The sequence below is a fragment of the Pleurodeles waltl genome, chromosome 2_1 (assembly GCF_031143425.1).
Source record: "Pleurodeles waltl isolate 20211129_DDA chromosome 2_1, aPleWal1.hap1.20221129, whole genome shotgun sequence".
Classification (NCBI taxonomy): domain Eukaryota; kingdom Metazoa; phylum Chordata; class Amphibia; order Caudata; family Salamandridae; genus Pleurodeles; species Pleurodeles waltl.
Genome location: NC_090438.1, coordinates 832,885,624 through 833,462,339, shown reverse-complemented (window position 1 = coordinate 833,462,339; position 576,716 = coordinate 832,885,624). Strand labels below are relative to the sequence as shown.

Here is a 576,716-nt window from a genome sequence, read left to right as displayed (position 1 = left end):
GTGCTGGCACACTGGACTGCTCTGAGTGGCCAGGGCCAGCAGGTGACATCAGAGACTCCTTCTGATAGGCTCTTACCTGTGTTACTAGCCTATCCTCCTTCCTAGGTAGCCACACCTCCTTTTCTGGCTATTTATGGTCTCTGCTTTGAGGAATTCTTCAGATACCGAATGCATGAGCTCACCAGAGTTCCTCTGCACTTCTCTCTTCACCTTCTGCCAAAGGATCGACCGCTGACTGCTCAGGACGCCTGCAAAACCGCAACAAAGTAGCAAAGACGACTACTGCAACCTTGTAACGCTTATCCTGCCGTCTTCTCGACTGTTTCCTGGTGGTGCATGCTCTGGGGGTAGCCTGCCTCCTTTCTGCACCAGGAGCTCTGAAGAAATCTCCCGTGGGTTGACGGAATCTTCCCCCTGAAACCGCAGGCAACAAAAGACTGCATCACCGGTCCTCTGGGTCCCCTCTCAGCACGGCGAGCGTGGTCCCTGGAACTCAGCAACTCTGTCCAAGTGACTCCCACAGTCCAGTGACTCTTCAGTCCAAGTTTGGTGGAGGTAAGTCCTTGCCTCCCCACGCTAGACTGCATTGCTGGGTACCGCGTGATTTGCAGCTGCACCGGCTCCTGTGCGCTCTTCCAGGATTTCCTTTGTGCACAGCCAAGCCTGGGTCCCGACACTCTAACCTGCAGTGCACAACCTTCTGAGTTGTCCTCCGGCGCCGTGGGACTCCCTTTTCTGACTTCGGGTGGACTCCGGTTCACTCCTCTTCCAAGTGCCTGTACCGGTACTTCTGCGGGTGCTGCCTGCTTCTGTGAGGACTCCCTGACTTGCTGGGCGCCCCCTCTGTCTCCTCGTCCAAGTGGTGACATCCTGGTCCCCCCTGGGCCACAGCAGCATCCAAAAACCCTAACCATGTCCCTTGCAGCTAGCAAGGCTTGTTTGCGGTCTTTCTGCGTGGGAACACCTCTGCAAGCTTCTTCACGACGTGGGACATCCATCCTCCAAAGGGGAAGTTTCTAGCCCTCTTCGTTCTTGCAGAATCCACAGCTTCTACCATCCGGTGGCAGCTTCTTTGCACCCTCAGCTGGCATTTCCTGGGCATCTGCCCACTCTCGACACTGTCGCGACTCTTGGACTTGGTCCCCTTGTCTTACAGGTACTCAGGTCCGGAAATCCACTGTTGTTGCATTACTGGTGTTGGTCTTCCTTGCAGAATTCCCCTATCACGACTTCTGTGCTCTCTGGGGAATATAGGTGCACTTTACACCTACTTTTCAGGGTCTTGGGGTGGGCTATTTTTCTAACCCTCACTGTTTTCTTACAGTCCCAGTGACCCTCTACAAGCTCACATAGGTTTGGGGTCCATTCGTGGTTCGCATTCCACTTTTGGAGTATATGGTTTGTGTTGCCCCTATACCTATGTGCTCCTATTGCAATCTATTGTAACTTTACACTGCTTGCATTACTTCCTTTTGCTATTACTGCATATTTTTGGTATTGTGTACATATATCTTGTGTATATTTGGCATCCTCACACTGAGGGTACTCACTGAGATACTTTTGGCATATTGCCATAAAAGTAAAGTACCTTTATTTTTAGTATATCTGTGTATTGTGTTTTCTTATGATATTGTGCATATGACGCCAGTGGGATAGTAGGAGCTTTGCATGTCTCCTAGTTCAGCCTAAGCTGCTCTGCTATAGCTACCTTCTATCAGCCTAAGCTGCTAGAAACACCTCTTCTACACTAATAAGGGATAACTGGACCTGGTACAGAGTGTAAGTACCCCTTGGTACCCACTACAAGCCAGGCCAGCCTCCTACAGGGCCTCGGTGGAGAAATGAATCTTTCACTTGTACAGGCCACAGACAAATGCAATATCTTTTTGGTTTGTGTCATCAAGTGCTCTATTAGCATGTATGAGAGGTTTATAAAACAATACGTACCTGGCTGGTCCCAGCACCCAGTATTCACCCACACAGGAACTCATCAACCAGTGATGGGCTGCGAGGTCAGAGGTAAGCCATCCAACAGCATTCAAATTATCTCTGAATGGAATCTCATCCTTTCTACCAAATATAGCCCTAATGTTCAGCAATTGTCTACAGTTGTTCTTCACCATCCCTTTTGGACATCACCAACAAAAAGGCATCCCTTAACAAAGCCAGATTCTTTCTCCCTCTGTATATTCCCTGTGCACTTCAATGGTGAGCACTAGACCTCAGCACATTTAAGTACATAATTCACACAGGTGGAGGCACTGAGGCCTTCCATTCACGTAGGGTGCATGGCTACCTTGTGCTTTGTCAGTCTGAAAGTGAGATAATTGAGTTTACAAGCATATTGTGCTTTTTTTCTTTTTCAGTATGAGAGTCAGGAAGCAGTTCTCACATCTGTTCTTATTCTTTCTACCAGTAAACGAAGTTGCAACACCCACCACCAGTCCCTAAGCAGCCCATGGACCGATTACATATGATAACATAAAACTTCGATTTGTTTGAAAATCACTTTTGGCAAGGATCTTGAACTCAAGTGTGAATCCTGTTCAAGTTCCTTGGGTTCAGGTATATTTCATGGTAATACATATGTTTTAGTTACTTAAAGCTGTCATTTCTTGAAACTTATATCATTAGCTTCAAAGGTCCGGTCCAGTATATGTCAGTAAAGTCTTTACAAATGTCTGCTTTCTATTTGGTATGGACCTCATCTAGATTATTACTCCCGGTTACCAGCTTAGTCCGACAGAACCACATTACAGCTTTAGTACCATTCACAGATTGAGGACACTTTGCATCTTTTAGTTCCATTGTTTCACATATCCATGTGAGTCAAGATGCCCACATAAGAAGACCTGGCGTGAATGAAGAACTGGTCAGGTGACTACTATACACCTTTCTAAAATTATCAGATGTTAATAGGATTTACATCCAAATGCATTCACATCAGCCGTCATTGTGGTGATTGCGGGGCAAAATCATAAGCTTGTCACAGAAACATCAGAACCCACGCTTGATTTAGTTGAAGCTGCTTCAGAGTCACTTTTAAGATCCAGTCTTGTATTCAGGCACAGCACATTCATTAATTTAAAATCCTCATCTCAGTCACCACTTGGTTCCCTAATGGTGTCTTAACTTTTCATAGGCGCTTACTACTGAGTACTCTTTGCTGGTCCTTTGTGGGAGCACATCGACCTAGCCCTGTCTGTTTTCAAATAAGTGAAGAAATGCTGCCATCTGTAACTTTCTTCAATTTGGGGAAATTAACTGTGTTGGTGATACCATGACAGAGGGTTAACAGGTCAGATGTGTACTCTGGTATTTCCAAACTTCCGGGGGTAGATCCCTATCCCTGTAAATAAGTAATCTGGCATCACACACTTAGGCTTTCTTCAAGAAAATCCATTCTGTTTTCTGCGGTGGACCCTTTATGTAAATCTTGTTCTGCTCTGAATGGCCTCCAAAGCTTCAGTGTGGAATTTCAGGAATTTTACTTTTAAGGTCCTCAACTTGTTGGTACAGGCTAGATGTGTTGGACTTTAAAGTACTGATGGATGTCTCAACCTCAGCAGATTTATCCATCAGCTTATGATGTTCTGCCTTGAGAAGTTCCACATCCAGAGCCATCCTGTCAGTCTTGCCCACCAGAGATACAAGTGTGTCTTGTGTATCTATAGAAAGCAGTCAAACTTGACCTGGTCCCGAGACTGAGCATTTCTTGAAACTTATATCATTAGCTTCAAAGGTCCGGTCCAGTATATGTCAGTAAAGTCTTTACAAATGTCTGCTTTCTATTTGGTATGGACCTCATCTAGATTATTACTCCCGGTTACCAGCTTAGTCCGACAGAACCACATTACAGCTTTAGTACCATTCACAGATTGAGGACACTTTGCATCTTTTAGTTTACAAGCATATTGTGCTTTTTTTCTTTTTCAGTATGAGAGTCAGGAAGCAGTTCTCACATCTGTTCTTATTCTTTCTACCAGTAAACGAAGTTGCAACACCCACCACCAGTCCCTAAGCAGCCCATGGACCGATTACATATGATAACATAAAACTTCGATTTGTTTGAAAATCACTTTTGGCAAGGATCTTGAACTCAAGTGTGAATCCTGTTCAAGTTCCTTGGGTTCAGGTATATTTCATGGTAATACATATGTTTTAGTTACTTAAAGCTGTCATTTCTTGAAACTTATATCATTAGCTTCAAAGGTCCGGTCCAGTATATGTCAGTAAAGTCTTTACAAATGTCTGCTTTCTATTTGGTATGGACCTCATCTAGATTATTACTCCCGGTTACCAGCTTAGTCCGACAGAACCACATTACAGCTTTAGTACCATTCACAGATTGAGGACACTTTGCATCTTTTAGTTCCATTGTTTCACATATCCATGTGAGTCAAGATGCCCACATAAGAAGACCTGGCGTGAATGAAGAACTGGTCAGGTGACTACTATACACCTTTCTAAAATTATCAGATGTTAATAGGATTTACATCCAAATGCATTCACATCAGCCGTCATTGTGGTGATTGCGGGGCAAAATCATAAGCTTGTCACAGAAACATCAGAACCCACGCTTGATTTAGTCGAAGCTGCTTCAGAGTCACTTTTAAGATCCAGTCTTGTATTCAGGCACAGCACATTCATTAATTTAAAATCCTCATCTCAGTCACCACTTGGTTCCCTAATGGTGTCTTAACTTTTCATAGGCGCTTACTACTGAGTACTCTTTGCTGGTCCTTTGTGGGAGCACATCGACCTAGCCCTGTCTGTTTTCAAATAAGTGAAGAAATGCTGCCATCTGTAACTTTCTTCAATTTGGGGAAATTAACTGTGTTGGTGATACCATGACAGAGGGTTAACAGGTCAGATGTGTACTCTGGTATTTCCAAACTTCCGGGGGTAGATCCCTATCCCTGTAAATAAGTAATCTGGCATCACACACTTAGGCTTTCTTCAAGAAAATCCATTCTGTTTTCTGCGGTGGACCCTTTATGTAAATCTTGTTCTGCTCTGAATGGCCTCCAAAGCTTCAGTGTGGAATTTCAGGAATTTTACTTTTAAGGTCCTCAACTTGTTGGTACAGGCTAGATGTGTTGGACTTTAAAGTACTGATGGATGTCTCAACCTCAGCAGATTTATCCATCAGCTTATGATGTTCTGCCTTGAGAAGTTCCACATCCAGAGCCATCCTGTCAGTCTTGCCCACCAGAGATACAAGTGTGTCTTGTGTATCTATAGAAAGGAGTCAAACTTGACCTGGTCCCGAGACTGAGCATTTCTTGAAACTTATATCATTAGCTTCAAAGGTCCGGTCCAGTATATGTCAGTAAAGTCTTTACAAATGTCTGCTTTCTATTTGGTATGGACCTCATCTAGATTATTACTCCCGGTTACCAGCTTAGTCCGACAGAACCACATTACAGCTTTAGTACCATTCACAGATTGAGGACACTTTGCATCTTTTAGTTTACAAGCATATTGTGCTTTTTTTCTTTTTCAGTATGAGAGTCAGGAAGCAGTTCTCACATCTGTTCTTATTCTTTCTACCAGTAAACGAAGTTGCAACACCCACCACCAGTCCCTAAGCAGCCCATGGACCGATTACATATGATAACATAAAACTTCGATTTGTTTGAAAATCACTTTTGGCAAGGATCTTGAACTCAAGTGTGAATCCTGTTCAAGTTCCTTGGGTTCAGGTATATTTCATGGTAATACATATGTTTTAGTTACTTAAAGCTGTCATTTCTTGAAACTTATATCATTAGCTTCAAAGGTCCGGTCCAGTATATGTCAGTAAAGTCTTTACAAATGTCTGCTTTCTATTTGGTATGGACCTCATCTAGATTATTACTCCCGGTTACCAGCTTAGTCCGACAGAACCACATTACAGCTTTAGTACCATTCACAGATTGAGGACACTTTGCATCTTTTAGTTCCATTGTTTCACATATCCATGTGAGTCAAGATGCCCACATAAGAAGACCTGGCGTGAATGAAGAACTGGTCAGGTGACTACTATACACCTTTCTAAAATTATCAGATGTTAATAGGATTTACATCCAAATGCATTCACATCAGCCGTCATTGTGGTGATTGCGGGGCAAAATCATAAGCTTGTCACAGAAACATCAGAACCCACGCTTGATTTAGTCGAAGCTGCTTCAGAGTCACTTTTAAGATCCAGTCTTGTATTCAGGCACAGCACATTCATTAATTTAAAATCCTCATCTCAGTCACCACTTGGTTCCCTAATGGTGTCTTAACTTTTCATAGGCGCTTACTACTGAGTACTCTTTGCTGGTCCTTTGTGGGAGCACATCGACCTAGCCCTGTCTGTTTTCAAATAAGTGAAGAAATGCTGCCATCTGTAACTTTCTTCAATTTGGGGAAATTAACTGTGTTGGTGATACCATGACAGAGGGTTAACAGGTCAGATGTGTACTCTGGTATTTCCAAACTTCCGGGGGTAGATCCCTATCCCTGTAAATAAGTAATCTGGCATCACACACTTAGGCTTTCTTCAAGAAAATCCATTCTGTTTTCTGCGGTGGACCCTTTATGTAAATCTTGTTCTGCTCTGAATGGCCTCCAAAGCTTCAGTGTGGAATTTCAGGAATTTTACTTTTAAGGTCCTCAACTTGTTGGTACAGGCTAGATGTGTTGGACTTTAAAGTACTGATGGATGTCTCAACCTCAGCAGATTTTCCATCAGCTTATGATGTTCTGCCTTGAGAAGTTCCACATCCAGAGCCATCCTGTCAGTCTTGCCCACCAGAGATACAAGTGTGTCTTGTGTATCTATAGAAAGCAGTCAAACTTGACCTGGTCCCGAGACTGAGCATTTCATCACCCAGTCCTCCACATTCATCAGAGGTGCCCCTTACCACAGAACAGGCACTGAAGTCAGGTCTGTTACATTGCGTTTCTCAATATTGGAGTGAATTATATTGTAATAATAAAGCAGTTTATGGGTGCCACTTCGATCACACTGCTCAGAGGGGGCATCCACAAAACCTACCGACTCAGCTGTTTCCCCTATGCTAAGCCCCCTTTCAAATCATCAACTAGTTGGGACTGTTTACGGAACCCAGCACCTCACATCTGCAGACAATGGTGAACAACGTCCAAGGTTAACCAAACACTGCCTTGCACTGTTCAAGATGCTTTACTGGGTGTCAGTTCACCAATCTGCAAGAAATTAAGAGTTTACCATGCAGCTCCCATTAAGTAGGGTGTGGTAACGTGAATCAGGGAGAGAATAAACCACTGCAGTCCATTCAAACAGCGGCAGAAGAAATCTCTGTGCACTACAGCATTCATTTGCAAATTCAAGGGCCATTATCAGGCACTTTGATCAATACCACATTCACTGCAGTCATTCTAATGAGAACGAGCCAGAACCTGCACAAGAGTACATTCGGGGACACCTTCCAGCATCATCTCCTGGATCAGCGAGCCCTCCACTTTGACACCTTCACTGCAGCCAGTGACCAAGTAGGATGCCAACATTAACCTGTCCTGAATCCTGTGTGAAGGACACCGGTTTATCATCACTAAAGGGGTGGCAGAACCCGGCCAACACCTTCTCTACACCATCCACTCCACTAACCCCATAGAAGCAGAGAAAGCCTGCGACATACCCACAGGGCCTTGTCGTCTCCACATTGCAGGGTACCATTAACACACTACAATAACAAGAAGCCTCTGATTAGCCTCTTATGTACCCATGGAAAAGCAGCTTCACTTAGTATGTTTCAACTCAGAACACTTCCTCCTCCTGCACTCCCGTGAGCATACTCCGAGTGAAGTGCACGGGTTATGTTTCTGCCAGTTATGCACAGGATAAGTCACCTCTGTCTAGAGACCATAAGATGGGGCCTCTGTACTCGGGTGTTGGTTGCCATCCGGGAAACCAGGAGAAGCATGTCACAGGAAGTTGTAGACCACAGAACAGGGGATCAGTGCTCCATTACAGCAGTCCTTTACTCCCATCAACGTTCTGCACCAACTCCACCACCAGGCAACAGTTCATAATTTGTGGTGAGACAATGGACAACAGTGCAGCTAAGAGAGCACACATCTCATTCCATCAATTGATCCATGTGCCCCGTTTTCTTTTTTCAGTTTTCTGTCTCTCTTTTCTGTCCTTAGCTTGTGCTTTCATTTAATTTTACTTCCTGTTTTATTTCTCTTTCTTTATGTTCTTTTTCTCCTATGTGCATATTCCAAGGGGTATATTTATACTCTGTTTGCACCGAATTAGCATCATTTTTTTTACTCTAATTTGGTGCAAAACTAACTCCATATTTATATTTTGGCGCTAGACCCGTCTAGCGCCAAATTTATGGAGTTAAAGTCATTTTTGGGAAGTGGAAGCGTACCTTGCCTTAATGAGATGCATGGTAGGCGTTCCCGTGCGCAAAAATGACTCTATGGCCTTAACGCCATATTTATACTCCAATGCAAAAATGGTGCACGGGTGGGAGGAGGGGTCAAAAAATGGTGCAAAGCTTGCTTTGCCCCATTTTTTAACTCCTGGGTCAGGGCACCTGTGGGCCTATTTCCATGGTAGGACACCATGGAAAAAGCCCACAGGTGCCTTCCCCAGGCCCCAGTGACACCCCCCACACCAGAGGGACTGCGGAGGATGGGGTACCCCATTCCAGGTAAGTAAAGGTAAGTACAGGGAGGTATTGCATTTTATTTTTTAAAGTGCCATAGGGGGCCCTGAAATGGGCCTGCTACGTGGCACTGGGTGCAATGGCCATGCCCAGGGCACCCTGGTCCCCTGTGCTGGCCATTGGGGTGGTGGGCATGACTCCTTTCTTTTCTAAGACAGGAGTCATGTGGTATGGATGGTTTTGTGTCAGAAAATGACTCTAGGCAGGTTGTAGTCTTTTTTTTTTTTAACTCTAACCTGCCTAACGTCATTATTTGGTGCAAAACCCCCTTCTTCCATAGCGCCAGCCCTACCCGACTAATGTCATTTTTTTTAAACGCTAGCCCACCCTTTGCACCGGCTTGCATCATTCCATAAATATGGTGCCTGGCTGGTGCCCAGAAATGGTGCAAGCCAGTGCTAAACATTTTGGTGCAAAACTGCGTTGTGCACCAAAAAGTATAAATCAGGGCCCAAGTGTTTCAGTACCTGTCTCTCATATCTCTTTTCTGGTCTCTTCATGTTTGCTCATTTTTTGTGTTTCTCTTCTTTGAGGTATCTCGACTATCGTTCAGTCTATGCCTCTTGTTTGTTACATTTCCAGAGCTCCTTGTACTTAACCCGCCTTGTTCAGTCTCTGGCTTTATCCTGCTACCTTACTCTCTTTTGCTATACCGTTCCTTAGCTCATTGTAATTGTCCTAGTCTGTTCAATGTCCAGCTTTCCCCTTCTTCCTTACTTTTGTATATATATTTGTGATTTAGTGTTTTAGTGGTTACGTTCAAGGCATGTTTTCCTCTTTTTGGTTTCTGTTTATGTCCTGCTGTAGCTCTAGACACATGCTTGTCTTACTAGTTAATTTGGCTTTCTTGGGTTATCTGTGGTACATCACTTAGATTAGTGATTTCTAACAGTGACTATCAGTAAGTATGCTCTGCAGAGAGACATTATGTATTGTGGTTTGGTATTTCATCGTTAGTTATTTGCACCACTTAGTGGCCACCCAGCGTGCTATCTGACTGTTTGTTCATATCCATTTTTAGAAAGGGGTCAGTGTTTGGCAGTCAGTTTGCACTCTGTCCAGGCAGGGACCCTCACTCTAGTCAGGGTAATAGAGATACACACTTGGATAACCCCTGCTCACCCCCTTGGTAGCTTGGCAAAAGCAGTCAGGTTTAACCCAAAGGCAATGTGTAAAGTATTTGTACCGACACACACAGTAATACAGTGAAAACACTACAAAAGGGACACCACACCAGTTTAGAAAAATAGCCAATGTTTATCTAAATCAAACAAGACCAAAACTAAAAAAATCAAACATACACAAGTAAAGTTATGAATTTTCAAAATAATAGTCTTGCTCCATAGAAAACAATGGAAAAGTTGTTGTTACACAAGTACCTAGTTTGCGTCAGAAATAAAGCCCCACGGGTGAGCGCGCGTCGGAAAAGTCAGCGCTGCGTCAATTCCTTACTCGCAAGTGAGGGCGTGCGTTGTTTTTTTTCAGATCGGCGATGCTTTGCTTTTCTCTCCTGCAAGAGAGTGAGGTGTTGATTTCCAGATGGAGCACCTCGGATCCGTGCAGGTTCATGTTGATTTGGACCCTCAGCGATGATGCGTGCAAAATCCGGCCACACTGTGGCCGCTGCAGCTCCTCCAAGTTCCCGAGTTCCTGTGTTCCTGAGACCCACCTAACTGTAAGTACCCCCCTCCTCCCAGCCCCTCGCCCTGCCCCGCGCCACTCACCTTCTCTCCTGCTCCTGCTTCTTTTCCTCCTCTCTGTCTCTTCCTCCTCGCTCCCCCTCGGCAATCTTCTTCTGTGTTCTTCTGTTCTTCTCTTCTGTTCTTCTGTTCTTCCCTTCTGTTCTTCTGTGTTCTTCCGGTCTTCTGTGTTCTTCTTCTCTGTTCTTCTCGGTGCTTCTGTGTTCTTCTTCTCGGTTCTTCTGTGCTCTTCTCTGTTCTTCTCTGTTCTTCTCTGTTCTTCTGCTCTTCCGATCTTTTGTGCTTCTGTCTTCTGTTCTTCTGTTCTTCTGTCTTCTGCTCTTCCGGTCTTCTGTTCTTCTGTCTTCTGTTCTTCTGTCTTCTGTTCTCCTGTCTTCGGCTCTTCTACCTCCTCCGTCTTCTTCCCCCGAGCCTGCCCTCCTGCTCCTTCCTCATCCCCCTCCCTCACTCGCCTCCCCCTCTCTCACCCCTAGCTAACCCGTTCGCTATCTACCTCCCTCACTCCTCCTATCTTCCTATCTCTCTAGCTCCCTATCTCACTATCTAACTCCCCCACTCTCCACCTCCTCCTACCTACCTATCTGTCTATCTATCTATTTCCCTATCTATCGACTTCTCTATCTATTTTCTCTATCTATTTCTCTATCTCTCCCCCCCTCCCGCCACCCCCTCTACTACCTATCTCCCTATCCTCTCACTCTACCTCTCTCCCTCACCCACCTCTACAACCCCCCCTCCCCTATCTTCACAACCCTACTCCTATCTCTCTCCCTTATCTCCAAACCTCCTAACACTCACCCTCCTCCACCCTAAACCCCCTCCCCCAGCTCCTCTCACTCTACCTGTCCCCCCCCTCCCTCGCGCTTTCCCGCCGCGACCTCCTGCACGCCCCCGCCCCCCAGCTCCCATTCGCCCCCAGCTGACCCCTCCCCCCCCTCCTACCTCTTATGGCGGCCGCTGCGCGACAGTGGTAGCGACCCTTGACCCAAGGGTAGGTCGCTCCCCCTGCCGCTGCAGCTCCTCCAAGTTCCCGAGTTCCTGTGTTCCTGAGACCCACCTAACTGTAAGTACCCCCCTCCTCCCAGCCCCTCGCCCTGCCCCGCGCCACTCACCTTCTCTCCTGCTCCTGCTTCTTTTCCTCCTCTCTGTCTCTTCCTCCTCGCTCCCCCTCGGCAATCTTCTTCTGTGTTCTTCTGTTCTTCTCTTCTGTTCTTCTGTTCTTCCCTTCTGTTCTTCTGTGTTCTTCCGGTCTTCTGTGTTCTTCTTCTCTGTTCTTCTCGGTGCTTCTGTGTTCTTCTTCTCGGTTCTTCTGTGCTCTTCTCTGTTCTTCTCTGTTCTTCTCTGTTCTTCTGCTCTTCCGATCTTTTGTGCTTCTGTCTTCTGTTCTTCTGTTCTTCTGTCTTCTGCTCTTCCGGTCTTCTGTTCTTCTGTCTTCTGTTCTTCTGTCTTCTGTTCTCCTGTCTTCGGCTCTTCTACCTCCTCCGTCTTCTTCCCCCGAGCCTGCCCTCCTGCTCCTTCCTCATCCCCCTCCCTCACTCGCCTCCCCCTCTCTCACCCCTAGCTAACCCGTTCGCTATCTACCTCCCTCACTCCTCCTATCTTCCTATCTCTCTAGCTCCCTATCTCACTATCTAACTCCCCCACTCTCCACCTCCTCCTACCTACCTATCTGTCTATCTATCTATTTCCCTATCTATCGACTTCTCTATCTATTTTCTCTATCTATTTCTCTATCTCTCCCCCCCTCCCGCCACCCCCTCTACTACCTATCTCCCTATCCTCTCACTCTACCTCTCTCCCTCACCCACCTCTACAACCCCCCCTCCCCTATCTTCACAACCCTACTCCTATCTCTCTCCCTAATCTCCAAACCTCCTAACACTCACCCTCCTCCACCCTAAACCCCCTCCCCCAGCTCCTCTCACTCTACCTGTCCCCCCCCTCCCTCGCGCTTTCCCGCCGCGACCTCCTGCACGCCCCCGCCCCCCAGCTCCCATTCGCCCCCAGCTGACCCCTCCCCCCCCTCCTACCTCTTATGGCGGCCGCTGCGCAACTGCGCAGCGGGCGCGCGCAGCGGGCACGCCGCTGGCGCGCCGGAGGCGCGCCAGAGGCAAGCCCGTCTGCGCCCCTCCGCGCCTGGCCCGCGCCCAGCGCCACGACCCCTGGTCCCCAGCTCCCCCAAGCCCCGCTGATCCGCTACGACCCCACCACCCTCCACGCCCTCAACCCAGGGCGCTCCATAACCTGCTTCCTAGCTCACCCCAAACGCACCCATGGACCCTTCGCCTGCAACTCCTGCAAACGCATCTTCCACCACGCAACTACCACGACCACAAGCCCACGCGCCATCAACCACCTCAAGTGCATCCTGATCAACGCTCGTTCCGTCCACAAGCACGCCGTTGAACTTTGGGACCTCCTGGACTCCACAGCCCCGGACGTCGCCTTCATCACGGAGACATGGATGAACGCCTCCTCTGCTCCAGACATCGCTACCGCCATCCCCGAAGGCTACAAGATCTCCAGAAAAGACCGCACCAACCAAGTAGGAGGAGGTGTCGCCATCATCTTCAAAGACTCCATCAGCGTCACCACCTCCACCGAAGACCCCCCCCTCGCCGCTGAACACCTGCATTTTCAGATTCGCACCGACCCAAGGACCACCCTCAGAGGATCCCTCGTCTACCGTCCTCCCGGACCTCGCGCCTCTTTCAGCGACGCCATCGCCGACTTCATCTCCCCGCACGCCCTCGCCTCACCGGACTACATCCTCCTAGGCGACCTCAACTTCCATCTGGAACAAAACAACGACCCCAACACCACCACCCTGCTCGACAACCTCGCCAACCTCGGCCTCAAACAACTGGTGAACACCGCGACCCACATCGCCGGACACACGCTCGACCCTATCTTCTCCGCCAGCAAACGCGTCTTCTTCAGCCACACCTCTGCCCTACACTGGACCGACCACAGCTGCGTCCACTTCACATTCCGACGCGAGACCTCCCACCTCCGCACTCAACCCATCCCTCGTCGACAGTGGAACAAGATCCCTGAAGAGCAACTCTTCTCCGCTCTCGCCGCCAACCAACCCACCCTCACCACCGACCCCAACGACGCAGCTCTCAACCTCACAAACTGGATCTCCAACTGCGCTGACAACCTTGCTCCCCTCAAACGCACGCATCGACAGACCAACACCAAAAAACCTCTCTGGTTCTCTGACACCCTCAAAGAATCAAAGAAAACTTGTCGTGCCCTTGAGAAGGCCTGGCGCAAGGACCACACCGCTGACAACATGACCGCCCTCAAGAACGCTACACGCGAACACCACCACCTGATCCGCACTGCCAAAAGGAACTTTTTCACCGACAGACTAGACAAAAACAGCCACAACAGCAGAGAACTCTTCAGCATCGTCAAAGAGTTCTCCAACCCCAGCGCCAGCGCCAACGCCGTCACGCCCTCACAGGATTTGTGCGAATCCCTCGCCACTTTCTTCCATCGCAAGATCAGCGACCTCCACGACAGCTTCGGACACCAGACCCAACCATACACCACTGAACCCGCTTCCCCGGACATCGCCCTCAACAACTGGACCCACATCAACACGGAAGAAACCAAATCCATCATGAACTCTATCCACTCCGGCGCCCCTTCGGACCCCTGCCCGCACTTCATCTTTAACAAAGCCGACGACATCATCGCCCCGCACCTCCAGACCGTCATCAACTCTTCTTTTTCTTCTGCTACCTTCCCCGAATGCTGGAAGCACGCTGAAGTCAACGCCCTACTAAAGAAACCTACGGCTGACCCAAGCGACCTGAAAAACTTCCGCCCCATCTCTCTTCTACCTTTCCCAGCCAAGGTAATAGAAAAGACCGTCAACAAACAGCTGACCACCTTCCTGGAAGACAACAACCTGCTCGACCCTTCACAAACCGGATTCCGAACCAACCACAGCACGGAAACCGCCCTCATCTCAGTCACAGACGACATCAGAACCCTGATGGACAACGGTGAAACAGTTGCCCTCATTCTCCTCGACCTCTCGGCTGCCTTTGACACCGTCTGTCACCGCACCCTAATCACCCGCCTACGCTCCACCGGGATCCAAGGCCAGGCCCTGGACTGGATCGCCTCCTTCCTCGCTAACCGCTCCCAAAGAGTTTACCTCCCTCCGTTTCGCTCAGAACCCACCAAGATCATCTGCGGCGTACCTCAAGGCTCATCGCTCAGCCCGACACTCTTCAATGTCTACATGAGCCCCCTCGCCGACATCGTACGCAAGCACGACATCATCATCACCTCCTACGCTGACGACACCCAACTTGTACTCTCCCTCACCAAGGACCCCGCCAGCGCCAAGACCAACCTACAAGAGGGTATGAAGGACGTCGCAGATTGGATGAGGCTCAGCCGCCTAAAGCTGAACTCTGAAAAAACGGAAGTCCTCATCCTCGGCAACACCCCGTCCGCCTGGGACGACTCCTGGTGGCCCACGGCCCTCGGCACCGTACCGACCCCCGCAGACCACACCCGCAACCTCGGCTTTATCTTGGACCCTCTTCTCACCATGACCAAGCAAGTCAACGCCGTGTCCTCCGCCTGCTTCCTCACTCTCCGCATGCTCCGCAAGATCTTCCGCTGGATCCCCGCCGACACCAGAAAAACCGTGACCCACGCCCTTGTCACGAGTCGCCTGGACTACGGCAACACCCTCTACGCCGGGACCACCGCCAAACTCCAAAACCGCCTGCAACGCATCCAAAACGCCTCGGCCCGCCTCATCCTCGACGTACCCCGCAACAGCCACATCTCCGCACACCTGAGACACCTGCATTGGCTCCCAGTCAGCAAAAGGATCACCTTCCGTCTTCTCACCCACGCACACAAAGCCCTCCACAACAAGGGACCGGAATACCTCAACAGACGCCTCAGCTTCTACGTCCCCACCCGCCCCCTCCGCTCCGCTGGCCTCGCACTTGCTGCCGTCCCTCGCACCGCCGCTCCACGGCGGGTGGGAGATCTTTCTCCTTCCTGGCGGCCAAGACCTGGAACTCCCTCCCCACCAGCCTCAGGACCACCCAGGACCACTCCGCCTTCCGGAGACTCCTAAAGACTTGGCTGTTCGAGCAGCGATAACCCCCCCTTTCCCCCCTAGCGCCTTGAGACCCGCACGGGTGAGTAGCGCGCTTTATAAATGTTAATGATTTGATTTGACTGTGATGGAAAACTGTGCTGTGTGGGGTTTGCATCATTTTCAGGACCCACAAGAGGGTGTTTGCGTTGTTTCTCCAGTCGCGATGCAGGTGATGCATCAATTTCCCAGCCACAATGCAGGTTGTGCATTCATTTCAGACATGAGGCGGGTGGCACGTCGTTTTTACAGCTGTGTTGCAAGTGGTATTTCGAAATGTTCCCCCACACAGCTTCCTGTGCATGAATTTCAGTCCTTGTTCTACCAGCTTCACCTTTCAAGGTCCCTGAGACTGGATAGGGCACCACTTGGCAGGGCAGGAGTCTCAGCAGAAGAAGTCTTTGATGGCCCTGAGACTTCAAAACAGGAGGCACGCTCAGTCCAAGTCCTTGGAGACACTTCAAAAGCAGGATTATACCACAAAGTTCAGTCTTTGTCCTCTTTCAGGCAGAAGCAGCAACTGCCAGGTTAACACAGCAAAGCACAGTCAGAGTCAAAGGGGCAGTACTCCTCCTCCAGCTCTTCAGCTCTTCTCCTTGGCAGAGATTCTTCTTAGTTCCAGAAGTAATCTAAAGATCTGGTTTTTTTTGGCCTCTGCTTATACTCCTTTCTGCCTTTGAAGTAGGCAAACTTCAAAGGAAAGTCTCTGTTGTTCACAAGATCCTGCCTTGTCCAGGCCTGGTCCCAAACACACACCAGGGTGTTGGAGACTGCATTGTGTGAGGGCTGGCACAGTCCTTTCAGGTGTTAGTGACCACTCCTCCCTCAACTCTACCCCAGATGGACTATCAGGATATGAAGGCTATCCCCCAGCTCCATTTGTGTCACTGTCTAGTGGAGATTTACAAACAGCCCAACTGTCAGTGTGACCCAGACAGGGAATACACAAGCATGCAGAGTCACAAAATGGTTTAAGCAAGAAAATGCCCACTTTATAAAAGTGGCATTTTCAAACTGACAATCTAAAAACCAACTTTACCAAAAGATGTATTTTTAAATTGGGAGTACAGAGACCCCAAACTCCATATTTCTATCTGTTCCCAGAGGGAAACTGCACCTAAAAGTTATTTAAAGGTAGACCCCATGTTAACCTATGAGAGAGATAGGCCTTGCAACAGTGAAAAACGAATTTGGCAGTATTTCACTGTTAGGACATGTAAAACACATCAGTACATGTCCCACCTTTAACATACACTGCACCCTGCCCATGGGACTTCCTAGGGCCTACCTTACATGTGTAAAAAGGGAAGAATTGGGACTGGCAAGTGGGTACATTTGCCAGGTCGAATTGGTAGCTTAAACTGCACAAGCAGACACTACAGTGGCAGGCCTGAGACATATTTACAGGGCTACTCATATGGGTGGCACAATCAGTGCTGCAGGCCCACTAGTAGCATTTGATTTACAAGCCCTGGGCACCTCTATTGCGCTTTATTAGGGACTTACTAGTAAATCAAATGTGCCAATCATGGAAAAGCCAATTACACATACATTTTACACAGAGGGCACATTCTCTAGCAATGGTCAGCAGTGGTAAAGTACCCAGAGTAACAAAACCAGCAAAAACAGAGTACAGCACACAGTCAAAACATGGAAAGCAGAGGCAAAAAAGATAGGGGAGACTACGCCAAGGATGCCAGGCCTAACATCCAGATGTGTACACATTACTTTTACTTTGCTGTTTCTGTTCTCCTCCTCTACTTCATTACCATGAATGATTCTCACTCTTTCGTGGTGTGTGTCACTGACTGCTAGTATACATCTATACGCCACACGTTCGTCCTTCTGTCGCATGCTTGTCAACCTTGCAGGATAATGGAAAATGAGCCCCATAACATTTGGTAGCATCAAGTGTCCTCATCTGTTGACTGCACAATTAGTAGACCCATATCAACACAGATGTACACCTGACTACAGCGTTTGAGTTTTCCACAGAGCCACTAATTCTCCAGCACATTGTGTTCCTGGTCTACCTGTTTGTATATGTGGAACGAGATTCCCTGATGCCAATAAACAACTTGAACGGAAGTATCAATGTGTAGATTTAACTTTTTTGAATAGTGAGATGGAAGTTTTCTGATGTCTGGAAGCCCAGTAAAGTTTCAGTGCTGGTCTTTGTCACAATAACCTTCACCTCTGCCTTTGTGTGTCGGTCACTGACTACTCTTGTGAAGACTCCCCTCATTGCAAGACTATACTCAGTAGGTAGAAGCACACCAGATGCTTTGTAGCTTAGATTGCGGTAATACAGCTTTGACCTTTCTGGCATGTTATAGTGGCCCCTTATTCTATAGTGGTCACCACTTCAACTGCTTGAATCACCACAATACTTTGGGTGTGTTTACTCCTGCTACACATCCGCGATGTGATGTTGACTTCTTCACCTTCTGCCTCTTCTATAAGGGATTGTTGCTAGGGTTCTTCGGGAATGCTGTGCTTCCAAATAGCCTGTTAGTGTGTGTCTCGTCATTGTTGCTTCAAATGAATATTAGAGTGCCACAACTTTGGAAAATGATTGGACATTTTTTGCAGATAGAGCACTAGGCATTTTTCTTAAAGGTCCAACTAAGGAGCGAGATGGGTTTTCATCTTTCGCGCATTTTTTTCTTTCTTCAGAATACACTCGACTGCACAGTCACTGCCTTTCACTCTTGTCACCATGGCTTTTGACTCTCTTTTTATCATGATGTCTGGGAAGGCCTCTTTCGTGTGTGCTGCTCAGGCTTTAGAGATCTCCCAAGTTCTCGAATGTTGTTGAGCAGCATGCCTGACTTCTTCAGAATTATCTGCCATAATTTAAAAGAAGTACAACCTTGTATGATGCGAGTTCTCCCCCTTCCCTTCACGTCTGTTGCTTCTGCAAGGGGTGTTTCTGATGCAAACCAAGTTCACTTACTATGGAAAGTACACATACATTATTGAAGCTGTATTATTTTTATCTCTGTATTTTGCTTTGTACAAATGTTAACAGCAAATATATTATGAGGTATCCCTGTTCGGATCATTAAAAATTTGATTTGTGATACATAAGATAAAGCTGTGTGCGGTTTCCTAAGGCATTGTGCCCTCACAACCTTTCTGCCAATGCCAAAAGTGTGCCTCCATTAAAGGGCTTCATGCAGCAGCATCCAGCGGTGTAAATTAGGCAACGTGACTCACTCTTTAAGTGAGATCCACCCTTCCCCAACACTAGCAGCTGTAGAACTTAGCCCACTGCAGACTTTTTTCTGTCAAGAACTATGCATCTGGAAGAGATGCTATGACTGGTGAAGTTGTGATCTGAAGCAAGATGGATCTGGAGAGTGTTCTGGAGTCTTTCGAATGAAGAGAGCAAAAGGCCATACCCAGTACGGTATTTGGTCATCTGTAATTTCTTATTGGTCAGTCTGACTCCCAGACTTTCATTTCCGATCCCCTGTCCATTAACTCCATTCACTACTGTGCGTGGGCTTCTGTTTCCCCATCCTTCTGCTCCAGTCTGTATTTCTGCCGTGCCATCATGGTCCTTTATAGACTTTTTCCCAGCACATCTCTCTGTCACCACGCACATTCTGGTTACACTATCATTCAAGGTATGCTGCCATCAACAAGGCAGTGTAAATACATCACGTTTATCTGACAGTGGGCATTTACTCTTTTTCCAGTTGTGCAGAGTACCACATATTTTACTTCACTAGGTATTTTCCATTCTCAATGATGATATTTAAAAATATTGGTAACAGCCGATATTGAGCCTTTTTTCATTCTGAATTATGAATCTATCACTGTATACTTACAGAAGTAACATCCGCCAATTGAGTGGCTAAAATACTAATAGTTTAGCTATTTGCCGGAACATTTCAGCGGATTATGTGCTGTGCCGGTCAAGTGGCATTAGGTGAGGGCTGGTGGTACCGGACTCGAAACACCTCACATGAAAGACAGCCTTTGTGTTTGCCAGTGACAGGCAAACAGGAAGTGCTACTCCTGGAGAGGATGGGGTTGGAGGTAAGGTTAACAGTTGTAGCTTGGGCGAGGCAAACACTTTCAAGAATGCTAATTACAGAGTAGCAGGCGTCCCCTGGTGAACTTTGTTTTACTGTAAGTAATGCGCTAAGAGACAGGCAGTAAAGGAACAACTCAAGCGCCTCGCCACCGCCCAACTCTCAATTCAGGATCGTGCAGTTAAAAAACATACAACGATCTGAGACCCCGATGATGTATCAAAGAACAATAAAGTGGTTGTCAGTGGTGACAATGAGAAATATAAAAATGTCATGGTTTGGTGTTGTTAGCGCGTCGGACCTTAATAAGTAAACTTACAAGGGGACACAAATAGGTCAATAAACGTTTTGACTCGCATTTAAGATGTTCTCACCATAGATCGAGTACATGCAGATCAATAATCAGTAACCAATCAATAACATTAATGATCAATAATAATCAATAGTATTAGTAATCAATTGGAGTCAGTAATTATCACACACCATGACCTTTCAGTCATGAATAACCACACCTTTTAATAAAAGTTAGAAAATGTATTTCCCTATATTAACAATGCTAATGTCACTTAAGATAATGTCAAAATCAAATGATAAACACACAGAAACATCACTGGCTGCCCAAAGAAACGTAATCTAATCAAAGCTTGCACAATTACACATTCTAAGGTTATGGTGCAAATTAATAACAAGAACGATTGCGCAAACTATATCACATACATTTTGATTCAGCAAAGGAAAGACACTCACTATTACTCCCTATAGCAGACTTTCATTATTGAGGATCCTTATCTAACACCAGATTAGCATTAGCATGTTGGGCTTCATGTAAAACATTTTAGCCAACACAAATTTAGAAAACATCTAACTATGGCTCTATCAAAATAGTGCGGTTGGTACCTAGAAAGAAAAAGCAAATAGGCATCACAAAACACATGCATAACAGTATACCTCTCCTTGGTTGGATCGGCAAGCTAAGATAGTCTTCGTCATCAGGACATCAGTTTGGTCAGCAAGGCATCAGGATTCACCATCAAAGTTCAGAAAACGCAAAGTCTTTCAGCATTAAAGTAAAGCACGTCTCTAAACGCTCAGTAAAGTAATGACCTTTCAGCAAGAAGAAAATGGGCAAATGTGATGTCTTCCATCAGTGTAGTTAGGCTAAGTTATATTTCCTGAAATTACTTCCCAAGTCCCTATTGGCCAAGGGATTGCATGTTCATACTTTGTCAAATAAAACTAAAACTTCAAATCTATAATTTCTACTAGTACTCTGTTAACATGTCGCTGATTGGCTTCTCTTGTAATGTCCTCATCGTCCGGCTCGTCAGGTAACAATATTGTTGCAGCTTATACTCCAGTCAGTGTATTGATTTTTCTCCTCCTGAGAAAATCAGTCTTACACACATTACACTTAGACAGTTACATTTTACAAGAACAGCATCTTCTAGCAAGTGGTTCTTATGAGAAAGACTTTTAGCTATGAGCACTTTTAGTCAGCACGTTGGAAAATTACAATTTAACTCTCTGAGCAGACATTTTAATAATCAATTCAGAAATACAGCTTGACATGAGGCCTTGCAACTAGGCCAAGACCTCCGCTAAGTTAAGGCCTACAATTAATAAAGCTAAGACATAATGCATAACCCTTAATATTATGTACTACTGCATTGATTAAACAAAAGCTCCTTGTTTCATATTCATAAGCCATTAAAAAGTATACATTGGCAGCCACTCACGTGGACACATTTTCAAATGTGTGCATTCTTTTTTTCTATACTAATCAATTTTCTACGCAAATTCATTACTCAGGATACATGAATATCCATTAATATTTTTCTTAAAACACCTGCTCTAGCAGTGGTCGCACACATAGAACCTCGTTGAAAACCAACAGCCTAAGTCATAACAGCTGACTAAGATAAACGGGCCACAGACTACGTTCCCCCCGTTGACCGAAGCAACACAGACAGCCCAGGGCCAGTTTGGGCCTATTAGGGCTATTTAAAAGATCTAAAAGCATTGCTGCAACAATTGTTTTCAGACTGACGAAATCTGGTCTTAATTGCCACTCTCCATTCTCTAAACTGACTCCCATTTCAGAAGCATGATTTGTTAAGTTACTTTTGTAGATCCATGAACACCTCTTTGATTCATGTCTGAGCCTCCTTAGGTGTAAGTTTCTAAAATATATCCCAAGGCTCTCATTGAGAGCCTCTTAAAATAGCGTTTTGGAGAGTTTGTTGATTTTTTTGTAGTGCTATTGTGATCATAGCGGCCTTTTTAATTGTTAATGTTAATAGTAGAACCAAGCTGTGTAATCTCTGACATATAAAGCTGCACTTTCATGCTTGGCAATAGTAAGCGAGAATTCGCAAGTAGCTCCTACACTGCCCACATTTTTAAATTTTTTAATCATTTTGAAGGTCAAATGTCCTCCCACGCACTGGTTTCCGCCACACCTCAATTCTGCCTTTGTTTTAATTTTGGCCAAGTGAACTCCATTTGATCCTTTTGTGTAAAAAGCTTTAAATGTGTTTATGAACCCATGTGATTTAGCATTTTGTGTTCAGTGGGTGTAGAGCGATGCTCTTATCACCCAAATCTGTAATTCACAGATCTATAATTCCTTTTTTTAAGAAACCTTCTCAGTCTTCAAGTATGGGTGTGAGCATGTTTTCTTCAAAAATGTATTATTTCATTTTTGCCTACAACGCAACTGGACCAGCATTTTTAACATCAATGTTCACCCATTATATCACAAGCAGAATCCTGAGATCCTCCCAGACAAATGTGCGCAAGCCTATCTCTTTTAGATTATGAACCAGAGGGAGCAAATCCTTCACTGTTCTAGGTACCCAGGCCTTAAACCGTCTCCCTAGCCACTTAAGGTTTATTGAGTCAGAAAATATCTTCAGATAGCAGTTAAAAACTTGGGCCCATTTTTCTGAACAATGTGGCTCAACTGCTCTAGCATAGATGTTAGTCATTTTTTTTAACATGAGCTAACCTCTTTCCCTAATGCCATCCGTGTGCCATATTTTTAAAAAATGACGCACAATGGTGCTAAGGAATGGTTAGCGTCCACACTAAAGACGCTACCCGGTGATGGATGGCATTAGGGAAAATGTCGCTAGTGGGGCAAAAATGATGCTAGACTGCTTAACGCCAAACAATCTGCCGCTAGTCAGCCTAGTGTCATTTTTGGTCGCACAAGCAGCCAAACAATGATGCCTGCCTAAGTATAGACAGGCGACATTACCAAAACCGCAATGCCCACCACAGGGGACCAATGTCTCCAGGACAACCCCAACAGAACCAGTGCCAGCCACGGGGCCCCATGTAAGTGGCCCCCATTGGCACACAACAGGTAAGCATGCATGCTTACCTGAGATGGACTCCATCCGCCTGTAGTGTCCCTGTGGTGTGGGTGGTGGTGATGCTGAGGGTTAGGGTGGGCGTCTATAATAGTGCCCAAAATAGTGACACCATGTGGACTCCATGGTGTTTTCCTGGGGAAATGTGCCTCACATCCTTTTAACGCCTGATCTGACCAAGCGTAAAACTTTGATGCTAAATGGCCTTAGTGTCATATTCTTTAGGTCGTCTCCTAGGTGTGCATCATTTTAGCGTCTGGAGGTAAATATGGTGCTGGGTGGCTAGTGTCATTTTTCGGAATGGAACACCTACCTTGCATATTATTGTCACTATTTGACACAAGGTGGGTTGGCACTTACTAAAAATAACGCTAACTCATATATTTTGATGCTAGACGGGTCTAGAGTCAAAATATAAATATGAAGTTAGGTTAGCGCTGCTTTAGCATAAAACTATTTTATGCTAAGGCAACGCTAACTTTTCATTTACAACCCCACTTACAGGGGGCCCCCTGGCTGAGACTGGTTCTTTTGGGGTTGTCCTGGGGACACTGGTTCCCTGTGGTGGGCATTGGGGTTTTGGTAATGCCACCTGTCTATACTTATATAGGCATCATTGTTTGGCTGGTTGTTGCAACCAAAAATGACGCTAGGCTGACAAGTGGCAGAATTTTTGCTGCTAATCAGTCTAGCGTAATTTTTCATCCACTAGTACCATTTTCTGTAACGCCATCCATCACCGGCTAGCATCTTTTGTGTGGATGCTAACCATTCCTTAGCGGTATCGTGCGTCATTTTTTAAATATGGCGCACGGATGGCGCTAGGGAATGATGTTAGCTTGTGTTAAAAAACTTGACGCACAACTGCACTAGAGCAGTTGTGCGGAATTTATCATAAATATGGGCCTGCGTGTGCTGCAGGACAGGAAAATGGTAGAAACTGCATTTCTCCATACATAGTTTCACCATAGACCTTTATTTCATGGTTACGGTGATCACTTCCTGGGTACGAGCAGTAGGGGCAGCATTTAGGTTTATGTATATGCCAGTTTAGTGCTTGACAATGTAATGTTCTGTTGCTGAGGTTTTCCAGCTTTCGCTATATTGCACACCTGTGTTTGTTCTCACACTATTTTTGTTTTCCTCCAATCTCGGTTTTTCATGGTTAGGGCTACCAGTCCATCAGTATTAGACGATTGTTGCTTTGACCTCTCTTATTCTTCAAAATGTGTTTCATTCTCAGTTGCTAGCTGTTGGTTGGTCTGGCATCCAGGGGTGTCTGCCTGTTTTCTTGTTCTGTCAGGGGCTCACCACTACACAATCTACCCAGAGAAATAGGTAAGTCGTTCTCTACTTCACAGTTGTATGGGCCTTTCCTCCCAATGTGACCACTCCAACATGATGAACAACGGTCCTGGTTTTCTCCTACTCTTATTTCTGCTCCCTTTTTTCTGTTGTCCTCTATCTCTGACTGTTGACGTTTTGGTTAACTACCTTGCATTGCAGAGAGGTTGAAGGCCAGCAAAGATTCTCAGCAGGTCTGCCTTCTCGGATTCTGACAGTTTGGTAGGCCTAACATAGACCTTTCTGAGAATCCTCTACAAACTATGGCACAAATCATCTATAAAATCTAAGATCTGTTAGCATTCACCTGATGAGATAGGGCATTTCTATTAACTTATCCAGATATCGGTACTAAGTTTTACGTTGAGCCCTACGATGGCCACAGGCATTACCCCAGTATTTAGTAGTAGTGCTGCAGAATATGACCTGTTCACCACAGTTAAAGAAAATCCTGTTCCCTTTAATTCTTTACCACTAGCACCATTAGAAAGGTTAGGAGGTTACCTGCTAATGTACCAAGGTTTTTTAGTTGAATGCCAACTGCATTTTCTAGACTTGCCCGCATTCTTTGCTACAAATGGAGCCAATGTTGCTTGATATCTTCTTTTTTCCTGCAGTTTTATATAGCAGGAACTCGACCCGAAGATACTGGAGCACTTTACATGAGCACCAGTTACGTTACACAAGGCCACATTCATTTTTCGGTAGGCATGGGGAGATTAAGGCCCATATTTATAGGAAGGTGACGGAGCGCGAAGCTGCACCAAAATTAGCAGTGCCGCGCTCTGTCATTTTCACAACGCAAGGATGCGCCGTATTTAATTGAATATGGTGCACCCCTGTGTTGTCCCCTGTGCTGGTGCAAAATGGTGCTGCCAGCGCCAACACAGACATCCTGGCACCATTGTTCAAGGATGTCTGCATTGAGGGTGTGATTGTTTATGTGCGTGAAGGTGTCCCTTCCCTCACAGAAGCAATCACTAATGGCGATTTGGCACTTCTGTGTGTGCTGCAGAACGCAGCACACACAGTAGTGCCAAAGCGTCATTTTCAAATGATTATTTATGTGCAGGAAGGGACACCTTCACGCACATCAACAATCATGTCTGGCATTTTGCTCTTTCCATGCGTGCTGCAGAATGCAGCACACATAGAAAGCGCAAAAAGCCTCCTCATTGTGCCTTGCTAACGCCACTCCTGGGGTGGTGTTAGATTTTGGTGCTGCCTCAGGTTTATGAAAACTCGTAAATCTGAGACAGCTTTAAAAGGCAAAAGGTGTTGCTGTTGCACGCCCACAGCAACACCCATTGCATGCCCCTACCGTGCAAAGGGATGGATGTGAAGGGGTCGTAATTACAAGGTGGCGCTAAGCCACAAAAAGTGGCTTAACCTCACCTTGTAAATACAGCACATGGCATAGCACCACCAGAACATCACGAAAAGTGATGCCCTGATGGCGCTAGGAGCTCATAAATTTGCCTCTAGGTATTTTGCCCAGAATCACAGGATGTTGAGCCCACACTGAGACTCGAACCTGGTTCCCCAGCTCCAAAGTCGGCAAGCCATTACGCCACATCCTCTCTAATGAAAGTTGGTACGACTTGGGCCACCCCATTAATTTTGAATCAGAATGTTTGTTTAAATAATTGAGGTCAGTTTTAACCCAGTTTTGTATTCTTTTTAGAAAGTAACGCATCAAGCAGGAGGCGCATTTGGTATTGCTAACCTTAAGAAAGGGAAACACAGGCCTTTTAGTTTACATCAGTTCTTTTCAATAATTGGAGTCAGAAGCTCGTGGTTGGGTAAAGCAGCAGCAGTCACATTCTACCAAAGACCGTAAAGGCACATTGTCATTAATTATGAGTTGCCCTACTTCCTGTACAGCATTAACTGGTTAACTTCAACAAAAGAATGCCTAGTTAATAAAAGACGGTATGGAGAAAGGTGAGATATTGAGAGGAGATTTTGGAAAACGCCAGGGATAGAAACTGCTGAAAAGATTAAGGAAACCCTGATTTTAGTAGGAGGATCTAAGAAATCCCTTACTTCGGAAGAGAAAAAAGGAGATATGAGTCAGGATTAAGAGTATTGAGAGAATAAAGGCATTTTGAGCACTTTGTAATTACTGATCGCCTGTTGCAATTAAAGTTTCCGCCTTCAGGTCCTGATTTCGACATTCGAGGAACTCCATCAGTGTTCTCTTTGGTTCAGGTGCTTTTGGGTGCTTTAGGTTTATGATTTCCTGTAAAGGATGCAAATGTCTTATTAATGAACAGCATACCTAACTTGATAATGGATGTTGATGGGATTACACTATCGTCGGGAGATGTGTCCAAGGAAACCATTTTTCTCTTCATGGCTACTCCAGCAGGACACGTGGAACAGATCAAATTCGATTTAGGGTGTGTGTCCGAAAACTCACAACACGTATTGATGTGAGAAACAAGTAGAGAAAGTGATCCCAGTAGTGGTCACAGACCTCAAGTCTCTTTAGTGGCGGTATCATGTCCCACGAGGCCATTTCCCACCCTCACGCCCTTCAAATCGATACCCATGTTTCCACAAGAACTCCCCATTGACTCACTGAAGTTTCTCTGTTATTGAGGGCACTTGAACATAAGAATGGCACCAGTCTAGTGAAAAGTCTACAGGAAGTAATTTGTGCTTTATCCTGTGGACACAAACCCACCATGCTGTGCTGTTTCCTGTGGCACACATATTCTGAACTGCATTGTGCTTTAGGACCACTAATCGCTCGCACTATTTTCTACACTATGAGCATTACCCAATATGCTGCATCTCATCATGAAGCCACAAACCCACCACAATTCCCTGCATGCAGGACTACTACTAGCCCAGCACAGAGTCCTGCAATGCATCCTAGGGATACTAACCCTAATCATTCAAGGAATTCTAGCCCGCAACAATGCACCAGGGAAACTAACTCATTACACACTCTTACCTCCCAGCAGCTCACTACACTGCATTCTAAAGACTTTTTCCAAGTTTTTGTAATCTTTATTTTCATTTTTATACAACGCATATAAACGTAACAATCTTGACATGACCACAGCAGTGCTCAATTATACTTTACATATAGCAGAGTAGAAGGAACCAAACGTCCATCAGCATGAAACAACACAGTCGACTGGTACAGATTAGAGTTAATTGTTCATACTGGGTACCCCTCGAGGCCTGTTTCCCATTTCAGGGTGTATTCTACTGCTCACATTTAGTAATTTCAGGTTCCATCATCATCAGCTGTTCGGGCTATGTCATTAATCATACCTGCCAATGCAGCTATATGATTTTATTTCGTCCATCCTAATCATTTTCAATTATATTTCCTCTGTTGTACCCCACTCTGCCATGCCTTTTCCCCAAGTCTTCACTGGAGGAGCTTTACGACGCAGCCACTTTATGGTGTTTCCGTCTTTTGCTAAAATAAATCACAACGTAGCAAACTTATGTCATGCTGCAAATTGTACCGGTCTTGGGGTCACACTTAGCACACATTGCTTAGGTGTACAGTGTGGTAGAGAAGTCGTCACCATAAGCAATTCCACCACAGCCCCTTCCCAACAGTTAATCCACCACATGGCCATGTCATATGAAAGAATAACGCTCCTAGACCTTAGCATCGAGAGCAGGAGGGCGCGTTTCTGAATATAGGGCCAGATGTATCAAAGGCTTTTTCCCATTCTGTGTCAATGGGAAAATGTGTTCGTACATATGGCCCATAGTCTTTTAATTTTTAACAGGTCAAGGTAATTATGGTGCAATTTATTGAAATTCCTTAATTTAAATAAAGCATTGCTCTAGACCTTCTTCCACTGTGAAGAATCATTTGCCTATTTAGCATCCATAATGAGTCCTGTATATCATCGTCCCACTGTTTCTTCGCCTTTATGGGCGTCTGCTTTCTAGCTGATTTTAATGCTTTTCAGATTAATGAGACTGGTCTACGACCCTGCCCTATGAACAACATCTTGTTCATCTGAGATTAGGACGTGTGGGAATTCTATCCAGATTTCTCTGGTGATTCCCGCTAGCTTATCATACTTCAGGAACTGATTGGGTGTTACCTCAAGGGCTTCTTGAGCCTCAAGAAAGGTAGACTATGGTGGTCATTCTGACCCTGGCGGTCTTTGACCGCCAGGGCGGAGGACCGCGGGAGCACCGCCGACAGGCCGGCGGTGCTCCAATGGGGATTCCGACCGCGGCGGTAAAGCCGCGGTCGGACCGGCACCACTGGCGGGGTCCCGCCAGTGTACCGTGGCCCCATTGAATCCTCCGCGGCGGCGCAGCTTGCTGCACCGCCGCGGGGATTCCGACCCCCCCTACCGCCATCCAGATCCCGGCGGTCGGACCGCCGAGATCCGGATGGCGGTAGGGGGGGTCGCGGGGCCCCTGGGGGCCCCTGCAGTGCCCATGCCACTGGCATGGGCATTGCAGGGGCCCCCGTAAGAGGGCCCCTACATGTATTTCACTGTCTGCTGCGCAGACAGTGAAATACGCGACGGGTGCAACTGCACCCGTCGCACAGCTTCCACTCCGCCGGCTCGATTCCGAGCCGGCTTCATCGTGGAAGCCTCTTTCCCGCTGGGCTGGCTGGCGGTCTGAAGGCGACCGCCCGCCAGCCCAGCGGGAAAGTCAGAATTACCGCCGCGGTCTTTCGACCGCGGAACGGTAACCTGACGGCGGGACTTTGGCGGGCGGCCTCCGCCGCCCGCCAAGGTCAGAATGAGGGCCTATGTCTTCTCTCATTATAAATACCATTAGTTGGCACAACCACATGCTCCCTATTGCATTAGATCCACATCTTGTGATATACATTTAAAATGTTGCATCCGCCAGATCTCCATTTCTGTCTATGAAAGTTTGCACAGGACCTTCTTAAATGCTAGTTCCTGTGAGATCCCTTTCAAGTAAGGGTAACCATCTGGTGTGTTCCTCTCACTCACAAGGAGCACAGGGAGGGATTAGAGGCCGAGGGAACTGTGCAGTAACCTTTTCTCCAACTTGCCTTGGAAAGCACCATTTCAATCCATGCAAGTTCGCTTGTCAGTTAATATAGTTACAAATCTAGGACCATATGCCCCCCATCCTCCCAGTGTAGTCCAAGCATATATAGTTTAACTCTACTGTGTCTACAGGCCCATAAGAGAAGTATTAATAATCTACCTAGTTCCCGGAAACACTCCCTAGGGATAGCTTACATAGTATTTTGTAACACATACAAGCATGTCGGTAGGAATATCATTGTGGTCAGCACCATGGCCTACGGTGGAAGTATTCTGCGGAAATGATACAATGATATCCATCTTTGACCGTTCCCATGTTATATGCACATAGCTTACGCTCAGTGTGAGCCACTTGCAAACCTAGGTATCTGAATTTATCTATCTTCCACCTAAGTCCCAGCACAGGGAGGGTGTCCACAGACTGCCCTGCAAGGCTCCCCAGCGGGAATATTACAGTTTGCCCAGTCAGTTCTTAGGCCCAATACCTTACTAAATCTTCACAGCTCCTTATGATCCAAAATGCCTGCTCTAAAAGTGTGTCTTAAATAAATCATTGTGGTCCGTGACATCTGACATCAACATAATGTGTTGTGTTCCAGCTACTTCATGTCCCCAACAGACTCCCCCTTAGTATTATTGCCAGGAATTCTAGTGTGAGTGAAAATGAGACGGGTGAAAGTGAGCACCTCTGCCTAGTACCACATCCAACTTTCTAACTTTTGGATATATTGCCCTCCATTTTCCATCTCACTGTAGGAGGAGTATATACCCAGTCAAACCCATTTTAGGACATTTGGACTAATACCATACTCTGCCAAAACTGTTAACATGTAATCACACTCCAAAATGTCAAACTCCTTCTTAATATATGAGGCAGGGAGAGCATTTTCCTCTATCAGATGGCTGATAGCATGCAATAAATTTGTGCGTCTATGTATATTCATCATTGATTGCACCCGGGATGAAGACCCATTGGTCCTCATGTACCAGTGCCCCACCACTCTATGTAGCCTGTTAACTAGAATTCTAGAAATTATTTTAACATTTGTGTTCATCATGGATAAAGGTTTGTAAGAGGCAAGCTCCAATGGGTCTTTATCTCTTTTAATATCATAACACAAATACAATAATGGCTTCCCTAATGGAGGCCAGCAGATTTGCAGGCTGCTTGGTTTCATTATGTGCCTCCAACAATTTTTGGGAACATGGGGTTTAAAAGCCTGATATCAACGTGCAGGGAAGCTGCCAACTCCCCACCTCAAGAACTTTTTCTCTCAACATCCCATCTTTTGCTTCTAGAATTTCTTTCTTCTGGAACCCTAACTCCAACCCAGCTATCTCTGCTTGCTCAAGCCTATGGAGTTGGGTCTCCTTCAAATATTCCCTGGAAGGCTCCTGCCTCTCTTGTGTGGAACATCTATAAAGATGAGCCAGAAAATATTTCAGCGCCTTGATTATGTCATTTCGTATCACTGCTAGTGCTCCAATTTTTTTTTATAGGCAGTATGAGTGGAGATGACTTCTCTCTCTTTCGCAGCCATCATACTAACTTCCTGATTTGTAGCACTCCCAGTGTAAGTGCTCTCTATAATCCCTCAAAAAGAGTCTATCTAGCACATCCCAGGTTATCCCTAGACCCGTTTTAGCTTGTATCAGTTTGAGCTTGCTTTTTGGTTGTGTGTATACCCGTTTCTGCAGTTGTCACATTTTATTTTCATTCATTCTCAAGATATTCTGGAGCTCCCTTCTCACACTGTAGAGATGTGACATACAGGCCCCTCCCAATACCACCTTTATTACTTTTTGTTTGTTTCCCCTTATGTCTGTGGATCCCCAATTATGCTGAAAATGCGTTGAGATGGTGCCTCTCATATCTAAATTCTGTAGGGAACTTGGAGTAGTTTCTAGGTGGTTATCCTTGATGGTGCTCTATCAAGTTTCGGCTCTGTTAGAAGGTAGGAATCATCCAACAAATATTGATTTTAATTTATAGCCATTTCATCATTTCATCTTATGGTTCAGATAGTCAATATCCTGTCTAATCTGCTATAGAGTTCAAGTGTAGCTGAGAATACTCTAGTATTGAGTTGGAGGGCTCTCCAAATATCTATAGCTCCCCATGGAAACATGAATTCCATGAGCACAGAAAACATAGCTAGCTTAGTGTGCAGTCTAGGGGGGGTGTCTATCTTTAGCTCCTTCAAATATATATTCAAAGTCACCCATCCAAACCACCAGAACATCAAAATGTGGAACCCACAACTCTAAGATGTACCACAAGAAGGATTTGTCATCCTGATTTGGAGCATATATAAATAATAAGCATATTTCTCTGCTTGCCGGAAATGTAAATACTAATCCGTATTTTCTCTCTGCAGCTGCATAGAAGTACTGATGCTGGAAGGATATCCAGGGTGCCACCCATATTGAGATTCCCCTAGCAAGACTGAGTATTTGTCCCTTCCTCTTTTGCTTCACTTTAAGCTCCTTTGCAGCTGTTAGATACACCTCTTGCAAAAGGTCTATACCTGGCAGGTATTGTAGTAACTATGTATGCACCATAAATCTTTCAACATAGTTATTGAGATCGCTGACTTTTTTGCCATAACATACTTTATAACCATACTCATCGCCTAGCAGCTGTCCTACGAATCAGTTTCCAGCATGCATGCAGTGGGTCTGCAAGAACCCATCTATACGCTCCATCTTCTCTGTCTACTGATGGTTATGTATAGTCTATCTGTGCAGTCTCCTAAATAAACCTGTAAAAAATCCCAATTACCCTCCCCACCCTAGGTAAGCACTATGGGCCTGATTTAAGAGGCCCTAGAGCACCTTAGTGCCACCATAGGGTCATTTTTTTGACACTACGGCGATGCTAAAGTGGCTTTTTACATGTGCCATTTTAACAAATTGGCACAATGCATGCATTGCTTCACTTTGTAAACCCTTGTACCACATTATGCCTGCGCCAGGTATAATGTATGCAAGGGGGGTGTTTCAGCTTGTAGCAGGCGTTAAAAGGGGGCATGCCATTGAATACAATGGGCCCCTATGTACTCTACAGGAGTAGCACCAGAATTTTGGCACTACTGCTGCAGGGTACATCAATAGCATCAGGAATTCTGCCCCCTACCATGTGCTATGGTCCTCAGTCCCAAACACAGCTCAAACAGCTGACATGTGCAAGAACCTCCCTAGCATCCCTAAGCTAGCTCTGTTGAACTAATTCACCCCTGTAGGGGTGGGTATGGTTGCCACCAAATTGGCCTCTCTCAGATCAACCAAAGCTGCTGCACAGTCAACCTTCACAGCATCTAAAGTTGCTTGTTCCCCATTACTGGCATCTTCTAACCACGATTAAATATATGAAGTAATAGAGTATTGGCCATAGGCTCTTATCATAGGGTGATTGGAGTCATCTCAATCCTGTCTTTCTGGGAGGTCTCACACTTCTGACAGCAGACCAATAGTTTGAGCTTGCACAGATTCAGACCAATCCACAGTGACTGAGTGCCCTAGACAGGAACACTAGCCCACCAAGATTCAAACTCCAAACTATAATCATCCTTGACCACCACCTTTGGGCCACTGGATAGTACTATTTCTCTCAGTCTCTAAGAGCACCTCCATTGCCAAGACCATAGCTTTCAGTGTTTCTGATAGATTGCCTCTTTCCGATTATTCGAGAATCCCTCCTGGGTACACTGCCCAGCTACCGGCAATCTCAGACCTCTGGAAACAAGATCATGCATTGCAGGTTCACAGTTCTCAGCTTCTGTTTCACAGCCTCAAAAGATAAACCTTTGAAAATGTTATGTATAATTGCAAAGATCCTTACAATTTTGACTTCGAATTTCGTGTCTGTGGTTTGCCCAGCATGTCGAAGGATGATGTTCCTATCCCTGTTGAGTATTTTAGCCTGATGTGCCTGGTGGGAGCAGCAGGTCCAGAGCTCTGTGGGCCCTTTTCCCAATAAAGAATGCTGATAGACCCTCTGGTTGAAGACTGCCCCTATCCAGCATTTCATAAATTCCAGACTTGCTGTTTCTGCTCCCTCCAGAAATTCCATGAAGTGGAGATTGCTTCAAATGGAAATCCTGGAAGCAGCTTCAAATTTAAAGTCTAGTCTGTGAGCCAGATCATAGAGTGAGCCCACCTTTGCAGTAAGAACTGAAGCTTCTATTTTTATCTTGTTAACTGCCTTTTCTGTTTCCAACAACTTATTGCTGACCTCCATTGTCTATTTTATTCTTGATGGCCTCTCTGGAGCCCTCGATAGCTGCCAGGATCTGTGCCCCCAATGGCTTAAGACCTAAAGAGAGACACAGTGGGTCCTCACTGCTCTCCACCAGTCCATTGGCCCTTGATCCCAGTGCACACTGATTCTTTTTTGTTTGCTGGGACTCTATCTCTACCCATAGTGGTTACCAGGTCTATGATGGCTCGTGCTTTAGCTCCTCAACTCAACACAGCACACCTGTTCGTGATGTTCAATGAGTACATAAAGAGCAGCTCTGCCAGGTCCCCAGGGGTGTCACGGGAGAAACAGCCTTTACAACACAGCCATTACCACGCAACACCTTTACATGCTTCCTTTACAATGAATATGCATTTATCAGGCATTCCGGTATCATGTAAAAGTTTACCTCGCATAGGCCTTTACCATGCATACATTTACAAAGAAAATGTAAGTATTTTGCAGGCAAGTGTAGAATATAAAAATATATATTTATATATAATTCTGAAACTGTTGACCACCACCAGGCACTAGAACGAAGGGCATGTTGGCTCATTGGTGGAGCCAGCACTCTCCGCAATCACGTTCAGCTCCTTCCTAACCGATTATGTCGATGAACATTGACAATGAAAGGGTATTGTTCGATCAAAATGTATTATCAAGTGCACAAGTGCTACCGCTTTGACGTGTTTATATATACATATATGTGCTAATCCTATGCTTAAAGACTTTGCTGTAGAAAGGGCAAAAGACTTTGGGCCTGATTACGACCTTGGCAGATGGGATACTCCATCACAAACATGATGTATATCCCACCTGCCTTTTTACCAGTTCCGTAGGCTATAATGAAACTTGTAATACAGTGCACAGGATATCTGTCACATTTGTGGCAGAGTATCCCATCTGCCAAGGTCGTAATCTTTCCCTTTGTCCCTTTCTAGCTCAGTGAGGATGGCACTCTGCTAATCCTATGGTTAAAAACTTTGTTAGAAAAATAGACATTTGTGGTGAGCACATTCAGAGTGTCAGTGGTGTTAGGGCTGCTCTCCACCTCAACTTGGGATTAATCAGAGTGCTCTGCTTCTTTTTTGCACGAATATAATCCTGCCCCCAATATACCTCTGTAAACAAATTGTTGTCCAGAGATTTTCATGTTTGATTTGTGTTTTTGGATCATTAGAGAAGTAATTTAACTTAGGTAGACATTGCTGATCTAAAATAGAGGAAGAAGAGACATATAGAAATGAAACAAATAATAATGCTTTTTAATCCTTTTATGTATACATCAAACAATCCTTATGATCTGAATATAAAACTAAATAATGTTTAGCACTCCTGTTTTAGACACATTTTCATAATTCACTTTATGTATTTGTTTTGGCAGTCGCTTGTGGTTCATTTGCAGAATTTTGAATGTTTGAGAGGAGCATTTAGTCAGGGACATCTTTTTCTAGCACAAGTTTTGCGAGTACATGTAACTGTAAGTTCTGTGGGTAGTGACTTTAGAAATTCCATAGGTTTTAGCACCCGTCAATATTTTCCCAACCAAATTCACACAGATCTTTCTCTACATATGCATGATCCAAAACATTTACACATCTTCTGATCAAGTAGAACGCTCTTTTAATGTGTCCACCCATTCAATATGGCATTGGTGGAAGATCACTTAGCTGGACTGATCTCTTGAAGTCACTGTACCGAAGATTGTCAAGTGTGTGACAATCAGAACTTGTTTTCCACACATGCACAAGGTGTTTTTCGATGTCACATTATTCTTCTTTCTCAGCAAAACCTTTAAAAAAATTCAAAGGTTCAGCAGTTAAAGCACCAAGCCTTGTTTCAGTTTTGCTCATCGTCTCATCACCCGTAAGAATATGGGGGTCATTCCAACCCTGGCGTTCGGTGTTAAACCAGCGGCCAAACCGCAAACAGGCTGGCGGGAAAAAAAATGGAATTCCGACCCTGGCGGAAACCGCCAACAGAGACCGCCACATTACCACACCGCCCGCCACGGCGGCACAAACAAACAGCGCGGCGGTCACCGCCAACAGACAGGCGGGAGACAATGTACCGCCCACTGTATCACAACCTACCAATCCGCCATCTTTTCCGGGGCGGTAGCCCCGCCGATAAAAACACGGCGGAAACAGCCATTTCAAAGGGAAAACGCTCACCTCCATACAGCCCACGACGAATAAGGACAGCATGGAATCCGAACTCCACATACTCCCAGCGATTGTGTTCCTACTCCTCTACCAGGAGCACGAACGCCGGAGCAGAAGACAACGGTGAGTACTGCACCTACGACACAGGGGAGGGGGGTGGAGAAAATATTACGGGTACACACATACGTAACACTCCCACCCTCACCCTCACCCACTACAACACACACATCAATGCGTATCAACACATCAGAGTGACACCCCCCAAACCCCCCGGAAGAATGCAAACACAAAAGGAAATGATTCTAAACATAGGAATATATTGTATTACTGACATAAAAATATAATTCTACATCAAAAACTGTTATATACATAAATGTACAAGTCCGAGCATTGTAGCATGTATTGTCCGTAGACCACTGGGCCAAAATCACATGGGCAAAGCCCACACAAGATACCTGACTCCAATGGAGAGAACACTGCAGGGGCATCAGATAGCAAAACTACAGACACCTCAGGGGGAAGGGAAGGGGGGCACCTCAGCCAGATGAGTCCACGACGCCAGATCCACGAGGGGCCTCCATGCCCACTGTTCAATCCTGGAGAGTGCAAAGCCACAGTCTCTCAAGTCCGGACAGTGGGTGGGTTGCCCACTGTTCACTCCTGGGGAGTGCAAAGCCACAGTCTCTCAAGTCTCTACAGTGGGTGGGTTGCCCACTGTTACATCCTGGGGAGTGCAAAGCCACAGTCTCTCAAGTCTCTACAGTGGGTGGGTTGCCCACTGTTCCATCCTGGGGAGTACAAAGCCACAGTCTGTCAAGTTTCACAAGTGGGTGGGTCGCCCACTGTTCAATCCTGGCGAGTGCAAAGCCACAGTCTCACAAGTGGATAACAGTCTCCACTAGTTCTGGGTGGGGCCTGGTGCCCAGACTGCTTCGTGCAGCCCTGCCCGACTAAGATGCGGGCCAGCCCCTGGCGCTCATGGTTCAGCGGTGCATGAGACGGCGGTGCCCAGTTCAGCGGTGCTTGAGATGAAGGGCCCAGTTCAGCGGTGCTTGAGATGAAGGGCCCAGTTCAGCGGTGCTTGAGACGGCGGTGCCCAGTTCAGCGGTGCTTGAGATGAAGGGCCCAGTTCAGCGGTGCTTGAGATGAAGGGCCCAGTTCAGCGGTGCTTGAGATGAAGGGCCCAGTTCAGCGGTTCTTGAGATGAAGGGCCCAGTTCAGCGGTGTTTGAGACGGCGGTGCCCAGTTCAGCGGTGCTTGAGATGAAGGGCCCAGTTCAGCGGTGCTTGAGATGAAGAGCCCAGTTCAGCGGTGCTTGAGACGGCAGTGCCCAGTTCAGTGTTGCTTGAGATGAAGGGCCCAGTTCAGCGGTGCTTGAGATGAATAGCCCAGTTCAGCGGTGCTTGAGACGGCGGTGCCCAGTTCAGCGGTGCTTGAGATGAAGGGCCCAGTTCAGCGGTGCTTGAGATGAAGGGCCCAGTTCAGTGGTGCTTGAGATGAAGAGCCCAGTTCAGCGGTGCTTGAGACAGCAGTGCCCAGTTCAGCGGTGCTTGAGATGAAGGGCCCAGTTCAGCGGTGCTTGAGATGAAGAGCCCAGTTCAGCGGTGCTTGAGACGGCGGTGCCCAGTTCAGCGGTGCTTGAGATGAAGGGCCCAGTTCAGCGGTGCTTGAGATGAAGAGCCCAGTTCAGCGGAGCTTGAGACGGCGGGGCCCAGTTCAGCGGTGCTTGAGACGGCGGTGCCCAGTTCAGCGGTGCTTGAGACGGCGGTGCCCAGTTCAGCGGTGCTTGAGATGAAGAGACCAGTTCAGCGGTGCTTGTGACGGCGGTGCCCAGTTCAGCGGTGCTTGAGACGGCGGTGCCCAGTTCAGCGGTGCATGAGATGAAGGGCCCAGTTCAGCGGTGCTTGAGATGAAGGGCCCAGTTCAGCAGTGCTTGAGATGAAGAGCCCAGTTCATCGGTGCTTGAGACGGCGGTGCTCAGTTCAGCGGTGCTTGAGACGGCGGTGCCCAGTTCAGCGGTGCTTGAGATGAAGGGCCCAGTTCAGCGGTGCTTGAGATGAAGGGCCCAGTTCAGCGGTGCTTGAGATGAAGAGCCCAGTTCAGCGGTGCTTGAGACGGCGGTGCCCTGTTCAGCGGTGCTTGAGACGGCGGTGCCCAGTTCAGCGGTGCTTGAGACGGCGGTGCCCATTTCAGCGGTGCTTGAGATGAAGGGCCCAGTTCAGCGGTGCTTGAGATGAAGGGCCCAGTTCAGCGGTGATTGAGATGAAGAGCCCAGTTCAGCGGTGCTTGAGACGGCGGTGCCCAGTTCAGCTGTGCTTGAGATGAAGGGCCCAGTTCAGCGGTGCTTGAGACGGCGGTGCCCAGTTCAGCGGTGCTTGAGATGAAGGGCCCAGTTCAGCAGTGCTTGAGACGGCGGTGCCCAGTTCTGCGGTGCTTGAGATGAAAAGCCCAGTTCAGCGGATCTGGCCATGGCGTGGAGCTCATTTGCCACCTGTCCCGTCGCTGGCGGTGCCTTCCTGCCCATCTGTCCTGTGGCTGGCGGGGCCCTCCTGGGCTGCAGTGCCGGGCATGTTGGTGGCCTCCTGCCCTCCTGGGATGGGGCTGGCGGGGCCCTCCTGGCCAGCTGGGCTGATGGCGGTCTTGTCGGGCGTGCTGCCCTTCCCAGCCTTCCCTGATCGCCTGTGGCCCTTCCCCACCTTGAGCGGTGTGACAGCTGTCTCCACACCTCCTGCCGGAGCCATGGTAGGTTTTTTTTTGTGCCTGGTGTCTTCACCCTCTCACGCCGGCCACTGCCTATCTTTGATTGTTTCTCCGGGGGTGGGCTGCCCGTGCCTTGGCTCCGTACTGACCTGGCTGCCCTGGAGGGTGGGGGACTCCATAGTCCATGGCAGACTGTCATGACAGGGCCCGGTTTTGTGGTGGCTGAGGTGCTGACTGGAGTCCTATGACATGGACGGGGTGGGGGAGTTGGTGGAAGGAGGTTAAGTTTGGACAGGAAAAGCTTTTTAGGAGCAATGGGAGGGGTAGGTGTAGTGGGTATGGGAGTGGAGGAAGAGGATGTGGTTGTAGGAGTTTGAAGTCTGGTGTCTTTGGGTGCAGGTGCTTGGGCTGGAGGCTGTCGTGAGGTGGATGGCTGTTGGGTGGGTGGCTGCCTGCGTTTGTGTATCTTGGAAGAGGGGGTCACAGACACACTGGGAGAGGACACAGGGGACGTGTAAATGGAAGTGGGGGTGGTGACTGCACGTGTGCGGGGGGTTCTGGTGTGTGTGCTGGTGATGGACGTAGTGGCTGAAGATGTAGTGCATGCAGGTGTGAGTGGAGACGTGACAGGGAGGGAGGAGGGAGACGAGGAGGAGGGGGACACAGTGGAGGCAGTGGGTGTTGGTATGTCTGTATGTGGATGTTGCTTGTGTGAATGCCTGTGTGATGTGTGGTGCTTATGTCTGCCTGAGCTTCCCTTGGGTGTTGAGGTGTGTGCAGGCTGGTCTGATGGTGTGTCTGGGATAGGCAGAGGTACAGGTGATAGGGTCTGGGTGGAGGAAGTTGGAGGGGGGAGGCTAGAGACAGGGACAATGGCTGCCATCAGTGCTGAGGCCAGAGTGTTGAACGATCGCTGAAGGGCGGCCTGACCAGAATGAATGCCCTCCAGGTATGCATTACTCTGGTGCACCTCTCTTTCGACACCCTGGATGGCATTCAATATGGTAGACTGCCCAACAGTGAGCGTCCTCAGGAGGTCAATGATCTCCTCACTGAGGGCAGCAGGGGTGACTGGGGCAGGGCCTGAGGTGCCTGGGGCGAAGGAGATGCCCACCTTTCTGGGTGAGCGGGCACGGGGCAAACGCTGAGGGGCTGCTGGGAGGGCGGTGCTGGTGCGCTGGGTGGCAGCTGTACCTGTTGTTGCGGGGGCACAGATGTTGCCGCCACCACAAGGGAGCTCCCTTCAGAGGACGAGTCCGTGTCACTTATATCTGCCTGAGTCCCCGCTGTGGAGCTCCCCTCGCCCTCCGTCCCACTGGTGAAATCGGAATCCGTTCCATGGCCATGTGGGATGCAGCTCCCTCGTGCTCCGATGCCACTTCTCCTCCGCCTGATGATGCTAATGCACACATGAACAGGAAAACCACAAAAAAGGTGGGGGGGTAGAAAATAAAGACATGTTGAGTGCATGCATTGGCGACACCGTTGGTGGACAGGACAGACACAGAAGCCCCCTGCACTACGCCGCGCACTTGGGGTCCACTACTCAATCCGTGGGACATGGCCTACAAGCCTATGGACGACATCTGCACACATAGATGACACAGGGCCATGAATAGCTGTACTTGGTACCCTACAGAGGTGGGGGCGGGGGCACAGGGCCATGCCTTACGGAGGGGCCTAGCCTACAGAAATCGCCCTGGCCTAGGGATACCCACAGCCCTCCTCCCCCACCCAGACACCTCCACTGCGCGCAAAGTCACCAGAATAAGAGTGTACTCACCCCCTTGTGTCTGCTGTGATGTCCTCACGCGCCCATCCAAATCGGGGTAGGCCACCGCCAGGATCCGGAACATCAGGGGGTCAAAGTCCGACTGGCACCCCTCCCACGTTGGGAGGCCATCCCCAGCTGAGCCTCCGCCGTCTTCCTGCTCCAGCGTCGGATGTCCTCCCATCTCTTCCGGCAGTGGGTGCCCCGTCTGTGGTGGACCCCCAGGGTCCGGACGTCCTTGGCGATGGCACGCCAAATATCAATCTTCTGGTGGGCGCTGACCTATGTGAAATGTACAGGGGGAGAAAAGGAGTCATCACCTTCTGCACCCTCAATGTGAGTGGCCCCCCATCCCTACCCTTGCCATGTGGCACATCCTCTCATCCGTCGTTTGATGCATGCATCAATCGCTCCCTTCCCCACCATCTTTCATCCACCCCACTCAACACAGGCATTGGCCACTAAGCATGGCCCCAGTGTACTTACCTGTTGGTCTGGAGGACCGTAGAGTAGCGCATACTGGGGGAGGTCCCCATCCACGAGTTTATCCAATTCCTGAGCAGTGAAGGCAGGGGCCCTTTCCCCAGTCGCATGAGCCATTGTCTCTTCCAGACCGAGGTCACAGCAGCACTTGCAGTGTAGGTCCTCTCCTGTCGAAGATCAGGTAGCGAGTGATTAAGCCGATAGAAAATGGCGGTCACGCCCACGGCGGTGCGCACTGCGTCGGTGCGTACCGCGACCACCGGCGCACATCTTCATTGGTTCCTGAGACCCATAGGGTTCAATGTTAACCAATGCTGCTTAGCGCCGCGGTCTTTGACCGCCTACCGCCACGGTGTGCCACGCCAGCGCATTTACCTCACATCCCATTGTCGCACTTCACAGGTCAGGCAGCCTCCATTTCAAGGGCCCACATGGCTTAATTTTTACTGCGTCACACATACCTAGGCCTTGCATCAACACTCATACAAGCCATTCAATGCATTGGGAATCGTGTTTTGTGCAAGCTGTGGTTACGTACCTGTGGGTTGATTGACTCTGTGCTCGCTGTTGTCCTTCATAGGCACCGTCCGCTGGGACATGCGAGGAGATGGAGGAATCTTCCCGTGTACAGACCACTGGTAGACCTGTCGACAATGGAGGAAAGACATGTCATGCTGACATACAGGCTTGACCGAGCCACTATTCATGAACTGTGTGCCCAGCTGGAGCCAGACCTGATGTCACCAATCCGCCAACCCACAGGGATCCCCCCTCTAGTGCAGGTGCTGTCAGTACTCCATTTCTTTGCAAGTGGGTCATTTCAAACAACAGTGGCCATATCATCAGGGATGTCCCAGCCTATGTTTTCCAAGGTGTTGTCCAGAGTGTTGTCTGCCCTGCTGAAACACATGCGGAGCTACATCGTTTTCCCTGAGGTGGGGGATTTGCCTACAGTGAAGGGTGATTTCTATGCCCTTGGACATATCCCCAACATCATAGGTGCCATTGATGGGACCCATGTGGCTTTAGTACCCCCCAGCAGGAGTGAACAAGTGTACAGAAACAGGAAGAGTTATCATTCTATGAATGTACAGATGGTGTGTTTGGCAGACCAGTACATCTCCCATGTTAATGCTAAGTTCCCTGGCTCAGTGCATGACGCGTACATCATGCGGAATAGCAGCATCCCTTACGTGATGGGTCAACTCCAGAGGCAACGTGTGTGGCTAATTGGTGACTCGGGTTACCCTAACCTGTCATGGCTACTGACCCCAGTGAGGAATCCCAGGACCAGGGCAGAGGAAAGCTACAATGAGGCCCATGGGAGAACTAGGAGGGTGATCGAGCGGACCTTCGGCCTCCTGAAGGCCAGGTTCAGGTGCCTCCATATGACAGGTGGATCCCTATTGTACTCACCAAAGAAGGTGTGCCAGATCATCGTGGCCTGCTGTATGCTTCACAACCTGGCTTTGCGACGCCAGGTGCCTTTTCTGCAGGAGGATGGTCCAGATGGTGGTGTTGTAGCAGCTGTGGAGCCTGTGGAGAGTGAAGACGAGGAAGCCGAAGAGGACGACATAGACAACAGGAATGCAGTAGTACAGCAGTATTTTCAATGACACACAGGTAAGATTCCAACCCGGCATATTACATATACTTAACCCCTACTACCTCTCTACTGTCTGACCTTTTCCCCCAGTGTATGGTAACTGAGTTCTGACTTTCCCTTCCAATTTCAGAGATGTGGGCCCCACTGCGTGACATCTGCTTTGTTTCCCCATGGACTACAGCTGTGTGACAGTGGTATGTTGGCATCACAATGTAAATATGCATTTTTGGCATGGTAATGTCTAATACATTTGTACAAACTCACAGCCAGACTCCTGATTGTTTTGTGCAATAACTGTGTTTATTTCAGTGCTCTATATTGGTGGGTGATTGCAAATCGGTGAGGGGTGATGGTGGAGGATTGTCCATGGCAGAGTCCAGACTATTAGTATCACAGGTGCATTGTCCAAACGCCTGTGGAAAGTGGAGCATGGGCAGTATAAGGATGGACAGGGTGTCAATCTGGGACAGTGGGATGACAATCAGGGAGGTATCCTTTCCTGGTGGGGGTCTTGGCATCTTACTCTGTCTTCTTCCTGGATCTCAGGGCCCGCTTGCGGGGTGGTTCCCCTTCTGCAGGGGGTGGGGTGCTGGTGGCCTGTTGGTCCTGTGGCGGGGCCTCCTGTCCACTAGCGCCGGCAGAGGTGGTAGGCAGTTCTCGGTCCATGCTAGTGTCAGAGGCCCTTTGTGGTGCCACAGTGTTCCGCAATGTGGTGACTACCTGATTCAGAGCCCCTACAATGGTGGCCAGGGCGGAACTGATGTTTCATAGTTCCTCCCTGAACCCCAAATACTGTTCCTCCTGCAGAACCTGGATCTCCTGAAACCTGGCCAGGACCGTCACCATCGTCTCCTGGGAGTGGTGGTAGGCTCCCATGATGGAGGAGAGGGCCTCGTGGAGAGTGGGTTCCCTGGGCCTGTCCCCCCCCTGTCGCACAGCAGCCCTCCCAGTTCCCCTGTTTCCCTGGGCCTCTGTCCCCTGGACCTTGTGCCCACTACCACTGCCCCCAGGTCCCTGTTGTTGTTGGGGTGGTGGGTTAACCTGGGTGCCCTGTAGTGGTGGACACACCGCTGATTGACGTGTCCTGGGGACAGAGGTATGGGCCCGCTGGGTGGGTGCTGTGCTGGTGTTCCCAGAGGGGGGAAGGTCTGCTATGGGCTGTGGCTGTCTGAGGGGAACCGACTGTCCAGAGGTCCCCGATGGGCCGGGCTGGTCATCTAGATCCAGGTCGACAGAGCTGCTGTCCTCACTGTGGGCCTCTTCTGGGGGTGGAGTGGACATTTGTGGACCCTCCTGCGCGGTGACGTGGCGTTCGGGTCCTGCAGGGGTATAAAAGTATGGTTATTGCATTTGTGTGTGCCATAGCTTGTAATGGGTGGGTGCCCGTGTACCCCAGTGCTGGCATTCCCGTGTGGGGGCTTTTGTGACGGTGGTTTGGGGAGGGATAGGTATGTGCAGTGGGCATGCTTTGTTGATGGGTGTCCATGCTTTGTGGTCGCATGCAGGGCTTGGGGTTTGGGATGGGTGGGCTGTCTTGGGGAGACATTTGCAAGGAGCACGATGTGATGGGGGTGAGGGTGAGGGTGGGGGTATGAGTTGCCATGCTGGGGGGTGGGGGGGATGAAGTAGTGAAGATGAGACTTACCAGAGTCCATTCCTCCAGATACTCCTGCGAGGCCCTCAGGATTGTAAATTCTGGGGAAGGAGGTGGGGGTCCGCCGCCAGTCCACTGCACCGCGATGTTGTGCCTGGATACCATTGAACGCACCTTCCCCCGTAGGTCGTTCCACCGCTTCCTGATGTCGTCCCTATTTCTTGGGTGCTGTCTCACAGCGTTGACCCTATCGACTATTCTGCTCCATAGCTCCATCTTCCTGGCAATGATGGTGTGCTGCACCTGTGTTCCGAAGAGCTGTGGCTCTACCCGTACAATTTCCTCCACCATGACCCTGAGTTCATCCTCCGAGAACCTGGGGTGTCTTTGTGGTACCATGGGGTGGTGTGGGTGATGTGTGGGGTGGAATGTGTGGTGATGTGTATTGGTGTGTTGTGTGAAGTGCGTGGAAATATTGCTGGGTGAAAGTAAAATGCGCGTCTGGGTGCTCAGTTCTCTTTTTCTCAGTGCGTGGTCCCGATTCTGTAGGAGTGGGGGTTTGAGTGTGATGTGGGTGTGTGTTTTATATTGTGTTGGGTGTGTGGGAGTGGTGTGTGTATGTGTATCAGGTGTGTGTATTTGTAATTGTCCAATGTGGCTGTGTTTTGTAAGTGTGTGTGTATTTTGAGCGCGCCGGTGTGTACCGCCAATGGTATACCGCCGTTGAAAGACCGCCGCGTGGATTCGTGTGTCGTGATAGTGTGGGCGTATTTCTGTTGGCGTGACGGAGGAGGTTTGGTCATCGCTAGTTTCTCGCTGCCCTTTGGTGTTGCAGACTTTTGTGGATGTCTGTATTTTGGCGGTTTGCCTGTTGTGGGTCAGAATGACCGTGGCGGTTTACCGCGGCCGCGGCGGTATGTTGGCGGTCTTCTGACAGCGGTAAGCGGCTTTTACCGCCAAGGTTGGGATGACCACCTATGTGTCTTGATAAGAACACTGGGCATCCCTGGGTCAAGTTTCCTGTACAGAATATAAAGAGAGATATAGGTCCAGATGAATCAAGCAATTTTGCATTCGCAAACTGGGGGAATCGCAAAATTGCCCGTTTACGAATACAAAAATGCCTTTCAAGATGTATGAAAGTCATTCGCTGTGCAATTTTAAGGAATCGCTACAATAGCAATTCCTTAAAAATTGCGACCCCATTTAGAGAATCGCAAATTACGATTCCCTAAATAGGGAATCGCCAATAGGGAATTCCTATTTGTGATTTCCAAAGCACATGTATCAAGCATTTCCTAAATGCGAATTGGGCATTTAGGAAATGCAATTACCACCAAATCCAATTTGGTGCTAAGCATGTGCAGTTTTTAAAAATGCCATGTTGCGCACACATGCCCTTATGGCATGTGTGTGTTTCACATGCCCGCAAATATTTTTTTGGGGTGCATCATAGGGGGCCTTAGGCCCCCAGCACCCTGGGGTTTGCATTACCTAATTTGCGAATTCCTAACTGGAATTCACAAATTGGGAAATGCAAAACCATTTGCACCTCTGGGCCGACAGGCCCATAGGAATGAATGGTGTGCCATTCACTAATTGCGATTCGGTAATAGCGAATGCGATTTTGAGAAATCGCTATTACCGAATCGCACATTTCATGCGTCCCATTTTGCGTTTCTTAAATAGCGATTTCTTAAGATTCGCTATTTAAGAAATGCAAAATGGATCTTTGATACATCTGGCCCTAAGTGTCTTTTCTCACCTGTTCATAACATAGCCATAACTTTCACAATCCTTGACTTATGAACATTGCAACAAATCTAAGTAGCACAAAAATAACATCTGTGTCACTTGACAGTACAATGACTCGATTGAAACCATTTTGAACAGCCCACTCAACATGTGGCACAACACAAACGTCAGCTTCCTCCAATTTGCTAATAAATTCTTGAACAATATGGCCCATACCTTTTGAATATATCTCTGCAGGCACCAACTACTTATTGGCAGTCATTCCACTTGCAAACATTGGAAATTCAGTGTTCACAGAAGCATCAGCCATGTTTTGGTGAGTTAACATCTTCAAGTTCATCCTGTTCGATGTTGATGACCAGAATTTTATCAAGTTGCACAGGTATAGGTGTCAAATATTTGATGCAGGCAAGGTCAATTGTTTCACTTGTAGACCTTCATCTGATTCTTTCACATTCTTTGACAGATAGTTCAAGATAACTGTCAAAAATTATGTGCAATTCTTGCAGGGTGCACACTGACTCGTATATCTGTAGAACAGCCTGAATGACCTCTCTGAAGTTTTGCATGGATGAAATCTTGACCATTTGCAATTGTGACATGTATTCCACAACAACAGCGGTTTTTAATGAGGAGACCTTTTCAAAGAGAAATTCTTCAGTTGAAAGATTTTTTCAAGCTTGTGTACAAGGTTGTGCTTCACTAGTTTGGTTGCAGCATCTCCATTAAATAATGCATTTGTTGGAAGAAAATCATGCAACAAAATGTCCTTGATAAGTCATCCCTTTCTTTTGCTACATCCATTTCTCTATCTGCATGCAAAGTTGTTTTTTGTAACTTGTTTTGTAGTGGCTGGTTGGATGAAACTCTTACTATTGCAAGTAAATTGTGGAAGTTTAGCTTAAGTGATTATGTCAAAGAGCTTTTTTTCTTTTGATACAAATCTCTCCTGCTTCAGTTCTGGGTATAGTTTTGATCCATGTTCCATGACATTTAGTAGACGTGTCTTTATATCATTATCCACATATTGTTTGGTCACAAAGTTGTGTGGTCGCACAGGCTCAGGCTTCTCAAAGGGTTTTCCTTGTTGCTGCATGAAATGAAGAAGGCTGCCAACATGTTTATTACAATGTTCCCCTCTCTTTCCCACAGGTTCGTGGTGACGAACAGTTTCATAGAGGTCCATTAGTTAGGAATTTGTCATTTCTCTGAAAACATTGCAAATACAAAGGACTTCATGGTAAGATAGCTGCCACTGAGCAACATACTCACTTTTATTTGTCTGACCAACAATTTCCTTGGAGCTTTTCTGTGATCTCTGGAATGGCTGGTCCGGTTTCATAACAGGAGCCACAGAATTGAACCTTCTCTCTCTGTCTTTCACCACAAAATGTGTTTGGATGACTTTTCTGTAACGGTATGGTTTTTCCACCTCTAGCTTCTTCATTTTTTCTAAATACTAGGACCCATTTCTCAGTTAGTTCATGCAACTGTATTTCTGAAACACAGTAATCAGTGACTCCACACTCTCCACATGCAGCTCCTAATCACCTTCTCTTTCAACAAACTCTACAAATTTGGTTTTCAGGTTTTCTGATTTTGAACTTAGTGTATTGAACATAGCCTGGCTTTGCATTATGTCTTTTGAATGAAGTGCACCCTGTGCCTTGTTCACTTCTGAGATGAGATATTCAAAACCTAATGTGTCATTCTTGTTCCAGAAAGCATTCCAATGCAATGTTTTTATTGGTTCAGATATTATGAGCAGCCATGTTACAAACTAACATAATGAGTTCCGCTCAATACTGACTGGACAGTTTTGCTTCTGAAGATTTCAGCCTCAATAAGTTCATTGTCTATGCCACATCCACTGAGATAACTTCCTGCACACCGCAACACAACGGTTGTCATGTGGAAAATGCCCATCATTGGATAAAGTTAATCAAGTTCTACTGGATTGCTCATAAAAATGTGAGCTGTGATATGGAAAACATCTTTATCGCAGAAAATTGGCAAGATAGGCTGGTCTTCAAGCTGAGTACACAGAGTTTTTTAGAGCTGTGTACACTGTTGCATTGTTTGTGACTGCACATGGTAATGCTGGTAAAAACCCAACCTTCGTCAGTGGGATTGTATTCTGGGAGATCAGAGCATGAATTCAAGCCCACGGAGGAATTGGATTGTCGTCATCCTTCAGTCTGCACCAAATAAGCAATATGATCAATTCAGCTAAATCAGCTTTGTGGACTGCAGCATCTGGTAGAAGAAGATCCATGTCCTCAGCAACTTTGAAACTTTCTGGTAGACTGGGACATGTTGATGGCTTGTAGAGATTTGGCACACGTTGGCAAGGCAGTTGGGTTATAAGTTTGCAGCATTATTTGTTTATGCCTAAAGGTGTTTTGCAGCAGCTACTTCATTGGTGCGGTCTTGGAAAAGCACCAGGGCAGTATCAAGTGGGCATAATGTTCCGGACAAAGAAGAGCTGCCTTCAAAATCAAAATTATAAAAATCAGCAATTGTAAGCCCTTTCCTGGTAAAGTGACGTGCAAGTGGGGTGCTGTCGGATTCACAAGATCTTATGGCATGTGCTCCTAACATGTTCCTGCTCCATACTATGTCAGTATAAATTGTTTTTACACCATTCCTATTCATTGAAGTAACTAACTCTCTACTTTTGCACTTGTCATAGATTGGGTGGCTAGTCATCATGTGTAGCAGAGTTTTGTTTTTGCATGATGTAATTAATAAAATATGATTTGTACATTCATATTTTTGAATGTATGCACACATGCACTTCGGATGGGCGTACAGATCGGCTGCAAATACATTCACCTCGCTGTTTAGATCAGCTACTCAGTTGAAAACCTAATCTTGGAAAAACTAGCTGCAGATAAAAACATGTTTACCCTTTGAGACTCACATACTCTGTACTTTGTTCTTTCATCAATTCCTTTGGCCCTTGTTCTGGCCAAACCACAGATAACACATTGAAGTTCCTCTGCCTTCTGACCAGTTGTTGACGAGGGGTAGCCATTGATCTTCTAAGTGGATGGGCATTGGGTTTGGTTGCTGTCGCTTTATTAGAAGACTCCGATTCTTGTTGTGATTCACTAGTTTTTACTATTTTTGGACAATTTCTTCCAGGCTTTTTTTCTGTTGTATACAACTTGTAGCACTTTTTGTTCCAATTATGAAAATATTTCATCCTCTTCACCCATCATTTTCAATCTTTTGTGGACTTTGTCTTGCCATACTTCTGCAGCATCTCAAAGTCTCTTCTGTCCAGCTGCAGTTGATGTTAGCTTTTCTTTCTGATTAGGGGCATATGACACATTGTTCTTTGTTGAAGGAGTTCTCAGATTGTGTAGTTAGCAAAATTCTATCAGGAGGTAAAGATCCTCTGCTACCACCTGCTTCGATCATGTGTGTGAATTTGAGTCAACAGAAAACCTGAAACAAAAGCAATATTAAAATAAATCATAAATATGATTGCTAAAACACATCATTATATAGCCGGCCGTTTTTGAAAAATTGCGGAAGGGTTGCTCTGAGAAGTTATTTTCTGTCTCTATAAGACTACCTAACCCCCAAAACCTATGTTTTGACACCAAAATGAAGTATATTGGTCTCATGGTTCCTGAAATATGACATCATCACTGTAACACATCCACCATTTTTAAAAATGTTGGGCAGTAAAATTCGGCCCAGATCAGCAATGTCTACCCAACGTAAATTACTTATCTAATGTTTATCAAGAGGCCAGGACTAATATATAGAAATATACATACAGAAACATATTTATATATGTATGTGTGTCTATCTATAATATATATATATATATTTATATATATATATATATATATATATATATATATATATATATATATATATATATATTTAAACTACTAGTTAAGTTTCCATAGGAAAAGTGTTTTTTGTTTTGCAGATAACTTTGGCGCTGTTTGACAAATCTTCACAAAAGTTTCAAAACTAGTATGCTACTCACATCAGCTGCTGTTTTGAATGTTTTGGGGTGATTCGTCAAGCGGGTGTTGAGAAAAAGGGTTGCGCCAAAATGTCTTTTTGACATTCAGTTTCCCATACGGATTTTGAACATGACTTCAGCCCAGACTGCTGGGCACAATTACAGCAAATATGGCAGAAAACTATCTCTTAGTCCAGAAAGTGTGCTTTTTGTGATTTGGTGTAAATCCATTTAGTAGGTTTTGAGATATTAAGTGAAAAACATATTTGTATATCTAGGGATGTAGAACGCCCGCAGATCCGACAGTCTCTGCACTGAAATCTGATTGGCTGCCTGCACTTCAACGAGGAAGTGTTGGCAGCCATTTTGGGACTTGAACTCAGCCAAGTTAAAAAAAAAAAGTTAAAATAACAAAAAGGGGGCAGGGTAGGAATACCTTCTCCCCCTAGCCCAGGTTCTGGAGTTTCCCTTAGACCCTGCCAAGACAACAAAGCATTTTTTACAAAAATTGTAAGTGGAAATCGCAGTGGATCTGGTGAAAAATCAAAAAAATAAAACAATTGTAGGTTCCCATGCTTGTTTTTTAATAAGCCCTCAGATGGGCCAGGTTCCAGGGAGGAGGGGGGCGTATGCGGCCCCCTCCTCAGGCTTCTTTGAGCCCTAGAGACAACCACTTCCCCGAGGTTGTATAATAATAATGGATGGGGGTTCACGGACCCCCCTCCAGAGGCTCTTTGGAGCCCTGGGGACCACCACCTCACAGGGCATTTGAGGAAAATGGAGCGGGCCTCTTAGACTCCCCCTCCTATCTCTGTGAATAGCCCCAGGGACCATCACCTCCCTGGGTGTAATTATTGTATGGGGGGGCTGTGTGATTCCTCCTCCATAGTCTTATAGGGTCCTGGGGACCAGCACCTTCCCGGGGTCAGAAACACAAAAGTAAAAGGGGACCACACGAACCCCCTCTTGGGCTATATACAGCCCTGGGGATCACCACCTCCCTGGGCCCGGCCCGTACAAAGCAAAAGAGGGGGGTTGCACCCCCTTCCTGAAGCCATTAATGGCCCTCAGGACCGCCACCACCCAGGGTTGGCTTTCTATCTGCCAAGATGTCCGCCCTCTGTAGATTGCAATTTCTAGCTGTTCCCTTCATGCGGGAGCAATTGTGGCAGGACCTTGGCTCCGCCACATAGACATCAGTGGTACACAACTTCTTCCCACCTTTTACCAGGATGATAGACAGCTTACTAAAAAAAGCCCCCAGTGCCTGTTTCCACCAATTGTGGAGAGGAGTTCTTGAAACAGAGGAATTTGTCATCTTCTCAACACCAGGGTTCATGTTATCAGTATGAAGACGCTCAAGAAACAATCACATTACCAAAGTTACGGACACACAAGATCACTGAAGTCTTTACCTCGGGGCCCTTTATGCAGCTGAAGTGTGCAATATGTACTATACATCCATCCAACGAGGTAGCACTTACTAATTGACCTGTAGAAAAAAACCCGGTTGGATAGACAATTTTGTGCAAAACTGTGGCCTCTACTTGGATAAATAAGCAGATCAGGATGAATTCTGGCACTGATGCTCGTTCATCTCCCCCCCACCAGGTCACCTAGGAAGAGTTGACCACTGCGGCCAGGCCTGGCGGCCAACTCACTGTGCATGTCAGGGATAGGATGCCTGAAAAAAACAAAGGTTGCAGGGACATTATAGTTAGAAATTACCATTTATAAAACCTTAGATATTCACTGCACAAAAACAAAGGTTACAGGGATGTTATAGTTGGGTTCTGAAAGTATATGCACAAAACCATCCATAGAAATGCATCAGTTATAGTTAGAATTATTTCAAGTAACAATAATTCATGCCCTAAGGTAACTACTGCACATGCTCTCATCATACACAGCTAATTACTCCACTTATTATATCATTCATGACATCTTGTATGGCATAATGATATTATCACTGCAACATTTGCAGTAAAATTATTGACCAGAAAACTTTGCATGGTGGGGGCGCGAGTTATAGTTACCTTAGGGCATGACTTATTGTAGTATGAGTAATAGCATGCATGCTTCCTCCATCATACAACCATGACAGAGAATCCATCAGGGGGAAGACCCAGGGGCACTGGATACACAATGCCAGGTTATATCACCACTTCCTTAAGGCACTCTAATGAAATCAATCTGATGAATGCTAATCCCCTGCAAGAAGAATGAACTGTGACCAGATTATAAAGTTCTCCAGGTGAGAGGCCCAGGTGCGACTGCATCCTCTAGCATTTTCATAGCCAGCAGTACAGTGAAGTCCCTCTTTAGTTGTTAGCTAGAGTCTTTGGTCGTTAACCACATGTATTAGCAAAGAGATGCCAAAGGGTCAATCAAATGGTACCTGGGGAAAGAGATGAAAAACCATAGGTCACGTTCTTACGCTGTACAACACCAAAGAGTATCCTATTTTTAAAATGTTCGAGGCTAAATCTTCACAAATCCACAATCTTATTTGTTTATTTTGTAGAGTCTCATATACCTTATTGGTGTCATGCTTTATCATTGGGTCTCATCCTGGTCCCTAAAAACCAGGAAGGTCTCAATGATATTCCCTATCCAAAGTGCTCCCTGGAATACGGTTGAGCCCATCCTGTTTTTAGGGACTAGAATGAAACCCAATGATGAAGCATGACACCAATAGTGTGTTTGAAGACAGACAGAATAAACAAATAAGATTGCGGATTTGTGAAGTTTTAACCTCAAACATTGTAAATGTGAGATACTCTTTGGTGTTGTACAGTCTTTGAGTAGCAGAGCAGAGTAGTTGTAGGAAGCTGGCTGTTTATACAGCGGACCAAAACGAGGCATACTCTGTCCAGGGAAACCCTAATTGGCTGATAGAGGCACAAATAATAGCCTAAATGCTTTCTTTTGTGGTAGAGTGGGAGAGCAGGTAAGCTTATCAGAGGGGAGTGATAAGCATTTACTGCACACACAAAGGCAGTAAGTGACACACACTCAATAAAGAGATCTGGCAATGATTTATAAAAAAAAAACACAGACTTTTATATGAATTTAGATACCAAGATCATTGGAATCGGATAAGTACTTTTCAAGATATTCATTTTTATAGGTTCACACAGTGCAATTCCGGGAGCAGTAATGTAATCCTATGGGGGAAAACATATACTGCATTCAGGCACTTGTCAGCGACTTATGGGACTCTTCTCCTAGACTTAAGGTGAGTATGGGGCAGAGTCCAAGGCAGCACTAACAGGTCACTTTGGGAGGCACTGGGGTGTCCGGGTGCTAAAGTGCTTTTCACAGTCAGGATTCCCTATGCTGTCCTACAGGAAAAGGAACATACACTGCATTTGGGCACTTAGCAATCACTTACAGGACTATTCTCCTAGAGTTAAGGTAAGTATGGGGTTACGGTCCAAGGCAGCACCCACAGGTCACTTTGGGAGGCACTGAGGTGTCCGGGTGCAGAGGCACTTTTCAGCATCTGGTGCCCTAATGTTATTCTGTGGGGAAGGAACAGAAACTGCATAAAGGTACTCGGCAACAACTTACAGGACTGTTTTTCTGGAGTTAAGGTAAGTATGGGGCAAGGTCCAAGGCAGCACCAACAGATCACTTTGGGAGTGTTAGACCTGGCATCCTTGGCGTGGTTTCCCCTATCTTCTTGACTCTGCTTCCTGTATTTTTGACTATGCGCTGGACTTCAATTTTGCTGGTTTTGGTACTCTGGGCACTTTATCATCGCTGACCAGTGCTAGGTTGCAAGTGCTCTCTGTGTAAATTGTACTGGTGATTGGATTTTTCATGATTGGTATATTTGGTTTATTAGAAAGTCCCTAGTAAAGTGTACTAGAGGTTCTCAGGGTCTATACATCAAATGCTGCTAGTGGGCCTGAAGCACGGATTGTGCCACCCACATGAGCAGCCCTGTAAACATGGCTCAGACCTGCCACTGCAGTGTCTGTGTGTGCAGTTTTAAACTGCCAGTTCCACCTGTCAAGTCTACCCACTTGCCAGCCCAAACTTTCCCTTTTTGTACATGTAAGGCACCCCTGAGGTAGGTCCTAGGTAGCCAAATGAGCAGGGTGTAGTGTATTTAAAAGGTAAGACATGTACTGGTGTGTTTTACATGGCCTGATAGAGAAATATTGCCAAATTTGGGGGCATATTTATACTTGTTTTGTGCCAAATTTGTGCAATTTTTTTAATGCAAATTCGGTGCAAAACGAACTCCATATTTATACTTTGGCGCTAGACCCGTCTAGCGCCAAATTTATGGAGTTAAAATCATTTTCTGAATGTGGAAACTTATTTTGCGTCAATAAGATGCAAAGTAGGCGTTCCCATGCAACAAATGACTCTATGGCCTTAGCGCCATATTTATCTCCGATGCTAAAATTACGCACGGGAGGAAGGAGGGGTCAAAAAATGGTGTAAAGCTTGCTTTGCACCATTTTTTTACGCCTGGGTCAAGGCAGGCGTTAGGGGACCTGTGGGCCTATTTCCATGGTGGAACACCATGGAATAAGCCCACAGGTGCCCTCCCCAGGCCCCAGGGACACCCAAACCCACACCAGAGGTACAGCAGATGATGGGAGACCCCATCCCAGGTAAGTATAGGTAAGTATTTTCATTTTAAGTGCCACGGGGGCCCTGAAATCCCTCCCCCCCCACATGGCACTGAGTGCAATGGCCATGACCGGGGGACCACAGGGATTGGGGTGGTGGGCATGACTCCTGTCTTTTATAAGACAGGAGTCATGTGGTATGGATGGTTTTGCATCGGAAAATGACTCTAGGCCGGTTAGAGTAATTTTTTTTTTACTCTATCCTGCCTAACGTCATTTTTTGGTGCAAAACCCCCTTCTTCCACACCACCAGCCCCACCCGAATAATGTCATTTTTTTTTTATTCTAGCCTACCCTTTGCACCGGCATGCGCCATTCCATAAATATGGTGCCCGGCTGGTGCACAGAAATGGTGCAAGCTGGTGCTAAACATTTTGGTGCAAAACTGTGTTAGTGCAGTTTTGTACCAAAAAGTATAAATCAGGGCCCTGGGTTTTACTATTGCAAGGCCTATCCCTCCCATATGTTAACATGGGTACTGCCTTTAAATATCTCTTAATTGGTTTCCCATTGGGAAAAGGTAGAGACTTGGAGTTTGGGGTCTCTGACCTCACAATTTAAAAATACATATTTTGGTAAAGTTGGTTTTGAAATTGTAAGTTTGAAAATGCCACTTTTAGAAAGTGGGCATTTTCTTGCTTATCCATTCTGTGCCTCTTCCTGCCTGTGGAATCCACGTCTGGGTCAGACTGACAGTTGGGCTGTTTGTGAATTCCCTCTAGACAGTGTCACAAAGGGAGCTGGGGAGTGTCCTGCATATCCAGATGAGTCTCCTAGGCTAGAGTTGGGAGGGAGGAGCTGACACCTGCACCTGAAAGGGCTGTGCCTGTCCTCACACAATGCAGTCTCCGATCCCCTGGTATGTGCTGGGGCCAGGCCTGGGCAAGGCTGGATCTTGTTAACAACAGAGACTTTAATTTAAAGTTTGCCTACTTCAAAGGCAGAAATGGTTATAAGTAGTGGACCCAAAACCCCAGTCATTTAGAACACTTCTGGATCAATAGAAACTGCCAAGGAGAAGAGCTGGAGGAGGAGTACTGCTCCTTTGCTGTGTGTGCTTTGCTGGGTTGGTCTGCAGTTGCTGCTTCTGCCTTAGAGAGGACAAACTGGGCTTTGCTGTGTATCCTGCTTGTGAAGTTTCTCCAAGGGCTTGGACTGAGCTTGCCTCCTGTTAAGAAGTCCCAGAGACAGCAAAGACTTCACCGACCAGCCTCGGGGTTAACTTGCTGTGGACCCTAACTCGCCAGGTGGTGCCTTTTCCAGTTTCTGGGCCCTTGGGAGTGAAAGCTGGTAGAAAACCAAGAATAATCAAGTGCACCAACGCCGTGCAATGCCCAGACTGACGCTGCTGCCTAACACCGCGACGCTGCCTACAACCGAAGTCGTGGTCCCCATTGGAGTGCAATGACCCCGACTGACATTGCAGGCCTGACGCCGCAGCAGCCCCGCTGACATCCTGTGACTTCGTGAGATCCAACTGCCTTGTCACCAACGTCTGTGACACCTGACTCCGCCGGGGCACCTGCAGCCCCCTGCCATGACTACGACCCCGTGAGGTCGCCCCACCATGTCTTGACCCGCCAGCCATTTACCCCGCTGTAGCATAAGGACTCGACGCTTCGCACCAATGCTGCCTCATCTCCCCTGCTCTGCAGCAATGACCCAGCGCTTTGCACCGACGCCTTCATTTCACTGCTCCGTAGCACTGGAACCAACACCGCACCGGATCCAGTGACGCCTCGCTTCACCACTCCATGTACCGGATTGCTTCCTCACTTTCAAAAGGTACTGTACCTGGGGGTACATGCAAATCTGTGACCAGCACCATTGGCATCGGAGTTTTGGAAGCGACTCCATCATGACACTGTGACAACACCAAATAGACGCATTTATGTTTCTAAACGCTATATTGATTATTAATCTTTAAAAAGTCATACCTTTGCTTGTGTGTGTTGGATTTTTGTCGTTTTGGTCTTGTTTTAATCAGATACATATTGGCTATTTCTCTAAACTGGTGTTGAGTGCTTTTGAAGTGTTTTCACTGTGTTACTATGTGGGACTGCACAAATAATTTACACATTGCCTCTGAGACAAGCCGAACTGCTTGTGCCAAGCTACTAAGAGGGTAAGCAGGGGTTATTTGAGCTGTGTATCTCCCCTACCATGACTAGACTGAGGATCCCTGCTTGGACAGAGTGCAAACTGACTGCCAACCAGAGACCCCATTTTTAAGAGGGAGGCACTGGGGCATCTGGGTTCAGAGGTGCTTTACAGCATCTGGTATCCCTATCAATTTAATGGGATACGGTCCTGGGGAAAAGAGGCTGCTGCAAGTGGGGTCTGGGTGACCAGTTCGGCTGAACCAAAAGTGGGGCTCAAGTTCCAAGGGACTTGGGCACACAAGCACACTGTCAGTCCATAGCAACTCGAGCTTGGGGGTGTGTGCGCAGTGGGTCTTTATCTGACAAGGTTGCATTGTGAAGACTTCTTGTGGTTGCTGGTTCCTGCACAGAAGAGGCTGCAGGCGGTGACTTGGGGACCAGTCTGGCCAAACCCAAGATGGGGGTTCAGCTCTGGAGAGTTTCAGGGCCTCGTTGGCACTGTTGGTCCATTTCAACTCAGCTCTCACCCCTGGAGGGTCAGAAACTCATCTGTTACGGCAGGCTGGTCAGGACCAGTCAGCCAGCACACTTATCATTGGTAGGTTTTCAGGGGGTACCGCTAAGGCACCCTCTGGGTGCATGTATTAATAAATCCATCACTAGAATCTCAGTGCAGGTTTATTGATATGATGTGTTTGATAACAAACATCGTAGGTTTCAGTGAAGCCATTATTTAGCTGGGAAACTTGTTTTGACCTGTGCCCAGTAAATAATTTAAAATGGCTTCCCTGTTCACTTGTACTGTCAGTAATTGAACTGGCCAGCACAGGGGCATATCTGTTCATGCAGATATGTCCTCACATGTAATATAATGCACCCTGTCTTAGGGCTGTAAGGTCTGCTGTATTGGTGACTTACAAATATCACATGCAGTGTTAGGGGACATGGTACGCAGAATGTGTGCCATGTTGTGTTTCACTTTTTGGAACACCTTGTCACGCAGCCTGCAGTGGCATTCTACATGAATTTTTGATGCAGGGTCCCTTAGAGTGCCACAAGATATGCTGCAGCTATTAGGGACCCTCTTTAATACCTATTCCCTAGGTACCAGAAGTACCACTTACAAAGGACTTTAGGAAGTGCTTAAAACCTTGCCAATCAATTGACCAGTTTTCTTCTTTTGGGGAAATAACACTGGCACTGGGTACCTTGTCAGCAGGAACCCAGTGCACTTCAGTCAAAGTTGCATCAAATACCAGGCAAAATGTGTGTGTGAGGGGGACTACTGCAACAAAAGCGCAGTTTTGTACAGTAGTCCTAATCCTTGAGGGTCTCCAGTCCAAATGCAGCCTCCAAGGCTTGTGGCCCAATCAAATTCAGTGCCCCTAAGACCGTAGGTGTCCAAGGCCTAGGTGCCCTGCCCCGGCTCAGAATTGACTTATCCAGGTAGGGTCAGCTCCCAGCAGAGTACCCATGTTTGTGAAGAGCCCATGAATCCACCACAGACCATGATGCCAACAGCCCTACTCAGTTGCACTGGAGGCCCAAAGACCAAGGCTCAATAACCAGCAGGATTCCAGGCTGGCTCCAAGAAGCACAGGTTGTCACAGCTCAGGATGTGTCAGGGGATCCTCACCGCTTCCCTCCACTCACTGCCCAACATACTCGGGTATTGCACAGAAATTGCAGTGACACCTCTTGATCAGCATTGTGCCAAGTGGGGCTAAGGAGACCAGAGCTCAATCTGCAGGGCCTCCAGTGTCCCACAAGCTGGCCAACCACTCATCCACTCTCCTGCATTATTTTAGCATTGTGTGACAATGTTTTCCACCTCAACGGGGTAGGATGTTTCAGGATTCCAGGGCACTGCTTTAGGAGCCGGAGAACAACACATATTATTGGCTATATTGGCCTAATCAGGCTGAATTCAGTCGTGGGGTGCATTTGTTCCAGTTCACAGAGGACCTGGCTTTGTAGTTCTGGCTGAACTGTTCTTATTGGAGCAAGACCAATACTGATTTGCATGGCTGGGTCTAGTCTTAGGTCTCATGGCGGACAAAAGAAGGATGAGTTTGAATGCTACCCCAAGCAATTGGCAGTAGTTATACAAATTACAAGCATTTTTTCTATCGCCATTTTTGTGTTTGTTGTAATGCCGTACGGGGAGAAGGGCATTCCATGACTTGGATCCCTTGCTTACTGTGCAGCTTGAATCGAGCTACACCTGACTTGCAAGCCCCAATCAGGGCACAATCTGTATTGGGTTGCTCGCGTTCCACTTCTGAAAGGGCCTGGATTGGCTGTATGGGCTAGAATGTTCCTACTGGAGTAGGACCAAGACTGCTTTCCATATTGCTGGGTCTAATCTAAGGTGGCATGGCCTTCAAAAGACATATGGGTTGGAATGCTACCCTATGACATTGTCAGTGGTTAACCAAACTGCAAACAGTTCTCCCATCACCTTTTGTGAGTTTGATGTACAATTAAGTATAAGTGACAAATTTCAGGTCCTTTTTAGTTTTTATATTGGATGCGTTAAATACCTTCAATTTTGTACTTCCAACCCATGTGTAAACATGGATTTGCGCATGGGTTGGTATGAAGTGCTCCACTCGTAATCAGGTCATATGTGTTTGTTTTTCAGTACAAAACCAAGCGACGGAGGCCAATGGTCCCTTGCTACGCCACTGACAAATAAAGCACCTGCTACGATGGTGAAACCTTCCATCAGTCGATCATGGGTTGTGGAATAGTTATGGTGGCGGTGGTAAATGGAAAAATACAATGAAAATACATCATGCATAGTGTGAATTGCTCACAATATCACCGCCCACAAAGCACACTATACACTATCCTGAAAGGACCGTCTTGAAACTGTACACTGAACACATATTCCACATATGCAGCTAACTGGATATAAAGCTCGCAAAAGTGCTTCCTTTAACCATCTGACAACCCACACACTCATGTCTGCCAGGAACTAGGAATGCATAATAGTCAAGCAGTTTAATAAGGAACTTAATACATGCCTGCAGCCTCTCCCTTTGAACTACGTTATTTAATGCTGAAATATTCACCTAACATAAAAAACATTCACTCCACTGACTGCAAAACTCCACAAGCAGAATCAAATTGCCTCTTGAGATGGAAACCTCAGGTTCCCTTGGGTAAGTGCTGCAATATAGTACTAACGACGGGTTGTTCTCTATACAAATGACAAATAACAATAACATATTGAATATGTACAGTCCTACAGCAACAGTACAACATCCTCTGACGCCAAAAACCAACACAACATCGCAATCTCAACACATGGTTCACCAAAAAGATTGAACAGAAGTGCGTCGTGACGGAGTCGTTCCCAACAAGCCAGCACTAGCACTATCCAGTCCCTGGGCCCTTGAAAAGAAAGCTGGTGGAAATCCAAGGAAGTCGATTTCGGACGACTTTGTACCAACGCCGCTGCTGAATCCGGTGACGCCGCCTGAAACCGACTCCGTGATCTTCTCTGGAACGCGATGACCTTCGCAGGCCTGACATCGCTGCAGCCCCACCGAAGTCCGCGACTCCCTGGAAGTCGCCGCACCACGTCGTGACCGATGCCACTCGTGCACGGATTCAACGTTTCGCACAGATGCCGCGATCCCTGACTTCGCGCATCGACTTGTGTTCACTCTTCACCAAAGGTACTGTACTTGGGGGTCTAAGCGACTCTATGTCCGGCGCTGCTGGTGTCGGCTTGTAGGGAATGCCTCCGTATCGATGCCGTGTTAACACCTCATTGAAGCATTTTGTGTTTGTCAGCGCTATTTTTGAGTTTAATCTTTAAGAATTCATAACTATACTTGTGTATGTTGGATTTTTGTCGTTTTGGTCTTGTTTTGTTTAGATAAATATTTCCTATTTTTCTAAACTGGTGTTTTGTCATTTTGTAGTGTTTTCATTAAGTTACTGTGTGTGTTGGTACAAATACTTTACACCTAGCACTCTGAAGTCAAGCCTACTGCTCTGCCAAGCTACCAAGGGGGTAAGCAGGGGTTAGCTGAAGGTGATTCTCCTTTACCCTGAGTGGAGTGAGGGTCCTTGCTTGAACAGGGAGTTAGGACCTCGTTTCCATAGGAAAAGTGTTTTTTGTTTTGCAGATAACTTTGGCGCTGTTTGACAAATCTTCACAAAATGTTAAAAACTAGTACACTACTCACATCAGCTGCTGTCTTGAATGTTTTGGGGTGATTCGTCAAGCGACTGTTGAGAAAAAAGGTGGTTACAAAATGCCTTTTCGACATCCAGTTTCCCATAGGGATTTTGAACATGACTTCAGCCCAGACTGCTGGACAGAACTACAGCAAATTTGGCAGAAAACTATCTCTTGGGCCAGAAAGTGTGCTTTTTGTGATTTGGTGTAAATCCATGTAGTAGACTTTGAGATATTAAGTGAACAACTTATTTGTATATCTAGGGATGTAGAACGCCCGCATATCCGACAGTCTCTGCGCTGAAATCTGACTGGCTGCCTGCACTTCAACCAGGAAGTATTGGCAGCCATTTTGGGACTTGAACCCTGCCAAGTTCTAAAAAAAAGTAAAAATAACAAAAAGGGGACAGGGTAGGAATACATTCTCCCCCTAGCCCAGGTTCTGGAGTTGCCCTGAGACCCTGCCAAGGCAACAAAGCATCTTTTATAAAAATTGTAAGTGGAAATCGCAATGGATCTGGCAAAAAATCACAAAAATAAAACAAGTGTAGGTTCCCGTGCTTGTTTTTTATAAGCCCCCAGATGGGCCAGGTTCCAGTGAGGAGGGGGGCATATGCGGCCCCCTCCTCAGGCTCCTTTGAGCCCTGGGACAACCACCTTTCTGTGGTTTTATAATAATAATGGACGGGGTGCACGGACCCCCCTCCAGAGGCTCTTTTGAGCCATGGGGACCACCACCTTCCAGGGCTTTTGAGGAAAGTGGAGCGGGCCTCTTAGACTCCCCCTCCTATCTCTGTGAATAGCCCCATGGACCATCACATCCCCGGGCGTAATTATTGTATTGGGGGGGGCTGCGTGATACCTCCTTCATAGTCTTATAGGGTCCTGGGGACAAGCACCTTCCCGGGGTCAGAAATACAAAAGTAAAGGGGGACCATACAGCCCCTCTCTTGGGCCATATACAGCCCTGGGGATCACCACTTCCCTGGGCCCGGCCCGTACAAACCAAAAGAGGGGGGTTGCGCCCCCTTCCTGAAGCCATTAATGGCCCTCAGGACCGCCACCACCCAGGGTTGGCTTTCTATCTGCCAAGATGTCCGCCCTCTGTAGATTGCAATTTCTAGCTGTTCCCTTCATGCGGGAGCAATTGCGGCAGGACCTTGGCTCCGCCACATAAACATCTGTGGTACGCAACTTCTTCCCACCTTTTACCAGGATGATAGACAGCTTACTAAAAAAGCCCCCAGAGCTTGTTTCCACCAATTGTGGAGAGGAGTTCTTGAAACAGAGGAATTTGTCATCTTCTCAACACCAGGGTTCATGTTATCAGTATGAAGACGCTCAAGAAACAACCACATTACCAAAGTTACGGACACACAAGGTCACTGGAGACTTTACCTCGGGCCCTTTATGCAGCTGAAGTGTGGAATATGTACTATACATCCATCCAACGAGGTAGCACTTACTAATTGACCTGTAGAAAAAAACTCGGTTGGATAGACAATTTTGTGCAAAACTGTGGCCTCTACTTGGATAAATAAGCAGGTCAGGTTGAATACTGGCACTGATGCTCGTTCATCTCCCCCCCACCAGGTCACCTAGGAAGAGTTGACCACTGCGGCCAGGCCTGGCGGCCAATTCACTGTGCATGTCAGGGATAGGATGCCTGAAAAAAAAAAAACTAAGGTGGCAGGGACATTATAGTTAGGAATTACCATTTATAAAACCTTGGACATTCACTGCACAAAAACAAAGGTTACAGGGATGTTATAGTTAGGTTCTGAAAGTATATGCACAAAACCATCCATAGAAATGCATCAGTTATAGTTAGAATTATTTCAAGTAACAATAATTCATGCCCTAAGGGCACGTGCTCTCATCATACACAGCTAATTACTCCACTTATTATATCATTCATGACATCTTGTATGGCATAATGATATTATCACTGCAACATTTGCAGTAAAATTATTGATGAGAAAACTGTGCATGGTGGGGGCGCGAGTTATAGTTACCTTAGGGCATGACTTATTGTAGTATGAGTAATGGCATGCATGCTTCTTCCATCATACAACCATGACAGAGAATCCATCAGGGGGAAGACCTGAGGGCACTGGATACACAATGCCAGGTTGTATCACCACTTCCTTAAGGCACTCTAATAAAATCAATCTGATGAACACTAATCCCCTGCAAGAAGGATGAACTGTGACCAGATTATAAAGTTCTCCAGGTGAGAGGCCCAGGTGCGACTGCATTCTCTAGCACTTTCATAGCCAGCAGTACAGGCAAGTCCCCCTATGCTTGTTAGCTAGAGTCTGTGGTCGTTAACCACATGTATTAGCAAAGAGATGCCAAAGGGTCAATCAAATGGTACCTGGGGAAAGAGAGGAAAAAACATAGGTCACGTCCTTACCCTGTACAACACCAAAGAGTATCCTATTTTTAAAATGTTCGAGGCTAAGTTTTCACAAATCCACGATCTTATTTGTTTATTTTGTAGAGTCTCATATACCTTATTGGTGTCATGCTTCATCATTGGGTCTCATCCTGGTCCCTAAAAACCAGGAAGGTCTCAACGATATTCCCTATCCAAAGTGCTCCCTGGAATACGGTTGAGCCCATCCTGTTTTTAGGGACTAGAATGAAACCCAATGATGAAGCATGACACCAATAGTGTGTTTGAAGACAGACAGAATAAACAAATAAGATTGTGGATTTGTGAAGATTTAACCTCAAACATTGTAAATGTAAGATACTTTTTGGTGTTGTACAGTCTTTGAGTAGCAGAGCAGAGTAGTTGCAGGAAGCTGGCTGTTTATATAGTGGACCAAAACGAGGCATACTCTGTCCAGGGAAACCCTAATTGGCTGATAGAGGAAAAATAATAGCCTAAATGCTTTCTTTTGTGGTAGAGTGGGAGAGCAGGTAAGCTTATCAGAGAGGAGTGATAAGCATTTACTGCACACACAAAGGCAGTAAGTGACAAACACTCAATAAAGAGATCTGACACTGATTTATAAAAAATAACATAGACTTTTATATGAATTTACATACCAAGATCATCGGAATCGGATAAGTACTTTTCAAGATATTCATTTTTATAGGTTCACACAGTGCAATTTCTGGAGTAGTAATGTAATTCTATGGGGGGAAAACATATACTGCATTCAGGCACTTGTCAGCGACTTATGGGACTCTTCTCCTAGACTTAAGGTGAGTATGGGGCAGGGTCCAAGGCAGCACCAACAGATCATTTTGGGAGGCACTGGGGCGTCCGGGTGCAGAAGTGCTTTTCACAGTCAGGTGCCATATACTATCCTACAGGAAAAGGAACATACACTGCATTTGGGCACTTAGCAATGACTCATAGGACTATTCTCCAAGAGTTAAGGTAAGTATGGGGTTACGGTCCAAGGAAGCACCCACAGGCCACTTTGGGAGGCACTGAGGTGTCCGGGTGCAGAGGCACTTTTTGGCATCTGGTGCCCAAATGTTATTCTGTGGGGAAGGAACAGAAACTGCATAAAGGTACTTTGCAACAACTTACAGGACTGTTCTTCTGGAGTTAAAGTAAGTATGGGGCAAGGTCCAAGGCAACAACAACAGATCACTTTGGGAGTGTTAGACCTGGCATCCTTGGCGTGCTTTCCCCTATCTTCTTGACACTGCTTCCTGTATTTTTGACTATGCGCTGGACTTCAATTTTGCTGGTTTTTATACTCTGGGCACTTTATCACCGCTGACCAGTGCTAGGGTGCAAGTGCTCTCTGTGTAAATTGTACTGGTGACTGGCTTTTTCATGATTGGCATATCTGGTTTACTAGAAAGTCCCTAGTGAAGTGTACTAGAGGTGCTCAGGGCCTATAAATCAAATGCTGCTAGTGGGCCTGAAGCACGGATTGTCCCACCCACATGAGCAGCCCTGTAAACATGGCTGAGACCTGCCACTGCAGTGTCTGTGTGTGCAGTTTTAAACTGCCAGTTCAACCTGGCAAGTCTACCCACTTGCCAGGCCCAAACCTTCCCTTTTTGTACATGTAAGGCACCCCTAAGTTAGGCCCTAGATAGCCAAATGGGTAGGGTGTAGTGTATTTAAAAGGTAAGACATGTAGGTGGTCCTTACAACCCTGGCGGACGGTGATAAAGCAGCGGTAAGACCGCTAACAGGCCGGCGGACAAAAATTTGCTATTACGACTGTGGCGGAAACCGCCAACAAAGACAGCCACTTTAACACTCCGACCGCCACAGCGGTACAAACAAACAGCGCAGCGGTCACCGCCAACAGACAGGCAGAGGACAATGTACCGCCCACACTATTATGACAGGCCAATCCACCACCTTTTCCGGGCCGGATTCACCGCGGATAAAAACACAGTGGAAACAGGAATCCCAAAGGAAAAACGCTCAGCTCTACACACCCCACGAGGACGCCATGGATCCGGAACTCCAAATTCTACCTGCAGTAGTCTTCCTGCTCCTCTACCAGGAGCAAGAACTCCGGCGGCGAAGACCACGTGAGTACTGCACCTACGACACAGGGGAGGGGGAGGCAAAACACAGGGACATAGACACGCAATACCCCCACCCTCACCCACTACAACACACACAATAATGCATATCAATACATCACAGTTACACCCCCCAAGCCCCCCAGAAGAATGCAAAGACAATAGAAAATGAGTGTAACCATTGTAATATATTAAAAGCAAGTAGGCAGAAATAAATATATATACACCATGTACAAAACATATGCCAAGCATAGTAGTCCATGTAGTGCTCTAATAAAGTCTGTGGAACACTGGGACCACACAGTATGGGCGAGGCCCACACAAGATCCCCGACCATGACGGAGAGAACACTGCAGGGGCATAAGAGAGCAACTAAACAGGCACCTCAGGGGGAGGGAAAGGGGGGGCACCTCAGCCAGTTGAGTGCACGATGCCAAATCCATGAGGGGGCCACATGCCCACTGTTCCATCCTGGGGAGTGCAAAGCCACCGTTTCACAAGTCTCTACAGTGGGTGGTTTGCCCACTGTTCAATCCTGGGGAGTGCAAAGCCACAGTCTCTCAAGTCTCTACAGTGGGTGGCTTGCCCACTGTTCAATACTGGGGAGTGCAAAGCCACAGTCTCACAAGTCTCTACAGTGAATGGTTTGCCCACTGTTCAATCCTGGGGAGTCCAAAGCCACAGTCTCACAAGTCTCTACAGTGGGTGGTTTGCCCACTGTTCATTCCTGGGGAGTGCAAAGCCACAGTCTCTCAAGTGGATGACAGTCTCCACTGGTTCTGGAGGGGGCATGGTGCCCAGAGTGCTTCATCCTGCTAAGGACAGAGGTAGTGGATGGATCTCTCCACTGGTTCTGGAGGGGGCATGGTGCCCAGAGTGCTTCATCCTGCTAAGGACAGAGGGAGTGGATGGATCCCTCCACTGGTTCTGGAGGGGACATGTTGCCCAAAGTGCTTCATCCTGCTAAGGACAGAGGTTGTGGATGGATCGCTCCACTGGTTCTGGAGGGGGCATGGTGCCCAGAGTGCTTCAACCTGCTAAAGACAGAGGGAGTGGATGGATCTCTCCACTGGTTCTGGAGGGGGCATGGTGCCCAGAGTGCTTCATCCTGCTAAGGACAGAGGGAGTGGATGGATCCCTCCACTGGTTCTGGAGGGGACATGTTGCCCAAAGTGCTTCATCCTGCTAAGGACAGGGGTAGTGGATGGATCTCTCCACTGGTTCTGGAGGGGGCATGGTGCCCAGAGTGCATCATTCACCCCGTGACAGACTCAGTTGCGTCAGTGCCCTTGCCGCTCATGGGTCAGCGGTGCTTGAGACAGCGGTGCCCTGTTCAGAGGTGTTTGAGACGGCGGTGCCCTGTTCAGCGGTGTTTGAGATGGCGGTGCCCTGTGAAGCGGTGCTCGAGACGGCGGTGCCCTGTTCAGTGGTGCTTGAGATGGCGATGCCCTGTTCAGCGGTGCTTGAGGCGGCGGTCTCCATTGCAGGGACTCAGCTGCTGGCGGTCCTTCATGGCCCAGCGGGGCTTTTGCTGGCGGTCCTTCATGGTCCAGTGGGGGTTTTGCTGGCAGTCCTTCATGGCCCAGCGTGGCTTTTGCTGGCGGTCCTTCATTGCCCAGCGGGGCTTTTGTTGGCGGTCCTTCATGGCCCAGCGGGGCTTGTGCTGGCGGTGGCCTCCTGGGCAGGTGGGCTGGTGCTGGCGGGCCCCTCCTGGGCAGGTGGGCTTGTGCTGGCGGTCCTGTCCTGGGCAGCTGGGCTTGTGCTGGCGGTCTTGTTCTGGGCAGGTGGGCTTGTGCTGGCGGTCCTGTCCTGGGCAGCTGGGCTTGTGCTGGCGGTCCTGTTGTGGGCATCTGGGCTTGTGCTGGCGGTCCTGTCCTGGGCAGGTGGGCTTGTGCTGGCGGTCCTGTCCTGGGCAGCTGGGCTTGTGCTGGCGGTCCTGTCCTGGGCAGGTGGGCTTCTGCTGGCGGTCCTGTCCTGGGCAGCTGGGCTTGTGCTGGCGGGCCTGTCTTGGACATCTGGGCTGGTGGTGGAGGTGGCCTCCTGGGCAGCGGGGATGATGGCGGTCTTCTCCGCCATGCTGCTCTTCCCAGACATGCAGGGTTTCTTGTGGCCCTTCCCCACCTTGGAAGGTGTCACAGCTGACTCCACACTCCCACCGGGACCCGTGGGAGCGGCTTTGGTGGCTGGAGTCTTCCCCATCTCCAGCCGGACACTGGCCAACTTCTGATGCTTCACAGGTGTCACGACTCACGTGCTGCTTGCGCCTGGAATTTGCAGATCTGGTGGCGTGAATCTTCAGTGTTCGGCTTTGGCCCAAAAAGGGGCGACTCTTTCTGGTAGCCACGGTGCTGTAGGCAATGGAGACACCAAGAACAGACCGTGCCCTTCAGAAAGTAGCGCCAGAGGGAAAAAAACCCTTAAAAAGGGGAAAAAACCTCCAAACAGGAAGACTCCTGGAGAAAAACAAGAACAAACAAACAGGAATCCAAAAGGAGCAAAAATCAGAAAACGCAGAATGCTGAATCCAAAACCAAAAGGCAAGGAAATCAGGAGCGAAGACACTAACTGAGCAGAAAGTGTTGCAGCGCAAAGAAAGAGGAAAAACACAGCCCTTATATACCAAAAAACAGGAAGTGACCCACAGGAAGTAAAAGGACACCATCTTAGATAGGGAAATAATACATAGAACAGAATAGTAGAGGAACCATAGAGAATAGGGAACAAGGAATGCTGGGAAAGCACAGGAATCTGGGAAGGAGGAAAAAACATAAAGAAAGGCACACAACAGACTGCCAAAAAGAAGAAAGGACAAAGAAACGAAGAAAAACAGGTAAGAGGGTTCAGAGACCCCTGGGACAGTGTAAGGCAGAAGGAAGAACGAGGCCCCAAGCAAATCTGGGGCCTCGAAACGCGCAGGAGAGGCTGGGGGCGCGCCGCGTCTTAATAACGCGGTGCGCGGCCCGAGCCGAACGCCCGGCAGAAGTCAAGCTCTCGGCTCGCGCCGCGCGGTGCGGCGCGACAGTAGGTCCCCCTCCCGAAGGCCCAGGTTTAAGAGGGAATAAACAGTGAAAGCGTTGAATCAGGAGAGGAGCGTGAACGGAAGAGGCATCTTCCCATGAACATTCACTGAGAGGATAACCCTTCCAATGAATCAGATACTGAAGTCGTTTATGAAAAAGACGAGAGTCACAAATTTCCTGCACTTCATATTCAGGAACATCATCCACAAGGACAGGAGGTGGACAAGGAAACTGACGTGAGTAAGGATCAGGCACATAAGGTTTAAGCTGAGAAACATGAAAAACCGGATGGATCTTCCATGTATGGGGTAAGTGAAGACGGACAGTGACAGGATTGACCAACTGGATAATACGGAAAGGCCCATAGTAACGAGGTGTGAACTTGTTTTGAGAGAGACGTGAGGGCAAGAATTTGGAGGAGAGCCAGACTTTATGTTGCAGATGATAATTTGGATTGGATGTACGTCTCTTGTCTGCAGCCTTCTTCATATACCTCTTGGTATGTAACAAATTAGATCGAATTAGTTTATGGAGTTGGAGAAGGCGTTTGGAGAAATAGGTAATAGCAGGTAGAGGAGAGTTGGGTTGTGGAGAAGTAGGGAAAGAGGTAGGATGAAAACCATAGGAACAGAAAAAGGGAGTGACCTTGGAGGCACTATGGACTGAGTTATTGTAGGAAAACTCAGCTAAAGAGAGGTAAGTGCTCCAGTTACTTTGGGTAGAATTGCAAAAGCATCGAAGATATTGCTCTAGTCCTTGGTTCAGATGCTCAGTCTGTCCGTTGGTCTGAGGATGGAACCCTGAAGACAGGGCTCTATTTATTTTCAGTGTTTTACAAAAATGCTTCCAAAATCGGGAGATGTACTGAGGTCCTCTATCAGATATTATGGTATGGGGAAGTCCATGGAGACGGAAGACATGATCTATGAATATTTGACTTAGTTCTTGAGAAGTAGGCAGCCTTTTTAGGCCAGTGAAATGAGCCATCTTTGTGAAAGAATCCACTGTGACCATGATAACCCGGTTTCCTGCTGATGGTGGGAGTGAACACATAAAATCAGTAGAGATGGTATGCCATGGGGCCGATGGAACAGGCAAAGGCTGTAGTAATCCTGCCGGTCTGGTGTGAGGTATTTTGACTTGGGCACATATGGGGCAGGCCTGAACGTATCTTTCCACATCCAGTTTCCAGGTAGGCCACCAGAAAAATCGTGAAAGTAGTTCTTGTGTGGCTTTGATGCCTCTATGACCAGCTACAGGGGAATCATGGCACATTTGTAATGCTTTCTTTTGCACCTTGTTTGTAGGGAGGAATATCAGGTCTTGGTAATAAAAATATCCTTGTTTCTTGTACAATAATGGTCTTAGTTCTTCTATGTCATGGTCCGATAGGTTGGCGTATTCTTGTTGTACTTCTTCCAGGAAAGACTGAGCCACTCCAATGATCTTACTGGGTTCTAGAAGATACTGGGATGAGGAAGGAGAACACTCTGGATATCGGCGAGACAGAGCATCAGCCAGAATGTTTTGAGATCCTGGAATATATGTAATATAAAAATCGTACTGACTAAAGAAAAAGGCCCAGCGGGCCTGACGACTATTCTGGCATACAAAATTTCTAAAACATTGTAAATTACGGTGGTCTGTCCTCACCTCAAATGGTTCCTTGGAACCCATCAGAAACTGTCTCCACTCAAGGCAGGCTGTTTTCAGAGCCAATAATTCCCTTTCAAGTACGGAATAATGTTGTTCAGCTGTGGAAAGGATATGAGACAAATAGAAAACAGGATGTTCAAGGCCATCATCCTCTTGTCGTTGGAGTAAGACAGCTCCGATGGCTCTCTCAGAAGCATCAGTTACTACTATAAATTGTTTGGTGGTATCTGGATTTCTTAAGATGGGGGCTTGGGTGAAGGCTCTCTTTAAGCTTTGAAAGGCTGCTTCAGCAGCCTCAGTCCAGACAAACCCCTTCTTTAGATTGTCCTTCTTTAAGGTGTGAGTTATGTGGCTAGTCTGACTGGCAAAGTCTAGAATGAATTGTCGATAGAAGTTTGCTAAACCTAGGAAACATTGTGTTTCTTTTATGGTAGAAGGAGAAGGCCACTCTAGGATAGCTTGTACCTTTTCTTGATCCATAGCTATGCCGGTGGGACTTAAAAGATAGCCCAGATATTTAACTTCCGTCATGTCGAACTCACATTTCTCTGGTTTGCAAAATAGTTGATGATCACGAAGTCTTTGAAGAACTTGTTTCACATGGGAAGTATGGAGTTCAGGATTTCTAGAATAAATTAGAATATCATCTAGGTAGATCACGACTGTCTGATTCAGTAGGTCTGAAAACACTGAGTCCATAAATCTCTGGAAGATTGCGGGGGCGTTAGTAAGACCAAACGGCATAACCCTATATTCAAAATGGCCAAATGGGGTCCTGAATGCGGTCTTCCATTCGTCGCCTTCTCTTATGCGTAAAAGGTGGTAGGCTCCTCGTAAATCCAATTTAGTAAAACGTTGGGCCCCTCTGATTGCTTCCAGTATGTCCCTGATGAGAGGCAAAGGATAACGATCTTTAATGGTAATTTTATTCAGACCTCGAAAATCCAGGCACGGACGAAGATCCTTAGTCTTCTTGGGCACAAAAAAGAGAGGGGCCCCAGCCGGAGACGACGATGGAACAATAAGACCACTCTGTATATTTTCGTCCAGATACTCCTTTAGAACTTCCTTTTCGGGTTCCGTGAGGGAGTATATCCTCCCAAAAGGAACAATTGTGCCGGGTTCCAATGGAATTGCACAATCATATTCTCGATGTGGCGGTAGCACAGGTTTTGACGGTTTTTGGAAAACATCCTGAAACTCCAAATAGTGGTCTGGGACCCCTTGGACCGTATTAATGGACATACCAGTGGCACCTTCAGTAGCTAAGGATCTTTTCGGAGACCAATACTTGTCGGAAGTAAAACAGTTCTCATGACAAAATTGCGAAGACAAAGAGACTGTCCGGGTAACCCAATTTATATATGGGTTATGTCTGATGAACCACGGAATTCCAAGAATGATGGTATGGTTAGGGGACGTAATAAGATCGAAGGAGATGTGTTCTTGATGGTTTCCCACCTGTAGACTTAACATCAGGGTAGTGGTGTCTACAGGACCAGAAGATATCAAAGATCCATCCACAGTGTGTACCTGTTCGGGTACTTCTTTTGCTTGAGTAGGAACTAGGTTAGTAGCAGCCCACGTCTTGTCCATGTATATACCACTAGCACCACAATCAAGTAATGCCATAGTCTTTTCTCGACGACCGTCAGGAAGTTGTAACAGGACAGGAAAGATGAACAAGGCAGTTGTATTGTCATTAAAGGAGCTGATGGAAGGTATAGCTGTAGATCCCGTCCCCTCCCTTCTTACAGAGGACGGGAGTTGGCGTTTCCCGAAGGCCTGGACGGACGTACTGGACAGGTACGGAGAATGTGACCAGCAGAACCACAATACAGGCACAACCCTCTCTTGCGTCTGTCTTCTCGTTCACTAGCAGAGAGCGGACCTCGGGTAGTATCCACCTGCATGGGTTCCCCTTCGATGTCTCTAGCAGGAGTGCGAGGTTCCTCGGAACGCTGCAGGTATGCACGTGAGCTACTTGGCTGGGCAAACCCTCTACTCCTTTTCTTTTCCGATCTCCGTTCCTGAAGACGATATTCGATGGACAGTGCTTGATCCATCAGGCCACGAAGATCTTCCGCTCTGGTAGAATGCACTAGTTCATCCTTTATTTCTTCTTTGAGTCCTCTACGAAATAATGTTACCAGAGTACGTTCCACCCAAGTGGTCTCTGCCACCAGCTGACGAAAACGGGTTATATATTGCAGGACGTCTTGGGAGCCTTGTTGGACGTCGCACAAGGCTTCTTCAGCGGAGGCTTCCAATCCGGGACGGCTAAACATCTGTTTGAAGCGACTCACAAAGGCGGAATAGTCTGACAATACAGGGTCGTTGGAGGACACCATCGGGGTTGCCCAGGCCAAGGCTGGACCGGATAAGGCACTGATAAGATAACCCACCTTGGTCCTGTCGTGGGAGAATTGAGTAGGTCGGAAGGCGAAATACACCGTTAAAGCATCCAAGAACTCGTGAAGCTTGGTTGGTTCACCAGAGAAACAAGGGGTAGAAGCGGAGATTGTCGGAACATCACTGGTGCGGAGGGCCAAAGCCTGTCGTAACGCAGCATTTTCATTACGTAGTTGCTGCAATTCCTGGGCTTGTTGCTGAATCGTGGTCAACAGAGATTGCTCCGGATCTGCAGCAGCCGCCACTGTATTATCCATGGTGTTTGAGGACGTCGGAATGGTTTGGCGCTGCAATCTGTCACGACTCACGTGCTGCTTGCGCCTGGAATTTGCAGATCTGGTGGCGTGAATCTTCAGTGTTCGGCTTTGGCCCAAAAAGGGGCGACTCTTTCTGGTAGCCACGGTGCTGTAGGCAATGGAGACACCAAGAACAGACCGTGCCCTTCAGAAAGTAGCGCCAGAGGGAAAAAAACCCTTAAAAAGGGGAAAAAACCTCCAAACAGGAAGACTCCTGGAGAAAAACAAGAACAAACAAACAGGAATCCAAAAGGAGCAAAAATCAGAAAACGCAGAATGCTGAATCCAAAACCAAAAGGCAAGGAAATCAGGAGCGAAGACACTAACTGAGCAGAAAGTGTTGCAGCGCAAAGAAAGAGGAAAAACACAGCCCTTATATACCAAAAAACAGGAAGTGACCCACAGGAAGTAAAAGGACACCATCTTAGATAGGGAAATAATACATAGAACAGAATAGTAGAGGAACCATAGAGAATAGGGAACAAGGAATGCTGGGAAAGCACAGGAATCTGGGAAGGAGGAAAAAACATAAAGAAAGGCACACAACAGACTGCCAAAAAGAAGAAAGGACAAAGAAACGAAGAAAAACAGGTAAGAGGGTTCAGAGACCCCTGGGACAGTGTAAGGCAGAAGGAAGAACGAGGCCCCAAGCAAATCTGGGGCCTCGAAACGCGCAGGAGAGGCTGGGGGCGCGCCGCGTCTTAATAACGCGGTGCGCGGCCCGAGCCGAACGCCCGGCAGAAGTCGAGCTCTCGGCTCGCGCCGCGCGGTGCGGCGCGACAACAGGTGGGGGACTGTCTGTGCTGTGGCTCCGTGCCACACTGGCTGCCCTGGTGGCCGGTGCACTCCAGATTCCGGTGACTACAGGCACCACTGGTTCCGGAGATGTTGTGGCTGAGGTGCTAGTTCGGGACCTATGAGACGGACGGGGTGGGGGAGGTGTGGGAAAGAGGTCAAGGTTGGACAGGAAAAGTTTTTTGGACACACTGGGACCGGTAGCTGGAGGGGGCTTGGGAGTGGAGGAAGAGGTGGTGGTTGTAGGAGGTGTTCGTTTGCTGACTTTGGGTGAAGGTGCATGCGCTGGAGGCTGTTGTGAGGTGGATGGCTGTTGGGTGGGTGTGTGCCTGCGTTTGTGTATCTTGGGAGGGGGTGTCACAGACACACTAGGAGAGGACACAGGGGACGTGTGAATGGTAGTGGGGGTGGTGACTACAAGTGAGCAGGGTGTGTTGGTGGGTGTGCTGGAGAGGGACGTAGTGGCTGTAGAGATAGTGCATGCAGGTGTGAGTGTAGATGAGACTGGGAGGGAGGAGGGAGACGAGGAGGAGGGGGACACAGTGGAGGCGGTGGATGTTGGTGTGTCTGCATGTGTGTGATGCTTGCGTGAGTGCCTGTGGGATGTGTGGTGCTTATGTTTGCCTGAGCTTCCCTTGTGTGTTGACGTGTGTGCATGCTGGTCTGTAGGTGTGCTTGGGATAGGCTGAGGTACAGGGGATTGGGTCGGGGTGGAGGAAGTTGGAGGGGGGAGGCTAGACACAGGGACAATGGCTGCCATCAGTGCTGAGGCCAGAGTCTGAAAAGCTCGCTGAAGGGCCGCCTGACCAGAATAAATGCCCTCCAGGAATGCATTTGTTTGTTGCAACTGCCTTTCTACACCATGGATGGTATTCAAAATGGTATACTGCCTAACAGTGAGGGACCTGAGGAGGTCAATGGCCTCCTAACTGAGGGCAACAGGGGTGACTGGGGCAGGGCCTGAGGTGCCTGGGGCGAAGGTGATGCCCACCCTCCCGGGTGAGCGGGCACGGGCGAAGGCTGAGGGGCTGCTGGGAGGGCGGTGCTGGAAGGAGGGGTGGCGGCTGTACCTGTAGATGGGGGTGGCACAGATGTTGCCTCCACCACAAGGGAGTTCCCATCAGAGGACAAGTCTGTGTCACTGGTGTCAGCTCCTGTCCCTGCCGTGGAGCTCCCCTCACCCTCCGTTCCACTGATGAAGTCCGAGTCTGTAGTGTGGCCCTCCATGGCCATGTGGGATGCAGCCCCCTGGTGCTCCGGTGCCACTGCTCCTCCGCCTGATGATGCCAATGCACACAAGAACAGGGAGACCACAAAAAGGGGGGGGACGACAGAAGAAAGGCATGTTGAGTGCATGCATTACCGCTACAATTGGCGGACACGACAGACACAGAAGCCCCCTGCACTATGCCGCGCTCTTGGGCTCCACTGTTCAATTCCTGGGAAATGGCCTACAAAGCTATGGACAACATCTGCACACATAGATGACACAGGGGCATGACTAGGTGTACTTGGCACTCTACAGAGGTGGGGTGGGGTGCCACATTGCCTGTCTTACGGAGGGACCTTGCCTACGGAACTTGCCCTCGCCTAGGGAAAACCACAGCCCACCTTCCCGCACCCGACCCCTCCATTGCACGCAAAGTCAGCAGAATGAGAGTGTACTCACCCCCTTGTGGCTGCTGTGATGCCCCCAAGCGCCCATCCAACTCCGGGTAGGCCACCGGCAGGATCCTGAACATCAGGGGGGTCATGGTGCGATGGGCACCCCTCCCATGTTGGGAGGCCATCCCCAGCTGAGCCTCCGCCGTCTTCTTGCTCCAGCGGCTAATGTACTCCCATCTTTTCCGGCAGTGGGTGCTCCATCTGTGGTAGACCCCCAGGGTCCAGACGTCCTTGGTGATGGCACTCCAAATATGTTTTTTCTGGTGGACGCTGACCTACATGAAATGTACAGGGGGAAGAGTAAGTAATTACCAACTGCACCGTCAAAGTTATTGGCCCCCATCCCTACCCTTGCCATGTGGCACATGCATTCACCATCTTTCATGCACGCCGCACTCTCCCCCCTTCCTTCTTACATCCAGCCCTCTCCACACAGGCATAGCCCATACAACATGCTCCCTGTGTACTTACCTGTTTGTCTGGAGGACCATAGAGTAGCATGTACTGGGGGAAGACCCCATCCACGAGTTTCTCCAACTCCTCCGATGTGAAGGCAGGGGCCCTTTCCCCAGACACTCGAGCCATTGTCTCTTCCAGACCGAGGTCACAGCAGCACTTGCAGTGTAGGTCCTCTCCTGTCGAAGATCAGGTATCGAGTGATTGAACAGATAGAAAATGGCGGTCATGTCCGCGGCTGTTCGTACCGTCACCGCCGGCATACATCGTCATTCGCTCCTGGGACCCATAGGATCCAATGTTAACCAATGCAGCATTGCGCCGCGGTCTTTGACCGCGTACCGCGATGGTGTACAACGCCAGCGCAGTTACCTCGCATCCCATTGTCCCACTTTAGAGGTCAGGCAGCCGCCATTTCAGGGGCCCACATGGCTTCATTTTCAACTGCGTCACACATACCTAGGCCTAGACTCAACACACATACAGGCCACCTTTTGTGTATGAATGGTGTTCTGTGTAAACTGTGGGTACGTACCTCTGAGTTGTTTGACTCTGTGCTCACTATTGTCCTTCATAGGCACCGTCCGCTGGGACATGTGAGGAGATGGCTGCATCCTCCGGTGTACCGACCGTTTGTGGACCTGTCGACAATGGAGGAGCGACATGTGATTATCACATACAGGCTTGACCGTGCCACAATCCAGGAACTGTGTACCCAGTTGGAGCCAGACCTGATGTCAGCAATCCGCCATCCCACAGGAATCCCCCCTCAAGTGCAGGTGCTGTCAGTGCTCCATTTCCTTGCAAGTGGGTCTTTTCTAACAACAGTGGCCATAGCATCAGGGATATCCCAGCCTATGTTTTCCAACGTATTGTCCAGAGTATTGTCTGCCCTTCTGAAACACATGCAGAGCTACATCGTTTTCCCTCAGGTGAAGGATTTGCCTACAGTGAAAGGTGATTGCTATGCCCTGGGACACATCCCCAACATCATAGGTGCCATTGATGGGACCCATGTGGCTTTGGTACCCCCCCACAGGAGTGAACAGGTGTACAGAAACTGGAAGAGTTATCATTCAGTGAATGTACAGATGGTATGTTTGGCAGACCAGTACATCTCCCATGTGAATGCCATGTTCCCTGGCTCAGTGCATGATGCCTACATCCTGCGGAATAGCAGCATCCCTTATGTGATGGGCCAACTCCAGAGGCACCTTGTGTGGCTATTAGGTTAGCACCTGGAAGCAAGACAGTGGGAATGGTTGTCTGGGTCTGGGGATATCCCTACAGGTTAGTGCGTGTCTAACAGTTGTCCCTCGCCATTTGCAGGTGACTCTGGTTACCCCAACCTGTCATGGCTACTGACCCCAGTGAGGAATCCCAGGACAAGGGCAGAGGACCGCTACAATGAGGCCCATGGGCGAACTAGGAGGGTGATCGAGCTGACCTTCGGCCTCCTGAAGGCCAGGTTCCGGTGCCTCCATATGACAGGTGGATCCCTTTTCTACTCACCTAAGAAGGTGTGCCAGATCATCGTGGCCTGCTGTATGCTTCCAACTTGGCTTTGCGACGACAGGTGCCTTTTCTGCAGGAGGATGGTCCAGATGGCGATGCTGTGGCAGCTGTGGAGCCTGTGGACAGTGAAGATGAGGAAGCCGAGGAAGAAGACATGAACAACAGGGAATCAGTGATCCAGCAATATTTCCAGTGAGACACAGGTAAGAGTACAGACCTGCCTACTACATGTACTTAAACAATACTACCTCTCTACTGTCTGTCGTTTTCACCCAGTGTATGGTCACTGAGTTGTCACTTTCCCTTACGATTTCACAGATGTGGGTCCCACTGTGTGACATCTGCTTAAATTCCTCATAGACTAGAGCTGTGTGACATAGGTATGTTGACATTACAATTGAAAGAGCATTTTCTCACTGTAATTGCTAATACACTATTTCAAACTCACAGACAAACTCCAGATTGTTTTGTGCTTTAAGTGTGTTTATTTAAGTGCTCAATATTGAAGGGGGTACTAAAATGGTCAGGGGTGATGGTGGAGGAATGTCCATGGCAGAGTCCAGTCTATGGGTCTCACAGGTGCATTGTCCAAAGGGGCATAGGAAGTGGAGCTGGGACAGTTTAAGTATGGACAGGTTGACAAAGTGGGACAGTAGGATGACAATCAGGGTGGTCTCATTTCTTGGCGGGGGTCTTGGCATCGTGCTCTGTCTTGTTCCTGAATCTCAGGGACCGTTTGCGGGGTGGTTCTCCCTCTGCAGGTTGTGGGGTGCTGGTGTGGTGGTCCTGTGGCAGGGCGTCCTGTCCACTAGCGCCGGCAGAGGTGGTGGGCAGTTCATCGTCCATGCTAGTGTCAGGGGCCCCTTGTAGTGCCACAGTGTCCCTCCTGGTGTTCACAAGTTCCTTCAGCACCCCTACGATGGTGCCCAGGGTGGAGCTGATGGTTCTGAGTTCCTCCCTGAAGCCCATATACTGTTCCTCCTGCAGGCGCTGGGTCTCCTGAAACTTGGCCAGTACCGTTGCCATCGTCTCCTGGGAGTGGTGGTAGGCTCCCATGATGTAGGAGAGGGCCTCGTGGAGAGTGGGTTCCCTTGGCCTGTCTGCCCCCTGTCGCACAGCAACCCTCCCAGTTCCCCTGTGTTCCTGGGCCTCCGTCCCCTGGACCGTGTGCCCACTGCCACTGCCCCTAGGTGCCTGTTTTTGTTGGGGTGGTGGGTTAGCCTGGGTTCCCTGTAGTGGTGGGCACACAGCTGATTGACGTGTCCTGGGGACAGAGGTATGGGCCCGCTTGGTAGGTGCTGTGTTGGTGTTTCCAAAGGGGGGAAGGTCTGCGGTGGCCTGTGACTGGGTGAGGGGAACCGACTGTCCAGAGGTCCCCGATGGGCCGGGCTGGTCATCTAGATCCAGTTAGACAGAGCTGCTGCCATCACTGTGGGCCTCTTCTGTTGGTGGTGTGGACATGTGTGGACCCTCCTGTCGGGTGACGTTGGGTAGGGGTCCTGCAGGGGTATAAAAGGATGGTTATTACATCTGTGTGTGCCATGGTGTGCAATGGGTGGGTGACCGTGTACCCCAGTGCTTGCTTTCCTGTGTGGGACCTTGTGTGATGATGGTTTAGGGGGTTGTATGGGTATGTGCAGTGGGCATGCTTTAGTGATGGGTGTCCATGCTTTGTTGTTGCATGCAGGGCTTGGTGTTGGGATGGGTGGTTTGTGATGTTGGGACATATGTGAGGAGTTGGAGTGCTGAGGGTGAGGGTGCGGGTATGTGCTGGCATGCAGGTAGGGTGGGGGATGTAATAGTTAAGATTTGTCTTACCAGAGTCCATTCCTCCAACTACTCCTGCGAGGCCCTCAGGATGCAGAATCGCCAAGACCTGCTCCTCCCATGTTGTTAGTTGTGGGTGAGGAGGTGGGGGTCCGCTGCCAGTCCGCTGAACCGCCAGGTGGTGTCTTGAGACCACGGAACGCACCTTCCCCCGTAGGTCGTTCCACCTCTTCCTGATGTCCTCCCGATTTCTTGGGTGCTGTCCCACTGCGTTCACCCTGTCCACTATTCTTCGCCATAGCTCCATCTTCCTTGCAATTGAGGTGTGCTGCACCTGTGCTCCGAATAGCTGTGGCTCTACCCAGACGATTTCCTCCACCATGACCCTGAGCTCCTCCTCCGAGAACCTGGGGTGTCTTTGCCGTGCCATGGGGTGGTGTAGGTGATGTGTGGGCTGGAGTGTGCGGTGAGAAGTGTGCTGATATGTAGTGGGGTGTTTTGTGAGGTGCGTGGAAGTTCTGTGGGTGATGGTGTTGTGTGCCTGTGGATGCTGTTGTTCTTGCTGGTGCTGTCTCTCTCTGGCCTTCTTTCGGAATTTTTGGTAGTAGGGGTTTGTGGATGACGTGGGTGTGTGTTTTATAATGTAATGGGTGTGTGGGAGTGTTGTGTGTATGTGTATCAGGGGTGTGTATTTCAAATTGTCCAATGTGGCAGTGTTTTGTAAATGTGTGTCTATTTTGAGCGCGGCGGTGTGTACCGCCAATGGAATACCGTGGTTGAAAGACCGCCGCGTGGATTCGTGGGTCGTGATAGTGTAGGCGTATTTCTGTTGGCGTGACGGTGGAGGTTTTGTTTTCGCCAGTTTATCACTGACCTTTGGTGTGGCGGACTTGTGTGGGTGTCTAGATTTTGGCGGATTCCGAACTGTGGGTCATAATAGCTGTGGCGGTATTCCGTGGCCACGGCGGTGTGTTGGCGGTCTTCTGCACGGCAGTAAGCGGCTTTTACCGCCAATGTTGTAATGAGGGCTGTACTGGTGTGTTTTACATGTCCTGATGGAGAAATATTGCCACATTTGGGGGCATATTTATACTTGTTTTGTGCCAAATTTGTGCCATTTTTTTGAGCAAAACTAACTCCATATTTATACTTTGGCGCTAGACCTGTCTTGCGCCAAATTAATGGAGTTATAGTCATTTTCTGGGTGTGGAAACTTACTTTGCGTCAATAAGATGCAACATAGACATTCCAGTGCAAAAAATGACTCTGTGGCCTTAGCGCCATATTTATCTCCTGATGCTAAAATCACTCACGGGAGGAAGGAGGGGTCAAAAAATGGTGTAAAGCTTGCTTTGCACCATTAATTAACGCCTGGGTCAGGGCAGGCGTTAGGAGAACTGTGGGCCTTTTCCATGGTGGAACAGACCCCAGGGACACCCCCACCCACACCAGAGGTACAGCAGATGATGGGAGACCCCATCCCAGGTAAGTATAGGTAAGTACAGGTAAGCATTTTTTTAAGTGCCACTGGGGGCTCTGAAATGGGCCCCCCCTACATGGCACTGAGTGCAATGGCCATGCCGAAGGGACCCTGGGGATTGGGGTGGTGGGCATGACTCCTGTCTTTTCTAAGACAGGAGTCATGTGGTATGGATGGTTTTGCATCGGAAAATGACTCTAGGCAGGTTAGAGTCATTTTTTTTTTAACTTTCTTTACTTTACTGTCATTTTTTGGTGCAAAACCCCCTTCTTCCATACCAACAGCCCCACCCGACTAATGTCATTTTTTTATTTATTCTAGCCTACCCTTTTCACCAGCTTGCACCATTCCATAAATATGGCACCCAGCTGGTGCACAGAAATGGTACAAGCCAGTGCTAAACATTTTGGTGCAAAACTGCGTTAGTGCAGTTTTGTACCAAAAAGTATAAATCAGGGCCCTGGTTTTTACTATTGCAAGACCAATCCCTCCCAAAGGTTAACATGGGGACTGCCTTTAAATATCTCTTAAGTGGTTTCCCATTGGGAAAAGGTAGAGATTTGGAGTTTGAGGTCTTTGAACTCACAATTTAAAAATACATCTTTTAGTAAAGTTGTTTTTTAAATTGTAAGTTTGAAAATGCCACTTTTAGAAAGTGGGCATTTTCTTGCTTAACCATTCTGTGCCTCTGCCTGCCTGTGCAATCCACGTCTGGGTCAGACTGACAGTTGGGCTGCTTGTGAATTCCCTCTAGACAGTGTCACAAAGGGAGCTGGGGAATCTCCTGCATATCCTGACGAGTCTCCTAGACTAGAGTGGGGAGGGGGGAGCAGACACCTGCACCTGAAACGGCTGTGCCTTGTAGTGAATCCTAGTTTGTTTTAATGGGATAACAGGAGTTAGCTGAGCCTCTGGCTTGCAGACTCATGCCCCCGTCACCTATTGACTTTTAACCTACTTAGCTTGCTCTGTCTTAGCCCATTTAATTATTTAATTCTTCTAAGATGGCTGCCTTGTTTATAGTTAGGCCACTTGTTATGCTTTGCATTATCAGTGCCACCGCGCTAAGGCGTCAAGATCAAGCAACAAAGACAAACAAACAGTAGGTGTTCACACTTCGGGATTTTCTGTCTCTATACTGTCGAGGGATTGTTTATATTAATTGGTATCCCAAGCGTGTCTGTTAATTATTGTTTGGGAACACACCTACGTCAGGGGTCCTGGTAGATCTGTATAAATACATCGCACTTTAGACAGATAATCAGAGGGATTCCGACCAGAGGGCATAACCACCATCGCTGATACCGATGCTGCAGTCGTCTTGACGCTGACCCAGTCTTCGTGTCCCTGCGGACTCTGAGATAGAGACCTCATTCCAAGGTAACAAGGGTTGGGGCCTCCTCTCATGGACATGGCATTGGCAGATTAGGTTTAGCAAACCCAGCTCTCCTTTAGGTAGGAGGTTAGGCCTCTCACATTAGGGTATTAGGGCATATTACATCGCGTATGTCTTTTGTATGAGTTGCAAGATGGTGGGGGTCTTTGTAATAATGACTCTCGTCTTCTCAATTCTGTTTCTTGCATGATTCATTATCCTGATCATTGCAGCCCATGCAACTTATCTCAAATTGCAGTTATGTTAAATAAAAACTATTGAAACTCTACTGCATCTTTGTCATTGCCTGTGTTTGTATGAGACATGATATATCTGTGAGAAAGGGGTAATCTCCGTTTAACCACGACACTCCCTGAGATGTCCTATTCTCGAGTCCATGCGTACAGGCTGCCACAAATCACCTTTTACTATACTGCTAGTGAGCCGGTAAGGTTGGGACAATATTTGCAACTTGTTGTAGGATAGGCATAGTCGCCTACAAGCAAAAGTGCAGTCATCCTTTAACCAGCAGTCTAGCCTAAAGCAAGAGTCCAAACTACGGCAGCCTCTCCTCACACAATTCAGTCTCCGATCCCCTTTTGTGTGTCTGGAGCCAGGCCTGGGCAAGGCAGGATCTTGTTAACAACAGAGACTTTAATTTGAAGTTTGCCTACATCAAAGGCAGAAATGGGTATAAGTATTGGACCCAAAACCCCAGTCATTTAGAACACTTTTGGATCAATAGGAACTGCCGAAGTCGTGGTCCCCATTGGAGTGCAATGACCCCGACTGACATTGCAGGCTTGACGCCGCTGCAGTCCCGCTGACGTTTTATGACTTTGTGAGAACCAATTGCCGTGTCACCAACGTCCATGACACCTGACTCTGCCAGGGCACCTGCAACCCCATGTCATGACTGCGACCCCGTGAGGTCACCCCACCATGTCTTGTCACGCCAGCCATTTACTCTGCCGTAGCAAAAGGACTTGATGCGTCGCACCAATGCTGCCTCATCTCCCCTGCTCTGCAGCAAGGACCCGGCGCTTTGCACCAACGCCTTTGCTTCACTGCTCCGCAGCACCGGAACCAACACCGCACTGGATCCAGTGACGCCTCGCTTCACGACTCCATGTACCGGCTTGCTTCCTCACTTTCAAAAGGTACTGTACCTGGGGGTCCATGCAAATCTGTGACCAGCACCATTGGCATCGGATTTTTGGGAGCGACTCCATCATGACAGTGTGACAACACCAAATAGAAGCATTTATGTTTCTAAGCGCTATGTTGAGTATTAAATCTTTAAAAAGTCATACCTTTGCTTGTGTATGTTGGATCTTTGTCGTTTTGGTCTTGTTTTAATCGGATAAATATTGGCTATTTCTCTAAACTGGTGTTGAGGTTTTCTGTAGTGTTTTCACTGTGTTACTATGTGGGATTGTACAAATAATTTACACATTGCCTCTGAGACAAGCCGGACTGCTTGTGCCAAGGTACTAAGGGGGTGAGCAGGGGTTATTTGAGCTGTGTATCTCCCTTACCATGACTAGACTGAGGGTCCCTGCTTGGACAGAGTGCAAACTGACTGCCAACCAGAGACCCCATTTTTAACAGGGTGGCACTGGGGCATCCGGGTACAGAGGTGCTTTATAGCATCTGGTATCCCTTCCCTCCACTCACTGCCCAACATACTCGGGTATTGCACAGAAATTGCAGTGGCACCTCTTAATCAGCATTGTGCCATGTAGGGCTAAAGAGACCCGAGCTCAATCTGCAGGGCCTTCAGTGTCCCACAAGCTGGCCAACCACTCATCCACTCTCCTGCAATATTCTAGCATTGTGTGACAATTTTCTCCACCTCAATGGGGCAGGGTGTTTCAGGATTCCAGGGCACTGCTTTGGGAGCCTGAGAACAACACATATTATTGGCCATATTGGCCTAATCAGGCTGAATTCAGTCTTGGGGTGCATGTGTTCCAGTTCACAGAGGACCTGGCTTTGTAGTTCTGGCTGAACTGTTCTTATTGGAGCAAGACCAATACTGATTTGCATGGCTGGGTCTAGTCTTAGGTCTCATGGTGGACAAAAGAAAGATCGGTTTGAATGCTACCCCAAGCAATTGGCAATAGTTATACGAATCACAAGTATTTTTTCTATCGTCTTTTTTGTGTTTGTTGTAATGCCCTAGGTGGCGAAGGGCATTCCCTGGCTTGGATCCCTCGCTTACTGTGCAGCTGGAATCGAGCTACACCTGACTGGCGAGCCCCAATCAGGGCACAATCTGTATTGGGTTGCTCACGTTCCACTTCGGAAAGGGCCTGGATTGGCTGTTTGGGCTAGAATGTTCCTACTGGATTAGGACCAAGACTGCTTTCCATATTGCTGGGTATAATCTAAGGTGGCATGGTCTGCAAAAGAGCTAAGGGTTGGGATGCTACCCCATGACATTGTCAGTGGTTAACCAAACTGCAAACAGTTCTCCCATCACCTTTTGTGAGTTTGATGTACAATTAAGTATAAGTGACAAATTTCAGGTCATTTTTAGTTTTTATATCAGGTGCATTAAATAACTTCAATTTTGTAATTCCGACCCATGTGTAAACATGGATTTGCGCATGGGTCGGAATGAAGTGCTCCACTCCTTATCAGGCCATATGTGTTTGTTTTTCAGTACAAAACCAAGCGACGGAGGCCAATGGTCCCTTGCTACGCCACTGACAGATAAAGCACCTGCTACGATTGTGAAACCTTCCATCAGTCGATCATGGGTGGTGGAATAATTATGGTGGCGGTGGTAAATGGAAAAATACAATGAAAATACATCATGCATAGTGTGAATTGCTCACAACATCACCGCACACAAAGCACACTATACACTATCCTGAAAGGACCGTCCTGAAAATGTACACTGAACATATATTCCACATATGCAGCTAACTGGATATAAAGCTCGCAAAAGTGCTTCCTTTAACCATCTGACAACCCACACACTCATGTCTGCCAGGAACTAGGAATGCATAACAGTCAAGCAGTTTCATAAGGAACTTAATACATGCCTGCAGCCTCTCCCTTTAAACTACGTTATTTATGCTGAAATATTCACCTAACATAAAAAAAAACATTCACTCCACTGACTGCAAAACTCCACAAGCAGAATCAAACTGCCTCTTGAGATGGAAACCTCAGGTTCCCTTGGGTAAGCGCTGCAATATCGTACTAACGACAGGTTGTTCTCTATACAAATGACAAATAACAATAACATATCGAACATGTACAGGCCTACAGCAACAGTACAACATCCTCTGACACCAAAAACCAACACAACATCGCAATCTCAACACATGGTTCACCAAACAGGTTGAACAGAAGTGCAAGCTAATACTTTCCCCAATGTTATCCCGTATTTTTAAAATATTGCAACTTGACATTGCTAGCGGTGTAGCAGGCTACATCGAAATCAATTTATGGTAGCGCTATCATAACGCTTAGTTTCGTGGATTATAAAATCTGTAGTTAGCCGCAGAGGCACAGCTACCGTTGGTACAGCAGGTGCAGGGGCACCAGGGCCCAAGAGTTTGTGGGGCCTAGTGCACCGGAAGAGCGGCTGATTTACTGCCTAGCGGTGGGGTAGAAGGGACATTTGTGTTTGCTTGCTTGAGGGCCCGCATTCCTTTACTATGGCACTAGTTGGTGGCGTATTTTAAGTTGCTCGTGTATGTCGAGAGGTGAGTAGAGCCTGTATTCAGCGAGTCTGCACAAGAACGTTCAAACAGGAATGCAGATACCTAGGTTGTGCCAAGTACCAATACAAACAGCTCGTGGGAAGATAACGAATGCGAAGCTGCCCACAGAAACAAGCGAGACTAAACACGAAGCAGATGTTTATGTTACTGTGGCCCCCTCCTGAGTCCTCCAAGCACGGCCATGCCAGGGATTTCTGTTGAGTTTCCAGTGTCGGGACAATATCCATAGAGGCCAAGAGGTTGAAGCAAGAGTGAACGACTTATTGTCAGATGTGTTCATAAAACATTTTTCACCTACGACAAACACTCTACTGTTTTTTCCAAACTGCCCAGTCACAAGGAGCACCTCGTAATAATAACTACCAGTAGTCAAGTCAAAGTGAAGGAAAAATATACATAAATCATCATAAATGGAATACAACGCAACTAATTACGATAAAATGTTTGCATTTATATGAGCATATAGTGTTTAAAACTTTCCTACAGAAAGCAACAAATGTATTTACCCTGTAAACGTAATTTTAGGACCGAAAATTCCTCTTTTAAGCCTGCGAGGAATCCATAAAGGGATTCTTGGCTCGCGTAAGTACATTTACTAGGGTGGGTTTTTCTCTCATGAGTGCGGAAAAAGATGCAGTAGTATATGGTACTCAAGCACGGGAAGTGGTCATTTCAATGTGCGGTTTGCCATGAACATTTTGGGATGTCCATAAATGTTTTGTTTGTAGGTATTCCAAAATACCTCTCTCCAAATTTGTAAACTGACAATGGTTGGGATATTTACTTCAGCCAAGGATTGAAGTAACCCCTTACAGGTTAGGAAAGGAATGACTCACCCTCTGATTTGCTGGAGTGTACACGAAGAGCTTTATCAAAGGAGTAAAACGTTTCCCTGTAGAGAAAAAAATACCCGTGCATTTGCACAGAAGTATCCATTCTCCATTGTGCGCATGTGTGCATAGTCCGATGTTATGGCCTTCCATACTGAGTTCCTCGTTAACTCCAAAGGATGGCGCCAGGCCTGGAATTAATGGCTCCAGCCTGTAGTGTATCCCCGGGAGTTGAGAGTAAACATGATTTTTTCTTCCTAGAATGCGGAAATACCTGCCAAACTTGAAATTACTGCTCCTTTCAATATCTGCAAGAGGAATAGTGAAGGTGAGGGAGTGTTGGGCAGAGCAGGTGTCAGAGGGGTGGAGAGGCTATGGACTGTGTGGCAGGAGTATTTAAAGTGGTAGGCAAGGGATTTGGCTGTGTTTCCACCACAGTTCGTGTCGCCCGCTAACCAGAGATTTACTAGGTTACAAGTTTTCCCGTCTATTAAATTCGGGTCAGAGCGGTTTCCTCACTGTAAGTGCAAATTCGGGGGTCTGTGGAGAATTTCGCAGAGCAGGAATAGCAGCCCGCAGAAATTGTCTCATGGAAATCCCTGAAGTACACCATAAAGCCTCAGCAGCTTTCCAGGCATGAAATAAATAAATCATTTTATTTTGTATATATCTGTCTTTGTGTGTGTGTGGGGGGGGGGGGGGGGGGTTTAAAAAAACACAATTAAATAGAACTTACACTTAGGTTTGGTCAACACATGAACAAATATTTTAAAAACAAATGAGAAATTCACTCAAAAACAGTTAAGTACAGTTATGATTAGGAATAAAATGTGGAAAGAATCTGACATTTGTCACTTGTAGTTAATTGTGCATCAAACTCACAAAAGGTGATGGGAGAAATGCTTGCAATTTGATTAACTACTGATCATCTCATGGGATAGCTTTCCAACCCATAGCTGTATTGCAGACTATGCTTCCTTAGATTAGATCCAGCCATATGCAAATCAGTCTTGGCCCAGCTCCAGTAGGAGCAGTCCAGCCCATACAGCCAAGATAGGTCCTCTCCGAAGCGGGACACAAGAAACCCAATTACACGTTTTGCCCTGATTGGGGCCTGCATGTCAGGTGTAGCTTGGTTCCAGTTGCGCATTAAGCAAGGGACCCATGTTAGGGAATACCCTTGGCCACCTCGGGCACTACAACAAACACAAAAAAGGTGATGGGAGAAATACTTGTAATTTGTCTAGCCACTGACAATCGGATGCGTTAAATAACTCAACCTTTATTAAATTTCAGCAGGTCAAACCGAAGTTTACCAGGGGAAAAGCATATACTATCTACCATATCATGCAGCTATTGGTGTGTTAAACACCAAAATCTGCATGTTATTCCCCAAAAACTCATAATAGGTCTTATTTATTACACTCAATAAATAATGTACCCTTTCATAGTGTTGTTTATCAGGAGCATTAAATAACACCTAGACTGAATCATGCCCTAACTTGGGCGAAGTAGTCCCCTCCCAGACCTATGGCCGTTTGCCACTGCACTCATGGTATTATTGATAACTAAACCCCTTGTAGCTGCAACTTACAAACAAGCATTTGCAATGTAATAGGTCTCGCATTTACTTGAGTTGGAGCTATTGACATGGTGAAGGCATATCTGGACTTTTTTCCACATGAATTGGTCAATCCTGCCACGTATTTTGGTTCTTTCTGCCACATAATTCCAGTGGCTCTGCATATAACTGAAGTGCTAGAGAGCCTACTGGAATATTTTATTAAACAAGGCCCTTAGAACACAAACTACTCCCAGGTGCAAAACATATTTAATTGACAGTTGGTACAGGCGACATTGCCCGTGGGGCAATGAATAAATAATTGTACTCCAAGAGTGAGTGCTTACTGGATTACTGTCTGGAAATCTGGGGAGTCGAACAAAATGTCCATGATTTTTCACATGCTTTAGGAGAGCCATCTCAAATATATTAAAGATTCTCAGTTAGTCTTGAACTAAAATATTAGTTATAAAATATTGACCATTGCACAGCATAATCAACTGTACACTCTCCTAGAGGATAGTTTTATAAATGCACGCACACACAGCTCAAGTTTCACAGACTCAAACGTGTGTAGTTCATCTAGTCAGGTTTCTGCTGTGTGTTCACAGCTTGTATCACATTCTAAAAATAAAACTACAAGTCCCAGAATGCAAAGCAGAACCATAAACTAAATGAGCGAATCACGCATAGAATTTGGGAGCTGGACTACTCTACGAATACTACTCCAAGGGCTGGTTTCCCGCTTGTATCACGTTATAAAAATAAAACAACAAGTCCCAGAATGGAAAGCAGAAACATAAACTAGGTGAGCAAAACATGTTTTGAACTAGGGAGCTGGACAATTCTACAAATACTACTCCAAGGGCTGGCTTCCAACTTTATGATATTACAGTTGGAAAGCCCTCTTGAATAGTAGTGTATCATAGTAAAAACACGGCAAAGCCAGGATTTTAGCACCATACCTGACTGTTTTCATCACAGACTGCAGCTACAGCTCATGAGCTGGGGTTGGCTGCCTGCACGGGGTTTGGAAGTGGCCCCAGTGCACAAATTTCAAAGGTATTTATTAAGGAGTTCTGTAAAGTTGTAATATTGCGCTCAAAAAAATAACTCATTATTCCTGTAGGCCCAAAAAAACAAATACCTTCAAAGGAGGAAATAGCTTTAAAGCGCTATGCAGTAACACGGCTGCTGCATATAAATGTTAAAGCCCTAGATACTGAGGCAACGCAATTTTAAAGCTATATCGGTCCTATGTATTCCATGTCCAGCCACTCCCGGCCCCTTCAGTTCATTGTTACAGCTGTTTTTGTCACATTTGTGACGTTTTTCTGTTTAGAGTGCATCTAATGTAACAAATCAAAATAACTATGGTGAATAATGTTCTTTCTGGAGAGAGAATGTACTTTTGTCTAGTGGAAGCTTGGAGTCATTATAAGGTAGTGCAGAGGGTTAATGTGCTTACTGCAAAGAACGTGTACTTGGCAGATCACAAAGTGCATGTAATGTAAAAATGTCAAAATAACTCTGGCGATCAGTGTTCTTTCTGGAAAGAGAATGTATTTTTGTCTAGTGGAAGCTTGTAGTCATCACAAGGTAGCGCAGAGGGTTAATGTGCCTACTGCTGTCGCGTAGGCTCTCATTATCTTAATGAGACTACTGGATTTTGAGCAACAAGATCGCCCACGATGTGGGGGACTGAGTCTGGCCCACGGTAGAAGGCGCTTGTCACTCCAAATCCGGGGTTTGCTCCGGCTAACTAGCTTTGCCTCATCTCTCCCAAATGGTAGAGACAATTGGGCAGTCGAGTGCATGACATCTCAGTACTTCTCAGGGAAGTCGTGGTCACTCAGGTCAGAACCGGTTCTCTCATACACAGTGTGGTCTCATACATAAATGACGATAGAGGCAGTATAAGTTTTAAAGATTGGTTTAATAAAACAACTGCATTTTGGATAACAAAGCGTGAGCTGCAATAACCAGAACTACACAACACAATAATATTAAAATAGTAACGATGAGAGTGAAGCACAAGAATAAGGCTATCATAGTGCCGCTAGATTATTCTCTCTCTATGTGATATTTCGAGCACAGCATGTTAAGCTCTAAGCCTGCCTTTCAGGTTCCCCCGGAAGGACATCAACCCTCATACCTGAGCAAAGGCCTGTCATCTGCATCAGCATCTGCAATGGGGCATTCGGCATACAGTTGTGGTTCCCTGGCTGGAATCGCCCTCTTGACGTGTACTAGGACTAGAAAGTGTTTTTATAACTAACACCCAGATGATCTAAGAAAATGTCCCTACGTAAGGATGTGTGTTTTCTTCAAATGCTGGAGACTAAACTTCTACCACGTTTACCAGCAATGTACCAGACTGTAGCCTTGACTGAAGCACTGGACGATCAAGAATGCATTATTTGAGAACACAGTGCTGAGCTAAGCTACACAGTGGGATAGAAGAAATTAAAACAAGACCTTAAAACTAGTTATTGTAAAATAACATTGCGAAGCTGAATAAAATATATCTAGGGCAAAGTGCACAGCGGCCTAGTATGTTAAACTAACGTGCATGGAGCTATACTTGAAATGGCTACACAACACTGCAAAGTGCATATAATGTAAAAATGTCAAAATAACTCAGCCAATCAATGTTCTTTCTGGAAAGAGAATGTATTTTTGTCTAGTGTAAGCTTGTAGTCATCATTAGGTAGCACAGAGGGTTAATGTGCCTACTGCAAAGAATGTGTACTAGGCAGATCACAAAGTGCATATAATGTAAAAATGTCAAAAGAACTCCAGATCAAATCTCGACTGTGAAGTCACTCGAGGTCTCTGCTATGTGTCCTTGTGACCCTTTGTCTTTTCTATGCTCCCTAGTCCCTGCTTCTAACTCCACAGACACCTCATTTACCACACTGGACACAGTGACACCCACCTACAGCTTGCCCGGACATGACAGGTGACGGTGCTTTCAACACACCTCAGGACCTGGAAAGAAAATGCTTACCTGTGTGCTTGGAAGCCTTAGCGCTAATCAAAAACAAATACATAAATATTTACCATGCATCATCCAAGAAGGTAATCCAGTAACCTACAGATCATACAAATAAAAGCCAAAAGCAAAAATAAAATGACTCTTTTTATGTAACAGTGTAAACAATGTGAGCAGCACTCCAATAGCGCCGATTAGGTTCACACTCTGAGCTCTGTGAGCGCCATGGCAGCAATGGAGTGCAGACAAAAGAAGAAAATGCTTTCTGATGTGCCTGAAAGTGCTAGCACAGGATTAAAAAAATACATTAATATTTACCATGCATTATCCGAGAAGGTAATCCAGTAACCTACAGGTAATGTAAATAAAAGCCAAAAGCAAAAATTAAATGACTCTTATTAGGTAACAGTGTAAACAATGTGAAACAAAGCTCCAATACCACTGGTCGAGTTCCTGCTCTGAGCGCTAGGACAGCCACGGAGCACAGACAAAAGAAAAAAGTAGTTTGCCCATGCTGCTGTATATTGTCAATTGTAAAATAATCCATGTAACATGGTCAGTCTTCAAGGCGGTAACAAAACTGTCCCAAGGCGGGACAAACATAAATCATTTACCAATGACATCAAGTGATTTTTAAAAGGCAAGCCCATTGTCGAATTTAGGTGATGGGTATGAGGTGGGCATGGTTAAAAGCCCACAAGACTTACAACAGTTCAAAGAGCTTGCACGTTCAACCTAAAAATGAAGCAACAGAGCATGGTGCATCTGGAGTCTGAGTGTGAAAAAGTGAAGCTAGCTGCAACTTTAGTGGAAGAAAGAAGCTTGTGATGCACCTATTCTGCTACTGGTGAACATTTCACTGCTTCTGCCCCTACTGTATGGTTTCTCTTATTAAAGAAGGTCATAAATATTTGTTTTGCAAAATGCATGTTTCCATTACTGGAGGCTGTAGTTGTAACTGCTGCTTTTCATTATGTACTTCTTCTATGTATTAAAGAAACTTGCACTCCTGCTCCTTGTTCTGTAGGTGGGTGTGTGTTTTTGTTTGTGCGTTTGTCTAAGTCAAGCTTGAAGTGGTGCTATCAGAAAATAGGCTATATTTTAATATTTTAAAAAAATATATAAGCCTTAAACCCAATAAATGGTGTGATAGCTATGGGACCTGCTAAAATTCAACCCTGCCAGGCTGGAATTTATCAGGTGCGATAAATACCACCCATTAATTAATTTTGGAGGATTAACATGTAGATTTTAGTGCTCACAACAGTACCAATATCCACATGCTCCTATCTATACCTGACATTTTTCCCTGATATAAATTGTCAGGTTTGACCTGTGGATGTTTAGCAGAAAATGTATAACTGCGCTATATGCGGCAACAGGTATTACAGTATCCAGTGGGACTTGTAATGAGGGCTATTGAGTATGTTTATTAAATTGTACTGAGTCTGCTTGGGAACAAAGGGGATCTATTTGCTAAAAATGCAGAACTGATATTTTAGGACAACATTAATTAAATTTCAAAATATTCAATGAAAATGTATGCTGAATTAAATTTCCATAGAAATGATATTTTGGTGAAACAAAATTCACACTTGCATACCTTAGTGTAGTTTAAGAAATGACCCATTACTACATAGGAGCAAAATGATTTCATTTATTAACAGAGACATTTTTTGTACACTGCAGGTACATTTCCTTTACACCTTGCTATTATGGCATCATTTCCCTGGTGCCAGAGAGCTTTCTTGCTGAAAAGGTAGTAACTAGAATTCATTTGTAGTTAGAATTGAAGTAGGATACTATATGATTGGTTAAATATCATGGTAGCATGTCGAATTTCGAACAGGAATTATTTTTATCGTAAGTCCAACAAACTTTAAAACAGTTTTTAGCCAATTTCATTTGGAGGTTGTGCTGCAAAATGCACTGTGTTGTTCTACTCGTTTTTGATGCTCATGGAATTAACCCCCAAATGCCAATGGATAAATCAAAGTTTACTCAGTAGATCACAAAGTATTGAAATAGCTTTAATGTTTAAGGGAATTTGCTATTTAACAGATGCTAAGACATAAATGGCCATGTGGTGGTCTAGTCCACAGAAAACCTCCCCCTGCTCTCTTTCAACCTGTTCACTAAGGCTCGTAGGATGAAAAACCTATTAGATGTATTATTTTAGGGCACTTTCCTTTATTATTCCTAGTATTTTGTTATTCTCCTTCCTATTGTCAGCAGACTGAAAGAAAGAGTGAGAGAAAGAGAAAAGAAAAAAAAACTCAGAAACTCTCTTTGTATCTTTGGTTTCCAATTTATTTTCTGTGTTCTCTGTTATTCTTCTCTTTCATGGTTCTCCTAGTTCTTCATCTGTGTTTTACTGTCTCCTTTCTTGTTTTGTCCTTTTGATGATCTCTAATTTGTATTTCCTTTCAGAGACATCCAGGACCTCTTGAATGTCACTCCAGGGCATGAGGAAGAAACGCAAGATATAGAACGAAGAGGTAAGTCATGGTTTCAATCTCTATTTCCCTAGAGTAAAGGTTTACGGGGAGGAAGTAAGGGAAAGAAACTGTGCACTCTCTGTGTTCCGTTTATTATTTTTATATTGTGCTCTTTCTTTCTCTCCCCCCCCAAGTGACTTAGTGTGAGTGAGAGAGAAAGAGGAAAGAAACGAAAAAAAATAATTTTTCTCAGGCACCTTTAAGGCAAGTAGTTAAAGGTATTTTCCTTGTCTTTCACTTAGGTGGATATTATATTTTATACCCCTTTGCCCTTTTTCTTTTCCTGGATTTATTTCCCCAGCTGGTTCATTTATTGGTGCCCAATAATCACTTATAGCTTGTATACGGGCACATACCTGCTCCAACCACGTCCCTCCAGGAATGTGGCAGGTCGTCGGGTTCTCCTTTTGAACTTGCTCGCTGCTCTCCTCCGCCTCGTCTTCCTCGTCATCCACGTCTCTCCCCGCGCTTCTCTCATTCGTGTCCTCTTCCTCACCGGTTGCGTCTTTCCCCACGCTGTTCTCCTTCACGTCCTCTTCCTCGCTGGCCGTGTCTCTCTCCGTGCTGTTTTCCTTCCTGACACCCCATTCGTCGCCTACCGGTCTCTCTTTATGGCATCGCAACAATGCTACGCTTTGAGAAGTGCCCCTGGGGCACTTCTCCTTAGGCCCTGATCATGCAGGAGTTGAAAGGGGTTTCGAACCTCATTACAGGCCACTACACTAATAAACTGCATTTAGAATTAGTGTATATTTTCAGATCATAGTAAAAAAACTACTTTCTGAAGACATTAATGTAGGAGGTTGGCCCTCTAAGTAGTGTGCAAAGCTAGGCACACTGTGCAGGGGGTCCAGGCAACCACACTTTTGTTTACAGGGGTAAAACTAGATCACCTGTACTCTAATTTTAGAGGTAGCTTGGTCGAGCAGTCAGGCCACTCTTGGAGAAGTGCAAATCATTTGTTGTGCTCGCAGTATCAGTCTTGCAGCTCACACACTCAAAGGAATAACTCAAAACCAATTTATAAAAATACTTCAGATTTTTATATAATTTTTAAGATCAAGATTATTAGAATTGGTTAAGTAATTTTTGAAATATGAATTTTTGAACTTTAATGAAAATAGTCTCTTTGTGCGTAATTACGCACCATTGGCGTCATTGGTGGATCAACTTTAAAAATACACATAAAATCGTACAGTTGGTTTTCCAGGTTCTTCTTTTGCGGGTTGGTTGAGGTCATTGGTGGGAACACTGTGCCACCTGGAGAAACTCAGGCAGCTCCCAGTTCTAGCGGGACCAGCGGGAGATGGTCGCTGGAGATGGATCAGGGCCACTGAGGGAGACCACATGGAAAATCTCTATACAGGTAAGTTTAAAGTTGGATCTTTGGGGTTCCCTTGGAGTCTTGAGGTCGCAAGTGGTGGGGGACCCTTAGGGCACAACAGGTTCCTCAGTGCAGGGCACAGGGCGGCTATGTGCAGAGCGAATCGATGAGTCGGGAGCTGTGCGCAAGGATGCTTCTGGAGCATGAGGTAAGTTGGTTCAAGGGTTGTTTGCAGGACAACAGAGACACTCTAGATGGGAGGTCCAGAGTATTCCTGAAGTCCCTTGACTGGGGCTTCCTCCCAGTCCGGTTGCAGCCCCGGGCGGGCTGTGTTACTTGGGTCTGACGTTAGCTGACCAATACCCAGGGTATTGGTGCGGTTTGGCCGCTAGGGCATACAATGCCACCAAGCTTCACCCTAGCAGGGTTTGTCTTCACAGTCATCGGAATGAAGATTGGTCCGGCTGCGGCATCTGGTTCAGGAGTTAGTGGCTGGTCAGTGACATGACCCTCACTGGCTTACTGGTTTCTTTAAGATGTATAGCGGTACCTCCACTCTGAAGGGAGTTCTTGGGTGATTTGTGAAGCCTGGTGGTCTTCTGGGGTTCCTGTAAAGTCGTCCAGTTGCTCCTCAGCGGAGATTGTCTGGTCCAGGGTGCAGCAGGCAGGGTTTGGCGGCCATTCTTGGGTGCAGCAGGTCCACAGGTCTCATGCTTCAGATCTTCTTGATGCTGGTCTTCTTTTGTCCATCAAATTAGATTTCTTGGTCTAGGAATGCCCACTAAATACTGTATTTAGTGGGTGTTTAGGGGGGAACTGGTAGTGACCAATGGGTCACCTACCTTTGGGTGGCTACACCCAATAAAGTGGTCACTTCCCTGTCCCTGATTGGCTATTTTCCTTCCATCCATGATGGAGGAAAATGAAATGGAGTGCCCACCTCGCAGACAACACCTTAGGGGTGGTACATGCCAGGTGGGGCCACTCCTCCTACCCTTTGTTTAAGTTTCCCGCTCCTGCTCTCGCCAAAAGTAGCGGTCTGCCTGGGGGTTACCATCTGCTGCTAGCAGCAGGCCTGGGGGTCGAGTTTCAAAGGTGGTTCGCCCTTTGAAGCTCGCCACCAGGGCATTGCACATTCCTGAAGGAGGAGGAGTGGGCACCTCCACCCAGGAGGGGCTTTGTTCTACAATCCAGAGAGACATATCTCTCCATCAGGGTTTGTAGATGGATGTCTGGAGGTGGCAGGCTGAATAGAACCAGTCAGCAACCATGCCAGGGTAGTTAGTTTTTGTAGGGGGCACCTCTAAGATAACCACTGGGTACCTTTTATAATAAATCCAACACAGTCACCAGTGTGGATTTATCATTCTGAGTTGTTTGATGCTAAACAACCCAGGGTTCAGAGTGGCCATCATGTTGCTGTGAACCTCGTACTGACCAGTGTCCAACACATGTATTTTAAAATGGCTGCTCTGTTCACTCACTATGTCCCAGATTTGGCAAGGACACAATGGGGGCATATTGCTAATGCAGCTATGACCTCAAAAACAATATAGTGCTCCCTGCCTTAGGGCTGAAGGCCTGCCAGAGGGGTGACGTACCTATATGGTATTCTGCGTGGAGTGGACAGGGCCCACAGGTAGTGTGCCATGTCGAGTTTTTACTTTAGGTTTGCATCAGGGCACTCAGCCTGCAATAGCAGTGGTAGGTGCTCCTGGATGCAGGGCTCTGAAGGGTGGCACAATCAGTGCTGCTACTCTCAGGGGATACGCTCAGTACTTCCTGCCCTGGGCCCCTAAGTAGCATTTACTAGGGGCTTATGGTGGCAGCCAAGGGTGTCTCAAATTGTGCCAATGCATCACAACAGGTTAGGGAAAGAGCTCTGGCCCAGGAAACCTGGTTAGCAGGGGTCCTGGGCACTACCACCTTCTAGGCTACACCATACACCATGCAAAAAGTGGGGGGCTAATCATGTCAAAACGAGGCCTTTTTTCACACACAACCATAAAAGGAAGATTTTGTTGGAAATTGAAATGCAAAACAAAAACAATCCCAAACTGAATTACAAAATAGACTCAAAATTAATAAACAAAATGACACTGAAATTACAAAAAATCTTATAAGGGGACCCAGAGATATGATTTATTTTAAACTTTAGATAAGAATAGCGCCAAGAAGCATATAGTGTCAATGATAGTTAATGGTCATTGTAAACCTTGACCTAGGTGCAATTTGACACTGACTGCAATGGAGCACGAGTTGGATACACCAACCAGGTTTGTCGTGGTGAAAAGTTTTACCTTCTGACTTTAATCTTTTAGGTCCCAATCGACCAAAGGAATAAACTTCTATTGGTAGCCAGGACCTCAGGGGAAGCACTTGGAAATTACCAAGGTGTCAGTCAGAGGCAAACAGTAGGGTCTAGTCAAAGTCCAATGCCAGTGGACTGCTGGCCAGGCTGTAGGTTGTTGTATCACTGTAGCTTGCGCAGGATGTCAGCCTTCAGATCCTTGAAGTCCACTTCTTTGTGGAGAGCAGGTCTAGTTCATTAGGTCTCAGACAGCAGATTCAATTGTCTTGTTATCTTCTACAGATGCCGCAGTGCTCTAATGAGGGTTCTGTGGTGCCACATGTATGCCTAGGACATGCATATGGATCAGGGTGACTTCTGGCCCTTTAATAATCAATAGGGCAAAAGTTTCCAGGGACACCATACCCACTTGGGGCAGGTTTCAAGATGGTGAAAGTCTACTATGGCAATTCTAGTGTCCTTGCACATCTTAACTAAAATTGATGCAGACACTGTACTCATATTAAACTCTGAAAAAGAAGTCTGGAAGGACAAAAGCTAGATTCTTCAGCAACCAAACTGTGGATACATCAGACTTATCTTGGCATCCTGTTCCCTTTTGTTTCAAGTGCACCCCAGGTGTTATATGTAAACTCCAGAGTCAAACATCTGTTAGGACAAAAATAGGGTTCTTTAGCAACCAGACAGTAGATACACAAGAATTGTCTTGGTATCTTCTCTCCCTTTCAAGTGCTACATGTGCCTCAGAAGACCTGTCTAGGCCTGTATTGTCTAAAGAAGGCACTTAGCCACACCCTGCATATTCTGCCAAGCTCAGAGAAGTCAACTCTGCCCATTCAGGTCAGCCTATTGTTTGTGCATGGGAGGCATTTCACAACTTCTCATACCTATACAAAGGCAAATCAGTTCAGGTGGCACGCTGATGTCACAAAGGGGCGGATGGGGGGCGGGGGAAGACACAGAAGAGCTTCTGTGTCTCCCGGGGAATAAAAAAAATAAAAAAATCCTCGGGTGCGACGCACCCGAGGATTTATTAACCCCCTCCCTGGAGTGGGAGAGGGAGGTAGTGCGGGCGTCGGCCACTGGCCGACACCCGGATCCAAGGGGTTAAATACTTACAATGACATTACCAATTTCCTGTCTTCTTTGCGAAGAAATTTGAGCTGATTTCCTCCTTCATTGTCCACAAATCCAGTCAATCCTGATGCGCATATGCCTGTACCAGTGATACATTTGGATACAGTTTTACCTGACCTTATTCCCAAAGCAGCTGTTATATGTAAAACACTACTTTCCTATATTAGTATTAAAACCAAATGCTCTCTTGAGTTGTTGTGGTAAGCTGATTTATCTATCTCTTTTTCAGAACAATTTTGGCACATTTTTAATGCCTCTAAGACTGCTTGTATCACACAATTGTTTGTTGTATTTATAATAGAGCTGTTCTACCTCCAAGATATGCCTCTAAATTTGGAAATGTATTTGGTCTAAATGTTCACAGGTTGTTCAATATATCACTTAAATTGCAAACTGATTTTTTTTTAGGTTCTTTAGCTCCTAACCTCAATCATATATTTCCTAAACCTCTATTGCTTGACCTTTGTATGCACTTGCTTTCTTCTTGGCATGACTTTTCTAATTGTGATGAACATAGAGTGCATGCTGTTTCTTCATTAACTTTACATCTGGAGAGTAAATCTGATCTCTATTGTTTACACTTATACTTTTCTTTCCTCATACTCATCCCTTAATTTAATTTTCCTTTCTTTCTTCTTTCTTCTTGCTTCTTCTTTACTCTCTTTTATTTTTTGCTCTTTGTCTTATTTTTAATTTCTTTGTATTATTTTATGTATAAAATGGCCACCTATCAGTTAAAAACACATGTTATTTCTGGGATCACACTCTATGCCAGGATCATCGAGCAACTCACTGGATGACTACAGGCCAGACTTGTAGAACTCCCAGCCAGACTTGTCCTCCACCTCCCACACACAACTCACATCACACCATACCTTAGGAACTCCACTGGGTCCTGACACACAAACGCCCTCAATTCAATCTCCACACACACACATTCAAGGCACTACAGATCTCAGGCCACACCTACCTGAACAGTTGCATCTCTTTCCACCAACCACTCAGACATCTCTGCTCTGCAAGACTCCCACCTGCACACCTCCAACACATACACAGAATCAGATGAGGAGGAGGAACATTCTCCTACATTTCTCATAAAGGGCCAGATGTAGCAAAAATCCAATTTGCGAGTTGCAAATTGCGAGTCCTTCCGACTCGCAATTTGCAACTCGCAAATTGGTATGCAGAACGGTGTCTCAGACACCGTCTGCGAGTCAGTATGGGGTCGCAAAGACCCACCTCATTAATATTAATGAGGTGGGTCGCAAATTGCAGCCCCATAGCGACTATGGGCACTCGCAAACATGGAGGCCTGCTGTAGTCAGCAGACCTCCATGTTCGTGACTGTTTATAAAAAAAGCATTTTTTTTTTTTTTTTTAAGTGTAGCCCGTTTTCCTTAAAGGAAAACGAGCTGCACTTAAAAAAAATTCTGAAACCTTTAGTTTCGGTATTTTTTCAGGGCAGGTAGTGGTCCCTTGGACCACTACCTGCCCTGAAAAAATAATTTGTGGTCCATTCACAAAGGGGAAGGGGTCCCATGGGGACCCCTTCCAATTTGCGAGTGGGTTACCATCCACTCGAAGTGGATGGTAACTGCGACACCATTTGCGACCGCATATGCGGTCGCAAATGGTATTGCATACCACTGCGAATCGCAAATAGGAAGGGAACACCCCTTCCTATTTGCGATTCGGAAATGCATTTTGCGAGTCGGTCCCGACTCGCAAAATGCATTTCTGCATAGGAAACACGCATTTGCGAGTCGCAAACGGCAAATGTTGCCGTTTGCGAGTCGCAAAGTGTTTCCTACATCTGGCCCAAAGTGTGGAACGGCCTCTCACTCCACATCAGAGCCTCCTCCTCTCTTACTGAATTTCCCAGGAAGCTAAAGACCTACCTGTTAATTAACCAACCTACCATAGGGAGGGCTAGGCACACACATCTGCTCAGCGCCAGGATACCTTTGCGGGTGAGAGTGTGCTCTACAAATACACATAACATAAAATACATAGCAGCACATTTGCTACAGAAGAACATGAGCTGGTATTCCACTGGGCACAGTCTTTAATATATTTTTGCCACATAGGACTGGAAAGGAAATATATTGGCCCATATTTATACTTTTTGACGCTAAACTGCGCTAACGCAGTTTAGCGTGAAAAAATTTTGCGCCGTCTAACGCCATTCTGAAGCGCCATGCGGGCGCCGTATTTATGGAATGGCGTTAGACGGCGCAATCAGACCGGCGCTGCCTGGTGTGCGTGGAAAAAAACCACGTAGACCAGGCAGCTCCGGCGTTGGGAAAAAATGACGTTAGGGCGTCTTAAAATGGCGCAAGTCAGGTTGACGCTAAAAAATCGTCTTAACCCGACTTGCGCCATTTTTTAACGACGCCCATCCCCCATCAACATGACTCCTATCATTGTAAAGATAGGAGTCATGCCCCCTTGCCCAATGGCCATGCCCAGGGGACTTATGTCCCCTGGGCATGGTCATTGGGCATAGTGGCATGTAGGGGGGCACAAATCAGGCCCCCCTATGCCACAAAAAAATTATAAAAAAAAAAAAAAAAAAATACTTACCTGAACTTACCTGAATGTCCCTGGGGTGGGTCCCTCCAGCCTTGGGTGTCCTCCTGGGGTGGGCAAGGGTGGCAGGGGGGGTCCCTGGGGGCAGGGGGGGGCACTCTGGGCTCATTTTGAGCCCACTTGTCCCTTAACGCCATGCCTGACCCAGGCGTTAAAAAGCGGCGCAAATGCGCCGTTTTTAGCCACGCCCACTCCCGGGCGTCTCTTTTGCCCGGGAGTATAAATACCACGTAAAGGCCTGGGAGTCATTTTTTAAGACGGGAACGCCTCCCTTGCATATCATTAACGCAAGGAAGGGGTTCACGCTAAAAAATGACGCACATTCCGGGAACTTTGGCGCTAGACGCCTCTAACGCCATAGTATAAATATGGCGTTAGTTGGCGTTAGTTTAGCGTCGAATTTGCGTCGAAAAAAACGACGCAAATTCGGCGCAACCAGAGTATAAATACGGCCCATTATTTGTGGCTATTGATCTTATTACGTAGTTGATATCCTATCAAATATGTTTACAGTAAGGTCAGAATTATGTTACCAAAATAATTGCACCAATTTACTGTTTAAATTACTTTACTGTAACAGAGATTGACACAGATTGGTATTGAATAAGAAGATTCTCATAATACTGTTAGGAAATGCAAAAGCCTACGAATGAAATATGAAAATGGTGTCAATAATGTTATGCCACGGAGTAAATGATGTTTCAGCATTATAAGGCCCCATGCACACTGTGTGCCGGACGAATCCCCCTTACAAATTCTGAGGTAGTAGAACAATGCCTCAGAGAATAATGTGCAAAAGTACTCATACTACTGCACTAGACAAAAATCTCCTGTAGGATTACCGTTGCAGAAAGCAATACCATTGAAAATGATGTGCCAGAATGATGAAATGATCAGAAATTGATGTGCTCACTGGAAACATCAGACACCTGAAAACATGTATTTTCTTTAATAATATTGTCCTAAGTATTAAGATTGACCAACTGTGACATATATCATTGGCCCAAGTCTGACACCGAAACCTAAAACCGGTGGAATGATATGCACTCAAATTAACACTAGTGGTTCGATTCATTTACGCATTATTTTGATAATATAATACGAGAAGCATATTCCCCAGAAAAATTTCCTTTCCAGAACGTCAGTTGTTGCAGTGCTAGGCTATGTCGGGAATGTTCTCTGGCCAGTACAGGGGGAGGCCTTAAAGTTGCTTGGACAGATAAGAGGATGAAGAAGAGGAATGTTTGCATTGCCCCCCACATGCGTGCTTCTGTTCACACCTCTCACCAGGCCTGGCAGGTGTTAGGTGACAGGTACACTCCGGGGTCAGTGGGGAGGAGGCGACGCAGAGCCGTCACCTGCCCAGCTCCTACCCGTGAAGTGCTGCTGGAGAAGCGTCCGTCAAGCTCTCCTGCTCGAGCAGCCGCCTCGAGGGGGTTGCTACGGAAACGGAAAAAAATAACAAAAGTTTCTCTGGGAGCTGCTCCCTGAGCAACAGCCCGCTTCTCCTTCCCCCAGCAGAGGCAGGCACAGGACGGAGCCGGGCAGAGGCACACGCTGAGCACCACCGAGCCGCCTGACTGAGACCAGGCACCTGCCCTGCCAGCACCGTGCGCGGGCAGACGTCCACTCCGGCGCCAGCCTCTCAGGACCGGCCTCACTGCACCGTACACAGGATCCGTGCAGCTTTTATTCTGAAACTCTGTCCGGCGGCATTGATTTAAAGATGCCTCTCCCGGGCTGCCTGCACCTCTGTGGACCCCACGCCTGCCTGTAAAACAGGGGAGCGTTTACGTTTTTTTTTTTTTTTTTTTTACCGTTTTTCCAAATCACGTGTATACGTCGAGCTGCTTTTCTTTGGATGTGAACACTTTAAGACAAAAAACAACAACTTTTTTTTGATGGATCAATTTAGAAATCGCCAGAAAAGGAACGCACACTAAACATCCCGTCTTCCTTAATGGTCACGTTTTCAATCAAACCACCCTTTGCAAAAAATATAATTATTATCGTTTAACGGTGGTGCGTTTTTTTCGTTTCCAGTGACTGCAGAGACAGGAGTGACAAACGAATCATTTTATGTAATTATTGTTTTTACACATTATTTTTAATATTTGATAACACTTCTCGCTGGTTCTTGCTGGTTCCATCTAGCATCCTTAACTATCCAAGTGCTTAAACTGCAACATTTAGATGTGTACATCTACTTACATGCAGTTTGGTTTATGTTCTATTATTTTTGTGAGGCTTTGCGGCAGCATTTTGAGTTTTGCCCTCAACCATTATTGGAATTTCTTTATGAAAACAACAAATTTGAAATAAATAGATATTTCCTATTGACTATCGCACATTTAAGTGAGTAACATCCGTTTTCTAACTGAATTAAAGAGCTTCTACTTGCTTAAAGGAGCTGCACACCTGTGCGTCTGCTGCCTGATCGCTCCCTTTTTTCACTGAGTTGCTCTCAATCCTGTCCCCAAAAGCATCCTTGCGTCTACGGGTGGAATAATAAAAGCCGCCTAAATAGACTTGGCTAAGAGATGGCCATGAATGGTGGTACCCGTGCCCCCAGTCTGTCGCAGCAGCCAGCGGTGAAGAGTGTGACCGTGTACCGCAATGGAGACCCCTTCTACCGTGGTCGCCGTATGATCATCCATGAGAAGAAGGTGGGCAACTTCGAAGTCTTCTTGCGAGAGTTATCCGGTGGGGTCGGAGGCCCTTTCGGTGCGGCCGTGAGGAATGTCTATACACCCCGTGCTGGACACCGCGTCAAGTCACTGGAGGACCTGCATTCGGGCGAGCACTATGTGGCTGGTGGTGGCGAGTGCTTTAAGAAGATTGAGTGAGTCAAATTACTGAAACAATAACATGATTGGTGTAATATACAGCTTTCTAGACTTTTGGTGTTATAAACTAAATGAATTCCATCATGTCCTGGCAGTTATACTGTTCTATTTTATGGCCTCCCACACTATGCCATAACACAGCCCAACCCATTCTAAACTCCTCTACCCAACTCTATCCAATACATCTGTCACCAACTTACCGTACTCAGGCCCTGATTTATACTTTTTGGTGCAAAACTGCACTAATGCAGTTTTGCACCAAAAAGTTTAGCACCGGCTTGCACCATTTCTGTGCACCAGCCGGGCACCATTTTTATGGAATGGTGCAAGCCGGTGCAAAGAGTAGGCTAGCGTAAAAAAAGACATTAGTCGGGTGGGGCTGGCGGTATGGAAGAAGGTTTTTTTTTTACCAAAAAATGACGTTTGGTTGTATAGAGTGAAAAAAATGACTCTAACCTGCCTAGAGACATTTTCTGATGCAAAACCATCCATACCAGATGACTCCTGTCTTAGAAAATACTGGAGTCATGCCCACCACCCCAATGGCCATCACAGGGGACCAGGGTCCCCTGGGCATGGCCATTGCACCCAATGCCATGTAAGGGGGCCCGTTTCAGGGCCACCAATGGCACTTAAAAAAAAATACTTACCTATACTTACCTCGGATGGGGTCCCCCACCCTCTGTTGTCCCTCTGGTGTGGGTGGGGGTGTCCCTGAGGCCTGGGGAGGGCTCAGTGGGCTTATTCCATGCTGTTCCACCATTGAAATAGGCCCACAGGTTCCCTGCCCTGACCCAGGCGTTACAAAATGGTGCAAAGCAAGCTTTGCACCATTTTTTGATCCCTCCTCCCTCCCGTGCGTGATTTTAGTACACGGGGATAAATATGGCGCTAAGGCCATAGAGTCATTTTTTGCACGGGAACACCTACTTTGCATCTCATTGACGCAAAGTAAGTTTCCACGTCCGAAAAAGACTTTAACTCCATAAATTTGGCTCTAGATGGGTCTAGCGCCAAAGTATAAATATGGAGTTAGTTTTGCACCAAATTAAAGTAAAAGCAAATGACGCTAATTTGATGCAAACAGAGTATAAATATGCCCCTCAGTATTGCCCTTCCTTTGTATATCACAGCGAATCAATAGGAAGCCTTCACAAACTATTGAACACTTACTTGGTTAAATTACAGTAACCCGTTGCACAATTGCCAATCTTATACCTCTTCATACATTCCAAAAATATCTCAATGGAAGATGACAAGTACTTCTTCTAGTGTCTATTTCCCTCAGAGTAGCCTTCAAAGGATGGTTTTTCTTAACTCGAGGATGCCATTCTTGTCATAGTATCACCCTTTTTCTAGCCTTCCACTTTGGTGTGCTTACCCGGTAATACCAGGTTTAAAATTATTTCTGATGGGGAAAACAGTGCACACTGTTGAGTCGAATAATTCACTGAACCTTTTAGTGTCTAGACATTGGAATATATACATATGGAGGTGTTCATGTAACAAACCAAAAAGGCATTGGAATCTGATTTAACTTAATGGGCTCCACGTCAGCCAGTGCCCAGGTCTCCTACAAAGCAGTGGCTTAGCAAGGGTATTAGTGGCCCTTCTCCAGGCAAGGACAACAAGCTCTCAACCATGGTTTGGTTGTCAAAAAGTAACATAATTGAGATGCTGTGGGCCCATTAAATTACTGGGCAATGTGCCACTGGACCTGCTGGGCTGTTGATAGCTACACCCCTGCTGCAAAGCCGTTTGTCTCACTATGAATGCATTTAATAGTCTAAGGAAAGCCTCACGAATATAGGAGCAGACCTTGAGTCAGTGCTAAAACTGGTGCAAATAGCATTTGTGAAAACAGTGCACAAGCGGTGATAAATGACCAAAATGGTTTTAAACTATTTGCTCCCACTAGTCCCCATTAATTGCCATGTAGGGATAACAATGTGTGGCAACTACGGTTATTTGCCCCGGTGTACTTGTGCACTGCTTTTGATGCAATAAGTCTCAGTTGTCCAGTTTGTTTTTTGGATGTACTCTGTGCTCATGCATGCTGTGTCTACACCACATCCCCAGAACACCTTCCACCTCAGAGAGTTATAGATGATTTGCAGACTCGTAGACCCAGATATGGAGCAGGTTTCCTGTTAGCACCTGCACTGAGTGAAGCAAAGAAACTTGTTCTCAGGAAAAAAAACATACTTTCAGTTCCCAGCTAGAACAGTCTTTTAGACAATTCATTTTGTTGGGTTGTACTGTAAAACTATTATTGTTTTTTCGGTTTCAGGTTCAATCATTTATCTACTCATCCATCATCCACTGTGCATTAGATTAAAGAAAAACAGTCGACACATGAATGATTGCCAGGGAAGGGGTGGAGTGCTCGGTAATGCAGAGTACAAATACTGTGTGTCATTTTGAAGATGTATTGGGACTAGGTTTGTGTAATAGTTTGTTTATTTTAGTGAAATGAGCGGGTTTGGTGTGTTAACGGATACGGAGATCTGGCTATTATATTTTGGTTTATATTTGACACTTTCACTTTTTAGAGTAACAGACTATATTAAAACAACGAAATGCTATTATAATGCACAGTTTGAGTCCATCTTCAGCGTCTGTCCATCTTGACCGTGCTGTGGCATTCTAACGAAATTTTTAGAGTTTTGAATATTGTCCTTTCAAACCTAAATATTGACCACCAGAATCTCGAGAAGATAAGTTTATAAAGGTGAACATGAAGTTATTATTATTAATGCCATGTATACGAACCTTAAATTGATGCATGCATATATCTTCAAGTTACATACATGTTGAGTTAAGAACAATAAATCTACTCTGGTATATGTATATATATATTCACTGCATTCAGTGAATTTCTATGTTTTTTTAACGTAAAGTACTTTTAATTGCTGTATGTTGTTCCAACCACTGCCTTTGGCCGTGCATGGCGGGGGTTGGTTGGGATGCCTGGCCTGCAGCCAGGATTTGCAGCCAAGCCCTTAAACCACCCAACCCCGCTCCACACATGGCCTTTGACTGTGCGCAACGCAGGAGGATCTGTGAGTGGGTCTGAAAGTGGGTGTGTCAGTCTATAAGTGGGCTGAGTGGGTACATGAATGTCTGAGTGGGTGTGTGAGTGGGCGCATGAGTCTCTGAGTGCATGTGTGAGTGAATGAATTAGTGTATGAATGAGTCTGTGGTTTTTCTTTCAAATGTTTTCATATTTGCAATATTTTGCGAATAATTTGTGGAAATTCATGGAAATTCACACATTTTCAGGACTTTTGCACATGGTGATGAAAAATTATTTTAAACCCATGTTTGCCCTTAAAATACATATATCACACCCCTGCGCTCAAAGCACCTTCATCCTGACCCTTTATGCCACTTTCAATTTAGGTTATTCTCCCCCACAGGGACCATGCCCGTGAAATAAAATGGCCGCTGTAACTTTCTAGTCATGTTGCGGTTAGCCAATTGCAGTGCTTCTTTTTGCATGTGCACTTGTGAAAGTTGCGAATTATTTGTGAACATTTGTGAATTATTTACAAAATAATCACAAAGTCGCAGCAGCAAGAAATATACAAATTTGGATTTCCCTAAAGTTGTCAAAAACTACTGAATGGATTTAAACCACATCAGCAAAAGCGTGACCTGCGTAACAACAGCTAGCTTGATGCCAAATTTGGTGTCATCCGTCCATGGGTTTGGGCTGTAGACGTGTCTAAAGGTCCTATGGGAAACACCATTTTTTTTAACACCCACCCCCTTTTTCTCAGCTCCCACTTGACGAATCACGCTGAAACTTTCCATGCGCAACAAGAATCTCCGGCATCCTTTTTTAAGAACATTTTGTGAGGATTTGTCAAATGGTGCCAAAGATAAAGGCAAGTCAAAAAACGATTTTTTTCTATGAAAACATGGTCCTAACTATAACTACCTACTGGCCAGTATGTATATATATATATATATATATATATATATAGTCGCCACTATGTAATATATAATATATATATATATATACAGGGCTTGAAAAATCCACTTGACCTTGGCGAGTCTTATTTGATCAGGTCAAGCTATTTTTAATACTTACTCATCCCTTCTGGCAAGTTGACACTGAACAGGTGTTGTGTTCAGTTGGAAAGTGGAGGGCAATAAAAGATGCCTTTAAATCTTGTTATGTCACATTTGCTCTGTGTTGACCAAGAGAGGTCAAAAGTCAGTTTTTCTTACAATTAATTTTCCTTCTGACTTTGTAAGGTGAACTATGTGACCTGCTGCATAGAATGTAAAATAAAAGGATATGGGGTGTCAGGTTTTTTCTAACACACATCATTTAAATGACTAAGGGCCAGATGTATCATACAACCGATTTGCGATTCTCAAATAGCGATTTTTAAGAAATCACTATTTCAGAAATGAAAAAAGGTATGTATGATATTTACGATTCGGTAATAGCGATTTCTTAAAAATCGCAAATGCTATTACCGAATCACAAATAGAGAATCTGTCCCCCTTCGCACCTATGGGCCTGTTGGCCCATATCTGCGAATTTTTTGCATTTCCAAAATTGCGATTTCTTAACGAGAAATCGCAATTTTGGAAATGCAAAACTCCAGGGTGCTGGGGGCCTAAGGCCCCCTCTGCTGCACCCCAGAATTTATTTGGGGACATGTAAGGTGCACACATGCCAAAAGGGCATGTGTGCTTTACATGTACATTTTAAAAATGCATTTTAAATGCATTTTTAAATTTTGCACATGGTTACCACCAGGTTCAACTTGGTGGTAAGTAGCGATTCCTAAATGCCTAAATCGCATTTAGGAATGGCTTCATACATGTGCTAAGAAATCGCAAATAAGGAATCCTTATTTGTGATTTCTTATTTAGAGAGTCGCAATTTGCGACTCTCTAAACAGGGTCGCAATTTTAAGGAGTTGCAGTTTTTGCGATTCCTTAAAATTGCGTTCAGAATGTCTTTCATACATTCTGAACTGGCATTTTGCATTTGCAAACGGGCATTCGCACCGTTTACGAATGCAAAAAACCTTGATACATCTGGCCCTAAGTCAGTAAGTTAAGTTAAGTAGTTGTGAAAGCCCTTTTTTTGTATTTCTGTGACATGAACAAATATTTTAATAGGATGAAAACAAATCAGAATACTTTACATGTTGATGTGCAAAGGATATGTTTTATGAAACCTAATTTTCACAGATTGTTAATACACTATATAGTTTTATCAGTAAAGCTGCGAGTTAGTGGAGAGATTTTTGGACATTTCTTGGAACGTTACTGTGTGTAGATGACAATATGTTACCACATCATATTAATATATTTATTAAAATTGAGTGTTTAAACAAACTGAGAAACACTCCTGCTCTGATGGCTATGTTTTTAGTAAACTAAAAGAAGTCCTAGGTTATGTAGGCTTGACCTCATGGGCATGTGGGCTAGATTCTTGTGATGCATACAGCAAACTTTAGTCTACTTAACCAAACAAAAGAGGTTTTTTGTACTGCAGAAAGGCCGAGCTCACATATTTGAAAGTGCAATCGTGTGTGAGAATTAAGAAAAAGGTGACTCTGTAAACTATTTGCCTTGGATCACACAATTTGAGACCTGTTTACGGGTCAAGTAAATTACAGATAGGTCGAATAGATTATTTAAGTGACTCGACCTGCTGGTCGAATAACATTTTTATGATTTTTCGAGCCTTGATAAACATATATTACCCATTGGCGGTATTTGGCACCGTTTGACAAATCTTCACAAAACTTTCCAAAAAAAGTGTGCAGGTGATTCTTGTTGCGCACAGAAAGTGAAAGTGAAAGTAACCATTTAGTAGCCTGAAGAGAGAGCATGCCTGTGCTCCCATTAGCAATTAGCTACATAGTGGATCTGTTAGAAATGGAGACAAGCCAGTATTCAGGGCATGGTATTGAACAGACTGGCTTCAAGTTTCCAAACAAAATTTGCCCACAGCAAACAGTAGTGTAAACTATTAGTTATGGATCCAAGCATTCTGTGAATGCATCAATCAAATTCTTTATGTCATGTTAAAATTTGCTAATTGGGATCTTATGATGGCATTGACATGCCAAGGGGCCCAACAGGTGACTTATTGCTCTTGAATTAGACATGCTAGCTAGCCCATTAACTGCACTGTTGGGTAATAGGTGGGACTAACCGAATTGTGTGGCGGGGCGAAATAAATTATATTACTTGGATGAATAAATTATACAGCGCGAAAAGGCAAATTATGCAGCATACACACTGTGAAATATTTTGCAACAACATTGCTTTATCATTTTGAAATTTTTACACATACTAACAGAGGCTGGGCAACAAATTCACCTAAATACAGCAATAGCAACTGAAAGGAGACTAGTTAACTTGGGTAAAGTGCCTTGTTGTTGTTATGTTATGGTAAATAAACTTATTATAGCGCAACTCACTCTGAGGGGTATCTCGGGCTGCAAACAGACACAGGCAGAAGGTGAATTCAACTAGAAAAGAAATGATTTGAGTATTTGACCTTAAATTTCAGGTGGGATAATAGCATTTTAGTTTCTACTGAAGATATCTGGGGCCTTTACCTCATAAGGAATTGTAAGTAATGCCACAGATATTAAAAATGCTTCTCTGCCTGACTTTTAGCCAGTGTAGATATTTCAGCAGTGGGGCTGACGTGGCACCTGACGGAGGGTTGAAAACGAGTATGATCGCGTGTTTTGCACTACTTTTAATTTGGCAGTAAGGGTCTTATTAGCTGCGGCGGGTAAAGCATTACCATAGTCAAATCTGCTGATTAGGGGAGCTTGGACTAGGATTCTTCTGGCTGAGATGGGGAAGTACGGAAAGGCTCATCATAGTAGACGTATGGTGTGAAACAGATACCTGTAGAAGTCTGGATCCGCTCTTTTATAGACAGTGCTTTGTCTATTTTCACATCAGGATTTTTCACTGCTTGTCCAAGGGTCAGAATGGCACCCAATTCAGAGGGCCACCACTCATCAGACCAAAGTGAATTGGCCTTGCCAAAAAGCACGATCTCAGTCTGTCATCCTTCTTGAAATAACTAACATTCCCTTGGCAAACCAATCTTTTGTTTTAGCCAGATCTTTGTTGAAGGAGATCAGCTGTGTGTCATCTGCGTATGATATCATTTCTGCAAGTCTGCAAGCTTAGCAAGGGGAGCCACATATTTGTTAAACAACATGAGGCTCAAACAAGAACCCTTGGGTATGCCCTAGTCAATCTGCATAGTGTGGGATTTAACCCTTTAGCTGCTGGGCCTTAACCCCCTCTCCCCCCCTACTGCTGAGCCCTTTTTTTGGCTGTTTGGGGTAGTTCACACTTAGGCCTTTAATAACTTTTTGTTCACATAAGCTATCCAGGCCAAATTTGCGTCCCCTTTTTCCAACATCCTAGGGATTCTAAAGGTACCCAGAGTTTGTGGGTTCCCCTGGAGGAGACCAAGAATTTACCCAAAATACAGCAAAAATATTGTTTTTTTCCCCAAAAATGGGAAAAAAGGGCTGCCAAAGAAGGCTTGTATTTTTTTCCCAGCTTTCAGGAACAGGCAGACTTGAATCAGAAAACCACATTTTACAACACCATTTTGGTATTTTATTGGAGCATACCCCATTTAAAAAATGTTTTTGTGCTTTCAGCCTCCTTCCATTTAGTGACAGGAATGGGTGTGAAACCAATGCTGGATCCCGGAAAGCTAAACATTTCTGAAAAGTAGGCAACATTCTGAATTCAGCAAGGGGTCATTTGTGTCGATCCTACAAGGTTTTCCTACAGAAAATAACAGAGGAAATAAAAAAATATTGAAATTGAGCTGAAAAAAACAGCAATCTTTCTCCATGTTTTACTCTGTAACTTTTTCCTGCTATGTCAGATATTTGAAAGTAATATGCCGTTACTTCTGCTGGACTCTTCGGATTGCTAGGATATATAGGGCTTGTAGGTTCATCAAGATCCCTAGGTACCCAGAGCCAATAAATGAGCTGCACCTTGCGAGGGGTTCTCATTCTATACTGGGTATATAGCAACTAATTTGCTGAAATATAAAGAGTGAAAAATAGGTATCAAGAAAACCTTTGTATTTCAAAAATGGGCACAAGATAAGGTGTTGAGAAGCAGTGGTTATTTGCACATCTCTGAATTCCTGGGTGCCCATACTAGCATGTGAATTACAGGGCATTTCTCAAATAGACATCTTTTTTACACAGTGGCTTACGTTTGGAAGGAAGAATGTAGAGAAAGACAAGGGACAATAATACTCATTCTGCTATTCTGTGTCCCCCCAAGTCTCCTAAAAATGGTACCTCACTTGCGGGGGTAAGCCTAATGCCCGCAACAGGAAACGCAACATGGACACATCAAATTTTTACATTGAAAACTGATGTGCTTTTTGGAAAATGCCTAGCTGTGGATTTTGGCCTCTAGCGTAGGCGGCACTAAAGGAAACCTACTAAAGCTGTGCATTTTTGACAACTTGACACCTAGAGGACTCCAAGATGTGGTGACTTGTGGGGCTCTCACCAGGTTCTGTTACCCAGAATCCTTTGTAAACCTCAATATTTGGCAAAAAAACACTTCTTCCTCCCATTTTGGTGACAGAAAGTTCTGGAATCTGAGAAAAGCCACAAATTTCCTTCACCCAGCGTTCTGCCAAGTCTCCCGATAAAAATGGTACCTCACTTCTGTGGGTAGACCTAGTGCCCGCGACAGGAAATGCCCCAAAACACAACGTGGACACATCACATTTTCCCAAAGAAAACAGAGCTGTTTTTTGCAAAGTGCCTAGATGTGGATTTGGCCTCTAGCTCAGCCAGCACCTAAGGAAACCTACCAAACCTGTGCATTTTTAAAAACTAGACACCTAGGGGAATCCAAGATGGGGTGACTTGTGGGGCTCTCACCAGGTCCAGTTACCCAGAATCCTTGGCAAACCTCAATATTTGGCAAAAAAAACACTTTTTCCTCACATTTCGGTGAGAGAAAGTTCTTGAATCTGAGAGAAGCCACAAATTTCCTTCCACCCAGCACTCCCCAAGTCTCCCGATAAAAATGGTATCTCACTTGTGTGGGTAGGCCTAGTGCCCGCGACACGAATGGATCACACAACATTCAATGTTGGTCCTTACATGAGGGCGAATGTTGACCCTGGGGTGATCCATGCCTTATACAGACACTAGGTACAGGCACTGAAGTGGGGTAGTGTTTTTATCAGGACAGGCGGGGAAACACTGGGTGGTAGGAACTTTTGTGGATCCCAGCATATCCCTGTAGTTAGTGGTACAGAAATGCAAAAATAAAATAGAGTTTTTATTCAACATTTCAGCATTGCAGGGCATTCTGGGTAAGAACACTTTGGGGAATCAACACAAGTCACACCTCGGTGGACTCCCCCAGATGTCTAGGTTTCAGAAATGTCTGGGTTTGGTATGTTTCCCTATATGGCCGCCGAGCCCAGGACCAAAAACACAGGTGCCTGCCTTACAAAACCGGTTTGTTTTGTGATAGATAATTTTGAGGTCTCCACAATACGATTTGGGTGGTGGAATTTGGGGCTGAACTAAATTGGAGAGCTCCCAATAGAGCAGTCTCTCTGTGCTTGCCGCCGCATGCACGTGCTCTCTGGGTTGGGCTAACCCGCTATTGTCCCGTTGCACAGACTGGTCCGGGTACTTTTTTTTTTTTCTTTTTAAAAGTGCCATAGGGGGGCCTAACTTGGGCCTTCCCTATATGGCACTGTGCCCAATGGCTATGCCCAGGGGGCATAAGTCCCGTGGGCATGGCCATTGGGTAGGGGGGCATGACTCCTGTCTTTACTAAGACAGGAGTCATGTCCATGGGCGTTGTGCATCAAAAATGACGCTAGTCAGGTTAGCGTCATTTTTCTGACTCTAATCTGACTAGTGCCATTCTTTGACGTACGGCCTCTTGTTTCCCCTACGCCGCCCCTACCAGGTTAGCGTCATTTAATTTGATGCTAACCAGCCTTACTGCTGCCTAGCCTCATTCCTTAAATATGATGCCCGTGGCGTACAGGAATGGCGCTAGCCGCCGGTAAACTTTTTGATGCAAACCTGCGCTAACGCAGGTTAGCGTCAAAAAGTATAAATCAGGGCCCATGAATCCCAGACTGTCATGATTAGAGATCTCAAAGGCCAAGCGGCAAATACTGAAGTTGTCATAGAAAAGTGATTGCTCACAAGTGAGAGGCTACATTCAGGCCCACAGGGACTTTAAGCATGGAAAGGTGTAAAACTGCATTTCAAGGTGCGAAACTCAAGTCCAGTGCTTCCAAACAGTATTTATAATGAATTGCATTGTGAGTCAACAGGACATCAATGCTGGAGCATTTGTTTTACCCTGATTCTTTATTAGTTGCTTCCAAAGGGTTTGCTTGAAACCGACAGGTTATTGGCACCTGATTACACATCTCTTTTCTGCATATCTTACATAGGGAAGGACATGTATAAAGAGTGGGTGATGATGGCAGCTAAACACCTAAAGTCTTTGAGGTTGCAGTGTGCCACTGTGTGTTCATCTGCAAGGTAGAAGATTTGGGAAATAGAGTGACTAGATTGTTATGTATTACACCATCACCATAGTGCAAAATTGTTACATTCTTTTGCTGCAATTGGTCCAGTCAGTGAAAAGGTACTCTTGGATCTTGGCTGTTGTACCATCAGCATGTAACTCACAATCTGCATTTTACAGACACGTGGTGCAAATAGAGTTATGATCTGAAAATAGTCATGCCAGGATGTTTATGATTCGGAAAGGCTGAAGGAATAAAAGTGTGGTGGTGCTGTAGGTTTTTTATGTGCACCGTGCCATGAAAGCAGAAGTTGTACAGAAACATCTGAGAGTAACAGATGTCCTCTTAAATATTTTAAAACTGGTGTTGGGACTATCAAATATGCAGGCTACTTTTGTAAAAAGATAGCTAGAGAAAATTGACAAGAAAAGTTGTGCTAATGCTAATGGTGTGATAAACTTGCCTGATGTGTACAGGAACATCACAAATTGCTTCTATAAAAAAGCATAGCTATAACATAGGCACATGAAGGGGGGTAGAACTCAACCTAGTAATGGTGTCAACCTGCAGTGGCGCTATTTTAGCCCAGTATAGTTCATCATGCAGTGAGGTCTGGGAAGATCCATAATTAAGAAACCAGCAAAGATCCTTTAAACTGTATATATATATATATATATATATATATATATATATATATATATATATATATAAATATGTATGATGTATTTAAAAAAAGGAGACATCGGCCTCAAACCAGAACAGGCACTTAGAAAATGGTAAAGGCAATATTTTTTCAAAATTATATTTTTGGTCTATATTTTGAAAGGGCAGATACATTTAAATTCAAGGACCCAGAAAAAATAAATTGGGACTTTATGCTTTCCACCTAGATTTCGAATGCCCCAAACTCATCAGATTTCTATAATCCTTTTATATTTCTCAACACCCTTCTCAACAACTTCAGTTGCATTTCTGGAAAACTGAAGACTGACGTCCCAACTAAAATGCATAAGTGTAAGCTGTCCCCTTGAGCACCATGGTACTTCAAATAATTCAACAGCAACAAATGGTCCACCCACAGATAGGAAAATTAAAGGAAGAAAAATAGGACCTCAATTGATCTCACACTAATGAGGTCCCTCCACTTAACACACAGACAATTCATAACATCAGCCAAAACATAGTACCATACCAACACATCGGTGATCCTGCAAACAAAAGCAGAACACTCTTCACAACAGTCAAGCCCTACATTAACCCTCTATCTGGTCCTCCTGTGCCACACTCCATGGGATAGTGATATTCAATCAACCACTTCTTTGGTGAAAAAATACAGAAAAACTGTCAGCAGATGAACAACACTAGGCTTGCTTCTCTTCTGATGCCAAATCGTCCACACTGCATTTCACAATGGCCATCCTTCAAACTCCTATCTTTCACAAACCTCACAAATATCTGCAACTTCCCAAAGCCACCATCTATAATAATGATGCCTTACCTTTGTCCTTCATCAGGCCGCTCTATGGAGATGGTCTCTCACCCCTACTCACATCCTTAATGCCTTGCTCACTCAAAGGGGCGCACAACGTATGACTGCTTTTGGCTCCAGGCTTCCTTTGCCAATAATTAGTTAGCATGCTGGCACATGCATACACTTTATACTGTTGAGACTCTGTTGGTTCCGATGGGGGACATCCTGTAACTTGATTTGCCCTAAATATTTACTGCTAATTGCCCATTGAGGGCCTTGATTGAGGATCAATTTATTGAGGACTTCTTAATTGACAGATGTCCTTACAAAGGTTTATTCTGGTCTTCGTTATATAGTCAGTGACTACTTGTGTGCATCTCAGGCATACTTTTTATGTCCCGATGATGATCCCAACAATCAAATAAGGGATTGAAACGTTGTCGACATTTAGTACTTGGACTCTGTAAAATAATTTATGTTTTGACATGAGCAAGAGCACTGTAAAATTGTGACTTTAACTGTGCTTTCTGTCACATGGGGTATGCCTTAGCAATCATGATTTATGGTTTCCAAGACATTTTTGTTTTCCCACTTCACTGTTTTCTTACTTTTGTTTGGAAAAAATATACTGATTTATTGCATGTTTTCCATAGTCTTCATTGTGATTCTATGTGGTATTTACATCTATAGTCTATTTATCTAAGGGACCCTTGTTCCTTTAAAAAATATGTAATATAAATTGCTCACTCAAAGCATCATTCCTGAAGTTCTCAATACAGGCCAGATCCTCGAACTTCTAAAGAAATTGACACTAGGCCCTGACAACCTCATCAGCTACTAACCCACGACTCATCTACCCTTCATTGGCAAGATCATTGGAAAAGCAGTCCATGCACAAATTTAAGATCAATTCATCACCAACTATCGCTTACCCAACTTCATTATCACTTCTGAACACACTGCAGCATGGAGGCAGCTACTTTACAAGTCAAAGACTGCACCCTCCTGGCCACAGATAATGGTGGTGGCCCCTGCCTCCTGATATTAATGGAGTGCTTAAGTGCCTTCGATACCTTTAGCCACCTCACTCTCATTCATGCCATGAAGTCTTGAATGGGATTCACAGGAAACATCCTTTACTGGTACTCCACCTACCTATCCAGCCAACAAGAAGATTTTGGTAATCTGTGGAGTTCCTCAAGTTTCAGTCTCCTTATATTCAATAGCTACATCGAGGTCATAGGTATTCCACTCACTGATGACAGCATATGAATTCACCCGTATCCTGATGACACACAACTATATTTGAAACTCTCCTCTACTCAAGAAATATAGCGCATTAAACACTGCTTTTTCCTTATCCAGCCCTGGATCTCCAACACTTACTCAGAGTTTAAATTCACCAAAACAGAATTCCTACAACTTTCCAAGAACAGCAAGCAACAACTATTCCACAAATGGCTCAACAACATAAATCAAATTTCAATTGATGCTATGCCACTTGGATTCACCCTATACACCAACCTCACCTGCAGGAATGCAACACCAGGAAAACCAAGAGAGGATAGAATCAACGTTTCCTACTGAGAAAAGTGAAACTATTTGTCCACAAAGCAACTTTGGAATTGCTGTTCAAGCCATCATACTCTTGCATCTAGTTGGACACAGTACCCTGCTCCAAAGCCTTCTAGACTCACACTGAAACCATCATCAAAATCATCTACAAACCCATCACACCTGACCTCCCTGCCTATCTGTGTGACAAGCACATCTTCAGCGACTCTCAACACACCAGCAGCCAGAACACCATTAGGCTGGTTTTTGAAGATGTGCTAAAAAGAACAAAAGCAAGGCAACATATTGTCTCCATCTATACACCACACAGTCTGGATAACATCATTGTATCCTTCAGTATTGCCCCAACCCTGCTCCAATTTAGTGAACAGCTGAAGAAGAGCAAAATATCATGATGCAGTTCACTTTTGCTTTTTGAAACGGGCTATCCCTCCAGTTGCACATTGGATGTGTCTTTGCTTATGATCCTGTGTGCTGCTACTCTGCATTTCAGCTAGGTTTGTGCTATATAACTACCACATAAATTTATACATATAGACACAAAAGTATCTCTCTCACTTACAGCACAAGTCACCACCCCCTCACACTCTTCTCTGAACCCAAACCTGATTAGTATAGGGACATATAACACTATCAACAGAACAATTTCTGTCTCCACAATAATTTGTGACACGGTCAAAGCCTGCTTTTCATATTGTTGCTGCTAGACCTCCAGACCATGCAAGATAGATAGACATGAGTAAAATCCTTTTTTTGGCAATACCAATGAAACATAATAAAAAAAGTCTAAACTCTGGTGCCTGACAAATAGCAGCCATATTTTGAGTTATAAAACATCAATTGTTGACCAGTAAGTAAAATCAGGAGGAAAAAAGTAATCTCAAGGACTGTACTTGAGATGGGTGGCTACAAATATAATGTAGCCCAGGAGGACTTCCTTTTTCAAAATGTCCACAAATAACTAGCAGAAATGACAAACTGATTCACTGCTTAATGTGCTAAGAACCACAACCCACAGGGATGGGGTCATGTCAATCATGCTTCTCAAACACAAAAGTAAGTTACAGATTTCCCTTGGGGGTGCATGGTGGCTTCGGCACTCTTTATTCTGAGGTAACTCCTTCTTCTAAGGCCAGTGCATGTGAGCAGACTGCCTCTACTTTATTTTCATTTCTCTGATGCAATGGAAACTCATGTTTTCCTGCCACCCTTTTGATGGTCTCAGCCTAGGATTGCTTTGTCTTGCCATCATAGAGTATCTCGTCTGAGTTAACTTCAAATAACCCAGAGTCTAAAGTGCCTCTTTAGCTGCTGCTTATTTACACAGCTGAAAACGTGTGGCAGCCACCATCTGTGTTTTCATATGTCTGCTTTGACAGGACTTACAGATGTTTGTTGCTCACCTCAGGGAGATTCCAATGTCAGGTTTCTCCCATGTAGGAATAGACAGAGTGGAGTCTGAGGAAACCCACACATTTGAAGGTGACTCCACCTATTCGTTTTTTTTTCTTCAATTTCTGGAAACCCAGTCTTCATGTTTTAGTAAATTGTTCCTCAGAGGACTTCTCATGACAGTGGGGTGTGATCTCATCAACATAGCCACAGCCTCGGAGTCATGCAAGTCTTTGCCATTTTTCATACAACTGCCACACTAGCTCACACAGAATATTTTTCTTGGCAAACCACCTCTTTCATTCTACGCTTACCTTAGCTCTGTCACATCTCCTCTCTGTCCCTTGAAACCCTTTCTGCTGTACAGTCATGTACTAATCCTGTTTAATAATCTTTCTTTCTAGCATAGTCTGAGTTGCCCCAACCTTTCCGAAAGCAACTACTGTTGTCATAATAAAAAAAAAACTACTTTGAGTGTTTGCAGTAACCTGGGCTATGATTTCAATATCTCCTACAATCTCCCGAAAGGAACTAGATCACACTTGTTAGCACGCCTGACCTTATTTGGTTATTTATCATTAGTTTATTAGGGGACACATTAGAGTTTCGGTGGACCTTTTGACTGCGCTTAGAGTATTTCCCACCATAAACTCAGTTTCAGTACAAATCAATAGCAATACCAATCAATAACATCAATGATCATGGGAGTCCATAATTTACATGCACCATGACCCCTTGGTCATGAATAACCACACCTTTATGTAAAAGTTAAAATGTTTATGTCCCTATATTAACAATGCTAATATCACGTAACTTGGGGCCATATGTACGAAAGCTTTTTCCCATAGGCACAGAATGGGTAAAATCCTTTGATACATCTGGCCCTTGGTCTCAAAATCAAATGATACACATACAGAAGCAATACTGGTTGACCAAATCTTCTAAAGAATCTCAATTTAATTAAAGCTTGGATCACTACACGTTCTAGAGCAGTGGTTCCCAACCTTTTGACTTCTGTGGACCCCCATTTTATAAATAATGGAGCCCGGGGACCCCCACTGAATTATTATTGGAACCCGGGGACCCCCACTGTGTCATTACTGATAGCTGTTACCTAATATTATTAAATGTTTTAAGCAGTCACAGACCCACTGAGGAGGCTTCGCGGACCCCCAGGGGTCCCCGGCCCACAGGTTGGGAACCACTGTTCTAGAGTTACAATACAAATCAGTAGCAAGAGTAATTGCGCAATAGAAATGGCATATATTAAGATTCAGCAAAGAAAGACATCAACTGTTGTTAATATTTAGCAAGCATCATCAGTGAGTATCCTAACTAACCTTCTGATTAGAATAGCATGTTTGGGCTTCATGCAAAACAATTTAGTCACCACAAATTTGGAAAAACATCTAACTATGGCTATATAAAAATTAGTGGTTGGTACCTAAAGACAAAAGCAAATAGACCTAGGAGTCAGTAACATTGTCTTATACCTTGCCTCTGTAAGATTCAGCAAGCTGTGTCCATCTTCTTCAGTTGGACATCTGTTCAGTCAACAAGACATTGGAATTCAGCATCAAGTTCAAGATAGAAAATGTCTCTTCATGCAGTTTAGAAAGAATAATAGCTATCCTCTTTGGACAGTTAAGAAAGAACGGAGAAAGAATGGCCTCTCTTCTCTCGTGCAGCATGGCTAAGTTAGATTCCCTAAAACTACTTCCCACATTGCTATTGGTCAAAGAATCATACGTTTTTATTTAGTCCAATGAAAGTAGAACCTCAAATCCAAGAATTTCCTAAACCGTTGTTCACATGTCAATGATTGGCTCCTCTTCTCCTGTTCCCATCGTTGGGCTTCTCTGGTAACAAAATTGTATCAGCTTATACTCCAGTCAGTGCATCAATTGTTACTTCCTGGGAACATTGCCTTTACACACACAAGGGGCCAGATGTAGCAAAATGCTAATTTGCGACTTGCAAATTGCGAGTCCCTGCGACTCGCAATTTGCAACTCGCAAATTGGTATGCAGTACGGTGTCTCAGACACCGTCTGCGACTCGCTATGGGGTCGCAATGACCTACCTCATTAATATTCATGAGGTGGGTCGCTAATTGCGGCCCCATAGCGAGTCTAGGCACTCGCAAACATGGAGGCCTGCTGTCGTCAGCAGACCTCCATGTTCGGGACTGCTTTAAATAAAGCAGTTTTTATTTTTTTAAGTGTAGCCCGTTTTCTTTAAAGGAAAACGAGCTGCACTTAAAAAAAAAAACGAAACCTTTAGTTTCGGTTTTTTTTCAGGGCAGGTAGTGGTCCCTTGGACCACTACCTGCCCTGAAAAAATATTTGCGGGTCCATTCACAAAGTGGAAGGGGTCCCATGGGGAACCCTTCCAATTTGCGAGTGGGTTACCATCCACTTGAAGTGGATGGTAACTGCGACACCATTTGCGACCGCATATGCGGTCGCAAATGGTATTGCATACCACTCAGAATCGCAAATAGGAAGGGAACACCCCTTCCTATTTGCGATTCTGAAATGCATATTGCGAGTCGGTACCGACTCGCAATATGCATTTCTGCATTGGGAAACGCGAATAGCGAGTCGCAAATGGCAATTTTTGCCGTTTGCGACTCGCTATTTGTTTCCTGCATCTGGCCCTAAGTTATACACAGTATCTATAGCTACTACAACATATTCTAGCAAGCAGTTCTCATGGGAAAGAAGTTTTAGCTACTAGCATTCGGTCAATGCAATGAAAATTACATTTTAATTCTCTAAGCAGCCATTTTATGATTCATCTAAGCAGTACAACTTGACATGAGGCCGTGCAACTAGGCCCAGGACCTCGCTACTTTAAGGCCTAAGAATAATAAAGCAAATACATAATACATGACCATTACTATGACATACTACTACATTAATCCAAACATGAGCTGATAATTTACATTACTAGGCAGCTAATACGTACACTTCGTGATTATTGGTGGTCACTCAAGTAGGCACATTTTCAAACTCGTGTATTATTTTTCTATATTAAATCATTTTCTGTACAGATTTAACATTCAGAATACATGAATATTCATTAGTAAAATTTTCAGCATTAACAATCCCTCCTCTGATGACTAAATATGTCATCACACTTTAATTTTCCCAGACAAAATTTTTCGCTTCAGCAAAATTTTTTCGTTTCTATCCCTTTTCTTCTTTGTTTCCTCTTTGAATTTTCCTTAAACAAATTTTGCCTTTTAATTTCTTCCGTCCTTGGATCATTTTTCCTTTTCCTTGAATTAATCACTTCATACACTTTACATAATCCCCATGTTCCAATTATGCACATTGAAATGATCAATATTCCTTGTATTATTTTCAATATTATCCCTTTCTCAATGTTCCTGAGCCAATTTCCCATTGAAGCAAATCCTTTGCCAACTTTCTCCCAAACATCTGGTTTCTCCAGCTCCTTCAAATCAATGCTATTGTTAGTCAGATTACTAAGTAAGCTTCTAATTTATTTGCTATTAGCAGGAATACATGAACAACAATGCTTTAAGTTCAGCTATTTCGAAACTCTGCAATCCTTTGCTAAAAGAATGTCCAATGCAAGGTGGTTCTGAAGAGTCATAGATCTCACTGCAGTCACTTCTATATCCATTAGGATCATGGGTCATTTGTCAACATCCACAGTAGTAGACAACATCTGAATCTTTATAGAATTTAGGATAACTCCTACTGAAGGAATTATTGCTCAAAATATATCTCCAACTATATTAGAAGAAGACTCTCTCTTTTGTCTAACGTGTTGCAATTCCGTTATTTGCAGTCATCTTTTCAAGTCTTTAAGCTGAAATATCTTTGGGAAAACTATCCCTAAGTAACATGTGTCATACCATCCTCTTGGAAGACGGCAAAAGACATTTGGCCCATAGATGTAATAGATTCCAGGAATCGCCGGATCCTGTCTATTCAACCTGAACATCCATTTACTCTGAAACAGAAATACATGTCTACATTCACTCGTTTCCACAAACAACGTATCAGTTCAAGATTTAGGCCTACATACACAAAGCTTTCCTATGTGTTGCGCATCTAAAGCTAACCTTCCTTGTGTCTGTATTTCACTTAATGCATAATCATTTCTAAATGTTCTTTTTTCCAAGCCTTTTTCTAATTTCTTCTTTAATGATTTTCTCCTGTCATCTGTCTGATCTAAGATGCTATTTTCTATGGGTGTAAGCAAGCATGTCAAATTGTTGCAGTGTGCGTATGCAGTGCCAAATGTCAATGTAGGTTCAAAGAAATCTTTCACTAATTCTATGTCATTATCCTTCACTACTCTACTCAGGTATCTAATTATATGGATACATTGAAACACTAAATCCTGGTTAGAATAGAAATACTGAATATATTCTTGGTTAGAGAATCTTGTTAGTAGTAGACTACAATGTATTCCGTAAGTAAGGGGTAACTCCTTCCTCAAGGAATCTGTGTGCAAACATAACAATTTCTCACATCCATTGTCTCAACATACTCACTCAATAAGCGATAGAAAACATTGGGAGAAAGTTCTCCTTGTGCATTGTCTACATGCAGATATTTCTCATCTAATCTAAACTTCTCTATTTCTGTGAGGGCAGTAGTTGTCTCTAAAGCTGAAGTATGGTTGGTTTTACCCTTGTCAAGAACAGTCATTCCCACAATCAATACCAAGCATAATATCATACATACAATTGCCAAACAAATACTCATGTATTTACAGCACATATTCTTAGTACCCTGCTGGCTAGGGTTACTCATGATCTGTAAAGAATCAGAAAGTGAAGAGAAAAAATTATAACCATGCAGCAAAAATCAAAAACAAATCTTCGCTTTTCTTAAGCAATTATTTACAGCTTTCAGTCTTATTTCCAGAATCCGTTTGTGAAAATCGGTAAGGTTTTCAAAAATCGGTTTAGCAACATGTCAAATCAGGTTATCAAAAGCCTTTTCCGGTTACTTTCAACAGTCTCTTTGTCTGTGCAGCTCTCTCAGTTCATAGTATCAACAGTTCAGTTCATTAGTTTCATTCAGGTGCCAAAATATTGACCTGGAATGTCTTGATGAAAACAAAAAGTCAAAAATTATCTTTACCATTCACTTGTTGTTGTGTACTCCCTGAACTAGCGTACCTTCGACTTGCAATTCTCTTTCTTTTCAACTTTCGATCTCCATTTAATTCTCCTTCACTCAGATCTTCTCTCCTTGTCGTATCTACTTCCTTCTCAATAGTCGTCACTGTAATAGCTTTTTTTCCTTTTGCTTGTGACTCCAGCCACTTATCTCCTTTCAGTGGACCTTTTGTCAATGCTCTTTTCGGTATCGAATTTGTAACTTCTTCTTGCTCTGCAGGACTTTCTCTTGACGGACCTGCAACTGGTTCAGGAGTAGTTAGACCACAGTGGCTTTGATCCGCCTCAACGCCCTCCCCCTTGGGATCTGTTGTTTGCTCTGTTTGTCTCTAAAGATCGTCTACTTCTGGGAGAGCCCTCCTCTGGCTAGACTCTCCTGCTGCCTTGATTGAGATTGGTTCAGTTTCACTTTCCTTCGTCTCTCACAAGTGTGGCTGAACTGTACTTTATTTGCTCAGATCTGGTCTCAGTTCCTCTTTCTCCTCTTTCCGGCTCTGAGATAGGTCTGGTCCTTGTTGGTACTCTCAACAACTCCTCTTCATTGTCCAAAGGACATGTCGCTTTTCTCGTATGGCTTGTGTGGATCCAGTTCGGAACTCCAGCGCACTTCACAGCTGTGGTGGTGATCAAAACTACCTGGTAAGGGCCTTTCCACCGAGGCTCCAAACACGTCTTCCTCATGTGTTTTCTGATCACAACCCAGTCACCTGCTCTCAGGTTGTGCCCTTGATCTTGAGATGGTTGCAGTGTGTTGGCTTCCACCGGATGATGGAAAGCGCGAACCATGTCAGCCAGACCCTTGCAGTAATCCAACACCATATCATCTGTTATGTTCACAAGAGCATTTGCAGGAACCGTTGGCAACCTCATTGCCCTGCCCATGAGGATCTCATGCGGTGACAGTCCTGTCTTCCTGTCGGGTGTGTTTCTCATTGTCATCAGAACTAATGGTAGTGTGTCGGGCCATTTCAGATTTGTGGACGCCCACATTTTCGCCATTCTTGACTTCAAGGAACCATTCATCTGTTCCGCAAGTCCCGATGCTTCAGGGTGGTAACTCCAATGCAACTTCTGCTCAATGTTTAAGGGTGAACATAGTAATTTAATTACTTCATTGTTGAAGTGACTTCCTTATCTGATTCTAGAGACATCGGAAACCCAAAATGAGGTATCAGTTCCCTAAGCAGCAATTTCACTACTGTACAGCTGTCAATTCTTCGTGTAGGATACGCTTCAATCCAGTGACTAAAGAAGCAAACAATCACCAACACATATTCCAATCCTCCACACACAGGCATTTCAAAAAAACCATCTGCATTCTGCTGAATGGACCTCCTGCTCTTCCAATGTGGCTCAAATTGACCACTGTCCCTATAACCGCGTTCATTTGTTGGCAAATGACGCAACAATGGCAAACTGCTTCAGCAACCTGTCTAAACTTTGGATTGAGCCAATTCTGTTTGAACAATCGAATCATTGCATCCCTCCCGACATTTGCTTGACCATAATAATATCTAGCCATTTGAGTCAACAAACTGTTTGGCAGTACTAATTGACCCTCTTCTAAAATCCACAGTTCATCCTGATGCTGTACACATTAGTTTTGACCCATGGCCTTTTTTCCTCCCTATCAACATTATTCTGCAATGTCTTCTGCTCTTCCAAGGTATCTATAAACTGTAATGCGTAACTTGGACATGTCTGATCTTCCTCAGGTAACAATTCCCATGTATCTTAGAATGAATACAGTTCAACTCACAAAACCTTGCGACTTGATCTGTATATCCATTTCCCATTGACACAAAATCTTGTGATTTCAGGTGCACACTGCACTTCACCACAGCAGTCTTCTCAGGCATTGGAATAGCTTGCAACAATTTGTGAATTCTCTCACCATTTCTGACTGGTGAACTAGAAGAGGTCAGGGAACCTCTCTGTGACCACACTGGCCAAAGTCATGGACTATTCCAAATTCATACTGGCTGTCGTGTAAATGGTGCAGACATGGTATGCTCTAGTAAGGGCTACCAGTTCCCCACTTGTGCAGAATATATCCCTTGAAGCCAGGACACTTCAAGTATACCAGAAATTGTGCTTACTGCATATCCTGCTCTCAGTGTTCCCGTATTGTCTCTTAAACAGGAACCATCAACAAAAATAATTTGGTCATTTTCCTCCAATCGGGTATCTCTAATATCAGGTCTAGGTTTTGTACACAGATCAATTACTTTGAGACAATCATGCTCAACATCTTCCAATTAGTCAAATTCAACATTCTCTTTTGGGATGAAGGTTGCTGGGTTCAGCACTGTACACCTTTTCAATGACACATTTGGGACCCCAGGATGCTCGTCTTGTAACGAGTCAGCCTGGTACCTGTTAGGGACTGCGTCTTTGTTCAGGTAAGTAAAACTTCAATGGAACGAAGGACCCTAATAGTCAGAGGATGTCCTATCACTATGCCCTCACTCTGTGCGAGACTCTGTCCAACCGCAGTGACTGAACGCAAACAGCCTGGTAAAGCTGCTGCAACTGGATCCAAAGTAGCTGAAAAATATGCTACTGGGCGGTTTACACCACCATGGACTTGAGTCAAGACAGACAAAGAACATGCATCACGCTCTTGACAGAACAACATGAAGGGTTTTTTCAGGCATTCCCAAAGCAGGGCTTTGCACAAACTTTCTCTCAACCCAGAAAATGCTTTCATACAGGCCTGATCTAACACTAGGGGATCAGTGACTTCTTTGTGAGTCAGCCTCTGTAATGGCTTTGAAATGACTGAAAAGTTGGGGATCCACTGGTGACAGTAGCCTACCATCCCCCAAAACATCCTGACATCTCTCTGTGCGGCTGTGGGATTCATCTGCAATATGGCTGAGATCCTTTCTCTGGATATTTTCCTAATTCTCTTTTCAATTTGGTGACCCAAATATTTCACTTCTTGCTGACAGTACTGTAATTTAGTTGGGGACACTTTATGGCCATTCTTTCCTAAATGGTTCAGTAAGACAATCGTGGCATATTTGCACTCTTCCTGCGTTTTGGATGCAATCAACAAATCATCAATGTACTGTACCAATGTTGATTGGAAAGGCATTTCCAACTATGCCAGGTTCTTTTTCAAGATCTGGTTGAATATGGAAATTGGCTATCCTCATGTAGAGGTATAGAAAAGAATGCTTGTGACAAGTCAATTACAGTGAACCATTTAGCTTCGCATAATCAGTGCCTGATTTGGCACCACAGGACAACATTTAACCACAATATCATTTATTTTCCTCAAATCTTGAACAATTCGAACTTTCACACAGCGCTTTCTCAATCCCATTATCGGTGGATTACATGGGCTACTCAACACTTCTTTCAAAACGCCTTAGTTCACAAATTCTGCAATTATGGGAACAACTTTCTCAATTATGTCCTGTGTCATGTAGTACTGGGGAATCTGGGGAAACATTGCGTTCAGCTTTACTGGAACCTTAACTGGCTCAAGGACAATGTCTTTCCTTGTCAAATCCCACACTCTCTGTTTAACTGTTCCTTATAAGTCGGAAGGAAGACCCTTTACTGTGAAAACTGGAAAGAAGCTAATCACAGGCTACTCCTCGTTTTTTATCTCACACACTGTCTCTGGAGCTGGGTCATCCTCTTCATCACTGTTCATCTGTATCTCAATTCCATCATTTGAGCAAGTTATCGAGCATCTGGTTTTACACATAAAATCCCTTTCCAGCAAGGATACTGGACTTGAATCACAAACTACGAATTTGTGTAACCCTTTGGAGTTGTCAATTTTAACCTGAACTGGTTCTGTAATTGGGTTGGTCAAGTACCAATTCACTACTACCACAATCTGGACTGTCTTTCCTGAAAGGGGCACATTTGGAACTTCTACAGTTCTCACTGTAGAGTGTGTAGTTCCTTTGTTAACCAAGAATGAAACTTTGTGACCCATTACTTTTCCCTTTAGATATGGACCCTTCTGATCCACTTCTAAGAAGCTGCAAACACACATTCCTCTTCATCCCAACTCTTGCTCACCCAATCATTGTTTTTTCCATTCTCACTGTGCAACAATGGTGTACTGTGTTATTACTCTGGTTAAACCTTTGACCTGTGACCTGTTGAGGAAGCATCACCTGCTGCTGCTCCACTGGGGCTTGCGGTATTTGGATTTGCTTTCTAGGTAGCATTTGAACCTGAAGTTGCGTTTGCTGTGACTGTGCCATCCGCACACGTGGCATTTGCACCTGCTGCAGGGGTTAAAATTTTTGCATTTGATTCACATTGCCTTGAAAATTTGGATTATGACCCCTCAGTCCTCTCATGTTTTGGAATGAGTTGATTTCACTTGTGTGCTGAACAACACCTTCCTGTACTAATATCAGACATTCCCTCTTCCAATGTCCGAGCCCTCTGCAAGCGTGACATGGCAACAATTTCTTCATTCCCTACACATCGTTCTGAACCACTACAGTATTCGAATCAGGACTACGATTTCCATTTCCAATTCCTCTGCGACCTCTACCTCTCGACTGATACTGCTGCGGAAAATTTCTCTGTATCTCCGTTTGTGCTACTCTAATCTGCATCACCACTGCCATTTCCTTCAACTTTCTCTGATTCAACTCAATCTCGTCACTACAGTACTTTGCATACTGCAATACCTCATCAATCGGTTTTGCTTGCCAGCAAATCAAATGACTCTTAATCATTGGCTAATTTCAGGTGTCAATCCTTCCATAAGTCTGAACACAAAATTAATCATGTCTTTCGGCTCAATTGTCTCTGTACCACTGTAATGGTTAAACGCCTGCAACAGTCTCTCATAATACGCATGTATTGATTCTTTCGCTTCCTGGGCTGGCCTATCTATATGCTTGTGTCGCTCTCTCTGGTTCCTTTTTCGGCCAGTCTATGCTCCTCTTGCATTCAATCCATAAGTCTGCGGGAACTACTATCTCTAATAGGGTGTTCAAATCTTCCCACAGGCATTTTGTAAGTTTCACAAACCTGTCTGTCTGCTGGTACCATTCTACTCTTTTCTCTCCCAACCTGAGATAATCATTTGTAAAGTACAGAATGTCACTTCTCATCCAAGGGACAGGGACAAAATTCCCTCTTGGAATTTCTCTCATTGGTAACATTTTTACCATATTCTCGACCTGCTGCCCGTTCGCTGTGAGATTTGCGTAATCCCTTTTCTTCTTGTCTCTCTTCTTTACATATCTGCCTTCCCACTTGTCTAATGCTCCCCATGTCTGGACGCTTTGAAGTAACTCCCTAAGGTGTGCCTTCATTCCTGAAGATCTCATGTGTTCGAAATCTTTTGAATCAAAATCTAACCTGTAACTCCTATTCAAGTGTTTTGTCTTCTCTATTCCTATGCGTATTTCTTTGCTAAGTCTGCTAGCTTCTGGTGCACATCACTCTCTTCCCTTGTAATTTTGGGGCATAAGTATCTCAGTTCTGCTTTGGTGTAGGATTTGAGTCTGTTCATACCCATAGTTCCTTCAGCAAGCTCACCCGCTTCAATTCCAGTCTAATATAGTTCAAGTACTCCTCTCTCCTGGGAGCACTCTGCGGGGTATTCAGCTTTATCTAACCTTTCAGTCAATTGTTGGGCGATGTTGTTGGACTGGGTAGTTGACAACGGTTGTACAGTTAGTTTTGGAGAATACGGTGTCAGTAACTTCAGGACATGGCTGATGTTTGACCCTGTTCCAGTATTCGGAGGAACTCCGAAAGGACTAAGATCAAACAATGATCCTGTTCCATCAAAGGTCTATCCCACAGGAGAGACTACTCTGGCATTCTCATTGTGTCCTTTCCTCGTTGAATTCAGACTCAGGACTCCCTGTCCCTTTGTACTGTTATTTCCCTGGGCAAACAAGGGTCTGATCGGGCCAATGGTGACAGGTACAGACACAGCGTCTGGACTTGGTCTAACGTTCGGGTTCTATGGGTGCATAATTCCCGTATTCTGGTTCATCAGTACAGACATATCTGTCTGTGTCCTTGTCATATGAGTGTACCTAGGCATTGCTTGTGACTGCACTTGAGCAAGTAAGAGTGGAGTTGGCTCTGTCTGAACCAAAATTGGTTTTGGGAAAACCTGTCCTGTTGGCACTATTAAGTTTTTGGCAGTTTCCACAATGGGTACATCAGGGTAAATTCTCTGGACATTCAGTTGTGGCATTGGATTTTGAGCTGCCGACATAGTAGGCAGATTTAGACTGCTCTTCATTTGGCTCTGTGTCATGCTAGGATTAATCTGCACTGAACTCATCATCATGTTAACTGATGTCGGTGCCGAAGGGTTTACACAAGTGCTTGGACCGCTCTCTTGTGTGGCATATGGTGGCGAGCGATTTCTCAGTAACTGTAAAATGAACTCATCATCTGACTCTTCATCGAGTGTTAAAGATCTCCCAGTCTCTTTTGATCTCCACTCCCTACTCTCGGAGGGACTTCTGTTTGTCTTTATGGTAGCTTTCCTTTCTTCTCTCTCGCTGTCCTGTGTAATTGCAGGAAACAACTTGGGGCCAGGTGTACGAAATTCCTGAATTTCGACTCGCAATTTGCGAGTCGCAATTCAGTATGCAGGATGGTGTCCCTGACACCATCTACGACTCGCAAGGGGGTCGCAAAGGCCCACCTCATTAATATTAATAAGGTGGGTCGCAATTTGCGACCCCCTTGCGACTCGCAGCACTTACAGGGATGGTGGCCTGCTGGAGAGAGCAGACCACCATGTCTGTGACTGCTTTTAAATAAAGCAGTTTTTTTTTTGTAATGCAGCCCGTTTTCCTTTAAGGAAAACAAGATGCATTACAAAATGAAAAAAATGAAACGTTTTAGTTTCATTTTTTCAGAGCAGGCAGTGGTCCATAGGACCACTGCCTGCTCTGAAAAAATGTTTTCCATGCCATTCATAAAGGGGAAGGGGTCCCCTGGGGACCCCTTCCCTTTTGCGAATGGGTTACCACCAGTGTGACACTGGTGGTAATTGAGATTGCTTTGCAACCGCGCTTGCTGTCACAAAGCAATGCAGCATTGCGCTGCGACTCACAATTAGGAAGGGGAACACCCCTTCCTAATTGCACCTCACAGTCCCGTTACTGGGTTACTGACTCGCAAAACGGGAATTGGGCATCGCGATGTGGTTTTTGCAGGTCGCAAACAGCGAAATTCGCAGTTTGGGACCTGCAAAAACTTTGCTACATCTGGCCCTTAATTCCCTGTAAGGTTTCGGTTCTCCAAAATTTCTGATCGCTGTCCCATCTAGCCTCCGCTAGTGTCTCTCCTGCCTTTCCCCTGCTCCTCTCAAATTTCTGTTGTGGTTGCTGTCTGGCTACTAATTCCCACATTGCTAATGCCTCGAACTGTACTGGTCTCGTAGGGGGTTTCAAATCATATAGCGCCCTCCTCAAATTCTCTAAGCTCCTCAAATGAAATGTTCCGTGGGCAGGAAACGCTAAACTCCCATCTTTCTCTGTCACTTTACACCATTGTTTGAGCCAAAGACACAGCACAGCACTCTTTTCTTCAATTACAATGTAGGCAGGTGTACCTTCTGGCGGAGCAATATCTTCTGTATTCATTGTAATATACGTGTCTCCCCTTAAGGCACTTTTTAGAGCTTTGAAAAATGTAATTTCTGCAACCTTTATGTTAGTCTAAATCAAATCAGGAAGTGACTTTCAATCTCAGAATTCTTACTACTGACCTCTTCAACCAATTGCGCCTCATAGTTGTCCACCAATTTGTGTGGGACCCTTCTCACTAACCGACCTATGCCAGCGTGGCTCCAATGACGTCACACTCACATGTACAGCGACTGACAAAGTCTTTCGGCTTGTCTTCCTCCACTCAGATTCACGCTAACTAATGCAAGATTATTGCGAGCACTAAACAAAACCAAAACCACTTTGTCCGTTTACTACAGGTAAGGTAACACAATTGCTTCAGAAACCTTATGGGTTTTTCACTGACGGCATTTCGCTCAAGCAGCTATTCTTTCTTTCTCAGTTTCCCTGATTGGCAAGCAAAATTCAACCTGCAAATTTCACTCTCAATTGATCAGTGGGTCTGTCCTGGTGCACATAGGACTCATCAGATCTCAGTCGAATATTCTTTCACTCCATTTGACTCCCACTCTGACTTGTCGACCATGCACGATCGACCTATTAAACCAGACAAAAAAACAACAAAAAACAAGTGTCTCATACACTTTTCAATATACTCCGGAGCCTTAGACCTCGCAAGGCCAATATACCAACAACCACATGGACAATTTTTTAGCACAAAGCGCCACATACATGTGAAGTTTGACGACTTCCCTACTCTCACACTACATAGTACGCAGACTCCTTCAACAACTTCATTTCGATTACGCAAACTTCCTAAACCCCCACAAACCTCACAGTAGACCTACGGTTTGCATAAGCTGTGCAAGCGAAAACCTTATTCCATTCACACTGTCACTAGAACATCAAGAACATCCTAAAACAATCATTGGCAAACTCCATGGTCCTGGGAAAGTCATTCTAAGTATTTAGGGATACATTTTCTCTCCACTTTGTATCATCGAATCTGAAAATCCAAACTCTCTGCGGATTAGACTAACCAGGTACTGGGCCTTTATGATGGGCTCTTAAGGATACTAACCATCATACTCTGCTACCATCACTGTTAGCACATCTGACCTTACTTGGTTATTTATCATTAGTTTATTAGGGGAAGTGTTAGAGGTTCGGTGGACCTTTTGACTGCGCTTAGAGTAGTTCCCACCATAAACTCAGTTCTGGTACAAATCAGTAGCAGTACCAATCAATAACATCAATAATCATGAGAGTCAATAATTTCCATGCACCATAACCCCTTGTCCAAGAATAACCACACTTTTATGTAAAAATTTAAATGTTTATCTCCATATATTAACAATGCTAATATCACGTAATTTAGTCTCAACATCAAATGATACACAGATAGAAACAATACTGGTTGACCGAATCTTCTAAAGAATCTCAATTAATCAAAGCTTGGATTACTACACATTCTAGAGTTACAGTACAAATCAATAGCAAGAGTAACTGTGCAATAGAAATGGCATACATTTAGATTCAACAAAGAAAATACATCAACTGTTGTTAATATTTATCAAGCATCATCATTGAGCATCCTTACTAACCTTCTGATTAAGATAGCATGTTTGGGCTTCATGCAAAACAATTTAGTCACCACAAATTTGGTAAACATCTAACTAAGGCTCTATCAAAATTAGCGGTTGGTTCCCAAAAGACAAAAGCAAATAGACATAGCAGTCGGTAACATTGTCTTATATCTTGCCTCAGTAAGGTTCAGTAAGCTGTGGCTGTCTTCGTCAACTAGAAATCTGTTCAGTCAACAAGACATTGGAATTCAGCATCTGAGTTCTTGATAGAAAATGTCTCTTCATGTAGTTCAGAAACAATAATAGCTGTCCTCTTGGTCTAGTAGTGAAAGAACAGTGAGAGAATGGCCTCTCCTCTCTCGGTGCAGCCTGGATATGATTCCCTAAAACTACTTCCCACGTTGCTATTGGTCAAAGAATCATACGTTTACGATTAGTTCAATGAAAGTAGAACCTCAAATCTAAGAATTTACTAAACCGTTGTTCACATGTCGATAATTGTCTCCTCTTCTCCTGTTCCCGTCGTGGGGCTTGTCAGGTAACAAAATTGTATCAGTTTATACTCCAGTCCATTGTTACTTCCTGGGAACATTGTCTTTACACACACTAAGTTATACAAAGTATCTATAGCTACTACAACATATTCTTGCAAGCAGTTCTCATGGGAAAGAAGTTTTAGCTACTAGCATTCGGTCAATGCAATGGAAAATTACATTTTAATTCTCTAAGCAGCCATTTTATGATTCGTCTAAGCAATGCAACTTGACATAAGGCTGTGCAACTAGGCCCAGGACCTCACTACTTTAAGGTCTATTATCAATAAAGCAAATACATAATACATGACCATTAATGTGACATACTACTACATTAATCCAAACATGAGCTCGACAATTTACATTACTAGGCAGTTAATACATACACTTCTTTATTATTTTTGATGGTCACTCAAGTAGGCACATTTTTTAACTTTTGTATTACTTTTCTACATAAATTCATTTTCTATGCAGACTGAACATTCAGAATACATGAATATTCATTAATAATATTTTCAGCGTTAACACACTCCAGCCCTGGTACTCCCTCTGGTGCTGCTGTTGTCTGGCCCCCCATACCAGCTAACCGAGAACATTTGATTCTCTTTTTTCCATCTTCTGCACTCTTGAAATATCACTAGGCTGTTGGTGTAGGACAAATACAGGGTATTTTTCCGCTACTGACAACTTTTCTTCCTGTTGCCCTTCCAAGCATAATCTTGAACTTACTGCTGTTGTTTGGAATGTTCCTAGGATGTTCAGCGTCTGTAGTGTGATCCACTATGAAATACACTCGGAACCCCTTCATGGTCCCCGCATTCTTCCTGACATCTTTTTTGAATGTGCACCAGTTTGAAATCCCCCAGATACAGCTGCTAAAAACAACTATTATATATAGGCTTTATTGCCACTGGGTTAAACATTCACATGGGCAATGAATGGTTTAGGAGTTTTTCACACCCCTGGCTCGGCTTCTGTGCCGCTGAAAATGTCAAGGGGAATGGGCAGAAAAATGGCAGGACAGTGACTGGCAGAATGCCCATGAAGACTGTGTTGCAGAAGGGCCACGACATCCTCTCCACTTATCATCTATAGAAATTCACTCGGCTCCTCTTACATTAGCTCCCAGCTGCCGCTTTGTGAGGGAAGGTGTCAAATGAATAGCTGAGCCACGTGAGAAACTACGATTCAAACACGGTTTCTACCTGAGAGGCAGATTCAGCGGCATGGTTTTCGTCCTTTAGCGTGGAAGGACACCGGAGTTGTTCAGATCAAGAGTGTTTTGCTCCAAATTCTCTGTCTTGCAAGGCTGCACTTCTTTGGGAAAGAACAGTTGTTTAAAGTGCACCTGTAATTCAGACGTTGCCACGTCTTTTGTTAGGGTTGCAGATCTAAAGAATGAAACAAAACTCCATGTCCCACACATTTGTAGTGAATGTAAAATTGCACAATCGTGGATAATGTACATGCAATTAGACTTCCACATATGGAACTGTGAACAAGCACTTCATCAAAAGTATGTGCTCACAATGATGAGAATCCACAAATCACAAGAAATTGTGATCATGGAAAACTATGCTTTTCATGTCTGATAGGCGGGTACTCCTGGTGCTGTCAGTGTCCCTGCTGGAGCCATGCAGTACAAAGGAAAGCCTATAAGCTCTCTGACTCTTGCAGGCTAAACGTCAGAAAGCAACACAAGACTAGTCGCCTCCACTCACCCGAAAATACTGAAACATCTTTAACAATTCCATTCTCCAAGCTCTTGGGTTCAGTGCTGTAAACATGTACGTAGCATAAACCGTGAACAATGAAGGGAGGTCAAAGCTTTTTAGTTTGAAGTGGTCCTCACCTGCTGATGAAAACAATATTCAGGATGCTCACAGCATCCTCTGGAAGCATCTTAGGACTGGCGTGACCATCAAGAAATAGTGACTGCTCTATTGACATTTACAATGCAGATCTGTTCCAGCATGTTATGCCACCACCTTGCCACAGGTGATATTTTACACTTGTGTGAAACCCCAAGATCCACCAAGTAGTTGGCGGCAGTTGTGCACTTGAGTTTAACCTCTATGAGTTGGTCTTGTTACCTCTGAACGTCTTAGAGTTGAGATCTTCATGCAGAACACAACGTGTCACTTAGAGTGAGATTACATCTGTGTAAATGTATGGAAATAAATTCTCTTCTTTCTGTAAGTTATTTCTGTATTTACAAAGTTTTATATAGCACTGACCATGTCGCCTTTCCGCCACTTAAGAACACTTTGTTACACAACGATCAATAATTGCTATTAAGTGCAGTTCGGAGAAATTATAGGATAACATATTTGTATGAGGAAGTCGGGATTTGTTGTACGCTGAAGGACGGAGGTCTGACTATGATTTGAAGGTGGAACTCAATCCAGGGTCTTTTCAATGGCTGTGACCTTCATTGCACATATTGTCTAACCCTGAGCCAGTGGGGGCAAATACTGCTTAGAACAGGTGGGAGCTACAGGGTAGGTGGATGAATCAACAAGATGAGCAGTAAAAACATGTCACCCTCGAGAAGGCAGGAGCATCCTAAATCTGATTGGAGATCACTTTCTGGTCTACTGTGGCTCTTGCAATTTGAATTATCTGTCCTTGGTCAACTATCTGCTTCAACGGATGACTGTTTAATTGTTTTCTAAACTGTACAAAATTTGGTTCCACTCTTACAGTAGGGGAAGAATATTCCAGAGTCTTATCCCCACACAAACATTTAACTCTTCTTCGCATTCCATGATGGGCTGCATGCGTGTTGGCTGACGATAAGTTATTGATAGGTTTCTTTCGTGCCAAGGCCCCGCAGGCATTCTGTCCCCTTGTTCCAGTAGACCTTTTGTAGGTTGCGGATATTTCAGAACTGGCGCTGAGAGCCAGTTAAGCACAGCATGGTTTGTTTGCCCTCACTCCGCTAGTTCTAGAAAGGATGTCTGTATTAGTTGCAACCTGTCAGATAGCTTTTATGGGGGCTTTGTTTACTAGATTCAAGTATCCATAAACAAATTAGATTGCTAGAATAATCAGGGTCAAGGGAATTATGCAGCAGAGGAGGACTAAATTATGCAGCAGGGTTTACAAAATTATGTGGCAAGAAAGGCAAATTATGTGTGCATAATGCTGTACATTTCGTGATGTACTCCAAAATTATTTTATCGTTTTTACACGTTAACACTATTTGCGCAAAGGTTTCAACTCATTAGTACCAGCCTGACACCCAAATGCAGCAATAAGAACAGAAAGATAACATGTCCACCTCTTTGAAAGAGCTCCATTGTGCAACAACGGGTTGCCTCACTTTTAGTAGTGTGATCTATGTGAGCTAAAAAAAACAATTTTTCTTGCTAAAACCTGCAGATTAGGCAGCTGATGATGAATAATGTGGCAAATACGGCAAATCCATAACCATGCAGAAAATGCTACAGACGGAAAATCGCATAATTCCAGTGGCCCTGGGTATAATGTCATTTTATGAAACATGGACAATTGACTACTGCATTCCTTTGGGTAGAAACTCAGGTTTGATCATGATCAAGTTTTTTACTATTTAAGGTCTCATTATGAGTGGTAATCCAAGTCTGGCTGGCAACAGGACCTATTGGCCAAATCATTATTATCTGATCCATGGTAATTACGGATCAGGTATGGTGTTTTTTCCCAGAGACTTCAGCTGCTGAATGTTGGGAATGTTGGTGTAGAAAAACCAGTTCCTGCCTCTTATTCCCCAATTCCTTCATTGTGAGTACTCCTGTCCTACCAGAATTAGTAATGCCCCTCCATCTAAAACAGTGGGGAGGAGAGTGGTACATGGCTTGTAGTGAGACCATTATTGGAGTCAGCACTGTTAAAGTTATGGGCTGAATTTAGAAAGACATAAAATCATTATATGAGTGGTTGCCAATGCCATAACCTAATTTTTAGCCTTACATTTTTCTGTTTAGTTTTGTGCTGAAACATCACTATGCATTCACTTTAGACACCTACAAAACATACCTCTTGTGCGTGATGGCTTGGCATATAATAGAGAAGTTTGTATGATGGATACACGTATGTTGTATGTTGTATGTTGTATGATGTGGTGACTACATACTTCTGCTCACATTTTGAATATGAATTGAAATCAGTTGAGTAAGAAATCAACAAAGTGGAGGTCTAACATCCAATTTCCCACATGGAGTCAATTAGACTACTTTCTTAAAACAAGCCTGGGTACTTTTGTACATTTGTTTTGGCTTTCTTGCAATTATGTAACTCTTAGGGTCCCAGAGTACTGTTGTCTTAATTCACATTGTGCTGCTATCCCTCATTGTATTTTGGATGTGATGACATTAACTTACAGGTTAGGGCTGGGGCTCAACGGGGAGTCAGGTCTTGCAGATAGCTGCTGAATTTACTTTAGCTTGCATTACTTATGGTGCAGAGAACTTTAAATACGATTCTCTAGTCCACAGGTAGTCAGTGTGGGATTTTAGGTAAGTTTTGTTTTCCAGATCTAGGATGAAATGTAGGAGTTCGCTTGGCTGATTGTATATTCATTAAATTGACCTAGGCCTTGATTCCAAGAGGGCCATTAGTGAGTGTGGTTTTGTCTGTGTTCAGGTTGGGTCTAAAAGTGAGTTCTAATACTGGGGTTGTGGTTTATGGACCATAATGGAGAGGTGATTAATGAGTGATCCAATCATAATGGGACTTCCACTATTGAGTTTGTAGCACTAATGTTGTGATTCAAAAAGTGAACATTACCAAGGCATCCAGGCTGTTTACTAGTATGCCAGTTCTTTATTTTAGGATTTGTCCACCCTGTCACTGAAATTAACAGATGTCGCCCTTGCCTTGGCTATCCTTTGAACATGTGGTGCTTTTTACCCAGTACCCCCTAGCAACAAGGCATCATGTGCTGTGTGTGGTAAATTGCTACAATGATGATAGAGTATTAGGGCTTACTATGTGTAAGGTGACAATGGAGATGATGATTTGTATCACTGACCGTTGAACAATTCAGATCAAATGGGTCTTGTATCGACACTTCACCTCGGTATACACCCTATCCAAGTAGGGACCCTCACTCTAGTCAGGGTAAGGGAGTCACACTCCTAAGATAACCCCTGCTCACCCCTTTGGTAGCTTGGCATGAGCAGTCAGGCTTATCTCAGAGGCAATGTGTTAAGTATTTGTACCCACACACACAGTAACACAGTGAAAACATGACAAATGGACACCACACCAGTTTAGAACAGTAGCCAATATTTATCTGAATAAAACAAGACCAACATGACAAAAATTCAACATACACAAGAAAAGATATCAAATTTTAAAGTTAAAAGAGTCTTAATCCGTAGGGATCAATGGATGCGTTGTTTTAGCGCAAAGTACCTGGTATTCGTCAAAAATAAATCAGCAGAAGAGGTGATGCATCAGAAAAGCAAGCAATGCGTCAATTCCTTACTCACAAGTGAGGCACTGCGTCAATTCTTTCCCGGCAAGGTAGGTGATGGGTCGATTCTTTCCCCCGCAGGAGAACAATGCATTGATTTCTGGAGATGCAGCCTCATGTCCTTGCTGCGATGTTAAAGATTTGACACCCAGGGTCGATGTGTGGAAAATTCTGATGCTGTGCAAAAGGTCTGCATTGTGAACAGGCACTATGTTGAATTTCCAGATGCGGGACAAGCGCTGCTTCGAATTTTCAGCCATGGGAAATGCACTGTGTTTATTTTTGTGACGCACACACATCGGTGCGTGGATGTTCCCACGCAGGTTACCAGCTTCCACTTCTAAGGGCCCAAGGACTGGATTTGGCACCACTTAGCAAGTCAGGACTCTCAGCAGAAGAGCCCAGGCACTGACAGATGACGTCTTTAATGTCCCTCAGACTTCACAACAGGAGGCAAGCTCAGTTCAAGTACAGTCCTTTCACTCTCAGGGCAGAAGTAGCAGCAGCAGGCCAGCACAAGAAAGTAACAGGCAGAATGGCAGGTCCCCCCTGAGCATCCAGCTCTTTTACCTTGGCAGAATATTCTCAGTCCAAAAGTGTTCTGAAGTTGTGGGGTCAGTAGTTCACTACTTATACTCATTTCTGCCTTCGAAGTAGACAAACTTCAAAGGAATGTCTTTGCAGTGCACAAGACCCTGCTTCTCCCTGTCCTGGCCCCAGACACACTCCAGTGGGTGGGAGACTGCATAACTTAAGAACAGGCAAAACCCTATTCAGATACAAGTGTCAGCTCCTCCCACCACTCTAGCCCAGGAAGACCTATCAGGATATGCAGGACACACTTCAACTCCCTCTGTGTGACTGTCTAGAGTGAATTCACAAACAGCGCAAATGTCAGTCTGACCCAGACATGTATTCCACAGCCAGGCAGAGGCACAGAATGGTTAAGCAAGAAAATGCTCACTGTCTAAAAGTGGCATTTTCAAACTTACAATTTAAAAACCAACTTCACCAAAAGATGTATTTTTAAATTGTGAGATCAGAGACCCCAAACTCCATAACTCTATCTGCTCCCAATGGGAAATGACATTTAAAGGATATTTTAAGGCAGTCCCTGTGTTATCCTATGGGAGAGATAGGTCTTGCAATAGTGAAAACCAAATTCAGCAGTATTTCTCTATCAGGACATGTACAACACACCAGTAGATGTCCTACCTTTTGAATACACTGTCCCCTGCCCATGGGGCTGCCTTGGACCTACCTTAGGGGTGACTTACATGTAGTAAAACGGAAGGCTTGGGTCAGGCAAGTTGGTTCACTTGCCAAGTCAAACAGTCAAACCAGGAGTTAAACCTGCACACAGACACTGCAGTAGAAGGTCTGAGACACTTACAGGGCTACTCATGTGGGTTGCACAATCAGTGCTGCAGGCTCACTTGTAGCATTTGATTTACAGGCCCTGGGCACACATAGTGCACTTTCCTAGCAACCTACTAGTTAATCAAATGTGCCAATCATGGCGGAACCATTCACCAATACAGTTTAGACACAGAGCACATTCACATTAGCACTTGTCAGCAGTGGTAAAGTTACCAGAGTCCTAAAACCTAAAAAAGCAGGTCAGAACAAATAGGAGGAATTAGGAAAAAAGTTTGGGGATGACCCAGCAAAAAGGGCCAAGTCACACATGAGCAAAAAGAACAAGTGATGGAAGGAATGCTGAACAATGTCAACATTCACCCCCAGTACAGAGATCTGGGCCTAAATCCATCATTTTCTTTTGCTACCCATGCCTTTCCAGTTTGGACCCAGCCATATGCAAATCAGTCTTGACCCTGTTCCCCATGGCAGCAGTCCAGCCCAAACTGCCAAACCAGGTCTTACCTTGACTGGAAACATGGGTCACGGGCTCACTATGCCACTGGATTCAAGCTAGCCTGGCTTATGAAAGGTGATACCCTGAAACCAGTTCCAGGATGCTTGTTTCCGGTCCAGGAAGGACCTTGCTTGGCAGTTCGGGCTGGTCTGTTCCCATGGAGAACAGGGTCAAGACGGATTTGCATATGGCTGGGTCCAAACTGGGGTGGCATGGTGAGCAAAATAATTTATGGATTTAACCCAGACCTATCACTGGGGGTGAATGTTAGAATAATTCTGCATTCTGTCCAACATTTGTGTTTGTTTGCTGTTGTTGGCATAAGTGAGCCGGGTATGCCCAGACGTGGGTCCCGGGCTCACTGTGCCACTGGATTCAAGCTAGCCTGGCTGATGAAAGGTGATTCCTTGCAACCGGTCCCAGGATGCTTGTTTCCGGTCCAGTGGGGACATGTCTTGGCTGTTCAGGCTGGACTGTTCCCATGGGGAACAGGGTCAAGACTGATTTGCATCTGGCTGGGTCCAAACTTGAGTGGCATGGTTAGCAAAAGAAATGATGGATTTAACCCAGATCTGTGACTGGGGGTGAATATTTGATTAATTATGCATTCCGTCCATCATTTGTGTGTGTTTGCTGTTGTTGGCATAAGTGCGCCGGGTATGCCCAGACGTGGTTCCTAGGCTCACTATGCCACTGGATTCAAGCTAGCCTGGCTGATGAAGGGTGATTCCCTGAAACCGGTCCCAGGATGCTTGTTTTCGGTTCAGGGAGGAAATGGCTTGGCAGTTCGGGCTGGACTGTTCCCATGGGGAACAGGGTCAAGACTGATTTGCATATGGCTGAGTCCAAACTGGGGTGGCATGGTGAGCAAAAGAATTGATGGATTTAACCCAGATCTCTGAGTGGGGATGAATGTTTGATTAATTCCGCATTCCATCCATCATTTGTGTTTGTTTGCTGTTGTTGTTATAAGTGCGCCGGGTATGCCCAGACGTGGGTCCCGGGCTTACTATGCCACTGGATTCAAGCTAGCCTGGCTGATGAAGGGTGATACCCTGAAACCAGTCCCAGGATGTTTGTTGCCGGTCCAGGGAGGACCTGGCTTGGCAGTTCAGGCTGCACTGTTCCCATGGGGAACAGGGTCAAGACTGATTTGCATCTGGCTGGGTCCAAACTTGAGTAGCATGGTTAGCAAAAGAAATTATGGATTTAACCCAGATCTGTGAGTGGGGGTGAATGTTTGATTAATTACGCATTCCATCCATCAATTGTGTTTGTTTGCTGTTGTTGGCATAAGTGCACCGGGTATGCCCAGACATGGCTCCCAGGCTCACTATGCCACTGGATTGAAGCTAGCCTTTCTGATGAAGGGTGATTCCCTTAAACCGGTCCCAGGGTGCTTGTTTTCGGTTCAGGGAGGAAATGATTTGGCAGTTCAGGCTGGACTGTTCCCATGTAGAATAGGGTCAAGACTGATTTGCATATGGCTGGGTCCAAACTGGGGTGGCATGGTGAGCAAAAGAATTGATGGATTTAACCCAGATCTGTGACTGGGGTGTGAATGTTTGATTAATTCCGCATTCCGTCCATCATTTGTGTTTGTTTGCCAGGTCCAACAAAGTCATCATTTACATCCTATCCATGATATCCCTTGTAGCAGAAGGGAACTTATAGTGTTGCCCTTTTTTTCAAACACAAGCTGCAGTTATTTAAAAAAAAAATATTTCAGATTGTATCTTATCAAATTTAACTAATAAACATATCTGTAAATATGGGTAGGCATCCTTCTATGTTGGGTAGTGACTTGAATGAGGGCTTAGAAGGCCATCTGAGCTGGTGGTAGCAGATTAAGACTACATTGTATTATATTTTCCTCATCAGGTTTCTTTATGGAAGGCTGATTTTGTTGTGTGATGAGTTTTGCACGTGGCTCTCAGTGCCATCTATACTGACACATGATATGTGGCACTGGAGCAACTGCAGGCAGTGTCCCCTTCCTTCTTTCCAAGTTCCCTATGTCTAGGTCCTGGCAGAAAGTCGATTTAGGACACTTGGGGGCATATTTATACTTGTTTTGCGCCGAATTTGCGTCATTTTTTTTACACAAAATTTGGTGCACAACTAACTCCTTATTTATACGTTGGAGCTAGACCTATCTAGCGCCAAATTTATTGAGTTAAAGTAATTTTTTGGACGTGGAAACCTACTTTGCGTCAATGTGATGCAATGTAGGTGTTCCCGTGCAAAAAATAACTCTATGTCCTTAGCACCATATTTATCCCCCTGTGCTAAAATCACAGACGAGGTGGGAGGAGGGGTCAAATAATGGTGCACAGCTTGCTTTGCATCATGATTTAACGCCTAGGTCAGGGCAGGCATTAGGGGACCTGTGGCCCTATTTCCATGGTGGAACACCATTGAATAAGCCCGCAGGTGCCCCCCCTAGGCCCCAGGGATACCCCCATCCACACTAGAGGGACAACGGAGGATGGGGAACCCCATTCCAGGTAAGTATAGGTAAGTACAGGTAAGTATTTTTTTTTTTTAAAGTGCTATTGGGGGCCCTGAAATGTGCCCCACTACATGGCACTGGGTGCAATGGCCATCCATGACCAGGGGACCCTGGTCCCCTGTGCTGGCCAATGGGGTGGTGGGCATGACTCCTGTCTTTTTTAAGACAGGAGTCATGTGAAATGGATGGTTTTGCATCAGAAAATGACGCCAACCTGCTTAACGTCATTTTTGGGTGCAAAACCCCCTTCTCCCATACCGCCACCGCCACCCGGCTAACGTCATTTGTTTTTACACTAGCCTACCCTTTGTGCCGGCTTGCACCATTCCATAAATATGGTGCCTGGCTGGTGCTCAAGAATGGTGTAAGCCGGTGCAAAACTTTTTGATGCAAAACTGCGTTAGTGCAGTTTTGCACCAAAAAGTATAAATATGCCCTTATATCTGGGATACTTGTGAAAGCCTGACTAGAGAATCTCCCATTCATTATTTACCCAAGTTGCCCGGCACAGCGGAATAAACATCACTGATGATCTCTCTAATAGGATAGCTTTGGGCTTCAATGTATATTCCACAAGCCTTCATAAAAGGCTGGGTTCTAAGAGGTCAAACTCTTTTTCTCCCTGAATGCTGTAGGTTAGGTCCTCTTAAAACTCCCTGACAATATAGCACCACCAGATGAGGTGTTGTGCAGGGCTGATCGCGCCTTCCCCTGAGCCAGCTATAACTATTAAATCGCAAGCAACTTTGGAGGGAGACCACTTTCACGTGCCTTTTGTCTTGTATAGTATTCGTTGTGTTCAATTTCAAGAGGTCTGCAGATTTGATCTGATTACCCGAGGCCTGGAAAGTGGATTGAGGACTGTAAGAACCAAAGAGATAGGAGGTTAAAGATCCAGAATCTTTCAGATATAGTGGTGTGGCAGGAGTCCTGGGGTGGGTCAGACAGGAGCCAAGCAAAACCGAAAAGATGGAGCAGCCTTATAAGTAACTAACAGATGGCGACATTGGCAGTAGATATGACAGACAGATTTATCAAGAGTCATGGCCATACAAGTCAGTGTGTCCACCTGGGGGAGAATGTGTGAGCAAAACCCTATGTAAGAAAGGAACTGGCACGGAATGCCCCTTAACACTTTAACCTGGCGGGACAATGGCGGAAGATGTGTGAATGCAGAGGGGTGTGGTGTAACTACATTCTTATAGATGCAAGAGGATCTTCATTGCATGCTGAGTGTGAGATTAAACATGCAATAGTGGGGGAAGATGTGAAAGTCAAAGGTGGACAGATGTTATCCTAGTGGAAAAAAGGACAAATTTGCCCGAGCTTCAGTCTGTCACGGTTTCCACAACACAGTGTCATGACTGACAAGACTACCTGAAGGAGGTCTTCTTTACAACCATAATCCTAAGGGCATCAAACAAGAAGTGTCCTGGAAGAAAAGATAGAAAAGACTCCAGTAAACTTTGTCCTGCCCAGACAAGACCTACGAAGCTTGGTGAACTGAATGACCCAAAGTGAAGCTCTCTTATCGGAACTGTAAAATGGTGTGAAGACATATCACACAAGGGTAAGTTGTCTTATTTCAAAGTGCTGCATGGTGGAAAAGGGGGTAGAAGGCATGGAGGGATGGGGGAGGCGCTACAATCTTGAGATAGTGGGAGGGGATGATGGATTAACAGCCTGAGGCATTTCTGGAGTATTACTATAATTCTGATGTTAACGTGTCCCTTTACACAGTTTTATATGGTATTATTACACATTAGTTCATAAACACTTCTTGTTAATATGGATTTTATAAGCTACGCTCTCTCACTGACAAATGAGCTCTCCACCTTTTTCTTGACAGAAAGGGCCCATAGTTTCAGGCTACATTGACCTTGCCCACCCAGTAATCACTCCTCAACTAGAAGAACAAATACGCCATACTGAGGGTGATGCGAAAGACAGGACGGGTAACATAAGAGGCCTCACACATCATGTCCTTTTTGAACTACACCACACTGGTCCAAAAACAGCCCAAAGTTTTTAAAGAGATTAAACAGAAAATGTGCTGCATGGGTATGGTTTACATGCTACTTTACCAAGACAAATGGATAGTAATACGCAGTGCTATGTCTCACTTTTTCAACACCTCGGAAGATGCATGGTGATGGAAGTTGGAACCAACTGAGACACACGCAATCACCCTTGCAAAGGGGTCACAGATCAGACCTTGGCTTCCGGGGCTTCACCACACACCCCACAACCATCTTTGCCTGGTTCTGCTCTTCAGCAGGTCCCCAGTAGATGTTTGCTCCGTGGATACCTTTAGGAGCGTGCATCTGCTTTGTTTCAACTTCTGATGGCAGGTGGGCCTCGCCAACAAGGGGCCTAGTCTTTCTGTGTTTTCCTGCTCACCTCCTCCACTAAGACTATTCTGCCGAGACAGGCATACCATCTGTTTGGGAATTCAGCGAATTACCTCCATACTTCTTTGTGTCATAGCTCTTTCCTTCACTGGTTGATTATTCTAGTCGGATTAGGCTGAACCATCTCGCTTGGTGTTTTTTTGGTTGGTACCAGGTGCAAGCAGCAGGATAACCCTTTCATTTATTGAGGATATTTGTTAGAACTTTACAGCAGCACGTCTTGCATCATGCCCCTTCAGGCCACGCCCCCCATTTCGAGAAGTATTTAATGCCGCAAACATCTACTGCGATCTTCCTTGCCTTTATTACTTTGTATTCTGAGACTTTGTGTTCAGTATTAGAATAAATAGCATTTTTTGTATTTACAGGTATCAATACATTTTGTTTTCTGTTTTCTATTTCTGGTTTAACAATGTTATATTTGCGTACTCTCTTTGTGTTATATTTGTATTGCTCTACTGCTTGTGGTAAACAAGGTGAAGACCGTTCCACAAGTGATCAGACCTGTTTCTTTAAATGTTAATTGTCAGTCATTATATCGATAATCTGCCTTGAGCTCAGTTCCTGCCCGGGGTGACTTGCAAGCTCGCCTGGTCTCCAAGAGTTTAGCACAAATATTATGCACAATTAACAGACAACAATTACTTTACTTAATAGAGGCTCTGGGGGATAGCACCACACTTTCAGTTGAAGACATTTTGAGACATGTACTCTTCTGTGCTGATGATAGTTCAGTGTGTGCATTACATAGCCAAGGGTCTCCTGAATAAGGCATCACCATAGAGACCACACAATCTCCCATTCCAGTAGAAAAATACACAGCAAAATGAGCGCTCATAAGTTCGCAATGTGAAGAGTGTTTCTGTCGGTCTTGTGAAAAAATCCTTTCCTTAATTTATAAGATGGTGAAGCCAATTAAATGGGTTTTACTGCCATTTATGTATTCATTTTTTTGAGGGTTGTGTGTAGTGCTGACCTTGGCAACTGTCCAATTAAATGCATCATGGTAGGTGATGGTTTGCTATGTAATAACGCTGCAACTGTTACGGTGCATATAAACATGTTGGAAAGATTTGCTGTTTATATAATTCAGCTTTATATGGATTCGTAGTTCGGGAGTTCAGGTGCATTAGGTTGGGGGGAGGGTACCTTAAGGGAGGTCAAAGGACTAGTCATAGTAGAAGGAAATAGATGCATTTAATAGTCAAATCCTTAACCTAGGTGGTGAATGTATCTGGTCCTCTTTGATCAGTGGAATCGTTACCTTCCTTGCAATTATGCAGCATAATGCAGCACATTTTGTAATTGTAAAACTCCATTATTTCTGCATTTTTAAACTTGGCAACACTGTATGGACATTGGTTGCACCCCATTAGGACCAGTTTAACATCCAGATATAGCAATAAGCAACAGAAAGGTGACTAGTCAAGCTTTGCAAAGGGCCTTCCACTCTGCGCCAATACGTGTCACTGCATATGTAGTGACCTTTCAATCGGCTGAGCTAGGAACATTTTTTGTTGTGTTAAAATCAGCAGATTATGGATAATGTGACAAATCTATAATTATGTGACGGATATCCTGTCAATTACAATCCCATTATATCCTACGGGAATCGTAATACGGTGGACAAGATATCCGTCACGTTTGTGTCAGAGTAATCCATCCGACAAACTATAAATACGGCCCTATGTCATTATAGGTATATCCAAGCCATATGCAAATCATTCTTGGCCCTGCTCCACTAGAAACAATCCCACTTGAACTGCCAGACCATCATGCACCATCTACACTTGTTCCATTATTAAGAATGCATTGCAGCATGTGGCTAGAGGGAGTAGTTAGTGGAGGTCCTTACTTTGTGTTGACTTGCAAAATTGGGATGTGGGGTCATTATTATATTATAAAGAGATGCTGGTCAATAATGGCAGTGCAGTTGGCCACCTCACTGGAGTATATGAGTCTGAAATCTAACATGCTTGCAAAAGTCCCAAAAAGATGTAATGGGGTATGGGATGTCTAGTTTTTGTTGATCATAGGTATCCTGATATTGATTGTCTTGCAGTAAGAGATAATTTCACACTTTTTTTTAAATTATCTCCGGATAAACCCTTGATAGAGAATGATGCCTAAAGCATTGCCCATCGTCTGTTGATATTTGTTAAGTACTCTGTGTTTCCGATTGTTGTAAATGTCTGAGGTGGAATTGATTGAAAATTATGCGTCCATCTTTTGTAAATATCATGGTGGTTTGCCTAAGCCTTCACCTCTTCGGATTTCTACAGTTATTCAAAACACACTTCTTTTGTCTTGCAAAAGTGTGCTCATGTACTTCATGCATTTTTTACCTCAGCTGGTGCGTTTAGTGATGTATTAACTCTAACCCTTTGGCAGATTTCAGTTAATCTATTAAAAAACCCTAAACTTAGATGAGCATGGATCACTGGTTGCTGGGGGATGAGAGTCGTCAGTGTTGCCTCGTTTGAATGTTCATCCTTGCTAAAGACCCAATTGTAGAGTGACAGTCAATAATGGACCCCCCTTACTATTTGAAGGGTGAGAGAGTAGAACAGTGCATTCAGTGCAGGCTGCAACTGAGTGTATGCTTTGGAAGGGTGAGAGAATCTGGATAAAGGAACCCTTTTGACCCCTTTCTACGAAGAAAAGCCTTGGGGGAGGCGGGGTGGTAGGATAGCCTTATGCACATTGTATAGCAGCTGTATGGCAAATAGATGTGTTTGGCTGTCAGTATGTCTGATGTGGAAGTGTAAAAGGGGAAAGTTTAAAGTGTAAAAGGGGAAAGTTTAAAGTCTGCCTAGAGAGAAAAGGTTGTAGTTTGATGACTCTCAGAGTTGATAAAGTAATCTTCTGCCACAGCTGCTGCATCATACAAACAGGTGCTGCTGGCAGGGTTTTGCTGGAGGAAGGTGGTAATTCATGTAAGGCATCCAGCAGTGTTGGGACAATCTGATAGGCATCCATGAGTTAGCCAAGGGAGCTCTAGACTTCCACAAGCTGTTAGTTGATTATCCTAGGGTACCACTAGAAGGGCCCTGAATCTGGATGGCAACATGGAGCAGTGGATCTGGCAGAAGGTTGTTAAGTGGACAACATGTCTGGACCACCACACAAAGTCACCAGTCCTATGGGGCTTTTGGACACTAGTGGTTATAGTTCCTATCAAAGTCTTGTGGGATGCGGGCTGCACAGGGACTGGTAGCAACACACCTTGTCCCAGATTTACCAAGGGTGAAGCATGTGTGTTTATTTTCCAGTGCAAAAGGTATTTTTCGCTGGAAAGGTTCCCTTTTCTCATAGCAAAAAACACTTTGCACCACTTTGCATTGCTTTGAGCCACTTTGCATCAAAGGGTGTTACTATCAGTGCAAAACCAAAACGTTTTGTCGCAGTGCTTGCTCTAGTACGAGAACCTGCCAGGCTTTTTGTGTCCTCTTGAAGAAGGCGTTGACCAGGGGAAGTGTTTTCTTTCTTGGAAAAAAACTGCGCATTGCATGTGTGTTGAAGTGTAGAGCACACATGCAATGTGTGGGATTCTTCTGAGTTTGTTTAGACATAGGAATTTGTTTAGCAAAGGGTATGCTTCAAGTAGGAGTCCTAAGCTACTCCTCTCACTCTTCTCTGCACCGTGGTGCAAGGCTGTGTGTCACACAACGCAGCCTAATTAGATCGCTAGCTCAGGGGATGACAGCAGCAGCAGGCCAGTCTTACTATAAATGGCTCTGCACTGCGTTTTCTCTCTTGCACAATGCTGCACAGAAAATTTAGTTGCTGTGCGTTGTTGTAGGAAAAATGAGTAAATGTGCCCCCTAGAGAGTTCTGGCTGTTCTGGCAGGGCTTGTTTGTTAGGTACTTTTGTAAGGATGAAGCAGACAAAGCTTCCCAGGCCAGGAGTTCATGACCATTAATCCTGCATCAACATGTGCCTGCTTTCACTGTTTTGGAATGGTTCAGCATGTTGTGCTGCTCAGAAGAACTATGTCTCAAGTTCTCTGCCTGGTTCTCTGCTATGACATGACACTGATCTCTCCACACAAAGTACTAAACTCTGATTGATTTGATGGGTCTATCAGAGGGAACCTCTTCTCAAGATGGACAACTATTTTTTCCACAGCAGGGCCTTGATATGACCAGTAACTGGTTATTTTTATAGTCAAGGAGTCTATCAAGGCATGGAACAGTCACTTCTCAAAATTGTGAAAAGAGTGCAACGTGTATGTGTGTCATGCTTGTGCATAGATGAGAGGATGTGGTATCTATGGCTGGGGGCCTCCATTTATATGTGTAGCTGAAGGTTTGCGAGCTGTCATTGAAAGAGCTGTTTACCTTGGTCCTAGCTGTCTCCCTGTGTTTCTTTGCATGTCCTTGAGCTTCTCCTTCTTCTTTCTCCCCCCAGTACAGTTCTCTACAATGAAGAAGAGAAGGGATTTTTGTGCTCGCCCCTGTAGTTTGAGGTAATGTGTGTAACCTGTGAGAAGAAACAACACTAAAGGAAGAAGCCAAAGGCATGCTGCTGCCAGTTGTAACAAAGGGTACTGCCAACAGTCTCTGACTGTCTGATTATATACATCATAAGCAATTATTGTGCAATGGTCACCTTTACCATGGATTCTGAGACACTGCATGTTATTGGATGCCTGGTTACCAGGAAACAGGACTGTACAAGGAGCATGCATTTGAATTTGGTTGGTCCCAACCAAATATTTAAGTATTCACAGGACATAAGTGGCTGGTTAGCCAAGCACCAACTACTAACTGCTACTGTGTTGGGATATAAAGTGACACTGTAAGTCACAATGCCAGTTCATCTTATTCATCTTTCCTCTGGTACAGAGGAAACAACTTGGTCAACGGCAGGGCCTTGGCGCAACCTTCTTTTAGTAGTCAGGGAGAGAATCATCTGCAGCTGAGAAAGGAAGCCTGCTGTCGCTTGTGCCTCAGGACAAAGAGGTAGTCTTGGATGCAGAGAACATGTCTGAACTCTGCTACTAGATTTTTAAAAAGCCAGAATTGGTGGTTGTGCTTTTTTAGTCGTTTGACTCCTAACATCTTTGGAACTTCGGCTATCCCCATTTCAAATTGATTTTCAGGAACAAACTGAAAACTTTGCCTTTTGGATCGAGTAGCTCTTCTTCTGTGTGTGCAGTTGTTCTTCATAATCACCCTCCTAGCACTGGGACACTCAGTGAGAAGTAGCCATGCACTTTACACGTGGCATTATTATTATTATTATTATTATTACAAAAACTGAAAAATCTCAGCTATGTCAAAGCTTGCTTCAAGGATCACCTGCTGTCTGTGATGCGGAGCATCCCAAAGGCAGAGAGCTGCTGCTGACGTCAGGGTTGGACTGGGACACAAAGTAAGCCTACATTTGTGAATCCTACAGCTATAAAAGTGGCCCACATTTGCATATTGGGACAGTTATTAACTTGTAATGTCAGGTTATGTAGGTTTGTGCAAGGTGTGGGAGATTGCATGGATTTGTACTTGCTGCAGGTAATGTTTGTTGCAATATCAGGGAAATCAACAGCAAAAAATCGCCCATCAGACTGTAAAACACGTCCATGAGCTGTCAAAAAACAACCCAAATGCTGACCTATCAGCCCAGCCCCTCTAACACTGCCAGATTGCTCTATAGGCTAGCCCGACCCAGGCCTCTGTCCAACCAGGGATGAAGGCATTGTTGCACTCCGTAATATGTTCTTACCCATTTCTTTCAACCTGTCTCCAGTTAAGGGTGAGTAAACATTGTTGTAACTTGAAAAGTGAAGATTTATAAAAGAGCTGTAGGGCCTCAGAGGTAATCTACAAACCCTTAGTAGCTTGACTAGGTGTTTATTTTTCCCTTGTGGCTATTTACTTCCATTGATCCGGATGCAATGGTTCTAGAGGCTACAGAAAATTATTGTAACATGTATTATCCAATTGCTTTTTAGTTCCTGAGTGCTTGTCACCAGTGCCTGGCAGACTTGCCTAACTGATCTCCAGATTAACTGACATGTGTCTCAGGCTTCCTTCTGCACCATACAAAATGAGTATAGGGAGGCACTGCACCCTAACTGAAGGTGGGATCTAGTGAAGATAGTGAATGTGGGCTAATTTTCCAGAAACAGATTGAAAGTGAGTGACTTTTTAAGGCGAGATACAATGGAGGGCTCTCTGTGCCAGCCTTTACCCTCCGAAAAGCTATTAGCTTTTATATAGGAAGCGTAAGAGTGTATGATCCATTATATAAATGTGTAGATATCGTGATTAAGATTTGTGGAATGGTTTGAGTCAGACTCCTGTTTTTGAAAAGCAACCCTTTGTATGCTGTGGAGACCAACAATTTGTATTTATTTAGATTTTCGAAAAGCAATCAAATGTATATATGTATGTATGTGGTATTTGAATTGTGCAAACGTAGCTATAAGGCTGTGGACACCTGTATAGGGTCGAAGACAGAGATACAATCTGGGAGTGAATATAAGCACAGGTTCTGAGAGGGGAGTTAGACTTTTTATTGTGCCAAAATGTATAGTATCCGTTAATTCTGTGTGTTTCCCTCTCTCGAGTTTCGAAGGGCTGTGGGGACATTAAGTAGCAGGATAGGCAGAATGTATGGAGAGGCAAACTTGATATGGGTAGAAGTAAATTCTGCAGTGAAAGTCTCAAATGATGCCAAAGCTTTGGATATGTGTAACAATCATAGGTCAGCCAAAGGTGTTTCACTAACAGAACACGAAAAAGATCTATGGGTGATCAAGCAGGAATTCAGTTGGCCTCTTCAGAGGTCTTGTCACACAGAAGTAACAGGTGAGTTTTTAATGAGAACATATTTTTCTGACCTCAATGGCTGAGGAAGCATGTTCCAAAGGGAGGTGTCTAGTAGGTGGAAAGATCTGTCTCCAAATCTTGGTGGCCTAAGGTAGATAAGCAGCATCCAGGAGGTTCTCAGAGCAGGATCTAAAATGCAAGGTAGATGGAATGTATGGAAAAGGTGTGTCCATGGACAATTTGCAGCATTTTAAAATGGGTGCTGATTTTACTATGTAGCCAATGGACAGATCTGGGCGGTGAAATGATCTTTGAGTCTAAGGCCAGAGATAGATTTTTCTCTGTGGTGTTGGGTTCTTCGTAGTTTGCCATTCAAATTGTTAGGGAGGAGAGTAAAGATGTTGTTTTTGTAATCTGACAACACAGCAGCATTGAAAGTACAGAGCAGTCTCTTTGTGGAATTCGAGTAAAGGGAGGAGGAAGGAAAGCAGATTTAAGTGGTGAATGAGTTCACAAGTGAAGTGAAGGAGATGATGCAGTCAAAGATGACACCCAGATTGTAAACCTTCTTAACTGGCCTTAGATGTGAAATTATAGTGTCTGGCCAGGAGAAAGGCAGCAGTGAAGGCTCAACTTGGCTCAGAAGCAAGATTTCTATCTTGTGAATTTTCAGCAAAGACATTTTGTGTCTATCCAACTTTAGACTAGTTTCAGACATTCAACCATCTAACAGTAAACCCTTGGCGCTTCTTATAATTTAAAGTAGAGGCATTAACAAATAATAGACCCAAAGTGTGATGGGAATGCGTTTGTGACAGGAATGGGCCCAGCTTCACTTGGTGGGAAACTGAGAGGAATGATTAGAAATACCACAAACTCGGAGGCTCAAAAATCAAAACTATCCAGATGGCTTAAATGACAAACTATATGAGAGAGATGTTTCATACTTCACCTTATCTGTTAATACGTGTGGTATGGTCGAATGAAATGCAGCTTATCCTGATTGCTAAAGCACTAACCGTTCCCTCTTGAATCGTCCTGCTAATATCACTTGAGGATTTAGTCCATTCACTGATTATATATTGATTATAAACAATTCTGCTTGACCCACCAAAGATTAGAAATGATAAAGCAAGCATCTGAAGGTATGCAGATGAACACAAAATATGGTATGCAGAGTCACTGGGGAAAAGGAGCATGACAGGGGTACTTCCCCCACAGAAACTGCTGGGTTGGAAAGTTAGTGTTTACTGAGTTGCCACTGCAAAGGTCTGACTTTCAAAATGATAAGGCCACAGGGGACACCTTCCTGCACAAAAGCAATGCTCAGAGGTGTTTTCCTATTTCTGTGTGCTATCCAGTGCAGCACTCGCTGAAAGAGGAAAAGGGGGGAGAAATAAACATATTTCTCCTTGTTACACCTCTGTTGCGAGCGCTTTGTATTTTGATGAAGTCCTAAGTTACCTACCCTTAGTAAATGTGGGAATGTGCCAAAATCCATGGGTGAATGCATGGAAACACCCATGCTCCACCCATAGAATGCCTCCTCAAAGTAGAGTAATGCGTTGCCTTGCATTACACTGAATTTACTAAGCCATGCTGAGCAACGCAAGGTGGCTTTGCATGGCTTAGTAAATATCACTTAAGCCCTTGTGTTGCCTTGCATGACACAATGGCAGTGCAAGGACTTAGTAAATTTGAGCTCACATTATAACTAAACAGACCATAAGCCTGCAACAGTTGGTGATACCAAGGTTTTTGAACTGTAGCCAATTGGTTCACCCAACTGCTTGCCAGGAGGTTCAAACAAACACACAAACAAACAGAAAGTCACTTCAGTTTAGGTCTGGGGATCCATCTGCTGCTTACTGTTGCAGCTTTTGCACCCTTGCTTGAGACTTGGAACTAGACACTAGCCTGCGGCTGCCATTTCCACCACAGAGGAGCAGGAAATAACAAGTACTTGCCAGTTATCTGTGTTAAACATTAATGACGGTAAAGCCCCAAGACAAACCTTTCTTCCTTTGATTCCAATATTTTGGGATGATTTATTATTGATAGATAGCTCCCTAATTTGGACGACGGCTGTCCTTTTGGAAAGAACTGGGTTGCTGGAGAGAGCGCAAGTGAAGCAATTGATGCCTTCTCTCTTTCGCTGTCTCTGTTGTCTATCACATTCTGTTTGCATCTTTTTCTCTTTTGCTATCTCACTTTCTTCAATTTCTTTCTAGGTGGGATTTGCACTCGCTCACCTTTACTAGCTCTAGCCTATACTTCTTCCTCTCTCTATTCTTGTACCCTGTTGGATGCAAGGAGTGGTCTTGAATTTCAAGATTTTTCCATGGATCTCCCTTGGAGTTCCTTTTAAATGTATGATTCACTAAGCAAAAGTACAATGCACGTTTGGTAAACAATTGTAGTCCTCAGCCTCTAGTAATTTACACTGTATCACTAAAATAGTCTGCTAGATTATTTGCAACCTTAAGCCGTTATCGATTGGTGGTCTATAACTTTGTTCTAATAGGTGCAATCTCACATTTCAGGCAGTAGAACTATATATTTGTTAACAGCTTAATATTGCTCCAAAGGGAGCAATGAAAAGTGATGTCTTTGTATCCAGAATTCTTGGGCCATGGCATAAAGTTCCCTTATAATGACCTCTTTCTGAGTGTGTACAGAACAGTTGAGGATTATGGGGGCTTGTCACAGGATGGTGATATACATTACTAGTTTCCAGTGAAGAAGTTCTAAATTTGCCTGCTCTCCTGCTTGTTTGCTTGAAGTGCTTCTTCTGATGCCAGTGATGCCAGTGTATTATATTGTGAGGGTTGCAGAGCGTAAAAAATGCTTTCTCTCGGTGGGAACAGACTTTTCATTTGTTTCCCTGCCTACACTGAAGCTTTCAGGAAAGCAGTTAAAAAAAATATTCCCACATGCAGGGAGCAGCATTTTTGCTGCTCCCTGCATACAAGAGCAATGCTGGTTACCGCTGGAGGTGGGGAGTTGGCTGGGACCGCCGGGTATTATGGCTCCTCCCACAGCCCCCATCAAACAGACACTGTGTACCCACTTTTATCTGGCCAGGCCCTGGGGGATAGGGTGCCAGGGGCCGAAATCAGCCTGGGTAGAGGGCTCCGTGCACCTTTCCCATTTAGAATATGGATGGGACCCGAGGGATGGGGTCCCCAGAGCCAAAATCAGTCCTGGGAGGGGAACTGCATGCCCCCCTCCCCATTTACTATATGGATGGACCCTGGAGGATGGGGTACCCAGGTTGAAATTGGCCCAGGGAGGGGACTGTATGCCCTACTTCCAGGTTGCCTGCATGTGGGGAGTTGGCCACAGCACCTTGCCATGCATGGCGTGGTGTTGGGTGCCTGCAGTGCGGCCACGCCCTGCAGCCAACCTGGCCATGTATGGCAGGGGTTGGATTAACTTAAGGTAATTAAATATTGCTTAACGTTAAAAAATCCTAGAAAATCACTGAGTAAACCAAAATCTACAGGGACATTACATTTAGGAACTAGAATTAAAAAAGCTTAGAAATTCACTAAAACACCAGTGGGTACAGGGACATAGAGTTAGGTTCAGATTTTACACACCAAACCATAGAAATTCAGCAGTTATAGTTATATTTATCTGAGGAAACTATGACTTGTACTGTAAAGTAACTTTAGGTCACATGTTATATTTTTTTAACATAAGTATAACTATAATGTCTGAATTTCTATGGTTTTGTGCATGTAAAATCTGAACCTTAATATAACGTCCCTGTAACCTTTGCTTTTTAGTGAAAATATTTGTGCTTATGGACATATTCAAGATATCTGCTATGTGTGGAGTTAAAATAGTAAATATTTTTCCATATTTACCTGCATACGCCGCCTTCACCGTATTATTGTAATTGATTACACTATACTGCGAGGATGATACTTAAAGCTCAGTATTCCAGCACAATACATAGACAACCTTCAAAAATGTTGCTAGTTATAGTAATTCATCTTTCATTTATTTCCAGCTATTTGCAAATTGGAGATATGAAGAGAAAGCCAGTTGACTTGATTTCTCAGGTAATGCATGATTGATTGTTGTTGTAATCTTGGACATTGCTTCTGTATTTAATGTGGGCAATGCAACCATTTTCTTGTATCTTTATCTCTGCCCTCTTTATTGCCGTAAAAGGTACAGGCGGATCTGCGCCTACAGTTGTTAAAATTTGTTGTGTCCTTCAAATATTATTACCACACATCAGTGTTTGCTGTTGCCTACCAGTCAACAGTTGTCTTGGAAAAATGCATTAGATGTTGCGTTGTTTTAATGAATATTGTGCAGTCTCCTCAAAGCTCTTTCATGAACGATTTTGGCAGTTTGCCTTTTTCATCCGTTTGTTTGTTGCGCTATTTTTCCTATTCAGACAAACCCCAAATGACTGCCATTGGCATGCTGTTGCAGTGGTTCATTTTTTATATTTCTAATTGCAAGCAAATGCCACAGAAATAAAAAAAAGAAAACAGACAGCCGCCTAAATGTGACTACCAGAGGCATACAATAACAATTTTAAACTTGAAAAACATTCACTGATGTGTCTGGTTTACTGATGATGTTTTAAAAAAGGCAAGCATTTCAGCTATTGTTTCTGTGAAGCCAGCAATAAGCAATCGTCACCCAATCACGCACTGAAATTGCAGACAGCTAGCATGTTAATAAGCCGCTTAAATACTTTGTAACAGCAACTTTTCAAAAGAAGACAGGAAATAATCACCCACCTAACTGGGTACCTGAAGCGCAAGCAAACTAAAGAGGCATTTTCTGAAAATAACAGACAAAATAAATTTAAAATGCACACTTGGAAAGAGTTTTGTCACTGAACAATAAGGTACGCCATTTTTCAGTGCTGTGACTTCATTAAACCTAGAGACTTTAATCACTTCTGAGAATTTTTTCATTGAGCCTGATGCAGCGTTTAACATGGGGAGGTAATTATAGTTTGCAGACATAATCTCAGTTCAAGAAGTGGGTAATACACAAAAAATGAGTCAACTGGGAAAAGCCCTTGGTCCTGGCAGGATGTATTTGAGGATGATATCCCCCTATGGGCTCTGTTGCTAACAAATGTGATATGTGCCGCTTTTATGACTTCTTTCTACAAATCTGGTCTGAGTCCATTATTGTTCCTTGTTAGACCTGGCATCCTTGGTGTGGTCTCCTCTAACTTACCTCTGCTTCCCAGGTAGTTGACTGTGTGCTGGACTCTGTTTTTGCTACTCTGGGCACTTTACCACTGCTGACCAATGCTAAAGTGCAAGTGCTCCCTGTGTGAAATTGTATATGCACTTGGCTTTTCCATGATTGGCGTATTTGATTTACTAGTAAGTCCCTAGTAAAGTGCACTAGAGGTGCCTAGAGCGTGTAAATCAAATGCTACTAGTGGGCGTGCAGCACTGGTTGTGCCATCCACATGAGTAGCCCTGTAAACATGGCTCCGACCTGCCACTGCACTGTCTGTGTGTGCAGTTTTAAACTACCATTTCGACTTGGCAAGAGAACCGACTTGCCATGCTTAAACCTTCCCTTTTCATACATGTAAAGCACCCCTATGGTAGGCCCTAAGTAGCCCCATGGGCAGGTGCAGTGTATGTTAAAGGTGGGACATGTACTGATGTGCATTACATGTTCTAACAGTGAAATACTGCCAAATTCGGTTTTCACTGTTGCAAGGCTTATCTCTCTCATAGGTTAACATGAGGGCTGCCTTTAAATATCTCTAAAGTGCAGTTTTCCTTTGAGAGCAGATAGAAATTCAGAGATTCGGGTTTCTGAACTTAAAAATACATCTGTTGGTGAAGTTAGTTTTTAGATTGTTAGTTTGAAAGTGCCACTTTTAGAAAGAAGGCATTTTCTTGCTTTAAATATTCTGTGACTCCGCCTGTTTGTGGATTCCCTGTCTGGGTCAAACTGACAGTTGGGCAGTTTGTGAATCTCCTCTAGACAGAGATACAAAGGGAGCTGGGGTGTAGCCTGCATATCCTGATGAACCACTTGGGCTAGAGTGGAGGGAGGAGTGGTCACCTACACCTGAATGGACTGTGGCTGCCCTCACGCAATGCAGTTTCCAACCCACTGGTGTGTGTCTGGGGCCTGGAGTGGGCAAAAAAGGATCCTGTAAACAACAGAGACTTCCCTTTGAAGTTTGCCTACTTCAAAGCAGAAAGGGGTATAAGTAGTGGATGCAAAATCCCAGACTTTAGATTTCTTCAAGATCACTTCTGCCAAGGAGAAGAGCTGAGGAGAAGTGCTGCCCCTACCTGTGACTGTGCTTTGTTGGGCTAACCTGCAGTTGCTGCCTCTGCCTGTGAAAGGGGACAAAGACTGGGCTTTGTTGTGCATTCCTGCTTGAGAAGAATCTCCAAGGGCTTGAACTGAGCTTGCCCCCTGTTTTGAAGTCTGATGGCCATCAAAGACGTCCTCTGCCAGCACCTGGACCTTCTGTTGGGAATCCTGCCCTGCCAAGTGGTGCCCTATCCAGACCCTGGGACCCTTGAAAAGTGAAGTTGGCAGAATAAGGACTGAAATCCACGCACAGAACACTGTGCAGAGAAATTCTCGATGCACCATCTGTAACGCGGCTGATAAATGATGCACCACCTGCTTTGCGGCTGAAATCGACGGTCCACCTGCATCGCGGTTGGGAGATAGGCGTATTGCAGCTGGAGAAACAATAAAACACCCGCTTGCAGGTGCTGAAAATGACGCAAACCCGAAGCAGCGTGGCTTTCTAACTCCGTGTGACCAGATTTCTCACGCATCGTCACTGGGCGCAAAAGTCATCATGAACCTGCGCAGATCAGAGGTGCCCCGTCCAGAAATCGACGCATTGCTGTCTTGCAAGGGAGATAAACGACGAATCGCCAACCCAACCGGAGAAGAAAAAGAGGCACAGCCTCACTTACAAGCAAGGGATTGCAGACTTTTCCGACACACGCTCGCCCGTTTAAATGAATGTTACTTATTTTTCTAAACTGGTGTGGTGTCTTCACTGTATTACGGTGTGTGTTGGTACAAATACTTTCCGCATTGCTTCTGGGTTATGCATTTCTGCTCATGCCAAGCTACCAAGGGGGCAAGTGTGGGTTAACCAGGTGTGTTTCTCCATTGCCCTGACTAAAGTGAGGGTCGTTGCTCGGACAGGGGGTAACCTGACTGCCAACCAAGGACCCCATTTCTAACATTTTCAAAAGGTGAGGTAAAGATCTTACTAGTTGGTTTCAGCCCATATCATTACTCCACTCTACAGCTAAAATATTGGGCAGAGTTCTAATAACAAAGACTAGAGACCTGGGCAGACGATAAAACATATTTTTCAAAGCTTTAGGGCATATTTAAGAAATGTGGTGCTGCACACAGTGCAGCGCCACTTTTTTTGCACCCCTTAGCGCCCCCTGATACCACAATGTATGTGCCATATTTTAAACACAGTGCAACTTGGGGGTAGTTAGGGGGCTAGCATCATAATTCTTGGTGCTAGTCCAGAGTTTTGCAGGATTAGTTTAAAAAATGTTGACGCTAATCCTGCAAAGCCCATTGAGGCCCATTGTAATCAATGGTGTGCCCCCTCTTAATGCCTGCCCTGAGCAGGTGTTAAAAGTGCAGGAAAAAAATGCAGCAAAGAAATCTCTTAGATTTCTTTGTGCCATTTTTTTTGGCCACCCCCTAACGGGGCGACGCCCCCTTTGCATATGTTATGCCTGATGCAGGCATAATGTAGCGCAAAGGGTTACAAAGTGGTGCAATGCATGCATTGCATCACTTTGTAAATATGGCACTGGGATTTTGGCCAGGTTGGGCCACATTAGCGTAAAAAAAGACGCTAATGTGGCGCAAGGAGGTGCTAGAGGCTCTTAAATATGCCCCTCAGTAGGTTTTCAGTACCTGTTTGGGAACAGTAGAACAAAGCCTGAAACTTCACTTGTGGTTAAGAAGATATATTAATGTTAAGAGGGTTACTATTCACTTAGGATTCATGGATTTATCAAGTGAGTTCTATTCCATGAATCCATCCGGACTGTGGTAATTGATGGAAACCATGAGGGTGGTAAAACCATTAGTCGTATTGCTCAGGAGGTTGCACTTTAGTATGCTAGAGTTTTCTTTGGTACTAATGGGAAATAGGCCTTTCAAGAGCAGGGACATCTTAAGCATTTTGGGGCCCTGGGCAAAATGTGTGCTTGGGGGCCCCTGTTCAGAATAGCTTTGAATTTTTTATCCATTTTCAGCTTTTTCATGACCACTTTGGCCAGGTCACCGACACTGCACAAATTCTGAATATGTTTATGTTAGAAATGGGGTTTTTGGTTGGCAGTCAGGTTACCCTCTGTCCAAGCAAAAGCCCTCACTCTAGTCAGGGTAAGTCACACACTATCCAAGATTATCCTGTGCCCACCCTCTGGTAGCTTGGCACGAGCAGTCAGGCTTAACTCAGAAGGCAATGTGTAAAGTATTTGTGCAATAAATCATACAATACCACCATATAACACCACAAAAATACACCACACAGTGTTTAGAAAAATATATAATATTTATCAGGATAATTGTAGGTCAAAAAGAATTAAAGTTGCAATGGAAAATTGTAGAAATATCACAGGGAGGTGATATAAAGTGTCTTAAGTCTTTAGAATATAAACAAAGTCTCTTTCAAGCACAAGTACCTGGTTGGGAGTGGAAAAATCTCCTCAGAGGGCCACCAGCGAAGAGGTGCGTGGAAAAAGGTGTGTGTGCGTCGATTTCTCCCCAGCACACACGGACTTTCGTCGTTATTTTCCACGCGGGGAAGTCGGCGTCGTTTTCTGGCGCGCGGACAGTCTCTTTCTGTGGATCGCGGGGATTACCAGATGTCCCGGGTCTGTGCGTGGATTTTCCTGCTTGTTCTCCGGCTGCGCGTCAGTCTGCGGGGCTGCGCGTCGAAATTACGATCTCACGGCAGGCGTCGCGTCGATTTCTCCTCTAGACTTCGATCTGCGGGGCTGCGCGTTGAAATTACGATCTCACGGCAGGCGTCGCGTCGATTTCTCCTCTAGAGGTCGGGCGGCGTTGTCCTTGCGAGGCCGTGCGTCGGATCTTCGATCGTCCCAAGAGCGTCGCGTCGATCAGCGTCGGAGTGCGGCATTTTTCTCGCCGCGAAACAAGCTGTGCGTCGAAATTTTCGGCGCACGGAGCGTCCAAGTAAAAGAGGGAAGTCTTTTTGGTCCTGAGACTTCAAGGAACAGGAGGCAAGCTCTATCCAAGCCCTTGGAGAGCACTTTCACAGCCAGACAAGAGTTCAGCAAGGCAGCAGGGCAACAGCAAGGCAGCAGTCCTTTGTAGAAAGCAGGCAGGTGAGTCCTTTGAGCAGCCAGGCAGTTCTTCTTGGCAGGATGTAGGTTCTGGTTCAGGTTTCTTCTCCAGCAAGTGTCTGATGAGGTAGGGCACAGGCCCTGTTTTATACTAAGTTGTGCCTTTGAAGTGGGGGTGACTTCAAAGAGTCTCTAAGAAATGCACCAAGCCCCCTTTCAGTTCAATCTTGTCTGCCAGAGTCCCAGTAGGGGGTGTGGCAGTCCTGTGTGTGAGGGCAGGCCCTCCACCCTCCCAGCCCAGGAAGACCCATTCAAAATGCAGATGTATGCAAGTGAGGCTGAGTACCCTGTGTTTGGGGTGTGTCTGAGTGAATGCACAAGGAGCTGTCAACTAAACCTAGCCAGACGTGGATTGAAGGGCACAACAAGATTTTAGTGCAAAGAAATGCTCACTTTCTAAAAGTGGCATTTCTAGAATAGTAATATTAAATCCGACTTCACCAGTCAGCAGGATTTTGTATTACCATTCTGGCCATACTAAATATGACCTTCCTGCTCCTTTCAGATCAGCAGCTGCCACTTCAACAGTGTATGAGGGCAGCCCCAATGTTAGCCTATGAAGGGAGCAGGCCTCACAGTAGTGTAAAAACGAATTTAGGAGTTTTACACTACTAGGACATATAACTACCCAGGTACATGTCCTGCCTTTTACTTACACAGCACCCTCCCCTAGGGGTTACCTAGGCCACACATTAGGGATGACTTACATGTAGTAAAAGGGGAGTTCTAGGCTTGGCAAGTACTTTTAAATGCCAAGTCGAAGTGGCAGTGAAACTGCACACACAGGCCTTGCAATGGCAGGCCTGAGACAGGGTTAAGGGGCTACTGAGGTGGGTGGCACAACCAGTGCTGCAGGCCCACTAGTAGCATTTAATCTACCTGCCCTAGGCACATGTAGTGCACTCTACCAGGGACTTACAAGTAAATTAAATAGTCAATCATGGATAAACCAATCAGTAGTACAATTTACACAGAGAGCATATGCACTTTAGCACTGGTTAGCAGTGGTAAAGTGCCCAGAGGTCAAAAGCCAACAACAACAGGTCAGAAAAAATAGGAGGAAGGAGGCAAAAAGTTTGGGGATGTCCCTGTCAAAAAGCCAGGTCCAACAGTTTCCATCTACTATTCAGGAATATTGATTTGTGTTTTCAATATTTTAAGACCACAGCAGCTTACTAATATTATTGCAAATATTCTCTACCTCTGACTGCCATTTCTCATATTTGAGGTCGTGTTTAGATCTAAAAGCAACTTTTCTATAGATGTTGCATGGTGTTGAAAAACAAGCAACATTTGTCTGAAATATTTCTGTAACAGACTCCCACACATCACTCCTATTAAAATAAAATTGAATGAACATTGTGTTTTGAAACAATTTATATTTAAGAATCATTCAAGGTCATCAGGGAAGGACTGTGTGGAGAATAGAGACGATCTTTCAGCACCCCCTCCACCCGAAACGGCTGGGCCCTCGGTCAGAGCTCACTTTGCCCATGCCTTAAAATGGCTCTGTACAAGGTGGGTGAGACAGGGGAATGTGCTGCTGCCACTAGTATGTACTATTTACATTAATGGCTTGAAAAAATGTGTAATCACTAGTTGAATGGATTGGTCACAGCTAAGGAGACAGCCGTACCTCTACAACTCTTTGCAGATGATTCTCTGCTGTTTCTAAGGATGATTAACACCCTTCAATCACTGCTTGATGTTTTATGAACGAATTATATCTGAAAATGTATCAAACATAATCTTTTATTATGACTTGCGGCCCCAAAGCCACCAAGGTCAGAAACCATTATCAGTGCTAGGGAGAGTCACTTGTTTGACAAAGCTGGGTTTGCCATTCACATTGACCCTAGATTGGAGGCATTTGCTATCAGAGGTCAGCATTTTTTGAGGTCCACTGAAACAGTTCAGGGATTTGTGGCCAAGCTGGGAGACAAGCCACTTAAAGCAATACTAGAGGTATACAGCTCAAAATATGTCTTGGGCTCGTATGAGGATGGAATTTGGGGGTAATCAAACCCAGAGCCTATGCAAAGGGTCAAGAATAATTTTAATCGACACCTTCTGGCAGTACCAATATCCTGCCATATTTTTACTTTGTGATTCTGAGATTGGTTTACCATACATTAATGATCTTAAATTTGCCCGATTTCGTTGTGGGTCTCAATTTGGGCAGAATGTGAAACAACCTTTTTCCAAGGTAGTACATAAAAACTGTTTATCATTGGATGACGTGAAAGCAATGCATGCCCCAGCTGATGTATGTAAACCAAACTTTTGGTGCATTAGTGTTGGACCTGGCCCTTTTACAGGGTCATTCCCCAGACTTTTTGCTTTTTGCCTCCTTATTTTTCTGACCTTTGTTGGCTGACGTTTTGACTATGAGCACTTTTTCACTGCTAACCAGTGCTAAAGTGCATGTGCTCTCTCTTACAAATTTGGTATGATTGGATTATACCTGATTTGCATATTTAATTTACCTATAAGTCCCTTGTAAAGTGGTATCCCTATACCCAGGGCCTGTAAATTAAATGCTACTAGTGTGCCTGCAGCGCTTCTTGCGCCACCCACTGAAGTAGCCTGTCAAACCTATCTAAGGCCTGCTAGCGCAGAGCCTGTGTGCGCAGTTTTCTGCCACAGGGACCTGGCATCTAAATTTAGTTGCCAGGCCCAGAACTCCCCTTTTACTACATATAAGTCACCCCTAAGGTACGCCCTAGCTAGCCCTTTGGGCAGGGTGCCATGTATGTAGAAGTAAGGACATGTGCCATGTTGCGTGGCCTGTCCTGGTAGTGACAAACAGCCTAACTGGGTGTCTCACTGCTGTGAGTGCTGCCTCCTCATAGGATTGCATTGGAGATGCCCTGCCTTATGTGTAAGGGGTATTGTCTGATTTATGAGGGGTAGCGTTGGCATGTTTGGTATGGTTGTGATAGTGGTGAGAAATGCTGCTTACTGGTGTAGGTGTATTTTTTATTACTATCACAGAAATGCCACTTCTAGAAAGTGCGCATTTATCTGTGCTTATGACTTTGGTGTTTTGCAGCTTGTCTCCAATCAACGTCTGGGCAGACTGACAGTTGGGGCTTTGTGCATACTTCTCAGACAGCCTGAACACAGGGAGGGTGGAGGTGACACAGAGGTGCATCTACATATTGTAAAGCCTTCCTGGGCTGAGAGAAGGGAGAGGCGGCGCACACCTGCATTTGTAAAGACTGTGCCCTGGCCTCACACAATAGGGTCGTTAACCCCCCATTGATGTTTGGAGCCTGTACTGAAAGGAGAGAGGGGGCACTCCCAGAACCAGTTGTAACTGGCTGGAACCTCCTCTCCCTACCATTGAAAAGCACTGTAAGAACTGCCTATAAGTACAGGGGAATTTCCCCCACAATTTGAACATTCTTGGAACTGGAAACTGGACACAGAACGCTGATGAATTGACTCACCAGGAAACCACCTTGGACGCTCCTTGTAAGGAAATGCCTCCTTGGCATGGTTACCCCCTGACTTTTTGCCTTTGCTGATGCTATGTTTTGAATTGAAAGTGTGCTGAGGTCTGCTAACCAGGCCCCAGCACCAGTATTCTTTCCCTAACCTGTACTTTTGATTCCACAATTGGCACACCCTGGCATCCAGGTAAGTCCCTTGTAACTGGTACCCCTGGTACCAAGGGCCCTGATGCCAGGGAAGGTTTCTAAGGGCTGCAGCATATCTTATGCCACCCTGGGGACCCCTCACTCAGCACATACACACTGCTTGCCAGCTTGTGTGTGCTGGTGAGAACAAAACGTGTAAGTCGACATGGCACTCCCCTCAGGGTGCCATGCCAACTTCACACTGCCTATGCAGTATAGATAAGTCACCCCTCTAGTAGGCCTTACAGCCCTAAGGCAGGGTGCACTATACCATAGGTGAGGGCACCAGTGCATGAGCACTGTGCCCCTACAGTGTCTAAGCCAAACCTTAGACATTGTAAGTGCAGGGTAGCCATAAGAGTATATGGTCTGGGAGTCTGTCAAACACGGACTCCACAGCACCATAATGGCTACACTGAAAACTGGGAAGTTTGGTATCAAACTTCTCAGCACAATAAATGCACACTGATGCCAGTGTACATTTTATTGTGAAATACACCCCAGAGGGCACCTTAGAGGTGCCCCCTGAAATCTTAACCGACTATCTGTGTAGGCTGACTGGTTCCAGCAGCCTGCCACAACCGAGACATGTTGCTGGCCCCATGGGGAGAGTGCCTTTGTCACTCTGAGGCCAGTAACAAAGCATGCACTGGGTGGAGATGCTAACACCTCCCCCAGGCAGGAGCTGTAACACCTGGCGGTGAGCCTCAAAGGCTTACCCCCTTTGTTACAGCACCACAGTGCACTCCAGCTAGTGGAGTTGCCCGCCCCCTCCGGTCACGGCCCCACTTTTGGCGGCAAGGCCGGAGGAGATAATGAGAATAACAAGGAGGAGTCACTGGCCAGTCAGGACAGCCCCTAAGGTGTCCTGAGCTGAAGTGACTCTAACTTTTAGCAATCCTCCATCTTGCAGATGGAGGATTCCCCCAATAGGGATAGGAATGTGACCCCTCCCCTTGGGAGGAGGCACAAAGAGGGTGTACCCACCCTCAGGGCTAGTAGCCATTGGCTACTAACCCCCCAGACCTAAACACGCCCTTAAATTTAGTATTTAAGGGCTCCCCTGAACCTAAGAATTTAGATTCCTGCAACTTACCGAAGAAGAAGACTGCTGAGCTGAAAACCCCTGCAGAAGAAGAAAGAAGACACCAACTGCTTTGGCCCCAGTCCTACCGGCCTGTCTCCTGCCTTCCAAAGAAACCTGCTCCAGCGACGTTTTCTCCAGGACCAGCGACCTCTGAATCCTCAGAGGACTGCCCTGCTTCCAAGAGACCAAGAAACTCCCGAGAACAGCGGCCCTGTTCAACAAAGACTGCAACTTTGTATCCAGAGGAGCAGATTTAAAGACCCCTGCAATCCCCGCAAGAAGCGTGAGACTTGCAACACTGCACCCGGCGACCCCGACTCGACTGGTGGAGAACCAACACCTCAGGGAGGACCCTCCGGCGACTCCAAGACCGTGAGTAACCAAAGTTGTCCCCCCTGAGCCCCCACAGCGACGCCTGCAGAGGGAATCCCCAGGCTCCCCCTGACCGCGACTGCCTGACTCTGAAATCCCGACGGCTGGAAAAGACCCTGCACCCGCAGCCCCCAGCACCTGAAGGAACGGAACTTCAGTGCAGGAGTGACCCCCAGGAGGCCCTCTCCCTTGCCCAGGTGGTGGCTACCCCGAGGAGCCCCCCCCTTGCCTGCCTGCACCGCTGAAGAGATCCCTTGGTCTCTCATTGAAAACCATAGAAAACCCGACGCGTGTTTGCACACTGCACCCGGCCGCCCCCGCGCTGCTGAGGGTGTACTTTTTGTGCTGACTTGTGTCCCCCCCGGTGCCCTACAAAACCCCCCTGGTCTGCCCTCCGAAGACGCGGGTACTTACCTGCTGGCAGACCGGAACCGGGGCACCCCCTTCTCTCCATTGAAGCCTATGTGTTTTGGGCACCTCTTTGACCTCTGCACCTGACCGGCCCTGAGCTGCTGGTGTGGTAACTTTGGGGTTGCTCTGAACCCCCAACGGTGGGCTACCTTGGACCCAAACCTGAGACTTGTAAGTGATTTACTTACCTGCTAAAACTAACAATAACTTACCTCCCCCAGGAACTGTGAAAATTGCACTGTGTCCACTTTTAAAACAGCTATTTGTGTTTTATGTGAAAAGTATATATGCTACTGTAATTATTCAAAGTTCCTAAAGTACTTACCTGCAATACCTTTCAAATGAGATATTACATGTAGAATTTGAACCTGTGGTTCTTAAAATAAACTAAGAAAATATATTTTTCTATAACAAAACCTATTGGCTGGATTTGTCGCTGAGTGTGTGTTCCTCATTTATTGCCTGTGTGTATGTACAACAAATGCTTAACACTACTCCTTTGATAAGCCTACTGCTCGACCACACTACCACAAAATAGAGCATTAGTATTATCTCTTTTTGCCACTATCTTACCTCTAAGGGGAACCCTTGGACTCTGTGCATACTATTCCTTACTTTGAAATAGTGCATACAGAGCCAACTTCCTACATTGGTGGATCAGCGGTGGGGTACAAGACTTTGCATTTGCTGGACTACTCAGCCAATACCTGATCACACGACAAATTCCAAAAATTGTCATTAGAAATTGTTTTTGCAATTTGAACTATTTTTCTAAATTCTTAAAAGACCTGCTAGGGCCTTGTGTTAGATCCTGTTTAGCATTTCTTTTAGAGTTTAAAAGTTTGGTAAAAGTTTGAATTAGAACCTAGAACTAGTTTTAGATTCTTAAAAAGTATTCCAACTTTTAGAAGCATAATGTCTAGTGCAGAGATGAATGTGGTGGAACTCGACACCACACCTTACCTCCATCTTAAGATGCGGGAGCTAAGGTCACTCTGTAAAATAAAGAAAATAGTAATGGGCCCCAGACCTTCCAAACTACAGCTCCAGGAGCTGTTGGCAGAGTTTGAAAAGGCCAACCCCTCTGAGGATGGCAACACAGAGGATGAAGATAGTGACTTGGAGGAAAATTCCCCCCTACCAGTCCTATCTAGGGAAGACAGGGCCTCTCAAGCCCTGACTCCAAGCATAATAGTCAGAGATGCTGGCTCCCTCACAGGAGGGACCAACTTCTCTGAAATCACTGAGGATAACTCCAGTGAAGAAGACATCCAGTTAGCCAGGATGGCCAAAAGATTGGCTTTGGAAAGACAGATCCTAGCCATAGAAAGGGAAAGACAAGAGATGGGCCTAGGACCCATCAATGGTGGCAGCAACATAAATAGGGTCAGAGATTCTCCTGACATGTTGAAAATCCCTAAAGGGATTGTAACTAAATATGAAGATGGTGATGACATCACCAAATGGTTCACAGCTTTTGAGAGGGCTTGTGTAACCAGAAAAGTGAACAAATCTCACTGGGGTGCTCTCCTTTGGGAAATGTTCACAGGAAAGTGTAGGGATAGACTCCTCACACTCTCTGGAAAAGATGCAGAATCTTATGACCTCATGAAGGGTACCCTGATTGAGGGCTTTGGATTCTCCACTGAGGAGTATAGGATCAGATTCAGGGGGGCTCAAAAATCCTCGAGCCAGACCTGGGTTGACTTTGTAGACTACTCAGTAAAAACACTAGATGGTTGGATTCAAGGCAGTGGTGTAAGTAATTATGATGGGCTGTACAATTTATTTGTGAAAGAACACCTATTAAGTAATTGTTTCAATGATAAACTGCATCAGCATCTGGTAGACCTAGGACCAATTTCTCCCCAAGAATTGGGAAAGAAGGCGGACCATTGGGTCAAGACTAGGGTGTCCAAAACTTCCACAGGGGGTGACCAAAAGAAAGGGGTCACAAAACCTCCCCAGGGGAAGGGTGGTGAGACAGCCAAAAACAAAAATAGTAAAGAGTCTTCTACAGGCCCCCAAAAACCTGCACAGGAGGGTGGGCCCAGAGCCTCTTCACAAAACAATTCTGGGTACAAGGGTAAAAACTTTGATCCCAAAAAGGCCTGGTGTCGTAGCTGTAGTCAGTCTGGACACCAAACTGGAGACAAGGCCTGTCCCCAGAAAAATACCACTTCTAACTCCACTCCAGCTAAAACTGGAATGGCCAGTCTCCAAGTGGGATCAACAGTGTGCCCAGAGCAAATCAGGTGTCACACTGAAGCTACATTAGTCTCTGAGGGTGGGGTGGATTTAGCCACACTGGCTGCCTGGCCCCCTAACATGCAAAAATACAGGCAGCAGCTCTTAATTAATGGGACAAGTGTAGAGGGCCTGAGGGATACAGGTGCCAGTGTCACTATGGTGACAGAGAAACTGGTTTCCCCTGGCCAATACCTGACTGGACAAACCTATCCAGTCACCATTGCTGACAATCAAACTAAAGTACATCCCATGGCAATGGTAACTTTAGAGTGGGGAGGGGTCAATGGCCTGAAACAGGTGGTGGTCTCCTCAAATATCTCAGTAGACTGTTTGCTTGGAAATGACCTGGAGTCCTCAGCATGGGCTGAGGTAGAACTGAAAACCCATGCAGCCATGCTGGGGATCCCTGAACTGGTGTGTGTCAAAACAAGGGCACAGTGCAAGGCACAGGGTGAAAAAGTAGAGCTGGAGTCTGGAAGAAAGGCCCAGCCTACCAAGAGAAAAGGAAAGTCAGCTGGGAAACCAGCTGCAACACAACAAGAAAAAGAGAGCCTCTATTCTCAGGAAGAAGTTCTGCCCTCTGAGGGAACTGGAACCTTATCAGGTTGAGCTCTTGGGCCCAGGGGGACCCTCAAGGGAAGAGTTGTGTAAGGGACAAGAAACCTGTCCCTCTCTTGAAGGCCTTAGGCAGCAAGCTGCTGAAGAGTCCAAAGGCAAGAAAAATGGAACACATAGGGTCTATTGGGAAGATGGACTCCTGTACACTGAGGCAAGAGATCCCAAACCTGGTGCCACTAGGAGAGTGGTAGTGCCTCAGGGGTTCAGAGAGTTTATTTTGACCTTAGCCCATGATATTCCCCTTGCTGGGCATTTGGGACAAACCAAGACGTGGGCGAGGTTAGTCAACCACTTCTACTGGCCCAACATGTCCCAGAAGGTTAAGGAGTTTTGCACCTCCTGTACCACCTGTCAAGCCAGTGGTAAGACAGGTGGACATCCAAAGGCCCCCCTCATTCCACTTCCAGTGGTGGGGGTCCCCTTTGAAAGAGTGGGTGTGGACATAGTGGGTCCACTGGAACCTCCCACAGCCTCAGGAAATATGTACATCCTAGTAGTAGTGGATCATGCTACTAGGTATCCTGAAGCTATTCCCCTTATGTCGACTACTGCCCCTGCAGTAGCAAAGGCCCTCATTGGTATCTTTACCAGAGTGGGCTTCCCTAAGGAGGTGGTGTCTGACAGAGGTACCAACTTCATGTCAGCATACCTGAAACACATGTTGAATGAGTGTGGAGTGACTTATAAATTCACTACACCCTATCATCCCCAAACTAATGGCCTTGTTGAGAGATTCAACAAGACATTAAAGGGCATGATCATGGGGCTCCCAGAAAAACTCAAAAGGAGATGGGATGTCCTCTTGCCATGTCTGCTTTTCGCTTACAGAGAGGTGCCTCAGAAGGGAGTAGGGTTCTCACCCTTTGAACTTCTGTTTGGCCACCCTGTAAGGGGACCACTAGCTCTTGTGAAAGAAGGCTGGGAGAGACCTCTTCATGAGCCTAAACAAGACATAGTGGACTATGTACTTGGCCTTCGCTCAAGGATGGCAGAGTACATGGAAAAGGCAAGCAAAAACCTTGAGGCCAGCCAACAGCTCCAGAAGTGTTGGTATGACCAAAAGGCTGCACTGGTTGAATTTCAACCAGGGCAGAAAGTCTGGGTTTTGGAGCCTGTGGCTCCCAGGGCACTTCAGGACAAATGGAGTGGCCCTTACCCAGTGCTAGAGAGGAAGAGTCAGGTCACCTATCTGGTAGACCTGGGCACAAGCAGGAGCCCCAAGAGGGTGATCCATGTGAACCGCCTTAAGCTCTTCCATGACAGGGCTGATGTAAATCTGTTAATGGTAACAGATGAGGATCAGGAAGCTGAGAGTGAACCTCTCCCTGATCTTCTGTCATCAGACCCTAATGATGGCTCAGTAGAAGGAGCAAGCTGACTGTAGGAAGTTCCTGCAACAGTTTGCTGAGCTCTTTTCCCTAATCCCTGGTCAGACACACCTGTGTACCCATGATGTGGACACAGGAGACAGCATGCCTGTCAAAAACAAAATATTCAGACAGTCTGATCAAGTTAAGGAAAGCATCAAGGTGGAAGTCCACAAGATGCTGGAATTGGGAGTAATTGAGTACTCTGACAGCCCCTGGGCTAGCCCAGTGGTCTTAGTCCCCAAACCTCACACCAAAGATGGAAAGAGAGAGATGAGGTTTTGTGTGGACTACAGAGGACTTAACTCTGTCACCAAGACAGATGCCCATCCCATTCCTAGAGCTGATGAGCTGATTGATAAATTAGGGGCTGTCAAATTCTTAAGTACCTTTGACTTAACAGCAGGGTACTGGCAAATCAAAATGGCCCCTGGAGCAAAAGAAAAGACAGCATTCTCCACACCTGATGGGTATTATCTGTTCACTGTTATGCCCTTTGGTTTAAAGAATGCCCCTGCCACCTTCCAAAGGTTGATGAATCAAGTCCTTGCTGGCTTGGAGTCCTTCAGTGCAGCTTATCTTGACGATATTGCTGTCTTTAGCTCCAACTGGCAGGATCACCTGGTCCACCTGAAGAAGGTTTTGAAGGCTCTGCAATCTGCAGGCCTCTCTATCAAGGAATCCAAATGCCAGATAGGGCAGGGAACTGTGGTTTACTTGGGACACCTTGTAGGTGGAGGCCAAGTTCAGCCACTCCAGCCTAAGATCCAGACTATTCTGGACTGGGCAGCTCCAAAAACCCAGACTCAAGTCAGGGCATTCCTTGGCTTGACTGGGTACTATAGGAGGTTTGTGAAGGGATATGGATCCATTGTGACAGCCCTCACAGAACTCACCTCCAAGAAAATGCCCAAGAAAGTAAACTGGACTGTAGAATGCCAACAGGCCTTTGACACCCTGAAACAAGCAATGTGCACAGCACCAGTTCTAAAAGCTCCAGATTACTCCAAGCAGTTCATTGTGCAGACAGATGCCTCTGAACATGGGATAGGGGCAGTTTTGTCCCAAACAAATGATGATGGCCTTGACCAGCCTGTTGCTTTCATTAGCAGGAGGTTACTCCCCAGGGAGCAGCGTTGGAGTGCCATTGAGAGGGAGGCCTTTGCTGTGGTTTGGTCCCTGAAGAAGCTGAGACCATACCTCTTTGGTACTCACTTCCTAGTTCAGACTGACCACAGATCTCTCAGATGGCTGATGCAAATGAAAGGTGAAAATCCAAAACTGTTGAGGTGGTCCATCTCCCTACAGGGAATGGACTTTATAGTGGAACACAGACCTGGGACTGCCCATGCCAATGCAGATGGCCTTTCCAGGTTCTTCCACTTAGAAAATGAAGACTCTCTTGGGAAAGGTTAGTCTCATCCTCTTTCGTTTGGGGGGGGGGGGGTTGTGTAAGGAAATGCCTCCTTGGCATGGTTACCCCCTGACTTTTTGCCTTTGCTGATGCTATGTTTTGAATTGAAAGTGTGCTGAGGTCTGCTAACCAGGCCCCAGCACCAGTGTTCTTTCCCTAACCTGTACTTTTGATTCCACAATTGGCACACCCTGGCATCCAGGTAAGTCCCTTGTAACTGGTACCCCTGGTATCAAGGGCCCTGATGCCAGGGAAGGTTTCTAAGGGCTGCAGCATATCTTATGCCACCCTGGGGACCCCTCACTCAGCACAGACACACTGCTTGCCAGCTTGTGTGTGCTGGTGAGAACAAAACGAGTAAGTCGACATGGCACTCCCCTCAGGGTGCCATGCCAACTTCACACTGCCTATGCAGTATAGATAAGTCACCCCTCTAGTAGGCCTTACAGCCCTAAGGCAGGGTGCACTATACCATAGGTGAGGGCACCAGTGCATGAGCACTGTGCCCCTACAGTGTCTAAGCCAAACCTTAGACATTGTAAGTGCAGGGTAGCCATAAGAGTATATGGTCTGGGAGTCTGTCAAACACGGACTCCACAGCACCATAATGGCTACACTGAAAACTGGGAAGTTTGGTATCAAACTTCTCAGCACAATAAATGCACACTGATGCCAGTGTACATTTTATTGTGAAATACACCCCAGAAGGCACCTTAGAGGTGCCCCCTGAAACCTTAACCGACTATCTGTGTAGGCTGACTGGTTCCAGCAGCCTGCCACAACCGAGACATGTTGCTGGCCCCATGGGGAGAGTGCCTTTGTCACTCTGAGGCCAGTAACAAAGCCTGCACTGGGTGGAGATGCTAACACCTCCCCCAGGCAGGAGCTGTAACACCTGGCGGTGAGCCTCAAAGGCTTACCCCCTTTGTTACAGCACCACAGGGCACTCCAGCTAGTGGAGTTGCCCACCCCCTCCGGTCACGGCCCCACTTTTGGCGGCAAGGCCGGAGGAGATAATGAGAATAACAAGGAGGAGTCACTGGCCAGTCAGGACAGCCCCTAAGGTGTCCTGAGCTGAAGTGACTCTAACTTTTAGCAATCCTCCATCTTGCAGATGGAGGATTCCCCCAATAGGGATAGGAATGTGACCCCTCCCCTTGGGAGGAGGCACAAAGAGGGTGTACCCACCCTCAGGGCTAGTAGCCATTGGCTACTAACCCCCCAGACCTAAACACGCCCTTAAATTTAGTATTTAAGGGCTCCCCTGAACCTAAGAATTTAGATTCCTGCAACTTACCGAAGAAGAAGACTGCTGAGCTGAAAACCCCTGCAGAAGAAGAAAGAAGACACCAACTGCTTTGGCCCCAATCCTACCGGCCTGTCTCCTGCCTTCTAAAGAAACCTGCTCCAGCGACGCTTTCTCCAGGACCAGCGACCTCTGAATCCTCAGAGGACTGCCCTGCTTCCAAGAGACCAAGAAACTCCCGAGAACAGCGGCCCTGTTCAACAAAGACTGCAACTTTGTATCCAGAGGAGCAGATTTAAAGACCCCTGCAATCCCCGCAAGAAGCGTGAGACTTGCAACACTGCACCCGGCGACCCCGACTCGACTGGTGGAGAACCAACACCTCAGGGAGGACCCTCCGGCGACTCCAAGACCGTGAGTAACCAAAGTTGTCCCCCCTGAGCCCCCACAGCGACGCCTGCAGAGGGAATCCCCAGGCACCCCCTGACCGCGACTGCCTGACTCTGAAATCCCGACGGCTGGAAAAGACCCTGCACCCGCAGCCCCCAGCACCTGAAGGAACGGAACTTCAGTGCAGGAGTGACCCCCAGGAGGCCCTCTCCCTTGCCCAGGTGGTGGCTACCCCGAGGAGCCCCCCCCTTGCCTGCCTGCACCGCCGAAGAGATCCCTTGGTCTCTCATTGAAAACCATAGAAAACCCGACGCGTGTTTGCACACTGCACCCGGCCGCCCTCGCGCTGCTGAGGGTGTACTTTTTGTGCTGACTTGTGTCCCCCCCGGTGCCCTACAAACCCCCCCTGGTCTGCCCTCCGAAGACGCGGGTATTTACCTGCTGGCAGACCGGAACCGGGGCACCCCCTTCTCTCCATTGAAGCCTATGTGTTTTGGGCACCTCTTTGACCTCTGCACCTGACCGGCCCTGAGCTGCTGGTGTGGTAACTTTGGGGTTGCTCTGAACCCCCAACGGTGGGCTACCTTGGACCCAAACCTGAGAGTTGTAAGTGATTTACTTACCTGCTAAAACTAACAATAACTTACCTCCCCCAGGAACTGTGAAAATTGCACTGTGTCCACTTTTAAAACAGCTATTTGTGTTTTATGTGAAAAGTATATATGCTACGGTAATTATTCAAAGTTCCTAAAGTACTTACCTGCAATACCTTTCAAATTAGATATTACATGTAGAATTTGAACCTGTGGTTCTTAAAATAAACTAAGAAAATATATTTTTCTATAACAAAACCTATTGGCTGGATTTGTCTCTGAGTGTGTGTTCCTCATTTATTGCCTGTGTGTATGTACAACAAATGCTTAACACTACTCCTTTGATAAGCCTACTGCTCGACCACACTACCACAAAATAGAGCATTAGTATTATCTCTTTTTGCCACTATCTTACCTCTAAGGGGAACCCTTGGACTCTGTGCATACTATTCCTTACTTTGAAATAGTGCATACAGAGCCAACTTCCTACACTCCTGTATTTTTGCAGTTTTCCCTTCACGCCGGCATTGGGAAGGGAGACCTCGCCAGAGGTCCCTTCCCGTTTTTAGCTGCAACTTGTTGCTGGGCCACACCCAGCCCCCACCCCACGGACAGGGTGTGAGGAGGCCGAGGCAGGCCCCCCACCATGAGGTAGGCCCCCGTTTCGCACAGGAGCGCGGGGGGGCCCCCGTGTTCGTCGTTAGGCACTGGAAGTGCCTCTCCTACCAAAACCCAGGTACTCTTTAGGAAATCTAGGCTCTAGGAGCCTAATACAGACTTGTAGATGCTTGTTATTTCCTACCTGTTTATTGGGTCTCCATATATGTGCTAATGTTCCTTTTATGGGCATGTCTAGCTGATATGTACTGGTATGACTTGTGGTATATTCTCTAATGTTCCTTTTAGGGGTATTTAGGAATTGTTCATGATAAGTGCATATATCTTTTACTCTAATTCCTGACTACTGCTTATATTGCAGAATCCTGATTACTTACGTGTTCTAATGTGACAACTGCATATTCTTGCAGAGTATTAGTAACTTGTGTAACCTTCTGACAACTGCTAAGGTAGCAGGGTATTACTTACATGTAATGTTGGTCTAATTATGTTTTGTGCAATACAGATTATTTTTACATAGCTCAGTGTTGTGTTTACTTCGTGGTGTATATTTTGCGTCACGTGTGTTGTGCAAACGCTTTACACATTGCCTCCAGGTTAAGCCTGACTGCTCGTGCCATGCTACCAAGGGGGTGAGCAGGGGTTATCTTGGACGTGTAACTCCCTAGCCCTGACTAGAGTGGGTAGGTTCTGCCTGGCTGAGGTAACACCCTAGCCAACCAGAAACCCCATTTCTAACAATTAGGGATACCTACATTATTTGATCATCCAGAATATATTGAAAGTACAACTAAAGTGAGAGAGAAACATTTGTTGTTTAGTATTTACGTACCAAGCATGCGGTGAAAGAGCATCCCAAGCCTGTTGTACAACACCATGTAGCCTTGTTAACAACCCCAGGAATGGAATATATTTCACGTTCACTTGAAAGTTACAAACTCGATTTTATTTAACGCACCTGAGACAGGGGCGGCTCCTCTGTCAGGGAGAAGGAGCGTCGCCCCCCTCTCCAGCAGCAGCAGGAGCTGCAACCTTTTGAGACAAAACAACATTAAACGCTGTTTATTGTCGTTTTGTTTCTAAAGGGGCGGACCTGGGGGTGACAAGCATTGAAGGCAGTGCATAAAACACTCCCCTCAGTGCACATGTATGTTTGGCCGGCTGTGATGCCGGGTTGGAGAGAGCCTGCACAGGCTCCCAGTCTGCGCTGGAGCATCCAGGCGGGGTGCTCCAGCCAATCATGATGCTGCTTTTAGCAGCATCATGATTGGCGCAGGGCAGGCTGGGAGCCTGTGCCTGGAGTGCGACAGCAGCGATGCAGGAGCAACGCGGCTACAAGGTAAGTCATTTTTTTTTTTTATATATATACACATTTGATTGGCCTCCCCCCCACCCCGCCACCATGCCGAGTCGCCAGCCGTGACTGACCTTAGACCGAACACATTATATTTTTTATTTGCATTTCATGTTACAAGTACATGGTTTAAGCATCTTTCTATTTTCCCACGTAATATTGAATCAGCACAAATTGCACACTATACTCTTTCAAAATGAGGGGTGCCAATGGGTTAAGTGGGCTGATCCTTTGCCCCATGTTGTATGCTGTGAAGTGCAGAAGTGAAATATGAATGCTTATTCATCAGTGCAATGGAGGAAGCCAGCGGACCAAAAGCCCCTCTATGTATATATTTCATTTGAATTTTCGGGGGAAATGTAGCCTGGGAAGACAGCTAAAATTGCACCCAAGGGCAGACATAACTAATAACAGGAGACTTCACAAATAATAGGGGCATTCAGAAAATGAGTATAGCCAAAGAGAACACATCAGGTATTAAGCGTGGAAGCAAAGAAGTGAGCGAAGGAAATAAGTGCAATGCTCTCCAATATAAACAAACAAGCAGCTAAAATGCTGGCCTTAGCAAGCTAGTGCAGTGGGTATTTTTTTGATTTTTTTTATTCTTTATCAAAAGCGTATACCTAAAAATAGGAAAAAATCATGTAGCCGCCTAAATGTAGCTGTTGTGTACTTTCAATACAAAGTGTAGGTTTCACAAAATAATAATATTTAATTGTCCTAAAACAGTACTGTTAGAAATGGGGTCTTTGGTTGGCAGTCAGGTTACCCCCCTGTTCAAGCAAGGATCCTCACTCTAAACAGGGTAAAGGTGAATCACACTTAGTTAACCTTTGCTCACCCCCTTGGTAGCTTTGCACGAGCATGTAGGCTTAACTTCAGAGACAATGTGTAAAGTATTTGTACCAACACGCAGAGTAATACAGTTAAAATAATACAAAATGACTCAACACCAGGTTAGAAATAGTAGCTAATATTTATCTGAACACAACAAGACCAAAACAACAAAAATCCAACATACACAAGTCAAGATAGGAATTTTTAAAGATTAAACTCAAAAATGGCCCTTAGAAACACAAAATGCTTCGATGAGGTGATAACACGGTGTTGTGACGGAGTCGTTCCCAACAATCTGATGCCAGTGGCGCCGGGAACGGAGTCATGCAGACCCCCAGGTACAGTACCTTAGTGAAATGTGAAAATAAGCCAGTACGCGAAGTCGGGGATCGCGGCGCCACTGGATCGGAGATGGCATTGGTTCCATTGCTGCTGGCCGAAGGAACGGAGGTGTCACGAAGAGGAGTCAGGTCCTTGCTGCGGAGCTGTGGAGGTGAGGCGGCTTCGATGTGAAGCTTTGAATCTGCGTACTTTGGGCGGAGTCCATATCCGGCAGTCACGGCAAGGTGCTGTGATTTCCACCTCTCCTCAGCTCTTCAGCTCTTCTCCTTGGCAGAGGTTCCTCATGATTCCAGAAGTGATCTGATTTTCAGGGGCTTGGGCTCCACTACTTATAACCCTTTCTTCCTTTGAAGTAGGCAAACTTCAAAGGAAAGTCTGCCTTGTTTGTAAGATCCTGCCTTGCCCAGTCCATGCCCCAGACACACACCAGGGGTTGGAGATTGCATTGTGTGAGGGCAGGCACAGCCCTTTCAGGTGTGAGTGACCACTCCTCCTCTCTCTCCCAGCACAGGTGGCTCATCACCCCTGCTCCCTTTGTGTCACTGTCTAGAGGAGAGGTGCAACAGCCTAACTGTCAATATGACCCAGACAGGGATTCCACAAACAGGAAAGGCACAGAATGAACAAACAAGAGGCACTCGTTAAATAAGCACTTGTATAACAATGAGTACAAAAATATCTGCTGAAGTTACTGCAATTGTCCTTTGAAGTAGAACACCATGCTATGTGTCTTTAGGATGGTGTGAGATACAAACACAAAGATTGAGAGGCGAGGCAGTCTTCAATGCGATTCCAAAACTCTTGAGCTTTAATATCAATGTCCAAACTCAATCCAGTCATTTATTCAGCAATACTGCCATTAATGATGTTCCAATCAGACCCAACAGCCAGAATGGTTTAAGAAAGAAAATTACCACTTTTTAAAAGTGCCATTTTGAAACACACAATCTAAAAACAAACATTACTAAAAGATGTATCTTTCAATTGTGAGTTCAGAGACCCTAAACTCCAACTTTCTATCTGCTCCCAAAGGGACGCTACACTTTAATAATATTTAAAGGCAGCCCCCATTTTAACCTATGAGAGAGATAAGCCTTGCACAGTGAAAACCAAATTTGGCAGTTTTTCACTGTCAGGACATATAAAACACATTAGTATATGTCCTACCTTAAACATACACTGCACCCTGCCCATGGGGCTACCTAGGGCCTACCTTAGGGGTGCCTTACATGTAAGAAATGGGACGTGTTAGGCCTGGCAAGTAGGTGCACTTGCCAAGTCGAATTGGAAGTTTAAAGCTGCACACACAGATACTGCAGGGGCAGGTCTGAGCCACGTTTACAGGGCTACTCATGTAGGTGGCACAGCCAGTGCTGCAGGCCCACTAGCAGCATTTGATTTACAGGCCCTGGGCACCTCTAGTGCACTGTACTAGGGACTTACTAGTAAATCAGATATGCCAATCATGGAAAGCCAATTACACATACATTTTACATAGGAGCACTTGCACTTTAGCACTGGATAGCAGTGGTAGAGTGCCCAGAGTATCAAAAACAGCAAAAACAGAGTCCAGCACACATCACAACCTGGGAAACAGAGGCAAAACGTTAGGGGAAACCTTACCAAGGGTCTAATAGGTACCAAATCCTCCTAGTAGACAGATATGCTTAAAACATTTATTGAAACATGTTTATTGCTTTAATGGACATAACAGAAAAATATTGTTCTCTTTAGTGCAAAGAAAGGTGCAAATGTCTTTTAATTGATATAAACTGGATCCCTAGTTAAAACCCACAATGAAAAATACAAATAAAATGAAATACAGCTAAAGAACTGAAAGAAAAAAAAACTTGCAATGTAATGTCTCTGAAGGAACTAAGAGGCTGTGGTGCCCCCAGTGTTTATGAATTTATGTAGAGCAAACAAAACTCTCTAACAAACACTTTGCGAACACTCTAGTATAAACATAGTGTGGTGCAGGGTGCTTGAAGAGTCCAACAGATCTGGCTCTATGCTGAGCAGCTATAAGGTTCACGTCAACCAAAATCGACGGTATGCTTAGCAGCCACAAACAATGTCTATGGTAACTGTGTCTGTGGCATAAGTATACAAAGTGCCTTTTACAGAAGGCAACAGAAGACCTTCATTGCAGCAACATTGGTAGCTGCAAAAACACATTCAATTTGTCTCAGCTAACTAATCTCACTCTAAGCATCTCAATATCAACCAAATGTCAATACTGCTCCACCACTGTAGTGCTCAGTACTGTAGAACCATCAGTAAGTCCTGATTTCTGTCCCCTAAAATTCCTAGTAATTGACCAGACAAATGAAGCAAAGATGTAACATGATGTTCTTCTCTTAGCCAGAGGTCTTGCTCCTCAAAAAGCAGGCCTTCTATGAACGTGATTATGTTGTCTCGCACTGCCTGTGCGCAGTAAAGTGCCAGCATGCCGTGCACTGAACTCTACAGATGTTGCCCTTTTCTACCACTGTACCCACGATGCTGGTGCAGCATACACGTTCCTGAAGGGCTGCCGGGGTTATTGTCAGGGACACTACATGGCAGTAAAGGAAAGTGAACATTACTTCTGTGAATAACAGAACACGAAAGAGTGAAGGATTCTAACAGCCTCTTAGCGGTCTTCGGGGAGCTGCCGGTTGCTCAGCAAAAATGAGCTAGAATAAACTAAAAAGCAGGGGGAAAGAAGAAATAATAATTAGAAAAGTAAATTTTAAAAAATAACAGATACAGAAGTGAAGTATATTTTGGGAGAACTTGCAGAAATGCACAAGCAGAATGCTGTTACTTAGAGCGAGGGCTGATCAATTGTTGTATGCTGTGGTGGGAGGATGGATGAGGAGGGCTACCAAAAAGCCCCTATATTTGTGTATATGTTGTTTTTCTTAAAATCAGTAGTCTGACAAAACAGATAAAGCTGCCTCAGGGGCCAGGCATAAAAATCACTAGGCCTGCCCGTGTTCCTGCTTACTCACGTACATAAAATATTGACTTTGTCGCCAGCTTTACCCTGGATGTCCTCAAACTTATATACTCAAGATTCTCCTTTGTGAGTGACAGACATTCTGTGTTTTTCTGCTCCCCACTTTTACATACTCCACATTTACATAAGCAGTCTTACCAATGCCTTGTTTAATTAATGTGTGCATGGTTTTATAGATTAAGCTTCATGTGGTGTTGTAAAAGTCCGATCCTTACAACTCTATGAGACAACATGACTCCATATGTTTCCCAAACTACGGGCTTGATATAAAGCTTTTTTTCCTGTCAAAAACTGACGTTTCACAAAGGCACAAGTTTATGACAACTAAAAGACAAGTTACAATGTTATAATAACGAGCAAGAAAAGCAATGTGCAAATTATGGTTCATGATTCAGAAAGTGCAGAAGATGTGAAAGTCGTGCCATGTGTATATCAATGGCTTGCTGCCACAATAGTAGTGTGTGATGAAGTATTGGATACCAAAATGACAAAGGGAGTGGTATCCATTCGCAAAATGGAAGTTGTCCCCGAAGGACAGGTTCAACTTTCTGAACGAGGTGAGCAGACAAGGGTCCAGGGGACTGCACCATGCTCCCTTAGTGTAATTCGCAAAGTTCTTTTATTTTTTGACTGGGGCCCCTATCCCTTTAAAGGACATTCACTTAAATAAACAAAATTATTGGCGAATTAATAGGTTTCAGCCATAAAACTCATTGGTTTTGCCAAGGCCTAATTGTTTTCTCTAGTTTGCATCCGTGCCTACGTGTGCGTGCCTGGCAGCCATCTTTGAAGTTATTTTCCTAAGGCATAAGAAAAATCAGTAAACGTGGCTGCCTAGTGATAAAGTGGAGAATGGCTCTCAGAGCACGAGGGGCTGAGAAAAAAACAGGTACTGTGGAGAACGTTTATAAAAAAAGGCGTGGTTGAGGACGAGAGGGAATATAGAGAGATAGAGAAGGACACAAAATTGTTCCTTTTATGCACTGGTTTCAAGGCCAGTTAGCAGCAGCGGAAGGATACACGCTGTCAGTCAAAACACGGTGAGACTGAACAAACAGAAGAGTATGGAGGAAAACCACTGAGTAAGAAGCAGGGAGGTGAGGTAGACAAAACAGCCATCAAATCATGAGTAAGTGGCTGACATACAGCCCACTCTATATAGGTTTTCATAGTATTAATTTTACAACAGATAGCTTAATCTTTCTTTAGGCAAGACCAGAAAAGTAGGCATTCTTCAAATTCAAATGCAAGGATGGTGGTATAGTGGCCCTTGTAGGTCTCCATCCAGGCATTCAATACCCGGTTGGTGGGCAAACATACCGAAATTTAATACTGAAATATAATTCTGAGATTCCCCCGGAGTGGTGGGTGGCATTCGTTGCACAGCAAAATGATGGTTGGGTTGAACATTTAATGCTTTGCGGCCTGGCTTTTAGTACATCAGGCCTTAAGCTATCTGTTGTTTCCTCTACATATTTGGTAATATCCAGAAAGCAAAAGAGAGCCCAAAGCATGTGTAACTCTGAATGTTCAGGGCCTCGTTCTCAAAGGTTCCTGGAATATGCATTACTTAATCCTCTAATAAGTTAAGAATTTCATTAATCATTAGTTTTGATAATTCACAAAAAATGTATTGTTACTTGATCTTGCATGCCTATCTTAAGCAAACCGTTTTAGCATGCTGATAAAGTTCATATCTATTTTTCTAATTTACATATTGCAAACATGACACGTTGGTAAGGCTAGGCAATAAGAAATGTGTTTATATAATTCTTCTTTTCTTATTTGCAATAAAACATATTTTCCTTACAAGACAGCCCTTTCTAAACACACATTCTCTACATTTCTACCAGATCAGTTTAGGAGTAAGTTAGCTGTTGCGTGCATTTCAAAACTTACATGCATTGCAGGCCTTTGGTACTTACCCATCAACTCAGCTTTGGTTGCTTACGGTTGTTGCATTGCAAGTCCTTGACCACTTATCTGGAAAGTTATTTTTTTGTTGAGTCACATCATGGTTCTTCCACTCTGGTATGCATACTTATGGACTGGTCATTTGTACGCTAACTAACGATAATGTAATTCCCTCATGCAAAACGTAGGGCCTTCTTTAGAGTTTGGCAGAACAGATACTCCATCACAGATGTGCTGGATGTCCAATCTGCTGTATTACAAGTGCACAATAATCTATCAGTAGTGGCTTCCTGTGCGCGGGGGGTGGCGGGTGAAATTATTTAAACAAAAAAAACTTACCTGCATGGTCACTGCTGCCACCACCTCCTCTGCTGCAGGCAGGCCCAGGCTCCCAGCCTGCCCTGTGGCCAATCCTGGCGCTGCTCAGAGCAGCATTAGGACTGGCTGGCAGCGCCCACCCAGGGTGCATCCAGTCAGACTGTGTTTGGCTGGCCTGAGATGGCTGGCCAAACATACATGCGCAATGAATGGGAGTGCTATGCACTCCTCCTCAGTGCTCGTCATCCCCAGTGCCTCGCCCCTTTTACTACAAAACGATAATGAATGTAGATTAATATAATTTTGTAGTAAAAGGTTTGCAGCTGCTGGCGGGGGGTTGCTCCTCTGCCCAAGCGGAGAAGCCGTGCCTGTAATCTGTGGCACTTTTAATTCATTGGACGCTCTACCTGCAGAACTTTGACAGAGTATCCCATCGGCCAAACTATAATAAGACCCTTATTCTCTTTAAAGTTTTCACATTTCCCTAGTCCCAGCTTTTTAATTTAATGTACGGTTATTTGTGAATATAATATATGGTTTATGTTTATGTTAGACTTTCACCTCAAAGCGAATTGGCCCCTAATTGCTAGTACACGCTGTTGTGAAAGCTGTCTCTCCTGATTTCTGCCCCACTCTTTTGTGTTTCTTCAAAAGGTCTCATAAATTCTTTAACACTCCAGTGACAGTGCACAGTCTATTTGAAGGCAATAAAAATGTCCCATAAGGAGTCTTTCTTTAGGATTTATTCCTTGAAGTAAGTGTTTACATGAATTCAAAACCTGCATGGCTCTCTACATTCTAAGGTAACTAATTCCACAAAGGGAAGTGACATGCCATGTCGATTGTTTCTGTGTCAGTCATTCAGCTGCTAAGCTTTATGTATACTCAACCATTGGGTCATGTTGAAAAGAAAGGGTCGAGCACAAAGCGGTATCTTTGCGTGCCTTGCTGTTTGTTTAGCGAGCTGAAAACAGAGAAGCAAAGAAACAAACTCCTGCTCGTTCGACCACAAAACACACTGAAAAGGATTAATGATTCGTGACGATTATGGTTAAATAATGGAAGGATTCTAATATGCTTTGAAAATGTACTTGGCAATTTTGCTACATAACAAAAGCAGATAACTTAGAGTTTCCCTCGTATAAATTTGTTTTTAAAGTGTGGTGCAAAATGAGATCCACTCCAATGCTCACCAACTGAGAAGATGCTAGTATTTATAGTCTCAATACCAAAACAACAGTCCAAATGCCATCAGCGCTATTTGGAAATAAAGATTAGTGGGCCTATTTATGAGCGGGGTTGCGTCGCTCTTGTGGTGCAAGAGTGATGCAAGCCCAAAATTAGATTTACGAAGCCACTCAAGGCCATGCGTATGATAGGCAATGTTCAGAGATCTGATGTTATCAAACAATGCCTGTATATGATTCTTCCACCTAGGGGCAGCAAAAGGCACAAGCCTTGTCTGGGAGCACCTGCACACGCCATGCAGCTCAGTTGTCTGGCTACAGCCTTGAGGAACACAATTCTCACAACCACCACCAGGAAAAAAGTGCAGCTCTAATTACAAGAGCTAGCCATTTATGTTTAGGTTACAGTGACCACCATCCCTCATGCTGGCTGGGACCTTTTTCATGAAACAGCTCCCCAATTCGTACCAGGCAAGACAAGGTCTGCACCATCAAAATCCCTCTTGCTCATAAGGTCGTTTACCTTCCAGCTGTTCCACACTAAGTTGTTTGTGTATAGCTTTTAACTACTAATCCCTTTGTAAAAATGTACTAGGGAATATCTGCAATGTTACAATTGTTGTCATAATCCATGAAAGCAGATAAGCATTTAGGTGAAGTACCCTTCAGCACTGAAGCTTTGTGGTAGCAACCTTTGGCAATTGAAGTTGCCCTAATCCTGGGTGATCTTTGCAGTCCATGTGGGGAGTAATTCCTCCACTGTGTTTGAAGCTACAACTACTCCATGAGTTGGCAAGACAGTTTTGAGGCACTGCAAAACCCACTAACTACACAGCTAGATGTTGGAGGATTGATGACATTAAAGGTGCCTAGCTCATTTCAGGTGTTTGGTTAAGGTGTGCTGATGTAGTGCTTCTGCCTTTTGGTGGTATGTGCTGGTATGAGGGCTTGATTTCTTTTTAACTTTGTGGCTACTATGATAGTGGGGAAGGTACATGAGTATAGTGGGAATAAAAAGACCACCATACTCAATGATCCGAAGTGTATGTACTGATAAGGGACAAGTGAGTCCAAGCTACCCTGTTTGTTTAGATCACATGACAACAGGTATGGGTTAGGGCACAGGGGATCTATCGTCCTGATGAAGGCCGACTGACCCCTTCCGGCAAAGGATGCGGCCAAAACATGTCGACTTAAGAGCAGATAACTTGAAATGAATGGGTGATTGTGCCCCAATATCACCACCAAAAGTTTATTTTTAATCCTGGGTATCCTTGAATAAGGATTAGGACCAGATACCCATGAGATAGTTTTAACAGGTGTGTCATTTTCTGCATGATAGATCCGTATATGTTTGTGTTGTATTGTTTCCCCTTCCCTATTGCTCCATCCCTGAAGTTGGCTACCGCGGGGATGTGGAAGCAAAGTCCAATGATGAAGCATGCCACGATCAGTGGCTGAGGGCATTTTTTAATGACTCAGTTGTGCTTGATGTGTAGGTAGAGCTTTTACTTGTTTTTGGGGGCATCTACCATTTTTTTCTTATCCTTTTTGTGATAGTGGTACAGATTGTTGGGAGGATGGACAAGGGAACAGTTTTCCTTTCACCACTCTCTCGGGGTGTGTATTTAAGTTATTCTAGGTGTCAAGATCCACAGAGAAGTAAAACCCACATGTCAATTTTTGTAGCTTCAGGCCATCAACCTGGCATCATGGCAAACATATCATGTCATGTTAGAACAGAAATCATTTTAAATGTGAGTTAAAAATGTGATCAGGCACCAACTTCTAGGCTGAAGGTCAAGCTGCATTTTAGGTCAGGGCTACAGGCCGATTTGGCTGACGGTTGGCAGACCAATTGCTTCCAACAGTTACCATATACTTAGAATGAGGTTTGAGTCAACTCCTTGATCATGACTGGGTGGCTTTGTTGTCTATCTCAGTTTTCTGATTTTGATTTGATGGCTTTCCTCCTTATCCTTGTGTTTGTCATGGCCAGGAACTTTTCGGTTTTACAGTGTTTTGATTGGGTTTGTTGTATCCTTCCATGGCAGACTAAATGAGCCACCTTTTTTTATTTTGCCTTCAGCACTACATGAGAATGCATGTGTCCTTTACTCTCTGCCCAGCTTGTTCCAGCTGCCCCCCTGCACTATCTTTTCACTACTCTCCTCATTCCCTACTTCCCACTCCCAAAGTCCAATCTTGCTCTCTTTTCTTAGCCATTCCCCTTGCCTGCCTCCCAGTCTTCCCGTCTTACTTCCTATATTCGCTTCACATTTCAAGTTTTAATTTTTTTAATTATTTTATTTTGCTTTCATCACTTCATGAAGAGCATGTTTCTTTGCTATTTCCCTATCATATTGCTGCACCCCCATTGTGCTCTTTTTTATTCCTGTCCCCTTCCCCTCTTTTCAGTGCTACCAGTCTCACTTTCTACTATAAATATTGTTAGTTTTTTGTGCCTCCATGCACCATCGTTTCAGTCCCTTGCCCCTCCTCCACTCCCCCATTCCACTCCCTGTGACGCACGTACCACTTAAATTGTTTTGAAATTTTAGTTATTTCTTTTTTAAGAGGGCCCATCAGCTACAAAATGCTGCCAGGCCCTTTGCTTTCTTTTTTGTCCTCGTGCACACTTTCATTTAATTGTTTAATTGTTTAACTTTTAATTCACTGTTCTAAACTGGCAATCCACAATGTTTGAACAGTATACTAAAAATGTGCATGCATGTGTGCCATGGCGTATGTAGCCTCATGTGTCACGACACATTCATGAACATGGTCTGACGTCTAAAATGGGTTCTCTTTAATAGAAAAGCCAATTCAAAATTGCCAGCCATCAGTACTTAATTTGTAAAAGAATTAAGTTTTGGGGCCCAAAGAATTTTTCAGAAGCCAGCGGCTGGCACTATTTAAGGTCAGGTGCCGAATACCCAGGTGACACAGTTTTGATTCCACCCCATGCCTCTTTATTCCACCACCAGACACTCCCTGCCCTTTATCTCATACTTGCAGGATTCTGCGTTCTCCCTAGGTCATGTCTTTCGGTATATCCCTTCCTCCTTATTCCATTTTGTGGGTTTTTCATTCTGTAGCTGTGGGTGAAAGTCTGATGAGAAGTGCTGGTTCCCCAAAAAGAATGCCTGTCGGTCTCATGTGTTGTGCCTTGCATCCAAATGACAATAACCAAGCATCAGCAAAGCTGCATTTAGAGCTGAAACATATTAGCTTCACAATTCTTGTTTTTCTAGTATCTATATTGCCCGTCACCTGCCTGGGTGACGAACGTCCAGACATAATCCTGCAATGTTAGCATTCTGAGGTTTTCACCAGGGCAGAGGCAGACTCTTTTGATGGACATCCTCAGCACTGCTGACTACACATTGGTAAACTGGTTTACAGTCTCATAGGATCCCAAGTATCAAATAGTATGATCAGAATTGACATTTGGAGGTATCCACTGCATGCTTTATTGACCCTGGTCTTCCATACAGCAAGCTGACGGGCACCAGGGCCACAATATATTGTTTTGAGCAATTGAATTGACCATTATCCAGAAAGAAGTGGGTGTTCTGTCTTAGACAAAATTACATGTCATTACCATGTGCAAAAAAAACCCCAAAACTTCCACTAGTCTTCGGTGCATAGGCAAATGTGGCCTTGCAGAGGGAGGCTCAAGGAGTCAGATGCTCCATCATATGTTTGGCACCAGTTTGATGTTGACAATTTTCATCTTACGCAACATGTGTTGCAGTCCCATAAGCAGCAAAGAGCACAAATAACATTACGCATCCCTGTTGTGTGTTATAAAATTGCTATTCCCGAGTAATGGCATGTAGGTGGAGTTTAATGCACCTTTATGATTTCCCATAGAGGGATTGTGCTGTAAAAAAATAATATATTTTTAATGAGCGAGAGAGACAATTTTCTTTGCTTAGGACGGGGCTTGCTGCACAACTTCACATCCATTGTCCTCCTCACTTCTTGGCACGTCCATCACCACCCTCATATAGAATTATGTCATATCCAGCTGCACCCAGACTCCATTCCCTGCTGTAGTACAGGGCTTTATACTGGAAATTTCTCGGCTAGCGTTTGTCACCCCCACCTCCTCTTTAGTAGCGTAGCAAGGATGCCATGGGCCCTGGTGCAAGCAAAAAAAAAATCCCCTTTGCTATTGGGTAGTCAATATAACAATTATTAGAGTAAAGTGGGTCCCTCAGGTCTCTGGATGTTGGAGCCACTGCACCTGCTGCGCCAATGGTATCAGGGCCAGCTTTAGCTCTGGTGGCGCCATGTGCGACAATGTTTGTCTGCGCCCCCCCTAGGACCACCTCCACCACGGATTCCCTCACTACTACCCTTTAACAGAGCCACTCAAGTCAATAACCACTCTCTCTCAGATGCATTTAATTAGTTTTGTAGCGCCACTCAGACCAGTAAGGGTGTCAGAGCATTTGCATCGCACACACCTTCAGAGACAATGAACCGTACGTGTGTAAATCAGTGTATACGAACCGCTACGACAGGACTACGAGGTGTAGGAGTCGCATGTCATCCATACTGGTAGGCTGTCTAGATTAGAAGTGCTTGATCTTGAGAAACACAAACTCATAATTTAAAACGTAACACCATGGTTGGAAGTTCTCTTTAATAAAAAGAATTGATTTCTATCCAAATTAACCCTTTTGGCAACATTAGGATAATGAAAGACTGGGAACAATCGAAACACTGAAATCTATATCTTGCAGTTTGCATGCAGCTCTCTGAGGACGTTTAATAGCTTAATGTTCTATATTAGTATTTGAAATTATAAACTGAATGTTACAAAAGGATCTCTCTGACAAAACCAGTAACCACTGACCTATTTACATTGTATGCACTTCGTGACCTGCATAGGAGTACCAGTCCTTTGCAGCAGGCATATTAACCCTCTGCACTACTTTAGGGTTAGTCAAAACTGCCACTAGACAAAACTGATCTTTGTCCAGCAGGTACATTAATCACCAGAACCATCTTGACATTTTTATTGTTGCCTAATAATTGCTGGAGGGGAGGAACAGAGGGTGCTTTGAAAAGCGTAATATACTTGCAAACAGGCTTCCCATCCGAAGTCAGAACCCGGTGCGGTGGCACCGGTCGCACCGCCCTAGTGCCGGCCCTGAATGGTAATTACACTCCTCTTCAATCTCTTCCTCATCTATCTGAACTGGGCACCTCCTCTATTGCTTCCGCTGTCATCACTGTTCTAATCAACACTTGTGTTTCAGATTTCCTTGCACTGGAGTCCCCTCTACCGTTGAGCTGGTCATACTGTGGTTGGGTTTTTGTTCTTTTCTTGGGGAAATATCAAATTTTTCTGTATTTTTGTGTACTTCCATGGGAACAGCTATCTTTAACACAGAAGTTGGCACATTAGACATTTATTTCCCTTTTTCTATGTGACAAGCCTGGAAACATCATCCTCTTTTTTCTGCTATGCCAGCCAGATTATTATCATTTAACTTATTTATTTATTATTTTTTACTATTTTTATAAAGCTCAAACTTGGTGGAAGGGCATTGGAACCCTTTATATAAGCAGCAGATTAGATTACACAATGTCAGTTTATTATTTATTTTCTTATTTTGCAGGAGTTTAAGTGCTTTTCCCAGATTCACAAGGATGTTGAGCCAACGCTAGTATTTAAACATGGTTCCCTTAGTGTCAAGGTCGGCACCTCGGACCCTTAGGCCACATCTCTCTTTCTGAACTTTTTATGGGCTAGTGTTTATGCTCAGTCTACTGAAGTTCGCCACATTGCCCATGTGAAATCCAAGCCCTCACTCATCACCTATGGGTTATCAGTTGCAAGCTGTTACCTTATTCCTCTCCTAGCATTCCTTTTTAGGGTTGAGCCTGCGCTAGCATGTGCTTGCGAGACGCTGTAGTATTTAGAAAAGGGCTCGGAGCCCCCTCCATGTCACATCAGTGTCTTTCATTGGTTTGTGGGCTTGCCTTTTAAAATCTGCTTGCTTTCAATAGTGGAAGGCATGCATACATCATGCCTTTTCCGGTGGTTAGCCCTCCTCGAGCGCAGCAACCATGTACTGAAAACATACGAGGCTCGCTGTTTTCTGTCCGGTTTGTGGACTACTTTTTCTCTTTTTTCCGCAGCGCAATCTCGCTTGGCAGAAGTTGAGCGCTTTGCATGACATCGACCCTGTTACATAGTTAAATGCACTTTTGCCGGTTACTTAGATAATTGCACTTTTGCCAATAGGTTTCACTACGAGTGAACTGTAGCAACACGATTGTGCTCGTTTTTTCCATTTAATGAGTAATAGCTCTAACTCGGTGAAATGCGAGACCCGTTGCATTGCAAATGCTTGTTTATCTTCCAGCTGTACTTCTCTTTTCTGCATTAGACCTTTTCTGCAAGGGGAAGCAGCTGGAACCCCCACTGAGTTTTCTATCTGAAGTGAGCAACCTCTAATATGTCTAGGCTTAATTTGAGATGTGCTTTAGGGCCCACATATGGTGCCAATGTTGTCTGATTCTGTTGCAATCCTCTAAAAATGTCAGTCCCTATAGAGTTGTGAGGTCTTGACCTATTTGTGTGCACTCCAGGCTGCCCCTCGTGACACACTCAGAAAAAGAAAGGACCCATGTAGAACACCAGTGTGAGGAAGATGCCTCCTTTACTCTGAGGGAGTCTTTCTGCACAGGGTTATTATTATAGGTCGAAGATATGCTCTCCAAATTCTTAGAATTATTCATATAATCTTTAGAATTACTACCTACTGCCATTCTTAAATCTGGGGAGGATTCTTTGCTAGGGAACTACGCTACACGATAATGGCCAAGTCATGCAGTGCAGAACAGCATCACTTTGCTGCGCTGCACTGTATGACAGGGAAGGCCAGATATGTGCTGTAGTTAAGGCAATACAGTGCATTGCTGTCCTCCCCACTGCCCTGGCACACAATGGGCTGCCTAGTGCCAAAACAGGCAACCTTGCACCGTGATGCCAGGTTGCCTACGTTGCATGCAGAATTGTTTTTTGTGCAGGAAGGGGCACCTTCCTGCGCAAAAAACAATTCCCTGACGCTTTATCCTCTTCCCATGTGTGCTGCAGAATAAAGATATTTCTCCTTGTTACACCTCACCTGGGGAGGCATATTCTTTTGGTGGATTGACCTTTTCTTGTAAATATGGGAAAGCATCAAAATCCATGATAATTGCTTGGGAACACAACACCCATGGAAACGCCTCCGTGGCACAGAGTAATACAACACAGCAATTTGCGCTACATTACATAACTCAAGGTTTACAAAGCCATGTAGGGCCAAGCATAAGTCATGAATCTCATTTTTCATTTGCGCCGCTCTTGCGTGGTGCAAGTGCGAAGCAAAGGGGCTCATGAATATGCCCCTCTGGTTACAGGTAAATAACATTTCCTTACTTAGTAGATGTTAGTGTGAACTGGGAAGAGAAGAAGAGGAGAGTTACAAAAAAAGGGCCATAGTAGTGGTGAACACAGAGAAGAGCGTTAAAAATATATACTGTTCTTTTGCAGAAAGTGGAATGTTAAAAATCATAAAGTACTTTGGTAGGCCTTGCGATCCTACTTTTCACGGTTTTGCAAAATGTTGATTTCTCTTTGCAAACCGTTTTACAATTCGCACCTGAACAATAATTTGGGTTTGACGATTTACCCACAATTTTCATAAAACCTCTGTTTCACCATATAATTACAAGGTTAGAAGTATCTGCTAGGATGTGTTTTATTGTATTCAAAATGCAATACATAAAACATATGATTTTATCAAAGTAGGAAGGCACACAGAACTATGCTTGGGTTATTTTGGACTCATATTTAACTCCCTGGCAAACAAAACACCTGTGGCAAACTGATATCTCGCAGCAACAAAAGCTCACCAAGGAGATCCCGGCTGCTAAATTTAGCTTTGTTTTTCCACTCTGTTTATACATCACAGCGTTTGCCAACTTGTTTCGAAATGTTGACATTCCCTTCTGTTAATTACAGCTTGCACATTGCATCAGTGCAAAGGCCATTCCACACGCCCGACCAGCCACCTCCTCTGCTTCGTTTGGACTACGGGAAATTGTTCAAAAAGTTGAGGCCATCACATAAAACGCAAGAACAACTTCCTTGTGGCATACTGCGTATTGCATGCTGGTGTCATTTTTCTTGCTGAACAATTGTGATGTTCATGCATGCTGTACAGAGGAGCGCTACAACGACTTTGTAGGTCTGCCTTTTGAGACAGCTTGTGGTTATCTGCTGATAATTGGTTTACATTTGTTAAAAATCCATATCTAATGTACAGACATACGTACAGAGGTGGGCTTCATCCATTGGTCAGTTATATTGTTATTCACAATTTACTTTTGCCTACCAGAGCCAGGGCAGTGGATCAACCCCCTTTGATCATGGGCTCCCTTCACATTGTTTGACTGCATAAAACCTTGGTCAGCTTCTTCAGTTCTGCTCAAAAGTAGGTTCCTTTCACTTCAGTGACACATCTGGTCCTAAGTGTATTTTATTGTATTTACATTTTCGTTAAATTTACACACCACGTATTTATTGTGCCTGCACATCTGGTGCTCAGGTAGATTGTGATTTATTTTCTATCTTCTTTTAAAGTTGTTGTCGTAAAATATGTGACATTATACAACTGAACCTGCTTGCACCTTGAATACCTGGTTAGGTGGCGATTTATTGTTTTGTGTAGAAATAATAACAATAAAAAGTACAGAACAGCTGAAACACTGGCCATTTAAAAATTTAACTGGTAAAACTCCGACATCAGTGAATCTTTTTAATGTTAAACTTTTTATTACACTCCTGATAGCTACGTTTGAGGGGCTGCGTATGTTCTTTTTTTCTCTAGTTCGCCATATGTTTTGCAAAAAAAATTAAAGATTAAAACCATTGTACAAGCTTGCAATGGCCAGACCTACTGGCTTTTCCACTGTTTTTTCCATATAGTATTTAGGAATGTCTTCAAATATTTACAATGAAACGTTCATCTTTCCATCTATGACTTGGCTGAAAATATTCACACTATTTAGTAAGTTTCACAGGGATGAATGGCTGGGGAAACTGACTTTTTTGGCATTACCTTAGCTGGGTTTTAAACCCAACATTCATCAAAGTGCTAGCACATAATAGTTAACCACTTGCTACAGACTCTGGCCCTCATTACGAATCTGGCGGTCCTTGGACCGCCAGATTCGCGGTGGCGGTCTTACTGCCAAACCGCCAAAACGCTGCCCGGACCGTCAGGGCAGTCGGACTGCAGGCCGGAGGTGAGCACCTCCGGCCCAGTGGTAGCCATAATACCGCCATCGGTATTACGACTCTGAAGACTGCCAGCATTTTGCCACGAAAATGCTGGTGGCCATGCACCCGAATGTCCATTCCTGTCACGGACTGACACCCCCATACGACCACACACACCTACATTCACGCACCCCCACTCACCCACGCATTCTCTTACATACACCCCCACACACTCACACCCAAACACATACCCCCATTCACTTGCACACACGCACACAAACACACCCATTCATACGCACACATGCACTCAGACACATACAGTCGCATGCATGCACTCAAACAGACACATACACTTGCATGCACGCACTAAAACAGACACCTCCTCCCCCTTCGCATTCACACAAACATACATGCACACACACAACACCCTCCTCCCCCGCTCAGCATGCATGCACCCACACACACAAAACACTCCCCCTCAGCATACACGCACTTACACACACAACACCCCCCACACCCTTAGCATACACGCACTCACAAACGCAAACACACCCTCCCCCCACATTCATACACACACGCAGACACCACACATATTCACGCAACACCCTTCCCCTTTCGGACGATCAACTTACCTGCTCTGGCGAGGTGGCCATCTGGGATGGGATTGGTCCAAAATGTATCACACCTAAGAATTACCGGGTGTTGTAAAATTCTCTTTACTTGAATTTCCTATTCCTGGGCAAACGAGAGTTTATGCAGAGATAAAAATTATAAGACAAGAATTTATTTCATTGCAATAGGAATGCTTTGTGTGTGTGTGTGTGTGTGTGTGTGTGCGTGTGTGTATTGGTGTGTGTGTTTGTGTGTGTGTGTTTGTGTGGGTGTTTACCAAATATAGGATAACACTTCAGATGCTATTAGTTGGACATCTGGATGATGTGCAAAGCCTGTTTGTTAGTTATTTATTAGGCAGGTTCTACACACAACTGCTGTTCTAAATGCAGATGTCCAATTTATTTTGGTTAGAACCGCTTTCACTGCATTAACAATAGGCATACTTTAAGCTAGGAATAAATGATACACAAAACAATCTTTTTTGTTATAGTTTGATAGTGTAGTTTATCAAGCAAACTTTATATAATACACAATACTGGTCTAAAGAGCATGACAACCCAATAAAGATCATACAATGCACCATGATATAGTAATAATGCTAGAATTTGTACAGCGTGGCTAAACACCATGAGGGTATCCAGGCAGTGTCCTTAGGCACTGGGAGATGAAGTGATTTGCCCAGAATTACAGGATGTTGAGCCGATACCAAGACTCGAACCTCAATCCCCAGCGCCAAAGTAGTTGGCAACTCTGCCCATTACGCCAAATCCTCTCTAGAATTCTGTTATGGTCTTGAGCATTGCGCAATATTGAGGGAGGTCCACTACCATATGATGTATATTGTCATAAATATTGTATCTTTTCTATCCTAGGCATTTCCCTGCTTGAGTTACATGTACTATTCAATTATTCAAAATGCTGAACATGCAGGAGTCATATGACGCATGTTTGGTTTATCATATTAGAAGCCCATGTGAATATATGTGCAATATTTTATCTAATTGCTGACTACTTTGTTTTTACTTTCCCTTGTTATTAATTTCTATGGGGTTTTAGAAGGTTGATACCTATATGTTTCATTTCTGTTGATATTCAAAAGAACACAGTCTAGTAAAATCAGAATAATTGAAAGCGCATCATGCCACTTTCTGTCAGCTGTTTCTATTAACACTTGTGAACATCAATGAGATTATGTTATAAAAGTTGCGTGCAAATGGCATAGTTAAAATGTTAGGATAAGCCAAATGGACAACTTGTTTCCCTCCCCCTACCATTATGATAGGAGTTCAATTAAGAACAGCTGTTCTGTAAGTTATATTCTTTTTTATGGGTCTGTTCTCCATTTTACTAATGGGACATTTTGGAGTGGTTCTGATTACGGAGTCTAAGGCAAGAGAAGGTAATTCCTCCGAGAACCAATGAGTCAGAAACGCTGCAGAGACTTCTGGAGAGGCACAGAGGTTCAGGGTAGTTAAATGTCTCAGAATACTCTTGTGCCTGGACATTGCTGTAATCAGCTCTCAGGGTGTCTGCAGATGGTGGTGCTGTAGTGTTTGTGAGGTCCATCCTGTTATGGCCCTTGTGATTACTGGAGGTAGGTTCAGCAACGAGTATAGAGGCTGAGGGGCCCTGAAAGTTCATGTTTGTTTATTGACCAATTCTAATTTATAAGCTGTCTGTAGGAAACTCAACCAGAAAACAAAACTTTGAACGGTGTCATCTTCCCCAGAAGCTCAGGATATATAAGGATATTATTATTAATATTATTATTATTATAATTATTATTAGTATTATTATTATATCTAAGGACAATAACTAGGGAGAGAGAGGAAGGGTTAATGACTTTATTGCTTCCAGGTAACTTTCATTACACCAAGTCCTACTCTTCCAAATAAAAACCTCTGTCCTCTTATTCTTCCCAAGTTATCCCTCCCAGATGTGTTGCAGGGTGTGCCTATTGATTTATGTAGTCTGAAAGCAACTGCATATGCAAATGTTCATCCATAGAGGTATGGCTACAAGTATTTATTTGAAGCTGCAAGATGTCATTTTCTTATAAAATATGGCAACAAATGGTAAGTTTTTCAATTTTTCGTTTTGATACTGTGTTATAAAGATCCCGCTGCTTGACTGAGCAAAAATCCATCCAGAAATTAACTGCAAAACTTTGTACAGCGAAAACAAGCCTGAAAGGGGAATCTTATACTGTTTGCAGCCTGTACAAGAAAAAACTCATGTTATTCCCAGGGCTCACTTTGTAAATAAAAACGTGCTGGTGCTGAAAGCCCTCCTCTTAAACATGTGATTGCTACAATTAAATGTGCGAACATGGCATACTGAGGCAGCGTAATCCTGAAGCCATCTTGGGCCTCTTCAATCCATTTACAGCCACTCTGCGCCCCTTCAGCTCACTCTTGCAGCTTTCTGCTTTTTTCCATTGTGATGCTTTTTTATTTTTCTCTTCCTCCGTCTTTCCCAAAGGTGTCTTTTGCTTGCAGTAAAAGCATGAGCCAGAAAAATAAGCACCGGCCCTCAAAAATAAGTGCCGGTGCCCCGCAAAGGAAACAAAGGGCACAAATTAAGCACTGGTTATTTCCCATACTGAACCATGAACCTGATAATCAGGTGGTTAAACTACCCAAATTATTAAGTGATCTTAGTGTAACAGTATGAGGCCTGGGTGACTTACCATCCTATATTTCCAGTGAAGTCTCTGAGATGGCAGTCGATATGGTTGAGCATGGTCTCTAGCTCTGCCTCCCACACATGGGATTTCCACTTCTCGCAGCTTCACCAACTTAACAAAAAGATCTTTAATTAATAGTATCTGGCCCGAGTATGTATCAGCAGTGTTAGAAAGTATATAAGTCAGTAGGGTGAAACTTTTACAGATAATTTAGTATATCAGACTATGGCACTGACATTGGAACCACTCCCACTGTACCGATAACAAATTTTGAAAGAAAGGTGATAGACTTCTGTGGAACATCAGGTTCATTGGCTTGGCACAACATGAAAGAACGTATGTATTTAATGAGCGCCTTTTCATGATCCACTGCTTTGTTATCGGATTTATATGGAAAAATGTTTTAAAATACACAAATTGGCCCATTTTATTCAAAATGTTCTTGTGGGTAGATCCCCATATCGCCGAACTCATTAAAAGGAGCACTGGTTCATATGCTTTTCTCAGTACAATTTAGGGCAAGTATTGCATTGCAAACATCCCATCACTCTCTAAGGTTATGTCAGCACCCTAATACAGGTGGATCCAAAAGAAACATTTGCATTGTTTTTTTTATTTATGACACAGTTATAATGTAACTTTGGTGGTGCCAATTATTTTGATGTCATCCTCATTAAGGTCAAGTCATCACTTCCGGTGACGATTCAGGAGCAAAGGTCTTATGATGGCACTTCCTTTGATGTCAATAATGTCAAAGGGTGTGTGATGTCACTTTCACTACCGTTGGCATTTTAGTGAATCGATGACAATGATGTTCTCATCACTTTTCTGCAAGGGGCATGAATTACCATAAAGAAACCCTATGTACAGGACCTGATCAGAAAATTATTTCAGTGCCATGAAGTTAGACAGTGAGCAGAACGTTTACAAGGAACTTGCCAGTCTGAGAATTAAAACAGTGACTCTCTCTGAAGGAGGCAACACAGAACTGTAATTCACATAAACTATAGAAGACAAAGATCTTTATTGATCAGCACATGAGTTATTTGTGAAGGCTTCCTATAATAGCATGCTGCCATATATTTCTGGAGTTGTTGTAATTCAAAGACAATGTCCACGTAGCCTGGCAATTTGCTCCCCATACCTCCTGCAATGAAGCCAGGCTCCTCTGATATTCCAGATGCCACTCTCTGAATATCTCTGACCCGGACAACCTGTGCTGCCCTGCAGTCCAAAACAACTCATTGAGATACACTCTGTGCTCTCTCCAGCATTTGCAATATCTTTAAGCCTCACTCTCTGGGCTCATATTTATTATCCATCTTCCAAGCAGTATGATGACATTCGTTATGTAGTCAGCGGTGAGGAGCTTGGGAAATCTTTTCTCAAGTACTGACAAAGAGTAATTTGCACAGAAACATCCACATTGGTCCAACACCACAGTTCTGTATCTACGATAATGAGTGATAAATCCATCAGTCCTAATGCACTGCTCTCAGAAAAACACTAGACTGTTACATTGGGAATGGTCCTGGACCATGAAACATATTAGCAGGTATAACTGACAGCATATCAAGATATTGCAGCATATCAGACATAAAACTGTGTGTTTTCCGGCAACTTTCACCAGAAAAAAGAAAGGTAACTGCAGTAGCATTATAACATAGCACATTCAGCCGCACCTGACCATGACCAAATAGATGGCTGATACATCCCTTAGACCTGCTGAACTGTCTGCTATAATAAAGGGCCCTAAAACAGGGTGAAATCTAGGTAAGGAGAGTTAAACACATAGTGATCAGTACACTGGCACATCAATAGTAGATCCCTTTTTATTGAAATAAATTCGGGCCCACAAGTCTACAAAAGGTGTTTAGGAGTCTTTAACAATAGGAATTTATTATAAAATGTAATATATAACAATTTTAATTTATAGTTGTAGATAAAGAAAGTGCTATTAGTGTAACGATAACATTTATAACCTTGTACTGATTAGTACCATGTTTTAAAAAAGATTATCCGGGAGTTATGTAAAGCTATAGAAAGCTCTAACCTATCTTTATGACATCCTACCAATTAACTATGTCCTTGAAAGTTAATGCACCTGGTAGAGATCTATGTTACATGTTCCTTTCTGAGCGACGATGGCTATACCTTTCTGTCTGAAGCTAATACAGTGATGACCATGAGAAATACATGAATAATGCTTACTGATAAAGGCACCAAGTCAATTAATTTGAAGTAGTGGACACAGTGTATATCGCTCATCTCTCCTTCCTGTCAATACTTTTGTTTGGTAAGATATCTTGGAGAGCATTTGTTTCAATGGCTAATCGATGGACATACTGGAAAATATCATGTTTACAAAGTTCAGGGGAGTAATACCACTGGATACATTTAGAGAAAAGTAACAGACAAAGATCAAGAACCAGTGCTGTCAGACAGTGATGAACATGGTTCCCATTTGTCCCTAGCAACATGTTTACCACTGATGCAGCCACCAAGAAAAATAATAAAGCAGACCTGAGAAGAGAAGAAAGGGATTAAAGAATGTAATTTGAAACAAAACTGAAATTACTCATCTCAGCCTTGCTCATCAGTCAGACCATGTTGCCTAGGCTGTTCTACAGTTCCAGTGGAAATGCAATTTTTGGGGCTTGTTATCCTTTTTGTTAGACCTATCAGCTCTTGGTGTGGTTTCCCCTGTCTTTTTTGCTTCTGACCTCCTGTTTTGATCATGTGCTGAATTTCTATTTTGCTGGCTTTAGGACTCTGGGCACTTTACCACTGCTGACCAGTGCTAAAGTGCAAGTGGTCTCTGTCTAAATTGTGTTGATAATTGGTTTACCCATGATTGGCATATTTGATTTACCAGTAAGTCCCAGGTAAAGTGCACTATGTGCGCCCAGGGTCTGTAAATAAAATGTGACCACTTGGCCTGCAGCACTGATTGTGCCACCCACATGGTAGCCCTGCAAACATGTCTCAGACCTGCCACTGCAGTGTCTGTGTATGCAGTTTTGAACTGCCATTTCGACCTGGCAAGTGAACTTGCCAGGCCCAAACCTTCCCTTTTACTACATGTGAGACTCCCCTAAGGTAGGCCCAAGGCAGCCCCATGGACAGAGTGCAGTGTATTTAAATGATAGTACATGCACTGGTGTGTCCTGATAGTGAAATACTGCTGAACTCGTTTTTCACCAGCGCAAGGCCTCTCTCTCCCAAAGGTTAACATGGGGAGTGCCTTGAAATATCTTTCAAGTGTAACTTACCATTGGGAGTAGATAGAGATTTGGAGTTTGGGGCCTCTGAACTCACAATTTAAAAATACATATTTTGGTGAAGTTGGTTTCTAAATTGTAAGTTTGAAAATGCCACTTTTAGAAAGTGGGCATTTTTTTTGCTTAGCCATTCTGTGCCTCTGCCTGGCTGTGAAATACACGTCTGGGTCAGGATGACAGTTGGGCTGTTTGTGAATACACTCTAGACAGTCACACAAAGGGAGCTGAGGTGTGCCCTGCATTTCCTGATGGATCTTCCTAAGCCAGAGTGGTGGGAGGAGCTGATACTTGTACCTGAAATGGCTGAGCATGTCCTTACACAAGCAATGTCCAACCCTGGGGAGTGTGTCTCGGGCCAGGGCAGGTAAGGCAGGGACTTGTGCACTACAAAGGCTTTCCTTTGAAGTTTGCCTACTTCAAAGGCAGAAAGGGGTTTAGGTATTGGGCCTCTGAGACCACAACTTTAGAATCCTTCTGGACTGAGGACATTCTGCCAGAAAGAAGAGCTAGATGCTGTAGTAAGGACTGCCGCTCTGCCTGTTGCTTTGCTGTGCTGGCCTGCTGCTTGCTGCTTTTGACCTAGGAGTAAAAGGACTAGATTTTGCTTTCCACATGCTGCTTCCAAAGGTTCTCCAAGGGCTTGGACTGAGCTTGCCTCCTGTTAGTAGTCTCAGGGACATCAAAGACTACATCTGCTAGCCCCTGGGCTCTCATGCTGAGAGTCATGACTTGCCAGGTGGTGCCAGATCCAGTATCTGTGCCCTTGGTAGTGAGTTCTGGTAATACCAAGAAGAAATTAAGTGCGTCTACTTCAGAGAAACTTTGCAACTGGCGCTGCTGTCTGACTCCGTGCCACTGCCTGCACCGGAGCCATGGTCCCTGACCATGACTGACGCCGCAGGCCCAATGCCGTTGCAGTGCCTCCGAAGTCCAGCCACAGCATGAGTCCCAAGTGCAGTGTCACCGGTGTCTATGGCACCTCACTCCAACTCTGCTGTAGCACCTGTGGCCTCATGATGTGATTGCGAAACCCCAAAGTTGACGCCTCGTGTCTTGACTTGCTGGATTCATCCACTCCACAAGATCTTAATTAACCAATGCCTGCAACCGTAAGGAACCGACGACTCACCACCCCTGCCTCGCAGTATGGAACCGACGCCTCATCTCCCAGGCAGCAGTAAGGAACCGATGCCCCACTGGCTACAAAGACGCCTTACGTCCCCGACTCTTTGCAATGTCTTTGTTTCCTCATTGTTTTCAAAGGTACTGTGCCTGGGGTCCTTGCGACTCTGTGACCGGCCCGCACTCTCTCGCGAGTGGCATTGGACTGTTGGGAATGACTCCGTCAAGATTTTGTGATAGCCCCAGTTGGAGTCAATGTGTTTCTAAGTGCTTTACAGAGATTTAATCTTTAAAAATTCATATAATTGCTTGTGTATGTTGGGTTTTTGTCGTTTTGGTCTTGTTTCATTGGGATAATTATTGGGATAATTATTGGCTATTTTTCTAAACTGGAGTACTTTTGTAGTGTTTTCACTGTCGTATTGTGTGTGTGTACAACTACTTTACACATTGCCTTTGACATAAGCCTGACTACCCCAGTCTACCAAGATGGTGAGCAGGGGTTATCTTAGCTGTATGGCTCCCTTACCTTGACTAGAGTGAGGGTCCCTACTTGGACAGGATGCAAAAACCACTGCCAACTAAAGATCCCATTTCTAATACTTTCCTATATATTTTGAAGGAAATGTCAAAAACAACATGGGGTATTGGTACCTGTGACACCAGTAAAAATGGATGCTATAGAAAAATGTTTGTATTGAGTTTGGAGATTCAGAATGGTTTTAGTAGGTAATCTGTGGAAGTCAATATCCATTAGAGTACTGCATGATTATCAAAAACACCAAAGAAATTCACTGAAAAAAGCAAAGAGTTAGTCATAGTTAGCTTCATAAACCATAGCTTACACAACAGCAATGCAAAGCTTGACTCACTCTTCCTACTTAATGCTCATGGTCTCCTATAATTTATAGCAATAAATAACAACACCCAAAACGCAACATCATTAAATAACAGCACGTAAACAATTCAATAAGTAATAATATATCCATAGATGTCTAATGTGTAGAGTTGATGGTAGTGCAACACAGAATCTCACATGTAAGGTGGGTAATGCTATTTGTAATTGCATCTGTCATATCAAATGTGAGACCCAGTGCATTGCATTAGGTGCATTAGGTGTGCGCAGATGAGAATGGCTGAAGGGCCTTGCATCAGATCTGCCCTTCAGATCTTGATCTCGGATTGTTTTCTGTGTGTGGGTTCCATGTGCTCAAGTGTTATGGATAATTCAGTTAGCTGCATAAGTTCTGTTTCTTCGCATTTCAAGGTATATTTTTTTCTGAGTGATGCAAGCCAATGCATTCCTACTTCATGTATTATATGCTATGCGGCAGACAGTGGTGTGTCACATAACTTTACTTGGTTAACCTTCCATTTCATCAAGTAATTGTTCCGACCCTTTTGGAACTGCCTTCAAAAAAGCTAGGGATGTATTTTGTAGGAGAGCAATAACTGATGTTCTCTCACCTTAAAACACTTCTATCCAGAAGGTCTTGATGGAGTTTATCCCACTGAAAGGATACCTTATTTTTTTCGCCGGTGTGCTTGAAATTGGTGCACGAATCACATCAACCCAAAAAATAAATTTGTAACAGGGAGATCCTGTATCTGTGCTCATTTTGGATGGATGGAGAGGGCTGTTTGTGCAATTTCTGCACAGTCACAACTGGTTATATTTATAGGGAGAACATTTTACATAGAACACCCTGCACTGCACAATGCACTATGGCGGTAGTATCTACGCTACAGGTTGACCCTCTCCACCTGTAGTCCATGCTAGATTAACAGGGAAATACATCCGGCTGTGTGGCCATCATTTCACCCAGGGAACAAAGGGTAACAAAGGGCTACACTTGTATTAGGTTGTCATCTGTGAAATTCATGACTCGTATTTCTAGAGGAATTTACAAAATGATTAGTGTCACATATACCTTTCAGGTGGAAAGGGCAACAAGATTTTGCAAAAACGTGTTTTGCAAAATACTTTTACAAATTCATGTGACTCGAATGCTATCTTCGGTAATTATTGTGATGTGTGCACTCCGTCTAGCACAGCCCTGTGAAAAAACGGAAATTAGTTAGAGCCTCTTATAATTCAGCCACCATAACTCATTTAATCCTGGGGATTTGTAGGTCTTCTTAGTTTTTAATTGCTTAAAGTATTAAAATATTATTGAGGAGTGGTACCAGTGGTCATTCTGTACCTGTCGGTTGTTCTGTGATTTGGACAATTTGCACTAACACTGCAGGGGTGCTCGACTTGGAGTATGGAGGAAAATGTAAACTTCTCAATAAATAGCTGGTAAAATGATGCTGCTGCCCTATCGGGATCTGCCATGTTTTGGTCCCCAGTGGTGTTCCTGTTGCCATGGTTGTGGGACCATAGGGAGCCTACACTGTCCGCGGCCAAGGTGTATTAGTCCCTTTGAGGAAGGTGTAACGTTCAGTCACCGCTGTTTCTTATTACTGCATTCGTTTGTTAACGGTAACCAATGTTATCTGTTTAACGTGGGAAATCTAAATTATAGATTTACTACTAATTTGTGCCGGCGCACACATGTGATGCAGAACAGCTCTTCTCTTCTCCATTGATTAGACAATAAATTGGGTTGCACCTTCCACTGAGATGGTTTGGTACATAAATTAGACCATAATACGAAGTAGTATTCGGTATCAGTGCATGCTTCTTTTTACCATCAGACTTTATATGTTTCGCACAAATGGTTTAGGTAATGTGCATATTCATTAATGTTTGTGTGCCTACTACTTTGGGTATGTTCACAACTGTTTTCTTCATCTTTATAAGAACTGTGGGCCTGATGCATAAAGCCCTGCTCTCAAACTTGTAGGTGCAAAATCAGTTGATTTGCAAAACGGACAACCGCAAAACCTCCTGACTCATGAATACTAAAGTGTCTGGAGGCATTTTGTGGCCCCTTGTGAATGCTAGGGTGGAGCACTGCAGGGGACGGCAGACCTCCACTCATGATTTCCTGTTTCTCCCAGGGCAGCTTTCAAGGGACCTATGCTTCTGCTTATAAAGAGGTCAACTTGGAAGAACTTACTTTGATGGGAAGAAGCGTTGCTCCCCTGACTTTGATGGGAACAAGTGGTGCTCCCCAGGAGCCCTGGCTGCTCCCCATGAGGTGGCCAGCTACGATTCCCAAAGGGCAATCTGTTCCAAGAAGGAGAGTTTGCTCTTGCAAAACGGTTAACGCCGGTGTCAGGTGTTGGTAACTGATCATTGGCCTGCAAACCACTGATGCATTAAATTGTAACTCATAAATAGAAGAGGGCTTCCTCTTCCATACCGTTTTCTATCTGTGGATTGTAATACGTTGAACAGCTTACCGTGCGAGTCATAAAAACTTTTGCGACTCAGAATGTAAACTTTACCACATTGTGACTGGCCAAATGCAATCAGGGGCGCAGCGCGTGCCAGTGTTTGTCACCATGCACCAAGTTACCACATGTATTAAAAGTATGGATGGTCTCTGGGACTACTTTTAACATATTAGTAGGCGGAGAAAGTATAGGCTGTCTTTTTGAGCAGAGAACCAAATACGAAGCAGGAGCGTGACATGGCCAAAGACGTTGCATTGACAGTCATTAGTGGCATTTATTAGTTGCTACAATGGGCTGACAAAACACTAGATGGACAGCCCTTCATCCCTATATGCATAGCGGTACTCCTATGATGAGAAGCCCATGCCTCTGGAATTGTAATGCAGTGTGCTATCTCTGTTGCTTACGTGAGGTGCTCCTCCCCCGTTTTTTGTACATTAATCACCCCTGTTCACTGCTCCACTTGACAGCACCCATAAATGAAACAGGTGGCGTCTGGTTTAAAACAAATCGGGGCGGATTTAATAGCCCCTTGCGCCACCTTAGCATAATTTTTTTGATGCTAAGATGGCACTAAGGTGGACTTTTCCCCTTGCCATATTTACAAAGTGGCACAATGCATGCATTACGTCACTTTGTAAACCTTTGCGCCACAATATGCATGCACCACGCATAATGTATGCAAAGGGGGCGTTCCGCTGCAAGAAGGCCCTCAAAAATAGCACAATGAAATCTACTAGATTTCATTGCGCCATTTTTGGCGCCCATTGTAATCAATGGGCATCCTTGTACTTTGCTCCACTAGTGTCAACATTTTTGACGCCATTATTCCTGATGCTGCCACAGATACGGCACACACACAGTGGCGTAAGGGGGGTGCAAGAAAAGTGGTGCTGGATTGGACGCAGAACCACTTTTTCTTAAATGAGGCCCATAGTTTGAATGGTGGACAAAAGGGAACCAATGTAGTGTAATAAGCTGTGTGGTGGGGCAGGGTTTTTTCTTTGATTGACGACATTATGGAAACTGACAATGCAGTTCTTACCAGGCATCATGAAAACCATCAATGTGTGCACTTTATGAAATCTCGCAAGTACTCACACTGAAGCATTTTATTTAGTAGCTTATTCTTTTCAGGCTATAGTACTAGGGAAACTATGAATGTTTTGCATATAGTGGCATCATGGAAAGTAATAGGCTATGATTAATCCTGTTTATAGACTCTGACAACCTGTGCAAGCTGGGGCATCATTGACAGTAACATTGCGCTTCTCTAGCCATCATGGAAACTGACAATAGATACATATTTTAGTGTTCTATGGCAAATGGAAAAGTCATCATGCTGACAAAATAGTGAAGCCTTGCAATGTCTGTATACAGGGCATTCTGGAAATGGTAACATGCACTAATTTGTGCTTTCTAGAAGTTGCCAATGTGTGCGTTTTGGAACAATGGTATGAAGGTGCCTGTATGAATATCAAATGTTGAAGAAAATGGCACTTTTTACTGACCTGGAAATAATAGAAAGGGCCAATGTGTGCATGCTGAGCCATTTTTGGAATTGCAGAGCGTGCAATCAAATGACTTATGGAAACTGGTAAACTGGTGATGTATGCTAATTGGTACATTTTGGAAAACTGAGAATGCCCACTAACTGGGGCATTGTTGAACATGCCAATGTGTACTGTTAGTGACGTTACAAACATTGTTGCTACATAGAATGTGATGGAAATCGAAAATGTGTAAATACTTGGTCTTTATTGAAATTGCCAGTGTATGTTTATTTGTGAAATATGGCATGCACACACAGGGGCATTATCAAAACTGGAAACATGCATTCAGGAACAACATAAGGCATGGACATTGGTGTACACCTGAGCACTTTAATTCTGTCAATGTGAACTAAATTGGAAAGTACAGAAATAAGCAGTTTGTGCGCCTCATTCCTTTACTGTGAAACTCTGTGAATAACTGGACATTATCAAGCCTGTGAACTTCCAAAACCTTGGCCATTTGAGAAATTAACAAGATCCCGTGGTTGCACAATTATGGCAACTGAAAAACTGTCATGATGGAGCATTATGGGAACTGGCAATGTGCCTTTATTAGGTTGTATTTGTTTTACAATGGTGCTGGATTAATACAAGGGAGGTCTTTGGATTGCCAGTGTTCACCCACAGGACGTGCCCCAGTATTCCAAAGTATATAAATTCAGATACTTGCCACCACAAGTGAATAAAGATTAGGTTAAATCCTGCAAGTGTGTAAGAGTGGTAGTCTTTTGAAGACCAAAAACGATTAAGGTTTAACTCACCTCCAGCTGAACTCCTAAACTGCTCTTTAGTGTATTATTCACACAGTTCCATCATGGAGCCAGCTATGGGCAGTGGAGGAACATAAAGCTGCTAGTGGATGTGAAGTGACACAGTTTTAGGCACGTTTCTAAGTCTTGCCCCATTACGAACTCCAGCAAGTTTGCTGGCTCTAGTACATTCCGCGTAGTGTGAAAAATGGACTCATGAAGTGCAGCTGATATCAAATAAGAGTGCACGAATTCCACAGCACTTGCCATATGAGATGTAACTCCAGCATTGTCAAGTTGATATATTTGGCCTGTGTCCGTTTTGTCTGGTATCCTGATTTCCTGCCTGGCATGACATAGGCTTGAGGTAGTTTTGACATACCCTTTCGCCATCACTCTTGAAATTCACTGTGTCCTGTTTAGATTTAGGTCATTTTCTTACAAGGCATTATATATCGCCCCTGATTACTGCATGATTTTACCTGCAAGTTTAATCAGGTTTGTCCTGTCGAAATTTCACAAATGTTGGATTATTTAACACATCTGATAATTATTAGATGTTTTAAATAAAACCAAACTCGAAATTCTGTTCCATGTGTAAACATGGATTTACGCACTGGGCAGAATTTACAGAGCCACTCATAATAAGGCCCGTTGGTGGATATGGTCGACCCCACTATGATTGGGACTGAAAAACGTGCTGTAAGTCTAATCATGAAGCAAATCAAGTTCCAGTATATATTTTCAGGACTAATATGCCTTCTAAAGGGCTTGTAGTTTTCTGTCTTGTGGGTCTTTTAAGAATGTACATTTATTAGTTTTGGCCAATAGAAAGGAAAATTCTTCACTGATGAATCTTGTCTGGTGTCCTCTTTAATTCCAAAAGAAATGTATTCTACAAACACAAGGTCAAGCACAGTACTAATGATGAACCTACTGACAGTGATGAGAGGCAGAGTCCATAGTAGACAATGGGGGCTGTGATTAATGCCTTACCTTGAATACTAGAGTCAGTTATAAAGCATCTAGGCCCATATTTATACTTCTTTTGCACCGCATTTGCATCACTTTTTGATGCAAAAGCGGTGCAAACTTACAAAATACCATAGTATTTTGTAAGTTAGTGCCACGTTTGCGTCAAAAAATGACACAAATGCGGCGCAAAAAAAAGTATAAATATGGGACCTAGTTTGTCCTAGATCTAGTATAATGTGCACTCTACGGTCCATTCTGTAGAGTCTGCTAGAGTGTGGCTACAATTATTCACCCTACACTGCAACAAGACATATACTGCAAGTTAGCAGTTGGTTTTCATCACAGTCTCTCATATTTGATCCTTCGCAGACACAGACATATGCAATTAATGTGGCTTAAAATGTTTACAGATGTACGTTCTTATGCATATTCTAGATTTTTGGATACAGAAATCTTGATCTAGAGCAGAGGGGAAGTGCTTTGAAATAAGCATATCTCGGCAATTCACTGGATTGTTGGATCACCAGATGTGTGAGATGACATGAGCAAAATGTTGCATTGCAACTTATTGTGTACTGCCTTTCAAGGAAGTCTGAATCCAGTCCAAGCTGCAGTTATTAAGCCAACGCTCAGAAGTGGTGCAGCTAGGTGTCCCCAGTGATGATGTCAAAGGCTGCCGACAAATGATGCAAAAACAGGGCTCTGACTACAGTGCTATCTGTCACCTCTCTACGGTTGTCCACAGTTGTAATGCCAATTGTGTTCCCAGGCATGATTTGAACTTCATTGAAATAGGGCAGGAGTCTGTTTTAAGTGTACTATTGCAGCATCTAGATTGCAACTTACTTTTCTACCAATTTTCCGATATTGTGAAGACTTGAGAAAGAGAGATAGTTCACAGAATGCAGACTGTCCACTGTTATTTTTATTAGGGGACTAATGATGTCGTTCTTAAATTTGAGTGGCGCATGACCTCTTATAAATGAGAGTTCAAGCATTTTGTCGGGACTTTATCTACACTGTTAATGACCAACGTTGAGGGCATAAATCCCTGAGAGAAAGATTTCAGCAGAATTTACATTATTGGAACTCATAACCTTCGGGCTGAGAGCCAGAGACCTTAACCATTCAGCCATGAGTGAAAGTGTGTTCAGTTGGTTGAAAATATTTTTAGGAAATTTCCAGAAAAATCATTGATGTTCCACGGTTCTCTACAAGTTGTCTTCTGTTACCCAAACTGTGGTTATGTATGTTTGCAAAAGGAAGGCTGTAGACCTTTCCTTAACTGGAGAGATCCCTGCAATACCTCATGAGTGAGAACATCAGCAGGCATCCATTTCATCCACCCCTCATTTTAACCTACAGGCTAATTATCAATTAGTAGTTTTAAAAATATAGAATAGATTGATAATACTCATGGTTGTGAGCAAACCCACAAGTAGTTGAATTCAGCTGGAATTCCAGAGTGAACAGTTATAAAATTTAGGGAGGTGTATATTTTCTCTTCAAAGCTATGAAAAACTGACTTCTAGAAGTTCAGTAGTCTGAGTGATTAAATGACAGAGGTTGCAGATCAGTGATACGGGTTGGTGTGCTTAATTTGAGCAAGTATTTGCAGGTGGGCCCACCAGGACTTATTTGTGGGGACCGGCAATTATATTTCCTCATGAGGCTTTGATCCAGAGCAGGACAGAGGAAAACACAAATGGAAAGAAGAAGGAGGAAGACAAAGATGGATAAACAGCGACAAATGGGGGAAGCAGGGATGAAAATGAACCTGAAAGAGTAATCTAAAGGAGCAAGGACTGTCTGGTGGCGAATTAAAGAAGCTGGTGGAATCAAGACTACACAGCCTTGCTACGCAGCTCCCCATCCTTCCGTTGCACCGGCCTTGGGCTTCTGAATAAAATTTTGGGCCCAGGCACTTATTCTTTTTTTTTTGCAAACTCTGTTTATTAAGGTTTTTAACACAGTTTAGCAATATTCAAAAACATTGTAGAGAGACAATGGGCATGCAATAGATGCTACTCAATTGTACAACAGTTGCATTCTATACAGAAGCCAGGGCCTATATTCAGGGATACATGTGTAGGCATTGTGTACTAGTCTATTCTGACATTCAACCTATGGAAACTTTGCTTCTCTGTAACCAGGACATGTCCACTGCATTTTGAGCTCCTGTGTTCGATTAAAAAAAAGAGAGAACCTCAATTGGATAAGGGGAGGGAAGAGAATAACAGGGAATCTAGAAAGAGGGAGAGGGACAACGGAACAGCAGCAAAACAGGCAAAAGCAAGCACGGTGATCCTAGTGAATTCATTTGTGTGCGAGGTGGGAGAAAATCACTTACTTGTGGGGCAACAGGGAGACCAAACCATAACACATTATAGGCGCATAAACCAATCCGCCGGTCAGGTGTATAGTGAGGAATTGGCTAAGCCAGATGGTTCATTTAGTAAGAGCTTCCTCTCGTGTTGGTTCCCAGAACTGGGTAAGCATGGTGTCCCAGGCCGCCACTATAGGCCTTTTACATAATTAAGGACAGTGGTTTCTGCTTCCCCCCAGCGAAGGAGCACCTTGTGCCATTGTGAGATTGATGGGCGTTGTGTGGCTCTCCAGTGTAACATGAGAGTGCATTTGGCTACTTGGAGGGCCATGTTTGCTTCCCAAATATTCAGTGTTGTAAGCTTGGTAATGGCTGCTAGGACATCATGCACTGTGCTCCAGTAAGGGGTTAGGGGGGCATGCCCATAACATGTATCAAAAATCAACTGCAGGGAATTAACATGTAGGGTATGGCTGGTGCGCCATTGGGAATATGCAGTTTTAGTCTGGACGGCCTAAGACAGGCCCTGTGGAGTACAATATATTGAGTGTTTTTAAATCATGCATTGCGAGAGATGCTTTGTGAGACTCTAGAGCCAAGTTCCATTCAGAATCATGCAGTGGGCACCCAAAATCCTCCACCCATGTATGCCTGAGTGATGTCAGTAAGACCCCTCCATGCTCCCTTGTGGCTTTATATAGTCATGTAACCAAATGGGGGTCCAGTTATGCAGGATGTGGTTGACAACATGGGTGTGGGGCTTTTCATCTATCATGTGCCATATAATCTGGAATGCTGCCACTAGCTGTCCATGTAGAAGAAAGTGTCCTGGTAGAATATTGTAATCCTGACACAGCTGCTCAAATGTAAAGAGTTGGCGATTCTGCAATAAATTACCCACTTTTGCCATGGACTTTTCATGCCAGAGTGACAGGTCTTCTGACATGAAGGATATGGGGCAGCTCCTGGAAGGTGATCGTAGATGCATATGGCACATCAATTGAAAGATTCAGGCGAGGCATGCATGTAAGGACCAGGAGCGGTGTGGTTTAACGCTGGGCATTAAAAGCTGATGGAGGATATCTGGGTAGGGGTCCATCACCAGTAACCAATTCAGAAGTATTCTTTCCTGCAAGCCACTGGGTAACCCATTGGATTTGGGTCACTAAATAGGATGATTCAAAGGACGGAGGATCCAGACCACCTAGACCAATCGGTAGTTGAAATTTGCTAAGGGCTATCTGCCGTTGCTTATCATCTCAGAGTAAGTTCCCCTGCATCGAATCCAACTCTCTGAAAACCCTGGCACTTATTCTTTTCACAAATTAAGAACTGATGATACAGTAATAGGGAAGCACGAAAATAATTGATTTTACTTTCTCAAAGCTAATACGTATATACCTTTTTAACAACCTCTTTAAGAATCTGTAATATTTGTGAATGACTTCTCTGTATGTGCCTGGACGTCGGCTGGGATTACTTCCCAAAAGCCTCACTTCTAGTTCGCTACTCACGAGATAATGAGAATTAGCCATTTCAGTGTACTTTTCCTCTTTGATCCCTCTAAACATCCCTTCTTGTTATCCTAGAAATGTTTGACCTGTGGTCGTTCCACAAATGTTTAACACTCCTTATTTCAGCCTCGGTGCATACGAAGCCATTTATAAGGATATATTTATTTGGGAAATTTTACTTTGGTAAATGACATTGCGTACATGGAAATGTCCTCAGTATTACCGAATTTCTAGGTTCGGGGAGGTTTGCGGGATGTGCCGGATGGATTTGCAACACTGTCAGTATCCACATTCACCTTGCAGCGGGTTTTCCACCATGGAAATTCGTACAGATGTTCTCTTGTCAAGAGAAAGGATAAGTATGTTTCAAGGGTATGAACGGAAAGAGAACTCCCTCATAATTGTTTGGAGAGTAGGGTGGAAGAATAAAAATACATTTGTAAAAGCAGCTTTGAATCAAATGTATGCATAAGGTTTTCTATGTTGTGTGAGTTCTGCATGCATTTAAGAACATGAGATCTGTTTCTACGACTGGTATAGATTCATGGGAGCTCACTTGACATTCTCTTTGAATCTCTTAAAATTCCAAAATTTGCTCCAAAGTGGGCACTATCATTTAAGCACACGTCTGACTTTTCACGCAAGCACTTTGGGAATGGCTGCGCCTTTGTGGACTTCATAAGCAAATGTCTTTAGCTAGGCAGTATATCACGCTGTGCTCCCTTTTCAACTACCATTGACAATTCTTCAGTTCTCTAAAGATGTATCGGTTAATTAACAAGCACATCATTTAGAAATATATTATGCTCCAGTGGCACAGAGAAGTTGCTATGGAGCACAACGAAAGCAATAAAAGTGGGCCTCCGTGTTTAAAACCATATTCCACAACCAGCCTCGCCTTAATCTCCTTCGACATAATCTGTTTCCGCCACCCTGACACCTCATTAACCTGCAACAAAGTATACATCCCTGGCTGCGAAAAACTCATATTGATCTTACTAATAAGAAAGCAGGTTGCAGAGAAGCAAATTATAAGCTACATTATTTCAATTATCTCTCAGTAACATACACATTGCACATTCGTTCTGTTATACAGTCTCCCCTACAATGAGCATCTGTACATGTGTACATCTGCAGTCACAAATGTAAAACTGTCAATGAATAAAGAAAGTCGAGGTAAATTAACTAGGGTAATGTTACTATAACGTTTAACATTATCATTTAATTTAACTGTCATGATTACATTATCTGCAATCAAAAATTCACTTTTGATAATAACTCTGCTCATTAGCCTCTTTTGAGGATATTCAGCGCCAAATGGGGTTCAGTAGGCTGAAGCACCTGCTCCAGAGATTTCTGTAAAATCTGCAGGTCATATGTTCTAAGCCCATACGAGCTGTCACAGCTTCATTCCTACCTATTTATTTAGGACGTATCAAGCTGATCAGTCCCCAGTCTTATAAAAATAAAAGTGTGCACACAAGGATCCTCAAAATCGAGTTCTTTCTCTTCATTTATCTTTTACAAGTATAAGCATAATTAATTAGCAAGAATTAAGAATGCTTGATATTATTTCGTGCGCACATATCATTGTATTGTATAAGAAGAACCTTTGAGTGGGGGCAGGTGAACTATTTGATTACCCTCTTAAAAAATCCCACACACGAGATTTTAAGGGTCAATGTTCATGTTCCCTCCTTTTTTACAGACTTTAATATTGGTGGAAGAGAAAGAAGATCAAATAGTAAATATACATTAGGTATAGGAAATAGTCTCTCTCAAAATGTGACACAATTAGCGGTCACAGCTATTTAACAGTAATAAATAAATGGCCCTTGCAATATATCAAGTAATTCATAAGAAACTGGTTGATTAACTGTGTTAGACATGGCATTGTTGGTGTATGATTCTCCCAAACACTTTACTTTCTCCTCTCTTGTTTGCTGAATTTGTTTTTGTTGTCTTTAGGGCTCTGTGCTCTCTACCACTTCTAACCAGTGCTAAAGTGTGTGTGCTCTCCCCTTCAAACATTGTACAGTTGCCCTACACCTGATTGATGCATTGAATTTACTAGTAGGTCCCTAGTAAATGGTACTACATGTACCCACGGTTTGTAAGTGAAATGCTACCAGTTTATCTGCATCACTCAATGTACCACCCACTGACATAACACTTTAAAAACATGTCTCAGGCCTGCCACTTCCAGGCAGGTTTAAATTGCTGTTTTAACCTGGAAACTTACATTTTTTGCCAGCCCTAATTCTTCCTTTTTAGTACTTTTGAGTCACCCCTAAGGTAGGCCCTAAAGGCTCATAGCAAAGAGTGCATTGTATTTAAAACATAGAACATGTGTGTTTAGGTTTCAGGTGTCCTGGCAGTGAGAAACTCTGAAAGTAATTTTTCACAGTTGTAAAGCCTAACTCTCTCATTTACTAACAGTGAAATACCTTATTACATTTAATAAGTGCTAACTTTAGAATGGGAGCAGATAGAGGTATGCCTTTTACACATAAATAAACTGTAATTTAAAATCATCTTTAATGGTAAAGTCGGACTTTAAGTTAGAATTTTGAAAATGCAATTTTTGGAAAGTTGGCATTTTTGTTGTCGCAACCAACTGTGCCTTTTCTCCTGTGTCCTGGGTCGCATGACTGCGATGACTCTGCTGTTGGTGTTTATGTAGTGCTTCTAGACAGTAGCACAAATGAGGTTTTGGTGTGAACAGGATGGGTGATCCTGTTGGGATGACTGGGGAGGAGCTGCACCTAGCAACACTTACATTTCTTAGGGCTTAGCCTAGAGCACACACAAAGGAACCTGGCATCAGACCTGCCCTGATTTTTATCTCAGACAATTTGGAGCCTTGACCAGGGGAGGGGGAAGAACTTTCCAAAACCCAGTCGAGGGAGTAGGACAAGGAGTCCCAAAGGCTAGCACCAGGTAAACATTAAACCTCCAGAGCCACTCATCAGAACACTGCTGGACCTGTGGAATATTCAGAAGAAGGTCTGCTCTGGTGCCAGAGGGCAGTCTTTTGCTTTGAGGACCGCCTTGCTGCCTAAGACGAAAGATTGGACCTGCATGTCTTCATACCCTGGCTACCCAGAATGACCCCAAGAGTGAGATGACTGTCCTCCTGTGTGAGCTACAGGGGTACAACAAGCTTCAGAGGCCTCCTTACAATGGCCCAGCTAATTAGCTGCAATTGAACCAGCCTGTATCTGCAACTCGATCTCAGCCTTGCTGCTGGTTTATGCTGGAATGTGTCCTCATCCCCAAGAAGTACCCCCCAGTTCGTCGACCTTTGGCTGGTACCAGTGGAAGTTCCTCCTGCAAGTAAAGGTGTGAATCTTGGGCTCTTCACGACCACGAATGGGCCTGTTCATGCCAAGACTCTGCTGGCCATGATGACCACCAATGCGAAGCTCTAGAGAAATCTGCTCTTTGTGCCGATGACCGCTTTCTGAGGCAACCAGCAACACAAGACCTCCACTTCACATTACAGCACAACGGCCACCAGTACAAAGCTACAGCAACAACCTTCAGCCACGCTGAACTGGGTCTTTGTGCTCCAGTGACCATCGGCAATGCCCAACCTGCTCTACGCACTACAGTGATGACCATCCGGGATGTGTGGCCTCCTCTTTGTATCCTCTTCCTGTATCCAACTGACGCTCCATCACAGTGCGTCTGAACCTGTGACTTTCCCCAGGTCTAGCAGGACTTGGTGTCCATGAGTGGCAGTTTCTGCTTTTCAGCTCTATTCTCACTTAAACTTTCAAATGTAATATCTCCAGTTCTACTGAATGGATTTTTGTTGCTCTGGTATTATTTGGTTTATTAAAACGTACTCTATTTTCCTAAATTGTTTGGAATTGTTTTGTGCAAGGTGTTTTTACTTACTAGGTAGTATACTTCATACAGCTCTCACACAAATTCCTTCTTTTCCTTGATAGTGGCTACCATATAATTTATATTTGGTAATGAATGTTTATCGGTCAAAATACATGTTAATGTGTTAACTCAGTGCACATCCTTACCTCAATTAAAGTAATTAGCTTGACCATTTAGATGTTTCTTTGGGTCCTATTATCTTCTGCATAACCTTTATAACTCCTTTGTTAATGCACCTCTTAATGCAAATGATGCACCTCTTACCCTGTGAAAACAAGGCTTGGCACTATCTTTTAGTAGGATGTGATGAGCTAACCCCTGAAGAAAACCTAATTCCTTAATTAAAATTTCCAGAAACTCTTGTTTTCAATTAACCAGCTCCTCCATTCCTGCCACCAAATCCTTTCCAGGTGATTGGGATTATGAATCATGGCAAGCTTTATTTCCATGTCAATAACATTCTTGTCTTTTGTGAAAAATGTGATTGCACAATTTACTTCCCTTTGTTAAAATATTATGTATGCTTCAAAACAAACCAAAATTAGAAGTTCGGCACACTTTAGTAATGTTCAACATCAGACCTTCCAATTTATTGTACATCTCCATCACTATCAATGTGTAAAGTGAACAGGAGTCTTCCCGCATTTGGACTTTCTTCCCAGACCGTCTTACCTTTGCACCAGTGGTCTGTAGGACCCTGTTACATTGTATACTCTTGCATTCATGCATGCTGCCAGCACTTCCTCCTCACTGCTGCTTTCTTCCCTCTCAACCAAAATACCATTCACACTCTATGATTTTCTTAACTCTGTCTTAAAATCTCAAGGAAAATATTCAATTATTTACATTTATCACAATAGACTTTCAGTGCGGGACAACTATTTGATGTGACTGTTTCGGGCTGCAACCACAGAAACCTTTGAGCTTTTCATTCACACTCATATTACTTTCTTTTGTTTTCAATTAATTCAGTATAGCTCACTGCTCATAATTTTTTTCCTGTTTGCAGCCACTCACACTACTATCTCTTCACACTTCCTAACTACATCTTCACTTATACCTGCTTCAATGTGTTTTCCATCCTTTCTGCAATTTTAACAGCTATGTCCAAAAAGGAGTATCCAACACTTAATTATCAACTGATCTCTATTTCTTTGTACACATCCTATTCATCAATGTATGTGATACATTCACACATTGTTTAATTACTTCTCCTGTTAACTGTTCTCTCAAAATTAAATTGTCTCTCTGCTACAGTATTAACCATTATTTTGAACTTATCCTAATACCCTTATTCATCATCAGCAGCATTTTACCAGTCCATATCATCTTCACCATGCCCATCCCTACACAGAACATGTAACTGTTGTGGCACCTACCTACACCCCAAGTTATTGCTTATTAGCGTCAGCTTACTTTTTTGGTGAAAATATCCACCCCACCTCCAACAGCTTTGAAATAGGTCTCAAACACATCTCCAGTCTTCCCTTATGTAGCAGGAGCTCCAGGGTTTTCAAGAAATGTGGGCAGTGGTACAACACATCACATGTTGTAGTCAAGGCCGGACTGACCATACTGGGCATTGGATGTTTCCCCGGAAGGTCGAAATGGTGGGGGCGCGTTTTTGTTACGCTGGGTAAGTTTTGCAACAGTGCAACAGTTTTTAAAGCACTGTAGAGTTCCTTGTATATCCAGCAACTTTCAGATAAAAATAAAAGTGCCAAGATAACTCTTGTGATTAATGGACCTCCTAGAGAGAGTGGCAGTTTTAACTCCTATAAGGCAACACAGAGGGTTAACATGTGCTGCCAAGAACATGTACTATGCAGATTACAAAACAATACTTTATGTGGATAGCTCAGTGGGATACTGCTTTTGTCATTGAGATGCTTTTGTTACTGTTCAGAAGTTACAATCATAATCTAGCACAGTGAGCTATAAACTGCTATCAAAAAGCTACATTCAAACTGCATGGTATAGGTTTGAAAGTCATGGTTTTCCCAATCTTTGATTATCCGAATTTTGCTAACAAGGGTTTGTTTGAATATAAAAAAAATCTTAGTATATTCAACCCTAACCAGCCAGTCACGTTTTGAATCCTGAGTTTATGCTTTTTCAGACCAAGCATGTTTCTTAAAACATGCCTAACAAGTATGTATGACATTTGAATCCTACACCTTGTAGTCCCCTTTGTTTTATATGACATTTTCTATACACTGATTTACACATGTATTATTCATTGTCTCTCTATGGGTGCGTGATGTAAAATGCTCCAACAACCTACACTGGAAAGAGAGGCATTATAAAACAAATGAAATACATGTGATAGAAGGTCTATGGAGAGATAAGAGGCACTGTTAGAGGGTGATAGTAAGGGAATCATTGAAGAGCCCTCATTGGAGATTGCTGTATACTGGTGCTCTGCAAGGTCGTCATTTACTATGCTTTAAAAACTAATACAATTGAATATATACTGTGTTGTAGAATGTCCCTTTTTTCAGTGTTTTTCCAAATTTCCTTAAGGAGGAGAACACCCCCCCCCCCCCCCAAGCTTCCTTGTATTGGTCAGGCTTGCTTTCTATGTACCCTATAGGGGCTGGTGTGACAAAATTTGACAGTGCTGTTTGTTGGCTTCCATGCGTGCAGTGATCAAAATATAAAGTGTTCCCCAATGTCACAATGTCAGAGTAGCAAGCAACACAAAACACCATAATAACTAAAATGGTCAGCATTGTCCTAGTTGTATAACAAAATTAATTAAAATATTTAAATTAGTCACTGTTGTTTAATCCAGCTACGATCAGAAAAACATTGTAATGGGTCTTTAGTTTGTTGCCATCTACTCAACTGACTTGCCACATTCAGAATACATTTTGAATACAGATAGGGTCAGATTTACTAAATTCTCATGCAACACAGTGCAGCAACCAACAATGCTGTGCTGCACTGTTGAGAAAGAGAGAGAAGGACAGAACCATATCTACAGAGCTATTGCTCTCCCATTCCCTCTCCATAGAGCCAGCGCAGAATTTTGCTGCCGAGCACCAAGCACACACCTTTGCACCATAGTGCAAGGGTGTGTGTGTCAGTCTAGCATAGCTTATTACTAGAAGGGTTCCCTTCCAGTACAAAATGCAATGCCTAGACAACTTTAAAAGTGTTTCCTACTTTGTATGGGTGCTGCACAGTGAAGCACACGTGCAATTTCGGAAATGAAAGGAGAAATACAAATATTTTTAATGCCTGCTTTTAATTTGTGTTAAGTTTTGACGTAAAACCCTGTCTCACATTTCTGGTAGATAGGGTTCTGTGTCAAAAAGCATAGGTGGTTGCATGGGAGTGCTCATATAGCATTTATGTAACACCCACTTGAAACTAAGTAGTGCAAACCAGCGATTCACGTTGCTTTGTGTTACTTTTAGTTAACTTTCCAACACAAAATAAATTTGTGCTGAAAAGTAGGTAGCAAACACGCATTTTATGCTGGTTTACATCACTTTTGTGATGCAAACACTGCACAAAATGTTTGTCAATTTGGCCCTTAGCTGCTGAAAATCCTGTGATTCACGAAATCACATGAATTGTGACCACTAAATGGCTTTTACAAATGTACTAAACCCATTTTGTGATTCAGTCCTGGTAGTCAACACCTACACTCCTCACATATCTCTGGTACAGCCACACCATCACAATATAGGAGGTCAATTTCAAATGGAACCTATTGGACTGCAGGGTCATCTGCAATACTGAACTCCGTGGAAGGAATACAAAACGGTCTAACCTTCAAGAAACCAGTCTTTTTCAGTCAAGCCATCAGGCACCAACCTAACACAGCATAACACTTCAACTCCCATTGTGATGTTCTGACTCAGAGGCTGTTTATGGGGACTCCTGTATATTTTAAACAATGTTTAACAGTGTTTCATCCCACATGGTCTCTTTGATTTGCAGACACACACTTTCTTAGCCCCAAGTACACTGTGACAGAAGTTTAGCGACGGACATTTTGCTGCAGCCGCAAAATTTTAGTGGCATGCACTCCCTATAGGCCTTAAATACATGCAATGACATCTTTCGTTCAGTTAGGTCCTAAAAATACAACTTTGAGTAAACCTTGAAAACTAGTGCCTGGTTGCCTTAAATTTTCATTTTTGAGCTATATAAATGTACCTGATTGATTGTTTGAGACAAAGCCTGACCCTGCGCTGGTCCCACAGGTCCTTCCACTCACTTTTCCATTTCGCCACTGTCCTTCTCCAAGACTCTTCTGCTAAATTGTATTAATTTCCAGTTGATAGTAACACAGAGTTTATTTCACCGAAGGATTTTTCTGATATTAGGCCAAAAATCCACCTACCTGGTTTATTTTAAGCATGTGGCTAGGGATGAGACCATGGGTGCTCACAAAGAAATAGAACAACGGGGGGTGGCCGGGGGGGATGGGTGGCATTGGAACTGCAAATAGAATGTTGCATTGTGAATTGGGCCCAAAATGTGAAAATCTAAGTAAATCAGAGACTAAAAGTGAATGTGTGAATTTCCACATTTCATTTTGTGAATCAGGCCCACAATCCTTACCAGTGTATCACTTACCTTGGATCTTTCGATCGACAATATATACCTCAACACAGGTTTTTAATGAAATGCACTGAAGTGGACAGCAAGTCTTGAAAGGCGACATAACTGTTGTCTTACAAGACAAATACAATAAATTAATTTTAAAAATATTTGCTTTCTTCCGAACTCCTGCACTCCCTTCCCCACCTGCTCTTCACGTTGCCCATTTGCAACGCATCCTGGGCCTCACTGCTCTTCAAAATGTGGCAGCTGTTTTCAAAGGGGCTTTTAGCACAATATAACACTTACAAATTTGCCCTGCCAAATATTGTGTAAACAATATCGACTCCCCCAGTAATGCAAAGGTGGGTATACGTAGGTTTTATTTTCTTTGCTCAACCAAATGCATACCTTAAGGATACTTTAACTTGATACTTTTGAGGGACGGCATTTTGTCCCTCGAGTTTGTGTCATGCGACATTTTCACACGCGATGATTATATAGTTTTATGAAGATTCTGCATTTAAGGTTTTAGTGTACAGCTGCACGTATAGTGTTAAGTGCCATGTGAACAACGACTGAAAATGCTACTATTTTCAAACATTTTGCATTCTGCAACAAAGAGGGACTCCTTGTGCACCTGTGGCGGTGTCCCACTGGCTACGGATGAATAAACGATGGAGGTTGTAAACATCAAAGGCACATCGGAAGCCATTTCTTGAGTGACCGTGCACTGTAGCATGACGCCCTCTCCTCCTGCAAGCAACAAGCAATTTAATTAATTATTAAACACGCACATTTCAAGTTGGTTATCATTCACCCTGTGCCACGGCTTCGCCGCCTGTAAACAACTTAAGCTAATTCCCGTAGTACTGACACATTTAGAAATATTTGACTTTTCCTGTTTGCTCACTTTGGGTTAATAATTTCTAAAAGACTGATTCATACTGTTGTTACTCAAAGGTCTCAGTTGTGAGTGAAACAGGATATGTTTTGTTGATTTAGGTGACAGGGTGTAAATTTGTCCTTTGCTTTGAATCCCAGGAAATAGGAGTTTTCTCAAACATTTGTAAGAGGCACGTATGGTGGATGTTAGGTAAACAAATGGAGCTGCTTGGAGTTGGTCGGCGTTGCAGAACACCGGCTATTTCAGTTGACAGTGTATGATATCACAGCTCCACAGTATTGTGTTGATAATTACCTACACACACACACATTTCAGTGACCATTGACAGCAATAATTGCTTACTCTGCAGTTAAAGCACAACTACCTATATTTGAAAAAGTATCATCGAAAATAAATGTTCTATAAAAGATTTTTTTGAAAGTAAGTGCAGTAACCTGCATAACCACGAGAGGGCCAAGGTCAAATTGAATGCGAATTTCATAGTACAGTTCGCCAGCTATAGCTATGTTAGGGCACCAGTTATAGTTACTTGAAATAACTCTAGCTATGACACCTGCATTTCTGTGGGTTTGTGGGTGTAAAATCTGAACCCAACTATAAGGTTCCTGTACTCTCTGTTTTTTTCAGTGAATTTCTAGGTTTTTTTAACGTTAAGTAAGATGCCCATCGCAATGCACAGCGGGTTAGGGGGTTGAATGCAATGTCTGGCCTGGCATTGTGCTGTCCCTACCCAAGTTTTGCTGCACCTGCCCCCCCACTCCGTCCTCATTGCTATCCATTATCCAAGTCCGTGCAGCTGCTCCCTCACTATAGCCCTGTATGGCCGTTGATCTGCCACTGCCATTGCCATTGCTGCCTGCCCTGAACAGTTAGCTTGCCTCCGAACCTCTGAACCTCTTCCCTACCTTCTGTTGTCTGAGTTCATTTAGACCCCCATCCCTCCTGTCCTGCATGGTCTGATGTGCTGCCACTGCCCTCTGTTTATCTTGATATTCCTGCCCACTCCTCCTGCACTTTGTTGCCAATTTATATGCCCCGCCATTGCCCTCCTGCTTAGCCTCTGTGCTTAACTTGCTGCACCTACCCTCCTTCCCCCTGCCTTCCAATGTCTGTGTGCATGTTCCTGCCCCCTCCTTTTGTGCCCACCATGTTCCTTGGGCCTGCCACTGCCCCTCCTATCTACTCTGTGTTCCCCCAACCTAGCATAGTCAGATAGGTGCCACCTGTCCCTGCCACCTCCACCCTGTCTGTCCGAGTGCTATACCCCTATCCTCTCCCTCCCGTCCTCCATGGTCCATTTTGCTGCCACCCCCTTTTCCTGTCCATGCTCTGTTGTGCTGCAACTGCTCCTCCTGCCTGCCTTGCATGTTCGTTGAGAAGCCCCTTCCCCTGCCCTCTCTTGTCTGTGTCCAGTCCCTACCCTTTTCTTCTGTTCCTCACGGTCCTTTGCGCATGCCTCTCCCGCTACCTCTTGCACACCATTGCCTTTGTGTTGCCACTAACTGTCCTGCTTGCCATGCATGTTCTTCTGTGCTGCCACAACCCCTCCTTCATGCCCTCTGTGATCAGCCTGCTGCCCCTGACCTCCTCCCACCTTCCCTCCATTGTCTGTGTGTATTCTATTATATTCTCAATTTTGCCCTCCATGGTGTGTTGTGCTTACAGTACCCATCTGGCCGGCCCTCCATGGTCAGCTTGACGCCCTGCCCTGCCCCCTTGCTCACTGCCCTCCATTTTACATGTGTAGGCCCCTTTCCCCACTCTCCTGCCTTTCTGGTCCATCATTGTACCCTGCTCCCTCACTCCTGCCCTTCATGGTCTGTTATGCTGAAACTGTCCCTCAGGTCTGTCTGCTATGGTCAGCTTGCTGCCCTTGCCTCTTTCTCCTCTGCTCTGTGTTGTCCATGTGCATGGCCCTGTCCTCTCTCTGCTTGACATCATCCGATGTGCTGCACTGCATGTCCTGCTTCTGGAAGGAGGCACAGACCAGCACCTGGAACAGTTCTTTGCGAAGTGGTTTGTCACATAGATCCCGATGGAGGAGCTGTCATCATGTTTCATCATGAAGAGATAGCCCATCCTACCCTGAGGGCATGCCTTCCACTGTGGACTGCCCCTTGGCCGATTATAGCCTGGATCCTTAACTTTAAGGACAGAGGCACCATTCCCCAACTGGAGAGGAAAAAGGGCCAACTCATGTTCGCATCCAACAGAATTATGAGCTTCCTGGATTGGTCCAACGGCAGCTCTAGTCATTCCATTTATTCAAGCAGGAGCTTCAAGCATTGCAACAAGAGTATTGCCAGACTCAAAGTAATGTGTCAGTCCAGGTCTTTCTTCTTAGAGACCCTGGAGGTGGCCTGGATTGGGTGGCTAAACAGCAATCGATCCATAAGCCAGGGTCTCCAGTTTACTTTGGGCAGGTTAGCGCTCTGCCCCTCAGACAGGGGGAGGGGAGTAGTGGCTGAAAGCCGTAGATGACATGCAAGAGATGTGCCTGACAATACGATAACTCAGAACTCTGGAATAGTACTTGACCTATGCCGGATGCCCTGCCGGCCAACAGAGACTCTTTAGACACTCCCTGATTGAAGCCTGGTGGTGCCCTAGCAAACAACACAAGAGTATTAGACCTGGAGGCGTCAGCCTTACCAAGCCTTCTGTGCCGATTCCACCCAAGGTGATACCACCAGAGGATCAATTAACAACTGTGTGCATGAACCTGGGTGGGAAATTCCCCCTGACTGTGGGATGGTTCTCGTCCTGCCTTCCAGCCTAGTTTAAGATTTTGCACAAGTGAGCTTGGGACTCAAAAGTCAGACCTCTCCTCTACCTTTTTCCCTTCCTTATCATTTTTTTAATGGTGTTAATTTGTGTATTGATTTTTCTGAATTAACACAGTATGTATGCCCCGGGATTTACTGTCTGTTTGATTGGCTTTCCAGCGAAACCCTATGACAGGTGCTTCTAGTTTTGGAGATATGGGTGGGGGCATGCGTACTGTTATAAGAGGGTCAATACATATGATGTTATCTTATGTTCTTTTCCTTTCCTGATTAATGATGAACACTGTCTTATCCATCCCAGCATGCACAACAGGTAGGCACACTCACACTCTTTCCAGCTAACTGATAGCAGAAAGTCCCACACCTCAGGGCCTTGGCTGCTTCCACTCAATTGCTGGAATGTCTTTTGCTCTAGAACCTTCAGCATTGACTTGAGACTTTGTCAACTACATCTTGAATTGGTGCACAAGTGTATTGTATTCTCACTGTTTCTCTGCTGGGTGTTTGGGCGTGTTGTTTTTCATACATGCAAAATTAGAGGGGAGCTGCTGACCAACACTTAGTGGTGATCGCTAGCAAAAACATCTAAAATGGATGCCACAGAGTAGAAGACAATACTTTTTCTGCAGGATCGTTTTTTCCAGATGCTTTTCGGTGTTTAATTCTGGCACAAAAACATTGGCAAAGCCGGTGGGTGTGATGTTCTACGTTTATGCGCCCAATACACATACAAATGACAAACCCTTTGGCTTTGTCAGTGCCTGTTTATTTTAGGACTTTGTTAAAGTTTGCATTTTTGAGCTGTGGGAAGCATTGCTCCTGCCAAAAAAGATATTGATTATTGATATAGATTAGCTGGGTAGCGAGAGGACTTTTGTTGCCACGTTCGGTTAGCTCTGTTTAAGGAGTCTTCTGGGGTCACAAGTGCACTTTCTTGCAGGTAAATTGATCCGAAATTCGGTGGTGTGGAACAGTAGCGGAGATGGCTAGAGGTCGGAATAATAATTAATCCAGCGCTGTTTTGGACAGGGAGCTCTCCACGTACTTGTCTACAATATGCCATTTTGCGATCATCAGTTGTTGCACTTTTAGAGCTCTTACCTACTTTCCTCATCATGTCAATACTTTCTCGTTTTTTTACTATGCTTGGGACCACTCCCTGGTGTGCTCCATTTATTTCCTACTGTTCTTCATGAATAGCTAAAATATTGTTTGACTTCCCATTACCTGATCCTTGCTTGAATGTGTGTTGCACTGAGATATGGTATACCATATCAGGTTGATTAGCGCATATACTTGCATACGGCCTCTTCAGTGCGCTATGGTCAAACAACAAAAAGTTCTTGAATTTTTAGATGCTTTAACGACCTTGTCTCCAACTGTTTCAGTTTTTACCAAAAAATTCACAGGATTCACAATTACAAAGGACAAAAAAAAATTGTATCTCAGAAACGTGTATTATTTTTACTGTGATTCTTATTTAACAACTCTCCCTCACTGGCTCTTCTTCCAATGTATGTTTTCCGGACTTCTTTAGAGTACCTGTACACTTAAGGAGGAAGCTGATATTGCTGTTTAATGCTTTCTTGTCTCAGCCCTCAGTTTCAAAAATAAAAAAGGAGTTATTGTAACTATGAATTGGAGCGATATAAGGGCTTATAACAAGATATCGATCCCGATTTAGATTTCAGTGGAGGGGTTACTCTGTCACGGCGGTGATATCGCATCCACAGAAATCTAAATCCCATTATTTCCTATGGGATTTAGGTTACGCCTGACGGGATATCCGTCACCGTTGTGATGGAGTTATCTCTCCGCCGCAAATCTAAATCAGGCCCATATTCTATAATATTTAAACACACAACTTAGACCACCTTAACACATACTACATAATTATATGCTGCATCTTGGGCACTATGTGCCACATTCCAGGATAAGCCTAGCAGAAGTGCTTCTCTATTACATATGGCACAGAGGTTGTTTTTGTAATACAAGCACCATCTGTGTCCCCGCGGACAATTACAAGGTTTAGAAATCGTGTTCTGTGTGCTCAGCCTTGGTCAGAGTGTACAGACTAGATGGCATCAGTGCTTACTTGGAACAAGCAACATGTACAATGATTTCTAAGTACATTATCACATAGATGAAAAGCCATGTGAGTGACTATCGAAAGAAAAGAAATGCTAGGTGAAAAATGTGCATTTCAAAATGAAGGCTCCCGAACAGGACCTAGCGTGCTTCACTACAGAGCTGGATTGTAAATAGCATATGCTGCTTTGCGCACCTTTGCTTCACACTAGCACCTCTGCAGAGCCTTTGTAAATCTGGTTCTGTGTTTTCTAGTAATGAATTGAAAATCTTTCAGCTTCTGGAGGAAGTGCTAGAGGTGGAGGCAAATCAATATCTGGAATTTCCTGCACTCAAGGAAACTAGACAATTTTCCATTACAACACAACTCTAAGTCAGATCCATAACTGTTATGCATCTACTGTAACAGCTAAATGGAGCTGATTCACTAAACAATTGCGCAAGCACAAAATGCAGCAAGCATTGGCAAAACCAACAGGTCTGTCCTCGCAAGCACAATTTTATTTGTTGGATGTTTACTTTTTTTGGCACCTTTTATTGGACCTATTTGTTGTAAAAGTTCTGCAGTCTGCCTAGGCTGTTCCCACTGACATAGAGAGTGACATTAGCATTGTAGTTAAACTGGATGTGCGTGAAGACAGAGTGCTGGAGCATGAACAAGAGTTACTTGGTAAAAATGCCCTCTGCAGCCCTTTGAGTCTTAAGAATGGGGGTCTGGGAGAACATCCTAAAAATGTGAATACCATAGCTACAGAAAAATGTGAGAGACAAAAATAAGAGCTTTTACAATACTGATGATGGGAAGAGTGTTGTATCTGCTATCCTCAATGTGTTTCTGGTAGTGTGTGAGTGGAACATAGAATGTTGGTGTGCTCATTCGGTGGTGAGTGGAGAATGGAACAGAATGCGTGGAAAGAGTATGTAGACAGTTGAAAGGTGTACGGGTCTTTCCTCCGACGTCTGCTGTAACTGTGCTACCAATAAAGACTCTTACTGATGAAATGAAGTTGCACTGGTGAAGAGTGATGGGTTTCCATGTTGTATAGGTGAGCCAGCTTCCTCCAAGTGGCACTACGCAACTAGCAGCGACCAACCTGTTTCCAAAGTGGTCTCACACTACAAGCATTGGCACAGCCAACAGGCAGCTGTTGGTAATTGTGCATTGCAGTGACATTTTTTTCAGTGGCATATTTCTTTGTCATAGATACTGTTTTCCCATTGTACTCTTTGTACATGTCATATGCTTGCCTAACTAGATGCCATTTTATTTGCCTGACCTTGTCTGGAAACAACAGTCAGGCAACATGTTCTAATGGGAGCATACAGCTTATAGTTTTTCAAGCTCTGTAAATTTCAATTCTTGCATTATTTAGTGCAAACAAAACACTTAACCCTGACACAAACTGTTTTTTTCATTTGCTTATTGTCAAATTTCAGTCATGCCAGGCATTTCTCCTCCAGCACCATTTCTGCAATCCCCAGGTGAAGCACCCATACCCTGGAGAGAGTGGTTTGGAGCTTTCAACACATTTCTAGGGGCAACTGAGAGTTTCAACTTTAATTCAGATAAAAACAGTGGATTTTGAAATGATCCTTTCGGATCGAAGGCCAAAATATTTTTGTACATTTACCACCAATTACAAGTGAGGAGGATGATAAATAACTTTATGAGTATGATGAGGCGGTGAAATGCTTAGAGAATCGATTTCATAAACCACCAAACTTATTAGTGTTCAGGCATCAGTTTTTTTTCAAGGGATCAAAGAGGCACAGAGACTGTAGATATGTGTGTGGTGAAATTAAGAGTACTTGCTGCGAAGTGTGAGTTTCACTCATTTATGCATTAACTTTTAATGGATAAACTGGTAACTTGATGTTTCAATAAAGGATCCAAGAACCACTTCTCACGTAAACATCCATCTCTGGATGACGCTGTTGACATCAAGAACGTCATCCAGGATTCAAAGGAATCAGTTAAAGTGCTTAGCAAAGGGGTTGAGGAGACTGGTGTGGTGAAAAAATGCAAGTTTAGTTTAATAAATAAATATCAAGGTAGCAGTGGTAACATGTATTACTGGTGTGGATCAGAGTTTCATGTGACTGTGGTAAGCGTGTTTTTAGTAATTGCTGCCGCTTCTACCCATTTTTTAAAAGCTTTTTGCTATCCTTGGTGTTTTAACTGTTTTGCTGTTTTGCTTGAATCTGAATCTGCACTGATTAATTTATTCGATCTTTTATCATAAAATTGAAATCACTGCTTGCATGTTTTTTAAAAAGTGTATGAAGTTTATAAAAGCTGTTTACGTTGGATTTTATTCAATCTACCTTAACGGGAAGGATTGGGATAATTAATGCCCCTCCTTACCGGAAGATTACTGGATTGAGGAAAGGCTCTCGTCAATTCGGAGCTCTGACACTCCGACCTTCTTTGGGGCAGGAAGTTGGGCCGGTTAGAGCCCACTTCCGGTTTTCGGGGCCTAACCGCGGTTTGCGGTCTAGTGGTTCGGTGGTTTGGTCAAGGGGGGATAAATGCTGGCGCAGACACGGCCGCGCAGACTGTGGTGAGCTCGTTTTTAGTAATTGCTGCCGCTTCTACCCATTTTTTAAAAGCTTTTTGCTATCCTTGGTGTTTTAACTGTTTTGCTGTTTTGCTTGAATCTGAATCTGCACTGATTAATTTATTCGATCTTTTATCATAAAATTGAAATCACTGCTTGCATGTTTTTTAAAAAGTGTATGAATTTTATAAAAGCTGTTTACGTCGGATTTTATTCAATCTACCTTAACGGGAAGGATTGGGATAATTAATGCCCCTCCTTACCGGAAGATTACTGGATTGAGGAAAGGCTCTCGTCAATTCGGAGCTCTGACACTCCGACCTTCTTTGGGGCAGGAAGTTGGGCCGGTTAGAGCCCACTTCCGGTTTTCGGGGCCTAACCGCGGTTTGCGGTCTAGTGGTTCGGTGGTTTGGTCAAGGGGGGATAAATGCTGGCGCAGACACGGCCGCGCAGACTGTGGTGAGCGCGTTTTTAGTAATTGCTGCCGCTTCTACCCATTTTTTAAAAGCTTTTTGCTATCCTTGGTGTTTTAACTGTTTTGCTGTTTTGCTTGAATCTGAATCTGCACTGATTAATTTATTCGATCTTTTATCATAAAATTGAAATCACTGCTTGCATGTTTTTTAAAAAGTGTATGAAGTTTATAAAAGCTGTTTACGTCGGATTTTATTCAATCTACCTTAACGGGAAGGATTGGGATAATTAATGCCCCTCCTTACCGGAAGATTACTGGATTGAGGAAAGGCTCTCGTCAATTCGGAGCTCTGACACTCCGACCTTCTTTGGGGCAGGAAGTTGGGCCGGTTAGAGCCCACTTCCGGTTTTCGGGGCCTAACCGCGGTTTGCGGTCTAGTGGTTCGGTGGTTTGGTCAAGGGGGGATAAATGCTGGTGCAGACACGGCCGCGCAGCGGGGGCGCGCCAAAGGCAAGCCCGTCTGCGCCCGTCCGCGCCAGAACGGGCCAGAGGGCCAGGTACCTTCTTTCTGGTTCTGGAAAAATTAGTTATACCACTGTAGAACTTAAGAGGTTGGCAGGCCCCCGGTGCACTCACACCCTGAGCCCGGACACTGTTTGTACCTGGAGGTGTGCGCAGTGCAATTGGACGGTGCCTTTGCCATCTTGGAAGGGAAAGCAGGTAATCCAGGGAGTTGGGGCTGCAGGAGAGAATAATCTTGAACATGCGTTGGGCAGAAGGGTAAGGGAGGGTAGAGCGGGGGGCCTTTTTGCTCTTATAAATGTTAGATCCCTCCCTAAACACAAATTTGAAATTAATGAGCTTATCCTCGCTCTTAATATAGACTGCCTCTTCATAACGGAAACTTGGGCAAGGCCTTATTCGGACCCCGATTTTATTGAGGCAACCCCTACCGGCTATTCCTTTTGCAGGGTAGACAGAAATACAGGCAGAGGGGGAGGCCTGGCCATCATTTGTAGGTCTGAGCTTACTTGTACCTGGTATAGTGCTAGTCACATTCCAGAGGTCTGCGAAGCTATGGCCTTTAAATTGCTCCGAGACAAATTTTTAGTCTGGGAAGGCCTGCTAATTCATCGCCCCCCCGGCCCTGTTTCTAAGTTCCTCTCGATATGGCCCTCAGTATTGGAACCTTTAATCATGGCCCCTAAAGCCATCATCTTGGGAGATTTTAACATTCATTTTGATAATACATGTGACTTGCTGGTGGCGGAATTCCTCAACCTTATGGTGGCTCTAGACTGGGTCCTAAAGGAGAGGATGGCCACTCATAGAGCGGGTCATACCCTAGATGGGATTTTTACCCGTCCGGAGGTAGCATTAAATCTATCTACCACCCCATTAGAGTGGACATGCCCTGTTGACGTTTAAATTTCTTGCCCAACAGCAGTCCATAATATCCATTTCCCAGAAAAAACTGATAAGACCCTGGAGAAAAATTGAAGCAGAACCATTGAAAGCTACACTTTTACACAATTGGAATGACTCAAAGGTGTCCAGGCTATCGCCGCTTGCTCGATTTAATTTGGGCATTAAACAAGCAATGGACACGCTAGCACCGGTAAGAAGAATCTCTGCTTCCCATACTAGGAAGAAACCTAATCAACCCTGGTTCCCTCAAGCCCTCAAAATCCTACAAAGGAAATACCGGCAGAAAGAGCGCTGCTGGAAACTCAATCTCGGCGAAGCCGAGAGGATGGATCTTAAGCTCGCACTTAACACTTATAAAAAAGCCTGTCGGGTAGCCAAATCTGACTATTTTACATGTAAAATCAATGAAGCAGCTAACTCTTCCAAAGAATTATTTAGAACGGTTAACACTCTCACTACTCCGTTAGGCTCTCCCAAAGTAGAAAATTCTCAAGATTTCTGTAATAAAGTTGCTAAATATTTTGAAGGTAAGGTGCTTGACATTTACTCCAGCTTTAGGCTGGATAAGACACTAGCTAGCCCGGCCCCCCGGCCGACTGTTCATTCGCACTCTGAGGTAACTACTAGCGGGTCGCCAGACCAGTCACTTTTACTTTCAAAGTTTACGATGCCCTCTTTTGAGGCCCTGTGCAAAATGCTCCTGGAAGGCAAATCCGGCTCCCCTATGGATCCTTGCCCCCCGGCTATTCTTCATTTAGTACCAGAGCTAGTGGCTTCTATGCTGGCCCCCATTTTTCAGGAAGTGCTAGCATCGGGCTCTTATCCTAGGGTCTGGAAAGAATCGACTATTATTCCACTAAAAAAGAAGGTAGCTGGTAAACCGGATGTTTTGACGAACTTACGTCCAATAGCCCTTCTTCCTTTTGTGGCTAAAATTCTAGAAAAACATCTTAATAAGGAAGTGGTTGATTTCCTGTCTGCCTCCAAAGGCTTGGACAGCTCGCAACATGGTTTTCGGAAATCCCACAGTACGGAATCAGCTCTCATTGCTTCATCAGACACCATACGTAGATTGGTGGATAAGTGGTGTTATTGGACTTGTCGCCAGCTTTTGACACCATTGCTCCCCATATTCTGCTAGACCGCCTATATCAGGCTGGCATTAGAGACCAGGCTCTCAAATTGATCGAATCTTTTTTATCTGACAGGTGGGCCACAGTTAGCAGTGGTGATTTCAGATCTTTTTCCTACCTTTTGCCGTGTGGGGTCCCTCAGGGCTCCTCTTTAAGCCCGACGCTATTTAATGTGTACGTGGCACCACTGGCAGAGCTGGTTCGTTCTTTTGGCTTTTTTCCCACTTCATATGCTGATGACACTCAAATCATTATCCCTTTTGATAAAGATCTTGAAGAAGTGGCTATTCGTTTCAACGCCTGTATGACAGCAGTCAATCACTGGATGAAGTCCAACTGGTTGAAACTCAACTGTGAAAAAACTGAGATTCTGTGCTTTGGAATTGAAAGGGTTCATTGGTCCTCTAGCTGGTGGCCTGAAGAGTGTGGGACGCTTCCTGTTCCACGGTCTACCTCAAGAAATTTGGGAGTAGTATTTGATGAGCAATTGTCATTCAAACCTCAGGTCAATCTGACAATCAAGTCCTGTCTGTGGACTATGAAGAAATTAAAAAAAATACTTCCTTTTATTCCACAGACATGCAGAGCTACCGTCATTTTGGCCCTAGTCATTTCCAGATTGGATTATGGAAATGCGCTCTTACTCAATTTGGACAAAGATTCTCTGCACAGACTCCAGTTGATGCAGAATACTGCTGCCAGGCTGTTATTAAAATTGCCTCGTGGGGCCTTTGTTAAGAGGTGCCTTAAAGACCTACACTGGCTTCCGGTTATTCATCGGCTTTCTTTTAAGGCTCTTTGCATTACTCACAAGGCTGTCCATGGGATTGGGCCTGCAATACTTACCACCAAGTTGCAATGGCATAGGCCTAATCGGCTGTTGCGCTCTGCTAGTGCCTATCAAATTCAAACAGCCCGCACTAAGAAAGTAAAATGGGGAGACAGAGCATTTACTATTGCAGCTGCTAAAATCTGGAACTCCCTACCACTGAACATAAGGCAAGAACATAATTATTTAACATTTAGGAAACTGGTCAAGACCTGGCTGTTTCCCCAATAAGTTCGGGAGTTCTCCGGCCTAGTTCCTCCGCCTCACCCAGTTAGCGCTTCGATGCCCTTTGGGCCGGAAGGCGCTTTATAAATACTCAATACAATACAATACAATACAACATCATACAAGCAATGACCTGTCCTTGGCAAATATCGTGTAACATCAAGGGTCACTTTGCCTCAACATACTTTACTTGGTGTTACAAAAAAATCAGCGGGTTAAGTTAAAAAAGGTGCACAGTGCTGAGGTCTCCCTTGCAACAGGTCAGAGGCAGATAGAAGAGCTAGCAGGATCCAAGAGAAATCTTCATTGTCAACCTGTAGAAATCAGGGTGAAGTCCAAATGTAAGTCCATTGTTTTCTGATGACACTATGGGGGTCATTCTGACCCTGGCGGCCGGTGACCGCCAGGGTCACCGACCACGGGAGCACCGCCAACAGGCTGGCGGTGCTCCCAAGGGCATTCTGACCGCGGCGGTTCAGCCGTGGTCAGAAAGGGTAAACCGGCGGTCTCCCGCCGGTTTACCGCTGCCCCATTGAATCCTCCATGGCGGCAGAGCGCGCTCCGCCGCCATGGGGATTCAGACACCCCCTACCGCCATCCTGTTCATGGCGGGAAACCCGCCATGAACAGGATGGCGGTAGGGGGTGCCGCGGGGCCCCCGTAAGAGGGCCCCACAAAGTATTTCAGTGTCTGCTTTGCAGACACTGAAATACGCGACGGGTGCAACTGCACCCGTCGCACCCCTGCAACTACGCCGGCTCAATTCTGAGCCGGCGTCCTCGTTGCAGGGGCATTTCCGCTGGGCCGGCGGGCGCTCTTGTGGAGAGCGCCCGCCGGCCCAGCGGAAATGTTTGAATGGCCGCCGTGGTCTTTTGACCGCTGTGCGGTCATTTGTCGGCGGGACCTTGGCGGACGGCCTCCGCCGTCCGCCAAGGTCTGAATCAGGCCCTATGAGTAAGTATTAATACATTTTCAGAACAAAGTCAGGCCTTGCCGGGCAACAACAGGTGTCAGAACCCTAGACAAAATCCTGTGTACTCAGAGATCCTTCCAGTTGACGAGGACTGGCAGGCGTAGGCCTGTGAGTGGACTGATTTTCTGTGGCGCTCCTTGACAAAGGTGTCACATGCTGAGACCTCTTTTGGTATCTTAAGGCTCAGTCTGGAACCACCTTGTTTTAGCTCTGCTCAGCTCACAGGTAACTTCAGCAAGGCAGTTCCTGAACGTACCTTCGCCTGCAAAGCTTTTTATATACATCTAATGACATTCAAATGCACATCCTATAACCGCGAATTCACTCTATATTGTTTAGAAAAAATTCTGTAGTTTCAAACCTCTCTGTCAGCGGCCTACGCATCTGCATTATCAGCTACGCATAAGGGTTGTTTGGGCTTCAAGTATCCTGGTTACATAATTAGCACAACACGCCACACAAAACGGTGCTACCGTCCGTGTTGATAATGAAACTAATACCGAGAGGAATAGTCTGTGAAATGCGCGGATTATGTTTGAAAACAATAAGCGGGCCTCTGGTTTCCACACTCTTTCTGTGTGAGGCTGTAGAATAGAACAACTAATTGGTGTCGGGGCAGACAGAGGTTTCAAATATTCTAAGGTATTTGACCTTATGTTACTGTACCCAGTTGCTTTGTCTGCTGCCCTATTTCCTTACAGCAGATTTGCTTTGAGAGTTTTGTGTGTGGAGAAATTAGCAGGGTATCCAGTTATACAAAGGAGCAGTCTCTTTTTTTATAAACGCCAAATTAAAGTAAATGATACAAATACACACCCACAAAGAATTTGTAATTTTCATGTCATGACAACTGCACTCCTCCATTCATTTCGTCTCTAATCATTACAAAACATATCCCGTTCCGCAGCAGATAGACAATCAGCGGTCCTGATTCAAGTAATATATATACTGCTTGTGTGAGGTGAAATAAATCAGACACTCAGGAGAGCTCTCAGGAGTCAAACACCAATTTAGTACAAAAATAGCAAGCAAGCATCAAAGTGCAATTTGCCATTTCAGTGGAGCAATGGTCGGCTGAGTTTGAGCATGTGATGCTAAATTGTATACATTTCAGTGCTACCTCTTTACATTTCTTCTCAGCGTATAAGTGGAGGACAGGGTACATGATCAAACAGAAATGTCAGACAGACATTAATGAGATGGTGTCAGACTTTTCTCCTGGGGAGAATGTGAGAAAGGCAAGAAATAAAGCTACAACAACCTATGGCATAATCCTGACCACTAAATCAGCAGTTCTTGCTTTGTGGTACCAACTTCAGAATAAGGCTACACTTAGCTGAACAATCAGGGTAAATGTGCAATGTACACCACGGGCTAAGAAGATGTCAGTGGGAGACTGGCAAGGCAGCATATGTCAGTCATTTTGGATTTAGCTTAAATGAAAAGGTTTTTTATGAAGTTTCATTTAAACTGTACAATGGTACTGTCAGGACAGAAGCATGGAAAGCTTCCCTAATGCAAAGAAGAGTACAGGTGTTGCCAGCAGCAGTGCAAGGTTTACTCATTCATATAGAAGAGGTTCAGTTTTACCTCTCTCTTTCTCTCTCTCTCTCTCACACACACACACACACACACACACACACACTCTCGAAACAGCATGTGCAGCAGTAGGCCAAGCTTTTCCCACCTACATAGACCAGCCACAGCACACACACCAGTGTCCTTCCATACATAAGAGCAGTGCCTAATTTGAGTCGATGGTTGCCAGTGGGGGGGGAGGGGGGGGGGGGGGCACTGGCCCTCATTTTTGGAGACCAGCACTTATTTTATCTTGTAAGACATTTTCCGAGTGCAAGAGACGGAAAACACACAAACGGGAAAAAATGAGGAAGAGAAAGATGGAAAAACCATTGCCAAGGGAGAAAGCAGGAACTTGCAAGAGTGAGATGAAAGGACATAAAGTGCTGGTGGTGGATTTAGAGGACTAAGGTGAACTCAGGACTACACAAACGTTCTCTTTGGCGTGCTGGCTACAGGCCTCTGGCAGCTCTTTGGGCACCAGCACTCATTACACTTTAGAAATGAATCACTGCATAAGCGGTACATAATGTGCAACAGTTCAAACTCCCCTCACGTACCTAGAATAGGTATATGTGTGTGCATTTATGTCTGTGTTTCCCGTGGCCCATTTGCTCAGTGTCACCATACGCTTCCATCTATTCTGTGAAACTCAGCCTTGAATGGGTTAAAGGTATGACATGTTCTTACTTGGACTGAGGCAGTCCTGGACATGTTCTGCTCTTTCCTTTCTTTCAAGGATACGCAAAAGCAGAGGATGTACAAATCAGAAGTGAGAGGGAAAGAAATTTGAAAATGTAACCACAGGTCGGACCCGCATAGGCTTTATGTTGCCTGCAAATTACAGACAGCAGGTGAAATTGGGACTAGTCCTGAAGCTAGACCCACATTTTTTCACATACCTCTCTGTACAACAGAAAGCAGTGTAAATCGGAATGTAGCAAATCAAACTCATTTGTTGAAAAGAGAAAGTATTAGAATAAGGCCCATATTTATGGAAGGTTAGCGTCGCCTTAGGGCCATTTATTTTACGCTAAAGCGGTGCTAACTTAACTCCATATTTTTATTTTGACTGTAAACCCATCTAGCATCAACATTTTGGAGTTACCACCATTTTTAGGAAGCAGCAAACAACCTTGCATCAATAAGGTGCAAGGTAGGTGTCCCCTTCCTAAAAATGACACTAGCACCCTGTGCCATATTTAACACCTAACGCTGCAACGACGCGCAAGTGGGAGGTGGACCTAAATAATGGCCTAATAAAAGCCTGCTTAGCGCCATTATTTAACGGTTAATGGTCAGACCAGGCATTAATGTGCAGGTAGGTTCATTTCAATGTGGAAACACCATGGAATGGGCACAAAGATGCCCACCACAAACCCCAGCATAACCACCACACACACCATAGGGACACTACAGGAGAAGGGAGCCCATCACAGGTAAGCCGCATGTAAGTGTTCATGGGGCTCCCTGCTTGGCACTGGGTATGTTGGGCTTGCCCTGGGGACACTGGTCCCCTCTAGTGGGCACTGGGGTAATGGTAATGACTCCTGTGTATATACATAAACAGGAGTCATTATTTGGCTGCTTGTGCGTTCAAAAATGACGCTAGGCTGATTAGCGGCAGATATTTTGCTGCTAATCAGCCTACCATCATTTTTGACCCACTAGCGCCATTTCCCCTAATGCCATCCCTCCTGGCTAGCATTTCTTTTAGACGCTAGCCATTACTTAGCGCCATTGTGCGACATTTTATAAATATGGTGCACGGATGGCGTTAGGGAATGGCATTAGCTTGCGTTAAGAAAAATGACGCCCAACTGCATAGGCACAGATGTGTGCTATTTTTCATAAATATGGGCCTAAGTATCACAGGCCAGACACACAGCTCCTGTCTCCATTTTTAGAGAGTTAAAGAAGTTGGAAGTAGCCGTTGGTATTAAAGGAAGATATGAGAAGAAAGCAGGTTAGTTTAAGGCAGTGTGTCGCAATCCACTTAAAGCTACACAGCTTTGGTGATATATGTTCTTACCAGCAGTAATTCCATATAGTAAGTTTCCCATTGTCGCTGGCTGGCCCAACATTTGGAGCTTAACTTCTGGTAGCAGAGTTTAGAGGGTACTCTACAAAGAAGAATGACCAATGTGCAAACTACTTCTGCACCTGATTAATCAATGGTCCGGATGAAGCCTTAGGCTTACAAATCATCTTTTTGAAGTACAGTGGCCTAATGCAACAGCATTTCAACAAATGTATGCCTCACTGTCCATGCGATCAATGGAAGTTAGCAGGAATTATCAAAATTAAGCAGAAACTTGCACTTCTAAACAAAACACACAAACTCATTGCAGGTGGCGAATTCAAATACGTGTTGTGCTTTATACTAGCTCCTAATGCCATACATAACAAAACTTTAACTTAACTTTCTGCAAAACTGGGCCATCGTACCAATGTTCAGTCAAGAGTTTCATGCACTGATGGCCAAAGAATGATCCATGATCACAGAAACCCTTCCCATTTTCATTACTCACTGACAACGTGTCTGTGGTGCTAGCAACAAAAAAGTACCTATACGTAACTCAATGTGAGGTAGTGTAAGTCTCCAGGTTTTTTCACAGCACTTAGTACAGGCATTTAGTCTGTTTTTAGGCGAACACAGGCCCTGATTTATACTTTTTGGTGCAAAACTGAACTAACACAATTTTTCACCAAAAAGTTTAGCACCGACTTGCACCATTTCTGTGCACCAGCCAGGCACCATATTTATGGAATAGTGCAAGCTGGTGCAAAAGGTAGGCTAGTGTAAAAAAATAAATGACGTTAGTTGGGTGGGGCTGGCGGTATGGAAGAAGGGTGTTTTGTACCAAAAAAGTATGTTAGGCAGGTTAGAGTAAAAAGAAATGACTCTAACCTGCCTAGAGCTGTTTTGTGACGCAAAACCATCCATACCACATGACTCCTGTCTTAGAAAAGACAGGAGTCATGCCCACCACCCCAATGGCCAGCACAGGGGACCAGGGTCCCCTGGGCATGGCCATTGCACCATGTGCCATGAATGGGGGCCCATTTCAGGGCCCCCTGTGGCACTTTAAAAAATAAAATACTTACCAGTACTTACCTGGGATCGGGTCCCCCATCCACTGCTGTCCCTCTGGTGTGGGTGGGGGTGTCCCTGGGGCCTGGGGAGGGCACCTGTGGGCTTATTCTATGGTGTTCCACCATGGAAATAGGCCCACAGGTCCCCTAACGCCTTCCCTGACCTTGGTGTTAAAAAATGGGGCAAAGCACACTTTGCACCATTTTTTGACCCCTCCTCCCTCCCATGCACCATTTTTGCACGGGAGTATAAATATGACGTTAAGGCCATAGAGTCATTTTTTGCACAGGAATGCCTACCTTGCATCTCATTAAGGCAAGATAGGTTTCCACGTCCAAAAAATGACTTTAACTCCATAAATTTGGCGCTAGATGTTCGGACTGCCACACTCCGGGCGGTCCAACTGCCCAATTACAACCCTGGGAGGCAGACCCTTGATGGGACTGCCATCCCCACTGGGAACATTGTTTCCGATGGGCTGATGGTGATCTTGGTTCTAGTCAACCTTGTTTTCCACCAGCCTTTTCATAGCGGTTTCCCCACCAGGAAAAATGTTGGCAGAGAACAAGTGAAGGAGGTCACGGGCAGGGTTTCACTGCCCATGCCCAGGGCAGTGCAATGCAGGGCAGTACTCAATGCCTATTACCTGTACTCTGCTCCACAGAATGACCCTGCAAGTTATCCACTCCTCCACTCGTAATAGGGCAGGTAGGGAGACCGTGAGGTCCATGCCAGTCTCCTCACCACAGGTCTGGTGGTCGGGTTCTACGACCGCCAAACTCATAATCAGGACCTAAGTGTTTTATGGGACTATTCAGCTGAGCTATGAATCAAACCATTGGCTACTAAAAAGGCAATATTCTGGTTCAAGAATCAAATTTGAAGAACTTATGCCATGTTTTCACGAAACACGTTGGCATTTCTTTTGCTCGATTTTTCAATTTGAAAAGAATGTTTTTTCAACAATTATGAGAATTCATACTTTATTCTATTTTTAAACGACAAAAAAATATCCTACAAATATAAATAAACTTCTATTCTCTTTATTTAATTTTTTTACATAGGGACTGATTAAGAGTTTGGCGAAGTGGGTAACTCTGTCACAAACGTGGCAGATATTCCATCCATCATATTATGATTCCATAATATCCTATGGCAATTGTAAAATGGCAGATGGGATGTCCGTCACTTTTGTGACGGAGTAACCCGTCATCCGCCAAACTCTAAATAAGGTCCATAGTTAGAACACTGGATCATAACTGAGCTACTGATACCTCAGGGTTCACCTATCATGCACCTCTGATTCCATAGTGTGGGGGCAGCTTACCTCAGGTGTAAGGCACCACACAAAAGTCCCTCCTTTCTTATTAGGAAGGAGAAGTCCACAGCCTAACCCTGATTTTGATGAGTTCCACTGACAAATTCCCTTTCACCGCAAACGTGAGGAAGCTTTAGCTCTATCTCCTGGTCTGTTTAGGGACACATTTTCAGAGTTCTACTTTGGCATTGCACTTCCAGTCAATCAGAGCACAGAATATCCAAAAAGGCTTTTTCAATGTAATCACCCCTACATGATTAATTTGTTACTGCAACCATATACACTACATCTGTACAATGGCAGTTGTATAAGGTCAAATACGTGAATTGGGATATTTCACAAAAAAGTGCCCAACATGTTGGCTAGCATAACCTTTTCAAGTACAAATGTCCAAGCCTAAGTGACACAGGGCCTGATTACGATGGCGGTTGGTTTGACAGCCGGTCTGCCAATACGGTGGTGGGGAGGTTGCCAGCAATCCGGGGGCCTCCCCACAGCCGTATTATGATGTTTTCACCAGGCTGGACAGCAGAAACAGTGCGACAACATTTGCTTCGGCTCCCAGAGAGAGCTGAGGCCAATGCCGCCACACACAGCACACTTGGAATGCGCACTGTATGCAATGGCAGGCAGTGCGCATTTCGAGTGTGCTGACAGGGGGCCACTGCACTACCCAAGACACATCATGGACAGTGCAGGGGCCCTCCTGTGGCCCCAACTCTGCCTTCCCCCCAGCCTTTTCATAGTTGTGACACTACCATGAAAAGGCTGGTGGAAAGGAAAGTTGTGATAAGCATGGCGGTGCCGCCAAGGGCACCACAGTGCTTGACCTCAGCTTTGTGCACCGCTGGCAGTGCATGATGTATGATCCTGGTGGTGTTGGCAGTGTTGTGGCAGTCCGACTGCCAGCATCCTAATCTGGCAGTCGGAGTGCCAAGGACATGGCGGTCAGACCACCACAGCGGGGACAGCTATCCTATGGACCCCGTACTTGTAATCAGCCCCATATTTGCTACAAAGGGTGCATCTAGTTCACTCGTACTGTGAAACCAAACAAGCAAAAATTCACCTATGTAATTTCCCCTTTTGCCCCACCTCCATTTGCAGCTCCTGAAATCGTTTACCTCTTCCTAGTGGTTTTGAATTCTTACATAGATCCCCTTAAAATAATAATAGGAAACATGATCACATTATTCCATCAATGTCCAGATGATAGGGAAATAAGCCTCAGTGTGTCACCTGAGCAACTCATCATCCACCTCTCAAGTGCTTGTCAACAGTACATGATTAGATTTTGCCCTGCTACTTACAAAACCTCAAAATATTCAAATTCATATGTTTGATGTCCGTCCATTTCTTTGTGCAGTCCAGAATTGGGCATCAGATCTTATATTAGCAGGGATCTTCTAATTGATAGAGTGTGGCGCAAAGTGTCTGTTTGTTCTTGACACTAAAGTACCCTACAACTCATGGCCGGACTAGCCATTTAGGCCTTCTGGCACTCTCTGGTCTGCTGCAAGGTACAGTGCTGCTTTTAGGGGCAGACAAGCTGCCATGATGCTGCTCTGAAAGCGATTGTGAAATATATTAAAAAAATGTTTGTAGGAGTTTGCACTGGTTGCAGCTGCTTTTCACCAATTTTCCTTGAGGGTGGAAGAAAATTCACCTCCAGCAAACATAATGGAGAGGGTCAGGTGTGCTTGGTATTCTTGCTTGCTTGGTCAGTTTGAGCCGTGTAGTGCTGATTTCAGTATTTATGCTAATGCTAGTTTTGATTTCAGTGTGCTTCTTAACCCCCATAGTAAGAGTAGGAACAACCCATCAAATACGGTCGCTGAGAAACATCAAAAATCAAATTCCAGAAGAGGCTTACATGAGTTGCTCAGTCTAGTTAATTTGAGATTTCTTGTAGGAATATTCCCTCCTGAAATGCCATGAGATTCAACATGCTGGTCTCAGGCCCTTGTTTAAAGTTAGGGAGCCATAGGGCCTGATTATGAGTTTAATTATGCTTAAACTCCTGACGGGCTGGTCGCTGCAATGCTGGCCACCTCTCTTTGGGCCCATTAAGACTTTCCCACTGGGATGACCGGCGGAATCCTTGGTTTTTGTCGGCCAGCCCAGTGAGAAAGTGGCAATGGTGCAGCACGCAGAGGGCACCAGCACACTCGAAATGCACACTGTCTGCTCAGCAGACAGTGTGCATTTCCAGGGTGCTGGGCAGGGGGACCTCTGTAGTGCTCATGCTACAGTCCCCCCTGTGGCCCTCTGCACCTGTTCTCTACCAGCCTTTACATGGCGGTGGTACCGCCATTAAAAGGCTGGCGGAGAACAATGTTGTAATCAGCAGGGCTATGTTGACTTCAGCGCGGCCATGACTGATTACAACCTGCACCTGCTGTCAGCCCATCGGGATCGAAGATCCTGCCGGGGAGCGGTAGGTTTGTGGGCCTGCCCGCAAACCTTGTAATGTGGCAATTGGACTGCTGCAACCATGGCGGTCCGACCGCCACTGCAGCAATGTTGTAATCAGGCTCTTACTAATATGCTACAAACATAGCGTAGTACCATGTCCACCAGACTGAGTGTCAAGTCGCTCTATTGAAAGGTGGGTGGATGCTAATGTTTTCACTGGTAGTGTCATTGCTGTCTCCAATGGCAGAAACCAAAAACTGATGGCCTGATTGAACTTTGACCATCTGTGTAAGTTCCTCAGTCCGAACAAACTATTTATGCTAGACATTGTGAGGTACTTTTTTCTGTGTGGGACTGCTGAGAAAGACTGGCAATCCCAACAGTCAGGGTCATTATTTTTTGTTTCACAGCAACAAACTCCAAAGGGTTAAGGAGCAGCTGCATAGAGAACCCTGCCAGGCAGGAGGAGCTTCAGAGATGGTGGAAGAAGGTCTGCCAGGGCAGCAAAGGTCATTATTAACTCTCCAGCCCTGGGCCAACAGCAGCGCACTCATCAATCTCTAAATTAGGGCGTAGGTCATCACTATTGGCTAAATCTCCTTGTATTTCTTCCCATTTAAAGCTGAGGTGTCTCCAAAAAGGAAGCCTGATATAAAAACCTGTTTAATTAAAGAAAAATCTGAAAAAGCAAAACAGTGAACAGACAACTGTGAACGTATAAGAAAGTAAGAGGTCGCGATTGGTGATGTAAGAGGAATGTGGCCAAAAGGAGTTTTCCATTTTGTTTTCCGAACAACAATGTGAGGAGAAACGTTCCTGTGAGAGACAAGTGAACAACTTAATCATAGAGTGAAGGGTCAAGACTTATGTTCAGATCCACATCCTGTGCATGCCCGTTAAATTAAATTGTTGGTTGTCTCTATGCAATGAAATATCAACTCGTTTGTAATGAGCAGATGTATTGATGTCTCAGTTCAGTATTTGTAAAAAATGTCTACTGACATTACCAGTGTCTCAGCAGATTTAACTTTGCCTTGGACCCTGATACTTGACAATTTTGTTCTGACTGACTGATACAAAAGTTAAGTGGCACTGGTCATTCAGTATGACTGTAAATGTCGCTGGAAAATTGGAACTTATTGCAGTATTTCTGGGACTAGTGCACTTTTCATGTGCAATTTGTGTGTAATTACCTTAGACTGAGATTAGGTAAGCAATTTAAATGTCCCCCTGCAAGATCTTTTGGTATTTGATGCAATCCACTGAAAGCTGTTTCACTGTGAAAGAAAATATAAATGACTTGCTGTTTTATAGCCCAACTCACAATAGTTTATTAAAATGTCTCAAACCTATGTTTGCTAAATTGTTTTGATTAGATTTTATTTACATTTTTAGGGATTCACCAGGAACAACTTGTATAAGATCATGAATCACATATATTTATATATATATATATATATATATATATATATATATATATATATATATATATATATATATATATATATATACATACATACATATATACACACACATATATATATATATATATATATATATATATATATATATATATATATATATATATATATATATATATATATATATCATATTAAGGCTGAATCATCAGACAACATGGTCCATATTTACAAAGCCTAAAGCAAGCCTTTACAATAAAACAAAATTTTATTAAAATGTTATTAAAATGATGAAGAAATTACAATATTGAACTAATTTTATTGTGGTTTCTGGTGTGAATTGAGAACGTTTAGAGCTTTCTTGATAGTATAAGAAGAAGGTTCTATTCCAATATTTAATGAATCAAACAGTAACCTACTGCCTAACCAGAGAAATTAAAATCTAAATATTCCTGACTCAGAACAAACAACGCATAACACATTTCATATACAAGACGACAACAAGACTTAAGACAAAATAAAAAAAAACAACACACCCTTTTCTCTTAATAACAATGAACACACTTTGTCGCTATAACCCCAGCAGCATCACAGGCTAAACCAAACAAATCATTGCAGTGAAGCAAAACCACTTATGGAACAACAGATTAGTTCTGCGCCAACAATACCAAGGTCCAAGGAGGAAGATGCAAACTGTTAGTGAATTTATCTCCACTCTTGCACAGTTTGACAAGCGAATAAAAAGCCACCACTTTCCCTCACTCAACCTAGCTGAATTATTACACAATTCTGTGATCGCATGAGGTTGGGAAAATGTACTGATCCTCTTCCTTGACCAAGGACCAAGTTTCACTTTACCCACTGTTTAGGAACCTGGGCCACTTCCATGGTTCCCTTTTTTCTGTCATGGTATTCCATATCAGCGGTTTGTGCTTTGAGGCTATTGGGCCTTATTACGACATTGACAGAGGGGTTTCCTCCATCACAAATGTGGCAGATATCCTGTCCGCCGTATTAGGATCCCATTATATTCAATGAGGATCGTGATACAATGGACGGGATATCCTTCACATTTGCGATGGAGGAAACTCCCCTGTCAAGGTCGTAATAAGGCCCATTATGCCTAACAGCCGAAGGGGTTCACTCTTTCTGCCACTATACTCACATCCTGGACTAAGGGCCTCATTACGACTTTGGCGGTCGGACCAACCGACCGCCAAATCCACGGATAGGAGGCCACCGTCATCCAGGCAGCCTCCCCGCATCACATTATGATTTTTCCACTGGACTGACCGGCGAGAGCATTGTATTATGACAGTTCCACCAGTCAGCCAAGCGGAAACAGTGCCACAGCATTGGCCTCAGCTCCCTTACTGGTGCTGAGGCCAATGCCATTGCACAACAGCACCCTCAGAATGTGCACTGTCTGCAGAGCAGACAGTGTGTATTCTGAGGGTGCTGGCAGGAGGGGTCCCTGCACTGCCTGCCCCCCTGTAACCACCAGCACTGCCTTTCCAATGCTGTGAAACTGCCATAGAAAGGCTGTCGGAAAGTGGAGTCATGATGGGCACAGTGGTGCTGCTATGGGCATCGTCATGGCTGACCACGACTCTGACCACTGCCACCTGATCTGGATCCATGATCCTGGCGGTGGCGGCGGTCCTCAGGCAGTCTGACTGCCAAGATTGTAATCTGGCGGTTAGACTGCCAGGAGTGCAGGGGTCCGACCTCCAGCAGAACAATCCAAACATTCACCCCCAGTCACAAAGATATGGGTTTACTCCATCTTTTTTTGCTCACCATGTCACCCCAGTTTGGACCCAGCCACATGCAAATCAGTCTTGACCCTGTTCCTCATGGGAACAGTCTAGCCCGAACTGCCAAGCCACCTCCACACTGGACCGGAAACAAGCATCCTAGGACCGGTTTCAGGGTCTCACCCTTTATCAGCTGGGCTAGCTTGAATCCAGTGGTGCAGTGAGCACGGGACCCATGTCTGGGCATACCCTTTCCACTGATTGGAATGGAATGGAAATAGTAAAGTTAGCCCCTCAGAAGTCCAGCACTTTCCCTACTGTTGCCCTGACTGGAGTAGAAATAGTAAATCTGACCTCTCAGATGTCCAACACTTTCTCTACTATTGCGCTTTTTGGAGTGAGAATAGCAGCCGTGGCCCATCCTTTGGGGCTGAGGCCCACCCCCTCACCTTTTGCCCCTCATAAAGAGTGCCTGTTAGGCTGAGCAAAGGTCAGCCTGACAGACACTCTTCATTTTCAGATCAGGCAGCTCCTGGCTGCCTAAGCTGAATTTTGCTGGGCTGAAGAGGTCACAGCTCCAAAGGGCGTGACCTCCTCAGCTCAGCAAAGGTGCCTCGAGGCCCTCCCCCTCGGCGAAAAGAGAAGCATCACTCATTGACTCTGACCTGGGTGCTTCAGGTTTAAGCCCTGAAGCGCCCAGGGCGAGTGTCAATCAGTGACAACTTGTCAAAGAGTTGGGTGGGGTCAGCAGTCTCACTTACCCCATCCCACTCTGTGACTAAGTTGAGACTGCTGCCTTCCCTCATTCGCTGACCTGAGCTCAGCCAATGAGGGAAGGCAGCAGTCCCAACCCCCCTGGGACCTTAGAGACTGAGCTGAAGGTAAGTGTGTGCATTTTTAAATGAATGGTGTGTGCATGTATGTTTGATAATGAGTGTTGTGAATGGATGTGCGTGTGCGTGGGTGTGTGAATGAATGAGTTTGACTGTGAGTGTGTATGTGCATCCTGCCCGCCCCCTCCCTCCTAAAATTACTGGCCCCTACTGGGGAATAGTAAATTTAACCCCTCCAAAACACAATTTTCCCTATTGTTGCACTGTTTAGAATAGGAAAAGTAAATTCAATTTTCTCTGAAAACCAACACTTTCTCTACAGTTGCGGTGTTTGGAGTGGGAAAAGTAAATGTACCCTCAAAGTCTAACAATTTCCCAACCTTTGTGGTGACTTGAGTAGGACTAGTGAATTTAACCCTTCCGACGTTTAATGCTTTCTCTATTGTTGCTTATACTGGAGTGCGAATAATAAATTTAACTCCCACACCAAAGTTCAGCACTTTCTCTGCTGTTGCACAGACTGAAGTAGGAATAATAAATCTAACTCATTCAAAGGCCTACATTTTCCCCTACTGTTGCATTGACTGGAGAAGGAATAGTAAATGTAACCCCTCCAAGGTCTAGCACTTTCCCTACTGATGCTTTGTTTGGAGTGGCAATGGTTATTCTAACCCCTCCGATGTCAAACATTTAGCCTACTGTTGCGCTGTTGGAGTGGTAATAGTGAATTTAACACCTCCGAAGTCCTACATGTAGTAGGAATTGTATATCTAATGTTCCCAGGCTCCAATACGTTTCCTAATATTGGTTTCATATATATTTTTTATTATTATTTGTTGTTTCATTAAATGTTTTGCTATTTTTACAATTTCAAACTTTTTAGATTTTTTTAAAATTGTGTTTATATATTTTTTATATTTTATAAATTTGGTAATTTATTTTTTATTTTGTAATTGAATAGTTAATATTTTTATATAGTTAGGTAAGTGTATATCAATATCTATATATATATATATATATATATGCTTTTTTATACTAATAAATAAAAAAACAAAAAATCAATGTACTATAATTTAAAATAGATAATTTCAATGATTGTGTTACAATATATATACTTATATATTGAAGTATATATACGTATATATATATATATATATATATATATATATGAACATGTGTGTGTGTGTGTTTATATACGCATATACTTATAGATAGTATTATGTATCAGTGGAAGCATTGTAAGTTACATTATATAAATGTTATATAGCTTCATATTTAAGATTTTGTACTTTACATTATATATATATTAAAACATTTTTTTAAATGTTTTTGAACGATATTAATATTAAAAATATTTAATTTCCAATATTGTTTTACTTACCATTACAAGTATAGGGACACGTTATATTGATAAACCAATTTTTGACACAATATTTGTGTCATATGATATTGTTTCCTTCAATTTTGTGTCAGTAATCCCTTTCTAGCCAGTAGATTCTATGGCCTCATCAATCCTCCAATTTAGTCAGCTCGGCCTCAAATTTCCTCCGACTTCCGATGGGAATGTTCCGAACTTTATGACTTTATAGTATGAATTAAGGGATTATCTGTCACAGGCACAACATTTGGCAAATATGCTTTGCATGAAGAATTTTTTATTCTGTATCTACCTGGCCCTTTATTGCCACTGAAATATATAGCAAAGTGACATTTTTTGTATTAAAAGCTTACATCATTCATTCATTCATTCTAGTCATAACAAGACAAAACATCCCTTTCTTGCATTTGTATAAAGAGACACTTTCTGCATTTACTTCATTTGATCCACATTTTGGTTTGTTCTCCAGTTGTTCACAAACACAAGGCATTAGCACCAGCTATCAATGCAATTATCCTGTGTCCATTAGTTTTTTATTGTTCCTTAAATATAATGATTTACTCATATATTGAACGTAATGTTTAAAAACACTGCTGTTCTATCTGAAGTGCAGGGCGTTCTAATTTCTGCCACCTAGTGAATCAGATTTTCATATGAGAATTTACACAATTATTTACAAGACTCCACATCCCCCTACTTATACTCCTGAGAATTATGGAAAGCGAAACACATGTAAACGGTTAACCAAACATTGGATTTCAAGCTCCTGTAGTTTTGCTTTACGTGAAGTTTTGCTTTCTGTGACTACATCAGTCCACCTGAAGTGGGGAGAATTGTGACAGATTTTGCAAGCTCGTTTGAAGCACCACCCTTGTGATAAAGCAATATAATCGCCTATTTCTTAGGAAACTTGTAACCTGGCTTGGCGGAGCTAAGGGTTTTGCACCTAAGAACTGTGATTTACTTATCCATAAACAATACAAAACAAAGAAATATCACTCACTCCTCCCACCCTGACTTTCTGATGACTATGGAATTATGATACCCAGAAAATCTGCATCATTTAAAATATTTTCTCATGATGACTTTTTAAAACTAATCCTTACATTAATTAACCAGTAAATATTTGTTTAAATGAGGAAAAGTATATTTTATTGTGATCATTTATTATGATACAGATTGACGTGGGCATAATTCCTTAAGATTTTACAGTGACTCTTCTAGTACATCTAATGTCCTATTTAATTTAGGGAGCAAGCATGAAGCAAGATAAGAGTACTACTGACTTATTTACTGGCTTACTTCTGGATTGTAGGAGTAAGCCAAGACTATTTCAAGAGTAGGTAACACCCACTCATAGCAAACGTTTTATGAATCTGGCTGACAGTATCCTTTGAGAGCTGATTTTTTTTATCTTTATTTGTAATTTTCTGCTTATACCCAAGTATTTTTTTGGGAGTTAAAAATGCTGGAGATACCCAGCCTGCAAGAGATCATCAAAGTTAAATGTAATGTTCAAACTGCTATGTTTTCAGAATTCCGCTGAATGGCAGTATGTCATAGTTGAAGCACAGCAGTTCGGGTAGAGCAATTCAGCATCTGGGACAAAAATGTGAGATCCCAACTTCTAGCTCCGCAAACCAAGTGATTTGGTTTAAAATTTGATTAGCACAATGAAAGTGATGTTTTAGGGGAAATCCCTTCAACTGAGTTTTTGCTCTATGGACTCAGTAAATCTTTTATTCAGATGTGATTGTTCCATTTTCAGGCCTTCCAAACATTTTTAATAAAAATATAAGAGCTTGATTTATAGTTAGGTGTTAATGAGAAATCCTCTCATTTGTGGAGGAAGGACAGGAAGGCCCATCAGCCAAATTTCCTCCTCCAAGAAACTATGGAGGCCATTAGGAGTTTGGTGGACAAAAACATCCATCCACCAAACTGCCGACGAGAAGACCGCCACGGTGCTGGCGGTCTCCCCACCAGCCTCATTACAACTTTCCCACTGGGCTGACTGGCGAGAACCTTGGTTTCCGCTGGTCAGCCCAGTGGGAAAGGTGCGGCAATTGAGTCAGCTTAAATGCTGACGCATTCTGGGTGCACCAGACAGTGCGCATTTCAAGGGTGATGGGCAGGGGACCCCTGCTCTCCCTATGCCAGGTTGGTGGGTCTGCCCGTCAACCTTCTAATGTGGCTGTTGGACTGCCACAGCTGTAGAGGTCCAACTGCCACTGTGAGTCTGCCGGCAGACTCGTAATCGGGTCCCATTTCCAGTAATCGAATAATTTTCCATCATCCCCAAACTATAAACCAGACCATTATAACCCACCAGTGCCAAAGCCATAATGTGGTGCTGCTCAATGTAATTGTTTCTTTATCAGGACATTGATAAAGTTTTCTACTTCCTGCCTTAATGTGTTGAATGGGGAGGATGAACCTTTCAGGGCCACTGCATTACTTTTGTAGTGTGGTGAACATGAACAGCTTGTCCACTGCATTGAGTAAGAAAATCCTCACAAGAAGGATTTTCATGCCAAAAATCATTGAGGACATGAGGAAGAGCTTCCCTTGCCTCCAGAGTTCTTTTGTTTTTAATAGATCATTGGCTTGCAGTGCATTTAGCACGCTGAGATCACACTGATGAAAGTGAAACCATTTGGTGCCTTTAGGTACTGACTTGCTTCTCTTTGATTGATGCTCGGGGGTATAACTGTGACATCAAGCACTGATCTATATCCAGGAATACAATACTCAAGCAAACATCAATCCTATAGACATCAGGAAATAGTTTTTTGGAAGGTGATTGCCCCCAGGCCATGGGCCATTTATACTGGAGGACATCCCTCCCCGGGGCTGGTCCCGTCCCCTAAAAATTAAAAAGATCTCTCTCTGCCCCAAAATGGGGGTGATTGAGGGGTTTACTTTAATCTGTCCCCCATGTGGCAAAAAGTCAATTAGACACCAGGGAGGGCAAAAATAAATAAAAATAAAACAAGATTTTGGGACAGCCAGCCCAGGCAGCGGGCCACGCTACCAGCCCATAATGGCCTCAGCAATCTTCCTGCCTCCATTAGGGGATAAATTGGGGGAGTTTACCAAATCTGCCTCCCAGAGGTGTGCCCAGAAAGTCAAAAGACACCATGTTAAAATGGTAACCAGAAAAAATAAAAGTTAGGGGCTGCCCACCAAGCATCGGGCCATGCCCCACCCCAGAACCAGCCCAGCACTCTTTTTGCTGTACTAATGACAAATTGATGGTAAAATCCCCATATCGGGTCACGGGTGCAGAAAGCCAACTAGACAGCAGGACAAAACAAAATGGGGGTGGGAGACTAGCCTTGGCACCTAGCTATTACTGCCCCTCTGATAATGGCCTCAGCAGTCTTTCTTTCCCCACTGGGGTGGGGCTAGTGAGCGGAGTAAAAATCTTACATATATGCCGGCAGAGAGGGGGTGAATCCCAAATTCCTCTAATGGTGAATGGCCACACTACTTGGGCTCCGATTGAGCTGGCAAACATGGAACTGACAAAAACTGTTACCACACAAATTCAATACTGTCTTTGCATGGTCCTTGGCTTGATCTATTCCTGTTGCGTGCACAAATTGGGAAAAATTTGGGAATTCTGGGTCGTGGAAATTTTACCAATCACAGCCGATTTCTGACTTTGTCTCACAGAATTGTGAGGAAAATGTGTGATTTTTTTCCCACGTTTGAGGTTTTGCTGCTCTTTCTGGATACAGTAATGGAATCCATGCATGTTACACCACCATGGACTCTTGAGTGTCTAATTTTCAGAAATGTCTCGGTTTAGTAGTTTTCCTGAGTAGTGGCCGAGTCCAGGCCAAATACTGCTACTTCTTCATCACCAAAATGAGTCAATTTTGATGGCAACATTTTGATGTCTCTACATTGTGTTTTGTGTTCCTTTCTGTTCTGTGTGCTAGGCTCAGCCACACAATTGGGTGCCAGTGTGGGAATGTTAGTTGGTAGATTACAGAACTTTTGCTCATAGAAATTTGAGGAACATGCATCATTTTAGGCAAAGCCAAAAGTTTGCAGGATATTCTGAGCAAGGAAGCTATAGAAATCTGCCTAAATGACACCACACTGGACTCCCCTAGGTGTATAGTTTTTAAAACATGTCATGTAGTTTTTAAAACATGTAGGTTTCTGTGGGTGGCAGCTAATCGCAGTTTGAGATACCAATTGTTTACAACTCTCCTTGTGCCTGAAAGCTGAGAAGATGTCTCTACATTGTGTTTTGTGTTCCTTCCTGTTATGTGTGCTAGGCTCAGCCACACAATTGGATGCCAGTTTGGGAGATGCCAGTTGGTAGATTCCAGAACTTTTTCTCAGACATTTGAGGAACATGCATGATTTTAGGCAAAATCACAATTGAGCTAAAACACTACTCTTCATAATTGGGGTCGTGTGAGCCCCTTACACTTCTGAAATAGAGAGTTAAAGAAGACACATGCCTTCTTAACAGGGCACCTGCTGCTCAAAAGAAATGTAAATGTGTGCAATTTGTTAGTAACCAAATACAAAAGCTGCTTTGGAGCTAGTACAATCTTTAATTTATGGAGTCACTGCAAGCTTCATGGTCAGAAATATCTATGAAATATCCATTCTTTTTTGGAGGTAATTTAAAGTTGATATCAATTGAGTTATGTAGCTTGTCATTTTAATGCAATAGATACAGTCTCATTACAACAGTATATATTTTTAAAGCACTTCATTTATCATAAGCACTAGGAGGCTTATTTATGAGAGGCTTGCACTAACGTGTCACTTTTTGTGACACAACAGTGGGGCAAACCTCTCAGCCATATCTATAAGGCCTTGCAAAGCCACTTTGCATTTCTTGGAATGGGTTCATAGATTTGGAGTAAGACAAGGCAATGCAAATTGCTGCGTTGCCTTAATCTGGGCCAGGAAGGCGTTCTGTGGGTGTTGCTGTGGGTTCTCCCACGCATCACCCATGGATTTTTACACATACCCAGATATACAAGAGCCTGTAAATCTGGGAATGCGCCAACACCTTAATCCTCCTCAAGGGAGGCGCAACCAGGAGAAGTTTTTTATTTCTCCTCAATTTCTCCTCTCTGTATTCTGCAGCACACACAGAAAGAAGATAAAGCCTCCTGGGATTGTTTTTGTGCAGAAAGGTCAAACATTTGTGCCTACAGCACAGACACCCTTTCACCATGGCGCAAGGGTGCTTGCATTTGGCACTAGTCTGCCGAAATAGCACCAGCTCTGGGGGAAAAGGCACCAACACTGGGGCAGCGGGCCTCACTCTCCGTCCTCCACCACGCGATCGGCCCGTGCGGCCCAGGCCCGGGCACCAGCCCGATCAGCAGCGCCACTCCCGGACGCGTCCCTCGGCTGCCATATAACCGCCGGGTCAGGTCCGGACCAGCATGAGCCTCTGGGCCCCGGCAGGTCTCGTTCGTCGGGTTCTAGGCTGATTTGAGGATCTTTTAGAAATAGCTAAAAGTGTATACTGATGCAGGATGTTAAAGCCTATTACGGCTGGATGACGGAGGGGTCCAGAGCACTCTTAGAGTGCGACCGCCATCTTGACGCCCGAAGCCACGCCTCCGTCTGCATTAGCATTTTAAAACAAAACCTGTTGATGTTGGCAATGCTCGTCCCTACAACTTGTTCACAACTAAACCATGCGTAATGTGGATGTGTTGTAAAGTGATCAGATCGTATAATTTGGCATGTGTTGCTATGTATGGATTATAAATGCATATATAAAAATTCTATCTAAAAACAATTCATGACAAGCAAAAGGCCATATAGGACTTTTGTATAATGATTGTATATTTGTGTGAATAGCAATTCAGTCTGTGGATATGATGGTAGATTTATTGGACAAGCTAATTCCATAATTAAAATGAGTGTTTCAAAGGCTGCCACTGATGAGCTTGTGGGTTTTGTAACATGTAGGACATTTACCGTTGGCAAAGTGGAAATGCATGTATTGGAATTCAAATGTTTCCATATGCTTGATGTGGATTTTGATAACTTTTGCATTGGAGGCGGCAAGTATAATATTTCTGAACAGGGTAGACAATAAAAGTTCTGCTCGATCAGAGGTTCTTGGTGTGGTATTTCCCTCAAAATGTTTGCCTTCACCACTCCTGTTTTGCTGCAATTTTTACTTTACCACTTCTAACCAGTGCTAAAGTGCTTCTACCATCTCCCTAAAACATGATAAAATTGTCTTACATCTGATTGACACATTTAAAGTACTTGTAAGTCTCTAGTATGTGGTACTACATGTACATAGGGCCTGTAATTGAATACTGCTACTTTGACTGCAACACCAATTGTGCCACTCACTAGAGTAGCACTTCAATACATGTCTCAGGCCTGCCTGTGCAGCATGTAGTCTAGTTTTAAAATGCCATTTCAACCACCTGGTAAAATAAAACACTTGCCACACAAAAAACCTTCTTTTTGAGTTCTTCTAAGTCACCCCTAGGGCAGGCACTAAAAGCTCATATGCAGGGTGTATGACATTAAAAAAATTAGGACATGTGGGTTTAAGTTTCACATGTCCAGGCAGTGCAATACGCCTAAAGTAATTTTTCACCACTGTGAGGCCTAGCTCTCCCATTGGCTAACACTGGGTTACCTTATTACATTTAACAAGTGCTAACGTTGGATTAGGAGGAGATACAAAAATGCTGTGTATACTCAAATGAGTTGTAATTTAAAATAATTTTCAATTGTAAAGTTAGATTTTAAGTCACAATTCTGAAAATGCCACTTTTTGAAAGTTGCCATTTTCTTGTCCTAATCATTTGTGCCTTCTACCAGTGTCTTGGGTGACATGACTGTGAATGACTCTGCTGTTGGGGTTTGTGTATTTGTCCCAGACAGTGACACAAAGGGGACTAGGTTTGAGCAGGATGAACCACCCTTTCAGGATGGCAGGGATTGGAGCTTTGCCAAGCCCCACTCACACTTCAAGGGGTTTGCCTCTAGGCACACAAAGGAAGCAGACACTAGCCTTTTGTCACTCCAGACAGTTTTGATCCTTGACAGTGGAAGAAAATACCTTTCCCGAAGCAGATGTGGGGGTAGGATAGGGAGTCCCCCATACTCAAAGGCTGGCACCAAATTTAAATATTGGACCTTCAGAACAACTCTTCAGTACACTCCTGGACCTGTGGAAGATTCAGAAGCACATATGCCCTGCTATGATAAAGACTGGAATGCCCTGCTGCTGATAGTACTGCCTTGCTGCCCTTCTGTCTGAAGAAGGAGGACTGGACTTGCTCCTTGAACCCAGGACCACAAGACTGACTCCAAGGGCTGGTCGGCTGGCTTCCTGTGTGAGTTGCAGTGACATATCAAACACTTGAGGCCTTGAACCCTGATGCTGGCCTCTGCTGGAGTTAATCCTAACCCCCAATGGGTGCCTCAGGTCCTAGACGCTTGAAAGTGGTGTTGGTGGCACTGTTCCTGCCTAATCCTAAAAGCTGGTACTTAAAAACATTTTTGAGAAGCTTTGCTCTGAAAAATACTGCCTGGAGAACCAACGAAAGGGACCTACTTACCTGCCAGCCGATCTGCCTTAGGAGCATCTATGATCGGCCTCACTCCGTGATGGCTCTGGCCTCGTTCTACTCCACAATTGCAAATATTGGTTAGTGGGACCTCCCAGCGAAGATTTCCGGCCTCAAAAAGCTCTCTGTGGCTACAGCCTGCAGCCTCGTCCCACTAGTGAATTCCAAATCTTCCATCTCCCAAAGAAAAGTCCAAAGGTAAGTCTGAAGATAAAAATCTTCACTGCAACCTCATCCAGCAGCTCCACGTTTATGACACCTCCTCCACAAATACAGCCTGCTACCATGCCCCTCTTAAGACTCTTGCTTCTCCAGTTCTTTTGATTTAATTTTTCTAAATCCAAAGATACGCTGAGACCGGGCCCAATCCTCCTCTTTTATCTTAACTTTTGACTTTGGCCCGGTCTCATGTGATCAGACACCCACATTTGGAACTTTGATCTTTTAGGCACTAGATTTCAGTAAAAACTTCAACAATTTATAATTCCTGTTCTGATTCAAACTAATCTGTTTTGTAGTTATTTTATTATAAAAAATGTACTGTATATTTCTAAATTGGTTTGGGGTCTTTTTTCTTTCGTGTTTTAAGTTTATTACTGTTTGTGTGCTACAAAAAACCCTTACACATTGCCTCCAATTTAAGCCAGTCTACCTTTGTGCCAATCTACCAGAGGCTTAACCACAGGTTAATTAGTGATTTTTGTGGTTCGTCAGACAAGGATTGTGGTTGTTGCCTGAGTAGGGCTTTCACTCTCCTCAACCAATAACTCTTACAAGCATTCACCCACTTTAGATTTGTCAAGAAAAATGTTGCCCCAGGAATGCATGTTGGAGCACAGTGCTGTAGAAAATAACACACATTCCATGCATCTACTGCTTAAGACTTATCCTTTATTTTTTTTTTTTATGAATTAGGAACTCCCAAGCCATATTTCTCGTGTACAACATAGCAGAGAATGTGGGATCATCAATACATTTTGCTGATTTGCTGCTAATAATAACGTCACAAAACATGTTATGTTCCTACAATAACTGTTGTGAAAATGTATTGTTTGGTATGAATACCAATCAGTAATTTACAGAGCATTGCTTCTGTAAATGGGAAATTACTTTAGAACAAGTATATCTGTCCCCTTGTTTTTGAAAAGCATAATAAAAAACAAAAAGTAATAAATACCTTTTAATCCAATGAATCACTTGAAAGGTCTGACAGCTAAAGACTAACACTTACCCTACCCCCCAACTGGGATCTTGAAATTGCCATCAGGTTTCTTCTGAAGCCTAGCACCATACCTGAGCCCTTGATCGCTCACTTATTCACTCACTTACTCACTCACCCACACTGCTGATGACTTATGTTTGTGAGTCTTATTTTATATACATATTAGGAGCCCAGATAACAAACGGTCCAAAAATACATGAATAGATTTATGACGTATAATTATGGGAATAAAGAAAAAAAGACAAACTCCCTGTACAAAAATCCATGCATACCCATTAGTAAAGCTGGCCATACAGATTTAGAAGATCCTTCATCATTGCAGAAGTTTTCTAAAAGCACATGACCTATCAAATTTGTGAATGCTCAGTATGACTGACTAGGCACTGCTGTTTAGGATGCCAAAGTCATGTTCTTAACATTTCAGGTGTGCGGAATTTCTCCTGATACGACCAGCACTCAGGTTCGCATAGCAGATAATGCAACATGTCCAAAAAGGGCTAAGGTAGGCTTCTACCAACAAGTAGCTTGTGAGCAAATGGTAGCTCTCATCTATTTCTAAGTAGCTCTCTTGTGCATAGCCCAGCCTAATAAATTAAAAGCTTTTGCAGGGTTGAATTAACAAATGTAGACAAAAATTAAAAAGTGTGTATTCAGGACACAAATGTGTTTATTTTCAGAAAGCATAAGCTGGTGTGTGGAGAAAAATGGTTGACAGGGAATCTATTATTATTGACTTGGTGCCATGGGCATTGCAGCAGTAGTTGTTATACATTAGACATATAGAGACATTCCACACTGAGAAAAAGTTTTTTTAAATTAATGCTGGACACTCTACCTGATGCAGTGAGGTGATCACTGCTCGTAGTCTAGCAAATGATGACCACTAATGTAATCTTGTCTGATAGTCATTATTACAACTTTAATATTACTAAATATTAATTTTCACTGAACATAAATAGCTCTTATTACTGAAAAAGTTGGAAGCCGTAGGTTAGGGCATCAGGGACTTCTGGGTTTCCCACAGGAATTTATGGAGCCCTAGAATGGAGACAGAAAGGCTGCTACCCTTGCTGAGCTGGTGGGTCCCACCCAATGCTTAACCATTTCACTGCCAGGCATAGTCCCCCTCCTTTGCCAAGCCTTTTTTTGGCTATTTGGGGTAGTTCGCGCTTAGGCCCTCGTAACTTTTTGTCCACAGAAGCTATCCACGCCAAATCTGCGTCCTTTTTTCCCAACATTCTGGGAATATTAAGGGTACCCAGAGTTTGTGTTTTCCCTTTGAGGAGACCAAGAAATTAGCCAAAATACAGATAAAATGTGTTTTTTTTGGAAACATGGGGAAAAGTGCTGCAAAATAAAGCATCTGTTTTTTCTTGTGAATGGCATCAACAAAGGGTTTGCAGTGCTAAAATATCCATCTTCCCAGCTTTCAGGAAAAGGCAGACTTGAATCTTAAAACCAAACTTTTTCACACAGTTTTGGCATTTTACTGGGACATACCCCACTTTCACAATTTTTTGTGCTTTCAGCCTCCTTCCAGTTAGTGACAGGAATAGGTGTGAAACCAATGGTGGATCCCGGACAGCTAAACATTTCTGAAAATTAGACAAAATTCTGAATTAAGCAAGGGGTCATTTGTGTAAATCCTTCAAGGTTTTCCTACAGAAAGTAACAATTGAAATAAACAAAATTTAAATTGAGTTGAAAACAACAGCCTACGTTATGTTCTGTAACTTTTTCCAGCTATGGCAGATTTTTTTAAGCAATATACTGTTACGTCTGCTGGACCCTTATGGTTACGGGGATATATAGGGCTTGGAGGTTCATCAAGAACCTAAGGTACCCAGAGCCAATAAATGAGTTGCACCTGGCAATGGGTTTTCACTTTATACCAGGTATACAGCAATTAATTTGGTAACATATAGAGAGTGAAAGATTGGTATCAATTAAACGTATGTATTTCCGAAATGGGCATAAGATAAGAAGTTTAGAAGCAGTGGTTATTTGCACATCACTAAATTCGGGGATCCCCATACTAGCATGTGTACTACAGGGCATTTCTCAAAATGACTTCTTTCTTACACACTGTCTTACATTTGGAAGATGAACATGTAGAGAAAGACAATTGGCAATAACAACTGTTCTTCTATTCTGTGTTCCCCCAAGTCTCCTGATAAAAATGGTACCTCACGTGTGTGGGTAGGCCTAGTGCCCGCAACAGGAAAAGCCCCAAAACGCAACATGGACACACTAGATTTTTCCATTGAAAACTGAAGTGTTTTTTGCAAAGTGCCTAACTGTGGATTTGGGCTTTAGCTCACCAGTCACTTAGGAAAACCTACTAAACCTGTATATTTTTTAGCACTAGACAACTAGAGGAATTCACATTGGGGGGACTTATTGGGCTCTCCCCAGGTTCTGTTACCCAGATCCTTTGCAAACCTCAAAACTTGGCAAAAAAACACTTTTTACTTGAATTTCTGGAATCTGAGGAGAGCCACAAACCTCCTTCCACCTTGCATTCCCCCAAGTCTCCTGATAATAAAGGTACCTCACTTATGTGGGTAGGCCTAGTGCCCGCGACAGGAAATTCTCCAGAACACAACGTGAAAACATTATATTTTTCTAATGAAAACAGACACTTTTTTTGCATAGTGCCTAGCTGCGGATTTTGGCCTCTAGCTCAGCTGGCACCAAGGGAAACCTACCAAACCTATACACTTTTGCAAACTAGACAACTAGAGGAATTTAGATGGGGTGACTTGTTGGGCTCTCACCAGGTTCTGTCACCCAGGATTCTTTGCAAATCTGAAAACCTGAAAAAACACATTTTCCTCACATTGCGGTGATGGAAAGTTCTGGAATCGGAGGGGAGCCACAAACTTCCTTCGTCCGGCATTCCCCCAAGTCTCCCAATAAAAATGGTACCTCACTTGTGTGGGTAGGCCTAGTGCCTGCGACAGGAAACACCCCAAAACACAACGTTGACATCACATTTTTCTGATGAAAATGGACATGCAAAGTGCCTAGCTATGGATTTTGGCCTCTAGCTCAGCCGGCACCTAGGAAAACCTTGCAAACCTATACACTTTTGCAAACTAGACAACTGGGGGAATCTGGGATGGGGTGACTTGTTGGGCTCTCACCAGGTTCTGTTACCCAGAATTCTTTGCAAACCTCAAAATTTGCCTAAAAACACACTTTTTCCTCGCATTTCAGTGCTGCAAAGTTCTGGAATCTGAGGCGAGCCACAAACTTCTTTCCAACCAGCATTCTCCCAAGTCTCCCAATAAAAATGTGCTATATCTGTCGACATTGAGTTTTACTTGTGTTGATAGGCTTAGTACCAGTGACAGGAAACTCCCCAAAACTCAATGTCGACACATCACATTTACCCAATGAAAACAGACGCGTTTTTTACAAAGTGCCTAGCTGTGAATTTTGGCCTCTAGCTCAGCCGGCACCTAGGGAAACTTAGCAAACCTATACGATTTTAAAAACTAGATGCCTAAGGGAATCCAGAATGGGGTGACCTGGGGGGCTCTCAGCAGGTTCTGTCACCCAGAATCCTTTGCAAACCTCAAAATTTGTCTAAAGAAACACATTTTCCTCACATTTCACAATTGGAAAGTTCTGCATTTTGAGGGAAGCCATTAACTTCCTTCCACCCAGCATCCCCCCCATGCCTCCCGATAAAAATGGTACCTCACTTGTCTGGGTAGGCCTAGTGCCTGTGACAGGTAACACCCCAAAACTCAATATGGACACATCACATTTTCCCAATGAAAACGGATGCGTTTTATGCAAAGTGTCTAGCTGTGGATTTTGGCCTCTACCTCAGTTGGCACTTAGGGAACCCTACCAAACCCACTCAGTTTTCAAAACTAGACACCAAGGGGAATCCAGGATGGGGTGACTTGTGGGGCTCTCACCAGACTGTGTCACACATAATCACACATAATCCAAATTTTCCAAATCTGAAAAGTTGGCTAAAAACACATTTCCTCACATTTCGGTGATGGAAAATTCTGGAATCGGAGGGAAGCCACAAACTTCCTTCTACCCAGCATTCCCCCAAGTTTCCCAGTAAAAATGGTACCTCACTTATATGGGTAGGCCTAGTGTGCACAACAGGAAACACCCCAAAACACAACATGGACATGTCTCATTTTTCTGATGAAAATGGACGTTTTTACAAAGTGCCTAGCCGTGGATTTTGGCCTCTAACTCAGCTGGCACAAGGAAAACCTATCAAACCTATACATTTTTGGAAACTAGACACCTAGAGGAATCTAGGATGGGGTGACTTGTGACTTGTGAGGCTCTCACTGGGTTACCCAGAATTCTTTGCTAACCTAGATAAAAACACTTTTTCCTCACATTTCGGTGCTGCAAAGTTCTGGAATTTGAGAGGAGCCACGAAGTTCCTTCCACCCAGCATTTTCCCAATCTCACTTGTGTGGGTAGGCCTAGTGCCCCTTACAGGGAAGGGCCCAAAACACAACATGGGCATATCAAAATCATCTATAACTACCTTTTTTTGCAAGGGGGCATTATTGCTGGGCTCCACAGCCATATGGGGAAACCTACCAGACCCAGACATTTCTGAAAACTAGACACCTGAGGGAGTTCAAGGATATGTGATTTGCATTGATCCCCCTGCATTTCCCTACCCAGAATCCCCTGCAAACCTCACATTTTCCTCACATTTCTGTGTGGGAGCACCGGCACAGGCACACATTTACTACCACTCAGTGTTCCCTTTGGCCTCCCGATAAAAATGATTCCTCACTTGTGTTGGTGAGCTAAGTGCCTGTGACAGGAAAGGCCCCAAAACATGTAGTAATTGAGGGGGAACCAAAGCTGGTCCAAAAGGGCAGTTTTTTCCAAACGTTTTTAGGCTGACAAGTGAGGCAGAATTTTTATCAGTATAGATGAAACAATGCTGGGTGGATTGGAATTTTATGGATTCCTGCGGATTCCAGAAGGTTCCATCACAAAAATGTAGGGAAAATTAGTGATTTCCAGGAAAGTTGGAGGTTTGCAGGGCATTGTGGGTAAGAAAATGGAGTGGGGTGTATGTGAAGCACCCATATGATTAGTTTTCATATGTGTTTAGGTCTGGTAGGTTTTTCTAGGTGGCAGCATACCAAAGTCCAAAAAGTGCAGCCGTTCACCATTCCAAGTGGGACGATATTGGGAATTAGCCAAACTCTCTTGGCCCGTATGTAAAACCAAAAAACAAAAGAGTCAAATGTCCTCTTGCTTGCCATCGGTATTAGGTGCTTTAGTTTGGAGGGGCTGAAACACTGTTGCCCCCTTCAGTTGGGGTAGGGGGTATAATTATGCTCATAGTAGTTGGCAGCCCCCGTCCCCCTATTTTTAAAAGAACTTCTCTGGCATCTAGTGGGCTTTCTGCCCCCCGGTGGGCAGAACAACATTGTCCCCATTTATTTGGGTGTGGGGTATGGCCAAACGACCACCCTCTTTAAAAAAATAAAAAAAAATCTTCCCTGGTGTCTAGTGGGCTTCCTGCCCCCTGGGGGGCAGATGTGCCTTACAAAAATAGACCGATTTGCCCCCAGGGGGCAGAAATGGCCAAAATGAATGACCACCTAAAGGGGAGTAGCCCTTGCTCAAGGGACCACCACCCAAACAAAACACAAACAAACACAACAATCACTGGTGGCTAGTGGTTTCTGCCATCCCTAGGGGCAGATGGGCCTAAAACTATGGTCAATCTGCCCCAGTGTGCACTAACATCATCAGGTGTCACGGGGGGTCATGTGGCAGCTTAAACAATTCCGCTGCCAACCCTGCCCCTTGTCCCAAGGGGAGAGGGTAAGTGCCATGATGTGACGGTTATGTCCGTGGCACAGAAGGTGTTAATTTATCAGAAGAATAAGCGTTGTGGCCGAAAATAATCTCAGAAGCAGGCCAGCACAGCTCCTAAATGTTGGAGGTGCTGAGTACCAAAACCATGTATAGACTTGATTTCACCTGATGGCTCATTCATCCACGAGCATACCTTCCCTAACTCTTTATTTCACTCTTCCAGGTTCTTTGTATCCTTGCCTTCTGCTTTTGTCACTATTTTTCTGTCTTTGTCTTCCTCCTTCGCTATTATCTCTGTCTTGTTGGTGGACAAACGCTGATAATTAAAAATAGGCCCAGCCCGCAAAAAGAGTGCTGTGGGCCCCACCTGCAAACACCGGCTCAAATTAAGCAATGGTCCCGCTGCCTCCCTTCTACCACCTCAACCCCCTTGCCACTGTGCCCCGAAAAGAACACTGAGAACTGGTACCAAAGTTTAACCAAGATGCGGACAGAATGTTATCACTTGCTGAATGTGCAATCAATAAAAAGTAATTTTTTGCACATATTAAGCATTATGAATACAAGAGAACCATGGCACAAAGACTGGGGAAAACCATTAGTCAATAAAACTACTGGTAATGTTTTTGATAATTAAGATATTAAGGAGGATTTGCTTGCACTTAGAGGAAGTTTATAAATTAGAGAATGACAGCTGAAGACAGATGTCTACTTTGCGAAGCCTAACTCTACCACGATCTCTCCAGTGCAGATAGTTGTTATAGGTGTTCCAAACATGTTAGAGAAGCAGCAAACTATCCTTTTAAATCCTGGTAAGGTTTTCTGTTTGACCACTACACTAATATCTAAAGAGCTTTCTCAGTTGTTGTTTCCTGTAATTTGTTCACATTCAATCAAATCCTAAACTTAATCAAGTATGATACATATACAACCATGCAAAAGCCTTGGACCTTGTTGGCATACTACAAGAAATATACTGTACATTAAGGGACGTTGGGCCAGATGTATCAAACATTTTTGCGATCGCAAAAATGCGTTTTGGTATGTAACAAGCCCAATTTGCGATTGGTAACTTGTTAACGAATCACACATTGGATTTGCGACTACATACCGATTCGGTATTAGGCAGGTGCATGTCAAAGGCATCCCTTCCTAAAACCAAATCGCAGAGGTATGTATGATTGTTTTGTGACTGTGAATGTGGTCGCAAAAAAATTGCAGTTACCACCAATTTCAGCTTGGTGGTAACCCATTCGCAAAGAGGAAGGTCCCACAAGGGACCCCTTCCCCTTTGTAAATCCATGCGAATACGTTTTTTCAGAGCAGGAAGTGGTCCTACGGACCACTTCCTACTCTTAAAAAATGAAAACAAAACTTTACATTTTTTATTTTTAAAAGCAGCCCGTTTAAGGAAAATAGGCTGCATTTAAAAAAAAAAAGATTGCTTTATTGAAACGCAATCACAGACATGGTGGTATGCTGAGCCCAGCAGGCCACCATCCCTGTGACTGTAGCCATTCACTATGGCTAGCAAATTACGACCTACCTCATGAATATTAATGAGGTAGGTCCATTTGCGAGTCCTTGCGAATCACAGTATGAAACTCCTGGAGTTTCATACATTCCAATAGCGATTACCTAATTGTGATGCTCTAAAAATCGCAATTAGGTAATCGCTATTGTGAAGAATGATACATCTGGCCCATTATGATTGAAATCAACTCAAACTCTAAAAATTACAGAAATTGTCTAGTTATGATTGTTATCCACCCCACCTCACAGCCACCCTAAACCATACCAGATGCAGGGTTCTTGCCTTTGGATTCTGATCTGGTGGTAACCATTAGTGACCACATTCAGTGATTATTGGAGTTTGGGTGGATTTCCATACATAAACTCTCTGACATAAGTCTTTTGAGAGAAATTCCAGGATTTAGTACTCATAGTTTTAGTGTCAATTTTCGGTTGACTACGAGTCATCCATAAACGTATATTCATCGCAATGACTATAACCATTATATCATCATCAATGAGCTTCGGAGAGCATGTGAAGAATATAGTACCTATTTGTGGGCTTTTAAAACCATGAGATAAAATGTGTTCACTTAATACCCTTGTGCTTCTAGAATGTCCATGACATAGCATTGGATAACCGCAGTAGATACCAATATGAAATTAAAGACTTTTCACAAAATGAAATGTGCCTTCATGCACCCAAGGGCTCACAAATGTCTGAGGGAACTGATGATTTTGAAGAGGAAGCAGCCCTGCAGATTTACAAAAGGATTCCTATTTATTAAAAACCTAAATAAAGCAAAACAGTATCACCTTGTCCTTTCATAACTCTTCCTTTTATCTATTTGGGGTGGCTCTCAAGGGAATTTACGTTATTACCATTTGGGAATGTGCCTCAGGTTTGTGGCATGGCCCACACAAAGGAAGTTGGCACAATCTTCCAAAAAGGGATGGATTTTGCACACTCTGATTATACAAATCAGTGCCCTGAGGCCCCTTCTACACATTCATGAGACATTGAAGGTGCTGTTACCCTACTTAAAAAACGAAAATTAGAGCTCCTATATTATACTTAGCTAGCACCGCTTCCTTGTGTAGTGTGCTGAAATATTAGTTGCACTCTGTGCATATTAATATCAATAGGAATTATTAAAGTTATTTGCAGGACCCATACTGCTAGGGCCCAATTCACAAAGGTAAACTTAGACCAGAAGTCTACGTTTAGATCAGAATTAGACATAAAGTCTAACTTGTAGTAAAGTTAGACTTTTGGTCTAAGTTTAGACATTTGGTCTAAACTTAGGGCCTGATTTATACTTTCTTAGCGCCGCATTTGCGTAATTTTTTTACGCAAAAGCAGCGCAAACGTACAAAATATATTTGAATTTTGTACGTTTGCACTGCTTTTGCATCACAAATTGATGCAAATGCGGCGCTAAAAAAGTATAAATCATGCCCTTAGACTTTTGGTCTAAGTTTACCTTTGTGAATTGAGCCCATACATCATCTATAAACTACTCCTGAGAACAACATAAAAATATGTAGATCACTGCCTGTCATATACTTATGTTGATATTTTAGGAATATCTGTTGTGAAAAAGGATAAAACGATGCCAAACCTATGTGGCAAATTCACAAAGCCATTTATAAGTACAAGAAGAAGTACTACAGGAGTACTCTTTAACGCGATCTTTTGTGCCATTTGAATCAGCCCAAAATGTCCAACTCCCGATCAGTAAAAGTGCAAAGTGAACACAGTCCTTTAACTTTGTACTGAATAGTCCCATTTTAGAAGTTTTGGTGCCATTTATCAAATGCACCCAGGAGTACAACAGGAATATCAGTTTACATATCCAAAAAATAAATGCATAAATGGGCCCTATTAAAATGAAAATGTTAAAAGACCCAACATTTACCACGCTTATCTTTTGCTCACTCACAAAGCAAATCCCTCTACTCATACCTAAAAAACACTCACAAAATAATGTGTTTTTAAATTAGCAATTAGTGCTTAAAACATCTGTTTACTTTGTTTTTTTATGTTATCTTTTTCGTCTGCACCTTGAACATTTTTTAGTCTAAAACATGGGGCCTGATTTAGATATTGGCAGATGGGTTACTCCGTCACAATGGTGATGGATGTCCTGTCAGCCGAAATCTAAACCCTACGTGAAATAATGGGACTTCGATTTCAGCAGAAGGGATATCCATCACGATTGTGATGGAGTAACCCATCTGCCAATATGTAAATCAGGCCCATAGTTACTTAACATTCTGGATAGATGATTCAAGTATCACCTGGCCTTTTTTAATCCTCCCTGTTCCCTTAGGCAAAAACATATTTTTGTCTCTTAATGTACCTGAGCCTTATGTTTAACAAAAGACCTTTGTGTTGAGTTGTTATGTATTCACCCTGCAGTTTACATGTTAAGAATGTGACACCTGAAACTGCATAATTAGTTTGGGTGGAAACCCTATGATTTATGCAGAGCAGGCTTTGTTCTGTTTAGATATGTTGCCATCACAAACACCCAATCCTGACTCCACTAAACACAGGTAAGATACAAGGATGCGTCTGTAACTTGAAATAATGACATAATAGTGGTATATGGATGCAAACAAGATTGATCTATAGTGAAACCAATTCACAAAGATTTTTCTGTGAGTACATGTCAATTACTCTCATAGTCCCTCTTGCTTACTACTGAAAACAAGTTGTAAGCAAGGGAATGCACCTAGTTTACTCCTAAAATATAGAAGTACACCAAAAGGTATCCAAGAGTAAGCTGCAGCAAATTCTTACATGTTGAGTCTCATGGACTTTGTCACAAAAGGAAACAAAAATCTTTATTTGTTTTTTATTATTTAAAATTCTAAAACACTATGGAGCTCATAAAAACTCTCTACTGTCACAGAATGTCCAGGAATTATGTATACTGTCTTTCAGATGCCTGTAGGTAGATAAGCAAATATTTTGAACCAAATACATTTGCCAAGGCATTCCTTTCTTTACAACAGTTCTATTACAAATTATGCAATTCAAGTTTTTAGAATGTCATTTTGTTCCTGGTAATTTCCTTCTCCCTTAAAAATTGAATATTCTTAACAAGTTCCTCTTACATGACAAACTTTGTGAGCTGTGCCTTCTTTGTCCATAGATTTGATTATTGTTTTGTCACATATTACATATGTATTCTGTTTGGCCATTGATTCAGTAGTTTACATTGTAATGCAATGCATTTTACTCGTTTAACGAAAGTACAGTATGATTCTGTCTTATTCCAAAACAGTACAACATATTTCATGGTTAGAATACCAGCAATATAAAACATACTGTAAGTTTTAAGTTTCCTCTTTGCCTCGAGTAGGTTTGGAAAAGGATTTAGGTTTTGATTCCCAAGGATAATGCAGTGACTACCTTTTATGGTCCTTCTGTCTTACTAAGTTGTTACTAAAAGTACACCACGAGTACTGCAACAATAAGTCACATCTCTACAGAGCAAAATCGTTGTGAATCTGACTGACAGAATGTGCTCTATTGTCTGTACACACTGGTTGCTGTTTTGGGGCAGGGACTCCAATTCCCAGAACTCTGTCAGACTTACAATCACTGGAGGAGGGGTCATTGTGCATTTGAAGTTTCTAGCTGACCTGCAGCCTGGGATGCACGGGGGCTATGCCAGGTTGAAATTTAGGTCAGGACTGGCCCGTCTGCACCTATGTGTGCCCAATCGTGACTGGACCGGGCCGTCCCTCTTTCATCTGCCTCAAGACCCTCTGTTGGTATGGGGAAACATAAGTCAACTGAACCTCAGTACGTCTGCAAAAGCTATTGGATTTGTTTGTAGCTTTTATGGATGGCCTAGACCTAGTGACCAATTACAATAAGGGCCTCATTACAAGTGTGGGGGTCAGAGGGCCGTCTGACTTGTGGTGACAGTTGGACCACCGCACTCCAGGTAGTCTGACCCCCATATTACAACCCTGGCAGGTGGATCCACCAGGGTACCACCTTCACTGCCAGGAACATCGTTCTTGACAGGCTGACATCATTCTGAGTTGTAGTCAGTCACAGCAACACTGAGCTCAGCCACTTCTCGCTGATTACAACTCAGCTTTCTGCCAGCCTTTCCATGGTGGTCACCCTGCTATTGAAAGGCTAGTGAAAAGCCAATGACTGGGGCTCACTCTGCCTAGCACCATCAGAATGCGCACTGTTGCTTAACAGACAGTGCGCATTCTGATGGCACTGGTGTGCTATGGTATTGGGCTTGGCTCCCTTAAGAGAGCCAAGATCAATATTGTAGCACTGCTCCCACCGGTCAGCCCAAGAGAAATGCGTAATACAATGTTCCCGCCAGTCAGCCTGGGGGGAACATTGTAATATGCTTGGGGGGGACACCATTGGTATGACGGTGGTGTCCTCCCTACAAGTTTGGCGGTCGACTCGGCTGACTGCCAAACTCATAATGAGCTCTTAAGTCTTTTGTGAGGCTGGCTGGGTTCAGGTCTACTAGGCCCAGGGTCTTTCTGGTTCAAAGGCATGAATTAGCAAGAGTAAACTCTTTTTCTTATTTGTGAATTCAGTTTGATTAGCGGGCACATGATCTTCATTAATTGCTATTAAGAAAAATTATTTTACGAGGGCCATCACATTGTGTTCTGATTTTACCTCTAGACTGGGAAAAAAATCCAGTGAAAGCATCATTAAAGGTGAAATGTGTATCTGTAGTTGCTTATGGCAGTTATATTTTGGGGTTATATTAACTCTTCTATGCTTCAGAAATACCTCAGATGTCTTTTGAGCGTTTCTCAGTGTACACCCTCATATATAGTACATCAAATGTTGGGTTTGAACTATGTACCTGAAACATTTCCTCTCTATCCACTTTTAAAATGGTTTATAATTTGGAGAAGACAGGAGATGGGAATAAACCAGGCGATACTATGGCCTTGTTTAGTCCTTGATAATGCACAGCAGATACTTTGGCTAAAATTTCCTCAATTTGTCTCAGTGATTGTTTGGTGCCCAGAGTTGATCAGGAAATCTGACCTAGTTTAAACCCGAAAGACCTTTATATCACTGTGCCAGGCCGTGGAGAAGACCATGAAAAGTCTAAATCATTGGTTCATGCGTATATTCCCTTAAAACAGTACAACTTGCGGAACCCTACCTAACTGCCATGACCATTCGCAAAGATCGTTTTTTGTTGATTTGGTTAGGCTAATCTTACTTCATTGGTTGTTAGCGATCCCAAAGGGGCAGAATGAGGTAAAAAATTTACAACCTTGTGGATGTCACCTTGTGCCTCTATAAGACACAATCCATTTTGTTATGTTTTGTGTTTTTTATGTAAGCCTCTTAGAACTGTTGTCAACCCTCTCCTAATAGGATGTAACTTCAACCAATCCTGTCCAGCTTTAATGTTTTTACAACTAATACATGACAATTGTATCTATTATTCTATTGCTTGTTTTGTATCTGCTGTTAATAAAATCAGACAGCCTTTAGAGCCTTTAGACAAATGATTTTAGATTAGTAGTGGTAGGTATGTATGTGACCTATTATCATGATTTTATAAAAGTTGAATGATAATTTTATTTGATATTTTATTTCCTATATTTTAAGCTGCTGCTGTTATAACTATTTGATCTTCGGACTAGTGATTTTATTATGCAGTAGTATGTATGTGTGTGATATTTGTGGAGCTATATAAATTCCAAAATAAAGATTGATAGCTCCATTGTCTGCACCACAATTACACATACTACAGACTCACTTAGAACCAATAGGCTCCATATTCATATTATATGGCAAACAGAATTGAGGTAAATATTTTGTTGTTGTTGCAGTAAGATTTAATTCCAGGTATGATTTATTATATATTTATTCTTGGAACTCAAGTGGAATCTCAAAGTTTAATAATGTTGTTCTAGCTTTGCTTTTAATAAACTCCTTCTCTGGTTTTAATCTTAAAGAAGAAATATGAGCAAAAGAAGGAGGTTATTCTACAAGTATGTTCGAAACATTAAGGGGAATATATATATATATATATTTTTTAGGTGTAACCAATTCAAACCACATTTGTTATTGCAGATGTACTGCAGTAACAAAGTAATGTACACAGTGGCACACTTGTGTGCCAATAAGCCAGAAATACTAGGAGAGTAAGCCATGTCTACTTATAACAAAATCTTTGTAAATCATTATCAATGTGTTAAATTTATTTAGCCAATTGGTAATAGATTCTGCTCTCAGTTTCATTAGAAGTAAGGGGGTAGCTAAATGAGGCACTTGTTTATTATTGTCCATAGGTAATTATACTGTTTAGCTTGTTCTAATTTGAGTTTGACCTTGTGCAAAGCATATTTGGGGCATATGAAGCAGAAGTCCATACTTATTTTCATAGTTAAATTAATTTTGTTCAATATTGTAGGCTTAACTTCTTTTTAGCTCTCACTGTGTTTTGATAGGAATAATGGTTAATAACAGGTGATGATGCCACCTGTTGGCTTCCTTCTTCAATCAGTTTTTGATTTTGATTTGTAGAGATTGTCAAATAAAGAACTTGTGGCAAAGTTCCACAAATCTGGCACACTTTTAGAAATGTCTATTTCCAGACCATTCACAACTGATGTGCTAAAAGACCTCATTACACATATTTATTTATTTTCTTTATAGTTTTTACAGAGTGCGTAAGACCAAAAGGTATCAATTTGCTAGAAAACAGAGGAAAATCAGGTGTCAAACAAGAGCCGGACAGTCCATCCTAGATCCTAAACAGCCTCTATACCTGCACCTGACGAGTAAACAGCTGTTTTTTCAGCTGTGTGTCTAGCAAATCCTACCAAGATCATACTCCACGTCGTTGTCACCCAGGTTGATGATGTTAAACATTTGGTGCAAGAGTTTCTGTGAAATCAATATGAATTCCTTTTTCATGTTTAATGCCATTTATTCAAATGCTTAGCTCTTTTATGTGTAAAGAACTCTAGGCTGCAAAAACAGTAGATTCCATTGTGTCCTTTCAAGCTGTCATTCACTGAATTCTGGGACCTTGCTGTGTTTTTTATATCTATAAGAAATGTGAGCATTAGTTCAGGGGTGATGTAAACCCACCTCAACTAACAACCACAATCCTTGTCAGAATGAATTACAAAAGTCACAAAATAAACCTGTGCTTAACAATCTGGTAGCTTGGCACACAAGCACTAACTTAGAGGCAATTTGTAAAAAAAGCTGTGCAGTACTTAAACAATAGTAAAGTGACAACACAATATAAGAAAAGTCCCAAGCAATTTAGAAAATAGAGTATATTTTAATAAATAAAATTACATAAAAATGACGAAATTCCCTTTCAGTGGAACTAGAGCTATATATTGTTTAAAGTTTTCGGGAAAAATAACACCAAAAAGATGAGAAGTGCCAACTTTGTATGGGTACAAAGTCACAAGTTCAGGCTGATCGCAGTGGAGCACCGTCCGGAAACAGGACCAGGTTGGCCCGCTGGAAGTTTTACCTTCTGATTTTGATGTGAGGACTGTGTGATGTGACCCTGTGGGGTTCGATACCACTCTGCATTGGTTCTAGTGAGGCTTTCTGTCTGGAGCTAGGCAGCTCTGTGGGCCCTGTGTCACACAACGCCAATAAGGTGGCGCCTTCAGCGAAGAGCTGTGTGGTGCAGATCTGTGTGATTGTGCATCACTAAATGTCAGAATCTGTGAAGCCTTCAGTTAAGCAGGAAGAAGAACACTCTGCTTCCAGTCAAGTTAAGGTCAGCACTCAGTCCCAAGGAGGTCAGCAGAGGGTGCCTTGTCAGATTCAGTTGGGCTGGTCAGCTGGAAATCAGGAAAGTCCTCTGGAACTTGTTGAATTCCTGTAGTTCACATAGGAAGTCTGCCAACTGATGGTTGGAATCACTTATGGGGCACTGGGTTCAAGGTAAGCACATCCAATCTTTCTGTCTTCACGCAGCAGTGCAGTCCTTCTTCTGGGTCTTCACAGGACTAGGAGTGTTCTGATTTCAGGTTCTGGGGATGCCACATTTATGTCCAGTGGCAGGCTGTGGTGGGAGACAGCTCTTTGTCTAACATGGAAATAGGATCTGGTCAGCTCTTCCCTTTCCCCTTGGTTTGGCTCTAGCCTGGCTAGGGCTAGTGAAAATAGGGCAGGCAGGCCCAGGTGTGAGCTGCATATATCAGGTACATGTTAAGCTTCTTCTAAAGTCAGGAAGGGCTGGGTACAGCTCCCCAGGGTACCCTTTGAAGTGCAACCAGGTCAGAGGCACATCTCTTCCTCAGTCACCCAGTTAGCAAAATTATCACCTCCCCACAACCAGAACGTTTGTCCACTGTCTGGAAGAAATACACATCACACCACAGGATAGCAATTAACAGTCCATGAACACTGGCAGAAAAGTACATTTAAAATAGGAGGCAAAATGCTAACTTTCTAAAAGTCGCATTTTCAAAATAGTAATTTAAAATCTGACTTGATCATTAAGTTGGATTCTAAATTATCATTGCAATGAGTCCCTGAATCATTTTTCTTGCTAGTCCCAAACTAAAGTTATGCATTGTAAGTAGGTATAATGTAGCGCAGTGCTTTTCCATGGGAGGGCCAGACTTGCTGCATTGAAAAAGTACTTTGGAGTGTTTTTTACTGCCAGGACATGTAAAGCATGAGTTCACATGTTTAACTTTTTAAGTACCATGTGCTTTGCCCTCTGGGCAGTTAATGGCCTACCCTTAGGGGTGACTTATAAGTATTGTAAAGGAAGGTTTAGGCCATTAAAAAGATTTATCTTGCTAGGTTGATATGGTACTTTAAAAATGCATTGCAGGTTGCTATGCAGTGGCAGGCCTGAGGCATAATTTTCAGTGCTGCTTTAGTGGGTGGTACAGTGAGTGATGCAGCCTACGTGTAGCATTCAATTTATAGACCCCAAGTACATATAGTCCCACATACTTGGGACTTATAAGTACATTGAATGTGCCGATTAGATGGATGCTAACTTTACCATGTTTTGAATGAATAGCACAAGCACTTAATCACTGGTTAGAAGGGGTAAAGTGCACTGAGTTCTAATGCCAACAAAAAAGGGATCATCAAGAGAAGGCAAAACACTGGGGGGAATACCATGAAGTAGACAGTCATTTCAAGCAATATCATGAGTTTTATAATTATTTTTTTCAAATATGGACACTTGATTCTTTTTACCAACTATTATCTAAGGTTAAATATTTCCTAATCTAATCCTGAAGATTTACTTTTTATTTGCTCATACGTGAATCAAACTACAAATTACTTGTAACATCAAGTTGATATTTATTGTCACTTAACATGTTGTTCATGTTTGGTTCTGCTATGTACTTGAATACAGATCCCACTACTTAAAAGAAGTTGACTGCTGGATGTGAGCTAAGCAGGCTTCACTTCTTACTGTATGTTCTAATTTCAAGTTTTAGTGACAGTGCAGCTTGAGTTTCAGACAAAAATTGAAGTCCTATTTTTTGCTACTAAGACGATATGTCAATATAAATAGAAGGACTGCTGCTATTAGTCACTTGCAAGATTTCAGACTATTCTGAACAACTGAAATTAGCACATTTTGATGTTATTTAAAAAGTTTAATCTAAAACTGTGTTAGTGCAATGGAACAAGTATTTGTTCTCGTACTGAAAAACCATTGCGGAACCGGCCATTGACACGCTCAATTTAAATCAATGCATGATGGCACATTTCCCCGCAAATGTTATAGTTTGCTGTGCCATATACCAACTTTCGACTCAAAAGATATCTTGTAAAACATTAAATCAACTTGGCACAGTTCAGCAATGGAATTGCCAATTATAACACATTAGCATGTAGAGTATATCCATGTCAGGATTTTGATGATATCTTATGATCCTTCATATCTGTATATTAGTTTGTGCACTTCATGTAGGTAGCATGGTTATATTTATTACCATGGCCTCCTGGTAGCTAATTCTTAGGTCATCTTGATTATGCATAAAGAGTTCATTTTAGTATTGACTCTAGTTCTAGGCCAGCTCAGCCTTGGTGCAAGCAGATCCATGAATCTGCCATCATTGGGTACTTTTACACTGCAAATTTCATAGTTGATTAATTTTTTGAAAGCCAGTGGATTGATTGACATTGAAAGTCTGTTGAAAATACAAGATCTGATAGCATGAAACACCTTCGTATTACTCTGTGATGTCTCTCTCCTGCTCCTGGGAATGTTAAAGGATAGCATCTGGACTTGAATTCTTGACTTTCTTTCGATTATTTCTAAGGTTGTACGGATTTTGGAGAACTGCAAAGTTTTTCTTCTACAGCTTAGGCTCTGATTATGACTAGGGGCCTGATTTAGAATTCAACAGACAGGTTACTCCGTCACAACAGTGACAGATATCTCATTCGCCGAAATCTAAATCCTGTAATCTTCTATGGGATTTAGATTTTAGTGGACGGGATATCTGTCACCATTGTGATGGAGTAATTTGTCTGCCAAGTTCTAAATCAGGCCCTGGGTTAGAAAAATTACTCCTCACCCTTGTCAGTGCAGGGATTGGAATTCTGAGATGTACTGACTTTATTGCGCATAACAATGAGTGGGCATGATAAAGTAAGCACCCCCTTGTAAATTTCAGCAGGTCAAACTTTCAAGAATTTAACGAGGGAAAGGGCCCTTTCATTATTGGAACAGACTATGAAGCTGTAAGCACCAACATCATGTTATTCCCCATTGTTGGAGAAACCCCAGAACTGATTCTATTTATTGTACTGAAACAATTCCGAAAACACAGCTATCAGATTTTATCAACTATGGTAAATTCAGTACACCCATCCGGGCACTCGTTAATTTTTGTTTAAAAAATGTGCACAACTTTGTAATCTCCTTGAAGTTTTGCAAAGTATTCTCTCACAAATATTTTGTATGCAGGAAATTTCTCCCAAAGGTTGTTTGGAAATGTTGCAAAATGTACATGCTGCATGAAGAGCGAGCAAGTTTTACCAACTTCACCCAAGTACCAAGGGAATGTGAAAACTTTGCTTACCTCAGTTAAACATAAAAGAGCAAAATGGTGGGTTGTTTTTGGAAAACAAGAAATGATTACTTCTGATGTGCTAGATGTTTTCTCCCAGAACTTGGGGAAGATTGTTTTTACATGTTCAGTACACATGCAGTGAATGGTGGTCATCAGCAGGACAACAAACTATTAACATGGCATTACAAGGACATTTCCATGATATTTGTTTCTGGAGGATCTCCTACATGGAAGTGTTTCTGATGATGAAGCTGGAAGTAGCTCCACCCTCAGAAAAACAGGGTTTGACCACCTCTCAATGAAGCAGGTGAAATGAGAACTAAGAAGACAGGCCATTCATCGTTTTGTTCAGATGTCGAAATTACAGCTCACTTCTAGATTTTGGCATCAATACATTTACAAGCATACATTATGGCACTTCAGCTTAAATACTTTTCTCATGCATTTCGGTTTCAAATACAGGATTATGCTAAAGTGGCACTTTGCGTAAATTATACATCTATAGCCCTCATTACAAGTGACCAGGTAATTGGCATGATATTTGTCATACCTGATAAAATCAGACTCCACAGAGTCAAACTTTTGTAAGTGCGATACTATTACCACATTATGGCCCATATTTATACTTTTTTTGTGCTTCATTTGTGTCATTTTTTGATGCAAAAGTGGCGTAAAACGTACAAAATATAATTGTATTTTCTAAGTTTGTGACGCTTTACACAAATGCGGTGCAAAAATAGTATAAATATGGGCCTATGTTTTGGGGATTAACATGTTTTTGTGCTTACCACACCAAATTCTGTATATTCTGGTTAATACTGGGCATTTTCTCCCAATAATTATCAGCAGGTTAAACCTTATCGTGATACATATGGTAACAGCAGCTACCACACACATTGCAGTTAATCAGGTCACTTATAATGAAGGCTACTATATTTACGTTTAGCTATTAAATATGTGTAGTTCGTCCATTGTTTTTTTCTTTAGCTATTTCATAAGAATGTGATGTGTGAAATGTAGTTAGAAGAGTTCCCAGGACAATACTTATATTATGTATGATGTTCTGCATTATGCTGGTATATTCAGAAAACACTATCTAGTTTCTGTTTATAATTTTAGTTACTGATAGCTGTTGTGGTTATTTAACATTTTACTTTATTGTTGTTTTGTCAATAGCTTTCAAATGAAGATGTAAGTATAATGTGGCTTCCATGTTTTTCTGTGGTGTCTAGATTTTTGCTTCATTGTGTAGAAGGGCCTATTCAGCACTTGTGATATCTCTTGCATCTAAGCAAAGAAGGCTTAGGAAAGGTTCTGGATCCAAACATGCACAATACAATGCTCAATGAACCACATGGCTTTATGGAATGCCTGTCAGGTAGTAAAATACAGCGGAACTACTACTGACTCAGAAAATACTCTTACTTAGCCATGGAAAACTGTGAATCACACTAGGTTGGAAATAACTGGTTAATGATGGAGTGAAAGGTAAAGTGCAAGGTATCACTTATGCCTATTCCCAAGTGCTTTAAGTTCTAAAAAGGCGGGCAATTCAGTTAGACAAGTTTGTTCTCTTGGCCAGGCACATTGTTGGCAAGTGAAATGTTCTGGTGACACTTTATTGTTTTTGTGCTTTGGCCATTGTCCAACAGCAAAAGTTGGAATGTCAGGCCTTTTTTTTTTTTAAATGTCAAGCTGTTTTCCTATAGTCTAAGATGGATCGGGTAGTAGTTTTAGAGAATTGAGCCTTGAGTGCAGAGTTTTTGAAGCCAGTTTATGGGTTCCCGTTAAGATGGTAATTCTGAAATTGTTTGGGCAGTTGAGCTCAGGTCTTCCCATGTAGGGTGGATGATGCCCAGTGTTTTCAATTGGTCAGGCTTCCAGACTGGTAGTCAGTTAAGGATCTTTAATGTTGGGGTGATGTGTTCAATGTGACACAGTCTGAAGATGACGTGCATAGAGTGGTTTTTGACTCTTTCTACTTAACAAATGTTTTGCTTGCAATCTGGTGGAAAGTCTGGAGAGGGCCACAAGAAAGGACCAGTTTCATCTGGTGGAAGCATTAGCATAGACCCCTTGGAGAATATTTATAGACAAAATGCCTTACATTGGTTTCTATTTGAGTTTTCAAAAGCAATGCATTTTTCTATAAACTATTTTGCAGTGTTTTACAGATGTGTTTGAGGATGTGTGACTATTTGCATTTTAATAGCAAAGACTTGGCCTTGCAAACAGTATTTAAACTTAGAATACCAGAGTCTTGTCCTAACAGTCTACATTGTAAAAATTTCATAAGCATGCAGATTTCGCAACCTCGATAACTGGGAGGTGGGGTACAAGCACTAAGATCAAACATTACTATAGAAATGTAACTTTTATATGAAAAACTAATCTAAGGTAGGCTATTAAGATTTTTTAAAGCAATGACTTCAACTATGATTTTCTCTGGATTCATTGTTTTTCATTTTCATTTAGTAGTATTTTCAAGTGCTGAATTGACTCCATAGTGAATGCCATTACGCTTATATTATTAACAGCCATTGGATTATGCAATTATAACCAACATTTTGCCCTAAAAGTGCTTGTTCCTTTCAAACGGCTTCATAGTGCATAATGAAAAGCCACATGTAGTGGAGTATTATCCTTGTATTTAGGGTTATCTGCCCCTCAGAGGTGTTTCTTAGAATGTGTAGTTACTAAAGTAAGCTTTATGCCTGAGAAATATTGGCTACAAAGATGACCCGAAATGTAAACCAATAAAAAGAAGCTTGTTGTGGTTAATCAAGCTGTGGTACTGCCTATTAAAGGTGATCATGGATCTGGGACTCCTGAATACAAGTATACATTTGTCTTTTTCTAAGATATGAACATGTTTGAAACAGTATTTGAAATGTTAACATGGAGAAATGTGGTTTGCATGACTGTAGTACAGTATATTAGGCTGCAAGCAGTTACCTTTATTTCCCTACACCCCTGCAGCTTTGAATGTCTCTGCAATTACTTGTCTAGTAGCTATTTCCCTCTTCAGACGTTCTCTGTATTCTTTAAGGCGCTTTCTTCAAAGACATCCAAGGGTACTGAACATACATTTTTTACACTCCTCCGTCCATCCTCACATCATTGTTCATTTCACTCCATTGTTCTCCTATGAGATATCAACAGTGATATCATGTGTGAGAATATGAGTAAGGTATGTCAAGTTATGTGAATTATAATTTACATATTTTACCAGAACGGGTAAATCGTAGTTTCAAAGGCTTTTCATGGCAACCATAATGCCAGTTTGACTGTGTTTCATAATAAAAGAAAAAAGTCTGAGGTGTTTATAACCATGTGTTAATTTAATATGAACAAGGGCTTCCATACGTTATATTTAACAACATTTTTTTCATTGCAAGTAACTCTTATTTTTTTGTTTTCCTCTTAATGTTGACAATCATTATGAGGGCTGGAGACTAAGAATGTCCAGTGCAAATGCGTACAGTAGGCAAATTAGATTTTGTTTTGTATTTTTCATTGTTTATGAAGGACGCTCTGTAATTTCCCATAAATCACAAATATTTACAGATTGAAGCATGTGCCTGGACAGTTACATGCTTCATAAAAGCTGGAGGAAATTTCATCAAACACGAAAATGCCCTAATGACAGAAAGACCATAGTGAAATACAAATTTGGTGGACTTTCATTTACTGGGTTCAGAATTGCACAACGAGAAATGTTCTGATGGGAACACCAATGTTGTTTACAAAGGTTGCACTTTTTACGACCCACTTAGGACTTCTGATTTGAATGTTCAACACCCAACTTGGGGCAAAGTTAATAAGGAAGCCAAAATGTGATTTCCCATCAGGTGAGGGTCAACGTTAAATGCAAAGGAAGGCTTAAGAGCTATTATATTCCAGCTACTGAAAATTCTTAAGCTCTGGTACACAACACATCTGTTATTTTACCAGTGTGTTGCTCATGTCTTTACTATAAGTATAAATGGTTATTGAGCCTGGAACAAAGGTAATTGGTACCAAGTTTATGATAGTTGGCCGGGCCCTGTGTTCAATCCGCTTATCCCAAGTGGAGGCTGATCACAACATTTGGCCAGGCACTGCACTACAATGCAGATGTCCCATCTTCCTTTGGTGCATAAACTCTCCTTTGGTCACAGTAGGTCTAAACCCTTCTACTTCTATAGGTGTGGTCTCAGTACAGTGGCTTGCCTTTGGGTAAGCCCTGGAATTCAGTCCTGAGTGCCCCAGCTCCTTTATCAGCCTCATGGATATTATTCATATAATGTTTGATGGAATACATGACTTCTTCTGTATTATCATGAGAAGCAATTAATGAGGAGTCTTAATGGAGAGTTGCTCAGCATAACTGGTGCACTTCAGTGTTTTTATATTGTAACTATAATTTTAAAGATGTTATTTAGACAAGGATGAGTTTATTTTTTATGAACACTATATTTAATACACTTCTCTCATTTTAATTGTGTTAGAATTTGTCATCAACTGCTTAATGAATATTTCATAAAGAATGATGCTTTCAAACAAAATCACTTTCAACCTACGTTTGTCTTAGAAAACATTAACCGTAACATTGTAACACTAGTTTTTCAACTAAACACACTTACAGCTGACAATTTAACATGGCAAAGTGTCTTATCAAGTGTTATAAGGAATGTATTCTTCATGCTTGCTCAATAATTTTATCACCAAATGTGTAATGTAATAAAAGGTGTAGGATCAAAGAAAAACAAATTATTAGACTATTATTTATGAGAATCAAAATATTCAAAGACCTATTTAAAGGAAAAATATGCATGGAATTAATGTTTTGTGAAACAAAATAGAAGAGAAATCTAAGAACAGTTAAAACATAATTAATACTAAAGTACTTTCAAAGAATAAATAGTTGTGGACCCCATGTTGAATATAACTAAAAAACTTCAGACAGTTCCTTAAATGTAAAATAATTGCATGTTGTCGAGATGTTTTTTTAAAGAAGAAAAGTTAGACAAAAAAGTTTAAAAAAACAATTCAGGGTTGTGGTCGTATTTATTCAATTTCTATCATAAAATTAGAAAGAAGGGTACAGAGATAAAAAGAGAGAAGTAGTGGAAGAGTAGCTGAGAAGGTTGTAAGAAGACGTGGTAGAGAAAAGGATAAAAGAAGCAAATGAGGAAACTAAAGAAGGCCAACTCAGAAAAGATGTAAAGAGTGAAATGGAGAGTTGGAAATGCGTCCAACCCAAGAGGAAATAGGAATAGGGGGAATGGAGGACAGAGTATGATACAGAAATAAGGAATGGATGGAGGAAGGTATAAAATGGTAGTACAGAGAAGTGGGGCCTGGCACCGTACATTACAACATATTAGTATTTCAACAAGGCATATTTGCAGCTGAGTATTTAACACAGCAAAGTGTTTTAACAGCTATAGTGAATGTATTTTTCATGCTGGTTCCATAACTAGAGTAGTTAATTTGTAATGTAATGAAAGAGATGGGATCATAGAAAAATAAATTACTAGAAACATATTTATGAGACTCAATATAATCAAATACCCATTCAGAGGAAAAACATGTTGATGGAGGAAAGGTTTGGTGAAACAGAAAAGACAAAAAATCTAAGAGTTCAAAGCTAATTAAAAGTAAGCCACTTAATAAAATAAACCTAATTTCTGAAGAATAAACAGTTGTGGACTCTATATTGAGTATAACAAAAACTTCAGACAGTTCCTCAAAGGTAAAATAATTACATGTTTTTTGACATTTTTATTTCAAAGAAGAGAAATCAGAAATAAACATTTTTTAAAGTATTTAGGATCGTTGTCATCCTTTTTCAATTTCTTTCATAACACTAAAAAGGAGGGCAGAGAAACTAAAGGAGTCGAATGGTTTATGCGGAGCAGAAAAGCGTGTAAGGAGACAAGGGCAGACAAAGACACGGTAGAGAAACGCATACAAGACGGGAATGAGGTTATTAAAGCAAGCCTACTAAAAAGAGGACAAAGAGTGGAATAGGGAGTTGGTAGTGTGTTGGTAGTGTGTCCATCCAGAGAAGAAAGAGAATGGGGCAATGGAGGACAGAGGATGAGGCAGAAATAGGGAATGGCAGGGGAAGGTATAGATAAGTAGTACAGAGAAGTGGGGCCTGGGCACTGCATATTAAATATTTTAATATTTCAGCAAAGCACATTTACACTTGAACTTTAACAAAGTGTTTGAACAGCTGTTATAAAGAACATACTTTTCATGCTGGCTTAATAACTAGAGTACTGAACGTGTAATGTAATAATGTGTAATGTAAGGAAGCATATAGGATCATAGAAAAAATATTAGAAACATATTTATTAGAATCAAAATAATCAAAGACCCATTTAGAGTGAAACATATTAATGGAGGTAAAGTTTGGTGAAACAAGCTACAAGAAAAATCTAAGAACAGTTGAAGGTAATCTAAGAAGAGTTGAAAGGCAATTCATACTAAACTACTTAAAAGTACTAAACCACTTAAAAAACAAGATACAACTACATTCAATAGAGTAAGTAGTTGCAGACCCCATGTGGAAAATAACAACAACTTCAGACAATTCCTTGAAGGTAATATGATTGCATAATTGTTGAGATGTTGTTTCTCAAAAGAGAGAAAGTAGAAAAAAGTCTAAAAAAATTTACATTTGTGGTCATCCATTCTCAGTCTCTACCATAACCCTGGAAAGAAGGGCAGAGAAATAAATGGAAATGAATAATGGAGGTAGAGAAGAAAAAGACAAGATCAGGGGAAGGTATAGTAGAGAAAGGGATGAAGGAATGTAATGAGGGTATTAAAGCAGGCCTCCACAAAAAAAGAGGAAAAAGGTGAAAGGGGAGTTAAAAGTGTTTCCACCCAAAGAAAATTGAAGTATAGAGGGAATGGAGGATGGAGGCTGTGGCAAGAGGAGCCATTCAAGAAAAAAAAGTTAAACCTAAATATCACCCTGTAGGTAACAGAACGTAGGAAAGGAAGAGGTGTGAAGGGAAATTGGATCTTTGCCTTTGTTATGGCATTCTCACAATTTAAAAAATATAATAATCTAAAATCTAAGACTTGATTTCTGACAGAGGATAGATATCTAATCTTGGAAATTCAGATTAAGCAGGATAGTTAAAAGAGGTTTTCATAACTGGTATTCTGTGAATTTGTTTTTCAATGAGATCATATAATATTCTTTTTGTTATTGTTCTTTCCTGATATTGATGCTTTCAGTCTGCCATGCTCAAAGGTGGACTTCAAGCATTGAGATTTATGTGTTTATTTGAAAGCTGCAATCTTTATTGCCCACAGCCGGAAGTCTTTTGTGTGAAGCTCTACTTGTGTCTCCTTGAGCAAAGCATGGTTGTAACACCTAAATGAATCTCACCCAGTGGTAGTTACTCAGGCCACATTTAAATTTATTGTTTTTTGCCCCAGGTGCAACTTCAAACAGGAATCAGTTGACAAAAATCAGCTTTGGTCCTGCTGCAGTAGGAACCTTCCAGCATGGACAGACAGGCCAGATCCCGCTAAAAAGAAATACAAGCAACCTCAGGCCGGTTTCAGCATATTTGGGCTTTGCCAGTAAGACATAGCTTGAATCATATGACACAATGAGCACAGCAGGCACATCTATGAACACTTATGTTTCCTGCACATCCTGGAAAAAGAATACATTTTACAAATGTTCTCCTGAGTATGCGCTCTTACTGACAGAAAATATCAATCATGTCAAGCCACTTCTATACAGATTCTTAGAGCAGGAGAGATTATGGAAATAACCACTTTACAATTTCTTCAAAGTTGTGTTAGTCTTTAGCACTTTGAAAATCACGTCACTACACTAAATGGCTCTTATGCACTTGGTAATATTGCCAAGACTGAAGTGATTAGCTTTTGGAGATTTTGTATTCAATTTCTGTCAGTAATTGCTCTTCACTAACCTACAAGCAGAGACTTCCACCTCTGCGGCTAAAATATATTTTGTGCTGAGATCGCTGCCACACTGGTGGAGATCTCTGTGCTTATAAGCCTACGTTCTAGTAGTAAATGTGGAAAGGGGAAGTATCTGGAGAATGGGGAATACTTAACATAAAATAGAATGGGTTTGGGCAAACATACGGAGGGATTTAGGGAAGGACAGGCTACTACCAACACTGGTCCAAATAATATACACACAGTTCCAAAACAACAAAAAAGGGGTTCTCTAGACCAAAGGTTTCCAAAAAAAAGGGAAAGCAATATGCTTGAAGCAAGAGCCCTCACTCACCTTTCGGTGACATGCTTCATCATAGGGCCATGCTCCTCGTCAGGCCGGCACTGCAATGCCTGACGGGCCCCACAGGGGGGCTCTTTGCCGGAGGTCTTTTGAAAAATGATGTGAAACCGGTCAAGACGTGAAAAAGGATTGGTATAAAAAAAGTTAAAAATGACTAGAGCTAAAAATTAACTATTTATTCTGATATTGATACCCCTGACATGATTAAAAACAATGCATAGGGATATGATAAATTAATGTCTACACTCCGTAGACAAAAATATATACAGTTTACTAAGACTCGTAGTGAGAATGGTACAAAAGGAGAGAACACAGAATCCCTGTGTCACTCAATCAAAGGGTCAACATGTTTCTCGCTATTTTTAGTCAATAATGATCTCATGCGATTCTTCAGGACCTTAGTACGTACCTAATCCTTATGAAAAAATGTTTGTGAAAAGATTAATTCAAATCCCCTACTAGGGAAGTCAGAAACCCTCCAAATATTACTGGTGGGCCCCATCGGGGAAACATCAGGCTCAGAAATCCACTATGAATTGGTGTGAAACCACGAGTGTTGGTTCACCTAAGAGTGCTGTCAGTCCCCGGAACTACTACCCTAAATGTAACTAAATAGTAGTAAATGTACTCCAGTGAAGCCTTAGAGTAATTCAAGAACTACACATGGCCATTCTCAGGTACTGCTACACACCAACATAAAAAATAATTTAGGTAGGGGCATAAAACACCCTATAGGAAATGATGTTAATTAATTAAAATTACATATATATATATATATTTATATATATATATATATATATATATATATATATATATAAATATATATATATGCTCGCCCATGATTGGCATTCCTATTTTATGTTCGAAACAGTTAATCCTCAATTTACATAGAAAAACCACCAGCGCTTTAGCCTGTGATTCACTCAGTTTTATTCTTCATGATGCGTTTCAGTGTTCTACGCCTTTGTCAGACAAAGTGTACCACAACCACCACAGTAACACTTTAAAAAAAGGGAAAAGACTAAAGCTCTAATTTATACTTTTTGACGCTAAACTGCTCCTACACAGTTTAGCATCTAAAAGTATGCCCCATTCCCAAGACGCTGGCCAGGAGTCATATTTATGGGATTACGGTAGCCGGCGGTAAGGCCCGGCTAGCGTCATAAAAAAGGACACTAGCCGGGTGGGGGAGGCGTAGGGGGGACAGGGGGGGTTTAGCCTCAAAGGATGACGCTAGTATGGTCAGAGGCATAAATGATGTTACAAGACAAGTGTCATTTTCTGATGTTAAAACCCCATGGACATGACCCCTGTCTAAGTTAAGACAGGAGTCATGCCCACCACCCCAATGGCCATTGGGCCCAGTGCCATGTAGGAGTGGCCAAGTTAGGCCCCACTATGGCACTACAGAAAACATTTCTTTTACTTACTTCTACTTACCTACTTACCTGAGATGTGATCTCCCATCCTCCGCTGTCCCTCTGGTGTGGGTGGGGGTGTCCCTGGGGGCTAGGAAAGTGCACCTGTGGGTTCTTTCAATGGTCTCTGGCCATCCAAAAAGGCCCACAGGTCCCCTAATGCCTGCTCCGACACAGGCGTTATATAATGGCGCAAAGCAAGCTTAGCTCCATTATTTAGGCCCGCCTCCCCCTCACGTGCATGGGAGGATAAATAAGGAGCCTGGGCCTCAGAGTCATTTTTTGCCTGGGAAGGCCTATTTTGCATCTCATTAACACAAGATAGATTTCCCCAGGCAAAAAATGACTATACCTCCAAAATGTTGACGCTAGACGGGTCTTGCGTCAAAATATAAACATGGAGGTAAGTTTGCGCTGAAATAGCGTAAAACAAAAATGACGCTATTTCAGCGCAAACACAGTATAAATATGCCCCTATGGGCCTCATTACGAGTTTGATGATCTTAGGACTGCCCATGCCCATAGCAACGGCAGTGCAGGGGCCCCCCTGCCAGCACCCTCGGAATGCTCACTGTCTGCATTCCAAGGGTGCTGGTGTGCGACGGTAAGGGAGCTGAGACCAATGCCGTGGCACAACGGAAACGTCATAATACAATGTTTCCGCTCAGCTTGGTGGAAACATTGTAATATGAATGGGATGAGGCTGTCTTATGACAGCGGTCTTAACCCTGTGGCTTTGGTGGTCGGCTGATCCGACCACCAAAGTTGTAATGAGGCCCTAATTTACAATGTCCGTGTGACATGACCAATGCTCAACCAAATTTGCTTTCACAAATTAATTGAATACCTGAGGTCAATAGTGACAAGCGCATAATTTGGTGTTCGTACTTGTTAAAGGGCATATTATCTAACACAGTGGTTCCCAACCTGTGGTCCGGGGACCCCTGGGGGTCCGCGAAGCCTTCTCAGGGGGTCCGCGAGAGCCTAGAAAATTAACAAATATTGCCAAATTAGGTCCCCAGCTTCCAGTAATGACTCAGGCGGGGGTCCCCGGATTCCCATGATGATTCAGTGGGGGTCCTCGGGTTCCATTAATGTTAAAGTGGGGGTCCACAGAAATCAAAAGGTTGGGAACCACTGATCTAACAAATACATCCATTCTGTCATCATATGTTCATGGTGTCAAGGGGTTTTACCTCTTCTTAAAGGCTGCTACATTGTAATGGCCCTTGTTTTCTAAGAGATGGAATTCTATAAAGTGTGTTCATTTAGTTAAATCTAACCTTTTCCGCATGATGGTAGGGAATGCCTACATTGGCAAGATGCCATGTGATGTCATCATGGATATACAAACCTTATGGTAAATTAGACCTCTTTGTAGTGTTGTAAGGCTATGTGGTCACAAATTAAACCCTATCATATATGCACCCACCACACACTCACACACGCACACACACACATACACACATATATATATGTATACACACACACACAATAAATAAATAAATAGACCACATACACACCATAAGAGGGGCATTTTTTGTTTTGTAAATAATTTTGGTGCCATTTGATACATTTTCACAAAATACATAGATATCTTACAGTCACCTTATTCAGTATTTGCCAGACTCCGGCGGGCATGACTTCTTCATTTTATCACGTGGTCTTGAAGCACACACTGTGCCACTGCGGCCAGCCAAGCCATCATTCACTGATAAGTCATGATACGAGTGAAACAGATCTTGGGTTGTTTGTGTTCTGGTTCAGGGAGGACCTGGCCTGGCAGTTCAGGCTGGACTGTGCCTGGGTCCAGACTGAGGTGGCATGGTGTGCCAAAATAACAATGGTCTGGGATGGAGCCCACGTATTTATCAGTGAATGAGATTAAATCAAGCATTGCATCCATCACTGTTTTTGTAAACTAATGGATGATACTATTAATGCAAGAATTATCTGAGAAAACCCAAAGTAACATATGAAAATATTCCTAACCTCATCTCACACGACTAACCAAATGCCTCATTAACTAAAGAGATCATGAAACTGTAGATGCACCTCTTACTTTTGGGCATGGTGAATTCATACCTGGAGGCCTGCACACTACCCCAACCTGTTCAACATATGATTGAAATGTGGGGATGAGGTACATTTTTGTGCTTCCTAACCCATAGCAGTTTTATTTGTATGTTTTATTAGCAGGTCGATCTTTATGCTTTTGAAAGGTACTCAAGGTGATGGCATCATTGGCTAGGTAGTCCTTCGGAATCACTTTTGTTTATTAATACACCTCCTCTCTCCCACTCTCCTGTGTGGACAAGATTCTACAATATATTTAAGTTGTTGGAGTCCCATATGAAGAACAGCAGTTGAGAACTTGCATGGATCAAAAGAATTGCAGTTAACTTCTAATGATTTTAATTTAATTTATCTTCCATGTAGGCTGCTAATTCACTGTCCTTCTTGGTATGGTAGCAGATCTCTAATTGATCGACTTTGAGAAATTGGACAGAGGTAGAACAACTGTTGGGACCTTGTTGGTGTTCTAGGTATATCTAAGTTGTGGACATGTATTTGACAAAGAAATATTTTAAAAAGAAGGTGGGTTCTAGGGCATACTCCACACAGTAGTACCTCTACCAGGAAGTGAAGTGAATTCAAAGAAACACTGTCACAATTAAAGTGTTTCTACTGTGATTACATTCTGCAGTGTGAAAAACTGTTGCATGTCAAAATGTGTATACTTTTTTCTGATCTATTCTAGGTGAAGCCCGTGAGCCACAGTAGAATCAATGTATCAGCACGCTTCCGGAAACCAATTCAAGAGCCCTGCACTATATTGTGAGTGAACAGAGCATTTGATATCAGTTATGAAGAGCAACAACATTGTAAGTGTTGCATCATTGCTCTAAATTCAATTATATGTACACAGTTTTTAATGACACAACTTTACTTTTCCACAGTGTGATTGCCAATGGAGACATTTTGAACCCAGCAGTGCGTTTGTTGATTCCCAGGAAGTCTGTAAATCAATGGGATCACATCCTTGCTATGGTAACTGACAAAGTACATCTTAGAACTGGTGCTGTTCACAGGTACGATATTCGTAGAAGTAAGTGCTCTATGTGTTATGTTAACTATAGGTAATATTGCTATGCCATCAAGGGTACAATATGGGCTTTCAATTAAAAACATGACTGTGCTATGGCATTTGTTGTCCTTTTTGCCGTCATGTTTTGTTCAGAGCAAATATAATCTGAAACAAATGATTCAACACCACAATTTGCGTGAAAGTACATAGATATACACAGAAATAGTTGTGTAAAAAAGAAGAATGTAGAAACCCCCCAGAAATGAAGTTGAGGTAGAAATAGATTGGGAGAAGAGAGAAAGAATAGAGAAGATAAAATAACCAGTAGTGTTGATTGTAGGGTGTTAAAAGGAAAGTACACCAATGAATCTCTAGTATAAAAGAAAATCAGAAAGCCAAGTGGAAAATACCAAAAGTGAGAGGAAAGAATAAGATGTGGGCTAAGGTGGATGAATAGAATGAGCAAGCAGGAAGAAAAAAGGGTATCAGGGGATACCCTCTACCCTTGTAAAAAAACAAAAGAAGGACCAAATGTAGATTCAAATCAAATGTTTTAAGTCAATGTACTTTTCATTATGAAAGTTCATTGCCATACCATTTTCATTTGAACCATTTGGTTAACAGAAATATGTTTCAAGCATACACATTAAGACTAATGCCATTGTATAAGATCAGTCAGACTGAACTCAATTACAAGGGTTTGCAGAAGAAAAAAGGCTGATTACACAATGGCAGTTATGATGGCAGGGAGTTCCTGGGGTCTTCTTGAAGTAGGACAAACTGTAAGAAAGACCCTCCTTAGCATGCTTTTCTAGACCACCTACGACATTCAGTATTTGTTCACCCTTACACTGAATACCAAAATACATTTCACTCCAAAGTATGTATTCATGCTATGGCTCTTTACACAAACACACATGATATTACTCTTCAAAGGGTAGTCTATGTGACGTCTGTAAGAATCAGAAACACCTTTTATTTGCCTCTTCATACACTAAAAAAGTTTAGTGACAAGGAAGCATGTAGAACATTCCCCCCAAAAAAGAAGTTGAGTTGGAAGAGAAACAGTTTGGGAGAATAGAGAAGGTTAAAGCAACCAGTAGCGGTGTTTGTAAGGTGTAAAAAGGAGAGTACACCAAGGCAACTGTAGTATAAAAAAATTTGAAAACCTCATGGAAAATACCAAAAATTGGAAAAAAGAAGAAGGTGTGGGCTGAAGTGGAAGAGTAGAATGAACAAGAAGGAAGAAAAGAGGGTATCAGGAGATACCCTCATTCATGTAAAAAAGAGGCAGAAGGACCAAATGTAAATTCAAATAAAATGATTTAAGTGAATCCACTTTTTATTATGAAAGCTATTTGCCAAATCTTTTGCCTTCGAACCATTTGGTTCATATAAAATATGTTTCAAGCTTCTTACTAAAACTACTGACAGAGGTTAAAATTAGTCAGACAGAACTCGATTACATTGGTTTGCAGAAGAAAAAGGCTGATGTCAAGGAGTTCCTGGGTTCCTCTTGAACTAGGACTAATTGTAAGAAAGACCCTCCTTGGCATCCTTTTCCAGATCCCCTACAAATTCTAGTGTTTTTAATCCTTACATTGAGTACCACAATAATTTAACTCCAAAGTATGTATTCAAACTCAGGCTCTTTACACAAAAGCACATGCTATTACCCTTCAAAGGGTAGTCTATACAATGTCCGTAAAAATCAGAAACGCCTTTTATTAGCCTCTTCATTAAAATCTAGCAGTGCCTACGTTAGAAGTGTCACTTGATTTGCATTTTCCAACCCATGAGTTAGATATGATTTGGATGTCCGTTCACAAAGCTTTTGCAGTGACATATCCTTATAATACTCCTGCCTTACTCTAAAGATTTCAGCATTTTATAAAAATAACAGACTAGGTGATTGGGATTCTTCATTACATTTTAAATTACAAACAAAGTGATCAAATTTGGAGGTCTAGTGACACCTCAGACACAGTGCACTCAGAGTTGACACAAAACCCTGCGTGGGGATGTTCAGATTGCTACATCAGATTTCCATCACCCACTGATCAGTGGGTGACACCTAAGGTAGCACACGAGAAACACAAGCAGAGGAATAAAGGTAGCTGTGAACAGGCACAATTCTAAATAACTGGGAGTGCTGGGGGCAGTCAAACTATAGGATCTTATGCCATTCCTTTCACACCTTTCAAGAACATACTCCGGCACTTCACATGAATATCTTTCCTGGATGAGAAACGATCTGCAACTGTTTGTGAATTGCAAACTGATCAAAATGTTTGTGATTTACCAACTGCCCAGGAACATCCCTTTCCTGATCATCACTGTCAGTGACGTGCGCTAAAAGACAATCCGCAAAGTTGCAAACTGTCACAGGGATACGTCTGACTAGCAGGGGGAAAGGTCTGCGTATCTTGATTCTTTGTCAAGGTAAGTGAATTTCCTATTGCGGATCAGTTTTGGACACATTAGCCTCATTTCGATGCTCAAAAGAAATTGTATCACTGCCAAGGTAAAACCACAATTCCCTCATTATGAACATAATCAAGAGAAATGTGTTTGTAAAAAGAATATTACAGTTGGCATTCCCCCACCATACTACCCATTTGTAGTTCATCAGGAGAGAAAACTGAGTAGCAAAACATCATATGGCGTAATTTTAGCTTATGAATATAGCACCACCAATTCTTAATTGAATGATGGCTGCAGAGAAAAGATACACTTTCTCTTCTGGTAGTCAGTATTATTAGCTGGGAGTTTTAGACATAATCAATTTTTGAGACTTGGAGTTAAAAATAAGTGCTGATAGTATTTTTAATAGAACATATCAATTAAGACATAATTGGTTATGAATGTGTGGACTATATATGAAACCACATGAAGAAATATCTGCAAAAGAAACTCAAAAAACTCGTATGGCCCTAAATATTTTTTCAGCAGATTTCAAGCAAAAAAACGTTTGTGCATCATAAAAAGAGCTACTGCTTGAGTTCCTCAGTTCTGTGTGCATGAATAAACATGTCAAACTTTGATAAGACATGAGCAGTGTGTTTCCCAGCAACCAGACTTCTTTTAATTGTGGTTTACTATTAACCACATTATTTTAGTGAGTGTTGCTACACAAAGGGTACCTTCTGTGCAGGTTCACAGAGCTACTGGTGTTCTTTAATATGTAACAAGTTAATAGATACATTTCTACTAAGGCTGCTAGCTCACTTGACTGGGAGGTCTGTTCCTGTCAGGCGATGCTGACAGAGTATTTAATAGCTTCCTACATAATATTGTTGATCACATACGAGACAGAACCCTTACATCGTTCATGCATATTTATCACGCATACAATGGATCCATACGTCAAGCTCTTTGTCTACTTAAAGCAGTTGTGCCTTTTTCTTACCAATGCCAGAAAATGTATGTGGCAGTCATATCTAGTAAGGCCTTAGGTGAATTGTTTTATATAGCAACATTGGAATTTGTTTAATACTTTTCTACCCTTACAGGCCCAATGTGCTTTTGTGTGATAGATAAAAGGCTACTTAGTTTGTTGTATGTGAGGGATATAGTGTGTGTTTTTCATGTGCTCTGCTTGGGAGGAATTTTGGTGTTGTGCACAACATTCAGAGGTAGTGCTCCGATCATGTAACGGTGAACTGGTAGCTGTGCTTAAGCATTGTGTGTGGCAATGCAGGCGGAACCCAAGAAAATACTGCAGACACCACAGTACTGGGTCTATAAGGTCCACCTTGAAACAGTGAAGGCAAAACACAAGGTATTTTTTTGTTAAAGGGAGAGGACAAGCACTTTACCACTGGATAGCAGGAGTAAAGTGCACGAAGTCCTATGGGCACCAAAAACCAGTTTACTAAAAGAAGGAAAAAATCTGAAGTAATGCCATGCAAAGGATTGTAAATCCATCATGCATACCTCACAGCACAAATTAACAACAAAACATAACAGGGCACAACACAACAAATCAGTCAAACAGAATTCAAAGCAGCACCCCACTGCAATAAACACAAAAATAACACATTGCAGTAGTGCAGTACAAAAAGGCAGAAGTCCAAAAAAACAAGACATCACCAAAAAAGGCCACAACCTAAGAAAAAACCTTTCTGGGTACACAACACACTTCCATATTTAATCAGCATTCTCGCCAGTAATGAAGGAAGCATGACCTCCATTGCAGCAGTACAGTTCCAATAGAGGACTGCTTGCTATAAACCAGTATATCAAGATGCGGTCCACTGTCCGCTTTCTTCATCTCTTCTCCCTGTTTGCTTTCTTCTCCGTTGCTCTCGTCATTAATCCCCTCAGCACAGCGACCACTGTGCAGAGAACGGTTTAAAAACCCAGTGATAGGTTTGACCATTTGCTTACCATGAACTGCAAGTATTCAGCGGAAGGCTAGTTGCAGTAGTAAAAATTCTTTATTTTCTGGTAGTGGGTGAGAGATTCGCAGACCCTCCCCATACAAGGATGGGGGCCAAACGGCCCAGGCACAGCGGGCTATGACTGATGACAGTGTTAACAGCTAGAGAAAAGAATTCCCTTCTTGAATATTCAGTGACACAAATACAGCTAGGGTTGGGCTTGGCACAGGAAATATTCTCAGATGTGGCTTTCCTGTGTTTGGGGCTCACATTGCAGTCTCCAGCCCCACCACTTATACCACACACAAGAGCTGCTAGGAAACCCGGTGTGTGGTTTGCTGTTGTGATGATTGGAGACAGGTATGTAAAAAAATCTATTTTCTCCCCAAATGCAGATCCAATAATGCAGATGATGCAGAAACACAAATAAAGAGGAAAAATCTTAACACTTACAAAATCTGTTCTTGTGTCTGACACTGCTAACTAAACAATTGATGAAGAGGACTGATCCATTGCCCCACTGTGTGTATGCTTTACGGTGGGCTGATCCTAAATGTGAGTGGCTGGCACTCCAGCAGCACAATGACTTTAAGTCCCTCTAAGCATTATTTTATGTATAATGTTTTCTTAATCACTAACTACTAGCAGGTGCCTGTAGCTGTGTCTTAGCTAGACCCAGAAAGAAAACAAAAAGGTTGTTTTTTGTAGACAGGAAACCAATTACACTTTCACTCCACATTCTCAAAATGCAATGCTTATGAAGTGAAAAGCATGCCTTTGAAAAGTTTTAAGATATATTTAATAGGGGATAAACCAGTTCCCTTATGATGGCTTTGTTGAGGATTTGTGCCATTGACCATAGTAGGCAGTTCAGTATGGATACAAGATAAATTTGGCAAACCCTGTATGGTCTGGCTATTGTGCTGTGCTGATAATATTAGCTACACTGGTAAATAACATTTGGGGACCTGATTTGCTAAGAGTTTGCTCTGTGGTTGCGTCACTTTTGTTGCACAGCCATGAAGCAAAAACATTTTGCCATTTACTAGACCACTCAAAGTTGATTTGCGTGGCTTTTGATCGTTTTGTAAATACAAAGAAATGCAATGCAACACATAGTGCTGCCTTGTGTTACTTTGCTTTGGGTAGGCGTTACGTGGGTGGAGCTTGTGCTTTCCTGTGCCTCCACCCATATATTTTGACACAAACCCTGATTTTCAAAGACTTGTAAACCTGTGTTTGTGCCAAAATATTGCATCTACCGAACAGAGGCATAACAAGGAGAAATAGTTTTATTTTTCCTTGTTACTTCCTTTTTCGATGTAAGCTGCATTCTGCAACACACATGGAAAGAGGAATGTGCCTCTAAGGATTGTTTTTTTTCAAGAAGGTATCCCTTCCTGCGCAAAAACAATCCTGCTTGTGACGCAGGCCCCTTGCACTATGGTGCGAGGAAGCCTGCATTAGCGCAAGGCAGTCACAAGTATGCCAGTGCATAGAGGGAGCTGAACAGCCATATATCTTTGTAAATATGGCACTGTTCATCTCTCTCCGTCCACGCAACTCAGCACAGAAACTTGCCTAGCTACTGTGCCTTGTGTGAATTATTGGTAAATATACCCATATTTTATGAACAAGTAGGTTGGTTTTTTTAAGTTTAGACTTTAGTAGTAATGGTTTGCAGTTTTCACACTTAACTGTTTGCGATTTCTACTTTTTCAGACTTTACACGCTGGAAGGGAAACCTGTGCAACATGGATCAGAACTGGAAAATGGACAGTTCTATGTTGCAGTTGGTAGAGACAAATTTAAGAAGTTGCCCTATGGTGACCTTATTTTCAGCAAGTCTTCCATGAGAAGACCACATGGGTAAGCTTGAAAATAATCTATGATGTGTAAGTACATTTAAAGAGGTTTCATTAGATTGTATGAAAGTCAGGATCAAAAAATCATTACATATATCCTTGTACATATGTCTGTTTTACACTGTATCTCATAGTTAGACCTGTGTATAGATCTCTGCTCCAAATGCAATAACTAAGCAGGCACAGTTATATGTATTAGTAGCAAACGTGAATGGGACGGATAGGAGTGGCTGTAAAAAGGGGAATACTTACAATAAAAGGGAAGGGGTTAAGGGAAGAGTAAAGAGGTTTTTAGGGAAGAATAGGGAGGGTATACACCCACCTCCCACAAATGTGTAAGCCCATTGCTACTGACAAACTGACCTTCTATAGTTACTACAGCCAAAATGGACCCAAAACTGTCATACCTGTACTGCAGCCCAGAGCTGGAGTAAGTCCAGCACCACACATGGCCAACTACTGGTACTGCCACCCCCTCTAATAAAAAATACCGTCCGTACATACTTAAAATAAAACCACACAGGATCTAATGTTAAATATGAATCAAATTATTTACACTATATTAAAATATAAATACATTTTATTTCATGTTATTAACCATCCATTATTAAATGTACAATTATAGTAATATTTATGTTCATTAACTATAATTTTATTACTTTTAATTAATTCTATATGTAACTTTTACCTATTTTTTAATTTTAGGTGGGGAATTGTTTTTAATTTAAAATTCAGAAAATTATTTTAGTATTGAGATATTCAAAATAATTGGATGTTTAATTCAAAATTAAGGTATTAATGCTGTAACTTTTTATTGTTCTACATTTAAAATAAATATATACAACTAATTAACATTAATATTTAACATAAAAATAGTTTTTCAATTTTTTGTAAAACATTTAACAGACCTTAGGGGTGTTCCCTTATAGAGAGATCGCCGCCCTGATTGTGGATGTCTCTGCCAACTGTCCAGAACATAAAATACAGTCATAAAGTCACTACTAGTAGTAACTTTACAATCATCCCATATTTCAAGGGGTGGGATGTGCAAGCCTACACTTTTGAGTAACTTTACACTCGTGAATAGTGAACAGCCAAAAGTATTAGCATTATTCAAAAGCATAGGAGTAAAGTTACGTGTAGTAAATATACAGGTGTAGATTAACCTTTGTAAGGACCTGAACATCAGCCTGGTCCAGTTTCTTGAAATCACTTATCAGGTGATATACAAGAACAACGAAGAAGGCCTCTTACAAAACCTTGCATAAGTCTGGATATAGTAAGCTAGCTAGCCATCAGCCTGGACCACTTTTTAAAACTATGACACTATGAATTATGTCTTATTATGATATACGTTTTTAAGACTTCATATTGGCTCCTTTGCACAATTTGCATTAGACTGCCCATTGTAAATCAGCTTGGACAGCGCTTTGATATCTTGATGTACGATAGCTTGGCTAATCATCTAGTAACCTGATATTCATCTTCCAAATTAAGAGTGGTTCATTTGCACCTTTTGTGTAATTTTGCACATTGTACATGTTGGAGAACGCACCAATAACGATAATCCGCTTTGAATTGTACATGAACTAAGGGGGATCGCGTGGGACCCTGATCACCTGCCTCTGCGCCAGACCTTTTAATATTGTCAAATTGTGCTAGGCTCGACAACTATTTAACATTTCATTTTGTTTGCACACTTTGCATAATCTAGCACATTGTATCTTTTAGTGAATGTTTTTTAATGCTGATAATCTATACTGTATCGTACATAGCTAGTGCGGTTTCTTTTTCCTCCTGGAGTTTATGGTTTTTATTAAGTAAAAAATCAATCTTACTACTACCTTTGTAAAGAGGGCCATCAGCCTGTGGTCATCAGTCTCTGGCCTGCACCTACAGTGGTCAGTGCCCGACTGTTCTACAGTTCTTCTTTCACCATAGGTATATACTGGAGAATTAGTTCATCACAGAAGACAGTTTTGCATATTCACTTATTAGACCCTGATTACAGTAAATGCGTTCATCACATGCAAATCGGGAACTGGTAATGAACTTCTACATATGAACACTGCACATACTGGGTGCATTACTTTCACCTAATTTCAAGTTGCTTCCCCCAAAGTGGGGTATTATGCACAATATTTAGTCCATTCATCTAGTCACAGGATGGGCAAACTGAAATTGTGCTCAAAGTGCACATTAAATTTTCAGTACTTTTCACCTATTTCAAATTATGTGGTCAGACTCCTGCATCAGATGCAATTTGTGCCTGAATTGTAATCTTGTTTCTGGCATAATACTGGAACTTGCACCTAATATGCGATTACTGGCCAAACTGTAACCAGAGGAAAAAAACACTTCATTTTTCCTTTGGAAGAAACTGAAAATCCTCTACTTTCTAGTGCTAACTTTAAATAAGCAGTACAATCCACAAGCTGAATTTTCTCCATTGGAGTAAAAATATAGAAAAAAAGCATGTTTAAAGATTATACTAAATAAAAAGATGACATTAACACCACTGATTTGTCAACTTTTCAACTTGGGACTAGGGGCTCGATTATAAATATGGTGGATTTATGTGCAGGGATAGAGTATGATAGAGCGGTCCGTATTAATAATTTTACCTGTGTTCGGACGCTCTTTAGGCCGATGAATCTTTTGACTAAGTGGGACTCTCTGTACTCTATATCGATCAATTTCCTTAAATCAATAATTAATAACGAACATAAGCAATACCTTGATCAACATAACACTTGACAATTAATCCAGAATACATTTTCGGCGAACCCTGACCTTTCAGTCAGGAATAACCACACCAGTTTATTCAAAGTCAGTGAATTTATTTCCCTATATTAACAAAGCTAGCACAATATAGATGTGTCTCAACACCAAATGATAAACATAAATGAACATTAATAGCTGTCCATAGCGGCGAAACAGGTGCAATCTATGTAGCATTTGAATCACAAGGCATTCGATAATAGCAATGCAAATCACTAATACGATAATCTGTAATGAACTAATTGCATACATTTAGTCAGCATAACAAGATCTCGTGCGACATATGGAATCCTCGTCTAACCTCAAATTAGCATCGGCATGTGGGACTTCATGCAAAAACAATTTAGCAACATTAATTTAGAAAACTCCTAACTAGGGCTCTTATCAAAATCAGCAGTTGGTTACCTAAAGGAAACACAATGCAATTTTACAATTTCCTTTCATATTTACCAATTACGATCAGCAATCAAGGAAGTCTTCGTCTCACAGGTACCGTTTCTCGATCAGCATGGGGCGGGGCAAAAAGGGCAGGGGTGGACGGGGCAATTGCCTCACGGCGGCAAGGTAAAACTACTACTTCATGCAAGGGATCAAAGTTAAAGTCTCTAGGGCAAGAATCATTAAAGTCTCTTTCTCTCGATTAGAGAAAGCATCAAAGTCTCTCAAATGGCGTCGCAGCAAAGTGGGCCATAATAGCTGCAATGTCCTGCAAAATGGCGGGTATCGAGCTGGTAATGGCGGATAATAGCGCAATCGCTACCTTCTTCTCGTGCACCTGGTTTTTATAGCCAACAGTTCAAATCCAGTAGGGTCTTCCATTGGAGGGTTCATAGGTTAGCTTCAAATTGTCCAATCAAAAACGACAGTTCTCAAGCTTTTACTTAAGCATACATTATCCTTGGAGATGGGTACGCAAGTTGCAACATTTTATACCAATTAACTCACTTTCAGAGCTTCCATTGTCCGCACCTGCAGATCGACCTTGGAGTAAAGAGAAAATATGCCAGGCTGGCACGAAACCTTAAGATAAGCATGTGAACGATCTCAGTGGAAAAGTACAGCTTCAAGCAAAAATACACGTTTATTAGCACATTGGAAAAATACGAGCATTTAAACCGTGAGACCAGGCAACTAGGCCGAAGCCTGCACTAAAGTTATGCTAAGCTAGAACATTTCAAACAAGCAAATCATAGCACACGTTTATAATTATGTCGGATTAGTGCAATTCTAATACATCACGTTATATAAAGCACGCTTATAAATGTTGGCAAACTACTCTGAGGGCACATTTTGTCCCCGTACAATCTTTATTAGTTCGGTTAAAGTCACACATGATTATTTCACACTACGTTTACGCGTTAATAAATGTAAAACCTTCATTTTCTGCTTCATCAATCCCTCCTCTGATGACTACTTGTCATCACACCAAACCATGCCCACAAATTTTATTCCATTAAAATTCTGTCAGTTCCCTTTTCCTTTTGATTCCCCTAGTTTGCGCTTTGTATTCTTCTGCCATTCTTTTCATAATTTTCTCTTCTTTTCTTCTCTTAATTCTTTCCATAATCATTATTATTCCCCTTTTTATTCCCCAAATTCCAAATATGCAAATTATCACTATTAAAATTCCCTCTATTATTTTTAACAATATTCCATTCCAAATTCCCCCAATCCAATGTCCCACTGAAGCAATACCTTTTCCAACCTTCTCCCACACTCCTGGTTCTTTCAATTCCTTCAAATCTGCACTCTCTTTTGTTAGATTAGCAAGCATAGTTTTAATTTTCACACTATTGTCTGGAATATAAGTACAACAGTGCCGTGCACCAAGCATTTTGCAAACGCCACCATCCTTTGCTAAAAGAATGTCTAAAGCAAGCCTATTTTGAAGAGTCATAGCTCTTTCCGCTGCAAGTTCAGCATCTATCAGGATTATAGCACCTGAAAACTTTGTCAACATGTTATCCACTATAGTAGACAACTTTCTTATTTTGATGGAATTCAGCACAACTCCCAATGAAGGAATCATGGCTCCAAATATATCTCCTACCACAGCAGCTGCGGTCTCTCTTTTCTGGATACGATGCGATCCAGATGTCTTTTGAATCATCGATAGGTCATCCAGTTGATAAACCTTTGGGAACACTATACCCAAATAACATCTCCCCCACCATCCCTTTGGAAGACGATAATAGGCATTATACCCACAAATGTAATATACACCTGGAATGACAGGGTCAAGTCCGTCCATCATGAATGTCCATTTGGCCTTAAAGATAAACGTATGTTTACACTCACTCGCTCCTACAAAAATGTTGTCATAATAAGATTCACCTCGATATATACAAAATTTCCCTACATGCCAAGCATCTAAAGCTGTTTTCCCTTGTGTCTTTATTGCAGCAAAATCATAATTATCTACTGAAGTCCTCTTATGTAGCTCTTTTTCTAATTTCGCCTTCATTTGTGCCCTTCTATCATCTGTGCGATCTAAAAAGCTTATTTCTACTGCAGAGAGCGAGCAGGTGAGATTTTCCCTATGAGCGTGAGCCGTTTCAAAAGGTTGCATTGGCTCGAAAAATTCCCTCATAATTTTAGCATCCCAATCTTTAGCAATCTGGCTTAGCTGCGCTATTATAGGAACATATGCAAAGGTAACATCATAATTTGAGTAAAAATACTGTATGTTAGTTTGACCATAAAATCTAGACATTACTATACTACATGTAATCCCGTATGTAAGAGGCATGTGGTGATATGTCACCCCTTCCTTCACTGATGTCGGTATCTGTGTACACACATAACAATCTTTTGCATCCATAGTCTCAACATATTCTGTTAGCAAGCGATAGAAAACGTTATACGAAAGCTCTTTCTTATCGTGCAAGAGTCTCTCATCCAATGCTAGTCTCTTCAATGCGGTTAGTTCGGTGACAGTAACAGGAGCAAGAGTAGAAGCATCAATTCTCTCATTCTCAGTCTTACCATGTATTCCAAGTACAATTGCCATTATTATTAGTACACATGCAATTATCAAGCCTATACACACATATTTACAATATTTCTTTCTATTGTTTTGCGTCATGATCTGTATAGAATCAGAGAGCTAGAAGCACTTGTAAATAAAACTATTTAGCAATTCAGTTACAAAGCTGAGCGAGCGCAATGTTCACACCGTCTTCTTCCAGAGGCCAGTCACTTATCGGTTAGCAGCATTTGTCTCAATTCGGCAATAACTCAGTCTTTATCGGTTTAGCAAATGTCTCATCCGGTTTAGCAATGTCTCAGCTGGTTTTATCACTTTAGATTGTAGCAGGCAATGTCATTTATCACCCTTTCAATCAACACTGTCCATAAAACTTTTCTTTTCTATTGGTATCTCTTCTTCGTTCTCGATGCTTAGAGATACAAATTTGTCAGTCCAATCGTCATTGACTACATATGCCCATTCAGGACCGGAATATCTCCTGTTTGGTATCCTTTTCCTTTTCAATTTTGCTTCTCTTTTTGATTCTGTTTCGCTGGTACTTTCCTCTTTTGTCAAGTCTTTTTCTTCACTTGATGATTGTTCCACAACAGTCACTTCCTTTCTTTTCTCTTTCACTTTTGGCCTTTCTCCGTCGTTCAAACTTTCTTTAGTCCTTTCTTTTATTGATGGTATACTTAGTCTCCTCTTTGCACCGTGTCCATTTGATGGACCTGCGATCTTTTCTGAGGAAGCTTGAACCTTTTCGTTCTGTTCTGCCTTGTCCCCTCCTTCTGGGGAATCAATCACGTTCTCTTTTTCTTTTTCTATACTGTCTGCTTCTGGGAAAGCCCTCCTCTGATCAGGCTCTCCTGCTTTTTCACCTTTTTCGAGCCCTTCGTCACCGTTACTTTCGTCAGGCTCTTTATCACTTTCAGCTGCTTCAGGTTCTATGTCACCTTCAGCTGCTTCAGGCTCTTTGCTACCCTCAGCTGCTTCAGGTTCTTTGTCACCTTCAGCTGCTTCGTCGCTGTCTGAACTTTCTCCTTGGTCTCCCCCAAGCGAATTGGTCTCTTCGTCCTCAGAGAATATCTCCCTCTCTCCCGTTTCTGCCTGTTCGCTTTCAGTTCGGTTTTGCTCTGTCTCAGCACTCAGCACTGTTTTGTCAGGCACTGGCAGTTTCAGCGCTTCAACTTCCTCATCTGTGGGACACAACACCTTCTTTGTGTGACTGGCGTGAATCCAGTTGGGAACCCCCGCACACTTCACAGTGGTAGTTGTCGTCAGGATCACTTGGAAAGGGCCTTTCCAACGGGGTTCCAGACACGACTTTCTCACGTGCTTCTTTACCACGACCCAGTCACCTGCTTTCAGTGCGTGTCCTGGACCTTGGATCGGTGGCAAGGTGGTCGCTTCCACCTGGTGAGAGAAAGAGCGAACCACGTCAGCCAGACCCTTGCAGTAGTCTAACACCATATCATCTGTAATATTCAAAAGCGCGTTTGCGGGAACTGCAGGAAGTCTCATAGCCCTGCCCATGAGAATTTCGTGCGGAGACAATCCAGTCTTTCTATCAGGGGTGTTTCTCATTGACATTAGCACTAAGGGCAATGCGTCAGGCCATTTCAAATTTGTTGATGCACATATTTTCGCCATTCTTGATTTCAGTATACCATTCATTTGCTCCACCAGTCCTGAGGCTTCAGGGCGATAGCTACAATGTAGTTTTTGCTCAATGTTCAGCGCTTCGCAAAGTAACTTTATCACCTCGTTATTGAAGTGACTTCCCCTATCTGATTCTAAAGAGATCGGGAATCCGAAACGTGGACTGTAAGGCTGTCATTTCTACGTGTGGGGTATGCTTCAATCCAGTGACTAAAAATGCACACAATCACCAACACATATTTCAGACCTCCATGCACAGGCATCTCAATGAAGTCCATCTGCATACGACTAAAAGGCCCGCTTGCCCTACCAATGTGGCTCGCGTTCACAACTGTTCCCTTTCCTGGGTTCATCTGCTGGCAAGTGACACATCGATGGCAAACTCCTTCTGCAGCTTGACGAAATCTGGGGTTAAACCAATCAGTTTTGAACAATCTTATCATGGCATCTCTCCCTAGGTGAGCTTGCCCATGATAGAACCGCGCAAGCTGTGATAAGAGACTGTTTGGCAAAACAAATTTTCCCTCATTTGAAACCCATAACTCGTCTGGTCTTTTTATACATTGTGATTTAATCCAGGAATCTCTTTCATCCTCCCTGATATTATTTTGTAATGCTTTTAATTCATCTATTGTATCTACGACCTTCAAGGCAAATGCTTCAGCTGGTTCGCGTTCTGGCTCACTTATTGAATTCCATTCGTCCCTGAGTAATATACAGTTCAAGGCACAAAATCTCGCGACTTGATCCGCATATGCATTTCCCAGAGAAACATAGTCCTGTCCTTTCGTGTGAGCACTGCACTTTACCACTGCAACTTCGGCTGGCACTTGAATGGCGTGTAACAATTCCCTTATCCTCTCCCCGTTCTTCACTGGGGATCCTGAAGAAGTCAGGAAACCTCTCTGTGATCATAGTTGTCCAAAGTCATGCACAATCCCAAACCCGTATTGACTATCAGTGTAAATGGTGACTTTCATCAATGCAGACAGTTGACATGCTCTGGTAAGGGCTACAAGTTCTGCTACTTGTGCAGAATAGACTCCTTGAAGCCATCCCGCTTCCAAGACCCCTGTTACAGTACATACAGCATATCCTGCTTTCAAAATCCCCATCCCGTCTCTTAGACATGAACCATCAACAAAAAGAATTTGGTCATTTTCATCAAGCTTAGTGTCCTTAATGTCCGGTCGGGGTTTTGTGCAAAATTCAGTCACCTGAAGGCAGTCATGCTCGACGTCTTCAGCGTTCTCAATTTCGGCATTTTCTCCAGGGAGCAAGGTTGCTGGATTCAACGTAGTGCACCTTTTCAGTTGCACATTCGGTGAGCCCAGAATTATCGTTTCATATCTTGTAAGTCTCGCTCCGGTCATGTGTTGCGTTCGGGAGCGGGTCAAAAGTATCTCAACTGAGTGAGGGACCATGACTGTTACTGGGTGTCCCATCACTATTCCTTCACTCTGAGTGAGGCTGATACCAACTGCTGCTACGGCGCGCAAACACCGTGGGAGTGCTGCTGCGACCGGATCCAAAGTAGCTGAAAAATACGCTACTGGTCTGTTTACGCCACCATGGGCTTGAGTCAAGACAGACAGGGAACATGCATCACGTTCATGACAAAACAATGTGAAAGGCTTTGTGTAGTCAGGCATACCTAAAGCTGGAGCCCTACACATGCATTCTTTCAGTTCAACAAAAGCATCCATCTCAACTCCTTTCAGCTCAATTTGATCCAAGGCATCCTTCTGGGTCAATTTCAGTAAAGGCTTTGCTAGAGTTGAGAAGTTGGGAATCCACTGGCGACAATAACCCACCATTCCCAAAAACTTCCTCACCTCCCTCCTTGTCTTTGGTGGACTCATTTGAAGTACGCTTGTTATTCTTTCCTTCATTATTCTCCGTGACCCTTTCTCTATCTGGTGACCCAAGTATTTCACTTTCTTCTGACAGAACTGCAATTTGGAAGGAGACACCTTATGTCCATTCCTTCCCAAATGATTCAACAGAGCAATGGTATCGGCTGTGCAGCCACTTTCTGTCTTTGATGCAACCAGTAAGTCATCAATGTACTGTACTAGGGTTGACTCGAATGGCAATTCTAATGCTTCCAAATCTTTCTTTAGAATCTGATTGAAGATTGACGGTGACTCAGAAAACCCTTGAGGAATTCGACACCAACTGTACACTCTGTCTAAGAATTTGAAACAAAAGAGAAATTGGCTGTCCTCATGAAGAGGCACCGAGAAGAACGCTTGTGACAAATCGATGACTGAGAACCACTCGGCATCGCAAGGGACCTGGAACATTATCACAGCTGGATTCGGTACTACTGGGCAGCATTTGACTATGATGTCGTTTATTTTCCTCAAGTCCTGCACGAGTCGGACCTTTCCACTCGGCTTTATTAGTCCCATTATTGGTGAATTACATGGACTGCTTAACACTTCTTTCAGTACTCCCTGTTTTACAAATTCGTCAATAAGTTGGGCAACTTTCATGAGGGTGTCTTGTGCCATGTGGTATTGTGGGGTCTGGGGAAAGATTGCATTGGGCTTTACAGTCACTTTCACTGGTTCCACTCCTTTCATCAATCCCACCTCTTTCCCTGTCATATCCCACACTTCCCTCCCGACTGTTTCCCGTAATTCGGCTGGAATATCTTCTTCAGTTATCATCGGGAAAAGACAAATCAGAGGATACTCTTCATCTACAGTTTCCATCTCATCCCCCTCTACACTGCCCTCTTCTTCCCCATCACTGCTCGTCTGTATTGTTATTCCTTCGTTCGAACACATGATCGAACAACCCAATTTGTACAACAGGTCTCTCCCTAACAGTGCTATCGGGCTTGAGTCACATACCACAAATTTGTGTAACCCTTGATAGTTACCAATGCTGACTGGTACCGGATCTGTTATTGGGTTTGTCAGGTGCCTGTTTGCTACTCCCATCACTTGAACTGTATTCCCTGAGAGTGGCAAATTTGGTACTTCACTGCTCTTAACAGTTGAACGTGTGGCTCCTGTGTCAACCAAGACGATGACCCATTACTCTTCCCTCTACGTACGGACCCTTTTGATCAACTTCCAAGGATGCTGCAAGCACACAATCTCCTTCTTCTTCTGAGCTTTCACTCTCCCATACATTGTTTATTCCACTCTCACTGTGTAGTGGGAACTGTTGCACGGTGCCATTTGTACTCATTACCTGACCCGAGACCTGTGGAGGAACCATCACTTGCTGCTGACTCATTGGTGCCAAAGGTATTTGCATTTGCTGATTAGGTACCATAGGTAACTGCTGTTGCATTGGCTGCATTTGCGTCATCTGCATACGGGGCATCTGCATCTGCTGCGGCTGCATAGGTTGTAATCCCTGCAACTGATTTATGGTCTGAAAATTTGGGTTTGGACCTCTCATTTTCGGTCCCCTCATTGTCTGAAATGCATTGACATCATTGTTTTGCTGACCAACACCTACACCTGCACCTGCACCTTCCTGCACCACCATCGGGCACTCGCGTTTCCAATGACCTACGATTCCGCACGCGTGACACGGCATCACCTTCTTCATTGCCTGCACACCCGTCACAACAGTGCTCAAATCTGGACCATTATTCACAAAACCTCCTCTGCCTCTGCCTCTGGCCTGTGGCTGAAACTCCGTGTTTCCCTGTAACTGCGGCTGCGGTTGCGGTACCTGCTGTTGGAACCCTTGCAACCCTTGCAGACCTTGCAAACCTGTCTGAGCTGCCTTAAGCTGCATCATCATCACCTTCTCTTTCAACTTTTTCTGTTTCACTTCAATTTCGTCGCTACAGTATTTCGCATAATTCAAGACTTCGTCAATCGGTTTAGACTGCCAGCAAATCAAATGCGACTTTATCATCTGACTTATCTCTGGCCTCAGCCCTTCCACAAATCTAAACACAAAATGAAGCATGTCCTTCTCCTCTATTGTTTCCGTGCCACTGTAGTTCTTAAACGCCTTCAACAACCTCTCATAGTAACTATGAATCGATTCTTTAGCCTCTTGGGCAGTTCGATCAATCTTCTGCCAATCCACATTTTTCGCGGCAACCTTCGTTTTCAAATGCTCAATCACCTTATAGTACAAGCTCATCACCATAGGTGATGGTGCACCCGTCTCCCTGTCTCTCTCTGGTTCACTTGTCGGCCAACCTACAGCTCTTTTGCAATCCTCCCACAAATCTGCCGGAACCACAATCTCAAAGAGAGTATTCAGGTCTTCCCAGAGACATTTTGCAAGCTTCACAAACCTGTCAGTCTGTTGATACCATTCGATCGGTTTCTCTCTCAGTTTGGGAAAATCGTCCGTAAAAGACTGAATATCGCTTCTGTGCCATGGTACATGTATTAATTTTCCCCCTGCTGTCTCCCTCATTGGTAACATGGTTACTGTCTCGCTGCTTTGTGGTCTTTTCTCATTATGCTCTGTAGCACTGTCCCTCCTCTTTTCCTTTCTCTTTACCCACCTGCTTTCCCACTTGTCTAAACACCTCCACACTTGTGCACTCTGCAGCAATTCTCTAAGGTGCGCCTTCATGCCTGCTGACCTCATGTGTTCAAAATCTGTGGCCCCAAAATCCAACCTGTAGCTTCTGCTCAAGTGTTTTGTCTTGTCTATGTCAACCCCGTTTTTGTCGGCTATTTCCTGCAAGCTTTTATGTACCTTGTTCACTTCCTTCGTAATCTTTGGACATAGATACCTCAACTCTTCTTCCGAGTAGGACTCTAACCTATTCACACCCATAGTCCCTTCCACCAATTCTTGTGCTTCCATGTTTAACCTCATCCTATTCAGATAATCTTCTCCTTTCCCACTGGCTGAGCCCTGTGTGGAATTCAAACTGTTGAACCACTGTGTCAGCTGTTGCGCATTCACCCCCATCAGTGTAGCGTTCACATCGACTGCCATTGATGGTTGCGGCAACTTTTCAGTGTTCGATGTTAGAGGTATTATCAGGGGGGGGCTCGACCTCACCAGTGTTGACTGAGCACACATGGGACTAAACTCCATCAAGGACCCAGATCCATTTGGCTGAGCCGCTATCGGAGTTATCCCTGGAGTGTTTTCTATGCACCTCCTTTCGGTCCCATTCTGCAGCATTGATCCCTGACCGCTCATACCTAAGTTAGGCTGACTATACAAAGGTACCGGTGGACCTACAGTAATGGGTAGTGATATCGCATCTGGGTTTTGTCCATTTCCCATGTTCTGAGGCATGTTCATGCCCACACCATGGGTCATCATTGCCGGCATACCCATCTGACTCCCCGTCATTTGAGCATGTGCGTTTCCCCCCTGCATCTGCTTTTGGGGCATCAAAAACTGAGTTGATTCAGCTTGTGCCAATGTCTGGTTGTGACCATTCTGTACTCCCCTTACGGTTTGTTCTAGAATCATTCCTCCACTGTTGTCACTGCTGTAGTACCCTGGCATCTGCGGCTGATAATTTTCTGCTGATTTCAACATGGGCACATCTGGATATATTCTCCTAACCTGCGGTATCTGCGGGGTGAACAATAAACTCGGGTCCTTAGACCCCGATGATGCTCCTGAACTCTGAGTTTCACTGTTCTGTACCGGTGCCGGAGGGGCAGAACTGGTACTTGGACCTTGTCCATTCTCCGCATAAGGTGGTGGACGGTCGTTCAGCAATTGCATTATTAACTCCTCATCCTCTAACTCCTCTTCTCTTCTCAACTTTTCCTCGTCCTCTCTATCCTTGGAACACTTCCTGTCTGTCTTACAGGTAGCTTTCTTACCTGCCTCCCCTTCTTCCTTAGTAATTGCGGGAAACAATTGTATCCCCTGCAATACATCTGACCTCCACACCTTCTGTGCATTATTCCACCTAGCATCCGCTAGTGTCTTTTCTACCTTTCTCATCCTGGTCTCAAACTTCTTCTGCTGTTGCTGTCTGGCCATTAGTTCCCAAATCGCTAGAGCCTCAAACTGGGCTGGCCTTGGAGGCACCTTCATGTCGTACATCGTGAATCTCAAATTCTCTAGGATCCTTATATTGAATGTCCCATGTATCGGGAACGCTACGCTCCCATGTTTCTCTGTCAGTTTGTGCCATTGCTTTAGCCAAAGACACGGAGCTACCCCCTTCTCTTCCATTACAATGTAAGCTGGTGTGCCTTCGGGCGGCGTTTCCTCTCCTACGCTCGCTTTAATGTAAGACTCCCCCTTCATCGCACTCCTAAATGCTTTAAAGAATTTCATTTTCTCGTCCTTTTATTTCACAAAGTTTGTAATCAATAGGTGACTTTAATTCCCGGAATACTCTTCGCTTGCCTTTCCCCTTCCAATCGAGTCCCACGGACTGCGTCCAATCCGTGCGCGACCCTTCTCTGCAACCAACCTATCCCAGCGCGGCTCCTAGTGACGTCACACTCACACACACTGCGGCTGACAAAGCCTTGCGGCTAGTCTTCCTTCACTCAGCTCCTCTCGTAACAACTTCTTGCATGTATCGCGAGCTACCAAAAAACTAAAACAGATCTGTCGGTTTACTACAGGAAGGGTAACACAATCGCTTCAGGACCTTAGGGACTTTTCACTAGCCTCGGCAGTTATTCCGTCTTTCTCGGTCCCCACGTTCGCAAGCAAATCTGACCCGCAGACCTACTCTCAACTTGTCAATGATCTGTTCTAGTGCACTTAGAATCTTGTCAAAGCCCGAAGTCGAAGTTTCTTTCACTCCCTTACACACGTACCGACTCGTTGACCACGCCCGATCAACCTACTAAACCGCCCAGATCACAACATAAAACAACATACTCCGGAGTCTCTTGACCTCGCAGGGCCCGTCTCAACAACAACAACCACGTGGACCTTTTTATGCACAAAGCGCCACATGCACATGAAGTTCGACGACTTCCCTACTCTCACACTCGGAGTCGCACCTCCGCTATTTCTATGAAGTTCGACGACTTCTCTACTTCTACACTCGGAGTCGCACCTCCACTATCTTCTAAAAGAAAAATCCTCGCAACCTTTTCACACACCCTGCGGCAATAAGCTGTGCAAGCGCAAAACCCTAACTTCACTCATACCATCACTAGTACCGCCAACGCCGAATCCACACCTCCATTCTCTCCATTCACAAGCTCCGAGATCCCGGGAAAGTCGCGGTGGACCTAGCCCATCATCATTCTGTCAATCTATTTTATCCAAGGAAAAATCTAATTCAACTTCTCGAGTGGGGTCTCAAAATGCGTAACCGTTAATTCAACACCATGTACTTTAAGAGTACAGGGTCCCAAAAGACGAAACCGTCCTCTGCTACCATCTACTGATAGAGCGGTCCGTACTAATAATTTTACCTGTGTTCGGACGCTCTTTAGGCCGATGAATCTTTTGACTAAGTGGGACTCTCTGTACTCTATATCGATCAATTTCCTTAAATCAATAATTAATAACGAACATAAGCAATACCTTGATCAACATAACACTTGACAATTAATCCAGAATACATTTTCGGCGAACCCTGACCTTTCAGTCAGGAATAACCACACCAGTTTATTCAAAGTCAGTGAATTTATTTCCCTATATTAACAAAGCTAGCACAATATAGATGTGTCTCAACACCAAATGATAAACATAAATGAACATTAATAGCTGTCCATAGCTGCGAAACAGGTGCAATCTATGTAGCATTTGAATCACAAGGCATTCGATAATAGCAATGCAAATCACTAATACGATAATCTGTAATGAACTAATTGCATACATTTAGTCAGCATAACAAGATCTCAAATTGCATCGTGCGACATATGGAATCCTCGTCTAACCTCAAATTAGCATCGGCATGTGGGACTTCATGCAAAAACAATTTAGCAACATTAATTTAGAAAACTTCTAACTAGGGCTCTTATCAAAATCAGCAGTTGGTTACCTAAAGGAAACACAATGCAATTTTACAATTTCCTTTCATATTTACCAATTACGATCAGCAATCAAGGAAGTCTTCGTCTCACAGGTACCGTTTCTCGATCAGCATGGGGCGGGGCAAAAAGGGCAGGGGTGGACGGGGCAATTGCCTCACGGCGGCAAGGTAAAACTACTACTTCATGCAAGGGATCAAAGTTAAAGTCTCTAGGGCAAGAATCATTAAAGTCTCTTTCTCTCGATTAGAGAAAGCATCAAAGTCTCTCAAATGGCGTCGCAGCAAAGTGGGCCATAATAGCTGCAATGTCCTGCAAAATGGCGGGTATCGAGCTGGTAATGGCGGATACGTTCTTCTCGTGCACCTGGTTTTTATAGCCAACAGTTCAAATCCAGTAGGGTCTTCCATTGGAGGGTTCATAGGTTAGCTTCAAATTGTCCAATCAAAAACGACAGTTCTCAAGCTTTTACTTAAGCATACATTATCCTTGGAGATGGGTACGCAAGTTGCAACATTTTATACCAATTAACTCACTTTCAGAGCTTCCATTGTCCGCACCTGCAGATCGACCTTGGAGTAAAGAGAAAATATGCCAGGCTGGCACGAAACCTTAAGATAAGCATGTGAACGATCTCAGTGGAAAAGTACAGCTTCAAGCAAAAATACACGTTTATTAGCACATTGGAAAAATACGAGCATTTAAACCGTGAGACCAGGCAACTAGGCCGAAGCCTGCACTAAAGTTATGCTAAGCTAGAACATTTCAAACAAGCAAATCATAGCACACGTTTATAATTATGTCGGATTAGTGCAATTCTAATACATCACGTTATATAAAGCACGCTTATAAATGTTGGCAAACTACTCTGAGGGCACATTTTGTCCCCGTACAATCTTTATTAGTTCGGTTAAAGTCACACATGATTATTTCACACTACGTTTACGCGTTAATAAATGTAAAACCTTCATTTTCTGCTTCATCAAGTATGGCTGGAAATAACATTTTTACTCAGTATCCCCATAAATAAATCTGGCTACTACGAGTTCTTTTTCATCAAATATGGGGCAACTGTAAAAACGTGTTTTTCTAGGTGAGATTTCTGGTCAAAGCAGGTGTTAAATGTGGGTGATGTTAGCGGTGTGGGGTGGTGGATGAGGAGAGGGAGTTGTGAGGTTAGCCTAGGTCAGGGAGGATAGTAAACTAGCAAGGAGGAGCAGGCACTACAAGCTCTCTCTATACCATAAAAGGTTGTTTTGTGGGGGGCAGGCCAGGCTGCTATTGCAGCATAACCTTTTAGCGATTTTACTGACTGCATGGCTGTCAAATTTGGGACTGGTACTGCCACACCCTGGAAATCAGGGTGTGAGGTCACTGGGGATACTGCTCCAGCCAACTTCACGAACTATTAATCTGGGCATACGTCACATCCAAATAGGAAAAGGCAGGCACCGGCTCCTTGTAGAGTTCCAATGTCTGGCATGATTTAATCTCAAATAATTACCTCAAAGAAAGCCACAAAAGCATTAGAAAAATTATGAATTCAATTAGATTCAAAGACACCAAACTGGAATTTGGCGAGGTTGCTCCTGTATCAGTCTCTTTTTTATCACGTTCTGCCTCGGAGATGTAGGCGCTGTGTCTTTTCCATATTTAGACTTGCCGAGGCCTATTGTTTCAGCCTTGATGTCTATGAATCCCCTTCTCTCAGCTAAAACCATCAGTTAGAATCAAATTTGACACTTCGGTTTAACTTTTTATTTATATTCAGCCCCCAAGAAAAAATATATTAGTGACTTTTTAAACATGGTTGCAACCCTATCTTACGTTGTCCAAAGAGTCTACCTTCACTTTGCGACCATAGTTGATAAATTTCCTTTATGAAAAAAGGCAGATTTGTGTTGCATTATTTTGTTGCTAATGCAGCTTAACTGTAAGACTAAGCAAGTATTTGTTGTTTTTTATTTGCAGGTCAGGGCTTATTGTAACTCACAAATAGGAGTTTTTACGGAATTTACAGGAATTATATTTTGAATCATAAATAAAAAGAAACCTAGATGCCCTGCTATAGAGTAACTCATTCTTTATGTAAAATCAGTTTATCTAAATTTGACCAGGGGCTTCCCCTCCGCTATGGCGGTTGAGCGTCACCACACTGACGAAAAGCAGAGAAATAAAGGGATAATAAAATTATTTTATTATCCCTTTATTTTTCTGCCCTCCTATGGTGGGGCGGGGACAGCCTCCTCCACGTCAATTGGAGGAGGAGTGGAATGCGCACTTAGAAACACTCCACCTGGCTGTATTTTACAGCCAGGTGGAGACCAAGCACAGTGCCCCCACTCTCCCCCTGAGCGGCATTTCTGCCCGCTCAAGCCAATCACTGCAGTTCATTCATGCTGTGTAACAGCATGAAAGAAGCGTAGTGATTGGATGGGGAGAGAAGACGAGGCGGCTGGAGCAGAGCGGAGCATCAATGGGGGCAGGTAAATTTGTTTACATTTTTTTTAACTGTCCTCTTCCTCCAACCCCTAGCCCTACCCCCCTCACCCACCTGCTGTGCACGCTGCCCCCTGGCCCACCACCCCTTCCTGGTAGCAGCTGTGACTGAATTTGACACGCCTGTTTCAGTACCCCTTCATGGCAGCTGTATTGTGAAGTGCACCTTCACCCCCTGGGGCACCTAGGCCATGAATAACAGGTGTTTGTTTTTACCCAGCTTATTGGCATTCAACCTCAGAAGAATGAAAAGCTGAGTAGACGCAAAAGAATTCGAACGTGTGCCAATGAGGTCAAGCAGAGAATTTTGAAGTGGATGCATTAGAAAATCATATTATATACATTTCGGTCTGTTTCTTTGCACGTTTTCACCACTACAATTATTGCGTCCATATGTTTTTCTTCTCACATCCTGTGAAATGTAAATTGTTCGGACCATTTTACCCACTTGTCACCTAACTTACGCCAGTTCCATTTAGGTGTAAACTAGGTATTCCCAAAAACTTTTGCGAGTGCATTCAAGATCTTTGGAGATTACCTAAAATCGACTTTGTGGCAATCAAAACATTGCGTTGCATACCAAAACTTTAATGGTCTTCTTCACGATATCACCGGATGGACTTCCAACCACTTCTCATTTACACCGAAACCACTCATGCGCGTGTTACGTACTGTTTGCCTAAATTATGCGAACGTAATTTAGACATTTAAATTTTCCACTTGCTAAATTTACATATCTTTGGCTATTTTAATCACCTAAATTACACGTGGGTATATGTACAACATTATCGACAAGCAATTTATAACTCTGAAGCCAAGGCTCATGGATCAGCTCCAAGTTATTGTTCCGTAAATCATACAATAACACTAGCCAATATCAACTCGGACGCGCTGACATACAGTGATCAGGCTCATGGTGAACGTGGAAGTTTCTTTTCATTACAAGATCAATGTTTCAATGTTTCACTCCACTGCCACCTAGCGGAATTCTATTGTAACAGTAGGAATTAACGATATCGTGAAACTGATTGCAGCTCTTTTCCTCTTTGAGAGTCAGTTCTCACAAATACGGAGCCCAAAGCACAAACGCCAGTTAGGAAATATCGGAAATCTGCTGCCTTACGGTTACTTCGCCATTAAGTTAGTCTTGGAAATCTATGACAGTCTTTGATTTGCAAGAGGACCCCCTCTTCACTAAATTTACATGCGCATGAGAAAAGCTTGGGGAAATGTAATCCTTTCACTCGTATATTGTAAAGCAATATGTTGCGGTTCCCTTTTCTTTCCAATATGGAAAATTACTTACTTTTTCCTATCGCAGGGCAGGACAGGGCAGGGCTGTGTTTTCATTTAGGAAAACTGCCTGCGAACCATTTGTGAATACCCCAAAAACTATTGTATTTATACTTTTTTTGCGCCGCTTTTTGACGCAAAAACGGCGCAAACTTGCAAAATGCCATTGTATTTTGTAGGTTTGAGCCGTTTTGCGTCAAAAAGCGGCGCAAATGCGGCGCTCAAAAAAGTATAAATACGGGCCATATGAGCTCTGCATTTTGTAAGACCACTCTCCCTGCAGTGCCCACTTTCCCACCAAAAATTCAAAATTACAGTCCTGAGTCTGTGAATCAGGATGTGGAATTTATTTTCGTAACTGCATATTTCTGCATGTCTATATGAAATTTTAAAATCACAGTGTCCTGTTTATGCCCTGATGGTCAATAAATGAAGTATAGGATGCAGTTCCAAAGGTACCTCGCTGGTGTTAGATATTGGACTAGCACCAAAAAATGGTTCCCTGGATGTACCTACATTTAAATCATCGTAGCTCACGAACAACAGTTATCTGTAAAATATTTCAGTGGTTAGTTTCTACAGAAGACTATGGTACTCAATGGATCACTAGTTCCCAGTGTAACTGAAAGTAGCTCTGGATTATGGATACAGTGACTTTTCTAGAAATGTGGGGCATCAGGAGCTTTTTCCACAGTACAGAAATCAGGTAAGCCAGCCTTTGATACATCCCACCGAGTTAGGCTTGAAGGGAAAATCCCTTTGTCTCACAAAGTCACTCCAACCCAAGGCATTGCAGGCGGGCCAGTATTTATGCAAAATTGTGTCTCTTCTTTCAAACCGTTAGGCAAGCAGCCAGTTCAGAGCACATTGATTACAGTGGAGCGGGTAGGGTTAAAAGGATGTGGATTAGAAAGACATAGGCCCATATTTATACATTTTTAGTGCCGCATTTGCGTCGTTTTTTGAGGCAAAATCGGCGCAAATTTACAAAATACAATTGGGCCATATTTATACTTTTTGACGCAAAACTGCGCTAACGCAGTTTTGCGCCAAAAAAATTAGCGCCGGCTAACGCCATTCTGAAGCGCCATGCCATGCGGGCGCCGTATTTATTCACTGACGTTAGCCGGCGTTAGCCGCCAGCGCTGTCTGGTGTGCGTTAAAAAAAACGACGTACACCAGGCAGCGCCGGCGTAGGGGGAAAATGGCGTATGGGCGTCCACAAATGGTGCAAGTCACGCTAGGCAAAAAAATCGCCTCAACCCGATTTGCGCCATTTTTTTACGACGCCCAACCCCCATTGAAATGACTCCTGCCTTAGCAAAGACAGGAGTCATGCCCCCTTGCCCAATGGCCATGCCCAGGGGACTTCTGTCCCCTGGGCATGGTCATTGGGCATAGTGGCATGTAGGGGGGCACAAATCAGGCCCCCCTATGCCACAATTTAAAAAAAAAAAAAAATACTTACCTGAACTTACCTTAATGTCCCTGGGGTGGGTCCCTCCATCCTTGGGTGTCCTCCTGGGGTGGGCAAGGGTGGCAGGGGGTGTCCCTGGGGGCGGGGAGGGCACCTTTGGGCTCATTCTGAGCCCACAGGTCCCTTAACGCCTGCCCTGACCCAGGCGCTAAAATCCGCCGCTAATGTGGGTTTTTTAGACCCGCCCACTCCCGGGCGTCATTTTTGCCCGGGAGTATAAATACGACGCATATGCATCGGAGTCATTTTTTAAGACGGGAACGCCTACCATGCATATCATTAACGCAAGGAAGGTGTTCACGCAAAAAAATGACGCTAACTCCATGAACTTTGGCGCTAGACGCGTCTAACGCCAAAGTATAAATATGGAGTTAGTTTTGCGTCGAATTTGCGTGGAAAAAAACGATGCAAATTCGGCGCAAACGGAGTATAAATATGCCCCAATTGTATTTTATACGTTTGCGCCGCTTTTGCGTCAAAAAATGACGCAAATGCGGCGCTAAAAAAGTATAAATATGGGCCATAGTGCGTTCTTTGTACAAGACTCGGGTTTCACAACAGCTCCATGCACAGCTAGAGGGGGAAACTGCATAGGGACAATAAGATGTATTGTATAAAATAGAATAATATGATGATTCTGGGATTTTGTATTTCTGTATTACTATGCAGTGCTGAAAACATGCCCTTTCCCTTAATCGCCATGCTAGACCATTAATTAAGAAAGTTACAAAACTTTCAGTATTCATAGCTATATATAGTTCTGAACATTCTATGCAATCTTCTTGCTTATGTCTCTTGTTTTGCAAGTGAGTAATGTGGCATGTGATCCCAGATACGTCACTGACTAGACTAGATAGTTTAATTACATTTGTTGATTGTGATTGTGAATTATGGTTTAATTGGTCCTGGTTGAGTAGCTTTAAAGAAGTCCATTACTCACCTTTGTTGACCTTGCTAAGTATTTCCATTCTCTAACTTCGAGACAGTCATCCAAGATTACTGCGCTTTCTTTCGGCTCATCCGGCAATGATGGGAATATCTCACAAATAGTGCAGCGCAACCTATGGCACATCAACACATCTAGAGAAGTGCCTGAAGCCCCATAGATATACTCTTGGAATCTCATGAACGTTTTGTTAACAAACAAATTAAATCCCTCAGCTTACACAGCTGTCTGTGCCAGACACATTTGATGGCCCCTGTTTCACTACTAACCACTTTACGGAGATTTTTGGGTAAAGGCATTGTTAGAAATTGGGTTTTTGGTTGGCAGTCAGGTTACCCTCTGTCCAAGCAAAAACCCTCACTCTAGTCAGGGTAAATCACACACAATCCAAATTATCCTGTGCCCACCCTCTGGTAGCTTGGCACGAGCAGTCAGGCTTAACTTAGACGGCAGTGTGTAAAGTATTTGTGCAATAAATCATACAATAACAACATATAGCACCACAAAAATACACTACACGGTGTTTAGAAAAATATAGAATATTTATCTGGATATTTGTAGATCAACACAATAAAAGATGCAATAAGAATTTGTAGGAATATCACTGAAAAGTGATATAAAGGGCCTCATTTCAACATTGGCGGACGGCAAGCGCCGCCCGCCAAGTTGTAACCGGCGTGCGGCTGCACTCCCGCGGTGCCCATTTCGACATCCCCGACGGCCCAGCGGGGATGTGGGCCGCAACATGGGAGCCGGCTCCAAATGGAGCCAGCGGTGTTGCGCCCGTGCGACGGGTGCAGTTGCACCCGTCGCGCTTTTCACTGTCTTCATAGCAGACAGTGAGAAGCCGCATGGGGACCTGTCAGGGGGCCCTGCGACCCCCCATACCGCCAGCCTTTTCCTGGTGGTTCAAACCGCCAGGAAAAGGCTGGCTGTCGGGGACTTGTAATCTCCTGGGCCCCGCTGCTAGCACTTCCGCCACGGTCGTAATGACCCAGGAAGCACCGCCAGCCTGTTGGTGGTGCTTCCGTCATTTTAGCCCTGGCGGTCATGTACCGCCAGGGTCAAAATGACCCCCAAAGTGTCTTAAGTCTTTAAAAACCAAACAAAGTCTCTTTCAAGCACAAAGTACCTGGTTTGGAGTGGCAAATCTCCACAGAGTGCCGCAGAGGAGGAGATGCGTGGAAAAATGGTGTGTGCGTCGGTTTCGCCCCTTCACACACGGACTTGCGTCGTTATTTTTCACGCGGGGAGACGGGCGTCGTTCTGCGGGAAGAAAAATGGTGTGTGCGTCGGTTTTGCCCCTACACACACGGACTCGCGTAGTTATTTTTCATTCGGGGAAGACGTGCGTCGTTTTCCGGCACGCAGGCCGACTCCTTCTATGGTTTGCGGGATTACCAGATGTCCCAGGGTCTCTGCGTGGATTCCTCTGCTCGTTATCCGGCTGCTTGTCATTCCGGGAGGCTGTGTGTGGAAATTTCTTTCTCACGGCAGGCGTCGCGTCGATTTCCTCTCTGGAAGCCGGGTGGCGTTGTCCATGCGAGGCCGTGTGTCGAAGTTCCGGTCGCCCCGTAGGCGTTGCTTCGGGCAGCGTCGGCGTGCAGCGATTTTCTCACCGCGGAGCAAGCTGTCCAAATGAAAAAGAGAAGTCTTTTTGGTTCTGAGACTTCAGGGAACAGGAGGCAAGCTCTATCCAAGCCCTTGGTGAGCACTTTGGCAGCCAGACAAGAGTTCAGCAAGGGAGCAGGCCAACAGCAAGACAGCAGTCCTTTGTAGAAAGCAGACAGGTGAGTCCTTTGAGCAGCCAGGCAGTTCTTCTTGGCAGGATGCAGGTTCTGGTTCAGGTTTCTTCTCCAGCAAGTGTCTGAGGTGCTAGGGCAGAGGCCCTGTTTTATACCCAAATTTGCCTTTGAAGTGGGGGAGACTTCAAAGAGTGCTTTAGAAGTGCACCAGGTACTCTTTCAGTTCAATCCTATCTGCCAGGGTCCCAGTAGTGTGTGTGGCAGTCCTTTGTGTCAGAGCAGGCCCTCCCAGCCCAGGAAGACCCATTCAAAATGAAGATGTATGCAAGTGAGGCTGAGTACCCTGTGTTTGGGGTGTGTCTGAGTGAATGCACAAGGAGCTGTCAACTAAACCTAGCCAGACGTGGATTGTAAGGCACAGAAAGATGTAAGTGCAGAGAATGCTCATTTTCTAAAAGTGGCATTTCTAAAATAGTAATATTAAGTCCAACTTCACCAGTCAGCAGGATTTTGTATTACCATTCTGGCCATACTAAATATGACCTTCCTACTCCCTTCAGATCAGCAGCTGCCACTTCACCAATGTATGAGAGCAGCCCCAATGTTAGCCTATGAAGGGAGCAGGTCTCACAGTAGTGTAAAAACTAATTTAGGAGTTTTACACTACCAGGACATGTAAACTACACAGGTACATGTCCTGCCTTTTACCCACACAGCACCCTGCTCTAGGGGTTACCTAGGGCACACATTAGAGGTGACTTATGTGTAGAAAAGGGGAGCTTTAGGCTTGGCACGTACTTTTAAATGCCAAGTCGAAGTGGCAGTGAAACTGCACACACAGGCCTTGCCATGGCAGGCCTGGGACAAGGTAAGGGGCTACTTGAGTGGGTGGCACAACCAGTGCTGCAGGCCCACTAGTAGCATTTAATGTACAGGCCCTAGGCACATACAGTGCCCATTACTAGGGACTTATAAGTATATTAAATAGTCCAATTGGGTATGATCCAAAGTTACCATGTTTAAAGGGAGAGAGCATATGCACTTTAGCACTGGTTAGCAGTGGTAAAGTGTGCAGAGTCTAAAAGCCAGCAAAAACAGAGTCCAAAAAGTGGAGGGAGGCAGGCAAAAAGTTAGGGGTGACCACCCTAAGGCATGGCAGGTCTAACAGGCATCAATAGGGAAACCAGTTTATCTGCTTTACCAAATGTGGCTAGCCTCTGCCAAGCCCAGATTGTGAATTTTACACTATGGATTTCTGTAGTAAGGACCTGATTTAAATGTTCACAGAGTGGATTACTCCATGACAAGTGTGATGATATTCAGTCTGCCATATTACGATCCCATTATATCCAATAGGGATCATAATGTGGCATACTGGATATCCGTCACATTTGTGGCAGAGTATTCCCTCCGCTGACATCTAAATCAGGCTCTAAGTCATTATGGGCCATATTTATACTTTTTGACGCACAACTGCGCCAACGCAGTTGTGCGTCAAAAATTTTAACGCCCGCTAACGCCATTCCAAAGTGCCATGCGGGCGCCTTATTTATGGAATGACGTTAGCCGGCGCAGCTGACTGGTGTGCGTCAAAAAAAATGACCCACACCAGGCAGCGCCGGCGTAGGGGAAAATGGAGCTTGGGCGTCAAAAAATGGGGCAAGTCAGGTCTGAGGCAAAATATTGGCCTCAACCCGATTTGCGCCATTTTTTTTGACTCCCAACCCCCATTGAAATGACTCCTGTCTTAGCAAAGACAGGAGTCATGCCCCCTTGCCCAATGGCCATGCCCAGGGGACTTATGTCCCCTGGGCATGGTCATTGGGCATAGTGGCATGTAGGGGGGCACAAATCAGGCCCCCCTATGCCACAAAAAAATAATTAAAAAAATACTTTCCGTGATCTTACCTTAAGTACCCTGGGATGGGTCCCTCCATCCTTGGGCGTCCTCCTGGGGTGGGCAAGGGTGGCAGGGGGTGTCCCTGGGGGCATGGGAGGGCACCTCTGGGCTCCTTCCGAGCCCACAGGTCCCTTAACGCCTGCCCTGACCAGGTGTTAAAAAATTATGCAAAAGCGGCTGGACGTCATTTTTTCTGACCCGCCCACTCCCGTGCGTCATTTTTGCACGGGAGTTTAAATAAGGCCTTGGAGTCATTTTTTAGACCGGAACGCCTACCTTGCATATCATTAACGCAAGGTAGGTGTTCACGCTAAAAAATGACGCAAACTCCAAGTTCTTTGGCGCTAGACGGGTCTAACGCCAAAGTATAAATATGGAGTTAGCTTTGCATCGGATTTGCGTAAAAAAAACTGACGCAATTCCGGCGCAAACAGAGTATAAGTATGCCCCTATGTCTTTTGGATAAGAACAATGTTCAAAGGGATCTGATCTGCTAGCCCCTTTTCAAGTTCATAGTGAGGAGCATACGTAATGTTGTGGAACCAATGGTGCACAAATTGTGCTTAGGAGATCAGATGATAGATTTCAAATTTTTGGATCCCATACCCCCCCTCCTTAAAAGCTAGCCACATTTTGCTCCAACTTATTTTATGGTGCTTACTCACTCAGTCAAACCTGATAATAAGCTATCTTAATTGCTCAAAGAACTTCCTGTCTAATTGAACTGGGATTATTCGAAAACAGTAGAATAATTTGGGCACCACTTTCATTAGGCTCACCATCCCTGCTATAGACAAAACCAGCCTGATTCTAGGGGTGGGTGATAAATTCTGCATAAGGCAGTGTTTAATACAACAGGGATTATTTGAAAACAGTAGAAACATTTGGGTACCGTTTTCATTAGGGTCACCATCCCTGCCATAGACAAAGCCAGCCTGATTCTAGGGGTGTGGGTGATAAATTCTGCATAACGTGAAGTTCTGGCCAAATTTTGCTAACCACTGCGTGGCAGAGTTTTTTCTCACATGCAGCTTGCCAATGGTAAGCTGGCAAGTGCGAGAGAGATTTGGCATCCCCTAGCTTGATTTTTGGTCTCTAGGAGGCCACCTGGCAAGACTTCTCCAATGTGTTCGGTCGCGACTGTTAGTCAGAAAGCTGCCACCCAAGTGAAAATCTACTCGAGTGGCAGCAAAATCAACTTAAGAAGCAGTGGCCTCTGGCACACCACATGATTCTTCAGTGCTTAATAAGCTCTTGCCACTAAAAATCAGCGCGAGCAGCACAACATGCCTAAATCCACCTATTTGCAGAACTCTGCAGAATCCCGCAGAGTTTTCATGTAACTCCGCAGAATTCCATGAAGTGAAACTCTGCGAGTTACACACACACCCCTACATGAGTTATCATGCTATTTGAGTGACTTTAGTTTACATGCATTTACCATACGTTTCCATTATGATAAAGTCAGTGTCCCAGTGATATTTTATGCCCAGATATTGAATTGGCAAGTCTTACAGGTGTATTACAAAGTGCTATGCAGATGGGGTGGCATCTTTAGTTACAGGTACCATGAAAGATTTAGAACATTTTATCTATAGTCCCTACAATCTACCAAAATATATAATTTCCTTTATTATGGGATTTGGATTTTGTCCTTAACCAACAAGAGGATGTCATCTGTGTACATTGACAATTATAAAACCTGTGAGACCCAAATTTGATGCTTCAGAGCAAAATTAAGTTTTCTGAGTGGTTCTATTGGTAAGACAAAAGGAATGACAAGGAGGCAGCCCTGTTTCCCCCCCTTCCTATTTTAATTGGGGTTGGTTCTTGATTATTTATTTTACTTTTAGTTATCAGGAAGTAGTAAAGTCATCCACATTATTATACCTTCATCCAGGCCCCCCGTCTCTTTCACGCTAATTAAAAAGGGTCATTAAGTTGAGTCAAATGCCTTAATGACATCAAGGAAAGTGGCCACAACTAGAATACCTCTTTTAATTTGGTCTGTGAGTGCAAATAGAGTTGTCAAACTTTCCTATATAAACCTACTTGTCATGAACTCTGACTGGTCAGGTCTAACCAGACTTGACAGAAGGACCAGCTGCCTTTTGGCTATACTTTGTGCCAGAATTCTATTATTCTCATTTGTCAGAAAAACTGTCCATAAGAATCTCACAGGTGGGGGAGGAGGGGCTTGCCAGTTTAAGAAGAGTATTAACAATCGACGGGCAAGTCCCCATGATTCAAAGGTTCTTCAAATACTGCTAGTGGGGCTGATGTGAGATCCTTTGGGGACTCTTTATAGGATTCGATTGGTAACGAATCACCACGAGGAGTTCTCCGATTCTTCCTACACTTAATCACAATTTTCCATACTGTGCCCACTTTCTAGTATCCTAGCTTCTCTTTCCACAATCTGTTGCAAATTCTTTTAAGGATTCCATGCCCTGTCACATAATACTGCAGATGTATCAATGGCACCTGATGTATTTCAAAATAAGACTTGATAACTTGCCTTATATCTTCAATGGATGCAGATTGACTGAAGGAGTGCTGTTTGATGCAGTCTCCATAATTTTTGTATGTTCATGTTATTTGGAATAGACAAGACATCTATATCATGCCTGTTTATGTAAGCAATAATTTCACAGACTTTGCAGGGGTTATTCAACCCTCTCATATTTCAAGGCGTCATATTAACTGAGATAATGTCTATAAACACACTCCCTTAGTTAATTGCCATTGTCCTGAGCCACCTTTTATCTTCTCTGTATCATAGCTTTGAGACAATCTTTTCTAATGCTTCCATGGCTAAACTTTGGTGTTTTCTATTTGCTTTTAAATTCCAAACAACACACCCAACCTCTGCACTGAACCCGAACCTTTCAGTGATAAACCCCACAATAACCCCATGACTAAGGAAGTGCACAATTTTCTGTCGCCTCACTTCACCCATTTAGAACATTCAGCATAAGGAATGCTAATGCCAGCACCTCCCCACTCCACTTGCTTGCATGATAAAAATAGGGAACAAAAATATCATGATGTGCAGATATTGTGCAAAAATATTGAGCATCAAGCTATACAGTTTTAAAGTTTACATACTTTGTAGATAAACTGCAAAAATATTGGAGAAAAATATTGTGCACCAGAATATTGTTGGCAAAAGGTAAGTATATTGAAATATCTATGTATAGAATTATATACCATTTATTTTAAATATTACATTTTAAAATAACAATATAATTACAAATAAATATAATAAATGTTTACAATATTAATTATGAAATAAAACTAAATATACATATATAAGTAAGATTTTCTGTACATTAAAAAAACTGAATATGTAAATAATTTAAAAATAAATTACTAAATGACTTCATTACTCAAATTATTATTACAACATAAATAATAAACGTATGTATAAGAAAAACATATATCAAATTATAATAAAAAAATTAAATGTATACAAACCAAGAAAAGAAAAATATAAATAAAAAATTACAAATTATTTATTTTTAGCGGTAATTCAACAATTATGAAGTAAATGAAATAAATATGAGCAATCCCAACTAAACAATAGTAGGAAATGTGATGGACTTTGCAGGAGTAAGATTTCTTATTTGCTCTCCAATTTAAGCAATAGTTGGTAAAGCACTATGCTTGGAAGGGTCATATTTGCACGTTCCACTCTCATTTAATCAAAGGTAGAGACAATGTTGGACTTTGGAGAGGTTAGATTTACTTTTTCGACTCCACTGTAAACAACAATACAGAAAGTGTTCCCATTCCAACAGAAGCAATGCAGGAAAGTGTTGGACTTTGTAGTCTTTAGATTTACTATTCCTACTTCTAGCATACACAACAATAGGGAAAGGGGTGGACAAAGAAGAAGTCAGATAAACAATTTCAACTACTACTTTTTTCTATAAGTATTTAAACATAGAATAAAATCAAAGAGTTTATACATACGTAAAATAAAAAATATTTTCATTACATAAATCAAATGAAATTAAATTCTAAGTTCCAATGCTGAAAGGCAAAGTTTCCATCATGTTTCACTTAAAAGTTTTATTCTGGAAGGAGTTGTTCCAGCAGTATAAGCTAGTTATTGAGAGATTGCTACCTGGTTTGTCCTCAGGAAGACCCCTGTTTGATTTTTTTGTAGGACGTCAAAACGTGGGGCACCCTGATGTTGAGTGCACTAAATTAGTACTTGATCTCCAAACCTGAACTCATATGTCTGTGCTGTGCAAATTCCATCACAATTCAGTTGCAATCACCAGCACTCTTACTCCCTATTATTATTAAACGTTATCACTGCGCCAATCCGTGGACCACCTATTTGCATATAAATACAATACATGTGATGACTATTGTTGGAACAGTGATTAAATGACTGCTAGTTTAGTAGCTAGGCTGTACTTCATTCAGAGATTTAAATGAAAAATACGTCAGAGTATTTTCCAAGGGAACTGCTTTTTTCCTGATTGTAATTGCTTACCGTGATTTCAGGAATATGGGGTTTCTCCATAATATTTTCCGAACTTCAAATGGTGTGCAGTTAGATTGGTGAAGCAGATGATTATGATGGACTGATTTTATCAAATCTTGGCTCCAACCACTGGAGTGCTTTCAAAGTGTTGGTCTGTGCCCTCTGTCACCCCCTGCAGAGGAAATTCCTATTAGGTTAGTCTCTCATTTTCTCATGAATCATAGTGGCATAAACCTTCAATGTCAACTTGGTCTTCTTTATTGTCAATTTGATAATCTCCTGGGAATCAAAGAGAGTTAGGGCCTCATTACGACGGTCCTTTCACAGGCGAGTAATGGAGGTCTTTTGCCCGCCCTATTAGGAGATTTCCGCTGGGCCAGCGGGCGAAAACAGCGTTTCCACCCGCTGGCTCAGTGGAAAACTCACCACAACATTGTCGCCGGCTCATAATCGACCCGGCAGCAATGTTGTGGTGCGTCGGGCGCGACAGCACCCATCGCGCATTTCACTGCCCTTAATTTGTGCAGTGAAATGTGCGACGGGCCGGCCCATGAGGGCCCATGGGGGCCCATGCACTGCCCATGCTAAATGCATAGGCAGTGCATGGACCCCATGGGGCCCCCAATGCCCCCTCTCCGCCAGCCTTTGCATGGCGGTGGGACCGCCATGCAAAGGCTGGCTGCCCTGGCGGATTCCGAACCCCGAGACCTCCAGGCTGTCGACCAGCAGCAACCTGCCGGTGCCGGCGGTCAGACCGCGGCCCATCCGCGACGGTCCAACCGCCATCACGGTTGTGGCTGTCTTTAGACCGCTACACTCGTAATGCGGGCCTAAGTCATGTAGAAGACAGTGGACACATTTTACTGCCATAAAATTAAATATTTTGGTCAATAGGCTGCACACCGTTTCTGCTACCACTTGCAACTTACACCCAGGGTTAGTAAGAATACAAGTAAATATGTTCAGGTAAAGCACACATGTGGAAAGCTCCCCCAAGCTTCAGCATTTTTCAACTATTTTGTAATGGGACAGGCCTATAATCTAAAAGTTGCAAAGTTACTAGAGGTAAGTATGTTTTTATGTTTGTTCAGATACACACTTCTTCAGTTGCTGCAAGTTGTTCACTAAACTTTAAATTACCAGCATTTAGAATTCACGCTCTTAAGTATTTGTTTTGATCTTTTTGTTTTGCAGTCCAAAAGCCTCTTCTCTTCCACCAATCAATGGATCTAGAAAGTACAAGGAGGGTGTAAGTATACCATTTATATTTCTATGAAAATCTGTGCCGTTTCATATCATAATGAACAACAATTGATCTGGGGACTGGGGATTCACATTGAGTAGTGTTGTGATTTAGATCATAATTTGCCAAAACACAGTGAACGTATATTTCATAAATTACATTTTGCGGATGCATATGACTATACACGAATGATTTAGGACTAGTTACACATGTTCTAAAGGTGCAGATATACACATTTATTACCCAAGAAATGTGGAACTTACTTTTGCAAATCTATGATGTTCACATAAAATCGGGGCATACACTGGTTTTGGCAGTCCTACATGGATGGAATTTTGGCTAAAGTGTCTGCATGTGTAGAGTTGAAAAACTGATCACTGCATAGATATATCTATATTAATGTGTTTGCTTTTTATTTCCCAGCTTCCATCGTATTTACTTCACAAAAGTAACTAGTACAATTTTTCCTAAGAACAACTCCTTTTGATTCTGTACATCTGCTTATTACCTGCTTTTGGGTATTACATAACTCTTCTGATGTTTTTCACCAGTGAGAAGCTGGAAATGCTTTTCCTATAAATATTTTAAACGATTTATTGTACACTATAAACTGGGGCCCACTTTTCCCAGAAGCCATTAACGGTTTGTCCCAAGATAACAAAGTCTACACAGTCCATTAGCTTCAGGATCATAATATTGTGTTGTGTAAGGGTAAGAGCCGAAGGAGAAATCTTTTGTCACTCAGAAAGATAACTTAAAAAGGAATATATAAATTCAGTGGCAAATGCATTTTGACCCCTTAACAGTGAGTATTGATGTTGGTAATAGTAATGGTAAAGCAAAATTAAGGCCTAAATCTTTTTGGGGTAATATAAGATGTCTTCTTTTGCGCTTACTGATGTACTCCATATTACTGCGTATCACTTACAGTTAACGTTCATTTAGGAAGGGCATCTCTTTATGCAGATCACTATGCCGTTTAATACTAAGGGGCATATTTACAAGAAAGTGGAGCTTCGGTCCCAATGCGCCACTTTTCTTTCATTGCCCCTGCCCCACCTAACAACACCATGGTTGCGCCGTATTTACAATATGGCACACCATGGGGTTCATTAGGACAGTAGCGTCAAAACTTTTGATGCTATTGTCGCGCTTTGCTGCACTAGGGTCAAAAAGTTTGACGCTAGTGCAGCAAAGCTCAGGGAGGCCCATTGATTAAAATAGGTGCGTCATTTTAATGCCTGCTGTGAGCAGGTGTTAAAAATGATGGAAAAAATGGCGCAGTGAAATGTTGTGAATTTCACTGCGCCAATTTTTCAGGCTTCCCTGTGTTGAAACTCCCTCCATGCATGCATCATGCCTGGCACAGGCGTAATGTGGCGCAAGGGTTTCTCAAAGTGGCACAATGCAAACATTGCTCCACTTTGTAAATACAGCACAGGAGAAAGGCCTCCTTAATGCTGTCTTAGCGTAAAACAAAAATGACGCTAGGGCAGCTCAAGATGGCGCTAGGAGCTTGTAAATATGTCTTTAAGTTTTAACATTGATATTAGACCTTGTTTAGCTGGTCAGTGTCCTTATCGGATTCTGCCCCTGCAAAGACCAGGCAACCGAAACAAACTGCCATATGTCCAGAAGCAGAATCTCTTATCTTTTATTTGACTGAAGGCACCTCAAGGGAATAATTAGTAGCTGTCTGAACTGCAACAGAATATGCTTGTTTTTTATCATAACATCTGAAAGTACTAGGGGCTACATGTACGTAGCATTTTGCACATCGCAAACAGGGCCGTTTGCGACGTGCAAAATGCACTTTGGCATGTACAAATCCATTTTTGTGATTCGGTAAACTATTTACCGAATCGCAAAAAGGGATTGCAGGTTGCAATTAGGAAGGGGTGTTCCCTTCCTAATTGCGAGTCGCAGTCCCATGTATGATTGTTTTGTGACCGCGAATGCGGTCGCAAAACAATCGCAGTTAGCACCATTGTCACACTGGTGCTAACCCATTCGCAAATGGGAAGGGGTCCCCAAGGATGCAAAAACACTGCCACTACCTGCTCTGAAAAAATGAAACGAAAACGTTTCATTTTTTGTTTTTGAAATGCATCTTGTTTTTCTTTAAGGAAAACGGGCTGCATTAAAAATAAAAATAAACTGCTTTATTTAAAAGCAATCACAGACATGGTGGTCTGCTGTCTCCAGCAGGCCACTATTCCTGTGAGAGCGGCCATTCCCAAGGGAGTTGCAAATTGTGACCTACCTCATGATTATTCATGAGGTGGGCATTTGCGACCCACTTGCGAATTGCAAATATTGTCATTGACACTGTGCAACATAAGATTTTGTGACTCGCAAATCGCGAGTTGCTCTGACTCGCAATTTGCGAGTCGCAAAACCAAACTTTCGTACATGTAGCCCTTGATCTTACATTTACAATCTCTGCATAACATTAGAAGAGACTTTCATAGCAAAATTTTCTCGAACATATTTTACACTTAATCTGGACTATGAATCTTTTGGACCACCGCTTTCATCTGTTTAAGTCAATCCGTAATAAGCACGTTGTTACAGGGAGACAAAGTGAAAAAGCTTCTTTCATACTTGTAACAATATTCATCACATAAGGCTCTTCCTAGTTGTTACTACTAAGAAGAATAGAGGATTTACAGCTATGCTAAATGTCAGTGGCTGAAAGTCTTAAAGCTACGAGTGCGGCATACCTACTACCATTTGATTCCTGCTCCTCTCAAGTAGAAAAGTCTAAACCGGTATGCTCTGGTCTTAACCACTTTCCAACATTTTCTGTCCTAGTGCTAAATATTACACATGCATTCAACGGTGCTTGTTTTTTTAGGACATGTTGGCCTGATTCACAAAGGAGAGTAAAACATTTGAATATGTAGATGTACTCTCAGACACCCTGGCAGGGAAGTTACTCAAACCTTTTGCTGGAGTAAATTTCAGATCATTTCCCAGGTGGGAAGGGGTTGGAAAGGAGTCTAAGAATGTCAACAAACTCATGTTTGTGGGTGTTCAGAAATTTGCAGGTTTCCACTTTCCATCCCTTGCAGGGGATTTATGCATTTGGACATACAATTACTCAGAAATAAAACAATTTACCATGTAGCAATGTTGCCTTTTGTTGATCCCTGAAAGGAATAAGTTGAGCCATCCTTAGCTGTAAACATTAGCATATGGTTGCAAATGGTCCGTTTGATCATCCCTACATATGTTGCTGTCTAAACTCGTGAGCTGTTTCCATCACTTACATCTACTTCACCTTCATCATTAGAACAAGGTTGACATCCATTAACCCAATCACATTTTCAGTCAAGCAATTGTTCTTTAGGTTTGAAGAAAGCCTTTGTAGACTAATGGAATTTTACGTCATGATCGGAGGAGATTTTTTTCTAAAATAACCTTTCTATTTCAGAGCTAAAAATGTTCTTCTATGAGGCTCCGCCCCAAAGAAAAAACAGATAGTAACCAGGCATACAAAGTCTGTGTGGTTCATGTTTGAACAAACATTTCTTTTTACTCCTAAACTACAAAGGTTGTTTTCTTCTTTTAACCTGTTGTGTTTGCCTAGCCCTTTGCTGCCCCTTCCCATTTTCTTTACCTTCAGTTACCCTTCCTGGTAAGTCAGTTGTCGCAGTAGACCATCTACTCCTTCTTACAGACTTGTGTTGAATTTAAATAGCCTAGAGTGCAGTATAGCTGGTGGCTGATTGGCCACCACACTCTATTCAGCGTGTTATGCTCCTGAAACTGCAGCACCATGCTACTGCTAATAAGATGCCATGTCGAAAACACGTCCTGCCCTGTTCTCCCCCTGATGTATCGGACACCCAGAGGCAGGACCAGAATGAATTAAGGGATGTGTCACTCACAGGTGCACTTAGTCAAATGTTTCAGTTAGCCCTGACTAAGGCAGCAGCAAGATACAATTGTGTGAGATTCACTCACAAGTTACACCCAGGATAGCATTGTCCTTTCACACTGTACCAGAGGAATTCTGGTGTTTAAATGCGTCATTTTCCAGTCAGGTGTCACAGCTGTCAAGACTTTCCTCCCTATTCTCCACCGAATGTATCCGGTCCTTACGGCCAGGACAGGAGCAAGTTACGTGGAGTATCACCATCAATTGTGGCGGTTCATTGTCATTATGGCTGAATAAAGATAAACGTGCTTAAAGAGAACTAGTATGTTAAGGCAAGAATAGCCTTCTCCTGCCTTGTAACATCTTTAGAAGTCTGTTTTAAATGTGAATGTGTACAATTAGTTGTCACTGTCACAAGATGCTGTTCTCTCTTTTCTTCCCTATGTATCTGAGCCTACAGAGCTGGGACTGGAGATGGTTCTGTTACTGTCCTCAATTAAGGTGGTTAATTGCCACTATGGTGGCAGAAGTATGCATAAAATGCATTTTAAGTTCAAAACAGATTTGTTTTCTCCTTTTTCTGTCTCCAAAGTTACAAGCTAGCTACTGAGCTGGGATCTATCAGTTTAGGTGTCATGGTCACCAGACGCTCTTCCCTCTTTTCTGCCTGGTGCATCTGACTCCCATATACAGGACGGGAGAGGGTTGCATCACTCACTGGTATACGCACTCAAATCACTTAGTTAATCATCATTCTGGAAGCAGAAAGATGAAAGTTGATAAAGTTCACTACAGTCGTGGCTGCCGCCAGGACGGGCTGGGGGGCAGGACGCGGACCATGGGATGCGGGAGGCAGTTAAAAAAAAAAAAATGAATAGACTTACCTGCCTCTCTGCGATCCGCTGCTCCCGCCAGCCGCCTCGTCTTGTGTGCTCCCTCCCTAACCAGTCATGAAGCTTCTTTCATGCTGTTGCGCAGCATAAAAGAAGTGCCACAATTGGCCTGAGTGGGCAAAAATGCCGCTCAGGGAGGGAGTGGGGCACTGTGCTTGTAAAATACAGCTGGTTGGAGAGTTTCTAAGTGTGCATGTCAGTTTGGCCTGCCTCAGACAGCTGGCTAAACTGACATACACACTGAGAAGTGCACATACCACTCCTCTTCCACTTGACATGGAGGAGGCTGGCCCCGCCGCACCCTACGAAGCCAGAAAAAAAGGGCTAATAAAATATTTTTGTTATCCCTTTATTTTTCTGCTTTTCGTCAGTGCGGCGACGCTTCTCCTCCAAAGCAGAGGGGCGGCCCCTGATGTACTTATATGTTGAGAACAAAATAGCGTTCTCCTTTTGGCTGTTTTTTTTAACTGGGACTGTCCAACAGATGTCACAGTTTCATGATGCCAGATGTATCTGGCACCCAGAGCCACGATCAGAGCAGGTTACAAAGAATGTCAATCAAAGGTGCACACAGTCAAGTGTGCTGACACATTAAAACTAGAATAGCTTTTTCATTTCATAAATTAAAATTACCATAATTGCTCAGGAGTGGTTCCTCAGCAAGATACATTTGTATAAACATACATATCCTTATTTAAATGTCAGGTGATTCTAGAGACTCGTTTAAAGGTATTCAGAGGGATAAATATATAGGAACATTTGTGATAGCTTATACTTAGCATTTTGGTCTGATGGGTCCAATCTCTAGCTCATCTTTAAGTTTTAGTGGGCAATTTCAGTTGCTCTTCCATTGGAAACTTCTAGAATCATTTTCAGAAATACGTTATCTAGTCAGATAGCTTTTAACTCATCTAATAGTCGAAGATTTAAGATCCATACATTGCAGCAGCCTTTGAAGACGTAATTTGGGACTTCCACGAGGCATACTTCATCCTAGGATGAAAAGGAAATCTAGGGCCCATTTCATAATTCTGTGGAATTTTTAAAAGACTCATATAGCCATGTGATATAACAGCAGCGAATTCTCTGGCTTTTTCTTAATCAACGCACAACATTGATGGCCCTTTGACCACAACAATCATTTAGTGCAGTATATTTTTTTAGATAACATGTAATGTCGTTTCTATAAGAACTTTATTATGTTTCAAAGAATGAGTATTGTCTTAGTCTCCTCTTCCTACATGACATGCGTTCTTTTCTTCTTACATCATCTGTCATACTCATTTACAAGTTTAAGACATTTCGGGCCCGATTCACAAAGAGCCCCCACACTTGTGGCGGGGGCTCCCCAACCGTGGCGCAGTCTTCGCGCGCGTGGAAAAATCCCTGCAATGAGAATTCTCACCTTTCGTCTTTAAAAAAAAAGTCCCCAGATTTTTACTTTCCGGACTTTGTAACTAGACGACTACAGCCGGCCGAGCCTTGTTGAAAAGCTGAGGCCCTGCATACTCTGTGTAAATAACAGCAGTCCTTTCACTCTCAACTTAACCTCAGCTGCTGCGGGCCAGAGTCACAACACTAGGTGGCACTCATAGTCAATTAAAGTCATAAGTCATGTACTGTAAGCTAACTGTCAAAAGTGCACAAAGCTTGACAGTTACAAATGTGGAAGCAGAACATTTAACCCCTTAGATCTGCATGTTGTTTTCATCTTTTAATAAACTATAATGGTAAGCTTTGAGCTTGTCACAGTGTGACCTCTAACTCCAAGAATAAATACCATTCTCAAATCTCTGACTGATTAATGGGGAATTCTACGGAATTTATATTTGAATTCTAAACGTATTTTGTCCTGAAATGTACACATTTTAAACAGATTGTATACTTGGTTCTGGATTTACGACCGATTTCGTAATTCCTACTTTGTCTAGTCTGAGATAAATTACTTTCCTGAGTCTGAAATTGTGCCCTTTAGTTTATGCAGATGTTCTAGGAGGGTGAAACAGATGAAAACCGATGACAGTGGCAGATCAAACTACAGAGAACACCAGACAGTAACAAGAAAAGACTGATATAAAAGTATTCAAACAGGTTTTAATGACCTAATTAGCAGTTAGGAGCTAGACAGATCCGGTGGCCACATGTAGACCCAAGGTTTGCTTGCTTAGGTGGCTGACATTAAATGTTTCTGTCTTCTTGCTTCTAAAGTTCAAAGTTTAGCTTTATGGGTCACTTTCTTAGTTGAGGAAGCAGTCCACCATTAACATTCCTTCCTGAATAAGTCAACGAAGTGTCTTTAGCTCAGTAATTTATCCTGAATTTGTTTGTTTCGCTGTTCCACTGGCACTGGAAGACTTTTCTTTGTGAGGTCCTGCACACACTTGTTTGCTGTCCAAATTTCGACAACGAAAAAGCACCGAAATACCTTTTCCCACAGCACCACATCTCTTCTGTTCATTGAACCGTGATCCAGGATTCAATTTTGTCAGTCTCATAAATTCATCTCCAGGGATATTTAGATCAAATCTACTTGGCAAGTTGTTTGCCTACTAGAGGAATTTTGTCTTTTTGGAATCGTTGCTATGAGAATGTCCTGTGTGCCCAGAGAAAGCTAGTCACGTGTGCTGACTATCCAGTTAATTTAGTGGGCTGGGATCCTGAAACGAGCTACACCCAATTGAGTGTGACAGCCTGGTCCTGTGTGGTCAGAGTTCCTGTGTGGGACAACATCCCAAAGTTTCCTTTTAGTGGACAACTTCCCTGAAAATCCCTTAGAGAAGACAAATTGCAATGACTATGATATCACAAAAAGAAATAATGTGCATCGAGTTAACTGGATTTGCCCCAACGTATTCAGTTTCTAAGATATCAACACAGATTGTTAAAACTCTCAAAGCAGCACAGAGTTTATCATGGTATACACCTAGAAGAAGGCCCCATAGAACTGTGGGAGATGAAGAGCTTTAATCTTTCATTTATTGTTACAAATTATAAATGTTTTTATTAAAAACACTTTTTGCTTGGTCACTTTCATGTGGTACGAGGATAAAACGTGACACAGAAGCATCACAAATTAAGCAAAACATATGAAATACTTACTGATTGTTAGAAATGGGGTCTTTGGTTGGCAGGCAGGTTGGCATGCAGATTGTCCCCTGTCGGAGCAAGGACCCTTACTCTAGTCAGGGTGAAGGTGAAACACACCTGGTTAACCCCTGCTCACCCCCTTGGTAGCTTGGCACGAGCAGAAAGGTTTAACCCAGAGACAATGTGTAAAATGTGTAAAGTATATGCACAAAAACACACAGTAATACAGTGACACACTACAAAAGAAGCACCACACAGGTTTAGAAAAACAGTGAATATTTATCTCAATACAACAAGACCAAATATGATAAATAGCCACCATACACAAGTAAAAATATCACTCAGCAACTAAAAACACAAAAATAGTGCCTAGAGGAGCAGATGCTGCAATCCAGTGTTAAAGTGGCTTAGTGACGGAGTTGTTTCCCATAGTTCTACGCCACTGGCGGCATTCACGGAGTCGCACGGACCCCCCAGGTACAATACCTTAGCAAAAGTGTGGAAGAACAGGCTGGTGCACAGAGCCGGGGAGCTATGCGTCACTGGAGAGTTATGCGTCGCTGGAGAGCTATGCATCGCTGGATCCAATGCGGTGTTGGTTCTGGTGCTGCGGGGCGAAGGAGCAGAGGTGTCATGAAGAGGCGTCAGATCCTTGCTGCAGAGCGTTGGAGGTGAGGCTGCGTCAGTTGCGAGGAGTCGGTCCGTTGGCACCTCTGGCAAAATCAAAGTCCGGTTAAGTCACAATGCCACGAGGCGATCTCACAGGGTCGCAATAACATCACAGGGTCAAAGGCGCTGCAACGGAGTCGGGTGTCATGAACGTAGGGTGTATGACACTCCAACTCACAAGTTTGTGCGGACGTCAGTGGATGCAGCAATGTCGGGCCTACGTTGACAGTGGGGTCATCGCCCCTTGGCGAGGTCTAGGGATACAGGTGTAGGCAGCATCACAGGTTTCATGCAGCGGCATCCTTTGTGAAGTCGCTCGTAGTGGTCCGGCGTCGTTTCACAGGATTTCACCAGAAATTCGCTTCCAGGGGCCCATGAACTGGAATGGCACCCTCTGGCAAGTTAGAGTACTCAGCATGCAGACCCAGAGACTGATTGGTGAAGTCTTTGCTGTCCCTGAGGCTTCAAAAACAGGAGGCAAGCTCAGTCCATGCCCTTGGAGATACCTCTCAAGCAGGAATGCACAACAAAGTCCAGTCTTTATCTCCTTTCACAGGCAGAAGCAGCAACTGCAGGATAGCCCAACAAAGCACAGTCACAGCCAGGGGCAGCACTTCTCCTCAGCTCTTTTATTGGCAGGGTTCCTTCTTGAATCCTTGATGTAATCCATCCTCAGGGGTTTTGGGTCCACTACTTATACCCCTTCCTTTCTTTGAAGTTGCCCAACTTAAAAAAAAAGTCTCTGTTGTTTACAGGATCCTGCCTTGCCCAGGCCTTGCTTCAGACGCACAGCAGAGGGTTGGAGACTGCATTGTGTGTGGGTAGGCAAAACCCTTTCAGGTGTAAGTGACCACTCTTCCCTCCATTCTAGCCCAGATGGCCCACCAGGATATGCAGGCTACACCCGAGCACCCTTTGAGTCACAGAAGTGGTTTAAGCAAGAAAATGCTCACTTCCTAAAAGTGGCATTTTCAAACTAACAATCCAAAAACCACCTCCACTAAAGATGTATTTTAAAATTGTGAGTTCAGAGACCCCAAATTCCAAATTTCTATCTGCTCTCAAACCGAAGCTGCACTTTAAGGATACTTAAAGCCTGCCTCTATGTTAACCTATGAGAGGGATAGGCCTTTCAACAGTGAAAAACGCATTTGGCAAAATTTCACTGTTAGGACAGGTAAAAACACACCAGCACATGTCCTACCTTTAACATACACTGCACCCTGCCCCTGGGGCTACCTAGGGCCTACCTTAGGGGTGCCTTACATGTATTAAATATGAAGGGTTTAGGCTTGGCAAGTGGGTACACTTGCCAAGTAGAATTAGCAGTTTTAAACTGCACACGCAGACACTGCAGTGGCAGGTCGGAGCCACGTTTACAGAGCTACTCAAGTGGGTGGCACAACCAGTGACGCAGGACCACAAGTAGCATTTGATTTACAATCCCTGGGCACCTCTAGTGCACTTTACTAGGGACTGACTAGTAAATCAAATACGCCAATCATGGAAAAGACAATTGCACATACACAATTTACAAATAGGGAGCACTTGCACTCTAGCACTGGTCAGCAGTGGTAAAGTGCCCAGCGTAACAAAAACAACAAAATAGAATCCAGCACGCAGCAATAACCTGGGAAGTAGAGGCAAACAGTTAGGGGAGGCCACGCCAAGGGTGCCAGGTCTAACACCGATCTTAAAAAACAGGCTATAAAAATTGGTGTGCAAAAAGCCTCACTATGAAAAAATAATGTGGAAAAAATACCATCCTTGCAGACCTGCCACATAATGTAAGGCAGCACAGAAAGAAAAAAACTCCCTTTCAAAATAGAGTGTCACAAAGTTTGTAGAGAACAATGCTTTAGTACTCCTTTTGCATTTTCCTTGCCTCACGGAGGAACAAAATGCCCTTATAATTGTTTCTGAATTTTTGCCTTGTAAAAGAAATCTATAATTTCATCTTGCTTGCCTATAACACTGTGAAGGATAACTCTCTTTATCAATCTCTTATCTATCATATCACATCCGGAATATATTAAAATAAAGTGCTCAAAAATTATTTGCTTCAAGAACATTTTTCAATTGCTGCTGATACTCTCCAAGTGTTTTGGTCTAGCCTTTCATCTCTAGTTATTGTTTATTGCTGCCATGAGCAAGACCATGTCTTATTTTTAAAACATTTATAAATAGCTAATTATTTTTCTTTTACTCCTGAAGCAAAATTGCAGCTTTTGAATCTCACATTTTGAAAGGAAATCTTTGTAAATGCTTCCAATATCTAAAACACATTCATGCATTGCAATTAACGGCAGAAATCCTAAACAAGAAAATGTTTAACTTGGGTGGGTAGTGACATTAAAGAAATTAACTTTCAGGTTGCACTAACCTTGTGGCAGGATCCAACTAAAGCAATGCTCTTTTTCGTACATTATCGGTCCAAGCAGTGACCACATACACTGGGACATGAAGGCCAGTGGTAGAATAGGGGAAAGTGAATGTGATAGGAGAGATAACAGAGACAAAGGACTTCACACTCTGCCACGTCACTTCTGCATCAAGAACGTCTGGTGAGTGAAGTGGATCTCTACAGAATAAGAGATATAAGTAACTTGTCATTAGAATACTAAACGATATGCCTTTGCAGTATCTGTATAACCACCTTTCTGTTCTTCAGAATGAAACTGGAAATTCCTGAAAATGTAACGGGTCAATATAAATATCACAGAAGTACGTGTGCGCTTCCTTTTGTATAGAATAACTACCCGAAGATTAGTTATTATACTCTGCTCTGTAGAATAAGCCTATAGCTTCTATTTGGTTTATGGATAACTGCAAAATAAGGATTACCATTAATATCCTGTTATTACCTAGAATACTTAACCAACGGGTTATTAGGGCAGATAACAGTAGCCCAGTCATGAGAGCTTACATAAATGTTCAAGCAATAGCTCAAACGTTCATTTTCTTTAAACATGACTTCAGGATGCTTCTCTGTAAACCTAAATGTACATAGAATAATTCATTAGTAAGCAATAGGTCATGGAAACTGAAATCTGAGATCTGTGACACAAGGTCCTGCCTATAGTAAAATCCTAGCTTATGTGCCTAGCAAAGGATGCCATGAATCACAAGGAACTTTATAGCTGAAGATACAAAATGAACATCTTCTCCAAAGACATACAAGAGTTAATGGTGTGTTGGAAATGGTAGTTCTGTTCCAGTAAACTGCTTATAGTGTGTCCTGCACGCACATACCTGTCGAAGCCAGAACTCTGTGATGACTGCCCACTATTCCCTCACTGAAACACAGTCAGCACATGTAGCTTCAAAGTACTCCTTCCCTGCACAAGAAACCCAGTAACTGACTAAGTAGTAAGCAGTAACTCCAGCCTCCTGTCTGACAGTTCCGTCAAAGTATTGTTGCCATAGGAAGAATAGCCACAACCATATCATACTTGCTTATTTTTGACACATACTTCTGACTAAATGGGAAGAGAGTATATTTTTGCAGTATGATCCTCAAATATTAAATGATTTTAACTTTCCATTTGCTTTGACAGAAGTGTGTTTATACATCTAGTACATGATCCATATGGTTGTACTTCTTATGTGTTAAGGGGCCTATTTATGAAAAAGTCACACAGTGCATTGCAGCAAGTCATCTTGCTGTGTTGCGCTGTGTGACAGTGAAATGGCAGGAATGCAACATATTTAATGCAATATGCCACATTCTTGCCTTTTCCTCTGCGCTGCACCCTTTTGGCAGCCTAGCACTAATGCAGTCACCCTTGGACCAGGGTGCACGGGGCCTGCATTGCATGCATGCATGAGGCTTTTGGAAGTGAGGTAAGGATACTCGGGGTAATGCTTGGGTGACCTTTCAGGCTATCATCCTGTCCTTTTGGGTGAAGAGCTCATAAGCAAGCAGTTCATAAACTAACAACTATTTTGTTCATCATGGCTTCAATGAGTAACCGTGTTACAAGAGTACTTTATCATATTTCTGATTCAAGTTAGGATCACAATAACAACACTGGTGTTAATTCAAATCTTGATTTTTTATTCCTTCTCATATAAAAATCCACGTAAACAGATTAGCTAACCCAGCGTGTTTCATTCCTTAAAGGAACTTCTTCGGGGCACATATAATCAACAGTAATGCATGTAGAATGGAGAGTTTCATCCATAGGTCAAGGGAGTTTAAAGGCATGGTTGCCAGATACAAGTAGTAGCACGTATGTAGGTTGGAGTTTCGCAATGTATTGAATTCATACCATAGCTATCTTTGTATATTAGTGTGAATGTTTGAAGAAACAAGGTTTTTTTTTTTTAGTCCCAGTTTAAAAAGAGAATCTTATCCATATATATTGTTTTCTTTTCAGGGGAATGATCGACAGTCTAAATCTACTGAAGGATACAGTGACTCTGCAGATGCCTTACTATCTCCTCAGCCTGTAAAGAGAAAAGGGGGGAAACAGAGGGCAGCCAGTCAAGAGGAAACGCTGTTTCCCAGTAAACCTATCAAAGTAACACACAGCATCAGAGTGGAGAACTCAGACCCCGCGTTTGTTTATCCAGAGAACGGTAAGTGGTTGGCTGAAACATCATTTAATTCATCGTAGATGATGATAAACATAAAGGTTGGCAAAGAAATCAAGATAACATACATCTTAAAATGTTTACTAATATGTTGAATTTATCTTCGGTACACAAGTGAAACACACTGTTTAATTTGTGTGACTGTTTCAGGTCATCATTGGTTTCCTACAAACAAATGTATTACTAGGTTGGTATATTTCAGCGGATTGGGCACTTTCAACCAAAACTCAATGGGCCTGATTTAGAGTTTGGCGGACAGGTTACTCCATCACAAACGTGACGGATATCCCGTCCGCTGTATTACAAGCTCATTATAGCCTATGGAGATCGTAATACGGCGGACCGGAATATCTATCACGTTTGTGACGGAGTAACCCATACGCCATACTCTGAATCAAGCCCTATATATGGTTTCAAATCATGAATGTATAGATATAAATATATGTAAGTATGTACTGCTGTTTCTATAGCACAAAACTATCTGGCTGGCAGCAGAGCGCTCTTCCGACAGCAAACCCCAGTAGGGATGCACAGGGGTAGGGGACAGAGGAAGGAGGTGGAACTAGTGGAAGCTATAATATTTTTGCCATCAGTTTGTTTTTTGTGCAGCTATTACACATCCCAGTGGTACTCAATGCATCAACGTCGAAGGGTTGACTTGACTCCATAACCTATTGATTACACAGAAGTCTCAGCAGCGAGCAGTTATCGCAGAGAGTAATCTTACCACCTAAAAAGGCTTTACTCTAACAAAACAATGTTAACATGCAAAAGAGAGGCAAACATGTAGCAATTAATGTAAGACAAACAGAAAAGTCTTATAACGGCAGGCAGCACTGTTGTGTTTTGTTGTGGAGCTAAAATGGTGCAGGTGTTAGCATTTGGAGAATAGTGGATACAAGTTTGTTGCAGGGGCTACATCTATACAGAGCAAGAACTGGCAATTCCAAAGGGTCTTAGCTTTTTGCCCAGTGTTTTTGTGCCCATGGTGTGATGTATGGTGACTTATCAGGCAGATATCATCACTCATGTTCACACCTAATGGGTGATGCTGGCACCTTTTTTTATCTGTTTACAGATTTAAGAAACTAATTATGGTTTATTAACATGAAATCACTTTATACAATGGGGAGTGACATAGCAGCAAACTGCAGGTACTTGCCCTCCAAAAAATAAAAAGATAAAACATTTTATGAAAAGGACTGCAAAGGATGCAGAAGCAGCAGAGGAGCTGGTGAGGAGTAGGGGTGGGCATAAATTGTATAATTCTTTCTAGTGTAATTACCCATAATTACAGCAAAATTACTCGCAATTATGCGCAATTGTCTGAAAAGTGTAATCCAGCATTAAGCACTATTTTCTTAGTGCAAATCCCACCTTGAGTACAAAATAGGCCGGAACATGCATTTTGTGCTAAGAAAATATCACTAAATGCTACAGGACATGAATAACAGTAGCCCGCAACTCCTCGCTCTCTCTTGGGGGCTAATTTACAAGCCCCTTGTGCTGACGTATCATGTTTTTTATGCTACAGTGGCGCAAACAGTCCCCAACACAGTGCCTCATTTACAAACCATTGCATCGGTTTCTAAAGCCTTGTGCCACATTAAACCTGCACTAGGTATAATGTATGCAAAAAGGGCCGCAGAAATGGGGCAGTGAAATATACAAGGTCAGAACATTTGTTGCAGCTGTGGACACTCTGCGCCATGGCGCACTGTACTTAAATACAGCACCCCTATGGCGTTGTTGGGGGGCGCAGGGTGGCGCAAGAAAAGTGGTGCATTTATCACAAAGCAACAGTTTCTTGTAAATGAGGCACGTAGTTTGTTGTTCCTGTGTTATTGTGGTAGGAGTTTTGCCCCAAATTACTCTCAATTACTCAAGATGGAGTAATCAAATAATTTTGGCAATTTCAGCATCACAAGAGTAATACGTAATTAGTGAAATTACTCCAATTACTCTGGCTCAATTACAATTTTTCCCAGGCCTTGTGAGGAGAAGGTTGGAGTGGGCAGAGGGAGCATTGGATGTGTGCAAAAACACTTTTCAGAATGTGAAGCGGCCCAGCACAATCAAGCAGCTGCCTGGCTTTTTATAACACATGAAAGTTATAACATTTTATTTAATGGACCATGAGAAGTAGAGGAGCAATGGGAAGAGAGGCTTGGGGTAGGTAAAGGGAAAGCAATTGGGATGGTATTTCAGGTTTAAAGGGATACATCAGAGAGCAAAAAAACACAATATTTGTCAAGCAGTGCTTAATTAAAAAGAAAAAAAATAGTTCCTTAAATGTGAGCAGTGGCAGGAGACAAGTCAGCCAAATAAAAGGATGTTAAAGAGCCAGTGCTCAAAGCGATTGACGAACCAAGATCTCATAACACAATGATCACGTAACCCCCCAACTCTTATTAAACTGGAATGCTCCCAATTGAAGCAAGATGCCTTTTCAAGACAGCTTGCATTACACTCAAAGCCCTCCAAAGGGGTAACTTAAGATACTTGTTGTTAGACTTTTCATCCTTGGCGTGGTCTTCCCTAACTTTTTGCCTCTGTTTCCCAGGTTGTTGATGTGTGCTGGACTCTGATTTTGCTGTTTTTGTTACTCTGGGCACTTTACCACTGCTAACAAGTGCTAAAGTGCAAGTGCTCCTTTACAAAATGTGCATGTAATTGGTTTATCCATGATTGGCATATTTGATTTATTAGTAAGTTCCTAGTACAGTGCACTAGAGATGCCCAGGGCCTGTAAATCAAATGCTACTAGTAGGCCTGCAGCACTGGTTGAGCCACCCACATAACTTGCTCTGTAATCATGTCTCAGACCTGCCACTGCAGTGTCTGTGTGTGCAATTTTAACTGTAAATTCGACTTGGCAAGTGTACCCACTTGCCAGGCCTAAACCTTCCCTTTCCTTACATGTAAGGCACCCCTAAAGTAGGCCTTAGGTAGCCCCAATGGCAGGGTGTAGTGTATGGTTAAGGTAGGACATATAGGGCCAGATGTAGCAAAATGCAAAATTGCGACTTGCAATTTGCGAGTCCATCCGACTCGCAAATTGCAAGTCGCAATTTGCTATGCAGTACGGTGTCTCAGACACCGACTGCGACTCGCAATGGGGTCGCAATGACCCACCTCATCAATATTCATGAGGTGGGTCGCAAATTGTGGCCCCATTGCGAGTATAGGCACTCGCAAACATGGAGGCCTGCTGTAGTCAGCAGACCTCCGTGTTCGTGACTGCTTTAAATAAAGCAGTTTTTTTTTTTTTTAAGTGTAGCCCGTTTTCCTTAAAGGAAAACGAGCTGCACTTAAAAAAAAAAAACGAAACCTTTAGTTTCGGTATTTTTTCAGGGCAGGGAGTGGTCCCTTGGACCACTCCCTGCCCTGAAAAGATATTTTTGGGTCCATTCACAAAGTGGAAGGGGTCCCCTGGGGACCCCTTCCAATTTGCGAGTGGGTTACCATCCACTTGAAGTGGATGGTAACTGCGAGTCCATTTGCGACCGCGTACGCGGTCGCAAATGGAATTGCATCCCACTGCGAGTCGCAAATAGGAAGGGAACACCCCTTCCTATTTGCGAGTCGGAAATGCATTTTGCGAGTCGGAGCCGACTCGCAAAATGCATTTCTGAATAGCAAAGTGGCTTTTGCGCCTCGCAAAGGCGATTTTCGCCGTTTGCGAGGCGCAAACACTTTGCTACATCTGGCCCATAGTAATGTGTTTTATATGCCCTAACAGTGAAATATTGCTAAATTCGTTTTTCACTGTTGCAAGGCCTGTCCCTCCCATAGGTTAACATGGGGGCTACCTTTAAATCTGATTAACGTGTAAATTCCTTTTGGGAGTGGATGGACATGTGGAGTTTGGGGTCTCTGAGCTTGCAATTTAAAAATACATCTATTAGTAAAGTTGATTTTAAGATTCTGTGTTTGAAAACGCCACTTTTAGAAAGTGAGCATTTTCTTGCTTAAACCATTTCTGTGACACTGCCTGTTTGTTGATTCCCTGTCTGGGTCAGTTGGGCTGAGTGCACCTCACACTAGGCAGTGACACAAAGGGAGTTGGGGTGTAGTCTACATTTCCTGATGAGCCATCTGTGCTAGGAGGGAGGGGAGGAGTGGTCACTCACACCTGAAAGGGCTGTCCCTGCCGTCACACAATGCAGTCTCCAACCCCCTGGTGAGTGTCTGGGGCCTGTCCTGGGCAAGGCAGGATTTCACAATCAAGAGAGACTTTGCTTTGAAGTAGGCCTACTTTAAAGGAGAAAATGGGTATAAGAAGGGTACCCAAAACCACAGACTTTAGAACACTTCTGGAAAACAAGAGGAACCTCTGCCTGGTGAAGAGCTGAAGAGCTGAGGAGAAGTGCTGCCCTGCCTGTGACTGTGCTTTGTGGCGCTATCCTGCAGTTGCTGCTTCTGCCAGAGTAAGAGGGCAAAGACTGGACTTTGTGGCCCTTCCATCTTGTGAAGATCTCAAAGGGCTTGATTTAGAGCTTGCCTCCTGTTGTTTGAAGTCTCAGGGACATCAAGGACTTCGCTCAGCTAGCACCTGCAGTCTCTGGAGAGACTCCTACTCTGCCCTGTGGTGCCCATCCAGTTCCTGGGACCCTGAGAGGAGAATCTGAAAGTCTAAGAGGAAAAAATACACACACAGTGTGGGGAAAAGATCGACACAACTCCGATCTGCTGCTGAAGAATCGACACTCTACCGGCTTCGCAGCAGAAAATCAAAAGCTTGCCTGTAACTTCACCGAAGAATCAATGCACAGAGCTGAAGAAACGACACGCAGCATCGCTGATGGAGGCTGGGAGAATCGCAACCCGCGCTGTGTGGTTTTTGGATCATCGTGCAGCTGGATTTCTGACGCAAATACCGCTGGGCGTGTAAAAACAACGCAAGGCCTGCCCGGGCCCGAGAGTGCTGACCAGATCGACGCATCGCTGTCCTGCGGAGAGAAGAAACAACGCACCCCGACCCGACGAAAGGAGAAACAACCCAAGGTCTCCCTGGTGAGTGAAATCTACGCACCGCAAGCCCTTTTTGACACACACTCGCCTGTGCTGGGTTATTTTTGACGGACCCAAGGTACATTTTCACGCTAACAGTGTTAGTGTGTGTTTAAAACTACATGAGGACTCTTTTTACTTTTAACTTGATAACTTGACTTGTGTATTGTGGATTTTTGTCGTTTTGGTCTTGTTTTGTTTAGATAAATATTCTCTATTTTTCTAAACCTGTGTTGTGTCATTTTGTAGTGTTTTCATTAAGTTACTGTGTGTGTTGGTACAAATACTTTACACCTAGCACTCTGAAGTTAAGCCTACTGCTCGTGCCAAGCTACCAAGGGGGCAAGCAGGGGTTAGCTGAGGGTGATTCGCTTTTACCCTGACTAGAGTGAGGGTCCTTGCTTGGACAGGGGGTAACCTGACTGCCAACCAAAGACCCCATTTCTAACACTTTGTCATAAACTATCACGATTTAAAATGAAACACATCTCATGGAGCTCAAGTACACTGCTTCTGTAGCTGCCCAAACCCAAGAAGGAAAGCTCCCACGCTTGATTCTTCTCAGGGACGCACCCAATATCTGGAACTCCTTGCCTCATGAGATATGCTCTAATCTGCCCTTGAAGAGCTTCAAGAAAAATATAAAAGCACTTCTTCTAGATTGATATTTAGATCCTTCCAGAAACTGATTCACCTCCCAAATGCACATTATCTCCTATAGCATCTGCCTGCTGAATGCACATACCTCTGTAGTCCAAACTAGCATAATATGTTAACACCAACACTGGTGGTAAAATGCACTTGTGATCACTGTAAAGATGACATCTGAATATGTTATCGCTTATATCAACCTGCTTATGGAAACATGTATATATACTATTTGGCCTGCTGAAGGAACATAATTCAGTTGCTGCTCATGATATGTAAGCACCAACTCTGGTAGGAAAATGTGTTTTTGTGTATTGTAAAGACCTGATATTTACAATTTGGTGTTTATTGTAAAGCTATATACATATATGTGGTTTTGTGTGTATATATATATATATATATATATATATATATATATATATATATATATATAAATATACATATATACACATATAAGTATATGTATATATATATATTTACTAAACAAAACAAAGGTTAGAGGTAGGTAATAGTTAGGTTTAGATTTTACACTCACAAAACCATAGAAATTCAACAGTTATAGTTATACTTGTCATAAGAAACTATAACTCTTGTCCTAAGGTAACTATAACTCACACCCTCACCATGCACAGCTTTCTCATCACTAATTGTGTTGCGAAATATTATGTTTAAGATGTCATTACTGATGTAATATGTGGAGTACGTAGCAGTGCATGGAAAGCACCTCATCTCCTGGGGCCACCCAATTGTTAAAAGGGGAGGGAGTATGCGGCCCCACTCCCCGAGCCAATTTCAGTGGGGTACCATATCCCTTGGGCCCGGCTAACAATTAAAAGTGGGAGGGTGGGCGTGCTCCCTTCCTCCCTGGGCTGATTGTGGCCCAGTGGACCCCATCCCCTGGGACATGGCCACTTCATCTTGGGTGCCCTGGACCCACCCAGGGCATCCATGCCCCTTTCCCTGCTGGCTTCCCATTTTCAGAGGGGGCTGGCATTTCTCCCACATGCAGGGAGCAGCAAAAAATGCTGCTGCTCCCTGTGTGCGGGAGCAATTCTTTCATCTGTTTTCCTGCCAGGTTGATAGCAGGAAGGAAAAAGGCTGAAAAGTCTGCACCCAGTGGGTGGGAGCAGTTTTGCTGCTCTTGCCTGCTGGGAGTGGACTTACTGTTTGCTCTCACTTGGTGGTAACTGTTAAATCTCCCACCAAATGACTGCAAACAACTATGTCCTGAGGGTGGACACCTCAAGATATAGGGAGCTGGCACTGGTGGGTTTGTGGTTCCCAGGGCAATTAATGTCTCGAGGAGGGTGGGGTTTCACAGCCCTCCTCCTTTATATATGCAGGGCCTGCTCGGGGGGGGGGTTGGTACCCAGGGCCGAAGCCCCCTCCACTCTAAACAAAAGCCTTGCCCCAGGGAGGTGGCTGTCCCCAGAGCTGTAAATGGCTTTCTGAGGGGGGCTGCACCGCCCCTTTCACATTTATTACTGGCCGGCCCCAGGGAGGTGGGGACTGCTTGCATCCCCCTCTCCATTATAATTGCCAGTTTATGCCCCTGGGACCTGGTCCACCCGGGGGCTGAGATTGAAACTGGTGCAGGAGACAGTGCTTATTTTTTAAATTATTTTCCCAGAGATTCGCAGATCCTCCATGATTTTTGAGGAAAAGTTGTAAATGCTTTTTGGCAGCCAATCAGTTTTCAGCACGAGATCTGTTGAATCATGAAGGAGCCACATTCTTATATGTACAATTCAGTTTTTTCTTTAATTACTCAAAAACTACTGAATGGATTAAAACCAAATCACAAAAAGGGCTCTTTCTGGACCAAGAGATAGCTTTTTGCTAAATTGGTGTAATTCCTTCCAGTGTTTCAGGCTGTAGTCTTGTCTAAAATGACTATGGGAAATTGCATAGCGAAAACGTGGTTTGGCCCCCACCTCTTTTCCTCAGTCTCCACTTGAAGAATCACCCCGAAACTTTCAACACAGCAGCTGAACTCAGGTGGGTACTACTTTTTAAAATTTCATGAATATTCGTTAAATGACGCCAAAGTTATTGGCAAAACAAAAAATGCTTTTCCTATGGAAAACTGTAGGTTTTATGTATATGTATAGATAGATAGATGGATAGATAGATAGATAGATAGATAGATAGATAGATAGATAGATAGATAGATAGATAGATAGATAGATAGATAGATAGATAGATAGATAGAAAGATAGGCCTGCTAAAGGTACATAATGTGGTTATCAACTTCTCATGATATGTAAACAACAATTCTGGTGGTAACATACTTCTGCCTTTATTGTAAAGCACTCTGCTACCTTTGGGTCAAGTTTCCGCTATAGAAAGCTCTCAAAACAAACAAATGCCTAAATTAAATAGGAGATCAAATGACAGGAACAGTAAAGGCTTCCAATAGACCATTGAAGGTTTGTTATATGGTCCATCAGAGAAGCTTTGAAAACATGCAAGACATAAAAAAAAAAAAAAAGAACAGGCAATTGATGCAATAAGGAAGCCAGGTGAGGTTGATGAAGGTACTGAAATCACATGTCAAGAGCACTCAAAACTGGAAGGAGCATGTATACGAACATTTGACTACAGTTTTAGAAGTCTGGGATCCCATAAAGTGGGTATGGTATATGGTCAGTGCCAATGACAGTCAGTTTATGTTATTATTTTTGCAAACCCTGTCCCAAAGAAATTAGTAAAAATGGAATATTTGATAGTAAAGATGTTTTGTTTTACCTATGTAGCCCTGAACATGTCGTCACATTTTAAGAAAGGTGGAGTGAGGAGGGTGCATAAAAGCAGTGCTTTAAGTCACCTGAAAAAGGAATGGATCCCAGAAGAGGTTGTGACCTGAGAAAAGTAGCTAAGAATCTAAGGGCATGACTTTATACATGTTGCTTAGAATGACATTGGCCTCTTCTCCCTTCAGCAGTCCTTTTCCTCATCCTTCTGTACCTTTCTTCTTCTCCTACTCATCATCAGCCTCCCATTCCTCCTCGCCCTATTTCTCCTTCTGGTTATGTCCGGTTCTGTTTGCAAGGCTTCTCAAAAAGTTGTATTAGTTAATGAACAAGCATTATATATGGAGAAAAATGATGAAAGTGTTGAGAGTTCAAGCAGAGAAGTGTTGTGCATTAAAATGGTGAATTCTGCAGACTCAATTAAAGGTGGGGATTGTGTATTTTCTGTGAGCAAAGGTAATGTAGAAGTGGAAGAGATGGTAAAATCAGGCTCTTCTGCCACCATTTTAACCAATGACTTATGTTTCAAGGAATGGAAACATGTAGAGCTTTTTATACTGGACATTAGCACAGTGGCATTTGGGTAATCCAACAAAGACATGCTGAGATATTTTCAAGATACAGTCACTTATAAAGACAGAGTAATCCACACCAAAGTGTATGTTGTGAAGAAGGATTACAGTATTTTAGGATGGAGGGAACATGGTGATTTTAGAATGGTGTTGAGATCAGGTATAGCATGTCCTATACAACTGGTTGATGTATGTTGTCCTCAGGAGGCTGGTTTAGGACAGTTGTTGAACAAACATAAGCCCTTATTTGAGGACAGACTGGGGATGTGCACCAAATTATTCTAACTCAAAGTACAGAACATGCTGTTAAGCTTCAGGAAGGAATTGAGGGGACACTTAAAAGTTATTTGTAATGAAACATTTATAGAGCCTGTGGATTCCTCACAATGGATGCTGCATTAAAGAAAAAACGATTGCTTTATTTAAATGCAATCAAAGACATGGTGGTCTACTGACCCCAGCAGGCCATCTTCCCTGCGATTGCAGTGAATCCTAGTAGGTACAAATAGTGACCTACCTCATTAATATTCATGAGTAAGGCGTGATTGCGACCCACTATGAATCACTAATGGGCTAGATATCTCTTTTGTACATTGGTGATAGAGATTACCAAATAATGGTTCACAAAAAATTGTTATTACCAATTTTTGTATTTCTAACCCCTAGATGTATGACCACTTTTAATACCCATTTTGGTGCCTTTACGTTTCTTTGGATGCAATTTTGCTTGGCCTTGGCTTCATTTGTTTTTCAGAAACTGATGTTTAATTTGTTTTGGAAATTGGGTATTGTCTGGCCTATCAAGACAACATTCTTGTTTTTACTGACAATGTGCATAATCACGTGGTTGATTTGGTAAAAGTGTTGAATGTTTTCAAAGACAAGGGTATTACTGTTAAAAAAGAGAAATGTCACTTTTAAGAAAGAGATTATCACATTTCCTCTGAGGCCATCAGATTTAAGGCTGACTTGGTTGAAGCCACAAAGAAGAGTGCTCCTCCCGAAGATTAAAATGTTTTATGCTCTTTCCGTGGTTTGTGTGAGTACTATTCCCATTTTGTAGACACGTTTTCCTTTCAGATGGCACCCCTAAGGGCACTGGTGAGAAGTGGACTTAAGTAGAAATGGGAAGAAGAAGCGAATGGTACTTTTGAAAACCTAAAAAAAACAATTATGGATGCCCCAGGTCTTCATGTCTTTAGGGGCGATGTTGACTGTATAATCACTGTCGATACCAGTGTTGTGGATTTAGGGGCCATCCTCAGTCAAACTGCTGAGGGTAAAGAGTACATCACCATGTTTGCTTCCAGATCCCTATCAAAGTTGGAATGAAACTATAGCACAGTAGAGAGAGAAGCTCTGGCCCGCGTTGGGGTAACCAATCATTTCTCTACTTATTTGTGAGGAAGGATTTTTTATTTCCTGACAAATCATAAGGCTTTGTTTACTTGTTGACAGAAAAGATTTTAATAAAGTAAGCCTATGGTTAGTCAAACTATTGTCGAGAATGTATAAATACAATTTATGAGTGAGGCATGTTCCAGGAGGAAAGAATTTGATGGCGGACATTCTCTCAAGATGTCCAGTGAATGATGTGCCTGTTGATTGTGATGGGGGTGACATGGAATGTGTTGGTCGGATTGATGGAGTGTTGAAGTTTATTTCTGGTGGGTGGCTAAAGACAATGACCTGGAAAAATAGATGAAGGTGAAAGAATAATTAACTATAGAATGCAACATTTTGAGAGGGAACTGTTTGTTTACTCCCATGGAGTTGAGGTCACGGCTGGTGACGTTTGCACATGTGGGACATCATTCTTATTATTGGTGACCGGGAATTGACTCGGAGGTTGATACTGTGTTGTGAGTTTTGTGCTGCTAAATCTCTTAACATGCATAATATGCCTCTGTTCCCTGTTGAGGTCCCAAAGAAGCCTTGGGAAAAGTTGGGTATGGATTTCATTGGGCCTATGTATATTTTACAGGAAAACATTAGAATGCCACTGAAAAAGGGTGGAATGTGAGTTAATGAATGAAACCAACACTGGTCTTGTTATTGAACATTTGAGAATGTTATTTTGGAGTGAGGGCATATCTAAATGTTTAGTAATGGAAAATGGAGTTGAAATCAAGTCTCAGGCCATGTAGTCCTTCTTAGATTCGTATGTGTCAAGCATTTGTCAGTGCTTTGTATAGCCCACACGATAAAGGCACAATGGTAAGAGTGAACCAGATGGGGAAAGACTCTATTCAGTTAGTTATGTTGTCAGATTCAAATGCTGCTGAGATGGCATTTAAAGCATTCTAGGGTTATCATATTGCTCCTCGTTCCACTACAGGAGTTGTTTATTTTTTGAAAGGTAGAGACTCACCTAATGAAATGTCTCTATCCTGGTATTGGACAGAAGGCATGCAGATGACATTATTCTCCGTTTGCAGGAAGTGTGTGCTAGAGGGTAGACAACTCTAAGCTATTAGCAAAAGTAGATATGATGATCTCAAGAATGTGAAGGAAGTGGACTTTCATGTGGGTGGTCTGGTGAAAATTAAAAGACCTCTACATACAAGCAAGAGGACGTGGGCATTTTATCCCAACACAAGTATGGTCAAAGTGTCCAAACATGCAGGTTTGGTCAAGAATGGCAAGTGGTGGAGCAAGAGAAGTGCAGCCTTAGTTATGGATGAGTCATTTAGCAAAATGTTAAGGGGGAACACTCTTGCATAGGTACAAATGAATGGTGACTGGATGTTGACGTGGATGCTAGTGACTTGAGGAATGATGAAAATAATTATTCTATGACTGTTGCATTTCCCCCCACTATGTCTTCTGAAGAGATGACAGTGGCAAGTAGGGATGGTATGTCTTTTTCTGAAATTTCGGGAAGGCTTCCAGTGACATCATCAAGGCCTAGTACTACTTCAGGGTTGACAAGACCTAGCAGACATTCCTGTGCCCCCAATCACTCAAGTGTTTATATTTTGTCTCGATCAGGTGTACTTACTAGTCTAAGTCATGGATCTAGTTTATATTTGTACCTAAATGCTCAGGTACATTTATTTTCATTTTTCTTTATTTTTGTTTTTATCCATGCAATCTTTTATGCATTGTTTTTAGTTATTCTCTTTCGTTTTCCACAGCTAGTCAACTGCAGATGTGCTTTGTTTCTATGCATTGTGTTCATTGTCAAGGGGGAGGTATGTTAAATGCTGAAGCTTTCATCTGTTTTAATTGTAATGTTGTTTGTCTTCTTCTCATGGCATGTCTTGGTGAGGGTTCCAGGTTCTAGGCTATACTGGCTGGACCTGGAGTAGTCCAATCACGGCTCATGGGGATTCCTGGGGACGGGGCGGGGCAGCACGTGCGTGGGGGGGAGAATTAATAACATTTAATAAAATACAAACTTTTTAAAACTTACCTCTGCTCCCACACTGCTCCTCTGCTCCTCTGAAGCATGCAGACATATGCTCCCAGCCTGCCCTGTGACCAATCCTGATGCTGCTCAAAGCAGCATCAGGATTGGCTAGGAGCGCCAGGAAGACTGGGAGCCTGTGCAGGCTCTCTCCAGCCCAGCAACTGTGGTGATTGGCTGGAGAGAGCCCTGTGCGCACGTGTGTTTGGCCAGCCCGAAACAGCTGGCCAAACACACATGCGCTCTGAGGGGAGTGTACAGTGCACTCCCCTCTGCTTGTCACCCCCAATGCCCCGCCCCTTTCACAAGGAAGGGATAATAAACTCTGTTTATTTGCAGCGGTTGCTGCTGGCGGGATGGGGAGTGGGGGTGACGCTCCTCCACCCTTATGGAGTAGCCGCCCCTGGAGTAGTCTCCAATGGATGTTGTGTGCTGTTCTCTTATTCCACTTGTTGATAAATGTGGAAGAATTCAACAGGGTTATTTTGGCCTTTGCAAAATCATTGACACTTTTGGAGGGTTCTATTGTATGCCTAATGATAACTTTGTGTAGCTTTGAGTCACACCGCATGATAACAATATACTAAGGGAAAATCAGACATAATGTTAACACATGATTGTTCCACCTCCACAAGAGTTTTGTTTCCAATTAGGACCAGCTGTGTTGCAGTGGTGTGGTGTGTGGTGCAGGAGAAGATGCAAGGAATTTCTAGTTAGATGCCACTCCAGCTTATACGACATAGCAGTGAATAGGTTGCAATAGGAGCCACGATACAAGATTGGACTGTAAAAAATGTCAACACAAACTTTTTGTAACCCTCAAGGATTTGCGTGGCCTAATGATGAAACATCTGAGAAATAAGCGGCAATGGCCATTCCCCTTTGCCTCCGTTTCCTGACGTTTTCAAAATACGAAGGGCCATATTTATACTTTTTGACGCACAACTGCGCCAACGCAGTTGTGCGTCAAAAATTTTAACGCCGGCTAACGCCATTCCAAAGCACCATGCAGGCACCTTATTTATGGAATGACGTTAGCCGGCGCAGCTGACTGGTGTGCATCAAAAAAAATGACCCACACCAGGCAGCGCCGGCGTAGGGGAAAATGGAGCTTGGGCGTCAAAAAATGGGGCAAGTCAGGGCTGAGGCAAAATATTGGCCTCAACCCGATTTGCGCCATTTTTTTTTACTCCCAACCCCCATTGAAATGACTCCTGTCTTAGCACAAACAGGAGTCATGCCCCCTTGCCCAATGGCCATGCCCAGGGGACTTATGTCCCCTGGGCATGGTCATTGGGCATAGTGGCATGTAGGGGGGCACAAATCAGGCCCCCCTATGCCACCAAAAAAAAAAAAAAAATACTTACCTGAACTTACCTTAAGTTCCCTGGGATGGGTCCCTCCATCCTTGGGCGTCCTCCTGGGGTGGGCAAGGGTGGCAGGGGGTGTCCCTGGGGGCATGGGAGGGCACCTCTGGGCTCCTTCCGAGCCCACAGGTCCCTTAACGCCTGCCCTGACCAGGCGTTAAAAAATGACACAAAAGCGGCTGGATGTCATTGTTTTTTACCCGCCCACTCCCGTGCGCCATTTTTGCACGGGAGTTTAAATAAGGCGCACATGCCTTGGAGTCATTTTTTAGATGGGAACGCCTACCTTGCATATCATTAACGCAAGGTAGGTGTCCACGCTAAAAAATGACGCAAACTCCAAGATCTTTGGCGCTAGACGGGTCTAATGCCAAAGTATAAATATGGAGTTAGCTTTGCGTCGGATTTGCGTAAAAAAAAACGACGCAATTCCGGCGCAAACAGAGTATAAATATGCCCCGAAATGTTTCTCTGCTATATTAGTTAGTTGTTCTAAAAATGCACCGTTTGATTAGGACGTTGCATCGTTATATCTTCAAGGCCAGGTGGATGTTATGGGAATATTTATATCCCTTACATGAGCCTACTGGTAAGCATTCATTTATAATTCCATTGTCTACCACTTCATCCCAACGGTTTTGTTGTCAAATTATTGAGGTCAGCAGCAGTGACCTGCACATTCACCAATGACTACCAACATTTTAAGGTAGGCAGTCATAGAGTTGAGCTCAAACTACTAGGCATCCTGCTGAAGAACAGATCTGCTGGTACACAATGAAAGAGCCAAACTGGAAACTGTTACATGAATTTGAGCAGGCGGAGGAAGGCTCAGAGATGGTTTCAAGAGGCAAATCTGCATCACCACTTAAGGACTCCTGAACAGTGCTTTGTATTATGCACTGTAGGGGGTTGTGCGGCTCATCTCGCATGAGGGACAGCTCATTTATCCCCTAATAAGTAAGTGGTTATCCTTAGGCACAATCTTAGGCACAGTCTCAAATAGTAAATCACCACAGTGCACTGGCAGACAGGATCACCCAGACGTTAGCGGGAGGCTGCATGATATTATTTTCTCTGAGATCCCTGGTCCCATTTGCCCATGGAATGTGGTAGGGGAAATGGCAATGAGGCTCATGTCATGTTTTTTTTAATTTCTGAAAATAATTGTAGAAAACGTTAATCCATTTGTGTATAGGTTTAAGCATAGTTTAAAAGCTTTGAAATCACATGTCACCGCATCTGGAGGGGCGGGCAGCCAAGGCAGCAACATATCAAATTGTATTGGCTTGCTCATCAGTTAGCACCTATGCTTTCATGCTACCTTTCTCCAGAAACACTGGTTTGGGCACACATAGAGAGTAACATATGCCAAAGCTGGGACCATGGAGCAATCAGTACTTAGGGACAGTATTTAATTATCGTTTAATCTTTCATTTGCTGGCTCAGCCAGCAGCATATTTAGAGTGGCGTGGAGCTGGGCCATGGGAGGTTGTGGGGGGGGAGGAGCGGAGTGCACTAAGTGTGCAAGTGTGTTTGGCCGGCCATCTCAGGCCAGCCAATCACACATGCGCACTTAGGGTTCTCAAGCTCGACTTTGAACACAGCTGGGCTGGAGAAACTGCACAGACCCCAGGGTGGGCGGCAGTCCAAGCCGCTCAGACCAATCCCGGCACTACTTTCCTGCCAGGTTTAGCATGAAAGCAGCTTCAGAATTGCTGGGGAGCCTGTGCTGGTGTCCCATCGCTGGGACACCACAAGAAGACCAGAGGAGCAACGCAGAAGTAGGCAGCAGCAGGGAAAGGTTTTTTTTTTTTTATTATTGTATTTTTATATTTATCCCAATGTCCCTCCCCCTGCCTCTCCCCTTGAGATTTGCGGCCGCCGCCGAGGGTTACTGCACCAAAATTCAAGACTATGCTGTCTTGAATTCATCTCAGGCCTCTGATTAAATACCTGACAGTCACTGCCCCTTTATCTCACTCTTGCAGGTTCCTGCTTTCTTTCTTTGGGGCAGGTTTTCTGTCTTTCTCTTTCCTGTTTGTGCATTTTTACTTTTCATACCCCTGGTAAAGTTCTGAAGAGGGAAAAATAAGCGTTGGTCCCTAAAAACGACTGCAAGTGGACCCCACTGGCAACCACTGGCTCAAATTAAGCACTGAGGGCAGCCCTACATGCTTCGACGTGTATCTCGTGCAGAGCTCATTGGAAGCTCGGGCTTAATAGCAGGATACATGCATATGCTTCCTATGGAGGACTGGGGCAATCTGAATTGGAGGGAAAGAACTGCACTGAAAACTATGGATAAACAGTTTTCATAATAACTGATTAACTGCCACCTAATGGTGACATAACATCAATCGACAGATTGAAATAGGAATTCTGACTCCTCTCGTCTCAATAGTACACTCGTCACTCTGCCCGAAACGTCTTATGAACACACACATGACTATAATGCACTCCTCAGCCATCTTTCAAAACTTAAAGATGTGGGGTGCTTTTAAGAGCGTAGTTTTAGGTCTCTATCTTTACAACTTGAATGACCAAATGTCTAAATTTGAAGAGATTTGGGCAGGTCTATAGCGTTGTCGTACTGGCCGTGGAAATATACTCACACGTATGTTCATTCCCAGCAGTTCTTGCATCGATAATACGTCCCGGTTACAGAATAACAAATATGAAGTAGAATAATGGAATTCAAAAACTAGGGCCCAAGATTTACTAAGGATTGAAGCATTGACAAGTGATGTAGAGTGACGCAAAGGCCCATATTTATACTTTTGTAGCTCCGCATTTGTGTCATTTTTTGACGCAAAATGCGGCGCAAACCACATAATACAATTATACTTTGTGTTTGCGCTGCTTTTACGTCAAAAAATGACGCAAATGCGGCGCTAAAAAAGTATAAATATGGGCCAAAGTGTCACAAAGTGAAGCACTTGTATTTGTTTTCTTGCTCAAAAGGCAGTTTGCCCTTTTCCCATTGCAGATGGTGCTTTGCCTTGATTTTGGTCACTTTGCATCAAGGGGTGTTACTGGGGCGTTACTTGGGCATATCAGCACACACCCCAATAGGTTTTGATGCAAAGTCTGGGCTACTAAGACAGCCAGACTAGACTTCATTTGATTTCTCAAAATAGTCCACATTTAACAAGTGTGCTGAAGAGCACAGCACGCATCTAATGCACGAGATCCTTCTGAGTTTGTGTAGGCATAGGAATTTGTACTGAAAGTCTATGATTCTATCACAAATCCTGTGTTAGATAGTGCATACTTAACTCTTCGTCATGATGTGAGGCTATACAATGTGCAAGGCAGTCTAATTTCAGCGCCAGTGCAGGGAATAACAGTAGGAACAGGCCAATCTTAATAGATATGGTTCCACGCTTCTCCTCCTTGTGAAACAGTGCAGCAAATATAGTTGTTGCACTACTGTGTGTGAAAATTGAGTACATTTGACCCTTCATTACCTCTTAGACCCTATATCTTGTGCCTCAAAGGTCAAATAAGACGTATTGCTGTATGAATCAAAATGTCGAAGGCATATGTTAGTTTAGTGGAACTCATCTGCTCATGAAGACTTTCCAGGGATAGACCCATACATGTCATTTCTGTGTCAGTCTGGGTGTTAGCTTGCCATGAATACCTCGTTGGGCTCTCACAGGAGATGGCGTGGGGAATAGGGAATGCTTCCTACTAGATAGGATAATCTTTCATTCTTTTGTCCGGTGCGGATGGTAGCGGGAAACCTGAAACTATACCAACTTCTTTTTGTTCCAACACTGTCAGGGTGTTCTCTGAGCTGCTGGTAATGAGTGTATTCCTTCATTACTGTAGAGTGGATATTGTTTGTATCACCATCACACCTTCAAACTTGTACATCCTAGTTTCCACTATGCTCATCACTGTCTAATGTTTTATGTATTGTATAAAGAAATGTTTCAAAATAACATAAAAACATAGAGAGTAATGGATTTACTCTCCTTCAGTTCACATTATCTACTTTGACGATTTGTTGGTATTTGATACTTAGTTGGTGTGAGTGCAGTTCGATATAAAAAACCTGGGGGCATTTTTAAGAAAAGTGGCGTTGCACGCAGTGCAGCACCACTTCTCTTGCATCCTTTAGCGCCTCCCCCTACCAACACCACGTGTGGGCCATATTTAAATATGGCGCATGGTAGGGGGCAATAGCGTCTTTTTTTTATTTTACACCATTGATGTACTTTGCAGGACTAGTGCCAAAGTTTTGGCGCTACTCCTGCAGAGTACATAGGGGCCCATTGTTTTCAATGGCATGCCCCCTTTTAATTCCTGCTCTGAGCAGACGTTTAAAATGCCGAAAAAAAATATTTTTTCGGCCCCACTAACGGGGGAACACCCCTTCACATACATTATGCCAGCCACAGGCATAATGTAGTGCAAAGGGTTACAACGTGGTGCAATGCATGCATTGCACCACTTTGTAAACATGGCGCGGTGTATTCGGCCTTCTAACGCTACATCAGTGTCAAACAAACATTTACAATGCAACGGGTCTCGCGTTTGCTCATGTTAAAGCTGATCGTGTTGTAAACTCCTAACCCGACTTTTCATCTATCGGCAAAAGTGCTTTTATGTTACTGCAATGCATCCACAGTTTTTAGGTACTTGACTGCATTTTACAATTTTCTAGTTATGGCAAGACCTCGAATCTGTGTCCCCCCGCCCTCCTCCCAGCTCTTTCTCCCCTGTGCTGAGAGCAAGCAGCCAAAGTCAGTTGCTGCTTTAACAGCTCAGTGCATGAAAGTTCACTCCATCCCCACCCCACCCCCACGCATGATGTAGATTCGAAACAATGAAGTTACGAAAAAAGGTGCTGCAAGACATTTAAATAACAGTTCTCGTACCTGTCTGAAGATGGCACTGTGTACCTGTTCTACAGCATGCCTTTGCCTCACAGGCGAACATTAAAGTGGAGAGCGTGATACTTCGTCAAGGAAACAGCCCATTTCCGCCTGTTATCCAAGATGTAATGTAGGACATGGCCATGACTGATAAAACTCGATGTGAATTACATTTTACTGCTCCATTTGAACACCATCCTCGATGGCAATCTGAAACCGTACACTGTGAACCAGTGTTTGGGATGGAACAGAGGCCTTAACTACATCAGCAGCAACCTGCACAGTAAATATAAATTTACCCTTTGGCTAGATAACCACACTACCATAAACAATATGACTGGTAAAAAATAAAACGAAAAGACCTAATGGGATGCAATCCTGTTTTTGTGTTCTTACGTATTAAACTGAATCAGTCGCTTTAAAATTATTTTGGACCATTATTATCTTTTTTTTAACTGAAGCCTGTTTTCTTCAAAAATGTTACAAATTTTTTATCAAGACAGGAAAATCAATGTAGGATTGGGCAAAGGCACAGGTTTTTCTTCATTTCCTGCAACAGAGCTCTTGGTGCGGCAGTGCTGCCCCTAAGCCACCGCAATATCGAGGTTTTGTTATTCATCGACAGTTACATCGACTTCAAAATGTTGATCACCAACACATCATCAAGGTAAGTATATGCTTAGAATAGTGCATCTATACCTCCCTATATCATACGTATGACAGATCCGATTTAGGGGGGAGATCCAATTTTAAATTAAAAAAAGGTTTTATTTTAGCTTTTGCCCGCCCATGACCGCCCCTGGTTCAGTGTTGTGCTAGTCAATAAGGAAAATAAATTCCCCCACTTTTTTTTACTATCGCCCGAGTTCCTCCTTTGAAATGTTGGCATGTGGGCTGTATATACTTACCTTGATAACATGTTGGTAGCCACTACTGTGGAGATGATGTATGTGCGGGTCGATTTCCCTGACCTCGATATACTGTGGGCGCAGGAATTACCTAATAGAAAAGTGACCTTAAGGGCCACATTTATAAAAGTTTTTCTTCGCCCTTGCGCCACGTAACGAAAATGCAAAACCTAGATGACATTACCAAACCACACAAGGCCACCTTGGGTGCCTCTGTGGTGCTTGGTAAATCTGGAGTAATGCAAGGCAGAGCAAGTCACTACCTTGCGTTAATCTGCCCCAGGGAGGTGTTCCATGGGTGGAGTGCGGAAGTACCCTCGCATTCTCCCATGACTGGTAGACCTAGGAATGCTTCAAAATGCTACTCCTGCCCATGGGAGGCGTAACAAGAAGAAATATCTTGATTTGGTGTGGCACAAGGCTGACACAAAATGTTCATATACATGCCCCTCAGTTTGCACTGAACCAATGAAGTGAGTGAGTTACTGACATGAGGAGTGGTAGGCGTGCCTTTTGCTGCACATGCCACTGCTCCCATAATTTCACTGTCTGCACCATATCACATGATTAGGTACCATGGCAAGTGCAGGCGGTGAATTAAAAAAAGAGGCTTTGATATGTGAAAAAATTGCACTGAAATGTGGCGGTAGGCCAATAGAAAAACATCTGTATTGCTGCCTTCTGCCTTCTCAAATTGATGGTGGTGTGCTGCTGTTCTCTAAAAATGTAGAGCAAATGGGCAAAGTCATAATGAAGACTGTAATAATCTTTAAAACGCTCAAGAAAGAATTGTATAAAATGCTGCATTGTTTATGAAAGGCACATAATCATGTCAGACTCTGAAAGGTTGTGCATGATACGAAGCTGATGCTCTAATACTATTTGCTGTGTTATAGTGGATTTAGGCCCATATTTATACTTTTTTGACACAAAAGTGGTGCAAACTTACAAAATACAATTGTAAGTTTGCGCCGCTTTTGCGTCAAAAAGCGGCGCAAATGCGGCGCCAAAAAGTATAAATATTGACCTTAGTCTCTGGTTTGAAATTGAGTCATAATGCTTGATGGATACTGAGGGGTTTTCTTTACTAATGTTTTGCTCTATGTTTGCATCACAAAAGGGACAAAATCAACACAAAATCTTCTTTTATGTATTTACTTTCCAGCACAGAACTTTCATTACTCAGCACTATCGGGGCCTTCCAAGGGTTGGTACATGGTTGCTGCAATGCAACCATGCAAGGTTTGTGACACACAACCCTGTTTACTAAAAAAAAAAGCAGACAGGCTCTTGCATCAAAAAATAGTGCCCACTGCAACTAGGGGCTCTCACTGAGAAATGCTTTTATTTCTCCTTTCCTTTCGGACTTTGCATTTGTGCTGCACTGTACTGCACATATACAAAGTAGGACAAGTTTTAAAGTTAGTCTAAGCATATATTTGTCACTGGAAGGCTATCCTTTCAGTACAAATTATATGCTAGACTCACGAAGACACCCTTGCACTATGGTGCAAAAGTGTGTGAGTGGTGCACGGCGGCAAATTTCTGCTCCAGCATTAGGGAAAGGAGAGTGCCATATCTCTGTAAATATGGTGCTCTCCTGCTCTCTCCTTCTCACGCAGCGCACCATTTTTGGCTGCTGCACTGCGCTAGAATTTAGTAAATGTGTGCTTCAGTGACATACTTTCTTGCATAACGCATATAGGGTATAAAAGATTCCAAACTTGACGAATCTTTCCCATAGAACATAAAGGGAACTGAGTTTTAAGAAACTTTGGGCCTGATTCAGAAAAGTAACTTATGCTTTTCAGTAATTTTCACTTGTTATTAAGTTTACTAATTTTGAGCTATCCACAAAATCCGAGTTCAAATTTACTTAAACACGTGTAACTTGCACTCAGATTTTGTGAGTCACTGAAACGTAGTAAATTTATTCAAAAGTGGAATCTACTCAAAAGTGTATATTCCCCAGGCCCTTCAGTTTGATGGAGACATTTAAGTTACACTTTTGGAGTACACTTACCTTGTATTTTGTGAATAGCCAAAAAGTGATAAAGTTACTAAAAAGTGTAAATTACTCAAAAGTGTAAGTTACCTTTGCAAATCAGTCCCCATGAGTCTTAGTTATAGACGGACTGATGCCTGACATCACCCAGAAGGGAAGGCTGTTCTGTTTGCCCTATTTAAAGTGCACTGATGTCAATGGCACTATAAATAGGGCTGATGGGACATCCTCTACATTTTGCGCATGTTCTGCACCAGCCAAACCCTAAGTAAGGCCCTTTTTATGAAAAATGTAAGGTTAATAACTTGATATAATTTTCTGTTGTAGATATAGGGCTCTGAGCTTTCACTTTAATTGGTATCGCTAGGGCTACAAGTTTAAAGAAACCGTTACCTACGGGAAAATCCTAATTTCAGTGATTTCTTTTACTAACATATTCCTCCGCTGCTATTTCCACTTCCACACAGACTGTCAGATCCCACTACAAAGTTCTTACCAATTCATTCTCAGGTTGTCTCCTATGTTCACAATTATTTTCATTTCATTTTTCATATCCTTTCGGATCGCCACATTTCTTTAGAGGCATTTCAGTTCTCCCTCGATAATCTGTTAGTTCTGTTTACTGCCAGTCTGTCACTTTTCCTGCTAAGACTAATTCCCATTTCTAGTTAGGTTATTGCATTTTTTTCAATCGTTTTTTTTCGATCTTAGATATGTTACAGTCGTTTGTATAGCGCACAAGGTCCCATTATTGCGGCTTTCACTACTTTATGTAACCCACTGGTACCTGCTGGGATGGTTCAGAGGTTTTCATTGGGGAGCGGAGAATGACTCAGCTTGAGAAACAGGTGCTATCAGCAGTGTGAATGGGAATGTTCCTATGTTCGGTAAATGCACCAAGTTCTATGACTCATGAATGAACGCTCTTGGGCCCGTATTTATACTTTTGTTAGCGCCGCATTTGCGCCGCTTTTTGGCGCAAAACGGCGCAAACCTACAAAATACAATGGTATTTTGCAAGTTTGCGCCGTTTTTGGCACCGCATTTGCGCCGCTTTTTGGCGCAAAACGGCGCAAACCTACAAAATACAATGGTATTTTGCAAGTTTGCGCCGTTTTTGCGTCAAAAAACGACGCAAATGCGGCGCAAAAAAAGTATAAATACGGGCCTTGGTATTTGATCAGTGAGATCGCAGGGCTGTTCCAAATCAGTTACCCATGCTCCTAGAATGGTTGCTTTGTGTGCCCTTTGCCCCTCTGATGCTTTTAAGTGGGTAAGTGAATCAGTGGTATCAAGTGTTGTTTGGTGCCACGGCTGTCACATTCTATTCCTTTCCTTAGTATTTTATATTTGTTCCCACCATACCACTTTCGCCCACAAGCACTCTTTTCTATTTCCTTTCAGAGTGTTCCATTGAGTTTCGAGTGGTGAACTGATTTCTCTTGCTAACTAGGCTGATCAACAGACTCTATTGGAAAAAGTTCACCTCACTAAAAAGAAATCCTGCAGCCGATCAGCATTACATTTTTTAAAACACTATTGGCCAGATTTAAGAAAAGTGGCGCTGAACTCAGTTCAGCGCCACTTTTCTTGCACTCCCTTAGTTTCCCCCTAACGTCATCATGTGTGCGATGTATCTAAGATACAGCACACCATGGCAGTAGTTAGGGAACTAGTGTAAAACATTTGATGCTAGTTGGGAGCTTTGCAGGATCAGTGTAAAAAATGTTGATGCTAATACTGTAAAGCCCATTGAGGCCCATTGTAAACAATGGTGTGTCTCCTTTTAACGCCTGCTCTGAGCAGACATTAAAAGTGCTGAAAAAAATGACGCAAAAAAAATATCTTAGATTTCGATGCACCATTTTCTTGGCCCCCCTAATGGTGGCATGCCCCCTTTGCATACATTATGCCTAGCACAGGCATACTGTAGCACAAAGGGTTACAGAGTGGCGCAAATCATGCCTTGCGCCACTTTGTAAATATGGCCCAGGGAAAAGGCCACCTTAGAGCCGCCTTAGCATAAACAAAAAATGACGCTAAGTAAGCGCTAAAGTGGTGCTAGTCCCTCTTAAATCAGGGCCTATATTTTCGAAAATATGTTTATTTATTAATAACCAATCCGCCGAAAAAAAGTTTTGTTGAATTGTGTTTAGCTAACAACATAAAAAACGTTGAATTCTGGGACATGTTGTCCACCTTTTCCGTTTTAATGATGATTATTCGTTTCTCATTGTCAAGTGGCGGCTAGATAATTGATTCACCATTATAGCAAATTGTTATTTAGTGCCTCAGCTACTTTGCCTAAAATGCTTTCAAACGTTTTGTGTGATATAAACAAGTAAAAAGAAAAAGGGAGCACACTGCCTTGCATTCAAGCGGAAAATAGCCCCAAGGCATCATGGTAAATTCAGCCATTTAAATATAAATAGCAAGAATTTTCCCAAAAATTATTCACCCTAAGTAGGTGCAGCAAGTGCCGTATCGCTGTAGAAAGTCTTTCACCTAAGGTAGGTGCAGTGAGTGCCGTATCTCTGGACACGTGTTTCTGGCTTTCGGCCGTCATCAGCAGAGAGCGTATATAACTGAAGGGGTCACTTGAAATGCCGCCAAACGTCTTCACAGGTTTTTGTACCACTGAGTAGGCGCACAGGTGCATCGCCAGTGCTCGTCAGCAAGAGGCTCACGAGAGCCGTCATATAGACATCCAAAAAGAAAAAGGGAGCACACTGCCTTGCATTAAAGCGGAAAATAGCCCCAAGGCATTAAGGTAAATGCAGTCATTTAAATATAAATCGCGAGAATTTTTCCCAAAATTATTCACCCTAAGTAGGTGCAGCAAGTGCCGTATCGCTGTAGAAAGTCTTTCACCTAAGGTAGGTGCAGCGTGTGCCGTATCTCTGGACACGTGTTTCTGGCTTTCGGCCGTCATTAGCAGAGAGCGTATATAACTGAAGGGCTCACTTGAAATGCCACCAAACCTCTTCACAGGTTTTTGTGCCACTCAGTAGGCGCACAGGTGCATCGCCAGTGCTCCTCAGCAATAGGCTCACGGGAGCCATCATTTAGACATCCAAAAAGAAAAAGGGAGCACACTGCCTTGCATTCAAGCGGAAAATAGCCCCAAGGCATCATGGTAAATGCAGTCATTTAAATATGAATAGCGAGAATTTTTCCAAAAATTATTCACCCTAAGTAGGTGCAGCAAGTGCCGTATCGCTGTAGAAAGTCTTTCACCTAAGGTAGGTGCAGCGAGTGCCGTATCTCTGGACACGTGTTTCTGGCTTTCGGCCGTCATCAGCAGAGAGCGTATATAACTGAAGGGGTCACTTGAAATGCTGCCAAACGTCTTCACAGGTTTTTGTACCACTCAACAGGCACACAGGTGCATCGCCAGTGCTCGTCAGCAAGAGGCTCATGGGAGCCGTCATTTAGACATCCAAAAAGAAAACGGGAGCTCACTGCCTTGCATTCAAGCGGAAAATAGCCCCAAGGCATCATAGTAAATGCGGTCATTTAAATATAAATAGCGAGAATTTTTCCCAAAATTATTCACCCTAAGTAGGTGCAGCAAGTGCCGTATCTCTGTAGAAAGTCTTTCACCTAAGGTAGGTGTAGCGAGTGCCGTATTTCTGGACACGTGTTTCTGGTTTTCGCCCGTCATCAGCAGAGAGCGTATATAACTAAACGGGTCACTTGAAATGCCGCCAAATGTCTTCACAGGTTTTTGTACCACTCAGTAGGCGCACAGGTGCATTGCCAGTGCTCGTCAGCAAGAGGCTCACGGGAGCCGTCATTTAGACATCCAAAAAGAAAAAGGGAGCACACTGCCTTGCATTCAAGCGGAAAATTGCCCCAAGGCATCATGGTAAATGGTGTCATTTAAATATAAATAGCGAGAATTTTTCCCAAAATTATTCACTCTAAGTAGGTGCAGCAAGTACCGTATCGCTGTAGAAAGTCTTTCACCTAAGGTAGGAGCAGCGAGTGTCGTATCTCTGGACACGTGTTTCTGGCTTTCGGCCGTCATCAATAGAGAATGTATGTAACTGAAGGGGTCACTTGAAATGCCACCAAACGTCTTCACAGGTTTTTGTACCACTCAGTATGCGCGCAGGTGCATCACCAGTGCTCGTCAGCAAGAGGCTCATGGGAGCCGTCATTTAGACATCCAAAAAGAAAAGGGAGCACACTGCCTTGCATTCAAGCGGATAATAGCCCCAAGGCATTAAGGTAAATGCCGTCATTTACATATAAATCGCGAGAATTTTTCCAAAAATTATTCACCCTAAGTAGGTGCAGCAAGTGCCGTATCGCTGTAGATAGTCTTTCACCTAAAGTAGGTGCAGCAAGTGCCGTATCTCTGGACACGTGTTTCTGGCTTTCGCCCGTCATCAGCAGAGAGCATATATAACTGAAGGGGTCACTTGAAATGCTGCCAAACGTCTTCACAGGTTTTTGTACCACTCAGTAGGCGCACAGGTGCATCGCCAGTGCTCGTCAGCAAGAGGCTCACAGGAGCCGTCATTTAGACATCCAAAAAGAAAAGGGAGCACACTGCCTTGCATTCAAGCGGAAAATAGCCCCAAGGCATCATGGTAAATGCAGTCATTTAAATATAAATAGCGAGAATTTTTCCCAAAATTATTCACCCTAAGTAGGTGCAGCAAGTGCCGTATCTCTGTAGAAAGTCTTTCACCTAAGGTAGGTGCAACGAGTGCCGTATTTCTGGACACGTGTTTCTGGTTTTCGCCCGTCATCAGCAGAGAGCGTAAATAACTGAAGGGGTCACTTGAAATGCCGCCAAATGTCTTCACAGGTTTTTGTACCACTCAGTAGGCGCACAGGTGCATTGCCAGTGCTCGTCAGCAAGAGGCTCACGGGAGCCGTCATTTAGACATCCAAAAAGAAAAAGGGAGCACACTGCCTTGCATTCAAGCGGAAAATAGCCCCAAGGCATCATGGTAAATGCTGTCATTTAAATATAAATAGCGAGAATTTTTCCCAAAATTATTCACCCTAAGTAGGTGCAGCAAGTGCTGTATCGCTGTTGAAAGTCTTTCACCTAAGGTAGGTGCAGCGAGTGCCGTATCTCTGGACACGTGTTTCTGGCTTTCGGCCGTCATCAGTAGAGAGTGTATATAACTGAAGGGGTCACTTGAAATGCCACCAAACATCTTCACAGGTTTTTGAACCACTCAGTAGGCACATAGGTGCATCACCAGTGCTCGTCAGGAAGAGGCTCACGAGAGCCGTCATATAGACATCCAAAAAGTAAAAGGGAGCACACTGCCTTGCATTCAAGCGGAAAATAGCCCCAAAGCATCATGGTAAATGCAGTCATTTAAATATAAATAGCGAGAATTTTTCCCAAAATTATTCACCCTAAGTAGGTGCAGCAAGTACCGTATCGCTGGAGAAAGTCTTTCACCTAAGGTAGGTGCAGCGAGTGTCGTATCTCTGGACCTGTGTTTCTGACTTTCGGCCGTCATCAGCAGAGAGCGTATATAACTGAAGGGGTCACTTGAAATGCCGCCAAACGTCTTCACAGGTTTTTGTACCACTCAGTAGGCGCACAGGTGCATCACCAGTACTCGTCAGCAAGAGGCTCACAGGAGCCGTCATTTAGACATCCATAAAGAACAAGGGAGCACACTGCCTTGCATTCAAGCGGAAAATAGCCCAAAGGCATCATGGTAAATGCAATCATTTAAATATAAATAGCGAGAATTTTTAGAAAAATGATTCACCCTAAGTAGGTGCAGCAAGTGCCATATCGCTGTAGAAAGTCTTTCACCTAAGGTAAATGCAGCGAGTGCCGTATCTCTGGACACGTGTTTCTGGCTTTCGGCCGTCATCAGCAGAGAGCGTATATAACTGAAGGGGTCACTTGAAATGCCGGCAAACGTCTTCACAGGTTTTTGTACCACTCAGTAGGCGCACAGGTGCATCGCCAGTGCTCGTCAGCAAGAGGCTCACGGGAGCCGTCATTTAGACATCCAAAAAGAAAAAGGGAGCACACTGCCTTACCTTCAAGCGGAAAATAGCCCCAAGGCATCATGGTAAATGCAGTCATTTAAATATAAATAGCGCAAATTTTTCCAAAACATATTCACCCTAAGTAGGTGCAGCAAGTGCCGTATCGCTGTAGAAAGTCTTTCACCTAAGGTAGGTGCAGCGAGCGAGTGCTGTATTTCTGGACACGTGTTTCTGGCTTTCGGCCGTCATCAGCAGAGAGCGTATATAACTGAAGGGGTCACTTGAAATGCCGCCAAACGTCTTCACAGGTTTTTGTACCACTCAGTAGGCGCACAGGTGTATCGCCAGTGCTCGTCAGCAAGAGGCTCACGAGAGCCGTCATATAGACATCCAAAAAGAAAAAGGGAGCAAACTGCCTTGCATTCATGCGGAAAATAGCCCCAAGGCATTAAGGTAAATGCAGTCATTTACATATAAATCGCGAGAATTTTCCCCAAAATTATTCACCCTAAGTAGGTGCAGCAAGTGCCGTATCGCTGTAGAAAGTCTTTCACCTAAGGTAGGTGCAGCGAGTGCCGTATCTCTGGACACGTGTTTCTGGCTTTCGGCCGTCATCAGCAGAGAGCGTATATAACTGAAGGACTCACTTGAAATGCCACCAAACCTCTTCACAGGTTTTTGTACCACTCAGTAGGCGCACAGGTGCATCGCCAGTGCTCCTCAGCAATAGGCTCACGAGAGCCGTCATATAGACATACAAAAAGAAAAAGGGAGCACACTGCCTTGCATTCAAGCAGAAAATAGCCCCAAGGCATCATGGTAAATGCAGTCATTTAAATAGAAATAGCGAGAATTTTTCCCAAAATTATTCACCCTAAGTAGGTGCAGCAAGTGCCGTATCGCTGTAGAAAGTCTTTCACCTAAGATAGGTGCAGCGAGTGCTGTATTTCTGGACACGTGTTTCTGGTTTTCGGCCGTCATCAGCAGAGAGCGTATATAACTGAAGGGGTCACTTGAAATGCCGCCAAATGTCTTGACAGGTTTTTGTACCACTCAGTAGGCGCACAGGTGCATTGCCAGTGCTCGTCAGCAAGAGGCTCACGGGAGCCGTCATTTAGACATCCAAAAAGAAAAAGGGAGCACACTGCCTTGCATTCAAGCGGAAAATAGCCCCGAGGCATTATTGTAAATGCAGTCATTTAAATATAAATAGCGAGAATTTTTTGAAAAATTATTCACCCTAAGTAGGTGCAGCAAGTGCCATATCGCTGTAGAAAGTCTTTCACCTAAGGTAAATGCAGCGAGTGCCGTATCTCTGGATACGTGTTTCTGGCTTTCGGCCGTCATCAGCAGAGAGCGTATATTACTGAAGGGGTCACTTGAAATGCCGCCAAACGTCTTCACAGGTTTTTGTACCACTCAGTAGGCGCACAGGTGCATCGCCAGTGCTCGTCAGCAAGAGGCTCACGGGAGCCATCATTTAGACATCCAAAAAGAAAAAGGGAGCACACTGCCTTGCCTTCAAGCGGAAAATAGCCCCAAGGCATCATGGTAAATGCAGTCATTTAAATATAAATAGCGAGAATTTTTCCAAACATTATTCACCCTAAGTAGGTGCAGCAAGTGCTGTATCGCTGTAGAAAGTCTTTCACCTAAGGTAGGTGCAGCGAGTGCTGTATTTCTGGACACGTGTTTCTGGCTTTCGGCCGTCATCAGCAGAGAGCGTATATAACTGAAGGGGTCACTTTAAATGCCGCCAAACATCTTCACAGGTTTTTGTACCACTCAGTAGGCGCACAGGTGTATCGCCAGTGCTCGTCAGTAAGAGGCTCACGAGAGCCGTCATATAGACATCCAAAAAGAAAAAGGGAGCACACTGCCTTGCATTCAAGCGGAAAATAGCCCCAAGGCATTAAGGTAAATGCAGTCATTTAAATATAAATCGCGAGAATTTTTCCCAAAATTATTCACCCTAAGTAGGTGCAGCAAGTGCCGTATCGCTGTAGAAAGTCTTTCACCTAAGGTAGGTGCAGTGAGTGCCGTATCTCTGGACACGTGTTTCTGGCTTTTGGCCGTCATCAGCAGAGAGCGTATATAACTGAAGGGGTCACTTGAAATGCTGCCAAACGTCTTCACAGGTTTTTGTACCACTCAACAGTCACACAGGTGCATTGCCAGTGCTCGTCAGCAAGAGGCTCATGGGAGCCGTCATTTAGACATCCAAAAAGAAAACGGGAGCTCACTGCCTTGCATTCAAGCGGAAAATAGCCCCAAGGCATCATAGTAAATGCGGTCATTTAAATATAAATAGCGAGAATTTTTCCCAAAATTATTCACCCTAAGTAGGTGCAGCAAGTGCCGTATCTCTGTAGAAAGTCTTTCACCTAAGGTAGGTGCAGCGAGTGCCGTATTTCTGGACACGTGTTCTGGTTTTCGCCCGTCATCAGCAGAGAGCGTATATAACTGAAGGGGTCACTTGAAATGCCGCCAAATGTCTTCACAGGTTTTTGTACCACTCAGTAGGCGCACAGGTGCATTGCCAGTGCTCGTCAGCAAGAGGCTCACGGGAGCCGTCATTTAGACATCCAAAAAGAAAAAGGGAGCACACTGCGTTGCATTCAAGCGGAAAATAGCCCCAAGGCATCATGGTAAATGCTGTCATTTAAATATAAATAGCGAGAATTTTTCCCAAAATTATTCACCCTAAGTAGGTGCAGCAAGTGCTGTATCGCTGTTGAAAGTCTTTCACCTAAGGTAGGTGCAGCGAGTGCCGTATCTCTGGACACGTGTTTCTGGCTTTCGGCCGTCATCAGTAGAGAGTGTATATAACTGAAGGGGTCACTTGAAATGCCACCAAACATCTTCACAGGTTTTTGAACCACTCAGTAGGCACACAGGTGCATCGCCAGTGCTCGTCAGCAAGAGGCTCACGGGAGCCGTCATTTAGACATCCAAAAAGAAAAAGGGAGCACACTGCCTTGCATTCAAGCGAAAAATAGCCCCAAGGCATCATGGTAAATGCAGTCATTTAAATATCAATAGCGACAATTTTTAGAAAAATTATTCACCCTAAGTAGGGGCAGCAAGTACCGTATCGCTGTTGAAAGTCTTTCACCTAAGGTAGGTGCAGCGAGTGTCGTATCTCTGGACACGTGTTTCTGACTTTCGGCCGTCATCAGCAGAGAGCGTATATAACTGAAGGGGTCACTTGAAATGCTGCCAAACGTCTTCACAGGTTTTTGTACCACTCAGTAGGCGCACAGGTGCATCACCAGTGCTCGTCAGCAAGAGGCTCATGGGAGCCGTCATTTAGACATCCAAAAAGAACAAGGGAGCACACTGCCTTGCATTCAAGCGGAAAATAGCCCCAAGGCATCATGGTAAATGCAGTCAGTTAAATATAAATAGCGAGAATTTTTCCAAAAATTATTCACCCTAAGTAGGTGCAGCAAGTGCCGTATCGCTGTAGAAAGTCTTTCACCTAAGGTAGGTGCAGCGAGTTTTGTATCTCTGGACACGTGTTTCTGGCTTTCGGCCGTCATCAGCAGAGAGTGTATATAACTGAAGGGCTCACTTGAAATGCCACCAAACCTCTTCACAGGTTTTTGTACCACTCAGTAGGCGCACAGGTGCATCGCCAGTGCTCCTCAGCAATAGGCTCACGGGAGCCATCATTTAGACATCCAAAAAGAAAAAGGGAGCACACTGTCTTGCATTCAAGCGTAAAATAGCCCCAAGGCATTATGGTAAATGCAGTCAATTAAATATAAATAGCGAGAATTTTTCCAAAAATTATTCACCCTAAGTAGGTGCAGCAAGTGCCGTATCGCTGTAGAAAGTCTTTCACCTAAGGTAGGTGCAGTGAGTGCCGTATCTCTGGACACGTGTTTCTGGCTTTTGGCCGTCATCAGCAGAGAGCGTATATAACTGAAGGGGTCACTTGAAATGCTGCCAAACGTCTTCACAGGTTTTTGTACCACTCAACAGTCACACAGGTGCATTGCCAGTGCTCGTCAGCAAGAGGCTCATGGGAGCCGTCATTTAGACATCCAAAAAGAAAACGGGAGCTCACTGCCTTGCATTCAAGCGGAAAATAGCCCCAAGGCATCATAGTAAATGCGGTCATTTAAATATAAATAGCGAGAATTTTTCCCAAAATTATTCACCCTAAGTAGGTGCAGCAAGTGCCGTATCTCTGTAGAAAGTCTTTCACCTAAGGTAGGTGCAGCGAGTGCCGTATTTCTGGACACGTGTTTCTGGTTTTCGCCCGTCATCAGCAGAGAGCGTATATAACTGAAGGGGTCACTTGAAATGCCGCCAAATGTCTTCACATGTTTTTGTACCACTCAGTAGGCGCACAGGTGCATTGCCAGTGCTCGTCAGCAAGAGGCTCACGGGAGCCGTCATTTAGACATCCAAAAAGAAAACGGGAGCTCACTGCCTTGCATTCAAGCGAAAAATAGCCCCAAGGCATCATAGTAAATGCGGTCATTTAAATATAAATAACGAGAATTTTTCCCAAAATTATTCACCCTAAGTAGGTGCAGCAAGTGCTGTATCTCTGTAGAAAGTCTTTCACCTAAGGTAGGTGCAGCGAGTGCCGTATTTCTGGACACGTGTTCTGGTTTTCGCCCGTCATCAGCAGAGAGCGTATATAACTGAAGGGGTCACTTGAAATGCCGCCAAATGTCTTCACAGGTTTTTGTACCACTCAGTAGGCGCACAGGTGCATTGCCAGTGCTCGTCAGCAAGAGGCTCACGGGAGCCGTCATTTAGACATCCAAAAAGAAAAAGGGAGCACACTGCGTTGCATTCAAGCGGAAAATAGCCCCAAGGCATCATGGTAAATGCTGTCATTTAAATATAAATAGCGAGAATTTTTCCCAAAATTATTCACCCTAAGTAGGTGCAGCAAGTGCTGTATCGCTGTTGAAAGTCTTTCACCTAAGGTAGGTGCAGCGAGTGCCGTATCTCTGGACACGTGTTTCTGGCTTTCGGCCGTCATCAGTAGAGAGTGTATATAACTGAAGGGGTCACTTGAAATGCCACCAAACATCTTCACAGGTTTTTGAACCACTCAGTAGGCACACAGGTGCATCGCCAGTGCTCGTCAGCAAGAGGCTCACGGGAGCCGTCATTTAGACATCCAAAAAGAAAAAGGGAGCACACTGCCTTGCATTCAAGCGGAAAATAGCCCCAAGGCATCATGGTAAATGCAGTCATTTAAATATAAATAGCGAGAATTTTTAGAAAAATTATTCACCCTAAGTAGGGGCAGCAAGTACCGTATCGCTGTTGAAAGTCTTTCACCTAAGGTAGGTGCAGCGAGTGTCGTATCTCTGGACACGTGTTTCTGACTTTCGGCCGTCATCAGCAGAGAGCGTATATAACTGAAGGGGTCACTTGAAATGCTGCCAAACGTCTTCACAGGTTTTTGTACCACTCAGTAGGCGCACAGGTGCATCACCAGTGCTCGTCAGCAAGAGGCTCATGGGAGCCGTCATTTAGACATCCAAAAAGAACAAGGGAGCACACTGCCTTGCATTCAAGCGGAAAATAGCCCCAAGGCATCATGGTAAATGCAGTCAGTTAAATATAAATAGCGAGAATTTTTCCAAAAATTATTCACCCTAAGTAGGTGCAGCAAGTGCCGTATCGCTGTAGAAAGTCTTTCACCTAAGGTAGGTGCAGCGAGTTTTGTATCTCTGGACACGTGTTTCTGGCTTTCGGCCGTCATCAGCAGAGAGTGTATATAACTGAAGGGCTCACTTGAAATGCCACCAAACCTCTTCACAGGTTTTTGTACCACTCAGTAGGCGCACAGGTGCATCGCCAGTGCTCCTCAGCAATAGGCTCACGGGAGCCATCATTTAGACATCCAAAAAGAAAAAGGGAGCACACTGTCTTGCATTCAAGCGTAAAATAGCCCCAAGGCATTATGGTAAATGCAGTCAATTAAATATAAATAGCGAGAATTTTTCCAAAAATTATTCACCCTAAGTAGGTGCAGCAAGTGCCGTATCGCTGTAGAAAGTCTTTCACCTAAGGTAGGTGCAGTGAGTGCCGTATCTCTGGACACGTGTTTCTGGCTTTTGGCCGTCATCAGCAGAGAGCGTATATAACTGAAGGGGTCACTTGAAATGCTGCCAAACGTCTTCACAGGTTTTTGTACCACTCAACAGTCACACAGGTGCATTGCCAGTGCTCGTCAGCAAGAGGCTCATGGGAGCCGTCATTTAGACATCCAAAAAGAAAACGGGAGCTCACTGCCTTGCATTCAAGCGGAAAATAGCCCCAAGGCATCATAGTAAATGCGGTCATTTAAATATAAATAGCGAGAATTTTTCCCAAAATTATTCACCCTAAGTAGGTGCAGCAAGTGCCGTATCTCTGTAGAAAGTCTTTCACCTAAGGTAGGTGCAGCGAGTGCCGTATTTCTGGACACGTGTTTCTGGTTTTCGCCCGTCATCAGCAGAGAGCGTATATAACTGAAGGGGTCACTTGAAATGCCGCCAAATGTCTTCACATGTTTTTGTACCACTCAGTAGGCGCACAGGTGCATTGCCAGTGCTCGTCAGCAAGAGGCTCACGGGAGCCGTCATTTAGACATCCAAAAAGAAAAAGGGAGCACACTGCCTTGCATTCAAGCGGAAAATATCCCCAAGGCATCATGGTAAATGCTGTCATTTAAATATAAATAGCGAGAATTTTTCCCAAAATTATTCACCCTAAGTAGGTGCAGCAAGTGCTGTATCGCTGTTGAAAGTCTTTCACCTAAGGTAGGTGCAGCGAGTGCCGTATCTCTGGACACGTGTTTCTGGCTTTCGGTCGTCATCAGTAGAGAGTGTATATAACTGAAGGGGTCACTTGAAATGCCACCAAACATCTTCACAGGTTTTTGAACCACTCAGTAGGCACACAGGTGCATCGCCAGTGCTCGTCAGCAAGAGGCTCACGGGAGCCGTCATTTAGACATCCAAAAAGAACAAGGGAGCACACTGCCTTGCATTCAAGCGGAAAATAGCCCCAAGGCATCATGGTAAATGCAGTCAGTTAAATATAAATAGCGAGAATTTTTAGAAAAATTATTCACCCTAAGTAGGGGCAGCAAGTACCGTATCGCTGTTGAAAGTCTTTCACCTAAGGTAGGTGCAGCGAGTGTCGTATCTCTGGACACGTGTTTCTGACTTTCGGCCGTCATCAGCAGAGAGCGTATATAACTGAAGGGGTCACTTGAAATGCTGCCAAACGTCTTCACAGGTTTTTGTACCACTCAGTAGGCGCACAGGTGCATCACCAGTGCTCGTCAGCAAGAGGCTCACGGGAGCCGTCATTTAGACATCCAAAAAGAACAAGGGAGCACACTGCCTTGCATTCAAGCGGAAAATAGCCCCAAGGCATCATGGTAAATGCAGTCAGTTAAATATAAATAGCGAGAATTTTTCCAAAAATTATTCACCCTAAGTAGGTGCAGCAAGTGCCGTATCGCTGTAGAAAGTCTTTCACCTAAGGTAGGTGCAGCGAGTGCCGTATCTCTGGATACGTGTTTCTGGTTTTCGGCCGTCATCAGCAGAGAGCGCATATAACTGAAGGGGTCACTTGAAATGCCGCCAAACGTCTTCACAGGTTTTTGTACCACTCAGTAGGTGCACAGGTGCATCGCCAGTGCTCGTCAGCAAGAGGCTCACAGGAGCGTCATTTAGACATCCCCAAAAAAAAGGGAGCACACTGCCTTGCATTCAAGCGGAAAATAGCCCCAAAGGCATCATGGTAAATGCAGTCATTTAAATATAAATAGCGAAAATTTTTAGAAAAATTATTCACCCTAAGTAGGTGCAGCAAGTGCCATATCGCTGTAGAAAGTCTTTCACCTAAGGTAAATGCAGCGAGTGCCATATCTCTGGACACGTGTTTCTGGCTTTCGGCCGTCATCAGCAGAGAGCATATATAACTGAAGGGGTCACTTGAAATGCCGCCAAACGTCTTCACAGGTTTTTGTACCACTCAGTAGGCGCACAGGTGCATCGCCAGTGCTCGTCAGCAAGAGGCTCACGGGAGCCGTCATTTAGACATCCAAAAAGAAAAAGGGAGCACACTGCCTTGCCTTCAAGCGGAAAATAGCCCCAAGGCATCATGGTAAATGCAGTCATTTAAATATAAATAGCGAGAATTTTTCCAAAAATTATGCACCCTAAGTAGGTGCAGCAAGTGCCGTATCGCTGTAGAAAGTCTTTCACCTAAGGTAGGTGCAGCGAGTGCTGTATTTCTGGACACGTATTTCTGGCTTTCGGCCGTCATCAGCAGAGAGCGTATATAACTGAAGGGGTCACTTGAAAGGCCGCCAAACGTCTTCACAGGTTTTTGTACCACTCAGTAGGCGCACAGGTGTAGCACCAGTGCTCGTCAGCAAGAGGCTCACGAGAGCCGTCATATAGACATCCAAAAAGAAAAAGGGAGCACACTGCCTTGCATTCAAGCGGAAAATAGCCCCAAGGCATCATGGTAAATGCAGTCATTTAAATATAAATAGCAAGAATTTTTCCCAAAATTATTCACCCTAAGTAGGTGCAGCAAGTACTGTATCGCTGTAGAAAGTCTTTCACCTAAGGTAGGTGCAGCGAGTGTCGTATCTCTGGACACGTGTTTCTGACTTTCGGCCGTCATCAGCAGAGAGCGTATATAACTGAAGGGGTCACTTGAAATGCCGCCAAACGTCTTCACAGGTTTTTTTACCACTCAGTAGGCGCAGAGGTGCATCGCCATTGCTCCTCAGCAAGAGGCTCACGGGAGCCATCATTTAGACATCCAAAAAGAAAAAGGGAGCACACTGCCTTGCATTCAAGCGGAAAATAGCCCCAAGGCATCATGGTAAATGCAGTCAGTTAAATTTAAATAGCGAGAATTTTTCCCAAAATTATTCACCCTAAGTAGGTGCAGCAAGTGCCGTATCGCTGTAGAAAGTCTTTCACCTAAGGTAGGTGCAGCGAGTGCCGTATCTCTGGATACGTGTTTCTGGTTTTCGGCCGTCATCAGCAGAGAGCGTATATAACTGAAGGGGTCATTTGAAATGCCGCCAAACGTCTTCACAGGTTTTTGTACCACTCAGTAGGTGCACAGGTGCATCGCCAGTGCTCGTCAGCAAGAGGCTCACAGGAGCCGTCATTTAGACATCCAAAAAGAAAAAGCGAGCACACTGCCTTGCATTCAAGCGGAAAATAGCCCCAAGGCATCATGGTAAATGCAGTCATTTAAATATAAATAGCGAGAATTTTTAGAAAAATTATTCACCCTAAGTAGGTGCAGCAAGTGCCATATCGCTGTAGAAAGTCTTTCACCTAAGGTAAATGCAGCGAGTGCCGTATCTCTGGACACGTGTGTCTGGCTTTCGGCCGTCATCAGCAGAGAGCGTATATAACTGAAGGGGTCACTTGAAATGCCGCCAAACGTCTTCACAGGTTTTTGTACCACTGAGTAGGCGCACAGGTGCATCGCCAGTGCTCGTCAGCAAGAGGCTCACGAGAGCCGTCATATAGACATCCAAAAAGAAAAAGGGAGCACACTGCCTTGCATTAAAGCGGAAAATAGCCCCAAGGCATTAAGGTAAATGCAGTCATTTAAATATAAATCGCGAGAATTTTTCCCAAAATTATTCACCCTAAGTAGGTGCAGCAAGTGCCGTATCGCTGTAGAAAGTCTTTCACCTAAGGTAGGTGCAGCGTGTGCCGTATCTCTGGACACGTGTTTCTGGCTTTCGGCCGTCATTAGCAGAGAGCGTATATAACTGAAGGGCTCACTTGAAATGCCACCAAACCTCTTCACAGGTTTTTGTGCCACTCAGTAGGCGCACAGGTGCATCGCCAGTGCTCCTCAGCAATAGGCTCACGGGAGACATCATTTAGACATCCAAAAAGAAAAAGGGAGCACACTGCCTTGCATTCAAGCGGAAAATAGCCCCAAGGCATCATGGTAAATGCAGTCATTTAAATATGAATAGCGAGAATTTTTCCAAAAATTATTCACCCTAAGTAGGTGCAGCAAGTGCCGTATCGCTGTAGAAAGTCTTTCACCTAAGGTAGGTGCAGCGAGTGCCGTATCTCTGGACACGTGTTTCTGGCTTTCGGCCGTCATCAGCAGAGAGCGTATATAACTGAAGGGGTCACTTGAAATGCTGCCAAACGTCTTCACAGGTTTTTGTACCACTCAACAGGCACACAGGTGCATCGCCAGTGCTCGTCAGCAAGAGGCTCATGGGAGCCGTCATTTAGACATCCAAAAAGAAAACGGGAGCTCACTGCCTTGCATTAAAGCGGAAAATAGCCCCAAGGCATCATAGTAAATGCGGTCATTTAAATATAAATAGCGAGAATTTTTCCCAAAATTATTCACCCTAAGTAGGTGCAGCAAGTGCCGTATCTCTGTAGAAAGTCTTTCACCTAAGGTAGGTGTAGCGAGTGCCGTATTTCTGGACACGTGTTTCTGGTTTTCGCCCGTCATCAGCAGAGAGCGTATATAACTAAACGGGTCACTTGAAATGCCGCCAAATGTCTTCACAGGTTTTTGTACCACTCAGTAGGCGCACAGGTGCATTGCCAGTGCTCGTCAGCAAGAGGCTCACGGGAGCCGTCATTTAGACATCCAAAAAGAAAAAGGGAGCACACTGCCTTGCATTCAAGCGGAAAATTGCCCCAAGGCATCATGGTAAATGGTGTCATTTAAATATAAATAGCGAGAATTTTTCCCAAAATTATTCACTCTAAGTAGGTGCAGCAAGTACCGTATCGCTGTAGAAAGTCTTTCACCTAAGGTAGGAGCAGCGAGTGTCGTATCTCTGGACACGTGTTTCTGGCTTTCGGCCGTCATCAGTAGAGAATGTATGTAACTGAAGGGGTCACTTGAAATGCCACCAAACGTCTTCACAGGTTTTTGTACCACTCAGTATGCGCGCAGGTGCATCACCAGTGCTCGTCAGCAAGAGGCTCATGGGAGCCGTCATTTAGACATCCAAAAAGAAAAGGGAGCACACTGCCTTGCATTCAAGCGGATAATAGCCCCAAGGCATTAAGGTAAATGCCGTCATTTACATATAAATCGCGAGAATTTTTCCAAAAATTATTCACCCTAAGTAGGTGCAGCAAGTGCCGTATCGCTGTAGATAGTCTTTCACCTAAAGTAGGTGCAGCGAGTGCCGTATCTCTGGACGCGTGTTTCTGGCTTTCGCCCGTCATCAGCAGAGAGCATATATAACTGAAGGGGTCACTTGAAATGCTGCCAAACGTCTTCACATGTTTTTGTACCACTCAGTAGGCGCACAGGTGCATCGCCAGTGCTCGTCAGCAAGAGGCTCACAGGAGCCGTCATTTAGACATCCAAAAAGAAAAGGGAGCACACTGCCTTGCATTCAAGCGGAAAATAGCCCCAAGGCATCATGGTAAATGCAGTCATTTAAATGTAAATAGCGAGAATTTTTCCCAAAATTATTCACCCTAAGTAGGTGCAGCAAGTGCTGTATCGCTGTTGAAAGTCTTTCACCTAAGGTAGGTGCAGCGAGTGCCGTATCTCTTGACACGTGTTTCTGGCTTTCGGCCGTCATTAGTAGAGAGTGTATATAACTGAAGGGGTCACTTGAAATGCCACCAAACATCTTCACAGGTTTTTGAACCACTCAGTAGGCACACAGGTGCATCGCCAGTGCTCGTCAGCAAGAGGCTCACGGGAGCCGTCATTTAGACATCCAAAAAGAAAAAGGGAGGACACTGCCTTGCATTCAAGCGGAAAATAGCCCCAAGGCATCATAAACAAGTGTTCTGATGGATACAACTACCTGTGGATTCCTCACCTAAAGAATTTTCCCCCACGCGCCAGCTTCGACGGAAGTTTTCTTCTAGCTCTGCACGTCGACGATGACGTCACAATCGCCCGACTCCACACGATGCCGTACGATGTCATCCAGGCAATAAGAAGCCCTCGTTGATGTGCAGACGTCAGTTCCCTTTTTTCCATGCCTTCAAGTAACTGTTTTTCTTCGAGGCAGTCTGGGGGTCGAATGTCGGTCACGGACTGCCATGAAAATTGCTTATTGTGCCTTAGTTCCGACCATGAGGTCGAGTCATGCGGGTCATGCCAACGCATGAATCCTAAGGCCCTAAAAGAACGAGAGGCAAAATTGTTTCTTGCTCGTTCTAAGAAGAGGAAGGAGAGGCATCATCGAAGAGAGTCTTCTTCAAGATCTTCGAAGACTCATCGGCGCCATCGGGACTCTCAGCGTCATCATGAATCACAGCGCCGATCGAGCTGAGAACGTTCCCGTTCAAGGTCGCCATCAGTTCGGCGTCGGCTGACGTGGGAGATCAGCCCGACTGTCTCGCCTCCTCCTCCAACGTCTCCATCTTCTCCGACTGTCGGTATATGAAGTGGAACCACATCAGGAGCTGAGGGCTTCTCCGGAGCAGGAGATGCCTGGGCGTCATGAGCTTTCCCTCTGGCCCCAGTTCCTCAAGGTTATCCGGCTTTCCCGGCGCCGGGCACAGACCCCGCAGCATTTTTTAATGCAATGTTTAATATTTTTGCCACCAATGTGGCTGGTGGTGGGCATGTGGGTCCGTCATGTCCTTTGGCCTTTGCCTTGGGTGCACCGGCTCCTTACGAGCCGACACCCTTTATGCCCTTTCTTCCTTCTGGAGGAACTGCTTCGGCACCGATGCCTTTGGCATCGCTCAGAAGGCGGGTGATGCCGACGACGTCCACTGTTCCGGCGCCGATGGATTCGCCATGGATCCAGTCAACTGTGAAGTTACCTATGGCGCCGGAGGGTCCCGCGTTGGATGGCTCCAAGGGTCGGCACTGTTGAAGATCTTTGGCGTCGGCCGACGCCTTATCGACGCTGGGGCTCGAGTCCAGGCTCCGATCCAGGAGGTTGGCTCTAAGGCTGCTGGAAGAAGAGGAGTATGAAAGACAGCATTTGGAGGAAGGTGAAATCGTGGAGCCTTCAAGGGACCTGCAAGGCTTAGATACGGCAAGTGGCCTGGACACTTCCCCGGAATGGGATCTGGCTTCCCCGGGGGAGTATACGGAGGAGGCTGCTTAATTTCATGCTGTGGTGAGGAAGGCAGCAGACTTTTTGGACCTTTCACTTCCTGCTGCGGAGGTGAAGACAAACCTCCTGACCGAAGTGCTGCATCCAGCGTCAGCGGTGGCGGAGCCTCTTCTGCCTTTCAATTAGGCTCTTTTAGACCCTATTAAGGACATTTGGAAAAAGCCAGTGACTTCGACGGCCGTCAACCGCGCGGTAGTGAGACGCTATTGTGTAGCACCAGGTGATCCAGACTTTCTGACCAAGCACCCAACTCCGGAGAGTTTAGTTGTCCAAGCGTCGTGCTCCTCCCGTTCTGCTCCTGGTTCGTTTTCCGGGGCCCCTGCGGACAGGGAGTCTAAGAAGATGGACCAGGCAGCTAAAAATACCTTTTCTTCTTGTAGCATGGCTTTACAGTCTACCAATGCGACTTGCATTTTGGGGGGTTATATTCATGCCCTTATGAATGAGGCTAAGGGCCACCTTGGTTTGTCACAGGAGGTGTTGAACTTGTTGTCGGACGCTCATGCGGCGGCGACCCAGGTAATTCAATCTGGGCTGGACACCTCAGATTCGGTGGCCAGAGCTATGGGCACATCCATAGCGACGAGACGGCAGGCCTGGCTGCGTTCGTCAGGGTTCTCCCCTGATGTTCAGACTACTCTCCTGGACCTGCCATTTGATGGAGACAAACTTTTTGCATCAAAAGCCGACTCTGCTCTAGAACGTTTTAAAGAGAGTAGAGCCACGGCGAGGTCATTGGGTCTCCAGGCAGCCATTTCCTCTGCTTTCAGATTGTTTAGAGGTTTAGAGGTTTTGGTCGTGGCGCTTCCTTTCGTGGCAGGCGCCATGCGGCAGGGCAATAATCTGCAGGAACTCTTCCTTACAGATCCTTCAGGGGCAGGGGTAGAGTACACACTAGAGGTGCCACCAACCAGCATTCTGCCTCTTCCTCTTCCTCCGGAGGGGTGCAGCAGGGAAAGCAGCCTTAGTCCTCCCCCACTCCCTGAACACACGTCTCCGGTAGGGGGGAGACTTACTCACTTTCTTTGCATGTGGGAGTCCATCACATCAGAATCCTGGGTCACCGGCATTGTGGAGAAGGGGTATGCTCTTCCCTTTCGGGAATTTCCTCCTCCCTTCCCTCCCTGCCCCGCCTTCTGTTCGGACGACCATCTTCTGTTATTGCAACAGGAGGTGATGTCCCTTTTGTAGAAAGGGGCAGTGGAGTTGGTCCCATAGCAGGAGAGGGGTCAGGGCTGCTATTTAAGGTACTACCTGATCCCCAAAAAGGATGGTCGGTTGAGGCCAATCCTGGACCTGAGGATTTTGAATTGATTCCTCGAGCAGGAAAAGTTCAAGATGCTGACCCTGTCACAGGTTCTTTTGGCATTGAACAAAGGAGATTGGATGGTGTCTGTCGATTTGCAGGATGCGTACTTCCATATTCCGATCCTCAAGTCGCACAGGAAGTATCTCAGGTTTGTGGTGGGGTCGCAGCACTATCAGTTTGCGGTCCTTCCGTTTGGTCTTACTTTGGCACCTCAAGTCTTTATGAAGGTGTTGGCGGTGGTAGCAGCGGAGCTCAGAAGAAAGGGAATAGCAGTATTTCCTTATCTGGACGATTGGTTGATCAAAGCCAAGTCTCCAGAGCTCTTACGGTGTCACCTGCAGTCGACAACTTAGTTGTTGTTCGGCCTGGGATTCTCAGTGAATGTGCCCAAATCTCACTTGGAGTCCTGTTCATAGGGGCAGTACTGGACACAACATTGAATCGGGCCTCTCCTCCGCCGCAGCGGATTCAGGACATTCAGGCGTTGATTCCAATGTTTCAAGATGGAGCGGTCGTCCCAGTCCTCAAGCTCCTTCGTCTGCTCGGTTTGTTCGCTTCTTGCGTTCTGCTGGTCATGCATGTACGCTGACACATGAGAGCTCGTCAGTGGTGCGTCCGAAGGCAGTGGTTTCAGCACAAAGGAGATCTCAAGGATTTGATAAGGATCTCCAGAGACGCTGCAGCGGATCTTCGATGGTGGGCTGCGGTCGGCAATCTGTCGCAAGGAAGGCCGTTCTCGCTGCCTCTGCCAGTGGCCACAGTTGTGATGGATGCTTCCACTCTAGGTTGGGGAACTCATCTGGGGGACCTGGAGATCAAAGGTTGTTGTTCTCCAGTGGAACAGAGCTTTCACATCAATCTGTTGGAATTGCGGGCAATACGTCTGGCTCTCAAGGCCTTCCTCCCTTTCCTTTGCAGTCGGTCAGTTCAGGTCCTGACGGACAACACTACCGCGATGTGGTATATAAACAAGCAGGGAGGAGTGGGGTCGTATCTTCTCTGCAGAGAAGCTCTTCGACTCTGGTCCTGGCTTCAGGACCACAAGATTTGCTTGGTAGCAAATAATTTGGCCAGAGTTCTGTACGTGCGTGCGGATGGTCTCAGTCGGCACATCTCGACCGATCACGAGTGGCGTCTTCATCCGGATCTGGTACTTTACATCTTCCAGATGTAGGGGTATACTCTGATAGATCTGTTTGCCACTCAGGAGAACAAGCACTGCCCGTAGTTTTGCAGCCTCCATTATCCGGTGCAAGGAGCTTTGGGGGACGCGTTTCAGATGTCCTGGAAGGGTCAGTTGCTTTACGCGTTTCCCCCCATACCCTTGATTCCTCAGGTTCTGAGGAAGATCCGTCCAGACCTGGCCCAAGTCATGTTAATAGCCCCGGATTGGCCAAGAAGGGTGTGGTATTCAGACCTTCTCCAACTCTCTCTGTGCCCTCCATTCCGTCTCCCTTACAGGGCAGACCTCCTCTCGCAGTCGCAGGGGCAGGTTCTACACCCCCACCTCCAGAGCCTGCGCCTTCATGCCTGGAGATTGAACGGGCCAATCTGAGTTCCTTTTCTCTCCCGCAGGAGGTGGTGGATGTTATTTTATCAGCCAGGCTACACTCCACCAAATCAATCTATGCAAGCAGGTGGGCCAGATTTGTCAGTTGGTGTGGAGAGAAACAAATTGATCCCTTGAAGGCTCATTTGTCTGATGTATTGTTATTTGCTTTAACCTCGGCACAGAAAGGTTGTCATGGTTAAGGGCTATTTATCAGCGCTGTCAGCTTTTCTGTGCCTCCCAGACCAACCCTCTCTGTTTAGGTCACCTTTGGTATTGAGGTTCATTAAGGGTCTCACTAATAAGTTTCCCCCCACTCCGTTTGTTATGCCAAAGTGGGATCTTAATTTAGTATTGACCTTTCTTATGGGATCGCCATTTGAGCCAATGCACTCTTGTTCCTTACGATTCCTAGTTTCAAAGACTGTGTTTCTAGTGGCCATAACACCGGCCAGAAGAGTGAGTGAGCTCCAGGCTCTTAGTGTAGAGTCCCCATATCTTTCCTTTTTTAGAGACAAAGTGGTGTTAAGGACCAAGGCGGCTTTCCTCTCGAAAGGTTGTTACACCCTTTTACTTGGGGCAGTCCATTACTCTCTCTTCCTTTTACCCTCTGCCTCATCCATCCAAGGAGGAAGAGAGGCTTCACCGGTTGGATCCACGAAGAGCATTGAGCTTCTTTGTCGACAGGACGAGGGAGTTCATGCAAGACGATCAGCTCTTCGTTGGATACGTGGGGAAGAGGAGAGGCAGAGCAGTCCACAAGAGAACGCTGTCCAGGTGGGTCATTCTCTTTATCAAACTTTGTTATTCCTTAGCAAAGAAAGAACCCCCTGTAGGGATCTGAGCTCATTCCACCAGGGCTAAGGCTGCTTCATCGGCCTTGGCTAAGGGTGTTCCTGTGGTTGACATCTGCAAAGCGGCAACTTGGGCGTCCCTCCATACTTTTGTCAAACATTATTGTTTGGACTCTGAGGTCAGGAGGGATGGCCATTTTGCCCGCTCAGTGCTGCAGGATTTCTTGGTTTGACCATTCAGGCACCCACCTCCGGAGGTGATACTGCTTTGGGACTCTATTCTTTAGGTGAGGAATCCACAGGTAGTTGTATGCATCAGAAGAACAAGTTACTTACCTTCGGTAACGCCTTTTCTGGTGGATACATTAGCTACCTGTGGATTCCTCATGGTCCCACCCGCCTCCCCGTTGCCTGATTGGTCTTACCACAAATTCCTTGGGTGAGCACTGGTTTATTGTATATTTGTATATAATAAAGAGATGTATATATATATATATATACATTTCTTTCTATATATGGTATTTTTCGAAAGACACATGTTTGGATATGTATATGTATATATATATATATATTTGTTTCCATATGAGTGTGTTGTTTCCATTAGTATAATTTTATATTATTGTAATAAATGTTGGTATATAATTTTATTTGATGTAATTATATTTCTCTGCAAAGTCAATGTTCACCTGTTCGCCTCAAAGGCACGTAAAAAAAAAAAAAATGGTGATAACTGGCGTCTGCACGTCGACGAGGGCTTCTTATTACCTGGATGACGTCATACGGCGTCGCGTGGAGTCGGGCGATTGTGACGTCATCGTCGATGTGCAGAGCTAGAAGAAAATTTCTGTTGAAACTGGTGCGTTGTGAGGAATTCACAGGTAGCTAATGTATCCACCAGAAAAGGCGTTACCGAAGGTAAGTAACTTGTTCTTTAAGTCTGTTTTGAATAATGTTTCACCCAAGCATTACAGCACTCTGAGTTTTTTTGTCTTTTCACATCAGTGTGCAAAATGGAGACAGAATAGAGAAGGAAAGTAGCTAGTGATTGGGAAGCTGCCAGAGAGGGAGTGGAGGCTGACCAAGTTAAAGGATTGTAGCATATGCCCAACCGAGTATCTAGAAAATTTAAATTAACCCATGTAGCAAGGTGAGGGTATTATATGGTATGGCGAGGTAGTCTTACCATGGAATACCAACACAATATCTAGTAGTGGACCTCGGATTCACTCTCAGCAAACCCTAGCTCAGTCTAGGTAGTGTGGCAAAGAGCAGTCCAGCACAGGGGATGGGGGCCTTAAATAATGGCTTGCTTAGCACCATTATTTAACGCCTGGCTATGGGAAGGCGTAAGGGGACATGTAGGAATATTTTCATGGTCAGAGACCATGGAAATTGCCCACAAGTGCCCTTCCCTGGCCCCAGGGACACCACCTCCCACAATAGGAGGACACCTAAGGATGAGCGACCCATCTCAGGTAAGTCCGGGTAAGTATATATATATATATATATATATATATATTTCTCCAACACCACTCGGGCCCTGTCTTGGGGCCCCCTGCACAGGGCAGGCCCCAATGGCCATGCCCAGGGGACATTTGTCCCCTGGGCATGGCCTTTGGGGTGGTGGGCATTTCTCCTGTCTTTACTAAGACAGGAGCCATGTCCATGGGGGTTGTGCGCCGGAAAATGGCACTACACTTCTTAGAGGAATTTTTTTTGCCTCTGAACAGTGGAGCGCCGTAATTCTGCGCACAAGCCCTGGTTTCCCTACACCTCCCCAGCCCTGTCAGTGTCTTTTCCAAGGACGCTGACAGGGCATTAACGCCGGCTTGCACCATTCCATAAATATTGTGCCTGCCCGGGGTCTTGGAATAGCGCTAGCCGGCGCTATAGTTTTTCATGCAAAACTAAGCTAACGCAGTTTTGCGTGAAAAAGTATCAATCTGGTCCCGAGTTTCTTTAGGCTCAGACATGCAGAGCCTGTCGAGTCACAGTTCTTCAATCTCAGCCCAACGTTAGTCCTACAGTTTACAGGGATCTGGTACCACCAGTCAGGGGAGTTTTCCTTGGATTCTTGCTGTCCACTGGGGTCTCTGTTGCTGAGACCAATGAGTCTTCACCTCGGGCACACGTCGGACACACGGTTCCAGTACTGGTCTCATTAGGTCACCCTGTGTCCTCTTCTTTGCGCTGGGGCTGGAGTCCAGGGGCTGTTGTTGGTGCGGACATCTCTTTGTGCTTCTTTCTTCTTTTCTAGGTAAAATCTAAGTTCTGGTGCCCATAGAGCCCCTTAAATCCTGGTTTAGGGGGCATTTAAGGGTGTGTGGAGCAGTGGCCAATGGGCTACTGGTCCCTGTGGCTAATCTGCCCCTGGAGTGATGACTTCCTGTGGGAGTATGTCACTCTTCTACCCAGAAGTCGCTATTCATAGGGTCTGCCAAGATGGCAGAGCCCTTCTTCTGCTGTGCAGACCTCCTAGCCCACCTACAAGGTGTAGCTAGCCCTTTGGAGGTGCACACCTCCTGCATAAATAATTTCCCACCTGCCTTGCCGGGCAGGACCGGAAGGGCTTTGTCCTTCACTGGGAGGGGGCAGCTATTTACAACATCAGAGGCAGGAGAAGCCTTTGAGGCTGCCCACCCAGATGCTTATCTCACTAGTCAGCCTGGGTGGAAGGAGGTGTGACTTTCTTCCTGCTCAGGCCCTTCGTCTTACGTCCTGCCAAGGTGCTAGCATCACCATCAGGAGGTCAGACTCTTGCCTGTGGTGGCAGCAGCTCAAGAGAGCCCACCAAAACATTACAACTTGGTGAGCACCCTCAAAGATTGCCATCTGGGCATCTGCTTTTTAACCCTAAACATAGATATCATGTTCAGGGTTAAAAAGCACTGCCATGTTTGATATCAAAGACAACGGCAACTCGGCCGGGCTATTGCAGAGCCAGACATCTGAACAGTGGTCATATGCCAGCCCATGTTATCCAATGGACCGCCAGTTACTTGGGTCAGCATTGCGTTTTAATTGCATGCATGGGGGCATATGAGCTTTTACACATATGCCCTCACTCATGGGACAGTACAACCTGCCCCCTGGGCTAGAAGGGGCCTGCCTTAGAGGTGACTGACGTGCCCATGGGCAGTAACAGGGACTCTGCCTGCACCTGGTATGGTCAGAGTCTCAGTTGAGCAGCAGGCTGCTCGTGAGACTGACATGGCAGCCCTGCAGTCTCTCTTTTACTTGGGGTTCTCAGAGTGGCACAATCAGTGCTGCAGCCCTGGTGACCCCCTTTACCACCCTTGCCCTGGGTACCCTGGGTGCCAGTTAGTAGGGACTCACAGGGGTGGTAAGGTCCTTGCCAATTGGCCTATGCATTTTGTAGGAAGTTGGCTCTGTATGCACTATTTCAAAGTAAGAAATAGCATGCACAGAGTCCAAGGGTTCCCCTTAGAGGTAAGATAGTGGCAAAAAGAGATCATTCTAATGCTCTATTTTGTGGTAGTGTGGTCAAGCAGTAGGCTTATCAGAGGATAGTGTTAAGCATTTGTTGTACACACAAAGGCAATAAATGGGGAACACACACTCAAAGACAATTCCAGGACAATAGGTTTTTACATAGAAAAATATATTTTCTTAGTTTATTTTAAGAACCACAGGTTCAAGATTTACAAACAATACTTTAAATGAAAGGTATTTCACTTAGGAACTTTAGGAACTTTGAATTAGCAAAATAGCATATACAGTTTTCACACAAATGGCAATAAGCTATTTTAAAACTGGACACTGCAATTTTCAACAGTTCCTGGGGGGAGGTAAGTGTTTGTTAGTTTTGCAGGTAAGTAACCCACCTACAGGGTTCAAAGTTGGGTCCAAGGTAGCCCACTGTTGGGGGTTCAGGGCAACCCCAAAGTTACCACACCAGCAGCTCAGGGCCGGTCAGGTGCAGAGGTCAAAGTGGTGCCCAAAACGCATAGGCTTCAATGGAGAAGGGGGTGCCCCGGTTCCAGTCTGCCAGCAGGAAAGTACCCGCGTCTTTGGAGGGCAGACCAGGGGGGTTTTGTATGGCACCGGCGGGGACACAAGTCAGCACAAAAAGTACACCCTCAGCGGCACGGGGGTGGCCGGGTGCAGAGTACAAACAGGCGTCGGGTTTGCAATGGAGTTCAATGGGAGACCCAGGGGTCTCTTCAGCGAAGCAGGCAGGCAAGGGGGGCTCCTCGGGGTAGCCACCACCTGGGCAAGGGAGAGGGCCACCTGGGGGTCGCTTATGCACTGGAGGTCGGATCCTTCAGGTCCTGGGAGCTGCGGGTGCAGTGTCTTTACCAGGTGTCAGGTTCTTTGAAGCAGGCAGTCGCGGTCAGGGGGAGCCTCTGGATTCCCTCTGCAGGCGTCGCTGTGGGGACTCAGGGGGGTCAACTCTGGCTACTCACGGGCTCGCAGTCGCCAGGGAGCCCTCCCTGTGGTGTTGTTTCTCCACAAGTCGAGCCGAGGGCGCCGGGTGCAGAGTGCAAAGTCTCACGCTTCCGGTGGGTAACGTGTGTTCTTTAAAAGTTGCTTCTTTGTTGCAAAGATGTTTCTTCTTTGGAGCAGAGCCGCTGTCCTCTGGAGTTCTTGGTCCTTTTAGATGCAGGGTAGTCCTCTGAGGCTTCAGAGGTCGCTGGACCCTGTGGAACGCGTCGCTGTTGCAGTTCTCTCGAAGTGGGGAGACAGGCTGGTAGAGCTGGGGCCAAAGCAGTTGGTGTCTCCGTCTTCTCTGCAGGTTTTTCAGCTCAGCAGTCCTTCTTCGTCTTAGGTTGCAGGAATCTAGTTACCTAGGTTCTGGGAGCCCCTAAATACTCGATTTAGGGGTGTGGTTAGGTCTGGGGGGTTAGAAGCCAATGGCTACTAGCCCTGAGGGTGGCTACACCCTCTTTGTGCCTCCTCCCTGAGGGAAGAGGGGCACATCCCTAATCCTATTGGGGGAATTCTCCATCTGCAAGATGGAGGATTTCTAAAAGTCAGAGTCACCTCAGCTCAGGACACCTTAGGGGCTGTCCTGACTGGCCAGTGACTCCTCCTTGTTTTTCTCATTATCTCCTCCGGCCTTGCCGCCAAAAGTGGGGCCGTGGCCGGAGGGGGCGGGAAACTCCACTAGCTGGAGTGCCCTGGGGTGCTGTAACAAAGGGGGTGAGCCTTTGAGGCTCACCGCCAGGTGTTACAGTTCCTGCAGGGGGAGGTGAGAAGCACCTCCACCGAGTACAGGCTTTGTTACTAGCCACAGAGTGACAAAGGCACTCTTCCCATGTGGCCAGCAACACGTCTGGTGTGTGGCAGGCTGCTAGAACTAGTCAGCCCACACGGGAAGTCGGGTATGGTTTCAGGGGGCATCTCTAAGATGCCCTCTGGGGTGTATTTTACAATAAAATGTACACTGGCATCAGTGTGCATGTATTGTGCTGAGAAGTTTGATACCAAACTTCCCAGTTTTCAGTGTACCCATTATGGCACTGTGGAGTTCGTGCATGACAGACTCCCAGACCATATACTCTTATAGCTACCCTGCATTTACAATGTCTAAGGTTTTGCTTAGACACTGTAGGGGCATAGTGCTCATGCACTTATGCCCTCACCTATGGTGTAGTGCACCCTGCCTTAGGGCTGTAAGGCCTGCTAGAGGGGTGACTTATCTCTACCTATAGGCAGTGTGAGGTTGGCATGGCACCCTGAGGGGAGTGCCATGTCGACTTAGTCATTTTCTCCCCACCAGCACACACAAGCTGGCAAGCAGTGTGTCTGTGCTGAGTGAGGGGTGTCCAGGGTGGCATAAAATATGCTGCAGCCCTTTGAGACCTTCCCTGGCCTCAGGTCCCTTGGTACCAGGGGTGCTAGTTACAAGGGACTTACCTGGATGCCAGGGTGTGCCAATTGTGGAAACAAAGGTATAGGTTAGGGAAAGAACACTGGTGCTGGGGCCTGGTTAGCAGGCCTCAGCACACTTTCAAATCATAACTTGGCATCAGCAAAGCCAAAAAGTCAGGGGGTCACCATGAAAAGGAGGCATTTCCTTACACATTTCAACATACAATTTAAGGGAAAGAGCATTGGTACTGGGGCGTGGTTAGCAGGCCTCAGTACACTGACGGGTCAAAAACAACAGCATAGGACAGCAAAAGGGGGGGGGGGTGACCACCCAAAATGGGACACCTTACACCAACCTCCCCCTCACACACTGAACTAAAAGTCCGAATGCACCAAGCAAGCAAAGCAAGTCAGACCACTCCTGCCCAAGAAGAGCTCCCTTCTCTCTTCCATCCAAAATTATATCCATTCATCCTTTTAATCTTCTACCCACATGATATCAATAATGTAAGCTTTACATTCTGTTGTCCATTCATTTTTCATCCATCATTCAGCATTCCATCCATCCTTTCAACCATCCACCCCATCTCCTGTCGTTTCACCTACCCACTTTTCTACCCACCCTTTCACCCATCCAACTATTCACTCACCAACACATCCTTCCGTACCTATGCATCCTTTCATCCAGTCCCCTTTTCACCCATCCTTTTATCCACCCACACATATTTTCACCCACCCCCTGTTCATCTATCCATTCACTCACCCAGGCATGTTTTCACCCATACACCCTTTCACCCATTCTTTCACTGACGCATCCATCCACTCACCCACCCACTCTTTTACCCATCCTTTCATCCACCCACACATCCCTTTCACCCATCCTTTCACCCACCTGCCAATCCTTTATTGTGACCCGATTTGCCCTGTTCAGCCAGAACAGCTCTAGCCAGTAATATGAAATCCTGCCTTTTATGTGCAGGAAGACTCATAACAGCCATTTCAGTTTCATTTTAAAAAGATCATCAATAAAAAAGTGAATAGGGAGTTTTGTTTTATCATATATTGCATTTACCTATATATTTCCACCAAAGATTTGTGTGTTGGGGAGTACTCATGAAATAATCAAATAAAAAACATTCAATACCAAACCAATTTGACATTTTTATGTGCACCATGCTTTGGTTTTCTTTAAACATACAGATGCTTACTGGATGGGATGAATACATCTGACAATAAATTACTTTGTATCTGGTACTGATTTGATTAATTTACATTTCTGCATAAAACACACTATCTTTTGGTGAACAGAAGTAACATATGAACAGTGCTTGATTGAGAGTGCCCAATGAAAGCTCTACTTGTGCTGGAGTTCTGATGATAATAATTTTTGGGTAATAATGTCTAACAGAATCGAGTGGGTGCTTCAGCACCTGTCCGCACCCCTACTTCCAGCACTGGCTGAAGCTGTTGGTGAGAGCACGTACCCGGCCTCACGTGAGCATGTGCAGGTGTCCTGCACACCTTGAAGCTGAGGGTGAGCTCGAGCTGGTGGTCTGTGGTGGGCCTAGTAAGGGTGTCAGCAAGCGGCACGGGGCAGGCCAAGAAGTCTAAACTATCTGCTACCTGAGTTACGACATCCGCCCAGTTGGACTGGCACAAGATTGACCTACAGAGTGGCCTCTGTGTAAGCACAGGTTAGTCCTAAATACCTACGCACTTGAAATAAAATGTAATCAAAATTCGTGTGTTGATTGTGTGTCTTGATAGGGTACCATTGCCTTGCACCACACCACAATGCTGTACTGTGTATTTCATTTTCATTGTAGGAGTGATGTGGTATTGTCTTTTGTGTCAGCTCTTGCAGGATTGCTTGGTGTTCTGATAACTCATGTATTTTCCAGGTGGCTGAAGCTGAGTCACTGCACTTGTGGGTATCAGTTGCTGTGGTTGTTCCGTTCTTCACTTTTAGTTTTGGGCCCATCCCTGCCTCTTATGCCAGAGCAGGACAAATCTCTCAGTTGGAGCTGTGCATGTCCCATGTGAACAGAAAACATGGTTGTTTACGTTCAAGTTGACTAAATTAGGGTGCAGGAAGCCTGTGCCAGAGTAACAAGACTTGGGGCACAATCTTATGGAAATAGTGTCGAGAGAGCACACACATTTCAGGCAGTCATGTCCCACAGTAAGAGCATGTCACAGTGCATTAAGGGGAGCAAATCCTGCTGTTCTGCCTTTACACGGCTCGTGCTTCAGGGTCCCTATTGAATGTGCTCTTCAGATGGGAGTGACTACGAGAGACTGGTTTCAGCAGAAAATATCTTATGGGTACTCTAAAAGTGATGTCAATCACAACCGATAGACATTTTCTGCTTACAACAGTCTACTGCTAGCATTACGCATGACTTGTGTATGCCTGGTATGGTCTGATTCACAATTTTCATTTGAGATACAGGCCAAGTACATGTCTTATGATATGCGCTATTAGAAGAAATGTTCAGGAAAATTAAATACATTTTACGTGTGAACAATTTTGTATTTTCACCCTCCTCTTAGAGCAGAGAAACATCCTTACAAGACACTCTTACGCGCCATTCAAATTCAAAGGATTTGGAAAAGGCTACTCTGCATAAAACACAGTGGTATTGGCGATAAGGGGATATAATATCATAGTAGAATATGCCAGGTTTCAGACTGTGGTAGCACATTGCTTATCTCGCTTCTCTTTGGCATTGAAGCATGAACCTAAAAGGTTGTTGAGGATGCTTCTAATTTAGTCCTGTTGGTGCGTTACTGTGCAATAGGTAAATTGTAATTAGAAGACGAATGCAGGTATGATATCATAATGCGCGAGTTGTTGAAGGTTCTGTAGTGGCCCAAGAAGCAAATGCTGAGTAGAGAATAGATGGATTTTTTATATGGATGGGATGAATTTAATATAGGTGAGGAAAGTTTAGAAAGACTTTTGGATTCGGTTCCGCTGACATAGTTGTGAGTATGGAACTCACCCTAAGGGAGTAATTGTGAAAAGTATTATGAAAATGAAGTTTTGGGGAAGAGGGGGCACAGCGCAGACCATTGATACTGGATTTGTGTGAAAAAGGCTGCTTTATTGAAACAGGTGCGCTTTACATATAAACTCTGGGCCTTTTGCCTTACACAGCTAAAATCTTACTAAATAAAGTTGTTCACTTATAGTAACTACGCCCCACCCCTAAATTCTGAAAGTCTCTACTTCCTCCTGGTCTTGTGAAACTGAGAACTTTAACCTCCTCTCCAGCTTTACTGCATCTATTAACCTTTAAATTGACTTCCTAATTAACCTTAAATTTCCTGCCTCATCCAGGCATGAGCTTGTCCACCTATTTACCTTTGAGCCTGGATAGCCGCTGTTAACATTAAAAATCTCTAAACCATGCCAACTTCTTGCCCAACCGCCACCCAGAAAGAGGCCCTAGTTGGCCTTTTCCTGCCCCGACACTCACTGATAAATGTTCAGTGTAGCAGCCAACACCTTTTTCAATTGGAACAGATAAAGGTCCTTACAATAGGTCTACAAGTGTACCCTGTACCACCAAAACACTCAACATTATCGTACCGCAAATCTGTATGTTCAGTCCTGTCCACGCCAAATTCCCAGCAAAAAGCCTGCATCTTTTTCTTAATTTTCCATCTAGCCTTGTCTATTTCTACCAGCCTGGTAACCCGCCCGCGAGTTCCTCCTGGGAAGAAACTCAGTCCACATAACATGGCAACCTACCCACTGACACCGTACCTCCTTTACTACCAAGTCGTTCTCACCAACATGCAGTACTAACACATCTTAACACTTCCCTCCAACAAACAGTTTGTTCAAGCAGGGCAAAAGCTACCTCCAGTGCATGTCCCTTTTACCATGCCATCGCACTTGAAACAGGCTGGGGTCAAAACCCAAATTTGCACTGTGACATCTCTGCCTTGCCTGCCTTTCCTTGCAATTCACAAATGAATGACCCTCAATCCATAAGGGCAGTCCTCCGGCCTCCAGACAGAGTACCAAACCTGAAATGTAGTAACAACAATTGAAAAATGTGGTAATGGCTTAACAGTTCCCCCCCAAAACATAAAGCTGGAAACATACTGAAGACCATCTACCCAACACGATAACGTTTTCCTGACTCCAGCCTCTCCTGCCTGCCTTTGTGGCCATTCCAATGCAGTATGATTGTGTCCTGTGGACTCTTGATTCAAAATAGCAAACAACACCATTTCATCCTCCTCCTGTCAGATCTCAGGCAAACTCAGAATCACATCACAAAACCTACCCCAAGTCAGTGGACTCCTGTCCGGCCCTTCAAGACTGACCTCTCTGGCCCAGCTTCCAGCATCAATCTCCCCAATTCCCCAACCATCTGAGCGTAGCCCCAAAGCAGTTTCTCTATAAAGGCTATGTCTCCAGTTTTCCTCATATTGTGACTATTCTCAGTTAACAACAACATAAACTGCACAACATCTTTGGCCTTGGCCCAACCCGCCTGCCTCATCAGTGCGCAACTCTTTAGGAACTCCTTACAAGTTTGTGCATATGCCCACCTTTTGGACACCTCCAAGGACTCGACCTCCAAGAGGAGCATCTTATGTCGCCAACTGCCAAAGCCCTTGTGGCATCCGAGTTCTGGCTGTCTGGCTTCATGGCAAGCTCATGGAATCTCTCTCACTGTGAACGAGACAAGGCATCCGTAGTGTCATTGTCCACCCCTGGAACATGTCTTGCTCCAAACAAAATACCTGATAGAGACTTCTAGTTGCAGAATCCTTACATTTGAATTTTCCCCTGGCATCAGACTGGATTTGGACATTTTTCTTGAGCAGTACCCCTGTGTGCCATTAGGTGGCATCAAATGGCTCTGTGTCCATTGTATGGCATTGTCCGTGCCGGATATGATATCCTGGGTCCCGTTTATGTGCAACCCTGGCACACCTACGTCAGTTCATTTCTATCTGTGCCAGCTAGCAGTGATCTGAAGAGAGCTACCCTTTAGTCATTTTCTGACTGGCTTTTTACAACTTTTTGTCAAAGATTTTTTTGAGTTTTCAACTCCTGATTCATCGAAGAAGACCGGGTTTAAGCCCTGCGGGTCCTGTCATCAGGCAAAGTCCATGATGGATCCTCACCTCATGTGTCTTTGATGCCCAGATCGCGACCATGACCCAAAGATGTGCTCCAAGTGACAGGCCATGCATCGGAAGGCACCCCTACGTCCACCAGGAGCTCCTGAAAACTTACCAGCAGCTGTTAGCAGTCAGTGGAACCAGAGCTGCCTACAAAAAAGAAATCATCCACGTTGTGTGTGTTGTGTTCATGTCCTGTGCACCACAAGAATAGCCACCGTAGGAAGGTACTAAGCCGTTCAAAACGATCCCAAATTATCAAAGCTCCCAATGGCAGTGTCTTGTCAACATACTGCTGGCCTTCAAACTGGAAGCCAACTTGAAGTCACTTTTAGCCATTTGCTCCTCTTGTCCTAACTTCCATGTCCACTGAGGAATATGACACTGAGACCTGATTGTCTGGAATAAAATCATTAACTGGGGTACCTTCTAGCCACAATAGGTGCTGTTTCAACCTGAATTGCTGTTTCTCTTTTTTCAGAACCACACTGATACGGGACACAATTAAGCCCGTCATGGGCCAATCATCAAATGGACCTGCCATCATGCCCTCCTGTATTTCTTTCCACTGTGTATCCCTCACCACTTCTTTGGTTCGCTTATTGATTTGAGATTATTTACCTTCCTACGCACCCTCATGCCTTCCACCCACATACACAGCCTCATGCCTTCATATCCCAATCTGAACCCCCATCTGAACCCTTCTTTCATTAGCTTGGTATCCTTTTGGTGACTGTAGTGCATTAACCAATATTCTAGCCTCTCCAAGTTAATTGGTCTATGAGCAGTTACCCTGAGGTCCCTGTGTACCCAGTCCCACCCTGAAACCTGGCATCTGTCCATGCTTTTGAGCCCCTGCAGGCCCCTGTTGCCACTGCCCTAAGTATGATCCTGTGTGTTTCCCCACAATATAGCAATGGATAATGGCATGTCTGCTGGCACATTTTTAACATTTGTGCCGGAATTTGCAGTATTTACTTGTGCAAAAGCCCTCATTAAAGTCCCAGCAGACTCCTGTCTGACTACTCTGTCCTTTGCTTGCTGTCCCCTCCCCCTTACCAGGGAGGGGTGCCCCAGAAGAGCCAGTACCAATACACTATCAGTAGCACACTGGCAGTGAAAATAGTCTTCCCAAACTTGGATGGCCCTATCATCTGTTGCTAAAGGTCAGAGTCGGTTTCTCCCAATTGTGCCGCAATGTCTATTGTCATGTGATCCCGAAACTTGTCGTCATATTGGGTAATGGTGGGCGGAGCTTGCAGAGTTCTACTCTGCAGAATTTTGTGGAGTTATCTAAAAACTCTGCGAAATTCCGCCCAGTTCCACGTGCAGTGGAATGCCACCCGGACCTAGTATTTACAAAGAGAAGCATGTGGAAAGCATTAGGTGGTCCGCGTAAGTGAGCACAGTGTTGTGTTGTATTTGCTTGTCCTCCACTGTTTTAAGTGCCACAACCCAAGTATGCTCAGCACAGGCATTTGTGTAGAGCATGGTTTTAACCCAATACTGTGCACACATACTGCTAATTAATTCACGATTGCAGTGCACAAGGGCATGATGCACACACTGCAGTGATCAGCAGTGCATTGCAGGGCTTACATTTAAAAATGCCATTGAGTAATTAGATCTCAGTATGCCATAAAAAAAGGCCAGGAACACCACCAGACACGGAATGGGCTCTGAAACTATACTAAACAGCTCCCTGTGTCTTCAAAATCCGTGACCCTGTAAAGGGTCCACAAAGGTGGAGCAGTGCCTCTCCCCCTATATCAGGGGTTTGTGAGGTGATTTTGGAACACAATCTCCAATGCCTGAAACAGTGAAGTGCAGTGCTGCGAGGAGCTGGCTGCACAAAAGTGTGGCGGCTGAGAATATCTAAGACTAATAAAATACATAGTACAGTGACTATCTAGCCACTGCATGCATCCTGCTAAAGAGAGTGTAGTTCACCTTCTCTGCCACTGGAAATACTCTTTGTTTTATATAATCTTTCTTTCTTTTAGTCAACATAATCATCCTATCCTCAGATGAGGGTTTCTTACCTTAATAACAGATAACTTCTGCTTGCCGTTTATAGCAAAAGAAAAATAAAGTCATAAGAAGTCAAACTGCAGATCAGTATCAATGCTGTCTCATGTTAAGCCAAAGTGGTATATTGGTGTAGATTGATTCAACATCCAACGTAATTAGGAGTTCAGTATTTGTGCTGAAAGGCATTGCATTCAATTAGTTCAGGAGATCAGTTGTGTCTTTTAAGTACGTTGGAATCTTCTTAACCAGTGGTTGTAAGAAGATGTCACAAAATTGTGAGAGGGGTTCCAGAACTGATCCTATCCCTGATACAATAGGTCTGCCTGGAGGGGGATTTGTCTTTTTGTGTATTTTGGGAAGGATATAGAAGTATGGAATCTTTGGATTGGCTTGGACCAGAAATGATGTTTTATGCTGTGTCAGGCAGTCATTATCTGCAGCCCTAGACACAGGAAGGCAATCTCCTCCTGGATATTCGGTGTAGGGTCCTCCGACAGCCGTTTATAGTGCTGTGTATTTCCCAAAAGATGCAAGCATTCTTCCCTATAGATCTGATCCGGTATTATTACAGTGGCCCCACCCTTGTCCGCTGGTTTTATCACTATTGTGGGGTCAGATGTAAGGCATTTCAGAGCTGCTAGCTCTTGGGAGCTTGTGTTATGAAAGGTATTGTTAGGTAGTCTACAGGTAGTCTACTGGTGTTACCTAACAATACCTATCTTCAGAGTGACGGATTTTTCAAAAGCCTGTACCCCTGGGGGCAACAGACTTGTGGAAGGATAGAAGTTAGATTTAGGTCGTAAGCCTGTGTTCTTGTCTATCACTGAGTCTGTGGTCGGATTTTCAAAGAAAAAAGTCTTGAGGTGGACCTTGAGGAAGAACTCCGCAATTTCAATTCTTATTTTGAACAGGTTGTTTTTTTAGGGTAGGGACAAATCCTAGTTCTTTGTTGAGGATTCTAGATTCAATCTCATCAAGAGTTCTGTTGCTCAGGTTAATAATAGTACTGGTTTCAGATGTTGTATATTCAGTTATCAGGTCTTGCTGATGCTGGGGACATTGTCTCGTAGTGTCTCGTAGTGATTCGGTCTCTTGCGGTTCTTCTCTTGATCTCCAACTGACCCCCTTCCTTTTCCCTTTTCCCCTTCCCTGACCTCTGTCTAAAAAAGGGGGGTTAGGAAAAGTCCACGGTGCAGGATGTGGCACAAACATGGGGGCCTTAAAAGGAGGCACACCATTGTTTAAAATGGGCTTCAATGGGCTTTGCAGGATTAGCATCAATTTGTTTCACGCTAATCCTGCAAAGCTCCAAACTAGCATAAAAAATGTTGACGCTAGTTCCCCTAACAACCCCCATGGTGCGGCGTATCTTACATATGGCACACACATGGTGGCATTAGGGAGGGTGCTGAGGGGGGCAAGAAAAGCACCCAGTGCAATGCCACTTTTCTGAAATCTTGTTCAGTGTGTCTAATAGGTAGCAGCAGGGCTGCCTCATTTTTACTGCCCCAAAAAGGAGCCCAGAGTTCTTGCCAGAGATGATAAAGATACCCAAATACAAGAGGGAGGAGAAGCCCTCTGCACTTTTCTTACCTTTGAAGATGATACTGGTGACGGGATTTGACTTCCCCAGTTCGGTTTTGGGGATGTTGCTGGCACTTTCCACAATTACCTTTTGCATGGTGCCGGAGGAGCAGGGCATGGGCACCAGGATGCATCCTGCAGAGAAGGGTGGACGGAGATGGAACTTGGAGTCTCCTGCTAGGATTCTCCAGGTTCTGCTCCAGAAATGACAGGAATCTGGGAGAAAGTTGAAGTACTCGGAAGCTCCAAACCAATCACATGTGGGATTGGCTGGGCGAGTGCATCAATTGGCGATTGCTAGCAAGAGTACAGAGAGAATGCATTGTTCTCTGGGGTCAGATTTAGCACTCGTTCATTCACTACGAGGCTTCAAGAGTACACCATGTTGTGCAACTTTTAGGTCGGGTGAGAGGTGCACGAGTGAACTCTGCACCTCCATCGGCTGGCAGAGTTTTTTTGCTGAACTCTGCACTCCGCTTGGAGATCACCATCCACCCCTAATATTGGGCCCAAGCAAATCCCTTGTCATTGATCTGTGCCTTTTGTATAACATCCATATACTAAAGAAATGCCATGCTCCTCTCTGTGGTTTTTTTCACAATATACATCTGCATAGATAAAGAAAGGCACTGTGCAGCTTTTTATGGTCAATGGCATCTTTGGCCATTTGAAAAACTAATGTTCTTCTTCTTTTGATCCTTCCTTGGCCCTCAATTCCGTATGTAGTAGTTTTAGCATCTCTACATACTTTCGTTCCCATGTATTTTTTTGGGTAGATAGCATGAGGTGCACACCCAAAAGTTTTTACACCCCATGTATGACACCCTTTTAATCTTTAATTCCTTGCTCTTTCGGCCTTCAGCCTTCCCTTCTGCCTCCCCTTTCCTGAACCCTCCGACGCTCTTGTCCATCTCCTTGTTCATTGCACCTTGCTGTCCACCATTATTCCCTGTCGCTCCCTCCTCAGGTGTACTTGTACCTTGTCTACTGTCCTTTTGGTTGGTTACTGTTTCTCCTTTCTCCCTTGTGCTGTGAGTATCTGTGCCTACTGTAGTATCTTTCACGTATGAGCACCTTAGCCTGGTCTCACCACTCTCCAGGGTTTCCCTCGCATCCACACCAATTAACATAATTCTGGTGATGTTCGCCCGCACAACCTTACCTGGCGCCAAGGTCGGCAGAGCCCGCTGCCTTGCCGGCTGTCCCCTTCTCTCTGGCACACTGTGTCCTCCGTACTGTTGCTCACCTGCACCTGAACTCTGTAAAACACTATGGCCCTGATTTAAGCCCATTAGTGCCCCCTTAAATGCCACAATGTGTGTGCTGTATCCAAGAAACTGCGCCCCTTGGTGGTAGTTAAGGGGACTAGCATCAAAATCTTTGATGGTAGTTTGGAGATCTGCAGGATTAGCAGAAACATTTTTTATGCCAATCCTGCAAAGCCCATTGAGACCCTTATAAAACAATGGCATGCCTCCTTTTAACGCCTGCTCTGAGCAGGCGTTAAAAGTGCCGCAATAAATGTTGCAAAGAAATCTTTTAGATTCTTTTTGTGCCTTTTCATACATTATGCCTGGCGCAGGCATAATGTAGTGCAAAGGGTTACAAAGTGGTGCAATGAATGCATTGCACAACTTTGTAAATTTGGAGCTACGATTTTGGCCTTGTTGGACCACATTAGCATAAAAAATTAGGCATATGTGGCACAAGGAGGCGCAAGGGGTATTTTAAATCAGCCCTTATGTACATGTTGATTAAATTCCCCCACTTTCTTGATCTGCTCCTTGCTGCCACCACCTATTCTCTTCTGCCTGTGGCACGTCACCTTCTGGCAATTTGCCCTCTTCCAAAGTCTCCTCAGCTTAGTCCAGCATTATCTTCTCCATTGCCTCCACTCCCTCTACCCTTTCGACATCCTTTTCTGTCCACCACTGTGGTTGTATGTCTCGCCGAGCCAATGTGTCTGGTTCCACATTGCATTGAGGGGCCTTACCATGCCCTTTCAACCTCTCTTCTGATGCAGGCTGCTGCATCCAGTGCTTCCTTTTACCAGGGTTTGCACCAAACCCTCCCACCTGCTGCAACACCGAGGCCACCCTGGACCTTCTTCAGGCAGTGATCATGCCAACCAATGCCAGCATCCAGTTGGCCACACCGGACCCTGCCTTCACTTCTCCTCGGTGTAGCTTAGCCACATTGTGTTCTCCTGAGTCCTCCAAGTCGCTGTACTGCTCCACCTGCAAAAATTGAATAGGCCTGTTTGCTAGTAACTATCTCTTGTGTAGCCTGGATTTCCCCATATGCAGCAACCAACACCAACTGATGCGCCCATCACTCTGTCCCCCTGCGCTCCCTGCTGCACGCCTTGTGCCCCCATAATGCTATCCTTCTGCGCCCCTTGGGGCCACCTGCCTGTGCCCACCCGCCTGTTTGTCACTTACACCCCCCCACTCTGGGCTGCCCTGGTATATATTTTCATAGGCCTACTGCCTTCCATGCTTGCTGACCTGCTCCTACCCGAGTCAAGTTGTTCCTCCCTGGACTACCTCTACTTCTACCCTCCCTCTTCCTCCCCTTCACTCCTCTCCAGCAATGCTGCTACTAATGCTGAGGCCAGGCCCCTTCAGCCACTGATGCTGGATTCTTCTCCACCCTTGCCCCTAAACTTCTCTTTACACATACCACACTTTGCTCCCTAACAGTTGTGTCACCACCCAACTGCACCTTGACCCCCTCTGGGGCCCTCTGCAACCACCCACATGTCTCCAGGGATATTGGTTCCAGCGACCCCCTCCTGCTCTTGCCTACTCTGTCCCTCCTTTTCACCTTCTCTTCAGCAGGACCCAGGGCAACCCCTTCCTCCTCCTCATTGTAGTTTCCCTGCCTCTCAGCTCCTTTCTGATTTGGCAGATATCCCTTCCCTCCAGCCACTTGCTTTCGCTGATGTCTGTAAGGCACCTGTCCACCTGCAGCCTGTCCTGCGCAGTCCAAAATGTCCCCATGCGCATTGAATTCTGCCCCAGGCGCTGCGTCCTTGCTAAGGGCCTCATGCTGCTCTTCTTGTCACCATCGCATGTATCTAAATGTGCCCCCGCTTCCGTTACCTCACAAGGAGCCTCTCGCTTCATCAATATGCCTTCTTGCACCTCTGAAGTGGGCTGCATGTACTTTACTTCTGCCCGACAACCCACTTTCCGTAATTTCGGAGCCAGGTGCTGCACCGAAGAGCAGCCCCATTCACTCACCTTAGTCATCTAAGCAGTAGAGTTCTGGCGTGGCGGTGAGCACGTAGTCACCGCAGCCGGGACCCACTTCAATACCCGATGTATTGGGTGGTGGCCTCTCCCTGATGCACCTGCCACCAGGTGTTCTAAACGTCCCGCCTTCTCCAGCAGCCTCAGGGTATGTGTGACCTTAAACTCCAAAGCCATCGTCCGATAATCAAAGTTAATCACACTCTATAAAAGGCAAAACACTATACAAAAGCTATTACTCCTACACAAAGCTATTACTCTTACCACCAGCCAGACAAAATGGTTGCTGGACACAGAAAATGACTGTAATTATATCCCTGGTCTAAATAACAGCTCAAACTTAGTGCAAACCGCCAGCAGTCTCTGGAGTGCTCCATTTCCCCATTCTTCCTGGGGCTGGGTAGCATTCCTCCCCGTGGTCAGTTGTCCCACTAAACCCCAATATAGCAAGTGCATTCATGGATGACCGTGGGTAGAGTTGTGGATCACATAGTAAGATGTGTTATGGCAAATTAATCTAAGGACAATGTATGCAAGTGTACAAGGAACCCATGTCTCCTGTAGTTGTGACTTGTAAATCGTCAGAAGTTACAACTGAATATCACCAGCACATTGAACTTTTGGAAGACAGAGGTTGATTAATACTGGGACTTTCGAGGCATCGTTCCAGGAACATTGTCACAATACCGATAAGGAAGGTGTCGACCAGGAGGGTAATTGGGTTCATAAAGAGTGTATTTGCAGATAAAGGGGTAACTACTGAAGTGGTGATTGAGAGTGTGGCACACATTTCCTCTGCACAAATGTGCTAGCTTCTTTACAACTGTGTCGCAAAATATAAAAAGATAGCCTTGTGTCACTCACAAGCCATTTGCAAACGATTACCCGAAAGAAAGATCCAGGAGACCTTGTAGTTATCAGGGAGTAGTAGTGAATCTTTAATTTTTAGTGAAAACATATTTGTTATAAGAGTGTTCTTGGTTGGGTAAGAGAAGAAGTGGTTTAAAATCGATTGTTTAACATGATTCCAGTGAACTTTTAACAATTATTTTAGGTAGCTCATTCATGTAAAATATATCATAAGCATTACTGCTTTGCCAGGAAATCACACTTTCATAGAACTGAACTAAAAACTGCTTTCTGTTTTCCACAGTTGGTCCAAATTCTGTATTGATGCCTGGAGATCTAGGAACAAGAATCGCATCATATATGCTCACTCGGAATCACAATAGTTTAGGAGATTTCGATTCCAGCTCACGTTTTATGCACCATACATCCTCATTTTAATGTCTTGTCCTTTATTTAAGTCAACAGAATTGTAGGGGCTTTAACCAGAAAACAAACCTATTCTGCACATTGGTCATTATGGCAACGAATTTCTGAAAAGGGCACACATAATTTAGTTTGTCTTGGCAAATCCTGGTATTTTTATTGGTTGAACAAACAAACGTTAAGATAGGGTGTGCAGATTTAATTACAAATGTTTACCAGGTAACAATCCCTGTGCAACTGCAAAGTTTATCATATCCACAAAACGTTGATGCGAATATACTTTTATGAAAACAAAAGTGTTTGGCAATGATGATTTTTGTGGATAAATTGTAGTTTAAACGTTAAGTCCTGCAGTTTTTTCTCACACACAAACAATGTGCTCTTCGACGCATTTGTTTTTACTCCACTAAAAATTACGACTTTAGCAAAACCCAATTTTCGTACACCCAAACGTCACAGCACGGATGCACTGCAAATTGGGTCTTTGAACGAATATATACCTTGTAAAGTCATGTGTTTGTAAAGTAGAGTTAGGAAATCCATTTATTACAATTTAATTTTAAACCCTTTGTGCTTGTGGATGCCAGCGGTCTTGACAGCCTTCCATTGATGTGTATTCTTCCTTCCTGTCCTAAAGTCAGCTATTATTTAAATCCCAGTATGCCGTGAAGTACAATGAAACCTTTAAGTAATTTGAGACACTGCATAAACATTATACCTATCTACACAGAAAATGGCATATGGTAGGTCAGATTCAAAGTGGAGGGATGGAGAGAGAGAGGGAGAGAGAGAGTGACAGAGAGAGAGAGAGCGAGAGAGAGAGACAGACAGAAAAGAGAGAGAGACCACCACTACATAGAACTTCATTGTAAAAGCATGTTTCGTAAAGGAAAATGCATAGTAAATTGTCCCTCTCCTGCCCCCTTACACCTGATACCTTACTCTGCAATCCACCCCACCCCAACCCTTAAAACTGCCCCTTCCACTCCCTTCCCAGAGCCCCACACTTCCCCCCGCCCTGAGCCCTAAAAGTAACCCCACCCTATCCTAAAAAATACCCTGACCCACCACCCCCACCCTGAGTCCTAAAACCTACCCAGCCCTGTCCTAAAAACTACCCCGACCCCACGCCCCTGAACCCTAAAACCTACCCCGTCCTGAAAACTACCCGACCCTCCGTCCCTGCCTTGTCCTAAAAACTACACTGACCCCGACCCTAAACCCTAAAACCAACCTGCCAGGTCCTAAAAACTACTCCAACCCCCCGCTTGCCCCTGAACCCTACAACCTACCTTGCCCTGTCCTAAAAACTACTGCGACCCCCCACCCCTGCCCTGAACCTCAAAACCTACCCCACCCGGTCCTACATACTTCCCTGACACCCATCCCACCCTAAACCCTAAAACCCGCCACGCCCTGTCCTAAAAACGACCCCAACCCCCTGCCCTGAACTCTAAAACCTACTCACCCTGTTGTAAAAATGACCCCACCCCGCACTCCCACCCTGAACCCTAAAACCTACCATGCCCTGTCCTAAAAACTACCCCAACCCTGCCCTGTACCCTAAAACCTTCCTGGCAGTGCCCTAAAAAACTACCCAACCCCCGCCCTTGTAGGAGGCTGGCTTGTTTTGTAGTGGGTACCTAATAAGGGATACCAGGTCCAGTTATCCCTTATTTGTGATATGTAGACAGTGTCTAGAAGCCAGGATCTCTAGGGGTAGTGTGGATGAGCAGCCAAGGCCTAACTAGGAGACATGCAAAGCTCATGCAATTCCACTGTAGTCACACAGTACTCACACACATGAAAGAAAATACTCAGTGTTACAAAAATAAAGGTACTTTATTTTGGTGACACAAATGCCAAAAATACCTTAGAGACTATACTCCCTTAGGGGGAAAGTAATATACACAGTATATACACTAGAATGCAGAAGTAGCTGTAAAAACAGAAAACAGTGCAAATAGTGAAACTCACAATAGTTAGAAATGGGCATGGGGAACACAAACTATATACTAAAGAAAGTGGAATGCAAAAGTCGGTTTCCCACCTATGCAACTGTAGTGTGTAGAGGGGCACTGGGAGTGTAATAAAAAACCAAAGGTAAGTAATAGAACCCACCCCAGAGCCCAGGAAAGCAGGAGTAAGTCACAGTATCTTTCCTAGAACACACAAGAACATGTGATTGAAGATTTAGCAAGAACCAGAAGAGACTGCAAGATACCACCAATGGATTCCTGGACCTGAAGACCTGTGGAAGAAGGGGACCAAGTCCAAGAAGCACTGAAGAGTCCAGGGAGAACAGGAGTACCTGCTAACAACAGTCAGTAGAGCACCCAAGAAGATGGCTATGGGTTCCTTTGTTGGTGCAGATGATGTCCCAAGCTGGATGGATGATTGCAGTCTGGTTTGAGTCTCTGGATTCCGCCAACAAGCCTTGGCACATGTAAAGCAAACGGTTAGCGGAAAATGGCACTGCCTGGGACCAGGAGGGACCTGGTGGCTTCTACCCAGGAGGGGGAAACAGAGGGGGCTCCAGCTACTCAGAGAGCCCTCAGAAGGCCAGGCAGCGCACACAGGAGTCCCACAGCACAGAGACAAAAAAGGTGCAAAAGAAGGCCCACACAGCACTACACAAAGGGATCCCACGTCGTCGGAGAACCACACAGAAGGCTGTGCGTCGCAGAAAGGAGTGCTGGGGGCCGGAGAAGCATGTTGCACAAAGGAGTTTGTGAAAGGATGTCAACAAGCCTTTGCAACTGCAAAACATGCTGTGCACAGGGTACTGTCTTGCGTGGGGAGGCAAGCTCTTACCTCCACTAAAGTTGGACAGCTGGACTTTAGGACCATCTGGACCACTTCAGTCCACCACCAGTTTTGCTGGATCCAAGCACTTCTTCACAAGAGGGGACTCAAGCCACTGGTCTTCATTGTAGAGGGCTGCCTGCTAAAGCAGGGAAGTGACTCCTTCACTTCAAGGGAGATTCCTTTGTTTTTCTGGTGCAGGCTGAAGATAGGCAGCCCTTGGAGGATGCACGACCTGGAAACAGTTGCAGTTGCTGGCAGGAGCTGAAGAAACAATGTTGCAGAAGTCGTCTTTACTTCTTTGTTGCAGTTTGTAGAGTTCCTGGAGGGTCCAGGCGCTGTTTCGTTGGCAGAAGGTGAAGTAAAGGATGCAGAGGATTCCTGCTGGAGTCTTGCAAACCGAATCTGAGGAAACACCCAGAGGAGAGACCCTAAATAACCCTGAAAGGGGGATTGGTCAGCTACACACGTAAGCACCTATCAGGGAAGGGCTCTGATGTCACCTGCTGGCACTAGCCACCCAGATGCTCCCAGAGTGCCCTGCCAACCTGGAATCCAAGATGGCAAAACCCAGGGACACTCTGGAGGGGCTCTGAGCACCACCCCCACTAGCTTTATATCCTCTCTGTATAGCCATTGCCCTCTGAAATAGGATAGATTTACTTTTGTCTAGTTGAGGTCCTCAGTGCATGTTATCTGCCAGCCTTACCCCCAGGTAGTCGAAATTTGTGACTTGTTCAAGTGGAGCCCCACAAATTATCAGCTTCTTTCTGGAGGACCGATGTGCGTTGATCGTCATAAACTTGGGCTTTGACAGATTTAATTCTAAATGTCTTCCATGGCAGAAAGCAGCAAAGGTATCCAGCTCACATTGTAGTCCCATAGGGGATCTTGGTATTAAAAGCTATTATCTGCAAACATAAGGAGTGGAACAGATACCCCAGCACTTTTAGGCGCATCGTGCCTACATTGTAACAGCCTTTTCACTGCGCCATTAATGTACAGGGTAAACAGTGTTGCCGCAACCACAAACCCTTGTCTTACACCTCGCCTAATGGGGATTTAGATGCAAGGTCCCCTCCTGACTTATGCGTATGTATTTTGGTGCAATACTCTCAGGATCCACAGATCACCAGGAATTCCATATGCTTCCATAAGGTGTCTCTCAGTACCAGAGCAAATGCTGCTCGTAAGCCTATAAATGCGACAAACAAGGGGCTCTGCCTAAAAGATACATATTTCCAGCATATAGTCATGAATCGAAAAACCTGGTCAAGGGTACTAGTTTTGACCCCAAAGCCTGCCTGTTCCTCTCTAAAGATCGACTTGTCATCAAACTAAGATTGGAGTCTACCCAGGACGTGCCTACAGAAGATCTGCTGGCTTGTGTCAATCAGGCTCATTGGCCTATAATTGGCCGGCTCATCTCTATTTCCCTTTTTATACATTGGGTTTATGACCGCCCCTTGCCACGAGGAAGGAATACCCGCATCCCTCAAGATAGCATTACTGAGGGAGTTGACATAAGGGATCCAATACATCAGGTTAGGAAAGATACATATCACACGGGATACCATCAAGACCAGGGGCCTTTTGCCTTTTCATTTGTTTTAGGGCGATAACTGTTTCATTTAGGATAAATGACATTACCTCCCTCTCTCTGCCACCCAGTAGGTAAGCTTTACTTATAGGAACGCTACGCTCGCTTGCTAAACCTGAGTCATGTTTCTGTGGCCTACTCTTTATATTGCACCACTCTGCATAAAGGCCCTCAAATGTTGTCATCCATTTCTCAGGAGGAATTACTTGCTCTAGATGGCTATCTGCCATATGCATTCCATCTGAGATACCTTTCGAGAAGGTTTTTGCATCACCTTGTGTAAGGGCGTCTGCTAGATCATCCCACAGAGTAATTTCCAACTGTTTCTTTGCCTCTGTCAGGGTAGTTTTTTAAGCCTTCCTGGCTATTACAATCTGAGCCTGGCAGTCTGACTTAACAGCTTTCAAGAGACTATTCTTGGCAATCTGACACTTTCTGGTAAACCACCTATGGGACAATTTGTGACAAATATCTCTCTTCACTGTCTTTATAAGTAGTTTGCTTATATTTCTCACTATTTCTCATCAGTTGAGTATGCAGGTCCGGGAGATTTATGCTGCCTTCGTTTCTATACACTAGTGGAGAAAGTTTTACATGAAAGAGGCTATGGATTTGGGTCATGATCATACTATTATTCATAACAGCTGGCCATTTTAAATTCCTCCTTTTCATAGTAACCTGGACTACATCAAAATTTCTAGTTGGTTTCAAATTTGCCAATTTGAAAACACAAAAATCCAACATGATGCTTAATGCGTGATGGTCACTATCCACTCTAGCAATAATCGTCATATTCCAAAAAAGGGCCATAAGTTATTATCTAAGAAGATATAATCTATATGAGTTGTAATGGCTCCTACTTTGAAGGTTGGGCGCGGGGACAGTCAGAACTTCTATTTCCTTTTACTATTTTCATACCATGTGCCATACCTATGTCCATTAATTGTATAGCAACATTGGATGACTTTTTCCCTGTAACATCTAGGAGCCCTAGTATAGAGAATGGCACAGTAGACTCAGTCTTGCCCATCTTTGGGGCTATTTGTGTATTACAATCCCCTGCTATAAGTTTTACCTCTCCCCTGTGTAGTTTACCAAGCATGTCAGAAAGTTGGTCAGCTGTGGTAGAAAAGCAGCTTTTTGAAACAGATCTTACATATATGTTCATTATGCCCACATAATATTTCTATGCCTAAGAGGTCACTATTCTCCAAGCGAACAGCCTTTACTGAAGGGAAAAGGTCCAGCCGTAACCAGATCAAGAGGCCCCCTGAGGCCCTTCCTGCAGGCGAGGGGATGGCATTTTTGGTAAAGGTCATAAAGCCAGGCCTATGGACTTGATCGGTAGCCCATGTCTCCTGTAGGACTATTACATGATGTGAATCTATAAAGCTTCCCCATTCAGGATCTGCAAGCTTAGCCTTCATCCCAGAAACATTCCAGGACAGTAGTCTTATTCAATTGGCTTCTACCATGGGCATTCTGTTATTGTCAGCAGCTTTATTTTTGAGCTGGTTCTCCAAGTACAATTTACTAGGCCAATATGTTTGAAGATTTGGGATAACCTCTGGGGGACTTTCGCCCTGGCTTATGGTCTTCAAGCTTACCATACATCCCTGCTCTCTTCTCAAGATTTCCCTGTGTGCAGGCCCTACATTACTTGTAATTTCCTCTTGTCAATCAACTTCCTGTTGTCCATCAGTCTAGCCTTGTGAACGATTGGTGGCATCTAGGGCCCTAATTGCATCCCTATTGTGTCATGGGAACTATTTGTATTGTTAAGGCACCTTGTATACAGAATGTCTTCTCTGATAACAGACCTGCAGCCTCTAGAATGTCTTATCCAGTGGATCACTTTGTTAGTAAGCAATTCATGTGACTCTCTCCCTTTCGTTGGCAATTTGGGAACATTAATCATATGAAAATCATATTGATCTTTAAGTCCATTATTCTTCCCCAATCCTCTGTTGGCTATGTGGATAATTCCAGAGTAAGTTTTCCTCTGGTCTTGCTGTGGTTTGCTTTTTGTCAATTCCCTACGCGAATTGACTTGACCCATGGATATATTGCCCCTTATACTCCTAGTTTCAGTCAAATCTTCTTTGGGTGTGCTACTGTGGTCAACATGAGGATCCAAGTTCTCATGATGGTAGGATCTAGTGTGTGGGGTTTGTTTTTACAAATATTGGTCCCATTCCATCTCACAGATCTTCCCTTGGCTTATTCGTTTCCCTGACCAGTGTTGTTAATTTATTCAGTTTGCTATTTAAATTGACAGGCAATCGACTTATGCAATCCCATCACTGCATAATTTAGTTCTTTGGGGATTGAAACTGATAGATGAGAAGGATACTATCTCTATTGGGGGGATGCCTAAACGCCTTGGTTTCCACCTCAGTGGGCTCCGTGGTATCCAATACTGTGTACCTGTTGGAGCATTTCACTGTGCTAATTTTAGATGATAATGTTGGGATTTGCTCAGACATGCAGTCCGAGTCTATCATTTCAGGGGATGTCGAGTTGGGTAGAGGGGGGAGATGTTCCTACTTGATGTATCCTTACTGTTAAAAAAGGGGCGGACCCCCAACCCTGTTTGTTGTAGAAAGGGCCTAATTCCCTTGTGGAGTAACCCTTTGGATTACCTAATTTGCCACGGAGTTTGTCTTTATGAACAAGTAACCCCTTGACCTCCTCAAGTAACTCATCAGTCTCTGACAAAGTACAATTCTCTGCCATGTGTCTAGGGATTTTCTTCACGCTCCCTCGCCCTGAGGGTCCATCCATCACTTTCCATTTCACCATGTTAACACCCTTCTCTTTTGTCCCTGCACTCTAGTTATCTGTATGGCATAAGACATTGAATACAGATAAATTCTTGATTTGACTATATAGATTGGTGCAGTAGAATTCTAGGTACCGTTACAAGATCTAAACAGCACGCTCAGCTATTGCATTACCGTGTGTGCACGTGACACTCCAGACCAGAGGTAAGAACTTTAAATGATATGTCGGGCTGGGCATGTAATTTTAGTGTGATAAGGACAGAGGGATTGGCTAGCGTGAAAAATAGGCACGTGGAGTTGTGCAGCCCCCAAACCTCAAGTAGGGCCTCCTGGGGGACCTTTCAACCAAGGAGGAGTGGCCCTACCCTGGCTTTTCCTGGCACTGACGGGTGCAGGATGGGCCTGCCCTTCGCCCAGGCTTTGCCCGGGCACGGCCCAAACATGTCCCACTTTGCGGGAGTGAAGAGCTTGCTATAAAGCACCAGTAACCCAGCACAGGTGAGGTGGAGCCTTGGGCCACCTCCAGGGACCCAAGAAGAATGCTGGAACCGGTAGTCTTCCAGACTCCTGAATTCTCACTGTCTCACTGTCCCGCGCTGCGGGAATGAAGAGCTTGCTTTAAAGTCCCTGTAACCCAGCACAGGTGAGGTGGAGACTTGGGCCGCCTCCAGGGACCGAAGAAGAATGCTGGGACCTGTAGTCCTCCTGCCTCCCGATGTCTCACTGTCTTGCTGTCCCGTGCTGCAGGAGTAAAGAGTTTGCTATAAAGCACCAGTAACCCAGCACAGGTGAGGTGGAGCCTTGGGGTCCCTCCAAGGACCCAAGAAGAATGCTAGGACCTGTAGTCTTCCTGACTCCTGATGTCTCACTGCCCTCTATTATTCTTTAAATTGTAAATATATCGGGTTGAATGAAACTCATAAGTGTAAAAGCAGACTTATGAAGTCAGTGACTCCCAATAGCGAAATAGATATGGCTTGCTTGAGACTGAGTTAGTGATATAAATTCTAGAGAACTATATGAACTGATACAATGGTGTAATATGAACACTAAAGAACAGTGGTCTAGTCTTTTTTACTCATAAAAAAATAACTTGGTAAATAATTATTTTAAAAGTTAATAAACATATTGTGTTAGAAAGATACGTATAAAGGTTTTAAAAAAATGACAAATACATTTAAAAATATTCTTTTTAAAAAAGTATTTATGAATTCAATTAGGAAATAGAAATTCATTGATTATTTAGTGCACATTCAGTTGAGAAGAGAAAGTGCTGAAGTATTTTCTAGGTTAATTTTTTTTTTTTTTATCATTGCTCATATATTTTACATCAAAACATTTGCCTTCTTTCAGAATAATAAACTTTCTTGATTTCCCCTATATCTTCTCAAAGGGTGATCTCGGCCAAGATATGAGATTTTGGAAACATGTAAGTGTGCACCTAAGTTTAAATCTACATTTGGAAATGGTGGGTAGCAAAAAAGTGTAGCGCTACTCTAAAGTGTTGTTGTCAATTTATGAGTATAGTTATGTTCAGGGGCGTAGCTTGGTCAGTAAGATTGTGGGGGGTGGTGAGTTTCAGATTTCCCAACAATAACGCTGCACATAATGTTGAAATACATTATACGACAAGCATGGTGCACAAGAGGGGCTTAGGGCCAGCGTAAAGGGAGAGAAATGCAGATTGGTAGGGGCAGTAAGGGGCATATTTATAAGCCCCTAGCACCACCTTGTGCCAAATTAGCATAATTTTTTTTACGCTAATGTGGCCCAATGAGGTCAAAATCCTTGCATAATATTTTGCCATTTTGTAACCCTTTGTGCTACATTATGCATGTGCCAGGCATAATGTATGCAATTGGGGGTGTTCCCAAGTTAGGGGGCCCAAAAAAATGGTGCAAGGAAATCTAACAGATTTCCTTGAGTCATCGTTTACGGCACTTTTAACGCCTGCTCAAAGCAGGCATTAAAAGGGGGCTTCCATTATTTATAATGTGCCCCTATGTACTCTGCAGGAGTAGCGCCAATATTTTAGCACTACTCCTACAGAGTACATCAATAGCATCAAAATTATGCTATTGCCCCCTACCCTGCCCCATGGTGCGCCGTATTTTAAATATGGTGCACACATGGTGGCGGTAGGGGGGTGATAAAGGGCACAAGAAAAGTGGCGCTGCACACAGTGCAGCGCCACTTTTCTTAAATATGCCCCTAAGTGTGAGAAAGCACATTATTTTGTGAAATAACCAGCATTTTGAAGTATTCCCAAACAGAGGGAGGGAAAGAGTGTGTGCGTTTCTGTTTGTGTGTGTAAAATTCATGGTGAAATCCGACAGACACTTCACCATACCCGACTAAAAGCCCCTGTACCCAACTATTTATCACAAGATACACCCTGAAGACACGCCCCTGCTTACGCTTGCAACCCCCCCACCCTGGTTCTACCAGTGCCAACGGGCTACAAATGGAAAGAATAATCACAAATTATCACATGAGAAATAAACAAGTTACAGAGCCATGGTACTTGCACACCTCTCTTAACCAATTACGAGACAGTTGTACAGACCAATCCCCCCAGCTCCTTCTTGAATTGTGCATATAATAATTGTGAATCAGTGACGTAAACTCATTTAACTGAAATGCAAAATGTGCATTTAGTAGACACAAAAATCGTTGTCACCGCGCATTTTTTATAAGTGAAATTAACAATTTAATTAAAAATTATGTACTTTAAAATGGGACATCTGTTAAAAGGACACATCACTGACATTTGTCAGAATGCAAAGTAATTATAATTTTGCCCCTGAACACCAGATTGTACTAGTAGCGTACTCTCGTTTCTGCCAGACCTAATAATACAGGATCTGAAATAGGCTATGGGTATGCCCAGTAATATGTGATTCAAGAAAACAAAATGAGCGCACATCTAGTGTGACATTTCCAGGCGCCCAGTTACAGTCTACCATATTGTTAAATAGTTGCTTTGATTCCAGACCTTTAATATACTCCCCTGTCTCGAGATTGGAATCAATGGAATCTTATTTACATTTTTTGACCTGAATCATTATTCCGAACTTGATATTTACTCTCCTAATGCTCAGTGAAACCTTAAACCGAGTGTATCAGGGCCTAAACGGCGCTGGCAGGGATAGTGACACCGCGCATGTTGAACGAGGCAAATCTGAAAATTAATCTTGTGCGTGTTTTATTTATTTTACAAAAAGACAAGTCAGTAGCTCACCAATTAGTTGGTGTTCTGCGCTGAGGAGAAAATAGCCGAAAAAATATTAGACTTTTTTTCCCCAATAGAGGCTATTAAGAAGGGGAAACCACAAGATGATGGATTTTTATGGTTTCTATTGTAAAATTAGGACTTCTGCTTATGTATGTTGCTTCCTAATATTATTTTTAAGCGATTTCAAAATACTGTTGGTCTTAGCGTTGTTTGTTCTGGCATCAGTGTTATCTTATTTTAAAGCCTTTTGTAATGAAAGAAGCTGGCGCCTTTGGGAACAAAAAGTACTAACTCACACTAACAGCACGCGCATAGCTCTAGTATTAACTCTCACTAACCTGAGGCACGAGCATAGCTCTAGTACTAACTAACTAACTAAATTGTCTGGAATTTCAGAGAGCAGGGCTGTCTTCCAGAGACCCCCGCGCGCTGGCTGCCTGCTTCTGCTTTAATGCAAAGGCTACTCCCTGTGGGAATAGAGCAAGTGCAGAACTTCAATTAGCCAATGACTGCAGAGGCCAATCTCGCTTCAGGGCTGCTGGAGGCAGTGTCTGATTTGCTTCCCCACGATGTCATGGCAGCAATTTGGAAATGCAATAATAAATGTCCACTTTGAGAAATTACCTCCCGCCCCTTTGGCATGGGAATGTTTTATGGCTAGAACAATATCCACCCATACAGATGTTGTAGAGACATTTCTGTTGCTGTTTTTTTTTCTTATCAGCTTTGGTTGAAAAAAAGAGTTAACGCAAAGCAATTAATATCTGTCAGTGAAAAAAAATTACACATTTTATAGCATCTGACATTTACCCAACTGCTGTTTGAATGTGCCATAATTATGCATCAAGCTATATAATTCAGGCATAAGGCTTGACAGTGTTTTATGTGCATGTCTGGACTGGTAAATCACTTCTGGGTAAAAGATGCTTTTTCAAAGACTAGGCCATTGAGGAACACACTCGCAAGATAGGACTTGTGAAAGGCTATAGGCAAAGCTCCAGGACTGGCCATAGACCTGCACTGACATTTTTATGTTCGCAGAATACAATAAATGCATCACAACCAACCAGTGTCCCAGATGCAAAACACATAACAAGAGAGGTATTACTCAGGCAAAGTTATTTGGGCTCATGCACAACATTTTCTTGGTCTTAAATTAAACATATGATGTGAATAATTTGATATTAAGTTTGAGATTCTTAAAACTTTGATTCTGTGAACCTGGAATTTTGTAACCCTAACTGTGACCTTCAATTCGGAAATACACTGTTTTTGCAAATTGTATGCAGTCATATGTTTAAGGGTAAGGACGAGAATGAGAGATGCACCACAGGATACAGTGACAATGTTGGGGGTATTCAGCGACATAACAATTGACTTTTCTCATCCTTTTAACAAACATAAGGGCAAGTATAAAAATGGATAAACACCATGTGCTAAATATTTTTATGAGGTGTGCCCTTCAGGATGGAGTAGTGAGAATTGAGGCATCTCCCCCACAGAAGTGCAAACCGTCCATCTTTGACCAACAGCAGGGTTTGTTAGTGTCCCACTCACTTCCTTCAACCATCCACCTGGTGTAGCTCAAGGGCTAGGGGAGACAAGATGCCTCTTCCTCCGCAGACGTACCCAAGGACTATAGTGAAGAATGCATTTTACCTTACCAGACCTGCCAAAGAGCCATTGATGGAATTAAGTGCACCCTGCCCTCTTCCCATGAGCTTGCCTAATTCCCAAGGAGAGACCAGATGACCGTATGGCATGCTGGGGAGCAAACATCACTTCTTTTCTCCAGTGCTTGGTATTCCCCACACATTCTGAAGCATCTCACTGCTACCCTGGTGTTCAGATCACAATTGTGAGGGCACACAAGGAGAGCTGCCTACAGCCAGCTGGTTCAGTTCTACTGGGACAGCTGACATCCACCAGTGCAAGATTAAACATCCCCACAGTGACAAAAGAATAAAGAGAGAAAAAGCTAGATACCTCACCCCACCAAGAAATGGCTCAAATGTGAAAGGTGTTTGCTTTGCCCACATAGCATGCATTTAAAACAAGCATTTGCAATGCAATAGGTCTCGCATATTTCAAACAAAATAATTGTCATCTTTTGACAACAGCATCCATGAGCAAAAACAAAAAGAAAACATGAAAAGAATCTGAGAAAAGATGACTAGGCAAAATTAAATAAAGTTACCTTTACAACATAAAACTTTGCAATTTTGTGCCTGCTGGGTATGTTTTTACCAGTCACAAGCCTTCTGTTTGCAGGGCACTAGAAGTTAAAAATACCAAATACTACCTCAATCACATCGAGAGCAGTGGATGGGCACTACTTAAGTTGCATCAATTAGTGCTTGATCCCTGCTCCACACAGAGAAACGGACGTGATGCCAGGCATGCCTTGATGAATTACGAGGCTGTAAAGAATAGTGCCAAGCAAACCAACAAATGGTGAGCGACAGGCAGGCTCCAAGCCCTGTACTAAACACAGCAGAGTCTTGCAAGCGAGACGCATGTGCCAGCGCATGCACTCGCAGGCTCAACCCTAAAAAACACACAAAAAGTGCCGAAACAGGAATGTTCTTTTTTAATAACATCACTCCAGGGGGTTGCAAGCACTCGATGCGTGTTTTAATACAAAAAGAGTGTACATAAGCAAAATATATCAAAAAAGCGTGCCTAACAGAGCCATTCTTGACCCTTCTTAAACAAAAATAGAAGTTACAAAAGTGAAATACTCAATATGTCTGTGCGTTCAAAGGGCCTTTGACTATAGCCTGTTTCCAGATCCTACTGTTGAGTGTTTAGGCCCATGCATAGTAGGATATGAGGTACGGGGACTGGTTAGGAATCATGTCCTGCAGTCAGAATGCAATGAACATGCCAAAAACCATGCCCAATGGGTTGTAGGCTCATGTGGACTATGAGGAGGGCTGCCACAATTCCATGTCCGTCCTTAGGAGGAGAACGATGATGATCCAGCCATGCCTGGTCCTTTTACTGACCCACACCAGTAGCCTTGGAAGAAAAACTCAGGGTGAAAGTAAAAAGTGGGAAAAATAAGAGACTCGTCCTGTGGTGCAGCTGCTACCTTCATTGAATGTTTTGTCTTCAAAACATGAGGCTAAAAGATAACTTGGATATGCATCAAAATAAATATCGCACAACAGGTAGATACTGTATGGTTGCGCAGCACAAGTGTCTGCACATTTTACTGCACCCACATTTAAACTCAGAGGAACTGTGCATATACCTCTGGGAGCAAAATAGCAATTCACAGTACTCAGGCAGCAATAGCGACTTGCACTTGAATAATAGTTTATGAACAAAATTCCATCATATATGTGACACAATACTTTCTTGTACCCGTACTAAATGTCATAACTGCTTATGGATTCAATGCTATATTTTAAACTGGAAGTTAATTTTCACTATGCAGTGGAGCTGAGAAGCTCCTTGTCAAACCTTCATTAACTACCTCATGACTGAAAACTTTGCAGTGTGAGGTTTGAACTATAAGCTAGTGCTCACTAGGAGCGTAACACAGGCCCCGGCAGCCGCTGAGGTACAGGGAGGGGCCCAACCCTTTAGGGAACAGCTGCCCTTCAAGGGTACCCCATTCAGCCCAAAGACAATAAATATCTGTAAGATAAGGCAGTATCGGAGACCCCTCATCACAATCTGCAGTGGGGGGGCACATTGTTTTGCGTTATATCGCTGGTGCTCACAAAGAGCGCCTTAAGGGGCCCATGATACACCATGGAAGGAAAATACCTTAAACTCGGTGATGCCTAAATTCTTGGTGGCACCGCCATAATCTCTGTATAGTATGTGACTATGTCTAACAGGCTTCAGAATAAGAATGTCACCAGAAAAAAATAATGTGTCTCTGTCTGTAGCCACTTTGTTGCAAAGCAGTGATCCCACAGATTAACCCTATTCATATGGTAATGTCAGATGCATGGTGTCTGTCAATAAGAATATGAATGGCCCAAATGCCTAGGGGAAGCACTGCAAACAGCAGTGCATTGGAGCTGCTGGTGCCAGGCTAGAGTCTGTTAGTTCAGTACATATTCTATCTCATACCCTGGATACAGATGCAGGCATCTGCTAGGTTTTCTAGACTATTTGTGGCATAATACTGCATGTCACAAAGCTGCATAGGTCTGTGGGTATATTCAACATTGGTCATATGGCTGGGATAGATTCAACTAATTTTCAACAAGAACAATACTCAATATTCTCTTGGCTCAATTATTTCTTTATGCAAATGAATTTGTTATTTATATAGGACAAAGAGAATCAACAATGGGACGCACTGTCCCTGTTACATGTACCACATAATACAGAAAAAACAATTGTGTCACATTAGACTACATCGACTACACAAATTAACACTGAAAAAATCACCAGTACATTCTGAAAATTGTCCCAAATCACTCTCCTCCTTCGGAGGTAGTGGTACACAACAAACATAAAGATGTTATCCACTTCTTAGCAGTGGTTGTGGGAAAATCAATGAACGAGTGCTAAGTCCAGACCAATTATTTCCTTGAATTCCTTGCACTCTCCGGTGTAATCCAATGAAATTAATAATATTTTTCTACCCAACCCTGCAGAAATCCATGTGGTGTTGATGCGTTTCGGCCCCTTTCTATTAAGGCCTCATCAGGACTACACTGGGACAACAACATCTAAATAAATTGAAAAAGACACAATAATTACTCTAAAAAACATATCTACTTCTTATGTTAGAACCAGTAATCCAGTCACCCAGTGCTCAATCTGTGGTGCGGATATCCAGAAACCTCTATTTCCATGTGTTAAGCCATGCTCAACCACTCGCATTATCTAGCCAGTATTCTTATGATTGGTAAATCATTATAAAAGTGAAGCAAACTCGAGTGTTACGCTCTTATTTGATCTAAAAAAAAGTGTGCATTCTTGCATACTTCACTGCCCACTGATAAGGATAAATACTGATTTTACCTTGTAACATTAGTGGTGCAGTTCTAAAGTCCTGCAGATGCTGTCTGAAGAAAAGGGGAAATGCATTTGTTGGCACTTATCTCCCGACTAGTTATGTTGATTGCCTTGGACAACCAAAACCACCTTGCTTACCTCTTTCTTCTTGTTCGAATCCTTTCTTAAAATAGACCAGCAGTCTGTATGCGCTCACTCCACACTCCGCGTAAATCGCTTATACGGGTCCTAGCGTGCTCCTGCCTTTATGGAGCATCAGCTGTTTTAACTTGCGTGCGCCAATTACGTCCGCATTCACGATTTGTTGCTTCCGCATGAAGACCCGCGAAGCCATTACTCTCCAAAAAATAGAAGTAGAAAAGGGAGCAGAGTCAGTGGGGCATAGTTAATGAGTTTGATGGAGGCCATCTTAAAGTGGTTAGAAACCCTAGTCTTCACCATTGTTTTTGCTTCAAAAGAATCGCTGGTATTTTTAATCATCTCAGGAAAAAGGGAAGATATGTTCTCTCTACCTTATTATTAAATCATCAACAAGAGAGAGTGAGCTTATGGCAATGACTATGTATCTGTTCTAAGTAAGAAGCCATATTCCATAAAAAGTTTCCCTAATTTTGGATGTTCTTTACTTGTTGCACACGTGTAAACTACTGCACTCTACTAATGTGTGTGAATCAATAGTTAAAGCTGAAATGCTTACTCAAAAATAAGCCCCTTAGGTTCACTATTCATATCCCATACATATTATTTCCAAATATCATAAGCACCACTAGTGTGGTATGTATGTGAGCCTATGTTTTGGAGCAGCCTTTAGCCATTTGTATAAATGCATTTGAACAAAATTGTAGACAAAAAACAAACCAATTGCAACATGATTTTAAATCAATGTCCACATTTCATCAATGTCATTTAACCCTTGTCAGGCAGTTTGATATTTTTCTATCAGCCGTGCTTCCAACCTGAGCAGTTTTTTCCGTTATAGACCGTCCATCTATCATGGTTTGGACTACTGCCAACACTGTCCAATGAATATCTTCTGCTGTATGTTTCATTTCCATAAAATGTTCCAGCAGTGGTGCTCCTTTCGTTGAACACTTTATTCTTGATCTGTGTTGCAGTATCCGTGTCTTTACCCCCTGCGAGGTTTGGCCAATGTATACCTTTTCACATGGGCATGTAATACAGTAGATAACATTCTTAGTGATACAATTTGAAAAATCTCTTTGTAGATACACTTTCCCATTTATTGTCACTTTTTTTGAGTCACGTGTAAACCTGCATGCCAGGCATTCACTACATTTGTAATGTCCTTGTATGGCTGGTAACTGTAGCATGGTCCTAAGACCTCTCTCCTGTGTTTGTGTATTGTCAGCTTTAACCCATTGATCTCGGAGGCTACGCGCTCTCTTAAATGCGAACAACGGTTTCGCTATGCCTAACTCCTTCACTAACTTCCAATTCCTTTCTATAATAGTTCTAATCTTGTTGGCTTTCGGACTGAATGTGATGACACACGTAAGAGGAGTTTCTTCAGATTTTTCTTTCGGAACTAGTAATATCTCCCTTGGGGTGTACCAAGCTCTTTTTGCTGCTGCTTTCACTAGTTTTTTGGGGTACCCCCTATTAATCAATTTTTCTGTTAGCTCTATTGCATTATTAAAGAAATCTTCTTTATCGCTACAGTTGCGTGTGACACAAAGGAACTGCCCATATGGTAAATTCTCTCTAAGTGTCCTTGGATGTCCACTTGAAAAATGAAGAAGTGTATTGCGATCTGTGGGTTTCTTGTACAAGCTTACTTCTAACTGATCATTCCTAGTTTGAATCCATACATCTAAAAAATGTATTCTTTTGTTGTCTTTGTTCAGAGTAAATTTGAAATCTAATGTACGCTGGTTTAACCAACCATGAAATAAATTTAATGTATCTTCACTGCCTCCCCAGATCATAAGCACATCATCTATGAATCTATACCATTTAATGATATTATTCACAAAGGGGTTCAAGTCTGAGTAAATCCATTTCTGTTCAAAACAATCCATAACTAAATTGGCTATTTCCGGTGCAAAGCTGCACCCCATCGCTACACCTTTAATTTGTCTATACCATTTGTCTTTGTATTGTCTGTAGAAATCTCCGATTCTAGATCGGCTATTTCCTTTAATTCTGATTCACTTATCCTGAGGGCTGTTTCAACAGAGAGTGCTAGCCAATCTCTTGAGCACTTAGGGCCAGATGTAGCAAAGGGTTTTACCCATTATGTGTCTATGGGAAAATGTGTTCGTACATATGGCCCTTAGTCCCTACCCCACTGAATTGGTTAAGATATAACAGATCGCCTATAAAGATAACTGGTATATTTTTTACCTGTAAACCAACCGGAATGGTGTTGTTTGTTAGATGTTCTAGTAAGACCTGAGCTGCAATTGAGTCTGTATATTTTTCTTTTTTAGTTGTTTTAGTCTTTCTATTTTATCAAGTCTTGGCGTTTCACTAGGAAGAAATGCCAAGACTCTGTGGGTATGACAGTGCCACAGCAATGGTATGGCCAACAACCTTGACTCACACTCACTGCCATGTGGACTAGGTTGTGGCAATAGGACACACTGCCCATAGCTCTGCGCACATGGCACGAAGATGAGAGCAGCTAAGTTTGTGGACATTGTACCCAAATCAGGCCAGGGCAACCGGACCCACACCTGTGTATCCAGGCCACAGACTGGTGGAACACAAGGACAGAGGCCACAGTCACCACCTACCAACAGGCAGGAAGATGATGGCCCCAGTACAAGTGGTACCACCAGACCTGTGCAGGGGACACAGGCACAGGGGGCTAGGCCCAGTGGGAGGACATCAGTGGCCCAGGTGGGAGGCCACAGGATGGATGCTGCAGCCCAGGACGTGATCTCTGAGGTCGTGGGAACATACCACCATACCCAGGACAGATTGGCCCATATTGTGGCCACCCTGGAGCAGAGTCAAAGGCTGCAGAGAGCCCAACACGAAGAGACCATGGAGCGGTGGAAACTGTACATTAGCACCATTGCCACCATAGCAGGTGCGCTGCTGCACCTTGTCCCAACCCAGCCTGAGACCCCACAGACCAGGAAGCCCCTACTACAGGCCAAAATATAGCCCAGCCAACAACAGCAGCAGGAGTAACTGGACTTGCGCCACCATCTGAGAACACATAGGAGACCTGCACCTCAACCCATACAGGCCAACACCAGGCACCCAAACAGTCCCTCAGGCCCATATATGACACTGGAACACCTGCCAAGACCAAGGCCCCCTCTAAGAAATGACTCTGACAAGAACTGTATTCCAAGTGTGCCACTGAACCAACGTCCACACCGTGCAATAACAACCCCAAAAACTGTAAATAACAGATGGACTTCCAGCAATCGCTGAGACCATGTAGCCAGTATGGACATCCACCAGTAGCCCACTCCCATCACTGTAAAGAGCATCATGGCATCCCTGACACCAAATAAAACATATGTTCACTAATGTAAATGTCCCCTGTCATTATGTTGAATCAAATGGAAGTAGGCATGCAATTGTCATTGAAATCATTTATTCTTTTCTTAATTGCAGGAATGGCACCCCACGCATAACATGGGGTTGTGCCAACAGAAATGTCAAACAAGTTGTCCATAATGTCACATTTCCCATGCAAACCTGGTCACAGTGACAATATCTATAGACCCAACACCCCCATTGAGGATAAGGCATACCGAAAGTATGCTGCACAGACAGCAACAGCATCAAATAGTACCACTTAGTTACTGGAAGTACAGTTGGATCAGTTGGTTCCTGGAGTGTACATCTTCCCCCTCGTCATCATCACCATCACTCTGATCCCCTCTCTGAGGAAGCTGGTCTGGATATACAGCCCCCTCCTCCTCCAAGAGGGGAATAGATTTCCTCACAGCCACATTGTGCAGCATGCAGTAGGCCACCACTATTCTATACACCTTTTCAGGCTCATAGGCCAGGGATCCCCAGTGAAATGGAGGCAATGGAATCTAGCCTTCAGGAGACCTATTGTGCGCTCTATCACCCTCCTAGTGGGTCCATGGGCCTCATTGTAATTCCTCTCTGCATCTGTCCTAGGATTCCTCACTGGTGTCAGGAGCCAGCGCATGTTGGGGTAGCTAGAATCACCTGTAAAAGGGGGCAAAATAGGACTGTCACGGACAACCCTCAGTTGCAGACAGCCTGGCTGTCTGCTATGTGCCAAAAAGTGTCAGACACACTTACCTATGACCCATCCTCTGTCCTCTTGTAGTTGTTCCATCATGTGTGGCACACTGCTGTTCCTCAGCACAAAGGAATCATGGACTGATCCAGGGAACATGACATTCACATGGGAGATGTACTGGTCTGCAGTACACACCAATTGATTGTTCATAGAGTGAAAGTTCTTCCTGTTTCTGTACACCTGTTCATTTACTCTTGGGGGGTGAGAGCTATGTCGGTTCCATCGATGGCACCTATCACATGGGGAATATTGGCAAAGGCATAGACGTCTGACTTGATGGCAGGGAGGTCTGCACTTTGGGGAAACCTCACATAGGAATGCAGGTGTTGTACAAATGCATTCAGGAATCTGGAGAGTATAATGCAAAACATTGGCTGTGAAAAGCCTGCACCCATGCCCACTGTCACTTGAAATGAGCCCGTGGCCAGGAAATGGAGTGCAGAGAGCACTTGCACTTCAGTAGGGATGGCATGCTGATTCCTATTAGCCGGTCTCAGTGCTGAATCCAGTAATGCACAAAGTTCATGAATGGTAGCACTTTTGAGTCTGTAAATGATAATGATGTGATGCTCCACCATGGTCCCCAAATCAACCAATGGGGCTCTCCCTTGCCACATGGGTCTGTACCTAGGAGTAGTTGAGAACACATGTGAGGAACACACATACATCTGCCCAACATGTTAAATATTCAGCACTGCTGGCATACAAGTCGATGACATTTGCATAGTAGGATGTTACACTGGAGTGACATACCCTCAATGATACATCAGGACTGTTGTGGTTTGCAAATGTATATTTGTTCATGCCTACGGAGGTTGGAGACAATAGGGCCTGCAAGGGGCAAATGGGAAATTAATAACTGCATAGTAATGGCCAAAATGTCGGCCCCCTGTAATCCAGAAACATTGTAGTGGAAGTGACCTCCTACCGCTAGCGGTTGTCGTAATAGCGTCAGGCGGTGTTCACCGCCTTGCGACCATTCATTGGTTAACATGGTTGTCAATGTGGAATATTAGTGTATCATGATTGCCGCCGGCGGTGACGGTGCACACCACCGCGGAGTGTACGCCATCTCATCACCCCAACTTCACTTGACTCCCGAATTATGTGCATGGAGGAACTCCACTGAGTGTGCTGCTGTGTCCTGACTCTGATCCTGCAAATGGCACGAGTCACAGGGGAAAGGCCCCCGGCCTTTACCAGCGAGGAACTTGACAAGCTCATGGACGGGGTCCTACCCCTGTACACCAAGCTCTATGGTCGACCAGAGGTACAGGTGAGTAGGTGGACTGGGGAGCATGGATGTGTGTAATGGTGGTAGATGGCTGTAAACATGTGTGCACATTTGACACTGTACAGTCGTGGGATTCATGACATGCTGCGTGTGTGAGGTCCTGTTTTCTGCTGTTGTGAGTGTCCGTCCCGTAGGGGACGTAAAGCCAGCTGTATCTAATGGGCATTGCCGGACCTCTCTGTTACTTTTTCTGTGTGTCCCATATGGGTCAGCGCCCATCAGAAGAGGGGACTCTGGCATCGCCAGGGAGGTGCGGACCCTGGGGGTCTACAACCGGCAGAGCACCCACTGCAGGAAGCGGTGGGAGGACCTGCGGCACTGAATGAGGAACACCTGTGAGGCCCAGCTGGGAAAATCCTCCCAACGCGGAAGGGGTGCCCCTCGGGCCTTGACCCCCCTAATGCGCTGCATTCTGGTGGTGGCATATTCGGACCTGGATGGGCGCTTGAAGGCTGCACAGCAGACACAAGGGGGTGAATACAGAAACCATTGGATGCCTCCTTGATGGATGTGTGAGTGTGCTGTAGTATGTATGCTGTTTATTGGCAGGGACTCTGACTGATGTCATTTTACATAATGTCCCCCATGGGAAGTAAGGTTCTAAGGGACAGGTCTGCAGTACTTCAGGTCCCTCTGTGCTGTAGGAAATGGCTGTAGAGCAGGGTTGTGGCCACTAGTCAGGGGCATTGCCATGTGTATAGCGGTTGGTGCTGCATGGTGGAATATTTGTAGGGTGGGTGTATGTGTGAACCAGTTATGTACCTCCATTCAGCTATTTACAAGTGTATCTCCTGTTTGTCTCCCCATCCTTGTTCTCTTGTGTTGTCTGTGTACATCAGCATCATCTGGTGAGGGAGCTGTGGCACCGGCGAGTGGGGATGCAGCAGCCCAAGGTTCCATTGAGGCAGAGTCGAGCGACGCCAAGGGGACCAGTGGGTTGGAGGGCGAGGGGAGTACCACGGGGGAGGTCACTACCACTGGAGTCAGTGACTCTGATAACTCCTCTGATGGGAGCTTCATGGCGGTGGCGGACCCTAGTGGGCCCACCCATTCTGTGTCATCTTCCACCACCCAGATACCATCACCGCCCTCCCATTTGTTCCCCACCGAGTTGCCTGTGTCCGTTCACCCAGAAGGGTGGGTGTCTCCTTCGCCCCAGGCACCTCATCCCCTGCCCCAGTCAGCCCTGCTGCCCTCACAGAGGAGGCTATTGACCTCCTCAAGACCATCTCTGTCGGGCAGACAACCATCGTCAATGCCATCCAGGGCCTAGCATTAGAGGTGCAGCAAACAAATGCCTACCTGGATGCCATTTACGGTGCCATGTCTGGCCTACAGAGATCTTTTCAGGGTCCGGCCACCTCTTTGACGGCATCCAGTGTCCCTGGTCATTCCGTGTCCCCTCCAACCACCTCTACCCCTTCCAGCACCCTACTCCCTTCACCCATCCGAAGCATACATTCTGACGCCCATGCACACACCTCAACACACAAGAAGCACACTGAAAAACACAAGCACCACACTTCCCACCACAGGCATACACACAGCCAAAATACAAAGGCACACATACCAACATCCACTTCCCCCAGTGTGTCCACCTTTTGCGCCTCCCTGTCTGTCTCCTCTACATGCACACTCACAGGCACTGCACCCTCATTCACTGTTGCTGACCCCAGTCTGGCAGTCACCCCAAAATCAGACATCCATTCATGCACCCCATACACCACACCTGCACTCACCACAATGACTTGCAGCACACTCACCAAACTTGCAGACACACAGACAACATACATTTACACTGGCAGCCTGTCATGTCCCACTGTGTCCACCCCCCCTCCTCCCAAGACACTGAAACGTTCCAAGACACCCACCCAACACACATCCACCACACCTCAGCATACTGTACAATCACCTGCACCCACGTCACGCACACCTACACCTGTCACGACCACTCCCTCTACCTCCACTCCCACACCTTCGTCCAGGTCCACCCCGATTGCCCCTAAAAAACGTTTCCTATCCTTTGTTTACCTATTCGAACCCACTGGCCCACCCCATCTTGTCCCTAAACGTGCCCACCTCCTTGGCCTGTCCAATCCTTTCACGTCACAGTCTGCCCCTGTCCGCCCTTCCCATTCCTGTGCTACCTCCCCTGTGAGCAAGAGACCTCGTGCTGGCCCAGGTACATCTGCCGCACCCCAGTCCAAGGCCGCTCCACCAGCTTCAAGGACCAGACCCAAGCCTCCTCCACCTCCCAAACGTAAAGCCAAGCCCCTCCCCCCAGTCGTAAGTCCCCACCTCCCACCTCCCCCTGCCCATGTTCCCTGAGGTGCCTGGATGCCCCATTGTTGCCCCTTAAGGATTATGACTCCCCTTCCCGCCAGCCTGTCCATGGCGGTAGAGACTGCCATGGAAAGGCTGGCGGGAAGGGGAGTTGCGGGGCCCCTGGGGGCCCCACCCTGCTTTTCACTGTCTGCACAGAAGACAGTGAAAAGCGCAACGGGTGCAGCTACACCTGTCGCACAGCCGCAACACCGCCGGCTCCATTAGGAGCCGGCTGCAATGGTACGGCCGACATCCTGCTGGCCCAGCGGGGATGTTGTATCGTGGCCGGCTGGTTTGCGGCCACATAGGCGGCCGCTTGCCAAGGTTGTAATGAGGGCCTTAATCTTCTTAAAATACATATTTTTACTTGTGTATGTTGGATTTTTGTCATTTTGGTCTTGTTTGATTTACATAAATATTACCTATTTTTCTAAACTGGTGTGGTGTCTATTTTGTTGTGTTTTCACTGTATTACTGTGTGTGTTGGTAAAAATACTCTACACATCGCTTCTGAAGTTAAGTCTGCCTGCTTGTGCCGAGCTACCAAGGGGGTGAGTGGGGGTTAACTGAGGGTGATTCTCCTTTACTCTGACTAGAGCGAGGGTCCTTGCTTGGACAGGGGATAATCTGACTGCCAAACAAAGACCCCATTTCGAACAAGGATGATATGTGAGACCATGTCAGCAGGAGTCTGAGTTACTTAATGGTCATGTTAAATACCAATTCTGAGTTACCCACTAGAAATAGGGATATACATGCACAAGTGGAGTTTCTTACGTCAAATAACTCAAGTCTCAGAATTTACCAGACATTTTTCAACCAGTAAATATTGGCAGGAGTTGCCTGTCAAAGTTAACCTGGGGAAAAAGCGAGGGTGCTGTAACGGCTGCAGCACTTGTAATCCCAACAGGAGTTATTTCACATATGGGGAACTTAGCAGGACATTCATAACCAGGGCCTAAGTGTGCTCCTCACTTCTCATGTGCCTGTTTTCTACCCACCAGTGTGAGGCGAACAGTGTTGTAAGCTCTCGTTATTTAACATCCTGCTTCTCTTTTTTTTCCTTTCCATCTCTTCAGAAGTAGTGGACACTGATCTCTGCAGAAGTACTGGACCATTGTCCTGTGAATTAGGGATCCTTGTTTTAGTCTGTATAATCCTTTTTTTGCAGTGTCTTGCACGTAGTATCTCAGGGCACTTTATCCTGGCTTACAACTATGTTTTGTATGTGGCAAAGCATTTGCAGGGCTGATCCCCAGGGAACCTGCATTACCTGACTTACACCCATGCAGTCAATTGAATATCACCGAGATCCCAGCGAAATGGCCTTAGACAAAGTGTCAGAAGTTGGGTTATTACATTAAAAAGAGGATGAGCCCTACCAATTTAATAAACACAATATATTTAGGTGAAAAAAATAATGAAAAGAAAAAAGAACCAATAGAAACATTCAAATAAACGAGGGGTATATGAAGGCAGGCAGAGCATGCAAGTAAAACCATCAGATCTTGAAAAGGACAGACTAGTAGACCAAATTGCAGAGAGATGTTTCAAATAGCATGTTTCATTTTTAAATATTAATATGAGGTACCATCGGGGCAACTGTACCTATTATACGTCTGTGTGTAATTTGGTGATAACTACTTTCAACGATAGTGAGATATACTGCTCGGTTTGTGTACGTTCTACCAATGTCAATACGTAATGTGATAAGCAAACATCTTATTTAAAAGGAGCAAATTACCACTTTCATAAGGAGAGCTGAAAGATTAATCTTACAATGGGTAATTTGGAATTGTAATAGATTTTTAATGATTAGCAAGATAGCAATAAAAGTTCCATTTCTGTAGTACTATACTTTCCAATTTCTCTTTAACATTGTTAAATTATTTTTAATTTATCTTGGGGATGAGGTCTTAGAATCAGAAAAACACTCACTTTGCATTACTTTAGTTTGAATTGTTTTTTGTTTTTAACTGCAGAAGATAATATTGACTACATCAGTTTTAAAGTTACAGAGTGACAGATTAACATTAGGCTAATGGGGTTTTCCTAACTAGTCTAGAACGTCATTATTATTACCAGGTAAATACAGCGTTATTGAACGTGGAAAAATGTCCCTGGTAAATAAATCTACTAACATAGCCAGAGATTGTGTTTATTTTGTAGAAAATAATAGAAGAGGCAGGAAAAACATAAAACTCTTTCGTCCCCTCTATCCTTGACAGCAATCTCTGAGATTTAATGAGCCAAAGGTTTTTACATTTTGTTTTTAATTTGATTTAGCATTTTTATGAGACAGCCTCTGTGGTAAATCACATTAAAAATGTTTATGGCTGCATTAACTTTCTTGCTTACATACAGAGCCTACAGTTAATAAATGCCTCGGATTTCCATAAAATATTCAGAGCAGGCCATTACTACAATGATGTTTTTATCCCTACTGCTAAACTTCAATCAGTTTCAGATTTGAAATGCATTAAACAACTGTGCATAATCTGCTAATTTGTGTTGTAATGCAGTTTTATGTGTGGCACCGACAGGAAAGGAAGCTTATGCAAGGGGCATTAATTGCTATGCTTAATTATTTAAAATGTATTGATTTCTTGCTAGTCATTAAAATGTGTATTTCATTCACCGTTTAATACATTCAAGTAATTTTCTTGTTTATTGGAGTGTAAGAGCTATTGCAATCAGGCTAAACTGAAATACTGCAAGTGTTAGCCTCTGAAAAAGTCTTCCGACTGCAGCTTGCCTTCAGAGCCAATCGTGTGAGTTTTGTGATGACCCAGCAGCACAACAATAATTAGCACACATGCGATATGCCCTCCAAAAATGAAGGCACACTTAACGCTGCAGCAAGACTCATTTACTCACAAAAAATAATGTGTTACTCATGCCTAGCTATCCCGGCTTTAGTCACATCTGTGGCACCATGCTCACAGTTAACACTTTGAGGATCATGTGTAGCTATTCAGGTGTAATTCACATTTAACAAAGGAGTAAGTCTCAACTACTCACAGAAAATAGGCTGTGGTTCGTTCTTGGACATTCAGGTGAAATAAGGGACATTTCAAGTTGTAATGTATGTGTTAAAATAAAACATGTCAAAGTTCAGCAATGGGAAAAGGAACAAAATCAGTGTAAAACGAGATTTGCATACCTGCATACTGTTAGAAATGGGGTTTCTGGTTGGCTAGGGTATGCACCTAAGCCAGGCAGAACCCACCCACTCTAGTCAGGGCAAGGGAGTTACATGTCCAAGATAACCCCCTGGGTAGCTTGGCACGAGCAGTCAGGCCTAACCCAGAGGCAATGTGTAAAGCGCTTGCACAACACACACAACACGTGTGATGCAATATATACACCCCAAAGTAAACACAACACTGAGCTATGTAAAAATAAACTGTATTGCACAAAACATACGTAGACCAAACATTACATGTCAGTAATACCCTGCTACTAGTTGTCAGAACGTTACACAGGTTACTAATACTCTGTAAGAAGTAATACTAAGCACAAGTCACACTAGAACACATAAGTACTCAGAATTCTGCAACATAAGCAGTAGTCAGGAATCACAGTAAAAAAGTAAATGCACTTGTCATAAACGTATCATGCATGCCTAAATCAGGAACATTATAAAACCATATTGCAAGTAATCAACACATAACAGCATGTCCAGCCCCTAAAAGGCACATCAGCAAGTATATGGCGCAGAAAGACACTGGCTAACATAATTAATCCACCACGTCCACACTAGGAACATTTGAAGTCTTATGTTCTTTGGAAGTACCTGTTTTTAGGCTGCCAACGCACCTCTAGTGCCGCGATGTGGACAGGCAGGGCCCTTGGCTCTCCCTCCGCAAAACAGGGACCGTGTGTTGATTCTGGGGGGAGGGGGTCGATACGAACCCCCACAATTTTGAAGTCTGGGGCCCCTCCAGGGGCCCACGATCCCTCAGGTTCCCCCCCCTGGGCCACTTTGGGTCCTTCCACGAAAGGGAGGAGGGGGACAAACAGGATGAAAAACCCCACCACGGGGGAAGGGAGAGAGCCCTGGCAGTGGGGAGGCCTCCGATGAGGCTTCCTCTTTCCCGTGATCTCTGGGGCTGAAAAGGGGGGTCCAGTGGGTGCACACCCTCCGTTGGAGTCTTCTTCCCTGCTCGCGCTCCTCTAGGAAATGGGGCCTGGTGAAGTAGGGCGCCTCCACTGAGGCTTCCTCCCCACTCAGGTACAGCCGCACCTGATGCGGTGCGCGAGTCCTTCCTCAGCCCTTTCCCGGGCCTTGACGGTGATACCGCACCACAGTTGGTGCCTTCTTATCCCCCGGGGGTGCCTCCTTCAGCGCGCTTCACCCCGGGGGGACTTAGAAATGTCCAACAGCTCCTGGTGGCGCTTACCCGTGCCATGGGGGCACCCGCTATAGTACGTCTCCGACGTGCTTGGATTTAGAGCAGAGAGTGAGCCCGGGTCACAGCGGTGAGATCGGGCACTCCTACAGGAAAACGCTTACGAGCACCAGGGGCCCATTAAAGCACTCACGAGGCGCTAGGGGGGCCCTCAACTAAAGCGCTGCACTCAGCGTATGACCCAAAAAAAAGAAGATGAAGCACTCCTTGTGCTCTGGATACTTGCAAGGACTAGGGGCCACAGCACCCTGCCCCTAGAGACAGAAAAGGGGGGGGAGCACCGGGCGGCCAGGCCCAAGCAACAGGCCAGCACAAGGGATGCAGATGGTGGCAGATCCTCCTAGTGACCTAGCAGGTCACGAGTCAGCACTGCAGCAGCAGTTCAAGGTTGGTCCTGGTGAGTCCATTCAGCAGCGCTCCGTGTCCAGTTCCAGAAGTGTCTCTGGTGTCCCAAGAATGTCTAAAATGTGGGGGAAAATCCCCTGCACTTATACTCAGTTTTACAGTGTGTTTGCAAAGAAGGGGAGAGGAGGTTCCAACCAGTTACAATTGGTTCTGGGAGTGCCCCCTCTCTCCTCCAGCACAGGCTCCAAACGTCAGTTGGGGGTAAACGACCCTATTGTGCAAAGCCAGGGCACAGCCTTCACAAATGCAGGTGTGCCCCGCCTCTCCCTTCTCTCAGTCCAGGAAGCCTATTCAGTATGCAGATGCACCTCTGTGACACCTCCACCCTCCCTGTGTACAGGCTGTCTGAAAAGTATGCACAAAGCCCAACTGTCACTCTGCCCAAACGTGGATTGGAGTCAAGCTGCAAAACACCAGAGTCATAAGCACAGAGAAATGCTCACTTTCTAGAAGTGGCATTTCTGTAATAGTAATAAAAAATCCACTTACACCAGTAAGCAGCATTTCACACTACCATTACAACCATACCAAACATGCCTACGCTACATCTTATAAATCAGACAATACCCCTAGACGTAAGACAGGGTATTTCCAATGTAATCCTATGAGAAGGCAGCACTTACAGCAGTGAGAAATCAAATAGGCTGTTTGTCACTACCAGGACAGGCCACATTACTAGGCTCATGTCCTGCCTTCTACATACATGGCACCCTGCCCATAGGGCTAGTTAGAGCTTACCTTAGGGGTGACTTACATGTAGTAAAAGGGGAGTTCTGAGCCTGGCAAGTAAATTTAGATGCCAAGTCCCTGTGGCAGAAAACTACACACACAGGCCCTGCGCTAGCAGGCCTGAGACAGGTATGAAAGGCTTACTTCAGTGGGCGGCGCAAGCAGCGCTGCAGTCGCACTTGTAGCATTTAATTTACAGGCCCTTGGTATAGAGATACCACTTTACAAGGGACTACTAGGTAAATTAAATATGTCAATTAGGTATAATCCAATCATACAGGGTTAACAAGGGAGAGCACATACACCTTAGCCCTGATTAGCAGTGGTAAAGTGCTCAGAGTCATAACGTCAACCAAAAAGGTTCAGAAAAAGTTTTGGGGAATTACCCTGTAAAAGGGCTAGGTCCAACACATACCTATTGCAATTTCAGTGTTAGCTCAAAGGGCCAATTTATTTCAGTTGGTGTTGCAGGGAGATTCCTGAAGTGTTAGTGCAGAAAATTAAGGTGCTTAATGAAACCTTCCTTTAAGATGGTAGCCAGTAGAGCATTTTCCATATTTGTAAAACAATGCTTGCAGCAGTCATGCCTACAGTTGTCAATTTCCTACTGTCTAAAAAGGGTTTGCATCACCTATCCGAGAAACGTGGCCGAGGCAGGGTCTAAAGAAGCCAAGTGTAAATGTAAAAGACTTGACTTACTAAGGGCCAGATTTACAAGGCTGTTGCGCCCCTATGTGCCACATTTTCAGCAAAAATGTTGCAGCAAATCTGACGCTAACAGGCCACTACTATAGCGCCGTATTTACAAGGTGGCGCAAACTAGGTTTGCACCACATTGTAAACCCTTTGCGCCACATCAGTTATAATATATGCATGATGTATGCAAAAGGGGTGTTCCCTCATTAGAGGGTTGCTAATCATGGCGCAGTGGAATCTACAAGATTCCATTGCGCCATTTGTAGCATATTTTTTAACGCCTGCTTAAATCAGGCGTTAAAATGAGGCTCCCATTGATTTCAATGGGCCTCTTAACATTATACTGGATGAGCGTCATTTTTTTGTTATCCTAATCCACTATAACGTTACAATAACGTATTGTAAATACGGCGCCAACATTGTGGTCTTAGGGGACGCAAGGGGGATGCAAGTAAAGTACTGCATCACTAGTGCATCTTATAAATATGACCCGAAGTTTAATCAGTGAAACAAAAGAAATGTAGGTAGCTTGGCAATTACAACAATAATGATAAGGTTCTCTTCGCTAAATCACGCAGATATGTGTAAAGCAATTTTTCATATGGAGAAACTGATTCCCCTACACAGTCTTTATATATATAACTGGGGGTGTTTTTTCCATTCCACTCTCAAAAGACATTTCTATGTGCCTTTAACAGTACTAGTTTTATCTGCCGTTCCTGTCTGGGAAATTCTGGGCAATATCTTCAATACCCACAAATGTATCGGTTAGTGGTTATTCATTTGCATTTTGCAGGGCATCCCTCCATGTATCACCCCATTTTCCTCTCCTACTCATACATTTTATCGTGAAGGAACATCTACCTTATTCGCGCATTTTTCATTGTCACAGGTAATAGCGGAATCACATTTTTGTACACCCAAGTTCACCCTAGGTGTGCAAAAAGTTTGCTGATCTCTCCTCTGCAAAACAGCTCAATACTTAATGATTGCAAATCATGCTTCATATGCAGCAGTGTTAAAAATATAAACAACTCAGCAACAAAGTACAACAAAGTAGCAGGATCGCTTTTTTCAAGTACTGAGCAATATTTCTGTCTGGAATTTCTCTTCCTCTGAATTAAAGAGGGTAGGTTTTTCCACACCCAGTTTTCCTGGGTGTGGGTGAACCATACTCGGATTTTGTGGCAGGTAATTCAGGTAGGAAAATTTGCATTAGGCTCTGGCTACAGCTGTCAAGTCTTACTCCCAATTTTTTGGCAGCCTGCCTGAAACAGCCTTCAACTTTCCTCCCCTATTCAAGCTGCACCCCTCTCTAACGCACACCCCAGCAACAGGCCCCTGCAAACAATTACCACCTGGTCAAAGCAGTAGGTAAACGTATGCATTACAATCCCATGGAATGGGGAATACAGTGTGGTTTTACAACTGGAAAAATCAGTCCCACTCAGTAATTTCCCATTCCACTGGGTTTTACTCATAATTGTATGCTACTAGTGCTGACTTACCACACGGAAACAGTAAAATCACATGTATTCATTCTGTTACCCCAGTACTGTGTTGCTTGTTATCAAACCCTTACACTTTGGCAAAACGTTCTGTGGGGTACTTCTACTTGTCAGAAAGCTATAATGGAGTAGAACCCTCAATTGTTATTCATAAACAGAGGTTTCAGAAATGTAAATCAGTCTTTCAATACTTCATTCTTCACCAACAGCGCTCAACTAAGCACTGACAAAGTAGAGGGACTAAAAAGTAGCAACCACGTGAGAGTCCACCAAAGTTCTTCAGTCAGCACATTATATAACTTCTTCCTGTTGCTCCTTGTCATTATTAGCGAATACAACAATTTTAAAGTCTAGCGATCATCTTATGAATGTGGGCAAGAATAGCACCTTACTGATTATTATATTTGAAAATTGAGGCTCCCCTGATTGATTGAACAAAACAGATCTTCTTCCATGATCACCATTGCTTACCCTAGCTTAGCGCTTTATGAGTACAAGCTGCAGATTATGCAAATTGATGATGCCCATAATAAAGATGTCTATTAATTGCTGATTCAAACGAAAGTATGGGGGCTAGGAACATGGAGCTGCTTAATTTCAATGCAATCTCCCCGCTCTTGTTAACTAAGTCAGTAGAATCATTGTACTGTAAGACTTACTTCATGGCATGCATTTTGCACTTTTATGCAAGCAGTAATATAACTCAGTGCGTAAACCATTTACTTCTGGCATCTGTGTAAATTCCAGTAGGATTGACACAAAGACAATAAAATAAATGCCTCCTTTTTGGGTAGTATTAATACAAATATTAACAACTGTACAAAAAGGGTAATGGCACACTAAAAAGTAGTTATAATATCTTTTGTTAATGCAAACCTTTATATTCGTCAATACCATATTGTTTGTTATAAAATGTTATCTACATATTCCGTCTTGTAAACGGGGCAACATTACATTCAAGTGTGATTCAACTGAACACACTGTTAATTCACTATCCAAGTTAAAGAAATTATTACATCTCCTGTAGGAAAGTAGGTTATTAGAATGTGAGGGTTTGTACCATCAGCTAATAGTAATGCCAAAATCACTAATAAAGTCTAGTCAAGTATCAATAAATGAATCCTTTTTCAACACTTGACAGCTTGGTGATGAGCAGTCAGGCTTAACTTAGTAGTCAGGCAAGTGTAAAGCATCTAATATCACCAAAACAGTAAATAAGTAAAGGACACAATACAATAAAAAAATCAGTCACCAATTTATAGAAATAGAAAATATTTTTATCTTTAAAATGACACCAAAAGGACAAAAAATCACTGTAGGGAACTGGAGATATCAATTTTTAAAGATTAAATACATCAAATGTGCATTCTGGTTCCAAAACGCATAAAGTGCAAACCGCAGTATCTGGTTGTGCTGGACCGGGTCAAAGTCAAAGTTTCAGGCTGACTGCGATGGAGCACAGTTCAGATAGGTGAAGTTGGAGGAGGAGGATTTACCTTTGCACCTAATCAGTTTTTCTGAGCTTTTCTTCTCAACGTCGAGCTCTGGGTCCTTCAAACTGAAGTTTGCTTCAACAACGGTGGCCTGCCCCATTGCGATGCCTCGGCATCAGTGATTGGGGTCTCTGGAGCTTTCAGCAGGGCAAACCTATGTGGTCAGGCTGACTCGCGGTTCAACTACGGCGGCTTGGCTCTCAATGTCAAGCCGGTCTTCTCCTTGAGGTTTTCACCAAAACTTGCAAAAAGTTCCCAAATTTTCAGATCTTCTTCTGAAAGGTTCCCATAGTGTCAGAAAGTGCCCAGCTGGTGCTGCTGGACACTTTCTGACCATCAGGAAACTAAGGGTTCAGAAGCTCAGGTTTGCCTCTTGGGGTCTGGGACTCAGTTTCCCACAATGCACCTTGCCAGTCCAGGAAAATCCAGGTGAAGCTGGTCAGCTGCAGAAGTGCTTTCAGCAGATGTTGCAGGTGGCTTCTTCAGGCACTTTTCAAGCTGTTGCTGCTCAGGGAATCCACTCCTTATCCTTTAAGACAAGCACAGTCCTTTCTTATGTGGAGCCTGGTGAATGCAGCAGGTGCAACACTTCTGAGTGCAGGCCTTCTCTGACACAGTCCAAGGGTCCAGCAGAGCAGTCCTTCTTCTCCAGATGTCTCAGGCGGAGATCAGAGGGGCTCCTGCAGACTGCCCAAATTTATTCTCCATTCTGGGCTGGCAAGAGAGAGGGCCACCACATCCAAAGGGTTGCCACCCTCTGTTATGCCCACTTGCTGGAAAGTGTGGCACATTTTTGTCCCTGAATGCACAGTTCTTTTAAAATCAAAATGGAGAATTGTTCTCTTTTGAGAGCTGGACTGGCTCACTCAACCCACAGACGTGGCTAACTTTTCCATACACTCCCCTTCCAGCCCCTCTCCTAATCTAATTATTTGGGGAGGGGTGGGGGCATCTGGCTGGGGATCAAGGAAGTTGGGGCTGTCCTGGGTTTTGTGACATCTGTGCTTCTACTTTTGAAGTCCACTCTCCCAAGCCCCTTCCTGTCCTGGCTTCTTCAGGAAACAGGTCTCCTCTCACCAAAAGGTTATATTGTTTGAGCCCCAGGCCCCTTCACAACTACTCAGGAAACAGCTTGGCTTGGGCTGTAAAAGGCTGACCAATCAGAAGATGCTGCTACAGTGCTGCTTTAGGTAAATTCAGGATAGGTCAGTCTAAAACTATTTTCCGGTAGTAGTTATAATAAATCCATCCTTGGCAAGTTGTGGGATTTATTGTAACTACTATTTTGACACTTTGAATTAATTTCCTAGCTAAGTCCAAACAAAGAATACATTTTATTAAAGTTTAATAAAGCCTTACCATGTTGGCTGAAGGGGCTAGCAACACTACAAGGAGAAAAGCAACTATTATTGTTTTTCCACACCAGAGTATATAAAACATATTTTATATTGTCTCTGCTTTTTAACAAGGCACCCTACCCCTGCAGCACATAGGGCAGACCTCGGTGTGACTTACATGTAATAAAAAGATAGTTTTGGACTTTGGAGTACTTTTAATTCCGAAAATGAATTTGGACATAGTTTTATTTTAAAACCAGTCTGCAAGACAGGTCTGGCTTTAAAGTAATAATAGACATCACATTAGTGCACATATCAGTGCATTAAGTCCACAAGGGTCTCTAACACTACATGCCATACTATATACTAGGGTCTTACAGGTAGGTTGTCTTGGCCAGTTAGAATTACATAAATTAGCATATACCTTTGAAGGTCAGAGCACTGTTCGTGGGCCTGGTTAGCAAAGCCAGGGGCATTTTCAGATTCAATAACCACCAGTATTACCCAAAAGATTGGATGATCAGGGCAAAAAGGATGAGTTTTCTACATCTCCCTCTCCCAGGTAAATCGTTAGAAATGTACTATCATATGGGATTTTTTTGTGTGCCATCGTACTTATTGAAGCTGGACCTGGCAAGCTAGTGCGATAGTTAAATTGTTTTAATTGCATATGCCAAACACGTAAAAAGAGAAAATATGGCTGCAATGGACATTGAAATTAAAAAGCCATTGTGTATATACAATTGTACTAGAACAATACAGGTGTTTCCTTGCAGTGAGTTGTACTATAAACAGGTGTAGAACCCCTTTTTAGTTTTAATGCACACCACCACAGGTAAATATGATTCTTTTTGCCACAAACACTTTACTATCTGCTTTGAATTACTTTATCCTGAAAACATGATTTAAACACACAAGAATGAGTACAAAAATAAAAGATTTTAAAAATGGAAAGAAAAAGCACATGCAAGGTATCATATTGGCCCATCAGACCTACTACTGAACTCCACTGTTTTTTTAAAAGGATATGCACATGTGATCTGGCAAAATATGTCACTCATGGTGTAGGGCAGCCAGTGACTGAAGCGCGCTTAGCCACTGCCCGATGCAGTAGTGGGCAAATGTAAAATATGAATAGCAGTTCAACAGACCAATTGATGGAGTAAACGCACAACAGAACAACTATGTATGTATGGGATTTTTTTAAACCAAGGCTGATGAGACAGATGAAGCAGCCTCTAACCTAGACTAAAGACCCTGTATTGCTAGAGGATTTTGTGCCTGATTAACTCAAGAGCATTACATCTCACAGTGAAAGACAAGCAATCTAACTTGTATTATAGGAAGTGTGAAGTTCTGTACATTTGAACTGTGATATACATAGGTTTCATTGCAAGGGACATTTTTTAGGTTAACGATTCTTTCATGATAAAATGTGTACCACTGTTTTAGCTGGCAATGCGATGTTGGATGCTAGGGCAACATTTGAGAGCGTGGCGAAATGGCAGACTTGAAGTCAATAGCAACACAAAAAGCTTACTTCAAGTCCTGCCAGAGTTGTGCCACATCCTTTCCCCTCCCCCTTGTCACTGGCCCAGCAAAAATGGTCTCCAGAAATGAGACAAGCCTTGGGATTGAAAAAAGAAGAGTGCAGTCCAAGCTCAAGTGTTCACAGCCTATAACCAGTTCTCAATGAGAGGGCTTTGTAGGAGGCTGGCCTGGTTTGTAGTGGGTACCACAGGTACTTACACCTTATACCAGGTCCAGTTATCCCTTATTAGTGAAATGTAGTCAGTGCCTAGAAGCCAGTCTGTCTAGAGGTAGCTGTATTATTTTACCAAATGAGGCAACCCCAAGTAACCATTAGACCTGGGTAATTAAATTAAATATCAAACAATTTGGTCCTCAGGGAGAAGTGTATGCCTACACTTCAACAGCACTCTTAACTTTTTATTCAGAGGCTATTTATAACCAAACATACCATCATTAAATCAGTGCAAATTACTTTTTATTTTTATCATCCTGACCAAGTCGTTCCTCAATTATAAAAAACGTATACATTTTCAACTATAGTTGATCCTAAAATGTAACTGTGCAGTGCAGTTAATAAAGTGATAATTAAAGTGCCATAGTGGTTATACAATATTTACAAAAATGTGGTTAGAAAACAACAACCAAGAAGGACAGTGAACTTCAAAAAAACCTTTACTCCAGGTGTCTTGAAGTCACCTCATATGTTAAACCACATTTGATAGTCAACGTTTTGACCCTATATAAAGTTAATTAACAGGTCATCTTCAGGGCTAAAAGTTTTTTGTATCGGTCACACCTAGGTGGAAACAAAGATAAACACATTTTTCTTTTTATAATCATCTCTTCAATGTTTACATCTTTGATCAAATTTTTTTCTTTTTTTTTCCATTCGGGAGTCAAAAGACACCACTCACCTATTTTGTAAGGTTTTTGTTCCTTTTTTCTTTAAATTCATTAATGTCTTCCAGTCAATAGCATTTTTTCTAAAAATATATATTAATATAATAAATAAAATTATATAGTAAGGCAATTAATTGATACCTCACTGTGGTTTTTTATTAATAAATGACCATAATTATCTCAATTATTATTTGTTATCAATATCTCTTTACATCTGGTGATTTTACATATTGGACTGTTATATAGCACCCTGTGAATATAGATATCCATAGGTATCATTTACTCACATGACTTTCGCCGTGTTGAGCAAAGAAATCTAATCCTCTAGTCCTTTTCTGTCTTGGTGCCGAATGACGTGTGCCCTAGTATTCTTTAGGAACGCTCTGTAAAATAGGACTATTCTCTATACTTAAATCACTAAACTCCCTCTCTTATTTAAAAAAATAATCATCTTATTCACTTGTTTATTCAAGTGCAACTGAGCACAGTGGCTTGCTTTCAAAACAAATGAAATCCCCTTTTAACAACAGTTTGGTAAACCACTTATAAAACAAATTAAGTGGGTGCCGAATGTATCCAAATACTCATGTGGTAGTATGTCAACTTTCCATTATGTGGTAAAGAAACTTATTGAAATAAATAACTCAAATATATAATTAGGTATTCGCTAGATCCAAATATGTCGTCCGCGCTTATCCGCTGACACCATGTAACGTGCTAAAAGTGGATAATGTTTCTCAAATGAAAAAAGTATCCAATTTCGTACTTACTCGAGCCAGTCTTTACGTTTATATCTGAAACACGGTCACCTCTTGTTTAAACAGCCGTGTGTGACTATGCAATAAACACCGATCTGCGTGACGGGCGTAGCTCTAATTGCCCGCGCTTTTCTTAAAATGACAAAATCTTGATTTTTTTTACTTTTAAAAAGCCACAGCCCAAAAGAGTCAAAAATATAGGTTAAGTGCCAGTACTCAAAGATCATATCGGGTCAAAACGATGTACATTTGGTGAATTAATTAGTCGAAGAAAGGAATAAAAATCGAACTGTTCACATTTTACAGCGATTCTGCTAAGCATTATCAAAAAATTATTTGAATGATAACACATCACAAAAATTATACTTATAACACACCAAAACTCTATGCAAAACATGGCAAGATGATTTAAATATTGTAGCTAAAAATCCTTCTGCCTAGTAGATCGCATTACCAACTACTCACATATATAAAAAGCTACCCAATCACGTTGAATAGACCACAGCAACTTCTTAGCTCCCATGATTAACTTTGGTCTGTATAGAGTTAATTATCAATTCATTTAGAAAGACAAAGCTTCTTTCCAATCTTCCAAATTATTCAGCCCATTTTTTATCGTATCACATTTCTCCATCCAATACAGTTCACGTCGTGAGAGAAGTTTATTCTTGTCCCCTCCTCTAGGGCTCAAGTACACTTGTTCTATAACTTGCCATCTGATTTCCTCGACGTTGTGTTGAAGTTTTCCAAAGTGCTCAACCATCGGTGCTCCAACAGTTTTACATTTGATTCTACTTTTGTGTTGTAAGATCCTGCACTTTACTTTTTGCGTCATTTGTCCCACATACATCAGATTACATGGACACCAAATTGCATAAATTACATCCTGCGTATTACAATTTGAAAAAGAAGTCAATTTGAAAACATTGTCACCATAATAAAACTCCATTGTATTCAAACTGTATTTGCATGCTGAACAACATCTACATTTATAATGTCCCAGTACCATTGGGAGACCCCAAAGTTTCTTCCTCTTTTAAATGAGAAAAGAGGGAGGTATTGTAGAGAAAAATGGTCTTTTGTTGCCTCCCAATGCTGTATAATGATTTTCTTGATATCTGTACTGGCTGGGCTAAAGGTGGTAACACAGGCTAATCTTTCGTTATCCTCCTTCACTGGTTTAGGGTCCATTAAACTTTCCCTGTGGGTATACCATGCTCTCTTTCTCGCTTTCTTTACCAATCTCTCAGGGTAGCCTCTCTCGATTAATTTGTCTATCAAAATGTGTGACTCTTTAATGTAATCCATCTTCCATGTGCAGTTCCTCCTTATTCGAAGGAACTGCCCAAAGGGGAGATTATCCCTCAAATTCCTTGGATGATTGCTATTATAATGTAGTAGTGTATTCCTTTCGGGTGGCTTGCTATAGAGAGAAACAAATGACTTTTCATCTTCAACCTGTATCAACAGATCTAAAAATGAAATACTGTCTCTGTTGTATTTCAACGTAAACTGTATATTGACTGACCTTGTGTTAAGCCAAGTCCAGAAGGCATGTAGTTCTAAACTGGAGCCACGCCAAACAAAGAAAACATCATCAATATACTTGCACCATTTCCTTATGTGTTTCAAATATGGATTCACTGAATTGTAAACATTTTGTATCTCATAATCAGCCATAAAGAGATTTGCTAAATCTGGTGCATAGCTTGCTCCCATAGCTACACCCTTCACTTGATAGTAAAAGGCATCATCAAATTGGAAATAATTGCTTCCCATAGCTATTTCCATTAGGGAAACCAAAAAAATCAGTTGGTACTAAAACAGGTTGGGGACGGGAATTCCATATATCTGCCACAACCCTAAGAGCTTCCTGTTGAGGGATATTTGTATGCATGAACTGTATGTCCATTGTAACCAGAACATCTATATCCTTTATAAAATCCTCATCTTCAACCATAGTGATTAGGTGCGTACTGTATCTCACATAAGACCCAGTCTGAGGGACAAAAGGTTTCAGAAAAAATCCAAGTATTGACACAAGGGTTCCAAGATGGAACCACAACCAGATAAAATGGGCCTCCCTGGAGGATTATCCAATCTTTTGTGTATCTTTGGTAGGGTATATAGCACTGGTACTCTGGGATATTTCTTGTTCAGAAATTGATGTTTGTTTCTACTTAGATATCCCTGTTCTAAACCTACATTTGTTAGTAGTGAGATCCAGGACTTCAGCTGCTCTGTAGTGTCTCCCCTAATCTTCTGGTAGCAATTAGTGTCACTAAGTTGATTTAAAATTTCTCGCCTGTAATCTACTGTATCTGGTAAGACTATACCACCTCCTTTATCGGCCGCTTTTATTATTATGTCCTGTTTCTCTTTCAACCATTTCAGTGCCAGACTCTCATTATATGTAAGATTATATTTGACATATTTACGCACCTTACTTAAGGCATCAATATCTTTTAGGACCATTTTTTCACACATTAGTATCTCAATCGACATTGAATGAGACATCAGCGTAAAAGAAGAAGAGGGAGGTCGTAGACCTGTCACATCCAGTTAATTTCTATTCGGTAACTCCTTATAGAAATTATCAAGCCATATTCTTCTAAAAAATCTGTGTAACTCTATTTTTACCTCAAAAAAGTTTGTACGGGCAGTTGGCACAAAAGAAAGGCCCTTACTAAGCACCGACAGTTCATCGGGTGACAATCTAGATTTTGAGAGATTAAAAATAGGTGCAGTATTTTCAGGGGTCTCATGGGTAGGGATACTCAGATCATCCGTAATCTGTTGTTTATATGGAAGTAAGGGATCGGACATTGGAAGGACACTCATCTCTGCACCAATCACCTGGATTTCAGCCTGTATCTTCGGTATATCTTCTCTCACTAGGAGTATTGCTGTCGTCTTGTTTGTCTCTCCCCATGGGGCTCCTTGTGTGCGACCGATACAAAAAACATTTAGGGCCATATTTATACTTTTTGACACAAAACTGCGGCAACGCAGTTTTGCGCCAAAAAAATTAGCGCCGGCTAACGCCATTCTGAAGCGCCATGCGGGCACCGTATTTATTCAATGACGTTAGCCGGCGTTAGCCGCCGGCGCTGTCTGGTGTGCGTTAAAAAAAACGACGTACACCAGGCAGAGCCGGCGTAGGGGGGAAATGGCGTATGGGCGTCCACAAATGGTGCAAGTCAGCCTGAGGGAAAAAAATCGCCTCAACCCGATTTGCGCCATTTTTTTACGACGCCCAACCCCCATTGCAATGACTCCTGTCTTAGCAAAGACAGGAGTCATGCCCCCTTGCCCAATGGCCATGCCCAGGGGACTTCTGTCCCCTGGGCATGGCCATTGGGCATAGTGGCATGTAGGGGGGCACAAGTCAGGCCCCCCTATGCCACAATTTTTTTTTTTTTAAATTACTTACCTGAACTTACCTTAATGTCCCTGGGGTGGGTCCCTCCATCCTTGGGTGTCCTCCTGGGGTGGGCAAGGGTGGCAGGGGGTGTCCCTGGGGGCAGGGGAGGGCACCTCTGGGCTCATTCTGAGCCCACAGGTCCCTTAACGCCTGCCCTGACCCAGGCGCTAAAATCCGGCGCTAATGCGGGTTTTTTAGACACGCCCACTCCCGAGCGTCATTTTTGCCCGGGAGTATAAATACGACGCATATGCATCGGAGTCATTTTTTAAGACGGGAACGGCTACCTTGCATATCATTAACGCAAGGAAGGTGTTCACGCAAAAAAATGATGCTAACTCCATGGACTTTGGCGCTAGACGCGTCTAACGCCAAAGTATAAATATGGAGTTAGTTTTGCGTCGAAAAAAATGACGCAAATTCGGCGCAAACGGAGTATAAATATGCCCCTTAGTCCCGAAGATGACCCGTTAATTAACTTTACATAGGGTCAAAGCACTGACTATCAAATGTGGTTTAACATATAAGGTGACTTCAAGACAGCTGGAGTAAGGTCTTTTTGAAGTTCACTGTCCTTCTTGGTTGTTGTTTTCTAACCACATTTTTGTAAATATTGTATAAACACTATTGCACTTTAATTATCACTTTATTCACTGCACTGCACCGTTACATTTTAGGAGCACCTATGGTTGAAAATGTATACGTTTTTTATAATTGAGGAGTGATTTGGTCAGGATGATAAAAATAAAAATTAATTTGTACTGATTTAACGATGGTATGTTTTGTTATAAATAGCCTCTGAATCAAAAAGTTAAGAGTGCTGTGGAAATGTAGACATACACTTCTCCCTGAGGACCAAATTTTTTGATTTTGTAGTTAGCTGTATGCAGAGCAGCCACATCTAAACTAGGAGACATGCAAAGCTCTTGCAATACTACTGTAGTCACACAATACTCACACACATGAAAGACAATACTCAGTGTTACCCAAAATAAAGGTACCTTATTTTAGTGACACAAGGCCAAATATACTTTGGAGACTATCCTCCCTTAGGAGATAAGTAGATTACCCAATATATACACTAGTAACCAAAAACAGGTAAGTAAATAGTGCAAACAGTGAAAATCACAATAGGTTGCAATGGGCCTAGGGGGAACACAAACCATATACTAAAATAGTGGAATGGGAAATTTGGTCTCCCACCTATGCAAGTTTAGTGTGTAGAGGGGCGCTGGAAGTGTAAGAAAACACAAAAGGTAAGTAAAATACCCCACCCCAGAAAAGCAGGAGTAAAACACAGCAAGTTTCCTAAAACACACTAGGAGTCGTGGTAGAAGACAGTCCAAGAACCAGAAGAGACTGCAAGACACCAACAATGGATTTCTGGACCTGAAGAGCTGTGGAAGAAGGGGACGAAGTCCAAGAAGCACTGAAGAGTCCAGGGAGAACAGGAGCCCCTGCTAACCTGGATGAAGGTGCAAAAGGAGAACCACCGGTGAGAAGACAAAGTCAGTATTGCACCAAAGAAGATAGACGCTGGTTCCTGGTTGGTGCAGAGGATTTCCCATGCTGGATGGATGAATGCAGTCTGGTTTGCGTCGCTGGATTGCGCCAATAAGCCTTGGTAAACGCAAAACTTGCGTTTAGCAAAAAATGGCGCGGCCCGGGAAGGACCAGGTCAGAGTAGGCTCTCAGCAACTCAGAGAGCCCTCCAAAGACCAGGTAGCGAGCACAGGAGTCCCACAGCACGGGGACAAAGGAATTGCAAATGGTGGTCGTTGCAGCACTACTCAAAGGGAACCTACGCTGCCGGAGAACAGCTCAGGGAACTTAGGGCCGTATTTATACTCTGGTTGCGCCGAATTTGCGTCGTTTTTTTCGACGCAAATTCGACGCAGAACTAACGCCAACTAACGCCATATTTATACTATGGCGTTAGACGCTTCGGGCGCCAAAGTGCCCGGAGTGTGCGTCATTTTTTAGCGTGAACCCCTTCCTTGCGTTAATGATATGCAAGGGAGGCGTTCCCGTCTTAAAAAATGACTCCCAGGCCTTTACGTGGTATTTATACTCCCGGGCAAAAGGGACGCCCGGGAGTGGGCGTGGCCAAAAACGGCGCATTTGCGCCGCTTTTTAACGCCTGGGTCAGGGATGGCGTTAAGGGACAAGTGGGCTCAAAATGAGCCCAGAGTGCCCTCCCCTGCCCCCAGGGACCCCCCCTGCCACCCTTGCCCACCCCAGGAGGACACCCAAGGACGGAGGGACCCATCCCATGGACATTAAGGTAAGTTCAGGTAAGTTTTTATTTTTTTATTTTTTGTGCCATAGGGGGGCCTGATTTGTGCCCCCCTACATGACACTATGCCCAATGACCATGCCCAGGGGACAGAAGTCCCCTTGGCATGGCCATTGGGCAAGGGGGCATGACTCCTATCTTTACAATGATAGGAGTCATGTTGATGGGGGATGGGCGTCGAAAAAAAATGGCGCAAGTCGGGTTACGACGATTTTTTCGACGTAACCTGACTTGCCCCATTTTAAGACGCCCATACGCCATTTTCCCCCTACGCCGGCGCTGTCTGGTGTATGTGGTTTTTTTCCACGCAAACCAGGCAGCGCCGGTCTGCTTGCGCCGGCTAACGCCATTCCATAAATACGGCGCCCGCATGGCGCTTCAGAATGGCGTTAGACGGCGCAAAATTTTTTGACGCTAAACTGCGTTAGCGCAGTTTAGCGTCAAAAAGTATAAATATGGGCCTTAGTGTTGCAGGAGAGAGTGCTGGGGACCTGGGCTAGGCTGTGCACGAAGGAATTCTTGGAAAAGCGCACAGAAGCCCTAGGAGCTGCATAAAACACAGTGCACATGGGTACTGCCAAGCTCTTACCTCCACCAAATTTGGACAGCTGGACCTTTGGACAGGACAGTCAGGGTCACTTTAGTCCACCACCTGTGATCCAGGATCCATGCTCGTCGTCAGGAGAGGGGACCCAGAGTACCGGTCGTCGCTGCAGAGAGGTGCCTGCTGAAGCAGGGAAGTGACTCAGTCACTCCACAGGAGATTCCTTCAGTTCTTCTGGTGCAGAATGAAGACAGGCAGTCCTCAGGGCATGTACAACCTAGAAACAGTTGCGGTTGCTGGCAGGAGCTGCAGTTACAAGGTCACAGAAGTCATCTTTGCTTCTTTGTTGCAGTTTGTAGAGTTTCTGGAGCAGTCAGTGGTTGATCCGTTGGTAGAAGATGAAGTAGAGGATGCAGAGGATTCCTGCTGGAGTCTTGCAATCCGAATCTGAGTAAAAACCCAGAGGAGTGACCCTAAATAGCACTCAGAGGGGGACTGGCTACCTAACCAGGTATGGACCTATCAGGAGGGGTATCTGACGTCACCTGCTGGCACTGGCCACTCAGACAGTGAGGCAAACTGTCCCAACACGTGGCGACAGTCACCTTGCTGCTCATCAGTCAGGGAGGGGGAGAGGATCACTCCCTCCACAGACCCATCTTTTTCTCCTGCAGAAAGGAGGTCAGGAAGAGGCTCAGTCTCCTCCACCACCACATCATCTGTCGCAAGGAGCATGGACAGTTCAGTCCACTCAAAGTGAGGTTTGAGGCAGTTGACATGAAGGACCCTTAAAGGGTTCCTTGGAGACTGGAAGTCCACCAGGTAGGTGACTTTACTTTTGCACTCCACCACCTCAAATGGCCCAGTCAACCTATCTTGGAGTGCCCTGGGCTCCAATGGCGCCATCAACCACACTTTCTGACCAGGTTGAAACTCAACCACAGTGGCATTCCGGTCATACAACTGTTTCATATCCTCCTGGCTTGCTTCTAGGTTCTCCTGAGCGAGACTCCTGAAGCGGGCAGTCTGGTTTCTCAAAGCCAGCATGTAGCTAAATACATCCTGGGGGGGTTACTAGGAGCTCTCTCCAAAGCCTCCTTCACCAGACTCAAAGGACCCCTCACAGGGTGGCCATAGATGAGCTCAAAGGGACTAAACCCAAGTCCCTTTTGAGACACCTCCCTGTACGCGAACAGAAGGCATGGCAAGAGGACGTCCCACTTCTGCCTCAAGGGCTCTGACAGGCCCTGAATCATGCCTTTCAAGGTGTGGTTGAATTTCTCAACCAGACCATTACTTTGGGGGTGGTAAGGTGTGGTGAACTCGTAGGTCACCCCACACACTTTCCACAGAGACTTCATAGACGTGGATATGAAGTTGGCACCCCTATCACTTACCACTTCCTTGGGGAACCCCATGCTGGTAAAACGCACCCTCAGTGCACGACCCACCACAGGGGAAGTGACTGACCTCAGAGGAATTGCTTCTGGGTACCGGGTGGCATGGTCCACCAAAACAAGGATGAACCTGTTGCCCAACGCTGTCTTGGGGTCCAGAGGCCCCACAATACCAACCCTCTCAAACGGAATACTAACTACAGGTAAAGGTTATAGGGGAGCTTTACATTTCCCCCCACTCTTGCCATTTGCCTAGCAAGTCTGACAAGACCAGCAATGTGCATCTGAGTGCCTGCGCATTAGGGGCCAGTAAAAGTGGGGGTGGGTGACAAGCCTCTCAAAGGTCTTGTCCTGCCCCAGATGTTTAGCTAAAGGAACATCATGAGCCTAACCCAGTAGGAAGGCCCTGTAGCACTGGGGTACCACCAGCTCACGGGCTGACCCAGGCTCAGGAACCTTAGGCTCGCTATACAGGAGGCCATCCTCCCAATAGATCAGGTGTGATCCTGGCTCCTTGCCAGCTGCCTGGTCTGCAGCCTGCTGCCGCAAAGCCTCCAGAGTAGGGCTTCTCTTCGGTGCTGCACAGAATGCTTCCCTGGTGGGCCCCCTTCCTGCTGCCACTGCAACAGTTCAGGGACCTCCCCCAGTTTAGCCACCTGTTTCCCTGTAGGCTCTGGGGTTTCACCCTCAGGCTCTGTCTCCTCCCGGACCGTGGGGACTTTTGGGGCCGGTTTCCCGCACCCCCTGCCCTTCCTCTTCTTGGCGGTCCCCTGGGCCACTGTTTCAGGCTCCAGAAGCTCTTGATTACCCAGACGTGCTGCCATTGACCGGGTCGAGACGCATACCCACCCAGGCAGACCCAACATCTCCAAGTGAGATCTGTGTTCCACCTCCTTCCAAAGGGAATCCTCCAGGTCATTGCCTAGCAAACAATCAACATGCATGGTTGGACTCACATCTACCTTCAAGGAACCTCAGACCGCCCTCATTCAAAGGGAACCTGCGCCACTCTGCACAGGCACTCTGAGTTGTCCACTGCAACTACTTGGTGAAGTACCCGGGGATCAATCTGCTCTTCAGACACCAGCTGACTCCTCACTGTAGTCACGCTGGCTCCTGTGTCTCTCAGAGCCTCCACCCTCTTTCCATTGATGGTCACCCACTGCCTGTACTTCTTAGTGTTCTCAGGCACGAGGGTTCTCTGGACCATCTTACTGTCCCCTAGTGCGACAAGGGCCATCTCAGCTGGCTCCCACCCACCTGGAACCAACTCCTCCCCAGGCGCTACACTGGCCAAACCCTGGGACGATGCACCAGTGGATGCCGGTGTACTTTTGGGGCATTTGAGGTCCCCCCTCACATGACCCACCTGGTCACATGCATAGCATTTACGTGGGGGACCACCTGCCACTGGCTTCCCTTTGGAGAACCATGGCTTCTTCTCACTGGGGGGTTAGGAATCCTTACCCTGGGAATCAGTTTGGGGCCCTTTAGAGAACCCCCCCTGTTTACCCTTACCTACCTCCTTTCTTCTGAGAGGGACCCTGCCCACCCTTGGCGTGGTCTCCCCCATACCTCTTTCGGACCCTGGTGCTCTCCCAGCAGTCCGCTTCCTGCGCAAGCTTCCTGGGATCAGTCAGCTTGCTGTCAATCAGGTGCTGGCGCAGCTCTGGAAAACATAAACTGTACAAGTGCTCCCAAGCAATCAGACTGTAAAGCCCTTCATACGTAGTTACCTTATTGCCCTTCACCCAACCATCAAGTGACCTGCAATAAGAATCAACACATTCCAAGCATGTTTGGGATTCCTTCTTCTTGTAGGATCTAAACCTATCCCTGTACTGCTCAGGGGTGAGACCATACCTTGTGAGTAGGGCATCCTTCATGATAGAGTAGGCGAGATTCTGAGCATCCCCTAGGGATATCAGTGTATCCCTTCCCTCTACCTCAAAGTGCTTCCACAGACCCGCCCCCCAATGAGCTTCAGGGACCAGATTTGTATGGAGAGCAGACTCATTCCCCTTAAACCACAAGTATATGTTGTCCTCCCTTTTATAATCCTTCACAAGGTCTTTAGGAATGTGCACCCTCCTTTAAGGCTGCACTGTGGTGTGGCTGCCACCATCTCTACTAGACTGAATCTTCTGATCCAGCTCCCTCAAGCTGAGCTCATGAGCCAACAACAACTTTTTCTCTTCAATGGCCATCCTCATTTTCTCCAACTCCCTCTGGTGCTCACTCTCTGCCTGTCTGTCCTGCAGTTCTTCAGGGGTCAGACCCATAGATGAGACTCTGCTACCTGCCCTGGAGACCCTCTTCCTGGGTATAACAGGCCCACCCACAATACCGTTGTGTATGGAATGCCCTTCCTCTTCCTCATCCTCCGTGTGCCCTTCAGGGCTCTTGGCTGTCACCCAGGCCCTCAGCGCCTTTTGCAGCTTCTCCTTCTTGGATGAGCTTTAAATGGGACAGTCAAAACTTTTACAGAACTGCTTTTACTGGGCCTTCGTATAGCTTTCCAATTTCTCCAGGTCGAAAGCAGCTCCAACTGATGCATGTCCAGATTGGGACATGATGAAAAGTCAACGAAAGTGCAATGTTTTAAAAAGCAGGAAAAAAGTTCCCAAATGAAGTTCAGAAGTCAATCAAAGATTACCACAAAAAATGGATGTAGGAAAAAATCCAAGCAAAAGAGAAAAACCTAAAATCACAAGACAAGCAGTATGTGGTCACGTAGTGATCTGCACTCAAAAAAGTAGTGTACACTTAATCACTGTATGTCAAGTACAAATACAAGTCCAATCCCATCCGCTGATCACCAATGTTAGAAATGGGGTCTTTGGTTGGCAGTCAGGTTAACCCCTGTCCAAGCAAGGACCCTCACTCTAGTCAGGGTAAAAGAGAATCACCCTCAGCTATCCCCTGCTTACACCCTTGGTAGCTTGGCAGGAGCAGTAGGCATATCTTCAGAGTGCTAGGTGTAAAGTATTTGTACCAACACACACAGTAACTTGATGAAAACACTACAAAATGACACAACACAGGTTTAGAAAAATAGAAAAATATTTATCTGAACCAAACAGGACCAAAATGACAAAAATACACAATACACAAGTCAAGTTTCAATAAAAATGCAAAAAGAGTCTTCATGTAATTTTAAACACACACTAACACTGTTAGCATGAAAATGTACCTTGGGTGCGACAAAAATAACCACACATGGGCGACTGTGCGTCAAAAAGGGCTTGCGATGCGTCGATTTCACTCACGAGTGAGACTGTGTGTTGTTTCTCTTTTCATCGGGTTGCGGCGCGCTGTTTCTTCTCTCCGCAGGAGAGCGATGCGTCGATCCGGTCAGCACTCTCGAGTCCGGGCAGGCCTTGTGTTGTTTTTACACGCCCAGCGGTGTTTGTGTCGGAAATCCAGCCACACGATGATCTAAAAAACAGACAGCGCGGGTTGGAATCTCACCAGCCTCCGTCAGCGATGCTGCGCGTCGTTTCTCCAGCTCTGTGCGTCGTTTTTTTGGTTGCGTTCAAAATAGTTGGTTCCATCCCTTTGAGGAGTCAAAACTATACCCCAAGACTGAGTAGCAACTTAACTGATGCTGCATTTGAAGGAGAAGAGGAAGCTGTTTGTCCTGCAAGAAGAGAACCTGCCATACAAAGCCAGCACCCAAATCCAATGTTTGCAAGCATTGCCCCCTGAGAACAAAGCCTACCAATGTCAGAATCCTGCTACACCTAACCAGGCTGTTCTGTGATTTCCCATTTAGAGCAACCCAATGTTAGCACTAGAACTTGAATTTCTCACCCTTTTCACTGATCCTCCTGAGTCCATCATACCATGTGACTGCACAACAGTTTGTGTAGATATTTATTAGAAATCCCTTACTAGATGGCACACAATACCTGGCCACTAAGAAGATATATTAGCTGTATTTATGGCATTACTTAGGGTTTAATATAATAAATAAAACTCTGGATTACACAGACCACCAGAAACCAATAGTGCGACCATATCAATACATTATGGGGTCTGAAAAGGTTCTGATCAGTGAAACGAAACACATTGCCTGTGGCCATGTTATGGATGCTTTGAAGAATTAAATAAAGAATTACTTTAAAGTAAATCGAATGGCGTAGATAAATTGTATTATATAATCTGAGAGGACATATGCCAAGATGTCACCTAAGAAACCCACTTTGAGGGACACTTTGTGTGTTACTCATGAATAGAGAGGGCCTCTCTTGCTCTTAATGTAGTGATTTATTAGTGTGCCTTTATGCCAGTTTGCCATGACAATTTCGCATGACTGACTGAGGAGGTACAATTGACACAACTCTCTTTGTAAATTACTAAATGATAACCATATCAGTGTTGAAGGACATCGCTGTGTGCTCTGATCTCCAGAAACCAACCCATGACTTTCAAAGCCAGATAAAGCCATTTCTCTCCTAATTTAATTTGCATATTCGGGAGATGGTTAGGGTTTAACAGATCTTGTGAGCGCTGGTCGTTACACCTCCAAGATAAAGCAATGCATAAGATTGTGGGGATATAGAGTTGTAGTCTGATCAGCTTTGACTGGCGAGGCCCATTCATACTGGCTCTTGGGAGGTGAATATGGAAATCTTGAGTAATCAATGGGTGTTAGAAATTATAAGCATAATTGGAAAAGAAACCCTTCAACATAGTCAACACAAACATGCACTTTTAAAATAGCTCCTCAGTGGCAATACCACAAGTGGCAATTGCAATACTCTTCAAATAGTTGGTAAAGAGGCGGCAAACGTGGAAAAAGCATTTGCTCAGGAAGAGGTTAGTGCAAATGCAGGTGTTAAAACTGAGACAGGCATGCACTTTGGAAACAAAGATGTCTACTATATCAAGCCAGGAAGAGACAAAGACTGAGGGGCATATTTATACTCCGTTTCCCGTCTAAAAAAATGACTGCGACGCAAATGCGTCGTATTTATACTCCCGGGCAAAAATCACGCCCGGGAGTGGGCGGGGCAAAAAACCCCGCATTTGCGCCTCTTTTTAACGCCTGGGTCAGGGCAGGCGTTAAGGGACCTGTGGGCTCAAAATGAGCCCACAGCTGCCCTCCCATGCCCCCAGGGACCCCCCCTGCCACCCTTGCCCACCCCAGGAGGACACCCAAGGATGGAGGGACCCATCCCAGGGACATTCAGGTAAGTTCAGGTAAGTATAATTTTTTTATTTTTTATTATTTTTTTGGGCATAGGGGGGCCTGATTTGTGCCCCCCTACATGCCACAATGCCCAATGACCATGCCCAGGGGACATAAGTCCCCTGGGCATGGCCATTGGGCAAGGGGGCATGACTCCTGTCTTTACTAAGACAGGAGTCATGTAAATGGCGTCTGGGCGTCGTTAAAAATGGCGCAAATCGGGTGGAGGCGATTTTTTTGCCTCAACCTGACTTGCCCCATTTTAAGACGCCCTAACGCCATTTTTCCCAACGCCGGCGCTGCCTGGTGTACGTGGTTTTTTTCCACGCACACCAGGCAGCGCCGGTCTGCTAGCGCCGGCTAACGCCATTCAATAAATACGGCGCCCGCATGGCGCTTCAGAATGGCGTTAGCCGGCGCTAAACTTTTTGACGCTAAACTGCGTTAGTGCAGTTTAGCGTCAAAAAGTATAAATACGGGCCTGAGTGTTAGAATCTAACCTCTTACCAGTGAGGGATGCTTGATGCGGTGTAGAGGCTGATCTTCAGTAACACTGCTGCTGAGAGCGAGAAGAGGTAGATTTGGAAGTGAGGGGTAGTTAACTGAGGTTTAGAAATGAGGGCGCTCACCACTTGAAATATGGTTGTTTGGAATAATTGCCAGAGAAAAAAAATCACCTTTTTGTAATGTAGCAAACACATTGAGCACTAACAAAGAAAGGAAACATATGTATAAATGAAGACAAGGATGAGATTTCGACAATCAAATACCTGCTTCTATTCCCAACCAAAACCTATGTCTTTGAATCTATGCAGGTTGCATGGGATTGGATTGAAAGGATAGAAGTGCACAGCCAGAAGCAACAGAATAATCAGTTGTGGAAGTAAATATTGGAACGCAAAGAATCCCAGAGAGCTGCCAACCCAGAAAACGGTCTAAATGCAGAGCAAGAGCCTAGGGGGGCCCATCCAGGAAGCTCCTAGACAGATCCAGAAAGTTGGTTTGGAATAGTAGGGTTTTGAGTTATTAGTGTTGTAAAGTCCTAACTGGACTTTTATTGACACATAAAATGAAAATGAAAAGTAATACAGTTTTAAATAAGCGAGCTGATGGCCACCATGAGCTTGAAGGAGACACACAACAGGAAACAGAGGTTCGCTCTCAGTCAAACATATCGGCAAAAGTGCAATTATCAATGTAACAGGGTCTATGTCATGCAAAGCACTTGACTGCTGCCCAGGGAGATCATGCTGCATAACAAATAAAAAGAAAAGTAGTCCAGAAACCATGCAGAAAACATGGAGCCTCGCATGCTTTCAGTAGTTGGCCGGTGCGCTCAAGGAGGGCTAAACACCGGAAAAGGCATGACATTTGAGTGCCTTTCACAAATGAAATCAAACGATTTTTAAAAGGCGAGCCCACAACCAACTAAACTGATGGGCATGCGATGGGCGTGATTAAAAGCCCACAGAGAGATTACAGCAGGTTAGAGCACTTGCGCACTCGACCCTAAAAAGGAAGCAGTGCCTGTCTGTAATGAATCTTATCAAAGAGCGAAGGAACAGCCCGCCTTAGACATGATATGTCAGTAAGGTGGTTTGTAAATTAAACAACTGCTCCAAGTGAAAATGTGTTATTGGGTTATATTTTCTTTTTTTTTTAATTTCCATATTTTTATTTAAGATTGACGTAAACAGAAATTCAAGAAGAAACAGAACTGTCAAAGTCTCTATGATGTTACAGTCCAGACAACTTGAAAGGTTCATACTCCAATGTAATTTGGAATAATAGTAGGCTGGTGGTAGAAAAATGTCAACACCTACATTTAGCTTATGATGATTATGCACACAAGTGTATTTTGTTTAAGCATAAAAAGCAGCAACAATATGGTATAGTTCTATGCTATTTGATTATTTAAAATCACAGATTGAAAGGAATCCACCATAGTATTATGAACCATCCATGGTAGAAATACTTAGCTAGGGAGATAGCATTAGCATGTCAAATTAAAATAGAAAGAGAGATTGAAGAAGAAAGCAAAAAGTGAATGACAGAGAGAGTGAAGGAAGAAGAGAGGGGGATGTAAAAGTGTAGTCAAACATGCTGCTGTTCAATAGTGACTTGTTTCTCAAGATCATAACATATCACAAGGTTACTGTGCATATTAATGTTTGTTATTACAGTTCCTGAACCGATGTAGGTCACCTAGATTATGGCGGCTTCAAATTCTGGAAATAAAGATATTTTGTCCCAGATCAACATCTGGGTCATTGTCGACAGAGTTAACGTTGATAACTGGAACATCCTTGGTAATTTTGTAGAAGATGTCATTGACAGTGCTCTTGACGTTGAGAGATCTGTCGTCATCTGCAATGGCTCAACCGTCTAAATTGTGTCCTCACCGTTGAAGCTGGTGCTGTTGAAAATGATCTGGACATGGACGATGTTGTTAAAGTCGATGAGGTTGACACTGATGTCGATGATGTCATCGGCATCTTCATCGTGGATGACAGGTGACAGTGGTAATGTTGTCAGCAGTGGATCTCTCTTCACTGTAGATGACGATAAAATCACTGGGGGAGACAGAAAATCAGTTTCAAGGGTCTGAGAGTTTGTATTTTTGCAAAGACTTGCGTTCATGATGATCTGAGTATTTCTCTGGGGAAACTTCAGTGCCTTTATGTGATGAGAGGGTAGTTGGCATTTTAGGTCCTAGATCAAGTTGAGGGAAACTCACATTTCCTTTTTTTCTCAGCACTTCGTAGATGTGCTTGGAGGAGCACTTTTCACAGAATCATCCCCTGATGAGGGGATCTGACCTAGAAAGAGGGTACTTCTGATTTGCCCAACAAATAAAGGGCTAATCTCCTCTCTGTGTCTTTCAGTGTTTTTTGAGGAAATGTATTATAAATGTCACAGTGTGAAGGCGTGTGTTTACGACAAAGGCAATGAAGACATTTGTCATGAGGGTCATCAGAATAGAGCTTTTCCAGCCACATGTAGTGAAGGCCTTAAAAAGAGATTTCTTCTAGCTATTAGTCATGGTGACAGTTGCTAAAACGATGTCCCTGGCCCAGTCATAGAAAATGTCCCTTAAAGAATATTAAAATAAGTTGCAAGGTAAAAATAGGTCTGGTTCAGTCTGAGGGCAGACCTAAAAAGCAACAGTATAACGTCACTGAAAGGTTAAATCAGAGTTCTGCCTGTAGACTCCCTTGCACACGATGGTCTGAGCTAAGGTGACCTCTAGGGGGAGTAATAGAGCCAGCACTTCCAGCTCATTGGCTGAAGTTTAATTTGCTTCAAATGAGGAGGATGTGCTACTAAACAAACACTTATGTTGATTCCTATGGGCATTTTCATACTGTTTACTTTTATATAAGATTACTGGGGAATCCAGCCTGCCAACATTGAATGATTAAAGCATGTGAATATATGGGGAATACCAATGCTGGAGAAATATTGTTACAGATAAATAACTAATTTCCTACTCTTTGCAGAAAATATAGTTCAGATGTACCTTGAGGTCACTTGTACTGCAACAAGGCAACCACCGTTTGGGAATGACCACTGGTGTTGATCTGCATTTGATGAACATGCTGCGATTTGCTGCTGTGGTGCTCTTTAAAACAAGCACTGGCAAAGCCAATAGGTCTCCCCTATGTGAGAACAACTGCTTTGCAAATGTCTTTTTGCAATGTTGTACAACAGTGTGGCTGTTGTTCAGCATGACTAAACGTTGGTGATGTGATAGAGAGTAGAGTGGCACAAAGGAGATTGTTGTAGAGGAAAGTAGAGTAGAGTGGTGTAAAGTGAAGTGGAATAGAGTAGCATAGAGTGGAGTGCAGTGGCATAGAGTACAGTGGAGTGGTGTAGAGTAGAGTAGCATAGGGTAAAGTGGCGTAGAGTAGAGTGGAATAGAGCGGACTGGCATAATGTGGAGTGGGGTATGGAGAGTCTCATAGAGTAGAGTGGCATAGAGTGGAGTGGAGTAGAGTGGCACGGTAGAGCAGAATAGAGTAGATTGGCATAGAGTGCTAAAGAGTGCAGTGTCATGGGGTAGTGTGACAGAGTGCAGGGGCATAGAGTGGAGTGGCATAGAGTGGAGTAGTGTAGAGTGGACTGGTGTAGAGTGAAATGGTGTAGAGTGACAGACTGAAGTGGAGTGGAGTGTCACAGAGTAGTGTAGAGTAGAAAGGAGTAGAGTAGATTGGTATACAGTGGAGTGTAAAGTAGAGTGACATAGAGTGGGTTGGAGTGGAGTAGAGTGGCATGGAGTGTAGTGGCATGAGTAGAGTGACGTGGCATATAGTGGAGTGGCAAAGAGTAAAGTGGGGTGGCATAGAGTGGTGTGGAGTAGAGTGGTGTGGAGTGGAGTGGAGTAGAGTGGTGTGGAGTAGAGTGGTGTGGAATAAAGTGCCGTAGATTGGCCTACAGTGGAGTGGCTCAAGGTGGTGTTGAGTGGTGTAGAGTAGAGTAGTGTAGAATGGAGTGGCATAGAGTGGCTTAAAGTAGAGTGGCAGAGTGAAGTGGCATAGAGTGCCATACAGTGGCACTGTGTGGACTGGTGTAGAGTAGAGTGACATGTTGTGCCGAGGAGTACGGTGGCGTATAGTTGAGTGGCATTGTGTGCTGTAAAGTAGCATTTTGTGTAGTGGAGCGGCATAGAATTGAATGGCATAGAGTAGAGTGGCACAGTTTTGCGTGGACTAGAGTGAAGTAAGCTGGAATAGAGTGGAGTAGAGTGGCTTAGAGTGGACTGGAGTGACATAGAGTACATAGGCATAGAGCGGAGTGTCATAGAGTGATGTTGATTAGAGTGGCAGAGAGTGGCGTGGCGTGGAGTAGAGTGGCATATGGTGGAGTGGCATGGAGTGGTGTGGAGTGGTGTAGAGTAGAGTGGTGTAAAGTGGAGTCGTATAGAGTGGAGTAGAATTGAGTGGTGTAGTGTAGAGTATAGTGGCATAGAGTAAAGTGGTGTAAAGTAGAGTGGTGTAAAGTGGAGTGGCATAAAGTGCCATAGGGAGGTATGGTGAGGAATTGAGTGGTGAGAAGTAAAATGTAATGACATAGAGTTGAGTGACAGAGAAAAGAGAGGGGTGGAGAGGAATGGCATTCAAGTGGAGTGACGTAGGGTGGAGTGCCGTAGAGTGGAGTGGCATAGAATAGAATGGAGTGGTTTACAGTAAAGTGGCGTAGAGTGCAATGACGTAGAGTAGAGTGGAGTGGCATAAAGTGGTGTGGCATAGAGTAGTGAGGCGTAGCATAGAGTAGAGCGATGTAGAGTAGCGTACAACTAATGGTGTGCTGTGGGTGGGTTGTAAGCCCACTAAATTGTCAACAACACATCTCGCAGCACAGCGCATGTGCTGGGTAGGCAAGACCTAAAAATACCCATTTCAGTCAACCATCCTTTCACAATAGAGAATTGTACACAGCTATTCTACGCCATGCTACTGTTACCCACCTTCATTGTCTTCTTGCCCCAACTTCACTGCACCCACACCCTCCACGGCTCTGATATAATACATTTGTCCCCGCCAATTTCTCAACAGTGCTTACTCCCTGCCGCAGTAGGAAACATTAGACCAGATTTCAAAAACGCAGAGGCTGACAAAAAAATCAGATTGCTTCCTAAGGTAGACCAGGGGGAAGTCTCCCATATTACCTTAATTTGGAGCGAACAAGAAGGAGGATCCGAATATTCTGAGGCAGGATAGGTTGGAAAGGAGTCGTCCTGTAACCAAAGTGTGGACACTATCCACTCTGTCGTGTGTCCGAATATTGCTAAGAAGCGTGAATAGAGACGTGCAAGGGATACGCAGAGACACCTCTTTAACAAATACTTATCCGATTGACATGCGTGTCATATGGCTACAGATGTTTTTTAGGTCTTAGGAAATTGTAAAATACCCTTGAAAGATGGCATTCTAATACAAAGTATAGGAAACAAATGGCTCTCCCCTCTGATAACTGAACTGCACTTTTTAAATTCTACCACATGGTGTCAGGAGCGTTCTTTGTGTTAATCGGACCTAATTCTATTTGCAGATGACAGCATTTTCAAGGCCGGCGAAAAGAGATCTGAAACATGGGGAGCCACTGAAGTTCAGGAAGATGAAGAAACACAAGTAGAGGTTCCGGTTGATCAGGTACACGTGCGCAACCGCAGAACAATCAAAGTGAACGTCTCTGATAGTGCGCACTATTTCTGCATCTTTATTGCAGCGACTGTGCATACAGAGTTAGTTTGTTATAAAGTGCTTTCGGTGCCTTGAAGCACTTTGCCTTGTTCTTTCAAATAGTGAGGCACATTTATTACATTTTTGTGTCACGCAAGGATGTGTGCATTGGCGCTAGGCAGCCAAAAGTGCACCAGGTCTGGGAAAGGACAGGAATGCACCGTATAAAGTTAAATATGGTGCTTTCCCTGTCCTCTTCCTTTCACACAGCACAGCAATGTGGCTTGCTTCGTTGCGTGAATTTTTGGTAAATATGGGCGAGTATTTTTTGTTAAAAAATTGGAAACCTTGAATAATTTGGTTTTGCCACTCTTATTTGTGTAGCTTTTTTATATGGCATATAAACAATGAGTTCCTGATTATTAGGGCAGAGGCATTTAAGAGTAGATTCATAATTTTTATGGCTATTTACTTGTGGAGTTATCTCTCGTGAATTTTAGTGGTGCATTGTATCATCATCCAGGTAACCAAGGCATTATTTTTTAAACATTTACATTCAGAATCAATACATTGCAATTATTGTTGGAAATATAGATATCTATATCAATCCACACACACATTTATAGGCTTGGTTTGATTCAGCAAAACTGGAAAAGTCTTGAAATTCACAACTGGATTTCAGTTTTTTTTATTTTATTTTTTTATTTGCGCTTGTTAAACCATCACTGACTTTTAACTGTGTTTTTTTCTTCAGTTTTTCAGTCAATTTCATGTTGTTTTGTTTCCAGTGCACACGGTCTTTGGTGAGCCCCTAAGTACAACTCCCTGCAGCAGGGTGCATTGGGGGTTGGTTGCACTTCTTGCCTGGGCTTGTACTTGACTTTGGGCCTGATTACAACTTTGGAGGAGGTGTTAATCCGTCCCAAATGTCACGGATATACCACCAGCCGTATTACGAGTTCCATAGGATATAATGGACTCGTAATACGGCTGGTGGTGTATCCATCACATTTGGGACGGATTAACACCTTGCTCCAAAGTTGTAATCAGGCCCTTAATTTGTTAACTGCCACATTTCATGTAGATTCACCAAACGAAACCGTTTATGGTAGAAATTTGTGTTGACCCATCTTTATGTCTTTGTCCCTGCCCCTTTTACGATTTGTTAAAAAATTGGTGTAACCGACAGAAAGCTACTCCTGATAAATATCTGCCAGATTTTATGCTAATTCATCAAAATGTGCCACATTTATTAGCAAATAAACCTTTCATCAAACCCACTCCCCTTGAAGTTTACCCCGTTTGATGTACCTGCATGAAACTGAATAAAGCAATAATAGCCTAAACTTCCTAATTTGCTGCCATATTTCGTGCAGGTCAATCAAACATTGGTAAAGGTATTAGTAATTAAAAAATGTTTTGATCCCTCCCCCTCTCTACTTTGAACTCCCACAGTGGCTCTGCGAATAACCTGAAATAGATTTACTGGGTGTAACTGGCTAATTGCCTGCTACATCAGACGTGGATTCATCAAACAACAGTAAAATTTAAAGCACATGAAAATGTTATTACTGCCACTTTAACTCCCCCCTCCCCCCACCGTGGTAGACTTTCACAAGGTTTGAAATGGAAACAAAAAAACAGTCCTTCATATTTGCGCCAATTTTTTTTCACATTTGTCACATAGTGGCAATGTTGTCAGTAAATAAGCAAATTTTTGCCGTCCCTTTTTAACTAGGGCCACTCTTGATGGATTTTCATGGATTTGGTAACATTAAGTGAAGGCTAAACATACTAAGGGCCAGATTTAATGTAAAATGACGGTGCGCGATGCTGCACCAAATTTGGCAGCATCATGCACTGCCATTGGATTATCACAAAACCTTGGGGGCCATATTTATGACCACCTTTGTGTCACTCTTGCACCATGAATGTGGTGCAAATGAAAAATGAGATTTATGATGCCATGCAAGGCCATCTAGTCTGGCCCTCTGTGGCTTCATAAATCTCGAGTAATGTAATGCAGCACAAATCCCTGTGTTGCATTACTCTGCACCTGGGAGACATTTCCATGGGTGTTCCCATGCAACATCCATGGATTTTGATGCATTCCCAGATTTAAAAAAACAGCTAAACCTCGGAATGTGCCAAAAAGATGCCTCCCCAGGAGAGGCGTAACAAGAAGAAATAGCTTTATTTCATACTCATTTTTTCCTCTATGTTTGCTGCATTTTGCAGTACACATAAAAAGGAAAAAGCTTCTGAGGATTGTTTTTGTGAAGGAAGGTGCCCTTTCTTGCACAAAAACAATCCTGCTTGCAACGGAGGCACCCTTGCACTATGAGTGCAAGGGTGCCTGCATTGGAGCTAGGCAGCCAGAAGGGGACCAGTGCAGGGGAAAAGGCAGGAATGCTCCATATTCTTGTACGTAAGGTGGATTCCTACCCTTTCCCTGTCCTGCAGTGCAGTGCAGCAAGATGATCCTTATCATAATCAAGTATATTTTTTTTGCCTAGTTTCAATATGTTTACATGTGTTTCTGGCCTTATCTAAGATTGGAAATGTCTGACGTAAAGTAGAAGCAAGTCCAGATTTGGCAATTCCCATCCCACCTGAAGGCCTCAAAGGCAATTTAATTGTGTTCTTATGTCCAGTGGTCCAGGGAACATTTACATCTTCATGGCTTTCATATGAGCATCTCTTCTGGCTCCTGTTACAAATGTTCGCTAAAAACCAGAATGAGGCAGAGCCTCTACTTGCAAGGTATGAAATTATTGCAAAATATTCTGTATGTTCTTGCACAATTATTCGTTTACTTAACTCCAAAAATTACCCCCCAGATACTAGCAAGCAATGATTGTGATCCTTGTTTGGTAGCGATCTGAGAAAGAGGGATACCTTTTCGGGGGTGTCTGAACCTATTTGTGATTTCTGCTAAGCTCTCACTTCTACATTGTAGAACCCAACAGGAGAACAAACAGGGTGTACAGATAATGCAAAGGTCGTGTTGTTCAGCAGTGTTCAGTTACTTCCGTTTCTAAGGCATGCCACGTGCTTATCTGTGCCCTTGATCACTGTGTCCTCAGTTTACAACCAGAAATGTCACTCTCACCTCTGACGTTGCTTCACTTAATGATGCTGTGCTCAGAAAATGTGAATTTCATTTGTAGTACATAACTAAAATGAAAAACCACAGAATATTTATTGTATCTAAAAGCAAGCACCTTGCTGGAAATAATTAGAAAAAGTTCTGAGGTCACTCACCTGTTTGGGGGCAAAGAAATTGGGGTAATTGTGAGGAACATGCTCTGGTGCTAGGTCTAGAAGTTATGATGATAAGTCATGGTGATATACAGCAGTGACATGATGTGCTCATCAGCAGCATAAGTCTAGGCACCGCTGCCATATTATTAATGTTTACCAACACCATTCAACCAGGCTAGGTATTTGCAAAGGGCTGGTATTCACATTGCTGCCAAAATAGTATTGGAGAGTACTGGCACTTATCTGCATAAAATACGTTTACTGGGATAGTTTCATCTCATCTTTGGAGGACCGACTTACTTAGAGTGGGTCAGTACTCCTCGGCAGGGCTCAGATATTCAATAAATAAGGGTCTCATTTGGAGTTTCCCTGAAATGAAGCAGTACAACCTGGAAATGAAGGCACCTCCTCTGCCACACCAGCAAAGGCTGGCCCAACAAATGTGGAGGTGGCCTACAGGTTGGCATTTTTTTCTGAGAACCGGCTCTGACCTTCATGTCAGGAGCTGCTTTGTGGGGCAAAAACAGTGACTTATTATCTGCCATTCAGTGGTGGTGTGGTGGATATTTGGGCACAGTTAGAAATTGGGTCTCTAGTTGGCAGAGGTATGCACCCTATCCAAGTACGGACCACAATCCTAGTCAGGGTAAGTAAGTTACACTCCCTAATTTAACCTTTGCTCCCCCCCTGGAAGCTTGGCACAGAACAGTCAGGCTTAACTTAAGAGGCAATGTGTAATGTATTTGTGCAACACTTATGTTAGACCTGACAGCCTTAGGGTGGTCACCCCTAACTTTTGCCTGCCTCCCTCCACTTTTTAGATACTGTTTTTGCTGGTTTTAAGACTCTGCGCACTTTACCACTGCTAACCAGTGCTAAAGTGCATATGCTCTCTCCCTTTAAACATGGTAACTTTGGATCATACCCAATTGAACTATTTAATTTACTTATAAATCCCTAGTAGAGTGCACTATGTGTGTCCAGGGCCTGTAGATTAAATGCTACTAATGGACCTACAGCACTGATTGTGCCACCCACTTCAGTAGCCCCTGAACATTGTCTCAGGCCTGCCATTGCAAGGCCTGTGTGTGCATTTTCACTGCCAATTCGACTTGGCATTTAAAAAGTGCTTGCTAAGCCTAAACCTCCCCTTTTTCTACATATAAGCCACCCCTAAGGTATGCCCTAGGTAACCCATAGGGCAGGGTGCTGTGTAGGCAAAAGGCAGGACATGTACCTATGTAGTTTACATGTCCTGGAAGTGTAAAACTCCTAAATTCGTTTTTACACTGCTGCGAGGCCTGCTCCCTTCATAGGCTAACATTGGGGCTGCCTTCATACATTGTTTGAGTGGCAGCTGCTGATTTGAAAGGAGTAGGAAGGTCATATTTAGTGTGGCCAGAATGGTGATATAAAATCATGCTGACTGGTGAAGTTGGATTTAATATAACTATTTTAGAAATGCCACTTTTAGAAAGTGAGCATTTCTCTGCACTTACATCTTTCTGTGCCTTACAGTTCACGTCTGGCTGGGTTTAGTTGACAGCTTCTTGTGCATTCACTCAGACACACCCCAAACACAGGTTACTCAGCCTCACCTGCATACATCTGCATTTTGAATGGGTCTTCCTGGGCTGGGAGTGTGGAGGGCCTACTCTCACACAACGGACTGCCACACCCCCTACTGGGACCCTGGCAGACAGGATTGAACTGAAAGGGGACCTGGTGACTTCTAAGACACTCTTTGAAGTCTCCCCCACTTCAAAAGCACATTTGGGTATATAAAAAGGGCCTCTGCCCCTACCAACTCAGACACTTCCTGGAGAAGAAACTTGTAACCAGAACCTGCATCCTGCCAAGAAGAACTGCCTGGCTGCCCAAAGGACTTACCTGACTGCTGTCTGTGAAGGACTGCTGCCTTGCTGTTGCCCTGCTGCCTTGCTGCTCTCTGGCTGAGGTGAAGAAGTGCTCTCCAAGGGCTTGGATAGAGCTTGCCTCCTGTTCCCTGAAGTCTCAGGACCAAGAAGACTTCATCTCTTCAAGATGGACTCCTTGTGTGGCGAAATTCGAAGCATAGCCTGCCAGAAACGATGCACAGCCTGCACCACAGTTAAAATTTCACCACACGCCGAATCGGAATGGCGCAGCCTTACTTCGCAACGAGAAGATCGATGCAGTGCCAGCATAGCAACCGGAAATTCGACGCACGGCCCACTGGATCGATCACAGCCGTGCCAGAATGACGTAGCCCGACTTCCAGAGAGGAAACTGCCATGCAGTAGAAAATTCAACACAACGCCCACTGGATCGACACAGCACCTGTGACTTTGTCCTGCCAGCGCAGGAAATCCACGCACAGTCCCCGGGCCGTCTGAAAGCCTTGCAACCCTAAGAGGATCCACGACCAAGCGCCGGAAATCGACACACAGTCATCCCCGCGTAGAAACTAAACAACGCATTGCCGTGTGCAGCCTGAGAAATTGACGCACACCCCTTTGTTTCCATGCTTCTCCTCCTCTGCTGCCCTTTTGCGGAGATTTTTTATGCAAACCAGGTACTTTGTGCTTGAAAGAGACTTCGTTTGCTTTAAAATGACTTAAGACACTTTGGCCCTCATTCCAACCCTGGCGGTCTCTGACCGCCAGGGCGAAGGGCAGCGGAAGCACCGCCAACAGGCTGGCGGTGCTTCCTGGGCTATTCTGACCACGGCGGTAAAGCCACGGTCAGAAAAGGGGAACCGGCGGTTTTCCGCCGGTTTTCCCCTGGCCCAGGGAATCCTCCATGGCGGCGCTGCTTGCAGCGCCGTCATGGGGATTCCGACCCCCTTCCCGCCAGCCTGTTTCTGGCGGTTTTCACCGCCAGAACCCGGATGGCGGGAACGGGTGTCGTGGGGCCCCTGGGGGCCCCTGCACTGCCCATGCCACTGGCATGGGCAGTGCAGGGGCCCCCTAACTGTGCCCCATACAGATTTTCACTGTCTGCTTTGCAGACAGTGAAAATCGCGACGGGTGCCACTGCACCCGTCGCACCCCTGCAACTCCGCCGGCTCCATCCGGAGCCGGCTTCCTTGTTGCAGGGGCTTTCCCGCTGGGCCGGCGGGCGGCCTTTTGGCGGTCGCCCGCCGGCCCAGCGGGAAAGTTGGAATGGCCGCCGCGGACTTTTGACCGCGGGGCGGTCATTCGGCGGTAACCGCATGGCGGGCGGCGACCGCCGCCTGCCGCGGACAGAATGACCGCATTTATATCACTTTTCAGTGATATCTCTACATTTACTTATTGCATCTTCGATTGTTTTGACCTGCATTTATCCAGATAAATATTATATATTTTTCTAAACAATGTGTGATGTATTTTTGTGGTGTTATATGGTGGTATTGTATGATTTATTGCACAAATACTTAACACATTGCCTTCTAAGTTAAGCCTGACTGCTCAGTGCCAAGCTACCAGAGGGTGGGCACAGGATAATTTGGATTGTGGGTGATTTACCCTGACTAAAGTGAGGGTCCTTGATAGGTTGGCAGTCAGGTTACCCCCTGTCCAAAGACCCCATTTCTAACAATGTATTTATAGTAACATAGTGAAAGACACCACAGAAAGACTCAACACCAGGTTAGAAAAGTACAGAATATTTATCTGAGTAAAACAAGACCAAAGAGAAAAAATCCAATCAAAAGAAGTCGAGCTATGAGTTTTTTAAAGATTACATGTGAAAACAGTTCTTAGAAGTCTAGAGCAGTCAAAATGTTACTTGAGGTCGCAAGGGACTGGTGAAAATCCAAAATCAAGGCCAACCGTGATGGAGGGTAGGCCGGCTACAGAACACCCGCAGGGTCTGCTCAACAGTACCCTTTTTTGGGGAAATGTGTCTACGGCGAGGACACAATGCATCAATATTTCTGCTGCACTCGGGGCGATGCATTGCTTTTTGAAGTTTGTAGCTGCAGAAACCACTTCTGAGTCCCAGGACTGGAGGGGGCAACTCAGGCAAGGGTAGGACGCACTGATGGCAGAGCCCAGCAGCTCCATGAGGGTTGCAAGCAGTCCTTGATGTCCCTGAGCCTGAAAAAGAACAGGGGGCAAGCCAGCAAGACCTTAGAGACTTTTGAATTCAGGGATGTAGAGAGCACGGCCAGTCCCTGTCACTGAAGGGCAGAAGCAGCAGGTAGCAGGGCAAAACAGCAGAGCAAACAGCAAAGTGACAGTCCATCCTACAGCACAGCACACAGCTGCAGTAGGGCAACACAGCAATGCAGTTGCAGAGTGGCAGTCACTCCTGGCAGCCCAGCAGTCCTTGTTCCTGGCAGAGTGTACTTGTTTCCAGTAGAGATCTGATTTGGTGGAGTTTGGATTACAGGATTTATACTTTGCTGCCATGGTTCTGGAAGGTCGGAGAAAGTTCCAGGCCTTCTTTTGAAATGTATAGATGCCCTGCCTCCCCTCCCCCTGTTAGTACAAGTCTATTCAGGTGAAGGGGAGGCAGTGCTAAACTCTGCTGACCATCAAGCCAGTTAATGGCCCATTAAGACTCATTAAGGCCCATCAAGTCACACCTAAACTCCATCTGTGTGTGGCTGTTAGGAGGGAATGCAGAAAGCCCATCTGTCATCCGACCATGTTATCAGAGACATGCAGAGACACAGAGTGAATAAAGTAAAAAGAAATGCCAAGTTTCTAAAAGTGGCATTTTCAGACCTACAATTAAAATCCGACTTCAATATAAGTTGTGATTTTAAATTGTGAGTGCAGGGACACCAAATACCATGGGCCCGATTAACAAAGGTAAACTTAGACATTTGGTCTAAAATTAGACCAAATGTCTATGTTTACAACTTTGGGAATTCACAGAGGGCATTTACTAGTACTATCTGTAAGACCGCACTCAGGCGGAGCTCTGCCCCAAGTGCAGACCTAAAGATAGTACTCATAAATGCCCTTTGTGAATTCCGAAAGTCGGAAACACACACTTTTGGTCTAAGTTTAAACCAAACTTCCAAGTTTACCTCTGTGAATCAGGCCCCATATTTCTATCTTTTCCCAATTGGAAATTATACTTTAAAGATGTTTTAAGGTGATCCCAATGTTATCCTATGGAAGAGATAGGTCTTGCAAAAATGAAAATCAAATGTAAGACTTTTTCACTTTCTGGACATGAGAAACTTAAAAGTACAGGTCCAACTTTTTAAATACACTGCACCCTGCCCTTGGAGCTAACTAGAGTCTACTGTAAGGCACAGAGTCCTAAAACCAACAAAACCAGGGTCAGAAAAAGAGAAGGAGGAAGGCAAAACGTTTGGGGATGACCCTGCATAAAGGGCCATTTCCAACAGGCACTTACATAACTTCCAAAGAAAACCCACCACAATGTGGAATCTTCTTCAGAAATAATATGATTAATATACCTGCCATGCTGGGAAACGTCTCTCAATACTTGGCAGACATTTAATACATTTTCATGTTCAGGAAAGCCATGGTTTACATGCAGTGCTTCTTTTGTGCAGGTGTTTGCAGGTGCTTTGTACTTGCACTTATTTGTAAACACTGGCACATGTTTGGACACCTTATGGTGGCAATCTCAGTCTATGGTTTGACTTCAGCACTGGTGTTTGGAAATTCAGTGCATTAAAAAATAATAAGGGGCATATTTATACTCCGTTTGCGCCAAATTTGCGTCGTTTTTTTCGACGCAAATTCGACGCAAAACTAACTCCATATTTATACTTTGGCGTTAGACGCGTCTAGCGCCAAAGTTCATGGAGTTAGCGTCATTTTTTAGCGTGGACACCTTACTTGCGTTAATGAGATGCAAGGTAGGCGTTCCCGTCTCAAAAAATTACTCCCAGGCATGTGCGTGGTATTTATACTCCCGGGCAAAAATCACGCCCGGGAGTGGGCGGGGCAAAAAACCCCGCATTTGCGCCTCTTTTTAACACCTGGGTCAGGGCAGGCATTAAGGGACCTGTGAGCTCAGAATGAGCCCAGAGGTGCCCTCCCCTGCCCCCAGGGACCCCCCCTGCCACCCTTGCCCACCCCAGGAGGACACCCAAGGATGGAGGGACCCATCCCAGGGAAGAAAAGGTAAGTTGTGGTAAGTATTTTTCAAATCTTTTTTTGTGGCAAAGGGGGGCCTGATTTGTGCCCCCCTACATGCCACTATGCCCAATGACCATGCCCAGGGGACAGAAGTCACCTGGGCATGGCCATTGGGCAAGGGGGCATGACTCTGTCTGGGCGCCCAAAAAAAATGGCGCAAATCAGGTTAAGACAGTTTTTTTGCCTCAGCCTGACTTGCCCCATTTTGGGACGCCCAAACGCCATTTTTCCCTACGCCAGCGCTGCCTGGTGTACGTCGGTTTTCTTTCACGCACACCTGGCAGCGCCGGTCGGCTAACGCCGGCTAACGCCATTCAATAAATACGGCGCCCGCATGGCGCTTCAGAATGGCGTTAGCCGGCGCTAATGTTTTTGGCGCAAAACTGCGTTAGCGCAGTTTTGCGTCAAAAAGTATAAATATGGGCCTAAATCTCAGACTTCCAGGGCATCCCTACATATTGGGGTGACCTGCAGTATTCCACAATATCACAATTTTTTCAGTGTGTTGGTTAGTAGGTAATGCTGGCACTGCCATTTGACAGCAGTGGCAGGAACTGTAAGTGATGCCCGATGCAGGGGAATACATAAGACCCTGGCAATCATATGTTTACAAATTGAGCACAGTTTACATGGTTGTCCCAGACAGGGTAGAAGCTTGTGGAATTCAGCATCTTCCCATGCCCATACCTGTAGATATATCATGCAAGGAACTATTTTTAAAGTGTGATTAAGAGTGGCCAATAAATATGTTTTGCTAGCATGTACCACTGTCTCCTTTTATCTGAAATTTAGTAACTAGTAATATTGCCACCTAGTTGTGAAGAAGAGAACCTTCCCTAAAAACTGGAATCATAAAGAGGGGACCGAATGACTGTGCCAGTCTTTGGTGGATTTGATCATAGATCTCATAGATTCTAAGATCACTTTACCATTGCTGTCCTTGTTTCTGTCGCCCTTTAAAGAATGAATTCCATTACAAACTCTGTCACAGCACTAAGCAATATTTTCACTTTTTTGTAACTGGCAAGATTTTCTATTTTTGTTTGGCTACAGAAATTACAATGGGATGGGGTGGAGGCTACATAGTCTCTTTAGAAATAGATTAGAACCATAAAGCTGTCAAGTACAACAGGTTAAGGGTAGGTTGCCTAACTAGCTGAGCTAATACAAATCTGAACATGCCCAACACAACTTTTCATTCATCTGTATGAAGCACCAATATGTTTCTTAAAAAGAATTACAGCTTTTAGAAATACCAAAATGGTGGTATGAAATGTTATATAAAAATAACTATTGAATTTTGTATTTCCAAATGTTGCCATGTATGCACAATCATTCCCTCATCCGCACAATACTCTGGCTTCTCCATATGGGAACATTTAGACCCAAGATTAGGAGACTGGTAACAACCAGTAAAATCTCACCCCAGTATGGAATCCAAGCAGGGAAAAGATGAATGACAGAAGGAAAGAAAAAGCAATACGTGCTTACATCTTGAACCCCCTGTACAGTTATTGGTTTTGCCTATAAATCAATGCAGCTGAAATATTCACCTCCTTTTTAGGACACCCACAGAAAGTTCCTTGTGGTTGCTGTAGTGGACGATTGTAAATCAGTTCTTCATGAAATTAAATTCAACTCACAGACTATTTACTAGGATCCTACACCACCAATAATTCATGAAATTCATGGACATCAAATCCTGGCTAATTGGCTGATTAAGACCCTGATTCACAAGCCGCCCTGTTTCAAGTTTAAAAAAAGTTTGAGCACTTTCCATGACTTGTATTTTTTTAATACATGGCTGCAGTCTTACATAAAGCCTTCCTATAATTTCAATCAATTGGACATCCCTGAGGATGTGGTGTCCCATTCCCAAAAAACGTTCTTTCAGTTTTGTCCTAGGGGACTGCATGGATTTCTTATCCATCAATGTTATCTACAAAGAGCACAAAAAAGACAACATCAATGGCCTGCTGATACCGACCATCTTTCTGACTCTGTGGCTCTTGTTCTCTACCCACAGCACCACAGCACTTCTGCTGTTCAGGTATCCATCAAGTGGAAGTGAAGAATGTAGAGTCATAGCACCAGTCATAATCACTGAAAATAAAATCTTTTCACTCCCCTTTATTGTACAGCCTCTGCTTTTACTACCCAGATTCCTTATTCAATAGTTCGATCCGCCTCATTCACAGATTCCAGGGCTCAACTTTGATTGTAATCTAGGCAGACGCACTTTTCAATTTACCGATCATGTTTGTGGAACCTCCTATATGAAGAAAGAATAGAATGAAAATAATTGTAATAATTTGAAATATACATATTTTTGGTTGGAAATCCAGCACAGCACCAGGAGGTAACTTAGGGCCAGATTTAACAGCCCACAGTGCCACCGGAGTATCAGTTTTCATGACGCTCCGGTGGCGCTAACCACTGCTCTATATTTACAAGGAGGTGTAAGGCCACTTTTGTGGCGCTACGCCTCCTTCTAAATATGGGCCTCTTCGACAAAGTTTTCTGCATTAGAGGGGCGTGCAATGGGTGTTGCAGTGGGGGGGTTCCACCTCAACACCCATTGCTTTTGATGCTTCATCATGAGTTGTCATAAACCTGAGGCAGCACCAAAACTAACGTCACCCCTGAGGTGGTGTTAGCATGGCAAAACGAGGAGAAATGCTTTTATTCCTCCTCGTTTTTTACTTTTTTGATGTGTGCTGCATTTTGCAGCACACATAGAAGAAGCTAAATGCCATGGATGATTGTTTATGTGCAGGAAGGTCTCCCTTCCTGCACATAAACAAATCATTCCGAAATGACGCATATACGTGCTAAATTGCCAAAATAAATTGTTTACGTGCAGGAAGGGGCACCTTCCTGCACATAAACAATCTATCACCTGAATGCAGGCACCTTTGAACTATGATGCAAGGATGCCTGCGAAGGCGCAGGCAGCCTAATTTAGCATCAGCACAGGGGGATATGCAGGGCTGCGCCGTATTCATGTAAATTTGGCGCATCCCTGCATTTAAAAAGTGGCGCGGTGCTGCTATTTTTGACACATCACCACGTTGCGCCACTTTGGCTTAAATTATGGCCCTAGTCTGTAAAGATTTCTTCAGAACTGTTCCCACATGCTGGCAGGGAAAGTGGCAGCAGCTAGTCGGAAACTTGTTTATAAAAGAGGCTATAAGTGTTCTTGTTAGAACTGGGACTTCTGGTTGTCAGAGTATCCACCCTTTTCAAGCAGGAACCACCATGTCTAGTCAGGATAAGCTAGATACACACTCAGAGATAACCTGTGTCCACCCTCTGGTAGCTTGGCACAGAGCAGTCAGGCTTGTCTAAAGAGGCAATGGGTAAAGTATTTGTGAAATACGCACACAAAGTTACACAGTGAAAACACCACAAAAATTACTCCACACATGGTTAGAGGAATGGATTATACATTTATTTATGAGTAAAACAAGACCAAGACGATAACAATCTAATCAGTAGAAGTCGAGAAATTAATTTTTAAAAATAAACCAAAAATAGTGCTTAGAATTCAATAGCGCTAAATGGTTATTTGAGGTCACGCTTCACCGGGGTAAATCTAAAGTTCAGGCCTCCGCGATGGAGTGCAGGCTGTCTACAGAATCCACTCAGGGTCTGCTGAAAAAGTGCTTTGGATGTAAGAAGTGTTGATGTCGAGGGCTCCATGCATGGAGCAGAGATGTGTCCTGTTGATCGAAGAGATGTAGGCGATGCGTCAGATCTGAGCTGTTCAGCGCTGATGCTGCATCAAAGATCAGGCAGTAATAGGCGTCGAGGCAATGCATCATTGTGGAACTGCTGGGATGAAGTGATGCATTAGGGCCTAGCTGTGCAGGGTTGAAGAAGCGTTGGAATCCTGAGTTGATTCATCGCTCAGTCGGCAATGTAGTGTACGCGATTTGGGCAGTAGCAGCAAAGTGTCAGTGTTGGAAGGAAATGAGCCAGTTCCAATCTGCGTAGCATCATTGAATCATTAATTTTCGTGGGTTGCAGCATAGATACTCACTTCCAAGGGCCCAGGACTGGATTGGCACCACTTGGGAGAAAAGGAATCACAGCAGACAGAGTCAAGATACTGGTTGCGGGCAGTCTTTGATGCCTCTAAGACTGCAGGAGAGCAAGGGGCAAGTCAACAAGCCTTTGGTGACACTCTGGGTTCAGGTTAGAGATGTCCAGTCCTTCTTCAGCAGGGCAGTGATCAGCAGACAGCAGGGTAACTCATCAAAGCAGAGAGCAGTCCTCCTTGGAAAGCATTCAAGCAAAGTGGCACTCTTTGTAGCACAGCAGTCCTTAGTCCTGGCAGAGTTCTTCACAGGTCCAAGTGAAGTGCCCTTGTAGGTTCAGAGGCCTAGTTCTCATACCCAAATGTGCCTTTGAAGTGGAGTTGACTTCAAAGAAGAGTCTTTGAAGTGCAGAGAGGTCTTTCTTCCTCAGCCCTGGCTTCAGAATATCAGTAGGGGCTTATCAGCCCTTTGTGTGGGGACAGGCACTCCCTATTCAGATGTAAGTGTCAGCTCCCCTCCACCCTTCCTGCCCAGGAAGAGCCATCAGAATGCAGATGAATGCAGATGAGTGCTCAGACACACCTAACCTTCCTGTGTTTGTGGCTGACTAGAGGGAATTCACAAAGTGTAGCAGTCCCCCAACCCAGACGTGTATTGGAGACAGGGCGCTTGCACACACAGCTATAAGAGCAGAAAAATGCCTTCTTTCTAAAAGTGGCATTTCTAAAGTAGAAATGTTAAATCCGACTTTACTAGTAAAGAGGATTTATCATTAGAATTCAAATGATATGAAACATGATACAGCTACTGCTTGCTGATCAGGAATCACAGCTTAAAACAGAGGTCTTCAAGTGTTTTTGCTCTGAGCCCCCCTAAGCAAAATGTTTTGAAGTTGGGTTTCCCTCCAAAACTATATGGGAAGGATTTGGGGAGGGGGATGGATAATCACGGGGGGAATCATGAGACCAACAGATCATTTCTCGGGTGCTTTTCTGTAGCTCATAATCTACAATCAAGAACAGAATTGACCAAAACACTAGTCCCCATAATTGGGGTTCTGTAGTCTCCAATGCAACTCCACCTGCTGCACTAATGTTTACTTAGCCCACAGAAGCAGGCTGTCTCCTCTACTTTTGCTCCTTCCCCAACATTTCTGACCATCAATTCAATCCCAACAAGTCTGGTATCTTTCTGAAAACAAAATGAGCTACTGTATGCTGCATGCCTTCTTTTGCACCAAGGGCTTCATCTGCCCTAATGCTAGCAAGGAAAATGAAACCCCATGCCCACCTTTGTACTGTAAAACGTTCATAATTGTGATACAGTTGGTTTGTCGGCACCTATTTCACTAATGATAGCCACAGCCTTGTTCTTGTCTCTGATCTTTGTTAACAACATAGGCTCCCATCTCACACCATCCCTCTCCCTTCCATTTCCCATCATCTCTCTCTCTTTCATCTCCCTTATGCCCAAATAAAGTTGACTCATCTGCATCATATTTCCCCTCCCTTGGGTCATTGCTCCAAGGCTCAAAGAAACACTAGTGCAGGAAGAATGCCCTGGGCCTCTAATGCAGCTGCAGCACCAATGACACCTACAACTATGTAAAGCAGGGTGTCTACTCTGCCCACTCAACAGGGCCATTGCATCTAGGCCACATGCCTAAAGCAGGCTTTCTGCCCCTTTGTGTAAAAAACAACAACAAAAAAAGAACATTTAGCCCCCGCCCCACCCCCCTTAGTTGTTGGGATCCGGTTGTGTGTGCAACTATGGTGATCTGTGCCCTAATGCTAGCAAGGAAAATGCACCCCATGTTCTTTTTCTTAGTAAGACTGACATAATTGGGGTCCAGTGACCATTAAGAGAGGGTGGGGGCGACGCGGCTCCTGTGCTGTGAAGCAGATAGTAAAGAACTAAAGAAGAAACATGCTTTCTCACCAAGGTGCCCGCTACTTGAAAGAAACATAAGTGTGCAATGGTTACTAATCATATATAAAGGCTGCTTTAAAGCTACTGTAGGTTTTAATTAATGGAGTAACTCATGGCTCTAGCTTCATGGTGACAAATATTAATTCTTTCTGAGAGGTAATATGTGTCCTTTAAAAGGAGTGCATCGTTTTAATGGGCACATATAAATATATTTATACTAGGCATAATCTGAAGCTCATCACTAAAATGTATATTTTTAAAGCCCCTATTTTATCTTAAACAGTACTTTGTAACAACCTGTTTTATATAGTGTAATACAATTTTGAAATAACGGCATTCACTCTGCTTTCTGTCACTGACTGGGACCTTGTAGCATGATAAACAATTAACTATTCCTCACTGCACCAATCAGGATTTAATTCTGTTACTCTCTGGTCACACACAAAAACTCCTGCAGTTATCACATTAGCAAACTGAGGTTTCATAAGGTGAAACAATATATTTCCCTTTGATTAGTGTAGCGCGCATTTATTTTACACTGGAGGTGTGTGCATGTTTTTATATCCAGTTACTCAAAAGTGAACAAAAATCAATAAAATGCAGATTTGTTTCTTCTTTTTACCCATGCCTTTGACACTCTCTTCAGATTTACTGACCCTGCCCCATGCCACTCAGAGATTGTTCTCACACTGTTTTATGCACTTTAGCTGCTGTGTGTAAATGAAGACAGCCTATAACTGCATGTCTTTCACACTTCCAGGCTATCTTCATTTACATGTAATTGCAGAGCCATTTGCACGCCCCCTAGGAACACATCCACGGCCCACTGTTAGGGGGGAGGGGGGCAATCTACAGTTTGAAAACCTCTGTCTTAAAAGTATATTAAGGAATTGCCAGTGCTGGCCTATGGGAGAAGTAGGCCTCACAGCAGTTAAAATGACTTTGGGAGTTTTTCACTAGCAGGACACATAAAACTTAAAAGTACATGCTTTGCCTTTTACTTACACAGTACCCTGCCTTATGGTCTACTGAGGGCCTACCATAGGGGTGACATATATAATAAAAGGAGAGTTTAATGCTTGGAAGGGGTTTTAAATGTCAAGTCGAAGTGGCATTGAAACTGCACACACAGGCTTTGCAGTGGCACGCCTGAGATATGTTTAGAAAGCCACTTAAGTTGGTGGCACAATCAGTGCTTCAGGCTTACTAGTAGCATTTATTTTACTGGCCCTGGGTATATGGTATACCACTTTACCAGGGACTTACAAGCAAATTAAATATGCCAATTGTGGATACACCAATGTTACCATCTTTAGGGGATAATAATTTGCACTTTACCACTGGTCAGCAGTGGTAAAGTGCTCAGAGTCCTTAGGCGAAGAAAATGATACAGCAAAAATGTGAGGCAAAGGGGCAAAAAGTTTGAGGGAAGACCACCCTAAGGCTCACAGGTGTAACAATACTCCTAGAAATGTTTTGGTCAGCATTCATGACCAATTCTCATTTGTGTATGGGTTATCACCTCCTTTTTGAGTTCATGGTAAAATATTAAAGTTCTAGGACAGGATTTTGGTTGCAAAACTTAGATATTTGCCATAAAGAATTGATATTTGGAAGAGGGGTTCTAAACACACCTTATCCAAACATCACTTCTTTGTTGTTTGGTAATTGGGAGCAGTACATTTGAAAAAGTGGTTTAGTGGTCACAAAACCACAGATTGACCAAATCTGAGGGTCTGTGACTGCTAAAACACTTTGGCCCATATTTATAAATTTTGACGCAAACTGGCGCTAGTTTGCATAAAAAAAATTACCACCGGCTAACCCCATTCCTACGTGCCATGCAGGTGCCTTATTTAAGGATTGACGTTAGTCAGTGCTGTGGGCCTGTCAGAGTAAAAAAAAAATTACTCAAACCAGGCAGCACCAGAGTAGGGCAAATGGGGGTTGTGCGCACAACCCCCATTGAAATGACTCCTGTCTTAGCATGCCACATTCCCATGAGGGGTTGTTTTGCAAATCCTAAGGGCTAATAGCCCATTCCTAAAACCCACGGATCTGCAGAGTGGTAAAATCAAATGTGCCCTCTGCTTAGAGGAGGCGGGGCAATGAAATAAGACATGGGCCGTGCATTCGGCAACTCCACATCCCATTGGACATAAATCAGAGTAACTATCAGATTTAGTCCATCTGCAAGTTAAAGTGCATAGCGGTAATGATCCTAATCTAAATCTAATGTAAAGTGCGAGTGCTAAGGGAGATAAAATCAAGTCCATATAACACTCAAATTCATAATGACATTTGAGTGAGAGAAAACTATTTGTCATACTAAACGAAGGCACCTCTGCTAACTTTTCTACTTGTACATTTAACCAGTACGCATCTTTTGCAACTTGCATAGCTTTGAAGGTCTTTTCAACATAGTTGCACCACCTAACATTTTGTGTAGCATGCGTGCTCATCAGGGCTAAAGATGTCCAAAGACCAGATCCTTATACAGTACATTAACAGCCCTATGGCAGTTATATGCGAAATAGAGTGAAGATTTAGATCCATCCTAATAGGCAAAGTCGGGGAACTTGCGGGTACTTTTAATACAGCTTTTATGAAGACATTTTCGGCTCTTTCTAAGTCGTTCAAATTACAGTGTCCCCATAACTCTGCACTGTATAATACCCCACCTCTCACTCGGGCTTTATATATTTCCATTGCAGGAGTGATTGCAAACCTGGGATATCTAGCAGCATATCTCAAAATACCCCCAGACTTTTGTTTTAGGCTCAGAAAGGACTTTGATAAATGAGACTGCCATGTGTGTGAGTCCTCCATTCTAATTCCCAAATAGTCAAAGTCAATTACTGTTTCTAAAACTTCCCCATCCAAAGATATCTGTTTCCTCACTTTATGTTTTGTATCACCAAATACCATGTACTTGGTTTTGGAAGTGTTAATTTCCAATCAATGGTCTTTACAAATCCCTGTGAACTTCTCAAGCAGGTAAGTCCAGTAGCAGTTTGTGATAGTAACAAAGTATCATCTGCAAACAACAAACAAGGGGTCCTCGCCCCACCTATTTTGGGTGTGTCACTGACACAGTCCATTAACTGAGGAATACAAGCTTTAATGAACAGTAGGAAGAGTGAAGGGGCCAACACACACCCCTGTCTCACCCCTCTACGTTTTGGGATCTCATTTGTTAATTCCCCTATTGTCCCCCATCGAATTCTAGCATAACTCTCAGAATACAAATCTATAATTAGATTTAATAGGGGACCGGGACTCCAACTTTGCTCATAACTTCCCACAGTTTACATCGTGGGGCCAAATCAAAGCAGACTTAAGATCTACTAAAGCGACAAAAAGTTTCCCAGCGTCCAGGTCCACCATCTTCCCTTGATCGTAAGGAAACAAAAGACCTGGTCGACTGTGCTTATTTTCTGCCTAAAGCCTGCATGTAAGTGGCTGAGTGCTTGGTTTTCATCACTCCATTCCTTAAGCCTACTCAATACCTGATAGCAAAAATATTTTTGTAGGTTGTTCAAAAGACTAATTGGTCTATAATTCCCCAGACACCCCTCTCTCCTTTTTTTATGATTGGTTACAACAATTGCTCCCTTCCAGGTCCTGGGGTAAATGCCACTCGCCAGAGCAGCATCTGACACCCTATTAACATAAGGACCCCAATAATCAAGATCTGATTTGTACATTTCCGCGGGTATACCATCCAACCCAGTCACCTTACCTGATTTTTGGGCCCTAATAGCAATCTCAGTTTCCTTTAAAGAGAAGGGTGTGAATCTAACTGCAGGGGACGACACATTTGTTGACTCATTATCATTAGTAATAGCAAGAACAGGCTCATAGCTATACAACTCAGTAAAACGGCTAATCCAATTATCAGGGGGGATATGGCAGTCAGGTCTAAGATTCTCGTTTTGTCCATTTCTGGCCACCAAGGACCAAAAACGTTTTGAGTCTTTGTCTGAGGCAGCCAGCAATAGATCCTTCCATGATATTTCTTCCCAGTGATTTTTGCTAGTCTTGAGTGCAGTTGCATACTCACGTCTTGCGCAGGTTATCTTGGCTTTATCTTTTCATTTTATTTCTCTTATAAGACTACTATTAGCCTCTTTGCATACCTTACCAAACCACCTATAGTGTGGTCCTGCTCCTGGACATTTATTCTCCCTGACAGATCTAAAGATAGCTCTTTCAGGGCAGAAAAAGGACTGCATGCAGGGCCATTACCTCATTTGGGGTATATGAACAGGAACCATCAGATAGCTGATGGGTTGAAACTAGAACAGACAGTTTGTCCCATAATTTATGAGAATTTCTAAAGAGATCCCATTTCATGGCACGCTTATTGGAAGACACTTCTAGGAAGGGGAGACTTCAAGATTAAGTTGTACACCTATCTTTACAGAAAGCTGCCTATCATATGTTACTAAAAGAGGGGCATGATCGCTAATATATTGGTTGCCGACCTTAATATCTTTGATAATATACCATATTCTTATATCAATAAGTAAAAGGTCAAGGATACTACTATAAGACCCTCTAAAAAAACGTGGGTTTCTCAGGCTTATCCGAAGGGAAACGCCCATTTCCTGGGTGAAAACCATGAGTTATCATAAGAGCCCTGATGCTAGATTTAGGCTGTTGTTTCTGGGACAAGTAAGGAGGAAAATCCATATTGAATCTTCTAGCTGGGTAATCTCAGAAAAGGCAGAATTGGGCTCAAGGGACACATTAAAATCACCTGCTATAATAATAAAATGTGTCGAAAGGGAATCCAGCACAAGGGCATTCAGCATCTGAATAGTTTTGGACATTTGGTTAGGTTGGTCTGGTCTATTAACATTAACGCACAGCAACGATAAGCCTTGCTTTAACTGTATAGATAGGGCCAATATATCAGCCGAGTCCACATGGACTTCCTTAATTTTGCCCACCTCAGAAGTTCTTATCCAGGTGATAAGGCCCCCGCTGCTCTGCCAGCGGGTGACGGCCTAGCTTCTTTACAAAAATAAATGTACCCCGTCTATAAACATTTGCGCTGTCTCAAGTTTGCTGGAATAGACAAATATTACATTTATCTATGTGCTCCCCCCAATCAACATCATCTAATTTGTTACGGCCACATTCCATGTTATAAACTCCGAAATTGAATTCTCGAGATCCCTGGGACCCTTCTGGGGGAACTCAAGAGTGGACATTCTTTTGTGGCTCTCCATAGGTTTTGAATTTACCATATTAACGTCAATCAATGGGGCCAGACTCTTCGGAGAAAAAGGTTCTGAATCTAAATCTACAGGTAACTGTAAGATAACCTTAGAGGGGGATACAATATTGTCCTGGGAAGCTGTAGGAGGAGACAGTCAATCCATGTCCAAAGCAATGTCTATTTGATCTATCTCGTGTAGATTTGACCTCTCAGACAAACAATCGTATTCCTGGTTATGGACCATAACGGGCATCTCTTCTTGAAGAACTGAAAACCCAGATCACTCATTCAGGGTCCTAATATTCTCGATGGAAGGAGTTCTCTTCAATAAGGGACTGTTCACTGGCCAACTGCTCCTAAGACAGATATTTGAACCGTTTCACATGGGATTTCGGGCTTCCTTAGTTAACAGACCCTTTACCAAACTTGGGCTAGATAGCATTAACTTTATGAAGTACCAGTGGCCTGCCTTTTCAGTAAAACGTTCGGCCGATATTATATCTGAAAGGATGATGGAACTGCATTGTCTGGTATGTCGTATCCAGTGAATGGCCTTATTTATTAGTGATGATTTATCTTCTTGTGTATTAGACGGTAAAGGAGGAACCTTACATATATAAATAGGATGGCCATTACAAAAACGTCTACAGGAGTTTTGGACAATAGTCGAATCCCACACTAGTTTTACATGCGGTCGAGACCCAAGCGGAACCTCAGAGTGACCGTTGGGGCAAAATGAACCCGGGAGCTTAACCAAAGTTTTTTTTGCATCATATACTAGCCTAGCGGAGGAACTGTAACCACTTTTGTTAGACATTATTCCTTGTTGTGAGGAGATACGGATGTTAATAGGGGTAGGTTCTTCCTTTTCAGTAGAAGAAATATCCCTTGTCAGACTGGTGGAGCGAAGAGTATTTAATGCTTTCACCAATAATGACTTCAGCTCCCTCACTTCTTCTTTTAAGCCGGTGATAAGCGAGACCAGTTCCTCCTGGGAAGTAGCCATGGAAAGACAGTGATTTAGGGGTCGGGAGCTTCTTATTAATGGAAATACTGGGAGAGACATTCTGGCTTTGGATGGGATGACCAAAAATATGGATTTAGTCTTTTGTACATAAGGGTGAGGAAATCACAGAAAATTATGTATAGAAGGTGAGGGGGAACTTGGGAGGGAGAACAGCATGTTGCAACAAGCAAGAAATGGAAGTGAGAACCAACATAATGGTGCACTGTATAACCATAGAGGCTACATACATGTAGAGAAACTCAATTGGGGGCTTATCCCAGGTACTGAAGCATTGTTTCACACAGTCCCTCTTATTCACTGGGGAAGTCTGTAATGGAAGACCCCTCAAAATTACATACGGAGAGTCAGTGGACAGTCTCCTAGTAGGGTGCAAGTAAAAGGCTTGGGCCACATGAATAGAGATCATCTGGCACTAACCATTACTTGTGTCATGGTCTAGTCATGCAGACAGTAGACCCCCAAAGTAAAAGGAGTGTCAGCTATGGTTTACCCATGATGAGCAACAGATCTATCACTCTCTTAGCAAGCAAAATCTTAAAAACATTTAGAATACCTGTAAAAAGGGCTTGTGACATGTCACCTGAACAGGAAACAGAAAATAGGTAGCAGTATGGCACAAGGGTACTGTGTCCAAGTACATTTGACCCTTGTTCACATTTCTTGAAATGCATTTTAAGGACAGTCATTCTGGACATTCCACAGCAGGAGCTAAATATAGATTCAGTCATGTGTGCCATTGGATGAAGAAATTACATATTGAGGAGGTAAATGATCTCGTGAAGGAGGTGTAGGTCTGTGCCTGGAAGTGCAGGAATGTGTGAGAGAGTACCAGGGCAATTTGGAGAAGCTTATTCTCTTTGTGAACTTCGATTCAAAACTGTGATAGGTGGGTTTACTGTTGTGCAAGTGTGCGCTCTCCCTGTGTGTAGAAGATGGGAATGTATGAAGGAAATGAATGGCTGTGTTATAGACAAACACCTATAATTAGCACGCTTGAGAAGAAAAGGGTACAGATCTGTAATCAATCCCTTACAATACAGGTTATACATGGATAATGAACCCTTTTTATAGATGTGATTTGCCGGTACTCAGCTCCTGGTGCACAGAATGCATCTTTCTTCTGCTCCTATATCCCTATAATAAACCCATTTAGCTGATGTTATTTATTTATAATCATCTCCTAAAACAGTGTGCATATCCATAAGCATCCTCTGCAGATGTTATATGTATAAAATAAGCCCCCTAAGGAGAGCTTTAATGCCAGTTACAATCCCTTTTCAGCTAAAGTGATATGTTTATTGTTAGACTTGGCATCCTTGGCATGGTCTCCCCTAACTTTTTGCCTCTGTTTCCCAGGTTGATGATGTGTGCTGTACTCTGTTTTTGCTGTTTTGGGTACTCTGGGCACTTTACCACTGCCATCCAGTGCTAAAGTGCAAGTGCCCCTTTGTAAAATGTTTAATTGACTTTTCATGATTGGCATATTTGATTCACTAGTAAGTCCCTACTACAGTGCACTAGAGGTGCCCAGGGCATGTAAATCAAATGCTACTAGTGGGCCTGTGGCACTGGTTGTGCCACCCACATTAGTAGCCCTTTAAACATAGCTGACACCTGCCACTGCAGTGTGTGTGTGTGTGTGCAGTTTTAAACTGCCAATTTGACTTGGCCAGTGTACCCACTTGCCAGGCCTAAATGTTCTGTTTTTATACATGTAAGGCCCCCCCTAAGGTAGGTCCTAGGTAGCCCCTTGGGCAGGGTGCAGTGTATGTTAAAGGTGGGACATGTACTGATGTGTTTTACATGTCCTAACAGTGAAATACTGCTAAATTCAGTCCTCACTGTTGCAAGGCCTATCTCTCCCCCAAGTTAACATGCGGGCTGCTTTTAAATATTATTAAAGCCAGATTCCCTTTAGGAGCAGATAGAAATGTGGAGTTTAGGGTCTCTGAACTCACAATTTAAAAATACATCTTTTAGTGAAGTTGATTTTTAGATTGTGTGTTTGAAAATGCCACGTTCTAGAAAGTATTTTCTTGCTTAAATCATTCTGTGACTCTGCCTGTTTGTGGATTCCCTATCTAGGTTAGTTTGACAGTTGGGCCGTTTGTACCAGTCCTCTAGATAGTGACACAAAGGGAACTGAGGTGTAGCCTGTATATCCTGATGGGTCATCAGGGCTGAGGGGAGGAGTGATCACTTACACCTGAAGGGGCTGTGCCTGCCCTCACAAAATGCAGACTCCAATCCCCTGGTGTGTGTCTGGGGCCTGGCCTGGGCAAGGCAGGATCTTATAAACAACAGAGACTTCTCTTTGAAGTAGGCTTACTTCAAAGGCAGAAAGGACTCTAAGAAGAGGACCCCAAACCCCTGAAAATTAGATCACTTCTAGATTCAAGAGGAACCTCTGCCAAGAAGAGCTGAAGAGCTGAGAAGTGCTGCCTGTGACTGTGCTTTGTTGGGCTCTCCTGCAGTTGCTGCTTCTGCCTGTGAAAGGGGACAAAGGCTGGACTTTGTTGTGCATTTCTGCTTGAGAAGAATCTCCAAGGGCTTGAACTGAGCTTGCCTCCTGTTGTTGAAGTCTCAGGGCCATCAAAGACTTCCCCTGCCAGCACCTGGGCTCTCTGCTGAGACTCCTGCCCTGCCAAGTGGTGCCCTATCCAGTTCCTGGGCCCTTGACAGGTGAAGTTGGCAGAGAAGAACTGAAAATCCATGCACAGACCACCGCCCGGGAAAATTTTCGATGCACCTTCTGTGATGCAGCTGATAAACGATGCACCATCGGCTTCGCGGCCGAAATCAACGCTCCACCTGCATCGCGGCTGGAAGATCGACAGAACATGGCTGGAGAAATCACACGCAACACCCGCTAACGGAGGGTGATAAGGATACAAACCCCACGCAGTGAAGTTTTGTGATACCGTGTGACCGAATTTTCCACTCATCATCCCTGGGCGTCAAAGTCAACCTGTGCAGTTTTAAACTGCCAATTTGACTTGGCCAGTGTACCCACTTGCCAGGCCTAAACGTTCCGTTTTTATACATGTAAGGCCCCCCCTAAGGTAGGTCCTAGGTAGCCCCTTGGGCAGGTTGCAGTGTATGTTAAAGGTGGGACATGTACTGATGTGTTCTACATGTCCTAACAGTGAAATACTGCTAAATTCAGTCCTCACTGTTGCAAGGCCTATCTCTCTCCCGAGTTAACATGCGGGCTGCTTTTAAATATTATTAAAGCCAGATTCCCTTTAGGAGCAGATAGAAATGTGGAGTTTAGGATCTCTGAACTCACAATTTAAAAATACATCTTTTAGTGAAGTTGATTTTTAGATTGTGTGTTTGAAAATGCCACGTTCTAGAAAGTATTTTCTTGCTTAAATCATTCTGTGACTCTGCCTGTTTGTGGATTCCCTATCTAGGTTAGTTTGACAGTTGGGCCGTTTGTACCAGTCCTCTAGATAGTGACACAAAGGGAGCTGAGGTGTAGCCTGTATATCCTGATGGGTCATCAGGGCTGAGGGGAGGGGAGGAGTGATCACTTACACCTGAAGGGGCTGTGCCTGCCCTCACAAAATGCAGACTCCAATCCCCTGGTGTGTGTCTGGGGCCTGGCCTGGGCAAGGCAGGATCTTATAAACAACAGAGACTTCTCTTTGAAGTAGGCTTACTTCAAAGGCAGAAAGGACTCTAAGAAGAGGACCCCAAACCCCTGAAAATTAGATCACTTCTAGATTCAAGAGGAACCTCTGCCAAGAAGAGCTGAAGAGCTGAGAAGTGCTGCCTGTGACTGTGCTTTGTTGGGCTCTCCTGCAGTTGCTGCTTCTGCCTGTGAAAGGGGACAAAGGCTGGACTTTGTTGTGCATTTCTGCTTGAGAAGAATCTCCAAGGGCTTGAACTGAGCTTGCCTCCTGTTGTTGAAGTCTCAGGGCCATCAAAGACTTCCCCTGCCAGCACCTGGGCTCTCTGCTGAGACTCCTGCCCTGCCAAGTGGTGCCCTATCCAGTTCCTGGGCCCTTGACAGGTGAAGTTGGCAGAGAAGAACTGAAAATCCATGCACAGACCACCGCCCGGGAAAATTTTCGATGCACCTTCTGTGATGCAGCTGATAAACGATGCACCATCGGCTTCGCGGCCGAAATCAACGCTCCACCTGCATCGCGGCTGGAAGATCGACAGAACATGGCTGGAGAAATCACACGCAACACCCGCTAACGGAGGGTGATAAGGATACAAACCCCACGCAGTGAAGTTTTGTGATACCGTGTGACCGAATTTTCCACTCATCATCCCTGGGCGTCAAAGTCAACCTGACTGTGCGGATCTGAGGTGCCCCGTCCGGAAATTGACGCATCACTCTCTTGCGGGAGAAAAATGACACATCGCTGATGCGACTGGAGAAGGAAATGACGCACTGCCTCACTTGTGAGTAAGGAATCGATGCATCGCTGACTTTTTCAGACACACGATCGCCCGTGCAGTTCTATTTTTGACGCTAACCAGGTACTTTGTGTAAGCATTCTCACTGTTTTCTAAGGATTACGACTTATTCTTTTCAAAATTCATATCTTGACTTGTGTATGTTGGATTTTTGTCGTGGTGGTCTTGTTTTGTTTAGATAAATATTAACTATTTTTCTAAACCTGGGTTGTGTCATTCTGTAGTGTTTTCACAGAGTTACTGTGTGTGTTGGTACAAATATTTTACACATTGCTTCTGAAGTTAAGCCTGCCTGCTCGTGCCAAGCTACCAAGGGGGTGAGCAGGGGGTTAACTGAGGGTGATTCTCCTTTACCTTGACTGGGGTGAGGGCCCTTACTTGGACAGGGGTAACGTGACTGTCAATCAAAGACCCCATTTCTAAAACATATATTTAGAGTATTTAGAGGAGATTATAGATAATTGGATGTTGACTATATCTAAGGGCTGGCGTTACTGCAATACAATAGACTGTTCATAGTCATCAATTATTATTGATGTTTTACAGAGCCAGAGCCTGCAGTATGCCTGTAATCCCCCTCTTTAGTGTTGGCCACAGAAGCAGAAGGTTGGCTACATGTTTGGATCATATGACCTCTTGGAGGAAACATGCTGGGAAATGCAAAGGCAGAAAATATAGAACATACGTACAGGAATAAGTGCGGCTAAGTGGGACTAGGTATAGAAGGAGAGCACATACCATATTTAACACCCATAGGTTATGTTGGTAACTATGGGAATGTGCCATTTTGACAGGACTTAAAGTATAACAGATCAAGCTAAGAAATGCAAAGGAAATGTGTGTGTCAAGAGAAAGTAATATGATGGGTAACTAAACAAATGTGGGGCTAGACAGGAGGCATGACAACAGGAGAGGCAGAAGGGTAGAGGGAGAGTGACCCTAATTAGAAATGAATTGCAAAGAGGGCGTGGAAGATAGAAGCAGAAGACCTGGGATCAAGTTCTCATAGAAACCTCTAAATTTAGTCATGACTGTCTATGCCTCCACATGAATGGAAGATTTACAAGGCTAGGTTCCTGATATCTGCCTTAAAACGTGCACCAGTTAGAGACTTACTCCTGGAAAACATTTGTGAACTATATTTTCACACAACCACAGGTCGATGTCATAAGCTGCTAAGCACATGTAGATGTGCTTGGTGACTTTTTTTCTTTTTTCTAAACAGCTAAAATATTTTTTTCCTGTTAGAAATCACTTCTCCTGGACACCCACCGATTTTGAGGTAGTTTCCTTCCCTGATTTATCATGGGCAGATGACTGCACCCACCTGAATGGGAATGTCTCAGGGGCCCACGGGACTCCCTTCCCCCGCCAGAGTGCTGCCTTTAGAAGGGACCCAGTTTGCCTCTGCGCCAGTGTCCATAATATGGCACGGACGCAGAGGCAAAGTGATTCCCTCATTTGCATGCAAATGTTTGAACGCCTTCTTATGATGGCGCTGGCACAACATGTACACCAGCTCTATCAGTATCACAGATGGTGGCGCACAAGCGTCTGTGGCTCCCTCCGTAATACTGTTGTGCCCTGGGGTGTACAAAGCAGGTGCACACGTCCATTGCACTTCTGGAAAACAATGAATAATACGGCCCCAAGATTCTTTTTAAGTGGTAAGTGGCAGAATGTCAACATAGGCCCATATTTATACTTTTTTAGCGCTTTTTTTGCGTCATTTTTTGACGTTAAAGCAGCATAAACTTTTGTGCCTTTTATGCGTCAAAAAATGACGCAAATGCAACACTAAAAAAGTATAAATATGGGCCATAGTAGGCAGAGCATGTTGTTTAGACTTGCTGAGTGGGTTCTGGGCACAGAGCATAAATGAATGCCATGCCATGCATCCATTTCTCTGTCTCCTATGATGTCCAGCAGACTCCAAGTACAGAGCATTTTTTTGGTCGCACCCTGTTTGCAATCACTGTCACTAAAGCTGCAAGCCATGAATGGCTCTTGCCACAGGGAATAGCTTTAGGCCATGGCCTTTGCCCACACTCCTTGCACCTATAGTACTCTGGGCATTGGCTTTTGTTGTGCCCAGTGGGCTCTGGGCACAAGGCACTGGAACACGGTGGAGCATATAATTTCACTGAAAAGATGGTACTTTGATGCCACTGTTAATTTCCATGTTGAGTTCAGCTGAATACAGTGTCAATATACTGATTTATTCTGAAGGCTGCAAAACCACCTTAACTATATGAGGTTTTTATAAATGGATATAATTAGAAATAAGTCTTTGATTCCTTTGTCGGTAGAGACACGAGGAAAACAAAAATCATGTGACTGGTGATATGATAGGCAATTACACCAAAGATCACATTGATGATTTTTACTAATGAAATCTCTTTATATACAATGTAAACAGTACCTATTTTGAGACTTGGTTACAGGTGGCGCCCACTAGCACTTTTCTTGGAAACCAGGACTTATTTTTATTCATCAGACATTGAAACAGAACAAGGGAGAGAAAAGCAAAAATAGGGAAATAAGGAGGAATAGAAACATGTAAAAACTATGTCAAAAGGAGAAAGCAAGGATGAAAATGAACCTACAACAGTGTCATGTAGGGACTGAGATAGTATATTCGATGGTGAAACAGGCCTGAGGTGAAATAAGGACTTGGCAGCCTTAATATTCAGCAACTCCAACATTCATCAACAGTGCCGGCAGGCTTCTTTAAAAAAGTTGGACCCCATACAAATTAAGCACTTATAATAAAGCAACAAAAACATTCATAGATGTTAATTGTTGTTGGATGGCTGCACTACCAGTTTCAGCTCCCAGATTTCCATATAATAGATATGTATCAAAGCAAGGTGGCATTCTCAATGCAAACAAATGGTTAAGACATAATTTTTGACTTTTTATATTTAATGTATCGTTCCACAAGAAGACTTGCACTTGTAGACCTCTTGTGTTTAAACTCCAGAGGAGGTCATGTTCATATTGGAGTTTTTTATAAACTGATTTTTCTCTGTAGGGGAGGGTAGCTCCCCCACCCCCCACAGAGTGTTTATTTTGTTCTCCCATAGGTAGTGGGAAGATTGGACAGCTGTTGAATGGTCCACTTCTCAACTACCCACTGTTTGCTGGTGTGGAATAGTGCAAGTGAGGCTGATAGCTATCAGGATAAATATGAGCTAAACTGTCTCCCTAGTACTTCAGAAGGATGTCAGTCTCTTCCCCTTAAAAGAAGGCCGGGAGCCATGAGATGAGATTATAAGTTTGCCTGCCCATACACTACTCCGATGCACTTGGGATAGGACTGGAAGCTATATAGTAGAGGAATTGGGGACACCTACCAAAGGTCTTCTAATGCTCTTGGGTCAAAGCAAGTTGCCCTTCCTTATTCTTCCTGCTCCTGGAGACATGGGGGTCTGATTTGCAAAGCTAACCTTACACTTTTGGATAAGTTTACCTTTTTTTCAATTCACAAAGCAATTTTACAAGTAATATCTTTATGACTTCCTGTCCTTTTATGCGCCAAATCTCTGTCACGAGGGCACTGTTCTTTCCAGTTCCTTCCTATTTGCCATTTTTTGACCAGAAAGCATAGGAGGGAGAGCCATGTGACTTCCATTTTTATTTGACACCTGTCCAGGTTATGTAGAAGATAGAGGTTAGATGGAGGCATCTGGTCACAGGTCTCATTGGATCCCAAGCCAGGACGAGGAGCAAAGTGATTTTGATCTCCCTTGTCCTTTTCCATTGAATCTTGTGATTTATGAGGTAAATCGTCCTGCTTGTCAGGAAAATCTATTTCTGCTCAGAAAAGTACAGAAGTCATTCAGAATTATACTTTACTTTTACTTTGGGGGTTTTGCAAACTGTGGGTGGCACTTTAGAGACCCTGAATTAGTGAGAGAACAAAACCACCTTAACCAATCAAATTCTGTTAGCATAAATGTTAGACCTGACAGCCTTAGGGTGGTCACCCCTAACTTTTTGCCTGCCTCCCTCCACTTTTTAGATACTGTTTTTGCTGGTTTTTAGACTCTGCACACCTTACCACTGCTGACCAGTGCTAAAGTGCATATGCTCTATCCCTTTAAACATGGTAACATTGGATCATACCCATTTGGACTATTTAATTTACTTATAAGTCCCTAATAAAGTGCACTACATGTGCCCAGGGCCTGTAGATTAAATGCTACTAGTGGGCCTGCAGCACTGATTGTGCCACCCACTTCAGTATCCCCTTAACATTGTCTCAGGCCTGCCATTGCAATGCCTGTGTGTGCAGTTCCACTGCCAATTCCACTTGGCATTTAAACGTACTTGCCAAGCTTAAAACTCCCCTTTATCTACATATGAGACACCCCTAAAGGTATGCCCTAGGTAACCCATAGGGCAGGGTGCTGTGTAGGCAAATGGCAGGACATGTACCTATGTAGTTTACATATCCTGGTAGTGTAAAACTCCTAAATTCGTTTTTACCCTGCTGTGAGACCTGCTCCCTTTATAGGTTAACATTGGGGCTGCCCTCATACATTGTTTGAGTGGTAGCTGCTGATCTGAAAGGAGGAGGAAGGTCATATTTAGTATGGCCAGTATGGTGATATAAAATCCTGCTGGCTGGTGAAGTTGGATTTAATATTACCATTTTAGAAATGCCACTTTTAGAAAGTGATCATTTCTCTGCACTTAAATATTTCTGTGCCTTACAATCCACGTCTGGCTGGGTTTAGTTGACAGCTCCTGGTGCATTCACTCAGACACACCCAAAACACAGGATACTCAACCTCACTTGCATACATCTGCATTTTGAATGGGTCTTCCTGGGCTGGGAGGCTGGAGGGCCTGCCCTCACACAAAGGACTGCCACACCCCCTACTGGGACCCTGGCAGACAGGATTCAACTGAAAAGGGACCTGGTGCACTTCTAAGCCACTCTTTGAAGTCTCCCCGTCTTCAAAGGCACATTTGGGTGTATAAACAGGGCCTCTGCCCCTACCAGCCCAGAGACTTCCTAGAGAAGAAACTTGTGACCAGAACCTGCATCCTTCCAAGAAGAACTGCCTGGCTGCCCAAAGGACTCACCTGACTGCTTTCTGTGAAGGCCTGCTGCCCTGCTGATGCCCTACTGCCTTGCTTTTCTCTGGCTGAGGTGAAGAAGTGTTCTCCAAGGGCTTGGATAGAGCTTGCCTCCTGTTCCCTGAAGTCTCAGGACCAAAAATACTTCATATCTTCAAGAAGAACTCCTTGTGCAGCGAAATTCGGCGCACAGCCTGCCAGAAACGACGCACAGCCTGCACCGCGGTGAAAATTTCACAGCACGCCAAACCGGAACGAAGCAGCCTGACTTCACAACAAGAAGATCGACGCAGCGCCACCATAGCGACTGGAAATTCAACGCACGGCCCACTGGATTGACACACAGCTGACCCGGAACGACACAGCCCGACTTCCAGAGAGGAATCGACGCAGCGCCTGCCGTGCGGTCAAAAATTCGACGCAACGCCCACTGGATCGATGCAGCTCCTGTAACTTCGTCCTGCCAGCGCAGGAAATCCACGCACCGTCCCCGGGGCATCTGAAAACCCTGCAACCCGAAGAGAATCCACGACCAGCGCCAGAAATCGATGCACAGACGTCCCTGCATGAAAACTAAACGATGCATCGCTGTGTGCGGCCCGAGAAATCGACGCACACCCCTTTGTTTCCACGCATCTCCTCCTCTGCGGTTCTTTGTGGAGATTTTTCACGCGAACCAGGTACTTTGTGCTTGAAAGAGACTTTGTTTGCTTTTAAAAGACTCAAGACACTTTGGGGTTCATTCCGACCCTGGCGGTCCATGACCGCCAGGGCCGGGGACCGCAGAAGCACCGCCAACAGGCTGGCGGTGCTTCCTGGGCCATTCTGATCACGGCGGTAAAGCCGCGGTCAGAAAAGGGCAACCGGCGGTTTCCCGCCGGTTTACCCCTGGCCCAAGGAATCCGCCATGGCGGCGCTGCTTGCAGCACCGCCATGGGGATTCTGACCCCCTTCCCGCCATCCTGGTCCTGGCGGTAAATACCGCCAGGAACAGGATGGCGGGAACGGGTGTCGTGGGGCCCCTGGGGGCCCCTGCACTGCCCATGCCACTGGCATGGGCAGTGCAGGGGCCCCCTCACAGGGCCCTATAATGATTTTCAGTGTCTGCAACGCAGACACTGAAAATCGCGACGGGTGCCACGGCACCCGTCGCACACCAGCAACTCCGCCGGCTCCATTCGGAGCCGGCTTCATCGTTGCTGGGGCTTTCCCGCTGGGCCGGCGGGCGGCCTTCCGGCGGTCGCCCGCCGGCCCAGCGGGAAAGTCAGAATGACCGCTGCGGTCATTTGACCGCGGTACGGTCTTTTGGCGGTTCCCGCCAGGCGGGCGGCTTCCGCCGCCCGCCGGGGTCGAAATGACCCCCTTTATATCACTTTTCAGTGATATCTCAACATTTACTTATTGCATCTTTAATCGTTGTGACCTGCATTAATCCAGATAAAAATTATATATTTTTCTAAACACTGTGTGGTGTATTTTGTGGTGCTATATGGTGTTATTGTATGATTTATTGCACAAATACCTTACACATTGCAGTTAAGCCTGACTGCTCAGTGCCAAGCTACCAGAGTGTGGGCACAGGATAATTTGAATTGTGTGTGACTTACCCTGACTAGAATGAGGGTCCTTGCTTGGACAGGGGGTAACCTGACTGCCAACCAAAGGCCCCATTTCTAACAATAAACATTTCAGTTGATGAACGAATTCTGAAACCAAATTGGCAATACAGCTTTTTAACATTTTAATGTTAGTATTGCAAAAACGCTAAATATGTTTTGTTTGCATTTCAAAATAATGTCCCAAATTAGACTATTTTAATGGATCATTTGACATTTGTCTCCTAAGGGAATCTATTGGAAATCAAGTACGTTGGCGTTACTGCCAATACTTTTTGTTTTTGCAGTGCAGTTTTTGACTCGTAAAAATGCACATAATAAATATTTTGAAACAATCTAACTAAATATTTCGAAAGCAAAACAGAAAATAAATCAAACAACGACCTAGGTAAAAATAGCTGTCTCATGTCGAATATTCAATACTCTTGATCTTTGTTCTGGGAGTAGGATATGGTACTTATGGCACCAGGGAGCTCTGTTGGGAACAATGGATGGTAAAGCTGCGTAATCAAGATTATTTATTACATTTGTGTGCAGACTTCAAGTGCTGATAACGTGAAAACTACAGCAACAATGTTAAACTCTCTTGGTATAACTACCTCTAACTTTCCCCTTGGCTCTGCTGACCCTTCCTCTCCTTGCATTCACTTATCGCCTCTCACTTCCCCTTCCCTGTCCTGTCAAGCTTGTTTAATAAATCACCTGTCATGCGGAAATCGTGCAATAATCGACAAAGTGGTCCATCTTGCATAGGTAACCCTTTCTCCAGAGACTAAAGTTTGTTTGCATAGGTGTAATAGGAAATATTGCATGATTCTCGATTATAGTTTGTGGGGCGTAATTAGTCTGTTTCCCATACAGTTACTGCCAAAACTGCTAGGCAGAATGTCCATCTTAGGTCATATTAGCGAAGCTTGGTACAATAGCCAGTGCTGTTTGGGGTAGGAAATAGATTTATGTGTTTATGTTCTGCTCGAAGAGTTTCCTGGTGGTCCAAGGCACAGTCTTTCCATGAATAATACAATAAACATGACTAAGTTTACCCCACTCAGTAAACAAACCATCGATTTTAATGCTTATATTGCAGAGTTTGCAGATGGGCTTTAAATAGAAAGAAGTAGTCCTTGCAAGGAAAATAATGGAACGTATTAAAGATTGTGAATCAGCGCCAAAGATAATAAAATCGGGACGTTTTCAGAACAAATGGGTGCAGAATTGGAAAAACCGGCATTCAAACAGGGAAAATGTTAAGTGCGAAGAAACCCTTTTGTTAAAAAATAAACAGCCATTGTGTCTCAGCCAGCATCTAGGGCTGTCAGCCAGTGAGATGTTAAAGATTTAAGATTCCTGTCCAGTGAAATATGAATTTTAAGAACAGAACCTTAGTCGTCCGGCTGTGGGATCCAACTGTTTTTGCCAGAGGGAAAATAGCGACATGTTTGTGTGGGCCCCATCTTAAAACAGACTGGCAGTTCTAGGAAATACTTCTGTGTTTTAAAGGCCAAGCTTTTTCATGAGGAAAATGTGTTATACAATTTCTTTTCTGTCATAGAAGATTAGGTGGCTTCTCCAAATGACATTTGGCAAAATACAAGTAGCACACCCTTTATCCTGGCACTACTTTTTAAATGTGCTTTACTGAAGTAACAAAAAAAAATGGCTGAGGGAATTTCAGTCTAGGTTATTCATGATATGTCTTGTACTGTTGAATGTCTAATTGTTCTGTTTTTACGGTCGAGCTCAAAGCGCTCTGTCTCTGGTGTAATCTCTCTGGGGGCTTTTAATCACGCCCTTGTCAAGCCCATCAGTTTGGTTGGTTTGCGGGCTTGCCTTTTAAAATTAGCTTTATTTCATTAGTTAAATGCATGCATATGTCATGCCCTTTCCGGTGTTTAGCCTGCCTCGAGAGCATCGGCCAACTTCTGAAAACATACGAGGCTCCATGTTTTCCGTATGGTTTCTGCACTGTCTTTTCTCTTTATTTCGTAGGCAGCGTGACCTTGCTTGGCAGTCGTAGAGCGCTTTGCATGACATCGACCCTGTTACATGCATATTTGCACTTTTGCTGGTTATATAGATAATTGCACTTTTGCCGGTTACCTGAATAATTGCTTTTTTGCCGATACGTTTCACTGCGAGCGAACTTCGGTTTCCTTTTGTGTGTGAGCTTTGCGCTCATGGCGGCCGTCGGATCGCTTCCAGCTGTGGGCATAGTATTCATCAGTGGGCATCAGTGGCCCTACCGAATGCATCCCTCAACAGTCCTATTTGCAAGTGGAGAGCATCAGTGCTCCTACACAGTTCATGCATTAGGGGGCTTAGTCACTAGCATCTTTACATTACAAACACCGACTGAGACATTCTACCTAGATCCGCCCTATTGAAAGTGGCATGTTTTCTGCGCTGAATTCCAAATTTGTTGAAAACATATGATTGGCTCCTGTGTTACAGCATCTGACATCCCTCCACAAGCAGTCAGGGCAGGCCATGTGCTGGAACGGGCTGGAGGGCAGCTGCTCCGCTCAGCTGCATGCAATATTCAGGGCCATTCAGTAAAGAACAGGAGAGGAAAGAATATCACGGCACATCCTATGTTCCCAAAGCTGAGGATTTAAAATGGCTGCATGGATTTGGGATTCATAGGCAGAAAAGCCAGGCAGACGGGGCATTTCATGTACCTTCTAGAGTACAATGACACTGTGGCTGCACTTCAATCAGCGCATAAGCCCTTACTGCTGCTGGTATATGCTGAGCTCACAGTGAGGTGTCTGGTCCGACTAAAGCTCCGTTCGCTGCTTTCAAGTCACATGCTGGGCAAAACTGATTTTGAAGAAGGTTGCATCCCCATTTGCCTCATTCTGTAACAAGGAGTTCATTGCTGAATGCAGGCTATTTTGGTTTTTACATTTCTTACATACTCTGACAGGTGAAATTAATAATCTGAGTATACCTAGTTACCTTGGCAGTGGTCCACTTTTGTGCCTTTGTAGCTCCAGAACTATGTGTAACTGTGTTAAGATAAAGCATTCTATTTAGGGTCGAGAGCAAAGCGTTCTATCCCTGATGTAATCTCTCTGTGGGCTTTTTAGGATCGAGTGCAAATAGCTCTGTCCCTGGTGTAATCTCTCTGTGGGCTTTTAATCACACCCATGTCAAGCCCATCAGTTTGGTTAGTTTGTGGGCTTGCCTTTTAAAATTAGCTTGATTTAATTAGTGAAAGGCATGCATACGTCATGCCATTTCCAGTGTTTAGCCACCTCCAGCACACCTTCCAACTACTGGAAACATATGAGGCTCTATGTTTTCTATATAATTTCTGCGCTACTTTTTCTCTTTATTTCATAGGCAGCGCGATCTCGCTGGGCAGTAGTAGAGCGCTTTGCATGACATCGACACTGTTACATGGATATTTGCACTTTTGTCGGTTATATGGATAATTTTACTTTTTTTCTGGTTACATGGATAACTGCACTTTTGCCGATACGTTTCAGTGGGAGCGAACTTCGGTTTCCTTTTGTGTGTTTGCTGTGTGCTCATGGCGGCTGACGGCTCTCTTATGTGAAACTGTTTTACTTTTCAGTTTATGTGGCAAGAAATGTCTGTTTAGGAGTTTACAACTCTAATAGCTTTAACTCGAGCATACGTAAGACCCATTGCATTGCAAATGATAGTTTCATATACTGCCAAATTTGAAACATGCACGTGTGAACATTTATGCATCAATTTGTCGTAAGGACTCATGTAAAATAATGAGACTGCTGGTTTGGGGGCGCATCATCTCGGCTTGTAGGTGACTTAGTCACTCCCACACTAATGGGCAGCTGTCGGCCAAACCCTCCCAGCTCTCTAGCAGCACCTCACCCAAACCCAAATGGTAAAGGTGATTTGTGGAAGCCTAGCGCATGGAACCCTAAAAACATCTCAGGGAAATTGTAGTGAACACGCTTTATCCTTTTCTCTCCATGTACAAGTCTCTTACGCAAACATAGGCAGGAAAAGAGATGCAGAATAGTTTTCAATACGTTTATTGAAGACTGCAATCTACGATAAAACACATGAACTTCAATGATTAGGATAATGAGGAATAACAAAATCAGGATTGTGAAAATCAGAGATGTGAATATGAACAACCCCAACATGTTGTACTGACATGCATATTCAAATCCTACTTAGAAACTAATCTCTAGCCCCTAGTCAGAGCATGGCAGCGTAAGCCAAATCTGTCTGTGCAGTGTCCAGGAGAAGCACACCCCAACCCCATTTCCTTGGAACAAGGTCAGGCCTCCAGTCTCCAGATCAGGATTGTAGAGACACAAAGGCTGAGTTTGGCCACAAACCGACATGTATGGATAGAAAATCTTGGCTAGAACCCCTTCTAAGCCCTTTGTCCCACAAGATGTTTATATAAGGACATGTTTTGTTCTTGCACAGAAGCTTGATGCATGTATGTACCAAAGCACTGTACTGTTTACGCAGACTTGTGGCGGCAATGCACAATATTATCCTGTATGCCTTGCATTCTGTTCCTGCTAACCCAGGGTAAAAGAATACAGTTAAAAATATGTCACCCATAAAAATGATAATGACGCTCTTGCAGAATTACAATTAGTTATGAAAATAAAAACATTGCTGCTAAAACAGACTGTTCTAAGATGAATAAAATCAAATGAATGAAAATAAAGCATATTATCTGGGCAAAAGGGCAGAGGCCTCAAGCCTAAACTAAGCTAAATACTGTGCCCAGGCAAGGAACTAAAATGGATCCACAACAAACTTATATAATAGTTCTTGCCAAAAACTACAATCTGCTCTAAGAGATATGTCACTTGATTGTGTCTATTCTGAGGAACCAAGCTATTTCCAAACTGTTTCAAGGTTTGTGAATTTAGCCCCCTTCAAGTTCAAACAACACAGGCCTTTGATAATACTGCCTAATTATGTTTTTCCTTGTTTGATTAAATTGCTGCTCATGGGCCAATGAATGGCAGCAAAATATGGCTAAAGTATGAATTAGAAACATATATTTCTTCTTAGAAATGTCCTGAATATGCTGTTGAAGTGCATCATCTGGCCCACTTCATTGTGTTAATTACACAGCTTCCCCTTATATTTTGTCTCGTGGAGTTGTCAGATGCTATGTGTCTGTAGTGGCACTTTGGACCGGCTTTAAATGTTGGCAGTAACTGTCCCGATGTTGCTTTTTCGTCAGATTTCCCACCCGCTGGCTTGGCGGTTCTCTAGCCCTATTTAGCTGTTGGCAGGACCGATCATGAAAAACTGCCACAGTCCCACCGACTCCTCCAGGCTTGGGATCGCACATTGACAGAGTAATTGAAAACAGTGGGTGGCAGCGGGACTGCAGCCACTCTCCCCACTGAGCAGATTCGAATCTGCCTTCCCGCGAGGCTGGCTGTGGCAGGAAAACCTCCAACCCAAGTCTGGGGGATTGGGAGAGAAAGGGGGTGAAACCCCTTCTTCTCCCCCATTTTCTTTGACCTTTTCCACAGGAACACGACTGGAGGACCCTGCCAATGCTGCTGACACTTCAGCATGAAGGACACTGAACCTGCTGTCGCCGCACACAAAGGTGCCCAGTACGTAGGATATGTACACGAAGGGGTGACGCTTTGCCGTCGGATGCGACCCAACCATCAACACAGATGTAATTATGTTTTTTGTTTTTTTTCCTGGGGTTAGAATATGTGTTGACATAGGTTGTCGCATACATTGTATGCAACACACCTATATCAACACAAATATCCAATGGGACACTCCTCCTTCACTGCTAAACTGCAGCAGTCACATCACTGGTTCAGCTTGAACATATAAATTAGGTCTGAGGTATACCACCAGCCTGATGGTGGCAGAGTCCAATTGGCCAGCAATGGGAACCACAGTGGTTTGTTTCCCAACTGCTAACATTTAAATACAGCAGGCGGGAGACCGCCAACGTGACAGTCTTTTCGGACCCACCCCTAACGTGGCTTGGCGGTAATACTACCAACATCTAAATCAGGTCCTTTGCCTATATGTGTATATTGACATTGGAGTGAGGCCTTGAGAAATGTTTATAGTTTTGCGTCACTTGGGTGAGAACTAATGATTATTTTCCATTTGTTGACCCCGTCGAGTGTGTCAAGGCCTCTTTAAGAGTTTGTCGTTCTACCACCTTGCTTTTTCGTTGCATTACATTTTTCCTTAAACTCAAAATTTATTTTTGGTTAAACAGTTGAAGACTGCTCCCACCCAAAAATGGGAAGAATTTGGGCGTTCCATGTCTTATTTTGTGCCCTGATCTAAACCCTTAGAAGTATGCAATTCAACTTTCAGCAAAGGAAATTAAGGAAACATCTAGCAGTCTTCTGTTGTAGACATCAAGAGCATATGGATCAGTTTTTTTGTATAAGGATCACACCGATGTTAAATACATTGAGGTGTTTTATCAGTTGTGGCTAGTGGCGGGTAGCAACTACTACCTCTGGTTTTGTCCACTGGGTCATTGACTGTGCTTAGTCATTTTGCAAATTCTATTCTCATTTTTTATGGTCTAGCTTGTCAGCGCATCACATGGTGGGAGCAAGGATTACATATTTTGATTGTTCGGGCCAGAATCACAAAAGGTGAACTTACACTTTTGTGTTAGTTTACGATTTTTTGCAATTCACAATGGAATTTTAGAAATAATATCTTTACAGCTGCCTATCTTTTTATGTAATGAGTCACCGCCCTGAGTGTGGAGACTCTCTAGTGGTAAAGATACTACTCATAAAATTATTTTGTGAATTGCAAAAAATCGTAAACTTACACAGAATTGTAAATGTATCGTCGTGAATCAGACCCAGTGCGTGCGTCCACAAAAATGTGCTTGCCCGCCACACAGCTGTGATCATTTTGTTTATTTATCCAGCTTCCTAAATTTGAAATTTCAGGGGCATTTGCATAACATTATAATGCTATTAAAGTGTCTTAGACAACTAGACAATTTATGTTTGTTTTTCTGACAGTAGAACAGCGGGGAGAAGGGCAGCCATTACCCTATATTGATGTACAGGTCAGACTAACAGTGGAACTGTAGCCTGACTTTTTAACCTGCACCAAAAGTATTCTCCAGTTCTTTGCTTCCACACAACTCCACATCGAGTCTCATGCTACTTAGTTTTAATACTTCACATACCCATACAGCATTCCTTTAAAGTCAGATCTGTTGGCATTGCCAATGCATTGCCAATGCTTGTTTAAGGTATTTTAAAATACATTGTGAATTCTGTCATGGACCCACAAACCTTGTAGCAAAACCTGTGGCTGTTTTTGTTTTTTGGCCTTTTAGGAATTTCCACATCATCTCCGTGGTCAGAATATGTTCCCCCTCCCCTCTATGTCTTTCTGGACACTTCCTTCAGGACAAAGGCATTGTGACAGGGTCACACAGTTTGATGCATGTTATAGTGGAGGGCAGAGTTGACCTGTGCCCCTTATATATAAATAGAGTGGGAAGTAACTGCCTCTAAAAGGCTGATGGTCCTTAGGCAGTATTCTGCCCTTCCTGACAGTGCCTCTCTTGTGTCGTCACCACCATTGTGTGCTGGATTATATTGCAAGTTTTTAGACTCTGCACACTGGGGTCATGCCGCCTGGTACCTAATGTGCATACTTTGACCCCTAAAACTTAGGAAATTAGCTAATTCCTGATTCATATCTTTAATTCTCCCGTAAGGCAGTAGTATATGGAGTAGAAAGTACACCGATGGCATGGAAAGTTAAATGTCACCTGGGGCTGCAGTACATTTTGTGCCACCCACTAGTGTGACAAGAAAAACAATGATTTAGGCCTGTCAATATAGCATGACTGCTACAGTTTAAATCTGCAGTCCGACCTAAGAAAACAAACCTTTTGACAAGGGAAAACTTTATTTTAAATATTAAGGGGGTCATTACAACATCGGCGGTAAAAGCCGCTTGCCGCCGTGCAGAAGACCGCCAACACACCGCTGCGGCCGCGGAATTCCGCCACAGCTATCATGACCCACATCTCGGATTCCGCCGAAATTCAGACACCCACACAAGTCCGCCACACCAAAGGTCAGTGATAAACTGGCGAAAAAAAATCCTCCACCGTCACGCCAACAGAAACACGCCCATGCTATCACGACCCACGAATCCACGCGGCGGACTTTCAAACGCGGTATTCCATTGGCGGTACACACCGCCGCGCTCAAAATACACACACATCTCCAAAACACCGCCACATTGAACAATTCAAAATACACACACCTGATACACATACAAACACCACTCCCACACACCCAACACAATATAAAACACACACCCACATCACCCACAAACCCCTACGACCAAAACTTATAGACGAAGGCGACAGACAGAGAGCACAGCAATAGACAACCCCACCACACAGAGGCACACAACACCATCACCCATACAACATCCACGCACAAAACACCACACATCACCACACTCATCAACACATACACCACCCCACACATCACCTACACCACCCCATGGCACGCCAAAGACACCCCAGGTTTTCCGAGGAGGAGCTCAGGGTCATGGTGGAGGAAATCATACGGGTAGAGCCACAGCTATTTGGATCACAGGTGCAGCACACCTCTATAGCTAGGAAGATGGAGCTATGGCGAAGAATCGTCGACAGGATCAACGCTGTGGGACAGCATCCAAGAAATCGGGAGGACATCAGGAAGAGGTGGAACGACCTACGGGGGAAGGTGCGTTCAGTGGTCTCCAGGCACAACATCGCAATTCAGCGGACTGGCGGCGGACCCCCACCTCCTCCCGCACAACTAACAACATGGGAGGAGCAGGTCTTGACCATCATGCATCCAGAGTGCCTCGGAGTCGGTGGAGGAATGGACACTGGTAAGTCAAATCTTAACTATCATATCCCCCACCCTACCTGCATGCTATCACACACCCCCACCCTCACCCCCTCCCCTATCACTCCAACTCCTCACTAATGTACTAATAACACAAACCACACATCCCAACACCAAGCCCTGCATGACACAAGTAAGCATGGACACCCATCACTAAAGCATGCTCACTGCACATACCCATATCACCGCCCCAACCATAATCACACATGCCCCCACACAGGAATGCTTGCACTGGGGTACACGCACACCCACCCATTGCACACCATGACACACACACATGCAATAATCATGCTCTTATACCCCTGCAGGACCACTACGTAACGTCACCAGACAGGATGGTCCAGACATCTCCACCCCACCCACAGAAGAGGCCCACAGTGACGACAGCAGCTGTGGCCAACTGGATCCAGATGACCAGCCCGGACCATCGCGGGCCTCGGGACAGTCGGTTCCCCTCGCACAGGCACAGCCCAACACTGACCTTCCACCCTCTGGTAACACCAGCACAGCACCAACCCAGCGGGCCCATACCTCCGTACCCAGGACACGTCAATCAGCTGTGTGTCCACCACTACAGGGAACCCAGGATAACCCACCACCCCAACAACAACAGGGACCTGGGGGCAGTGGTAGTGGGCACACAGTCCAGGGGACGGAGGCACAGGAACACAGGGGAACTGGGAGGGCTGCTGTGCGACAGGGGGCAGACAGGCCAAGGGAACCCACTCTCCATGAGGCCCTCTCCTCCATCATGGGAGCATACCACCACTCCCAGGAGACGATGGTGACGGTCCTGGCCAAGTTTCAGGAGACCTAGCGCCTGCAGGACGAACAGTATTTGGGCTTCAGGGAGGAGCTCAGAACCATCAGCTCCGCCCTGGGCACCATCGTAGGGGTGCTGAAAGACATACAAAAGACCATGAGGGACACCGTGGCGCTCCAAGGGGCCCCTGACACTAGCATGGACGATGAACTGCCCACCGCCGGCGCTAGTGGACAGGACGCCCCGCCACAGGACCACCACACCAGCACCCCACCCCCTGCAGACGGAGAACCACCCCGCAAGCGGTCCCTGAGATGCAGGAACAGGACAGAGCAAGATGGCAAGACCCCCGCCAGGAAATGAGACCACCCTGATTGTCATCCCACTGTCCCACTTTGTCACCCTGTCCATACATAAACTGCCCCAGCTCCACATCCTATGCCCATATGGGCAGTGCACCTGTGAGACTAATAGACTGGACTCTGCCATGGACATTCCTCCACCATCACCCATCACCATTTTGCCACCCCCTCCAATAATTAGCACTTCAATAAACACCCTTGAACCACAAAACAATCTGGAATCAGTCTGTGATTTTGAAAATGTGTATTAGCTATGACAGTGACAAAATGCGTTTTCAAATGTAATGCCAACATACCTATGTCACACATCACAAGTCCATGAAGGATGTAAGCAGATGACACACGTTGATAACCACACCTGTGAAACCGTAATGGAAATGTACAACTCAGTTACCAAATACTGCTTCAAATTGACAGACAGGATAGAGGTAGAAGTGTGAAAGTGAATGTAATATTAAAAAAAAAATTCTCACCTGTGTGTCACTGGAAATATTGCTGTATGACTGACTCCCTGTTGTCTATGTCTTCTTCCTCAGCTTCCTCCTCATCACTGTCCACAGGCTCCACAGTAGCCACAACACCGTCATCTGAACCATCCTCCTGCAGAAAAGGCACCTGGCGTCGCAAAGCAAGATTGTGAAGCATCGAGCAGGCGATGATGATCTGGCACACCGTCCTTGGTGAGTAGAACAGGGAACCACCTGTCATATGGAGGCACCTGAACCTGGCCTTCAGGAGGCCGAAGGTGCGTTCGATCACCCTCCTAGTCCGCCCATGTGCCTCATTGTAGCGTTCCTCTGCCCTGGTCCTGGGATTCCTCACTGGGGCCAGTAGACATGACAGGTTGGGGTAACCAGAGTCCCCTAATAGCCACACACAGTGCCTCTGGAGTTGACCCATCACATACGGGATGCTGCTATTCCGCAGGATGTAGGCGTCATGCACAGAGCCAGGGAACATAGCATTTACCTGGGAAATGTACTGGTTTGCCAAACATACCATCTGTACATTCATGGAATGATAACTCTTCCGGTTCCTGTACACCTGTTCACTCCTGCGGGGGGGACCAGAGCTACATGGGTGCCATCAATAGCACCTATGATGTTGGGGATATGTCCCAGGGCATAGAAGTCACCTTTAACTGTAGCCAAATCCTCCACCTGAGGGAAAACGATGTAGCTCCTCAAATGTTTCAGCAGGGCAGACAACACTCTGGACAACACGTTGGAAAACATAGGCTGGGACATCCCTGATGCCATGGCCACTGTTGTTTGAAATGATACACTTGCAAGGCAATGGAGCACTGATAGCACCTGAACTTCAGGGGGTATTCCTGTGGGATGGCGGATTGGTGAGATCAGGTCTGGCTCCAACTGGGTACACAGTTCCTGGATTGTGGCACGGTCAAACCTGTAGGTGATGATCAAATGTCGCTCCTCCATTGTTAACAGGTCCACCAGCGGTCGGTACACCAGAGGATTCCGCCATCTCCTCAAATGTCCCAGCTGACGGTGCCTAAGAAGGACAACAGTGACCACAGAGTCAACAAATTCTCAGGTATGTTCCCACAGCTACACAGAACACGACACCAAATACAAAACTCTTCCTGTATGTGTGTTGAGTGTAGGCCTAGGTATGTGTGACGCAGTAGTAAATGAAGCCATGTGGGCCCCTGAAATGGCGGCTGCCTGACCTCTAAACTGGGACAATGGGATGTGAGGTAACTGCGCTGGCGTTGTACACCGTCACGGTAGGCGGTCATAGACCGCGGCGCAATGCTGCATTGGTTAACATTGGACCCTATGGGTCCCAGGAGCCAATGATGAATTGCGCTGGCGGTGATGATACGCACCGCCGCGGACGTGACTGCCATTTTCTATCTGTTCAATCACTCGATACCTGATCTTCGACAGGAGAGGACCTACACTGCAAGTGCTGCTGTGACCTCAGTCTGGAAGAGGCAATGGCTGCTGCATCTGGGGAAAGGGCCCCTGCCTTCACTGCTCAGGAGTTGGAGAAGCTCGTGGACGGGGTCCTCCCCCAGTACACGCTACTCTACGGTCCTCCAGACCAACAGGTAAGTACACAGGGAGCACGTTGTATGGGCTATGCTGGGTGGAGAGGGCTGGATGTCAGTAGGAAGGGGGCAGAGTTCTGCGACCATGAAGGACTGTGAATGCATGTGCCACATGGGAAGGGTAGGGATGGGGGCCAGTCACTTTGACGGTGCAGTTGGTAATGACTTCTCTTCTTCCACTGTACATGTCATGTAGGTCAGCGCCCAACAGAAGAAGGACATTTGGCGTGCCATTGCCAATGACGTCCGGACCCTGGGGGTCCACCAGAGACGGGGCACCCACTGCCGTAAAAGATGGGAGGACACTCGCCGCTAGAGCAAGAAGACGGCGGAGGCTCAGCTGGGGATGGCCTCCCAACGTGGGAGGGGTGCCCGTCGCACCATGACCCCCCTGATGTTCCGGATCCTGGCGGTGGCCTACCCTGATTTGGATGGGCGCTTGAGGGCATCACAGCAGACACAAGGGGGTGAGTACACTCTCATTCTGCGGACTTAGCGCACAGTGTAGGGGTCTGGGTGGGGGAGGAGGGCTGTGGGTTTCCCTAGGCCAGGGCGAGTTCCGTAGGCTAGGCCCCTTCGTAAGGCATGGCTCTGTGGCCCCCCACCCCACCTCTGTAGAGTGCCAAGTACAGGTATACATGCCCCTGTGTCATCTATGTGGACAGATGACACTTATAGCCATGTAGGCCATATCCCAGAAATTGCATCTGTAGAGGCCAAGAGCACGGCGTAGTGCAGGGGGCTGCTGTGTCTGTATTGTCCGCCAACGGTAGCGGTAAGCCATGCACTCAACCTGTCTTTCTTCTGTTTCCCCACCCCTTTTTGTGCTCTCCCTGTTCTTTTGTGCATCAGCATCATCAGGCGGAGGTACAGTGGCACCGGAGCACGAGGGAGCTGCATCCCACATGGCCAAGGAGGGCCAAACCACGGACTCCGAATACACCAGTGGGACGGAGGGCGAGGGGAGCTTCACGTCGGTCACCGGATCAGCAACCAGCGACACGGACTCGTCCTCCGATGGGAGCTCCCTTGTGGTGGCGGCACCATCTGTGCCCCCCACTTCTACAGGTACAGCCGCCACCCCGCACTACCAGCACCGCCCTCCCAGCAGCCCCTCAGCCTTCGCTCCGTGCCTGTTCACCCAGGAGGGTGGGCATCACCTTCGCCCCAGGCACCTCAGGCCCTGCCCCAGTCACCCCTGCTGCCCTCAGTGAGGAGGCCATTGACCTCCTCAGGTCACTCACTGTTGGGCAGTCTACCATTGTGAATGCCATCCAGGGTGTAGAAAGGGAGTTGCAACACAGTAATGCATTCCTGGAGGGCAGTCATTCTGGTCAGGCTGCCCTTCATCGAACCCTGCAATCTCTGGCCTCAGCACTGATGGCAGCCATTGTCCCTGTGTCTAGCCTCCCCCCTCCAACTTCCTCCACCCAGACCCAATCCCCTGTACCCCAGCCTATCCCAAGCACACCATCAGACCAGCATGCACACACCTCAACACACAAAAGTGGCTCTGGCAAACATAGGCACCACACATCCCACAGGCACTCACACAAGCATCACCCACATACAGACACAGCAACATCCACTGCCTCCACTGTGTCCCCCTCCTCGTCGTCTCCCTCCTCCCTCCCAGTGTCGTCTACACTCTCACCTGCATGCACTACATCTACAGGCACTAGGACTCGCACCAGAACACCCAGCACCACACCCCACTCACCTGCACTCACCACCCCACTACCATTTACACGTCCCCTGTGTCCACTCCCAGTGTGTCTGTGACGCCCCCTCCCAAAGTACACAAACGTGGGCACCCACACACCCAACATCCATCCACCTCACGAAAGCCTCCAGTACATGCACCTGCACCCAAATCACCTAAAGTTACACCTCCTACAACCATCTCCTCTTCCTCCACTCCCAGACCCCCTCCAGCTACCCATCCCAGTGTTCGTCAGAGACTCTTCCTGAGCAACGTTGACCTCTTTCCCACCACCCCCACCCCTCCAATTCATAGGTCCCGTAGTAGCACCTCAGCCAAAAAAAGTCAGGTAGCAGTGGTGCGTGTTAAAGGTCTGTGGAGTGCACTGGCAACCAGGGCAGCCAGTGTGACACGTAGCCAAAGCACTGCCAGTCCACCCCCTGTAAAGCACCTTAAGTTGGAAAGTGCCCGACGGGAGAGGGTGAAGACTCCTGCCGGCAAAACAGCTCACTAGGGTCCCGGGGGGAGTGCCGAGTCAGCTGTGACTCCTCCCAAGGTGGTGAAGGGGCAGAAGAGGTCTCCAAGGTCTGGTAAGAGCAGCACGGCGGAGAAGGCCGCCATCCTCCCCACCGGCCGGGACGCCACCGCCAGCACTATCGTCACTGGTCCAGAGACCACCGCCAGAGTCAGTGCCCTGGAGGGCAGCAGTATCATCACTGTGCCCTGGAGTGCAGCAGTATCGTCACTGGTCCGGAGACCACCACCATCGTCAGTGCCCTGGAGGGCAGGAGTATCGTCACTGGTCCGGAGACCACCGCCAGAGTCAGTGCCCTGGAGGGCAGCAGTATTGTCACTGGTCCAGAGACCACCGCCAGAGTCAGTGCCCTGGAGGGCAGCAGTATCGTCACTGGTCCGGAGACCACCGCCAGCGTCAGTGCCCTAGAGGGCCCCGGCAGCCACAGCCCCACTGGGCACTGAGGGACCGTCATGCCACACACCGCTGCACAGGTCAGAGACAGCAAAGTCAAGCATCGCTGAACAGGGCAACGACCGCCATGGTGAAGACCGCTGAACAGGGCAAAGCACTGATGAACAGGGCAAAGACCGCCTTGGCAATGCACCGCTGAACAGGTCAGAGACAGCAAAGGCAAGCACCGCTGAACAGGGCAAAGACCGCCATGGTGAAGACCGCTGAACAGGTCAGAGACAGCAAAGGCAATCACCGCTGAACAGGGCAAAGATCGCCATGGTGAAGACAGCTGAACAGGGCAAAGACCGCCAAATTAAGCGTCGTTAGCCCATGTGCAGCTGGGACAGTGACGGAACTGTGACCGTCACGGGGAGCGTGATGCACTCTGGGCACCAGTCCCCCTCCAGAACCAGTGGAGACCTGCATCTACTCCATCTGTCCTGCACAGGATGAAGCACTCTGGGCACCAGTCCCCCTCCAGAACCAGTGGAGACCTGCATCCACTCCGTCTGTCCTGCACAGGATGAAGCACTCTGGGCACCAGTCCCCCTCCAGAACCAGTGGAGACTGTTATCCACTTGAGAGACTGTGGCTTTGCACTCCCCAGGATAAAGCAGTGGGCAAACCACCCACTGGAGAGACTTGAGAGTCTGTGGCTTTGCATTCCCCAGGATAAAGCAGTGGGCAAACCACCCACTGGAGAGACTTGAGAGACTGTGGCTTTGCACTCCCCAGGATCAAGCAGTGGGCAAACCACCCACTGGAGAGACTTGAGAGACCGTGGCTTTGCACTCCCCAGGATCAAGCAGTGGGCAAACCACCCACTGGAGAGACTTGAGAGACTGTGGCTTTGCACTCCCCAGGATCAAGCAGTGGGCAAACCACCCACTGTAGAGACTTGAGAGTCTGTGGCTTTGCACTCCCCAGGATAAAGCAGTGGGCAAACCACCCACTGTAGAGACTTGAGAGACTGTGGCTTTGCACTCCCCAGGATACATCAATGGGCATGGAGCCCCGTCGTGGATCTGGCGTGGTGCAGTCATCCGGCTGAGGTGCCACCCCTTCCCTTCCCCCTGAGGTGCCTGTTGTATTTCTATCTGATGCCCCTGCAGTGTTCTCTCCGTTTGTGGACAGGTATCTAGTGTGGGCCTCGCCCATGCATTGTGGGCCCAGTGGTCCACGGACATTGATATGTGCATACCTGCAGTACTAATCGTGATGTATGATTTTTAGACTGTTTATATATATCTGTATATCATTGGTTACTGTATTTTGATACATTACAAAGTTTGAACTGATTTCCTTTTGTCTTTGCATTCATCCGGGGGGGTTGTGGGTTGTTACTGTGCTGTTTGGAAATGCATTGGTGTGTGTGTTGTAGTGGGTGAAGGTCGGGTGGGGGTAGGGGTGTTGCGTGTGTGTGACCGTGACTTTTGCCTCCCCCTCCCCTATGTCGTAGGTGCTGTACTCACCGTTGTCTTCGGCGCCTACGTTGCTGGTGTTCGTAGAGGAGCAGGAAGACAAGAGCAGGGAGTATTTGTAGTTCCGGCTCCATGGTGTCCTCCTTCCTCGTGGAGTGTGTAGTGGTGATCGTTTTCCCTTTGAAATGTCTGTTTCCGCTGTGTTTTTATCCATGGTGAATCCGCCCCGGAAAAGGTGGCGGATTGGCGGGTTGTGATACTGTGGGCGGTACATTGTCTTCCGCCTGTCTGTTGGCGGTGACTGCCGCGCTGCTTGTCTGTACCGCCGTGGCGGTCGGAGTGTTAAAGTGGCTGTCTATGTTGGCGGTTTCCACCACGGTCATAATTCCCTTTTTTTGTCCGCCGGCCTGTTTGCGGTATTACCGCAGCTTTAACACAGTCCGCCAGGGTTATAATGACCACCTAAGTTCCCCCCTCAGTAGACCTTGTAGCCCACAATGCAGAATGTAATGTTGACATGTCCTTACAGTGATAAACCCCTAAAACTATTTTCACTATAGAAGTGTCTGGTTGTCCTATGAGAAAACTAGAGTGCAGGTTAATATATTAATTCTACTATCTTAGGTTTGGGGCAAGCTAGAAAAATAGTTCAACCACTATTTTTAATATTTATTAAAAAATAAATTAAATTATGATATATTTTTAATCAATAAGTTACATTTCCCTGTCTAAAACTCTTGAAGCTAATTTTGATTTAACCTGCCAGGAGTTTCCTCTGCAAGTGCCTAATCTCTATGAGGTGTGAAAAATGTTCACAGACCAGAGATATTGACTTAGGCCTGGTAACAGAATGAGCTGAGGGTGAGGTATGTGGCACCTATCAGCACAAGAAAAGCAGTTGTGATAGTTCAGGATGTATTTGTTTACTTCAAAGTGGCAAGGGCGAGGCCTGTTTATTCATAGTTAAGCATAAGGAGAGACCTGGGAATGGGGTACTCTTTGAACCTAGGACACAACGTAGTCAGCCTGACACTGTACCAGTGGGAGGTGGATGTGGCCCCAGAACCAGTGTGGTATAGGTTAGTAGGAGGGCACCACTCATATACTTATGCACACTCCTGACTGGCACTCTAGCACCTTCCAAGGGAAGAAGCACTGTGTCATCTTGAATCTATCTTAGAATAGTCCACTCTGGGATAGCTTGCAGTAAGGCAAACAGGACATGCTGTAAAAATGGGTCGAGTGGCCCCATGGAACTTTATCCCCATTGCTTAGGGACTGTCCAGGAGTCACCCTAAGCCACTAGCTACGGAACTGTTCAAAAATTTACTTTAGCGGTAGGAGCGAGTGATAAATTCCACTCCGCCTGCAGAGTTGGCAGAATTTTGGCCACTCAGCATTAAAGCTTTTGGAGTTCCAGTCAAATTCCTTCAACTGCTGCGTGGCAGAGTTTTTTCTTCTGCACAGCATGGCAAAGGTAAGATGGCAAGTGTGATTAAGAATTGGCATCCCCTTGTGTGATGTTTGCCACTAAGAGGGCACACAGCAAGATTTTTACAAAACGGGCAGCCATGAACATTTGCAGTAAGAAAGCTGCTGCAAGCAGTAGTAAAATCAACTCGAGCAGCAGCACCTCTGGCATGCTGTGTGGTGCAGTTTGCGCTGATTTTTCAATGCAGAACAAGTTCCTGGAGCTAAAAATCAGCATGAGCAGCACAACATATTGATTCCCGCCCATTTCCGGAACTCCACGGATTCTAGTGAAATTTTCATTCAACTTTGTGGAATTCCCCAGAGTGAAATGCTGCAAGTTCCTCCCACTAGCTCTTCAGAACACTTTCTGGAACCTGCTGTGTGAAACGTGTAAGGAGAACTGAAGGGCTGGACCTGCTAACACCTGTACCCAGGACCAAGCAGTGCAGTCCAGAAGTCCTTTAGCTGATCTCCTGGCTATGCCCAGCTGACCCGTAGCAACTGAAGTTGGACTGGGCCCTGCTGGTGGCTTCTGCCGCAGTGCATTGTGACCTGCTAAGTGCTGTCCTTGAGTTCCTGGGAGCCTTAGAAGTGACCAGGAGGAACCTCTTCAGAAACTCTGAAAAGTTGTGACAGACAATTTTTGATCTTCCAATTCCCCCAGAGTGTCAGCTGAACCTTGGGGCAAATGTGTCCAGTTTTGATTCAACTTTTGTCAGTTGTTACTCGCCCCACTGGAGGATTTTGAGCTCCATAAAAAGAGTAAATCTGAAGGCAGAAATCTTGGCATGTGAAGGTGCAAAAAGTATCCACCTGACTCAGCAATTTTGTTGGCTGCAAAATTTGAATTTCTCCCACTTGGAGCTTTACGAGCCAAAACCATTGGCTTCATCGGATCACCTCCTGCTGCTAGCTGGCTTTGTGAAAACTGCGATGGCTACAATCTGCACTTCTGCCCCACAGAAGTATTTTGAATTCCATTTCAGAGACTAATTTTATAAGATAAAATCTGTGAACGATAGGGACCTGCTTGGTGTTTCCAACCCACACTCCCTTGTGGTTGGCCTAACATTGCACTTTGGTCCTGTTCACCCGTGAACAGGGCTTCTCAACAATGCTTTACTTTTTCAAAAAGCTTTTGCTATTAAATTGTTTTAAAATCCTGTCCATGGTTTCCCTTATGGGATTTTTGTCATTTTGGTATCATTTTATCAAGTTTACTCTGTTTTTATAAATTGGAGTGTGAATTTTACTGTGTTTTATTGGTTTTTACTTTTTGAATGCTTTGAGACTTTTAAATACTTTACACATTTTTGCTAAGTTTAGCCTGTCTTCACTGTACCATGGCTACCAAGGGTTGAACTCAGGTTTAAATTACTGAAACATTTGCCAGGACATAACAGGTTAATGTCTATTTTATTGTTTTGGATCACCCTCCACCCCAACTAATAACTCACCATCTTACAAGAGGCTGCCAGGCCACTTCATACGTTCATTTTAGGGCATTGTACCACTATGTTTTAGGATTGCTGCTGCTTCCTTTGTGGTAATAGGTTATTGAATCATATCATTGAATTTTGAACAGCTCAAATCAAATGGTTTGGAAAAAGTATATTATGTACAGTATGTATTCTGTTCATACTTATGCTGGTTACCATACTACACGAGAGAAGTGCCAGGATTGGAGGGAGCAGACTCTCCCAGCGCTCTCAAGAGTACAGGAGGCCTGTACATTCTCTAATCCAACTGTCTAAGACAGCTGGGTTAGAGAGGTTTAAAATGTGCATGTCTGGCTGGCTGTCGCAAGACAGACAGCCAAAGAGACATGCACACTTTTAACCTAAGTGCACAGCCAGCCCACCACTCCTACCTGCTGCAGCAATGGCCCCGCCCTATCCTGACACTCAGTTTAGAACTGGTGGATGAAAAACAAATGGTAAATAATTAACATTATTATTCAATTTATATTTCAGCTCTGGGACTTTCCTTGGAGGATTTTTGGCAGCGGGCGAGGCTCCTGCGCCCTAATAAAGGAGCCACTCCTGGCTTCCCTCTAACAGATATTTCAGCTCAGAAAGACGCAAGATTGCCCTACGTTATGACTCCAACAACATATCCAGCACCATCAGAAGAGATGATAAAACACTACTACTCCAAATTATATATGTCAGATTGTTGACCCATTCAGGACGCACCTGCCTTTAAGCCATTCTGGCATTTCCCTGGGAGGCTGCAGAGTACAGATTTGCTTTCTAAGCAACGTGTGCTGCCTGTGCACAGCTATGCTCCCACGGCCCCGCTTCTAGTCAGGACATCCTGAGTTGTGAGGTTTGAATATTTTTTCCAGGACTGATTTTAGTTTGCAGTCTGGCTCTGGATCCCTTTCATCATAAGACTAACAAGGGCCTTGTCGCTTCATTCTGTGCTGCTTTTAGCCGGCAGTACTGCTCAAGTTTACCTGATTCTCATCTTGTACACAGGACTGAGATATCATTGTCCGCAGCATATGTACTTAAAGACAATACTCAAGGGTCTTATCGAGTCAAGATTTATTTGCCCCCAATGAAAATGCAGATAAACCCCCGAATCAGATACATTGTATAAACATACATCTTAAACATGCTGATTGCAGAATTCCCTAGTGGATTCGAATCTTGGACGCTACTGCTGAGTATAAAATGTTAGTATTTGTGTAGCATGAACGTAGTCGAAAGGCAGCAGGCTGCTCTACAGGGTGAAAAGCAGCCATACAGTGAGTGAGTGAAGGAGAGCTGGGAGGGGTGAGGCATCAATGTAAAGACACAGTACAGCAAGCTTGCATGGATTTCAGTTCGAAATCTTCTTGAGCAGATTTATTGTTGCTGTTATTGATTGTCGAGGAATATAAACTAGGATTGATCTAATTAAGTTACCTGAGCAATTTATCACAGGAATGAAAAAAGAAACTCTCTTTCTCTCTCTCGCTGTCTGCTGGCATCGGTAATCAATATAACCTTGTGTTATCAAGGTGAAGTTAGTGTTCAGTCATAACCAGCTTGTTGTTGATGCAGCTCATCCATTACTTTGAATCTACATTGCATTGTAGTTGCAGTTGCTTCAATGGCTGGATGCAGCAATTGATATATGAACATCGAGTAGAAAGCAGTAAAGCTGAAGGCTTTTCAGTACTGACAATGCAGTCTTTCGGCTCAGAGACCATTTTTAAAAAGCCAAGACCTTTTTGATTTTAGATTTAAAAGAATCACGTTCTCCTCTTGACTCCTGTTCCATGAGGCATGTTTATGAGCTTGGTGAAAACTATTGGGTAGATTTACAAACATTTGTGCTGGGTTAGTGTCACAGAAGCGATGCTAACCAGCACAAAATGTTTTTTCCTAATTTACTTTCCAATGGAAAGCTTGTTTTGAGCTGCAAAGTACCCTAAAAGTAACGCAAAGCGTCACAAAGCACTGCTTTGTGGTACTTAGCCCAAGGAAGGGCATCCCCATGAAACCACCCATGCCTCGTGATGCAAAACCCTGTCTTCAAACAATAGTAGACTGGGTTTTGTGCCAAACGTTAATGCTATTTGAAAGCAGGCATTAAAAAGAGGAATGTTTTGCTTTCTCCTTTCTTTTCTGACTTTACATGCATGCTGCAACACACACCACATATACAAAGTAGGAAAAGTTTTAAAGTGTGCCTAAGCATAATATTTTTTACTAGAAGGTTACCCTTTCTGTATAAAACCTATGCTAGACCCACGCACACACCCTTGCACTGTGTTGCAAAGGTGTGGGTGTGGCGCACCTCAGCCAAAATCAGCTGTGGCGCTAGGGAGAGGGGAGGAGAGAACCATATTTCTGTAAATAAGGTGCTCTCTTGCTCTCACCTTCTCACACAGCACAGTGCAGAAGAATTTTTTGCTGCTACACTGTGCTGTGTGACTATTCAGTAAATCTGCGCCTGTGTGCTCTAATTTATTTAGTTGTCTAACATTATCCTCACAAGTTTAACAGTACAGCAGGCAACGAATGTGGCTGTCATTCCTATATACTTAAGAAGCACTCGTTAGATCCTGATAATTTTGCAGACTCTTGCACAATTTCTCCTATACTTGCCATAGCAAAGATACTGAAAGGCTGGGTGACACTAGCATTTCTTGCATAACATTTAGATGGGATTTCCCCAAATCATGAATTAAATATTTTTTTAATCTTTGTGTTGTTAGCCCTCTCAAAATGGTTGATGGATGCAGTGTCTTATTTCCCGATTCTTCCTGATTTTATGGTAGTATTTGACACCATTGATCATGACATCTTAATGACAGCCTCATAAAGATCGGTGTGCTGTGATCAGAGTTGAATGGTTTCTGTCTATGACCTGCTGTTCTCAATTTGGCTCTTAGCCATTTTAGATGTATGCCAGATCAATCAAGCGTGGATTATCTCCAGTCTTTATTTTTTCCACCAGCTTGGTGCATGTGTTCTTGACTTGTGTCACCAACATTATTCAGCCTAGGGCTTACTTATGCATTTAATCCTCATGGAATTTTTGGGAGGTCTGGGTACAAATTAGTATACTGATCTTTCACCTGTCTGTAACTGGATTGGATCTTGGCTGGAGGTGTGATGATTGATATGTTGGAACCATTTTTTTGGCTTCCAGATGAAGGGGCACACTTATCGCTGATTTGTGTCACCCTTGTTCCGTGCAAGGGGGTGCAAGGGTGATATGAAACCTTTATGAGATTTACCATGCCACACAAGGCATCTTGTGTGGCCCTGTGTGGCTTGGTAAATCTGAAGCACCGCAAGGCAGAGCAAGTTGCTGCCTTGCGTTACTCTACCCCAAGGAGTTGTTCCATGGGTATAGCATAGGTGTTCCACCCATGGACTTTGGAGCATTCCTAGATTTACCAGTAGGTGGGCCTGGTAATGCGTCAGAATGTTGTGCTTCCCCGGGGGAGGTGTAACAAAGATAAATGCCTTTATTTAGCCTCTATTTCTTTCTTTTTTTGCAGCACACCTATAAAGAGGAAAACTTCTCAAAGGATATATTTTTGAAGGAGGTGTACCTTCCTGCATTGGCGGTAGGCAGCAGTTTGTGCACAAGCTCAGAGCAGGAATGAGTTTACATTGTTAAATATGGCGCATTCCTGACCTCTCCCATTCATGTAGCGCACCTAGGTGGCTTGGTGCGTTGCATGAGAAGTTGATAAATATGGCCCATAGTTTATTGCCTCATCCAGTGATAAATGAATATAATCATAGTTTCCTTGGCACTGTGCTCTCATCTCGAACTTCCAGGTTAAGTAGCAGATCATACTGCTCTTCCAGTGTAAGGTGGTCAGACCAATCATGCTAAACTTTACCACTGAGACCAAAACCCAATTGTTCTTGTTTTGTAGATTTTTAACGGGACTATGGAAAACATTATACCTGAAGTACTGCTGAGTAAAATGCTGCTCATCCTGGATATTCTGATTAACCTTTAACTAACATGGCACTGCTAGTCAAAGTTAGAGTCTCGATTAAAGAACTGTGAAGCCCGTTTGGCAATTTATAAGAATCAATTCCCCATTTATCAGACTACTAGAGCTTTCGGCCCAAATTTCAAATGTCTTTTTAACATCCAACTCTGTTGTCAGGGAACACTCAGAAGCAAAGCATATTCTGCGCTGCTGCCAAATATCTGGAATTATTTCAGAGGTCTGAGCTTATCTTGCTCACTTTTAGGAGTATACTAAAAGACAATATGGGCCTATTCACAAACTGAATTTTTTAGTAGGTTTATTAGCACTACAATAGTACCAATTAATTAGTACAAAATGCTACTCACAATCTTACATGCAGAGGTTCCGCCACTCCAATTCCTGTGCAGAGATCTCCACCTGACTGCGGAGCCTCCGCACATGTAAGTATACATTTTAGTAGTAAACGTAGAAGAAAAAAGGCAGAGGGTCTGGAAAATGGGGAATACCTACTACTAGAGGGTATGGGTTTAGGTAGGATTAAGGAGGGATTAAGGAAGTATTACAAAGGGGTTTAGGGATGGATGTGTACCCACTCCCAAAACAATTAGGGCCTGAGTTTTGAAAAGTTAACTCTGCCTTTATGTCATTTTTTGATGCAAAAGCGGTGCAAACCTACAACATACAATTATATTTTATAAGTTTGCACCACTTTTGCATCAAAAAATGACATAAAGGCTGCGCTAATTTTTCATAAACCAGGCCCTAAATCCATTCCTATTCACACACTTCTAAAGTTACTGATGTCAAAAGGGACCTAAAACAGTTATAAATGTACTTTAGCACAGAGCTGGAGTCATTCCAGTACCACACATGGCCAAACACTGCTACTGCAACATCCGCCCATAGAAAATAATGTAGGTAGGGACTTAAAATAAATAAACTATATTGATAATATTTTTATATTAAATTATTTGAAATACCTAAACATATACATACATGTAATTAAGGTTAAAACAATCTAAAAATAAAACATTTTTTATTTTAATTTCATATATTTTAATAATATGTTGTGAAATGAAAAATAATGTAATACATCTTTATTACTATATAATTAAGTTATTTTTTAATTAGTTCTATATCACTTTTAATAATTATTTATATACAATATTAAATCATATATTTTCATCTTTTAGTGAAAATTATTGTATAATTTAAAATTCAGAAAAATAATGTAAGTTGAATATATATTGAAAATTATTACATTTCTAATTTAAATTAAGTTAAATGTGCTGTAACTTTTATGTTGTTCTACTTTTAAAATAAATATATAAAACTATTTTACTTAAATACTAAAAATATCTACTAATTTTTCAAATTTAATAACATTTGTTTTACTTCCCCTATACCATACCATAGTGAGAGCTCCACCACTCTACTGGCAGTTATCACCATTCGTACTCTACCATTCTCTAACCAAAAAAACTGTTGTATTACATTGCCCTTCCAACACATTGAAGTCATATTGCAGCAGCCCTTTGTTCTCTTTGTTTATCATTGTCCTCTGTCTGACCACCTAGGAGTAGTGCCTATTATCAAATAACATTATCTAACTATGCTCACTCGTGAGATTCCTCTATTTTCTTTGGTGATAATCCTAGTACTAATTTATGTTATATGAGTAAAGTTAATAATCAAACAAGGAGCCTTTCAACATCAAGAAGAAACTGTCCAACCCTTCATTAGTCCCATATATGATGACTGATTTCCAAGCTTCATGCTCTAACCTATTCACTTTTTCATGAACAAAATTGACAAAATTATTCAGTCCATACAAATAAGTCTTCCTACTCACAACAGCCCCATGGGTCACTATCTGGCAAAACTCACAATTGTGCTGTCATGTTACACTGCCATCCATGAACACATTTTATCCAAAATTAAGACCATTAGATCAAGTCCAGCTATTTATTCTTCTTTCACCAGAATTATGAAAAACTCTTAACTATTATAGCCCATGTAGTTCAGAATCTATGTAATTGGTCTGTTAAATCAGATATGGTACTCTACATTAGGAAGAAGTCTCTAGTTGAACTCCTGAACAATCTCTGACCTGACGTCACTGTTTTGTCCAACTTCCACCTGATACTCATTCTATATTTCCATCCAAAGTCTCTGGGGCTTGGAGAATTACCAAGTCTCATATTTTAAACCCTCTGTGGTCCTGAAAATGCCCAGACTGGATTTGCACTTCCATGGTATTGAGATGGTTTGCCAGCTGTAGATGATTTTAGCTTGTCCTTAGAAGATGATGCAACTGCCACTCTAGTCCTCAAGGACCTGTCTATAGCATCCAATACTGTCTTCTACTCATTGACTTAGACTGCGTCTGGTAGATCAACGTGAAAGATGTTGTCTTGAACTCACTCCAGTCTTTCATCACTGAGTGTTGGCAGGCATATTCTCTCTCACCTTTCAGATCCCAATTCAGTCTGATCACTTATGCTTTCTCACAGGGTTCTCCTCTTAGTCCCACAATTGTTAGTATTTATGTTATCCCACTAGCTCCCTGTGATTCTAAATATGCTCCTTTAACATGGTTATCTTTTCTTACACAGACAACATCCAAACTATTGTTTGTAGGAAGTGTGATCCGACTGCTTTTCAACAAACTCTTAAATCTTGCTTGTTTTCAGTTGCCAATTGATGAACTTATATCATCTGGAAATCTTATCTTTAGCAACTCCTCAAATGCTTGGTCTGAAACCAGGTAGTTTTCTGAATTTGTTGGCTCTGTCACCATTACATCCAATCTTTCAAAACTCATGTCAGCAAGATCATCTCCATGTGTTTCATGTATATGACATTTCTTAGGAAAATCTGTTCCCGGTTTGCTTTTGTGACCAACAAGACCTTGGTCGAACACACTTATATCAAAACTGATTTTTAATGCTATATTTCTCAGGGTGCACAAGTATATTCTCTGTCCTCTGCAGAGTTCCTACAATGCTGCAGCCTGCCATATTTTTGGACTCAATAAATGTGACAATTTTTGCTCCTGACTGCATTGACTCCTATAACTACTTTTATGACCTTCAAGGGTTTTTCCTTCCACTGTACATATATGTCCAGCAAAGGCCCCTAAATAACAGGCAGTGTTTTGTGAAATAATCTCCCTCTTGACTTATCTGCTCTAGTGCTACCAATATTCTACATGTTCCGCATGAATACTTATGGTAAAAGACCGGACTGTTCTTCTCTATCTGTGATGCATTCAGGATCATCTTCTCTTCAACAAAATGTTTAACAGTGGGCTGTTCAACACCTCTTTTTTTTTTGTTTAGTCCCCCTCCCAACAACTAAATCCATCAGCATCAGAATGGCCCGTTCCCAAGATACTGGCTGTGCTCTACAAATGTATTCATTGTCCTCTTCATCATCGTGATTATCATGATCATCAGCAAATAGGCCTTCCTGGTGGATCTCTGTTGGCTGACAGGCCCTTGAAGATAACCAGTAGTCCCGTACACTGCAAAAAATAGACTGGTGTTTCACCAGCCCACTTGATGGTTGTTTTAGGGGGTGGTAAGTATGGAGACTGCTCAGGCCAGCTAGGGAAACTAGCAGGCTTTTTGGTTGGACTCACTCACTTGTCTCTGATATTTCAAAGAATACAACAATATTGTATCATCTCATCTTTATTAATCACTTATCTAGTGTATACAAAATAAAAAGCAGTTAATTCTAGGATATTTATAGCATTAGCACAGGCAAAGAATACAATGGTCAATGTGAAGAGAGTACCTTGGACTATAAAAGGACCTTCCAAAAAATGCTACATTATTTTATGTTCTATTGTGGGTATGTGCCGTTCCCGCACATACTTCACCATGGAGCATGCAGTGTGAGCATCCCTCACTTTGTCAGATGTATATGTCAACCTACATCACTCCTTCATCCTTAAAACGTTTTTGCAGCACAGCATTCTCCTGTCTCACAGATGACCAAATACATTGGTTTCTAATTTTGTAAACATAGGTAAAAATGTGGAAATCAGAAATACTTGTCTCTAAAGATTTGAGAGTTCCTTTGCTTTTTCGTGTTTTTAAATGGCAGAACTTGACTCTATGGAATAGGAGCGCTGTACAAGAGAATCTGACATTGCTTATTTTAGGTATGTGGAGATTAGTTCCTGATTTAGAGTTTGGTGGACAGAGTACTCTGTTGGAAACAGGAAGCGCTAACTTTTCCATCAAACCCTCTGTCTGCCCCTTCATTTAGAGTCAGGCAAACCATAAGTAATTGGTCGGTGAAGCCGCGTTGGCTCTATCAACATAATATTTCGTCCCATGGCCCAAGAGTGTAAGAGGACTTTACACCACCAATTTAAGGTGAATGGTGTAAAGTCTTTTTTTTGTGTGTGTCACAGCCAAGAAAAATCTAGTGGTAAGAGATAGAGAAAAAATACAATAATGGCCACCACACCCAGGGAGAGAACTCCCAAGAATGTGGGGAGGAGGGAGCATTGATTTTTTGTTTTTCTGCTTTGGAAATTTGTTTTAGAAAAACAGAAAATGTTGAAAAGTTTGATGGCCGGCTGTAATGCCTAACAGTACTGTTCGGCAAACTTTTCCTACATTCACAGAAACTGGCATTTGCTGTCAATGCAAAGAGTTGACCGTAGGGCTGGCGAACAACTCTTACTTTGTTGGGCAGAGACCCCTCAGTATAGCAAACGTATTTTCCTCCGCCAACCCTATAGAGTAAACTTCAGGTGCCAAACTCTATGTCAGGCGTTAAGTAATTTGCCCAGAATCATAGGATATTTAGCTAAGGCCAGGACTGAAACTTTGGGCCAGAGTTATGGAAAGTGGCGCTGCACCGGGTGCAGAGACACTTTCCCTGTGCCCCATAGCACCCCCTATCACCACCATGTCTGCGCCGTATATACAATACGGCGCACCATGGCACAAGGTAGGGGCAGTAGTGTAATTGTTTATGACGTTATTGAAATACTCTTCAGGAGTAGCGCCAAAATATTGATGCTACTTCTGCAGAGTACATAGGGGCCCATTCAAAGAATGGAAGCCCCCTTTTAACACCTGCTCTCCAGCAGGAGTTAAAAGTGCCGTAAAAAATGGCACAAGGAAATCTCATAGATTTCCTTACACCATTTTTCTGGCTCCCCTGATGGGGGAACGCCCCCTTTGCATACATTATGCCTGGCGCAGGCATAATGTAGCGCAAAGGGTTACAGAGTGGCGCAATGCATGCATTGTGCCACTCTGTAAATATGGCGCAGAGATTTTTGCCCACCAGGGAAGATTATTTTTCAAAATAAGAGGGTGGGGGCATGGCTATACCCCCACTCCAAATAAATGGGGCCAAAGTTGTTCTGCCCACCAGTGGGCAGATGAGGCAGTTACCCCCAATCCACACCCCGGGGGGGGGGGGCAGAAAGTCTACTAGATGCCAGGGAATAAAACAAATAATAATAATGGGGTGGTGGCTACCAACCATGATGGGCCTGGTTATGCCCCCCCCCCCAACTGAAGGGGGTAACAATCTAATAGCTCTTCCCCCACACACTAAAACATCTTATCCCATGGCAAGCAAGAGGACATTTGATTATTTTGGGTTTTGGTTTTACATTTGGGCCATGAGAGCTTGGCTAACTCAAACCGTCCCATTTGGAATGGTGAGGGCTGCACTTTTTGGACTTTGGGACGCTGCCATGTAGAAAAATCCATAAGACCTAGACACATCGGAAAACTAAACATCTGGGTCATTTCACAGTGGTGTGCTTCACATGCACCCACACCATTTTCTTACCCACAATGCCCTGCAAACCTCCAACTTTGCTGGAAATCACACATTTTTCCCACATTTTTGTGATGGAACCTTCCAGACTGTGCAGGAATCCACAAAATTCCTACCACCCAGCATTGTCTCATCTATACCGATAAAAATCCTGCTGTACTTGTCAGCCTAAAAATGTTTTTTTTTTCTCAAACTGCCCTTTTGGACCCGCTTTGGTTCCCCCTCAATTTCAACATGTTTTTGGCTCTTTCCTGTCACAGGCACTTGGCCCACGTACACACGTGAGGTATAATTTTTACCGGGAGACTGAGGGGAACGTTGGGTGTTAGGAAATTTGTCTTGGTGCAGTCATCCCACACAGAAATGTGGGAAAAATTTGGGGCCATATTTATACTTTTTGACGCAAAACTGCGCTAACGCAGTTTTGCGCCAAAAAAATTAGCGCCGGCTAACGCCATTCTGAAGCGCCATGCGGGCGCCGTATTTATTGAATGGCGTTAGCCGGCGTTAGCCGACCGGCGCTGCCTGGTGTGCGTGAAAAAAAACCACGTACACCAGGCAGCGCCGGTGTGGGGAAAAATGGCGTTTGGGCGTCCAAAAATGGGGCAAGTCAGGCTGAGGCAAAAAAATCGTCTTAACCCGAATTGCGCCATGTTTTTTTGGTGCCCAGACGCCATTAACATGACTCTTGTCTTAGCAAAGACAGGAGTCATGCCCCCTTGCCCAATGGCCATGCCCAGGGGACTTCTGTCCCCTGGGCATGGTCATTGGGCATAGTGGCATGTAGGGGGGCACAAATCAGGCCCCCCTATGCCACAAAAAAAAATTAAAAAAAATACTTACCACAACTTACCTTTTCTTCCCTGGGATGGGTCCCTCTATCCTTGGGTGTCCTCCTGGGGTGAGCAAGGGTGGCAGGGGGTGTCCCTGGGGGCAATGGAGGGCACCTCTGGGCTCATTCTGAGCCCACAGGTCCCTTAACGCCTGCCCTGACCCAGGCGTTAAAAAGAGGTGCAAATGCGGGGTTTTTTGCCCCGCCCACTCCCGGGCGTCATTTTTGCCCGGGAGTATAAATACCACGCACATGCCTGGGAGTCATTTTTTAAGACGGGAACGCCTACCTTGCATCTCATTAACGCAAGGAAGGTGTTCACGCCAAAAAATTACGCTATCTCCATGAAATTTGGCACTAGACGCGTCTAACGCCAAAGTATAAATATGGAGTTAGTTTTGCGTCGCAAATTCGGCGCAAATGGAGTATAAATGTGCCCCTTGATTTTTAGGCTAAATCTGAGGTTTCCTGAGGATTCTGGGTAAGGAAACATTGGGGGATCCACGCAAGTCACACCGCCCTGGACTCCCTTGTCTAGTTTTCAGAAATGTCTTGGGATGATGTGTTTCCCTAGATGGCTGATGAGCCCAGGACCAAAAACGCAGGTGCCCCCCGCAAAAACAGATAGTTTTGTATTTGATAATTTTGATGTGTCCAGATAGTGTTTTGGGGCATTCCTTTCGCGGGCACTAGGCCTACCAAGTGAGGTACCATTTTTATCGGGAGACTTGGGGGAACGCTGGGTGGAAGGAAAACGTGTTTGAATACATTGAAATCTGACGTGTTTTTTGCAAAGTGCCTAGCTGTAGATTTTGGCCTCTAGCTCAGGCGGCACATAGGGAAATCTACCAAACCTGTGCATTTTTTTAAACTAGACACCTAAGGAAATCTAAGATGGGGTGTCTTGTGGGGCTCTCACCAGGTTCTGTTACCCAGAATCCTTTGCAAACCTCAACATTTGGCCAAAAAACACCTTTTCCTCACATTTGGGTGACAGAAAGTTCTGGAATATGAGAGGAGCCACACATTTCCTTTCACCCAGCGTATCCCCAAGTCTCAGGATAAAAATGGTACCTCACTTGTGTGGGTAAGCCTAGTGCCCGCGACAGGAAATACCCCAAAACACAACATGGACCCATCACATTTTCAGAAAAAAAAAACATAGCTGTTTTTTGCAAACTGCCTAACTGTAGCTTGAGAAACCTACCAAACCTCTACATTTTTGAAAACTAGACACCTAGGGGAATCCAAGATGGGGTAACTTGTGATACCCTCACCAGGTTCTGTTACCCAGAATCCTTAGCAAATCTCAGAATTTGGCAAAAAAACACTTTTTCCTCACATTTCGGTGCTGCAAATTTCTGGAATCTAGAGGGGAGCCACACACTTCCTTCTACCCAGTGTTCCCCCAAGTCTCCCGATAAAAATGGTACCTCACTTGTGTGGGTAGGCCTAATGAGAGAAGACTGATTTGTCCCCAGGGGGGCAGAAAAGACTTAAAAATAATTAGCCCCTCTGGTTAGCGGCCCTTGCCCAAGGGGCCGCTTCCCTTATGCATAAATTTTAAAAAAAACTCCCTGGTGTAGGAGGCTGGCCTGGTTTGTGGTGGGTACCTGGTTTGTGGTGGGTACCTTGGGTACTTACACCAGGTCCTGTTACCCCTTATTAGTGAAATGTAGTAGTGTTCTAGCAGCTTAGGCTGAACTAGGAGACCTGCAAAGCTCCTGCAGTACCACTTATAGTTACACAGTACTTATAAACAAGTAAAGACAATATTCAGTGTTACCAAAAATAAAGGTAGTTTATTTGGGTGACACAAGGCCAAAAATATCTTAGAGGCAATACTCCTTCTGGATGTAAATATAATACACAATATATACACTGGACACCAAAATAAGGAAAGTAATTAGACATAGGATAGTGCAAACAATAGGAAATGCTATAGAATGCAATGGGAGAAAAAAGGTCTAAGGGCAACACAAACCATTTACTTAGAAAGTGGAATGCGAATCACAAATTTCCCCCTAGACAAGTGTAGTGTGTAGAGAATTGCTGGGAAAGTAAGAATACCATAAAGGTAAGTAAAATACCCCACCCCAGAGCCCAGGAAAGTAGGAGTAAAGTACTGCACGTTTCCTTAGGACACACTACAAGTTGTGATTAGAGTTATTGCTCTAAGCAAGACTGAAAACAACAAATGTTGGATTCCTGTACCTGAAGACCTGCAAAGGAAGGAGACCAAGTCCAGAAGTCGCAAGAAGTTCCAGGAAGGACAGGAACCCAGCCCAGAAGAGGGTGCAAAAGAAGAGTCCCCGGTTGGACGAAGACTGCAGAAATGCACCCAAGGAAGATTTCAGCGGGTTCCTGCATGATGCAATGGATGTCACACGAAGAGATGTTGGATGCAGGCGAGTTTTGGCACTGGATTAGCCCAACTAGCCTTGGTTCCGGCAAAGTTGCCTTTTGCATCAAAGTGGTGCTGTCTGGATGCAGGAGGTTCCGGGGGGCCTCAACTCTGTGTGAGGAGGAAGAGGGTGTTCTCAGCACTTCAGAGATCCCTCAGTCGACCAGACAGCAGCCACAGGAGTCCCAGGACACAGGGACAAAGAAGGTGCAACACTACAAAGGAAGGTCCCACGCCGCCGGAGGCCAACTCAGCAAGTTAAGCACTGCAGGATAGAGTGCTGGGGACCTGGGTCACGCTGTGCATGAAGGAATTTTGCAAATAGTGCACAGAGGCCTCAAGAGGGGAAGAAGACACAGTGCACAGGGGTACTGTCGTACTCGGGGAAGGCAAGCTCTTACCTCTTCCAAATTGGGGCAACAAGACCTTAGGACAGTCTGTGTCGCAGGGGTCAATCAATCAATCAATCAATCAGAAAATGTACAGAGCGCTCTACTCACCCGTGAGGGTCTCAAGGTGCTGGAGGAAGGGGGGTGATCACTGTTCGAAGAGCCATGTCTTGAGGTTTTTCCTGAAGAGCAGGAGGTCCTGGGTCTTGCGGAGGTTGGTGGGGAGGGAGTTCCAGGTCTTGGGGGTGAGATAGGAGAAGAATCTGCCTCCTGTGGTGGTGTGTTTGATGTGGGGGACTGTGGCGATTAAGAGGTCAGCACATCGGAGGTGATGGGTGGGAGTGTGGAAGTTCACTCTTTCGTTGCGGTAGGCTTGGCCGGTGTTGTGGAGGGATTTGTGTGCGTGGATGAGAATCTTGAAGGTGATCATTTTGTCTATGGGGAGCCAGTGGAGAGGTTTGAGGTGTGGTGAGATGTGTTCATGGCGGGGGAGGTCCAGGATGATGCGCGCAGCTGTGTTCTGGATTCGCTGAAGTTTGTGCTTGAGTTTGAGCATAGACGGCGTTACAGTAGTCTAGCCTGCTGCTGATGAGTGCGTGGGTGATGGTCTTTCTGGTCTCTGTGGGAATCCATTTGAAGGTTTTTTTCAGTGTGTGGAGTGTGTTGAAACAGGAGGAGGTGACAGCGATGATTTGCTGGGCCATGGATAGGGAGGGGCCTAGGATGATGCCGAGGTTGCGTGCATGGTTTGCAGGGGTGGGTGGTGGGCCACCACGAGGCGTCCCATATGTTTTTGTGGGGGCCAAAAATGATGATCTCGGTTTTGTTGGAGTTGAGCTTGAGGTGGTTAGCTGTCATCCAGGCTGCGGTGTCAAGGAGGGCAGCGTGGAGGTTGGTTTTGGCGATGGTGGGGTTGCGGGTGAGGGAGAAGATGAGTTGTGTGTCGTCGGCGTAGGAGAGGATGGTGATTCCGTGTGGTTGGAGGATGTTGGCCAGCAGGATCATATAAATGTTGAAGAGTGTGGGGCTGAGGGAGGATCCTTGGGGGACTCCGCAGGTGATTTTGGTGGCAGTGGATTGGAAGGGTGGGAGACTGACTTTTTGGGTTCGTCGGTGAGGAAGGAGGTGAGCCAGTGTAGGGCTTTGTTCTGAATCCCAGAGTTGTGGAGGCGTGTGCGGAGTGTGTGGTGGCAGACAGTGTCAAAGGCTGTTGTGAGGTCCAGGAGTATGAGTGCGACAGTCTTGCCCTTGTCGACTCTGGTTCTGATGTTGTCAGTGCATGCGATGAGGGCGGTTTCCGTGCTGTGGTTCTTGCGGAACCCAGATTGGGAGGGGTCGAGTGTGCAGTTTTCCTTGAGGAAGAGGGATAGACGGGAGTTCACTAGTTTCTCCCCGACGTTGGCGGGGAAAGGGAGGAGAGAGATGGGGCGGTAGTTGGAGAGGTCGTCTGGGTCAGCTTTGGTTTTTTTTAGGAGAGGGTCCACCACCTGTGTTCCAAGGAGCATGCTTGTTGCAAGCAGAGGAGTCCAAGAGAACCGGTTATCTACTTAGAAGGTGCCTGTAAGAGCATGGAAGTGACTCTGTCACTCCACTGGACATTTCTTCGGTCCTTCTGGTGCAGGGTGAAGACAGGGAGTCCCCAGAGTGTGCACACGGTGGAAACTATTGCAGTTGCTGGCTGGAGCTGAAGTTGCTGAGGAAAAGTAGCCCTTCTGGATACTTTTTTGCAGTTACAGCGGTTCCTGGAGCAGTCTGAGGTCGATCTGAGGTCAGAGGATGAAGTAGTAGTTGCAGAGAATTCCTGCTGGAAACTTGCAAGTAGACTCCGAAGAGAAACCCACAGGAGGGACCCCAAATAGCCCTGAGAGAGGGATTTGCTAACTTATAAGGTATGGACCTATCAGGTGGGGTCTCTGACATCACCTGCTCGCACTGGCCACTCAGAGGCCTCCAGAGTGTCCCCACACCTTGGAAAACAAGATGGCTGAATTCTGGGATACACTGGAGGAGCTCTGGGCACCTCCCCTGGGGTGGTGATGGACATGGGAGTGGTCACTCCCCTGCCCTTTGTCCAGTTTCTCGCCAGAGCAGGGACTGGGGGTCCCTGAACCGGCGCAAACTGGCTTATGGAAGGAGAGCCCAATCTGTGCCCTTCAAAGCATTTCCAGAGGCTGGGGGAGGCTACCACTCCCCAGCCTGTAACACCTATTTCCAAAGGGAGAGGGTGTAACACCCTGCTCCCAAAGGAAGTGCTATGTTCTGCCTTCCTGGGACTGAGCTACTCAGACCCCAGGAGGGCAGAACCCTGTATGTGAGGTGACAGCAGCTGTAGCTGCATTGCAAGCCTCCGAGAACTGGTTTGGCAGTACTGGGGGTCTATGGTGGAGCCCCCATGATGCATGGAATTGGCTCCCCAATACCATATTTGGAATGGAGGGACAATTCCATGGTCTTAGACACCTTACATGGCCATACTCGGAGTTACCATTGTGAAGCTACATATGGATATCGACCTATATGTAGAGCATGCGTGTAATGGCGTCCCCGCACCCACAAAATCCTGGGAATTGGCCCTGAACTATGTGGGGGCACCTTTGCTAGTGCAAGGGTGCCCTCACACTTAGTACCTTTGCACCTAGCCTTCATTAAATGAAGGTTAGACATATAGATGACTTATAAGTTAGTTAAGTGCAGTGAACATGACTGTGGAATAACGTGTGCACCATTTCACGCAGGCTGCAGTGGCAGTCCTGTGAAAAGGTTTGTCTGAGCTCCTTATGGGTGGCAAAAGAAATGTTGCAGCCCATAAGGATCTCCTGGAACCCCAGTGCCCTGGGTATCTAGGTACCATATACTAGGGACTTATAAGGGGGTCCAGTGTGCCAATTGAAATTGGTAAAAGAAGTCACTAGCCTATAGTGACAAATTTAAAAGCAGAGAGAGCATAAGCACTGAGGTTCTGGCTAGCAGGATCCCAGTGACACAGTAAAAACACACTGACACACACTCACAAACAGGCCAAAAGTCAGGGTAACCATGCTAGAAAGAGGGTACTTTCTCACACCTGGTGTCTAGTGGGCATTTCTGCTGCCTGATCACGTTGTGATCAGGCAGCAGAAATGCTGAGAGAGACATCAGAGGAAAGGCCTTTTCTTTCCTTTGATTACTCTCTCACCCACTCCACGTGATCAGAGGAGAAATGCTAAAGCATGACGCTAGGCTCATGGGGGGACTGCATGCAGCCAGTAGCCGATAATATTGTACAGCTAAACTGTCGCCTACTAAAGTTCCTCAGTATTGCTGAAAAGAGAATTAACAGTAAGATAGATCTAGAGGAATCTCAAGGCACATAGCAGCATTAGGAGGAAATTAACTAACAGCACTTGTCAGTTTATGCACCTTCTCTTCATTTTCATGTAGCCAGTAAGCTGTTAGCTTTTAACCTTAATTTATCTAGGGCATTTTAGGACTGGGAGGTAATAAACTAGTTGCACTAAGCACTTTTTGCACGCTCTTAGATGATTTCATGTAACACAGTCAGTTTTAACATTTATATTCATAAGATATTTATGATGTTTTATTGTGATTTGTGATTTTTTTAAAGTTGTGATTTCTTCACTCTTTTTGCAAATTTTAATGTAATAGTTTTAATTAATCACACAAATAAAGATTACTTACTAGTTACTGCCTCTCTCAATGGCAAAGGAGAGGTGCATGAAAGCTAAACATATCAATCCTCCCAGGACACACACATGTTCACAGGTGATCATTTGTAAATTCAAACATTGCTTAATCATGCCCTTGCCCTGCTGAAATCCGCATTGGCACTTAATAACAATGTTTTTTTTTAATTTGCCTAATATAATAACCGACTGACGTAACTAAGGGCTGTATGTACAATCACATTTTCCAATAGACACAGAATGGGTAAAACCCTTTGCTACATCTGGCCCAAAATTTGGAAAATGTACCTACCAACAGCAAAAATTGCTGAATGATAGCATTAAGAATGGCTGGACTTTGGACTAACCAAGTTCATACTGCCTTTGTGATAGACCTTTCAGAGGAAATAAGTGACTGTTGGTTAGTAGCTGAAACAGAGCCCCTTTGCACACGGTACTTTAATGTATGAGACTCTGCTCACTTGACCTGCTTGTTTACACCTTCTTTTTTTATTAGAAAAACAATTATTTCTTGATGTTTTGTACTATTATTTTCGTTCAATGTCTCCTTTTTCTTGTTGTGGACTATAATCTGTCTATAACTACCCGGAGTTTATGCACATTTTTTTAGGGTTTTTCTAGAGCGCCTATGCGACTACTGGTCAGTGACCACAACAGAGGCTTTCCATAGTAATTGGTCAAATGAGCAGATTTCATGCATTAAGGTAGTCTGTCTTGCGCTCTGCTTTCTCTTGGAAAGACAATGATATACTTATGATGTACAGTACTGTCTTTCGTTCCTTTTTCTCGCTCTAGTTTTAAATTCATATTTTACTTATTGTACAGATTTTACGTGCTGTTTTAATTAATTTGAAATTCATGATTTATTGTAAACTCGCTTTTTATTGGAGAAGATTTCCCTTTGTAAAGATTTTGATTAATCATACAGTAAAACTTACACATGTTTTACATGTGATTCTTTTCAATCCAATTCTACCAAATATCTTAATAGAATAGTTGAACAAAGATATTGACCAGTAGCATTTAGGACTTCTCTCACACCTTTTCTTATACACCAAGACGAATATAGAAATGGCCCAGGTGCTAGATATTTTTGTAGCTACAGAATTCAATATTTCACATAGTCAAGGGTTCCAGAGTTACGTTTTGCACTTAAAGAGGCTTTATCTGGCCCTGGGTCCTTCTTGCTAGGGCTATTTTAATGGGCTAATAAGACTTTCAGCAAACTAATGCTTAACCTAAACTCCGCAGGTGTATAATCACTGTAATGTTTTCTCAAATACCTAGAGTTATTAAAGTGTTTAAAGAGTTTCTACTCGTTTACCTTCAGCAATATCAACAGATAAAAGATTCTTCTCAAGTGCCTAGGGCAGATCGGCTCAGTTAATAACTTCCCAGAGGTAAGTTAATCCCTCTTATAAGAAGACATTTTCTTGAAGCTAAAATTCATAATTTTAAATGCCTATGTATGGTCCTTTCTACATAATACAACTTCCTTCTGACTTATTGGGAACTGCTTTTAGGTACTTAAATTTCCTAATTTTAAGAACAATTAATACTCCTTTATTCCCAGCTTCCTCTTTTCTTTGTGTGGGGTGTGTATTAAGGCAGATTTTAATTCACAATTACTTTTAATGCAGTAGTTAACAAAACCAGCTAGGAGTGATACAAGCAGATGGCTTTGTGATTCCAGGGACACTTGTGACATTATAAACAATAAATAGAATAGTTTCATAACCAGTCAGTTTCATTGAGACATAAGAGGATTCTTCTAACCATTGCATCATTAATTTGTGTGCAACAGTGACAACCTTTCTTGTTATGATTTCAGGGTTTATAATTCTCCAGTATAAACACCTCCTACCATTAACAACAATCTCTTTTTGTGAGCTTAGCTCTTTATAACTATACAGAAAAGGAATTATTTGTAAGCTAATAATTAAGGGATAATAGTCGCTGAATATGCCTGAATGAACTTTAAACTGTAGTCTATTATACTGCAGAGAGCTCTAGCCGAGAATGTTGGTGACTCATTTTTAGAATGAAATACATAATCAACATTGTGTAAATATGTAATTAATTCAATCAGTTTTAGTTCCTTTGCTGGTGACCTATTAATTAAAAACACAGATGCAGACGTGGCCATCTCATCTGAACCCAATGTGCAGTCTATTGAACAAGCCAGTATAGTATGGAAATCCACAGCTTATATATTTCATATATATCTGTATCACTAAAATGCATGTTGAACAATATCCAGCACTGGTCCTAGGATGTTCAGATTTGTTGAATTTGAATTGGAAAATTATCATTATAAAAATGTACCAACAACAAAATGTACGTTTTGCTATAGAATACCTTCAGGATTTGAATAATAGGGGAATCAGGATCAAAAGAGAGTGTAAAGCAATTATGTGTACTAGTCACCCATATGAGTAAATTACCCTTAGCTCTCGCTGACAAAGATGGTATAGCAGTGACTGTGAAATAGCCTTCTAAATAGACTGGATCAAAGGTCCAAGTTTCTTTTAACAAAATTCCTTGGTGCAATCACATCTGGAAAGCTTACCGAGGTGAGGTGCTTTCCCACTCAAGGTATCTTGACAATATTGACTCTCACCAATAGTGAACCTACATTTCGACAGGGGTTTTATATATATATATATATATATATATATATATATATATATATATATATATATTATCTGTGGAGCTTTAAGGTCTCTGGTACTTAAAAGACACATTTCTAAACATTTCTGGCATGTTATGGTAGAGAAGATCACTGCAAGCTTATTCATTGAATTCTCAAAACTTTTCCCTTTTTTTTTAATTCATTTTTTTACAATTGAATTTTTGGAAGTTGATGTCTCAGCAATGCAGACCTATTTTTCTAAGATGTGTAAATTGTGTATCATAATTTGGGTAATAGTAACATCTGGTATTTACAGCATTTTGAAATGGCAGAGATGTGCTATATTTTAGGAGGCTGGCCTGGTTTGTAGTGGGTACCTAAGGTACTTACACCTTATACCAGGTCCAGTTATACCTTATCAGTGAAATGTAGTCAGTGTCTAAAAGCCAGGCTGTCTATGAGTAGTGTGGATGGGCAGCCAAGGCCTTATTAGGAGACATGTAAAGCTCATGCAATGCCACTGTAGTCACACAGTACTTACACACATGAAAGAAAATACTCAGTGTTACAAAAATAAAGGTACTTTATTTTGGTGACACAAATGCCAACATTATGAGGTAAGTAATACACAAATTATATACACTAGTATGCAGGCATAGCTGTAAAAACAGTTAGAAAACAGTGCAAATAGTTAAAACCACAATAGTTCGAAATGGGCCTAGTGGGAACACAAACTATATACCAAGAAAGTGGAATACAAAAGCGGGTTTCCCACCTAGGCAAGTGTAGTGTGTAGAGGGGCACTGGGAGTATTGGAAAACACCAAAGGTAAGTAATAGAACCCATCCAGAGTCCAGGAAAGCAGGAGTAAATCACAGTAACTTTCCTAGAACATACAAGAACACAAGAAAGATGATATTGCAAGAACCAGAAGAGACTGCAAGACACCAATGATGGATTCCTGGACCTGTGGAAGAAGGGGACCAAGTCCAAGAAGCACTGAAAAGTCCAGAGAGAACAGGAGCCCCTGCTAACCCGGATAAAGGTGCAAAAGAAGAACCACCGGTGAAGAACAGTCTCTACTGCACCCAAGAAGACATATGCAGGTTCCTGGTTGGTGCAGAAGATATCCCACGCTGGATGTATAATTGCAGTCTGGTTTGCATCGCTGGATTCCTCCAACAAACCTTGGCACATGCAAAGCTCGCAGCTAGTGGAAAATGGTGCTGCCTGCGACCATGAGGGGCCTGGTGGACTCTACTCAGGTGAGGGAGCCAGAGGGGCTCTAAGAAACTCAGAGAGCCCTCAGACGACCAGGCAGCATGCAATGGAGTCCCACAGCACAGGGACAAAAAAGGTGCAAAAATAGGGCCATGCAGCACTACACAAATGGATCCCATGCCGCCGGAGAACCACACAGGAAGCTGTGCATCACAGGAAGGAGTCCTGGGGGCCGTAGCTGCACGTTGCATGAAGAAGTTCATGGAAGGATGCCAACAAGCCTTGGCAACTGCAAAACACGCATTGCACAGGGGTACTGTCTTGTGTGGGGAGGCAAGCTCTTACCTCCACCAAAGTTGGACAGTTGGGCGTCAGGAGCGTCAGGACCACTTTAGTTCACCACCTGTGATGCTGGATCCATGCACTTCATCAGAAGACAGGACCCAAGCCACCAGTCATCGCTGCAGAAGGGGGCCTGTTGAAGCAGGGAAGTGACTCCTCCAGTTCAAGGGAGATTCCTTCCTTCATCTGGTGCAGGCTAAAGACAGGCAGTCCCATGAGGATGCACAACCTGGAGACAGTTGCAGTTGCAGGCAGGAGCTGAAGATGCAATGTTGCAGAAGTCGTCTTTGCTTCTTTGTTCCAGTTTGTAGAGGTCCTTGAGGGTTCAGGTGCAGTTCCTTCGGTAAGAAGGTGAAGTAAAGAATGCAGAGGATTCCTGCTGGAGTCTTGCAATCTGAATCTGAAGAACCACCCAAGGGAGAGACCCTAAATAGCCCTGAAAGGGGGATTGGTCAACTACACAGGTAAGCACCTATCAGGGGAGTGCTCTGGCGTCACATGCTGGCACTGGCCACTCAGATTTCAAGTTGACAGGGCACTATGGGAGCATCTAAGATTGCAAAACCCAGGGACCCACTGGAGGAGCTCTGAGCACCACCCCTGGGGTGGTGATGGACGGGGGAGTGGTCACTCTCCTTTGTCCAGTTTCGCGCCAGAGCAGAGACTGAGGGTCCCTGAACTGATGTAGACTGAAATATGCAAGGAGGGCCCCATCTGTGCCCTTCAAAGCATTTCCAGAGGCTCTGGGAGGCTACCCTTCCCATGCCTGTAGCACCTATTTCCAAAGGGAGAGGGTGTAACACCCCTCTCTCAAAGGAAATCCGTTGTTCTACCTTCCTGAGCTCAAGCTGCTTGAACACCAGGAGGGCAGAAACCTGCTTGTGAGGTGGCAGCAACTGGGGCTGCCTGGAAAGCCTCAGAAGGCTGTAATGGCAGTACCGGGGGTCCTCTAAGGAGCCCCAAGAGTGCATAGAATCCTACAACCAATGTTTGCAAAAGACTTGGGGTATGATTTCAACATGCTTGATACCAAACATGGCCATATTCGGAGTTACCATTGTGAAGCTGGACATAGGTGGTGACCTATGTCCAGTGTAAGCGTAAAATGGTGTCTCCGTACTCACAAAGTCCTGGAAATTGGTCCTAGAGGTCTTAGGGGCACCTCACACAAAGGTACTCTGCACCCAGCTGTCAGGGCTGGAAGGCCTGCAATATGGGCGACTTATAAGTGACCTGATGCAGTGTAAATGGCAGTGAAAGGGTGCATGCACCATTTCACACAGGCAGCAATGACAGTCCAGCCTTTGCATGGGCTTCCTATGTGTGGCAAAAGAAATGCTGCAGCCCATAGAGATCCCCTGGAACCCCAGTTCTCTGGGTACCTAAGTACCACATGCTAGGGACTTATAAGGGGGTACCAGTATGCCAATTGTGGGTGAAATACTGGATTACCAGTATGCAATAACCATAATATAAGGGAGAGTGCATAACTACTGGGGTCTTGATTAGTAGGGTCCTAGTAGACACAGTCAAACACACTGGCAAACACACTGGCAAACAGTCCAACAGTGGAGGTAACCATGCTAGAAAGACGCTACTTTCATACATATATTTTATACTTTATTATTATGAATTGCATTTTCTCCTACAGAACAATGATGTCATACGGTTGTTGAACGTAACAATGCTGACAATAAGCTTCTGATTTGTCATTTGATTATGTGATAAAGATGTAATTTACTTCTATTAATGTTGTATGTCTCAAAGGGCCTTTTGCCTAACCCATGGGTGCTCTGGAAGTGACCGCCATATCCATAGTTCTCACAACTGAGTGTATTGGAAGTGACCGTCACATCCATATAACTCTTAACATCACGCATTATGCCATGGCATACCCCAGGACTCTTCTCTGAGCCTTACCCTGTTTGAACAACCGGGGCAGAGCTTAAACATAAATGTTAGTCTTTGCGGCATGTGCTGGGGTTGTATGCTGATGACACCCAGCTGGTGCTTTCTTTCTCTGACAATCCTACACTAATTTACTGAAGGGAATTTTAGTTGTTGCAGAATGGATGATATGTAAATTTCTTATGCATGAATGTGAGCAAAGCGGAGATTCTTCTACTAGGAAATGATACCCCTTTGTTGTAGACTCGTCCCTTAGAGATTCTGCTCTCTATTCAAGGCAACAGCCAATGGAGAAATGACAGCTGAATTTAGGGACGGACTTGCCCACTAGGGTCTGGGCGATATATAGCGCAAGATTCATCCACTAGTACTTGATTACTCCTATTGTTCACCTGCACACAACTCTATATTAAGTTGTACAAATTCCTGCTTAACACTGGTAGAGTGTGCTTCACAACAAAATATGGATATCTGGGGAAGTTTATTGTTGACGATAACTCCTTGCTGACTGTGAAATTGGAATGGCCACATACATATATTCCAAAATGGTATATTCAGATATCAACAATCCAAGACCTGAGTTTTAGGGGTACTATTAGAGATATGATAAAACATTATTTCTCAGGGAATGATGAACCACACAAGTTGTGGAAGTGTAATGGGCCATGTACCGGGAAGACTGTTGCCAGGAAAATGGTCTTAAAGAAATTGGCCCAATTAGAGAAATGTTTACAACTTCTGGAAGTTTGATGTGTATCAGAACATACTAAGTTGCTTGGGGGAAACATGCATATTGCTTCACTGGTGGAGAGACATTTGTGGTTGGATTATCATTCTTATACCGCTAGACTACATCTGAAGTGCATCATGGAAGAGAAAATGCTAGTGTGGTGGCTATTGGGTGGTCGCTGTAGGGCCCAATTAACACCTTTGATGGGCAAAACTGGCAAGTTAATGTGCACACATTGTGGAACCAACTCAGTGTTTCCCTCTTATTATAGAGTACTTTGAACAAAATTGCTCCTTCTAGGAACCCACTCATGCTGTGTGCCCAGTGTCAGTACTGCCACAGCAGATACCGTCATGCAGTGCTGGGACAGAGTTTTCAAATGAATGATGTGTCACTTGTCATGGGTCTAGAGGGCTGAATGGAAAACAGATTAAGCAAGCCATCAGACGGAAAGAGATTCTCAACCCTTCACTCTTTCGTGCTCTCATTCCCATTATTGCTGTCTCTCTTTCTCCTATTCTAACTCATTCTCGTACTGTTAAGCCACCCACATGAGAGTGGCACAACAGACCAGTCTTGTATTCACAGCTAGTAATGCACTTCACACACTTTTGCACTTTTATAAAAGGCTCTGGGCACTCAAACAGTTTTTGCCTAAGTACAGTCAACAGAGACAACTGTTCACCATTGCTAAAATGTGTAAACCAGAAGGCAGATCAAAGCTAGATCACCAGACCCCAATTCCAGTATTCGTCAGTGATTCCTGATCTGCCCTAAGGTTCAGCAAATAGCGATGATGTAAAATGTAGGGCAGAAAAGGGGCCTAACAGACTCAGGTGTTCTACTCAATTGCCTTTTCTCAATTGTAAGTAGCTATGGTGTGCCATGGCCATAAAAAGTCCTTTCTGACGTGTTGACTTCAGTCCGTAACCCTTTTTCCTAATTCATCATGTTCGTTACTCCGTTTCGAGGGAATCGAGATTTTGTTGTCTCGATAGGCGACAATGTCTCTACCCAAAAATTCAGGTTTCAAACCATGTCGGGAATGCGGAGGCCAGATGTCGGTTACAGATCTGCATGAAGATTGTGGTGCCTTAGCTCCGACCATAAGGTCGGGTGTGCTTCATCTCAGAGCATGAATCCTAAGGCTCTGAAGTAGAGAGAAACAAAGTTATTCTTGGCCAAGGTGAAGAAGGATAAGCGTGGCCGTTGTAGATCTCGCCTTGGATGAACCGCTGACTCATCGGTCTTCGAAGTCGCATAAGAAAAGACAACGTCATGGTTGCTGGTGGAAGTGAGTCCATGTCCTCTATCTCCTGCTCCAAAGTCCTGGTGCCTATCTTTTTTGAAAGTGAGTCCAAGGCCTCTATCTCCTCCTCTGATGTCGCCTGAAGGTTCCCTGGCGCAACCTTTAGTGGAGATCCCAGTGTTATCTATCACTGGTGGCACAATTTTTACTGGTGGCTCTGCTGGATCAGGAGACGGAAGTGGTCATGCCGACAACAGAAACATCAGAAACTTCTCAACCTCCTCAACAGGACCAAGAGTATCCTACATTTTCCAGCTCCTGGGACAGACCCGACAAATTTCTTAAATGCTATGTATAGAATTTTAAACAGGCAGGAAGGCTCCATTCCTACCCTTAATGCCAATGGTCCAGAACCTCTGGCCTTCGACAGCGCCAAAGAAGATGGCTCCTCTGCTGACTGACAGTCGGCAGGAATCATTGGCGCCAGTGGCAGCGGTACCTACGTCGGAAAGCTTACAACCGATGTTGCATCATTCAACTCCTGCTCAAAGAGATTCTGCATCTAAGTTACCAGCGCCAACGCCGTCTTCTCTGGCACTGCAACCAACATCACTGACGCCAATATATTCTCTTCCGACGCTGCTGTTGGAGTTGAGGTGGAGGTCTCGTAGAGAGGCAGAGAGGCTTCTGAAGGAGCAATAATATTTAGACTCTCAGCAGGACCCAGACCTGGAAGAGGGTGAAATTCCTGTAGCATCCCAGGAATTCGAGTGTATTGAGGTGGCAAGTGGCCTGCGCACTTCCCAAGAGTGGGAGTTATTGTCTCCAGGGGGTATACCTCTGCCTGAGGTCACTTCTTACCATGGGGTAATAAGAAAGGTGGCTGAAGTGTTGGATTACTTACCTCTTCCGACAACGGAGTTGAAAGCAAATTTACTGAAGGAAGTCCTTCATTCGTCGATGTCCATTTCAGAGCAGTCTTTATTACCATTCAATGAGGCCCTGATCGAGCCAGTGTTGGATGTGTGGTAGAAGCCTGTGTCAGCTCCAGCTGTGTCAAGGCCTATTGCCAGGAGATATAAAACTGCACCAGGAGATCCTGGGTCTTCAGGTCAGCATCCAACACTGGAGAGCTTAGTGGTCCAGGCTTCTTGTTCTTCTAGATCAGCTCCTGGATCATTTCCAATTACTCCTGCAGATAGGGAATCAAAAAGGATGAAGCAATCTTCAAAGAAGATTGTTTCTTCTGGTAACATGGCCTTGAAATCAGTGAATGCCATATGATTTCTAGGTAGATACACCCATGCTGTGATGGATTCAGCCAGGGATGTGATTCCTAAGTTGGTGCAAGATGGTCAAGGCCATTTTGCAGAACTTTTAAATGACAGTCGAGCTGCAGCAAAACAGGTGATACAATCAGGCCTTAATATGGCGTATTCAGTGGCCAGAGCCATGGGAACTTCAAACGCCACTAGGCATCGCGTGTGATTGAGGTGCTCGTGGTTTCCTCAGATGTACAATCCACCCTTATGGATTTGACATTTGACAGACCCAGACTGTTTTGGGCTAAGCAAGTTTGGCCCTTCCCTTCAGAGAGTCCCCTCCCCTTTCCTCCCCAGCAAAGTTTTTGTTCAGAAGAACATCCACTGCTGTTACAGCAGGAGATGCAAAATCTGCTTTTAAAGGGCGCAGTAGAGTTCGTTCCGGAGCAGGAAAGGGGAGATGGGTGTTATTCAAGATATTTCCTGATCCCTAAAAAGGACTATCGCTTATGGCCGATCCTGGACCTGAGGATTTTAATTTCTTCTTCAAACAGGAGAAATTCAAAATGCTGACCTTAGCACAGGTGCTTCTTGCACTGGACAAAGAAGACTGCATGGTTTCCATAGACTTACAGGATGCGTATTTTCACATTCTCATTCTGCAGTCGCACAGGAAGTGTCTCCGGTTCACGGTAGGGTAGCAACATTAGTTTGCGGTACTTCAGTTTGGTCTTACTCCCGCACCTGGAGTCTTCACAAAGGTGATGGCGGTGGTTGAGGCACATCGTAGCCGGTAGGGAACACCAGTGTTCACGTACGTGGACGATTGGTTGCTCAAAGCCAAGTCTTCAGAGTAGGTGCTGCATCACCTGCATTTGACAAATCAACTGTTATCCAAGCTGTTTTTTTTTTTCATCAGTGTACCCAAATCCCACCTAGAGCCCTCTCAGCGCACCCTGTTCATAGGAGCAGTACTGGACACCACAGTGAATTGTGCCTACCCTCTTCCTCAGAGGATTCAAGACATTCAGGCTATGATTCCAGTGTTTCAGAATGGAGCACTTGTCCCAGTCCTAAAGGTCCTGAGTCTGCTCGGTCTGTTCGCTTCATGCATTCTGTTGGTAAATCATGCATGCTTGCACATGAGGACTCTACAGTGGTGCCTTCGCATGCAGCGGTTTCAACACAGTGGGGATCTCAGAGTGTCAGTCAAGATCTCCAGAGACACTGCAGCGAATCTCCAATGGTGGAGTCTGGATGGCAATCTATCACAAGGAAAGCCGTTTTGCGCTTCACCTCTGGTGATCACATTGATCACATATGCCTCCACTCTAGGGTGGGAAGCTCATCTGTAGGACCTGCAGATAAAGGGGCTTTGGTCTCCAGAGGAACAGATGCTTCACATCATTCTGTTAGAATTGTGGGCAATACGTCTGCCGTTCAAGGGCTTCCTCCCTTCCATTCGCAGTCAGTCGGGACAAGTCTTAACAGATAGCACTACCGCAATGTGGTACATCAACAACCAGGGAGGAGTAGAGTCATATCCTCTCTGCAGAGAGGCTCTATGACTCTGGTTCTGGGCGCGGGCCATCAAATTTGCATTGTTGGAGACCACTTGGCTGGAGTTCTGAATGTGCGTGCGGACAGTCTCAGTCTGCACTTCTCAGCAGACCACGAGTGACTTCTTTTGGCCTGGAGGTGGTTCTTCACTTCTTCAGGTTATGGGGACACCTCAGATATACCTGTTTGCCAATCACGAGAATGCGCACTGTCTGTTGTTCTGCAGCCTCCAGTATCCAATGCGAGAAGCATTGGGGGATGTGTTTCAGTTGATCTGGAGCGCCCAGTTACTTTACGTGGTTTCCCCCCCATACTTTTGATTCCTCAAATTCTGACTAAGATTTGCCAAGACCGGGCCCAAGTCATATTAATAGCCCTGGATGGCCGCTAAGGGTGTGGTACACAGACCTTCTTCAACTCTCACTGTGCCCTTTTCTCCATCTCCCTCACAGGGAAGACCTCCTCTCGCAGTCGCAGGGGCAGGTTCTACACCCTACCTCCAGAGCTTGCATCTACATGTCTGGAGATTGAACAGGGCAACCTGAGTTTTTTTCTTTTCCCCCTAAAGTGGTGGATGTTTTTTTTTATCGGCCAGGAAACGCTCCATCAAGACAGTATATGCTGTTAAATAGGCTAAATTTATAACATGGTGTGCTGCAAAGAATGTTGATCCACTAAAGGCCCGATTATCAAACCTCTTGCAGTTCACACTTTCCCTGGTGCAACAGGGTTGTGTAGTTGTGATAGTGAAGGGCTATTTGTCTGCACTGTCAGCATTTATTTGCTTAGCCGATCAACCTTTCTTGTTTAAGTCTCCTATAATTTAGAGGTTTATGAAGAGGCTGCCTAATATGTATCCCCCCACTCAGTTTGTTATGCCCCAGTGGGACCTTAATTTAGTTTTAACATTTCTTATGGGTGCTCCACTTGAGCCATCGCATAGCTGCCCATTAAGATTTCTAACTTTTAAAAAGGTATTTGTTATAGCCATCACGTTGGCTAGACATGTTAGTGAGTTACAGGCTTTAAGTGGTAAAGCCCGGTTTACTACTTTGTATGCAGATAAAGTGGTGTTGAGAACCAGAGCTTGCTGCTTTCCTACCAAAGGTAGTGATTCCTTTCATCCTAGGGCAATCTATTACCCTTTCTACTTTTTTTATCCTGCTCCTCATCCTTCTAAGGAGGAAGAAAGGCTGCATTGTTTGAATCCAAAAAGGGCTTTGAGTTTCTATATCGATAGAACACATGATCTGAGGATCGATGATCAGTTGTTTATTGGCTATATGGGCACAATGAAGGGCAAGGCTGTCCACAAGAGGACATTATCCAGATGGATCATCCTCTGCATAAAGATCTGCTATGCCATGGTGAAGAAAGAGACACCTGGGGGGTCAGAGCCAGGATGGCGCCGAAGACGGACGCTCCTTGAAGAGCTCCGTTGCGGCCTCCGCCAAAGTATCCTTTAATAATATCCTACCCCTCTGGGACACTCCAAAGTGGAGGGCCGAAGCCCCCCACCTCCTTTTTAAGGGGGTCACCGTCCGGGAATGTCGGAAAACAAGTTGGTGCTCCTCTGTGGCTGCTGAGGCAGCGCAGCGGGTCTGGGCCTGGAGGCTTCCAGCGGGAGATCAGATAAGGGTGGGGTGCCCCGGAGGTGAGAGGCAGCTGAGGCTTGTACCCGCGGGTCGAGGATCTATCAGAGGGGTGCCCCTGGAGTGCCTGTCGCTGGAGGACTGCCCGGCCCCCGAGGGTATGCTGCAGAGGGATGAGGCGGTGAGGCGCGGTCCCTCCTCCCACTCCCGGCCTGTGACTGTCACCAAACGAGGTACCAGAGTCGGGGCTGCGAAAGATCTGAGGAGAGCGGGATACCCCGGATATGAAAGGCGGCCGGGACGAGGGCCCGAGCACGGGGTGGGTCTGTCTTGGGAGTGCCCGTTGCTGCATAACTGTCCGGCCTTGGTTGGAGTATTGCGGAGGGCCAAGACGGTGGGGATGCCCCCCGTCTCACTCCGACCATTGATTTTTGTGGTACTAGGTTACGGAACCGGGGCTGCAGAGCATTGCAGATCCGTTGCCCATAAAAAGTTGAGAATGGAAGAGAAGGAGGTGACCCCTGCATAACTAGCGGGCAACGATCGTTTGATGGAAATCAATGGGCCTTAAGAGCCTGTGGAGATGGGCACATCCCACGGACAGAAAATATTCTTCTTATCGGGAGAATGTGGGCCCCTGAAAAAGATTATGGCCCTCATTCTGACCCTGGCGGTCAAAGACCGCCAGGGCGGAGGACCGCGGGAGCACCGCCGACAGGCCGGCGGTGCTCCAATGGGGATTCCGACCGCGGCGGTAAAGCCGCGGTCGGACCGGCACCACTGGCGGGCTCCCGCCAGTGTACCGCCGCCCCATTGAATCCTCCACGGCGGCGCAGCTTGCTGCACCGCCGCAGGGATTCCGACCCCCCCTACCGCCATCCAGATCCCGGCGGTCCGACCGCCGGGATCCGGATGGCGGTAGGGGGGGTCGCGGGGCCCCTGGGGGCCCCTGCAGTGCCCATGCCACTGGCATGGGCATTGCAGGGGCCCCCGTAAGAGGGCCCCTACATGTATTTCACTGTCTGCTGCGCAGACAGTGAAATACGCGACGGGTGCAACTGCACCCGTCGCACAGCTTCCACTCCGCCGGCTCGATTCCGAGCCGGCTTCATCGTGGAAGCCTCTTTCCCGCTGGGCTGGCTGGCGGTCTGAAGGCGACCGCCCGCCAGCCCAGCGGGAAAGTCAGAATTACCGCCGCGGTCTTTCGACCGCGGAACGGTAACCTGACGGCGGGACTTTGGCGGGCGGCCTCCGCCGCCCGCCAAGGTCAGAATGAGGGCCTATATCTGTGCCCCGGCTGGAGAGGTGGGCACCATACATCAAGCTGAATACCTGGCAAGAGGGCTGTCGGACCACTCTGCTCTCGTGGTACGTCTGGGCGGAGGAGAGAAGGGACGTAGATTGCCCGCCACACAGGTGGCCTTGAAGGCCTGGATAAGAGCTACTAAGATGATGGGGTGGCATAGACGTCCCACTGAAGAGACCCCTCTTTGGGAGGGGGGATAGCTGTGAGAAATCAGGAAACTGAAAGGTTTCGAGTGCTGGGACCAAATTGGTATCTCAAACGTCAGGGATGTAATGGAGGAGGGGGATATTATGTCCTTTGCGTCCCTTCAAACTGAATATGCGCTGAGCAAAACACAGCTCTATCACTATACACGCTTGAGACAAGCATGGCGAGCGGATGGTCCCTGGGAGAGGGAATACCTGAGTGCACCCCTCTAGAAGATAGGCTATTAATGGGCAGTGTAGACGCTAAAGCGACATCCCTAACTTATAAAACTATTAATAGCAATACGCCAAATACACAGATAAATTTGCAAAGTAGGTGGGATGCAGAGCTGGGGACGCTGGAAGATATAGACTGGGAGGCGGCACTGATGTTCCCCAGAGAAGTGGAGATTAGATCACAACTTAGGCTGATTCCGTTTAAAATTTTACATACGGTATACTATGATAGACAACGACTATACGTGATGGGCGGGGTGAGACATCCAAACTGCATTAGAGGCTGTGGTAATGTTGGATCCTTCATCCATGTTTTGTGGGAATGTCCCAAGATCAAGGAGTTCTGGAGTAGGGTGAGAGATGAAGGGAGTACTATCAGCACAGATTCCCTTGGACCCCAAATGTGCTCTACTGGGAATACCTAATGATATTGACCTGCCCAGACGAAAGCTCATGTTTTGTGGACTGATGGTAGCCAAAAGGGACATTGCCTGCCTTTGGGGCTCTGAGACATGCCCCTCTGTCGGTGTGTGGAGTAGGGGGATGGAAGGGTTCATGATGGGGGAGAAGTGACGTACACAAATAGAGGATGCCCGTGGAAGGTCAAAAGGATATGGGGAGCATGGATGACGTATTATTCATTGGAGATATAACTGCTTGCCAAATATGGACTCCTAGGGTGATGAGAGGGTCACATCATAGTACATTGCAAAAGGAGAGACCTCTGCGCAGGATGAGAACACTGGAAAATCTGTACTTAGGGACCTCTCAACGCGCTGATGGGTTTTATGTCATGGTTTGGGTGGAGAGGAAGGGTGGGGGTTGTTGGATATATGTTTTTAGTTTAAGTGTTTTGCTAAGAGATTGCTACGAAATGTCTGAGTGGCTATGCTATGTTTTGGCTGAAACTCAAATAAAATAAAAATAAAAAAAAGAGCCACCTGAAGGTATTAGAGCTCATTCCACTAGAGCTAAGTCTTCCTGTGTTGGCATTTGTAAAGCAGCAACTTGGGCTTCCATCCACACTTTCACAAAGCACTATTACTTGGATTCCGAAGTGAGGAGGGCCGGTCATTTTTCCCTTTCTATTTTGCAGGATTTCTTGGTATAGCCAGACAGTGACCCACCCCCCTCCATGGGTGGAACTTCTTGGGGTCTATTCAAAAGGTGAGGAATCCACAGGTAGATGTATCTATCCGAAGAACAAGTTACTTACCTTTGGTAACATTTTTTCTGGTGGATACAGTATCTACCCGTGGATTTCTCACTGGTCCACATGGGGATCGCATGGAAAGGTCTGGGGGGCCACAAGGAGCCCAGCGGCAGTACTTTGAGTTTCACAGGTCTAAGATTTGCGAGGTCTCTGGGTAAAAATTGCTATGGGATAAATGCTAGTCACAAGCAATTTAAAGGTCCACTTACGACTATGGTGCTGAGCTGCACTATGTATTAGAGGGAAAGCCATTATTCCAAAGTAATTAAAAACTCAAACCCACAAAGGAGAATAAATAATTTATTGAAACTGTGTTTTAGTATTCACACAGCCTATATAGTTAAATAGAATATGCTAAATGTACCCTGCAAATGAATGTGTGAATGTTCATATTTTTCTTAGAGTATATCAAAACAATCCCCAATGCTTTTCAGACACTGGGTCTTTCATCTGGGGAAGCCCTATAAGCACCATTTACGCAAAGTATTTCTGAACAAAACAGAAAATGTGCCCATGATTAATTGAGGGCGCACAAAGTACTGTGAAATAAACAAAATGCTATGATCGTGTGCTCTCTCTCTAGTGTGTAAGACCAAACCTATTATAAACCATTTACCCTTAAGTGTTATGTCTATGGAGTAGAATAAAACAAAACCAATCATTGGATAAATACACATTGATAAGTGAACTAAAGCTCATATCCTAAGGCTCCAATAAAGACAAAACTGGTAACAATCATGACTAATGTTAAGTAGTTAAGATGAACATGAAAACATATTTAGGTACTCCCGCTTTCTTGCACAGCACTTTTTTCTCATGTGCCCTCCAGATTAAAAAAATAGCTATATTTTTTTCTCTATTTTCTCAGTTCCCTCCAGGGAATCTACAAACAGTGGAAACCTTAAGAATCCCCAGGATGTTGGAAAGAAGATGTGGATAACATTTGAAGGAAAAAAATGATGAAGGTTTAAGCGTAGGGCTTAGCCGTAGTACCAAGGGTGTGAAAAGCTTAGCATCCAATAGGTTAAAAGTGAAATAGGATTTCACTATTCAAGTAAAAGGCATCAAAAAGGCCAAAAAGCAATCTGCCTTCAATGAGGCGTTTAGCGTCAGGTACTGGCAAAATATTCCACTGGAGTTTTACATGTGAAAGGTGCACGTTTGGTATGACCCTCATGACCAATGTTCACAAGATTTGGCAGTCCAGTAAGACTATAATATAAACCCTCAAACCATGACTCTTCCTATGAAAGTTAGGATGCAGTCTCAACTATAAAGCAATATTTTATGTAGATATGCATTATAGTTTACATTTATATTTGACCCTTTCTGGCTGTGATGGATTTTTACTGCCACAAATTAGGCATTCAAATCTCCGGGAAATGTGGAAGGCATATCAAGCGGGATTCTTCCTGTCCCTGGGAATAATCATGTTCTCAGCTAACTCCCTCCTCTCTACCTCCTTACCCCACACCATATAACGTTCTAGCTTCTAATGACCCCTTAAGCTTTTTGTTTTACAGATGTTTGCTGCGAAGGCTAGATGAAATGTAAAAATTAGCATGAGTGCCTGTAAATAAAAGTGCTCCATGTTCGAAAGGCCCTTGTAAATGATAAAATGGAAAGAAGAGGTGTGCGCTGTCACCTGAATTTTAAAGATTCATTGTAACTTGGCTTTCTCAGTTGCCCAATCCTTTTTTGACTTAACATAATTAGCAACCTGGGCGCATTTGGGGTATATTTACTAACATTGCATGCAAAGCCGCCCAGCAAGTGAAGCTGCTGCACTGGTCTGCATGAAAGAGAGAGAGAGCGTAACAGCACCACATTTCAAAAGATATGGCACAGTTCTGCTCTCTCCTAGTGTTGGCGTATTTGTGGCAGCCTACCACCACTAAAGGCATACTTGAGTCATGGCGCAAGAGTGCCTGTGTTGCAATCAGGATAATTTATGTGCAGAGAGGTATACGTTCCTGAACAAAAGCTATCCTTTGAGGCTATTTCCTCTTTGTAAATGTGCTGCAGAATGCAGCAAATATGCAAAGATGAAATAGCACAGAGAATAAAGATGTTTCTCCTCCATATACCAGCGTCAGGTTGGTGCAAACCTATTTTTACAGGTAGATTTGCAAGAATAATGATGAAAGTGATAGGCAATATTGCCTAAAACTAATGTAGGGCCTTGCTTTCATTTCAAATGGATACATCCTACTCACTCACCATGTATATGGCAACAGTCACCAGAGTATGCAGGAGAGCAAACCTAATTACAAACTGTATGGAAATACTATTACCATCCTGAAGTTATAGATCAATAAAAATTGGTACAACAAACCATTCTGATTCACTTAGGCAAGTAAATGCTACTAGCATTATAATGTATTTGTTGTGTGAAGTGTATCTAACCATTTTGGTGCTATGTAGTGCCGGCAATGTTGGAAAATTACACAGCCAGGACTTCAATAAGCTGGGAGTGGTATATGTAAATGTATCAGAGAACTGCTGTCACCTTGGGAATTTAAAAGAGTAAACACATTATTGGGAGTATACTGACTGTTGTACGTTTGTAAACGGCACTAGCACATGATGAGTAATTTAGTAAGTGGGCATTAGAAATTACAAGTATGAATCTATGTATCTTTGTTTTTGGCTATGTGCTTAACTTTGAGTATTAATTGTGGTAGACCTTTGATTTTTTTCTGATGATACACTGTAGATACCCCTTTTAATGTACATTTCTTGTTTCTTTAGAGAACAGCAGAAACAGTGGAAGAAGAAAATGGCTTATTAGATGAAGAGGCAGACGAACTTGTGGATACAGAAGATAAAGAGAATGATGCTGAGGAACTGGAGGAAGACGGTGAGGGTCAAGTTGCCTTTGAAGAGGAGAATGAAGACGTAGAAGATCCTGAAGAGGAAGAAAATGAACTGAGAGACTCTGATGTTATTAATGGAGAAGAAGCAGATGAGGAAAAAATACAAGATAATTCTGAGGATGCAGAAAATGAGGAGGAAAACCTGGATGAGCAGGAGGAAGAAGAACCAGAACACTTGAACTCAGAACCAGCTGAAGGCAGTGGAGATGAAGATGAACCCACAACAACCCAAAATGGTTTTCATCCAGATACAGAAAACTTCGATGAAACCAAAGACAATGAAAGTGAGGTATGAAAACTGTTCCTGAAAACATATGCATTGGAGATCTAAGCAAACCAATCAAGAAAGAGTTTGTAATCTCAGAACATATATTTATAGGTCAGGTTTACTATTCATAAACTATGAATAGCTAGTAAATGATGAGATTGAATAATAGACACAAGAACTAAGGTCAAATATCTTGGTGGCCAATTAGCAGTATTTCTAATGCTGGAAGCTTTGAAATGTTTCTGTCTATCTCAAGTGAGCAGGAAGTGTGTGATAAAGCAGGCAGAAATAGACAGATTTTGGTCTTGCACAGCCAGTCAATAATATGAGTCAATGGTAAGTGGCACTCACATGGCATATAGCCTGAGCCAAAACAAATAGAGCATAAGGAGGGTAGTGGTTAGTAGCTAATGCTATTGATAGGTACCGATTTCAAGCTTGTAATACTCTCTCTCTCTCATGACCCGCTACAGTTAGTCCATTTTAAGAAAGCTTCCACAGAGGGTGTATACACTAATTTAAAGACTGCATCCAGTATGATTGGCTGGCCTGCTTCCTTTATTCCCCTGAATGTGCTCATTAACTTGTATTGCCTTTGACAAGGACTTTGATGACTTTCAAATGCCCATTCAAAAATGGTCCTGAGTCAAGACCAAGTACACATTATGAAGGGTAAAGACAAATGACAGCTGTGAATGGCAGGTCCATAAGAGCTACATGGCTTTTAGCACCTAACATCCACACACTCTGACACCCTTGTTGCAGTCTGTGTTGAACTTTGATATTAAGGCCCATATTTATACTATTGTAGCGCTGCATTTGCGTCATTTTTTTACGCAAAAGCGGCACAAACTTGCAAAATACAATTGTATTTTGTAAGTTTGTGCAGTTTTTCCATCAAAAAGCAGCGCAAATGCGGCACTAAAAAAGTATAAATATTGTCCCATGTCCCATAGGTCTGAGTCAAGAAGTTTGTTCTTTACAAGATGACATTGCATTTGAATAGTTACTGTTTGAGTTTGCAAAATTGTTCTAAAGTAGTAGTGTGCAAAATAATAGTTAGTGAAATATAAAATAACACATGTGAGACACATCCACACAGGTGGAGCAAAACATGCCATACCAACATCACTGGTTACATTTTATACTGAAAATAAATAAGCAAAACACTTCATTTTGAGGTGTGACTCAGTGTTCAGAATTTCTAGCTTCCCGCGAAGTCCCAATGAGGACTCATTTGAAGCTTTAAGCCCAGTCTGGGCTCCAGGAGGTTGGATACATTCACTCAAATGTCACCCCTTGTCACTTTCTGCTCATGGATTATAGGAATGGCCAGAGCACTTCTTCTGTATTAAGAAGACAAGGGTATGGGTGACCTGCTGTCCACCTGGTTGCCCTTCCCGGATGGTTAAAGGGTCCTGGAAACCCCATACTATTGACTAGAAGGCTAGTCCCTTTGCTCAGTGGGTTAGAAAGGTCTGCTTGGGCCTCAGGCCAGACAGAGTACTGGTGGAGCACACCTGGGATCCATGTTTGCCTTCTTTGTGAGGCAGAAAAGACCTGACTGGGCCCTGCGTCAGAGCTTTGGTGAGTCTTGAGTGAGGACCCCAGGACATGAGTCTCAGACTGTCCTGAATGGGATTCCACAGGCCCAGGGAGGATGCTCCTGATTCACCTGCATAAAAACACCTGACTAGGCCTACAGTCAGGACTCAAGTGGGGCAATAGTCAGGGATCTCTAAGTCACAATGTATATGGGACAGGGCTTCACAGTGTCCGATCCAGCAAGTCAGGGTTGCAATCCCCACACCCTGGGCTCCCTTTGCCTGCCCCCCTGTGTCAATTAGACCACAGGACAGGGTTACAGAGGCACCGACACAGCTCCTCTGCTTGGCCAGGTTAAGAAGCTCTGACCCGGCCCCAGGTCAGAACCCCAACTGGCCTGGAGGTAAAAGACCCAGCCCTGTGCTCCATTCCCCTGCCTGCCCTGTACCTTAGAGCCCAGGATGGAGTCCTGTAGGCCCGTGGAGGTCTCAGCTTCTTGGCCAGGGGAAGTCGCTCTGACTGGGCCCTGTGCTACAGCTTTGTCAGGATACTGGGGTGAAGCCCATGGACCTGCGCTCCATTCTCAATACCACAGTGTGGCAAAGTGCCCAGGACAGGGTCCAGGAGGCCCATGGAGGTCTCCCCTGCTTGGCCGGATTAGGAAACTCTAACTGGGCCCTAGGTCAGAGATCTGGCTTGGCCTGATGTGGAATTCCCAAGCCCTGGGTTTCATTTCTGGTCCTGCAGTGTCACAAAGTGCCTGAGACAGGATGCCGCAGATCCATGGTGTCTCTCCTGCTTTGCTGGGTTTAGAAACTTTGACAAGCCCCAAGTCCCAGGCCTGGGGTGGAAGCTTCTGACCTGGGCTCCATTCCCCCACCCATCTTGTTGAAAAGATGTACGTGTCAAAAACAAACAACAGATGAATTAATGACATAAAAGATCCTGGAGCTGCTGATTGATAGAGCAAAACGATGTAGGTGGCTATTATATAGAGAACCTTATTTAGGAAATAGTTAAAGTGAGATAAGAAATTTTATGGTTTCATCAGAGGTTGTCAGGAAATGTCGCCACAATATAATAATGTTGCTGTTATTGAGGTAGCACTACAAATATCACCCCCTTCAAGAAAAATGTATGCTTTACTACTTTGATGGAAACTTAAAAAATGTGGCAACATTTAATTGACAACTAATTAATCAGCAAGGTCTAACAAATGTATACTGAATTGTAAGCTTAGTTGCTTGAACTATTGATCTACATTAAGTTTCGCACTGAAATTCATAATTGAATTTAGATAAATGTTGTTAATATTAGCATTGGATAGTAATACAGAGTGTGACATTAAAACATAGTATGAGAAAGTAGTTAAATGTTAGTGTCGATTTTAAGATCTATTGGTATAGTTAAGAGTGATTTTAGGTTGCATTATGCAATACTGAAACAGTCACTGTGTTAGACCTGACAACCTTAGGGTGATCACCCCCCAACTTTTTGCCTGCCTCTCCCCACTTTTCTGACACCATTTTTGCTGGTTTTCGGACTTTGCGCACTTTACCGCTGCTAACCAATGCTAAAGTGCATATGCTCTCTCCCTTAAACATGGTAAAATTGATCCATTCCCAATTGCCATATTTGATTTACTTGTAAGTCCCTAGTAAAAGTGCAGTAGAAGTCCCCAGGGTCTGTAAATTAAATGCTACTAGTGGGCCTGCAGCACTGGTTGTGCCACCCACATAAGTAGCGCCATAACCATGTCTCAGTCCTGCCATTGCAACGCCTGTGTGTGCAGTTTCACTGCCACTTCGACTTGGCATTTAAAAGTACTTGCCAAGCCTTAAACTCCCCTTTTTATACATATAAGTCACACCTGAGGTAGGCCCTAGGTAACCCATAGGGCAGGGTGCTCTGTAGGTAAAAGGCAGGACATATACATGTGTGTTCTATATGTCCTAGTAGTGGAAGACTCCTAAATTCGTTACCCGCTATTGTGAGGCCTGCTCCTTTCATAGAGTAGCATTAGGTCTGCCTTCATATACTGTTTGAGTGGTAGATTTTGATCAGAAAGGGTAGACAGTTCATGTTTAGTATGGCCAGAATGGTAATTGAAAATGCTGCTTTTTGGTGAGGTTGGATTTTATATTACTATATTATAAATGCCACTTTTAGAAAGTGAGCATTTCCCTGCACTTAAAGTCCATTTGTGCCTTACAGTCTGTCTCCAGTCAACGTCTGGGCTGGACTGGTTGACAGCTTACTTGTGCATTTCCCCCAGACAACCACAAACACAGGATACTCATCTGCATCCTGAATGGGGCTTCTTGAGCTGGAAGGGTGACACTTACATTCCAAAGGCTAGTGGCCTGCCCTTACCCAATGGACTGTCAAACCCTCTACTAGGACTCTGGCAGACAGACCTGTACTGAAAGGGGACCTTGTGCACTTCAAAACCACTCTTTGAAGTCTCCTCCATTTCAAGGGCAATTTTGGGTATATAAACTGGCTTTCTGACTCCACCAAATCAGACACTTCTGGGCCTGAACCTGCAACCTGTCAAGAGGAACTGCCTGGCTACCCAAAGGACTCACCTGGACTTCTTTGATGTGAAGGACTGCTGCCCTGCTGTTGCCTTTGCTGGCCTCTGTCTTTGCTAAGAAGTGCTCTCCAAGGGCTTGGATTGAGCTTGTCTCCTGTTTTCTGAAGTTTCAGGGGCAAAAAGATTTCATCTCTTCAGGGAAATTCCTTGTGTGCCGAAAATTGACGCACAGCCTGCCGGAAACGACACACTGCCTTGCGACGAGAAAATCAACGCACAGCCGAACAAGAACGACGCAGCCTGACTTCCCGAGTGAAGATCGATGCAGCGCCTGCGTTGCAACCGGAAATTCGATGCACAGCCCTACTGGATCAATGCATAGCCTTGCCAGAACGATGCAGCCCGACTTCCTGAGTGAAGAATCGATGCATCGCCTGCCGTGCGACTGATAATTCGACGCATCACCTACTGTATCAATGCAATGCCTATCACTTCGTCCTGCAGGCCCAGGATTTCCACGCATCGTCCCTGGGTGTCAAAAAATCCCCGCATCTCAGTGAGGAACCAAGGCTGGAAATCGTGGCAAAGCCCATTGCAGCTTGGAAAAAAACAATGCATCTTCTGTGCTGCGTCAGAAAATCCAACGCACACCTTATTTTTCCACGCATCTCCTTCTCTGCTGTCTCCGTGCATGATAATTTTGATGCAAATCATGTACTTTGTGCAAACAAGAGACAACTGTTGATTTTTAAGATTTAAGACTCTTTTTAATCTTGCAAAAGTGATATTTCAACTTGTGCTTATTGAATCTATATCATTTTGACCTTAAATTAACTAGATAAATATCATATATTTTTCTAAACCTGTGTGGTGTATTTTTGTGGTGTTTTCACTGATTTATTGCACAAATACTTTACACGTTGCCTTCTAAGTTAAGCCTGACTGCTCAGTGCCAAACTACCAGAGGGTGGCACAGGATAATTTGGATTGTGTGCGATTTACCCTGATTAGGATTGTGGTCCCTATTTGGGCAAGGGTGTATACCTCTGCCAACTAGAGACACCATTTCTAACACACTGCAAGAAAGAATATGCATTAGAATGTTTTGCAATCTACATGCACATAATAACGAAAGGTCACATTATTTTATGCTAATCATATACTAACAAAATATTACTTATCACAGGACATTTTTAATACGAGGATCTAGGAGTGATGTAAGAAATAAGCAATATAAAATTGCCATGGAGCTAATGGGGGGGTGTACTGTCTCTTTTCAATATGTTATTCATGTTTCTGTGAGAGCATTTTGAAGTGTAGCCACACTCAAGAACAGACTGTATGTTGTTGGAATCAAGATCAATTTGAGGCTGATGAACATCAATAATAACCCAGAATGTACATCTGCATGAATTTAAAAGCATATCCAAATGCTGTGTCTTCTAATTAGTGACACACATGCATGGATGAATAAGATTCCCACTATCCCTACCTATGATCTATCGAACCCACAGCCATGGGAACATATTTGGCAGAATCAGCAGGGAAAACAGACCATGTTCAGCTTAATCCTAGTCGGGCACTGTGAAGGGACACAAGGGGTGTAGAATAAATTGTAGACCCTCCGGCTCACAGTGAAATATCACTGCTCTTAATGTTTTTTTTTACTTAGCCTGTGGGGCTCTTGCCTCTGGCTCCAAACACTGGGCACTTGCCAGGTGCAACCTGTTCCAGGGACAATGGCAAGTAGGTAGTTTGAATGGGGGGTACACATGTCAAACCAAAAACACAGGTGCCCTAATAGTGAGCTCAGGGAGAGCAGAAACCTTCCAGAGTGCAGAAGGGGAAAAGACTGCTTGATCTTGATTTATAGTATGAATACAGACCATGATAGCAGGGCCTTGTGATCCTTCTCATTTTTTGTGCTTCAAGCAGGAAGTGTCAGGATAGTTACCACATGGATAACCGGCATGTGATAGCTAAGCATTCATAGCGATGCCCTTTTTTGATCCTTTGATGTTGGCCCTTCCAGTCACTGTGACTAAGAATCCACGTAGTGTTGGATTCTTCACCTACCAATAGGAAATATGGGCTGGGTTTACACTGTCATGAGACAGGTTAGTACCCTACAGACGTTGTACTGTTGCAATAGTGATCCTGATTAGTACGAGAGGAACTGCAGGTTCAGCCATTTGGTGTATGTGTTTGGCTGAGGAGCAAATGGGATAAAGCTACCATCTGTGGGATTGTGACTGCACACCTCTAAGTCAGAATCCCCCCTAAATTGTAATGACACAGCACTACTGCAGAGCCTCAAATAACTTGGAATAGCCAGTCTCTGGGCTGGGGCGTAGCGTCCATGGATTAGATCCGGAACACAGAAAGAAAGGGACTACCTCCATCGCCATTAGTGCAATGCATGTTTGTGGGGTGCCTGGTGCTTGATCGTTTGTAGACAGCCCAATTCTGGGTCAGAGTTTTGTAAGTAGCAGAGCAGCTACTGCACTGTGATCTACAGAAAGTAATTCTCTAAACCAAGCTTTTCTGTCTGTCCTTGGAAGGCCTCCTCCAGCATTCCTTTGCTGCTGGTCAGAATCACGTATTGGCTAAAATGTCACCACTGACATTTCATTCTAAAGGCTGATGCAGCCAATGGAGCAATTTGGTTGTGGCAACTCAATGAACCATGTCACCAGCCAAGTAGGCCTAATTTAAATTTTGCAAACCCCCAGTATAAATTTCAGGAACAGGTATCAATATTTGTGACTAATTTATGTGACTGAAAAATGCTGCGTTTCTAAAAAATATTCAGGCCATGTTTTATAGTTCCAAAAAGAGTTTTTGAGTGATTTGAGTAGGAATTAATTAGATTTGGGCATTTCTTAGCTTCAGGATTACTATGCACAACACACAACACTGTTGGGATTGATCGGTACAGGGAGTGTGATGTTTAACTAATTAGAGAGAACTTTTCAACAGAATAGATGGTAAAATACAAGAATGAAATTTACTAAGTCACTAAAAGAAATCAAATGCCACATTACATAAGTCACAACTTCTAAGCAACAATACAAGAACAGTTAAAATACCTCCACCTCCTAGATCAGAAGCTATAAACCCAAACATATACACATGTGTACTCATCATCAGTTGGACAAAGGCTTACTAAAGACAGTGCTGCATAATTGAGTGCACAAAACCTACATTTTTTCTGACCATGCACTATCTGTAACCCCTACACACTTGAGAAGTTGAATTCCACCCTCTCAGGGTGTGGAAACCATTCCTTTCTTACTCATTTGAATATCAATCCTTCGGGATGTGCCTTAGCACCCACAATATTACTAACACTCATTAAAAACTGTTTTGCACTTCTACTCACAGGGTTGTGAAATTACACCACAAAATATTCATTAAAGTTATATGCAGGTCCCCTCTCAAAAATAGTACTCACTAAGAAATCTTGCTAAACTCTTGTTAGGATGTGGAGTAACCTCCCACAGCAGGCAACACTAAAATTACCATTCACAGCAATACACCATGCTTTCATGCACAAGGCACACCTCAGCAATAAACCACTATTCTGTGTGGCACATCTCCCTGCAATGAAGAACTATGCTTAGGCACTTGTGTCACTTCTGTACAGTTGGTCAACTGTGCCCTGATTCAAAGACCACCTCATAATGCTTGAAAACCACTGATCCGGTAGCACACACATGATTTAAATAATCATGAAAAATTAGTAGTCTGTGACACTCTTACCCACACAACTCCACAAACTTCACTCTTACTAGAAAAATAAAATCACAGGTTTTATACTTCTCACTCTTCACAGCATTGCACATGTAAAATAATCATCTCTGTAACTATCATTAAGTGTCACACATCTCCGGCCCCAATATGATTCCATTCATACATATTTGCATATATTTGTTTAATATTTCTATAGCTGCCTTGCAACCCACAATGGTTCTCTTACACATTCCTCCTATATGGCATAGTAGTTTATTGATCTAAAATAACCCTTTTAATGACCTTGCTGTGCTGCCCTGCATCACAGGGAAAGGGCAGAAATGTGCTGTGTTTACAAGGTATGGCACATTTCTGTCCTCTCCCCCTGCTCTGGTGCACAATAGGCTTCATATCGCTGACACAGGCATCACTGCACCATGGTGCAAGGATGCCTGCATTGCACACATGATTGTTTCTGTGCAAGAAGGGATACCTTCCTGCACAAAAAAGAATCAATGGAGGGATTTTCCTATTTCTATGTATGCTGCATGATGCAGCACACACATAAAGAGTAAAAACAAAGAAAAATAAACATATTTCTCTTTGTTGTGCCTCCCCTGGGAGGCTTAAGATTTTGACGCATTCCCAGGTTTACAATACCTTGTAAATCTGGGAATGCACCAAAACCCATGGGAAAACTCACTGTAACGTCCATGGAATGCCTCCCTTACGCAGTGTGTGGCAGTGCAGCAACTTGATATGCAACTTGATATGCGTATATACCATATATACAATGCCATGAAAAGCCACACAAAGTGGCTTTGCATGGCCTTACAGATACAGATTTGCACAATGCACCATCAGTGTGTTAAAAAAGCGGCACACGGGGCTTGTAAATAAGCCCCATTGTGTTTTGTGCCATTAATAATCCCTTTGAGATATGGGATTCTCTGGATTCGTTACGGGAGGGCTTCATCACCAAGGTGAACAATTAACATGAGAGGAACAGCCCTTTCGTGTAACCCTCCCTACCTTCCAGCTGTCTGAAATGGTTCAGTCTGTTCTCACCCTCGCAATAGTGTATGAGTACAACAACTTGATCCAGTATGAAGTGTGCCCTGATGTTTGTGTGTCTCAAGTTGGCATAAATGCATCTGCCTTTTTTTATGTTGAAGGACTTAATGGCCCACTGATGTCGGATTCTGAAAGAATAAATGTCTATAGTAATTGACAAATTTTGTATGAAGGTCATTTTGTGTGTGTTTAATACTGCCATCTATGGGCCCGAGTCACAAAGGTAAACTTAGACTTTTGTTCTAAACTTAGATCTGCCCTGAGTGTGGACATAAAGATAGTACTCGTAAATGCCCTAGGTAAATTCCCAAAGTCGTAAACTTAGACTTTTGGTCTAAGTTTAGACAAGAAGTGCAAGTTTACTTTTGTGAATTGAGTCCTATGTTTTTTACTGCTGTCACCTGCTGTCATTCAGCGGCATTAGCTGAAGGGCTAGCAAGCAACCCAGTTTTATACTTCCACATACATCCTCATTTGGAATTGCAGTGGTTTAGTCAGTTTGAGCCTAGAGTTGACACAGGTGTAGTACATTAGTGTACAACCCTTACACTATAGCACATTGTTGTTTGTGCTAGTCCTGTTTTACATATGTATGTAACCATTCGAGCCATCAGACTCCAAGCCCACTTTATGGCATTGAAACCATTCACCATAGCAGTATACCTCCCATCGACTTTGAACTCAGTTATCCACCCGAAATTCCCCAGTGTTCATGTATCCAACAAATATGAACTCAACAAACAGAAAATAATGATTTATCAATACTACTGCTAGAGTTTAAAGAGAGAAAAGGGACTGACATTTCCTCTTACAGAAGGTGCACTCATCCCAGCACCTTGAGCCTCTTTATATGTGTTCAGATAGCACTGATACTATTCTGGTGTCACCAGGTTCCAGAGGATCAATGGCTTAGAGCAAACCAATGCCTTAAGAGGGTAGAAGTAGATGCCCAATATGCAGCCCCCTCAATGTTAGATGATTTTGTCAGTGGTCATCGGAATAATATAGGGCTTTCTAGTTCAGTTGAGTGTCCTGACTCTGTGTCAGGCATCCCAGTGCTTTTTAAATTGCTCTTTCCCAACCCATCTTGCGGGTCTTTACTATATCTATCAATCACCTTGCCTATGACTTTGAGGCCTGATTGCCAGAGCATTTTCTTAACTTACAGATATGAATCCTGCTGATTTTGCTCAGCCATGATATAGTCCACACAGATATGTATAGGAGCATTCTCAAATTACACTGCTGCTTGCTTGTTGCTATATATGATCATGACCCATGTATTTCAGTAGCTGTGCTATGACTCACTGGTGCCCTGTAGACCCCTTTCACTGCCACAAATATGGACAACCTTTCAGTTGTCACAGTATAGAAAGGCAACTCTGCAAGATGAGCTCCATCTATGATCCTTCTGCACTTCCCAATAGTCCCACAATGCAGATGTTTTGTGTCATGGTCTGGTTTTGCTTTCTTTGGCTGTATATTAGAGATATTTCACTCTTTCCTCCAGTTCCAGCATTCTTTTATGAACACAAACTACTTAGAGTGCAGTTGTTTCTGCTGGATTCCCTTGGACACAGGTCTATTGTCTGTTCTGTCAATTGGTATTGCTCAGACCTCAATAGATTAACCTCCGTCACCACTGTGTCAATTTTACTTCGCATTGCAGCTCTGGTGTCTTGGATGGTTTAAAGTATGCTATTGAAATTACCTTCATCATTCACATCATTCAAAGATGTGGCTCCATCTGCTTGTATCTCTAGTTAATCTATGCAAGAGATTCCATGTTTGGTCATTGGCGATATCTTCAGTTTCAGTGATTAACCCTCTGATTCGCCATTTCTGATACCAGTCCTACAAGAGGGAATGAACAGTGTCCGGAGGAAACATGTCAAGATAATTGTTCCAATTCTGTGACATGGTTGCTCAGTTACAGTTGGAAATAGTGCAGACATGTGCAGATGAGCACACTAAACACCGCTTGTCTGCAGCCAACAGCTGCTCCTTCCTTGTCTACATCTTTAATTCTAGCACAGCCTCACTCCCTATGCCACTAGGGAGAAAAGAGTCAGATTATGGGCGGATCACCTAGAGGCAACATAAAGTTCCATGCTCAATGGACTATCTCTGGTGTTATAGTGAGGCTTCTGCACCACATAAACTTATTGATTTCTCTTCTGGGGAGTTGTATCACTGAGAGTTCACAAGTGTTTTTCACCTTGACAGACATGGGTGACTAAGGTGCAACAGCCAATCATTGGCAATTTACAAAGCTGACCAACTGGTCCGAAGAGTGTCTTCTCTGTCCCACTGCATAGCATCTTCTTGTGGGTAGTACTGGTGGCACAGGCACAAACAAATGTAGGCTAGGGCACTGTTTCCTCCAGTATGGCCACATTGTCCCTGCCAATGAGGTGCCATGATTTGGAGATCAAACCAATATTATCTCCATGCCTTTGCCCAATGATGCATTGTATGATAACCGTGCCATCTCCGGTGACACTTTCTGGTGCTCTGCTGGTTCATCGACAGAGAAGCTCTTCCCTAATTTCAATAAGAAGTAAGGCCATCATGGGAGCCATTGTGAGAGCCAGCGTGGGTAATGTCTTTTACTCAATCAGTGCTGGCCACGACCCATCCTATTAGAGAATAAATTGTATCACAAATTACATCCTGTTTTGCAAACCAATCAGTATGCAGTTTCTGCATTCCTGGTTTGTAGATGTATAAGTACATCAAGCCCTTTGTTGTTGTTCTTCTCTCATCTGCTGTAAGCTTCCTCCCTTCCACTTTGCATGTTACAATACTTGTCCCTTTCCTTCATTGAAAAAATAAATAAAAAAAACACATGCTTTACTCTCACCTAGCATTTCTGCTGGTGTTTAGTGCAGTGTGTACGTAGGCTGTCCTGGGGAACTACCTCTATTCTCCAGTTTTGAGATACCATTCTTCATTAATGGAATGAACTGTTATTGGCTGGCTCCGTCGTTTTTTTGGAATTGATGATGACATATATTGCAATGCTAGTATCGTTCAGGGTGTGCCTAGCCATGTGTTATCACACACCTTTTCTAAAACCTCTCTCTCTGCGACCCTTTAACTGCACACAAGTGACTGTTAATTCTATGCAGTTCCCCTGCTCCGCACTTTCCTACAGCAATAGGTTGCTTATGTAACTTGATAGGTAATGTGACAATATCACTTGCACATTGTGTACCCTCCAGCACACGCCCTTGAGGTGTGGGTCAGTAACAGCAACTACCCCTCCTTCTGGAACTGTCCTTATGATGTACGAATTACACAACTGCCAAGAAAGTCATAGAGGTCATGCTGCCTTAAAAATGTATAAAATGCTGTACACTGCCAAGAGAATTTCCGCTGCCCCCTTCAGAAAAGCTAGTCTGAATACTTCTAACATTCAGGATATCCCCCACTGATGATAGAAGACAAACATTTGTGCCAACATGGTAAAGGCAAACTTATCCCATCACTATCTTAAACCAAATTCTCTATGTAGCGCACTTGTTATACTGGATACCAATGAAATATTTTAGATTAGGCGTGCCTGACTCAGTCTCTTGTTGGCCCTTTAAAGTGTCCCCTGGACACATGTTCTTCATGTGCGAATGTTTGACCCTATACTGGAAGATGATTAACAGCCAACTCAGTAGGATTTTTACACAAATGTTACTGAAGACTTTGGTCCTGAACTAAAAAAAGTGGCGCTGCACCCAGTGCAGCGCAACTTTTCTTGCGCTCCTTAGCAGCCCCCTAACGCCACCATCTGTGCACCGTATCTAAGATACGGTGCACCATGGCGGTAGTTAGGGAACTAGCGTCAAATTTTTTCATACTAGTTTGGAGCTTTGCAGGATTAGCATAAAAAAAGTTTACGCTAATCCTGCAAAACCCATTGAGGCCTTTGTAAACAATGGTGTGCCTCCTTTTAATACCTGCTCTGAGCAGGCGTTAAAAGTGCTGAAAAAAATTACGCAAAGAAATCTCTATTTCAGGCCCTCTAATGGGGGAGCATCCCCATTTGCATACATTATGCCTGGTGCAGGCATAGTGTAGCAGAAAGGGTTATAAAGTGGCACAATGCATGCATTCAGCAACTTTGTAAATTTGGCACAGTGATTTGGGCCTTGTTGGGACACGTTAGTGTAAAAGAAATACCTTTAATGTGGCACAGGGAGGCGCTAACGGCTCTTAAATCTGCCCCTTTGCCTTGTAATATTGGGTCTATCTGCCTCCATATCTACACCAGATCTGCATGATATAGATCCAAGACTCCTTGACCACCTACTTACCATCGTCTTAAAGTTATTCTCCTTTGACTGCAAATCTTTGAATCATATTTCATACCATACCTGGTGGGCTTGGGTCATATGTCTCAGAAGCTCACAGACAGACCTATTGAAATCCCCTGAGATTTCATCTCACAAATAATTTGGACTGCACTAGGAACCTTTTTGAAACTGTCTACAGCTCCTGATCCATCAGATTGTCTCTAATCTGTGTTGCCTACTGTCAAATAAATCGAACCCAAACACTGACCACATAATTTCCCTGTCATTCGCTCACTGTCTTTTCTCTTTCTGCTAGCTCCTGCTGATACGGGTCCCCTTTTTGGTAAATTATGTTCAGTGATTGCCACTTTATTTTCAAGTACTAATGAGTATATTTTCTGTAATCCACAATCACACCATGATGCTTCCTATCAGAAGGGTTTACTATACTGTGATTTAGCAGCAATTGGCCTATCACAGGTACACCATCTGTTTACAAGAATTTATATTTGTGATAGACTGTATTAACCGTGTAATTTCTGGAAAACCAAAAAATCTTCTAATAACAAAAAAGAATGAGACAGTTGCCACTACGTGCAAAGGTTCGACGTTTAAACTTCAATATCACACTCTGTCTCAGACAGTACTGGGCCTCACCTGCTCCTACAGGACTAGCCAGGCCCACCTTAACACTTTCATACACACACCAATGTGAAAATGCCTTCTGGTCAAATTGTCTGCTTTATGATGTTACCTGTTGGCAATCCTTCTTCAAATGATCCACGTTCTCCAGTCCTTCAGAAGCTGCTTGCCTGAAAACTGGTCTTCAAAAACCTTTACTTTTTGGTGAAATTTTGATGTTTAAACCTGATGGTCTCCAGTATAAGAATCCATAACATAGTCTGACTCTCTAGAACAACTTTTGTACATGGCCAGTGATACACAACAGGGACTACAGATCTCTGCTTCATCTACCACTGTCCTGAATGTCAGTGTCCTGACTCCCAGAACATTCTGAACAAACCACACATCATCAATTTCCACCACAGTTCTTCATAACATTCACGCTTCCAGGAAGACACTCAGACATGCCCACATACATATCCATAAAGGTCATACCCACAAAGCACTTATTAACTAAGATATCAACCTGTGCACTCCTCAGCATCATAGTAATAGTCTTGATAGGCAAAAAAGCTTGTTGTAAAAACATTTCTGATCATTTCAATAATTTCAATTACTATTGTTGACAATATAGAAATATTAAAGATGTGTATTTTTTCTAAACAGGCAGAAGAAGATGAGCAAAGAGGAACATCATCAAAACTGGAGGAAAGCCCCCGAGATGGTGGAAAAAATGACTAAGTAGCCGTGGCTTAGAAATAACCAGGAAACTGACAATCAGGAAAAAAACGCTTGCTATACTTGAAGTTTTAGGTCCTATACAGCTGATATTGTGTGAGTGGATAGTATGTAAAGATGTGGCCGCATATACTACCTAGAGAGTTTAAAAAATAAGACTCTTATACAATTGAACTACAACATTAGATAAAGGCTGGTTACCCCAAATTAAATACATACTGAATCGTTTCTACAATTTTAAGGAGCTGTGAGATTGAAGAAGCATGAAGATAATTTGCTACTGCTGTATCAATGTAATAATATGTGTTTTATTCTATCTACTGTACTGTAGTAGATGAGAGAGGCAGACAAGAATTCTGAAAGATTTGTGTATGCTCATCTAGGCAAACAGCCTGGTTACTGTAGTACCGCTCCATTGACACTGGTGCAGTACACTACTGTGCTTTACTTACACTGCTGTACATTATCTTGAACTATGTGTGATGATTTGGCCTATGCATATTTACGACCAAATGGTTAATTTTTACATTGTTAACATGTAAACAAAATCTTAACTGCCACCACCTTTTTAAGGGCCCCTATGGAGCAACATTGGCTTCAAGTCTTGAATAAAAATGGATCTACATTGTTGTCCAGGTGACATTATAATTAATAACATAGAATCTGAATGCTTAGAAGCCAAACTCCTCCCTTTCGATGCTAAAATATCATATCAATTAAAACATGTAATTGAAAATCCTGTGTAAACACTCTAAAGAGGTTTCTGCAAAATCATTCTGAGTTTCAAATAATAGGCAGCTTTGCACTTGGCTCTGTAGAACTATGGAAGCTTGTGATATTTGCCTAAATGGAAATTTTAGCCAACCAGTTGTACTAGATCATGATTTTCAATTATATTATTATTCTTATTTTTTTAAGGAAGGTTAAAACCCTGCTCGGCACAATACAAAATCAATGAGCAAAGATTTGGATAGAAAACAAGGGTCACTTGGTCACACAATTTGCCTGTGTCAATCAGTCTTTTAAATTAGTGATGCTGTAGTAGTAGAAACAAAGGCACCAATGGTAGGAAAATCAAGACAAGCTCCAAGCAGCCACAAACGAGTTATGCTGTCCAGTGGTCTTGTACTCTCTTTGTTCACTCCTACTGATTCATGCCTTTCATTATCCTTCACAGCCTTTGTGTTGTCAGCCTACAAGTAGCAGCTGCAACCTTATTTCAAGACAACACCCGTACTCAGCTACTTGTTCTGGCTGGGCACATTAACATGGGTTCCTTGTCGAAAGTGCACATTTTGTGTAAAGTATCCCCCCCCTCCAATTTGCGTTTGAACATAAATTCTTCTAGGATGACTGCAATCGAAGTCCTTTCTTGTTTATCCTCAAAGATATTCCTTAGAGAGATATGGATAGAATTCCCATGTTGAAATATTGTAGCATTATATCACGGCACATAATTGTCATGTTATTTCCTATACTAATGAAGGTAAACAAAACAAAATACTTAGCAATTAAAATATCATCTACAGAAGTTTAAAAAAAGAAAATCCACGCAAGGGGTCACTATGACAATATTACTTACCTAAAGCACCATCCATGCCTAGAAGTTTAATTGTACTTTTTTTTTATATTTCGATACAATGCACAAGTGGACCGAAGAAGTATCTTCCTGCTTGAAAAAATCTATCAAATCCCTAAGTAAACTTGATTTGAGATGATATTTTGTTTACAGAAATCAGTTTTGACAGCAGGAAAATTTACATCGGAGGAACAGTTAAACTGTGTGTACATCTAAACCAGACAGCCTTTATTGGGATTCATTTCTCAACAGTAACAAAGATGGAGCAGGGAAGCTTTATTAAAGCGATTTAGAGGCAAAATTTAAGGAAAGTGTCGCTATTTCCAATGCAGTGGCACTTTTCTTGCACCCGTTAGCGCCCCCCTAATACCACCATGTGTTCTCCGTAAGTCGCACCATGGCGGTAGTTAGGGAACTAGCGTCAACATTTTTGATGCTAGTTTGGTTGCTTTGCAGGATTCGCATCAAAAATATTGACGCTAATCCTGCAAAGTACATTAAGGCCCACTGTAAATAAAGATGTGCCTTCTTTTAATGCCAGCTCTGCACAGGTGTTAAAAATGCAACAAAAAATGGTTTAAAGAGTTGTTTTAGATTCGGTCCCCTAACCTAATGGGGGAACGCCCCCTTGCATACATTATGCCTGGTGCAAGGGGTTACAAAGTGCTTCAGTGCATGCATTGGGCCACTTGTAAATATGGTGCAGCGATTTTAGCCTTGTTGGGCCACAAATGACGCTAATGTGGTGCAAGGAGGTGCTAGTCCCTCCTAAATCTGGTCCTTAGTTTTTTAACTCAAATTTCATCTCACATATGCATTGTTTGTTAAGTGTGCGCACTAGCATAGGGTTCCTTAGTAAAGTTACTCCATCCCAACAGGAACAAGTTGGAGGCATTAGCGCACTCACAACCCAAAACTTGTGAACATGTATCTCACTTTTATGATCTGGGTACAGTAGGGACTATTACTTACGTTCACGAGTTACTGATCAGTTTATACATACATAGATTTTTTCCACTGACGATTCTACAGGATGTCTATTGATTCAAATAGCCTCATTAATTTTAAAAGGTTAGTTCTCGTTTACAATATGAAGTAATGCGGTACTTGCTAAGCAGGCTATTGGTCCCCCCACTCATGTCCTAGATACCATTACATTTTCTCATGCAAGTAACCGGCCATCATTGTCTGATCAACATGTTTCCGTCTGACTGCGCACACCTTGCTGCCGTGAGATACAGTGTCAGGCATGCAGTCTAGTGATGGTCTTGACTTCTTCCATATCATTGAGGGAGGGACATGCCACTACAGGTGCAGCATTTATCTACCTCCTCCCAAATTTGTATCCAGGACTGTCGCTATTCTATCAGCACCGGTACCTGATGACCTGGAGTTTAACAAATATATATGATATTTCGATCTCTTGATATAGTTGAGTGATCTTCTCAGCACTTTACTATAAGAAAATCATTTTCTAAGAACTGTGTAAATAATGCTTACTCCTTGAGTATTGTGTAAGGAAAAAGCGTTCAGGAGTTCACTGTTCGAAACTGTTTCCTAACCTCAGGGTAGTTTTTGGTTTTGTTTCTGCTTCTGCCAATCAGATTTATTTTATTTAATTCTCATTCCCTTTCTGTATGACAATACTGCTTACAACTCATTCAGTGTTTAATGAATTTTGTACATCTGGTCGTTGCTGTAGTGTGACCCATGTGATTTTTAAATGCCTGTGATATATATCATTACCTGCCTTGTAGCTTCCTTCTACAGTTTTATTTTGCAGTCCTAAAACCCAAAGCTATGATGTTTGGTTTTGTTATCCCGTGAATAGTACATAACGTTGTTTTACTTTGAAAGCATTGTTCTGTGAGGAATGTAACGAACAAAAGCCGGTTCTCCACTGCAGCAAGGTAGTACCAGTTGTGTAAAAAAATGCTATATATTTTTTAAACAAAAAGGTTTAAAAGGTCATGCTCCTTATGCTGTATAAGCAAGATACATCTGTATAGCGTGCGTAAGGGATACCTTTACAACAAACCACAAAATGTTAACATTGTACTATTTGGTATGAAGAAAACACTAATGGACTTTGCTCAGCTGTTATGAATGCTACAAGCAAGGAAAAACCTACATTCTTTTTGGAATATACAAATGTATGTGTATTATTAAGCAGCGTATTTGAATGTAAAAAACTACGAGTGTTCCACCTATTTTACTAACTAATCACTGCAATATTTACAAACATTTATATTTATAACTCCAATAATTGCAATTACGTATTGTCAGCATCTGTGCTTTGTTAATGTTCTTAAACTCCATAAATTAGAGATTTTCAGTCTCTAGAAAACAAAGTTAAAAGAAAAGGAACTAGCAGCCTTCAAAATGTATTTTAATCTACTTCAGGCAGGAAAAACATATAGAGACACATTACCCGCTGCATGACTATTGTTTATACTACTGTGTACAAGAATCAGTAGCCTCACCTAGTAATTCCTGAATGGATGCTTTTTGGAAAGGGGTAGCAAAATAAGCGGAGGAACGCCCAGGGATATATTCACAAACACTCTAACTGTGTATTAATTTATTTTTCTAAGGCAGTCATTTAATACCAATGTACTTTGCAAAGCAGGATATGCATATAACAAAATGTATTTTACAAATAGTCTTATGTTATAATTATAAAATGATAATATTTTTATTTATTTGTAAAAATAAATGTTTATTCCCCTTATTGAGTTTCATGTGTGAATTAATCCGTCATTGCCTGTGGGTTTTTGTGCATTATAGAGATGATATATTTAGTATTTGAGGAAAATGTTCCTGTTGGAAAGAATACCAAACGAAAGAACTATCATTATAAGTGAAGAGGGTGGACCTCAGTCTTCATTTCGAAACATCTGGAATTCCTGCAGAGAACTCAAATATTTTCCCAAGTAGACAATAATCCATTTAGAATAAAACACACACACACAACATTGACACATGTCTTCATGAACATCAAACTTTGTATGTTTGGAAGCAATGGCGTAACAAAGTCCCCCACTTCCCCCCACATAGCTTCAGAAGGCACCCCTCAACACAGTACCCTGGCCTGAAAGCTGTTGAGTGAGTCCGAAGGTGGGCCTCTTCATGTACTTTGCAGCAGGCCCCCTTAAGTTCTGTGACGCCACTGTTTTAATACTGCTGGATTGTGATATGACTTAACTTTCATCTGTTCTTAATGTTTACGAGACATTAAAGGAACCCAAAATTACTTTGAAAGAGGATAAGTCTGCAGCTAAAAGGAGCCCCAGAAGGTGTTTTAACAGCATTCTCTTGTTGTAATGACGCTAAAATGCATAGAGAGCAAATCTTAATTTAGGCTATCTTGACTCTCACCACCTCACAACTAAAATTGTTATGTGATCTTTGACCAAGACAATATTACAAGGAATGACTACCGACCTATAAATGAGTCATAAAAGAGTAATATGATTTAAAATAACATAAAAGTTAGGAAAGGAGATGAATGGTAATTTTAATTAACAACCATAAATTAACTAGAAGGCTGGTATGGTATCCAAATGAGGGTTGTGGCCATGAAATCCATGCAGCACAGATTCCATAGATTAGGAACACAGTCATCCATATCTATTTGCAGTACCATCATATACCCAAGTAACGTTATCAAATTATAACCCCAATCCCTAATGATCAAATCCGTTCTTAATTGCTCTATTCAGACTCAAAAGCACTGGCGTGACCTCAAGTGAACAAGTGCAGCCACAAATGTCAAATCATAGACACAAATGTACCAGCACAATCATCATAAGCTCAATGAAAGCCTCAAAGCTGAAAATGAAGCCATCATATGCTCCGGAATAGCCTCTGAAGCACAGGTGCAATGTAAACTGTTGGAGCATAAGAACTGTATGCACATGCACAAATATCAAAAGCCACATTTATCAAGCTGCATGCAGCGCAGCAAGCCACCTTGCTGGGCTTCTTGAAAGGGAAAGGGCAACAGTGCGCTGGATTTAGCATTATAAAGTGCATTTCTATCCTATCCTTGTGCTGGCGCACTTTTGGCTGCCTAGCTTCTTGCAGGCAGGATTGTTTTCCTGCAGGAAGGGACATTTTCCTGCAGAAAAACTATTCTCAGAGGCATTTTGTTCTTTCTGTGTGTACTACAGACAATCTTCCCCAAAATTATAACACCACGGGGCTTTTTCAAGAGCACCTATGGTCATATTTATACTCTGTTTGTGCCGGATTTGCGTCGTTTTTTTTTACGCAAATTCGACGCAAAACGAACTCCATATTTATACTTTGGCGTTAGATGCATCTAGCGCCAAAGTTCATGGAGTTTGTGTCATTTTTTTGCGTGGACACCTTCCTTGCGTTAATGATATGCAAGGTAGGCGTTCCCGTCTAAAAAATGACTCCGAGGCATGTGCGCGGTATTTATACTCCCGGGCAAAACTGACGCCCGGGAGTGGGCGGGTCAAAAAAAATGATGTCCAGCCGCTTTTGCGTCATTTTTTTGTGCCTGGTCAGGGCAGGCGTTAATGGACCTGTGGGCTCGGAAGGAGCCCAGAGGTGCCCTCCCATGCCCCCAGGGACACCCCCTGCCACCCTTGCCCACCCCAGGAGGACGCCCAAGGATGGAGGGACCCACCCCTGGGACATTAAGGTAAGTGCTGGTAAGATTAAAAAAAAAATAATAATTTGTGGCATAGGGGGCCTGATTTGTGCCCCCCTACATGTCACTATGCCCAATGACCATGCCCAGGGGACATAAGTCCCCTGGGCATGGCCATTGGGCAAGGGGGCATGACTCCTGTCTTTGCTAAGACAGGAGTCATTTCAATGGGGGTTGGGAGTAAAAAAATAATGGCGCAAATCGGGATGAGGCGAATATTTTGCCTCAGCCTGACTTGCCCCATTTTTTGGCACCCAAGCTCCATTTTCCCCTACGTCGGCGCTGCCTGGTGTAAGTCATTTTTTTTCACGCACACCTGGCAGCTCCGCCGGCTAACGCCCGGGAGCGGGCGGGTCAAAAAAAATGACGTCCAGCCGCTTTTGCGTCATTTTTTTGTGCCTGGTCAGGGCAGGCGTCAATGGACCTGTGGGCTCGGAAGGAGCCCAGAGGTGCCCTCCCATGCCCCCAGGGACACCCCCTGCCACCCTTGCCCACCCCAGGAGGACGCCCAAGGATGGAGGGACCCACCCCTGGGACATTAAGGTAAGTGCTGGTAAGTTTTTTTTTTTTTTTTTTTTTTTTGTGGCATAGGGGGCCTGATTTGTGCCCCCCTACATGTCACTATGCCCAATGACCATGCCCAGGGGACATAAGTCCCCTGGGCATGGCCATTGGGCAAGGGGGCATGACTCCTGTCTTTGCTAAGACAGGAGTCATTTCAATGGGGGTTGGGAGTCAAAAAAAATGGCGCAAATCGGGTTGAGGCGAATATTTTGCCTCTGCCTGACTTGCCCCATTTTTTGGCGCCCAAGCTCCATTTTCCCCTGCGCCGGCGCTGCCTGGTGTAAGTCATTTTTTTTCACGCACACCAGGCAGCTCCGCCGGCTAACGTCATTGAATAAATACGGCGCCCGCATGGCGCTTCAGAATGGCGTTAGCCGGCGTTAACTTTTTTGACGCACAACTGCGTTGGCGCAGTTGTGCGTCGAAAAGTATAAATATGGCCCCTAGTGCCTCCTTGCACCACATTAGCATAACTTTTTTTACGCTAATGTGGCCCAATGAGATCAAAATCGCAGCTCCAAAATTACAAAGTGGTGCAATGCATGCATTGCACCACTTTTGTAACCCTTTGTGCTACATTATGTCTGCGCCAGGCATAAAGTATACACAAAGGGGGCGTTCCCCCGTTAGAGAGGCCGAAAAAAATGGCGCAAAGAAATCTAACAAATTTCTTTGCGTCATTTTTTTCGGCACTTTTAACGCCTGCTTAGAGCAGGCATTAAAGGGAAGCACACCATTGTTTACAATGAGCCTCAATGGGCTTTGCAGGATTAGCGTCAACATTTTTTACGCTACTCCTGCAAAGCGCCGAACTAGCGTCAACAATTTTGACACTTGTTCCCTAACTACCACCATGGTGCACTTTATATTAAATACAGAACACACATGGTGTCATTAAGGGGACGCTAAGGGGTGCAAGAAAAGTGGCGCTGCTTTGGGTGCACCGCCACTTTTCTTAAATCTGGCCCCACATAACTCTAGCATGTGCACACGGTAGCTTCAACATACCAGTGAAATCTTCTTGAAATCAGAATAATTTGAATGCGACTGTCCATGTGACATATTCTTTCAGTGTCCCGTTATTGTCAAAATAAAGCAATGTTTGAACCCACAATGCCAAATTAAAACTGGACGTGAATAGGCCAATTTGACTGAAATCAGCAGAATGGTATACTATGTACCTTCTTGAAACACGCCTGCATATTTTCGGAGCTCCTGAAATTCATACAGGAAAAAATACATCTTTAAATCAAGCTTCCTTTTTTTTTCAGAAGAGGTTCATCTAGAGCTTGTTTTCTTAAAGTATTGCCTTGTGGATGTAGATATATTTCACTCGTTATTCTGGATTACAGGGAAAAATGAATTTGGCGCCACAGAATAGCACGTGAGGCAACCAGATTAGTGACCATCAACCCCAAGTGAAATTACTGAAACTATGTAATTATAAATGTTACTTTGTATTACCTGAGGCTTGCAGTGAAGCATCCCACCAATGTACGCTATAAACCGTTTATGCAGATCTCGGAAAAGTAACGCAAAAAAATCTGGCGCAAAGCATTATAGACTGCCTGGCAATGCCTGACAATGAAGGATTTAGACACACACTGCAGACAGGTTTCGAAACCCAGCAATAAACAAAACTATTGAAAAACATTAGGACCCATATTCAAGGAAACTTAGTGCCGGCTTTGCACCATTTAGGTTGATGCAAAAACGGCGCTAACCTAGCACCATATTTATATTTTGTTGCTAGACCTGTCTTGCGACAAAATATTAGAGTTTGCGTCATTGTTTGGGAGCGCAACCCCACCTTGCGTTTGATAGCAACAGTGATATGGAAGGTAGAGTTCCCTTCCAAGAAATGAAGCTAGCCCTCCAGCGCCATATTTACTGCCCGATGCAAAAACAAAGCATATTAAGGAACCAGTCCCAAAAAATGATGCAAAGTCCGATTAGCTTCAAATTTTAATGCCTGGTCAGACCAGGTGTTAAAATGAGGCCCACACACTGCTACATAAGGAAAGCATCTAGAAGCAACCCCCTGGACAACATGGAACTGTTAATGCTCCAGTTTGGCACATATCGCAGAGGACAGCAACGACAACAGGTCCTACCAGCACCACCACAGCAACCCCAAACACCACTACAGCAGCCACAAAGGCAGCACAGAAGGCGAGAGAGGATGTTTTTGGCAGCGTAAAGCGTACAACCATCCTTGCACTCAGGGAACAAGATGTCATCAGATCCTACCGTCTGAAGCAGGAGAACATTGTACGCATGCTGCACCACATTGTGCCAGACATCACTGCAAAGGTGGAAATTTCAACAACTATTCCACCCATGGCCAAACTCCTGGCTATCCTTCATATGCTGGCGTCAGGATCATTCCAGACAACTGGCACACAAGTGGGTGGTATCTCCCAACCATCCTTCAAAAGGTTCTGGACCCAATCATCCGCCTCACACCCCACCACATCTGCTTACCCAAAACCCAGAAACTGCAGTACGAGATCAAGCAAAGTTTCTACCAAATTGCTGGGTTCCCGCATGTACTGGATGCAATGGACTGCACCCATGTTCAACTTCTGCCACCTGCTGTAATGGAACATCTCTACAGCAACCCTAAACAAACCCATTCTAAAAATGTGCAGCCCATTGTGGATCACCATGGGCTCTTCACAAACATCCTAGACAGCAGTGTCCTTGATGCCTACATATTCTGGCACTCCACCATCAACAAGCGGTTCTGGGATAGACAATATGGCAATCGCCACACAGATAACACACCAACCTTGTAGGACAAACAGTACATACACTACACTAAACACACATGGACAGGGGATCACAGATGTATGGACAACAACACATATGCCACATGCCACACTACATCACATTCAATGCACATCACACACACACATACATCCAAATGTACATAATACAGCCACAATCTGACTGGCACACCATGTGAAGGACCGGTGGCTCTATGTCCCCGTTGCATACAGAAGCTGGGCCCAAACCACTACATGTGTCCACAGGTTGACAACTAAATGCAGATCCTACACAATTAATAGCTCAGTGCTGTGAATGGCATTGGCCATGTCAACGTAAAGAAAGTCACATATAGGCACAGCCCCACATTTGTCATGGTGTAGAAGCCTCTGGCAGCACCAGTATCAAATGCCGTCCAAGTGTTGCCATCACCAAGTGCATATCACCTAAACATACCAGACGTACCCATTGTGTCCACCTTCACCTGTCTGGTGCATTGTGCCGCACACATAGGAATACAACATCACCAGCCATGAAAGACCATGTGTAGGGATGGACCCTCATAGCACTCCTACAATCATACTTGGTAATTCCACAACTCACTAACATGAAACCAGGACACCAACAGGGCACTGTGGGAGCTGGACTACTGACAATGTCCTGGAAGAGGCCTCAGGTGCATGTGAATGAGGAGACATAGGACTTAGCAGGACTGGTCATGCGATACAGGGAATCATTACTCCTCCTGTCACACAGGTGTCTGAAAACACATCCATACATCACTAAATAAACCACACAACGGTGCCACACTGTGTCCATGATCCACATGCAGATACGTATGACAGCCAGCAATTGCCAACCACAAAACTTTGTCCAATGGAGCTTTTCCAAGGTAAAAGGGGTGGGAATCACATGCTACACCCAGGGCACAACACCTGTGTCATGGCACACAACACAGAAAATAGGTTCAAAGTTCCAGAACATCACTCATCTGCAGGTCTAAAGTGAAAGGACTGAGGGCCACATGTCAGGAAAGTGGCACAGCATTAACAGCAGCGCCACTGTAATTTTGCCCCTTTGCTGCACCCTACTGCCACCATGTGGGCCTGTATACGTTAAATGGTGCACCATGTTGGAGAGTAGGTGCAATACTGTTATGATAATGGTTGCCATAGTTGGACTCTGTAGGAGTATTGAGAACATACCTGACCATTTCATGCACAGTACATAGGGACCCATTCAAAACTATGGTGTGCCCCCTCCTAATGCCTGCTCTGTGCAGGTGTTGAAAGTGTCTGTGATAAATCATGTCTAGCAACCTTGGAGAATCCTTTGCACCAATTTTGTTAGTCTTCCCATTGTGTGAATCTCACCATTGTACACGTGATGGCTGGCACAGTCATAATCTGCCATAAAGGGTCACTAAGTTTGCATTGCATGCGTAGTGCCACATGGTAACATGGTGACCTGAATTTTACCTTGTAGGGCTACCATAGTGTCAATACAAATGATGCTATTGTGGTGCAAGGAGGTGCTAGGTTTCACTAACATTATGACACAGCCTCAAATATGGACAACACAACACATAATTTGCATGGTTGAGCTGTCAGTCCAGGTTAAATTTGACAATCAACAGGTCCCTGAGCAACAACCCATGATAGTAGTGTCCAGCACCACAGACCAATGCAACCATTCAACAAAACTGGAACACATACAACACCAGATGCACGTCTGAGTCACTGCTCCATCTAAAACTAACACCTACCATGGCAGATATGCATGACAGACACATGTTCTCATGTTCCTTTGCAGACGACCAAGGTTATGGCATCCAGCCATGGGTGTTGACTCCTTTTGGCAACCTGACAATGGAGGAAGATCTGGCATTAAATGAATGGCACAGAAGGGCACAAAATGTGGTGGAGGGGACATTTAGGCCTCTGAACTGAAGGTTCAGGTGCCTTGCCCTGAAAGGACGAAGCCTGTTGTATGCACCACCCCTGGTATGCAAGATGATCCTTGTATATGCAATCTTGCATAACATATGTATTTGGACTAATGCCCTCTGGGATGAACTGGTAGATGTCCCCAGTAAGGAGGAGGATGACAATGGGGCAGCACAGTTAGAGAGGGAACAACAAAACAATGCTGCAGGATTTCTCAGGAGACAACAAATTGTACATACCTTCTACACCTAGACACTGTACAACAAAAATCACTGTAAATATCACCATTAAATCACTTTGCACAAGATTGTTCATGGTGTACTCATTCTCTGCTACACATACCATTGGAAAGTTGCTCATACCTCAGAGAGCAGGAAAAAACCACAACCGTTACAAAGAATGTTGGAACATTGGTTGTGATGTAAGAAGGTATAGCTCCTCCAGTCCACACGTCAGCGCCACATTACTCACACTTATGTGGCTCTCAAAGGCCTAGATCCATGCACCAGAAATAATAAGTGGCGTAATATAGGCATTGCACCAATTCTGAACCCTTGCACCACTTCCTGGCTATGCCAGGCAAGATGTATGCAAGGGGGGGCATACATACGGGAGGGGCTGTTTCAAATTGGGGTACTTAAAAATAAGGAAATAAACTGTGTCACATCTCAAGCATGTAGCTGAAATGCCTGCACTGAGCAGGTGTGACAAGGGGGAGCACCATTGGTATCAATGGACCATCATGACCTGGTCAGGGTGAGGGACAAAAGTTTGACCCTCACCTTGCACCGTATATCAAAGTTGTTCCGTTCCATGAGTGTTGTTGGCCCCAACCCTGCCATATGGTGTGCTGTCTCTCAAATATAGCAGACACATGTTGGCCTTGGAGTGCGCTAAGGGTTCCAGGACAAGTGGAGCAAAAATGGGTGCTGATCCACTCTCCACACATATGCCCCGTAGCCAGGAATAATCAATAAAATGGGAGAATGCACCACCACATGAAAGTGTGGGTGGAATTTAGGCAGAGTCTGTAGCACTTCCAATGTACATTCTTAGACACATGTCACACAATTGAGTTGTCTTGCCATATGCCTGCAGCTAATCTGGAAATACATATGAAGACTGATGTACTGGTATATGGCGTAGGTAGGTAATGGTTAGCAATTATCTACAATGACTGATATGTGTCTGCAAGGTAAGCCATTATAGTCTGTATGATACTATCACACACCACATATGATAACACACCTCACATTGACACTCACATGCCTTACCAAGAGAAAGTGACCTACTGGGGCAAAAACCCTAAAATGTCTAGCTCTCTCACATGCCAATCCATTTTAGGATGTGCATGTAAGTCTAGCAATGTTCAAACATGTCACAGACCCATTTAAACTGTATGGGTGAAGAAGGAGACAGAAATGTTGCATGTGGCAAATCCAATGATCATAGCTGAGATGACTTCACACACAAACAAGATACCCTCATAGTGAAAGTGACATAGGTTGTGGAATACAGATGTGAGTGCATGCCCATGTACACCAAAGGATGTGGAAGAACAGCTGAGAGACTCCCTCATACACTTGGAGGTACAACATGGGGAGGCCACTTGGACACTACACAAGTGCTGTGGCTGGTGTACTGTCATGTAACCTAGTAAAGCCTGGAAATTGGGAGGGATACTATCACATAGCCAGTAGAAGAAGATGTGTATATCTTCAAATTACACAAGTCACACGTAGCATCCTGTCCATGTATGACCAGACAATGTTGCCGTAGAAGATGTGTACAAAGGATAAGAAGCCTAAGGAATGCCATCAATGTAGGACCAAATCAATTCCAAACAAGATATGCTGTTAATGTTGGAGAAGGTACACACCTAGATCAATACAGACTGTGAAACATGACAATGTTACTGTGTGAACATCCGACATATATTCACAGAGGATGTCTAGGTCAGTACATAACCCATTCATGTACGCAACAACAACAACAACAATGTAGTTTCCCATCGCATACTGTTCTGATAGAAGGCAGTGACAGATTAGATATTCTGTCCCCTGGGTCAGAAGCCATAAATAAATTACACTAGAGATACATGCCCTAATCAAGATGCATATGGAAAATGCAAACAATATATAACCATTTGTGTCAGACCATGCAAAATGATGAGACGTCTCCTACACAAACAAGCAGTCAGTCCCTTTAACATGATGAAGCAAGCCTGACATCAAGTACCCCAAACGGAAAAAAAGCATGCCAGGCCATGGAATCACATTTGTGCAGGTGTCTGTCTGCAGGGGACTGCTTTGCGAAAGAGCTATCATGATGAGTGTAGATCCCCACCCTACATCCCCTAACTTCCCTGCTGAGGCTACATTTACTCCTTACACATTCAGGGGCCTGTTGCTTGTGCACTGTGGACTGAGCTGAGTGGGGCACCGTCAACCTACATCAGTACACACAACCATGGGTCTGTGTGGGCCCACAAAGTGCCACAGGATCAATGATGACTAGGGTGCCATCATTGCCTGACAGCAACCCTGCTATACAGTTGTATGCCATTGTATGTAACAGTGAAAACAAACATGTTGTGATTGATTGTATGTACCAAGGTTGTGCCTTGCACACATATGTCTGAATTCTCAGCACACTGGTACCACTTCAATGCTATAGACCTGGTATCGTGTATTGGAGTATGCACAAAAGTCAACTTTCCACTAATGAAAACGTATATGTATCATATGATCATACATAGGCTTAAATGACCTCCCAATATGTTCCCATATAGGGAAACATAGGTGGCACTGATATGAATACACAGCCATGAAACTATGGCCAACATATGTCCATGCTGGAAGATAGATTTGTGAGGTTTTATATCCCAATAACACACCGCTTTGGCATTCATTACACAAATTACACTACACATACCTTTCCACAGAAATGTCAAATATCAACCTTCTGTCAGAGTCACCAGATCCTCGGGGTCTGCGCACGTTCCCAACACGTCCACCACTGAACAGCTCCAAGACTCTGATAGATAAATCACAGAGGCTGAGAGCGTTCAAGAGGGGAAGAGGGGATTAGGAAGGGAACAGCTGGGAAGGAGACCTGTAGTAAGAAAAAGGTTAAAACACACAATATGAAAATTACATCTCATGAAATCAATACTAGACTATGACTCTAAGCCTAGTCATTCTGAAAACATGAACAACCTAAGAATTAGGCTTAAAATGACTAAGTTTCAAGATGGCCGGATACCTGTAAGGGAATCAAGATGGATTAAATGAAACTTTCAAATTCAAGTACTTTCTTTTACATGAGAATCAGGAAAACATTCTGAATAAGTTCTAAACCAGTCATATGAATCCTTTTTGAGAATGCATACTAGGACCATGCAATATTGCATTTAGAAACTCTGGCCTTCTGTGTTCTCTTGAAATGTTTCAACACGAATTGCGCACATTGCAGATTTTCATATATATATATATATAGTAAACACCATAAAAAGATTGTGCACCATGAATAACACAATATGGATTCAGGAAACAAATCACAGAACTTGTCAACTCGAATATTACCTAATAAATGTCTTAGAATAGTGGCATACAATGAACAACATTAATTAAGCTCGAGGAGACAATCGTGGGTCTTGCCGATTCGAATGCCACCATGTAAAATGTCAAGAAATGGTAGCACGCAATGAATATCAAGGTAAATCACCATTAAACGAATCGCGCATCTTGCCGATTCATAAACCACTATGTAAATGTCAAGAAATGGTAGCGCGCAATGAACAACAAGGTTAAAGCACCATGAAACGAATCGCGCGTCTTGCCGATTCTTAAGCCACCATGCAAATTTCAAGAAATGGTAGTGCGCAATGAATAACAAGATTAAATCAGCATGAAATGAATCGCGCATCTTGCCAATTCGTAAGCCACCATGTAAAATGTCAAGAAATGGTAGCGCACAATAAATAACAAGATTAAATAAGTATGAAACTAATCGCGCGTCTTGCCGATTCGTAAGCCACCATACAAATGTCAAGAAATGGTAGCGCGCAAAGTAATCTGTTAATCATTAAAGAATTAGGTCAAGAATATGAAAGTTCTTTATAATGGCGTAAGGAGGCCAGCCCAACCACCGTCTTACCACCCTGAACAAGGATCACCAATGAAGAATGAAGGGCAGAGGCCTGGAAGATCAAATAGGCCACCGGGACAGGAGCTCAGGAAGTAGCTGTTGCTCTGCACTGGGACCTCTGAATAGTGAGCATTTGGAGCTGGGCTGGCTCCCTTTTATAGAGTCTTGGCCCAGCCCACAACCACACCCAGGCATGCTGCAGGGAAAGTCTCTGGAAGGCCCTGGAAAGGGACCACACCCTAACACACCCTGAAAGCCTGCAGCAATACATTGCAAATGAACAGTATTTGTAAACACATAAAAAATAAGTCTTCAGGATTAAACTCTGCAATGCAAAAGGTTAAACAACAACATATCAGCACAATGCATATATTACGTTGTTTTGAGAGTGCTGGTTTTTTTGCATTCTAGTCGCCAATAGAGCGCGCACTGCCCTGGTGTTGACACCTTCATTGACACATGTCAGTACACCATCTCCTACATCATAGATGCATGGGGAACCATACGCTTCACGTGTAGCATAGCATTATGAACCCTGAACCATACAGCACACCACAGTGTGGAAACACATGCACTCGCATTGCCATGTGTTGTATGAAATCAACCCAGCCGTAGTCCACTTCATCCTTTGAGTATGATTTGTCAAGGGTGTCACATGCATGAACATGTATTGGACAAAGCCCATCAAATCTAAAGTGATGTTGTTGAATGTACATTTGGAAATCAGATATGACAATGTGGTAGACCCACAATTATGTGTTACGTCACATATGTAGACTCCCAGTACACATGTGGTAACGTATGTGGAAAAAGTGTACCAGCACATGCACATATGCAATTAGTATCAGTCATCACATGAATCACACACACATATAAACATATGGTAACACATTCCGATGTTACCGTTGCATATATGAATGCACATGCACACACACGTAGCCATACCATGCTGACTACATAAGTGCATAACCCCTGTAACAAGGTATGAGAATCTGGGTGCACTGTCAGACTTTCCAACAAAGTACACAAATTCCCGTTATGCATCAACATTTTTGATGCAAACGGCAATACTTCATACTTCGCTAGTAAAAAAAAGATGCCTGGCCCCTGCGCTTCAATCGCAAGTTGAGAGGCCTTGTCACCCTTCATGGGAAAAAATAAGACGCATGATTGCCATGCGTCACTTTTTTCACGCAAACACCAATACTCCATACTTCGCTAATAAACAAAATGGCGCCAGGCCCCTGCGTGTCAATTACAAGTCAAGAGGCCTTGTCAGCCCATATGGAAAAAAAACACAACCATCATGCGTAAAAGATAATGGCGCATATCAGAAAACGTGACTCACACCCAGGAAGTGATGAAATAGTACTTCCTTGCTGCAAACATGGTACAGTGATTTCACTTTCACTTTTACTTTACAGTCTTTTTGTCTGTGATTGTGAGAGGGTGTGTGGAGCTGGTAGAGGA

The 576,716-nt window shown here is 44.1% G+C and overlaps 1 protein-coding gene across 2 annotated transcripts; it reads left to right on the top strand.

Moving 5' to 3' along the window:
* The first annotated feature begins 101,951 nt into the window (after positions 1–101,951).
* DCDC2 (doublecortin domain containing 2) lies at positions 101,952–563,861 on the top strand. Of its 2 annotated transcripts, XM_069218772.1 has the most exons (11): positions 101,952–103,339; positions 156,275–156,326; positions 276,046–276,060; positions 287,333–287,409; positions 287,532–287,663; positions 293,764–293,910; positions 324,786–324,840; positions 337,746–337,947; positions 457,335–457,435; positions 544,628–545,041; positions 559,487–563,861. In XM_069218772.1, exons 1-11 carry the CDS (start codon positions 103,038–103,040, stop codon positions 559,559–559,561), a joined length of 1,572 nt encoding a protein of 523 aa, XP_069074873.1. In that variant the 5' UTR covers positions 101,952–103,037; the 3' UTR covers positions 559,562–563,861. The 2 variants fall into 2 exon arrangements, with proteins under 2 accessions (XP_069074873.1, XP_069074875.1); XM_069218774.1 differs by lacking the exon at positions 276,046–276,060 and having other exon boundaries at positions 101,953–103,339.
* Positions 563,862–576,716: the final 12,855 nt, after the last annotated feature.

Coding starts and splice junctions, on each gene's coding strand:
- DCDC2 (XM_069218772.1), top strand. CDS start 103,038: ATGGCCATGAATGGTGGTACCCGTGCCCCCAGTCTGTCGCAGCAGCCA. Junction 287,410..287,531: donor CAAGAGCCCTGCACTATATT/GTGAGTGAACAG, acceptor ACTTTTCCACAG/TGTGATTGCCAATGGAGACA. Junction 337,948..457,334: donor GTTTGTTTATCCAGAGAACG/GTAAGTGGTTGG, acceptor TTCTATTTGCAG/ATGACAGCATTTTCAAGGCC.